Source organism: Sinohyriopsis cumingii, chromosome 2, assembly GCF_028554795.1.
Source record: "Sinohyriopsis cumingii isolate HCF-2022 chromosome 2, ASM2855479v2, whole genome shotgun sequence".
Lineage (NCBI taxonomy): Eukaryota > Metazoa > Mollusca > Bivalvia > Unionida > Unionidae > Sinohyriopsis > Sinohyriopsis cumingii.
The window spans coordinates 46,836,775-47,413,490 of NC_142962.1; the positions used below are offsets into that span (position 1 = coordinate 46,836,775).

The 576,716-nt window shown below is 35.2% G+C and overlaps 6 protein-coding genes, 1 long non-coding RNA gene and 1 other non-coding gene across 20 annotated transcripts; 4 read left to right on the plus strand and 4 right to left on the minus strand.

Moving 5' to 3' along the window:
• The first annotated feature begins 14,136 nt into the window (after positions 1-14,136).
• LOC149804769 (centrosomal protein 128-like) lies at positions 14,137-212,424 on the plus strand. 3 transcript variants are annotated; one of them, XM_089944256.1, is made up of 30 exons: positions 14,137-14,336; positions 19,078-19,168; positions 33,805-33,891; positions 39,771-39,848; positions 42,641-42,822; positions 43,290-43,362; positions 44,082-44,195; positions 46,042-46,161; positions 53,667-53,741; positions 57,414-57,531; positions 62,648-62,796; positions 65,708-65,973; positions 75,303-75,477; positions 77,199-77,318; positions 77,809-77,940; positions 80,410-80,484; positions 85,673-85,759; positions 86,274-86,333; positions 86,922-87,008; positions 174,694-174,791; positions 182,300-182,366; positions 182,837-182,935; positions 184,484-184,561; positions 191,357-191,416; positions 193,279-193,450; positions 201,292-201,341; positions 203,038-203,154; positions 203,485-203,522; positions 204,811-204,874; positions 211,912-212,424. In XM_089944256.1, exons 2-30 carry the CDS (start codon positions 19,130-19,132, stop codon positions 212,164-212,166), a joined length of 3,135 nt encoding a protein of 1,044 aa, XP_089800382.1. In that variant the 5' UTR covers positions 14,137-14,336; positions 19,078-19,129; the 3' UTR covers positions 212,167-212,424. The 3 variants fall into 3 exon arrangements, with proteins under 3 accessions (XP_089800382.1, XP_089800390.1, XP_089800399.1); XM_089944264.1 differs by having other exon boundaries at positions 46,042-46,134; XM_089944273.1 differs by lacking the exon at positions 80,410-80,484.
• Positions 212,425-222,908: 10,484 nt separating this feature from the next.
• LOC149804770 (uncharacterized) lies at positions 222,909-235,679 on the minus strand. Its single transcript, XR_016416617.1, has 3 exons — positions 235,605-235,679; positions 230,732-230,895; positions 222,909-223,192 (listed from the first exon to the last, which is right to left on the minus strand). It is a non-coding gene; the product is annotated as an uncharacterized LOC149804770 (long non-coding RNA).
• Positions 226,965-320,785, plus strand: LOC149804771 (uncharacterized). 8 transcript variants are annotated; one of them, XM_089944301.1, is made up of 14 exons: positions 226,965-227,024; positions 251,631-251,782; positions 258,352-258,446; positions 265,602-265,721; positions 267,273-267,344; positions 276,172-276,339; positions 284,333-284,953; positions 290,253-290,429; positions 295,722-295,909; positions 296,285-296,382; positions 296,945-297,022; positions 305,822-307,168; positions 308,706-308,846; positions 312,623-320,785. In XM_089944301.1, exons 4-13 carry the CDS (start codon positions 265,602-265,604, stop codon positions 308,807-308,809), a joined length of 2,973 nt encoding a protein of 990 aa, XP_089800427.1. In that variant the 5' UTR covers positions 226,965-227,024; positions 251,631-251,782; positions 258,352-258,446; the 3' UTR covers positions 308,810-308,846; positions 312,623-320,785. The 8 variants fall into 8 exon arrangements, with proteins under 8 accessions (XP_089800427.1, XP_089800460.1, XP_089800410.1 ...); XM_089944334.1 differs by lacking the exon at positions 267,273-267,344; XM_089944284.1 differs by lacking the exon at positions 258,352-258,446.
• Positions 239,973-240,053, plus strand: Trnat-cgu (transfer RNA threonine (anticodon CGU)). The gene has a single exon. It is a non-coding gene; the product is annotated as a tRNA-Thr (tRNA).
• Positions 320,786-333,391: 12,606 nt separating the features above from the next.
• LOC149804773 (iron-sulfur cluster assembly 2 homolog, mitochondrial-like) lies at positions 333,392-348,793 on the minus strand. Its single transcript, XM_089944357.1, has 4 exons — positions 348,707-348,793; positions 342,034-342,169; positions 336,868-336,995; positions 333,392-334,815 (listed from the first exon to the last, which is right to left on the minus strand). The coding sequence occupies exons 1-4, from the start codon at positions 348,739-348,741 to the stop codon at positions 334,641-334,643; spliced, it is 474 nt and encodes a 157-aa protein (XP_089800483.1). The 5' UTR covers positions 348,742-348,793; the 3' UTR covers positions 333,392-334,640.
• Positions 348,794-395,884: 47,091 nt separating this feature from the next.
• LOC149804774 (calcium-independent protein kinase C-like) lies at positions 395,885-501,783 on the plus strand. 4 transcript variants are annotated; one of them, XR_016416619.1, is made up of 16 exons: positions 395,885-396,374; positions 396,673-396,736; positions 409,204-409,360; positions 421,805-421,836; positions 436,641-436,720; positions 449,727-449,856; positions 458,144-458,277; positions 461,894-461,966; positions 464,072-464,265; positions 468,117-468,290; positions 471,091-471,245; positions 476,542-476,680; positions 477,399-477,587; positions 479,650-479,799; positions 484,706-498,580; positions 498,786-501,783. XR_016416619.1 is itself a non-coding variant. In XM_089944363.1 (15 exons), the coding sequence occupies exons 1-15, from the start codon at positions 396,042-396,044 to the stop codon at positions 484,892-484,894; spliced, it is 2,193 nt and encodes a 730-aa protein (XP_089800489.1). In that variant the 5' UTR covers positions 395,885-396,041; the 3' UTR covers positions 484,895-501,783. The 4 variants fall into 4 exon arrangements, 1 of the variants encoding a protein (XP_089800489.1); XR_016416618.1 differs by having other exon boundaries at positions 484,706-498,512; positions 498,581-501,783; XR_016416620.1 differs by having other exon boundaries at positions 484,706-498,512.
• A 17,415-nt stretch (positions 501,784-519,198) lies between these two features.
• LOC149804775 (F-box only protein 28-like) lies at positions 519,199-548,062 on the minus strand. Its single transcript, XM_089944381.1, has 4 exons — positions 547,748-548,062; positions 536,660-536,908; positions 527,413-527,626; positions 519,199-519,796 (listed from the first exon to the last, which is right to left on the minus strand). The coding sequence occupies exons 1-4, from the start codon at positions 547,862-547,864 to the stop codon at positions 519,303-519,305; spliced, it is 1,074 nt and encodes a 357-aa protein (XP_089800507.1). The 5' UTR covers positions 547,865-548,062; the 3' UTR covers positions 519,199-519,302.
• A 10,919-nt stretch (positions 548,063-558,981) lies between these two features.
• LOC149804776 (3-oxo-5-alpha-steroid 4-dehydrogenase 1-like) lies at positions 558,982-565,179 on the minus strand. The gene is made up of 5 exons (XM_089944391.1): positions 564,399-565,179; positions 563,147-563,313; positions 561,574-561,678; positions 561,105-561,255; positions 558,982-559,991 (listed from the first exon to the last, which is right to left on the minus strand). The coding sequence occupies exons 1-5, from the start codon at positions 564,731-564,733 to the stop codon at positions 559,925-559,927; spliced, it is 825 nt and encodes a 274-aa protein (XP_089800517.1). The 5' UTR covers positions 564,734-565,179; the 3' UTR covers positions 558,982-559,924.
• Between the last annotated feature and the right edge of the window lie 11,537 nt (positions 565,180-576,716).

A 576,716-nucleotide genomic window follows, 5' to 3' on the forward strand; every position in this document is an offset into this window, starting at 1 on the left:
TCGTGAGAAAACCGTTTTCGAAAATGGAGTTTCACCGTGACTTTTCCTTTGGTGAATGGAATATTTTGTCCCAAATCTCCTTTTATAGCAATGTTGACCGTGTCCAAATACGACTTGCTGACCGGCAAATAGTGAGGATGGACAAATTCGCGGTGGACGTGGTAAGTGTTTCCACCTTCCTCGTCAGCGTTCGTGGCAGAATCTACTTTGAAAGGAATGACACGCAGTAACGGTACGGAGGTGTGTCCCACCACGTTGTACTCCACCACATCGGAATACACAAACATCAAATTCAGTCCTTGGTTCAGTTCTACCGGGGCACGAAATAACTTGCTAAAAGACTCGTTGTCGTAAACGATGGGTAATTCGTTTTTCTTGATCATGGCCTTTCTCATGTCCATGTCTCCGCCCAACATGTCAAACAATTCAGGACAAAATAAAATGGACATGATTTTACTTCGTTCAAATTTCATCAAGAAGCGACGAGCTGCTTTGTGGTACTCCATGGTGACACTTTTGTTGACATGCTCCAAAGCTTTCAGAAACACGACATTAAACCTTGAGGTAATGGTGCTGACCAAATGTTGACCACTAAAATACTAGCCTGGGGGAATGAACAAGTGATAGGTGGTGTACTTTTGATTTTGTGTACGGGTTTTCTTGTCATATTTGACATTGCTATCCATCCACTGTTGCATTTGCTCGTCATGAACTTCCACATCAAAAAAATTTTGATTCGGAAGGACATTGAGGACTTGGGTCGGGTGAATCATTTCTACTAAAGCCACTTCCCAATGGGCTTCGTGATCTAACTGGATGGCTTGAGGTAATTTGGCCGTGTAACAGCACAACGTGTTGTTGGGAAACACTTCCATGGAACTGTCACTGGGTAAAGTTAAGTAAAATTGGTTTTGGTGACTCATAATTCCAGAGTTCTGTGGCTGTCCGAGGGGTTAGTGGACGTCAGAGGCGTGTCTCCGCCCAAAATGGGGTTCTGGTTGTGGTTGGAGTGGTGACTGGCACTGGCACTGGACACAAGGTTCCCGTGGTTCCCGTTCGAGGTGAATTTCAGGGAGGGATTAGGAAGCAGGTAACCGATGCAACTGCTCAATAAAATGGTCCACAATTGTTTGTCTCCTTGTTGCAAACTCAAATTGGCGATGCCTGCCCCGATGACACAATACACCACGAAGATTTGGCAGAAAAAGACGATTTGCGTTTTAGGTACACGTTCTCCACACCACACCCACAAGGGTTGTTTTTGTAAATCTTGCACAGAAGAACTAGGTGAAGGAGGAGTGGTCGACGTAGCTGCGTCTGATGTGTGAAAGGGCATGATGGTCACTTCTTTTTATAGTCGATGACTTGCGAAGCGTCGATCCAAGAATCAAAACTGGGTGGATATCCTTTCCAACGTACTTTGACTTCTTTGACACGTCGTTTGCCCACTTTATGGGTTCTGCGTTCGAGAATGCTTTCGATGTCGTACACGTCTTCTTTTTTTGGTGACACGTTGTAACTCGGGCAAATAAAACGTTCCTTTGAACACTTCTCCGTTCATGTCTTCCAATTTATAGACGGCAGGATGACGGCCATGCACTCGTCCAGTGACACGAAACAATTCGGTCGTCCAGTTAGGTAAGTAACCTTTGTCGAAAGTGCGTTTGGTTTTGCCAATGCGCACCCAATCTCCTACGGCCAACTCTCCACTTTTCATGGGGACAGCCCTCGTCGGGGACGTACCAAACAGACGCTCAAACACCAGCACTTCGTTGTCGGGAGTCACGTCTTGCGGGGCACGTCCGATGCTTCGATGGTAAGATTGGTTGTACGCTTGCACCAGGTGCGGTAAGATGTCGATGTACTTCAGAGTGTGGTGATGCGTAAAATATTTCCACATGCGTTCTTTCAAAGTGCGTTGAAAACGTTCCACGATGCTGGCTTTGGTTTCGGGATTCTCGGTGGTAAAAAAATGAATGTCACGTTTCTTTAATTCTTTTTGGAAAACTTGGTTCAGAAATTCGGTACCTTTGTCCGTTTGCCATCGAAGAGGGTGACGACCGCTTTGTTTCAACACCCGTTGCAGGGCTCGCACTAACTCGCTGCTCGATTTGGAAGTCAAGGGTACGACCCAAGCAAATTTGGAAAAGACGTCGATGACACAAAACAAATATTTGTAGCCACGATTGTAGCTGGCCAAATGAGAGACATCGGCTAAATCGGCTTGCCATTGATGATCGATGCCTTCCACTCGGGTGCGACTTCTGGCAAACTTGCGTCGAATGGGTTTGTGTAAAGTGTAGGTAGCTTGTTCTTGTAACCATCGTTGCACTTGAGGTAAACGGAGACTTTTCAGTCGCGTTTTGGCAGCACGATACAATTTTTGAATTCCTGCGTAACCTGCAGGATGGGAGGGATCGTAGTAAATGCTGGTTAAGACTTTTTCCATTTTTATTTTTTGTGTTAATAAGACACCCACTCTTGGAGGATGCTACTCTTTTTCTCTTGGGGTATTTTCTTGGATTGCAATGCTTTGCGTGTGCGGCCTGCAATAGGTGTCGAAGAGGAGGATGTCTGAGCGGGGGATATCGGTTCTTGTTTCACTTCTGTCTTCACTTCTGTCTTCACTTTCTTTTTCTCTTGTGATGAAGAAAGGGTGGCCATCATCTTTTTAATCCATCCAATTCTGGAGGTAGGTGGTGTTGTTAACTTGCGTACTTTTTCTGGTGGAGTTTGAAACCCTTCCTCTTCTTCTTCTCCTTTTTCTGTCTTGGTCACTGGTACTGGTGGTACTGGTACTGGTACTGGTACTGGTGATGGTGCTGGACTTTCAATCAAGGTCTTAAAATCTTTCAGAGTGGGTAGAGCTGTTTCGTCTAAAGCTTTTTGGTGAAAGAGTTGCAGTCGTTGCAAGAGTTGACCGTACTTTTGCGATTTTTCTGTTTCGGAAAAATCTTGGCGATCCATCAAGGACTGCAATTCGTGTTGTAACTGGGACATCTCGCTCAAATTGGGATTGGGAGGTAAATGCGGGGTGCGTTGTTCTTGCCACCGATGGTATTCCATCCATCGTTTGTAAGGCACTAAAGCTAGTTTTCGTCCTTCCATGGGGTTGTCAGGGGTCGATTCTGAGATCTTGGGACTTCCGAGGGCCTTTTTATCTTGCTCCCACCAGTCCTCCCAACATGGTTCCCAAGACTCCTTTCAGTATGGGACCTAACAAGAGAGGCAAAATGCCTCCACGTTGGACCAACATCTTCTTTTTTTGACGAATGGGAATTTTCTTTCGAACCATTTGGCGAAGAACGTGACGATGCTTGCGTAAGCATTGTTTCTGGTGTTTGGACAAAGGGATCGTGCCTTTCAAAACGTTCAAACAACATTCGCACACGGTATCGATGACCTCTTTGGAGGCTGTTTGAATGAGTTTTTTCCGTAGGGGTGGAGAAGCTTTGGACAGGACAGATAACATGTCCCCATGTTTGGCTAAACGTGGTGGCAGTCCTTTCCTTTTCTTTCCTTGGGGTTTTCTGGAGGGTGACATCTTTGAGTCTTCAGGAGCACCAAAAAAAACACTGATACCCTACTTGGTCACAGGCCTTTTTTTATACTGGAACGCGTCGCCACTGATTGTCTTTACGTCGTATCAGTTTGAGGACAGGCATGACACGTCGTGCAGGGGTACGTAACGGACTAAATCGAGCCAGTTCTTGCTTGGACAAATCCAGTAAACTTTGTAACATGCCCGATCTTTCATGGACTTTGATTTTGGGAGAAGGTACTTTGTGAGCAGCAGCCACTGCCACTAAATTGGAGGGTCCTGCCACTGGGGAAGTTCTTTTGGGGGTCATTAACGGAGAAGTTCTTGGTGTGATCAACGTCTCCAAGTACTCTTCAGTTCCTATTGTCATCAACGGAGAAGTGGATAAACGTGAGGATGCCGCAGACGCAGTCACTGCCGTGGCAGATCGTGGTTTGCGAGTGTAAGGTTGCGTCCTGGCCGAAGTGCCTCTCTTGCGACTAGTTTTCTTCTGTGGACTTTTCTTTTTCTGGGGACTTTTTCTCTGTTTCTTTTTCTGGGGGCTTCTTTACTTTTTCCGGGGTGGTGGTGGTGTCTGGTCAGAGGAGGGTCCTGCCACTGGAGAAGTTCTCCTTGGGGACCTGGTCTTTTTCTTTTTCTTCTTGGGGCTTCGTTGGACTTTTGTCTTGGGGATACCTTTGGGGGCATTAGGATCCCATCTTAAGAGTGAGCGAATGATGACCCCTCCTAGAGTACCGCTCCCTCCAGGTTTCAAAATGATTTGTTTTTTGGTTTGATTGTCGATGCGGGGATCGGCCAGTTGGACCAAAGCGACTTTGTTTCGATCGAAAAAGCGTTTGGTTTGATGAGGAATCTGAATGATTCCTTGGAGTAATTGACGTGCCGTCACCGTGAACCATCGTAAGACTTCTTTGAGACTAGTTTCTAAGACACGAGCTCGTGTTTGTGGATCTTTTTCTCGACTGATGCCATACAAGGCACGAATCAATTTGACGGGAAGATGCGACTGAAGGGACGTCATGTTCACACTGTGTGAGACAGACGAAAAAGGGTCTGAGGTTTTTATAGATTTTTTTTATGGGGAGTGAAATGAAGTCGAGGACGGAGACGTGTACAGGACAGGCCCTCCGTCTTGGCACCAGTGGTGAAACAAGTGGGTACGAAATCGCAAATCCTCGGGAGTCGTAGGTTTCAAATCGACGAGTAAATAGGCGTGTGGCGTTTGAGTGGCATCTTCGTACGCCTGAGTCAGCCAAGGCGTTCCTAACTGTTTGGCTAAGACTTGTACTTGCGATTTATCTCGAGGGCTTTTAAACAAGACCACGTAATGCGCATTGAGACTGATGGTGCGATGGGCTTTACTTTGTTGAAACAAATTTTGGGTGATGTAAACGACACTGGCATTACGGTGATGCCCTTTGCGCGTGAACCACAGTTTAATTTCTTCTTCGTCTTCTCCTATCATGTCGTCAAAAATGACCAAATGGGTTTGACGGGAGTCAGAGACGATGCCGTCGTCTTCTTTAGGAATGCCTTCCACAAACACGATGGAATCGCCTTGACTTTCTCGCAAGAGGTTGTACGCCGATTGCCACTCTTTGTAACACCACACGATCCGTTGAGGTGGCCGATCGATCAAATGATGTTTATGTTCGATCAAACGTTTGACGAATTCGGTTTTGCCTGAACCGCTAGGTCCAGCAATGAGCATGTTAAAGGGATGGCGAAGATACAAAGCCTCCCAACTGGCACGATCTAAGTGTTCGTCGATGACTTTGACAGTGGTTTAAGAGGGAGCAGAGACAGCAGAGGTAGCCATGGTGTGAGAAATGTCACTTGTGACACGAAAAACAAACAAGACAAGAGTTTATATACTTTTTCAGAACACGTTTATTGAATTTTTTTTTTCAAACATGAATACGAAAGACAAAAATACATAAAAGCCAAAGGCTTAAGTACAAGAATAAAAGGCACATGATAACCATGAACGTGGAATAAAAACAAGTGTCTGTACAACAATCACATGTTTTGGGTAAAGTTCTAACCAGTTCTATAGTAGGGGGTAAGGTCACACAAGTGTCCTCCCGAAAGGGTCTTTCAGGCCTGTCCACGACAGTCCTGTCCTGGGTGACGGGTTCTTCTGGCACCGTCACTAACACAGGTTGAAAAGTAACTTTTTTCCTTGAATAACTCTCGTGCATACTGGGCTACCTCTTGTGTCCAAGCCTCAAAACCCTGGTCTCGGTGATGTCCAACATTTGACTCCTAACCAATCTGGTTTCTTCTTCGTCAACGACATGGTAAGTTACTTCAATGAACAATGAACTATCGATCTTGCCTAGGGTTCCTTTGTATATACAGACCAATACCGACGTGACCGTACGGCAACGTAAAGTGATTGGGAAGTCGCACTCGCTTCTGGTATACAATTTGATAGACTTTTTCCAAGGGTCGACTGACGATGTGGTGAGTGGGTAAACGTACAATCTTGTTCGGTTGATAGGTGGTCACTTTAAAGTTTCCATCTTCTCCCGATTGCAAGGCTTCTTTCAATACCCCAAAGTTGACCACTCGACTGGTACGATAATTCAGAGTCAGTCCTTTCACTTTGCACGTCGTGTGCACTTCTCCTTGTTTGTCCCGGTATTCGTAGCCGTCATTTTTGGGACCGCCACTGACGAAACTTAGAATCTTGTCGTCGGGATGCTCGTCTGTCCAGGCTCCTAAACGGTCTCCTTCGATGTCAGGGTGCTGTTGACTCGGGTGATGGATGTAAATGCAACTGTCCGTGTCAAAGTACAGGACGCGTTCTTCTAACAGTTCTAAAGCTTCGTACAATTTTAAGCGAGCATGAGCTGTCACGTAAGCCGCAATGATGACATTTCCAAAAGGGTCGTCTTGTACAAAGTCCAGATCTTCTTCGTAATTGACCAAGATCAAATCCTCTCGAACGACGTCCACGTGTTTCATGTATTTGGTTTTGTCGTGAATCATCTGGAAGTAGTGGGAAGGTTCTGTCAAATATTCCGTCTTGGGTAAACACGGTCGTTGTGCCATTTTACCCCACAAGCAATTTAACATCACTTTGGCAAACGATCGCCTGCCTTCGTTTTTTTCGATGTGGTCTAAAGAGATGCCTTCTTGTTCGTAGTATTTCTCTTTGAATTTTATTTGGTCTTCGGGAGTGTGACACCAGGAAGGATAGCCGCTGGCTTCTTGTTTCAGTTTCAAAAAGGCATCCACGTAGTCGGCGAAAATACCTTTCTGAGTAGGGTCACCCTTGTGGTACTGTTGTGTCTTGGGAAAGTGGCAAATTTCGTACACTTCTAACAGTTGGTATCCCATGTCCAGAGCTTTGAACAATTCTACGCTGACCCAGGTTCACGTCAAGGCCCGTTCGTCCTGGGTGTGATGGCAAGGCTGATCTTGGTTGCACGTTTCGGCACAAGTACGGCAGAAGGGAAACATCAGTTTGCCTTGACAATGGTGAGGTAAGACGGGATGGTATAGGTTCGTGGGAGGCAAAACTTTACGCTTGATCAAGCCTTCGTATTGTCGAATGTTTTTCAGGTCGATGTGTTCCGTTAACAATTGCGGGTGCCCTACAGGAAAGCGACAATATTTGCACACGTAGGGATACAGCGAACACACGTCCCAGTATTTGATTTCTTCTCCTTTCTCTTCGTCGGCTTGGTACAGCAAACAGGTAGCATTGGTCCTTCCTCCGTACAAACTATCCCTCGGGTTAAGCGGGTCCATGAACTGGTAACTTTCCACGAGGCGTTTAAACTCGGGATCGGTTTTCATACGGTGATCGTACTCGTGTTCCCACATTTCCACCACTTGGTATCCTTCCTGTTCTAAGTTTAGGCGCCGCTGACAAGTGTCCTGGTACAAGTCTTCCATGGTTCGTTGCAAAAACTGATTTTTAGTGCCACGGTCAGGGTAACAGACGGGACATCCGTGAAATAAGCATCCGTTAAATTCGTACACGATCTTGGGGTTTTCTAAGTCCCAGCCAATGTCCGAATACGTTCCGATGGTCTTTTCGCCCCCTCCGTTGCGGGCATGCTGAATCCACTTGTCTTCCTTGTCGCACAAGTAATGTAACCAACGTAGGGCTTTGACCGAGTATTGACGTTTGACAAAGTGGGTCGTTTGAGGACTGATGACAGCCACAGTGTTTTCAGGCATGAATCGTTGTCGATACACTAAGGAACACGCTTTGGCAATGGTGCAAGCTTCTTTCAAAGGATCGACCCCTCCGTGTTCCATGAACAGTTCTCGAAATTTTCCACAGCAACGCCGTAAAATGTCCACGTCGGAACGACAATACTTTAGCATTTCTTCCTGAAAGTCGAAAGGGTCCGAGGCGTGAGCTTGGTACCAAGCGTAGAAAGCTTCTCGTTGTTCGGTACGCATGTTGTCGGGTCGTAATAGTGAGCCTCAGGTAAATGGGGTAGAACGGCATGTTGATTGGCTTCCGTATTGAAAAAGTGAGGAAAGTACCCTTTAGCCATTTCTGTCATTCCAAACGTTTTAGGCATTCGACTCAAAGGCATGGCCAAGTAACTCATCGAATCTTTAAACTGCACTTGTCCCACTTGCATGAAAATGATTTTGGCTCCGTTCAAAGTCACTTTAGGACGCTCGGTGCCTTGTTCCGTATAGTATCTGAGAAGAAACTGTCCATTGTATCCGGAGAAATTGTGAGCCATCACCGTGGCATGACGATGACAATCTCCGTAACGTTCGATGTCCTCTTGGCTCCACGTCTTGTCGATGGGGTCTAAGACCCATTTGGCAAAATCGGCTAACGTGTTCGGTCCCCGAAAGATTTTTTCACGCCCTCCAGGAATCTTGCTGCAGTGAGGGCAATGACTGAAGATAGGTTCTTGAATGTACTTCTCGCACGCTCGATGAGCCACGCAGAAATTAGGAATGTGAATGGCAGTCTCTTGCATGCATTCGAAATCGAAAAAGATGAAATTGCCTTTCTTCTTGTGACCGTCCTCTTTCTCTGGTGGGGGTTGGTATTTTTGCACGTAGCATTGGTGTTCCAAGTCCACGATGTGGTGACAAATGTGACATTTTTTCTTTCCTGAACATACGTGTGCCTTAGTACTATTGGTACGTATGCCTTGTCTACACGCAGGGCACAATCTCAGCAGTTGACAAGCGCATTTCTTCTGTGAACCTTGTGTTTTCAAGTGTTGTTGGTAACAGGTAGGGCTGACAAACGTGCGCAGACAAGTTGAACAAGGCACTGGTTCTTCGCTCAGACAGGGTGGAGAGACCAAACATCCTGAGCATTTCCATCCACAATGTTTGTGTTGCTCTCGATTGTTATAACCATAGTCACATTTCTCACAATAATAACCGTATCCCAGGAATCCAGTGATACTGGTAATGGTATCGAAATGTTCATCGTGATAATAGACATGAATGTATTTTCCGTCCTTAAAATCTTGGCCTCGAAACAACAGAGTTCCACGCATTTCTTGAGGGTGCACTTTCAAGGTGTATCGTGGAGCTAGGGCATCTTGCAATTTTTGCATCTCAGGAATGCCACAGGGTGTGTCTTTGGACAGTCCGGCTTGTTGTAACAGGAGTTCTGCTTCATTTCGTTGTTTGGCTCGGTCGGATTGTTGAATAGTTTTCCAGTTTCTTTTCCATTCTACCGTGTCGTTCTTGTTGGCATAGGTTCGTCCCACCACGATGGCACGGGCTAAACACATCTGGTCTTGAGGGTTGTTAATTCGGACGAGACTTGTTTTGGTGTTGCGAAGGTCGTCCACCAATAACATCTTTTTGCGTCCAGTCCCTTGAGGAGGAGAGACGTGGGCCATTTTCAGTGTGGCTTTACCATCGGTGATGTCAAACTGGTCATTAGATTGTTGTACGTGTTGAATCTTGTCCATGAGTTTGGAAGGGGTTAGTTCTGCGGGTCTGCTAAACTCGAACCAAACAGGGGATTTCAAACCGTCGTGATCTATGGATAGTGTCAAGCGATCGTCTTCTTTGGCTTGACCTTGTCGCTTGAGTGCGGTGAGCAAAGAATCCCACATCTCGGTGATAAACCCTTCTGCTTTCTCCAAGGGTACGTCGGACTTGAAATCTTTAAACTTCACCGTGTAGGTGTAAGCCGTGGTTCTAAATTTTCTAGAGGAGCGCTTTTCCGTCTCTCGAATGGAATAGTATTTTTCAGGATTGACTAAGGGTGGTGAACATGGTTTAGAGGTTTCAAATTCTGTTTCACTCATGTCCTCTTCAAAATCACTGGCATGAATTTGTGCCAAGATTTCAGCCCTGGTACGAGGCGATAGATCACGTTTCTGCCTCTTACTTTCTTCTTCTTCTTTCTTCTCAAATGAATAGGATCGTTTCATCTTGAGTGAAAAACGTCAAATGACTCAAGTTCAAACACCATAGACTAATTTATAGTCATGGCAAACCAGCGTATATAAAAAGGGTGTGTGTCTTGTCCTTTCACTATTCATTTCACTCTCAAGCCGAGCACAACGATGGAAGAGACTACCCAGATGGAACGTTTCGTCAGAGCTTTGCGAGGAGTCATTAGAAAATTCTCTTCAGACCAGCCGACGGACTACTCTCCTTCCTTTCGAGATAAAAGTCAAGATACTTGCTATATCTGTCAGAAGAAAGAGCATTGGTCTTCAGAGTGTCCAGACCGTCAAAAAAGAAAGAAAAAACAGGGGCTAAAAAAGGCAAAAGTCAAGATACCTGTTATTATTGTAAAGAGAAAGGACATTGGTCTCCAGATTGCCCAAAAAAGAAACAAGAGGAATCAGAAGAAAAGAAGGATTCTTCAGAAGAAGAGAGGGATTCTTCGGAAGAAGAGACGGATTCTTCGAAAGAAGAGAGGGATTCTTCAGAGGAAGAAGAGGAAGAAAGAAGACAATTCTATTTAAAAGATGCAAAGAAACAGGAGAAGAAAAGAAGAAGGGAAGAAAATGAGGAAAAAACGGTGAAGAAATTCAAAAAACAGAGAGACTAAACAAGGAGAAAGAAGAAGTCAATGAACTTTTAATTAAAGTGTTCTGTTGTGAATTGTGAATTGGATTGTAACTATGGAGAAAAGAATACATTAATGATATAAGGTAAGTGTCTTTGAGTTTTGATGTTAAAATAAGAAGCTACACTCACGCACTCATACACAGACACGTACTATAAGGGTAAAATGGGTGGGGTTTATTTTTTGAGTTATTGGCAAATTGAAATTGTATTTCTTTTGGAGAAATGTGGGTGGCCCTGAAAAGGGCCTTTTTTCTTTATGGTGTAGGAGTGAGTTTAACCAATCAACTTTAACTACCTTAAGCCTTTGCCACGGCCAAGGCCTACTTCTGATGATTGGGTTGAAATCACTAAGGGTGGTACGATAGGCTTAGTCACAGGGTTGGCGTGTTTAGCTCGGGAAGGTCGTATTCTCTTCGGTCGTGATAAAGAAGTCTGATACATTTGTTTCAGACTTCTTAACTCCGCTAAAATGTCCAACAGTACCGTAGCCGTTTGATTTTCACCCTCTTGTTTCTTTGCTGATACTTCTTCTTGCTGTTGTTGCTGTTGTTTTTTTCTTACCTCTTCTTGTTGCTGTTGCTGTTGCTGTAGGAGAAAAGCTTATTCCGCTTTCTTTTGTCGTTGCATAAATTTCTCCAATTCTTCTTTCTGTCTCTGTCTAAAATTCTCCACTTGCGGTAATGAAGAAGGTAACGAAGGTTCCGGAACAAATTCTTGCGAGGTAAGAAAATCCACAAAATCCCAATGTACCTCTTCTGAAAGTAAGTCCGGGTTCCCTTGGGCAGTCTCCCCTGCTGGTGCACCCCAATGGATCGTTTTCTGAGTTTCCGTCATGTTGAGTCACTGTCGCATAGATTGACTGCACACAAGCGCTAACGAATCTATATAGACCACGTGACGTCACAGACTGCTCTCTTCGGATTGGATGCGAGCTGACTGAATTTTGTAACGCGTGTTCGGATTGGTGAATGAATTCAATCCGTTTCAATCCTTCCAGTTCACTGCATTGATTCACCTATTCTCGTCGCTTCAAGATGTGGACCACAGTTGAGTCATCCACCCTTGTGTCTTCCATGATGTTTAGGACGGACATGCTCATGTATGTCAGGTCCAAGTGGACTGTTGTTGATAGGACAGATACTAGTGAATGGATGAGGAGAGTTTACATAGAAAGACAAGGATGTCTCAAGAGGGTACTTGTGTATGGACCGGCAGTTAGAAGGAGTTTAAGAAGAAGAAGAAGAAGATGTGACAGATGCCATCTATGTTAATATTAATAGTAACATAAACCCAAAGGCCCTTTTCAGGGCCAGCCATATTTCTCGAAAAGAGATAGCCTTTCAATTGCCTACCCCTTTTTTAAAAAAATTTTTTAAAAAAATCCCATGTTCAATTTCCCGTGACGCTATAAAGTCCCACCCTGTTTAAATTCCTTTGACGCTAAACCGTCCCACGATTTTTCTCCATGTTAATTTCCCTTGACGCTAATTTGACCCACGATTTTTCTCCATGTTAAATTTCCCTTGACGCTAATCTGTCCCAGGGGTGTTTTTAATGCTAATTCCCATTGACGCTAATCTATCCCCATTCACTACTGCCCTATTTCTCCGAACTTGTAACAAGATCTCCCCTTCGTTCCGTTTTTCCCTGCAGATTTTGCCTTCAAATCCTTGTGTAACATCTTGAGTTACGCAATTTCTCTCTAAAGTTCCTGGATATCACTTAGTCCTGCATCAGGCATTGTCACGTGTCCTGTATATATTCCCAAATCCTTTCGCTGAAATTCGGCTGTATTAAAGGCGTCGAGTTCTACTCCAATCAGAATTGCTTCATCAAGGGTTTTAGGGCATGCCTGTTATATTCTTAACGTAAGTTCGCTGTCACGTAAAGAATCGATAAACTGCTCCTTCGACAGAGTTTCCAGTAATTCTTCTGGTGCCTTGGGATATGCCTGGGAAGCTAGTCGGCTTATCGCCTGTCCCAATTCTGGGAGTGTTTCATGTTCCCTTTTTAAAACAGCTATTTAGTTGTACTTTGTAAATTTCCTTCTTTTTTTGTGTGGCGCGAACTTTCTTTCTAGTGAATCCATGAGCCTGTCATAATCTGGAGTTCAGATACCAGTAGCTGTTGGGCCTGACCCCTGAGACTCACTGCTAGAGAAAGCCTTTTCTCTTCTCGAGTCCATTTGTTTATCCTTGCACAGGTACTAAAATGCGCTAGAAAGTCCATCAGTGGTGTGGTACCGTCGAACGGTTGTGGCGTTACAAGTGGTAGTTTCAGTTTATTTTGTTCCCAAAATTCTAATCTTCTTTGGGGAGCTTGATTTTTTTCCCGGAGTCTGGAAGGTGTCATTCAGTTCCAAGAGTCCTGCGTGTACTTTCTTCTATTTCACGTTCCAGTTGCCGAATTTCATGATTATTTTTTTGTGCATCCATCATTGACGAGACTGTCTGTGATTGCGCGATATTCATTTATACAAAAGATTTTCAAGGGTTTGCAGCTACTTTACGGAAATATAATCCCACCGCTGCCACCAAATTGAGTAGCATGCAACCAGGTCTAGATCCTACCATGGACTTTCTTATACTGACCTAACGTCTAGATTTTCTCAGATTTTTCTATCCTCCCTATAACTTTTCCTGACAGTGGCATGTTACGATGTTTTCCAAGCTCACAAGGTCATTAACCTTATATGCCTATAACAATATCATTCCCTAAAGAACACGCACCAGCCAGCCCCTGTCCATACCAGATCAGTTCTTCATTTCACATTTCACGGCGCCATTAGACAAACACTGACTAATGTGATCTCTTAACAGGCTAGCTTGCAAAGATACCTTGTTACATAAATACTAATTTCGAAATATATATCATTCTAAAAACATTTATTTTCCGTTAGTTTAGAAAACGCAATTTGAAACAACATTACAATAAAACATGAGTTTTTGCAGTGTGACTAATTTATAGAACGGATACGTTTCTGCATGTATAGATTGGGTTAATATAATTCGGGGAGCTTACTCGCTAAGCAGCATCTCAGCAGAAGGATTTGAGTTTTTTCCCTTATGAACAACTATCACCTGGAAGTGTCAACCAATCAATGCAGAGCTAATAAGCAAGTGCGACACTCATAAATGGCGGCATGTTTGATTACGAACATGTCACAACACATTAAATATTAAGTTTAAACTGGTTGCAGAAGGCATAATGCTTTCACAACACCCTCTGATTAAAAACTGACCAGCATAAACTTAAGAAATTAATGGAAACTAATGAAAGAAAATATAATCTAATTTGTAATTTGGCAATAAAGTCGAGTACTTTCTTTTTGCAGATTGTAATGTTCTGTCAGTGACATAAAGGGAATTAGCATAGACAAATATTGAATTGTTAATGACATTTTATTTTGAATACTTTTTGTTAAAAAATGTGTTCTCAGTGTATTTTTATATAAGTTCACTAGTCAACACCGAAAGCAATGTTGGAGATGACTGAAATTGCCTCCAAAATAATTCATGCCTGGACTTGTTTTCCTTAATAGTTGAACTTAACGATTTTCTGCGGACTTGCTTGGAGTCGGCAAAATGTCGTCCATTACAGATATAAGTTTGTGATTTGTTTCTCTGGTCATGCATTCCATCACATGAGGTTTAAAATCGAAGGAATTTCTGAACATGGAGGAGTAGTGCTTCTAAACGCTGAGGGTTGCACGTGCTGCTCAAATAAAGAAAGCGAATTTAGTGTGGTCGTAGTTTTGGTATGTACATGTCATCAACATTTTTGATTGATCCTCAGCTTGTCAAATCTTGACATTTTGTATTGCTGAAGATTATGTAGTGTCTTAACTTTAATCACAAACTTTTATTCATTAGAACACTTAATAGAAAGAAAAAAAAAATTTCCTTTTACAGATTTTAATATTTGTAAAATAGCATTGGTTGAAGACAAGTATGCATATTGGCATTAATATGGAAATGTCACTTTGTGTACGAAATAACCAGAAGCAGGATCTGGCTACCTGAACATTTCTTAAAAAAAATTATCTGAATGTGCAAAAACTGAGGATTATATTTTAATGTACTGCCATTATTTCTTTGTATTCAGAAACTTTCCTCCCTTTTAAAATGTACCCTTAAAATATTAATTTTTACAATAGACCATACACAAAATGCATGCACATATTTGATGCTTTATCCATTTTAATATAAACAAATTTTTGTTTTCATCTTCCTATCAGTCTAAAAAGTATATATATAAACATTCGTGCAGTAATAACAAGAGTTTCTTGTGTGGCAGGGTGTACAAAAATCCATTGCCCAGGAAGATAGGGCAACTTAAATTAAAGCTGGCCATCCAAATGACTCAGCCTTACAACCAGCTTTTGCTAGAAATTGTTTATTCTAAATGTTGCCTATAAATCAAAATTTTAAAATATGGTCCCTTTGCATGAAATGATGGGTGAAAAATATAATCTTTTTTCATACCATGCAAGAATTACAACTGTACTTCATTTTGAATAATTGAGTATTGGAATTAACTTATTTTAAAGAGTTTTAGTCTGACAACCAGATTGGTTTATGCCAGGCAACCAAATTTTTAGTATGGCTTCATGTTGGACCACTATGGTTTTTAAAATTATTCTACCTCTGAAATGAAACTCACAGTAATCGGTTCGGGTCCAAAATGTATTTGGGTTTTGAACCCATTTTGAATTGCTGAGTAAATTTTTAAGGAAATCTTGGATCAGAAAACTGACTTTTAAAAGGGGTTTGGTTTAATGAGTGGTTTCACAGAGTATAGGTCAATGGTTTTTATGGTATATAGTAATGGGCTAATAACAGTTTTCGAACTTAGGCTTGAAGTTCTCTATTATCTGTGAATTGGTGGCCTCCTTGTCAGTGCTAGTATGTTCCATTTCCTGTTGTTTTGGAGGTGAGGCAAGAAGAATGGATGCTTACTTGCTTTTATTTGAACAACAGTTTAGATACATGTTTGGCAGGATCTTGCCAAGAAATGGGAGCTAAGTGCCTTTCCCAATGAAACACTGAAGCAGCTGACCTGGGCCAGTCTTGTTGGGCCAGTCTTGTTGGGTATTGAACCCATGGCCACTGGATTACAAATCTGACTAAGCTACCACGGCTCATGGGGAGAAAGAATATTGGTATACATTGGGGTCTTACTGCATAATTTCTATTTCTAGTCAAGTTGTAGCTTATGAGGCTTCATATAAGAACTGTATTAGTATGTAATATAGATAGTTTAAAGCATTCTTCATAATTTTGAAATAGTATTTTCAGACAAATCCTATGGTGTTTGTGAACAAATGTAAGTGAAATTGATCAGTAACAAGTTGTAATTGATTCATCTTAATTGTTAGGTATAATTTAAAATATTAATACAATATAAATTGGCCATATTTAACCTTTTTTTGAAAACTGTATTTGTGAAAATATTGTCCATATCCCAATAAAGCTGTAATGTTTACACATACAAATGATTCAGTATAGGTTATTGGCTGTAAAGTTTACAAAATGTGTAAAATGCAGGTTGCTGTCATTGATATCAGAATTCCGGTGTGTGTGTGTGTGTGTGTTTGTATATATATATATATATATTTCTCAGTTGTTTTCTGAAGCAATTTATCACATGAAAATGATGGCAAGACATAGCGAATGAACCGGTGATGATTTGTGCAAGGTAAATTATCATGTCCATTGCCAGTTATCTACATTTAGCCGTTATCTGAGAGCCTATATAGGAACAAGAAGGGAATTAGGTTGGCTTTCTATTAAACAGCATCATTTCAGTTATTGTATACCATGTATACATTTAGAGATTTTTGTTGGCATTGCATCTTTAATATAAAATGATAATATGCAACATAGTAGTCATACAGTTGAAGGATCCACGGTAATTCAATGGTTAGGATATCTAACTTGTAACCAAATAGGTCATGTCATCTTACCATTGGGTCAGCCATAGTGTTGTCCCTGGGCATGGCACTTGACTGAAGTTGCCTTAGTACTGAATAGCCTGTTTGTGATGGTGTGCCATAAAATACCAAATCAAGCCAAACCAAACGAAAGAAAAATACATTACTTGACACAGACATGATGAATTTAGTTCAGTGTTACATAAAGCATCTGTTCCCTCATAATAATGCTGTCAATGTGACATGGGAGCGATGGAGTATACACCTTATAGTGAGACCATCTTGTAATGAAGTACATGATACATACATTTTTACTAGAACTTAATAAAATGTGATCCATGACCATACATGCCTTACAACATGAACTGTGTTAATTACAATGAAAGGTCTTATAGTGAGGGTGTTTTTGCCATTGAGTTTTTGACCATTTGGTGATGAAGTACATGATACAGGAATTTGTGATCATAATGCTGTCAATGGGAGTCATAGATTATACTGCCTTACATGAGATTGCCTTATAAAGAAGTACGTGATACAGGACTCAGTGATCATAATGCTGTCAATGGGAGTCATAGATTATACTGCCTTACAGTGAGATTGCCTTATAAAGAAGTGCATGATACAGTACTCCGTGATCATAATGCTGTCAGTGGGAGTCATAGATTATACTGCCTTACATGAGATTGCTTTATAAAGAAATACATGATACAGGACTCTGTGATCATAATGCTGTCAATGGGAGCCAGAGATTATACTGCCTTACATGAGATTGCCTTATAAAGAAGTACATGATACAGGACTCTGTGATCATAATGCTGTCAATGGGAGCCAGATATTATACTGCCTTACATGAGATTGCCTTATAAAGAAGTACATGATACAGGACTCAGTGATCATAGTGCTATCAGTGGGAGTCAGAGATTATACTGCCTCACATGAGATTGCCTTATAAAGAAGTACATGATACAGGACTCTGTGATCATAATGCTGTCAATGGGAGCCAGATATTATACTGCCTTACATGAGATTGCCTTATAAAGAAGTACATGATACAGGACTCAGTGATCATAGTGCTGTCAGTGGGAGTCAGAGATTATACTGCCTCACATGAGATTGCCTTATAAAGAAGTACATGATACAGGACTCTGTGATCATAATGCTGCCAATGGGAGCCAGATATTATACTGCCTTACATGAGATTGCCTTATAAAGAAGTACATGATACAGGACTCAGTGATCATAGTGCTATCAGTGGGAGTCAGAGATTATACTGCCTCACATGAGATTGCCTTATAAAGAAGTACATGATACAGGACTCTGTGATCATAATGCTGTCAATGGGAGCCAGATATTATACTGCCTTACATGAGATTGCCTTATAAAGAAGTACATGATACAGGACTCAGTGATCATAGTGCTATCAGTGGGAGTCAGAGATTATACTGCCTCACATGAGATTGCCTTATAAAGAAGTACATGATACAGGACTCTATGATCATAATGCTGTCAGTGGGAGCCAGATATTATACTGCCTTACATGAGATTGCCTTATAAAGAAGTACATGATACAGGACTCAGTGATCATAGTGCTATCAGTGGGAGTCAGAGATTATACTGCCTCACATGAGATTGCCTTATAAAGAAGTACATGATACAGGACTCTGTGATCATAATGCTGTCAATGGGAGCCAGATATTATACTGCCTTACATGAGATTGCCTTATAAAGAAGTACATGATACAGGACTCAGTGATCATAGTGCTATCAGTGGGAGTCAGAGATTATACTGCCTCACATGAGATTGCCTTATAAAGAAGTACATGATACAGGACTCTGTGATCATAATGCTGTCAATGGGAGCCAGAGATTATACTGCCTTACATGAGATTGCCTTATAAAGAAGTACATGATGCACACAATTTTACTAGTACTTAATGAAATAGAATCCATGACCATACTGACCTTATCACAGAAACCATGGACTGGGATCAGTGACCATTCTGTCCTTACCACAGAAACCATGGACTGGGATCAGTGACCATTCTGTCCTTACCACAGAAACCATGGACTGGGATCAGTGACCATTCTGTCCTTACCACAGAAACCATGGACTGGGATCAGTGACCATTCTGTCCTTACCACAGAAACCATGGACTGGGATCAGTGACCATTCTGTCCTTACCACAGAAACCATGTAATAATAAAGGGTCTTATAATGTGGGGATGCTGTATCTTTGGGTGTAAATATATCTGATTTATTGAAATATCATAGACAATTTTGTCATGGTTAAACATGTATTAATCTGCATTATAATCCCAAGAGAAAACTACTACAGTGGAACCTGTCTTGAAAGACCACCCCTTCTGCCAAAACATAATGGTCTCTCATGACAGGTGGTCTCTCATAACAGGTTATAACACTATATAATCTCTAAATCTGTACATGGAGAACCTGGTCTCTCAAGACAGGTGGTCTCTCATAGCAGTGGTCTCTCAAGACAGGTTTTGCTGTATATTCAATTTTCAGCACTCATCACACAGCAATTTAATCCTGTTTTTTTTGTAGATTGTGTCAGTCCTCCATGTGTGCTCTACTGTGAGACAGAGCTGGAACAAGAATGGATCAAAAGATTCACAGGCTGAATGAAAACCTCCAGGTGAGTAGTGAAGTAGTCAGAAGTGTATTTTATAAGACTGGTACCCTGAACCATCATGTTAATGTTAGTTGTACCAAGATTCATGTGGCTTCTGTTCACGGACATTTAGCCCTGAATTCTGCACCTTATCTTTGCTTACATAAACAAAACCAAAAATAGAAGGTGTTTCTTTGCATCAAGTCAGTGTTTTGATATTATTCTGCTAGGTTATGGATCAGAAAAGCCTCCAGTGGTCTAAGCTGTTTGTGTTATCAGCTGGATCTCCCTGATGATGGTAGTCATGGTACCATATCATGTGTCTTGTCAGCCATATCTCCTTGACAATAATAATCATGGTACCAATATATGTGTTTTATCAGCTATATCTTCCTGAATCTCTTGATCAATGATTCAGTTATTCAGGATACGAAGTGATTTGTCAGCCATATCTTCTTGACACATAGAGTCTTGGTCCCAAGCTATGTGTTTTGTCAGCTATATCTTCTTGAATCTCTACACAGTGATTCAGTTACTCATGGTTTTTGTGTTTTGTGTGCCATAGCTCCCTGATGTCAATAATCATGATCCCAAGCTATGTGTTTTATTAGCTAAATCTACCTGAATCTCTGGTCAGTGATTTAGTTATTCATTGTACCCAGTGTTTTGTCAGCCATTTCTCCCTGATGCAAGTACCAAACTATTGTTTTTACATAAATGTCACCTCGATGCATATAGTCAGGGAACCAAGCAATGTGTTTTATTGTCTGTATCTTCTTGATGCATATAGTCAGGGTACCAAGCTTTGTGTTCTTTCAGCCTTATCTCTCTGATGCATATAGTCAGGTACCAAACTATGTGTTCTGATAGCCTTATCACTCTGATGCAGATAGTCAGGGTACCAAACTATGTCCTGTCAACCTTATCTCTCTGATGCATATAGTCAGGGTACCAAACTATGGCGTTCTGTCAGCCTTATCTCTCTGATGCATACAGTCAGGGTACAAAACTATGTGTTCTGTCAGCCTTATCTCTCTGATGAATATAGTCAGGGTACCAAACTATGTGTTCTGTCAGCCTTATCTCTCTGATGCATATAGTCAGGGTACCAAACTGTGTGTTCTGTCAGCCTTGTCTCTCTGATTGTCTAGAATATGATGCAGATATTCAGGCTACCAAAGTATATTTTTTTCTCAATGCATCTCCCTCAAATATGTAAGGGACACACACATTATAAAATGTATAAGAAAATGTAAATATATACCAGTGTTCCTGCACACTTTTTAAAGCACTTTTTATAACAAAGGGCACTTTTTGCAATGAAAATATGATGTCCCATGAAATTAAGAATTTAATCGTTTTAAAAGCAGAAACAAACAAAGCACACTCATAAGTTTACATATTATTAAGTAAACATAAAAACAAGTGGAATGAATAGAAAACATTGCAGATTTAAGAAGGTGTTATTGTGAATCTGAGAGAGGCAAGGGGGAGGGCTTTTGGAAGATAGAGGGAGGGGATTAGAGGGATGCTGTGGACAGAGATGAGGGAACTGAAGGTAGAAAGAGAGGTGATGCCCTTCTATTTCAGTGTAGCTGAATCACCACCATATACATGTACACAACATACTTAGGTTTTGCAATGAAAACAAATTCTGCCATGTTCTGAGTAGACATTTATTCACCTATATCCAAAATAAATGGAGACACTTTAACCCAAATAATATCTGACGTGTAAAGCTCTTGAGTGATTATGAAGCCATATTACTAGCTAAAAGTGATGAAAGTGTCACCTTGTGTATTGGTACTAAACACATGTACATTCTCTAAATTTGGATTACCAAACAGTCTAGATACACTAAAATCAGCATCAGTATAGTTGATATATGAATGCATAGTTCATACTAAGGGTCACTTCAGGTGAAATAATTGCTCTTGAGTCTGCCAATTTGCCTAACATGCCCCCCCCCCAAATTCCTTGTCTTGACATGACACATCTTCCCCACATTTTTTCATAACATTGCATTTTAACAATCAAAAGTAATTCCAAGAAGACTGCTCTGGTGGCCTAAGTGGTTCTTTGGATGCGGGAGGTTGCGGGTTTAAACACCGGCCAAATCATACCAAAGACTTATAAAAAATTGCACTTACAGCTGCCTTGCTACATGCTCAGCATTAAGGGTTAGTGTTAGGACTGGTTTGCCTTGTGTCAGGATAATGTGACTGGGTGGGACATAATGCTACTATATACACTATAAAAGCTTTCTTAAATCAAATATAGCAAAGATTTAATATTTTTATTAAATTGTATTAGTATTTCATAGTATTTTGATTGTCTGATTAAAATATGCAGTAACAGACATTGAATGTGGCTGTTTTGAACTTTATATATTTTTAACTTTCTACACATGCTTCTCCTGGGTTTTTTGGTGGGGGGTGGTGTTGTTGCCAGTTTTGCTCAGTTTTGGCTGGAGAGAGAGATTCTTTCACCCAAATATTGAAGTCCAGCATGGACCCTTTTGCTTGCTATTTACGATAATGAGCAATGTTGATCCAGTTGGGTTTCTGCCACATGAGAAGGTGTTCAGTCTGTAATTAAAGCACATAAACGTCACTTGGTATTAATGTTTGTGCATTACAATGTTGATTTAATGTGTAGTTATCCATTTAGTTACTTCAATGATTAAATCAGTCCCTAAACAACCTGCATTTTTATGCTATCACTGCTTTGCCGATACTGGTCTAAAAGTAAGCCCATACTTCTATCCTGAATTCGTTGTAGCACAACAACACAAAAACTAAAAACAAAAACTCAGGGCCATGAAATTTACACACTGTATAAGCAGATAATCTGTTTAGATTTTCAAGTCATTACAGCAAATTTTCAGTTTATGTGTTTAATATACATTTTGAACTTTATTCACTTTAATTTTTTGTGACATAAACCTTCTTAGCAAAATTTAGCAAAGACCACATTAAAAATACAAATAAAATACTTGTTATTCATATTGGGATCATATTTCGATAACCTAGTTAGATTTTTATATTACTGCGGCAGTTTATCGATTTTTTTAGATTTTTTTTTACAAATCATCAATTAATTTCATAAATTCATGTAAGATCCTCATTGTACATTTACTGGGTTCATAAGGCAAATTTGTACATGCAACTAATTTTTACCTATGGGGACAGGAACCAGTTTTTATGTACAAATTTAATACCACAATCAGCGACATAGTATAAAAAATCATAAAAAATCAGATACACAAGTGAGGTCAAAAAGGTCCATATTTTTTTATACCTATATTAAAACAAAGCATAAGAATAGCATTCACTTGACCAGAGAAGCCAATGGCAGTTCATAGCAGAAGTTTATGCACCCCAATCCCTATTTTATACATGCATTTTTCACATCCAAAGGCCATTTTTGACAGCATGTGGTGCTCACAGTGCAAACGCAAGTTCTTTCCCTGGATGAAAATTTTGAAAAACATTGTCTACTAAATAGTCTGATGCAATTCAGAATAGTTGTCATCCAAGCCGTTTTTGAGATACTCTACTTGCCTTGAACCCACATGTCTACTGCTATGGGAGGCTAGCTCTTCTTCCTAGCCGACTATTGGTATTTCACTATCAACATACTGCAGAACAACTATGGAAGGTGTACATGCCTGACATCAGTTTCAAGAACAACACAAGCCCAAAACACCTAGTTCACAAATATATCCATATCTATAAATAGTAAACAATAATAGCTGAAAAAGTCACACCATAGCCTTAAGTTAAGAAATTTGCCAGGGGCCATTTTACGAAACTGGACCCTGCCACCTTAAGAATTTGGCTGAAAATGGTTTATATCAAAAGTTGTGTACATATCACATATTTAGACATTATCTAGTACAATGGTATGAAGGAAAACTTTTTGTGCACAAAACTATAAATGGTATTATGGTTTAATAAAAAGTTACTACTTTGTGGCAAAAAGCACTGCATTATTTACATTGTGAATTATGACTGACTGCATTTCTTGAAAAATTTCAAATTGTTTGCAACCTACAATGCTTTTGGTCTTTGTTTACCACCATAGCATCAGTACAAAATCAAAATTCCTTTACAATGTTTCATGAATGTCAAGAAGAGATCTGGAAGTTATACATTTTAGGAGGGAATGACAGAAATGCTATGTTAGTTGCCAATGACAGAAGTGAAAAGTTGCTATAAACTCTTCTAGCAAACTTAAAGAAATCACACATTTAAGTAAATCATGTGCTTTAGAAGTACTTTTAGACTGAGTAAAAGAAGCAGTTCCTAACGTTTCATTATCATGCTGGAGATGCTAATAGCAGCATCAGTGCTGTATCAGTGTGTGTTGTGAGTGGGGGGTAATTGCAACACAAGTCTGGCTAGTCTGGAGAAGTCGAAGTTTAATCAATTAACATTAGACAATGCTGGAATATTGATATACTGATGTGTGGGACCCTAAAACTTACAAAGTGACATATCAAATAAGTTCATAGATACATAGCCAATGAAACTGACCATATATATATACAAATTACTCAATACAATTTAACAGAGAAATTTCTTCTCAGACACCAATTTACTTACAACTGACTTTAATGTTTCTGGAGTTTACAAAATCATAGTAAATAATAAGATAAGGTATAGAACAAATATTTACAGTGGAAAATTCAGTTCAAGGTAAAAAGCATTTCACCAGCTTGGCTTTTGACAAGCACGTACCATAAAACAACTGCAGAAGCTAAATCTGCCTGTCAAAGTCACTCTCTCGTGCACTTAGACCAGAATGAGTATCTGGATGAGATTGAAGCTATTCTTTCTTTCAGCAAAGACTAACCGATTAATCCTAATCTCTTACCATGCAAACTGAGACCTGCAAAAAGAAAAGAAACAAGTGATATTGATATACTTTTAACGTTCAGTGAAAACATAAGACTTTCAGAGGATAAAGTGTATGTGTATTGTCAAATGCATGAAACTGCCATTTAATTTTAAGCTTTTCCCCCTTTGTTAACTGAACCTGAAATTTCAAGATATATGCATAACACTGAAACATTTCCTATTATCACCCATTTGTGAGATATGAATCTCTTAATGTCAACTTCAGAGTGGGGTCATGAAGGTAGAAACTATGTCAGTGTGCTAAAACTTTCATTCTTCTCACCAAAATATAGGAAGCAATATGCCATATACATCATTATTTCTAAGACCGTTCCACTGGTGACACTCAATATTCACAAAAGTATGTTTATGTATGATTTCTCTGAATTCTATCTGCTCCTGTGGAGTAAAACTACTTTTAAGAATACATGTTGACATGCTATGCAATTGTTTATGTGTCTGTATTGAAATGTGAATATTATTAATAAAAAATAGGGGTGCAAACCTTGAAAGCTACATAAAGTGCAAGACAATACATTATAGTTACCATTTTGTTCCCATATTTAGTAAGTTAAGTCCAAAATATGCTACTTTGTCATGATGTAAACAGATCTCACATTGAGGTACAAAACACAGTTACCTCCCTTTCTAAAGAGCATTACATACAACACTAAGCGATATATGGAAAAGGGAAGAAAATATAATGAAGCTAATGCATACAAATTATTTAAATATGCACAAAGAAACAGAAAAGCATAATAGATGTGGCTGACTGCACCATAAAAAATTATCAATTTTCCTTAATTTAAGGGGGCAGGAACCAGTTTTTATGTACAAATTTAATACTGCAATCAGTGACATAGTATAAAAAAAATCATAAAAAATCAAATACACAAGTGAAGTCAAAAAGGTCTATATTTTTTTATACCTATGTTAAAACAAAGCATAAGAATAGTATTCACTTGACCAGAGAAGTCAATGGCAGTTCATAGCAGAAGAAGTTTATGCACCCCAATCCCTATTTTATACATGCATTTTTCACATCCAAAGGCCATTTTTGACAGCATGTGGTACTCACAGTGCAAACGCAAGTTCTTTCCCTGGATGAAAATTTTGAAAAACATTGTCTACTAAATAGTCTGATGCAATTCAGAATAGTTGTCATCCAAGCCGTTTTTGAGATACTCTACTTGTCTTGAACCCACATGTCTACTGCTATGGGAGGCTAGCTCTTCTTCCTAGCCGACTATTGGTATTTCACTATCAACATGCTGCAGAGCAACTATGGAAGGTGTACATGCCTGACATCAATTTCAAGAACAACACGAGCCCGAAACACCTAGTTCACAAATATATCCATATCTATAAATAGTAAACAATAATAGCTGAAAAAGTCACACCATAGCCTTAAGTTAAGAAATTTGCCAGGGGCCAATTTATGAAACTGGATCCTGCCACCTCAGGCCCCATGGACTTCCCAATGAACTAAGCCCTTGGATCATAACTTTGAAAGTACTTATAATAACCATGTGAAGTGAGAAGACATATTGATACATGCATCTATCACTGACCCTGGGGTTCCACCACACACCCTGCCAATAATGCCTCCAGGTCATAACTTGAAAACTTTTGAGACATCCCCAAATATTGTTTTTATTGGGCAGGAAAAGACAAATTTATACAGGCAGTTGACATTAGCCCAGTGATCCATCTTTACCTTCCAAAAGGTCTAAGCTCCAGGAACATAGCTTAGAAACTATTGCAGTCAAATGGGGGACATGGATATATGTTTTCCACACACATAATTCTAGTTTTAAATAAATTTGTTTAAATGAATTACAGCATAATCACTAGCTATTTCCCAGCACCTCCAAATATACAAATCATATGTTTAAAAATTTTCATTTGAAACAAACTCCATGAGATAGCTCATGTTCTATATGTATTCCATACAATACAGTGTAGTAATAAAATGTTCAGTCTAATACAGTGTAGAATTTTATTTGTACAGTGTTCTTTCCATGTTAGTTAAGGGCATTTTTAGTGTGTTTTTATCAGTCCTCACTGTACAGCATGTTTGCAGCAATCCTTTTTTTTTTAATGATGAACTTAAATATGATTCATTAGCCCTGCCTTGTTTGGGTAGATTATTGTTGTTGAAGTATGTTCACAAAATAAGTAAAACATGTCCATTCAGTACATGTCAATATTTTTATAGTGTTTGGGTCTTGAATTCAAGAATCATCACAGTTTTAGTGCAAACAAGTGAAGTTGGTTTTAAATTGTTGTGTTGTACTTAAATCAATAATTTGCTGAGGATTGGATAGCACTCCCTGCTATAATTTATCTGACTTGTGTTTATACTACTCCTGCGTGAATTTAAAGCATCAGACAAATGTATTTTATAATTCATTATTCCAGTCATATTGAGGTAATAGTTTAATGGAAACACTTCAAATCAAATTAACAGAATTAAACTATTGTGTCATTGTGTGCAGAATCCTAAAATAGTCTGTCTGTTTGCATTTCTCTTTAATAACATAGCTTAGCAACCTTTTTGTCAGTCACTACATTTAGTACCATTTGGTAGGTAAGTATACTTATTATTTAAATATGAGCATATGCCTGTTATAAGTTGGGACCAATTATAGTTTATTCTTATAACTAAACATTATATATATATATATATATATATATATATATATATATATATATATATATATATATATATATATATATATATATATATATATGTGTGTGTGTGTGTGTGTGTGTGTGTCCAGTAGAAAGGATTGTTGTTACAGATTTTTACGAACTTTTGACAGTTACTGTAGTTTTTGTTTCTATCAGCATAGTGATTGATTTTCAACACAATTTATTTTAACAGACTTAATGCTAGATATTATTCTGACAGGTTATAATGCATCTGAAAGAGTTAAATGTCAATATCTTGTTTTTTTGCTTGAGAACAAAATATCTTAATTAAGTGGTCTTTTTTGCTTATCTCAAGCTACTGTAAGCCATTCAATCTTCAAGAAGGGAGTGAAGGAAGTTTGGTTTTCTGAATAGACTAAATTAATTTCATTCAGTTTGTTGTTGACAATGTATACTGTATATACTCACTTATAAGTCAAGTCCAACTGCAGCTTCATAGACCCAGATCTGCAGTCACATAATGCAATGCCAAATCAGGTCTATGTTGTTTGCACTTGGTTTTCACTTATAAGCATGTATAACAGTAGATACATAACTATGCATTTGTTTATATTGTTATATGCTTGGTATAATACCATGTAGGTCTCATTTCCACATAATTACAGCCATGATGGTATTCATAAACTTATCAGCAATCATTAATTGACTAGTGTAATTTGAAATGGCATGACTGGTGTTGCTTCATTCAGCTATTAACACCTGTGAAAGAGGAACACATTATCATAATTACTGCTTACAAGATCCCAATTATAGTTTAGTGTCATGCATAGCATCGATTATTTTTTTTAAATTGTGGACTTATCACCATGAATAGAAAAAAAATTAAAACTGATTTGTGTTTTGTACAAATCTGTTTTGGTCATGGAAAGATTATGAATTAATTTTTTGGCCAGATACTTTCTAAATGTTAATTTCCTATTAACATAAGTTCCCACTGATAAGCTGTTGATGTCAAGGACCATGCATTGTGAAATTTTACATTCTGTACCTCTGGTTAATTCTCCTTAGTATGATTTATTTAGCACCTCAAAGAGCTAAATATGAGTTTATTAGAACTTTGTATGCTGATAATGGAAAATAAATAGTTTAATCTTAATGTCAGATTGATTCATTAATTGGTTGGTGTTTAAAGGTAAATCAACACAGTGCCTAATTGTTGAAGAAAATAATGATGTAGTTTCAGACATTTGAAAAAAGAATTTGGATGTCTTCCAAAAGTCAATCTTTTGTAGACAGTGGAGACAAAAATGTGGAATATTGCCATAAATAGTAATTTTTTAGGTTATGAAATTTACAAAAGATGTTTTTAAACCAGATTATTTTTTCATGATTAGTTAAACAGTTGGTCCATATTATAAAAAGTCATATTGTGTTGTGTCAAATAATACAGCTGTAAAGTTGTTTGAAGGCTTTGTTGTCAGTGATGGTTTCTATTGGTATTTCCTCAACAATCAATCAGACTACTTTGGTCTGCATAGAAAGAAAGATTATTACCCAAGATTATGTCAGGTCCTTGGTTACTGGTCCATATAAAGCAAGTCTATTCCCCTTTTAGTGTATCACATATTTATGTTTATATATTCTGTTAGTGGTTCACAAAGAGCATGTGTAGTCCTCTGTTAGTGGTTCACATAGAGCATGTCTAGTCTTCTGTTAGTGGTTCGCATAGTGCATGTCTAGTCCTCTGTTAGTGGTTCACATAGAGCATGTCTAGTCTTCTGTTAGTGGTTCACATAGAGCATGTCTAGTCTTCTATTAGTGGTTCACATATAGAGCATGTCTAGTCTTCTATTAGTGGTTCAGATATAGAGCATGTCTAGTCTTCTATTAGTGGTTCACATAGCATGTCTAGTCTTCTGTTAGTGGTTCACATAGGGCATGTCTAGTCTTCTATTAGTGGTTCACATATAGAGCATGTCTAGTCTTCTGTTAGTGGTTCACATAGAGCATGTCTAGTCCTCTGTTAGTGGTTCACATAGAGCATGTCTAGTCTTCTGTTAGTAGTTCACATAGTGCATGTCTAGTCCTCTGTTAGTGGTTCACATAGAGCATGTCTAGTCTTCTGTTAGTGGTTCACATAGCATGTCTAGTCCTCTGTTAGTGGTTCACATAGAGCATGTCTAGTCCTCTGTTAATGGTTCACATAGAGCATGTCTAGTCTTCTGTTAGTGGTTCACATAGCATGTCTAGTCCTCTGTTAGTGGTTCACATAGAGCTTGTCTAGTCCTCTGTTAGTGGTTCACATAGAGCATGTCTAGTCTTCTGTTAATGGTTCACATAGTGCATGTCTAGTCCTCTGTTAGTGGTTCACATAGTGCATGTCTAGTCTTCTGTTAGTGGTTCACATAGAGCATGTCTAGTCCTCTGTCAGTGGTTCACATAGAGCATGTCTAGTCCTCTGTTAGTGGTTAACATATAGAGCATGTCTAGTCTTCTGTTAGTATTTCACTTAGAGCATGTCTAGTCTTCTGTTAGTGGTTCACATAGCATGTCAAGTCATCTGTTAGTGGTTCACATAGGGCATGTCTAGTCTTCTGTTAGTGGTTCACATTTAGAGCATGTCTAGTCTTCTGTTAGTGGTTCACATAGCATGTCTAGTCCTCTGTTAGTGGTTCACATAGAGCATGCCTAGACCTCTGTTAGTGGTTCACATAGTGCATGTCTAGTCCTCTGTTAGTGGTTCACATAGAGCATGTCTAGTCCTCTGTTAGTGGTTCATATATAATATTTGGGAACACCATTCCTTTTCAACCTGTTGATAAATCGCTGTGTAAATGCAGACATTAAGCCAGAGCTGTTTTCATATCTACATTAATGAATTAGAGTGTTAATGCCAGGTATTGTGTAAATCATTTGCATAGACCTTGATAAGCCAGTATATAATACCACTGCTGATCAATGTTTACAGTACATAGTATTGAATCTGTTCTAATTGGATGAACAAAACACAAGATTTAAGAACTCAGTGGTAGTATTAGTAAGTGTAGATTTATAACACTTCAGACTTGGAAATTGTCCAGGTTTATACAGGGACAGAGATACAGTTTTATAACTGTGTCAAAGTGAGAGATAGTATTGGTATTAAAATCATTAAATTCCAGTTATTGTTTGGTTCTTACAAATAGCTTATTGTCTATTTACAGTATGTGTGATCTGAACCTTTTCACACCATTGGATTATCACTTGTAGCAACCTTAAAACACTAATGGAAAGTCACTTGTCTCAGCCTTTCCACACCAGTGGAAAATCACATGTTTTGACAATACCACATCATTGGATAGTCACATGTCTTAACCTTGCCACACCATTGGATAGTCACCTGTAAACCTTATCAAACCATTGGATAGTTATGTGTCTTAACCTTGCCACACATTGGATAGTAACATCATTCAGCCTTCCCACACCAATGGATAGTCACATGTAAACCTTATCACACCATTGGATAGTTACGTGTCTTAACCTTGCCACACATTGGATAGTAACATGATTCAGCCTTCCCATACCAATGGATAGTCATGTGCAAAACTTATCACACAAATGGATAGTCATATGTTTCTACCTGTTCACATGAAAGTGTGTTTACTTTCCTATTCATTTATTACAAAATCTATTTCTTCACATTTGTTTGAATTATTTCTTATTGTATTGATAAATAAGGGTTACTGTTTATACTAATGAAAATGATGGATAATATAGATCCATATCCGCTATCACATAATGTTACTGCAGATCAGGGTCTGTGTTGTTTATTCTACTGATTACTTCTAACAGATGGCATAGACCTAGATTTGCCAGCACATTATGCAATAGCAGATCTGACAAGTACAAATGGTAATTGTTTCATTAAAATACTCACCTGTTGAAATATCTTTTCAAATTGCTTCATATTTTAGTTTTAAATCTGTATAAGAAATGTGGTACTTATTCATAAAGTTAGCTCATGTTTGCACCATCTTTGTTAAGCCTGCATTTGTGGGAAACAAAATATAATTAACTTTTCCAATGTCAACAGTTTGTGAGGATTTTGGTCAGACTCCTTGATATATCACCTTCATACACAGGTTGAATCATTATAATACAAAGACAATGTATTCTATCACATGAGCTCTTGTCCCTTCGATTTTGGGGTCAAGGTCACATTGAGAAAAAATAGGCATGAAATTTTTGGTTAATTTTGTTACTTTCCTAAATTCCTTGATGTTCATACGTTGGATTAATGATTCTGAAGCTGAGAAAAATTCATTCTGTGAAATGCTTGCTTCAACTTTTGACCTTTGGGGGAAATATTCCAGCAATGACTTTATCACCTGATCATAGGTTTAACATGCAGGCCATGACACTTCTAAGTTGCATGTAATACTTCTGTAAAACAATAGAATGAATTCTTTATTTATGTTATATATATATATATATATATATATATATATATATATATATATATATATATATATATATATATATATCTCGATTGATTGATTGATCAATTGCATGTAATACTTAAGAGGAATAATGGAATTCTCAATTCAGATTACAGTGATGAAAATTTAATGTCAGTGGTCCCCTTAAAAGACCATCATTTATGTCATGAAAATGTGGCCTTGTAGAAGGGTTTGCCTTCTCATGAGAGTGACAATGGTTGAAATATACCATTTTGGTGTTGATCAATATGACCTTATGAAACGAGTGGCTCCTTTTGACATGGCACACTGATAATTAAATAAGGCCAAATGTAAATGTTCAAATTTTTTTACAAATATGTTCAGCAAAATGTACCATCTAAATAATTTCACAGCTACATATGATACATTCAAATAACACAAACACAAAGTCACAGCTACAGCATGATATATTCAAGTAACACAAACAGTGTCACAGCTACAGCATGATACATTCTGATACGTTCAGGTAATGCTGTTGTTGTTGTTGTTGTTGTTGTAGAGTTTAACGCCATTTTTCAGCACACAGTATTAATAGTGGAGGAAGAACCCGGGAAATCCCCGGAAAGAACCACCGACCCTTTAGAAGCTACTGGCAAGCTTTCTCACATACCCACATTGGCCAAATCCGAGACTTGAACCTACGCAGACAGAGGTGAGATGGCAGTGATCCGTAATGGACAGCACTTAGACCACTCGGACACTCGGGGCCCCTCAGGTAATGCAAACAAAGTCACAGCTACAACATGATACATTCAAATAAAACAAACACAGTGTCACAGCTACAGCATGATGCATTCAAGTAATACAGAGTGTTTAGTTTGTTCTTCACTCTTGTTGACAATGTTATTTAAATAATTATTGACAGGAATTATAGTAGTTTTTTAATAGTAATCTTGGCAGACAGAAATACAGACCAACATGTATACAGTAGAGCCTGTCTTGAAAGCCCCCCCCCCCATCATGATCTTTGAAGACAAGTTGTCTCTCATGACAGGAAAATAAACTATATTATCAATAAATCTGTGCAGTGGTCACACAAGGTAGGTAGTCTTTTATTGTAGTGGTCTTTCAAGACATGTTTTACTGTATGTCTTTGCTTGTTACAAATCAGTTGGAGTTGTGGGTGGCTGTTGTATTATAGACTGAAGATAATGTTGCAGTTGTCACTTTTCATTTTTCTGATATGAAAAGCCCCACTCTCAGGACTCTGACTTTCACTTTTCATTTTTCTGATATGTAAAGCCCCACTCTCAGGACTCTCACCTTCACTTTTCATTTTTGTGATATGTAAAGCCCCACTCTTAGGACTCTCACCTTCACTTTTCATTTTTGTGATATGTAAAGCCCCACTCTCAGGACTCTCACCTTCACTTTTCATTTTTCTGATATGTAAAGCCCCAATCTCAGGACTCTCACCTTCTCTTTATGATTATGGACCATCTAGTTTTGTCACACTTTAGATTTTGACTGCTGTATTATTACATACCTAATTAGCATGTTAGATCTAAGAGTTACATTTATACTAAGGCCAAAGAAGGAATTGTTTAAAAGAGCTTTCGCTATACTGGTCCACTGGTATGGAACATCATTGCTAGTGACATAAGGCAAGCTTTTATCATTTCTTCTTTTCATAATCAATGTCTTAAATGGATGAAATCTTTAGAAAATTGAACAGTTCTAGTAATACAAAAATGTTGCCAGCTTTCCTGTATTTTTTCATTATTTTCACAGTTCAGCTTTTCAGTGCAGGGTGATATTTTGTTTTATGATGTTTATGTGTTCACAGATGCCTGTGCATATATGTTTCAGGCTTAATATTTTGATTTAGTGTCAAGCCTGACTTTTCACATCGTGTATGTACTGTATACAGTACAGTACATAACAGCTAGAATGTCTCAAGGTAGATTAGTTCTGTAACTGAGTTAACTTCTCTAAATAAAGTCTTTATTATTATTATTATTATTATTATTATTATTATTATCATTATTATTATTTGGTGTTCCAATGGATATTCAGTATGTATATCTGTATTGCACATCCATACTGGATCTATTTAGGTGTTTTCACTGACACCTGTTTGTCTTATTTTTCAGAGGTACACTGGATTAGCCTTTTTTGTATATCCCAGTTTGTTTTTAAATTTATATATCCCAATTTTGTTTTTACAATTGCATTCACACTGCATGACTAAAATATTTGGAAAGTGTAAAAGATAATGTATGGTGAAAAAAATACAAAACCCACATTCTTCGAAGAATTTGTTTGAAATGGCACATGAATATGTTCTGATTGCTTTAGTGTTTTCTGATGCTATATCAAACTTGTTCTTTCCACTGGCTGCAAATAAAATATGTTTGTGGTTTTATTTATGTGCTGTATAATCAACCTAATAGTCGAAATATGTCCTTTAATTTGAAATTGACAGTTTATATTGATTCATCCAACTTCTTTTATTTTCCAGAGATAACAGCTTCAGGATATCATTAAAAAGTTCATGGAAGTAGTCCATATATTTAAAAGAATATTAACCTTAAGATGTCTTGGGCAATAGTTACGAAAGTTTATGACAAATAAAAAACTATTAACATTGTATATTTCCTTACAGGGAACAACTCGCAACCTCCGCAGCTTGGATCGGATGCTGGATGAATATCGTGATGTGGGACGAGACAGGAGATCAGCTGTTGATCGGGTATGTATGTCATTCCTACAACTCTTGTGTCTTGCTATAGGTTTTCCATATAGTGCAGTACATGGGTTTTGGGACTCAACGTTCATCTGAACATTGGAAGGGGCATTGTAGAGACTAGTTTGTATTTTTTAGATATATTGCCTCTTTAGGAATAAAATATACCCAATATATGGGATTTTCAACTTTGGAGGACATGATTATTCAAGAGATGCTGCCAGGCATGAGAACTCCTTCAAATTAGTTTCAAGTCATACATATAAAAATATACTCAGCACAGTATACAAGTTTTAGTTGGCTGCTAGTTGTTAAGGTGCTTGTCATGACAGAAGCTCCATTACCAGTAAAGGTGGCATAGTGTTTATAGCAACATCTGCCTAATGGTTAACACGTCTGGGTTCTTCAATTTGACCTCATTGGTTGCTAAACTAAATCTGGTTGGCATATGGGACCCTGCAACAAGCATTCTTTTATAGTTTGAACCTTGTATCAAGGAAGTTTTACAAATACTTCTACCTAGAAAACAAAATATTGCTGACATGCAGTATGGTTGATCTTCGGATGATGAGTTCATTTGGCAATTACTGACTGATGATAGCGATGATGACAATGATTACAATTTTGCAGTACATCAATGGAGCTGGGAAAGTTACTGAAAATACCAGTACGTGATTTTGTAAATTTTTAAATGATGACGGTATGAGTACGACTTACATGCTGGATGGACAAAAATACATGGCATGCTGGTCAACCCCCTTGACCCTATCAGCTGTACTTCAAAACTAAATGTGGAAAAGGCAGAAAACAAAGCCTAATTAAAATATAGGTTGCTTAAAAGTAGAGTTTGATTTTCCTTTCTTTTCTCAAACAACTAAGTCATGTGGGGTCTTGTGCTATAAACTGTATAGCCCTCAAAGGGTTAAGATAAATTGAATAGTAATCTAGAAAGAAATTAAAAACTCAGTATATATATTTGATCCAAATACCTCTGTCTGAACAAGCTGACCATGACATTGATGGACTATAAAACCCCATTGTGAACAGATATGAAATATAGTGTTCAGCAAAGCACTGATTCAAGAAAGTCAGTCTTTGGCAGAGCTTATGTCAGTGAAAAAAATTAAAACCTTTTGTTATAAAGCACTGCAACATACATACCTACCTACATACATACATACATGCACACACACACATGCACACACACATACATACATACATACATACATACACCTACACACATACATACATGCATGCATGTATTCACACACATACATACATACACACACACCTACACACATGCATACACACATATAGATACGTACATACATACATACACACACACCTACACACACACCTACACAACTACATAGATACATACATACATACATACATACATACATACATACATACATACATACATACATGTATACATACATACACACACTACTTATGAGCTATGGAAAAGTGTACATAACAACCATAAAGAAGAGTTTCCTTCTAGTTCAGGCTGGATAAGCTAGCCATGTATACGCCTCTTCAGACAGCAGACTGTGAAAGGGGATCTTGGCATAAAACTATTCATATGCAGATAAGGCACAGATTGAGCTCAGAAACAATCAAAAGATTAATGCTTATTCAGATTGATGTGACATTTGTACTTGATTTCGATAGAACTCTGATAGAGTGAAGCAGGAAAAAAGAGAGGTGGTTATTTAAGTATTTGTTAAATATTGAACTGTGATTGTTCATCCCCCCCCCTTATGTTGGTAACAAAGGGGGAGCTCCCCCGTTTAGATAAAAATGATCCTGGCAGCATCTCTGAAGATGTTTGTTTGTCTTAAGTTTGGAATGGGTCTAAATGATAATACTCTTTGACTACCTAATGTTCCAGAATTAAAGCTCTAAGATTAAATTTTTTTGACTGCAGCTGTAATGTGTTACGAAAACCACAGATACTATATTGGAGGAGCTTAAATGTTTAAGAAAGAAATCTCGTTACTGTCGAAAATCATTGTTCTCTTGGTATAGCCACCTACTTAAAATGACTTGTCATGGATATTGATCGACAGCATCGAAATATATACAACTCAAGTCTCTAGTCTTTTTGAAGATCCATCCAGTTTCTAGCTACCAGTTTCATTGTTGGACATGAACAACTGTCTATTCAAAAAACACTAAAACCTCAGAGGTGAAATTTATTATATGATTAATTGATCTATCCATTTTTTTTATTATTTACAATTTTTATAAAAAAATTCTTTCCCCTCCTACCTGTTGATTTTTACTGTTACACTGGACTGAACAAATTAGATCTTCCTTTAAAGGTATGATAATTAACAAAACAACTGTAGTTTTGTTGTTAAAATTTAAAAAATAAATAAATAAAAATAAGATTTTCAACCAGCATAGATATAGTTTCCAAACTTGAGTCTCCCGGCATTAAACATCACTTGTTTCTTGGTTGTGGTCAAGTTTTGTATGGTAGTTTTCGGTGTGGATGGAAAATGATCTTCAGTGGAAGAACTAAGAAGGCCTTACTCTCTTCTCTTGTAATTAAACTCTGTATCAATACGTATTTGATGATAATGATCAGGGGCAGATCCAGAAAGATCATTTAGTAGGGGGTGTAAATAAGTAAGTGAAGAGTCCATGGGACCAAATCCCTTGTGGTAGCTGGGTGGTTGGGTGTGAAGTTGCTGGTAACTTGTGAATTTTAAGAATTTCCAGAATATAATTTAACAATCTGTTGTAAAGAAATTTTGCTCTTGGAAACATTCCAGTTGTTTTGCACATATTTTTAGTGGGGTGCATGCTGACTCCACAAACCAACACCCTCTATCCCCCTGGATCCACCACTGATAATGATGATGGGGATGATGATGAAAGAAGTGTAGACAAGCGATTAGTACATAGTTGATAATGATGATGATGTTCGTGGTGTTGGCAAGCTAGAATTTTAGTAATCAGCACTGTAGGTGCTGTGTTGTCAGTTTAGGTCTCCAGCAAAGCCTAATAAAATCATGCATCATCATAGTGTATGTAATGATCATGCCCTTGCTGAGATATAAAACAGGGTTTATGTGTACTCAGTACTGCAAGCATTATTCAGTAGTGTATGCAGTGATTATTCCCTTGCTGAGATATAAAACAGGGCTTATGTGTACTCAGTACTGTAAGCATTATTCAGTAGTGTATGCAGTGATTATTCCCTTGCTGAGATATAAAATATGGCTTATGTGTACTCAGTACTGTAAGCATTATTCACTAGTGTATGCAATGATTATGCCCTTGCTGAGATATAAAACAGGGTTTATGTATACTCAGTACTGTAAGCATTATTCACTAGTGTATGCAATGATTATGCCCTTGCTGAGATATAAAACAGGGTTTATGTGTACTCAGTACTGCAAGCATTATTCAATAGTGTATGCAATGATTATGCCCTTGCTGAGATATAAAACAGGGCTTATGTGTACTCAGTACTGTAAGCATTATTCAGTAGTGTATGCAATGATCATGCCCTTGCTGAGATATCAAATTGAATATTCAGTAGTGTATATAATGGTTATGCCCATTCTGAGATATCAAAAAGGGCATATTCTGTATATGTAATGGTTATGCCCTCATTAATATATCAAACAGGGCATATTCAATAGTCTGTATAATCATTATGCCCTCACAGAGATATCATATAGGGCATATTGAATGGTGTATATAATGATTATTCCTTGCTGAGATATCATATAGGGCATATTCGATAGTGTAAGTAATATGTAATAGTTATAGCCTCACTAAGATATCAAACAGGACAGTATTCAAAGTTAATCATCTTTGAGTCACAAAATGTTGCACACTTTATATTTGTCCTAAGCAGACGATCTTACTAGATCTTCAGGGCATTACTGTAATATTTCATTTTTTTAAATACATATTTAAACTTTTTGAACTTGAACTCTTTTGGGACAGAACTTCCTATCAGGATTAATAACTACCACCCAAAGTAGACAATATAGGCACTTTATACTGTGTTTGACATAAAACCTGCATTGTTCTCATACAAAAACACAAATTTCTTAACTGAGCAAATTTCATAATGATAAGCTTGCTCTGATGATGTCATGAATTATGTTAGTGTCATCTGTGTGTGTGTGTGTGTTGGCTTGTTCCGTTTGTCTATGTTCAGGGATGCTTAGAAGCTGCATTCTTTCATATGGTCATACCATATAAAACCCATGTCAGATCCATTTTTGAGATTTATTTAGACCATAAAGGTTCATTGTTAATGAGGCACCAAGCATGCATTGTGGTAAGTTCCTATAACAGTAGTGAAATTCTTTAAACAAGTTGTGACTTAAGGGATAGGTATAGGCTGATTAAGACACGTGGGTATTAAGTCCCATAGGGAATACAAATCTGGATGAAGGTTCATGATGACATTTAGACATGTGGGTATTAAGTCCCATAAGGACTGAAAATCCAGATGTAGGCTCATTAAGACATGTGGGTATTAAGTCCCATAAGGAATACAAATCTGGATGAAGGTTCATGATGACATTTAGACATGTGGGTATTAAGTCCCATAAGGACTGAAAATCTAGATGTAGGCTCATTAAGACATGTGGGTATTAAGTCCCATAAGGAATACAAATCTGGATGAAGGTTCATGATGACATTTAGACATGTGGGTATTAAGTCCCATAAGGACTGAAAATCCAGATGTAGGCTCATTAAGACATGTGGGTCTAATGTCCCATAAGGGATAAAACTCTGGATGTAGGCTTATGAAGGCATGTGGGTCTAATGTCCCATAAGGACTAAAAGTCTGGATGTAGGCTTATGAAGGCATGTGGGTCTAATGTCCCATAAGGACTAAAAGTCTGGATGTAGGCTCATGAGGACATGTGGGTATTAAGTCCCATAAGGACTAAAAGTCTGTATGTAGGCTCATTAAGATGTGAGTATGATGTCCCATAAGGACTAAAAATCCGATGTATTCTGATTAAGACAAGGGTATTATGTCCCAAAAGGCAATAAAACTGGATGTAGGCTGCTTAAGACATGTGGGTATGATGTCCCATAAGGACTAAAAATCTGTATGTAGGCTCATTAAGATGTGAGTATGATGTCCAATAAGCACTAAAAATCCGATGTATTCTGATTAAGACAAGGGTATTATGTCCCAAAAGGCAATAAAACTGGATGTAGGCTGCTTAAGACATGTGGGTTTTAAGTCCAGTTATGACTAAAAATCTGGGTGTAGGCTGATTAAGATATGTGGGTATTATGTCCCATAAGGAAAAAAAAATCTGGACATAGACTAATTAAGACATGTGGGTATTATGTCCCACAGGACTAAAAGGCTGGGTGTGGGCATATTAAGACATGGATGTTATGTCCACACAGGACCACAAAGCTCAGTGTAAGCATATTATAGTATATGTGAGTATCATGGTCAATAAGGTTTATCTATTTGTAAATGATTGAACGCTTTTTGGCATTTTTGATAAAACAATTTAGCGTAATTAAGCAAAAACCATTTAAGGTATACAAATGAAATTTGGTATTTGTATTTGTAAATGATCTTATTTTATTTTGAAACAATTACAGGAAATTTTTAAGGTTTATTATACCCGAAAAAACCTAAACATTGACACACTAAATTTAGTAGACATATTTGTATGCATTTGTGTTCCACTTGTTTAGGCTTTCATGTCATTGTTGCAATTTATCAAATTTTTGCCAAAAGCTTTGAATTTTTTTTAATATTTTGTTTGCAGTGGGTGCATGCATTTTTTTACAAACACAAATCTAGTTTTGTTTTGCACCAGACTGGAGTTGCAGTTTATTGTTGCACTGATATTGTTATTTTATGTCCCCTTTAGCTAAGAGAAGAGGTAGGTAGAACCCATGAGAGGTTGAGAGAAGAGAGATTACACAGTCCAGGACAAAGAGACTATGGGGTAAGTGATTGCCAAATGTTGTACAGGAATTCAGTGAACAATTTAAACTGACAGAATGTTAGAGAAAGATGATGCCAATTCAGGCTATTGATAAATATGATGCCATTTCAGGCTTTCGATAAATATGATGCCAGTTCAGGCAGTAGATAGATATGATACTGATTCAGGCTGTAGATAAATATGCTGATTCAGGCTGTAGACATAAATGCTGGAGCAGGCTGTAGAAAATATGGTGCTTGCTCAGGCAGTAAGTAAATATGATGTGGATTCAGGCTGTAGAAAAATCTGATACTGAATCAGGCTGTAGATATTTATGATGCTGATTTTAGGCTAGAGATAAATTTGATGCTGAATCAGGCTGTAGATACGTATTATGCAAATTCTAGGCTTTAGATAAGTAGGGTGTTGGATCAGGCTGTAGATACATATGCCGATTCAATGCTAAAGATAAATTTTATGTTGGATCAGGCTGTAGATAAGTATGGTCTGGATTGGGCTGTAGATACATATGATGCTGATTCTAGGCTTTGGATAAGTAGGGTGTTGGATCAGGCTGTAGATACATATGCTGATTCAATGCTAGAGATAAATTTGATGCTGGATCAGGCTGTAAGTAAAATGTGGTGCTGGATCGAACTGTAGATACACATGATTCTAGGCTTTAGATATGTATGGTGCTGGATCAGGCAGTAGATACACATGATTCTAGGCTTTAGATAAGTATGGTGCTGGATCAGGCAGTAGATAAATATTATGCTGATTCAGGCTCTCTTCTTTGATGGAAAAACATAGACATTAGTTTTAAGAAATATTGAAAGTTTGATTTACAAAACAAAGGATCAAATCTTTCATCAAAAGTTAATGAAAGCCTAGTAAAGTTGAGTCTTTTCCATTTAAACAAGGTTTTGATTCAATATCACAGATTAACTTCAGAAATGTTGAGATAAATAATTGTAAAATTCAGGAAGGAATTGGTTATTAGGCTTTTAACTGAACAATATTAAGAAGCAAAATGACAATCACTGATCATCACCACAGCGAGATAAACTCCAAAATGTTGGTATACAGTATAGGTATAATAAAACAAATGCATGACCCTTGGAGAGTTACTATATGGGAAAGCTGACCACCGCTCAGATGTCATAAACTAAGATCTAGTTTGAGTTCCATTATCAGCCAATCAGAAATGACCTTTAAGATGTAACATTATTTGTGATTGTTAAAAAAGACAACAAATTCTTGGGCTTAAACTCAGTTTAATCAAAATCAGATCTCCACTGTCCTATGTGAACGTCTGACAGTGACTACTTAGGACTCATATTCTGGTTACCTTTGAATTAGCCAATGGAAAATCAGCTTTCAGAAATTTGAAAGTGAATCAAATCGTTCGGCACACATTGACATTCTTCAGCTATACTGTTTAGTCTCCCAAATGCAAGGATATAAGACTTTGTTTGATTGGCTTATAAAATTAGCAGTTATGGTAATAACATGTCACAGAATATGACCTCAAAGCAGTTGCTGTGAGATCTTCATGTAGGACAGTGGAGATCTGATTTTAATCCGATTAGCTTGAACTCAACCTTTGGAATTTTATGATTTTCAGGTCCCCTATTGTAAAAATTTGTTTCTTGAATCAAAGCCTTAACTAATTACCAGTCTCCAGAAATGTTGATATTCATTAATACTTATGATAATTGTGTTAGAATTATAGATCTTTCACAGTGAATCCTTTGCAGACATATTAGGTGTATATCCTAAAGGGCTGTATGTTTGAGTTAGATAAATATGATGCTGATATAGGCTGTAGATAAATATGATGTCAGTTCATGCTGTAGATACATATGATGCTGAATCAGGCTGTAAATAAATATGATGCAGAATCAGTCTATATATAAATATGATGCTGATTCAGACTGTAGATAAATATTATGCTGATTTGGGCTGTAGATAAATATCATACTTAATATAAGGGCTGTATGTTTGAGTTCAGGATTTCTGGGCACACATCACATAGACCTCATCACTGATGAAATGTTTTACCATTCTGAGCAATATATATATATATATATATATATATATATATATATATATATATATATAGGTCACTTGATTGACTTTAAAACAAATAGTGGCATTGTCTCAATAGATACTGATGTGACTTTTATAACATTATGGAGACCTATCTCACATAACATTATGTAGACCCAGCTCATGTAACATTATTTTGATCCATCTTGTATAACTTTTTGTAAACCCATTTCATATGTTAAATACATGTGTAGTATAATAATGGTATCATATTAGGGAAAGGGTTAAATATGAAGGGCATCTAAATGCACTTAAAATAGTATAATGACACTGCTTTTGAATAAAAATAGATTTTTGTCTTGTTATAAAAGATTTTTATATTTGTGCTCACTTCAGATTAAATAGGTTGAGTCCAACAGAAAACTGCACAGACCCAGATCTACCATTGCATAATGTGCCAGTAGGTTTCAGTCTGTACAGTTTAACTGGAGTTATCAGTAGAACAGAAAACACAGACCCTGATCTTCTGGCATATTATGTGATGGGGTCTATGTCATTTGCAGTTGGACTCTACTTACAGGCTAGTATATACAGTAACTTCAGTCATATGCTCTACCAAGATTGGCTGAAATATATAAATTAGCTTGTTTTGTAAATTTTATTTTGAAATAAGCATTCATAGAAGAACCTATATTTTCTGTGAAGTCAAGGGCATTAGTATGTTTATGTATATCTGATTTATGGTCTATTTCTGATGATAGAGTGACAGTGAATATGAAGCCTCACCCACCGTGCATCGACGTAGGCGTAAGCGGTCCATGGTGCGATTTGCAGATGACATGAACCGTGAGCTTCATGACATCCATCACACTGTTCGAGATCTGTCTGCAGACCATCTCCGACTAGAAGACAGTCTGGATCAGGAAGTTGACAGGCGAGAGCGGTAAGAATAACTGTACTCTCAGGACAAAGTGTGCTATTTAGGAGAAGGAATCTTATTTCCATGCTCTTGTAGAATATAAAAATTTATTAAAGGAGAGCCATTAAAAATTTGGTTATCATCATAAAAATATAAGAACTTTCCACTTTAATTAACAAAGTGGATAATCATTCTATTTATTTATTATATAAATTGTGTTGCTTGTATGTCAAATACAAGATAAGCCTTCACATTAGTATTTTTTATTGATGCACTCACTAAGCCGGCCCTTTTCTGGAGATGTTATGATTCTTTATGTGGATCAGACTATATCTGTTCATATTTTGCTAATTATTTCCAGTGCACATGTAAATGTTGCTCAAAAATGAATACTAAAATACTATAAACAATACAGTGATGTTTGGAATGAAAGTTAGATGTCTGTAACTATTACAATGAAACAGTTGTCTAATTTCTCATCTGATTTATAGGAATGATATGGAAACGAAAAGGACAATTAGAGAGATATCTGACACTTTGAAAAGATTTCCTTCTGCTGATCCTGTGAGTAAACACTTCAGTATATGAATGTTTGTCTGTTTGTGTGTTTGTACCTTAGTCTGAAGTATGTTTTTCTACATTTTTGTTGATTTTCTGAATTGGTTCAGTAACAACTTTATGGGCAGATTGAACTTTTATTTAATTTTGCTGAATGAAAATGTGTTTTTTTTAATTTTATATTTAACATTTTGGATTTTCCAAATTCAGAGTAGGTTCTTTAACCATGTGAGGAGCATATAAAATGAAAGAACAAAACCTAAATGCATGAATGACACAGGACAGAGAGGAGGAAGTTAAGTTAAGGAAATAATACTCTCAACTGTAATGAATAATCATTTTCTTAACTTTTCAAGTTTGTTTAATTGGTGTTTATGCAAAAATTTTTTCTGGAAGAGACAGTTATATCAGTTTCTAGTTAGATTAAGTTATTTTTCAGTAACTTGTTTATTTGTTTTTACCCAACAGTATGATTATGTAAGTAAATTTCACATGAAGTGCTTTTCAAACAATGTCTGTGAAGAACTTTAGTTTGGTTTTGGTAAAAGTTGATAAACTTCAGCTGTTGGAGTTTGTGTTAGGTAGCGGTAAAACAAATCACATGTTTCAATAGGATTGTGGTGGCAAAGGTTATTAGGTAGTGGTAAAACACATTACATGTTTCAGTAGGATTTTGATGGTAAAGGTTGCACTTCGTATATGTGTTTTACTTTGTTCACCAACAGGTGGCAGATCGCGTTGAGAAACGTCTTCAGATGATTCAGAGAGAGCTAGAGGCAGACAGGGCATTATCAAGTCGCCATGATGAGCTAATGAACCTTTCAACAGAACTTAGAAATGTATATCAATCACTTTTTCACCATTAAGATACTTTTATTCTAAAATTGGATTTTTTTCTCTAAAAAGTTTTTAAGGTTTCATTATCTGGACATAAACATCTTATTAGTTGACAAATATGCCAGTATAATTCATTTTTTTTCTTCTCATAAGATTTTGGCAGAAGTTAAAATTTTTATTAAATTATGTGTGCATGTGTTAAGAAATAAATTGTGCTAGATGCCATATGTTAAGTGCAGTGATAAAGTAAGTGTTTATGTTAGATGCTATATCTTAAGTGCAGTGATAAAGTCAGTTTATATGTTAAATGCTATGTATTAAGTGCAGTGATAAAGTGTTTCTGTTAGATGCCATATATTAAGTGCAGTGATAAAGTAAGTTTATATGTTAGATGCCATATATTAGGTGCAGTGATAAAGTAATGTTTATGTTAGATGCCATATCCTAAGTGTAGTGATAAAGTAAGTGTATATATGTTAGGTACATTATCTTAAGTGCAGTGATAAAGTAAGTTTATATGTTAGATGCCATATATTAAGTGCAGTGATAAAGTAATGTTTATGTTAGATGCCATATCCTAAGTGTAGTGATAAAGTAAGTGTTTATGTTAGATGCATTATCTTAAGTGCAGTGATAAAGTAAGTGTATATGTTAGATGCCATATCCTAAGTGCAGTGATATAGTAAGTGTATATGTTAGATGCCATATCTTAAGTGCAGTGATAAAGTAATGTTTATGTTAGATGCCATATCTTAAGTGCTGTGATACAGTAAGTGTTTATGTTGATTTTTCCTGTTTGAGTTTAGTTTCATCATTATAATGTTGAACATGCCCAATCAGATGTTCATCATGCCCATGCCCAGTCACTAGTTTGTCATTCCCAGTCAGACATTTGCCATATATTTGTCATATGCATTCAAATGTTTGTCATGTCTAGTCACAGTCAGAGGATTGTCGTGTCCAGTCAGATATTTGCCATTCCCAGTCAGGTGTTTGTCGTGCCCAATCAGATACGTGTCATGCCCAGTCAGAGACTTGTCATATCTGTCAGATATTTGCCATGCCAAATCAGATGCTTGTCATGCCCAGTCAGATATTTGTTATGCCTAGTCAGATATTTGCCATTCCCTGTCAGGTATTTGCCATGCCTAATCAGATGCTTGTCATGCGCAGTCAGATGATCATTATACCTTCCAAGTTTAGTATTATTAGTCAGATACAATTTATTACTACATGAACTGTCCCAGGATTATGATTTTTGTCTCTCCCTCCTTTCTTTTAAGCCATAATAATTTTGATTTTGACAGCAAATCAAAATAAAATTAATGCAGTCTGTTGCTATCCCATTGAGCGAGTGTTGCTTTAGTACATTGCCTCCCATCACTATAGTTTCTTTGACTGGAATATAGCCAGTATCTTTCTCTGTGGCACTAAGAAAAGCTATGAGCTGTTGGAAGCTATTTGTCATGCATAGTCAGACATGTTATGTCTAGTCAGATATTTTCTATTCCCTGTCAGGTGTTTGCTATGCCCAGTCAGATTTTGTCATGCTTAGTCAGATGCTTGTTATGCCCAGTCAAACATCAGCCAACTAAGAAATTCATTATTGCCCTAGAGAGTAGGATGATTTCTGGGGTGTGTTGATATATATATATATATATATATATATATATACATATACAGTATCATACTCTGTCAGTTTTTAACGATGTTCATTCAAATATTTATTGAACCTAGTCTGATATTAATTTGATCTGTATAAAATAATTTGCAGTCTAATATTAATTTGACATGTCTTATATGAATTTTACCAGCCTAATGATTAGGTTCACTGTGTGTGACTTTCAGGCCTTACACCAGCACCAACTTCATTCATCTCAGGCAGCTGTGGAGGAAAGGATGAAATCAACATATCTCCAGAATGAGACACAGCGACACAGGGTGCGGGAACATTTTGCCTCACATTCAGTATGACCACAATACAGCTTGTAGCATCTGGAGATAACACTATCTATTTTTCATTTAAAAATCCACAGCTTAGATATATTTGTGTATGACATTGATTGATAATAATGAAAACATTAAAATCAAAATCTGTGCCCCAAATGGCCAAATGATCTAAAGGTCTCACCATAACGAATCACTGCCATCTTACCTCTGTCTGCATGGGTTCAAGTCTTAGGTTCGGCTAATGTGGATTCATGAGAATGCTTGCCAGTAGTTTTTCATGGGTCAGTGGTTCTTCCTGGGGTTTTCCAGGGTTCTTCCTACTCTGGCCTATCTTGTGCTGAAAAATGGCGTTAAACCCTACAACGACAACAGAATCAAAATCTTTGCTTTGGATGATACAACTGTAAAATATTATGTGGATTACATCTTCAGTACAAGATAATTGTTTTAAAATTTTTTGGTTGAGTCTTCTGTCCATCAGAAGTAAACAGACAACTTATATAAAAACCTTCAATAAGCCAGATTTTAAAAAATGATCTTGGATTTGTATTTTGCTGCTTTGGAAAAAATAATATTACCATGTTTTGTTTTATGGATATGTATGCCAGCTTCTTCAGCCTCTATTTCTTAAGCTAATGTGAACTTGTCAGGTCAGGAGTCTGTGCTCCTCACATAAAATTCTTAGAGAGAAAACCTGCATACACCCTGGTCTACAGGCTCTGTTCTAGAATGCAAAATATATGGGGAAATTCTTACTGTAGGATGGATTTGTTTTTAAAAAAATGAAGGTGGGGCTTAATAATATAATTATTGATTGTGTATTCAGTTGATATTTTGGCAAAACATTTCTTGAAATGAGCATGAATTCAACATTTGCAAGTATTATAATCAAGTTGCTTAAAACAGACAAGGTCTGCATAGTTCACTGTTGGACATACATCATGCATAAGTAGATAATGTACGAATCTAAAGATCAACTTTATAAAGTTTAGTTTTTACATCAGTAATGAGTGAATTTTGATGTCAGAACTGGTCTGAGTTTTTATGCTGCATTTACTTTGGCTAAATCCTTCATCTCCAGGTGTTATGTGTAATATTTCAATAATATTTATACACACTTATAATGAACACTTACAAATATGTTTGCAGTATGTACACTTACACATTGGTATGCAAAATGCACACTTACACATTGGTATGCAAAATGCACACTTACACATTGGTATGCAGAATGCACACTTACACATTGGCATACAGAATGTGCTATTAAAATAGGTATGCAGAATGCACTCTTACAGATTTGTATGAAATGAACTTACAAATAGGTATGCAAAATGCACGCTCACAAATTGGTATGCAAAATGCACACTTACACATTGGTATGCAGAATGCACACTTACAAATAGGTATGCAGAATGCACACTTACACATTGGTATGCAGAATGCACACTTACAAATATGTTTGCAGTATGTACACTTACACATTGGTATGCAAAATGCACACTTACACATTGGTATGCAAAATGCACACATTGGTATGCAAAATGCACACTTACACATTGGTATGCAAAATGCACACTTACAAATATGTTTGCAGTATGCACACGTACACATTGGTATGCAGAATGCACACTTACAGATATGTTTGCAGTATGTACACTTACACATTGGTATGCAAAATGCACACTTATACATTGGTATGCAAAATGCACACTTACAAATAGGTATGCAGAATGCACACTTACAAATATGTTTGCAGTATGTACACTTACACATTGTTATGCAAAATGCACACTTACACATTGATATGCAAAATGCACACTTACACATTGGTATGCAGAATGCACACTTACAAATATGTTTGCAGTACGCACACTTACACATTGGTATGCAAAATGCACACTTACACATTGTTATGCAGAATGCACACTTAGACATTGGTATATAAAATGTGCTCTTAAAATAGGTGTGTAGAATGCACTCTTACAAATAGGTATGCAAATGCATGCTCACAAATTGGTATGCAAAATGCACACTTACAAATAGGTATGCAAAATGCATACTTAAAAATAGCTATGCAACATGCATACTTGCTGATACACTGCTAATCTCAAGCACATGTATAATTTCTGTTTGCCTTTGAAACAGTATTTTATATCTCATTACTCTGAAAGGTCAAAGGTCATTTTGAGGATTCGGTAAAATTATCAGTAACGTTATCATCCCATTGTTCATTTATATCATGCATTGTAACACATGTAATGCTTTATGCCAGACTGTTACTGGCATATCATTAGCTTCTATATGCATTCATATAAATGTACTTATATATTTATGCTGTTTCACTCATGTATTGACATCAGATGTCATTAACCCTTTTCCTTATGCAAGCGCCTTTGGACGCCTCAACTCCATTCACATAAAAGCGCATTTTAATGCCTATACCCGATTCGCATACAAGTGCCTTTTGACTCCTCTTCACCATTGTCATGGAAGAGTCTTTTGACACCTGCTGTAATTATCAGCCATTTTGAGTGGGTTTTCGTAGCGCCACCTTTGGGGAAAACCCCTATTAGATGCAACATTCATTGCTGTGAATGACCATTACATCAGATCACGTGGTTGCTGTTTATGCTCTGGTCGAAATCCGCTATTTAAAGTAACTGGTTCACATTCTCCACTCTCCAAAATGGAGGTCATGGATTTTGTTCAGTACTTACTGAGTTTTCACGATGAGAATCGCAACTATGAAAGCTTCAGTAACTTAAGTAAAGGCTCTGATATTGATGTAGGCAGCAATTAGTTTTTATAAATTATCAGATTCAGATGACTTAGTGATGTAGTCGCAGACAAAGAACATGTAAATTTCGAGTATGAGAAATGGCAGCTACAGTTCACGCGGTTTCACTGACTTGACGGTGAATGAGTTCTCTCAAGATTTTAAAGCACATACAAAATTCTTCCATAAAAAATAATTAAACAGCTATAACGGTCAGACTTTACTCTTAAATTTTTCCATACATAATAGATGTGTACTAAATATGTAAAATGGTTAAAATTGCTGTCAAACGTAACATGCACTACACTGCTTAACAGTTAACAGGCAGGCCCATGTACATAGAGTCAAAAAGGTAACAGGTGTTCTGTTTATAGCGCACTGCACTGGGTAACTTTGCTACATGTATATCGAAGGGCTAAAAAGCCATACACTCCATGAGGTAAAAAGGGTTAATGGAGACTATATTAGAAATCTTTTGAATTGTACAGACACACACACACACAGTCTGTTTACATGACAATTCCTAAAATTGTTTCTCAGCAGTAACTTGTGTACATCTGAATTGACTCTTGTCCAGTAGGTCATTTTCATGAAATTTATCACTAAAAGGAAAGAGAAGGCACTGTGCTCTATTTCAAATGTATATCTTGCAGTTATCACAAGCAGTAGCAAAAAATCGTAAAGTAAGTCATACTCAATTCTGTTAAACAGTAGTATAGATTATTTTTTAATTACCAATCAATCCCATATTTAAATAATGGGTTATTGATGAAGGAGTTCTTTGTTGCATCATCATTCTTTGTGTGATGTTTGACTAACATTAACCAGTTGATTATAACTTGGTCTTGATGCATCATTATATCTGTGATATTTGACTAACCTGTTATTTCTAAACTCAGTCCTTATAAACTGGTTTTAGGAGCATTGTTATAGCCAAATGTTTTAAACAATTGTGAATTTCTCACACTTTGCAAAAATGAAATCATACAAATATTAAAAGTTATATATGGTCCCTATTACAGCCTTGACTAAAATGTATAGTTTTAACACATGTAACATCATGGTTGATTTTTGTGTAACTTTTCCTCCACCTGTGTTGGTGCTGAAATTATTGTTAAGAATTAATGTTACAGCTTGTTCCATGCAGCTTTGCTAATGATATCCATGTCTGTAGCTCAGTGAATTTTGATGTCATTGTCTTTTAATATATGTAAAAGTGTGTGATTTGCTTTGCACATGAACTATTTCAGCACTACATGTAGCGACAAACAGCATAACACTTGCCATTCATTACATGCTGTGACAGGGTGATCTGTTTGCATTAAATTCTTCAGTGGTACTATAACCTGTGGAAGAATTTATCAGTTTATGAAGGACTGATTAGCTTTCCTACACTGCCATAATTCAGCAGTTGCCTTCCTTTGATTTCTTTGCAATATCGAAAATGACTTCCAGAGCTCAGGACAAACATGTAGGATTACATGTACACAGATCAGTATTTTTCAGCATGCATCAAACGAATGGTGTTGCACTGCATATCAGTATGGATTATGAATGGTGTTGCACTGCATGTCAGTATGGATTATGAATGGTGTTGCACTGCATGTCAGTATGGATTATGAATGGTGTTGCACTGCATGTCAGTATGGATTATGTTTAATTCATTTATGTATGAAACAAATTCAGTAATTTTAGCTACATTTCAAAAGGCTGAAATGAAAATTCAATGAGAAACAGATGGAGGATATCATTATCATTTGTGATCTGTGTGGAACAAACTATAAATTTTTGTATCTTAATTTTTTTTAAGAAAAGATAAGAGGTGAGAGGAATACAAAAGGGATGCATATTTAAATAGGTCATAGGTGAGCCCATTTTATGCTAAACCTTTGTTTTTATTTGTATCGGGTTGCACATGAACTATTTCTGTGCCAGTTGTACCAGTTCAGTATACTGAGCTGGTACATAATTTGTAAGTGCTCAGCATCACATGGGTTTTCTCCATTAATAAGATAAATCTTTCAATTATTTTAAATTCAGTTTAAAAACATGATGGACAAAGCAGGTTACAAACACTGATTACTATTAAATTCATGTAAAGTTTATTATTGCAGACAGCAATTTTTTTATCAGGATGTTTCACAAGAAATACTTACTTTTTAGTCATTATAAATTCTGTAAATGCTGGAATTAATAAAACTGTAATTTCATCACCCCACCATTACCACCACTACCACTAGGACTAGTATCACTAAAACCACTAGCACCCCACCATGAAGACCAGTATCAATAACATCACCATGACCCCACCACTAGTACCAGTTTTAATAACATCACCATGTCCCAACCACTAGAACCAGTTTTATTAATGTCACTATGACCCCACCACTAGAACCAGTTTTAATAATGTCACCATGTCCCAACCACTAGTACCAGTTTTAATAATGTCACTATGACCCCACCACTAGACCCAGTTTTAATAATGTCACCATGACCCCACCACTAGTACCAGTTTTAAGTATGTCACCATGACCCCACCACTAGAACCAGTTTTAATAACATCACCATGTCCCAACCACTAGTACCAGTTTTAATAATGTCACCATGACCCCACCACTGGTACCAGTTTTAAGTATGTCACCATGACCCCACCACTAGTACCAGTTTTAAGAATGTCACCATGACCCCACCACTAGTACCAGTTTTAATAACATCACCATGTCCCAACCACTAGTACCAGTTTTAATAACATCACCATGTCCCAACCACTAGTACCAGTTTTAATAATGTCACCATGACCCCACCACTAGTACCAGTTTTAAGTATGTCACCATGACCCAACCACTAGTACCAGTTTTAAGAATGTCACCATGACCCCACCACTAGTACCAGTTTTAATAATATCACCATGACCTCACCACTAGTACCAGTTTTAAGAATGTCACCATGACCCCACCACTAGTACCAATTTTAATAATATCACCATGACCCCACCACTAGTACAAGTTTTAATAACATCACCACAAGGACCAGTGTCAGTAACATCACCACCACCCTACCACTAGACCTATGCCAATAACAACACCACAATCCTATCACCATGATCGATATCAGTAACATCACCATCACCCTACCACTAGACCTATGCCAATGACAACACCAAAGTCCTATCACCATGATCAATATCAGTAACATCACCATCACCCTACCACTAGACCTATGCCAATGACAACACCAAAGTCCTATCACTGTGATTAATATCAGTAACATCACCAGTACCAGAACTAATGTTAATAACAACATCAGGTTTTGCTGTGTTTTATTAAACCTTGAAATCTGCATGTGTAATTTTAGATGCTGATTTTCATGACATAACAGTCACTTTGTTTTTCTGCTCAGACCCATATTTAATGTAATCATGCACTATGCTTATAATATATTATTATTATTTGGGAAAATTTCATGAGGTTAAAACTTCCATATTAAGCACTCAAGATAGATATGATATATTCCCATGATACATCTGTATGTACAAGAAGAGTTAGCTCCCTTTTCTATGTTGAGATTTCTTCACTTTAAAGCTACATTGTTTCTCCCCATTTGATTACTCTCAAGAAAAGCTGTAAGATTCCTTTTTGAGACTGCTTTCACCCATACAGTTATATGGTAATAAGACATCAGACTAGTTTGGAATACATTTTGCAAGGTTTGAGGATGTGTAGTTATTCCAGGATTCGCAGGTATTTGTTGAATATGGTATATCAGAATTAAAATGGTGTTCTGTGTTTAATAAAAAGTTGCTGTGCGAGCTTTTCTAATTTTTATCAGATAAAAGTGATGTAAAGGAATTTCTGAACACAGCTTGGTAGGGGCTCAGTTTTAACAATTTAATGCAAAGCATTCATACTGCTGATTGTTAATATCCTTAAAGTGGCTTTATTTTATGAATAACAGAAATAGTATTCATTCTTTTATATCTACCATTTTAATCAGTTGTATAAATATGTTTGTTGTTAATTTGAAGAGATTGTATATACAGTGGTGTGCTAATTGCACTCTATCACATATCATTTTGTAAAACAGTAACCTGATTTCGTTCACTTGTTACTTTCATAATTATTCTGTTACAGTTTTAATATAGCAGCCAAGTCAAATATGCTTGATTATTTAGTTTCATTCATATATTTAAAGTCACTGATCTACAGAATTAGTTTTCAGTGAAAGGTAAACCATTCCAACCCATTTATAATATTGGTGCATAAACTTTTCTTGTATGATAAATTTAATTCATGAATTAAAATGAACTAATTGTACAAGTTTTTTTTAGAACCATTTGATTAATGTGAAGATTAAGTTCCGCAGCATAAATCACCCATAAATGACGGTTTAGTTTCATAAGTTCCATGTCACAGAAATAATTGGAAGTAGTTAAACACTTATATAACCAAGAAAGGAAGATGGGTTCTGGGTGTAAACCAGTTTTCAAAATTAACTTTACAAACCAGCTGGGTTTAAGTTCAGCAGTTATACCACAGTTAATCCTTTAAAAAGGTCCTGTCTGAGTATTAATGGTTTAATTAGGCTGCCAGGTAGGCAGAAATTTTTTAATGCTAGTAAAATCTGACTAAATAAGGTCAAATTATGGTTATCTGTGAATCTTACTTTAAAACGTTACAGGTAAATATACCTGCACTTAGTTTACGAGTGGAGCTTTATTGAATGTTTTATTATCATCTGCTTACAGCTGGAATCAGATATGGAATCGCTTAGGAGGAAGTTAGACATGACAGAAGGAAGCAGGTCTGCTTTGCAACAGCAGGTTGGTATACCTATCATCATAATTGTTGACCTGCCTTGTCAATGAATATTGTACACCTATCTTCGTAACTGTTGACCTGCCTTGTCAAGGAATATTGTACACCTATCATCATAACTGTTGACATGCCTTGTCCAGGAATATTGTACACCTATCATCATAACTGTTGGCCTGCCTTGTCAAGGAATATTGTACACCTATCATCATAACTGTTGACGTGCCTTGTCCAGGAATATTGTACACCTATCATCATAACTGTTGACCTGCCTTGTCCAGGAATATCCAGGAATATTGTACACCTATCATCATAACTGTTGACCTGCCTTGTCAAGGAATATTGTACACCTATTATCATAATTGTTGACCTGCCTTGTCCAGGAATATTGTACACCTATCATCATAACTGTTGACCTGCCTTGTCCAGGAATATTGTACACCTATCATCATAGCTGTTGACCTGCCTTGTCCAGGAATATTGTACACCTATCACCATAACTGTTGACCTGCCTTGTCCAGGAATATTGTACACCTATCATCATAATTGTTGACCTGCCTTATCCAGGAATATTGTACACCTATCATCATAACTGTTGACCTGCCTTGTCAAGGAATATTGTACACCTATTATCATAATTGTTGACCTGCCTTGTCCAGGAATATTGTACACCTATCATCATAACTGTTGACCTGCCTTGTCAAGGAATATTGTACACCTATCATCATAGCTGTTGACCTGCCTTATCCAGGAATATTGTACACCTATCACCATAACTGTTGACCTGCCTTGTCCAGGAATATTGTACACCTATCATCATAATTGTTGACCTGCCTTATCCAGGAATATTGTACACCTATCATCATAACTGTTGACATGCCTTGTCCAGGAATATTGTACACCTATCATCATAACTGTTGGCCTGCCTTGTCAAGGAATATTGTACACCTATCGTCATAACTGTTGACCTGCCTTGTCAAGGAATATTGTACACCTGTCATCATAATTGTTGACCTGCCTTTTCCAGGAATATTGTACACCTATCATCACAACTGTTGACCTGCCTTATCCAGGAATATTGTACACCTATCATCATAGCTGTTGACCTGCCTTGTCAAGGAATATTGTACACCTATCATCATAACTGTTGACCTGCCTTGTCCAGGAATATTGTACACCTATCATCATAATTGTTGACCTGCCTTGTCCAAGAATATTGTACACCTGTCATCATAACTGTTGACCTGCCTTGTCCAGGAATATTGTACACCTATCACCATAACTGTTGACCTGCCTTATCCAGGAATATTGTACACCTATCATCATACCTGTTGACCTGCCTTATCCAGGAATATTGTACACCTATCATCATAGCTCTTGACCTGCCTTGTCCAGGAATATTGTACACCTGTCTTCATAACTGTTGACCTGCCTTATCCAGGAATATTGTACACCTATCATCATAACTGTTGACCTGCCTTGTCAAGGAATATCCAGGAATATTGTACACCTATCATCATAACTGTTGACATGCCTTGTCGAGGAATATTGTACACCTATCATCATAGCTGTTGACCTGCCTTGTCAAGGAATATTGTACACCTATCATCATAACTGTTGACCTGCCTTGTCCAAGAATATTGTACACCTGTCATCATAACTGTTGACCTGCCTTGTCCAGGAATATTGTACACCTATCACCATAACTGTTGACCTGCCTTATCCAGGAATATTGTACACCTATCATCATACCTGCTGACCTGCCTTATCCAGGAATATTGTACACCTATCATCATAACTGTTGACGTGCCTTGTCCAGGAATATTGTACACCTATCTTCATAACTGTTGACCTGCCTTATCCAGGAATATTGTACACCTATCATCATAACTGTTGACCTGCTTTGAGTTGTAAGGTGATGCAAGAGTACATTGTCAATTGTCGTTGTTTTCTTTAGGAATTGCAAAACTATTTCTTGCAAGCAGTATGATCATGTTTTTCTGTATATACATACATTTTGAAATCACAATAACTTTCTAACACAGTGAAAAATAACTACCCTTTTTATTCCTCCTTATAGCTATACATTATCTCTGAGAATGAATAAGTAATTGTTGTTAGTGAAATATCTTTTTACAGCTGTCAGAATCATTTGTGATGCAATGCTTAAGAGTTAAAATATCTTCTTAATTTTAAATAATGTAGTATCATTTATTTTCGTTGGGCTCAATTTTCATGGTTTTGTTAAAAAGGGCATTTTTGTGGGTAATTAAATTTGTGGTTTTGCCTGTAAAAGTTTGCATATTATTAGGTATTTAAGTTCATGATTTATTTAACCTCTACAAATACCAAAAATAAAGAATACAAAAGAATAAAATTATGCTAATGCAAAAGGGCAGTCACATTAATGTTTAAAGCAGTACTACCACTTTTATGAGTACAAATCAAAGACCTGGCAAGTTCAATACTTACAGTGTTTTTGACCATGTAAATAACATCAGTTGAAGCCGAAGCAGCCAACAACACTAATACTTCCTTCTCTCTGAGCATAAATAAAACACCTGTCAAGATTAATCACTTTCATCATGTTTTTGTTTGAGTGCTCAACATCAAAGGAAGCTGACACAGCCAAAAACACTAGGCCAATCAGTTATTAAAGAAGAATTAAAGTCACTCTTCCACGAGTGGTATGCTGAACAGGTCATGGACACCATTAAGGAAAAAGATGTTACTGGTGACAATCAGTGCACAGTATTAGTAAAACTTGCATCCTCATTAATCAAGCCATTTCACTCTGAATGAATAACTGAAACAGTGAGTTTAACATTTAACCAAATTATCAGGGGTTTTGAGAAAGCTGGACTTGTTTAATTCAGCAATTTGGGAGATTATTTACCTGAGAAGCACTTGTGAGTACCACGAGACTTGATTGACACCATGTTGATACAGTGGCTTTGTCCAAAAACCTGTGAATTGTGAGCTCTCTGCTGTAATTAATGTATATACTGAGTGTTTCATTAAGAATAGTGTTTCAAAAAATAGTATTTTACAGGATTGTTCTTCTTTTGGAGTAAAAATGCATGGATAAAATGAAATGTGCTTTCAGAAGGATTTAAATGTTTCAACAACAGTTGTACTCGAATCGATTTGAATAAGTATTAAATTTAATTTTCGTATACTGTTATTGTGTATTAATTTGTCTTTCATTTTCAGTATTACTGTTGTTTGAATACCCTATGCTTTATCTCTATTTTCTCACTTTCCTTACTTACCTCACATATCGATTTAAGGCAGTGGGTGTAAAATTACAGCTATCGGATATCTTGTTGAACGTGTGCATTGAAACAATATAAAATGATTTATAATTCTTGTTTCAAAGGTTAAACTAAAAAAAAACACATATAAAATCTAATATTTAATTATTTAATTGAAACAGTATAAAATGATTTATAATTCTTGTTTCAAAGATTAAACTAAAAAACACATGTAAAAGCTAATATTTAATTATCAGATTACAGTATTGACCTTCTGTCTGGGCAAAAATGAAAACCGCGAAAATTGGTCCCCCACGGAAATTGATGATACTACAGTATGGTTGGATTACAAGTAATGACATAACTATGGCTTGAAAAGTTTCCAAAACAGTTAGCAATTACTTGCTGTCCATGTGTCCAATTTAGGTTGATGACATGCGTAACCAGATGCACAGGATGGAGTTGGAACGGAACAAGCTTCAGAGTCAGCTGGATGAGAGTCGTTTAGAGGAAGACCATCGTGAGAAGAGGAGACAGCGATCTTGTATGTAATGATTAGCATCTATAGCAGATTGAGATTAAGTACAGTCTTGTATGTAATGATTTGTCTTTAGCATCTGTAGCAGATTGAGATTAAGTACAGTCTTATATGTAATGATTTGTCTTTAGCATCTATAGCAGATTGAGTTTAAGTACAGTCTTGTATGTAATGATTTGTCTTTAGCATCTAAAGCAGATTGAGTTTAAGTACAGTCTTGTAATAATTTGTCTTTAGCATCTATAGCAGATTGAGATTAAGTACAGTCTTGTATGTAATGATTTGTCTTTAGCATCTATAGCAGATTGAGTTTAAGTACAGTCTTGTATGTAATGATTTGTCTTTAGCATCTAAAGCAGATTGAGATTAAGTACAGTCTTGTATGTAATGATTTGTCTTTAGCATCTATAGCAGATTGAGTTTAAGTACAGTCTTGTATGTAATGATTTGACTTTAGCATCTAAAGCAGATTGAGTTTAAGTACAGTCTTGTATGTAATGATTTGTCTTTAGCATCTATAGCAGATTGAGATTAAGTACAGTCTTGTATGTAATGATTTGTCTTTAGCATCTATATCAGATTGAGTTTAAAAGTACAGTCTTGTATGTAATGATTTGTCTTTAGCATCTATAGCAGATTGAGTTTAAGTACAGTCTTGTATGTAATGATTTGTCTTTAGCATCTATAGCAGATTGAGATTAAGTACAGTCTTGTATGTAATGATTTGTCTTTAGCATCTATAGCAGATTGAGATTAAGTACAGTCCTGTTGCATTTTATTGGCTCTGTTTATCCAACTGTTACTATATACCTGCTTTTTTTAAAGAAAAGGGGGAAACTATGTTATCCTGCCTGTCTATACATGCAATGGTGCATGCATGAATTCTGTTATTATGCCTGTGCATTCATACTTATGTGCATGAAAACATGTATGTTATCCCGCCTGTTCATATGTGCATAGATGTATGCATCCATGTGTGAGTTATGTTATCCCACCTGTTCATATGTGCATAGATGTATGCATCCATGTGTGAGTTATGTTATCTTGCATATTTATTCATACATATGTACATGCAAACATGTACGAGTTACGTTATCCTGCCTGTTCATGCATGCATAGGTGTATGAATGTATGAGTAATGTTATCTTGCATGTCCATAAATGCATAGGTGCATGCATGCATATGTAGGTTATCCTTGCCTGTCCCTGCATCCATAGATGACCAAACATGCTTAGGTATATACATGATGTTTTCCTGCTAGTCCAGTCAAGCATGTACATGTGTGCATGTGCATGTGAGTCATCCTGCCAATCTCTACTTGCATCGGTGCATGTGTGAATATGAGATTTATTTTATACTTCCTGACAATACATGCATTGGTACATGTATGCTTGTGCAGAGATTCTGCCAAGATACATGAATTACATAAAATTAGTACGAATTCACACACTTGGAGAGCAATGGTGCATGAGAACTCCTGCAAATTAGTATGAAGTTATGCATATAAATATGTACTCTGTGCAGTATCAATGCACAGTATACAAATATTTATTTAACTGTTAACCCTTAAATTGGTTGTTGCAACATAAGTCACACTGACCACTAAAGGCATCCTAGTACTTGTTGCAATATCTGTCTCTTTTCATGTAGGCAATTGTTTGCATGTCAGGGTTATTTGACTTGACATGAATGGTTGTTAAACTAAATTTGACTGACATATGGGGCCATGTCATAGTTTGAACCCTGCTTCAAGGAAGTTTTACAAAAATTTGTTTCAAACACGGGCTACCTAGAACACCAGAATAGCTGATCCCCAATATGATTCATCCTGAGGTAATGATTTGTTTGGATACCTATGTTGACTACGAGTTTCAAAGTTATGTACTATATCAGATTATTGGAGCTGGGAAAGTGAAGATAACAGTCAGTGATTTTGAATCCAAAAATGATGTTGAATATGAGTATGATGTACGTGCTTGATGGACAAAAACAGATGGCAAGCAAGTTGTATTTGAAAATTAAATGTAGAGAATGCCAACTACACCTCTCCCTTGATAACTTGCACACAATGGGGTCCAAAAACATAGACTGCACTATAAGCGAGGGTGCGAATCATTGAGGGACCCCATAACAACATGAAATGATAACCATCCTTGCTGGACATCGAGAAAGAGGCCCAGAGTGACCAAGTGGTCTAAAGCACTCTCCGTTACAGATCACTGCCACCTCACCTCAATCTGTGTGGGTTCGAGTCTTGGATTCAGCCAATGTGGGTATGTGAGAAAGCTTGCCAGTAATTCTCGTGGGTCAGTGGTTCTTTCTGAGGTTTCCCAGGTTCTTCCTCCACCATTAATACTGGCCGCCATGTATAGCCTATCATGTGCTGAAAAATGGCGTTAAACCCTACAACAACAATAACATCGAGAAAACCTTGAGGGGGGTAGTGAACTGGTCTGTTTAATGGCTGAATACTTGTTTTAAAATTGTGTTTGGAATAATTGTCAATAAAGCACTTTTTCTAACTAAAATAGTCATTTTTATGTAAAAATTACCTTTATTTTCCAAATGCCCAACCACTGAAAGATTGTTAGCATTACTTCTGGTTTCAACAACTGTCACGTGTACATGAAAACATTGTGTATTACATCACTGCTTTATGTTGTTGTTGAGTGGTCTGGTTCCCTGACCCATATGCTCCCTGCTTTGCTCTTTATTATAGTGGAATGCAACACAAGGAGCATACTCACCAGGGAATCAGACTACTTATTGATTCAAATTCACAATCAAACAAGATTCCTTTTATTAAAAAATTACAGAACATTAAGTTTGTGAAACAGCCGTCATCATCGAGAGTCAATCTTTTATTGTTTTATTAGTAAAATATTTATGCCATGATTTCAGTGCTGGTAATAGTGAAACTTCTTTTCATCCTTGAGAAAATCCCCGAGTGCCAATCCAATATTTACAAATTAACTACAAACTCTGACACTAGCTTCTCATTAATAAAGCATGTCTGTGAAACAGAATTTTATGTCATCAAGTATTTATTATGCTTGGTTGTCTTGCTATCTTTGATCACATTTGTGAATGAGTATGCTAATTTAAGGTAGTTTAATTATATTACATAACCCATAAACAAAAAAAATTGTAACAGGGTTCAATTGATCACTTGAAATGAGTTGACCTTACACTTGACCGGGGCTGCTAGCTCTTACGCAGTTATGATTTCCATGCCTTTTAATTTTTCATTTAATCCACTCTGTTTGTTTGTTACAAAAGACTAATTAATGTGGTAATACAAGGAGGTGAGCTTTTAATTGAATGCAACAATACAACAAATACTTATGCAAATTAGGTATCAAAACACCGTTGGCACTTAAATAGGTTCTCACAGAAACACTTGCCGGTTACGGTATATTTAATACAACAGGGCACATTGTATTTATGATCATTGCACTTAAACCAACATAAAAGATAAAACTAAAACATGCATTTCACTTGATAAAAAAAAGTTTTTTAATTGGTATTTATTTATATAGTGCAACCTCATTTGGCCTTAGTGATATTTTCAAGGATGGAAATTTTGTTGCAGTTCTTTACAGTGTACCAAGAATGTTGTTTGGAAAGAAATATTTTAACAAAATACATGACTTCTTATTAGAAGTTGATAATTTCATAATGTTGATTCAAATTTCCAGGTCATATCAACCATTTTTGACGAGAAAATGAGCGATATATTTAAATGTTTCAATTACCAATTTTGATTGTGATTTTTAAAATGTTCAACAAATAGGGGTAAAGTTTTGGGTAATTTCTTGTTTTTAAAATATTGGATCTATGACCGACCCTGTGTTTTAAGCTGATTCATGAGTTATCGAGGGAGTGGTGTACCAAGTCTAATGATAATACAGTTAAAAAGTAGAGTGTAAGTTTCATTTCTTTTTCTCTAACATTCAGCCCTGTGGGATCTTGTGCTACAAAATTACATAACCTATAATATTTTAGATAAATTGAGTAAATAAGAATCTGAAATTAAATTAAAAAAGTAAAAAGATTTATTTGATGAAAATATCTCTGTCTTGAATAGGACACTATGGCATTGATGAACTTAAAACCCTGATACAGCATTAAGAAACATATGAAATCTGGCATTCTATTTAGGAAGTGTTGATTCAAGGAAGTGAAACTTGGGCAGAGCTTATGTGAGTGAACAAATCTTATTTTGGAACAGAAGTATCCAAAAGACAACACCTATGAGCTGTGGACCACTCCAGTGGCCTGGTGGTTAGAGTGTCCACCTCGGATGTGGAAGGTCGTGGGTTTGATCCCTGGCCAAGTCATTCCAAAGACTTATAAAAATGGTACTAACAGCTGCCTTGCTTGGTGCTCAGCATTAAGAGGTTAGTGTTAGGACTTGTTAGCCTGGTGTCAGGATAATGTGACTGGGTGGGACATCATGCTACATGTCTGTGGCATGATGCACCAGTGCTAGACATCACTGCCACACTGCAGACATCGTAGCGATATGACTGAAAAATTGTTAAAGCTATGTTAAAAATCCAAATCACACACACACCTATGAGCTGTGGAAAATTGTACAGAACAATCATAAAGAACAGATTCCCAACTTGTTCCAGCTGACTAAACTAGCTATGTATATGCTCCTTCAGACAGCCGACTGAAAGGGTGTTCCCAGCACAGACCAATATTCATATAGGTACAATTCTGGCAGGATTGTTGCATGTGTGAGTTTTGTTTTCCTGCATTTTAAAGCATGCATTGGTGCATTCTGCATGTCCATACATGCATAAGTGCAGGCTTGCATCAGATTTGTTACACAACTCTTTCTACACCATTGAAGATACTGACTTCAAACTCTGAGATATGATTGGGGGTGGTCCAATGATGTGCATAGAGGTTTTCGAATTTAGATCTAACCCTGGTTGTTTTTTCTTCAACAGTCACTAGCACAACCAATAAAACCCTATTAAATGACCATTTTGGAAACCACATTTTGTTGCATTTTGTCGCAGTTGCCCTTAAAAAGCAGTCTGTTTACATAAAAAATGTTTGATGACATAGCTTATTCAGAGTTAGAATCCATTCTTTGCATCTGTTTCAGTGGAGGACACTCATAAAAAGAGTTTGGAACGTGAAATTCAAGAGCTGCGTGCTCAGTTATCACGGGGTACTATCAGTGAGCTGGATGAGTTACGCCGGGCTTTAGAAAAAAGTGAGAGACAGCGGACACAGTTGTCTGACCATATAGAGGTGAGAATGAGAAGGGAGTAAAATAGGTTCATCTTTTTGTTCAATATTTGTGTATGGATCATCATCACTTAATATTTAAAGTACTTTATTTTATACAGTATGACATGGAAGAGGGAATTTCTATCTTTACTTCTGTCAAGTATTTACCTGTGTAACAGAATGACATTAATTGTCCTGGTCGGGAGGGGGAGAATGCCACACTTGCCTTGTGTCAGGTACCTGTGTAACAGAATGACATTAATTGTCCAGGTCAGGAGGGGGAGAATGCCACACTTGCCTTGTGTCAGGTACCTATGTAACAGAATGACATTAATTGTCCTGGTTGGGAGGGGGAGAATGCCACACTTGCCTTGTATCAGGTACCTGTGTAACAGAATGACATTAATTGTCCTGGTCAGGAGGGGGATAATGCCACACTTGCGTTGTGTCTAGTACCTGTGTAACAGAATGACATTAATTGACCAGATCAGGAGGGGGAGAATGCCACACTTGCCTTGTGTCAGGTACCTGTGTAACAGAATGACATTAATTGTCCTGGTCAGGAGGGGGAGAATGCCACACTTGCCTTGTGTCTAGTACCTTTGTAACAGAATGACTTTAATTGTCCAGGTCGGGATTGGGAGAATGCCATGATTGTCTGATTGGTGTTCTAATTGTATATTTTAATCATTTTTTTATATAAAATAACTTAGTGATGCTTGTTCCCAAAGCATCTGATGTAAAGAATGAAATCAATTGTTTTCCATTTCCATGTAGGGGGAAGTAATTATGTTTATATCCATAGTAACCTCTTCATATATATTAGGCATCAAATGAAAATGACAGAGTTTGGTGGGCATGTTTGACCCCATTTGATGTTTCCTAATAGACTGCTTCAGTGGGCAATAAAACAAAAAGTTTATGTGCATTGGTAAGTGTTCACCAAACTATTACATCTGTCAAAGAAGTATTCTGATGATTTCAGAGTCATTTTCTGGTTCTGAGCATGTCCAGCAAAGTAAAAAGTATAAAGACTGTCAGGCAAACAGATAATGACACAACCCCAGTTTAAATTCCCAAAATATAAACTGATACACATAAAAGGTAAGATAGAGAAATGGTTGAATGCTGCAACTTTAATTTATATTGGAGATCAGGGTGAAAGAGGCAATTGCATGCAATTCTAAATGGTATGAGGCTTGTCAATACTATCAAGATCTTCTGGACAAAACTATATCCAGTTGCTTTTGAAAGAATTTCGTGTCTACATATCTTCAGTCACATATGTAAAAATGTGCCATGTATTTTGAACAACAGTTTTGTTAACATAAAAGTCATCACATTGTTTTTTTCTCATATGGAAATCAAAGTAAATAAAGTGATAATATCCTTCAAGTTTTATTCTATATTTTTTTATATGTCTGCCATTTTTGTGGAGCATATTAACCATGACTGCCTGTCTGTCTGTCCATTAGCCTTCTTGTTCAATGATCATTTCAGTACTACTGCACTTACCTCCACCAAAGTTTGTAGATAATTTGACTTTGGGATAAGAAAGAAACATATAATTTTCATGGTCAAAAGGTATCACTGTGACTGAGAAAGGAAATATTATTTCTGAACAATAATATTATTCCTATATGACAGATCTGGACCAAACAAAGTGGACTGCATGCACATAGGATAAGAAATAAGTGTTAATTTTGGGGTAAAAAAAGTAAAGATCAAGGTCACTGACTAAAGAGACAGAAATTTTGTCCAAATGATAACTGGAGTCCTCCACCATCTAGTTACCAGATTTTATGACTGCTTGTGCTTAGGGTAAGGTAGGACCTTATCATTGTCTGGGTCAAAAGGTCAAAGTTCAAGGTAGTTGGTTTGTGAAATTAAATAATAAAAATGGTTTTCATACAAAAATTTCAGTTACAGATGTATGTTCACCAGAATTTGTGGATGACTTACATGTTGCATAAGAATAAAGTCTATAGAATTTGGGGTCAAAAGGTCAGAGGTCATGATCACTATCTGAAAGAAGACATGGTTTCTGCACAGAAATTTAAGTTATCAACTTTTGTACCTTCAGCAAAATATTTGGATGATATAAACTTGGGTAAGAAAAGGTGGAAAGGTCAAAAAGCAAGGCCACTAACTAAAAGAAGAATAGTGTTTTTCCATAATGAAATTAGTTCTAGACAATCTACCTTTACCAAAGTTGATGAAGTACCTTGCACTTAAGGTATGGAAGTCAAAGGTCAAGATTAGTGTGGTTCAAAGAAAACTTGGATTTTACAGGATAACATTTGGTTTTGAGCAAGTTTCTTGACCAAACTTTGTGGCTGACTTGCACTTTGAGTAACAGAGAAACCTGTTGATTCTTAAGTCTAAATGTCACAGTCATGGTAAGTCTGATAAGAAAATAATGGTTCCTGCACATTAAATTTAGTTCAAGACTGCATGCTTTGATCAAAGGTCAAGGTCATTGAGACCCATTGACCAGTAATCTGCAGAGTCAGTCATACTCCACCAGTGCCTACATAGAGGACTAGGAAAGTGTATAATATACCATTTACAGTATTTTTGTTATCTATTTGTATGGGGGCTGTGAGTGGCCGAGTGGTCTAAAGTGCTCACCATTACGGATCACTGCCATCTCACCTCTGTCTGTGTGGGTTCGAGTTGCAGGTTCGGCCTATGTTGGTATGCAAGAAAGCTTCCAGTAGCTTCTCGTGGGTCGGTGGTTCTTTCGGGGGGTTTTCCGGGTTCTTCCTCCACCATTAATACTGGCCGCCATGTATAGCCTATCTTGTGCTGACAAATGGCGTTAAACCCTACAACAACAACAACAACAACAACAACCATCTATTTGTATGAAACTTCTAAAAGAACATATTTTTCCACATGGTTTTATCCGAATACATTTTGTGTGTTTCAGACCCTGTCAAAGGACATGGACAATCGAGAGAAGCAATCAGCAAAACTGATCACACAGCTCAAGGAGATTTCAGATAAATATGAGGACGCAGAGAGACACAAAAACCATCTTTTGATACAGGTCGAGGACACAATGCAGAAACTGCGGGAAAATGGTCGTGAGCTGGAGAAAACAACTAATGAGTTGCGAAGTGCTCAGTTATCCGTAATTGAGTTAGAGAAAAAGAAAGAAGAATTCAAGAGTCGGGCTCAGGAGACTGTTAGACAGTGAGTGATAAATTATTCTTATTTATTCAATTTGGTTCCAGATGGCTTGAAGTTACATATTCTTAAACTGATATTATATTGTCCACTTCGTAAGTATCGATAGTGACACTTCTGTGCATATACTGTGTCAGCTGCCACATGCACCATTTTACAGGTAAAAATGTTTATATAAGGTATAGTTCTGTACTGCCACTGAGTTCTTAAACAGGACACATCCATGGCTACACTTGTTTATAATTTCTTTGCTCTTTGTCTTGCAGATTAGACAATGGGCAAGACAAAATGCATGCTTTGGAACGTTGGAAAAATGAGACTGACAACCATCCTAGATGTGTAGTTTACTCTTGTTGCTAATCTAATAACACGTGTTAATTCTGCTCAGTATGGATTGAAGGTCAAAAGGCTGCTATTCTTTTTTGTCAACCAGATGAAAGGTGCAGCTCATGCTGATGGGTGAAGATGTCATAAGTATCCATGCAGATGTGGCTTCAGTTCAGAATTTATTTTCTGAAGTATATAATACTACACATGGAGCATCAGCCATTGAAGTGTCACAAACCATGATGCTCAGAAAATGCTCCAGTTCCTCTTTCACCACCACAGCAAGATAAACCTCTTTTAGCATCACAAATATGCCATTCATCCCATGGGTTCAGCATCATGTCACATTCTGAACAGTAAAACAGTCAGTCACAATCTCACACGTCAGATTCATGGACTGGCTATTTGGATCAAACATCCCATACCCTGTCTTGACCTCACAAACTGGACAATGTCATGCCTGCAATGATGGCACTGTTCTGTCATGACCAGCTATTTTTACTGGATCACATTGGGTCTTGTTTGATGAACCGAATTTATACAGGCACTCTCATGAATCAGTCAAAACCGCATAATGCTCAGGTTAGTGCCTCAGTATCACTTCACAATGTTCTCCAGCCTTTGTCATTCAGAGGGAACCTTTACTTAGTGACCGCTTGGTAATCACTGTATTTAACTCGGTAAGTTCTGTGAGTATAGTGAATCATCATCCTCAACACTCTTCTCCAGTGACTTCACAGGTAGCACAAGAGATGTCAGACTCACCCTCTTTATCCAAGGACAGTTAAGCTTGCTTTCGAGTCCCCTCATCATTATTAGATTTTACTTTGATGTACTGAAGACACACCTTACGATTTTCACACCTACTGCCATTCAGAGTTGTCTGCCTTCTCCCTCTTCATTAATGGCCTGGACTCGAGTTATGGCATCAGTTGATGTAAAAAGAAGAAGCTATTTTCAAATTACTTCCTTGTCTGGCATAGTTACTGACATTTTGGACTGCTTACATCATTAATTACAAGACCCAAATGTCAACCAACTCTTTTTTTTCTTCTCACGAAGACACTTTCTATCAAACTTTCATATGTGATTCTACAAGTCTCACACTTCAGTTTTTTATATAGGCACCCCAGCAGTCTCTGAAGATGTCACAGTTTTTCGGGATGACAATGCATACCCCTTATGTATGGATTAGAAGTCATTTAACAACACTTAATACAACGTCATGGCCATGGGCTCTATATTGGTTCTAGTATCTATGGCAATCTTTCACAGGTGAAACAGAGCTTATCTTCTCCCATCACAAATCTGACAAGATATGCATGGGAGTTAGTTTCCAGATGACACGATATGCATGGGAGTTAGTTTCCAGATGACAAGATATGCATGGGAGTTAGTGTCCAGATGACAAGATATGCATGGGAGTTAGGGTCCAGATGACAAGATATGCATGGGAGTTAGTTTCCAGATGACAAGATATGCATTGGAGTTAATTTCCAGATGGTCCATAACTTAAACAGAACTTCCCAACATACCCTGGTCAATGCCATGACAACAGATACAAACATACTACGGGTGGAACAAGATGTAGAGCTTTCTACCTCCACCTTTCTTTTAGGCCATCAAAAGGCCAAGCCCTTGCAACCTTTATCATCTAATCTCCTCTTTAATATCATGTTGACTAAATCTACAAACAAGTCACCAAAGAGACTAATACCTTCCCTCAGTCTCAGCTACATTGGATGGATTCTCAGGGAAAACAACATAAAGATTGCAAGGACACCCCTAGGACACAGGACACTGGGAAGCAGTCCTACCAAAGCTGCAACCATCGAAAACCAGTTTTCCCAAACATAAGTGGACAATAGGCAGAGGAATGGCAATTATTTTCATCAGTGTTTCTATCCACATTGGTCTCCTTTTCTCATTAAATTGTCTTCACACTGCCCTTATTGCATATCCTGGTAGTTGGATTGCTTCAGTTTTTTTGTTTGCCAAATAGGACAAAATTTGCCACCATGATTGATGAACCAGACAAATGTTTTCCGAGGGACTACGTATCACCTTCAGCGCACCTCCTCCATTATTCAGGGTTGCTTCATCCACAAATGTCCCCACTGACCCATTCAAAGATGCTACTTTGCAGTAAAAGGGTAATAGAAAAAGTAAATTCTCGTGGCTTTTATTCTGTTTTGTTTCTGGTTCCAAAGGCAATGGCACCCTCTTTTGGCTCACAATGGAAACACATGATGGGTTATAAATGCTATCCAGTAGAGAGACTTCACAGTCAAGATGCATATCTTCACATCCACATTCATGCTGCTTCCAGGAAGTTCATGCAGTTTGCCTACCAAAACACAGTTTGCCATTTCAGGGCATTTCTATTTGGACTCATTATCATTCCCTGGGTTTTCACTCAGTTGATGGACTTGTAATGGCCTATGTCCAGTCAACATCTATAACAGCAACAGCAAACTTCCTGGACAACATTTTGTGAAAATGTCAGGTGAGTTATATCTTGGAGCCAGACATGATATCCCTTGTTACTGTCCTTAACAACTTTGGCTTCTTTGTCAACAAGGACAAATCCAACCCCATACCATCTCATCAGATTTTCCTTCTAAGTACAGAGTTCAACACTCAAGTAAGCAGAGTTTGTCTCCCTCAGGAACGAGCATTGAAAATCAGTACAGTGTTGGCTACCTTCTCACTAGGATTGTGTACAGGACCAGGTGCAAGCTCTGAAGTGGTATTTAAAAAGGACTGAACCATTGCATCAAGGGAAATCACATCTTCTCTTTCCCCACAAAGAGGGACAGGGAGATATATCAGCACATGCATCCTGGATAAAATCAGTTATTTGTTCTGCATATTAGGAAATAACCCCTGGTTTTTGTAGTGCCACCTTTGTTACACATTTTGGTTTATGAAGTTAGGTCACAGGCATTGTATTTGAGTAGTAGTAATAATATAATAATAATAACAATAACAATAATGCTTTATTTATAGAGGGTGACTCATTAGTCAAGGACTATTCTCCCTTGAGGCCCTCTTAACCCTTTACCTCATGCAAGCGTCTTTGGATGCCTCTACTCCATTCGCATGGAAGCGCCTTTTGATGCTTCTACTCCATTCGCATGGAAGCGCCTTTTGACGCTTCTACTCCATTCGCATGGAAGCGCCTTTTGATGCTTCTAGACGCCCTCTGTAAACATCAGCCATTTTTAGCTGGTTTTTGTAGCGCCACCTTCAGGGAAAACCCATCTATTGGATGCTACATTCATTTCTGTGAATGACAATTACGTCAGATCATGTAGTCACTGTTTATGCACTGGTCGATATCTGCTATTTAAAGTAACTGGGTCATAATCTCCACTCTTCAAAATGGCGGTCGTGGATTTCATTCAGTACTTACGAAGTTTTCATGATTAGAATCACAACTATGAAAGATTCAATAACTTAAGTAAAGGCTCTGATATTGATGTAGGCAGCAATTAATTTTTATAAATTATCAAATTCAGATGACTTAGTGATGTAGACGCAGACGAAAAACATGTAAATTTCGAGTATGGGAAATGGCAGCTACGGTTAATCAGGCGGCCTCACTGACATGATGGTGAACGAGTTCTCTCAAGATTTTTAAGCACATAAAAAAATTCTTCAGTGAAAAATAATTACACAGCTATAAAAATCGGACTTTACTTTTAATTTTTTCCACATATAATAGATGTGTACCAAAAATGTAAAATAGTTAAAATTGCTGTTAAACGTAACATACACTACATTGCTTAACAGTTCACAGGCAGGATTTCATTCAGTACTTACGAAGTTTTCACGATTAGAATCACAACTATGAAAGATTCAATAACGTAGGTGAAGGTTCTGATACTGATGTAGGCAGCAATTAGTTTTTATAAATTATCAAATTCAGATGACTTAGTGATGTAGATGCAGACGAAAAACATGTAAATTTCGAGTATGGGAAATGGCAGCTACGGTTGTTCACGCGGCCTCACTGACATGACGGTGAACGAGTTCTCTCAAGATTTTAAAGCAAATAAAAAATTCTTCCATGAAAAATAATTATACAGATATAAGAATTGGACTTTACTCTTAAATTTTTCCACATATAATAGATGTGTACCAAAAATGTAAAATGGTTAAAATTGCTGTTAAACGTAACATACACTACATTGCTTAACATTTCACAGGCAGGCCTATGCATATGTGGTCGGCTAGGTAACAGGTGTTCTGTTTATAGTGCACTGCACTTTGTCACTATGCTCTATGAGGTAAAGGGTTAAGGAGAGTATAACAAAGCACATTATATGAAGATAGCAATAATTATGGTTTATTTTCACATGTTTAGTATTAAAATACTAAATTCCATTATCTATTAGAAGTACATACATGCTCATGATATCTCTTCTTAAATGCTCTAATATTTTCAGCAGATTTTACATTTAGTGGAAGCTTTTTCCACAGAACTGTACCAGAGTATTGGAAGCTCTTTTTAAATTGCTCTATTCTTGGTTTTGGTGGTAGAAGGTTTCCATGTGATATTGATCTCAACTGGTATTGAGTTGAAAAAGGCCCAAATAAGTCCTGAAGATACTCTGGTCCCGTTCCATGTAGACATTTATATAAAAGAACTGCCTTGTGAAAATGTATCCTGTCATATATTGTGAACCATCTGAGTTCTATAAATAATGCTTTTTAGGATGATCAATAGATGCATCTAAAATTACACGTGCTGCTCTTTTCTGAAGTTTATAAATCCTGTCAAGCTCAGATTTAGCACAGTTTCCTCATACATTTTAACAATAATCCATTGTTGGAAGAATATATGACTTGTAGTATAGATTTCTAGTTTCCATAGGTAAATGTTTCTTGATTCTGCTGAGTACGGCAATTTTGAATGACAGTGTTTTACAAAGCTTATCAATATGGTCATTGAATAATAAATTATTATCTACACCTACAAGCTTTTCTTGTCTGAATGGTTATTTATTGCAAGATATAGTTCTAGGTTCCCTGACTTGTGTAGCTTTTTTCATGTCCCCAAAATCATACATTTTGTTTTACCTTCATTAATTACCATCCTATTTTGTTGTGCCCAGTTTTGGATTCTAATAAGGTCTGAGTTTATTCTCATTTGGATAACTTCAGTATCAGAACTATATCTATACAAAGTTGCATCATCTGCACACAAATCTGTATTTGTGGATTCATTATTTAATGGTAGATCATTGATATAGATAAGGAAGGGCCCAAAACTGAGCCTTAAGGGACCCCTGAATGAATAGTGCTAGTTTGAGAGCTAATATTGCCAATGCTTACTTGTTGAGACCTTTAGTTTTGGTATGATCTAAACCAGTTTCAAGAAGGATTGTTGAACCTGTAACAGTTCAATTTTTGCAGCAGAATTTCATTATCAACAAGATCAAAGGCTTTCATGAAATCAGGGAAAACAATCCCAGTCATATTATCCATTTCCCAGAGCCAAAGATCAATTAATGTGGCAAGTTCTGTTTGGCAAGAGTGGTATTTTCTAAGTCCTGATTGCGCTTTATGAAATTGAGAGTATGTTTCAAAAACTTTATAGACCTGAATGGCTACCTACTTTTAAAATAATTTTGACAATAGAGGTAGAATTGATATTAATCTGTAATTCCCTTGATCCTTCTTTTCTCCTTTCTTAAAGATATTTGTAACCTTTGCACATTTCAGTGTTTCTGGAAAATTACCACCCATTATACTTAAGTTAATGATATGCATTAGTGACTTTGTTATTACTGGTGCATCAATTTTAAAAATTCATGGATCAATCCCTTCCAATTCTGAGGATTGAAACTGTTATCCAAGTCCACTATCTCTAGCTTTTATCTCAGAGATCTTTGATCCCAAAAGGCTCAAGTCAGCCTCTTGGGACCTGTATAGTGCAACAGGTTACCTTCTCAGGTTGTTTGACAGCTTCATAAGGCAACAGATTCACAACTTGCATTGGATTTGTGGGAGAGAAACATTTTCCCTTTCAAAGTTGCACCTCAACATATTAAGTCTATTCTCTAGTCAGGTTACCTAGAAGCTGTCTCTCATATCTTAGGGTACCTGAGATTGCCTTTCCAGGTTAAGGTGGTGTACCTCCCTCCACCTCTTACCTCCTACCTCCTAAGATATTATGATCAGGAAATGTATTTAAAGAAGAAACCAATTTTTTCGAATAAAATAAGTTTCTTCAATAATATTTACCCAGTCATAATACACATACACCTTTCCAGCCTGTCTACAGTTGCATCCAAACTGAGAGCATTCCAGAGTAACTGAAGTATTGATAGTACTTGGCACCAGTTCCAGTATCAATGGGAGATCACTCTAACTGCCACCTGGGTGGGCAGATAAAAATTTCCCAGGTTTTCTTCACTGGTTTTCCTGGTTATTTAAAAAAGACCTTGCATATCTTAGGTATTGTTAAAAGAACTTTTCATTCACTCTTTTGGGATATATAAGTTGCAAGCATCAAAACAATTCTTTTTAAGTAATCCTCATGTCCCACACAAGCCCAGGTCCTCCCCTCCACCTTGATGAAAAGTGAGTTATTTTAAAAATGCACCTCGCATTTACACAAACATTGCATCCAATGTTATTGTGAAAGAAAGGAAAATTAAATTTGCCAAAAATTTTCCTGAGATGTCATTAATACATTTTACGGCTTGAACAGGGATGGAACACATCAGGTTCATGAGGCCAGATGGTAAAATATTTGTTGTTGTGGGGTTTAACGCCATTTTTCAGCACACGATAGGCTATACATGGCGGCCAGTATTAATGGTGGAGGAAGAACCCGGAAAACCCTGGAAAGAACCACCGACCCACGAGAAGCTACTGGCAAGCTTTCTTACATGCCCACATTGGCCGAATCTTAGACTCGAACCGCCGCAGACAGAGGTGAGATGGCAGTGATCCGTAACGAAGAGCGCTTTAGACCACTTGGCCACTCGGGGCCCCTAAAATATTTGCTTACTCTTCAAACAGTAGTACATGAAATAAAGTGAATCTGCTTTCTCATCATTTTTTCTCTGATTTCATTACAAATGATTGAAAAGAAACATGTACACTATATTTTTCTTTCACTTAATGCAACAGTTGTAAATTTAAGCTTACTTCACTCCTGTATTCTAAGACTTCCAATTTCCACCTAATTAAGATCATTCCAAACACAATACTGCCACAAGGCATATTGTGTAAGCAAAATAAGCATAATAATCATATTTAACTTTTTTCATTCATAAATGTTCTGTTGAGAACATCATGCATGATAACATGAAAATAAGGAAAAAAAATTGCACATATTTTCAGATTTGTTTTAAGGTGGCGCTCCGTGGTTTCATAATCTGGATATGGTTAGATTTTTAAAGTAAAAGAATTTCCTGCTTTTCCTCGCTGGTTATACTAGTTATATAAACAAGACCTTGTATATCTTGATTATCTTTAATTTGGTGCATGATTGGTATGTGTAATTTGGGTTATAGAATATACAGGTTGGCCTTACTTCAAATGTGCACCCATCAACAAACTGCTAGCTGTGCTTACCCATTTTCACTTCTTGGACTTAAGAGGTAAATTGTAAGAAAATAAAAATAAGGAACCGATAATTTTTTAAATACTTTTTATATATTTTATTATTCATTCATTGCACTTTCAGAAGCTGGCATTGTAAAGGTGGGTAAAATTTGTTTTCCCCATTTTAATAACATTGAAAGATAAGATACTTCAGACTAATTCATGTTGATTTTTCTAACACATGGGAGCAGCCATTTTGGTAAGCTGTGTGCTTAGATCGTATGATGCCACAGTGCTAAACAGCACAATAAACTGCCACACTGCAGACATCATAGCGATATGAATGAATTTTTTTAAAGCTATGTTAAAAATCCAAATCACATACACACACACACACTGTGCTTAGATCATATACAGTTTCCACAAGTACAGTGTCCAAAGAAATTTCAGCCACAGTGTGTGAAAGTAACATAGGAGTATGCCAACATTCTCTCCACTGTGCATGTTGTAAATGCAGACAACTTCACCTTACACCTTTCACTCTCTGAGAAGTTTCATATCTGCAGAACACTCCCTAAATAAAAATGGTGTCAATATGGCACCCATCTTCAACCATCTGTTATACCAATGCTACTTAAACAGAAAGTCATATGGATGTGGAGTTTTCACCAGAAGACTTCTTATGATGCCTGCTGGGTTTTAAATGAAAATGGTACTGGTCTGAAATCCAGTATTGCCCCCTCTCCCCCCCCCCCATGGCAGCCATCTTGAAAATCTTGTTATAGCTACTCCTTCTAAATGCATGAAAATGAAATGATGTCAGTTGTGTATACAATATGGCTGCCACAATGACTGTCTCTAAATTCTTGTTTTGATTACTCCTCATGAACTTTTGATCATTATGATGGGTTTTTCACCAAGCTCTAAATGAAAATGGTGTTGATCATACATTCAGTATAGCTGCCATGCAGACTGTCTTAAAAATCTTGTTGTCACTACTCCTCCTGAATGGATGATCATTATGACATGGGTTTTTCACCAAAACGTTTCTAATGATGTCTGTCTACTTTGTCATAACAGGAAATGGGGCCAAGATGGAATCCAGTTTGTGTACCAAAGCAGAGTATTTCAAAATCATATTATTACAAAAGAATATCATAGATTGTTTCAGTACTCGACAGTTGAATGGAAGAAATGGTCTTATCTTAAATTCCTGGAACAAAATTTTAATTCCTTATTGTGTTGGTTCCTTTGAGGGACTCTTGATGGAGAATTGTGGTTTCTTGGTACATGCAGGTAAAGTCTGAAAGAGTGATGGGAGGGGTTGTTTGGGAGGACAGGTCTTGTATCCCAGATGCTCCATGTTGTCACATGCACATGAATGCTGAATGTGTGATTATGTTTTTTTTATGTTGTACCCCTCATGCTACCATTGTTACATGCAGGTGGAAACTGAAGGTGAAGCAACTGGAGCGAGAGTTAGATCGGCAGAAACATGGGACACAGCAAATGATGCAGCGAAATGAGCAGCTTATCAAAGAGACAGAGGCTATACGGCAACAGAACCACACCTTTGGCATGCAGCTGGAGAACATGCGGCGTGAGCTAGGGGATGCTTTGGTAGGTAATGGGGCAAAATTAAACGATGTATAGTCAACAAACAGTAGTACAACTGTATTGGTCATTGCAGTAAAGATATTTTAAACCTCATATGAATGGTTGCAGATTTTCAAATTAAATATTACATTTGTACAGAAGAAATTTACAGTGATCTGAATAATGTATTGTGAATTTTTGCTATTTTTGTGTTTTCATGGTTGCAAAAGCCACAAAATTAACGACTAGACATCTTTAAGAATGAATTTAAGTACCCACAAGATATATATTTTTTAAAAAGCAAATAATTTATGCAGAAGTAAATTAATGAATTGAGAGTATTTTATTTGAATATGCATTAGCATGCAACACATGTAAAAAAAATCCCAATGTAAACACAATACATACAAGAAATGCAACATGTCTGTCAAAAAATGAAACATTGTAAACATAATACATAGAATTATGCAGCACATCCATCACAAAAACAATGTATGAAGAATACATAAAAGTATGCAATTCATTTGTAAAAAAATTAAACATTGTAAACAGAACACATAAGTATGCAGCTCATTAGTAAAAACAACCCATCTGTACAACAATGTAAAAAGAAAATAAGTATGTAACCCGTTTGTACAGAACTCATAAATATGCAACACATCTGTACAACAGTGCAAACAGAACACATACGTATGCAACCCATCTGTACAACAATGTAAACAGAACACATAAATATGCAACACATCTATACAATACAAACAGAATACATAAGTTTGCAACCTATCTGTACAATGTTGTAACCAGAACACATAAGTATGCAACACATCTGTACAACAATGTAAATAGAACACATAAATATGCAACACAGCTGTACAATAACACAAATAGAACACATAAGTTTGCAACCTATCTGTACAACAGTGTAACCAAAACACATAAGTATGCAACACATCTGTACAGCAATGCAAACAGAACACATAAGTATGCAACACATCTGTACAACAATGTAAACAGAATACATAAATATGCAACCCATCTGTACAACAATGCAAACAGAGCACATAAGTATGCAACACATCTGTACATACATTGTAAACAGAACACATAAGCATGCAACACATCTGTACAAAACTGTCAACAGAACACATATAAGAATGTAACACATCTGTACAACAATGTAAACATAATACATATAAATAGGCAACACATCTGTCACAAAAACCCTGAATGTAAACAGATGGTTTTTTATATATATTTGAATGCTGTTAATAAGTCATGTGTTTAAAGGTATTACCTTTCTTCAAAAATGTAAATTTCAAATCACATATTCAGAGATAAATAACAAGTTATAGGTAAATAAACAGTTTATAAGTAAAATTGGCAACAATAATAAACTTACTTATATAGATGGGATATAACATGAGATGCTATGTGATCATAATGTGTACAAAATGTGTGCAATATTCCTGTTCACAGACATAATAGACATTGAACTGTCTTAAGTTAATTAACTCACATAACATGACATTGACCTGTCCTAAGGTAAGTAACTCACATACCAAGACATTGACCTGTCCTAGGTTAAGTAACCCACATAACAAGACATTGACCTGTCCTAAGGTAAGTAACTCACATAACAAGACACTGACCTGTCCTAAGGTAACTAACTCATATAACAAGATATTCACCTGTCCTAGGTTAAGTAACTCACACTGTTGATGCAAATGTATATTTTTTTTCTTCAGGCTGTGAGAGCAGCCCAAGATGAGCAGATCCGACTAAAAGATGTGGAGATTAATGAGCTGAAGTCCTATAGGATGGACCTGGATAAGGAACTGAGGGACACACGTACTGTAGCTGACAGGGTTGGTAGACCAGTATTCATGACCTCTGTTTCTCAAAATGACAAAGAAAAGGATTTAAAGATTTTAATCTTTTCCATTTGTCAGGATCAAATTCTTGACTTATGTTTTGCAAGCTGAAATACGATCAGCAAATGTTTAGAATAATAATTTCATAATGTTGAAATTGGTGTCATTTATATTAAAAGATTTATGGATAAATACCATATTGTTCTTGATCTAATTTGACTGCTTTTTATTTTATTACAAACATGTGGCTAAATATCTCAATCATGGTGAGAACAATTACAAAAAAAATGTTCATTTTGAATTGAGGCTACTAGTTAGGCTTCCTCAATATTTTTTTATCTAATTTGGCAGCTTTTTATTCTTAATGCAGTATTCAGTATGTCAACCATAAACAAGTCATATTTCTTTAACAAACATTACAACATTTTGAATTGAGGCTGCTGGTTAGGCTTCTTCACACAGTTTTTTATTTTTCCTCTCTCAGTTGGAGAATGAACTTCACATGGCAGAATCAAAGGCAGCTTCTTTAATGGAGGAAAGGAATCGTATGGAGGACAAATTTTCATCACTGGAGGCAGCTCATCTACTGGCCCAGGACCAGGCTAATCAACTACAGGTAACTCAATACTGATTGCTGTCACACAAGGCTTTGCCTTCCTTACATGGTTGCTTCAGTCATTAGAGGCAGTACATCTACAGGCCCAGGCTAATCAACTACAGGTAACTCAATACTGATTGCTGTCACACAAGGCTTTATCTTCCTTACATGGTTGCTTCAGTCATTAGAGGTAGTACATCTACAGGCCCAGGCTAATCAACTACAGGTAACTCAATACTGATTGCAATCACACTAGACTTTGTCTTCCTTACATGGTTGCTTCAGTCATTAGAGGCAGTCCATCTACTGGCCCAAGACCAGGCCAACCAACTACAGGTAACTCAATACTGATTGCAATCACACAAGGCTTTGTCTTTTTTACATGGTTGCTTCAGTCATTAGAGGCAGTCCATATACAGGCCCAAGACCAGGCCAACCAACTACAGGTAACTCAATACTGATTACAATAACACAAGGCTTTATCTTCCTTACATGGTTGCTTCAGTCATTAGATGCAGTCCATATACTGGCCCAAGACCAGGACAACCAACTACAGGTAACTCAATGTTGATTGCTGTCACGCAAGGCTTTGTCTTCCTTACATGGTTGCTTCAGTCATTAGATGCAGTCCATATACTGGCCCAAGACCAGGCCAACCAACTACAGGTAACTCAATACTGATTGCTGTCACGCAAGGCATTGTCTTCCTTACATGGTTGCTTCAGCCATTAGAGGCAGTCTGTCTACTGGCCTAGGGTCAGACCAACCAGCTACTGTTAATACTATTCTATCACACAAGGTTATCACAATTTTCTATTCCTACATTTCACTGCCACAGTCAATAGCAGGGGCAGTGAGGCCAACCAACTACTTATAACATGCTGCTCCTAAACCAAATTCATTTAGACTTACCTGATTTTGGCCATCCCTAATGAACTAGGTTGCCCGTCTATAGGCCTGGGACCAAGCCAACCAACTACAGGTAACATATTTCTCCTAAACCAGATCCAGTCAGTCTTACCTGTTGGCCATCTCTAAATGTGGTAGGTGACCCATCTATTGGCCATGTAAAATCTGTTGCAGGTAACATACCACAGCTACACCAGGCTCATTCTGTACTCCACTTGGCATTGTTAGTAGCTAGATGAGGTCCATCGACTGGCCCAAAACTGGGTCAAGCAAATTATATGTAAAGCACCACCATCATACCAGGTCCAGTCACTGTGTCACCCCCTCACCCTTGACATCTTTGCAGTGGGTTGGATATCACTGGTTTTTGTTAGTTTAGGGCAACAGGGTTATGGATGTGAATGAAAAATATAATTTTATCCATTCCCCAATTTCTGTTTTGCCCAATAATTTTTTCCATTATGCCTATTTAAATTTTCTTGTTGATGAAAGTTTTTATCTTCCCCACAAGTAAGGGGTGGTAATCAGTAGACCCTTCAGACTACTAGTTGTTATCTTTCCTGCAAGTAAGGGGAGGGGGGTCTTCAGGCCAAGCAGCCTACTAGCAGATAAGGAGAGACATCAATATACCCTCCAGACTACTAGCTGTTATCTTTCCTGCAAGTAAGGGGGCAGGGGCCAGTTTTTTTTTACAAATTTATTGCTGCAATTAGTGACCTAGTGTAACAAATCATAAACAATCAATACACAAGTGAGATCAAAAAGGTCTTTATTTTGGGATACTATATTAAAACAAAGCATAAGAATATTATCCACTTGACCAAAGAAGTCAGTGGCAGTTCATAACATAAGTTTATGCACTCCAGTCTCAAGTTTCTACTTTCAATTTTCGTGTCTGAAGGTCATTTTTGACACCATGTGATACAGTGTAAACACAAACCCTTTTCCTAGATGACATTTCTGCAAAACAGTGTGTACTAAACAGGCTGATGTGATTGAAAATAGTTGTCATCCAATACGTTTTTGAGATATTCTACTTGCCCCAAACCCATGTGTTTACTGCTGTGGGAGGCTAGTTCTTCTAACCAATTATTGGTATTTCACTGTTATCATACTGCAGAGTAACTATGGAAGGTGTACATGCCTGACATCAATTTCAAGAACAACACAAGCCAGAAACACCAAGTTCACAAATATATCCATATGTTTAAACAGTAAACAGTAATAGCTGAAAAAGTCACACCCTAGCCTTAAGTTAAGAAATTTGCCAGGTGCCAATTTACAAAACTGGACCTTGCCACCAAAGCAGCCTAATAGCAAGTAAGGGGAGACAATCTTAGGCCTTCCAGCTAACTACCTGATGTAAGCATCTTGATTTGTAAAGTAAATTTTTGGTCATATTTAACATGTAAAATTAAACAAGGTTAAAATCATTTATTATGAAACTTTTGTTTAGGTTTTGCACATGCACTTGACATTATAGTCATATCAAACAAGGATTGTTTGTTGATGTTTCATTTGTCATTTCTTGCATTATTTTATATATTTCTTGTACGTGTTGCTGGCATTCCATTTCAGCAAGAGTTGAAGGAACTCAGTAACCTCAAGGCTGAGTTAGCCACCTCTTTGTCTGAAGCAGACGGAAAAATCCATGTAACTATGTGTAGCTGTTATTCCAGTAACCCTCCCTATTCTAACAATTCCTAGCATGTTCTGTTTATTGTAACTGCTTGATCCCATGACAATATATATTCAGTACATAACTGCTTTATTGCGTAACCATATTAGTAGATGTATTACTTGGTTGCATCTTACTATCTTGAACAGGATGGCATATAAAACAAGAAATCATTTAACTTTCAGTATAATTCTTTTGTTTCATTTTTAGAGTCTACAATTATCCCACCTCTATAAGCTACATCTTTATTTTGCATTCTACATAGTCTTTGCCTGCTTTTAGCCTCTTAAAAAATATATATATATATATATATATATATATATATATATATATATATATATATATATATATATATATATATATATATATATGTGTGTGTGTGTGTTCGTGTGTTTTACTTGCTGATCTTTTGAATGTGTCTAACTGTGTTGACACATGTATATATCCATATACTCATGGAAACCATGTAGGTGTCATACTCAGTGGACACGTGTATATATCCATGTATACACCTACTCATTGGTACTATATATGTGTCTAATTCTGTGGACATGTATATATCCATATATATATATCTACTAATTGATATTGTGTATGTGCTTAACTCTGTTGACACATGTATGTATTGAAACTATGTAGGTGTCGAACTCTGTGGACACATGTATATATATGTGTGTGTGTGTATATATATATATATATATATATATATATATATATATATATATATATATACACACACACACACACACACACACCTACTCATAATACTATATGTGTCTAACGTTGTGGACATGTATGTGTGTGTGTGTGTGTGTGTGTATATATATATATATATATATATATATATATATATATATATATATATATATATATATATATACTAATTGATACTGTGCATGTGTTTAACTCTGTTGACACATACACACACAAATACACAGACCTAACTCTGTGGACATATATATATATATATATATATATATATATATATATATATATATATATATATATATATCAATGTATATTTACTCATTTATACTATGTTTGTGTCCAGCTTTTCATAACTCTGCTTTCTCATTTTACCCTGTTGGACTTGATACAAAGGTCAGCAAGTTATGTTTAGAACTACCCTTAAATAAGTAAACTAAAACAATATTGTTTAAGAGTTTAAGAGTTCTTTTTTAATTTAAAAGCATGATCTATAAATATAATTACTGTCATCAGTATTGTCCCTAACTTTGTCTGTGCCCTGCCCTCCCTAGGTGGCACCCTACCTTCTCTGGGTATGCATGCTGTCCTTCTTGACAGCTTCCCAGTCTTAAATCTCATGAAGTTTGATACATGACATAAGGTAGTGTTTAATGAGAGTTTTGACTGACTTTCCCACTCCGTGTTATGTTGGTGTGCGATGTCAGAGGACATCCTATACTGAAAACACATTGCCAAAACCATTTGACAGTGGCATAAGGTTCTTGCATTCCTCTGAACCTAGCAAAATTAAGTGACCCTTGTATCAGACCCCACCTGCTTGATGTTACTAAGTAGAATATTTATCTTTTCAGGCAATAATAGAAATAGAAATATAACTTTTATTGTTATGAATTGAGAAGTTAAATTATTCTACCTATCAATTCTAGACAGGTGATATTTGATGCAGGGTTGATTAATTTTGCCAGACAGATTGTAAAGTTACTACCCTATACAACTACTATGAGGTTTCAGCTAATTCCATGTTTTTGATAAGGAATGCTTTCTGATCTCCCCATCATAACTGTCTCAGTTTGGGTTGTAAAGGTCAGAGGCAGGTCAAACTATGAAGTATTCTACATGTGCCTTTCGGATGTAAACTTTATGTAATTAACTCTACATTTCACTTGCACTGCAAATATTTTCTTCCATACACTAATGGAGTATGTAAAACTGCCCCCTCGAATACAATGGGTGCTCTCAAAAAAGGCTTGCCCTGACAGGCATCCAGCATCCTGCCCTAAATAGTGGTTATGGGACAACACTGCAACTTTTCTTTATCAAAGTTAATGTTTCTTGTTTATGTCAAGTGTTTTATTTAAAAAGGACATTTGATGCTACATTATTTTAAAATATATATGTAGTCTACATACAGCTTGAGCGAAAAGAAATTAACTTCCTTTTTATCAAGTTCTTGCAATAGATTGCATGTGGCTACCTTTTTCCTTTTTTCATCATTGCAAAACTGGATGATTGTTTGTTCTTTTTGATCTTCATTTTTAGTATATTGTGACCCTAACATTATAAATAATAACAAGTTTGAGATTGTTGTTTAATCGGTATAATATGCATGGATGGTTGATATTATTAGATACTGTTTAATTGGCGTAATCCTCATGGATGATTGATGTTATTAGATACTGTTTAATTGGCATAATCTCCATGGATGATTGATGTATAAGATACTGTTTAATTGGCATAATCTCCATGGATGATTGATGTTATTAGATACTGTTTAATTGGCATAATCTCCATGGATGATTGATGTATTAGATACTGTTTAATTGGCATAATCTCCATGGATGATTGATGTATTAGAAACTGTTTAATTGGCATAATCTCCATGGATGATTGATGTTATTAGATACTGTTTAATTGGCATAATCCTCAAGAATGGTTGATGTTATTAGATACTGTTTAATTGGCATAATCCCCATGGATGATTGATGTTATTGGATAAATCAGTTAATAATAAAATTTTGCAGAAGATTTATTGCCATGTTTCTAACAATAGTTTCAGTGTAGCCTGATTTAGAAACATGAGAAAAAATTTTTCCAGAAAATATATTAACAGAGTTTATGAATAAAAGTGTGAAAACAAGCATTATAACTTGTTAAGTGCAGATTTAAAGGACTTTAATTTAACATGATAAATGTGCATTGTTTTTACAAACTGTGTCCATTTGTCTGTCCAAGATACTTTTCCCAAGTTTATGTATCCTGAACAAGACCAGCTAGTGTTGTCAAAATTGGTATCCATTTGTATCATGATACAAATTTGTATCTCATGTAAAATTAAGTTTTTTAATTCAGATTAGTACAGTTACCTTCCCTTGTTTGATAAGTGTCTTTACACTTCATATCTCTCTAATCATTTGAGGTATCTCAAAGAAACTTGATTGGCTTATTATCATGACTAGACATGAGTCTTGTAAATGATGAACTTAGTCATGCATGTCTTTATCACACACATGGTTGGCTTAATATCATGACTAGACATGAGTCTTGTAAATAATGGGCTCAGTCATGCATCTCACATCACACACATGATTGGCTTATTATTATGACTAGACATGAGTCTTGTAAATAATGAACTAAGTCATGCATCTCTTCATCACAGACATGATTGACTTATTATCATGACTAGACATGAGTCTTGTAAATAATGAACTGAGTCATGCATCTTTTCATCACACACATGATTGACTTATTATCATGACTAGACATGAGTCTTGTAAATGATGAACTTGGTCATGCATCTCTTCATCACTCACATGATTGATTATTATCATGACTAGACATGAGTCTTGTAAATAATGAACTTAGTCATGCATCTTTTCATCACACACATGATTGACTTATTATCATGACTAGACATGAGTCTTGTAAATAATGAACTTAGTCATGCATCTCTTCATCACATACATGGTTGGCTTATTATCATGACTAGACATGAGTCTTGTAAATAATGGCTCAGTCATGCATCTCACATCACACACATGGCTTAATATCATGACTAGACACGAGTCTTGTAAATAATGGGCTCAGTCATGCATCTCACATCACACACATGATTGGCTTATTATCATGACTAGACATGAGTCTTGTAAATAATGAACTTAGTCATGCATCTCTTCATCACACACATGATTGACTTATTATCATGACTAGGCATGAGTATTGTAAACAATGGACTCAGTCATGCATCTCTTCATCACTCACATGATTGGCTTATTATCATGACTAGACATGAGTCTTGTAAATAATGAACTTAGTCATGCATCTCTTCATCACACACATGGTTGGCTTAATATCATGACTGGACATGAGTCTTATATTTAATGAACTTAGTCGTGCATCTCTTCATCACTAACATGATTGGCTTATTATCATGACTAGACATGAGTCTTGTAAATAATGAACTTAGTCATGCATCTCACATCACACACATGATTGACTTATTATCTTGACTAGACATGAGTCTTGTAAATAAAGAACTTAGTCATGCTTCTCTTCATCACACACATGATTGACTTCTTATCATGACTAGACAAGAGTCTTATATTTAATGAACTTAGTCATGCATCTCTTCATCACACACATGGTTGACTTATTATCATGACTAGACATAAGTCTTATATTTGATGAACTTAGTCATGCATCTCTTCATCACACACATGATTGACTTATTATCATGACTAGACATGGGTCTTGTAAATAATGAACTTAGTCATGCATCTCACATCACACACATGATTGACTTATTATCATGACTAGACATAAGTCTTATATTTAATGAACTTACTCATGCATCTCTTCATCACACACTTGATTGACTTATTATCATGACTAGACATGAGTCTTGTAAATAATGAACTGAGTCATGCATCTCACATCACACACATGATTGACTTATTATCATGACTAGACATAAGTCTTATATTTAATGAACTTACTCATGCATCTCTTCATCACACACTTGATTGACTTATTATCATGACTAGACATGAGTCTTGTAAATAATGAACTGAGTCATGCATCTCACATCACACACATGGCTGTTAACATCTTCCAAATCATATGAGATATCTTAATGGAACTTAGTATGCATTGGCATCATGTTGAGAGTTTAGGTCAGTGATAAGATTGGGTTTTGTCAGCTTGTTACTTTTAGAACAGTGTGTTTTTCAAAAGCTCTTGCTTAATGACAGATCTTGCTGGCTTTATTTAAGTTATACAGTCATTTCAACTCGCGCTTATATATATCAACCTGAGAATGCAAGTTGATCCTATATGCCGTGTAAAGTTTATAATTAAAAATATGTGCCATTATTCTGTATCATGATATTCTACTAAAATATATTCTGATTATTCAGTATTTTGTTGAAAAACATAACGATGTTTGCTATGTGTTCATAGGATATGCGACAGAACTACATTGAACTCCAGCACCGAGAAAAGGCAGCAAGAGAGGAGAACAAACTCTATCAACACCAGCTGAATGAGGTAAGATCTGTCTGCCAAATGGCATGGAATTGTGTTGGTGGTGGTGGTAATCTATGATAGCTTTAGTTATATAATGTGCTAATAGTGATGGTTGAATCAGATAATAGTGATGTGCGTCAGAAGGCAGACATGTTTTCATTGGCCACTAGATCACTCATTCTGTCTTAAAATGTGATAATATTATTATCTAAACTATGATCAGACATTTGTTAAATTTTTATTGTTATTGGTGGTGTGTTGGTGAAGCTGGCCATGGTGAAACAAAATAATGTTTAGAATTTAGCAAAACCAAGGTAACTTAATCATCTGAGTGGTAGTTTAGAGTAAACTCTATTTTAGATCACAAGGGCAAAAAACCACTGGTGTTCGGTGTCAATTATATTCATTGTGGAGGGGTAATTATTGGGACTGAGGACAACCTTACAGTTTGGAATATAACATTAAATGAGTAAGGTATCTTTAATCTAGTTAGTGTTTTGTTTATGTGACTTTAATATTTATTCATTTTTTTCAGGAGCGTGAGAATGGTCGTATCAATATAGAAAATTTGAAGAGGGAACTCAATGAGACCAAGGTCAGTATAGAGAAATAGCATGATGCCCTCATTATCTGTTTTAATTATGCATAGTTAGTCCACCTTATCAGTCTTGGCTTTGTCAGTTGCTATGAGAAATTCATCTAAGCTTTTACTGGCTTGAATAATTATTTCTGACTACACACAGTGGACCAACATAGAAACAAAAAGTTACTACTGTAAATTTTAGAATGAGTTAGATCAGGGTTGACATATTTTCTGCTGTCTGTAAATTCAAGTACTGACAGAAAAACTTCTAGCACAGTGGTTACAAATTTTTAAAAGCATGCACCAAGACCACATGCTAGGGTGGGTATAGATCCTCTTGTCTTTGGCTTTACAGTTAATCCTTGTTCAGTGGTAATTTAATATAATAAACCCAGGTTAGGCAGTTGGCATAATTCCACTTGTCATTTACATGTTGATACAGTTAATCCTTGTTTAGCAGTAATTCATTAAACCCAGATTAGACAGTGGGCATAATTCCACTTATCATTGACCTTTCATATTGATACAGTTAGGCCTAGTGCGATGTCTTAACCCAGTTTACACAAATGTTCCTGATGATAATATGTCATTCTGCTACAGGTCCGAGAGGCACATATAGTCCAGGACCTGCAGCGACGACTCAAGAAGGACAAGGCTGAGTATGAAGCTGCTCTCCAGGCACTGAAGGTAAATAAATTTATTATGGATACATTAGGATACGTGGCAACCGAATGCCAGAATCTGGCCAAAAAATTCTTCTTTATAATGTATTTATTTTATTCTGTGCTGCAAATTCTAGCCACTTCTCAATAAGATCATATTTCACAGATCAAACCTTAACCATACAGTTCTAATGAATGTATCTAATAGTATTTTGTACCCAACCTGTGAATGGCAGGACGAATGTACATGGTTTGTACAACCTTGAAAAGTCCTTGACTTGGAGTGGTTGACTTGGAAACTCCTTGACTTGGAGTGGTTGACTTGAAAACTGCTTGAAATTTTTTTTAAAAAAGTTGGTTTTATTCTTGAAAAGTACTAGAATTTATTTATAACTCCTTAAATTTTAAAAAAAGCTTCATGAATTTATCTGAAGGATTACACAAATGTTTAAATAGGTATAAAAATGAAGAAGTTTATTTATTACAATGAAAACTTGTTTTATTTATGTATTTTCCACAGCCAGTATGTCAAATAGGATAAAATTGGGTAGGTCAAAAGACACTTAACATATCCCCTTGGTATAGTGGCACATTTATGTGTTTTTCTCTTCTACTTTATACCTATTTATGAAGTGAAAAACAAGTTAACGTTTGGAGAAAGCTTCTTGAAGAAATTTGCTAGGGTGGTGTAAAACCATGGCCATAAACTGAGTAATAGCAAGAAGCAAAACCACGAAGGTTTTTTAAAACTTAATAAAGAATTTTCAAAGTTATAAATGAAAATGTGAGAGGAACTTATAGTATTATGAAGCAAATCCAGAATAATCCTGATAAAGTTCTATGAATGTCCTAAATTAATGAAAATTTCTGTATATATGTCAAAACCAGAAATGTACTGTTCCATCAAGAATCATGATGTTATCAAGATGGCGGCATCCAGAATTCCTTCAAATAATTCACATCAGTTCCAGAATAATATTATAGTCCAAAATAATGAGCACTTTATATTTCCACTGAACAGTCCAAACAAATGTTTGTCCTCTCAAACAGTATCTAAGAACAATATAAAAACATTTGCAGACTTACAACAGGAACATACGAAATTTTGATGACTCCAAAATTGAAATGAATTTGATTGCTCAGTTCTTTCCTTACATACACTTTGTATTGTGACCAAATTTCACAATATACCCCATGTTATAATTCTTACTACTCATTTTGCCTTGAATTTGTCTATTCATGTGACCCAGCCCAACCAATGGGAAGTTACTGATTTCTTCTAGAAATGTTGTAACCCCATCAGCCAATGAGAAATTAATCTAAAGGTGCCATTAAGTCCTATTATTAAGATTATTATTGATAATTGTCAGCACATATGTAGATATATATTCATAGATCCTATGTAATGTTTGCTCTTAACAGACTCAGGTCATGTAGATATATAATTTTTGCTCTGATTATTGTGGCAGTGGATCATCAACATTAAGATTCTGTGTCAAAGTTTTTGTATGCCATATTGAAATATTAGCACTTTTTACAATTTTACCGTAATAATAGCCATAATGCATTTGTATACCTTCTACATATTTTGATCTGTTTAACTGAAATTTGTGCATAATAATTAGCTCCTATACATGCTAGGATTTCTTATATAATGGCAGCATAAGCAGAAGGTTACATCATTACAATGCAGTTCACAGATGTGACAGTGATTTTTTTAAGCCTCATTTCTTAACCACCATGTATCATATATAATGCCTTAGTATAAAATACTTTCCAACCTCCATATACACCATATAATGCCTTGGTATAAATGCCTAACAACCACCATGTACACCATATAATGCCTTAGTATAAATACTTAACAACCACCGTATACACCATATAATGCCTTGGTATAAAATACTTAACAACCACCATATACACCATATAATGCCTTGGTATAAAATACTTAACAACCACCATATACACCATATAATGCCTTAGTATAAATACTTAACAACCACCATATACACCATATAATTCCTAGGTATAAAATACTTAACAACCACCATATACACCATATAATGCCTTGGTATAAATACCTAACAACCACCATGTACACCATATAATGCCTTAGTATAAATACTTAACAACCACCATATACACCATATAATTCCTAGGTATAAAATACTTAACAACCACCATATACACCATATAATGCCTTGGTATAAATACTTAACAACCACCATATACACCATATAATTCCTAGGTATAAAATACTTAACAACCACCATATACACCATATAATGCCTTGGTATAAATACCTAACAACCACCATGTACACCATATAATGCCTTAGTATAAATACTTAACAACCACCATATACACCATATAATGTCTTAGTATAAATACTTAACAACCACCATATACACCATATAATTCCTAGGTATAAAATACTTAACAACCTCCATATACACCATATAATGCCTTGGTATAAATACCTAACAACCACCATGTACACCATATAATGCCTTAGTATAAATACTTAACAACAACCATGTACACCATATAATGCCTTAGTATAAATACTTAACAACCACCATATACACCATATAATACCTTGGTATAAATACTTAACAACCACCATACACACCATATAATGTCTTAGTATAAAATACTTTACAAGCACCATATACACGATATAATTCCTTAGTATAAAATACTTTACAAACACCATATAATGCCTTAGTATAAAATACTTAACAACCACCATATACACCATAAAATGCCTTGGTATAAATACTTAACAATCACCATATACACCATATAATGCCTTACTATAAAATACTTTACAACCACCACATACACCATAAAATGCCTTAGTATAAAATACTTTACAACCACCATATACACCATATAATGCCTTAGTATAAAATACTTTACAACCACCATATACACCATATAATGCCTTGGTATAAAATACTTTACAACCACCATATACACCATATAATGCCTTACTATAAAATACTTTACAACCACCATATACACTATATAATGCCTTGGTATAAAATACTTTACAACCACCATGTACACCATAAAATGCCTTAGTATAAAATACTTTACAACCACCATATACACCATATAATGCCTTAGTATAAAATACTTTACAACCACCATATACACCATATAATGCCTTGGTATAAAATACTTTACAACCACCATATACACCATATAATGCCTTGGTATAAAATACTTTACAACCACCATATACACTATATAATGCCTTGGTATAAAATACTTTACAACCACCATATACACCATATAATGCCTTGGTATAAAATACTTTACAACCACCATATACACTATATAATGCCTTGGTATAAAATACTTTACAACCACCATGTACACCATATAATGCCTTGGTATAAAATACTTTACAACCACCATATACACCATATAATGCCTTGGTATAAAATACTTTACAGCCACCACATACACCATATAATGCCTTGGCATAAATACTTAACAATCACCATATACACCATATAATGCCTTACTATAAAATACTTTACAACCACCACATACACCATAAAATGCCTTAGTATAAAATACTTTACAACCGCCATATACACCATATAATGCCTTAGTATAAAATACTTTACAACCACCATATACACCATATAATGCCTTGGTATAAAATACTTCACAACCACCACATACACCATATAATGCCTTGGTATAAAATACTTTACAACCACCATATACACCATATAATGCCTTGGTATAAAATACTTTACAACCACCATATACACCATATAATGCCTTGGTATAAAATACTTTACAACCACCATATACACCATAAAATGCCTTAGTATAAATACTTTACAACCACCATATACACCATATAATGCCTCACTATAAAATACTTTACAACCACCACATACACCATAAAATGCCTTAGTATAAAATACTTTACAACCACCATATACACCATATAATGCCTTGGTATAAAATACTTCACAACCACCATATACACCATATGATGCCTTGGTATACAATACTTCACAACCACCACATACACCATATAATGCCTTGGTATAAAATACTTTACAACCACCATATACACCATATAATGCCTTGGTATAAAATACTTCACAACCACCACATACACCATATAATGCCTTGGTATAAAATACTTTACAACCACCATATACACCATATAATGCCTTGGTATAAAATACTTTACAACCACCATATACACCATATAATGCCTTGATATAAAATACTTTACAACCACCATATACACCATATAATGCCTTAGTATAAAATACTTTACAACCACCATATACACCATATAATGCCTTCGTATAAAATACTTTACAACCACCACATATACCATATAATGCCTTAGTACAAAATACTTAACAACCACCATATACTCCATATAATGCCTTAGTATAAAATACTTTACAACCACCATATACACCATATAATGCCTTGGTATAAAATACTTTACAACCACCACATATACCATATAATGCCTTGGTATAAAATACTTTACAACCACCATATACACCATATAATGCCTTGGTATAAAATACTTTACAACCACCACATATACCATATAATGCCTTGGTATAAAATACTTTACAACCACCATATACACCATATAATGCCTTGGTATAAAATACTTTACAACCACCATATACACCATATAATGCCTTACTATAAAATACTTTACAACCACCACATACACCATATAATGCCTTAGTATAAAATACTTTACAACCACCATATACACCATATAATGCCTTGGTATAAAATACTTTACAACCACCATATACACCATATAATGCCTTACTATAAAATACTTTACAACCACCACATACACCATATAATGCCTTAGTATAAAATACTTAACAACCACCACATATACCATATAATGCCTTGGTATTAAATACTTAACAACCACCATATACTCCATATAATGCCTTACTATAAAATACTTTACAACCACCACATATACCATATAATGCCTTAGTATAAAATACTTAACAACCACCATATACACCATATAATGCCTTGGTATAAAATACTTTACAACCACCACATATGCCATATAATGCCTTGGTATAAAATACTTAACAACCACCATATACTCCATATAATGCCTTAGTATAAAATACTTTACAACCACCATATACACCATATAATGCCTTGGTATAAAATACTTAACAACCACCACATATACCATATAATGCCTTGGTATAAAATACTTAACAACCACCATATACACCATATAATGCCTTACTATAAAATACTTTACAACCACCACATACACCATATAATGCCTTAGTATAAAATACTTTACAACCACCATATACACCATATAATGCCTTGGTATAAAATACTTTACAACCACCATATACACCATATAATGCCTTACTATAAAATACTTTACAACCACCACATACACCATATAATGCCTTAGTATAAAATACTTTACAACCACCATATACACCATATAATGCCTTGGTATAAAATACTTTACAACCACCATATACACCATATAATGCCTTACTATAAAATACTTTACAACCACCACATACACCATATAATGCCTTAGTATAAAATACTTAACAACCACCACATATACCATATAATGCCTTGGTATAAAATACTTAACAACCACCATATACTCCATATAATGCCTTACTATAAAATACTTTACAACCACCACATATACCATATAATGCCTTAGTATAAAATACTTAACAACCACCATATAATGCCTTGGTATAAAATACTTTACAACCACCACATATGCCATATAATGCCTTGGTATAAAATACTTAACAACCACCATATACTCCATATAATGCCTTAGTATAAAATACTTTACAACCACCATATACACCATATAATGCCTTGGTATAAAATACTTAACAACCACCACATATACCATATAATGCCTTGGTATAAAATACTTTACAACCACCATATACACCATATAATGCCTTACTATAAAATACTTTACAACCACCATATACACCATATAATGCCTTGGTATAAAATACTTTACAGCCACCATATACACTATATAATGCCTTGGTATAAAATACTTTACAACCACCATGTACACCATAAAATGCCTTAGTATAAAATACTTTACAACCACCATATACACCATATAATGCCTTAGTATAAAATACTTTACAACCACCATATACACCATATAATGCCTTGGTATAAAATACTTTACAACCACCATATACACCATATAATGCCTTGGTATAAAATACTTTACAACCACCATATACACCATATAATGTCTTACTATAAAATACTTTACAACCACCACATATACCATATAATGCCTTAGTATAAAATACTTACCAACCACCATATACTCCATATAATGCCTTGGTATAAAATACTTTACAACCACCATATACACCATATAATGCCTTGGTATAAAATACTTTACAACCACCATATACACCATATAATGCCTTACTATAAAATACTTTACAACCACCACATACACCATATAATGCCTTAGTATAAAATACTTACCAACCACCATATACTCCATATAATGCCTTGGTATAAAATACTTTACAACCACCATATACACCATATAATGCCTTACTATAAAATACTTTACAACCACCACATACACCATATAATGCCTTAGTATAAAATACTTAACAACCACCACATATACCATATAATGCCTTGGTATAAAATACTTAACAACCACCATATACTCCATATAATGCCTTAGTATAAAATACTTTACAACCACCATATACACCATATAATGCCTTGGTATAAAATACTTTACAACCACCACATATACCATATAATCCCTTGGTATAAAATACTTAACAACCACCATATACTCCATATAATGCCTTAGTATAAAATACTTTACAACCACCACATATACCATATAATGCCTTGGTATAAAATACTTAACAACCACCATATACACCATATAATGCCTTGGTATAAAATACTTAACAACCACCATATACACCATATAATGCCTTGGTATAAAATACTTAACAACCACCATATACACCATATAATGCCTTGGTATAAAATACTTAACAACCACCATATACTCCATATAATGCCTTAGTATAAAATACTTTACAACCACCATATACACCATATAATGCCTTGTTATAAAATACTTAACAACCACCATATACACCATATAATGCCTTGGTATAAAATACTTAACAACCACCACATATACCATATAATGCCTTGGTATAAAATACTTAACAACCACCATATACTCCATATAATGCCTTGGTATAAAATACTTTACAACCACCACATATACCATATAATGCCTTGGTATAAAATACTGAACAACCACCATATACACCATATAATGCCTTGATATAAAATACTTTACAACCACCACATATACCATATAATGCCTTAGTATAAAATACTTAACAACCACCATATACACCATATAATGCCTTGGTATAAAATACTTTACAACCACCACATATGCCATATAATGCCTTGGTATAAAATACTTAACAACCACCATATACTCCATATAATGCCTTAGTATAAAATACTTTACAACCACCATATACACCATATAATGCCTTGGTATAAAATACTTAACAACCACCACATATACCATATAATGCCTTGGTATAAAATACTTAACAACCACCATATACACCATATAATGCCTTACTATAAAATACTTTACAACCACCACATACACCATATAATGCCTTAGTATAAAATACTTAACAACCACCACATATACCATATAATGCCTTAGTATAAAATACTTAACAACCACCATATACTCCATATAATGCCTTAGTATAAAATACTTTACAACCACCACATATACCATATAATGCCTTGGTATAAAATACTTTACAACCACCATATACACCATATAATGCCTTAGTATAAAATACTTACCAACCACCATATACTCCATATAATGCCTTGGTATAAAATACTTTACAACCACCATATACACCATATAATGCCTTGTTATAAAATACTTTACAACCACCACATATACCATATAATGCCTTGGTATAAAATACTTAACAACCACCATATACACCATATAATGCCTTAGTATAAAATACTTACCAACCACCATATACTCCATATAATGCCTTGGTATAAAATACTTTACAACCACCATATACACCATATAATGCCTTGTTATAAAATACTTTACAACCACCATATACACCATATAATGCCTTGTTATAAAATACTTTACAACCACCACATATACCATATAATGCCTTAGTATAAAATACTTAACAACCACCATATACTCCATATAATGCCTTAGTATAAAATACTTTACAACCACCATATACACCATATAATGCCTTGGTATAAAATACTTTACAACCACCACATATACCATATAATGCCTTGGTATAAAATACTTTACAACCACCATATACACCATATAATGCCTTGGTATAAAATACTTTACAACCACCACATATACCATATAATGCCTTGGTATAAAATACTTAACAACCACCATATACTCCATATAATGCCTTAGTATAAAATACTTTACAACCACCATATACACCATATAATGCCTTGTTATAAAATACTTTACAACCACCACATATACCATATAATGCCTTAGTATAAAATACTTAACAACCACCATATACTCCATATAATGCCTTAGTATAAAATACTTTACAACCACCATATACACCATATAATGCCTTGTTATAAAATACTTTACAACCACCACATATACCATATAATGCCTTGGTATAAAATACTTTACAACCACCATATACACCATATGATGCCTTGGTATAAAATACTTTACAACCACCACATATACCATATAATGCCTTGGTATAAAATACTTAACAACCACCATATACTCCATATAATGCCTTAGTATAAAATACTTTACAACCACCATATACACCATATAATGCCTTGTTATAAAATACTTTACAACCACCACATATACCATATAATGCCTTGGTATAAAATACTTAACAACCACCATATACTCCATATAATGCCTTGTTATAAAATACTTTACAACCACCACATATACTATATAATGCCTTAGTATAAAATACTTAACAACCACCATATACTCCATATAATGCCTTAGTATAAAATACTTTACAACCACCATATACACCATATAATGCCTTGGTATAAAATACTTTACAACCACCACATATACCATATAATGCCTTGGTATAAAATACTTTACAACCACCATATACACCATATAATGCCTTAGAATAAAATACTTTACAACCACCATATACACCATATAATGCCTTGGTATAAAATACTTAACAACCACCATATACTCCATATAATGCCTTAGTATAAAATACTTAACAACCACCATATACACCATATAATGCCTTAGTATAAAATACTTTACAACCACCATATACTCCATATAATGCCTTGGTATAAAATACTTTACAACCACCATATACACCATATAATGCCTTGTTATAAAATACTTTACAACCACCACATATACCATATAATGCCTTAGTATAAAATACTTAACAACCACCATATACTCCATATAATGCCTTAGTATAAAATACTTTACAACCACCATATACACCATATAATGCCTTGGTATAAAATACTTTACAACCACCACATATACCATATAATGCCTTGGTATAAAATACTTTACAACCACCATATACACCATATAATGCCTTGGTATAAAATACTTTACAACCACCACATATACCATATAATGCCTTGGTATAAAATACTTAACAACCACCATATACTCCATATAATGCCTTGGTATAAAATACTTTACAACCACCATATACACCATATAATGCCTTGTTATAAAATACTTTACAACCACCATATACACCATATAATGCCTTGGTATAAAATACTTTACAACCGCCACACACACCATATAATGCCTTGGTATAAAATACTTTACAACCACCATATATACCATATAATGCCTTGGTATAAAATACTTACGAACCACCATATGCTCCATATAATGCCTTGGTATAAAATACTTTACAACCACCATATACACCATAGAATGCCTTGTTATAAAATACTTTACAACCACCATATACACCATATAATGCCTTGGTATAAAATACTTTACAACCACCACATATACCATATAATGCCTTGGTATAAAATACTTACCAACCACCATATACCATATAATGCCTTGGTATAAAATACTTTACAACCACCATATACACCATATAATGCCTTGGTATAAAATACTTTACAACCACCACATACACCATATAATGCCTTAGTATAAAATACTTAACAACCACCATATACTCCATATAATGCCTTAGTATAAAATACTTTACAACCACCACATATGCCATATAATGCCTTGGTATAAAATACTTTACAACCACCATATACACCATATAATGCCTTGGTATAAAATACTTTACAACCACCACATATACCATATAATGCCTTGGTATAAAATACTTAACAACCACCATATACTCCATATAATGCCTTAGTATAAAATACTTTACAACCACCATATACACCATATAATGCCTTGGTATAAAATACTTTACAACCACCATATACACCATATAATGCCTTGTTATAAAATACTTTACAACCACCATATACACCATATAATGCCTTGGTATAAAATACTTTACAACCGCCACACACACCATATAATGCCTTGGTATAAAATACTTTACAACCACCATATATACCATATAATACCTTGGTATAAAATACTTACCAACCACCATATACTCCATATAATGCCTTGGTATAAAATACTTTACAACCACCATATACACCATATAATGCCTTGGTATAAAATACTTTACAACCACCACATATACCATATAATGCCTTGGTATAAAATACTTAACAACCACCATATACTCCATATAATGCCTTAGTATAAAATACTTTACAACCACCACATATACCATATAATGCCTTGGTATAAAATACTTAACAACCACCATATACTCCATATAATGCCTTAGTATAAAATACTTTACAACCACCATATACACCATATAATGCCTTGTTATAAAATACTTTACAACCACCATATACACCATATAATGCCTTGGTATAAAATACTTTACAACCACCACATATACCATATAATGCCTTGGTATAAAATACTTAACAACCACCATATACTCCATATAATGCCTTAGTATAAAATACTTTACAACAACCACATATACCATATAATGCCTTGGTATAAAATACTTAACAACCACCATATACTCCATATAATGCCTTAGTATAAAATACTTTACAACCACCACATATACCATATAATGCCTTGGTATAAAATACTTTACAACCACCATATACACCATAAAATGCCTTGGTATAAAATACTTTACAACCACCACATATACCGTATAATGCCTTGGTATAAAATACTTACCAACCACCATATACTCCATATAATGCCTTGGTATAAAATACTTTACAACCACCATATACACGATATAATGCCTTAGTATAAAATACTTAACAACCACCATATACTCCATATAATGCCTTAGTATAAAATACTTTACAACCACCATATACACCATATAATGCCTTGGTATAAAATACTTTACAACCACCACATATACCATATAATGCCTTGGTATAAAATACTTTACAACCACCATATACACCATATAATGCCTTGGTATAAAATACTTTACAACCACCACATATACCATATAATGCCTTGGTATAAAAAACTTAACAACCACCATATACTCCATATAATGCCTTAGTATAAAATACTTTACAACCACCATATACACCATATAATGCCTTACTATAAAATACTTTACAACCACCACATACACCATGTAATGCCTTAGTATAAAATACTTAACAACCACCACATACACCATATAATGCCTTGGTATAAAATACTTAACAACCACCATATACTCCATATAATGCCTTAGTATAAAATACTTTACAACCACCACATATACCATATAATGCCTTGGTATAAAATACTTTACAACCACCATATACACCATATAATGCCTTGGTATAAAATACTTAACAACCACCATATACTCCATAGAATGCCTTAGTATAAAATACTTTGCAAACACCATATACACCATATAATGCCTTACTATAAAATACTTTACAACCACCACATACACCATATAATGCCTTAGTATAAAATACTTAACAACCACCACATATACCATATAATGCCTTGGTATAAAATACTTAACAACCACCATATACTCCATATAATGCCTTAGTATAAAATACTTTACAACCACCATATACACCATATAATGCCTTGGTATAAAATACTTTACAACCACCACATATACCATATAATGCCTTGGTATAAAATACTTAACAACCACCATATACTCCATATAATGCCTTGGTATAAAATACTTTACAACCACCATATACACCATATAATGCCTTGGTATAAAATACTTTACAACCACCATATACACCATATAATGCCTTGTTATAAAATACTTTACAACCACCATATACACCATATAATGCCTTGGTATAAAATACTTTACAACCGCCACACACACCATATAATGCCTTGGTATAAAATACTTTACAACCACCATATATACCATATAATGCCTTGGTATAAAATACTTACCAACCACCATATACTCCATATAATGCCTTGGTATAAAATACTTTACAACCACCATATACACCATATAATGCCTTGGTATAAAATACTTTACAACCACCATATATACCATATAATGCCTTGGTATAAAATACTTTACAACCACCATATACACCATATAATGCCTTGTTATAAAATACTTTACAACCACCATATACACCATATAATGCCTTACTGTAAAATACTTTACAACCACCACATACACCATATAATGCCTTAGTATAAAATACTTTACAACCACCATATACACCATATAATGCCTTGGTATAAAATACTTTACAACCACCATATACACCATATAATGCCTTACTATAAAATACTTTACAACCACCACATACACCATATAATGCCTTAGTATAAAATACTTAACAACCACCACATATACCATATAATGCCTTGGTATAAAATACTTAACAACCACCATATACTCCATATAATGCCTTACTATAAAATACTTTACAACCACCACATATACCATATAATGCCTTAGTATAAAATACTTAACAACCACCATATACACCATATAATGCCTTGGTATAAAATACTTTACAACCACCACATATGCCATATAATGCCTTGGTATAAAATACTTAACAACCACCATATACTCCATATAATGCCTTAGTATAAAATACTTTACAACCACCATATACACCATATAATGCCTTGGTATAAAATACTTAACAACCACCACATATACCATATAATGCCTTGGTATAAAATACTTAACAACCACCATATACACCATATAATGCCTTACTATAAAATACTTTACAACCACCACATACACCATATAATGCCTTAGTATAAAATACTTTACAACCACCATATACACCATATAATGCCTTGGTATAAAATACTTTACAACCACCATATACACCATATAATGCCTTACTATAAAATACTTTACAACCACCACATACACCATATAATGCCTTAGTATAAAATACTTAACAACCACCACATATACCATATAATGCCTTGGTATAAAATACTTAACAACCACCATATACTCCATATAATGCCTTACTATAAAATACTTTACAACCACCACATATACCATATAATGCCTTAGTATAAAATACTTAACAACCACCATATAATGCCTTGGTATAAAATACTTTACAACCACCACATATGCCATATAATGCCTTGGTATAAAATACTTAACAACCACCATATACTCCATATAATGCCTTAGTATAAAATACTTTACAACCACCATATACACCATATAATGCCTTGGTATAAAATACTTAACAACCACCACATATACCATATAATGCCTTGGTATAAAATACTTTACAACCACCATATATACCATATAATGCCTTGGTATAAAATACTTTACAACCACCATATACACCATATAATGCCTTGGTATAAAATACTTTACAGCCACCATATACACTATATAATGCCTTGGTATAAAATACTTTACAACCACCATATACACCATATAATGCCTTGGTATAAAATACTTTACAACCACCATATACACCATATAATGCCTTGGTATAAAATACTTTACAACCACCATATACACCATAAAATGCCTTAGTATAAAATACTTTACAACCACCATATACACCATATAATGCCTTGGTATAAAATACTTTACAACCACCATATACACCATATAATGCCTTGGTATAAAATACTTTACAACCACCATATACACCATATAATGCCTTGGTATAAAATACTTTACAACCACCATATACACCATATAATGCCTTACTATAAAATACTTTACAACCACCACATATACCATATAATGCCTTAGTATAAAATACTTACCAACCACCATATACTCCATATAATGCCTTGGTATAAAATACTTTACAACCACCATATACACCATATAATGCCTTGGTATAAAATACTTTACAACCACCATATACACCATATAATGCCTTACTATAAAATACTTTACAACCACCACATACACCATATAATGCCTTAGTATAAAATACTTACCAACCACCATATACTCCATATAATGCCTTGGTATAAAATACTTTACAACCACCATATACACCATATAATGCCTTACTATAAAATACTTTACAACCACCACATACACCATATAATGCCTTAGTATAAAATACTTAACAACCACCACATATACCATATAATGCCTTGGTATAAAATACTTAACAACCACCATATACTCCATATAATGCCTTAGTATAAAATACTTTACAACCACCATATACACCATATAATGCCTTGGTATAAAATACTTTACAACCACCACATATACCATATAATCCCTTGGTACAAAATACTTAACAACCACCATATACTCCATATAATGCCTTAGTATAAAATACTTTACAACCACCACATATACCATATAATGCCTTGGTATAAAATACTTAACAACCACCATATACACCATTTAATGCCTTGGTATAAAATACTTAACAACCACCATATACACCATATAATGCCTTGGTATAAAATACTTAACAACCACCATATACACCATATAATGCCTTGGTATAAAATACTTAACAACCACCATATACTCCATATAATGCCTTAGTATAAAATACTTTACAACCACCATATACACCATATAATGCCTTGTTATAAAATACTTAACAACCACCATATACACCATATAATGCCTTGGTATAAAATACTTAACAACCACCACATATACCATATAATGCCTTGGTATAAAATACTTAACAACCACCATATACTCCATATAATGCCTTGGTATAAAATACTTTACAACCACCACATATACCATATAATGCCTTGGTATAAAATACTTAACAACCACCATATACACCATATAATGCCTTGGTATAAAATACTTTACAACCACCACATATACCATATAATGCCTTAGTATAAAATACTTAACAACCACCATATACACCATATAATGCCTTGGTATAAAATACTTTACAACCACCACATATGCCATATAATGCCTTGGTATAAAATACTTAACAACCACCATATACTCCATATAATGCCTTAGTATAAAATACTTTACAACCACCATATACACCATATAATGCCTTGGTATAAAATACTTAACAACCACCACATATACCATATAATGCCTTGGTATAAAATACTTAACAACCACCATATACACCATATAATGCCTTACTATAAAATACTTTACAACCACCACATACACCATATAATGCCTTAGTATAAAATACTTAACAACCACCACATATACCATATGATGCCTTGGTATAAAATACTTAACAACCACCATATACTCCATATAATGCCTTAGTATAAAATACTTTACAACCACCACATATACCATATAATGCCTTGGTATAAAATACTTTACAACCACCATATACACCATATAATGCCTTAGTATAAAATACTTACCAACCACCATATACTCCATATAATGCCTTGGTATAAAATACTTTACAACCACCATATACACCATATAATGCCTTGTTATAAAATACTTTACAACCACCACATATACCATATAATGCCTTGGTATAAAATACTTAACAACCACCATATACACCATATAATGCCTTAGTATAAAATACTTACCAACCACCATATACTCCATATAATGCCTTGGTATAAAATACTTTACAACCACCATATACACCATATAATGCCTTGTTATAAAATACTTTACAACCACCATATACACCATATAATGCCTTGTTATAAAATACTTTACAACCACCACATATACCATATAATGCCTTAGTATAAAATACTTAACAACCACCATATACTCCATATAATGCCTTAGTATAAAATACTTTACAACCACCATATACACCATATAATGCCTTGGTATAAAATACTTTACAACCACCACATATACCATATAATGCCTTGGTATAAAATACTTTACAACCACCATATACACCATATAATGCCTTGGTATAAAATACTTTACAACCACCACATATACCATATAATGCCTTGGTATAAAATACTTAACAACCACCATATACTCCATATAATGCCTTAGTATAAAATACTTTACAACCACCATATACACCATATAATGCCTTGTTATAAAATACTTTACAACCACCACATATACCATATAATGCCTTAGTATAAAATACTTAACAACCACCATATACTCCATATAATGCCTTAGTATAAAATACTTTACAACCACCATATACACCATATAATGCCTTGTTATAAAATACTTTACAACCACCACATATACCATATAATGCCTTGGTATAAAATACTTTACAACCACCATATACACCATATAATGCCTTGGTATAAAATACTTTACAACCACCACATATACCATATAATGCCTTGGTATAAAATACTTAACAACCACCATATACTCCATATAATTCCTTAGTATAAAATACTTTACAACCACCATATACACCATATAATGCCTTGTTATAAAATACTTTACAACCACCACATATACCATATAATTCCTTGGTATAAAATACTTAACAACCACCATATACTCCATATAATGCCTTGGTATAAAATACTTTACAACCACCACATGTACCATATAATGCCTTGGTATAAAATACTTAACAACCACCATATACTCCATATAATGCCTTAGTATAAAATACTTTACAACCACCATATATACCATATAATGCCTTAGTATAAAATACTTAACAACCACCATATACTCCATATAATGCCTTGGTATAAAATACTTTACAACCACCATATACTCCATATAATGCCTTAGTATAAAATACTTTACAACCACCATATATACCATATAATGCCTTAGTATAAAATACTTAACAACCACCATATACACCATATAATGCCTTGGTATAAAATACTTTACAACCACCACATATACCATATAATGCCTTAGTATAAAATACTTAACAACCACCATATACTCCATATAATGCCTTGGTATAAAATACTTTACAACCACCACATATACCATATAATGCCTTGGTATAAAATACTTTACAACCACCATATACACCATATAATGCCTTACTATAAAATACTTTACAACCACCACATACACCATATAATGCCTTAGTATAAAATACTTTACAACCACCATATACACCATATAATGCCTTGGTATAAAATACTTTACAACCACCATATACACCATATAATGCCTTACTATAAAATACTTTACAACCACCACATACACCATATAATGCCTTAGTATAAAATACTTAACAACCACCACATATACCATATAATGCCTTGGTATAAAATACTTAACAACCACCATATACTCCATATAATGCCTTACTATAAAATACTTTACAACCACCACATATACCATATAATGCCTTAGTATAAAATACTTAACAAACACCATATAATGCCTTGGTATAAAATACTTTACAACCACCACATATGCCATATAATGCCTTGGTATAAAATACTTAACAACCACCATATACTCCATATAATGCCTTAGTATAAAATACTTTACAACCACCATATACACCATATAATGCCTTGGTATAAAATACTTAACAACCACCACATATACCATATAATGCCTTGGTATAAAATACTTTACAACCACCATATACACCATATAATGCCTTGGTATAAAATACTTTACAACCACCATATACACCATATAATGCCTTGGTATAAAATACTTTACAGCCACCATATACACTATATAATGCCTTGGTATAAAATACTTTACAACCACCATGTACACCATAAAATGCCTTAGTATAAAATACTTTACAACCACCATATACACCATATAATGCCTTAGTATAAAATACTTTACAACCACCATATACACCATATAATGCCTTGGTATAAAATACTTTACAACCACCATATACACCATATAATGCCTTGGTATAAAATACTTTACAACCACCATATACACCATATAATGTCTTACTATAAAATACTTTACAACCACCACATATACCATATAATGCCTTAGTATAAAATACTTACCAACCACCATATACTCCATATAATGCCTTGGTATAAAATACTTTACAACCACCATATACACCATATAATGCCTTGGTATAAAATACTTTACAACCACCATATACACCATATAATGCCTTACTATAAAATACTTTACAACCACCACATACACCATATAATGCCTTAGTATAAAATACTTACCAACCACCATATACTCCATATAATGCCTTGGTATAAAATACTTTACAACCACCATATACACCATATAATGCCTTACTATAAAATACTTTACAACCACCACATACACCATATAATGCCTTAGTATAAAATACTTAACAACCACCACATATACCATATAATGCCTTGGTATAAAATACTTAACAACCACCATATACTCCATATAATGCCTTAGTATAAAATACTTTACAACCACCATATACACCATATAATGCCTTGGTATAAAATACTTTACAACCACCACATATACCATATAATCCCTTGGTATAAAATACTTAACAACCACCATATACTCCATATAATGCCTTAGTATAAAATACTTTACAACCACCACATATACCATATAATGCCTTGGTATAAAATACTTAACAACCACCATATACACCATATAATGCCTTGGTATAAAATACTTAACAACCACCATATACACCATATAATGCCTTGGTATAAAATACTTAACAACCACCATATACACCATATAATGCCTTGGTATAAAATACTTAACAACCACCATATACTCCATATAATGCCTTAGTATAAAATACTTTACAACCACCATATACACCATATAATGCCTTGTTATAAAATACTTAACAACCACCATATACACCATATAATGCCTTGGTATAAAATACTTAACAACCACCACATATACCATATAATGCCTTGGTATAAAATACTTAACAACCACCATATACTCCATATAATGCCTTGGTATAAAATACTTTACAACCACCACATATACCATATAATGCCTTGGTATAAAATACTGAACAACCACCATATACACCATATAATGCCTTGATATAAAATACTTTACAACCACCACATATACCATATAATGCCTTAGTATAAAATACTTAACAACCACCATATACACCATATAATGCCTTGGTATAAAATACTTTACAACCACCACATATGCCATATAATGCCTTGGTATAAAATACTTAACAACCACCATATACTCCATATAATGCCTTAGTATAAAATACTTTACAACCACCATATACACCATATAATGCCTTGGTATAAAATACTTAACAACCACCACATATACCATATAATGCCTTGGTATAAAATACTTAACAACCACCATATACACCATATAATGCCTTACTATAAAATACTTTACAACCACCACATACACCATATAATGCCTTAGTATAAAATACTTAACAACCACCACATATACCATATAATGCCTTAGTATAAAATACTTAACAACCACCATATACTCCATATAATGCCTTAGTATAAAATACTTTACAACCACCATATACACCATATAATGCCTTAGTATAAAATACTTACCAACCACCATATACTCCATATAATGCCTTGGTATAAAATACTTTACAACCACCATATACACCATATAATGCCTTGTTATAAAATACTTTACAACCACCACATATACCATATAATGCCTTGGTATAAAATACTTAACAACCACCATATACACCATATAATGCCTTAGTATAAAATACTTACCAACCACCATATACTCCATATAATGCCTTGGTATAAAATACTTTACAACCACCATATACACCATATAATGCCTTGTTATAAAATACTTTACAACCACCATATACACCATATAATGCCTTGTTATAAAATACTTTACAACCACCACATATACCATATAATGCCTTAGTATAAAATACTTAACAACCACCATATACTCCATATAATGCCTTAGTATAAAATACTTTACAACCACCATATACACCATATAATGCCTTGGTATAAAATACTTTACAACCACCACATATACCATATAATGCCTTGGTATAAAATACTTTACAACCACCATATACACCATATAATGCCTTGGTATAAAATACTTTACAACCACCACATATACCATATAATGCCTTGGTATAAAATACTTAACAACCACCATATACTCCATATAATGCCTTAGTATAAAATACTTTACAACCACCATATACACCATATAATGCCTTGTTATAAAATACTTTACAACCACCACATATACCATATAATGCCTTAGTATAAAATACTTAACAACCACCATATACTCCATATAATGCCTTAGTATAAAATACTTTACAACCACCATATACACCATATAATGCCTTGTTATAAAATACTTTACAACCACCACATATACCATATAATGCCTTGGTATAAAATACTTTACAACCACCATATACACCATATGATGCCTTGGTATAAAATACTTTACAACCACCACATATACCATATAATGCCTTGGTATAAAATACTTAACAACCACCATATACTCCATATAATGCCTTAGTATAAAATACTTTACAACCACCATATACACCATATAATGCCTTGTTATAAAATACTTTACAACCACCACATATACCATATAATGCCTTGGTATAAAATACTTAACAACCACCATATACTCCATATAATGCCTTGGTATAAAATATTTTACAACCACCACATATACCATATAATGCCTTGGTATAAAATACTTAACAACCACCATATACTCCATATAATGCCTTAGTATAAAATACTTTACAACCACCATATATACCATATAATGCCTTAGTATAAAATACTTAACAACCACCATATACTCCACATAATACCTTGGTATAAAATACTTTACAACCACCATATACTCCATATAATGCCTTAGTATAAAATACTTTACAACCACCATATATACCATATAATGCCTTAGTATAAAATACTTAACAACCACCATATACACCATATAATGCCTTGGTATAAAATACTTAACAACCACCATATACTCCATATAATGCCTTAGTATAAAATACTTTACAACCACCATATATACCATATAATGCCTTAGTATAAAATACTTAACAACCACCATATACTCCATATAATGCCTTGGTATAAAATACTTTACAACCACCATATACTCCATATAATGCCTTAGTATAAAATACTTTACAACCACCATATATACCATATAATGCCTTAGTATAAAATACTTAACAACCACCATATACACCATATAATGCCTTGGTATAAAATACTTTACAACCACCACATATACCATATAATGCCTTAGTATAAAATACTTAACAACCACCATATACTCCATATAATGCCTTGGTATAAAATACTTTACAACCACCACATATACCATATAATGCCTTGGTATAAAATACTTTACAACCACCATATACACCATATAATGCCTTGTTATAAAATACTTTACAACCACCACATATACCATATAATGCCTTGGTATAAAATACTTTACAACCACCATATACTCCATATAATGCCTTGGTATAAAATACTTTACAACCACCATATACACCATATAATGCCTTGTTATAAAATACTTTACAACCACCACATATACCATATAATGCCTTAGTATAAAATACTTAACAACCACCATATACTCCATATAATGCCTTAGTATAAAATACTTTACAACCACCATATACACCATATAATGCCTTGGTATAAAATACTTTACAACCACCCCATATACCATATAATGCCTTGGTATAAAATACTTTACAACCACCATATACACCATATAATGCCTTGGTATAAAATACTTTACAACCACCACATATACCATATAATGCCTTGGTATAAAATACTTAACAACCACCATATACTCCATATAATGCCTTGGTATAAAATACTTTACAACCACCATGTGCACCATATAATGCCTTGTTATAAAATACTTTACAACCACCACATATACCATATAATGCCTTAGTATAAAATACTTAACAACCACCATATACTCCATATAATGCCTTAGTATAAAATACTTTACAACCACCATATACACCATATAATGCCTTGTTATAAAATACTTTACAACCACCACATATACCATATAATGCCTTGGTATAAAATACTTTACAACCACCATATACACCATATAATGCCTTGGTATAAAATACTTTACAACCACCACATATACCATATAATGCCTTGGTATAAAATACTTAACAACCACCATATACTCCATATAATGCCTTAGTATAAAATACTTTACAACCACCATATACACCATATAATGCCTTGTTATAAAATACTTTACAACCACCACATATACCATATAATGCCTTGGTATAAAATACTTAACAACCACCATATACTCCATATAATGCCTTGTTATAAAATACTTTACAACCACCACATATACTATATAATGCCTTAGTATAAAATACTTATCAACCACCATATACTCCATATAATGCCTTAGTATAAAATACTTTACAACCACCATATACACCATATAATGCCTTGGTATAAAATACTTTACAACCACCACATATACCATATAATGCCTTGGTATAAAATACTTTACAACCACCATATACACCATATAATGCCTTAGTATAAAATACTTTACAACCACCATATACACCATATAATGCCTTGGTATAAAATACTTAACAACCACCATATACTCCATATAATGCCTTAGTATAAAATACTTAACAACCACCATATACACCATATAATGCCTTAGTATAAAATACTTTACAACCACCATATACTCCATATAATGCCTTGGTATAAAATACTTTACAACCACCATATACACCATATAATGCCTTGTTATAAAATACTTTACAACCACCACATATACCATATAATGCCTTAGTATAAAATACTTAACAACCACCATATACTCCATATAATGCCTTAGTATAAAATACTTTACAACCACCATATACACCATATAATGCCTTGGTATAAAATACTTTACAACCACCACATATACCATATAATGCCTTGGTATAAAATACTTTACAACCACCATATACACCATATAATGCCTTGGTATAAAATACTTTACAACCACCACATATACCATATAATGCCTTGGTATAAAATACTTAACAACCACCATATACTCCATATAATGCCTTGGTATAAAATACTTTACAACCACCATATACACCATATAATGCCTTGTTATAAAATACTTTACAACCACCATATACACCATATAATGCCTTGGTATAAAATACTTTACAACCGCCACACACACCATATAATGCCTTGGTATAAAATACTTTACAACCACCATATATACCATATAATGCCTTGGTATAAAATACTTACCAACCACCATATGCTCCATATAATGCCTTGGTATAAAATACTTTACAACCACCATATACACCATAGAATGCCTTGTTATAAAATACTTTACAACCACCATATACACCATATAATGCCTTGGTATAAAATACTTTACAACCACCACATATACCATATAATGCCTTGGTATAAAATACTTACCAACCACCATATACCATATAATGCCTTGGTATAAAATACTTTACAACCACCATATACACCATATAATGCCTTGGTATAAAATACTTTACAACCACCACATACACCATATAATGCCTTAGTATAAAATACTTAACAACCACCATATACTCCATATAATGCCTTAGTATAAAATACTTTACAACCACCACATATGCCATATAATGCCTTGGTATAAAATACTTTACAACCACCATATACACCATATAATGCCTTGGTATAAAATACTTTACAACCACCACATATACCATATAATGCCTTGGTATAAAATACTTAACAACCACCATATACTCCATATAATGCCTTAGTATAAAATACTTTACAACCACCATATACACCATATAATGCCTTGGTATAAAATACTTTACAACCACCATATACACCATATAATGCCTTGTTATAAAATACTTTACAACCACCATATACACCATATAATGCCTTGGTATAAAATACTTTACAACCGCCACACACACCATATAATGCCTTGGTATAAAATACTTTACAACCACCATATATACCATATAATACCTTGGTATAAAATACTTACCAACCACCATATACTCCATATAATGCCTTGGTATAAAATACTTTACAACCACCATATACACCATATAATGCCTTGGTATAAAATACTTTACAACCACCACATATACCATATAATGCCTTGGTATAAAATACTTAACAACCACCATATACTCCATATAATGCCTTAGTATAAAATACTTTACAACCACCACATATACCATATAATGCCTTGGTATAAAATACTTAACAACCACCATATACTCCATATAATGCCTTAGTATAAAATACTTTACAACCACCATATACACCATATAATGCCTTGTTATAAAATACTTTACAACCACCATATACACCATATAATGCCTTGGTATAAAATACTTTACAACCACCACATATACCATATAATGCCTTGGTATAAAATACTTAACAACCACCATATACTCCATATAATGCCTTAGTATAACATACTTTACAACAACCACATATACCATATAATGCCTTGGTATAAAATACTTAACAACCACCATATACTCCATATAATGCCTTAGTATAAAATACTTTACAACCACCACATATACCATATAATGCCTTGGTATAAAATACTTTACAACCACCATATACACCATAAAATGCCTTGGTATAAAATACTTTACAACCACCACATATACCATATAATGCCTTGGTATAAAATACTTACCAACCACCATATACTCCATATAATGCCTTGGTATAAAATACTTTACAACCACCATATACACGATATAATGCCTTAGTATAAAATACTTAACAACCACCATATACTCCATATAATGCCTTAGTATAAAATACTTTACAACCACCATATACACCATATAATGCCTTGGTATAAAATACTTTACAACCACCACATATACCATATAATGCCTTGGTATAAAATACTTTACAACCACCATATACACCATATAATGCCTTGGTATAAAATACTTTACAACCACCACATATACCATATAATGCCTTGGTATAAAAAACTTAACAACCACCATATACTCCATATAATGCCTTAGTATAAAATACTTTACAACCACCATATACACCATATAATGCCTTACTATAAAATACTTTACAACCACCACATACACCATGTAATGCCTTAGTATAAAATACTTAACAACCACCACATACACCATATAATGCCTTGGTATAAAATACTTAACAACCACCATATACTCCATATAATGCCTTAGTATAAAATACTTTACAACCACCACATATACCATATAATGCCTTGGTATAAAATACTTTACAACCACCATATACACCATATAATGCCTTGGTATAAAATACTTAACAACCACCATATACTCCATAGAATGCCTTAGTATAAAATACTTTGCAAACACCATATACACCATATAATGCCTTACTATAAAATACTTTACAACCACCACATACACCATATAATGCCTTAGTATAAAATCCTTAACAACCACCACATATACCATATAATGCCTTGGTATAAAATACTTAACAACCACCATATACTCCATATAATGCCTTAGTATAAAATACTTTACAACCACCATATACACCATATAATGCCTTGGTATAAAATACTTTACAACCACCACATATACCATATAATGCCTTGGTATAAAATACTTAACAACCACCATATACTCCATATAATGCCTTGGTATAAAATACTTTACAACCACCATATACACCATATAATGCCTTGGTATAAAATACTTTACAACCACCATATACACCATATAATGCCTTGTTATAAAATACTTTACAACCACCATATACACCATATAATGCCTTGGTATAAAATACTTTACAACCGCCACACACACCATATAATGCCTTGGTATAAAATACTTTACAACCACCATATATACCATATAATGCCTTGGTATAAAATACTTACCAACCACCATATACTCCATATAATGCCTTGGTATAAAATACTTTACAACCACCATATACACCATATAATGCCTTGGTATAAAATACTTTACAACCACCATATATACCATATAATGCCTTGGTATAAAATACTTTACAACCACCATATACACCATATAATGCCTTGTTATAAAATACTTTACAACCACCATATACACCATATAATGCCTTACTATAAAATACTTTACAACCACCACATACACCATATAATGCCTTAGTATAAAATACTTTACAACCACCATATACACCATATAATGCCTTGGTATAAAATACTTTACAACCACCATATACACCATATAATGCCTTACTATAAAATACTTTACAACCACCACATACACCATATAATGCCTTAGTATAAAATACTTAACAACCACCACATATACCATATAATGTCTTGGTATAAAATACTTAACAACCACCATATACTCCATATAATGCCTTACTATAAAATACTTTACAACCACCACATATACCATATAATGCCTTAGTATAAAATACTTAACAACCACCATATACACCATATAATGCCTTGGTATAAAATACTTTACAACCACCACATATGCCATATAATGCCTTGGTATAAAATACTTAACAACCACCATATACTCCATATAATGCCTTAGTATAAAATACTTTACAACCACCATATACACCATATAATGCCTTGGTATAAAATACTTAACAACCACCACATATACCATATAATGCCTTGGTATAAAATACTTAACAACCACCATATACACCATATAATGCCTTACTATAAAATACTTTACAACCACCACATACACCATATAATGCCTTAGTATAAAATACTTTACAACCACCATATACACCATATAATGCCTTGGTATAAAATACTTTACAACCACCATATACACCATATAATGCCTTACTATAAAATACTTTACAACCACCACATACACCATATAATGCCTTAGTATAAAATACTTAACAACCACCACATATACCATATAATGCCTTGGTATAAAATACTTAACAACCACCATATACTCCATATAATGCCTTACTATAAAATACTTTACAACCACCACATATACCATATAATGCCTTAGTATAAAATACTTAACAACCACCATATAATGCCTTGGTATAAAATACTTTACAACCACCACATATGCCATATAATGCCTTGGTATAAAATACTTAACAACCACCATATACTCCATATAATGCCTTAGTATAAAATACTTTACAACCACCATATACACCATATAATGCCTTGGTATAAAATACTTAACAACCACCACATATACCATATAATGCCTTGGTATAAAATACTTTACAACCACCATATACACCATATAATGCCTTGGTATAAAATACTTTACAACCACCATATACACCATATAATGCCTTGGTATAAAATACTTTACAGCCACCATATACACTATATAATGCCTTGGTATAAAATACTTTACAACCACCATGTACACCATAAAATGCCTTAGTATAAAATACTTTACAACCACCATATACACCATATAATGCCTTAGTATAAAATACTTTACAACCACCATATACACCATATAATGCCTTGGTATAAAATACTTTACAACCACCATATACACCATATAATGCCTTGGTATAAAATACTTTACAACCACCATATACACCATATAATGCCTTACTATAAAATACTTTACAACCACCACATATACCATATAATGCCTTAGTATAAAATACTTACCAACCACCATATACTCCATATAATGCCTTGGTATAAAATACTTTACAACCACCATATACACCATATAATGCCTTGGTATAAAATACTTTACAACCACCATATACACCATATAATGCCTTACTATAAAATACTTTACAACCACCACATACACCATATAATGCCTTAGTATAAAATACTTACCAACCACCATATACTCCATATAATGCCTTGGTATAAAATACTTTACAACCACCATATACACCATATAATGCCTTACTATAAAATACTTTACAACCACCACATACACCATATAATGCCTTAGTATAAAATACTTAACAACCACCACATATACCATATAATGCCTTGGTATAAAATACTTAACAACCACCATATACTCCATATAATGCCTTAGTATAAAATACTTTACAACCACCATATACACCATATAATGCCTTGGTATAAAATACTTTACAACCACCACATATACCATATAATCCCTTGGTACAAAATACTTAACAACCACCATATACTCCATATAATGCCTTAGTATAAAATACTTTACAACCACCACATATACCATATAATGCCTTGGTATAAAATACTTAACAACCACCATATACACCATTTAATGCCTTGGTATAAAATACTTAACAACCACCATATACACCATATAATGCCTTGGTATAAAATACTTAACAACCACCATATACACCATATAATGCCTTGGTATAAAATACTTAACAACCACCATATACTCCATATAATGCCTTAGTATAAAATACTTTACAACCACCATATACACCATATAATGCCTTGTTATAAAATACTTAACAACCACCATATACACCATATAATGCCTTGGTATAAAATACTTAACAACCACCACATATACCATATAATGCCTTGGTATAAAATACTTAACAACCACCATATACTCCATATAATGCCTTGGTATAAAATACTTTACAACCACCACATATACCATATAATGCCTTGGTATAAAATACTTAACAACCACCATATACACCATATAATGCCTTGGTATAAAATACTTTACAACCACCACATATACCATATAATGCCTTAGTATAAAATACTTAACAACCACCATATACACCATATAATGCCTTGGTATAAAATACTTTACAACCACCACATATGCCATATAATGCCTTGGTATAAAATACTTAACAACCACCATATACTCCATATAATGCCTTAGTATAAAATACTTTACAACCACCATATACACCATATAATGCCTTGGTATAAAATACTTAACAACCACCACATATACCATATAATGCCTTGGTATAAAATACTTAACAACCACCATATACACCATATAATGCCTTACTATAAAATACTTTACAACCACCACATACACCATATAATGCCTTAGTATAAAATACTTAACAACCACCACATATACCATATGATGCCTTGGTATAAAATACTTAACAACCACCATATACTCCATATAATGCCTTAGTATAAAATACTTTACAACCACCACATATACCATATAATGCCTTGGTATAAAATACTTTACAACCACCATATACACCATATAATGCCTTAGTATAAAATACTTACCAACCACCATATACTCCATATAATGCCTTGGTATAAAATACTTTACAACCACCATATACACCATATAATGCCTTGTTATAAAATACTTTACAACCACCACATATACCATATAATGCCTTGGTATAAAATACTTAACAACCACCATATACACCATATAATGCCTTAGTATAAAATACTTACCAACCACCATATACTCCATATAATGCCTTGGTATAAAATACTTTACAACCACCATATACACCATATAATGCCTTGTTATAAAATACTTTACAACCACCATATACACCATATAATGCCTTGTTATAAAATACTTTACAACCACCACATATACCATATAATGCCTTAGTATAAAATACTTAACAACCACCATATACTCCATATAATGCCTTAGTATAAAATACTTTACAACCACCATATACACCATATAATGCCTTGGTATAAAATACTTTACAACCACCACATATACCATATAATGCCTTGGTATAAAATACTTTACAACCACCATATACACCATATAATGCCTTGGTATAAAATACTTTACAACCACCACATATACCATATAATGCCTTGGTATAAAATACTTAACAACCACCATATACTCCATATAATGCCTTAGTATAAAATACTTTACAACCACCATATACACCATATAATGCCTTGTTATAAAATACTTTACAACCACCACATATACCATATAATGCCTTAGTATAAAATACTTAACAACCACCATATACTCCATATAATGCCTTGGTATAAAATACTTTACAACCACCATATACACCATATAATGCCTTGTTATAAAATACTTTACAACCACCACATATACCATATAATGCCTTGGTATAAAATACTTTACAACCACCATATACACCATATAATGCCTTGGTATAAAATACTTTACAACCACCACATATACCATATAATGCCTTGGTATAAAATACTTAACAACCACCATATACTCCATATAATTCCTTAGTATAAAATACTTTACAACCACCATATACACCATATAATGCCTTGTTATAAAATACTTTACAACCACCACATATACCATATAATGCCTTGGTATAAAATACTTAACAACCACCATATACTCCATATAATGCCTTGGTATAAAATACTTTACAACCACCACATGTACCATATAATGCCTTGGTATAAAATACTTAACAACCACCATATACTCCATATAATGCCTTAGTATAAAATACTTTACAACCACCATATATACCATATAATGCCTTAGTATAAAATACTTAACAACCACCATATACTCCATATAATGCCTTGGTATAAAATACTTTACAACCACCATATACTCCATATAATGCCTTAGTATAAAATACTTTACAACCACCATATATACCATATAATGCCTTAGTATAAAATACTTAACAACCACCATATACACCATATAATGCCTTGGTATAAAATACTTTACAACCACCACATATACCATATAATGCCTTAGTATAAAATACTTAACAACCACCATATACTCCATATAATGCCTTGGTATAAAATACTTTACAACCACCACATATACCATATAATGCCTTGGTATAAAATACTTTACAACCACCATATACACCATATAATGCCTTGTTATAAAATACTTTACAACCACCACATATACCATATAATGCCTTGGTATAAAATACTTTACAACCACCATATACTCCATATAATGCCTTGGTATAAAATACTTTACAACCACCATATACACCATCTAATGCCTTGTTATAAAATACTTTACAACCACCACATATACCATATAATGCCTTAGTATAAAATACTTAACAACCACCATATACTCCATATAATGCCTTAGTATAAAATACTTTACAACCACCATATACACCATATAATGCCTTGGTATAAAATACTTTACAACCACCATATACACCATATAATGCCTTGGTATAAAATACTTTACAACCACCACATATACCATATAATGCCTTGGTATAAAATACTTTACAACCACCATATACACCATATAATGCCTTGGTATAAAATACTTTACAACCACCACATATACCATATAATGCCTTGGTATAAAATACTTAACAACCACCATATACTCCATATAATGCCTTGGTATAAAATACTTTACAACCACCATGTACACCATATAATGCCTTGTTATAAAATACTTTACAACCACCACATATTCCATATAATGCCTTAGTATAAAATACTTAACAACCACCATATACTCCATATAATGCCTTAGTATAAAATACTTTACAACCACCATATACACCATATAATGCCTTGTTATAAAATACTTTACAACCACCACATATACCATATAATGCCTTGTATAAAATACTTTACAACCACCATATACACCATATAATGCCTTGGTATAAAATACTTTACAACCACCACATATACCATATAATGCCTTGGTATAAAATACTTAACAGCCACCATATACTCCATATAATGCCTTAGTATAAAATACTTTACAACCACCATATACACCATATAATGCCTTGTTATAAAATACTTTACAACCACCACATATACCATATAATGCCTTGGTATAAAATACTTTACAACCACCATATACACCATATAATGCCTTGGTATAAAATACTTTACAACCACCATATACACCATATAATGCCTTGGTATAAAATAGTTTACAACCACCATATACACCATATAATGCCTTACTATAAAATACTTTACAACCACCACATATACCATATAATGCCTTAGTATAAAATACTTACCAACCACCATATACTCCATATAATGCCTTGGTATAAAATACTTTACAACCACCATATACACCATATAATGCCTTGGTATAAAATACTTTACAACCACCATATACACCATATAATGCCTTACTATAAAATACTTTACAACCACCACATACACCATATAATGCCTTAGTATAAAATACTTACCAACCACCATATACTCCATATAATGCCTTGGTATGAAATACTTTACAACCACCATATACACCATATAATGCCTTACTATAAAATACTTTACAACCACCACATACACCATATAATGCCTTAGTATAAAATACTTAACAACCACCACATATACCATATAATGCCTTGGTATAAAATACTTAACAACCACCATATACTCCATATAATGCCTTAGTATAAAATACTTTACAACCACCATATACACCATATAATGCCTTGGTATAAAATACTTTACAACCACCACATATACCATATAATCCCTTGGTATAAAATACTTAACAACCACCATATACTCCATATAATGCCTTAGTATAAAATACTTTACAACCACCACATATACCATATAATGCCTTGGTATAAAATACTTAACAACCACCATATACACCATATAATGCCTTGGTATAAAATGCTTAACAACCACCATATACACCATATAATGCCTTGGTATAAAATACTTAACAACCACCATATGCACCATATAATGCCTTGGTATAAAATACTTAACAACCACCATATACTCCATATAATGCCTTAGTATAAAATACTTTACAACCACCATATACACCATATAATGCCTTGTTATAAAATACTTAACAACCACCATATACACCATATAATGCCTTGGTATAAAATACTTAACAACCACCACATATACCATATAATGCCTTGGTATAAAATACTTAACAACCACCATATACTCCATATAATGCCTTGGTATAAAATACTTTACAACCACCACATATACCATATAATGCCTTGGTATAAAATACTTAACAACCACCATATACACCATATAATGCCTTGGTATAAAATACTTTACAACCACCACATATACGATATAATGCCTTAGTATAAAATACTTAACAACCACCATATACACCATATAATGCCTTGGTATAAAATACTTTACAACCACCACATATGCCATATAATGCCTTGGTATAAAATACTTAACTACCACCATATACTCCATATAATGCCTTAGTATAAAATACTTTACAACCACCATATACACCATATAATGCCTTGGTATAAAATACTTAACAACCACCACATATACCATATAATGCCTTGGTATAAAATACTTAACAACCACCATATACACCATATAATGCCTTACTATAAAATACTTTACAACCACCACATACACCATATAATGCCTTAGTATAAAATACTTAACAACCACCACATATACCATATAATGCCTTGGTATAAAATACTTTACAACCACCATATACACCATATAATGCCTTAGTATAAAATACTTACCAACCACCATATACTCCATATAATGCCTTGGTATAAAATACTTTACAACCACCATATACACCATATAATGCCTTGTTATAAAATACTTTACAACCACCACATATACCATATAATGCCTTGGTATAAAATACTTAACAACCACCATATACACCATATAATGCCTTAGTATAAAATACTTACCAACCACCATATACTCCATATAATGCCTTGGTATAAAATACTTTACAACCACCATATACACCATATAATGCCTTGTTATAAAATACTTTACAACCACCATATACACCATATAATGCCTTGTTATAAAATACTTTACAACCACCACATATACCATATAATGCCTTAGTATAAAATACTTAACAACCACCATATACTCCATATAATGCCTTAGTATAAAATACTTTACAACCACCATATACACCATATAATGCCTTGGTATAAAATACTTTACAACCACCACATATACCATATAATGCCTTGGTATAAAATACTTTACAACCACCATATACACCATATAATGCCTTGGTATAAAATACTTTACAACCACCACATATACCATATGATGCCTTGGTATAAAATACTTAACAACCACCATATACTCCATATAATGCCTTAGTATAAAATACTTTACAACCACCATATACACCATATAATGCCTTGTTATAAAATACTTTACAACCACCACATATACCATATAATGCCTTAGTATAAAATACTTAACAACCACCATATACTCCATATAATGCCTTAGTATAAAATACTTTACAACCACCATATACACCATATAATGCCTTGTTATAAAATACTTTACAACCACCACATATACCATATAATGCCTTGGTATAAAATACTTTACAACCACCATATACACCATATAATGCCTTGGTATAAAATACTTTACAACCACCACATATACCATATAATGCCTTGGTATAAAATACTTAACAACCACCATATACTCCATATAATTCCTTAGTATAAAATACTTTACAACCACCATATACACCATATAATGCCTTGTTATAAAATACTTTACAACCACCACATATACCATATAATGCCTTGGTATAAAATACTTAACAACCACCATATACTCCATATAATGCCTTGGTATAAAATACTTTACAACCACCACATATACCATATAATGCCTTGGTATAAAATACTTAACAACCACCATATACTCCATATAATGCCTTAGTATAAAATACTTTACAACCACCATATATACCATATAATGCCTTAGTATAAAATACTTAACAACCACCATATACTCCATATAATGCCTTGGTATAAAATACTTTACAACCACCATATACTCCATATAATGCCTTAGTATAAAATACTTTACAACCACCATATATACCATATAATGCCTTAGTATAAAATACTTAACAACCACCATATACACCATATAATGCCTTGGTATAAAATATTTTACAACCACCACATATACCATATAATGCCTTAGTATAAAATACTTAACAACCACCATATACTCCATATAATGCCTTGGTATAAAATACTTTACAACCACCACATATACCATATAATGCCTTGGTATAAAATGCTTTAGAACCACCATATACACCATATAATGCCTTGTTATAAAATACTTTACAACCACCACATATACCATATAATGCCTTGGTATAAAATACTTTACAACCACCATATACTCCATATAATGCCTTGGTATAAAATACTTTACAACCACCATATACACCATATAATGCCTTGTTATAAAATACTTTACAACCACCACATATACCATATAATGCCTTAGTATAAAATACTTAACAACCACCATATACTCCATATAATGCCTTAGTATAAAATACTTTACAACCACCATATACACCATATAATGCCTTGGTATAAAATACTTTACAACCACCACATATACCATATAATGCCTTGGTATAAAATACTTTACAACCACCATATACACCATATAATGCCTTGGTATAAAATACTTTACAACCACCACATATACCATATAATGCCTTGGTATAAAATACTTAACAACCACCATATACTCCATATAATGCCTTGGTATAAAATACTTTACAACCACCATGTACACCATATAATGCCTTGTTATAAAATACTTTACAACCACCACATATACCATATAATGCCTTAGTATAAAATACTTAACAACCACCATATACTCCATATAATGCCTTAGTATAAAATACTTTACAACCACCATATACACCATATAATGCCTTGTTATAAAATACTTTACAACCACCACATATACCATATAATGCCTTGGTATAAAATACTTTACAACCACCATATACACCATATAATGCCTTGGTATAAAATACTTTACAACCACCACATATACCATATAATGCCTTGGTATAAAATACTTAACAACCACCATATACTCCATATAATGCCTTAGTATAAAATACTTTACAACTACCATATACACCATATAATGCCTTGTTATAAAATACTTTACAACCACCACATATACCATATAATGCCTTGGTATAAAATACTTAACAACCACCATATACTCCATATAATGCCTTGTTTTAAAATTCTTTACAACCACCACATATACCATATAATGCCTTAGTATAAAATACTTAACAACCACCATATACTCCATATAATGCCTTAGTATAAAATACTTTACAACCACCATATACACCATATAATGCCTTGGTATAAAATACTTTACAACCACCACATATACCATATAATTCCTTGGTATAAAATACTTTACAACCACCATATACACCATATAATGCCTTAGTATAAAATACTTTACAACCACCATATACACCATATAATGCCTTGGTATAAAATACTTAACAACCACCATATACTCCATATAATGCCTTAGTATAAAATACTTAACAACCACCATATACACCATATAATGCCTTAGTATAAAATACTTTACAACCACCATATACTCCATATAATGCCTTGGTATAAAATACTTTACAACCACCATATACACCATATAATGCCTTGTTATAAAATACTTTACAACCACCACATATACCATATAATGCCTTAGTATAAAATACTTAACAACCACCATATACTCCATATAATGCCTTAGTATAAAATACTTTGCAACCACCATATACACCATATAATGCCTTGGTATAAAATACTTTACAACCACCACATATACCATATAATGCCTTGGTATAAAATACTTTACAACCACCATATACACCATATAATGCCTTGGTATAAAATACTTTACAACCACCACATATACCATATAATGCCTTGGTATAAAATACTTAACAACCACCATATACTCCATATAATGCCTTGGTATAAAATACTTTACAACCACCATATACACCATATAATGCCTTGTTATAAAATACTTTACAACCACCATATACACCATATAATGCCTTGGTATAAAATACTTTACAACCGCCACACACACCATATAATGCCTTGGTATAAAATACTTTACAACCACCATATATACCATATAATGCCTTGGTATAAAATACTTACCAACCACCATATGCTCCATATAATGCCTTGGTATAAAATACTTTACAACCACCATATACACCATAGAATGCCTTGTTATAAAATACTTTACAACCACCATATACACCATATAATGCCTTGGTATAAAATACTTTACAACCACCACATATACCATATAATGCCTTGGTATAAAATACTTACCAACCACCATATACCATATAATGCCTTGGTATAAAATACTTTACAACCACCATATACACCATATAATGCCTTGGTATAAAATACTTTACAACCACCACATACACCATATAATGCCTTAGTATAAAATACTTAACAACCACCATATACTCCATATAATGCCTTAGTATAAAATACTTTACAACCACCACATATGCCATATAATGCCTTGGTATAAAATACTTTACAACCACCATATACACCATATAATGCCTTGGTATAAAATACTTTACAACCACCACATATACCATATAATGCCTTGGTATAAAATACTTAACAACCACCATATACTCCATATAATGCCTTAGTATAAAATACTTTACAACCACCATATACACCATATAATGCCTTGGTATAAAATACTTTACAACCACCATATACACCATATAATGCCTTGTTATAAAATACTTTACAACCACCATATACACCATATAATGCCTTGGTATAAAATACTTTACAACCGCCACACACACCATATAATGCCTTGGTATAAAATACTTTACAACCACCATATATACCATATAATACCTTGGTATAAAATACTTACCAACCACCATATACTCCATATAATGCCTTGGTATAAAATACTTTACAACCACCATATACACCATATAATGCCTTGGTATAAAATACTTTACAACCACCACATATACCATATAATGCCTTGGTATAAAATACTTAACAACCACCATATACTCCATATAATGCCTTAGTATAAAATACTTTACAACCACCACATATACCATATAATGCCTTGGTATAAAATACTTAACAACCACCATATACTCCATATAATGCCTTAGTATAAAATACTTTACAACCACCATATACACCATATAATGCCTTGTTATAAAATACTTTACAACCACCATATACACCATATAATGCCTTGGTATAAAATACTTTACAACCACCACATATACCATATAATGCCTTGGTATAAAATACTTAACAACCACCATATACTCCATATAATGCCTTAGTATAACATACTTTACAACAACCACATATACCATATAATGCCTTGGTATAAAATACTTAACAACCACCATATACTCCATATAATGCCTTAGTATAAAATACTTTACAACCACCACATATACCATATAATGCCTTGGTATAAAATACTTTACAACCACCATATACACCATAAAATGCCTTGGTATAAAATACTTTACAACCACCACATATACCATATAATGCCTTGGTATAAAATACTTACCAACCACCATATACTCCATATAATGCCTTGGTATAAAATACTTTACAACCACCATATACACGATATAATGCCTTAGTATAAAATACTTAACAACCACCATATACTCCATATAATGCCTTAGTATAAAATACTTTACAACCACCATATACACCATATAATGCCTTGGTATAAAATACTTTACAACCACCACATATACCATATAATGCCTTGGTATAAAATACTTTACAACCACCATATACACCATATAATGCCTTGGTATAAAATACTTTACAACCACCACATATACCATATAATGCCTTGGTATAAAAAACTTAACAACCACCATATACTCCATATAATGCCTTAGTATAAAATACTTTACAACCACCATATACACCATATAATGCCTTACTATAAAATACTTTACAACCACCACATACACCATGTAATGCCTTAGTATAAAATACTTAACAACCACCACATACACCATATAATGCCTTGGTATAAAATACTTAACAACCACCATATACTCCATATAATGCCTTAGTATAAAATACTTTACAACCACCACATATACCATATAATGCCTTGGTATAAAATACTTTACAACCACCATATACACCATATAATGCCTTGGTATAAAATACTTAACAACCACCATATACTCCATAGAATGCCTTAGTATAAAATACTTTGCAAACACCATATACACCATATAATGCCTTACTATAAAATACTTTACAACCACCACATACACCATATAATGCCTTAGTATAAAATCCTTAACAACCACCACATATACCATATAATGCCTTGGTATAAAATACTTAACAACCACCATATACTCCATATAATGCCTTAGTATAAAATACTTTACAACCACCATATACACCATATAATGCCTTGGTATAAAATACTTTACAACCACCACATATACCATATAATGCCTTGGTATAAAATACTTAACAACCACCATATACTCCATATAATGCCTTGGTATAAAATACTTTACAACCACCATATACACCATATAATGCCTTGGTATAAAATACTTTACAACCACCATATACACCATATAATGCCTTGTTATAAAATACTTTACAACCACCATATACACCATATAATGCCTTGGTATAAAATACTTTACAACCGCCACACACACCATATAATGCCTTGGTATAAAATACTTTACAACCACCATATATACCATATAATGCCTTGGTATAAAATACTTACCAACCACCATATACTCCATATAATGCCTTGGTATAAAATACTTTACAACCACCATATACACCATATAATGCCTTGGTATAAAATACTTTACAACCACCATATATACCATATAATGCCTTGGTATAAAATACTTTACAACCACCATATACACCATATAATGCCTTGTTATAAAATACTTTACAACCACCATATACACCATATAATGCCTTACTATAAAATACTTTACAACCACCACATACACCATATAATGCCTTAGTATAAAATACTTTACAACCACCATATACACCATATAATGCCTTGGTATAAAATACTTTACAACCACCATATACACCATATAATGCCTTACTATAAAATACTTTACAACCACCACATACACCATATAATGCCTTAGTATAAAATACTTAACAACCACCACATATACCATATAATGCCTTGGTATAAAATACTTAACAACCACCATATACTCCATATAATGCCTTACTATAAAATACTTTACAACCACCACATATACCATATAATGCCTTAGTATAAAATACTTAACAACCACCATATACACCATATAATGCCTTGGTATAAAATACTTTACAACCACCACATATGCCATATAATGCCTTGGTATAAAATACTTAACAACCACCATATACTCCATATAATGCCTTAGTATAAAATACTTTACAACCACCATATACACCATATAATGCCTTGGTATAAAATACTTAACAACCACCACATATACCATATAATGCCTTGGTATAAAATACTTAACAACCACCATATACACCATATAATGCCTTACTATAAAATACTTTACAACCACCACATACACCATATAATGCCTTAGTATAAAATACTTTACAACCACCATATACACCATATAATGCCTTGGTATAAAATACTTTACAACCACCATATACACCATATAATGCCTTACTATAAAATACTTTACAACCACCACATACACCATATAATGCCTTAGTATAAAATACTTAACAACCACCACATATACCATATAATGCCTTGGTATAAAATACTTAACAACCACCATATACTCCATATAATGCCTTACTATAAAATACTTTACAACCACCACATATACCATATAATGCCTTAGTATAAAATACTTAACAACCACCATATAATGCCTTGGTATAAAATACTTTACAACCACCACATATGCCATATAATGCCTTGGTATAAAATACTTAACAACCACCATATACTCCATATAATGCCTTAGTATAAAATACTTTACAACCACCATATACACCATATAATGCCTTGGTATAAAATACTTAACAACCACCACATATACCATATAATGCCTTGGTATAAAATACTTTACAACCACCATATACACCATATAATGCCTTGGTATAAAATACTTTACAACCACCATATACACCATATAATGCCTTGGTATAAAATACTTTACAGCCACCATATACACTATATAATGCCTTGGTATAAAATACTTTACAACCACCATGTACACCATAAAATGCCTTAGTATAAAATACTTTACAACCACCATATACACCATATAATGCCTTAGTATAAAATACTTTACAACCACCATATACACCATATAATGCCTTGGTATAAAATACTTTACAACCACCATATACACCATATAATGCCTTGGTATAAAATACTTTACAACCACCATATACACCATATAATGCCTTACTATAAAATACTTTACAACCACCACATATACCATATAATGCCTTAGTATAAAATACTTACCAACCACCATATACTCCATATAATGCCTTGGTATAAAATACTTTACAACCACCATATACACCATATAATGCCTTGGTATAAAATACTTTACAACCACCATATACACCATATAATGCCTTACTATAAAATACTTTACAACCACCACATACACCATATAATGCCTTAGTATAAAATACTTACCAACCACCATATACTCCATATAATGCCTTGGTATAAAATACTTTACAACCACCATATACACCATATAATGCCTTACTATAAAATACTTTACAACCACCACATACACCATATAATGCCTTAGTATAAAATACTTAACAACCACCACATATACCATATAATGCCTTGGTATAAAATACTTAACAACCACCATATACTCCATATAATGCCTTAGTATAAAATACTTTACAACCACCATATACACCATATAATGCCTTGGTATAAAATACTTTACAACCACCACATATACCATATAATCCCTTGGTACAAAATACTTAACAACCACCATATACTCCATATAATGCCTTAGTATAAAATACTTTACAACCACCACATATACCATATAATGCCTTGGTATAAAATACTTAACAACCACCATATACACCATTTAATGCCTTGGTATAAAATACTTAACAACCACCATATACACCATATAATGCCTTGGTATAAAATACTTAACAACCACCATATACACCATATAATGCCTTGGTATAAAATACTTAACAACCACCATATACTCCATATAATGCCTTAGTATAAAATACTTTACAACCACCATATACACCATATAATGCCTTGTTATAAAATACTTAACAACCACCATATACACCATATAATGCCTTGGTATAAAATACTTAACAACCACCACATATACCATATAATGCCTTGGTATAAAATACTTAACAACCACCATATACTCCATATAATGCCTTGGTATAAAATACTTTACAACCACCACATATACCATATAATGCCTTGGTATAAAATACTTAACAACCACCATATACACCATATAATGCCTTGGTATAAAATACTTTACAACCACCACATATACCATATAATGCCTTAGTATAAAATACTTAACAACCACCATATACACCATATAATGCCTTGGTATAAAATACTTTACAACCACCACATATGCCATATAATGCCTTGGTATAAAATACTTAACAACCACCATATACTCCATATAATGCCTTAGTATAAAATACTTTACAACCACCATATACACCATATAATGCCTTGGTATAAAATACTTAACAACCACCACATATACCATATAATGCCTTGGTATAAAATACTTAACAACCACCATATACACCATATAATGCCTTACTATAAAATACTTTACAACCACCACATACACCATATAATGCCTTAGTATAAAATACTTAACAACCACCACATATACCATATGATGCCTTGGTATAAAATACTTAACAACCACCATATACTCCATATAATGCCTTAGTATAAAATACTTTACAACCACCACATATACCATATAATGCCTTGGTATAAAATACTTTACAACCACCATATACACCATATAATGCCTTAGTATAAAATACTTACCAACCACCATATACTCCATATAATGCCTTGGTATAAAATACTTTACAACCACCATATACACCATATAATGCCTTGTTATAAAATACTTTACAACCACCACATATACCATATAATGCCTTGGTATAAAATACTTAACAACCACCATATACACCATATAATGCCTTAGTATAAAATACTTACCAACCACCATATACTCCATATAATGCCTTGGTATAAAATACTTTACAACCACCATATACACCATATAATGCCTTGTTATAAAATACTTTACAACCACCATATACACCATATAATGCCTTGTTATAAAATACTTTACAACCACCACATATACCATATAATGCCTTAGTATAAAATACTTAACAACCACCATATACTCCATATAATGCCTTAGTATAAAATACTTTACAACCACCATATACACCATATAATGCCTTGGTATAAAATACTTTACAACCACCACATATACCATATAATGCCTTGGTATAAAATACTTTACAACCACCATATACACCATATAATGCCTTGGTATAAAATACTTTACAACCACCACATATACCATATAATGCCTTGGTATAAAATACTTAACAACCACCATATACTCCATATAATGCCTTAGTATAAAATACTTTACAACCACCATATACACCATATAATGCCTTGTTATAAAATACTTTACAACCACCACATATACCATATAATGCCTTAGTATAAAATACTTAACAACCACCATATACTCCATATAATGCCTTGGTATAAAATACTTTACAACCACCATATACACCATATAATGCCTTGTTATAAAATACTTTACAACCACCACATATACCATATAATGCCTTGGTATAAAATACTTTACAACCACCATATACACCATATAATGCCTTGGTATAAAATACTTTACAACCACCACATATACCATATAATGCCTTGGTATAAAATACTTAACAACCACCATATACTCCATATAATTCCTTAGTATAAAATACTTTACAACCACCATATACACCATATAATGCCTTGTTATAAAATACTTTACAACCACCACATATACCATATAATGCCTTGGTATAAAATACTTAACAACCACCATATACTCCATATAATGCCTTGGTATAAAATACTTTACAACCACCACATGTACCATATAATGCCTTGGTATAAAATACTTAACAACCACCATATACTCCATATAATGCCTTAGTATAAAATACTTTACAACCACCATATATACCATATAATGCCTTAGTATAAAATACTTAACAACCACCATATACTCCATATAATGCCTTGGTATAAAATACTTTACAACCACCATATACTCCATATAATGCCTTAGTATAAAATACTTTACAACCACCATATATACCATATAATGCCTTAGTATAAAATACTTAACAACCACCATATACACCATATAATGCCTTGGTATAAAATACTTTACAACCACCACATATACCATATAATGCCTTAGTATAAAATACTTAACAACCACCATATACTCCATATAATGCCTTGGTATAAAATACTTTACAACCACCACATATACCATATAATGCCTTGGTATAAAATACTTTACAACCACCATATACACCATATAATGCCTTGTTATAAAATACTTTACAACCACCACATATACCATATAATGCCTTGGTATAAAATACTTTACAACCACCATATACTCCATATAATGCCTTGGTATAAAATACTTTACAACCACCATATACACCATCTAATGCCTTGTTATAAAATACTTTACAACCACCACATATACCATATAATGCCTTAGTATAAAATACTTAACAACCACCATATACTCCATATAATGCCTTAGTATAAAATACTTTACAACCACCATATACACCATATAATGCCTTGGTATAAAATACTTTACAACCACCATATACACCATATAATGCCTTGGTATAAAATACTTTACAACCACCACATATACCATATAATGCCTTGGTATAAAATACTTTACAACCACCATATACACCATATAATGCCTTGGTATAAAATACTTTACAACCACCACATATACCATATAATGCCTTGGTATAAAATACTTAACAACCACCATATACTCCATATAATGCCTTGGTATAAAATACTTTACAACCACCATGTACACCATATAATGCCTTGTTATAAAATACTTTACAACCACCACATATTCCATATAATGCCTTAGTATAAAATACTTAACAACCACCATATACTCCATATAATGCCTTAGTATAAAATACTTTACAACCACCATATACACCATATAATGCCTTGTTATAAAATACTTTACAACCACCACATATACCATATAATGCCTTGTATAAAATACTTTACAACCACCATATACACCATATAATGCCTTGGTATAAAATACTTTACAACCACCACATATACCATATAATGCCTTGGTATAAAATACTTAACAGCCACCATATACTCCATATAATGCCTTAGTATAAAATACTTTACAACCACCATATACACCATATAATGCCTTGTTATAAAATACTTTACAACCACCACATATACCATATAATGCCTTGGTATAAAATACTTTACAACCACCATATACACCATATAATGCCTTGGTATAAAATACTTTACAACCACCATATACACCATATAATGCCTTGGTATAAAATAGTTTACAACCACCATATACACCATATAATGCCTTACTATAAAATACTTTACAACCACCACATATACCATATAATGCCTTAGTATAAAATACTTACCAACCACCATATACTCCATATAATGCCTTGGTATAAAATACTTTACAACCACCATATACACCATATAATGCCTTGGTATAAAATACTTTACAACCACCATATACACCATATAATGCCTTACTATAAAATACTTTACAACCACCACATACACCATATAATGCCTTAGTATAAAATACTTACCAACCACCATATACTCCATATAATGCCTTGGTATGAAATACTTTACAACCACCATATACACCATATAATGCCTTACTATAAAATACTTTACAACCACCACATACACCATATAATGCCTTAGTATAAAATACTTAACAACCACCACATATACCATATAATGCCTTGGTATAAAATACTTAACAACCACCATATACTCCATATAATGCCTTAGTATAAAATACTTTACAACCACCATATACACCATATAATGCCTTGGTATAAAATACTTTACAACCACCACATATACCATATAATCCCTTGGTATAAAATACTTAACAACCACCATATACTCCATATAATGCCTTAGTATAAAATACTTTACAACCACCACATATACCATATAATGCCTTGGTATAAAATACTTAACAACCACCATATACACCATATAATGCCTTGGTATAAAATGCTTAACAACCACCATATACACCATATAATGCCTTGGTATAAAATACTTAACAACCACCATATACACCATATAATGCCTTGGTATAAAATACTTAACAACCACCATATACTCCATATAATGCCTTAGTATAAAATACTTTACAACCACCATATACACCATATAATGCCTTGTTATAAAATACTTAACAACCACCATATACACCATATAATGCCTTGGTATAAAATACTTAACAACCACCACATATACCATATAATGCCTTGGTATAAAATACTTAACAACCACCATATACTCCATATAATGCCTTGGTATAAAATACTTTACAACCACCACATATACCATATAATGCCTTGGTATAAAATACTTAACAACCACCATATACACCATATAATGCCTTGGTATAAAATACTTTACAACCACCACATATACGATATAATGCCTTAGTATAAAATACTTAACAACCACCATATACACCATATAATGCCTTGGTATAAAATACTTTACAACCACCACATATGCCATATAATGCCTTGGTATAAAATACTTAACTACCACCATATACTCCATATAATGCCTTAGTATAAAATACTTTACAACCACCATATACACCATATAATGCCTTGGTATAAAATACTTAACAACCACCACATATACCATATAATGCCTTGGTATAAAATACTTAACAACCACCATATACACCATATAATGCCTTACTATAAAATACTTTACAACCACCACATACACCATATAATGCCTTAGTATAAAATACTTAACAACCACCACATATACCATATAATGCCTTGGTATAAAATACTTTACAACCACCATATACACCATATAATGCCTTAGTATAAAATACTTACCAACCACCATATACTCCATATAATGCCTTGGTATAAAATACTTTACAACCACCATATACACCATATAATGCCTTGTTATAAAATACTTTACAACCACCACATATACCATATAATGCCTTGGTATAAAATACTTAACAACCACCATATACACCATATAATGCCTTAGTATAAAATACTTACCAACCACCATATACTCCATATAATGCCTTGGTATAAAATACTTTACAACCACCATATACACCATATAATGCCTTGTTATAAAATACTTTACAACCACCATATACACCATATAATGCCTTGTTATAAAATACTTTACAACCACCACATATACCATATAATGCCTTAGTATAAAATACTTAACAACCACCATATACTCCATATAATGCCTTAGTATAAAATACTTTACAACCACCATATACACCATATAATGCCTTGGTATAAAATACTTTACAACCACCACATATACCATATAATGCCTTGGTATAAAATACTTTACAACCACCATATACACCATATAATGCCTTGGTATAAAATACTTTACAACCACCACATATACCATATGATGCCTTGGTATAAAATACTTAACAACCACCATATACTCCATATAATGCCTTAGTATAAAATACTTTACAACCACCATATACACCATATAATGCCTTGTTATAAAATACTTTACAACCACCACATATACCATATAATGCCTTAGTATAAAATACTTAACAACCACCATATACTCCATATAATGCCTTAGTATAAAATACTTTACAACCACCATATACACCATATAATGCCTTGTTATAAAATACTTTACAACCACCACATATACCATATAATGCCTTGGTATAAAATACTTTACAACCACCATATACACCATATAATGCCTTGGTATAAAATACTTTACAACCACCACATATACCATATAATGCCTTGGTATAAAATACTTAACAACCACCATATACTCCATATAATTCCTTAGTATAAAATACTTTACAACCACCATATACACCATATAATGCCTTGTTATAAAATACTTTACAACCACCACATATACCATATAATGCCTTGGTATAAAATACTTAACAACCACCATATACTCCATATAATGCCTTGGTATAAAATACTTTACAACCACCACATATACCATATAATGCCTTGGTATAAAATACTTAACAACCACCATATACTCCATATAATGCCTTAGTATAAAATACTTTACAACCACCATATATACCATATAATGCCTTAGTATAAAATACTTAACAACCACCATATACTCCATATAATGCCTTGGTATAAAATACTTTACAACCACCATATACTCCATATAATGCCTTAGTATAAAATACTTTACAACCACCATATATACCATATAATGCCTTAGTATAAAATACTTAACAACCACCATATACACCATATAATGCCTTGGTATAAAATATTTTACAACCACCACATATACCATATAATGCCTTAGTATAAAATACTTAACAACCACCATATACTCCATATAATGCCTTGGTATAAAATACTTTACAACCACCACATATACCATATAATGCCTTGGTATAAAATGCTTTAGAACCACCATATACACCATATAATGCCTTGTTATAAAATACTTTACAACCACCACATATACCATATAATGCCTTGGTATAAAATACTTTACAACCACCATATACTCCATATAATGCCTTGGTATAAAATACTTTACAACCACCATATACACCATATAATGCCTTGTTATAAAATACTTTACAACCACCACATATACCATATAATGCCTTAGTATAAAATACTTAACAACCACCATATACTCCATATAATGCCTTAGTATAAAATACTTTACAACCACCATATACACCATATAATGCCTTGGTATAAAATACTTTACAACCACCACATATACCATATAATGCCTTGGTATAAAATACTTTACAACCACCATATACACCATATAATGCCTTGGTATAAAATACTTTACAACCACCACATATACCATATAATGCCTTGGTATAAAATACTTAACAACCACCATATACTCCATATAATGCCTTGGTATAAAATACTTTACAACCACCATGTACACCATATAATGCCTTGTTATAAAATACTTTACAACCACCACATATACCATATAATGCCTTAGTATAAAATACTTAACAACCACCATATACTCCATATAATGCCTTAGTATAAAATACTTTACAACCACCATATACACCATATAATGCCTTGTTATAAAATACTTTACAACCACCACATATACCATATAATGCCTTGGTATAAAATACTTTACAACCACCATATACACCATATAATGCCTTGGTATAAAATACTTTACAACCACCACATATACCATATAATGCCTTGGTATAAAATACTTAACAACCACCATATACTCCATATAATGCCTTAGTATAAAATACTTTACAACTACCATATACACCATATAATGCCTTGTTATAAAATACTTTACAACCACCACATATACCATATAATGCCTTGGTATAAAATACTTAACAACCACCATATACTCCATATAATGCCTTGTTTTAAAATTCTTTACAACCACCACATATACCATATAATGCCTTAGTATAAAATACTTAACAACCACCATATACTCCATATAATGCCTTAGTATAAAATACTTTACAACCACCATATACACCATATAATGCCTTGGTATAAAATACTTTACAACCACCACATATACCATATAATTCCTTGGTATAAAATACTTTACAACCACCATATACACCATATAATGCCTTAGTATAAAATACTTTACAACCACCATATACACCATATAATGCCTTGGTATAAAATACTTAACAACCACCATATACTCCATATAATGCCTTAGTATAAAATACTTAACAACCACCATATACACCATATAATGCCTTAGTATAAAATACTTTACAACCACCATATACTCCATATAATGCCTTGGTATAAAATACTTTACAACCACCATATACACCATATAATGCCTTGTTATAAAATACTTTACAACCACCACATATACCATATAATGCCTTAGTATAAAATACTTAACAACCACCATATACTCCATATAATGCCTTAGTATAAAATACTTTGCAACCACCATATACACCATATAATGCCTTGGTATAAAATACTTTACAACCACCACATATACCATATAATGCCTTGGTATAAAATACTTTACAACCACCATATACACCATATAATGCCTTGGTATAAAATACTTTACAACCACCACATATACCATATAATGCCTTGGTATAAAATACTTAACAACCACCATATACTCCATATAATGCCTTGGTATAAAATACTTTACAACCACCATATACACCATATAATGCCTTGTTATAAAATACTTTACAACCACCATATACACCATATAATGCCTTGGTATAAAATACTTTACAACTGCCACACACACCATATAATGCCTTGGTATAAAATACTTTACAACCACCATATATACCATATAATGCCTTGGTATAAAATACTTACCAACCACCATATGCTCCATATAATGCCTTGGTATAAAATACTTTACAACCACCATATACACCATATAATGCCTTGTTATAAAATACTTTACAACCACCATATACACCATATAATGCCTTGGTATAAAATACTTTACAACCACCACATATACCATATAATGCCTTGGTATAAAATACTTACCAACCACCATATACCATATAATGCCTTGGTATAAAATACTTTACAACCACCATATACACCATATAATGCCTTGGTATAAAATACTTTACAACCACCACATACACCATATAATGCCTTAGTATAAAATACTTAACAACCACCATATACTCCATATAATGCCTTAGTATAAAATACTTTACAACCACCACATATACCATATAATGCCTTGGTATAAAATACTTTACAACCACCATATACACCATATAATGCCTTGGTATAAAATACTTTACAACCACCACATATACCATATAATGCCTTGGTATAAAATACTTAACAACCACCATATACTCCATATAATGCCTTAGTATAAAATACTTTACAACCACCATATACACCATATAATGCCTTGGTATAAAATACTTTACAACCACCATATACACCATATAATGCCTTGTTATAAAATACTTTACAACCACCATATACACCATATAATGCCTTGGTATAAAATACTTTACAACCGCCACACACACCATATAATGCCTTGGTATAAAATACTTTACAACCACCATATATACCATATAATACCTTGGTATAAAATACTTACCAACCACCATATACTCCATATAATGCCTTGGTATAAAATACTTTACAACCACCATATACACCATATAATGCCTTGGTATAAAATACTTTACAACCACCACATATACCATATAATGCCTTGGTATAAAATACTTAACAACCACCATATACTCCATATAATGCCTTAGTGTAAAATACTTTACAACCACCACATATACCATATAATGCCTTGGTATAAAATACTTAACAACCACCATATACTCCATATAATGCCTTAGTATAAAATACTTTACAACCACCATATACACCATATAATGCCTTGTTATAAAATACTTTACAACCACCATATACACCATATAATGCCTTGGTATAAAATACTTTACAACCACCACATATACCATATAATGCCTTGGTATAAAATACTTAACAACCACCATATACTCCATATAATGCCTTAGTATAAAATACTTTACAACAACCACATATACCATATAATGCCTTGGTATAAAATACTTAACAACCACCATATACTCCATATAATGCCTTAGTATAAAATACTTTACAACCACCACATATACCATATAATGCCTTGGTATAAAATACTTTACAACCACCATATACACCATAAAATGCCTTGGTATAAAATACTTTCCAACCACCACATATACCATATAATGCCTTGGTATAAAATACTTACCAACCACCATATACTCCATATAATGCCTTGGTATAAAATACTTTACAACCACCATGTACACTATATAATGTCTTAGTATAAAATACTTAACAACCACCATATACTCCATATAATGCCTTAGTATAAAATACTTTACAACCACCATATACACCATATAATGCCTTGGTATAAAATACTTTACAACCACCACATATACCATATAATGCCTTGGTATAAAATACTTTACAACCACCATATACACCATATAATGCCTTGGTATAAAATACTTTACAACCACCACATATACCATATAATGCCTTGGTATAAAATACTTAACAACCACCATATACTCCATATAATGCCTTAGTATAAAATACTTTACAACCACCATATACACCATATAATGCCTTACTATAAAATACTTTACAACCACCACATACACCATATAATGCCTTAGTATAAAATACTTAACAACCACCACATACACCATATAATGCCTTGGTATAAAATACTTAACAACCACCATATACTCCATATAATGCCTTAGTATAAAATACTTTACAACCACCACATATACCATATAATGCCTTGGTATAAAATACTTTCCAACCACCATATACACCATATAATGCCTTGGTATAAAATACTTAACAACCACCATATACTCCATATAATGCCTTAGTATAAAATACTTTGCAAACACCATATACACCATATAATGCCTTACTATAAAATACTTTACAACCACCACATACACCATATAATGCCTTAGTATAAAATACTTAACAACCACCATATACTCCATATAATGCCTTAGTATAAAATACTTTACAACCACCATATACACCATATAATGCCTTGGTATAAAATACTTTACAACCACCACATATACCATATAATGCCTTAGTATAAAATACTTAACAACCACCATATACTCCATATAATGCCTTAGTATAAAATACTTTACAACCACCATATACACCATATAATGCCTTGGTATAAAATACTTTACAACCACCACATATACCATATAATGCCTTGGTATAAAATACTTTACAACCACCATATACACCATATAATGCCTTGGTATAAAATACTTTACAACCACCACATATACCATATAATGCCTTGGTATAAAATACTTAACAACCACCATATACTCCATATAATGCCTTGGTATAAAATACTTTACAACCACCATATACACCATATAATGCCTTGTTATAAAATACTTTACAACCACCATATACACCATATAATGCCTTGGTATAAAATACTTTACAACTGCCACACACACCATATAATGCCTTGGTATAAAATACTTTACAACCACCATATATACCATATAATGCCTTGGTATAAAATACTTACCAACCACCATATGCTCCATATAATGCCTTGGTATAAAATACTTTACAACCACCATATACACCATATAATGCCTTGTTATAAAATACTTTACAACCACCATATACACCATATAATGCCTTGGTATAAAATACTTTACAACCACCACATATACCATATAATGCCTTGGTATAAAATACTTACCAACCACCATATACCATATAATGCCTTGGTATAAAATACTTTACAACCACCATATACACCATATAATGCCTTGGTATAAAATACTTTACAACCACCACATACACCATATAATGCCTTAGTATAAAATACTTAACATCCACCATATACTCCATATAATGCCTTAGTATAAAATACTTTACAACCACCACATATACCATATAATGCCTTGGTATAAAATACTTTACAACCACCATATACACCATATAATGCCTTGGTATAAAATACTTTACAACCACCACATATACCATATAATGCCTTGGTATAAAATACTTAACAACCACCATATACTCCATATAATGCCTTAGTATAAAATACTTTACAACCACCATATACACCATATAATGCCTTGGTATAAAATACTTTACAACCACCATATACACCATATAATGCCTTGTTATAAAATACTTTACAACCACCATATACACCATATAATGCCTTGGTATAAAATACTTTACAACCGCCACACACACCATATAATGCCTTGGTATAAAATACTTTACAACCACCATATATACCATATAATACCTTGGTATAAAATACTTACCAACCACCATATACTCCATATAATGCCTTGGTATAAAATACTTTACAACCACCATATACACCATATAATGCCTTGGTATAAAATACTTTACAACCACCACATATACCATATAATGCCTTGGTATAAAATACTTAACAACCACCATATACTCCATATAATGCCTTAGTGTAAAATACTTTACAACCACCACATATACCATATAATGCCTTGGTATAAAATACTTAACAACCACCATATACTCCATATAATGCCTTAGTATAAAATACTTTACAACCACCATATACACCATATAATGCCTTGTTATAAAATACTTTACAACCACCATATACACCATATAATGCCTTGGTATAAAATACTTTACAACCACCACATATACCATATAATGCCTTGGTATAAAATACTTAACAACCACCATATACTCCATATAATGCCTTAGTATAAAATACTTTACAACAACCACATATACCATATAATGCCTTGGTATAAAATACTTAACAACCACCATATACTCCATATAATGCCTTAGTATAAAATACTTTACAACCACCACATATACCATATAATGCCTTGGTATAAAATACTTTACAACCACCATATACACCATAAAATGCCTTGGTATAAAATACTTTACAACCACCACATATACCATATAATGCCTTGGTATTAAATACTTACCAACCACCATATACTCCATATAATGCCTTGGTATAAAATACTTTACAACCACCATGTACACGATATAATGTCTTAGTATAAAATACTTAACAACCACCATATACTCCATATAATGCCTTAGTATAAAATACTTTACAACCACCATATACACCATATAATGCCTTGGTATAAAATACTTTACAACCACCACATATACCATATAATGCCTTGGTATAAAATACTTTACAACCACCATATACACCATATAATGCCTTGGTATAAAATACTTTACAACCACCACATATACCATATAATGCCTTGGTATAAAATACTTAACAACCACCATATACTCCATATAATGCCTTAGTATAAAATACTTTACAACCACCATATACACCATATAATGCCTTACTATAAAATACTTTACAACCACCACATACACCATATAATGCCTTAGTATAAAATACTTAACAACCACCACATACACCATATAATGCCTTGGTATAAAATACTTAACAACCACCATATACTCCATATAATGCCTTAGTATAAAATACTTTACAACCACCACATATACCATATAATGCCTTGGTATAAAATACTTTCCAACCACCATATACACCATATAATGCCTTGGTATAAAATACTTAACAACCACCATATACTCCATATAATGCCTTAGTATAAAATACTTTGCAAACACCATATACACCATATAATGCCTTACTATAAAATACTTTACAACCACCACATACACCATATAATGCCTTAGTATAAAATACTTAACAACCACCACATATACCATATAATGCCTTGGTATAAAATACTTAACAACCACCATATACTCCATATAATGCCTTAGCATAAAATACTTTACAACCACCATATACACCATATAATGCCTTGGTATAAAATACTTTACAACCACCACATATACCATATAATGCCTTGGTATAAAATACTTTACAACCACCATATACACCATATAATGCCTTGGTATAAAATACTTTACAACCACCACATATACCATATAATGCCTTGGTATAAAATACTTAACAACCACCATATACTCCATGTAATGCCTTAGTATAAAATACTTTACAACCACCATATACACCATATAATGCCTTGGTATAAAATACTTTACAACCACCACATATGCCATATAATGCCTTGGTATAAAATACTTAACAACCACCATATACTCCATATAATGCCTTGGTATAAAATACTTTACAACCACCATATACACCATATAATGCCTTGGTATAAAATACTTTACAACCACCATATACACCATATAATGCCTTGTTATAAAATACTTTACAACCACCATATACACCATATAATGCCTTGGTATAAAATACTTTACAACCGCCACACACACCATATAATGCCTTGGTATAAAATACTTTACAACCACCATATATACCATATAATGCCTTGGTATAAAATACTTACCAACCACCATATACTCCATATAATGCCTTGGTATAAAATACTTTACAACCACCATATACACCATATAATGCCTTGGTATAAAATACTTTACAACCACCATATATACCATATAATGCCTTGGTATAAAATACTTTACAAGCACCATATACACCATATAATGCCTTGTTATAAAATACTTTACAACCACCATATACACCATATAATGCCTTGGTATAAAATACTTTACAACCGCCACACACACCATATAGTGCCTTGGTATAAAATACTTTACAACCACCATATACACCATATAATGCCTTGGTATAAAATACTTACCAACCACCATATACACCATATAATGCCTTGGTATAAAATACTTTACAACCACCACATATACCATATAATGCCTTGGTATAAAATACTTTACAACCACCACATATACCATATAATGCCTTGGTATAAAATACTTAACAACCACCATATACTCCATATAATGCCTTAGTATAAAATACTTTACAACCGCCATATACACCATATAATGCCTTGGTATAAAATACTTTACAACCGCCATATACACCATATAATGCCTTGGTATAAAATACTTTACAACCACCACATATACCATATAATGCCTTGGTATAAAATACTTTACAACCACCATATACACCATATAATGCCTTGTTATAAAATACTTTACAACCACCATATACACCATATAATGCCTTGGTATAAAATACTTTACAACCGCCACACACACCATATAATGCCTTGGTATAAAATACTTTACAACCACCATATATACCATATAATGCCTTGGTATAAAATACTTTACAACCACCATATACACCATATAATGCCTTGTTATAAAATACTTTACAACCACCATATACACCATATAATGCCTTGGTATAAAATACTTTACAACCACCATATACACCATATAATGCCTTGGTATAAAATACTTAACAACCACCACATATACCATATAATGCCTTAGTATAAAATACTTTACAACCACCATATACACCATATAATGCCTTGGCATAAAATACTTTACAACCACCATATACACCATATAATGCCTTGGTATAAAATACTTTACAACCACCATATACACCATATAATGCCTTGGTATAAAATACTTTACAACCACCATATACACCATATAATGCCTTGGTATAAAATACTTTACAACCACCATATACACCATATAATGCCTTGGTATAAAATACTTTACAACCACCATATACACCATATAATGCCTTGGTATAAAATACTTTACAACCACCACATATACCATATAATGCCTTGGTATAAAATACTTTACAACCACCATATACACCATATAATGCCTTAGTATAAAATACTTTACAACCACCATATACACCATATAATGCCTTAGTATAAAATACTTTACAACCACCATATACACCATATAATGCCTTGGTATAAAATACTTTACAACCACCATATACACCATATAATGCCTTGGTATAAAATACTTTACAACCACCATATACACCATATAATGTCTTACTATAAAATACTTTACAACCACCACATATACCATATAATGCCTTAGTATAAAATACTTACCAACCACCATATACTCCATATAATGCCTTGGTATAAAATACTTTACAACCACCATATACACCATATAATGCCTTGGTATAAAATACTTTACAACCACCATATACACCATATAATGCCTTACTATAAAATACTTTACAACCACCACATACACCATATAATGCCTTAGTATAAAATACTTACCAACCACCATATACTCCATATAATGCCTTGGTATAAAATACTTTACAACCACCATATACACCATATAATGCCTTACTATAAAATACTTTACAACCACCACATACACCATATAATGCCTTAGTATAAAATACTTACCAACCACCATATACTCCATATAATGCCTTGGTATGAAATACTTTACAACCACCATATACACCATATAATGCCTTACTATAAAATACTTTACAACCACCACATACACCATATAATGCCTTAGTATAAAATACTTAACAACCACCACATATACCATATAATGCCTTGGTATAAAATACTTAACAACCACCATATACTCCATATAATGCCTTAGTATAAAATACTTTACAACCACCATATACACCATATAATGCCTTGGTATAAAATACTTTACAACCACCACATATACCATATAATCCCTTGGTATAAAATACTTAACAACCACCATATACTCCATATAATGCCTTAGTATAAAATACTTTACAACCACCACATATACCATATAATGCCTTGGTATAAAATACTTAACAACCACCATATACACCATATAATGCCTTGGTATAAAATACTTAACAACCACCATATACACCATATAATGCCTTGGTATAAAATACTTAACAACCACCATATACACCATATAATGCCTTGGTATAAAATACTTAACAACCACCATATACTCCATATAATGCCTTAGTATAAAATACTTTACAACCACCATATACACCATATAATGCCTTGTTATAAAATACTTAACAACCACCATATACACCATATAATGCCTTGGTATAAAATACTTAACAACCACCACATATACCATATAATGCCTTGGTATAAAATACTTAACAACCACCATATACTCCATATAATGCCTTGGTATAAAATACTTTACAACCACCACATATACCATATAATGCCTTGGTATAAAATACTGAACAACCACCATATACACCATATAATGCCTTGATATAAAATACTTTACAACCACCACATATACCATATAATGCCTTAGTATAAAATACTTAACAACCACCATATACACCATATAATGCCTTGGTATAAAATACTTTACAACCACCACATATGCCATATAATGCCTTGGTATAAAATACTTAACAACCACCATATACTCCATATAATGCCTTAGTATAAAATACTTTACAACCACCATATACACCATATAATGCCTTGGTATAAAATACTTAACAACCACCACATATACCATATAATGCCTTGGTATAAAATACTTAACAACCACCATATACACCATATAATGCCTTACTATAAAATACTTTACAACCACCACATACACCATATAATGCCTTAGTATAAAATACTTAACAACCACCACATATACCATATAATGCCTTGGTATAAAATACTTAACAACCACCATATACTCCATATAATGCCTTAGTATAAAATACTTTACAACCACCACATATACCATATAATGCCTTGGTATAAAATACTTTACAACCACCATATACACCATATAATGCCTTAGTATAAAATACTTACCAACCACCATATACTCCATATAATGCCTTGGTATAAAATACTTTACAACCACCATATACACCATATAATGCCTTGTTATAAAATACTTTACAACCACCACATATACCATATAATGCCTTGGTATAAAATACTTAACAACCACCATATACACCATATAATGCCTTAGTATAAAATACTTACCAACCACCATATACTCCATATAATGCCTTGGTATAAAATACTTTACAACCACCATATACACCATATAATGCCTTGTTATAAAATACTTTACAACCACCATATACACCATATAATGCCTTGTTATAAAATACTTTACAACCACCACATATACCATATAATGCCTTAGTATAAAATACTTAACAACCACCATATACTCCATATAATGCCTTAGTATAAAATACTTTACAACCACCATATACACCATATAATGCCTTGGTATAAAATACTTTACAACCACCACATATACCATATAATGCCTTGGTATAAAATACTTTACAACCACCATATACACCATATAATGCCTTGGTATAAAATACTTTACAACCACCACATATACCATATAATGCCTTGGTATAAAATACTTAACAACCACCATATACTCCATATAATGCCTTAGTATAAAATACTTTACAACCACCATATACACCATATAATGCCTTGTTATAAAATACTTTACAACCACCACATATACCATATAATGCCTTAGTATAAAATACTTAACAACCACCATATACTCCATATAATGCCTTAGTATAAAATACTTTACAACCACCATATACACCATATAATGCCTTGTTATAAAATACTTTACAACCACCACATATACCATATAATGCCTTGGTATAAAATACTTTACAACCACCATATACACCATATGATGCCTTGGTATAAAATACTTTACAACCACCACATATACCATATAATGCCTTGGTATAAAATACTTAACAACCACCATATACTCCATATAATGCCTTAGTATAAAATACTTTACAACCACCATATACACCATATAATGCCTTGTTATAAAATACTTTACAACCACCACATATACCATATAATGCCTTGGTATAAAATACTTAACAACCACCATATACTCCATATAATGCCTTGGTATAAAATATTTTACAACCACCACATATACCATATAATGCCTTGGTATAAAATACTTAACAACCACCATATACTCCATATAATGCCTTAGTATAAAATACTTTACAACCACCATATATACCATATAATGCCTTAGTATAAAATACTTAACAACCACCATATACTCCACATAATGCCTTGGTATAAAATACTTTACAACCACCATATACTCCATATAATGCCTTAGTATAAAATACTTTACAACCACCATATATACCATATAATGCCTTAGTATAAAATACTTAACAACCACCATATACACCATATAATGCCTTGGTATAAAATACTTAACAACCACCATATACTCCATATAATGCCTTAGTATAAAATACTTTACAACCACCATATATACCATATAATGCCTTAGTATAAAATACTTAACAACCACCATATACTCCATATAATGCCTTGGTATAAAATACTTTACAACCACCATATACTCCATATAATGCCTTAGTATAAAATACTTTACAACCACCATATATACCATATAATGCCTTAGTATAAAATACTTAACAACCACCATATACACCATATAATGCCTTGGTATAAAATACTTTACAACCACCACATATACCATATAATGCCTTAGTATAAAATACTTAACAACCACCATATACTCCATATAATGCCTTGGTATAAAATACTTTACAACCACCACATATACCATATAATGCCTTGGTATAAAATACTTTACAACCACCATATACACCATATAATGCCTTGTTATAAAATACTTTACAACCACCACATATACCATATAATGCCTTGGTATAAAATACTTTACAACCACCATATACTCCATATAATGCCTTGGTATAAAATACTTTACAACCACCATATACACCATATAATGCCTTGTTATAAAATACTTTACAACCACCACATATACCATATAATGCCTTAGTATAAAATACTTAACAACCACCATATACTCCATATAATGCCTTAGTATAAAATACTTTACAACCACCATATACACCATATAATGCCTTGGTATAAAATACTTTACAACCACCACATATACCATATAATGCCTTGGTATAAAATACTTTACAACCACCATATACACCATATAATGCCTTGGTATAAAATACTTTACAACCACCACATATACCATATAATGCCTTGGTATAAAATACTTAACAACCACCATATACTCCATATAATGCCTTGGTATAAAATACTTTACAACCACCATGTACACCATATAATGCCTTGTTATAAAATACTTTACAACCACCACATATACCATATAATGCCTTAGTATAAAATACTTAACAACCACCATATACTCCATATAATGCCTTAGTATAAAATACTTTACAACCACCATATACACCATATAATGCCTTGTTATAAAATACTTTACAACCACCACATATACCATATAATGCCTTGGTATAAAATACTTTACAACCACCATATACACCATATAATGCCTTGGTATAAAATACTTTACAACCACCACATATACCATATAATGCCTTGGTATAAAATACTTAACAACCACCATATACTCCATATAATGCCTTAGTATAAAATACTTTACAACCACCATATACACCATATAATGCCTTGTTATAAAATACTTTACAACCACCACATATACCATATAATGCCTTGGTATAAAATACTTAACAACCACCATATACTCCATATAATGCCTTGTTATAAAATACTTTACAACCACCACATATACTATATAATGCCTTAGTATAAAATACTTAACAACCACCATATACTCCATATAATGCCTTAGTATAAAATACTTTACAACCACCATATACACCATATAATGCCTTGGTATAAAATACTTTACAACCACCACATATACCATATAATGCCTTGGTATAAAATACTTTACAACCACCATATACACCATATAATGCCTTAGTATAAAATACTTTACAACCACCATATACACCATATAATGCCTTGTTATAAAATACTTAACAACCACCATATACTCCATATAATGCCTTAGTATAAAATACTTAACAACCACCATATACACCATATAATGCCTTAGTATAAAATACTTTACAACCACCATATACTCCATATAATGCCTTGGTATAAAATACTTTACAACCACCATATACACCATATAATGCCTTGTTATAAAATACTTTACAACCACCACATATACCATATAATGCCTTAGTATAAAATACTTAACAACCACCATATACTCCATATAATGCCTTAGTATAAAATACTTTACAACCACCATATACACCATATAATGCCTTGGTATAAAATACTTTACAACCACCACATATACCATATAATGCCTTGGTATAAAATACTTTACAACCACCATATACACCATATAATGCCTTGGTATAAAATACTTTACAACCACCACATATACCATATAATGCCTTGGTATAAAATACTTAACAACCACCATATACTCCATATAATGCCTTGGTATAAAATACTTTACAACCACCATATACACCATATAATGCCTTGTTATAAAATACTTTACAACCACCATATACACCATATAATGCCTTGGTATAAAATACTTTACAACCGCCACACACACCATATAATGCCTTGGTATAAAATACTTTACAACCACCATATATACCATATAATGCCTTGGTATAAAATACTTACCAACCACCATATGCTCCATATAATGCCTTGGTATAAAATACTTTACAACCACCATATACACCATAGAATGCCTTGTTATAAAATACTTTACAACCACCATATACACCATATAATGCCTTGGTATAAAATACTTTACAACCACCACATATACCATATAATGCCTTGGTATAAAATACTTACCAACCACCATATACCATATAATGCCTTGGTATAAAATACTTTACAACCACCATATACACCATATAATGCCTTGGTATAAAATACTTTACAACCACCACATACACCATATAATGCCTTAGTATAAAATACTTAACAACCACCATATACTCCATATAATGCCTTAGTATAAAATACTTTACAACCACCACATATGCCATATAATGCCTTGGTATAAAATACTTTACAACCACCATATACACCATATAATGCCTTGGTATAAAATACTTTACAACCACCACATATACCATATAATGCCTTGGTATAAAATACTTAACAACCACCATATACTCCATATAATGCCTTAGTATAAAATACTTTACAACCACCATATACACCATATAATGCCTTGGTATAAAATACTTTACAACCACCATATACACCATATAATGCCTTGTTATAAAATACTTTACAACCACCATATACACCATATAATGCCTTGGTATAAAATACTTTACAACCGCCACACACACCATATAATGCCTTGGTATAAAATACTTTACAACCACCATATATACCATATAATACCTTGGTATAAAATACTTACCAACCACCATATACTCCATATAATGCCTTGGTATAAAATACTTTACAACCACCATATACACCATATAATGCCTTGGTATAAAATACTTTACAACCACCACATATACCATATAATGCCTTGGTATAAAATACTTTACAACCACCATATACTCCATATAATGCCTTAGTATAAAATACTTTACAACCACCACATATACCATATAATGCCTTGGTATAAAATACTTAACAACCACCATATACTCCATATAATGCCTTAGTATAAAATACTTTACAACCACCATATACACCATATAATGCCTTGTTATAAAATACTTTACAACCACCATATACACCATATAATGCCTTGGTATAAAATACTTTACAACCACCACATATACCATATAATGCCTTGGTATAAAATACTTAACAACCACCATATACTCCATATAATGCCTTAGTATAAAATACTTTACAACAACCACATATACCATATAATGCCTTGGTATAAAATACTTAACAACCACCATATACTCCATATAATGCCTTAGTATAAAATACTTTACAACCACCACATATACCATATAATGCCTTGGTATAAAATACTTTACAACCACCATATACACCATAAAATGCCTTGGTATAAAATACTTTACAACCACCACATATACCATATAATGCCTTGGTATAAAATACTTACCAACCACCATATACTCCATATAATGCCTTGGTATAAAATACTTTACAACCACCATATACACGATATAATGCCTTAGTATAAAATACTTAACAACCACCATATACTCCATATAATGCCTTAGTATAAAATACTTTACAACCACCATATACACCATATAATGCCTTGGTATAAAATACTTTACAACCACCACATATACCATATAATGCCTTGGTATAAAATACTTTACAACCACCATATACACCATATAATGCCTTGGTATAAAATACTTTACAACCACCACATATACCATATAATGCCTTGGTATAAAAAACTTAACAACCACCATATACTCCATATAATGCCTTAGTATAAAATACTTTACAACCACCATATACACCATATAATGCCTTACTATAAAATACTTTACAACCACCACATACACCATGTAATGCCTTAGTATAAAATACTTAACAACCACCACATACACCATATAATGCCTTGGTATAAAATACTTAACAACCACCATATACTCCATATAATGCCTTAGTATAAAATACTTTACAACCACCACATATACCATATAATGCCTTGGTATAAAATACTTTACAACCACCATATACACCATATAATGCCTTGGTATAAAATACTTAACAACCACCATATACTCCATAGAATGCCTTAGTATAAAATACTTTGCAAACACCATATACACCATATAATGCCTTACTATAAAATACTTTACAACCACCACATACACCATATAATGCCTTAGTATAAAATACTTAACAACCACCACATATACCATATAATGCCTTGGTATAAAATACTTAACAACCACCATATACTCCATATAATGCCTTAGTATAAAATACTTTACAACCACCATATACACCATATAATGCCTTGGTATAAAATACTTTACAACCACCACATATACCATATAATGCCTTGGTATAAAATACTTAACAACCACCATATACTCCATATAATGCCTTGGTATAAAATACTTTACAACCACCATATACACCATATAATGCCTTGGTATAAAATACTTTACAACCACCATATACACCATATAATGCCTTGTTATAAAATACTTTACAACCACCATATACACCATATAATGCCTTGGTATAAAATACTTTACAACCGCCACACACACCATATAATGCCTTGGTATAAAATACTTTACAACCACCATATATACCATATAATGCCTTGGTATAAAATACTTACCAACCACCATATACTCCATATAATGCCTTGGTATAAAATACTTTACAACCACCATATACACCATATAATGCCTTGGTATAAAATACTTTACAACCACCATATATACCATATAATGCCTTGGTATAAAATACTTTACAACCACCATATACACCATATAATGCCTTGTTATAAAATACTTTACAACCACCATATACACCATATAATGCCTTACTATAAAATACTTTACAACCACCACATACACCATATAATGCCTTAGTATAAAATACTTTACAACCACCATATACACCATATAATGCCTTGGTATAAAATACTTTACAACCACCATATACACGATATAATGCCTTACTATAAAATACTTTACAACCACCACATACACCATATAATGCCTTAGTATAAAATACTTAACAACCACCACATATACCATATAATGCCTTGGTATAAAATACTTAACAACCACCATATACTCCATATAATGCCTTACTATAAAATACTTTACAACCACCACATATACCATATAATGCCTTAGTATAAAATACTTAACAACCACCATATACACCATATAATGCCTTGGTATAAAATACTTTACAACCACCACATATGCCATATAATGCCTTGGTATAAAATACTTAACAACCACCATATACTCCATATAATGCCTTAGTATAAAATACTTTACAACCACCATATACACCATATAATGCCTTGGTATAAAATACTTAACAACCACCACATATACCATATAATGCCTTGGTATAAAATACTTAACAACCACCATATACACCATATAATGCCTTACTATAAAATACTTTACAACCACCACATACACCATATAATGCCTTAGTATAAAATACTTTACAACCACCATATACACCATATAATGCCTTGGTATAAAATACTTTACAACCACCATATACACCATATAATGCCTTACTATAAAATACTTTACAACCACCACATACACCATATAATGCCTTAGTATAAAATACTTAACAACCACCACATATACCATATAATGCCTTGGTATAAAATACTTAACAACCACCATATACTCCATATAATGCCTTACTATAAAATACTTTACAACCACCACATATACCATATAATGCCTTAGTATAAAATACTTAACAACCACCATATAATGCCTTGGTATAAAATACTTTACAACCACCACATATGCCATATAATGCCTTGGTATAAAATACTTAACAACCACCATATACTCCATATAATGCCTTAGTATAAAATACTTTACAACCACCATATACACCATATAATGCCTTGGTATAAAATACTTAACAACCACCACATATACCATATAATGCCTTGGTATAAAATACTTTACAACCACCATATACACCATATAATGCCTTGGTATAAAATACTTTACAACCACCATATACACCATATAATGCCTTGGTATAAAATACTTTACAGCCACCATATACACTATATAATGCCTTGGTATAAAATACTTTACAACCACCATGTACACCATAAAATGCCTTAGTATAAAATACTTTACAACCACCATATACACCATATAATGCCTTAGTATAAAATACTTTACAACCACCATATACACCATATAATGCCTTGGTATAAAATACTTTACAACCACCATATACACCATATAATGCCTTGGTATAAAATACTTTACAACCACCATATACACCATATAATGCCTTACTATAAAATACTTTACAACCACCACATATACCATATAATGCCTTAGTATAAAATACTTACCAACCACCATATACTCCATATAATGCCTTGGTATAAAATACTTTACAACCACCATATACACCATATAATGCCTTGGTATAAAATACTTTACAACCACCATATACACCATATAATGCCTTACTATAAAATACTTTACAACCACCACATACACCATATAATGCCTTAGTATAAAATACTTACCAACCACCATATACTCCATATAATGCCTTGGTATAAAATACTTTACAACCACCATATACACCATATAATGCCTTACTATAAAATACTTTACAACCACCACATACACCATATAATGCCTTAGTATAAAATACTTAACAACCACCACATATACCATATAATGCCTTGGTATAAAATACTTAACAACCACCATATACTCCATATAATGCCTTAGTATAAAATACTTTACAACCACCATATACACCATATAATGCCTTGGTATAAAATACTTTACAACCACCACATATACCATATAATCCCTTGCTACAAAATACTTAACAACCACCATATACTCCATATAATGCCTTAGTATAAAATACTTTACAACCACCACATATACCATATAATGCCTTGGTATAAAATACTTAACAACCACCATATACACCATATAATGCCTTGGTATAAAATACTTAACAACCACCATATACACCATATAATGCCTTGGTATAAAATACTTAACAACCACCATATACACCATATAATGCCTTGGTATAAAATACTTAACAACCACCATATACTCCATATAATGCCTTAGTATAAAATACTTTACAACCACCATATACACCATATAATGCCTTGTTATAAAATACTTAACAACCACCATATACACCATATAATGCCTTGGTATAAAATACTTAACAACCACCACATATACCATATAATGCCTTGGTATAAAATACTTAACAACCACCATATACTCCATATAATGCCTTGGTATAAAATACTTTACAACCACCACATATACCATATAATGCCTTGGTATAAAATACTTAACAACCACCATATACACCATATAATGCCTTGGTATAAAATACTTTACAACCACCACATATACCATATAATGCCTTAGTATAAAATACTTAACAACCACCATATACACCATATAATGCCTTGGTATAAAATACTTTACAACCACCACATATGCCATATAATGCCTTGGTATAAAATACTTAACAACCACCATATACTCCATATAATGCCTTAGTATAAAATACTTTACAACCACCATATACACCATATAATGCCTTGGTATAAAATACTTAACAACCACCACATATACCATATAATGCCTTGGTATAAAATACTTAACAACCACCATATACACCATATAATGCCTTACTATAAAATACTTTACAACCACCACATACACCATATAATGCCTTAGTATAAAATACTTAACAACCACCACATATACCATATGATGCCTTGGTATAAAATACTTAACAACCACCATATACTCCATATAATGCCTTAGTATAAAATACTTTACAACCACCACATATACCATATAATGCCTTGGTATAAAATACTTTACAACCACCATATACACCATATAATGCCTTAGTATAAAATACTTACCAACCACCATATACTCCATATAATGCCTTGGTATAAAATACTTTACAACCACCATATACACCATATAATGCCTTGTTATAAAATACTTTACAACCACCACATATACCATATAATGCCTTGGTATAAAATACTTAACAACCACCATATACACCATATAATGCCTTAGTATAAAATACTTACCAACCACTATATACTCCATATAATGCCTTGGTATAAAATACTTTACAACCACCATATACACCATATAATGCCTTGTTATAAAATACTTTACAACCACCATATACACCATATAATGCCTTGTTATAAAATACTTTACAACCACCACATATACCATATAATGCCTTAGTATAAAATACTTAACAACCACCATATACTCCATATAATGCCTTAGTATAAAATACTTTACAACCACCATATACACCATATAATGCCTTGGTATAAAATACTTTACAACCACCACATATACCATATAATGCCTTGGTATAAAATACTTTACAACCACCATATACACCATATAATGCCTTGGTATAAAATACTTTACAACCACCACATATACCATATAATGCCTTGGTATAAAATACTTAACAACCACCATATACTCCATATAATGCCTTAGTATAAAATACTTTACAACCACCATATACACCATATAATGCCTTGTTATAAAATACTTTACAACCACCACATATACCATATAATGCCTTAGTATAAAATACTTAACAACCACCATATACTCCATATAATGCCTTAGTATAAAATACTTTACAACCACCATATACACCATATAATGCCTTGTTATAAAATACTTTACAACCACCACATATACCATATAATGCCTTGGTATAAAATACTTTACAACCACCATATACACCATATAATGCCTTGGTATAAAATACTTTACAACCACCACATATACCATATAATGCCTTGGTATAAAATACTTAACAACCACCATATACTCCATATAATTCCTTAGTATAAAATACTTTACAACCACCATATACACCATATAATGCCTTGTTATAAAATACTTTACAACCACCACATATACCATATAATGCCTTGGTATAAAATACTTAACAACCACCATATACTCCATATAATGCCTTGGTATAAAATACTTTACAACCACCACATGTACCATATAATGCCTTGGTATAAAATACTTAACAACCACCATATACTCCATATAATGCCTTAGTATAAAATACTTTACAACCACCATATATACCATATAATGCCTTAGTATAAAATACTTAACAACCACCATATACTCCATATAATGCCTTGGTATAAAATACTTTACAACCACCATATACTCCATATAATGCCTTAGTATAAAATACTTTACAACCACCATATATACCATATAATGCCTTAGTATAAAATACTTAACAACCACCATATACACCATATAATGCCTTGGTATAAAATACTTTACAACCACCACATATACCATATAATGCCTTAGTATAAAATACTTAACAACCACCATATACTCCATATAATGCCTTGGTATAAAATACTTTACAACCACCACATATACCATATAATGCCTTGGTATAAAATACTTTACAACCACCATATACACCATATAATGCCTTGTTATAAAATACTTTACAACCACCACATATACCATATAATGCCTTGGTATAAAATACTTTACAACCACCATATACTCCATATAATGCCTTGGTATAAAATACTTTACAACCACCATATACACCATCTAATGCCTTGTTATAAAATACTTTACAACCACCACATATACCATATAATGCCTTAGTATAAAATACTTAACAACCACCATATACTCCATATAATGCCTTAGTATAAAATACTTTACAACCACCATATACACCATATAATGCCTTGGTATAAAATACTTTACAACCACCATATACACCATATAATGCCTTGGTATAAAATACTTTACAACCACCACATATACCATATAATGCCTTGGTATAAAATACTTTACAACCACCATATACACCATATAATGCCTTGGTATAAAATACTTTACAACCACCACATATACCATATAATGCCTTGGTATAAAATACTTAACAACCACCATATACTCCATATAATGCCTTGGTATAAAATACTTTACAACCACCATGTACACCATATAATGCCTTGTTATAAAATACTTTACAACCACCACATATACCATATAATGCCTTAGTATAAAATACTTAACAACCACCATATACTCCATATAATGCCTTAGTATAAAATACTTTACAACCACCATATACACCATATAATGCCTTGTTATAAAATACTCTACAACCACCACATATACCATATAATGCCTTGTATAAAATACTTTACAACCACCATATACACCATATAATGCCTTGGTATAAAATACTTTACAACCACCACATATACCATATAATGCCTTGGTATAAAATACTTAACAGCCACCATATACTCCATATAATGCCTTAGTATAAAATACTTTACAACCACCATATACACCATATAATGCCTTGTTATAAAATACTTTACAACCACCACATATACCATATAATGCCTTGGTATAAAATACTTTACAACCACCATATACACCATATAATGCCTTGGTATAAAATACTTTACAACCACCATATACACCATATAATGCCTTGGTATAAAATACTTTACAACCACCATATACACCATATAATGCCTTACTATAAAATACTTTACAACCACCACATATACCATATAATGCCTTAGTATAAAATACTTACCAACCACCATATACTCCATATAATGCCTTGGTATAAAATACTTTACAACCACCATATACACCATATAATGCCTTGGTATAAAATACTTTACAACCACCATATACACCATATAATGCCTTACTATAAAATACTTTACAACCACCACATACACCATATAATGCCTTAGTATAAAATACTTACCAACCACCATATACTCCATATAATGCCTTGGTATAAAATACTTTACAACCACCATATACACCATATAATGCCTTACTATAAAATACTTTACAACCACCACATACACCATATAATGCCTTAGTATAAAATACTTAACAACCACCACATATACCATATAATGCCTTGGTATAAAATACTTAACAACCACCATATACTCCATATAATGCCTTAGTATAAAATACTTTACAACCACCATATACACCATATAATGCCTTGGTATAAAATACTTTACAACCACCACATATACCATATAATCCCTTGGTATAAAATACTTAACAACCACCATATACTCCATATAATGCCTTAGTATAAAATACTTTACAACCACCACATATACCATATAATGCCTTGGTATAAAATACTTAACAACCACCATATACACCATATAATGCCTTGGTATAAAATGCTTAACAACCACCATATACACCATATAATGCCTTGGTATAAAATACTTAACAACCACCATATACACCATATAATGCCTTGGTATAAAATACTTAACAACCACCATATACTCCATATAATGCCTTAGTATAAAATACTTTACAACCACCATATACACCATATAATGCCTTGTTATAAAATACTTAACAACCACCATATACACCATATAATGCCTTGGTATAAAATACTTAACAACCACCACATATACCATATAATGCCTTGGTATAAAATACTTAACAACCACCATATACTCCATATAATGCCTTGGTATAAAATACTTTACAACCACCACATATACCATATAATGCCTTGGTATAAAATACTTAACAACCACCATATACACCATATAATGCCTTGGTATAAAATACTTTACAACCACCACATATACGATATAATGCCTTAGTATAAAATACTTAACAACCACCATATACACCATATAATGCCTTGGTATAAAATACTTTACAACCACCACATATGCCATATAATGCCTTGGTATAAAATACTTAACTACCACCATATACTCCATATAATGCCTTAGTATAAAATACTTTACAACCACCATATACACCATATAATGCCTTGGTATAAAATACTTAACAACCACCACATATACCATATAATGCCTTGGTATAAAATACTTAACAACCACCATATACACCATATAATGCCTTACTATAAAATACTTTGCAACCACCACATACACCATATAATGCCTTAGTATAAAATACTTAACAACCACCACATATACCATATAATGCCTTGGTATAAAATACTTAACAACCACCATATACTCCATATAATGCCTTAGTATAAAATACTTTACAACCACCACATATACCATATAATGCCTTGGTATAAAATACTTTACAACCACCATATACACCATATAATGCCTTAGTATAAAATACTTACCAACCACCATATACTCCATATAATGCCTTGGTATAAAATACTTTACAACCACCATATACACCATATAATGCCTTGTTATAAAATACTTTACAACCACCACATATACCATATAATGCCTTGGTATAAAATACTTAACAACCACCATATACACCATATAATGCCTTAGTATAAAATACTTACCAACCACCATATACTCCATATAATGCCTTGGTATAAAATACTTTACAACCACCATATACACCATATAATGCCTTGTTATAAAATACTTTACAACCACCATATACACCATATAATGCCTTGTTATAAAATACTTTACAACCACCACATATACCATATAATGCCTTAGTATAAAATACTTAACAACCACCATATACTCCATATAATGCCTTAGTATAAAATACTTTACAACCACCATATACACCATATAATGCCTTGGTATAAAATACTTTACAACCACCACATATACCATATAATGCCTTGGTATAAAATACTTTACAACCACCATATACACCATATAATGCCTTGGTATAAAATACTTTACAACCACCACATATACCATATGATGCCTTGGTATAAAATACTTAACAACCACCATATACTCCATATAATGCCTTAGTATAAAATACTTTACAACCACCATATACACCATATAATGCCTTGTTATAAAATACTTTACAACCACCACATATACCATATAATGCCTTAGTATAAAATACTTAACAACCACCATATACTCCATATAATGCCTTAGTATAAAATACTTTACAACCACCATATACACCATATAATGCCTTGTTATAAAATACTTTACAACCACCACATATACCATATAATGCCTTGGTATAAAATACTTTACAACCACCATATACACCATATAATGCCTTGGTATAAAATACTTTACAACCACCACATATACCATATAATGCCTTGGTATAAAATACTTAACAACCACCATATACTCCATATAATTCCTTAGTATAAAATACTTTACAACCACCATATACACCATATAATGCCTTGTTATAAAATACTTTACAACCACCACATATACCATATAATGCCTTGGTATAAAATACTTAACAACCACCATATACTCCATATAATGCCTTGGTATAAAATACTTTACAACCACCACATATACCATATAATGCCTTGGTATAAAATACTTAACAACCACCATATACTCCATATAATGCCTTAGTATAAAATACTTTACAACCACCATATATACCATATAATGCCTTAGTATAAAATACTTAACAACCACCATATACTCCATATAATGCCTTGGTATAAAATACTTTACAACCACCATATACTCCATATAATGCCTTAGTATAAAATACTTTACAACCACCATATATACCATATAATGCCTTAGTATAAAATACTTAACAACCACCATATACACCATATAATGCCTTGGTATAAAATATTTTACAACCACCACATATACCATATAATGCCTTAGTATAAAATACTTAACAACCACCATATACTCCATATAATGCCTTGGTATAAAATACTTTACAACCACCACATATACCATATAATGCCTTGGTATAAAATGCTTTAGAACCACCATATACACCATATAATGCCTTGTTATAAAATACTTTACAACCACCACATATACCATATAATGCCTTGGTATAAAATACTTTACAACCACCATATACTCCATATAATGCCTTGGTATAAAATACTTTACAACCACCATATACACCATATAATGCCTTGTTATAAAATACTTTACAACCACCACATATACCATATAATGCCTTAGTATAAAATACTTAACAACCACCATATACTCCATATAATGCCTTAGTATAAAATACTTTACAACCACCATATACACCATATAATGCCTTGGTATAAAATACTTTACAACCACCACATATACCATATAATGCCTTGGTATAAAATACTTTACAACCACCATATACACCATATAATGCCTTGGTATAAAATACTTTACAACCACCACATATACCATATAATGCCTTGGTATAAAATACTTAACAACCACCATATACTCCATATAATGCCTTGGTATAAAATACTTTACAACCACCATGTACACCATATAATGCCTTGTTATAAAATACTTTACAACCACCACATATACCATATAATGCCTTAGTATAAAATACTTAACAACCACCATATACTCCATATAATGCCTTAGTATAAAATACTTTACAACCACCATATACACCATATAATGCCTTGTTATGAAATACTTTACAACCACCACATATACCATATAATGCCTTGGTATAAAATACTTTACAACCACCATATACACCATATAATGCCTTGGTATAAAATACTTTACAACCACCACATATACCATATAATGCCTTGGTATAAAATACTTAACAACCACCATATACTCCATATAATGCCTTAGTATAAAATACTTTACAACTACCATATACACCATATAATGCCTTGTTATAAAATACTTTACAACCACCACATATACCATATAATGCCTTGGTATAAAATACTTAACAACCACCATATACTCCATATAATGCCTTGTTATAAAATACTTTACAACCACCACATATACCATATAATGCCTTAGTATAAAATACTTAACAACCACCATATACTCCATATAATGCCTTAGTATAAAATACTTTACAACCACCATATACACCATATAATGCCTTGGTATAAAATACTTTACAACCACCACATATACCATATAATTCCTTGGTATAAAATACTTTACAACCACCATATACACCATATAATGCCTTAGTATAAAATACTTTACAACCACCATATACACCATATAATGCCTTGGTATAAAATACTTAACAACCACCATATACTCCATATAATGCCTTAGTATAAAATACTTAACAACCACCATATACACCATATAATGCCTTAGTATAAAATACTTTACAACCACCATATACTCCATATAATGCCTTGGTATAAAATACTTTACAACCACCATATACACCATATAATGCCTTGTTATAAAATACTTTACAACCACCACATATACCATATAATGCCTTAGTATAAAATACTTAACAACCACCATATACTCCATATAATGCCTTAGTATAAAATACTTTACAACCACCATATACACCATATAATGCCTTGGTATAAAATACTTTACAACCACCACATATACCATATAATGCCTTGGTATAAAATACTTTACAACCACCATATACACCATATAATGCCTTGGTATAAAATACTTTACAACCACCACATATACCATATAATGCCTTGGTATAAAATACTTAACAACCACCATATACTCCATATAATGCCTTGGTATAAAATACTTTACAACCACCATATACACCATATAATGCCTTGTTATAAAATACTTTACAACCACCATATACACCATATAATGCCTTGGTATAAAATACTTTACAACTGCCACACACACCATATAATGCCTTGGTATAAAATACTTTACAACCACCATATATACCATATAATGCCTTGGTATAAAATACTTACCAACCACCATATGCTCCATATAATGCCTTGGTATAAAATACTTTACAACCACCATATACACCATATAATGCCTTGTTATAAAATACTTTACAACCACCATATACACCATATAATGCCTTGGTATAAAATACTTTACAACCACCACATATACCATATAATGCCTTGGTATAAAATACTTACCAACCACCATATACCATATAATGCCTTGGTATAAAATACTTTACAACCACCATATACACCATATAATGCCTTGGTATAAAATACTTTACAACCACCACATACACCATATAATGCCTTAGTATAAAATACTTAACAACCACCATATACTCCATATAATGCCTTAGTATAAAATACTTTACAACCACCACATATACCATATAATGCCTTGGTATAAAATACTTTACAACCACCATATACACCATATAATGCCTTGGTATAAAATACTTTACAACCACCACATATACCATATAATGCCTTGGTATAAAATACTTAACAACCACCATATACTCCATATAATGCCTTAGTATAAAATACTTTACAACCACCATATACACCATATAATGCCTTGGTATAAAATACTTTACAACCACCATATACACCATATAATGCCTTGTTATAAAATACTTTACAACCACCATATACACCATATAATGCCTTGGTATAAAATACTTTACAACCGCCACACACACCATATAATGCCTTGGTATAAAATACTTTACAACCACCATATATACCATATAATACCTTGGTATAAAATACTTACCAACCACCATATACTCCATATAATGCCTTGGTATAAAATACTTTACAACCACCATATACACCATATAATGCCTTGGTATAAAATACTTTACAACCACCACATATACCATATAATGCCTTGGTATAAAATACTTAACAACCACCATATACTCCATATAATGCCTTAGTGTAAAATACTTTACAACCACCACATATACCATATAATGCCTTGGTATAAAATACTTAACAACCACCATATACTCCATATAATGCCTTAGTATAAAATACTTTACAACCACCATATACACCATATAATGCCTTGTTATAAAATACTTTACAACCACCATATACACCATATAATGCCTTGGTATAAAATACTTTACAACCACCACATATACCATATAATGCCTTGGTATAAAATACTTAACAACCACCATATACTCCATATAATGCCTTAGTATAAAATACTTTACAACAACCACATATACCATATAATGCCTTGGTATAAAATACTTAACAACCACCATATACTCCATATAATGCCTTAGTATAAAATACTTTACAACCACCACATATACCATATAATGCCTTGGTATAAAATACTTTACAACCACCATATACACCATAAAATGCCTTGGTATAAAATACTTTACAACCACCACATATACCATATAATGCCTTGGTATAAAATACTTACCAACCACCATATACTCCATATAATGCCTTGGTATAAAATACTTTACAACCACCATGTACACGATATAATGTCTTAGTATAAAATACTTAACAACCACCATATACTCCATATAATGCCTTAGTATAAAATACTTTACAACCACCATATACACCATATAATGCCTTGGTATAAAATACTTTACAACCACCACATATACCATATAATGCCTTGGTATAAAATACTTTACAACCACCATATACACCATATAATGCCTTGGTATAAAATACTTTACAACCACCACATATACCATATAATGCCTTGGTATAAAATACTTAACAACCACCATATACTCCATATAATGCCTTGGTATAAAATACTTTACAACCACCATATACACCATATAATGCCTTACTATAAAATACTTTACAACCACCACATACACCATATAATGCCTTAGTATAAAATACTTAACAACCACCACATACACCATATAATGCCTTGGTATAAAATACTTAACAACCACCATATACTCCATATAATGCCTTAGTATAAAATACTTTACAACCACCACATATACCATATAATGCCTTGGTATAAAATACTTTCCAACCACCATATACACCATATAATGCCTTGGTATAAAATACTTAACAACCACCATATACTCCATATAATGCCTTAGTATAAAATACTTTGCAAACACCATATACACCATATAATGCCTTACTATAAAATACTTTACAACCACCACATACACCATATAATGCCTTAGTATAAAATACTTAACAACCACCATATACTCCATATAATGCCTTGGTATAAAATACTTAACAACCACCATATACTCCATATAATGCCTTAGTATAAAATACTTAACAACCACCATATACACCATATAATGCCTTAGTATAAAATACTTTACAACCACCATATACTCCATATAATGCCTTGGTATAAAATACTTTACAACCACCATATACACCATATAATGCCTTGTTATAAAATACTTTACAACCACCACATATACCATATAATGCCTTAGTATAAAATACTTAACAACCACCATATACTCCATATAATGCCTTAGTATAAAATACTTTACAACCACCATATACACCATATAATGCCTTGGTATAAAATACTTTACAACCACCACATATACCATATAATGCCTTGGTATAAAATACTTTACAACCACCATATACACCATATAATGCCTTGGTATAAAATACTTTACAACCACCACATATACCATATAATGCCTTGGTATAAAATACTTAACAACCACCATATACTCCATATAATGCCTTGGTATAAAATACTTTACAACCACCATATACACCATATAATGCCTTGTTATAAAATACTTTACAACCACCATATACACCATATAATGCCTTGGTATAAAATACTTTACAACTGCCACACACACCATATAATGCCTTGGTATAAAATACTTTACAACCACCATATATACCATATAATGCCTTGGTATAAAATACTTACCAACCACCATATGCTCCATATAATGCCTTGGTATAAAATACTTTACAACCACCATATACACCATATAATGCCTTGTTATAAAATACTTTACAACCACCATATACACCATATAATGCCTTGGTATAAAATACTTTACAACCACCACATATACCATATAATGCCTTGGTATAAAATACTTACCAACCACCATATACCATATAATGCCTTGGTATAAAATACTTTACAACCACCATATACACCATATAATGCCTTGGTATAAAATACTTTACAACCACCACATACACCATATAATGCCTTAGTATAAAATACTTAACATCCACCATATACTCCATATAATGCCTTAGTATAAAATACTTTACAACCACCACATATACCATATAATGCCTTGGTATAAAATACTTTACAACCACCATATACACCATATAATGCCTTGGTATAAAATACTTTACAACCACCACATATACCATATAATGCCTTGGTATAAAATACTTAACAACCACCATATACTCCATATAATGCCTTAGTATAAAATACTTTACAACCTCCATATACACCATATAATGCCTTGGTATAAAATACTTTACAACCACCATATACACCATATAATGCCTTGTTATAAAATACTTTACAACCACCATATACACCATATAATGCCTTGGTATAAAATACTTTACAACCGCCACACACACCATATAATGCCTTGGTATAAAATACTTTACAACCACCATATATACCATATAATACCTTGGTATAAAATACTTACCAACCACCATATACTCCATATAATGCCTTGGTATAAAATACTTTACAACCACCATATACACCATATAATGCCTTGGTATAAAATACTTTACAACCACCACATATACCATATAATGCCTTGGTATAAAATACTTAACAACCACCATATACTCCATATAATGCCTTAGTGTAAAATACTTTACAACCACCACATATACCATATAATGCCTTGGTATAAAATACTTAACAACCACCATATACTCCATATAATGCCTTAGTATAAAATACTTTACAACCACCATATACACCATATAATGCCTTGTTATAAAATACTTTACAACCACCATATACACCATATAATGCCTTGGTATAAAATACTTTACAACCACCACATATACCATATAATGCCTTGGTATAAAATACTTAACAACCACCATATACTCCATATAATGCCTTAGTATAAAATACTTTACAACAACCACATATACCATATAATGCCTTGGTATAAAATACTTAACAACCACCATATACTCCATATAATGCCTTAGTATAAAATACTTTACAACCACCACATATACCATATAATGCCTTGGTATAAAATACTTTACAACCACCATATACACCATAAAATGCCTTGGTATAAAATACTTTACAACCACCACATATACCATATAATGCCTTGGTATTAAATACTTACCAACCACCATATACTCCATATAATGCCTTGGTATAAAATACTTTACAACCACCATGTACACGATATAATGTCTTAGTATAAAATACTTAACAACCACCATATACTCCATATAATGCCTTAGTATAAAATACTTTACAACCACCATATACACCATATAATGCCTTGGTATAAAATACTTTACAACCACCACATATACCATATAATGCCTTGGTATAAAATACTTTACAACCACCATATACACCATATAATGCCTTGGTATAAAATACTTTACAACCACCACATATACCATATAATGCCTTGGTATAAAATACTTAACAACCACCATATACTCCATATAATGCCTTAGTATAAAATACTTTACAACCACCATATACACCATATAATGCCTTACTATAAAATACTTTACAACCACCACATACACCATATAATGCCTTAGTATAAAATACTTAACAACCACCACATACACCATATAATGCCTTGGTATAAAATACTTAACAACCACCATATACTCCATATAATGCCTTAGTATAAAATACTTTACAACCACCACATATACCATATAATGCCTTGGTATAAAATACTTTCCAACCACCATATACACCATATAATGCCTTGGTATAAAATACTTAACAACCACCATATACTCCATATAATGCCTTAGTATAAAATACTTTGCAAACACCATATACACCATATAATGCCTTACTATAAAATACTTTACAACCACCACATACACCATATAATGCCTTAGTATAAAATACTTAACAACCACCACATATACCATATAATGCCTTGGTATAAAATACTTAACAACCACCATATACTCCATATAATGCCTTAGCATAAAATACTTTACAACCACCATATACACCATATAATGCCTTGGTATAAAATACTTTACAACCACCACATATACCATATAATGCCTTAGTATAAAATACTTTACAACCACCATATACACCATATAATGCCTTGGTATAAAATACTTTACAACCACCACATATACCATATAATGCCTTGGTATAAAATACTTAACAACCACCATATACTCCATGTAATGCCTTAGTATAAAATACTTTACAACCACCATATACACCATATAATGCCTTGGTATAAAATACTTTACAACCACCACATATACCATATAATGCCTTGGTATAAAATACTTAACAACCACCATATACTCCATATAATGCCTTGGTATAAAATACTTTACAACCACCATATACACCATATAATGCCTTGGTATAAAATACTTTACAACCACCATATACACCATATAATGCCTTGTTATAAAATACTTTACAACCACCATATACACCATATAATGCCTTGGTATAAAATACTTTACAACCGCCACACACACCATATAATGCCTTGGTATAAAATACTTTACAACCACCATATATACCATATAATGCCTTGGTATAAAATACTTACCAACCACCATATACTCCATATAATGCCTTGGTATAAAATACTTTACAACCACCATATACACCATATAATGCCTTGGTATAAAATACTTTACAACCACCATATATACCATATAATGCCTTGGTATAAAATACTTTACAACCACCATATACACCATATAATGCCTTGTTATAAAATACTTTACAACCACCATATACACCATATAATGCCTTGGTATAAAATACTTTACAACCGCCACACACACCATATAGTGCCTTGGTATAAAATACTTTACAACCACCATATACACCATATAATGCCTTGGTATAAAATACTTACCAACCACCATATACACCATATAATGCCTTGGTATAAAATACTTTACAACCACCACATATACCATATAATGCCTTGGTATAAAATACTTTACAACCACCACATATACCATATAATGCCTTGGTATAAAATACTTAACAACCACCATATACTCCATATAATGCCTTAGTATAAAATACTTTACAACCGCCATATACACCATATAATGCCTTGGTATAAAATACTTTACAACCGCCATATACACCATATAATGCCTTGGTATAAAATACTTTACAACCACCACATATACCATATAATGCCTTGGTATAAAATACTTTACAACCACCATATACACCATATAATGCCTTGTTATAAAATACTTTACAACCACCATATACACCATATAATGCCTTGGTATAAAATACTTTACAACCGCCACACACACCATATAATGCCTTGGTATAAAATACTTTACAACCACCATATATACCATATAATGCCTTGGTATAAAATACTTTACAACCACCATATACACCATATAATGCCTTGTTATAAAATACTTTACAACCACCATATACACCATATAATGCCTTGGTATAAAATACTTTACAACCACCATATACACCATATAATGCCTTGGTATAAAATACTTAACAACCACCACATATACCATATAATGCCTTAGTATAAAATACTTTACAACCACCATATACACCATATAATGCCTTGGCATAAAATACTTTACAACCACCATATACACCATATAATGCCTTGGTATAAAATACTTTACAACCACCATATACACCATATAATGCCTTGGTATAAAATACTTTACAACCACCATATACACCATATAATGCCTTGGTATAAAATACTTTACAACCACCATATACACCATATAATGCCTTGGTATAAAATACTTTACAACCACCATATACACCATATAATGCCTTGGTATAAAATACTTTACAACCACCATATACACCATATAATGCCTTGGTATAAAATACTTTACAACCACCACATATACCATATAATGCCTTGGTATAAAATACTTTACAACCACCATATACACCATATAATGCCTTGGTATAAAATACTTTACAACCACCACATATACCATATAATGCCTTGGTTTAAAATACTTTACAACCACCATATACACCATATAATGCCTTGGTATAAAATACTTTACAACCGCCACACACACCATATAATGCCTTGGTATAAAATACTTTACAACCACCCTGTACACCATATAATGCCTTGGTATAAAATACTTTACAACCAACATATACACCATATAATGCCTTGGTATAAAATACTTTACAGCCACCACATACACCATATAATGCCTTTATATAAATACTTAACAATCACCATATACACCATATAATGCCTTACTATAAAATACTTTACAACCACCACATACACCATAAAATGCCTTAGTATAAAATACTTTACAACCACCATATACACCATATAATGCCTTAGTATAAAATACTTTACAACCACCATATACACCATATAATGCCTTGGTATAAAATACTTTACAACCACCACATATACCATATAATGCCTTGGTATAAAATACTTTACAACCACCATATACACCATATAATGCCTTGGTATAAAATACTTTACAACCGCCACACACACCATATAATGCCTTGGTATAAAATACTTTACAACCACCATGTACACCATATAATGCCTTGGTATAAAATACTTTACAACCACCATATACACCATATAATGCCTTGGTATAAAATACTTTACAGCCACCACATACACCATATAATGCCTTGGTATAAATACTTAACAATCACCATATACACCATATAATGCCTTACTATAAAATACTTTACAACCACCACATACACCATAAAATGCCTTAGTATAAAATGCTTTACAACCACCATATACACCATATAATGCCTTAGTATAAAATACTTTACAACCACCATATACACCATATAATGCCTTGGTATAAAATACTTTACAGCCACCACATACACCATATAATGCCTTGGTATAAATACTTAACAATCACCATATACACCATATAATGCCTTACTATAAAATACTTTACAACCACCACATACACCATAAAATGCCTTAGTATAAAATACTTTACAACCACCATATACACCATATAATGCCTTAGTATAAAATACTTAACAATCACCATATACACCATATAATGCCTTACTATAAAATACTTTACAACCACCACATACACCATATAATGCCTTGGTATAAAATACTTTACAACCACCATATACACCATATAATGCCTTGGTATAAAATACTTTACAACCACCATGTACACCATATAATGCCTTGGTGTAAAATACTTTACAACCGCCACACACACCATATAATGCCTTTGTATAAAATACTTAACAACCACCACATACACCATATAATGCCTTGGTATAAAATACTTTACAACCACCATATAATGCCTTAGTATAAAATACTTTACAACCACCATATACACCATATAATGCCTTAGTATAAATACTTTACAACCACCACATATACCATATGATGCCTTGGTATAAAATACTTTACAACCACCACATATACCATATAATGCCTTGGTATAAAATACTTTACAACCGCCACATACACCATATAATGCCTTTGTATAAAATACTTAACAACCACCATATATACCATATAATGCCTTAGTATAAATACTTAACTACCTCAGTATACACCATATAATGCCTTGGTATAAAATACTTTACAACCACCACATACACCAAATAATGCCTTAGTATAAAATACTTTACAACCACCATATATACCATATAATGCCTTAGTATAAATACTTAACTACCTCAGTATACACCATATAATGCCTTGGTATAAAATACTTTACAACCTCCATATACACCATATAATGCCTTGGTATAAAATACTTTACAACCACCACATATACCATATAATGCCTTGGTATAAAATACTTTACAACCACCACATATACCATATAATGCCTTAGTATAAATACTTTACAACCTCCATATACACCATATAATGCCTTGGTATAAAATACTTTACAACCACCATATACACCATATAATGCCTTGGTATAAAATACTTTACAGCCACCATATACACCATATAATTCCTTAGTATAAAATACTTACCAACCACCATATAATGCCTTGGTATAAATACTCAACAACCACCATGTAATGTCTTGGTATAAAATACTTAGCAACCACCATGTACACCATACAATCGCTTGGTATAAAATACTTAGATATTTAACAACCTCCATATACACCATACAATGCCTTGGTATTAATATTTAACCACCACAGACACTATATAATGCCTTTGTTTAAAATGCTTAAGCTAGTTCTCTTTAGTTCTGTTGATATTTTTGTCGAGCTTGTCATAGAGGGAGCTCCATCAGGCAATCATTTTGTCATCCATGTGCATGTCTGAATATCTCCATCCATCCACATACAGGATTAAATCTCAGTGTTAAAGTTTTATAGATAAAACTAATGTTAAAGTTTTTATTTCTTCTAGCTGAAACATTTTTGTGTTTGACAAGGCAATCTAATGTATAACCAAATTTTAGAAAAGAGCTGTCAGAATGTTTTAGGTTTTAACCTTTCCTTGGGAAATGTTTCAGTGATAGAATTGTTTTTACAATAAAAGTATGGACAATCTTTTCTTTGCTAGATGGAGCTCTCAGAAGATAAGTCTACCCTTAAAATTTCCAGAAGGAATGAAGAGAAGTATAGAAAGGAGGCAGAAATTCTTCAGAATGGAATGAACAAGTAAGAAGCAATCCAAATGTCATTATATTTACTCTGTAACTTTGGGTGATGCAGTAATTACACCTGTATTACAATATTTGGAATAACTTTGCCTTTGTACAACTAAATAATGTCAAAGAAAATGTAAGATAATAAGTGAACTTTATTAATAACATTTCTTGAAAGAAGGGAAACAAGTTAACAATAAGAATACAGAGTCTAATGAGATTATCAGAATTTATGACCATGTCCTTAATTGACTCCATGGACTTATGTAATATTTAATTGTAATCTTGAAATTTGACTTAGTAATTTATTTATTGATGTATTTATAGTAAGCTGGGTTAGAATTAAACATGGATTAATAGGTACGAAATGTTTGCTACCTACATTTTTGTCAGGTGGCAATGTGGCTTGCCAAGAGGCAACGGTGTCACTGGATGGTGGTGGTGTCTTTCTTTTCAGAATTTTTTGTTAGGAAATACTTTATGCTGGATTTTTCACCAGATAGCAAAACCATGAACAGATTTACTCCATGCTATTGTGTATTTTATAGCTGAGAAAGAAGAATATGTGTTTTTTTACATTTGAAATATAATTGGTTTTCTTAATAGTTATGCATATGGCGAATACATGAATTACCAGAACATTTGATGCCTGCATGGTATTCTAAACCCCAAATCACTGTAATTTAATGAGTATCAGAATTTGTTGATTCAGTTTAAATATTTTCCTTTTCCTGAGTACTTAATTTCGTGGAATTTTCATTTTAAAAGATACGCATAAAATATCGAGCAACAGTGTAATATCTCAATAAACGATTATCCTGACAGTGACTTCCATGCATTTTTTAGCATACAAGATTACTACATAATGCAGAAATGAGGTCTATTGAGTACTTATTCCAACCCTTTGGATAAATGCAGAGATCTGAATTAAAGATGCAGACATCCGTTTACACATACGTACAAGCAAAAAATAAACTTAAGTACTATAATCAGTATTGAAATTAGGTTTTTAACTTTTTTAAAAAATGGTTTTCAGAACATTATGCTATTGAAAACTATTGTTGACATTTTATGTTCTTGAACATTAATCCTCCTATGTTTCTTAAAGCACATCACTCAATCATAATACATTTGGAGTACAACTATTACCCCACAAATCCAGCCCTCACAAGTTTGTTTCTAGCAACAGAAGTTCCAAAGGTGGCACTAGGCAGTTTCATACTTAAGATAGTGTCAGACCTACCAACCCTTACAATTTTGCCGTAAGTCTCATGGAAATTGCCCTTAAAATATGCACTTTTACAGAATAAAAGCACAAAATTACACAAATTATACAATTCTTTGTGGTAAAATCTAGATCTTGACTTATCAGTGTTTGATTCAGATCCAGGTTTCATACTAGATTATGTGGAACTGGTCAGAGAATCAGACTAACTTTGCCAGAGTACCTCAGATGCTTTAAACTGCACATATTTTGCAATGCAAAACGTCTGCATGATCAAGCTATTGTTTTGGTGGGGTGTGTGTGGTCTTAAATGGCATCTAACAAGCACGCTGTCAGGATGAAAGGGACAATAAATATCTTAAAAAGTTTTAATAGTACAGAAGATTAAAATGTAATATTGATATTCTTGGGGAAAATTTGGGAAGGGTAACAGTTACATTTATTGGACATCAAGTGTTGATTTGAGTATGTCACGATCCTGAAAAGATTATTGCCATCACCATTACAGTCTTAGCACTGATTCTAACCTAATCACCAATAACATGAAGTGCTCAGCACTGGAATTCCAGTATACACATTCAAACTTCGGGAGCCCCTAGTGGCTGATTGGTCTAAAGTGCTCTCCGTTACGGATCACTGCCATCTCACTTCTGTCTGCGTGGGTTCGAGTCTCGGTTTCAGCCAATGTGGGTATGTGAGAAAGCTTGCCAGTAGCTTCTCATGGGTCGGTGGTTCTTTCCGGGGTTACCCCGGGTTCTTCCTCCACCATTAATACTGGCTGCCATGTATAGCCTATCATGTGCTGAAAAATGGCGTTAAACCCTACAACAACAACATTCAAACTTCATGACATGGATAGTATCCAACACCCAGATATGACAGTTTCCACACTGCCTCTGCCCTGGATGCCAAGCATATTAAGCATATCTTTTACCAGAATTGGTGAACCATCTCACACTACCATGTATCAGCTCATAAAATTATAGCAGGCTGGTACCGATCCTGACTCTTTCTTGACTTGGTACCAGCTACAGTGACACCACATTCCTAGTACCACCCTTTATCATCAGGGATGCACAGTGAATGCCTGGAGATAACTAGCCTAACATGAACCTAATTCACCATGTGAGTCATTTCATCTCTCACAGAAGGCTGTCCTATAATCACAAACACCGTCTTACTTTACAGATCCAACAGTGTTCAGAAGAGACAGACTTCTGTGCCTTAATTGACAGATTTTCCAGCTTTTTCTAACAGAGCTCTTTCACTTTTGCCTTCTAAATCACCTGAGGCTCTTTGCCAATTCCTGCATCCATCCTCAGTGTTAAAAAAGACCAGTTGTTTCTCAGGCAACTGCCACAGTCTGGTCATGATGTTGACTTATTTTATTGTTCTGAAAGGTCACTTTTAGACCTAAGTGTCAACAGTCCATTTTCTTTTGCACCAGGGGTCAGCAGCCAGCAATTTTAACCTGGCATGAAACGTGGTGGAGCTGCTGACTTTTCTACCTGTAGTCCCAGCTGTAGACGAAGACATTGTGCGCAAGAACTGTCCACATTACAATGTATGTGGACTGGACATCCTTCCTCAGCTTACAACAGCTACTTTTACAGGTCACAATGATAGGACCCATGCTCAAGTTGGTTTCCTTGGTTATATTTTTCACCAACCTGAACATAGCCTAAACCCATGAGTTCTGATGACACTAATGCTTGGGAGTCAGTCTCAACATACACTTATTCAACAGCTGCATCCATTAATCTTTGTCTGGTGGAAAGAGATGCATTTTCCTCCGCATCCACTATCAAGGAAATCATCACATGACCATTTTTAGGTCACTACAGGCCAGCAAGGAGGCAAACTTCATGGACCCAGAAACATCACATGACCATTTCTAGGTCACTACAGGCCAGCAAGGAGGCTAACTTCATGGACCCAGAAACATCACATGACCATTTCTAGATCACTACAGGCCAGCAAGGAGGCAAACTTCATGGGCCCAGAATCACTGAGTCATGTCATTCTTCTTTGCCACCACTACATTCATAAAGTCAGACTGCCTGGTTGACATTTTTCAAATTACGAGGTGAGTCAGTTTTGTACCAGTGCATGTAAATTACCACTGAGTCACAAGAAGCTTCTGGCAAGCTTTCTCACATATTCACATTATACTCAAATTCATTCAGAGTGTAACCACTCCATTTGCCTAGTGGTTAGAGCATCTGCCTTAAATGTGGGAGGTCGTGGGTTCGATCCCCGGTCAAGTCATACCAATGACTTACAAAAATGGTACTAACAGCTGCCTCGCCTGGCACTCAGCATTAAGAGGTTAGTGTTAGGACTGGTCTCCCTGGTGTCAGGAAAATGTGACTGGGTGGGACATCATGCTACATGGCTGTGGCATGATGTCCCAGTGCTAGACATCCCTATAAACTGCCACATTGCAGACATCATAGCAATATGACTGAAAAATTGTTAAAGCTACGTTAAAAATCCGAATCACACACATACACACACACACACATTCAGAGTGTGAGTGATTTGTAAAGGCAAGCAACCTAGACCATTTGGCTGCCTGTGGCTCCCACCTGGAGATGCATACCTTTCAGTTATAACAGGAGATACTGTCTGGTAAGGTCAGTCTTATTCTCATTCTGTCAGACGTATCAACCGTCTTCAGCTACATCAAAAGGCAAGAGGGAAACATGTCCTTAGACCTGTGCATATTCGTTCAGGATATTCTTAATTGGTCTTGTCACAGACAAATTCATATCCATGTCTACCACATCTCAGGCAGGTTTACATGTCTTAGTGGACTTATTTTCCCATCTGATCCTTACTGAACATTTTTTACTCCTTAGTCTTCAGTTGAATCTCTGCCCATTGGGGTGACCTTAAATGAACCTTTTGTGACAAAGTTTAATAAAAATTTTCTGACCTTTATCTCTGCAGTCACAGATCTGAAAGCTTTGTTATTCAAGATCGTTTTGTTTCTCCTGCCTACTCAAACAATCATGAATGCATGTCTTCCATCCATACTCAGAGATGGTGAACCTGCATGCTTGGCTCATATCAAGCAAGCTTTGAGAATAAAACAGATCTCAGAACAAGTGGTGGAGTCAGATTTGCTGCTATTTTCAATAAAAGAAGTGGAGAGCTTCTCTCCCAGTTGTGCAAGTGAAAACACATTCCCATTGAAGCCTCAATACCACAGTTATCTCCTTCGGGTTCTTGAGAAGTTAATTTGCATCTCTTTCAAGGACTACCTTCCATAATCTTAGACTCCCTCTATCATCATGGAAAGGACGAAATAGTTCAGAACAGACATTTCTAACCTTCTTGTCTCAACTGAAGGAATCTTGTCCAAAACAAAGCATTGACCATTTAACCAATTTGTAGAGAACTTCTTTTATTCAGCTAAAGTATAAACCAGCTTCTTAGTCATTCTAGCTACAGTTGGGAGTCTCAGGGAGATGAATGCTTTGTCAGTTGAGCTATGTTTCACCACAACAGTTTAAGTTCACTCATAACAAAACCTGCTTTTACTGCCCGAGAACAGCTTCCATTCAGGAGGAATGAGTCTTTTGTTGTGAAATCAATATCTTTCCTTTGACCCTTTGCCCAAATGACATCTACATGACCACCTGGTTGTTCTGAAGTGAACTGAGCTGATCCGAAGAGTGAGAGCTTACTTGTTCCTACCACTCAAGGGATGATATTTCTATTTGTTATCCTGGATATAACTGGTCTTGCATATATTGCAGACATGATTGTTCTCCATTTTAAAACAGAATTCCATTTTTTTCCTGACTTGAATCAGATTTTTCTTGATAAAGTCCATTTTTTATATCATCTCCAATCCATTTTTTTTAAAAACGGACTGTCTGGTCCTGTTCTGCAACAGCCCTTGTAAAGTATTCATTGCATATATTAGTTAGCACATGACTCTCATAAAGAGTCTTCTGATTGGTCAAAGGTTTAAAAATTCATCCATTGAATCTTTGTGTAATGGAAACGGATGGCAGTGGAAAGAAGACGCATGCTTGCAGAACATGGCGTCCCGAGTTGTTGAGAGAGACCATGACATGAAAAGTTTAGGTAAAGGTTTAAATAACATATGGAAATGGGAATGGTGGTAGTGAAAAGTTGATGGAAATTTAGTTGGTCAGTTTATAAGAAAACTGAATGCTAGGGGGCTGGCATTTTGTGAAACTCGGCAAGAAATATCTGAATTATGGTAATTGCAGTTGGAAGAGTTTGGAACAGCACCTACAAAAGAAATTGCTTATGGAAAAATTGAAGCTCAGAAGGCATCTGGAAAAAGTGCAACTAATTACTATAAGAAGAAAGATTTCTTGCATGAGAGAACAGATGTAGCCCTCTGTCAGAATATGCGCACTGTATGTCACCAATACAAGCACCAGCTTGAAAGGAAAAAGACCTTCATTCAGTCATTGAGAAGGAAAAGAAATGATTGCACATTGAGACAAGAAAAGTCGGTGGTGACAAAAAGGAAGACTAAAGAAATCTTTGCCAAAGCTGCAAAATGAGCTTGACTGGCATATCAACAGGTTGTGTCCATTGGAGAAAAAGACAAGTGAATGTATGGGATTATTTGTATATAGTTGATGTACTTGGGTCATTATTTTACAGATTTGTTATGAAAAGAGAGAAGTATAATATATTTACTGCAAAGACTGACAAATATTGTGACTTAATTATGGTGTGGACACTGACATGCACATGAAATAACTTCAGCATCAACAGTATTGGAGGGCAAATTCATGTGACAATAAATATTGTGAAATTATTGAAGTAAAGTTTAACATTTTTGATAAGTTTTTTAGTTTGTCAGATGATTATTTTGGTTTATTTTATGATCATAAGTTGCACCAGGAGTAGTTTTTTATGGGTGCTTAATGCGCTTTGTGGGCTGGGGGCCTTTGGCCCCCTGGCCCCCCAGATCAGGGGCACTACCCCTTGAAACCCCCTTTGGGGATGACCACCATGCCTCCCCTTAAAAATGTTTCAGCTTTTTTTTTTATGGAAGACCAAAATCATGTCTGATAATGGTGCATGAGGGTTGGGCAGTAGCCAGTAGCACAGTATAACTATTCCCTAATTGACATTATCCAAGCTCTGGGAGGGAGAGCAGAGATGACATTCTCTAGCTTTACCTTAGAGACCTTTCATCACGAAGACATCAGTTTGACCTGGTGGAACATATAGCAGCAGCAGCAGCACAACAGGATCCCAGCAGCTTTTCAGTGATGCGGTCAGCTGATTTCTGCTGGCTTTGCAGAAGGGAACATTTCTACAAGCCACTTGTAGGCATATCTTTATGCTAACACTAACCCATATCTCTCATTAGATTTGAAACTGATTCACATACATTAGGGGACTGGAAGATTGAATCTTCACTGGGGTAGGGGTAATGGAATTTAATTTTCACAAATTCTTACTTATTCTCCTGATGTAATATGATCAGGTTACAAATATGAAGAAGATACCAGTATTTTTGGGGTAAAATGTGTTTCTTCAATAATACTTGTTTGATCATGATATAGGCACACCCTCCCCAAAGTTAAACCCTGATATCTGCTTTAGCAGTAACTGACATGGATTGAAACAATTTTAGGAGGTGTCTGGATTTGCAAGGTAGTTGTATTCCTTACATATTATGATTGGATATGTATTATTGGAGAAATATATTTCGCTTGAAAAATTGGTTTTACAGCTTTTTTCAGATTTCTTTCAATTTGCATAAAATTTGGATAGTATTATTATAAATGGAATATAATACATGCTTTGTGAAGTAAAGAAGAATGCAAACCTAGCACATGAAGCATTCAAATTCATGAAATTAAATCCTTATCTTTCACATATGTGTGTGTGTGTGTATATATATATATATATATATATATATATATATATATATATATATATATAATCAGCACAGTAAATACCATAGGTATTAAAATGTGTTTGTATGTTTTGACAATCAGCATTCATATTTATTTGTGACTTTAAATTTGCATTCTGCTTACACAGAAAAACTACAACAATTAGTATCCTGCAAAAAATAATGAATTTACAGCATTTATTCTTTTGTAATCTCTTTGGATAGGAAGTTCACATGAACTATTTTTTGACAAATGCACATCTGCTTCTTAATTTCTGCACTATATGAATTGTTTCTTTTGTGTTTTTTTTAATACATTTAAGCATATTGAATTATATAACTTATTTCTATTTCTACTCTCAATTAAATCAATGAATATTTGTTGTAATTTCAGACTAGAAGATGAAAATCACAAGTTGATGGCCAGGTTGGAGCAGGCAAAGCATGAGTTTGAGACACAGGTAAAACTAGAACCACTCTGTCAACATTCAGCAGGATGCCTGTTTCATTGTTTTAAATTATTATTGTAGAATTATTATTATAATTAAAATTTTGTATTGGATATAACTGAAAATTCAGATCCAGCAAGCTATTGTTCTATGTAAAATTCTTTCTCACACATAATAGATCTCAGATTTATTTATTATGTGCAACTTTATGTTTTGTATTTTTTTCAAAATTTATTTTATGTTTGAAAATTTGATGTAGAATCTTGACAAGTAATTTTATGAATTGATGCAAAATAAATAAATTACTTCATCGGATCCCACTTTTATCTTAACTCCCTATAACAGTGCTAGCTTTTGTGGTGGATTTAATTTTCTGAATATTTGTTGGCCATGAAAAAGATGAAATTAAATTTGCCACGAATATTTCTGATTTTAGAGTGGATATCCTTGTGGAAGTTTTATGTGCACTGTCTATTTTTCAGACCCAGATGGCTGAAACAGACATGTCCCGAGTTAGAAACTTGGCTGATGAGCTGTACCAGGCTCAGAAGGAAGCAAAGAGGCAGGAGCGACATTTAGAAGTAAGAAACTATTTTCTCAAATTCACTTTGATTTTAAAGGCAAATAACCACACAGATGTTTGGTAATAAAGTCCGACTTCCTTCGTTTGATGGAATATGTTACCATTAAAATTGTTACATTAACCTGTGTTATTTTTTGCATGCCAAATAGAGTATAATTTTTGCCAATAATCTCTGTAGGCATATGTACTTTGTCAGTCTTTATGTGTGTGTTTTATTGATTTATTTCACTCCTAATATCTATGCTGAACATTTCTTGTGAAAAGGCATTTTTAATCCATGTTCATATCTACATTTCTGTTGCTGAATGGTCTCTGCAGTATAACATTCCACCTGCTACAAGGTTCATAAAAGGTGAGACAGTGGTCATTACATCCCAAATCCATCTTGTCTGGTGCATGTGTCTGATTAAAATTATATTGAGTCTTTTCTTTCAGATTATTTGTATTTTATTGGTAGATTGTTTTATCAGTCTTGCATTTATCTGTAAATATACCTATAGATGTGTGTATGTGTCTGTCTAGACATATGCATGGTTTACAGTCTTGAAGGTGCTGTCATTTTGGTGGTTATCATTAAAAGTGCTTGTTTTTGAAACTGCTGGAAACGTGCTTGAAAGTGCTCAGTAGCCTATGAAAGTGTTTGAAATTTAAAACAAATGCATTTAATTTGAAAACATTAGGTTACTGACATAAATCTTGAGAAGGAAAAAATAGAGCACCATAAAATAATCACAGAAACTTTATCTTCCAAGAATTTTTTTTCCTTGTTGGGTTATTTACATATTTAGTAAGACTTCTGATTGGGTACTTATGTGTTCATTAGTATTCAGCCTTATTTGGGACTGTAAACAAGTCGTGATGTTTAAATGAATGTATGCTGTGTTAACTAGATAATTATGGTTGAGAAAAAAAGTTCATAAAGTAATCTGTAATACAAATCTTTTTTTCAAACACAACTGCCATCAGTGCTGTAGTGCTATAGGTAAAGCGTCTAGGTGACAAAGAGCTCTGTATTGTGTTTATCAGAAGGAAATTGATGTTGGATCAATGAGTGAAAGTTGTCTGAAGTCCCATGGCAAGAATGAAAAGTACAAAAAGAATGTCAACAATATCTTTGAATTTAGAATGTTTTGCTTAAAGATAATGAACTCAAGGTGTCAGAAACTCAGTCAAATAAGGTTGCTGATGTAAGTGATATGATAGGAGCTCTATTCCTCATGCTCCCAAGCCCTCTCAGCTAGCATCTTAACCTTGGCCTTGTTCAATAACAAAAATGTCTGCTTTTGTGTAAGAATAAAAATATTTAAATCTGACATTTTTTGTGCTTTTTTGCTCCATAATCAATATTCTTCCTTAGTTTAGACATAGTTAATTATTATGCTTGAAAATTCATTTTTGTCCTTGGATAAAGCTTTAATTTTCTGATAAAACATCTGAATGAGCCATGATGTGTTTATAAGTTTGTTTGTGCAACCAGTTGGCCCAAAGGTCACAGGTTGAACTTTGTTACAGATAAGATTATTATTTATTATTTTCTTCTCTGCAGAATGTGGTCCAGGATTTTCTGTCAGAAGTGGATTCTCTAATGGACCTTGCTGCCACAGGCAGTCTTGAAAAGGTGAAGGTCAGTATCCCAGAACATATTAACCATTTTCTGCTAGAAAATGTCAAGGTCATTGACGACAACCCTGACAGATCAAGGTCAATATATTATAGAGGAACTTAAATAACTTACATCACTTAGTCATGTTTGTTAAACAGTGATCATAAGGCCAACTTACAATAGCATAATCTTGTATTACTATGTTAAATTCTGTTTAATACATTGATTGGGAGTGAATAATGATCACAGTGCTGTCTTACACACACATAATCATGTATTACTACATTAACGTCTGTTTAATACATTGGTAGGGCATTGATAATGATCACAGTGCTGTCTTACACACACATAATCATGTATTACTATATTAGCATCTGTTTAATACATTGATTGGGCATTGATAATGATCACAGTAGTCTTACATAAGCAGAATCCTGTGTAACTGTTTAAGTCTAATGCAGTGATTGGGAGATACAGTGGAGATGCACTTGTCGACTGTCAACAAGTTAAATATTGAAGAAGGCATGCCAGTAGCTGGTAGATGTACATTCCGTCATGATTATTAGTTCAGTTTGTGGTACAGCATGGTCATTCATCCACAATACATGGGTCTCCTTTTGAAACAAAATTCACCACATGTGGAAAGTGTCTGATTTTTTTGTGTATTGTGTATTTGTGAAGTCATTAAGAGCAGTTTCTAGAGTTCCTCATTTCTGATGAGACAGTAAAGATACATTCTGATTGTAATCAGTTTGTTGAGAATTAGTCATTTATTCCTTTTAATTTTCTACTGATATTCCTGTAACTGCTGACTTGTTATTCTAAATGCAAAAAAATAAGTGATCCATCCTTTCGAAGGCAAGCACTGTATGCATTCAAGTTCAGGTAGAAATGAACTGCTCCTATATATCTTAGTATGTTTCCAATTCCTACTTTTTATCTTCATCTTCTTTTCTCAGAACAGAGAGCATTCACCATAGTAATGAGATTTCTTTGGAATTGGTGGTTGAAGTATGGTTACCATATTAATGAGATTTCCTTGGAACTGGTGGTTGAAGTATGGTTACCATATTAATGAGGTTTCCATGGAATTGGTGGTTGAAGTATGGTTACCATATTAATGAGGTTTCTGTGGAATTGGTGGTTGAAGTATGGTTACCATATTAATGAGGTTTCTATGGAATTGGTGGTTGAAGTATGGTTACCATATTAATGAGGTTTCCATGGAATTGGTGGTTGAAGTATCGTTACCATATTAATGAGATTTCTATGGAATTGGTGATTGAAGTATGGTTACCATAATAATGAGATTTCTATGGAATTGGTGGTTGAAGTATGGTTACCATATTAATGAGGTTTCTATGGAAATGGTGGTTGAAGTATGGTTACCATATTAATGAGATTTCTATGGAATTGGTGGTTGAAGTATGGTTAACATTTTAATGAGGTTTCCATGGAATTGGTGGTTGAAGAATGGTTACCATATTAATGAGATTTCCATGGAATTGGTGGTTGAAGTATGGTTACCATATTAATGAGATTTCTGTGGAATTGGTGGTTGGAGTATGGTTACCATATTAATGAGGTTTCCATGGAATTGGTGGTTGAAGTATTGTTACCATATTAATGAGGTTTCCATGGAATTGGTGATTGAAGTATGGTTACCATATTAATAAGATTTCCATGGAATTGGTGGTTGAAGTATTGTTACTATATTAATGAGGTTTCTGTGGAATTGGTAGTTGATGTATTGTTATCATATTAATGAGATTTCCATGGAATTGGTGGTTTGAGTATGGTTACCATGTTAATGAGGTTTCTATGGAATTGGTGGTTGATGTATGGTTACCATATTAATTTAAATTTTCTGTGGAATTGGTGGTTGAAGTATGGTTACCATATTAATGAGATTTCTATGGAATTGGTGGTTGAAGTATGGTTACCATATTAATGAGGTTTCTATGGAATTGTTGGATGAAGTATGGTTACCATATTAATGAGATTTCTGTGGAATTGATGGTTGAAGTATGGTTACCATATTAATGAGATTTCCGTGGAATTGGTGGTTGGAGTATGGTTACCATGTTAATGAAATTTCCATGGAATTGGTGGTTGGAGTATGGTTACCATATTAATGAGATTTCTGTGGAATTGGTGGTTGAAGTATGGTTACCATATTAATGAGATTTCTGTGGAATTGGTGGTTGAAGTATGGTTACCATATTAATGAAATTTCTATGAAATTGGTTTTTTGAGTATTGTTACCATATTAATGAGGTTTCTATGGAATTGGTGGTTGAAGTATGGTTACCATATTAATGAAATTTCTGTGGAATTGGTGGTTGAAGTATGGTTACCATATTAATGAGATTTCTGTGGAATTGGTGGTTTGAGTATGGTTACCATGTTAATGAAATTTCCATGGAATTGGTGGTTGGAGTATGGTTACCATATTAATGAGATTTCTATGGAATTGGTGGTTGGAGTATGGTTAGCATATTAATTAGGTTTCTATGGAATTGGTGGTTGAAGTATGGTTACCATATTAATGAGGTTTCTATGGAATTGGTGGTTGATGTATGGTTACCATATTAATGAGATTTCTATGGAATTGGTGGTTGGAGTATTGTTACCATATTAATGAGATTTCTGTGGAATTGGTGGTTGGAGTATGGTTACCATATTAATGAGATTTCTATGGAATTGGTGGTTGAAGTATGGTTACTATATTAATGAGGTTTCCATGGAATTGGTGGTTGAAGTATGGTTACCATATTAATGAGATTTCTATAGAATTGGTGGTTGAAGTATGGTTACCATATTAATGAGTTTTCTCTGAAATTGGTGGTTTGAGTATGGTTACCATGTTAATGAAATTTCCATGGAATTGGTGGTTGGAGTATTGTTACCATATTAATGAGATTTCTGTGGAATTGGTGGTTGGAGTATGGTTACCATATTAATGAGATTTCTGTGGAATTGGTGATTGAAGTATGGTTACCATATTAATGAGATTTCTGTGGAATTGGTGGTTGAAGTATGGTTACCATATTAATGAAATTTCTATGAAATTGGTTTTTTGAGTATTGTTACCATATTAATGAGGTTTCTATGGAATTGGTGGTTGAAGTATGGTTACCATATTAATGAGATTTCTGTGGAATTGGTGGTTGAAGTATGGTTAACATATTAATGAGATTTCTGTGGAATTGGTGGTTGAAGTATGGTTACTATATTAATGAGGTTTCCATGGAATTGGTGGTTGAAGTATGGTTACCATATTAATGAGATTTCTGTGGAATTGGTGGTTGAAGTATGGTTACCATATTAATGAGATTTCTGTGGAATTGGTGGTTTGAGTATGGTTACCATGTTAATGAAATTTCCATGGAATTGGTGGTTGGAGTATGGTTACCATATTAATGAGATTTCTATGGAATTGGTGGTTGGAGTATGGTTACCATATTAATGAGATTTCTATGGAATTGGTGATTGAAGTATGGTTACCATATTAATGAGGTTTCTATGGAATTGGTGTTTGAAGTATGGTTACCATATTAATGAGATTTCTATGGAATTGGTGGTTGGAGTATGGTTACCATATTGATGAGGTTTCTATGGAATTGGTGGTTGAAGTATGGTTACCATATTAATGAGGTTTCTATGGAATTGGTGGTTGATGTATGGTTACCATATTAATGAGATTTCTATGGAATTGGTGGTTGGAGTATGGTTACCATATTAATGAGATTTCTGTGGAATTGGTGGTTGGAGTATGGTTACCATATTAATGAGATTTATATGGAATTGGTGGTTGAAGTATGGTTACTATATTAATGAGGTTTCCATGGAATTGGTGGTTGAAGTATGGTTACCATATTAATGAGATTTCTATGAAATTGGTGGTTGAAGTATGGTTACCATATTAATGAGTTTTCTCTGAAATTGGTGGTTTGAGTATGGTTACTATGTTAATGAAATTTCCATGGAATTGGTGGTTGGAGTATGGTTACCATATTAATGAGATTTCTGTGGAATTGGTGGTTGAAGTATGGTTACCATATTAATGAGATTTCTGTGGAATTGGTGGTTGAAGTATGGTTACCATATTAATGAGATTTCTGTGGAATTGGTGGTTGAAGTATGGTTACCATATTAATGAAATTTCTATGAAATTGGTTTTTTGAGTATTGTTACCATATTAATGAGGTTGCAACAAAATTGGTGGTTTGAGTATGGTTACCATATTATGATAAAAACATTAGATACATGAGTTACTATATATAGTTCAGTGCCATATTCATACCTTTGTCTAATGTTAATTCAGTTGTAGGCAGCATATCTTCCAGCATATATGTGGGCACTGTTCACATAAATCATTGGAAGGATGAATGGTGCAAAATGTCTTGGCAGATCTGGATATCTGCTGTTTGCATTTGGGTGTATGATATATACACCAGAAGATATGGTGAACCAAATGCTAAACTGGCTCATTATTTGAACTGGCTACTGTGATTGATCCAGTGCCTGACTGGTTCACTGCTTTACATGGCTACTCTGATTGACCCAATGTCTGACTGGTTCACTGCTTTATATGGCTATTTTGGTGGATCTAATGTTAGACTATTTAAGTGTCTTAATTGATTATTCTGGTGGACCCAGTACTAGATGGCAAAGTGTTTTAATTGATTATTCTGGTGGACCCAGTACAAGATGGCAAAGTGTTTTAATTAATTATTCTGGTGGACCCAGTACTAGATGGCAAAGTGTTTTAATTGATTATTCTGGTGGACCCAGTACTAGCTGGCTTAGTGTTTTAATTGGTTGTTCTGGTGAACCCAGTACTAGCTGGCTTAGTGTTTTAATTGGTTGTTCTTGTGGACCCAGTACTAGATGGCAAAGTGTTTTAATGGGTTGTTCTGGTGGACCCAGTACTTGATGGGAAAGTGTTTTAATTGGTTGTTCTGGTGGACCCAATGCTAGCTGGCTTAGTGTTTAATTGGTTGTTCTGGTGGACCCAATGCTAGCTGGCTTAGTGTTTAATTGGTTGTTCTGGTGGACCCAATGCTAGCTGGTTTAGTGTTTTAATTGGTTGATTTGGTGGACCCAGTACTAGATGGCAAAGTGTTTTAATTGATTGTTCTGGTGGACCCAATGCTAGCTGGCTTAGTGTTTAATTGGTTGTTCTGGTGGACCCAATGCTAGCTGGCTTAATGTTTTAATGGGTTATTCTTGTGTTTATGTAATTTCCATTGAACAGTTGTAAGATAATATTGATATTGATTGAATTATTAGTAAAAAAAAGAATTGGAAACGGTAAAAGTTCATTGGAAAAGGCTAAAGTTGAACCACAATTTTAGGGATATTCCTAAATTTTCTCATCTTCAAATAGGGTATCATTCATTTCCACCATAATGCCCACCTGTTCATTAAGAGAACAGCTATTGGCATTCATTTTACTGATACGGCTTTATTATACAAATTTAAAATCATGCAGAAATCCTTGGAATAAAATGATAATAAATTCTCAAATTATTTATCACTATGTTTGGATGCAATGTTTCTGTCATAAGCGTTACATTCCAAATCAGATCAATTTCATGCCAGTCTCCTACATGTTTGACCATGTTTGACCTTGCAAGGAAAGTACACATGTCGAACAAATTCATTCTACAAGTCTTAAAATTAGGGCATCAGTAGAATTTCTGACAGTTTTCCATATTTTTTAAATCGGCTTCATTTATGAATGTTACATCTCAAATTTTTTGTTACAAAATTTAGGAAGCAGTTGGGAAAGAACTGCATTGTTTAATATCAGGCAATTGTTTTTGACATCTATACACTTCTCATTTATGATAGGTTAAAATCATTCAAATCACATTGCTATTTTGTTGATTGGCAGACAAATTAGAAGTGTGTCTACATTCTTGCTACAGTTTCATTTATGTAAACAACCTTTGTAAATGGAAATTTTGTTCTGTAAATATGGGATATAGTAGAAGTAGATATAAATTCGTGAGCAAGTTTGATTTACGTAGTATTATGCTTTAAATTAATGCAGAAACAGTTGGATTGTTTCAGTTGATTTTCAAGAAGTTGATTTTTTCCAGCCCTTCTCCCAGCTGGATAACCAGTTGTATTCATGTCCATTGTTATGTACTCATTATATTTCAAGTTTAAATAACACTTTTTGACACTGGATTGCAGATAAGTTTATAGCGGTAATTTTATAGGAGTAATTCTTTCAGGATAAAAAAGAGTTGTCATACACAATCAGCTTGAGTAAAAACACCCTGCGAAGGGCATATTAGTGTAACTGGGCTTGACATCACATTTCTTATGTGAATGGTTATCACAACATCATGACAAGTTGGATATTTCAGATGAGGTTAAAAAATTATGGGACAAAGATCTCATTAATGTCTGAACTATCTCCATTTACAATAGAAAAAAAATTCAGACGGAAGTGGCATGGGCATCTGAAAATAAGTATGAAATTTTTTATTAAACCTTGTCTGAGATATAACAGGAATTTTATGACATAAGATTCAATGCCATTTTAATAATTTGGTAATTTTACTTTGGGACTTCATGTATAGGTCTGGAATTGGTATGAATGCCTGAATCTGTAGACATGGGGTGGTGCAAATGCTAAAATAGGCATTTAAATCGATTCCTCTTGTATGAAATTTTCATGGTTTGATGTGGTTATTAGTTTAATATTTAGTGTATAATTATTCAAACAAAATTATTTTAACAAATATCATCTACATTTGTTTTTCTTAAAATTTGTTACTGTTGTTTATTACTTTTCAGACTGTTCAGTCAGTGAAAGGAGCTCCCAATGGCCTGGCAACCAGCATAGTAGATATCAAGGTGAGGGGAGGACAGGCTGGCTTTTTTCAAACTATTGTGTTAGACAGAAATATTTATATTAGTTAGTGTAAAATTGCATAGACTGGTCCTAAGATTTTGGCCTTGTACTATACTGCTGTACTCTGCAGTAATAACTAGTGACATAAATGTAAGTCCATCTGGATTTATGAAGGCTTCCTCTGATTTCTCCAACACTTTAAAAATGAACATTTGTGAAATCTTATGAGTATTGCTTTTATAATATGGATATTTTTACACAGCCTATGGTCCAAGCAGTCCAAAGTCAGGTAAAAATGTACAGATTAGTTGAATATCAGTCTTATAGGGTCATTATGTTGATAAATATGGGGCGAAGTACCATGTCGTTATTTACCCATAAAATGATGGTTGAATAGGTATTGTAAAATTCATCAAATTTGTACAAGTTGAACATCATGTACTCTTATCAAAAACATGTACACAAATAAAAGGGTATGTTGGTTTGCAGATTTTTAAAGTATGACAATTATTTAGATCACAGAAGTTTTCCGAACTATAAAGCCTGTGCCACCAATACATGCAGATTGTAAATTGCTTTAGGTTTCAATAGGTTTTCGATTAGACATTACGTGCTCTTTTCTTGACCCATTTTAGTAGATGGCCACCATTGTAAAAGTCCATAGCAATTGATAATTTTCATCTGGAAGTTTCTTGGTGAGGGTTAAGGTACAAACATTCAATAATCAGGATTGAATAGACTTTGGCTAAACAAAGTTAGTATTATATCTTAAGACAACAGTTTATATTTAAGTTATGATGAGTAAATGCACTTTGTTGACCTAATTTACTTTTATTACTTTTACTATATTGTGTATCCAGTTTCTCCCAGAGCACATAGCGTAATGTAATGATGACATTGTATTGATGATATCATAATGTAATGACAATGTCATTTCAAGCTCTACGGTAACCATTTCTTTATAAAAGTGGACATTCCTAATAAAGATTTAGGAACATCACCCACCTGACCCCACTCCATTTAGCAGCATATCAGAGTGGATTAAACTAAATGGGACTTAGGTGAATGTATTTAACATTGAACAACTATCTGTATACTGAACACATATTTTAAGACAGAAATTTATTGACTGTTTAAATGTGTTATATACAGGACAGGAATTTATTGACTACTTAAATGTGTTCTATACAGGGCAGGAATTTATTGACTATTTAAATGTTTTCTATACAGGGTAGTAATTTATTGACTGTTAAAATGTGTTTTATACAGGGCAGGCATTTATTGACTGCTTAAAAATGTGTTCTATACAGGGCAGGAATTTATTGACTACTTAAATGTGTTATATACAGGACAGGAATTTATTGACTACTTAAATGTGTTCTATACAGGGCAGGAATTTATTGACTATTTAAATGTTTTCTATACAGGGTAGTAATTTATTGACTGTTTAAATGTGTTTTATACAGGGCAGGCATTTATTGACTGCTTAAAAATGTGTTCTATACAGGGCAGGAATTTATTGACTACTTAAATGTGTTCTATACAGGGCAGGAATTTATTACCTGCTTAAAAATGTGTTCTATACAGGGCAGGAATTTATTAGCCGCTTAAAGGTGTTCTAAACAGGGCAGGAATTTATTGGCTGCTTAATGGTGTTCTGGCAGGAATTTATTATGTAAATATGGCTGTTGTATACAGGGCAGAATTTATTGACTGTTTTTAAATACGTATGTTCTCTACTATTTTTCTAAACAGGCTTGAGATTAGAAGTAATTTATGTACTCAAAAAAATGCACAAAATAAAAGTAATATTTAATTAATTATGGGTCTTTGTATTAAATTTCCCATCTCCTGTTATCCTCAGACAAAGATGAAGTGGCTGAGAGGTCAGTTGCGTGATAAAATCAAGGCTGAGCAGAAGCTCAGGCGAGACTTGCGGGAGGCCCTGACCTGTACTGAGATTGACAGAAAATATTTACTTCAAGAACTGCAAAAAAGGGAAGAAGTGCTTGATGAACTAGTTACAGTCAAACAAGGTAAACTTAATCTGTGTATGATTTGGATTTTTAACATAGCTTTAACAATTTTTCAGTCATATTGCTACACTGTCTGCAGTGTGACAGTTTATAGTGAGGTCTAGCACTGGGGAATCATGCCACAGACATGTAGCATGATGTCCCACCCAGTCACATTATCCTGACACCAGGCCAACCAATCCTAATACTAACCTCTTAATGCTGAGCACCAAATGAGGCAGCTGTTGGTACCATTTTTTTAATAAGTCTTCGGTATGACTCGGCTAGGGATTGAATCCACAACCTCCCGCATCTGAGGTGGATGCTCAAACCACTAGACCACCAGAGCAGTTGTAAATTGTTAATATAAAAATGATTAAATGTCAGAGAATGATGAAACTTGATTTATTTTTCAAATGCACTACATGATGATAAGATCTTAGAACATCCACTATTTTGCAAATCTACTCCTCCCAAGCTGACAAAGATGTTAATTATGTCTTTTGGCTTGTTTTGGCAATACAAATGCTGAAATGTTGTCTTCCTATTTAGATGACAGTCAGGATTTGTCTCCCCATGGATAGAGTGATTGGCATCAAATCATGTCAGCCATCAGTTACTGCTTCCTCTTGTGTCTGGTCCACATGCTCTTTCAAGAGGCTTCACAAGTACCTTTCATTTTAAGCAAGCCTTCAGAAATTTTTCATCTCAGGGAAGTATTTTCACTTGACCATCACTGTAGATAAATATTTTAAAACTCATTTCTCTCTTTTGTTGTATGGCAAGCAGATTGGTGCCATCTTATTTGCCACTTTCGGTGGTTGATAGCACTTACAGTTCATCCCAGTATTCAACCTTTGGTTATGTCATGTATATGAGTCATAAAAATAAGATAATTTCAGCAATTATTTCTGGCACTTTTGTAAATTCTTAGTGACCACCTCACTATATACCTTTTACAGTAGTTAAATGATTTCCCAATATTTGCCATTACATTTATTTGCTCTAATTACAGATAACATCAAGCAGAATTAAATGTCTTAAAAAGTTGAAGGTGACAAGAAAATCACCCAACCAATATTAGGTGTCTGGAAGTTAATTAGACTGATCATGCCTGTGATATCAGTTTGCAGTATTATGAAGAGATTAGTGGGTTTTAGTACAAACGTTATTTCAGGCTAGAGAATGAGCCAAGAAGTGCTCCCATAATGATGTGGATACCCATCAGCATTACTATGGACACCACAGTTGCCAGCTTCATTATGTTTCAGTCACTCAAGGCAGTTAGATTGCCAGTTCATCAGAAGGTCCAGCCAGCTTTGATCTCTTGGGCTTCTGACTCATTCCTTAGACCTGCCATTATCCCAAGATCAGATTATACATGCACTGAAGATGCTACCAGGCCAGTACCAGCATAGCATAGCATGGTGACCCACAGGGACCAGCCTTGGACAATACATCAATGCATGCTGACCCTGGTACAGGCCACAGAGATCTACCACTTGATAGCCAGTACCTGACCTCATCACTAGATGTCATTTGGTGCCAAACATTGTCCACTCCTGCACCAGCACAGTTCAACCTATGTCTTTTTAACCAAGACTGGTTACAGTGATATGTCTTCTTGGCATACACAGACCTAAGATGAAACCTGTGTTTGGCACTCAGTCATGCCACTTACAGCCACAGCCCTGTTATGGATGCAACTGGCATCAAATTTGGTGAACAGGACTTCTACAATATACACTACCCAGACAATGAAGGCCTGATGGACATGTACCCGCATTTCTTCCATCAGCTAACCACTCCGGTGGCCTAGTGGTTAGAGTGTCCACCTTGAATGCAGGAGATCGTGGGTTCGATCCCCGGCCGAGTCATACCAAAGACTTACAAGAATGGTACTATTAGCTGCCTCACTTGGCGTTCAGCATTAAGAGGTTAGTATTAGGACTGGTCGGCCTGGTGTCAAGATAATGTGACTGGGTGGGACATCATGCGACATGTCTGTGGCATGATGACCCAGTGCTAGACACACTATAAACTGCCACATTGCAGACATCGTAGCGATATGACTGAAAGATTGTTAAAGCTACATTAAAAATTAAAATCACATCACATCACATCACTTTCATCAGCTATGTCATAACCTAGTAGTGGCTGCAGTGATTTCCAGTCCTAAACCCGCAATACCTATCTCTGATGATGCACAAAGTCAACATCTGTAGATCAACATTTCCCTTCATTGACCTACTTCCAGTTTGATTCATTCTTTTCAACTATCAACTTTGCCAGCTCAGTCATAGCTTCCAGTGCAAATGGTTTCTTTGTCACAAAAGATCTGATTTTGGAAAAGCACACTTGCAAGCTCAATTTTCTATACTTAATCTGGCAATGTTCAGTGTGTTACCTTTATCCTCCAGCCTTGTGTTGCATGGCCCCTAAAAAAAAAGGTCAGGAAGAGGCCCAGTAAACTACCATAGCTTTCAACAGATAGGGAAACTCTTTACCCTTCAGCATAAGCTCATTTTGCCAGGGCTAGTGATGCCATCCTCCTTTCTCCAGAAATTGATGCTATGCTCACATCACCCTTTTCCAACATAAAAATTGGGGGATTAGGGGAGGGAGAAAACTTGAACACTGAACCTTGGAATTGGAGAGACTCTGCCCTTATGTGACCCAAGGTTCTTGCAGATTATCTCGTGAGGCCTCCTGAGCACTCTTCTTGATCATGTTATTTAAGGGTGAAAAGACCTATGCAAAAAGGGACATTATGCAGCTGGAAATAATTATTGGAATTCATTTTTTCAGAGTCACTTTACCAGTTGAGGGCACTCATTGGATCTAAATCTCAGTTCCCAGTTCTCCACAAGAATCATGGACAGACTGGTGTCTCATTTCACTTTCATCTCCATGGCATCGATCAAGTTGAATACCATTCTCCAAGCAGCACATGGTTAGCAGTCTTCTTTGCAGAGACATGAAATCTATTATTTCTGTCTTTCTTAACCTTTGAGTCTTTTTCAGCAAGGACAAATCTACTTTCTTTCTGTCAGAGTACTTCATTATGGAGTTGAAAACCACTTTGAATTGAGTTTGTCTCTGTCTCCTACAAGAATTTACTTAAAGATCATCTTGGTGGTGTCTGCTCGAGATCGACCCTTGTGGAACTGACACACCAATCTCCCATCCTTTACACCACTATCAACCTGAAAGTGTCGACAATAGACACCCTTTCACTGAACTGGAATGGTCTTAATGCAGAAACCTTCTCCCAACTGTCTGATTCACAAATTCATTCAGAAAGCAAAGGAATCTGAGTGCAGACTAATCCTGATTGCAAGTGGGAAAAGTCATTTGTCAGTGACCTCCTAAATATAGCAGTGGAGATTCCCAATTAATCTTGCCATCATCTGACATGCTGAAACAGCCACACATGAAGGTGTTCCAGTCCAAGCCAGAAATGTTGAACCTTCATGCCTTGCTCATATCACACAAGTTCTGAGAAAGAAACATTTATAAGGAGAAGTGGTGAAAAGAATTGCCCAAGCAAGATAGTGCATTACATTGAAAGCCTGTATGGGGAAATCAAGAGTTTTCTCCAAGTGCTGCAAGATGGCCCATTACTTTGAAAGCCTGTATGGGAAGATAGAATGTTTTCTCCAAGTGCTGTAGGATGGCCCATTTCTCAGAAAACCTGTATGGGGAAATGGAGAGTTTTCTCCAAGTGCTGTAGGATGGCCCATTTCTCAGAAAACCTGTATAGGGAAATGGAGAGTTTTATCCAAGTGCTGTAGGATGGCCCATTTCTCAGAAAACCTGTATGGGGAAATGGAGAGTTTTCTCCAAGTGCTGTAGGATGGCCCATTTCTCAGAAAACCTGTATGGGGAAATGGAGAGTTTTCTCCAAGTGCTGTAGGATGGCCCATTTCTCAGAAAACCTGTATGGGGAAATGGAGAGTTTTCTCCAAGTGCTGTAGGATGGCCCATTTCTCAGAAAACCTGTATGGGGAAATGGAGAGTTTTCTCTAAGTGCTGTAGGATGGCCCATTTCTCAGAAAACCTTTTTGGGGAAATGGAGAGTTTTCTCCAAGTGCTGTAGGATGGCCCATTTCTCAGAAAACCTGTATGGGGAAATGGAGAGTTTTCTCCAAGTGCTGTAGGATGGCCCATTTCTCAGAAAACCTGTATGGGGAAATGGAGAGTTTTCTCCAAGTGCTGTAGGATGGTCCATTTCTCAGAAAACCTGTATGGGGAAATGGAGAGTTTTATCCAAGTGCTGTAGGATGGCCCATTTCTCAGAAAACCTGTATGGGGAAATGGAGAGTTTTCTCCAAGTGCTGCAAGATAGTCCATTACTTTGAAAGCCTATGTAGAGTTCTCTTCCAGTGGTGCCAGCACAGAACCTATTGTGGGTTTTGACATGATTGAACAAGGCACCCTTTGAACCACCATCTAGAGGATGCAGACTCCTCTTTCATATAAGATCTGTTTCCCAATCACTCTGGTTCCACAAGCCAGAATCACTGAAATTCATAACCTAATGGTTAACCAAAGAAATCTGCAGGTCAGCCACAATGATTCAGTTTCTCGGATAATGGTCCCAGGCTTCATTATAAAGAACAGGCTCCATTCATGCAAAATCAGTCTTTTGCCTTGAAACCTCCGTCTTCTTTTAACCCTTATTCCTGGTGGTATTTTCTGGATCCTATTATGGAATTGATGTAGTACCTGAGGCATACTAAAGAGAAAGGGGGATCTTGCTTCTTCAGATGAAAGAATGAATGGGAAAGTATTTCCACTAAGACCCTGCCATCCTAGATACATTGGGTTACCACTGAGCCTATATCATATTAATCCAAGGCCAGATAAATTTCTTATCATATTGACTTCAAAAGTTGGCATACACCACCAACACATTTAGGCATAACTGCTCCCAGACCAACATCCTTTAAGTCTTATGATGGAAATCTCACATGACAGTTCTCCGGTTTCTGTCTGAAAGACCTTTCATTCAAAAGAGCTCAATTCGACCTATAGCTTCATGAAGATGCTGGTTACTCTACTTTCATTGGGTTTGCAGGAGAAAAATTTGTTCGCAATACTACATTCATTTATTGACCTGTTTTAACCCTACACCATATTTCATACATTGGAAGCCTAAAGCCGTGTGTCTGGGAAAACTCCCTCCACCTCTAACCTATTCAAGGCACATGGGTGTGCAAATCATGCAAGCATTTTATGAAATTGTGCACGTGGAAAGCAATGATACCTGAGAACTTCTGCAAATTAGTTCAAAGTTGCACACATAATGTATTCAGTGCAGCACAGAATATTTATTTAACTGGTAAGATAAACATAGTAAATAAGAATGTAAAGAAGAAATATAAAAACTAAGGACACTTTTTGGATCAAAATACATTATGTCCATTCCAAAGAATTCAGATGTAGGTTGATACAAAAGGATACTTGGAAATCCTGCTGATTATTTATAACACAAAAATGTGTATACTAAAGGGGTTCTGCATTTGATGCCCTTTCATCTCATTTGTGCAAACATGAGTTTTGCTTCATTTCCAGAAAGTTAGATTATAGTAAAGCATGGCTGAGTGGAAAATTACTGATTCTTTTCAACTTCAAGTCGGTGGTGGCATAATTTTGCAAAGTAAATGGCAGAATGAAGAAAGTGAAGAATGAAGTGAAATTTCTTGCCAGATGGTGGACAATAATTCTAGAACAATGAGTGATGTTGGGTTAGATGAACCACCCAAGAGGAAACAAGAGTTTAAAGCAATGTTTCAGAAGCCATGGCTATTATAGTACAAATGGTTACAACAAACACTAAGGCAGGGAGGTATGTGTGTACCATCTGCCAAGTGTTGGGGAAAATAACCTTTTTACATCAGAAGTCTGCTGTTGAAATTATGACATTGACTTGTACATGACACACCAAAATCATCAGGTCACATGCTCTTTTGGAACAGAGATATCCATGAGACAGTACCTGTGAACTGTGGAAAATTCTACAGAACAACCATAAGAAAAGTTTCCAAAGCATATGCCCCTTCAGATGGCAGACTGTTAAAGAACACTACTCATACACATATAAGGAATAGATTAAGCTCAGAAAAAGTAAACAGAATAATGCTTATTCAACCAGAGGGGACATAAATGAAGATTTTGATTTCAGAAGAGCCCTAGTAGAGAGGAGCAGGAAGAAAGAGTCAGATATTTAAGTGTTAGGTAAATAATTATGATGATTAATCCCCTCTCCAAACCCATTTATCTCTACTCCTGCTTCTTTGGCCTACAAGAGGAGATATTCTTACTTTACATAAAATCCTGACACTGTCTTTGCCTAATTTCCAAACCTATTGTGACTGGATAATATATTTGAAAAAGAAACCTTGGAGTAGAGCATGTTTCCGGCACTCTGTCCTAAGCCCTTCCTGCAGTTACATCCCTGGTGTGGAAAACAATGCACTTTGATCCCAGTAGTAAGTGACATTAGAAGGAATAAGGCACCAGTTACTCAATCCAATGGGAGATCACTCTTCCATCTCAGCAAGCAGACGACCGTCACTAAAAAATGACAAAGGACCTGCTTGACATATAGCTTGGATGGCTGCATTTGTTTGCAAGGTAGTGGATGTTAGTGTACTATCATCAGATAAGTATTATCAAAGAAATATAGTTTCACCATATTTGCTCGTAAGAAATCTTTCTCACTAAAAAGTAGGTTTTATTAAGTGGTTGTATGATAATCCTAAAAGTAAATGAGGTCAAAACTGTCTCTGACACATAATTTGCTTGTTATCTGAGATCATCCATTTCTTTTTTTTTTTATACTGACCATGTGACTAGACGTCAAAGGTCAAGGTCACAGAAATGTATGCTCATTTCTAAATCAACAGTAAATATCTGAATTTCCCTACGATTAATTTGTGGGTATGTTGCAAATGACATTGGTTGCTAATACAGATGATAAATCTTTAAAATTACTGAGTGTGACCTAAGATTTCCAAATCAGAGCTACATCTTTCAGATTAATGAGTTGATGAAGCTGTCGTAGTATAATCATAGAACCTAAATATGTGTAAGTTCCCCAGATGATAACTGAAATGCTAATTATCCTTGATCCATATTTTAGCTGCAAGTCATAGTCAGGATGAAGGGAAACTGGTTAATGGAAGTTCTGAATTTTGAAAAGTGGTTCTAAATGCCAACTTTTTCTTAACTTTTTTAACAACATGTTTTGAGGCAGTAGGTTATTCACGCTCAAAACCTCATGCATTAAGGTATCACAGTACCAACTGTTTTTCCATAGACCTCAATGCTAATGTTTTGTGAAATAAATATACTTTCTTTCCTACCTCAGCATGCATGTCACACACTGTCATAGAGAACAATGTTAGATTGTCAATTTGACAAGGACAAAACCAGGTACTCCATTGCATTTAAGAGAGATAACTCTACTGGAACTAGACAGGAGTAAGAGTTATCTAGTCACAACAGACATATTTTCAGCCATGTGTACCACATTTTTAAAAAATCATAAAAATACAAAATATGATCTAGATATGAATTAACATATTCTCACATGTTGCCAAGAGGCTCAGCTTTTTTTTAAAGCCTAACAGAAAGTACATCTCTTACATAATGCACCAATCACAGATAGTGTTGTTGTTTATTTCTGAATACAATATTCTCTACACCTAAGCTCTGCCCACCTGGGCTTGTACAATTGGTGCCGTTATACCTAAAAGGTGATCATAATTGAATTTGCTCACAGTGGAGATAAGGCAATTAACATTATTAATAATAAGAATGTGTTTATTGTATCACTTTGTATTTTTCCATTTTAGAACTTTCCAACAGAGAAATAGAAAACATGAATGCTGTAGAAGTGTTACAGGTAAGAGAATTATGACTCATGTTTCTGTCTGTATATGCTGCTTTTTTCCTTATCTTCTTGCTAATTGTCCTTCATCTCCTGCTAATTGTCCTTCCCCTCCTGCTTACTGACATTCCCCTCCTAATAATTGACTTACCCTCCTGCATATTATCCTACCCTTCTTGCTAAGTGTGATACCCCTCCTGCTTATTGTCCTTCCCTTCTTGCTAATTGCACTTCCTTCCACTTATTGTCCCTCCCCTCTTGCTAATTGGCCTTCCCCTCATGCTAGATGTCCTTCCTTCCTGTTTATTGGGTCTCTTTATGAGCTTTATCCCTATCAAGGTGTGCAGGATTTACTTGTAATGTTGAAATATAATATATTTCAGCAGATGAATACAATAATCAATTTCTCATAATTTAATGGTTTTAAAACTTGTTTAAGATTTATGTGAATGTGTTGTTTTGATGAAGTCACAAGATATTTAGGGTATGAGGGTGGGCAAATTTTTAACATGTTTCTTGCATTGGTGAAAAGAGAGCATAGTATATGCTGAAGTGTGAACTTTTTCAAGACTATTTTATATTAGAAATAACCCAGACATTCCTATGATTTTTTCTATAGTTTTTGGTCAACAAAAAGTAAACGATGGCCATAATATGTAAATTATGATTTTTGGCTTCTTAAAAATCTAATTAATTTCTAAATTCAGAAACTCCAGATAAAAAGTGTTGTCAGGCAGTTGAAATGTAATTAGGTTTTTTTCTTCAAATTTTAGTCAATAGAGTAGAACTCATTATCCAGCAGAATCAGTTTCCATGCTAAACATGTTATTTTTCCATGTTGGGTTGCATCAATTGACATACAGCATGCATATTTTGATTACATTGTGTTAACATACATGCCTGATGTACAATATGCATTATTTAGCTTGGAATTGTGTTAACATACCTGCCTGATGTACAGTATGCATTATTTAGCTTGGATTGTATTAAAATTTCTGCTTGATGTACAGCATGCATTATTTAGCTTGGATTGTGTATAACAAATCTGCTTGATGTACAGTATGCATTATTTAGCTTGGATTATATTAAAATTTCTGCTTGATGTACAGCATGCATTATTTAGCCTTAATTGTGTATAACAAATCTGCTTGATGTACAGTATGCATTATTTAGCTTGAATTGTGTTAACATACCTGCCTGATGTACAATATGCATTATTTAGCTTGGATTGTGTATAACAAATCTGCTTGATGTACAGTATGCATTATTTAGCTTGGATTATATTAAAATTTCTGGGCCCTGAGTGACCGAGTGGTGTAAAGTGCTCTCCGTTACGGATCACTGCCATCTCACCTCTGTCTGTGTGGGTTCGAGTCTCAGATTTGGCTAATGTGGGTATGTGAAAAAGCTTGCCAGTAGCTTCTTGTGGGTCGGTGGTTCTTTCCAGGTTTTTTCTGGGTTCTTCCTCCACCATTAATACTGGCTGCCATGTATAGCCTATCGTGTGCTGAAAAATGGCGTTAAACCCTACAACAACAACATTAAAATTTCTGCTTGATGTTCAGTATGCATTATTTAGCTTGGATTGTATTAAAATTTTTGATGTACAATATGCATTATTTAGCTTGGATTGTTTAAAAGAAATCTGCCTGATGTACAATGTGCATCTTTTAGTTCGGATTATTTTAACATTTATGATATGTTCTTACAGGAACACCTTCTAGATTTGACAGATGAGCTGGAGCTAAGGAAGATAAAGGAGGAGGAGAAAGCCAAACTTCATGAATCTGAAAAGCAGCAAATTATTGATGAAATAGAGGATTTGAGGGTATAAACAAATCAGGCTTATTTTCTGTTAGCCATCCTTCTTACTGTAATCATTGTCATTCCTTAACCTCATTTCAAAGTAACCAATTTAGCTTTTAGAAGTTGCATTATCATTGTTGTACAAAAGTTCCCATATTTAATCAGATGAACCTAGCCAACATTGAAAATGTTTTCTTTAAGAAAGTTAACTTTTGTTTCAGCAGTGCCATGTTTTAATTGTCTCAGGTATTCACATCGTATGTCATTCATCCCAAGAACTTGCAATGCATGACGTTAAATCCATTATTTGTCTTCTACTGCTTATGTATATCATTTTCCAAAACTTTTGCAGGATAAAGAAAAATTGAGAATAGAAGAAAGATATCACAAGTAAGTTTGTGTGCTTCCTGGCATCTATATTGCTTAAGAAAATGTATACTGATGTTTAAATCCCAATTCCAAGAGCAATCATGACCAATATTTGTTTGTTCACAACAATATGGTATCAGTGTGCAATACATTTTTTTGAATGTCTCTTTTTGAGAATTTGACATAAAAAGCAAGCTATTATTTCTTCACAGGCAAAATGAAAAATTAGAATTCAAGTAAATATATTATTCTTTATTAACAAACCTTTAATGATCATTGTACACAGTGAATTTATTTTGACATTAGCGAGCAGTAGATTTTGTCAGAGAATATAGATACTATTAGTGCATATTTTGTACCTTATGATTTTTGGGTTTAGAGGAATTTCATCCCTTAAAACCCATGGAATAGTGTCTACTGTCTGCTACCAAGAATTGTTTGTGTTTATAATAGTGTAGCACTTATTTTAGCTCTTCTGTCCATTTGACCAAAAAAAAGAAATATAAAGGGACATAACTCCAATTATAACCCAGAGAGGAAATTGTTAGTGTTAACCTCCCTTGATATAGTTTGACAGTTTATGTGCAGCACTAATAGCAATACAGAATCATTTCAGTAAAAAATGGACATTAAAGGTTGTTGCTTAAATTTTTGTAAAGATGTTATATGAAAATCAATGTCCTGGTAAGTGATAGAGAGAAGAAAGGACTAGAAATGTTTATAGCTAAGATGATTGTATTTAGAGTGATATTTGTATTTTTTTTACGATCATAATAAAGCAACATAGTCATCAATAGCTTGCAAGTTATGTTCTGATCACTTTGATCTTGTTTAAAGTAGTATTACCTAAGCCCTCCAAGCAATCTGTATTCTGAATACATTTAGTCTGACTTTTGTTTTGGGGGCCCCGAGTGGCCGAGTGGTCTAAAGCGCTCTCCATTATGGATCACTGCCATCTCACCTCTATCTGTGTGGGTTCGAGTCTAGGATTTGGCCAATGTGGGTATGTGAGAAAGCTTGCCAGTAGCTTCTCGTGTGTCAGTGGTTCTTCTCAGGGTTTTCATGGGTTCTTCCTCCACCATTAATACTGGCCGCCATACATAGCCTATTGTGTACTGAAAAATGGCGTTAAACCCCACAACAACAACAACTTCTGTTTTGCAGTGACCAATTATTAATTTACATTTAAGAACATTTTTAAGAATATGGTTAGTATACTTGTAAACATGTAAATGAAAACCTAATGAGAACTTGTTTAAGTGCTGGTATAGTTGTGATACTGTGACATTTTTTCTTCTTCTGTTTTCAGACTTCAGAAAACAATGAAAGCTTTACAGGATGAGATCAGGATGGCCAGTGTCAATAATCATAAGGTAGGTATTAATATATACTCTGATATACATATGTTTAGCATTTCTTAAGTACCATATGCAATAAAGAAAACCTCTCTTTTTTGATACATTGTAGCATGCACTACTTGCTGTGATATTTAGTTGAACATTGTAGCATGCACTACCAAGTCGTTGTATTGATTTTTGTTGATACATTGTAGCATGCACTACCAAGTTGTTGTATTGATTTTTGTTGATACATTGTAGCATGCACTACCAAGTTGTTGTATTGATTTTTGTTGATAAATTGTAGCATGCACTACCAAGTTGTTTTATTGAGTTTTGTTGATAAATTGTAGCATGCACTACCAAGTCGTTGTATTGATTTTTGTTGATACATTGTAGCATGCACTACAGAGTTGCTATTTTGGTTTTGTTAATATGTTATAGCAGGCACTACTAAATTGTTTTTTTTTCTCTCGTTGGAATGTCATTATGCATGCTGTACGAATGAAGAGATATGCACTGCAGGAAGGTAGCTCATTCCTAGGGCTTTCCACTCTTGTCCTAAGTAAATGGGGAAGGACCTGCTGTTATTTATATCAATATTGTATGCTTAATTTTTGTCCATGACTGTGGGTAGCACCTTCCTGATTTTGTCATGAACTAAACAAGATGTTCACTTGAATTTAAATTCATGATTTGGGTGTTTCACTAGGATATTCTGTGTGTCTTAGGTCATGTGAAAATAGTATATATATGACTTTTTAAATAATGAGCCATTTTTTGTCCATGACTGTGGGTAGCACCTTCCTGATTTTGTCATGAACTAAACAAGATGTTCACTTGAATTTTAATTCATGATTTGTGTGTTTCCCTAAGATATTCTATGTGTCTTAGGTCATGTGAAGAAAGTATATTTAGAACTTTTTAAATAATGAGTCGTTTCTGTTTCATCTCAGTCTTTGGTAATCTATGATAAGAGTTTGTAGTTGTGTTCAAATTTAATTCTAGAGGAATTATTTAAATCATTCATTGGAATTACTAAAGAGCATGTTGACTGGATTAACATTATTTTGGGATTTTTGTGAATTCCTTCAAAGACAATTTGGAATACATCATTGTGGTACATAAGCAAATTCAAGACTATTTGAATTTATTTGAAATATTTTTTACTTTGGACATGTGATCAGACATTTAGAATTATTTTGGATTTAATTCACAATACTGTAGGTGTGTTTTGAATTTTCATTTTGTGTGTGATGAGGAAGTAACTATTTTGTTGAATTCTACTCTGACTTGTTGGGTGAAATTACAAGGTGCAGTATTGGATGAACTAGCAAAAAGATAATTTATATGTGGGATTGAAAAGATGGCCACTATACAAAACATACATAGATTTTAGGCAAGATCAATCAAATGTTGGACTATTAATTATCTTTCCTAATTTTCACATAAATGCAGCTCAACAATATCCATATTTTAAAAACAAATACTGCTGAGAACATGGAGTATAAGACAAGACTGTAACTGTAACAAATTCAGTAATGTTGTATGTGAAATATTTTCTTTCAATCAGCTTTTTATGTAGGTCTCATTCTGGTTTTTTTTAAAAGGCAATCAAGCAACTTCCCCCACACAATCTGGAAATAAGGGCAATCAAGTAGCTTCCCTCATACTATCTGGAAAAAGGCAATCAAGAAACTTTCCCCACACATCTGGAAATAAGGGCAATCATGCATATTTTCCCATATCATCTGGAAAAAGGCAATCAAGCAACTTCCCCCACATTATCTGAAAATAAGGGCAGTCAAGCAACATCCCCCATACCATCTGAAAGAAAAGGCAATCGAGAAGCTTCCCTCATACTATCTGGAAAAGACAATCAAGCAACTTTCCCCAAACATCTGGAAATAAGGACAATTAAGCATTTTCCCCCATATCATCCAGAAAAAAATGCAAGCAAGAAACTTTCCCCATATCATTGTTTTTACTGCTGTAAGTGCATGTAATGATGTAATTCTTGGTTGTCAGTAGCAAACAGTGATCAAATAATGTCTTTGTGCATAAACAGAATTTCACAAGTTCTTTTTTTTCTTCTGCAAATGAATGATATTGAAATAAAAAAAATTACTATTCAAAATATCCACCTCACATGTTGACAATACCTGTTGCACATCAGCTGCCCATGACCCAAAAGCAGCATGTTCGTACATCCATATTTTGTTCATTATGTTGAATAACTAATGCATCATACAATAAATTCAGCTGTATTGCAGCAGAATAGCTAAATATATCAAACTGATCTTTTTGATCCATGTCAAATTGCCATCACGTCGATAAAGCTCTGAGTGTTTTGTTGGTCCAGTTGGTGTGATTTAGTCAAGGGTATCTCACTGCAATCCAATCAAATTGCTTCTTTTATTTCATGCATGAGCTGCAGCAACTGTTGGGAATTTCCCATTTCAGGTAATTAAGTTCGGAAATGTAATTGGCAAGTAAGAGCATTTGTACTGACCTCTTTTCAGTAGTAAGACCATGTTTAGAGGGTCCCCTGGGTGGTCTTTATATACAGATTTCACTGTATAATAAACATGTGGCATTACAGGATATATATAAAACAAGTTTTTTTCACTTATGTGAGTGTGCATGTGTGTGTGCACATGTGTGTGTGTATTTTCTGTAACTCCTGGTACATGATTTTTATTTCATTTTCGTAATTTTTATTCATGGGTGTAAACTGTATAGAATATCTTTTGTTGTAAATTGTATGTGACCTGGCTCTGTTAAGAAAGCAAATTGTGTAGGATTTATAAAAAGATATTTATGTATGTGTTGAGGGGCCCTGATTGGCCGAGTGGTCTAAAGTGCTCTCTGTTATAGATCACTGCCATTTCACCTCTGTCTGCGTGGGTTCAAGTCTCGGATTCAGCCTATGTGGGTATGTGAGAAAGCTTGCCAGTAGTTTCTCGTGGGTTGGTGGTTCTTTCTGGGGTTTTCCTGAGTTCTTCCTCCACCATTAATACTTTGCCTCCATGTATATCTTATCGTGTGCTAAAAAATGGCATTAAACCCCCCCAACAATAACAATAACGTGTTGGCAGATAGTAATAATTATCTTAATAATAAGATTTAAAATAGCGCCTATGGCATAGTTTTTTGAGTGAGAGATGGGATATGAACAATTTTAGAACAATTCTGTGGTTTTCCATTGGTTGCACGAGGTCACATGAATATGCTTAGTTCATAAAAATCAATAGTGTATGCTGTCACAGGGGGTCTATTGCAAAGTACAGTCGCAATATTCACTGTATATAAGGAGAAGATTAAGAATTCAATTTCATTCCAATTTCCTGGAGTCATTTACACTTTTTATGTTCCTGATATAAGTTTGCAGACATTTTATGTTGTACTTAGATAATTTTTGATAGGAAAAACATTTATTTGGACTGTTCGATGATGATAGACAGTGCTCATTATTTGGACTCTAATATTATTCCAGAACTGTTTTAAAATATTCGAAAGAATTCTGGACAACACCATCTTGATGACATCACGATTCTTGGAAATTGAAAATTATAAGGGACTTTTTTTATTCATTTAAGACTTTAATATACCTTTATAAGGACTAATTTGGATTCACTACATTATACTGTAAGTTCCTTTCACATTTTTCACTTATCACTTTAATAATTGAATTGTTTGGAAAGTTTTACAAAACTTGTTGGTTTTGGTTCTTTTCTGTTACTTAAGTTTATGACCATAGAACTATAACAATATATATATATATATATATATATATATATATATATATATATATATATATATATATATATATATATATATATATACAGTGCATAATCGCAATCTATGCAGTATGGTATTTAACCAACTCTTCTCTACATGTACGGCTGTTTGGAAAACCTCAGTTGTGATTGTCGATAGAACTTGTCATATCAGGTAGGCTGGGAGATTGTTCTTCAAGTTTTAATACACTGAATGCTGTTGTTTTCTTCCTGTCAATGCAGACTGATTTTACAAAACAAGAATATCTCGAATTTATATATTCCTCGTGAAATTTTTAACACAGTACATCATATATGTTAGAATATTGTGACGTTGTGTTATGTTGTGCTTGTTATTTAGGTCTCTAATATCAAAGCTGCATTCGCAGTGCAGGTTTTAAGCTTCATTTATTTGAAAATTCATGACTTTTTCCTCCAATACTGTTGTGTTCATCAATTATCAGAATCAGATCTTAGTGATACAAGGTCTCAGCATATAATAGGACAGAATATACAGAGTTTATTATTTTAGGCTTCTAGCCCATGATACATTGTTTACATTCACTGAGAATGAAATAATTATTTGTATTACAAGTACCTTAAGGTATCTTTTGCAAAATCTTTACTGAAGTGCTGCTATTTCTGGTGAATATTATACCTCCATATTTCATCATAATGTCAACCATTTTAAATATATCCTTTATATCTAATCTTACAAATATATATTAAAACACCAAAATTCTAGATATTGATTTCAAAGCTTAAGATGTCAACATATATTTAGCTTTAATGCTGATCAACATTACAATGAAAAGCAGCACCATACATATTTTAAATTAAACCATGTCAGTAGCTTAGCTGATAAAACACAAGGCTCATAATTTCTCAGAAAGTCATAATTTCAAAATGGACAATTATTTTTGTTTTTGCTACATTCACTTCCATTCCAGTTTCATACAAAATCCATCTAGAGCATTAACTTGTTGTTGTAGTAACCGTACATTTTCATCCCAATTAGCCACATTATCTGCATACAATAAAACAATGATCTTGGATATTCTCTATGATGAAAATACCCCAGTTACACTTAATTCATAACCTTAGAACTAAGTCATCAATAAAAAAGAAAGAGAATTGTGCTTACAACACATCCTTGTTTTGTTCCCACATTGTAATTAAAATATCTGGTTTTTCCATTTGGTGTTAATACACAGCTTTGCACATTGTAATTAAAATATCTGTTTATTCCATTTGGTGCTAATGCACAGCTTTGTAAACATTAATACATATTATTTTCAACTTTTGAAATATTTCCATCAGTAATTTTATGTACAGGAGAAGACCATTGCTCATAATACTGTACACAATTGAAAGCTTTAGAATAATCAATGAGGAAACAATAAAACCTACAATCAGATTTAAATATTTACTTCTAAACCATTTCATGCAAACTGAATATGTTATCACAAGTACAGTGTTATCTGACATTACTACTTTAAGTTTCTCTTCCCCACAAGTCTCCCTGAACCAGAGAGACATTGGGGTACATAGTCTTGTCTCCTAGGAGAAAGTGCAGGTGGAAGATGTCATTTCTATCCTTATTGAAGCTAACAAGTTTGGCCCAGAGCAGGCTGTTGTGGTACCCCCTTCCTTCACATCCTCTGCCCCTTGTCACCCTTCTGTTTAAGAGGCATTCTGTAAAATGGTAAGTGAGGTTTACTGTTTCTTGCCCAGCAATCTGTGTCCCAAACCTTCAGCTTCTGGTGATTCTAAAATTATTTCAAGTTTGGAGAAACTTGCTTGGGCAGTCTCTCTTGTTCCTTCCTGACTTGGTTATGATAAAGCTCTCTTGCAAAGGTTTCGCAAGGTGCAAGCCTTTGCTAGACAACGTAGAGAATGGTCTGTCTCCCCTCTAAGTTGCTACCTTTTAGCTCATCCTGGCTATAAGGTTTATACCCCTTCCTGGCCTACAAAATTTCCCCATTGGTGCCAGACTAAAACTCTTTCCCAGGCTTGGTCCAGCATAACAGTCAATGATCCTTTCTATCATAAGAGATAGCTTAGGTTCCAATATGACTCTCATCTTGAAAGGTCACCCATTTGCTTCTACCATTTAAATCTGGTGCACTTAAACAAAGAGTTTCATTCCCTTTTTTGGAAGGGTACAGAAGAGAAAGCGTTAAAAGACCAAGTTCCAGCTTTCTACTCAGTGTTGTGTCTAAATGTGTCTTGACAAATACATCAAAAAATGGTGTTCAGGTAGCCACATTTCTATTAAAATTATATGTATCTGTATGATCAAATCCATTGTAGAATTTGTCTTCTGCAGAAAGCCCTGAAGTGTTCCAAATGCATATACAACCTGCTTTATTAGCTGATCTGGTATTTGATAGGCTGGGGTTTTCTTTGTATTTTAGGTATTTTAGGATTTGTCTACTGCAGAAAGCCCTGAAGTGTTCCAAATGCATATACAACCTGCTTTATGAGCTGATCTGGTATTTGATAGGCTGGGGTTTTCTTTGTATTTTAGGTATTTTAGGATTTGTCTACTGCAGAAAGCCCTGAAGTGTTCAAATGCATATACAACCTGCTTTATGAGCAGATCTGGTATTTGATAGGCTGAGGTTTTCTTTGTATTCTAGGTATTTTAGGATTTGTCTACTGCAGAAGGCCCTGAAGTGTTCCAAATGCATATACAACCTGCTTTATGAGCAGATCTGGTATTTGATAGGCTGAGGTTTTCTTTGTATTCTAGGTATTTTAGGATTTGTCTACTGCAGAAAGCCCTGAAGTGTTCCAAATGCATATACAACCTCCTTTATGAGTAGATCTGGTATTTGATAGGCTGTTTTCTTTGTATTCTAGGTATTTTAGGATTTGATGAAAAGCACATCAGTGACCTTTTTAGCAATCACTGACACGTGATGATTTAGCACATATATTAACTAAGCTTGGAATAATGATAATAATATTTTTTTAAATTAATTTTAATTTATAATTAACTATGCTTTCTATCAAGTTTTCTGCTTGAAATTCCACCTTGCTATTGTGGGGAAACTTTAGATACCATTGGTTACGAGTTTTACACCTTGTACTGTACTGTGTTTATCCATGGTCAAAATGGAGGATGTTCTTGCTGTTTCTAAAGGATCTACCAGTAGTCATTATTTGTCATTTTGCCAGTTTTTGAAAAATATTTACACTTTGTCAGTGATTAATTATAAAAGATAATTTTCTGTTTGCCTAATTTTGTCTCAGCTTGGTTTATAATAATTTATCTGAATTATCTTACAGGTACATGAACTTGAGAAAAACTTACACAATATGAAAGTATCAACTCCAAAAAAGAAAAAAGTGCGTATTGTAGAAAGACCTACTTCAAGAAGTTCTGAGAGGTCCCGGAGCCAAAGTCGCAGTCGAAGTGCTAGTCCAAGAAGGCGACCTGTAACCCCACCCACCAGACTTCCCTGTGGTCATGATGATACACTGCCTATGGCCATGACAGATGAAGATTTTGAGCGACGGTTTGTGAAAGTTAATGGACATTAACCTTGCATCAGGGTTTAGGTTTTTTTTCTCTCCTTATAAAGACAGGGTTAGACAAGTTCGCAGTGACGATCTTCAGAACATGTAACTCTAGCTTCCAGAATTCTGTTGTGAAAATGGACTGATAGGAAAGGTAATTAATTCTTATCAGGATAGTCTGTGTTACTTTTCAATTAATATGCTAATTGTTCTGGTTCTCCTGGCCATTAGCATGTAGATAGTGCTGACATGTATACAAAGTATTAAGTGACTGCATGATGCCAGGAACAATCCACACAAGGTACACTTCTGTAACCTCAACAAAAGGATAGAGGAAATTTTTTTGTGCTGTAAACATTCCTTCAGGTTTATTTGATCAAAATAAATATCTACCTTGCCATTAGATAGTGTAATGTAGTGCATACATCTTTAATAAAAGGCATTTAGAGTTGTATGAAATTTTTCGTCATTATTGTTATTTCCTGTAGATTTTTCAGCTGTATGTTCATACTTCAAAGTAGAGGTTTTTTAGAAGTTTTCTTCTGTCTCTGCTTATTTAAAGTATATCCATATATACCATATATACTTGCTTATAAGTTGAGTGAAACTGCAAAGAACAAAGATCCTAATTTGCAATTGCATAATGTGATTGCATATCAGGGTCAGTGTTGTTTGTTCTACTGATTACTTCTAACAAATTGCATAGAAATAAATCTGCTGGTTCATTATGTGATGGCAGATCTGGGTCTTTGCGGTTTGCAGTTGAGCTTGACTTATAAGTGATTAAATATGGAATTTGTTTGTGTACAATAGAGAATTGTATGAAAATCAATCTTTTTAAAAGAGTTCTTTGTTATTCAGGGTTAAATCTTTAAGAAAGTGACTTGGAAACAAGTGAACTTTCAAAGTTTCATTTACAAGTGAAAGATTTTAAGATTGTATACTATTTTAAAAAACAAAATTGACTGTTGTTAAATATTGTCATTTTACCCATTTTTAAAGTCAGTTTCCAAAAGTGAAGAAATGAGAATGCATGGATAAGTAAGTCCTGATTGTTTCAAAGCCTATAAGTGGATGGCAAAAATAGTATATACATTTATTTTGTTTATCCAAAGTGGGTGTCAGATGAAATTTATAAACAGATTTAAACATCAGTTTATGTTTCTTTTGGTACATAATGCTTTGCACGTCTATAAGTACAAAAGTGGGGGAAAAATAACAGGAATTCCTTGAATTTTATTGACAATTATGTAAAACTATTTTCTTTACCATTATATACCATATTTTCAAAACTATGAAATCTGAAAACAAACAAATTGTTTTAGTCTGCTGACCATTAAACTTGGTTATGTTATCCATCTATCTGTTTGTTACCAATTTCATATTTGCAATGATAATTTGAGTTTCCACCATCTACAATAACTAAACTTTGTGGATGGTTTGAACTTGGGCTGAGGAAGAAATCTATTTATTTTGGGATCAGAAGGTTAAATGTCAAGGTCACTGTGAATGAAGGAAGTAAAATGGTGTCCACACATTAACTCTCTACATTGTGCAGTTACCAAACTATGTAGATATGTTGCACTTGAGGTAAGGAAGAACTCAGTTTTGGGTCCAAAGACAGATCCTTTCCACAAAGTAACTCGATTTCACCACCATTTACAGTTGTGGATGGCTTGCACTTGGGGTAAGTACCCGTTTAGGGATCAAGAAGTGTTACTAAGAAAAGAAAAATCACTTGTTTAGACATAGTTAAATTATTCAAACCTTCTCCAAGTTTGTGGATGACTTCATGTTGAGTAAAAAAAGGGGTTTATTGATTTTTGGTTCAAAAGGTCAAAGATCAAGGTCACTGACAGAATGAGCAAAATTAGTTTTTTGCATAATAACTTTTGTTTGCAGACTGCATACCTTGATCAAAGATCAAGGTCATTTAGACCCATCAGTCAGTAATCTCGAAAATGAAGCATATCCTTATAGTGACTACAAGGAGGACTATTAAGAATGGGGCAGATGTATAATGTGCCATTCACTGTACTCTTATTTATAATATTTTATCAAAATACAAACTAATCACAATCAAAAACATGTTTCCAAGAATTGGCAGCAGCTCAAAAATGTGTCAACATATTGTTTTTCTTATTTGACTTTATATTGACTTTAAGTGAAGAAACAAAATGATGATATAAATTAAGTGTAGGCAGCAGTGTAAAGATGAGGCATAAACGTTTAGTACCTGTCATTGCCTATTGTAATATTTCATTCACATTTGTATTCATAAATTGTATGTACTTTTTGTCTTGAAAAAACTGTGATAATAGTGAATCCAATATTTTACAGTATTATTTATTATCTGCTTGTGTACATTTATTTTAAATACTTGATAACAGTATATTTGTATTTGTGTGTGTTGTATGTATATATATATATATATATATTCTATCGACATATCATAAATCAAGAAAAGAAATTTCTATTTATATCTGTGTGTTTCATAAATTTGTAGATATTGCTTCTTTTACAAGGTAAATAGTATGCATATTTATTTATTGATAAGAGTATTACATTCCTGTTTTTGTAACACTGTATACTCCTTTATAGATATTGTATCATGTACAAATTACATTGTTGCTGTTTACAAGTATGCACCATGTAATCCACCACCAACCCTCTAAGAAATGACAAACAAATATTGGATGTTTTCCTCTTTAAGGTTTTAAAAATCATTTATGGCCATTAGGAGGTGGTAATGACAGCTGAATCTGTTGCAGTCCTGGTCTTAAATTAATTTTCATCTTTCAGTGAGTGGAATGGGCTGTCTTAAATCCTTTTAATTATGGTCTAAAGATGGCTTTTTCCAAAGGTTGCATTTCACAATCTTACATTATCAACTGAGAAAATTCTACTTAAAGACTTATTTAAGAGAGTTTTATTGAACTTTGCTAAGGTTTCCTTTGTCTTTAAGTTTTCTAGTTGTAGTGAAACCACTTTTCTACTTATTTTGAGTGATGTTAGGTCCAACAGGGCCAGAAAGGTTTCAGTAATCTGTACACATAGTAGACTGTCACTTGCACTTATATCCATTAGAGCTGTACAGAAATTACTATGAACACATATATAATGCTACATGAGATCAGTATATCCAATAGAGCTCTACAGAAATTACAGCATGATATCAGACTATGAACACATATAATGCTACATGAGATCAGTATATCCAATAGAGCTCTACAGAAATTACTATGAACACATATATAATGCTACATGAGATAAGTATATCCAATAGAGCTCTACAGAAATTACAGCATGATATCAGACTATGAACACATATAATGCTACATGAGATCAGTATATCCAATAGAGCTCTACAGAAATTACAGCATGATATCAGACTATGAACACATATAATGCTACATGAGATCAGTATATCCAATAGAGCTCTATAGAAATTATATCATGATATCAGACTATGAACATGTAATGCTACATGAGATCAGTATATCCAGTAGAGCTCTACAGAAACTACAGCATGATATCAGACTATGAACACATATATAATGCTACATGAGATCAGTATATCCAATAGAGCTCTACAGAAATTACAGCATGATATCAGCATTACTGCATATCAGACTGTGAACACATATAATGCTACATGAGATCAGTATATCCAATAGAGCTCTACAGAAATTACAGCATGATATCAGACTATGAACACATATATAATGCTACATGAGATCAGTATATCCAATAGAGCTCTACAGAAATTACAGCATGATATCAGACTATGAACACATATATATAATGCTACATGAGATCAGGGGGCCCCGAGTGGCCGAGTGGTCTAAAGCGCTCACCGTTACGGATCACTGCCATCTCACCTCTGTCTGCGTGAGTTCGAGTCTCAGGCTCGGCTAACGTGGGTACGTGAGAAAGCCTGCCAGTAGCTTCTCGTGGGTCGGTGGTTCTTCCCGTGGTTTTCCAGGGTTCTTCCTCCACCAATTATACTGGCCGCCATGTATGGCCTATCTTGTGCTGAAAAATGGCGTTAAACCCTACAACAACAACAACAACAACAACAACATGAGATCAGTATATCCAATAGAACTCTACAGAAATTACAGCATGATATCAGACTATGAACACATGTAATGCTAGATGAGATCAGTATATCCAGTGGAGCTCCACAGAAATTACAGCAAAGAATACATCAACGAACACTTGAGAATACATCAGCACATCATTGCAGGTGAGACCCTGAGTTCCTTGGAACACTTGATTCCTTTCCACATCATAAAGGGTTTGTTCATTAACAGTACTTTGTATATTCTTCAGGCATTGTGAAGATGGACTGGATTGCATCTTTTACTTATGGTAGTTATTACAAATATAAAAGTCTGTAGAATAAAATGTCTTTCACTGGAACTTAATACCACAGTAATGTTCATGACTATCATTTAATGTAGCCCAACAACATCAAGTCACAATTTTCATTTGCAGTCAGCTAAGTGTCAGAGTTTGTGATATTAAAAGTAGGTTACTGCACTCTGATTGTCTTGTCAGGTGAAGTAGGTCACAAGCCAGTAATGTCAGAAACCTGATGAAACATGTATGAATACAAGAAATCTCAACTCACTCAATTATCATGTACCTCATCCTAACACTATTGTTAACAAGAATATATACCTTTTATTGACACTATTATTAACAGGAGTATCTACCTCTTACCGACACTAATGGCAACATATGTGCCTGTTCCTGACACTATTATTAATATTAATGTTTACCTCTTACTGAGATTCTACAGGAATATGTACCTCTTACTGACACTAATGGCAACATATGTACCTGTTCCTGACACTATTGTTAATAGGAATGTTTACATCTTTACTGAGTTTCAACATTATTGTTAACAGGAATGTATACCTCTTACTGACACTATTGTCAATAGGAGTATGTACCTCATACTGACACTAATGTCAACAGGAATATGTACCTCTTACTGACACTATTGTCAACAGGAGATATGTACCTCTTCCTGATGCTGTTGTCCATTGGATGGGATGATATGAACTTAGATGTAGGAATCTTGCTAGAAAGATAAGATGGGCTGAAGAGATGGTGTCTGATAACACCTGGAATGATTTGACTATCAGCACATACAGCCCCAGTTACCATTTGAATAACGATCATTATGGACAATAGTGTTAAAACTTTCTAAATAGTGTTCTACAACTTTTATTCAAAATGACAACACACTAGTGTTATCAATGACTCTATTCACCTTTACATATAACAGTTCAATAGACTGGATGGTACAGAGTCCCAGGACCCATTTACCACGTTTGTATTATGTCAATTCTGAGTGCTGTTTCAACCATTTAAAGACTAATGGATTTATTTAATTGTTTAAGCCAATTTACAAGCTTATGTGAATGGGTAGTAAGTAAATGTATTGGTAGAAAAAATTACACAATATTCTAACATGTATTATACATTCCATAAGAAAAGTTATATTATGAGAACAGTGGGTTTTTTTTATATTCCTTTCATGGCATCTGACCATTAATGTTTAGGCAGTATGTATCTGCATCCATTGTGTACCAGTATAATAGAAATGCCTTGTACAGCTGGTTTCAGGCTGTCTTTTGACAGTTACCTGATATAACAATGTATATAATTATCAACACTGTACCTTTAGTGAACACAATGTATCTTACTATCAACACTGTACATTTAGTGAGTACACTGTTGCTCTGGAATCTGAGCAATAAAAATGTTCAAAATAAATGTCTTGTCTTGCTTTAGTCCAATGTTTTATGCATTATACCTACCTTATACCCCATTAAATAAAACAGAAGGAAGATAACATTTTTGTATTAATCTTTCCACTTTACCATGGCTCTTCCAAAGGTTTGTGAACCTTTGGCCAAATTCATGAGTAATTTAAATCTCATATACAGCAAAGTTGCTGTAGCTATGGTGGCCATATTAGACTGTTCATTTTTATATGACCTTTCTCTTTCTCTCTCATGTTTCATACTGAACCATAAATGGGAGGAGGATGTCCTGCAATCAAAATCACAAATTTTATTAGTGAGTGTATTTGTTTTTGCAAGGTTACTTTTGTAGGGTCTGTAAATTATATCAAACTTGGATTAAATATATTTTTTGTAAATATGTAATACAGTGTGCTATTTACTACAGGGTCACAATGACAAAGGTTGCGGTCATTCTGACATTCTATATATCTGTAAACAAAATGTGTAATATATACAGATGTCAAATTTGAAATGAAGACATGATGGATTTTTCCTCTTTGATAGAGTAGTTTATTTCTTTGCTTCCCAACTGGGCATTCAATGCAATCTAATTGGCACCATCATTGTATACCATAGCAGATGTGTTTGTTTCTTTTTGCATATTACAGGATAGCTTTTCACTGCAAATGCTATTGAATCTTCACTCTCCTCTCCATTTGATGCCCATCAACAGCCTCCGAAAAGTATTCACTTTTGCCAGTTTCACTATCACTGACTGTATTAATGCCATTTGAATGTTCTGCATTTCACAGCAAACATTCTAAGATTTTCTATACCTTCATTTTGAGGGTGTATGACTGAGGGTTCTGAATGACTAACATTACCCTAGTTTATCACAGCAGATGCCTACATTTGTAGGTGTATGACTTTGCAAGGATTGTGAATGAGCACATACAGAACTCAGTGTCCATATCTTATAAGAAAACATGAAGACTTACTGATTTTGAGTGACAAAGTCAAAGGTCAAGGTCAGTGTCACATAAGTACTAATTATATCTAGGTTTTTACTGTACGTCTGTTACATGTAATGTGCATCAAGAAAGATTGCTTTGTTCTGAAGCTGTAATATTCACAGGTCCAAGTTTTTGGAACTGCAGTATTTGTTTGAACTGACACCAAATATGTATACATGCCCTTTATTTTTAGGTAGAGTTGATTGTAAACTAGTGATAAGAAGGTCAGATGATGAGGTGATTAATTAATCTCATGTTTTATACATGCTACACACTTCTATATACCTAAAATGTTAAGCTTGCTATAATCTTAAAAGTCGAAAGATGAACGCTGACCACTGTTGCCACCACTGTTAGTAGAACCATAAAGAATAAATGTTGTTATTTAGTTCACAGGCCTCACAAGTATGAACATTGCAACCTTTAACAAACAAACCAAAAACCATGAAGTGCTGATGATTGGCACAAAGTTTGTTTGAAACCTGTACATATTTGTTCCTTAAAACATGTTCACTAGCTGATATTATTTATTTATTTATTTATTTATTTTTGAAACATGTGACACATGACACTGAACTCAACTTAGTTGTTCTTTAAATGAAATAGAATATTACACAAAATCCATGACTTCTTAAAGGACATTGTAGTTCAAAAGCTTGTGACATTTAGTCATGAATCATGAAGACATAAAATTAAACTTGATTTTTGTTAATGTGCACCCATATTTTAAATTCAGTTATAATAGTAGTACTACATATCCCATCACTATTGCATAGCTTACTCTTTATTGGGGGCCCTGAGTGGCCGAGTGGTCCAAAGCGCTTTCCGTTACGGATCACTGCCATCTCACTTCTGTCTGCATAGGTTCAAGTCTTGGATTCAGCCAATGTGGGTATGTGAGAAAGCTTGCCAGTAGCTTCTCGAGGGTTGGTGGTTCTTTCTGGGGATTTCCCCGGTTCTTCCTCCACCATTAATACTGGCCACCATGTATAGCCTATCGTGTGCTGAAAAATGGTGTTAAACCCTACAACAACAACAACTCTTTATTGCAATGAAAACTTCATCTATTTGATGTGAATACATCCTCCAATAGAATGGATAATTGTCAATGGACACAGTCCACTAATGCACCTTGCATGCCATGTACAGAACAATCCTTTCTTTGTAAGTATGCCATGTTAATGTATGTGTATCAAAGATGTGAACAGAGAAAAATTACTAGTTGCTAGCTTTTTGCCACATTGCAGTCTTTCCTCCAGCTTATTCATATATCTCGGTATTGCATTTATTCTTCTTAATTTGACAAGCTGGTAATCCCGCCTTTTCAGAATATTGTTCTTTAAGGGGCACCACATTATCCCACCCCCAATGGGTTAGTGTACAGTCATAATCAATTTCGTATGTACAGCTGGATATGGGTAAGTGTTTTCTGTCAAGTGAACACCCCACCATAGCATAGTAGTAATTACATGTTCGTTCCTTTCAATAATTATCTGCATACTAAATTCAGTGTTTTCATTGTTGTATATTTTTTTAATTGTTTCTGTGACTCATGTTGCCTGTTGTGTGTGTGTGTTTGTGTTTTTTTTAATAAAGTTTAACAACTAAACATCTTACTTTACTACAAAGGAAGATGGGATTTTTACCTTGTTTACATTATTTACCTGTGCATCCACTGAAGTGTATATAGTATATACTGTGTGACATCAGGTGAGTTCATGTGTGATATAATGCATTATTCATCGTTTTCATGCAAGAAATAGTATTTCACAGAACAAAATTGGGACAATCTGTGGAACAGTGTGACCACAAGAAGGGCCTATGCGACACTCACCCAGACTGCCTCACTTGCTTTGAATGCACACAAAAATAACTCTATGCATTTTGTAAATTATACTTAACTGAAATCTGGAATCTTGCTGATTCCAGATGCACATATAAAGGGAGGAGGAAACACCAACACCTCTATTCTATAGAATTCTCAGGTTTCTCTCTTGCTGAGTCCCTAGGGCCTCACTACAAGATGGTTTATCTCATTAGGTTGGAAAAGTGCTCCTCTGTCCAACTAAACCTCCCCAATTTTGTCTCAAATGAGTATTTGTACTGGAGTCTGGTCCCTCTTTCCAGTCAATACAATCAAAGATTATAAGCAACAGGTCCAGTTGGACTCTTCAGCCATAGTAAAGATCTTCTCAGGGCTGCTGCTTTTGAATCCAAGACCATCTTCAGAGAACTCATTCCTACCATAGCTTCGCAAGATCTAAGGAATAATAAAGGCAGATCCTTTACAATGTTGGCCAGGAATGTGATAATGCAAATTACCCTCAGAGGCCATCAACAAAGTTGACAGGTGCAAGGCATGGTCGCCAAAGTCCCCCAAGAGGAAGGAGCAGGTACAGACCTAAGAACTCAACTGCTCTCTTGCTATGCATTCCTCTTCCAGATCACATCCCCACTGGTACTCATCTAGACCTCTTTGCAGAGGTTTGGCCAACATCACAGATGACGTCTGGGTTTTTTCCATTGGAAACAAGGGTTAATGAGTAGAGTTTCTGGAACAATCCCTGTCAAGGACCCCATGTTTTCTTAACCAATCAAATCAGGTGAATTTAAAGGAAGAAAGTGCACACACTTTTACAGAAATTGGCAGTCAAGAGGGTTCTGAACAATCAGTCAACTGCATTCTAATCTCCAATATTCCTGGTCACCAAAATGAGTGGGAAATTTTGTCAAGTGATCAATTTTTCCCCTTTAAACTGGTTTCTTCATATTTAAAGATGGAGACCACATCCTCAGTCTAGAATGATCTGTGTCCATCAGATTGGGCAGTCTCCGTTGATCTTCATGATGCTTACTTGCATGACCCAATATTTCCTTATTGCAAATACCTCAGGTTTTACTTGGACCAAGAAGTTTGTCAATTCCAGTTTCTGCCATTCAGAACTGTTTTTGCCCCAACTTAGTTGGGTCTTTTACCTAACCTTGAGAAGTTGGAGCTCATTCCATCTCAGGGCTTCATCTATATTGGGATGAATTTCCTTATGAATCAAGACATAGTCCCAGTCCTACAGGACTGGATAAAATAAAGCATGCTGCATTTAGAGGTTCTATGATCCCAGGCATTATTATCTACTTTCATTTCCTATCCTTGTGAGGATCTTGAACACTGTTTCAGATTTGTTTTCTTTTAGGACATCAATATTTGTACCATCAACAGTTTCTCCTTGTCCATCCAATTCAACAATCTTGAAACAAAGTAATAATTCAGTGTGTCATGGTCTTCTCTGACAACAGATCCATTGTAACATTCGCCAGCATCAAGGAGGCACACATGCACCTTCTCTTTGTATGGAAGTCTGTAACCTCCTCCTCTGGACAACCTCAGAGAACATCACTCTGAGTTTGCTATTCCAGGCAAGAAGACTGTACTAGCAGACACTCTCTCCAGGACATGAAAGAAACAGTACTCACTGAAGGGACCAGACATTATGAATACCTTGCAGTCAGGATATGGAAGAAGTCTACTGGTTGTGGGATCAAAATATCAATGGTCAAGGTCACTGTGCAAGAAGAAAAATAATCTCCACAAAATAACATCAGCTCTACATTATATATATCAGGAAAAAAAATTGTGGATAGCTTGCACTTGGGGCAAGAAAGAATCCTATTGATTTTTATGTCAACAGGTGAAAGGTCAATGCCAGTGTTAGAAAGAAGAAAAATGGCTTCTGCACAAAATGTTCAGTTATCAACCACATATCTTCAAATGTCAAGAGCACTGTGACTGAAAGAAACAAAAATTTTTATAAGAACTTTAGTTATGGACCATTATTTTGGACCAAGGTTTATGCAGTGATTGCACTTAAGGTATGGAAGAAGTCTATTAATTTTTAAATCCAAATGTCAAAAGTCAAGGTCATTGTAATGTGGCAAAGTTAATCTATCATTTTTCCATTCAGGTTGAGGGATTTGGGATGACAAAAGTCACCTCTAATTTCTACATATTTTTAATTCTAAGATATAATTTTATCTTTGAAATACATTTGACTTTCAGTTTAAACAAACATTGACCCTGGGTCATGCTATGTCTCTGTCCTTACTCCCTGAGGCACATTCTTTAATAAAAATCATTGAGATGCCCACACTGTCACCTTATGTATACTTACGTTACAGAAAGGCCAAGTCTTTTATATAACCTGTGTTTTCACCTTGGTCTCTCCTTGCCCCTGGTGACTTATTCCTGGGTCATAATTTGAAAACTGTTCAGGCCCCCATCTGAAATGCAAAAAAGAACTTTATAAAAACTAAAAGAAAAAGGTGAACTATAGCGTTATGTGGAATCTGTTTTAAATATAAATTGGTTGCTATGGCACAGTAGGGCACACTACCAGTACACCACATATGACATGAATTGGCTACTATGCCACATTAATGATAATAATAATAATAATAATAACTATTTAAAATGGGTAACATAATTAGCTGAAGAGCTAATCTACCTTGAGATGGTCATACAAAGGAACATATTTATATATAAATATGCAAACACACACACATGTACATTCATATACAGTACATAGCAGCATTCCTTTCTCTCCCCAACATGGATGCTCATTCATATATATAAAGGACTCATGGTACTAATTCAGTTCACAAGGTAAACCTATGCAAACACCATGATATTAAAAATTTCAAATTTTTGAGTGCTCATGATCAAACCTATATTTATCAGTATAGATGAAACCTGGATGTCATCTTCTGTGAAGAGGAAAGGGTATGAGCTGCGGCATTTTCTGGACCTGCATGTGTTTGAAACGTGCTTTGAATTCTGCACCAGAGAGGCAGGTGCTAACTTTAGTAATGAGTGCTCCCAACTCAAGACTGTAAAAGGACTAAAATCCTATCAGCAAAACAATATCTCCATTTTTTTCCACTTACCACTAGGATAAGCTCTCAAAGGATTCTTTTCCCTAAAACATAACTTGCATTATTAACCAATCCTGTCCAGCCCCTGTATATACTCTATTACTCTATTTTATGTTCACCCATTTCCAGGCTGGTTCCCATTTTTCCATACCCTTAGTACCATGAGTCCTAAAACCACATGGTCTCTATACATGCAATATATAATTAGTGTAAAAGGGATGGGTATATATAATGATGACCAGAGCATTAATAAATACAAATACAGTTATCATTCTCACTGAAATTTATGTGCTTCATTACCAAATTATACCCATGTTATCTCTGTCTGTCTGTCTGTCTCTCTGTCTGTCTGTCTGTCTCTCTCTCTCTCTCATATTAGTGATAGGATTAGTCATGGTTGGCCTGGCATTAGAATAATGTGACTTGGACATTATGCCACATGTCTGGGGCATCATGCCCCAGTGCTAGTCATCAAAATAAACTGCCACCTTGCAGACATCAGAGCAGTATGACTCACAGTAGGGCACAGTACGTTATGCATATGAAGGCATTATGAAGTTATGGCATATATAAAACATGGCAATAAGTAAAAATTGGAATGGTAACCAGTACCATAGTCATACACATCTAGTCATTCAGTGAAACTTGGCGAAGTTGATGTGGGAAGTTAATCAACCAACACATAAGTGTGCACCAGCAAAGGCTATTGATATATCATTATTTTTATGTAAATCATTTATGTTGTATTAAATGTAAGCATATTTTCAAGGTTATCCCTGTAATTTTCTGAAGCTGATGAAGCATGTATTAAGTGATGTTTCAAGCTTTTAAACATTCCTGTTAGTATATAGATACACATGTATGTATGTAGGTAGGTAGGTAGGTTTCAGTTGGGAGATGAGTAATTTACCAAGCTACTTTTAGCTTACACCCAGCTAATTTAAATATAATTAATTATCTCATATGAGGGAGGTCCCCCTAACCACCTGCCCATTTTGGTGACTTTCCTGTCAATGATAAATCTGATGGAAGGTCCTGTGTGTGTGTGTGTGTGTGTTTATGTGTGTGTGTGTGTGTGTGTGTGTGTGTGTGTGTGTGTGTAACTCAAACATAAAGTGAAAATTTCAGTTTTATCACAAGTTCAAATATATGAAATTCCAAGTGAATTCCAGTAGCACTCCAAATAAGTTCCAATGTTGAATGTGTTGATGTGCCTTTAGTCTAAAATATACTAATGTGCCAGTATCACTTTAATCCATAAATGTTCTTGTCTAATATCACTGTAATTCCATACTAATATTCCAGTAAAAGAATATTTTAGATGAGTACTTTGTATTTCCAATGGATAATAATCTCAATAAATAATTCCATCCAAACAAAATACTAAACACAACAATAAGACTGATTCTGCCTCAGATGTTAAATGCAAGAAGTAGTAATTTCTCAAGTAAGCAACATTATATAAAAAGATGAGACAAAATGTAGAACCAGGCCATTGATAATGATCCTAATGTTTAACCCACACTAACAGATAAATATTAACTACTATGTATTATTTGTTTTCAATATAAAATTTACTGATCATGTACGCAATGAACTTGATTTTGGACAAGTTCAAGTCCAAAATACAATTATACTTAGAAATTAATCATGAAGAAAAAATAACAATTTATATATATATATATATATATATATATATATATATATATATATATATATATATATATATATATATATATACACACACACACACACACACACATACATACATACATACATATGTGTGTGTGTTAAATGATACATGTTTGTGAAAAGATAATTATCACTCATAGTAAAGTATTGGTGTGTATCAATGATGCACAGGAATATTTATGTTTTGGTTTGGCTGAGTCCACAAATCTTGAGGCTTTGATTCATTTTGTGTCTTGTCTAAGGCTGCATCATGATATTTGACCTAACCTGTCCTAGGAAATGAACTTCATATTCCTTTTAGAAGTCTATCATGATTTTACTAAGCAATAAGAGGAAAGTATCATCCTCCGTAACAAAATACCTCAAAGTGCATCTTTGATGTAAGCAATAATTTCGTTTATTTGACATTTTGATTATCTTTTATTAATGTGTATCAGAGATCCCCCAAACACTGCTGATTTGGTAGCGCTAAACCCGCTTTAAGGTATTTTATCTTGTGTCTTTTGTACATTTTGGTTAGGCAACTAGAACAAAATGTCATGCCTAGGAACACATCATGGCAGCCAAACAATCTGTCTATAGTCTGGGAGCCAAACTTGATAATTTTGTATGGCACATTAACCACTAAAATAAAATTAATGGTGTGCATCAAGATTTCTGGTTGCATTGGGTTGATCCTATTTTGATTAGATGTTCTTGAGTAATGAGAGTAAAGTGTCTTGCCTGAGGTTACAATGTGACAGCTGACCTGGGAATTTAACTTTTTTCTTCAGTGTAGGAGTCCAGAATGTTGACAACTGAGCTAATATCACTCCGTATTCATTCATAAGATTGTGTTCTTACAAAACAATAAATAAGATTAGTGTCAGGTTAATTTATATTTCAAAACAATGATCTTGTATTTAAACATGTCAATTTTGAAGAAAAAAATAATATCATCTCTTATAATAAATGTAGCAATTAAAAATGATTGTAAAATAAGCCTTGATAATGTTTCCTACCTTAAATATGCTCAGCATTTTTTTTTCTATGTTTTCTAATTTAATGGTGTTTGTGTTTGTAATCATATGATTATATGTTTTTAATCTTATATGTGTTGTCTAATGTTGTAAAGTGCTTAGAGCTTCTAAAGATTAGGCACTATACAAAGTCCTCATTATTATTATTATTATTATTATTAAATTGTCTTTTTTATTCTTATTATGTCTTTTTTCTTTGATTTATTTCAAATTGCATGTTTTCAATATACAAATGCAAACTAAATATTAAATTATTATGTAATGTTTTCTGTAGTAATATATCTAGAAAACCCCTCTTATTATCTTTTTTATTTTAATTACTTTTCTTGTGCTTGTTTATCTTTTTATTTGTTCTTATTACGCGTATTCCGAGAGATTGCTTTTGATACGACCCCCAAAAGAAAGTTTGCTCTTCCTGCCAAAAGACCACAAACAGTCTGTGCTGTCGAACATGGCGAGCTGAACTTTTCGTAAGTATTGGAATGCTTGGAATTTTATATTTTTCTAAATTGTAACGATGAATATTTTCTTTATTATCAGTGTTAGGCATGGTTAAGTTGTGTTGTTTAGCGATCTGTGTTTAAATATTTCGTCTAGGCGATTGCAAAACTTTGTGATCGTAGGAGATTAGTTGGGACCTACATGTATACTGGTCTCTGGGCCAAGAGTACAGATTGCTTCAAGGCGAGCCGTATATGTTTGTGCACTAAGTCAGAAAACATAGAACAGGCATGAAACTATTTGTGAAATAATAATAATAATATGACCCAAAAATGGTTACACAGTTGCATGGAACACTATAATCATCATGAGCCATCTATCATTTACGGCGCGCGCTATTCGCACGGCCGCTGTGTACATCATCTGGAAAGACTATTCGCACGGCCGCCACGTACATAATTTACATAAAGCCATTCGTACGGCAACCGTTTACCTGATCTGCGAAATATACTCATTTTTGCAACTCATTGCCGTTATATTTGCATGTCATCATTGTTCAAGCTTATATACAATTTCCTCTGTATAAATAAAAACTCCAGTAGAGGGCAGGCTACAAATTTGACTTGTTGCTACAAATAGAATTCACTAACATGACCAGGTGTGCACTGCCGTATTGCTTATGGACAAACAGAACAAAACTGGACTGTTCACATTTTTACGCTTATGCTCAACTATACCATATACCGTGTGAGCTGTTTTGTACTGCTCTTATCAATGTGTACAAAAAACTCCAAGGTATTTTCACCCTGAAAGCATCGTCTTCATTTTGCTGTACCTATTGAAACTTGGCAACCATGATACAATGTTTGTCCCATGTTATAGGGTTGTATAAATCTTTCTTTTAATTATAAATATGTCTGACACAGCAAAAATCATGCATACTCCATTTAATCCAAATTATCGTTGCCATTTGGACATTTACTTTGTTAATTATATAAGAGCATCAGGCGTTTAGGTGATTGACATCTTGTTATGTGGTTTTGTGTTTTTGAAAAAATGTGGAAATTTCTTGATAATGTCTCTGCAACTTCCCCCCACTAAAAAAAAAAGACAAGAAACTTGAAAAACATATGTATGAAACATGGACACCCATATGCAGTGTGTAATTATGTGAGTTGGACAATGTTTGGAAACAGGCAGTACCTACCTGGTGGACAAATATAGTCAGAAGTTTATCAGGGCTATTGTTGATACTTGTAGGGTCAGAACAGGATCATATCAATAATCATTTCCCCCAGTCAGTTTTTGTCAGTTATTAGTGATGGCTCCACTGATGCATCTAACAAAGAGGCAGAAAATGTATGTGTTCTTTTGAGTGCAAGGTAAATGTTATTAACTTTCATTTTATACTATTGAATTTAAACTATTGAACCAGAAATTGAAACTTTTAAGCCAAAAATCTAAAGTTAGTTCCATTCCATTTATAACATTGTAAATTTGTAAACCACCAATTTAATTGTAGATCCGTTCTAGTTTATTTTATATTGTTAATTCAGTAATTTAATATTTCTTCTTAGGTTTAAACTCACTTTATTGGTATAGAAAATGTACCCAAGTTAGACAGTGAAACCATCAGTTGTGCTATAGTGAGCCTTATGGCAGAGAATTTTCTGGGAATGAATGGATGAAAAAGTTTGTCGTAATGGGAACGGATGGTACATCAGTGATGTTGATGCTGCTGATGATAATAAATACCACACACAAGATTTGTCAGCATTAAAAAACAAAGTATATAAACTGTTGATGAATTTAATGTAAACTGTAATAAAATAACAACCTTGTATGCTTGTATTGATTATACATTTATTCTGTAAGTATAACTGTAAAAAAGAAGGACCTTCTATCAGTCAGGAGGACCACCAGTTTTCAAAAACAGGAAGTTCCATGGACTTCCTATTTAAAAAAGTTGGTGTCGATCCCTGATCTAGGTTATATAGTGAAAAAATAGTGGATCAGCAAATTGAATTAATTGCAGATATCCACACCAATTATTACTAATTAAATGTAAAATTGACTTCAGCCCCATCACTCCCCTGTGATACGTCCAAGATCTGATACCTTTTTTATTTTCATGTACATGTCTTTGTAAAACAAAAAGTATTATGCCAGATATGATTAGCAGTATTTGATTAATAGAGTTAAGGATGAGGCAAATAAAAAATATGTGTGTTCCTGGTCGGCTGACTGTCCTTAGCACTTTTTTTCCCCGAGTGTAAATTTAAAAAAAATCCCACCAATTGATTTCTGCATCTAATTGAGCTGAATTAGTACATTATATATACTAATCATTATAGTATACTCAATGTTTTTTATTTAAAAAAACTACCTACCTACCGCAATTTTAAAAACAGTGCAATAGGAAACATGGGGGGGGGTGCATTATAAGGAAAGCAAACTGATTAATGGATGGATAGACATGCCAACAGATTTAAGTGCTGTTGAAAGGTCTATTTTGTGCAAAACTGCCAAAATTGATACCCACATAGAAAAAAATAAATCTAACAGAGTTAACCTTGGTCGGCAGGTATTGCTACAGTTGTTGTACAACAGTCCCATTAGAAAATATTACCCAAGAATACATGCATTAAGTTGGTCATAAATGATGCAGTTTTTTAAAGTATTTGTCAAATTACATTATAAAATGTGAAGGACTTTGTTGTATAGACCCTGATGAATTTGAAAGTGTCCAAGGCAGTTATGCGGTCCCTGATGAATTTGATCGTCTTCATTCCTTTATTTTTATGTACCTGAAGGGTCATTGAAGGTTACTATTGATGTTATCATGAGCCTAAAGTTATGTGATATTGCCACTTTTTGTGGTATTTGTAAAATAATATCCAAGTGTTAATATAATTAGGCCAAGGCCAAGGTTACAGCTCAAAGAATATTCCAGCTGTTCTTTTTTCTTCAACTGACCGTAGCATGTTCAGTGTGCTACTGTATCTTGCAGACATGTATTGAATGCTGTAAACATGGTCAGTTAGGGTAAAATTATTCCTCTGTATTGATATTTTGAGCATCAATGAATTGGGCCAGGAGATGTTAAATTGATACAATATCACAACTGGGCCAGGAGAGCTTAAAATGATGCAATATCACAATTGGGCCAGGAGATCTTAAGTTGATACAATATCACAACTGGTCCAGGAGATCTTCTTAAATTGATAAATATCACAACTGGGCCAGGAGAGCTTAAATTTATAAATATCACAGTTGGGCCAGGAGATGTTAAATTGATAAATATGACAACTGGGCCAGGAGAGCTTAAAATGATAAATATCACAACTGGGCCAGGAGATCTTAAATTGATACAATATCACAACTGGGCCAGGAGATCTTAAATTGATAAATATCACAACTGGGCCAGGAGATCTTGAAATGATAAATATCACAACTGGGACAGGAGATCTTAAATTGATAAATATCACAACTGGGACAGGGTATCTTAAACTGATACAATATAACAATTGGACCAGGAGATCTTAAACTGATACAACATCACAACTGGGCCAGGAGGTATTACATTGATACAATATTGCTAATTTATGATTTAAGTCAATATCTTAGCATATTTTGAAGGCAGTGTAAGATAACATTACAGATAACACAATGTATATCACCAGACCAAGGTATAACATGTAATTGTTAGACATGATCAAGATATTACTGTACTTACATTCAGTGTTAAGGAATGATGTTCAAAAAGATCACAGGACTACTTGATACTGCAAGATAGAGGACATATATGTAGACCTGACTTGCCTTAGGCTTTTCTGCTACTGTATGGACAGACAGAATCAGTGAATAGACATGTCATTTATAATGGAGCATGCTTGTCACCTGTAATGAAATCAACATTGTCACCTGTAATAAAATCAACAGTTCAGAAGCATCTCAGTTTTGTGTATTCTTAAAATGGTAACATCATGTTTGACAACAGCATATAGTCTAGTTTCATTATCACATTTCAAACTATTGAATAATTAGTATGCTATGCATGTAGCAAATCTTTCTTATGTGGTGGGGTGGGGATCAAAAGACTACACTTTCAGTATTTTACACCTATATACAGTATAGCTTGACAATTCGACCTTTCATTAAACTAGATAGTTGGGCCTAAACCATTTGAGAAATGGGTGCATTGATTTACATGCATTGTGCATGTTGGACATGCATATGATGTCTTCTTGACCACGAAAGCAAGATGCATGCACACATTCGGTCCACTGGCCTGTAGTTGGAGCACTCTGATATAGCTGTTTCACAGGTGGACTAAGCCCTCATGAATATTCCACAAATGGACAGATCATTCTTATCTTATTTCTTATATTACAGTGTACAGACTTGTGGTCATTTACTGTTGAATGTAATCAGTTAAAATATGAGAGCTTTTCAAATTTAGATAATACCAGTTACTTACTTTTTAGTGGAATTATTACAGTAACAGTTTTTCTCAATCAAGTAACTACAGTTACAATTGCACACTTTTGAGTGGAATTATTTCAGTAACAGTATTATTCACTGGACAGTAATTACAAACATTTACCAACATTTGAGCAGAGTGAGTACAGTTACAGTTATGCACTTTTTGAGAGTAATCACAAATATAATTACCCACTTTTGGACAATAATCACACTTACCCATGTTTGGGCAGAATAGTAACAGTTATAATTAGCCACTTTTGGATAGTAATTATAATTACAGTTACTCAGTTTTGAACAGTAATTACAAATATATTTACCTATGTTTGGGCAGAGTAATTACATTTACCACTTCTCACTTTTGACTAGAGCAATGATAATTATCCATTTTTGAAGAGTAATTAAAACTACAATTGCCCACTTCTGAATAGTAATTATAAATATATTTACCTAAATCTGGGCTGAGTAATTACTGTTAACAACTTTGAATAGAACAAAAACAGTTGCCCACTTTTGAACATAAATTACAATTATTAACTTTTGAACATTAATTAAAGTTGCAATTATCCACTTTTGGTCAGTAATTAATAAATTTTGGGGCAGAGAAATTACAGCTGCAGTTACAGGTAAAACCCATTTTAACTCGATGCTCAGGTCCAAAGAATAACATCGAGAGAGACCTCATGCTTGCCAAGTGCACTTTCTCTTTCTGAGATGCATGTTTATTGGGGGGGGGGGGGGAATTTGGCATTGCAACAGCTATCTGAATCCTTTCAACACCTGTCTAGTGGAAATAGACATGAATATCAGTGAGTTCATGTACATTCTAGATGTTGGCCTTCAATTCATGTTGTCAGCCAGAAGTGTGTACATACTCGGAAATGAAAACTGCAAAATATCATCCCCAAGAATTCCATTATCATAAGTCAGCATAACACAGCTTTGTGCATTTTTGTGTGTTGATAATTCACTTCTGCTTATTAGGAGATGGTTTTAGGTATAATATAGTTAGCAAAAATTAATTAAACAGACCCTGTTTGATTGACATATCATAGTTGCATGTGTACAGTTAGTGTTTTTGAACAGCATCGGGCATTTTAGATGGAATCAGCAGTAGTAGTACATTGGCTGACTTCCAGTGTACTGTGAAATCCACCGAGGAAGTTTCCTAAGACATGCTGTATGTAGAGTCAGATAAATTATATCCTACATTCAGGCAAACTTGTCAGGTGATGTTTGTTGGTATTGGATCTCAGCTATATCTAGTATGAAGAAATTGCTGAATAGCCCCTATTTTATTGCTGAATAGCCTCAGTAGTGTTGCTAAATAACCCCAGTAGTGTTGCTGAATAGCCCCCGTTTCGTTGCTGAATAGCCCCAGTTTTATTGCTGAATAACCCCAGTAGTGTTGCTGAATAGCCCCAGTTTTATTGCTGAATAGCCCCAGTAGCATTGCTTTGATGGGCAGGAGTAATGGTTAGATTATTGACTTGTATATCCAGGTGAATTACTTGATTTATTCAGGCATGTGGAGTATTAGGAAAATACAGATCAGTATATCAACAATGTTGACCAGATTTGCTATTATGAAAATACAGAATCATTATCTACATTGTGGACTAGACCTAGTAGTATGAAAATACAGTATTTACATCACTCATTATCAGTACTAAGAAAAAAACAGTATTAGTGTCTGCATTGTAGACCACTCTCAGTATTATGAAAAATACAATATTAATATCTGAAATGTGGACCAGTTTTAGTATTACAAAAATACATTATTAATATTTATGTTGTAAACCGGTCTTGGTAATATAAATATACAGTATGGTGCCAATCTGACATCCAGGATGACAACTGCAGCAGCAGATTTGAAAATTTTGTTATGACTGTGAAGATCGAAAATGGTTTTAGCAGTCAGAAGTTAAAGGAAGAAATGGTCTTATTGTGAAATTTTGGGGGAGGGGGTGGAATTGATTCAGTAGAGTATGTTTTTTCTAAATATAGTTTCTAAAACTTCACTTTAATTTGACAAGCCCAAAACATTAAAAGTAATTGGAAACATCTGCTATAAATGTGCAGGAGAGCACATGATGTCTTTACCCAATAGTGGTCATCGATTCAAACTGTAGTGGTCACTGATGTTATGGGTGACTAACCTCAACTTTACAGCTAAATACTACTAGCAGTTAGAATTTCTTCAAATGTGTTTTTTTTTCTTTTGTTATTTTTAAGTCCTATGGCTAAATAACACAGTATCTCATGACCACAGTGTGGAATTAAACCTTAAAATCATTTATTGATTGATTTAATAGTCACTTTTCTGATAGCATAAGCAGTGTCAAAACTTGCAGTAAGATTTCATCTGAGTATGGGCTGGACATGCAGGTCATTACCCTATTGTTGTACTCTTGTGAGTATGGGCATGCATGAAGGCTATTACTATTGTACTCATGTGAGTAATGCCATTACTTTATTGTTATATTCATGTGGGTATGGACTTGACATGCAGGTCATTACCTTATTGTTGTACTCAATAGAGTGTGGACCTGACATGCAGGCTATTACATGTACCTTACTACTGTTGGACTCCTGTGAGTTTGGACTTGATATGCAGCCCTTTACCTGATTGTTCCACTCATGTGAGTATGGACATGACATGCCAGTCATTACCTTGTTGTATTCATGCGAGTATTGACTTGACATACAGTTACCTTACTACCGTTGTACTCATGCAAGTATGGATTTGACATGCAGGCCATAATCTTTTTTTGTACTCATGAGAGTATGGAGTTGACATGAATGCAATAACTTTATTGTTGAATTAAAATGAGTATCAACTTGACATGCATGCCATAACCTCCTTGTTGTACTCATATGAGTATGGACTTGACATGCATGCCATAACCTTATTGTTGTACTGATGTGAATATGGATTTGATAGGCAGAATTATTATTCTCATGTGAATATGAATTTTAAATGCAGACAATTACCTTATTGTTGCATTCATGAGTATGGACATTTCTTGCAGACCTTTACCTTTTTGTTGTACATGTACTCTTGTGGGTATAGGCTAGACATGCATGCCATTTCCTTCTTGTTGTATCCAAGTGAATATGGACTTAATATTTGGGCCAGTTCCTTCTTGTTGTATCCAAGTGAATATGGACTTAATATTTGGGCCAGTTCCTTCTTGTTGTATCCAAGTGAATATGGACTTAATATTTGGGCCAGTTCCTTCTTGTTGTATCCAAGTGAGTATGGACTTGATATATGGGCCATTTCCTTGTTGTATCCAAGTGAGTATGGACTTGATATATGGGCCATTACCTTCTTGTTGTATCGATGTGAGTATGGACTTGGTATGCAGGCAATTACTTCATTGTTATACCCATGTGACTATGGACTTGATATGCAGGCAGTTAACTTCATTGTTACTAGCATGTGACTATGGACAAGATATGCAGGCAGTTGCTTCATTGTTATACCCATGTGACTGGGGACTTGATATGCAGGCAGTTAACTTCAAGAAAAACCCTCTACAGATAAACATGTGCTTTGTACATGTATGCAAAACTGTTAAGTACACACATCTCTAATAGATTGGTATTCTTTATCACATGCAACACTAAATTGTAGTATTTTACAAATGGGAGTTCATTATGTCCTGTCATATACAGATCTTGCTCCTTTCATTTGATCTTGGTTGCTTCATCTGTCCATATCTATTATTTTAGCTAGACAAGTTTCTTCGCAGACTTTTGATGCCATGTGGTTGGTGTATTGTTTGAGAATACATGTACAATAATATGATTTCTGATTGTAACCTTTTTATGGCCAGTGTTTTTTCCCCCCTACAGAATTGTAATAATTATACTCAAATTCAGTGCAAGGTATATTGCATGACTGTAAATGAGATTGTATACTGTGACTATTTAGAGACATCTCTTTGCCTACTTGTTTGTGTGGGTGATAATAATGAATCACATGATGCTTTAGGCCTTGGATTTCCACTTGGTAGACCCAAGGAATGTGAACTATATTAATGATGAACACTACAGTCAGTGAGGGATGTGTGTGATGAACAGATTAAACTATGTAATGGTCAATGCCAATTATCTCTTACCTGCTCCATGGAGTAGGATAGACTGGTATATCATTTAAAACTAATGTCACACCTTTTGACAGGAGGACACAAATGGACTACAGTGAGAAGGGACAGTCTCAAAAATTATTTTGTAAAGGAGGAGAAAAACAAAATGTGATTGTACAGCAATTTGGACAAAGGTCTATTCTTCATAATAAAGTTTGTTTAATTCATCAGGACTTTTTATGCTGTTGGAATGGATCCATTGCATGCAGGTTGAATCAATACACCTTAAGCCTAGTTTACACATAGTCTGGTTACACTGAAGTGTTAATTTGCCATTCCCTAAATTGTCGTTTTTCATCATCAGTTTGGCAGAACAGATTCCTGCTTCGTTAATTTACATTTTAGATAGAGACCTTTGCTTGCCAGTCAGACAACCTTTTTTTAAAACAAAAGTATAGTATTATTATTACATTCTAACCCTTTTTATCCTCAAAAATAGACCCCGTATACTAATAGAAAAAAGAAAATTTTGCATATTTTTATTGGCTACATTATGTCAAGAAAATGGGACCATCATGCACTTAACATACGTATTTGCCCTCATTTAAATCTTAAAACTTTGTTAAACTTATAATTTACATGTAATCAGGTTGCAAATTTAAAAAAAAAATGTGAGGTTGGATCTTGACATCATAATGAGATTAGAATGTTGAAAAATGTAACTTTTAATTTACCTCAATAAAACATCTTTATAAAATCTCTGATAACCAAATATATAAATGTCCATTCTAGTCAGTGCATGATTGATTTCAACTCCTATTATGACCTGGAGACCAAACCCATGACTTAAACTACGATATTTTTTTTTGCTAGCTGGGACCTGATAAATATATTGAAATACCATGTGCATTCATTTGGGTACAAATTATCTTTGAGATACAATGTGTTAGATACATAGCCAAATATGAAACTTCATGGCATAAAATAAAACAGTGAAAAAGAACTCGAACTTTGTGGATCCTAAACATACCTACATCTCCAATATCAGTCTTTATAGATCATAATGATGTGACCTTTGGCATTTTTTAAATGTCATATAGCAGTATAACTGTTGACTTTGAATAATCAGTCCTAGAGTAAATAGTATATGTGCCAGTATGTTAATAATAGAATTTGTTTTTACTTTATTGATGTAATTAATTATATAGGTATAGGTGTAGCATCGTTCTTGTAGACTGGTTTGTCAAGGTCTGTATTCTTTTAGACTGGCTTGTCAAGGCCTGTGTTCTTATAGACTGGTTTGTCAAGGTCTGCGTTCTTTTAGACTGGCTTATCAAGGACTGTGTTCTTGTTGACTGGCTTGTCAAGGCATGTGTTCTTGTAGACTGGCTTGTCAATGTGTGTTCTTGTAGACTGGCTTGTCAAGGTCTGTTATAGACTGGCTTGTCAAGGTCTGTGTTCTCCTTTGGTACATACTTGATGCCTCACTAAATTCGATCATGTAGAATGACATGTACCATGTTTGCTCACTTATAAGTCAAGTCAAACTGCAAACATCAAAGATCCTGATCTGCTATAGCATAATGTGAATGCAGATCGGGGTCTTTATTGCATCTTATACTGATTACTTGAATCAAAACTGAACAGACCTTGATCTGCCAGCACATTATGCAACAGAAGGTCTGGGTCTGTGCATTTTGCAGTTGGACTCAACTTATAAGTGACTATATAAGGTGCTGTGCCATTTATATATTTAACAAAAGCTTGGTCTAAAGTATTCATAGTTGAACAGTGAAACCATATCTAAGTGGTTATCATAACAGATTTGTGACCAGAAGAGTTTCTGTTTGAATCCTGTCCAGGCCAGGCTCCAGTAATGTAGCCTGGGCAAGGCACTAAGCCTTCTAATTGCCTTGGCATGATATAATTTTTAATGTGCTGTTAAGCATAATATCAACCAAATGAAATTAAAGATCATACATTTTAAGGGGCAAATATGAATAGTGTAGGAGCTGACAATCTTTCTTACATGTTTTATAAGGAACACTGTACGGTAGTCAGGAAACTTTCATTATAGATATGATGGTTGTGGGGTCAGGTTCTCCATAATTTCCAGGTTAGGATCCAAGAACTCAGTCCCTGGAAGCAAAAGTTGACCCAGGGGCCAATGTTGGTTGTATATATCTGAAAGTGTCTTTAATTTAATTATATTGCCAATGTTAGGCAGTAATCATCATCACTTGCTAACATTGTTGATCAGTATCATTGAAGTATTTGAAGTTGAGATGAGTAAAATACGGTCAGTTTGAAGACTTGCGGCATGTGTACAACATGTGGCTTGCTGTTTACTACAAGGTAAATGAAGTGTGAGTAGTAGAGATGGTTATTCCTACTGTTTGGTGAGGTATGGGAGTCTGCAAGCATGTTTTATTGCTGCTGGCTGCTGCTGCTGTTATTGATGATGATGAGGCTGTATAATATAGTGTAAGGATAGGCAAGGTGAGGACAACAGATGTGGTTGCATGTTGTATGTGAAGTTAGCACATTGTACTCACTGCTACAGCATTTTGCCTTGTGAATAAAGTGAACATCTCAAAACTTATACTGGTCTCATTTAAAGCTTTTACCTATCCTGTTTAAAATAATAATAGCATTTATGAAGATTTTGCGCTATTTATTTTACATGTACTGACAGATCAGGGTCTTATTTAGGTACTGAATACAGTACACATAATAGAACATGACCTGACCAGGCTACTGTTTAATATACTGAAGCATGAATACAAGTATTTGCATTAAGTACAAATATTTCTCGTTTTCCTAACTGGAAGTTCAAGTTCTTTTAATAGTACTTCTCAAAAAATAATTATAGGTACAAAATAGAATAGTTTTGACCTGACATCTGCATATTATTCAGAAGCATGATACTGTTTTGATTAAAAACAAGAAAATACAATTTGCATCAAGTTGCACACAAGATACCTTTATTCTAAGCACAAGTTAGTTTTAAAAAAAAGATATATCAATTACTGACTGAAATGAGGCAAACAATCATTAAAATATGGTTCTAAGGCACTAAGGATAATGTTAAATACACTAAGGATAATATTAAATGCAGTAAGGTTAATATTAAATGCCATAAGGTTAATGTTAAATGCACTAAGTTTATTTAATTCTATTTGTACTATCTTAATTTTAGACTGAAACTACTAATGTTATCATTTTATATCTTTGATTTTACTTGATGAAAAGACTTTGAGATGCAGAAACAGTGAATGATTGATTATTCATGGCATCAGCAGCCATTTATAGTTTACAGGTATATAAGTATTTAGTTACATAAACACGCATGTATTCCGAATTGGAATAAAGTAAAACAGAAATAAAACTTTTGACTTAACGCTGAACTCAATTTGTTTTACATTGATCACACATGCTACAGTCAGGTCAAATGATACTAGTGGATTGAACAAAGGTGGAATTACTAGTCTTGATCCAAAAAAGGCATCCTTCCCTTTAAACTTGTTAAAGTTTTCTTTAATATGAACATTTTCTAGCTAAATTGAAACAAAGTGTAAAAATAAATGTAAAGCAATTTATCTGTTTCCAAATCTAAGCTTGCAAGGAGCATATACGATTTTCTCCTGTCGGTTCTTTTATCAGTGTGTGGATAATTTTCATGTTAAAATGTGGTATTGCCAAAGCTTAAGAGAATTGAGTGCACCCCATTTTATACAGCACATCAGGTTGATTTATCAGAAAGTCATACAAAACAAAACACTTCTTGGAACTGTTGTATGTACTGTAAATATTGGAAAAGGATGATCAGCTTCAGAACATTCATTTAGTAATTTGACATCATGTCAAGTTTAAACCATCTGTTGTAGCACCTATTCAGATGTCAGTGCACTCCACGTGGGGAATTAGACAAGCAAGAGTTTTTTTTCTTTCCATTTTCACTTTTAATTCAGTTTGACGCCTTCAGTAGGTGTTCAACATGCTGCCTGCCTGCTTGACTCTCTCTGCACTATGGTTGACCCTAGCTTATCAATGATGGAGAAAGCATTCCATGAAGACATTCCTAGACTAATGCTGATCTAACTTATACACAATACTTAGGCGTATTACCAAATTATAGCCATATATATAATCACCACTCACGCTTTTAAGTAAGATTTCATGTGCATTAGAATTTCCAAAAATATTGTATTCAGTGGGAAAATGCTTGTAAAATATTTCCTTATGAACAGCTTAATTCCAAATTACGCTGTAACTACTTGCCAGTAATTCTATTTTAAGCATTGTACACTAAAATCAAATTTGTTAAAATCTGATTGTTTGGCTATAAATAGAAACTTGCTGTCATGGATTTGTTTTATGTCCACATTCACACCTTCCTAAGACTGCTCCAGTGGCCTAGTGGTTGGTTAGAGCATCTGCCTCGTAAGCAGGAGGTCGTGGGTTCAAACCCCAGCTGAGTCATACCAAAGACTTACAAAAATGGCACTAACAGCTGCCTTGCTTGGCGCTCAGCATTAAGAGGCTAGTGGACAGCCTGGTGTCAGGATAATGTGACTGGGTGGCTACAGTTAAGACCCAATTTCTAAATTTAAAAGTAAATACAGATATACTCCTATACCATAACCAAACGATAATTACATTTATCAAGAGAATTTTGAGATTTATATTAAGCATATATTCTCATCTATGACGTACATAACTACAGTACCACCTGAAATAATTGAATCATCTGGCATTTTAATATAATAAACTTATCAGTGTATTCGACTGCTCCAGTGGCTAGTGGTTAGAGCATCCACCTCGGATACGGGAGGTCACAGGTTCAAACCCCAGCTGAGTCATACCAAAGACATAAAAATGGTACTAACAGCAGCCACACATGGTGCTCAGCATTATGAGGTTAGTATTAGGACTGATCGGCATGGTGTCAGGATAATGTGACTGGGTGGGACATCATGCATTGCTGCCAACCCTCACAATTTCGGCATGAATTTCAAGGCTTTTTCAGTGATTCACAAATTCACGCCACATGCACACAAAAAATTCAAAAATTCAAAAATTCTCAATATGTTCAGTCTTTAATAAAATAACCGATTTCCCGTTAAGTGCTAGTCAACAGTTGCTGATATCAGCAGTTGCCGAAACGGTTCAGTACTGATAGTCGCGATATTAGTGGCGCTATAGCTGATTGGTACAGTTGGCCCAGTAGCAAGTATTTTAACATATTTGAATTACCACTATGATTCAGCACTGGCTCTTGAAAATGTCTTCATCAAATTGGGAAAAAAAATGTATTGCATAAAAAGTGAAGTTTAGTTTGTAATATTCCAATAATTGGCCTTGCATTCAGCCATCAAACACTGAGATAAATCATGCTTTTTGCACACAGTGTACCACAAATTTTAGCCGTGGGCATGGTGGTAGAGGAAGTGAGGAAGCACATTGGTAGCAAAAAGCACATAGAGGTTGGGAAAATTAAGAACTCGCAGCAGATTTCATCTCTCGACGGAAGACCTACAAACTACCAGTGCTGAAGCATAGTTTTTGAGTTTTCTTGTTGAACACAGTCCACCTTTATCAGCTGGAGATCATGCTAAACATTTGTTCTGACAAATATTCCCGGATTCGAAGATCGCTTCATGAATTCATGTCAAAATTCACTAATTTTTTCACTATTTTCACTAATTGCGAGCCTGGAGGGTTGGCAGCTATGCATCATGCTACATGTCTGTGGCATGATGCCCCAGTGCTAGACATCACTATAAACTGCCACACTGCAGACATCATAGTGATATGACTGAAAAATTGTTAAAGCTACATTACAAATCATACACACATGCAGTGTATTCTGTTCACTAATAGACAGATTGTTTGTAGTGTAATCTCTTTTCTAATAGACAGACTTCAGTATATTCTCTTTATACTAATAGACAGAATGTTTGTGGGGAATTCTCGTTTCTAATAGACTAGTATATTCTCTTTATACTAATACATAGACAGGATGTTTGTGGTGCATTCTCACTTTTCTAATAGACAGACTGTAGTATATTCTCTTTATACTTATACATAGACAGGATGTTTGTAGTGCATTCTCACTTTTCTAATAGACAGACTGTAGTATATTCTCTTTATACTAATACATAGACAGGATGTTTGTAGTGCATTCTCACTTTTCTAATAGACAGACTGTAGTATATTCTCTTTATACTAATACATAGACAGGATGCTTGTAGTGCATTCTCACTTTTCTAATAGACAGACTGTAGTATATTCTCTTTATACTTATACATAGGATGTTTGTAGTGCATTCTCACTTTTCTAATAGACAGACTGTAGTATATTCTCTTTATACTAATATATAGGATGTTTGTAGTGCATTCTCACTTTTCTAATAGACTGTAGTATATTCTCTTTATACTAATACATAGACAGGATGCTTGTAGTGCATTCTCACTTTTCTAATAGACAGACTGTACTATATTCTCTTTATACTTATACATAGACAGGATGTTTGTAGTGCATTCTCACTTTTCTAATAGACAGACTGTAGTATATTCTCTTTATACTTATACATAGACAGGATGTTTGTAGTGCATTCTCACTTTTCTAATAGACAGACTGTAGTATATTCTCTTTATACTAATACATAGACAGGATGCTTGTAGTGCATTCTCACTTTTCTAATAGACAGACTGTAGTATATTCTCTTTATACTAATACATAGACAGGATGTTTGTAGTGCATTCTCACTTTTCTAATAGACAGACTGTAGTATATTCTCTTTATACTAATACATAGGATGTTTGTAGTGCATTCTCACTTTTCTAATAGACTGTAGTATATTCTCTTTATACTAATACATAGACAGGATGCTTGTAGTGCATTCTCACTTTTCTAATAGACAGACTGTACTATATTCTCTTTATACTAATACATAGGATGTTTGTAGTGCATTCTCACTTTTCTAATAGACAGACTGTAGTATATTCTCTTTATACTAATACATAGACAGGATGTTTGTAGTGCATTCTCACTTTTCTAATAAACAGACTTTAGTATATTCTCTTTAAACTAATAGAATGTTTGTGGGGAATTCTCATTTCTAATAGACTAGTATCTTCTCTTTATACTAATACATAGAATGTTTGTAGTGTATTTTCGTTTCTAATAGACAAACTAGTATATTCTCTTTATACTAATAGATAGACAGAATGTTTGTGGTGAATTCTCGTTTCTAATAGACAGACTGTAGTATATTCTCTTTATACTAAAACATAGACAGAATGTTTGTAATGTATTTTCATTTTCTGATAGACTATTTGTAGTGTATTCTTTGTTTGCTAACAGACAAACTGTTTAAAATTATTCTCTCTTTATTAATTGACCGATTGGAGTGTGTTCTCATTATTGATAGAGGGGGCCCCGAGTGGCCTAGTGGTCTAAAGCGCTCTCCATTATGGATCACTGCCATCTCACCTCTGCATGGGTTCAAGTCTCGGATTCGGCCAGTGTGGGTATGTGAGAAAGCTTGCCAGTAGCTTCTCATGGGTCGGTGGTTCTTTCCGGGGTTTTTCCGGGTTCTTCCTCCACCATTAATACTGGCCGCCATGTATATCCTATCGTGTGCTGAAAAATGGTGCTAAACCCTACAACAACAACAACATTATTGATAGACATTAGTGTATTCTGTTTACTGTTTGAAGTGTATTCTGGCTATACTAATAGACAGGTTTGAGTCTTGGACAATTTAGTATGTGAGAATGCTTGCCATCCCATGGATTGGTGGTTCTTCCAGGATTTTTCCTCTACCCGATATACTGGCCACCAGGTATATCCTGTCTTTTGCTAGAATGTCATATTAAACCAGCAACAACAACAGCAACTAAGAGATAGACTGTAGTGTATTTTGGCTATTCTAATAGACAAATGGATCACTGTGTATTCCCCCTTTGCTGATGGACAAACTGTTTGCATTGTTTTCCTCATTGTCAGCCATTGGATGTTCTGCTAGCCCACACTCCTGATACACACCAGGTACACAAATAGAAGGTGGGTAAGTTTCTGTCAGATGTTTTGCCTTCACTTTTCACACACACATGCTGCACACACCAGGTACAGTTCATTAACCATGAAGCTCAAGGAGGTGAGCAAATCCTGACCTATAATCTCACTGGCAACTCTCCCCCTAGTTGAAGACATGTGAAGGTTAAGTGCTATTTGATTCATGCTTCTAAATCACTTTTCAGTGTTTCACATATGATAGAGATTTAAGGGTTGCTACCTCAGCCAAGGTACTGGGATGGACTATTTTGCAATCTATAATATTTTACTGTATTTGACATAATAGACCCTCTTGCTTTAATATACTAGCATGTGCATTTTGAAGGCCCTCCTCTTGCCTTATTAAGCTAGAATGAACATTTTAAAAGACTTCTTGACTTAATAAGCTAGAACGAACATTTTGAAGGCTCTCCTGCCTTAAGCTTGAATGCGCATTTTAAAAGATTTCTAGCCTTAATAAGCTAGAATGAACATTCTAAAAGCCCTCTTGCCTTAATATGCTAGAATGAACATTCTAAAAGTCCTCTTGCCTTATAAGCTAGAATCAGCATTTTAAAAGTCCTCTTGCCTTATTAAGCTAGAATAAACATTTTAAAAGACTTCTTGACTTAATAAACTAGAACGAACATTTTAAAAGACTTCTTGACTTAATAAGCTGGAACGAACATTTTGAAGGCTCTCCTGCCTTAAGCTTGAATGCCCATTTTAAAAGATTTCTAGCCTTAACACATTAACCCCTGGAGGTTTTTGCCATTTTTGCCTGAAAATCGAGTAGGAAACACATTTTGAAATCTGTTTCTGAATAGAATTGAAAACACCAAATCCCTGGTCATCTTTCAATAACATACTGCCTAGTTGTGTTAGAAACATCATTTTTCATTGGCTATTTGACTCGTGCATGAGCAGAAGGGTAAAAGTTGGACTTCTTTTTTGTTTTTTAATTTTATTTTTTGCTAAACAGAGCCATTATTTTTGTACGGAGACCACTCTTTATTCCAAATGCCCATCTTATCCTACTTTTTGCAAGGCTCATCTGTCTGTTTGCAGTTCATACCGGTTTGCCTTAGATCTGAGACCAAAAAGTCTAAAATCCGGACACAAAATGGGATATCGACCACGGGCAAATTTTGCTTAAAAAAAAGATAATTAACACATGAACCCCTGGAGGTTCTTGTTGTTTTCACCTGAAATTTGAGTAGGAAACACATTTTGAAAGCTATTTCTGAATACGTCCGAATACATCAACTTCCAGGTGATTTTCCAGTAACCTAATGCCTAGTTGTGTTAGAAACATCGTTTTTTATTGGCTGTTTGGCTCACGCATACGCAGAAGAGTCAGAGTTGGAGTTCTTTTTTTCTTTTTCTTATTTTTGCTTAACGAACTCATAATTTTCGTATCGAGACCACTCTTTATTCCAAATGCTCATCTTATGCTACATTTTGCAAAGATTCATCTGTCTGTTTGCAGTTCATACTGGTCTGCCTTAGATCTGAGACCAAAAAGTCTAAAATCCGGACACAAAATCGGATTCCGACCACAGGCAAATTTTGGGTGGAAAAAAATTTGGTCCAAAAATGAGGTTTTTCCCTCTGTATTTTGTAGTGCAACACAAACTTCCAGATTATTTGGTATCATTGTAGAACTACATCTGTCTACCTTTCTATAATACCACCCACTTTAGTGTATCATGCATGACCTTGACACTACAGAGCTCATCAGTAGGCTACTACCTCCTGCCATGTTAACTTGTCACCAGGGGTTAATGTGTTAAAAGCCCTCTGCCTTAATAAACTAGAATGAATATTTTAAAAGCCTCTTGCCTTAGTAAGATAGAATGAGCATTTTAAAAGCCCTCTTGCCTTAGTAAGATAGAATGAGCATTTTAAAAGCCCTCTTGCCTTAGTAAGATAGATTGATTGAGCATTTAAAAGTCCTCTGCCTTAATAAGCTAGAATGAATATTTTAAAACCCTCTTGCCTTACTAAGATAGAATGAGCATTTTAAAAGCCTTCTGCTTTAATAAAATAAAATGAGCATTTAAAAGCCCTCATGCCTTAATAAGATAGAACGAGTGTTTTAAAAGCCCTATGCCTTAATAAACTAGAATGAGCATTTTAAAAGCAGAAAGTGATTTAAAATAGAATGAAAATTTTCATCATTTAGTTGACTTTAGTCGAATGATCAGATTACTACTACTACTATTACTACTACTACTACTACTACTACTAATAATAATAATAATAATATTAATAATAATTAATAAAATTCTTGATTTAATGAAGGTAGTTCGGTTAGAACACAAATGTATCTAGTCTCACTTATGAACCCAATACTACTTTCTAAAGAATGCAAATAGTGTGCACAAAGGCAACTCAGTTGGAAAGAAACAGGAATTTTAAAAGAATATAAATACAGTTAGTTAACAAATGAAATCAAGCTGTAAATGTTTTAGATGTTTTTCTTTTATAGAGTAATAGTAATTTGTTGAATTTCATGGAAGCCTTTCTTTGGGGGTGGACCGACCAAATTAATGACCCAAGCACAAGAAATTGACCACTGAAAAAAAGTCATAAATCTAATCAATATAAACCAGTAAGATGTGACAAAAGATAAGTCCTCACTTCCCATTACTCCTGACCAGTAAGATGTGACAAAAGATAGGTCCTGGCAATCATTTCCATTACTCCTAACCAGTAAGATGTGACAAAAGATAGGTCCTGGCAATCACTTCCCATTACTCCTAACCAGTAAGATGTGACAAAAGATAGGTCCTCACTTCCCGTTTACTCCTAACCAGTAAGATGTGACAAAAGATAGGTCCTGGCAATCATTTCCATTACTCCTAACCAGTAAGATGTGATAAAAGATAGGTCCTGGCAATCACTTCCCATTACTCCTAACCAAAAAATATTGTACAAATTTTTTAATGAACATTGTTACTTGCTACAGCCTTAAATGTACAGAAGGGTTTTATCACATGGTCAACATTTAATTGATCATGTGTCTCCAGTTCAGAAGTCATTCCTCTGATGGAGGTTTTGTGAGAAGGTAGAAAGCTAAGGAGTGATAACCTATTATGCTACAGTAAGGGATCTGTTCTTAGTTTCATTGATTTTGCAAAAGCATAGGTAAAATGTAACACACATAAAACTACAACATGTCGAATATGTTAAGAATTATGATTAGACCAAAGTCCAGGAAGATTTCCATAATGTTCTGTGGAATAAATTCCTTATATTTAATGTTCTGTGTAATATAGTACTTATATTTAATGTTCTTTGTAATATAGTACTTAAATTTAATGTTCTATGGAATATAGTACATTTACTTATATTTAATGTTCTGTGGAATATAGTACATACATTTAATGTTCTGTGGAATATAGTACATTTACTTATATTTAATGTTCTGTGGAATATAGTACTTACATTTAATGTTCTGTGGAATATAGCACTTATATTTAATGTTCTGTGGAACAAAGTACTTACATTTAATGTTCTGTGGAATAAAGTACTTATATTTAATGATGTGGATGATGGTCTTGATATTTAGACACAACCTTTTATGCCAGTGCTAGACAGATAGACATGTAAATTACCCCAAAAAATACAGTGTTAAAGATTTTGAACTTAATTGGTTAGCTACTGACATTGTGGACAGTATGAAATTCATTATTATTTAAAATCTGTAGGTCAGCAAAATGAACAAGCACATTACAAAACATGGAAAATTACTATCAATCACTTCTAGAAGAAAATAAAACAGAATTGTGCAGAGTTAACTACCAGTAGATACAGGTCAGTCAAATCCAGTGTCTTCATTAAGAAAGTCAGATTTTTTATGAGAATAATGAAGTAGAAAACACATTTAATGAATTTTTGTCAGTGTAAATTTAGAAGTTGTTGTTGTTGTTGTTCTAGGGTTTAACGCCATTTTTCAGCACAAGATAGGCTATACATGGCGGCCAGTATAACTGGTGGAGGAAGAACCCTGGAAAACCCAGGGAAGACCCACCGACCCATGAGAAGCTACCGGCAGGCTTTCCCATGTACCAATGTTAGCCGAGCCTTGGACTGGAACCCACGCAGACAGAGGTGAGATGGCAGTGATCCGTAACGAATTTAGAAGTTAAGGAGCCCATCATAAACTACATTCTTGACAAAAAGTTCATGCTGACACAAAATTTGCAATTTCTGCAGTATCAACAAAGTTTTAATATTCTTGGAATATGTTTTCCATTGAAAAAAACTTCTTAAAAAAAATAAACAGGCCTAGCTGTTAAACTATGTCTCAAGAGGGCTACAGCAGTCATACTATCTGAAGGCATAGCTTACATATGTAATCTAAAAATGTCAATTTCAATGCATGGAAATTGACTAAAGTCACCTCATTTAGAAGTCAGGAAGCAAAGAATATGGCAGTATACCAGATCAATATCCATCTTACCCACTCTGTCCTAAAGAATGTCAGTGTACCAGACCAATATCCATCTTACCCACTCTATCCCAAAGAATATGTCAGTGTACCAGACCAATATCCATCTTACCCACTCTATCCCAAAGAATATGTTAGTGTACCAGACCAATATCCATCTTGCTGCTCCATCCAAACTTCTTAAAAATATGTTCATGACAGTTTAGGATGTACATGTACTTATAAATACAATTTAATTCAACAAAACCAATCAGGGTTCAGAGAAAAGAACTTGCTGTAAGACATTTTTGTTCTCCTTGAGAGAAGATTAGTTGGATTACTTCTAGTTGATCATATAAAAGCTTTCAGTCTTTTTCATCATGATATAATAAAAAATAACTTGTATCAGGGTGATGATTCTACAGTCAAATGGTTTACAATTTGTCCAACAAAGACAATGGCACAATGTGTCAGAATTGGTCTCAGTTTTATTTTTCTAAAGAACCAATTACATTTGGACTACCACAGGGTTCTGCCTTTGAAAATAATCAGCCATATTTCATCATCTGACCTCTATGCTGATATGATCACTTTATCAGACACTTAAAATCAGACCTAGAGGGGTCACTTCTGAAAGTTAGATTCATGGTTCAAGGAAAATGGCATGAAATTAAACACAGACAAGACTGAAGTATTAATGATTACAACCCAACAGAAGAGAGATAAATTGGAAGCTATATACAACCAGGATTGTTGTAATGCTGTTTGGGGATATTGAAAATTATTTTGCTTTCCAAAATCAAGACTGCAAAACAAGTTTGCTAGATAATGTTAACAACATCCTGAATGCAAGTTAATAATATAAGAATTTTAACAGTAGGTGAACAAGTGCTTTTGAAAAAGGTCCAGTTTCCTTTATGTAGGAAGCTTAAAACAGTAGGGCTCCATTATATCTCAAGGAACATTTGTTATGTATATTTAATTTATAATGTTTGTGTTTTTCTATTTGTTTATTATATGTTATGTATATCTATATTTTGTAATTGACCTTAGTCCAGAATCAAGTTAATAGTCTACTTGACCAGTGACATTTATTTTGTAAATAGCACATTATTTCTCTATGATTATCCATTAAATATTCAGATTATTATTAATTGTAAACATGTTTTCTGAAGTCCAGTTAAAGGTTTGATTTTGACCTTAGAAAGTTCCAGAAAAGAAATTTACCATTAAGTTGGCAGAGTATTTCCAGAAAATGGTAATTACGGCCTGGATCAAGTGGAGGGGTTTATAAACTTGTTTACTTAAGAATTATTCATTCTTGCCCTCATATCCAAAGTGGAATCAGTCATATTAGTGTGCTCAGTTTTTAATTTAGGTATATAAATAATTCAATGGAATTTCAAAGTGCTCACTAATATTTTTGGACTAAAACATTAATTTGGAATGATAGTATATTCAGTCAAGGACATTTTGGATTATATTATTGTGATACATTGAAAGACTGTCAACACAAGACCAAATTCCAGGCCATTGGCACATTTGCATGTTTGAGTCTACAGGCACATCAACACATTCAGTATTTGATCTTGTTTGGAACACCACTGGAATTCAATTGGAACTTATTTCATTTCGACTTGTGATAGATTGTTAAGACTTTTTGGATTTAATTCAGAATACCGTAAGTTCTCATAAAATTTTCACTTTGTATTCTAGGCAGAATAAATTAATTGTTGAATGTTTTTTAAAAACTTGTTGAATTTTGCATTTTTTGTTACTTAGTTTAAGACCATAGTCTCATGCATAATATCATGCAAAAAAAGCCAGGCAACACTTCCAATTTAAGATAAATTTGATTAATCCTGTTTCCATTACAAAACCAAATAAGAACTCAATAAGAATATTTTTCAGTGTTCAGAACCACCAAGTCGGAACTGAATCCCAAAGGAATTTAGAGAAAATTAAAACATAAATACATTTCATTTTATTCCATTTCACATGATAAAAGTTGAACCATTTTGATTTGACAAATTCAATAAAACCTAAAAAGGATACATTTTCAAACCTTCCACTTCTCTGCCCCACAATTTTCATATTGTATGTACCCAGATTTAGTATGTTCTTATAATAATTTCTGTTTATTACGTTCAAACCTAAATTTAGGTTATTATTATTTACTTCAGTATACATTTTTTGTTCAGTATAAGCTGGTTTGTTCTATTCCCATTAGAAAGAATTAAGAATTGCATGTACTTTTCTTTGTTTAGTGTGTGTGCTTCTATAATGTATTATATCTGTACGCATGTAAAAATAGAGGGATACATGGAGGATCAATTCTCTGCAACCATTTGTGTAACCATTTTTAAATAAAATCATTATTATTATTAGTATGGTAAATATTATTATTATTATTATTATTATTATTAAGGACATACACATGCTTTTGTTAATAAAAAAACATCCATTATGAGCATGCGTGTCTTAATTCTACCATGCCACATCAGATTGTTGTTGTTGCAAGTTTAAAACCATTTTTCAGCAAATGATAGACTTGTATGTGGCAGCCAGATTATCTCGGGAAGAACCTGGGAACCACTGACCCGCAGGAAGCTACTACAAGCTTTCTCACATAAGTACATTGGCTGAGCCCGAGACTCAAACCCACATGGAAAGAGGTGAGATGGCATTCTCTTTTGAGGGATTTGCTGTCTCTATCCCTGACGAGGAATGAATGTCATTTGACACTTACGGTGAAGTTTTCAGTTAAAGTATGTCTGTATGGTCATAATTCCCAAATGCTGCTTGAGATAGCTGTCATACCTGGAATGTAGAACCTGGAAGCCCAGCATTTTTCATAATGCCCCTCGTCTCTTTGTGACCTTCATGCAAGGTCAAGCTCATGAAAAACTTTAAAGTGTTTATTTAAGAGTTTATCTGTATGGTTGTTAAGTCCCAAACCCTGAAAAGCATAACTCTTATGCTTGGACTTGGGGAGCTCAGCACTGTTATATCCATGTGTGCAAATACCACTCAGGCAAGGTCAGGATCATTTTAAATTGCATGTTAAGTGCTTGGTCAAAGTTTTTTGCATGGCAGAATGTTTTGAACCTATACTGCCCTTTCATATTCATGCCCTCCTGCAATCTCTTCTACTCTCAGGTAATGTTATGGTCAAGGTCATTTGAAAGTGAAAACTTAACCTATATCAGATAGGGTAATTGGCAAGACACGCAGTTCCTTGGCATTTTCTCCTGTTTAAAGCAAAACTAAAGAACAATTTTTGCAAATCATTGAATTTCCTTATGGTGGTGCAATTTCAATTCGTTTGGAAATTTCTACATTGTTGAATTCTAGCTCTATTCCACATGTTCAAATTTTGCTGTTTTGTAATTTTGGTGGCATGATTTGTTTAACTCCATATATTTTATTGTGAGGTTAAATTTGTGTGATTATTTACTTTAATACAACAGTCAAAGAATAAAACCATGAAAAGAAAACCATACAGCATTTTCCCCATGTAATAGAAAACATTATGCTTCATATTAAATTCAAATTTTCTTCAGGTTAATGGGGCATCCTCTTCACCAAGAGAAAGACATTTTTGTGGCTGCGGCAGCAACATAAGGCCATCTGCTTAACGCAAACTGCAGACTATGTATTATTGGAACTGAGCTTCTTTGATACAAGAGTACTAGCACACATGGCTATGGCACAGGTAAACCTATTGTTACCCTTACCCACCTAAATGTTATTTCGTCGACCACCTATTGTAGGGGATATCGCTGTCAATTTCTGCCTTGCATTGTATCTAGTTAAATTGTAATACTACATCCATCTCTTTAGGAATTTTACAGTGAGATTCCATGGCCACATTTCTTTATGAAAAAAATGCGAGAAGTTCAGTGACCACCGTCATAAGACTTGACTAGATCCAGATCTTTCTAAAAAAATATCAAAAGGTATGGTTTGTTAGTTTGATATAGAGGTGGTTTCATCTCCCAGATACATTGATGAATCACACTGTTTAATCTGGTGTATTATGATACTGACAAACTCTTGATACTAGATGAAACATACACTAAATTACACAAACAATCTAGAAGTATATATTTACTTGTTGTCTTTCTATCCCTTTCAATGAAGTCAACAACCTGCTGTGTTTAGTTCCCAGAACCTGGGTGATGTTTCTGTTTTTGTCTTGAGTGGACTAAATCAACAACATAGAAATACATGTATAAAGTACATGTACCAAAATGTGAACTCATAGATACAATAGCTGTCAGGATGTTCAGTAGATACACCCTTCTCAATTATTGCTGTTAAATTATTTTTATCAGATTAGTGTTGTATGATGATTTAAAAGACAGAATAAAAAGGAAAATACTTAATTTAATTTATTCTGAGAATTTAGCATATCAAACAGTGGATTTATGTAAACTGTACTTGTTTTTAACTGTGGACAGGGGTGTCAGTTTATGTATTTGTGTGACGCTAATCGTAATTCATACAGTAATGAACAAATTAATGTGAGCATCATGATACAAGATGGCTCCAGTTGGAGCAAGATTTCCATTTTGGAGTAAATTTATTACTCAGAATGTTGAGTAAGTGCAGGAGGTCCTAGTACTCAAGTCTTAAGTAAAGCTTTTATGATGGAGAGGCCAGGTCTAGATATTGGAGGTCCCAGTGCTCAAACATTGAGTAAAGTTTACGAGGGAGAGACCATTACTAAATGCTGGGGGTCCTAATTCTCAAATTTAAGCAAACTTTTATGATGGAGAGGCCAGGACAACATGCTGGGGGTCCTAGTACGCAAATCTTGAGTAAATGTTTATGAGGGAGAGACCTGGTCTAAATGCTGTAGGTCCTACATGCAGGAACCCTTAACTATTAGGAGTTCTGATAAGTTGTATATCCCCATTGAGAGAGGAATAAGTATAATAAAATTAAATGAAAGCAATAACATGGGTTTCAAATGGATTTGCTATACATTTTTTTAATGTTATCCATCAATAGGGCAGAGACGTATCTTGTAAAGCTTTTATCAGTCCATCTTGTACATGTCCCTGACTTACGTGTACAACTGTACATGTCCCTGACGTACGTGTACAACTGTTCCTGCAATATTCCATAGGTTGTGCCAAATCATAGCAGACATTATTGATGTCATGAATTCATTTTTCTAGACCTACACCCTGTTTTAGTTTATGGATGTGTATGTATGCATGTATGTATATGTGTATATGGTAACTCTTGCATATGTAGGTAATTAGTCCTTCAGCTTTTGCTGAATTTTCCTGAAATTTACACTACATTTTTGTAATTTTCCAGAGTTGTGCCTTACTTTGAAGTTAGATATATATAATTCTTGTGTGTACAAGTAATCGCACAGTTTTGAATTATTGACCTGAACCTTAGCAAGCATTAGTGACATCTGTTGAATATGTGCATATCTTTCTATCCTGATGCTTTGGTAAGTTTTTCCTGAGCTTTGCCTCTTATTGAGTGTGTGTGTGTGTGTGTGTGTGTGTGTGTGTGTGTGTGTGTGTGTGTGTTTGATTTGGATTTTTAATGCAGCTTTAAGATTTTTTTGGTCAATTTGCTACAATGTCTCCAGTGTGGCAGTTTTAGAGTGATGCTTAGCACTAAGGCATCATGCCGCAGACATAGCGTCATATCCCAACCAGTCACATTATCATGATACCAGGTGGACCAGTCCTAACACTAACATCTTAATGCTGAGCACCAAGTGAGGCAGCTGCTTGTACCATTTTTATAAGTCTTTGGTATGACTCAGCTGGAGTTGGAAACTGTGACCTCCCGCATCTGAGGCGGATACTCCAACCACTAAAGCCATTGGATTTTTAATGCATACATGTATGAAAGTTGTGTACAGAACTGGTCCAACAGCTTTGGATGAATTGCCCTGAACCAGACCCATTGACTCTGGATGAATAGTCCTGATATTAGTCCAGCAGTTTTTGATGAATTGCCCAGAACATCTTTGGATGAACTGCCTTGAAACTAGTCCAACAGCATTGGATCAATTGTGTTGAAATGGGTTTGACAGCTGTCGATGAATTTTCCAGAAACTAGTCCAACAGCACTCGATCAGTTGTGTTGAAATGGGTTTGACAGCTGTCGATGAATTTTCCAGAAACTAGTCCAGCAGCTTTTGGTGAATTGCCCAGAAACTTCAAGGTCATAATAATATTGATAATAATGATAACAATATCTCCTTTTTCAGTGGCTGGTAATTCCAATTATGATCTTACACATACACACTGACACACACACACACAACAACAACAACAACTTACACAAATGCTAGATGTCTATTTTGGCATCAGTGAAAAAATAGAAGGTGTGGTGTATATCTTGCACTTTAATAAACATTCCATATATTATTATAGCTTTCATCCATCTAATACACCTTAATAAGTATCCCATGTTATTAACACTGTCATCAATCTAACACACCTTAATACATATCCGATGTTATTATGGCTTTCATCCAGCTATACACCTTAATATGTATCCCATGTTATTAAGGCTTTCATCCAGCTATACACGTTAATAAGTATCCCATGTTATTAAGGCTTTCATCCAGCAAATACACAATCATCAGTATTCCATGTTATTAAGACCATCATCCATGTAATGCAACTTAGTAAATACCCCATATTATTAAGGCAGTCATCAATCTAATACTCCTTAAAAAGAAATTGCATGTTATTAAGGCTTTCATCCAGCTAAATACACCATAATCAGTATTCCATGTTATTAAATCTGTCATCCATGTAATACACCTTAATAAATACCACATATTATTAAGGCTGTCATCCATCAAATGCACCTTGATTTTTGTCATTTTGCCTGAAATGGGAGTAGGAAACACATTTTGGGGGTTACTTCTGAATACATCCAAATACATCTGCTTCCTATAGTTTTTTGTTTAGCCTGATGCCTAGTTCTTTTAGAAGCATCGTTTTTCATTGGCTATTTCACTCATGCATGTGAAGGATGGTACAAGTTGGATTCTTTGTCTTTTTTACGCTTATTGGACCCATCATTTTCATGTCTTGGCCATTGTTTTACTTCAAAAAACCAACTTATCCTACTTTCTGCAAAGGTTCACATGTCTGTGTACAATTCAGACCAGTCTGCCTTAGATCTCAGGCCTAAAATCCAGAAACAAAATCTGAATCCAACAGTGTGCGAAATTTTGGTTTTAAAAATTGGGTCTAAAAAGATAGTTTTTCCCACTATATTTTGTAATGTGAGCTGAAAGTTCAGATTATTTGGTATCATTGTAGAGCTACATCTGTCTGCTTTTCTGTAACACCATCCACTTTGGTGTATCTTAAATGACCTTGATGCTACAGAGCTCAGAAGTAGCATACTACCTCCTAACACGTCAGCATGGTGCCAGCGGATGAGTTAATAAGTATCCCATGTTTAGGCTGTCATCCATCTAATATACCTTAATAAGAAACTCCATGTTTTCAGGGCTGTCATCCATCTACCATATTTACTGTATATGTTGGGACACCATTCATTAATTTTGAAAGTAAATTTAATTTTGAGCACTGTTTGTTCTGGGACACATTATTTTTTTTGAGCTGTAAGTTGTGGGACACATTTTAAATCATTTAAAAATTTCTTGTCAAAAAATGCACTCCAACTGAAATTTTATTTAAAAAAATATAAAACTGCACTTGTGATAAAACTCTTAATCCACTGCAGCAGCATCTCATCAACGCAACCCTTCTCCTGCACATGTACGATCCATTCTTTCAGTGCATAGTTATTTTTAGCTTTCTTATTCCATGAAAAATTGTAAGTGGAAACTACAAGGACTTAAGTCAGATATTTTCAGATATGCACCAGCTTGCTAAATCTCACACTTTTGACCCCCATCTTTTCGTCAGATCATCCAGGAATGCAATCAAAGTACACTAGAATTTCATCCATGTTAATGATCTTCTTGTCTACGAAATCATCTGCTTCTCTTCTGGCTTCACGAATTCATCACATGATTGTATTTTCTCAAGATATTCTGGGCAACGCTGGGTCATCAACATCTGTGCACAAAGCCACTATATTGTGTCACTTAACTAATTGTTCCATTGTTTCAATTTATTTTCAAAATTTCCATGAATACTGGTGAAAAGGAACCAAAGTTAGTTTCTATATCTTGGCCATCTTTGTTAATCCATAGTCGGCTTTCGATGTCAGCTTGCTTTGCAATAAAATAACCTTTTTATTGATATCCTTTATAAAAAAAAGGCTTTAGAGTATCCAAAGTCAGCAGCCAAGGTCAGCTTGCTTTATAATAAAAATAACCTTTGTCTTTGATGTTCTGATGGTAAGTTACTGCTCGCTGCCAGTTGTGTTTATTCACCACTTGGGCTTCTATATGCTTGGCATATGTAGTAATAATTAATACAAAGGAGCATTGATGTCTGCGGGTAAATAGTAATGATACTTTTGTAACCCGTGCTGGCGAAAAGATTGTCACTTACACTCAAGTGAATTTGTTTTCAAATAATGATTTTTATTTGCGAGATACTATCATACAGAAGACCTGGATATAATTCAGTCTTGATTCTTTTGCACCTAACACCGTGTCATGCCTGAATGACAGTTGTCTTCAAGATATAGTTGATTATTTCTCTCTCGTTTGTGATTTTGTTAGATCCAGTTTTCAGTCAGATAACATATTCAAACATTTGAGCACAACCAAACAAAACTTGTTTCTCAGTGCTCATGTCAATGATCAACGTGGCGTGTGTTATTGGACATAAGCGATACACGCTACAGTATGAAAGCATACGCTACATATACGGATTTTGTGAATATATTTTATTCTTTAAAGCTTATGTTGATAAGAAAGGCATAAATGATAACAATACAAGATTAGTTTCTTTCTTTTTATTATCAAATGAGTTTTGTTTATTTTATTGCAATGTGCGGGGGGGGGGGCACATATCCAATACAAATTTATTTTGTTTCTTAAGTCTTGGGACATATGACCTAGGTGAAAAAAAGTTTCACCATTAATTATCTGACAGGAAAGAAAATGATTATTTTATTGTGTCCCAATATATATGGTAAATACAGTAATACACCTTAATAGGTATTCCATGTTTTTAAGGCTTCCATCCTTCTAATGACCTTATTAAGTACCCCATATTATTAAGGCTGTCAAACATCTAAATCACCTTAATCCCTTGTTTTTAAGGCTTTCATCCATCTAATACACCTTAATAAGAATCCCATGTTTTTAAGGCTGTCATCCAGTTAACACACCTTAATAAATACCAAATCTTATTAAGGCTGTCATCCATCTAATACACTGAGGAAGGGAGAGATACTTGGAGCTGATTTAGTTATTGATCAAGAAGAAATGCAAACTGTTTAAATGGCTGTTTGTTTGGATTGGGTACATTGAGATTTTGACAGTTAATAATCTTAATTTTAAAATACCATTTGACTGTCTTTGCTGGAAAATGTTCAGGTAAATAGTGGTTTATTAGTAGAGAATCTATAAATCAATTTGGCTTTTCATAAAAATATTATTTCATGTGTATGTAATATATTGATTGTAAGCATTTTATCTTGAACATTGTGTCTGTTTGCTGATTAAAAATTATTCATATAAATTAATCCCTTGCATGTTTTAGACATTTTTTCTTATATTTATAGCCGATGTATGTCTCCAGATTTAATTACTTGTAGTCAAACTGGGGTTGACAAAATACCTCATTGCTGTTATCTGTGTTGAATAAATAATGTAAATAGCCCAGTTTTAGCATGGTCATGTACAATATATACATATTGTGGTCACTTACAAATGTAATTAGTATGATTTTGTTTTGCTTATTACCATGTAAAACAATAAATGACAATAAATTGTATTTTACCTAGAAATTTGCTTTCACTTCAGTAAGAGAAAATGTACAAGATAGATGAAGAGAGAGATGAGATAGGTGAAGAGAGAGAGAGAGATATTTAATGAGGGTGTTTATGTAAAATTGTACATTTTGTAATAAGTAACTGGACCAAAATAAATAAAGGTCTTGATTTTCTTTGAGAACCTGAGATATGAGTAGAAATGGAATTGATGTGAAGAAATCATTGCATGCTAATTTCTACAAATATATCAAGGATTGTATCACAGCAAGCTATTTGTCACAGAGTACATGCAGTATGTCATTTTTAAGTCTTGCTTTTTTTTGTCATGGAAATATCAGTAGGACCTATGTTTTATCTCTATTGAAGATCAGACCATTTTCTGTACACCATATTTGGAGTCTGTTGAGAGCAGTTTGAAGTTTTTCTCGAGTTCCGCTTGATTGCTTTGAGCATCAGATAAGGTAGTGTTATCAGCATACATGTTAATTGATGAGTTACATCTCATAATTCTATGTGTCGGTCATTTGTAAATAAAACAAATAACAAAGGCCCTAACATAGAACCTTGTGGTAATCCACAATTCATGGTTTTATAGTTTGTCAGTAATGAGGTTCTTCAGACTTATGGTATGACTGTCCATTCATCATCTGTTATGTGTCCATCCGTAAACAATTGCTTGCAAACCACTCTGGAGACTATATTTCTAATCTGTCTTTTTAACAGACTTTTCAGGTAATGAGCAAGACGCAAACATACTATTTAGGTCATCTTACATCTGGGAGGCATATTTCTGATTTGATTTCTATCAAACTTGAAGGCTTATGTCATCAAGATTTTGGATGGGTTTGATAGTGAGCAAGATCCATGCATATTAATTTGGTAACCTTGCATCTGATTGGTTAACCTTGCTTCCACTGTGGAGTTCAAAATAGCAGTTTGCATATTAAAGCAAGGTAAGTGGCCGATGATAGATTTGATTGAGAATCACCAGTTTTGTGTTGTGAAGAGAGGTCTTCTCATGGAATCAAAACTTTATACAAATTATTGTGTAATACAGGCTACATGAATTTAATATGGCAAGTTGTAGTAATTAGAAAAATAATGCACTTTGGGGATTCAGTTTAATAATTTGTAATTTGAAGCTGAAGAAAATACATTTTAGAAAAATATAACATTCAAAATCAATTTATTTTCTGTGTTATACTAACTAGGTATGTATTAATGGTGGGTTTCAGATGTTGCTTGTGTGTTTGAAAAATTAATGCTAATAACCTCTGATGCATACCAGTAACCTCATTACTCCACACAACTTAAGACACCAGACACCTTAAATTGGTATTGTGGTATTAAAATGCCAGATATTTTTCTTGTTTGTATTTTTATCACATATATATTCATTATTTGGATGCCATTTTATATATAAAGTGTTATTAGTCAGACATTATTTTAATTTTATATTTGATATTTTAGCCTTTAATCATGTTGTTAATACTGGTGAGGTCTTTTCTCAAATGAATAAATTTGGTCCTTCAGCAGGTGTTCCATTTTGGTAAATGGAATGGGAAAATTTAAAAAAAAACTTCTTGTGACTTGCCAATCCAGTTTTTTTAATATGAAACCAGAAAGGTGTATATTTTGTAAACCAAATAGATAATGTGGCAACAAAGTCAAAGTGCTCCAAACTTTTATTTCCAATTAATAGTTTCACTACATGTATGAATTTGCTTTCACAAGCTTACATTTGTCAGTTACCAGGTGAATGATATCAGGTCCATGTGGGCCTCTCGTTCTCCAAAAGGTGTTCATATATTTTTTCCTGTTGAGACCTATTACATAAGTAGGATTAAAAAAAAACACTTAAGGGTATCTTCACTACCTTGATAGACTTTTAACTTTTCAAGAAGAATTGCATGATCTGCTTGGTCAAAACCTTTTTTTAAAAAAATCATTATGGCATCTATTAGCTTTTCTTAATCTAAAGCATATTTTATTTGTAACTTTATATATTCGAAATTCAGAATGGTTTTTTTCAGTTAACATTTGAAGGTAGATGCCAATACATGAATCCCAATAAACAGAGCTTGGCTTTGACATCAGGTTGACATATTCTTGTTGGTCTGTAATCACACACAGATGTGGGGTATTTTTCCAGAGTTGTGTCTCTTCTTGGTCTTCATGGATACACAACTAGTCCCACAGCATGGCAGACTTTATTGATATCAAGTGAACATGTGCATATCATTTTGCCATTTTTTTGTATCCTTTAAGCATGTTATTTCACATCTTTCTATATGTATGCATACGTTGTCCTACATGCATGCATATGTTGTCCTACATGCATGTATACATTGCCCTAGATGCATGTATTCGTTGTCCTATAAAAATCCATACCTTGGCCATACCTTGTCCTACATGTATGCATACATTGCCCTACATAAAACCATACATTCTCCTACATGCGTGTATTCATTGTCATACAAAAATCCATACAATGTCCTACAAGCATGCATACATTGTCCTACAGAAATATATACAGTGTCCTACAGAAATCTATACATTGTCCTACATGCATGTATACATTGTCTTACAGAAATCTGTATATTGTCCAACATCCATGTATACATTTTCCTGCAGAAATCCATTACCTTGTCATACAGAAATCCATATATTGTCCTACATGCATGCATACATTGTCCCACATAAATCCATACATTTCTCTACATGCATGCATACATTATCCTACATAAATCCATACATTTTTTCTTAATAAATGCATACTTTGTGCTACAGAAATATATACATCTTTCTAAAAATATGCATACATAGTCCTACATAAATGCATATATGTACATACATGCATACATTGTCCTTTATGTATGCATACATTTTTCTCTTCTAACGTTCATTAAAATTTAGCTATTGCTGTTTATTGCTTGCACCACTCATTCAAAATTGGGAGGGGGGGTCTGGGATCTATGTCCTTTGAGCACATTTCTAATTTTAAGAATGTATCATATAGAAAAGCCTTTATAATGGCAGTAATACAATACCTGTCACTATTGGTTTCCTACCTCTTCTGGGATGAGAGTCCTATTGTCTGAGCTCATAATTCCAGGTGTTCTTGTTTAAAATAACTCGAACTCCCATTAGATGATATGTTCTAGAAATCTAGAACAGAGAGAACCCAGAACCAGTTCGACTTTTGTGTCATTGGCTCAGTTAGAATACTCTTTTCTTTAGACACTTGTAACATTAAGATGTGTCAGTTCTCTCATGGAAAATTGCCTTTATCTTGTACCCAGTGCATATGTAAAGATGTTTGTTCACTTTATTCTCTTTTGCCTGATAATGTTTTGGACCTGGCTGAGATTCATTGTACCTGTAAAAGGAGGAAGAAATGCCCATTCCCCAATATTCCTCAGTCCCAGGAGAGTACAAGATCTTTATCTCCCTTGTCCCTTTCTCTGAGAGTCTGTGTATATGCATCAGATTAGGTAAGGAAATCACATCAGAATACCCTGCTCCTTTCCTATGTCCCTTTTAATTCCTTGAAGATGTAGGTACATTCATTCCAGGGAAGCAAATTGTCATTCTCTTTCATGGCAACTTGGATGCCCATGCCTTGGCTTCAAAACAGATCAGATGTGTTAAGTTGCAGACCAACATCTTATGCTCATGTGGAGCCAAGCAAAATGGAGGAGGGCTAGTCATTCCATCCCAGATGTTCATGGAGGGTCAAGGAGCATTCCTGTTTCCAAAAAGTCTTCAATGCCCATTAGCAGTTGATGGACAAGGATACCCATATAAGATGGATGAGAAGCATTTCCTGTCTTGTCTCAATGGACACTCCCTTCACTCACCACAAAAAGTAGAAGGAAGAAGGACACAGGATCAGGAAGTCCTGCCCCCCACCCCCACCCCGATTGACAGCAAGATGATGACATTCTTTTGATTTTGGTAGATTTGAGTGAGATCATCAAGGATCAGGCAGAGATGGTTCCTCCTCCTCCCTTTTGGTCCCATTCCTCCTCTTGTCTTTTGCTCAGACAGTAAATAAAGTTTACCACCTTTTTCCCCCTGGATATGTGTCTCAAGACTTTTGGATGTGGAGGACAAGAAAATTCACTCCATTTTTGGAGAAACTCTTGGGGGCTGAATCAGATCCATATCTCCATTTAGTTCCTGATCTATCTGATTATAGTAAAGGAACTCCCAAAGATCACGAATTCACCAGGCAACACAATGAGTGGTCTGTCCTCCCTCTGTATTGTGACAGCTGGTTTCAGCATTCAGCTACAGGGTTCAGTCTCCCGTTTGATCTCTCAAGGCCCCCCCCCCCAATCCCCCCATTGGATGCTGGGGTGTGACAAATGGGATTTTGTTGGGGATCATGGCTTGCCTTCCAGTCAAGATGTTTTTTGTTTTTTAGGCAGCCTCTTTTAGTCTTATGAAGGAGGAATATTTATCTCTAGCATTTGCTGGAGGCAGTTGCCACAAGATTAAGGCATGCCTTGTCCATGTCCATAGCACAATTGGTACAGCTGCTTCTTCACTGCCAAATGGACCAGCAACACCAGTCCCTTGCAGCCACTCCTGATTTGTTGAAACTGGCCAGGAAGCATGCTTATCATGATCACCACTTGGGACCTTCCTCAAAATTCTTTAAAGGGATGCAGCCTCAACAGTCCTTGAAGCAGTGCCAACTGAAGCCTTCTTTTCACCTGTCATGAGTTAGATAAGGAATCGTAAAGGGTCCAGAGAGGAGGTTGGTCAGCTTAGAAGTAGGGGGACCTTAGGGACTGAACCCTTTCCTGCCATGTATCCTTCTTTCAGCGATCCATGTAGATGCTCATTTAGCTGTCTTTTCATTGGTTTGTTTGGGCATAAAAAAAAGATACATGCTTCCTTTCTATACTAAACAAAGGATACTGGCTTTGTTTCTGAAAACACCCTCCTCTTTCTTTGACCCCCATTCTTTTTCAATAGTCAAAACTGGCTTAATTTGGGGAAGAGATGCACTCCTTTCCTTTCTACAAAAGGGCAAAGTAGAGAGCTTTTAAAACAACTATTCTCCAGCTTCCTACTCCCAAATATCCTGGTCTCCAAAAAGGTGGAAAATTTTGGCTTATTGTCAATCTTTCTGCCTTAAACATGTTTCTTTAGGGGAAACCATTTAACTACTGCCTCAGTCAGGAATGCCATAAGCCCTGGTGACTACACAGTCTCAATTGACCTTGAGGATGCATAGCTTCAGATCCCAGTTTTTCTCTGGGAATCCACATCCTCACATATTTTGATGACTGCTGATGCACAGTGACCTCAATAATCCCTCCTGCAAGCTTTGTTATAGTACTGGTCCACAGTGACTCGGGTATTACTCATTCCTAACCAAGAGAAATAAAAGCTAATCCTTTTTGGGATTACATGGAGATGAATTTCCTCACCAATCTTGGTTGACTACAACTTCTGGCTATAGTCCCAATGCACATTTCTGAACCCCTCACCAATCTGTACAGATTTAGGTTCGGGTGCTCACTCTGAGCCGAAGAGATAGTTCTGAGGGTTCATGGCCTGAGGATGGAGCTACTCTTTACACAAACAATTTATAAATGAGAGAGGCATTTTGTTGCCCAAAAGTAACGTCAACCATATAAGAAGTCATTGTGTGATGGTCTACTTAAAAATTCATCTTTGGAAGATGTTTTTAGAAATTCAGTTTAGTGGGTGCACCTTACCTTCAGTCTTTGGCATAATCAGGGCATTATTTTTGGCACAAAAAGAATCCAGATCTGCTCAAAGTAGTAGACACCCATACCGTGTTTGTGAGTATGTTACTTTTATATACCAGGTTTTTTGCCTTCAGCCTCCCTCTGAACTGGCAAATTCAGCAAGGCAATAGTGACAGATAATATATTGCTGCTATTAAAATGTGTTTGGGGGCTAATTTTATTGATGTAATAATTACTAGCACTATTGCAAGATTCTCGCCTCCCACTCCCCTTTGATGGCCCAAGTATTATCTGGGTCTGAGTCAAAGATGATGAGTATCCCAAATGAGCCAGTGATATGGTAGTCAGACTGATTCTGGGGTCTTTGTATTCGAAGATTTCTACAATGTTCCATCTAATGGGAGTTTGGAATGTTCCATCTAATTGGAGGTTTTAATTATAAGCTTGGATGATGGGATTCTCAGAAGAGGTATTCAGGCAATAGTAACAGGTAAGTATTCCATCATTAAAATTAATGTTAATCCCAACCAAAACTTCATTTTTGACTGTGGCCTTCGTATTGGAGCAATGGCCTACTACTTGACAGCATGAAGTGATATGAAAGTAGCATATAAAAATGTAAGAGGTCATGTCAGAAATTTGATCGGCCAGGAACTCAAAATTTTGTCCACTGAGCAAAACAGTTGCTGTATTTAAATTGGCTCTAAAGGGGGGTCATTCAAACGTGAAATCAGCTTCAGTGTATTGTACCATATTTAGCACAATGTCTACACTATAATTTAAAAATTACTAATTGGGATGTCATTGATCACCATAATAAATGTACGTTATTAAACAATATAATAAACAATGTTCCCATAATGTGCATAAACATACTAGTAGAGATCTCTTTTGCCTTGTAGGGAACTCTATCTTTGAGGTGCATTTTTTTTTGCTGAATAAGTCGGGCTAGATTAGTTCTTGAATTATGCTTAGTAAGTTCAAAGTCAGGTGGTATTGTGAGATGATAAAATGCATAGTAAGTTTAATTAAAATAGGGAGTATAGGGAGTTATGCATAGTAAATTCAAAGTTAGGAGGTATTGCGACATGAAACATGCATAGTAAGTTTAAATAAAATGGGACATTCTATGTTGTTTTTAGTTCTACTAGTCACAGGGATGGGTCTATCATCCATCATTTGTCATCTGTCTGTTGTCTGTCATCCAGCTGTATGTTAGTACAAGTTTGTTATCACTACTCTTCTTAAACTGCTTGAAGAATTGCAGTGAAACCTTTCACACACGTTCATTCCATGGTCTGCTTGGGCCTAAATGAGAAGTGGCCATCTTGAAAATCTTCTTTTCGCTTCACTTCCTAAATGGATGGTCATGCCAACATTTTACTGAAAAAAACAAGGGTTTTACTGAAAGACTTCATGTCCTGTCTAGTTGGTCCTAATTGAAAATCATGCTAATCTGACATCCAAAATAGTTACCATGGTTGTTCTTAATGGATGAACATATTGACATGGTTCTTTGACTAAAATGTTGTTCCTGAATAAAAATGGTGCTGATATGATATCCAGTATGGCCACCATGGTGATCAGCTTTAAAATCTTGTTATTGTTGCTGTGCATGAATGAATAAACATAATGACATGTTGTTTTTTTTACCAAAAAACTTCTTATTATGTCCTCAGCGAAAATGTTGCTGAATTGGTATCCATTATAGCCACCATGGTACCCCATTTTGAAAATATTGCTATGGTCACTTCTTCTGAGAAGATGGACATTTTAACTCCGACATGTAAGAAAATGATTTTTTTTTTCAAGATTTGGTATGTTTTAGTTTCACAAGAGAGTAGTAGAGCATGGGTCCAATTAAAGGAACTATTATTTCTATTTTAGATGGATGGTGGCAAGGAATTGTTCCTTGACATACTGACCAAGGAGGAGAGAGAAGCACTCCTCACAAAAAAGATGGAGGCAATTCGCAAAAAGAACCAGGTGCTCCAGCAGAGGCATGAGGTATTATATTTAATTATGCATATTGCATGCCCAGTTGCAAGTAGCATAGACTCACACCTGCTGTCAGATGATCACCAACAAATCTGAGTCCTATTTCTTTGTTATGTCATCTAACATTTTCACCTAAACAACATAGACCCAGGCTTGCTGTCAAATAAGCCACCAAAAACTCTGAGTCTTCGGCACAAATTTCAAACAAACAGCATTGACCCAGATCTGATTGAGTCTTGTAATTTAAGGAAAGCAGTATAGCTCAAAAACTGCCATCAAATTATGCTATGTCACATCTGGATCCATGTTGTTTGTTGTGGGGTCTAATGCTGCAATGTTTACCAAAATGCCTTAACATGTACATGGTATACAGTGACAGAAACAATGCTGTTTAATTGGACTAATTCAAAACTGAACCTTTCCCTGATCTGTATGTTTGTTTTCAGCTGACATCTATTTATACAGAAGCCATTTACAACATGCATGCTGTACCTCACTCGACTTGTTTCATTTGCTGTATGTCAGTTACATTTTATAACATTTTGTTTGTAAGATATGTCTTGTTGGATATATCTGAAAATTCAGGACTGTTATATTGTTTTCATACTGTTGCATATTTGTACATGCTGAAAATTTTTGTATATAGTGCAGTTGTAGGTTCTACAGTGACTAAGAAACAAGTGGATTACAAACTTGAAATGGTGTTTCTTTAAAAAGAATGGGTTTTTTAATCAAAGATGAACATATTTTTCACAGGTAGATAATGTAATTTAAAGAGGTAGATAATGTAATTTAAAGAGGTTGATAATGTAATTTAAAGAGATAGATAATGTAATTTAAAGAGGTAGATAATGTACTTTAAAGAGGTAGATAATGTAATTTAAAGAGGTAAATAATGTACTTTAAAGAGGTAGATAATGTAATTTAAAGAGGTTGATAATGTAATTTAAGAATTTTTTCATTGCATTATCAGTATTGAATCTGATTTATTATGTTGTTCTCTTCTACTTCTGCTTTTTCCAAGTAATGGTAAACTGGATCTGAAAATTATTTATACTTTAAGAAAAAGATTACTACTGAACAGTCCTATTAAGGGCCATAAAAAAAATTCCTAATGGCGGATAAAAGTGTTTCTTCATGGCAGTATTAAAGTGTTTCCTAATGGCAAATAAAAGTGTTTCCTAATGGCATATAAAAGTGTTTCCTGATGGTAGTATAAAAATATTTCCTGATGTTAATATAACATAAAACTGTAAAATACCTATAATTTTTAATTCCTGATCTCTTTGGTACTAATACCGTATTGACAATTAGAGGTTTTGCAATTTTCTCTAATTGAACAGTTTTACTCAGTTTTAATATCAGTATCACCAAATATGAAAGATTGTTGTAAAGATTTCTTTTTCTTCAAATCAGTTTCATTATCTCATTGTTTCACGGTTGCAAAATTATTTGTAATCATGGTTTTAAGGGTGTTTTCATGGTAACCTTATTATTTTTGTGTTTGTTTCATATTTGACCACACTGGACACTCTGGTAAAGTGTTATCATCTCTTTTAGGAGATTCAAGCTGACAAAAGGAAAGCTGAGAAACCGAATAAATCTGTAGCTTCCCCACAAAAAGAAGTGAAGGTAAAGGGAACAAATGAACACAGATATTTCTGTCATTAGTTATCTTGCTAGAAACACAATGAATAGCACATTCGGCAATTTCATCATTAAAGATGTGAATTAAGAGTGAAGGAACAAAACTGCTTGAAAAAGAGAATGAAACTGCTTATATAGCTATATCATTGATATCTCAGTATGAGAAAAAAATCTCACGTAAGTTTAGAATATCTCATTCTTATTCCTTGATGTTATTTCACCCAGAATAAAAATTTCGTGTGGTTAGGTTTTTCCTGGTGATATTTTGAAGCTAAATACCATGCAAGGGTTTTTGTAATGATCAAAAGACAATACCATGGAAGGGTTTTCATAACAATCAAAAGACCATACCATGCAAGGGTTTTCATAACAATCAAAAAACCATACCATGCAAGGGTTTTCATAACAATCAAAAGACCATACCATGCAAGGGTTTTCATAACAATCAAAAGACCATACCATGCAAGGGTTTTCACAACAATCAAAAGACCATACCATGCAAGGGTTTTCATAACAATCAAAAGACCATACCATGCAAGGGTTTTCATAACAATCAAAAGACCATACCATGCAAGGGTTTTCATAATGATCAAAAGACCATACCATGCAAGGGTTTTCATAACAATCACAAGACCATACCATGCAAGGGTTTTCATAATGATCAAAAGACTATACCATGCAAGGGTTTTCATAATGATCAAAAGACCATATCATGCAAGGGTTTTCATAATGATCAAAAGACTATAGCATGCAAGGGTTTTCATAAGAATCAAAAGACCATACCATGCAAGGGTTTTCATAATGATCAAAAGACCATACCATGCAAGGGTTTTCATAATGATCAAAAGACTATACCATGCAAGGGTTTTCTTATCAATTAAAAGACCAAACCATGCAAGGGTTTTCACAGCAATCAAAAGACCATACCATTCAAGGGTTTTCATAACGATCACAAGACCATACCATGCAAGGGTTTTCATAACAATTAAAAGACCATACCATGCAAGGGTTTTCATAACAATCAAAAGACCATACCATGCAAGGGTTTTCATAACAATCAAAAGACCATACCATACAAAGGTTTTCATAACATTCAAAAGACCATACCATGCAAGGGTTTTCATAACAATCAAAAGACCATACCATGCAAGGGTTTTCATAACAATCAAAAGACCATACCATGCAAAGGTTTTCATAACAATCAAAAGACCATACCATGCAAAGGTTTTCATAACATTCAAAAGACCATACCATTCAAGGGTTTTCATAACAATGAAAAGACCATACCATGCAAGGGTTTTCATAACAATCAGAAGACCATACCATGCAAGGGTTTTCATAACAATCAAAAGACCATACCATGCAAGGGTTTTCATAACATTCAAAAGACCATACCATTCAAGGGTTTTCATAACATTCAAAAGACCATACCATGCAAGGGTTTTCATAACATTCAAAAGACCATACCATGCAAGGGTTTTCATAACAATCAAAAGAGCATACCATGCAAGGGTTTTCACAACAATCAAAAGACCATACCATGCAAGGGTTTTCACAACAATCAAAAGACCATACCATGCAAGGGTTTTCATAACAATCAAAAGACCATACCATTCAAGGGTTTTCATAACATTCAAAAGACCATACCATGCAAGGTTTTTTATAACAATCAAAAGACCATACCATGCAAGGGTTTTCATAACATTCAAAAGACCATACCATGCAAGGGTTTTCATAACAATCAAAAGAACATACCATGCAAGGGTTTTCATAACAATCAAAAGACTATACCATGCAAGGGTTTTCACAACAATCAAAAGACCATACCATTCAAGGGTTTTCACAACATTCAAAAGACCATACCATGCAAGGGTTTTCGTAACAATCAAAAGACCATACCATTCAAGGGTTTTCATAACATTCAAAAGACCATACCATGTAAGGTTTTTTATAACAATCAAAAGACCATAACATGCAAGGGTTTTCATAATGATCAAAAGACCATACCATGCAAGGGTTTTCATAACGATCAAAAGACCATACCATTCAAGGGTTTTCATAACATTCAAAAGACCATACCATGCAAGGGTTTTCATAACAATCAAAAGACCATACCATGCAAGGGTTTTCATAACATTCAAAAGACCATACCATGCAAGGGTTTTCATAACGATCAAAAGACCATACCATGCAAGGGTTTTCATAACAATCAAAAGACCATACCATGCAAGGGTTTTCATAACGATCACAAGACCGTACCATGCAAGGGTTTTCATAACAATCAAAAGACCATACCATTCAAGGTTTTCATAACATTCAAAAGACCATACCATGCAAGGTTTTTTATAACAATCAAAAGACCATACCATGCAAGGGTTTTCATAACAATCAAAAGACCATACCATGCAAGGGTTTTCATAACATTCAAAAGACCATACCATGCAAGGGTTTTCATAACAATCAAAAGACCATACCATGCAAGGGTTTTCACAACAATCAAAAGACCATACCATTCAAGGGTTTTCACAACAATCAAAAGACCATACCATGCAAGGGTTTTCATAACATTCAAAAGACCATACCATGCAAGGGTTTTCATAATGATCAAAAGACCATACCATTCAAGGGTTTTCATAACAATCAAAAGACCATACCATGCAAGGGTTTTCATAATGATCAAAAGACCATACCATTCAAGGGTTTTCATAACAATCAAAAGACCATACCATGCAAGGGTTTTCATAACAATCAAAAGACCATACCATGCAAGGGTTTTCATAATGATCAAAAGACCATACCATTCAAGGGTTTTCATAACAATCAAAAGACCATACCATGCAAGGGTTTTCATAACAATCAAAAGACCATACCATTCAAGGGTTTTCATAATGATGTACATGTTTAAGTAAATCTGTTGATGGAATAAGACAAAGATTATTTCTGTCCTGATTATGTGTGTATTATTCCATATGATTTGCAACATGTGATAAGTTTTTTCTTGAGAATGCATATATGTGCATGTCCCGACTAGATTGAATAAATTCCCATTTAAAATCGATGAATGCATGCATATTGTGCACAATTGGTTTGCAGTAATCAAAATAAAACCTGTAACATTTATTAACAGTAGTAACATTTACTAATAATATTAACATTCATTTTTACTAATGTCATTCTGATTGTGTTTATCCTTGATTTTTTTAAAAACTGCCATAGTCCAATGCTTAATAAGTGAATTATAGATAACTGCCCAAGTTCCATGCTTACCAGGTGAGTTGTTGATAACTGCCATAGTTTAAATCAAATAGTTTATTTTGATTGGCTCTGCACATACCAAAAAGCTTATTTGAAATCCAATAGTTGATTTTGTTTGACTCTGTAAATGCCAAAAAAACCTGTTTGAAACCAAATAGTTGATTTTGATTGATTCATTGTTGTTTTGCTGTTCTCTTAAACTGTAAGCATTTCAGTGACACAGAAGATGCTTATGATAACCGAAAACAGTGCAGTATCGATGAATTTGGCATTCATCAGCCTGTGAATTTTGTGTTATGTAATTGATCTAGGTCTGCAACAATATTTAATTGAGACTAAACTATTACTGTTGAAGATTAAAACTGCTCCCATAAATACAGATCTGTACCTGTGATGTGGATATTCATATAAATACAGATCTGTACCTGTGCTGCAGACTTTCCCATAAATATAGATCTGTACCTGTGATGCAGACATTCCCGTAAATACACATCTGTACCTGTGATGTGGATATTCCCACAATAATACAGATCTGTACCTGTGATGTGAATATTCCCACGACAATACAGATCTATACCTGTGATGTGGATATTCCCACGATAATACAGATCTGTACCGGGGCCCCGAGTGGTCTAAGGCGCTCTCCGTTACGGATCACTGCCATCTCACCTCTGTCTGTGTGGGTTCGAGTCTCAGATTCAGCCAATGTGGGTATGTGAGAAAGCTTGCCAGTAGCTTCACATGGGTCGGTGGTTCTTTCTGGGGTTTTCCTAGGTTCTTCCTCCACCATTAATACTGGCTGCCATATATAGCCTATCGTGTGCTGAAAAATGGCGTTAAACCCTACAACAACAACAACAGATCTGTACCTGTGATGTGGATATTCCCATGATAATACAGATCTGTACCTGTGATGTGGATATTCCCACAATAACACAGATCTGTACCTGTGATGTGGATATTCCCACAATAATACAGATCTGTACTTGTGATGTGGATATTCCCACGATAATACAGATCTGTACCTGTGATGCAGACATTCCCATAGACACAGATCTGTACCTGTGATGTGAATATTCCCACAATAATACAGATCTATACCTGTGATGTGGATATTCCCACAATAATACAGATCTGTACCTGTGATGCAGACATTCCCATATATACAGATCTGTACCTGTGATGTGGATATTCCCACAATAATACAGATCTGTACCTGTGATGTGGATATTCCCATGATAATACAGATCTGTACCTGTGATGCAGACATTCCCATATATACAGATCTGTACCTGTGATGTGGATATGCAAGTATTTGTGTTTGTGCTTGAAAAGTACTGTTGATCCAAACATCCAAATTTGCTTCAAAGTTTGTTTTCTTTATTTCAAAATTTTAAGACAGTTTACAGATTAATGCAGTTAAGTTGATCTTATAAGTATGATGTAAACTAAAGTTACATTAAGGCTTTGAGTTGCTGTTCATTAACAATGAGATTCTATTCTATAACATTAAGACCATGAGTTATTATGAATTGACATTAAGACATTGAGTTGTTTTTTCGTAAACATTAACGCTTTGAGTTACTTTTCATAAACATTAAGGCTTTCAGTTGCTGTTCATTAACATTGAGGCTGTGAGTTTCTATTCATTAACATTAAGATCTTGAGTTGCAATATATTAACATTAAGATATTGAGCTCCTGTTCATTAACATTAAAGCTATGAGTTGCTGTTCTTTAACATTAAGGCTATGAGCAGCTGTTCTTTAACATTAAGGCTGTGATTTGCTGTTCTTTAACATTGAGGCTATGATTTGCTGTTCTTTAACGTTAAGGCTATGGGTTGCTGTTCTTTAACATTAAGGCTATGATTTGCTGTTCTTTAACATTAAGACTATGAGTTGCTGTTCTTTAAAATTAAAGCTATGATTTGCTGTTCTTTAACATTAAGGCTATGAGTAACTGTTCTTTAACATTAAGGCTGTGATTTGCTGTTCTTTAACATTAAAGCTATGAGTTGCTGTTCTTTAACATTAAAGCTATGAGTTGCTGTTCTTTAACATTAAGGCTATGAGTAGCTGTTCTTTAACATTAAAACTATGATTTGCTGTTCTTTAACATTAAAGCTATGAGTTGCTGTTTTTAACATTAAGACTATGAGTTGCTCAAATTACTTAATTTGCTGACTGTATTTAGTGTGACGCTGTGTCAGGAATCTATATTCACTGCTGTGGAAGAGCCCATTAGGTTGATTTGCATAGGTAATATATACAGAGTGGAGCAACCCAATTCATCTGAAGTTAGGTAAATAGGAGATAACACATGTTGAAGAACCAAAAGTTATTACTCATGTTGCCCTGAATGATAAAGTTTAAGCCATCTTTATTATGCATTATTAGCAAATTTGTGGTCAGCATCAGTGTTCATTTGAAGTCAGATTTTACTCCATATATGATGTGCAAAACATGATTGTATTGGTACTTAGAATTAGTGTTGAAGTGTGATTCAGGGAAGGCTGAGCAAAGCCCAGTAGAACTAAATTTTAGAATTCCTGGTTGACAGGGTTTGATTTTTAGCTCAACTGGCAATAGACCAGAAACGTTTATGGGATGATCATCATCATTCATCTGTTAGCACAAGTTTGTTATCACTGCTTCTCCAAAATACTTGGAGAATAGCCTTTAATCTTCAACATTTATCCAATGGTCTAGTTGGTGATAAATAAAAATGGTGCCTCTTGGACATCAAGTATGTCTGCTAAGTGGCCATCTTGGAAACCATGTTGTTACTACTACTCCTGAATCGATGGTTATATCAGAATTGGATTTTCACTCACAGATTTATAATGATTTCTGGCTGGTCCTAAATGAAATAGTGCCAATCTGATGTCTAATATGGCCATGGCAGTGGCAGTCTTGAATATTTTACAGCTACTCTTCAATGGGTGGTCAAATTAAATTGCGGTTTTTGCTAAAAGGCTTATTATGATGTCTTGTTGGACCTAAATCATGAAAAGTGATGCTCTATTAGGGCCACCATATCACCCACCTTGAAAATCTTGTTATGGATGGTCATAGCATGGGAGTTTCACTAAATGACTCCTTATGATGTCTGGTTGTCCTGAATGAAAATGGTACTGAAGTGATTTATTGTTATTGCTTCTTCTCCTGAATGGGAAGTACTGATCTTGTTAACATTGTCATGGGATTTTCACCAGAAGACTTTTCAAGTTTATAATTGGCCCTGGCTATCTGGAATAAATTTTTATGAGTTTTCCTCCTGAATGTATTGTTTTATCAGAATGGAGGGTTTACTAAGCTGCTTCTTATAATGTCTAGTTTGTCCTGTATGAAAATGGTGCCATTCAGACATTCAGTATGCCTGCCCCAGTGGCCATCTTGAAAATCTTATCACTCTTTCACCTGAATGGTCATCTCACCATGGGGTTTTCATGGAAAGACTTGTTATGATGTCTTGTTGATCATAAATAAAAATGGTGCCTATTTGACTTCTAACATGACTCACACAATGGCCATCTTGAAAATCTTGTTATCAGTGCTTCTAGATGGCTGGTTATATTGACACAGAATACTTCTTCTGAAGTCAGGTTGGTACTAAATAGAAATGGTGCCAATTTGATATTGAATATGGCCACCATGATACCCATCTTGAAAATCGTTTTATCAGTGTTTCTCCAAAAACAGAAAGATATGTCAGCATAGGTTTCCACTAGAAGACTTCTTAAGATGTCTTATTAGTCCTATATGAAAATGGTGACTAGCTGACATCCAGTGTTTCTACAAGCTAATTTGACAATCTGTTTATAGTTAAATCATATCAGAGATGGTTGCAACACTCAACAGTGTAAATAAAGAAATGGTCTTAATTTGAATTCCTAAAATTGTTTTTAGTCAGTAGAGCATCATTTCCTGCTAGGGACTCTTGTTTATGAAGTGCATTGATAAGTTAGGGCCTTTTTAACTTTTGTTTGTGAAGTGCATTGATAAATCAAGGCCTTTTAACTTTTGTTTGTGAAGTGCATTGATATGTCAGGGCCATTTAACTTTTGTTTGTAAAGTGCATTGATAAATCAAGGCCTTTTAACTTTTGTTTGTGAAGTGCATTGATAAGTCAGGGTCTTTTAACTTTTGTTTGTAAAGTGCATTGATAAATCAAGGCCTTTTAACTTTTGTTTGTGAAGTGCATTGATAAATCAAGGCTTTTTAACTTTTGTTTGTGAAGTGCATTGATAAATCAAGGCTTTTTAACTTTTGTTTGTGAAGTGCATTGATAAGTCAGGGTCTTTTAACTTTTGTTTGTGAAGTGCATTGATAAATCAAGGCCTTTTAACTTTTCTGTGAAGTGCATTGATAAGTCAGGGTCATTTAACTTTTGTTTGTGAAGTGCATTAATAAATCAAGGCCTTTTAACTTTTGTTTGTGAAGTGCATTGATAAATCAAGGCCTTTTAATTTTTATTTGTGAAGTGCATTGATAAGTCAGGGTCTTTTAACTTTTGTTGTGAAGTGCATTGATAAATCAAGGCCTTTTAACTTTTGTTTGTGAAGTGCATTGATAAATCAAGGCTTTTTAACTTTTGTTTGTGAAGTGCATTGATAAGTCAGGGTGTTTTAACTTTTGTTTGTGAAGTGCATTGATAAATCAAGGCTTTTTAACTTTTGTTTGTGAAGTGCATTGATTAAGTCAGGGCCTTTTAACTTTTGCACATACTGCACATATATTAGTTATTCAGGGGTGTACTAACAGTAACGCCACCCAGCTTTGAGACAAGGGACAAAGTCAGAGCTCAATCATATAAGTAACTAATATGCTTAAATGTTCTCATTACCATAGTGTGATCATTTCATGTTTGACAGTCACTCTCAGCAATGCTGATGCAGAAAGAATCATTGTCTATGCTGAAAAAAATTCAAAAGATCTTTGGAGAGTTTGGTCAGTGGTACTGTTAGTCTCTGATTAGTGCAAAGATTAACTCTAATGACACTTGCATCACCTTCAAACCTTGAATAGAACTATTGACACCTGCAAAGATTGCAGTAAGTTAAGACTATATTCCACTATCCAGTGGATTTTAAGGACAGAAACTTGGTGCATTTGTTTTTAACATTTTATGTGGGCATGGGAATGATTGTGTGAGTGTGTGCATAAATGCATGTTGTTTGAAAGTGTATTAAATGTTTGAAAGAAAACATTTATTTTCTATTATTCAGATTTGAAATTTAGATAACTTATTTTCAGTTGTATGATATCTGTTGTTTGGGGTTGCACTCAATACCGTGTCCTCACCCCCCCCCCCCTTGAAATCTCAAAAGACACAATTCTGAGTCTCAAACACCGTATAACATGGCCTGGGAGATTGGGAGGTCCCCACAGTACTGCTTGTGAGGTTGCAAGTTATACCATTGTCAGTATCCAAATCAGCTACCTAGCAGAGTCAGTGACAGTTTTCAAATGAGCACTGATGTTATGGGAACGTCTGACTTAAGGTCAGCTTTCCCTGTATACTGTGCATGTGAACATTTCCTAATTTTTTTCCAGCCTCTGCCAGGAGAAGAAAAATTTGGAGGTAATATGAAGAGGGAGTCGACTCACCAAGAGGTGATAATCACGACAGCCCCTTCTTCCCCAGAGAAGAAAAAGCCCAAGTCTGCCGCAGGTAGAGGCAAACAGCTCGCCAACATGAGCAAAGAAAACCTGAAAACACAGGTAATATAGTGTGTGTCAAAGTGGGCATGCAGTTTTGAGTGAGCATGTATTAAATAAATTTTGATGATTTCAGTAGCTGTGAAGAGAAATATGCTTCATGCATGGGGGCATGTTGCCATGGTAGCTGAATGGTGGTGGTGCATATGATTCGTTAGCATGGCTACAGCTGTGTGTATATCTACATTGATTAGGTGGTATTTCCATCTGGAAGTAGTGGAAATTGAATATCATAGTTATGACGAAAGTATGATTTTTAGTATATTAAATGTTGTAAAATGTTAGGTTTGGTTCAAAAGTCCTAGGATAATATGGAAACATTGACCAGAAGATAGCGAACCATCAATTTTTCCAAACCAATTTTCTGAACAACTTTAATTGACATTAGATTTTTCACATTATTAACCTGTGTCTGTACTGAAGCCACACACACATTTATGAAACAAGCATGACTAAACGTTTTGAAGGCCATGCTTCTTTGAGATCAGTACATATTTAAAACCTAGTTTTCTTGGCAGGTAGACTGTTTGATTTATTGAATGGAAGTTTTGTTTGGTACTGACACTGAAATATCTTGCACATATTGGTAATTAAGCTGAAAAAGCAGGCATGGTCAGGAAATAAGTGAGGGACATTATATATACATAAGTTAAAAAGTTGTATTCAGTGATGTCTTTGACCTTGAATCTGTTCATTCATGTTTTTATTATAGTTTTGGTTGATTCTGTGTATTCTTTAGCTCACTGTCCAAACATAATTAATGTTAGTAAATATATCTGTAGTAAATAGGATAAATACATCTGATCATGGTAAATAGTGTGTGTGTGATTTGGATTTTTAACGTGACTTTAAAAAAATCCAGTCATATCACTATGATGTCTGCTGTGTGGCAGTTTATAGTGATGTCTAGCACTGGGGCATCATGTTACAGACATGTAGCATGATGTCCCACTCAGTCACATTATCCTGACACCAGGCTGACCAGTCCTAACACTAACCTCTTAATGTTGAGTGCCAAGCAAGGCAGCTGTTAGTACCATTTTTGTAAGTCTTTGATTTGACTGCTGGGGATTGAACTCATGACCTCCTTTATCCAAGGCTTACGCTCTAACCACTAGGCCATCAGAGCGGTCCATAGTAAATAGAATTAATACATCTGATCATATAAAATAGAATAAATCCATCTGATCATATTAAGTAGAATAAATACATCTGATCATAGTAAATAGAATAAATACATCTGATCATAGTAAATAGAATAAATACATCTGATCATAGTAAACAGAATAAATACGTCTGATCATAGTAAATAAAATGAATTTGTCTGATCATAGTAAATAGAATAAATACATCTGATCATAGTAATTATGATCAATACATCTGATCATAGTAAAAAGAATGAATATGTCTGATCATAGTAAATAGAATAAATATATATGATCAAAGTAAATAGAATGAATATGTCTGATCATAGCACTTATGTTGAATAATGAATACATCCAATCATAGCAATTATGTGAAATAATTTACTTGCATCCAAAACCACATAAGTTGCTCATTCATTGTGTTCACTTTTAAGTCCCATGATCGTAGACATTAATGAATTATTCAACATAATCACTATGTAATTATGTATTATCCTCTATATATAATGTAGTGATTGGTCATCGTTCTTTATTAGTCATAATGATTGGTCATTTTTATTTATCAGATTCATAATGATTGCACATGTTTATTTATCAGATTCAAAATGATTGGTCATGCTTATTTGTTATATTCATAATGATTGGTAATACTTGTTTATCAGATTCATCATGACAGGCCATACTTACTTGTTATATTCATAATGATTGGTCATGCTTATTTGTTATATTCATAATGATTGGTCATGCTTATTTATCAGATTCATAATGATTGGTAATACTTGTTTATCAGATTCATCATGACAGACCATACTTATTTGTTATATTCATAATGATTGGTTATGCTTATTTGTTATATTCATAATGATTGGTCATACTTATTTATCAGATTCATAGTGACAGGTCATTCTTTATCAGATTTATTGTGTTTGGTTTTGCTTGTTATCAGATTTATACTGACTGAGTTGTACTTGTGTATCAAATTCATAATTATTAGGTTGTGTTAGTTTATCAGATTTATAGTGATTGAGTTGTACTTGTTCAGTAGATTCATTGTCACTGATCATGCTTGTTTAGCAGATTCCTTGTGATTGGTCATGTTTTCAAATTCATATTGATTGGGTCATGTTTCAGATTCATTGTGATTGGGTCAAGTTAGTTCATCAGATACATTGTTATTGGGTCATGTTTGTTCTGATTTATGATTGATGATGCTTTGTAAATCAGATTGCTTCATGCTATCTTGAAAATCTTTTCATCACTGCACCTCTTGCATGAATGATGGCATTGGCATAGGGTTTTCACCAAATCACTTCTTGCATTATTTAGTTGGTTCAAAATGAATGAGGTGCAGATTTGACAACCAACATATCAGCACTTTTGTAAAGGGTTTTGAAAGCCAGACCTAATTGACCTTAAAGTAAGTCAAAGATCATTGCTTGCATTTTTGTTCATCACTGAGCTTATGAACAAAGAAACCTGTGCATATGGAAGTGAATTTTGACCATTTTGATTTTTAATTGCATTCCAAATAATGAGTTGATATTCTGCACTGTGATATTGCTTTTAAGGTCAGAGAATGTAACTAAGGTTTTTGACTATACTGGCTTGTGAGCATAAACAAGTATGAATGTATTTTTATCCAATCCAGTTTAAATATCTTGTACCTTCAATCATGCCACTTAACAGATTTTTCTCCTATTCCAAACTATACTAATTCCAAATATACTGGCCACCATGTATCATGAGCTGACAAATGTTGTTAAACCCATAACAATTATGGACTGAACTAGACTTGGCACATGGGCATATTTTGACATTGTCTGAGATGAATGATTTTCTTTTCATGATATCAGGTTTAAGGTCACTGGCCATGACACAGATTTTTGTCCAGAAATTTAAATGTAACATGTTAACTCGGACATGGAAGAATTCTTACAGATTTGATATATTGGAATTTCTCCTTTGAATACATTACCCAATCACATTAATTTAAGGAAAGTAAACTCTGCTACTTCCAGAATAAAGTCGTTCTGAACAGGTGAAAAGAAATTTTTTCTCCATCCATTTAGGGCCATGGGCAGCCAAGTGGTCTAAGGCAGTCCCCTTTGCAAATCACTCACACATCTCCCCTCCCTCAAGTTTGATCCTCGACCAACATGGATATGTCAGAAAGCATGCAAATAGCTTCCTGTGAATTGGTGCTTCTTCCCAGGGTCTTCCTGTGCCAAATATACTGGACACCATGTACAACCTACTATATTTAGAAAAACAGTGTTAAACCACACCAAAACAAACCAAAATTCTTCTTACCATGTAGACCAAGGGAAGAAATTCTTATCCATTACCTCCCCTTACCACTGCTTGGTGGCTGTCCATTAACCTAATGTTTACTAGTTTTAAGCTTAACATCCATTCAAAAAGTCAGTATTGTGTTATGAATTAAATTTATTTTCTATTCATTTTTGATAGATGATTTATATAATTTTTTTCCTCCTTTTGTGGTCTTCGTTTTTTTAATGACCATGCATTTTAAGTCTTTATTGTTGATGCCTGCTATTAATTGTTTATTCATGCACAGTGAATGTATTTTCAGTTATTCAAGGAACAGTTGTGGCTGTTATTTTATCTGAACACATTCCATCTTTTATTTTCTGATACTTTCATAGTTCTTGTAGTTTCAGTTTAACAGTGATGACTTGTATAAGATTTCAAGGCAACAAGGACATGTGTCACAACGTGTTCCAATGTTGTTGTTATATGTGAATACTTTCAGCTTATTATTTAAGATATTTTGTTGCTCATGTCAATTGAGATTGAAAAAAATGATGTTATATTTCCAAATCAATGAGGATGCTGAACTGTAGTGTATGTGCAGAGTGGTCCATAGTGTTGGGAATAAGCCTGAAGAAACTGGTGTACACCCTGGTCGACTTAAAATGTGATGTAACTTCATATAGTGGCTTGGAGTTAAAGGGAGAGTGTGGCCTCTCTTATTTCTGTAGGCCATTGGGTCTAAGTCACCCTGCAAGTCCGAGCATGACCATCAGACCTGTATGTCTGGACACGTAGGGTATTTGCCACATTTTGGTTATCCATGTTTCCATTCTACCATGCTGTACACCACTGATCCAGCTGCCAACAAGCCAGTTCAGCTATTAAGATGAATATTCCATGTTGACAGCTTAACAAGATCTGTCAGACTGGCAAGCCATTCCACATACTGGCTGGTCAATGCATGGTATGTGGAATTATATGGGGATCCATGGAGTTGTCCTGTCCATTTTGCTGCACATTCTGTTGTTGCATGTTTCAAGTGGATTGACCAGCGGCTCATAGAGCCAGCTATCTAGTCATGTGAAGCCATGTCATTTGCCCAGCTGCCAATTTGATGAGCGGATCAGTTATTCATGGCTTCTGATCTGTTGGCTATATATAGTGCCATACATCTAAATGGTGCCTAATGAGGACATCTCCCCACCCCCTTTCAGTTATGTAGCATTCTTCCACCAAGGAGATAACAGAATTTCTGTTTTAGATTGGCTGTGGAAGAAATTTACCAAGTTTGGCCAACCTCAGAGTGCTCAGATATACCTCTGTGAACTAAGACTATTTGATTATGGTAGACTTGGAAGATAAGGATCAAAATGTCCTGTCCACCATGGCACTTGGCAGACATCAGAGATTTATCCAATCATCTCTCTGACAAAATCTGGGATAATGGAACTTAAAGGTTGTCTTTTCTGAAAGCTAACATTGTTTTTGTCATACCATATGCACTTGGACACATGTAGTGCTCATTAGTGTGGAATACCATGGCAACTTCATCGATGCTCAATCTGGCATTGCTAGCAATTTTTAACTGTGCTGAAAATATGGAAAGCAAACATGGGAGTTTAAAACCAGTATTGCCAGGGTAATTAACAGGGCTACACGACATGCAATGGCTAATATCCTTACAGCTTGAGCAGATGTTAAACTGGTATTCACTGAAGCTGCGTCATTATTTTACCCTTCATTCTACACCCTTTGGTAGGGTAAGATTTGATATGTATGAAAACATGTAGCACAAAAACTGGCTCTGCAGCTTGTACATGTATTGCTGCTTTCGCAGGCATTCAGGTTGAAGCAGTCTCAGCAGCAGTGTAGATACATTCATTGGCAAAATAGGAGGAGACCAAATACTGTTCAATTGCAGGCAGCAACAGGTCCCTCAATTCCAATAGCAGCTCAGTAAATGGGATAGGAAACAAGGTTTCTTAATTGCAAAGCCTCCCAATAAATCATTAATGATTTGCCATTATGGCAGCCTGCTGACAACCTGCCTGTTGTTGCCAACTCCTTCATTTTCAGCTTCCTTGTAAAGACTTCTTGCCACAAAATGAATAGACCATTCAGGTTATTTTGGAGATGTTTTTGGTTTTGCTCATCTTCCCATTTGATAACAGACATGGTTCTGATCTAGAAAAGGTAGAATTTTTGTAGAATTAGATTTGTGAATTACTCAGTTACTGGGTGGTGGAGTGTGTTTGGAACCTGAACCATTTCATTGTTTTATTTAGGGATGAATTTGCTTTCAGTTTAGATCTATATATATATTTTCTTATCCCTATCCACTCAGCTTCACTTAAGTTCCTTTGGTTTGGCTACAAGGAACACTGTACCAATTGTATACACCCCCATTCAGTCACATCATCAGTCCATGGATATTCATGAAGACCTTCAGTGGAGTTTATGAGCAATTTTAACCTCATTTGCCTCTCACATACACATGGCATGAATTATTAAATTCCACACAGTGCTCTATTTATTAATTTGTGCATCCCAAGGGGTGTACAGTGATAGACCTTGCCTTCACTGTGCAATCCAAGAGTAGTCATATTATCCTTCTCTGATCAATATGTCAAGAGAGGTAGCTATGCAAGACCCAGTCTTTGGTCTCAAGCATTACTTGAAGCGCATGAAGAAAAGTCATGGGGCCTCAACAATGTTTCTTTCTTCCACTGAAGGCCAGGAAGGAGGAGCTAATCCCTCACCACAGCTGAAAGGGCAATGTGCTCAGTCTACTCTGAAGAGATGCAGCATGCCTCATAAAGATTTCACCTTTGAGATTACAGCTATAGCTGCAAGTCTCACATTCAGACATAACAGTTTGATCCATATAGCTTACAACCTGATGGTTGGAATGCATGATCAACATTCTAAGGTTTTTTTTATCTCCATGATCTAGCTTTGTAGAGGCAAGAATTAAATATGATGGGTTCAGTGGCTGCAGCCCACATGACCACCAGGCACAGTTGGTGTCAAGATGGACTTCTTACAGGCATGCAGCCCAGATGATCACCAAGCCCAGTTGGTGTCAAAATGGACTACTTACAGGCATGCAGCCCAGATGACCATCAGGTCCAGTTGATGCCTCCTTACACACATGTAGTTAGTGCTTTTGCTTGATTTGCCTATAATTTTTGTCAGTATGAAGAATTTATATTTTCATCTTCTATGGCATCCTGGGTTATGTGATGCTTGTACAGCAATCATGTGAAGAGAATGGGTTATTCTTCATATAGGGAATTTAGCTATTCTTCCCTCAAATGATACCCATGGTAGAGATGTTACTCAGCGTTTCCTCCTCCTATTACCTTTTCCCCATCATGTATGTGTGTGTGATTTGGATTTTTAACATAGCGTTAACAATTTTTTAGTTGTATCACTACGATGTCTGCAGTGTGGCAGTTTATAGTGAGGTCTAGCACTGGGGCATCCTGCCGCAGCCATGTAGCATGATGTCCCACCCAGTCACATTATCCTGACACCAGGCTGACCAGTCCTAACAATAACCTCTTAATTCTGAGCGCCTAGCAAGGCAGTTGATGGTACCATTTTTTATAAGTCTTTGGTACGAGTTGATTGGACCTCACCCATCCGAGGTGGACACTAACTGCTAGGCCACCGGAGCAGTCCTGACATTAATGTGATTGGGGAATGTATTCAACAGAGGGAGCAAATTTTTTGGTTAGTAATTTTTTTTCTGACAATACTTACCTGCTCACATGGCTGTTAACCATTCCAGACCTCCACACTGTTGTAAGCACCTTAGTTGAGGTAAACTTGAAACTTGTAAACATCTAATTGGTGGGTATCCACCTAGTAGTGGTAAGGGGAGGTAACATGTATGAGACTCTTCTCTTTGACTATATGGTATATAGATGGGAAAAGATAAATTTGCTTGTCTATTCAGTAGGACTGGATTCAGAGGATGGAGAGTTTATATTACTTACATTAATGTGATCGGGTAAGTATTCTCAGAAGGACATAATTTACTAAAAGATTTGCATCACAAGAATATGGTTTTATTACTTTGCAGTTAAAAAGAAGAAAAGATCTTATCTTGAATTCCTGGAAATATTTGGGCCATTAATGCATCAGTCCCTTTAAGGGATTCTTGTTTAAATGTTGCTTCTATGCTAATCACTGTCTATGTATAATAAAAAGTAATCAAAGATAAACACCCTTCTTTACTGTTCATAAAATGCAACCAGTTGTAGTCAGTGCAGACCCTAATTTGTTAATGCATTAAGTGGCAGAATATTTAAATCAGCACAAAAAAGCAATTACAGTAGGTCATATGACTTGTTTTTGTGTTTAGAAGTCAGCATTTCATTGCAGGGTAGTATCACTGAGTTGTTTTACTTCAAATCCTAAGAACTGAATAAGTGTTACAGTTCCAAGTTTAGTCAGTGAAGTGAATGGATAAGTACAGTGTCATTATACTAATATATTTTCTGTTTTCCTTCCATTCATTTCTGCCTACTAACTCGACACCCCTGCGTTCTGCATGTTCCCTCAAATACCAGGATATTCGCCTCACATGTCCAGCAATGGATGATGAACAGCTCAGAGGGCGTAATACCTCCATGGTGATGGATACAACAGGGAACCAGTCATACTCTCGACAGAATTCAAGGGACAGCAGTGGGTCTGAGAGCAGGCAAGTTAGGGACAAACCACAGGAATACGAGACCAGAATATTTCGAAGGAATTCTAAAAGACAGTCTCCAGCAAGGAATGAAGGAATGAGCAAATCCGATTATGGAAACCAGAGACAGTTCAGTGATGCTCAGGCGATTCCTTCACGCAGAGAGCAAAACAGATATGAAGAACAAGGTCAGAGAAGCTCAGTTTCACCATCAAAAGGTCGTATGAGACAAAATAAAAACACCCTCGATTTGGAACACAGATACATTGATGATCCTTCAGGTGAACTGGAAGCTGACAGTTACAGAAGTGGAAGTCATGTACAATCCAGAAGTTTTGCCTCTCGATCAAAGGGATATGTGGGGAAGAACCAAATCTCTACAGAGAGAGAGAAGGAAAATAATGGGGATCCCACAAATGTGTGGGACCAAAGTCAGGGGCAGCTATTGACAGGTCGCAGTAGACAGAGTTACAGGGATGAAAACCAAGATACCCTGGATGTAAGTTTTTTGTGGAGCTGCATGCATCTAGCAGTCAAATGTTCACCTTCTGTGCATGAGTTTTCATGCATTTGTTACACAGTTTTTAGCATGGTAACATCTCTGTGTGAGTTTTCATGCATTTGTTACAGTTTTTAGCATGGTAACATCTCTGTGTGTGAGTTTTCATGCATTTGTTACAGTTTTGAGCATGTTAACATCTCTGTCTGTTCAAGTTTGCACGCATTTGGCATGGTGACATTTATTAACAGTTGTATACTTATTTTATTCAGGTGGATGAAGTTGGGTAAAAAACAGTGCTGTAAGAATTAATATACTTAAAAATGATTCAAATGCAATTTGTCTTTTTCATTGTTACGGTCAGACTGCATTAATAATAAAAAAGAAAAATTTGTTTTGGTGCATATTATATTGTAAAATATAGACTGTCCTTTCTCAAACTTTTCTTTTGATTTTCTACTAATGTTTCTCAAATTCAGCCACTGCCAAATATGTGTGCTGCTTAGATATGCACAGTTTTTCCCTATTTTTGGCATCTTTCTTCATTTAAGAACTTTGAAAAAGGAAAACAAGAGGTTTTTTTTTAATTAATCACTTTACTTTTTGGAGGTTTTTTTTCCATAGTTGACCTTTAATCTCAAACAGCTCAAATGTTGTAGAGCAGAATAGAAAGTGTGATGGAAAATTTCAAATATTGAGCCATGCCCATAATTTTGGAAACCAGACCCACCTGAGTGGTTTGGCACGCTTTTATCCATTCTTTCAAAAAGATCTATAGTGAAATCCAAAGTGTGAGAGAAAAAATAAAATATTTAACTGTAATGTGACCTTGAAGATAATACTCTCAGTGTGTAATAAAGTTAATGAGGTACATGATGTACACTCCTAATGATGCTAGGATCCACATTGAGGTACATAACACTCCTAATGAACCTAGGATCCACATTGAGGTACATAACACTCCTGATGAACCTAGGATCCACATTGAGGTACATAACACACCTAATGAACCTAGGATCCACATTGAGGTACATAACACTCCTAATGAACCTAGGATCCACATTGAGGTACATAACACTCCTAATGAACCTAGGATCCATAATTGAGGTACATGACACTCCTAATAAAGTTTGAGTATGCCGAGTTTCATCCCATAATCTCGTATGATTTTAAAGTTATAGTATGGAAACGAAAGTGTGCTGTATGGATGGAAACATGGATACTATGGTGTATGTATCCTGTATCATTTAAAAACAGAGGCCCTCGTCAGTGATAGTATATGGGATACAAAACATGACGCCCATCTGGGCCTTATATTGCTAATGAGGTGTACATAACAGTTGACTTTTCACTAAGCAGTCTTATGTATTATTGTAAGAAGACAAGTTATGCATATTATCTTCCAAACTTAATATCATGTCAGTTTGGCCTAATTTTCTATAGTGTGATACAAATAGTTCTTATCAATAAATGCATAATCAATATACACAACCTCCTCTCCATACATGGTTTGTTCAACCCTGGATTATTTTTTAAAATTTTTTTGAAGGATTTGCAGAAGTTTTCAAGGTGTCATTTATTTTGTGGAAAACAAATCTCCATTTACTATTCCTGAACCTTCAGATCTTATCCCATTTTATTTATATATTCATTATTTTGGACAATACATATATAACAAAATGTATAAATGTTTAAAGTTCTATATTTTATTCAGTTTCATGATAAAATTCACTCAGATAAATTCAAAGAGTTGTGGCCAAATTAAAGTGTTTTTTTAAAAGCAAAGTCAAGGAGTTTTCAAGGCTGTTTAAAACAAATGGCTGTAACTTGGTATATTTATATATTGTCAGTAGAAGATATGTTGCATTGCACATTTCAGGTCTCATCATCATCAGAGTGTTATGTATATGTAATTTGTGTTGTGTATTGCATTTTGTTCATGATTATATATTATGTATATTTAAGTTATATTATGTGATTGACCTTTATCCATAATTGAGGGTAGGAGTAGGGCCTACCTGACAGTTTTTTTTTTATATTAACAATATATTACATAGCTAATTATTGACTATGATTTTGATTGTATGTAAAGATGATTATTATTTAGAGGTAAACATGTTTTCTTGAATTCAGGACATTCCTATTTCCCTAGGAAAACATGGTCCGCCTGACCTTGTTTATGAATTCGACGGAAAATTCCATTATGATGAACAAGTATTTTCAGAAAATGATTATTGTGACATAGGTCAGGTTTAGAGGTATACAAAGTTGTTTACATTACTCATTCCATATCTTAACATCAATCTTAGTGGAATCAATTTTAGTTGTGTTCATTTGAGAAGTTTTAATTTATTTCAATTTTACATTTGAATTTGAAAGTTCTCATTGATAAAGAACTGAATCACTTTTTTGAAATTATTGTGAATTTGTTCAAGGACATTTTGGATTATATCATTAGAAACATCAAGACATAAGTACATCAGCACTATTCTAGGCTATTGGCACATCAGCACATTAAAAATTGGAATTCATTTGGAACAGAACTTTTCGAACTATTTTGTAAGCTTTTTTAATGTTCAGTTTATATTAATGTGAAAATTATTTGTTGAAGTTTACAAAACTTGTTGGTTTTCGTTTTTTCTGTTACTTAGTTTAAGACCATAGAATCTTAACAAAGGTCATAGCTCACTATTTTGTTTTTTTTCTGCTTTATTTCGTAAAAGCTGTTTGCTTCACAGAGATCAACTGTGATACACTTATGCTTTTCAGTTTTATGGCATGTTATGTATTACAGTTTATCTCCAAGGTTAAGGTCTTTTTTTATATAGATATCCCCCTTATGTATTTTTCCTCTAGTGATTTTTAAGATAGGGCAGTGAAACTTTGTTATTTTCTATGTATGCCCTGTAAATTTACAGCTCTATGTCATAGTTCATTGTTTAAAATATATTTAGAAAAACAAAAAAATGAATTCATTTGGCCCTGCCCAATGATACTATTTTTGGGTCCATTCAAAGAGTTTAAAGAATTGAGCTATAGATGAAATCATGCTTTTTTTTTTACATCAATGACATAGGTGATGTATCAGAAATTGCAGCTTCTGGATACTTAAGAAATACATGTACAGTGTGCAATAAGCAATGATGCAAATGACAAAATTTTGAGCGATCAAAGATTAAATAATCAACAGAGAGCAGAGAGTGGGAGCCCTTTCATTCACCATTATTCTCCTCCAAGTTAATTTTAACATGTAGATACTCGTGTTCATTAAGACATCAAGCAGTGTTGGGATTAGTCAGTTATTCAAGTGGAACGGTACAGGTTGACTTTGCCTACATTTATAAAATTTCATTTTCATATTTTATAGTGTGAAAATCAAGTAATCTTTTCAGCTGCATTTTAAGTAAAGAATTTCAAAGACAAATTTAGATACACAGTCAATTGGCCCCATGGGCTGTCTTATCTCCATCCCTCTTATGGGATGCACTTCGTGGAAACTGTCAAAATGCCCATGTTAAAATGAGATACAGCTTTCTACTTTATAACTATCAAGGTCCCCATGTTATAATGAAATACATCTTTCTACTTTATAACTATCAAGGTCCCCATGTTATAATGAAATACATCTTTATTCTTTATAACTATCAAGGACCCCCCCCATGTTATAATGATATACATCTTTATTCTTTATATCTATCAAGGCCCCTCCATGTTATAATGGCATACATCTTTATAACTATAAACTCCCCCCCCCCATGTTATAATGACATACATCTTTATGCTTTGTAACTATCAAGGCCCCCTCCCCCATGTTATAATGACATACATCTTTATACTTTATAACTATCAAGGCCCCCCCCCATGTTATAATGACATATATCTTTATGGTTTTATACATACTTAATGGATCTGAAAAGCAAAATATACATAGGGAACTTACATTAGTCCCTGGGTCCATCCATTCCCACAGGGACTAAGCAAGAAATCTCCAGTTGGGATTGTGAAAATGAGGTTTGCATTGTAGATTACTTCACAAGGTTTTATGCCATTATTGTGAATTATATCCTACATAATCCTAAATGTCCCATCAAGTCCGAATGTTCCGATTGAATGCCAATAGTCTTGAATGTCCTGATGTACCATTATGATGCAATCCAGAATATCTATGAATGAATTCACAATCATCCCAAAGTAGTATATTATTACAAAAAGTCAATGAGCACTTTGTAATTCAAATGAATAATTTATAAAAATAATTCCACTTGCATTATATCTGAACACAACTGCAAAATCTTATCATAGATTCCAAAAGACTGATATGAAACAGTCATTAATAACTGTTACTAAATCCTAATTATAAACAAAATATCACTTGACGTTCAATGCAATAGATTAACTTTGGAAACAAGGGCAGGTTTTGAACTCAAATTCAAGTAAATATCCTGCTTACTTCTTAGAATCATGACAAAAGTCAGATAGGCAAAACTCCACTACCCTCAATCATAAATATGACAAAAGTTGGGTGCACAATATAAATTAAATATACATAACAGTCTTTGCACTTGTATCTTTTAATGCAAACCTTGTTGAAATATTTACTCAGCAACTGCCTGACCTATTCATTTTAGATCTGAAATGTCTGTATTTATGTATATGATTTGATATGTCTGTATTTATGTGTATGATTGGTAGGCCTGTATTTATGTATATAATTTGATAGGCCTGTATTTATATACATGTATATGATTTGAATGGCATATATTTATGTATATGATTTGGTAGGCCTTTATTATGCATATAATCTGGTAGGCCTGTTTTATGCACATAATTTAGTAGGTGGTTTTTGTTATTTTCTATTTTTTAATTTTTTTTAACGCAAGACCTAACTAGATTTTGTACCATTTTAATGAACTTTGCTGAGATTTACATGGTTTTCTTTAGGTTTTCTTTTTACTCTTTGGGACTTCAACATTTTTGGGTGCTGTGAGGCATATTTGTATTAAAAGTAGAAATCTGGGTTGCATCTTCAATTTTTTGGGGGGGACTATACTTTAACCTGAATTTTTCCTATTAGGACTATATAGTATCATTTATTTCTATTAGGACTCTATTGTATCCTGTTTATTCCTATTAGGACTATAATTATATCCTATAGTGATTTTTGCATGATCATGGCATTTGTAAGTCAGTGTTAAAAACAAATGTTAGAAGCTCTTTCAATGAAAACCAAAATAGGTGTCAATGTTAGCTGCAAGGAAGTAGAAGACAAAATTTAAACTTAATGTGACTTCTGTTTTAGGGTCCACCCCCAGACCCTTCATATAACTTTTTAGCAGACAGGAGTCGTGACCAACCACAGCAGAGGACCCCAAAGGAGGAATGGAAGAAAGACAAAAGTAGACGTCACCCCAAAAATTTTGGGGGCGAAGACTTCAGCAATGTCAAGGCAAAGATGAAGTCAGTGAAGGAAAAACAGGTATGTTATTGACAGTTTTATTTATGTTGGTATTGTCACTTGACAGTAGTTTTATTTATGTTGGTATTGTCACTTGACAGTAGCTTTATTTATATTGTTATTGTCACTTGACATTAGTTTTATTTATGTTGGTATTGTTACTTGACAGTAGTTTTATTTATGTTGGTATTGTCACTTGACAGTAGTTTTATTTATGTTGGTATTGTCACTTGACAGTAGCTTTATTTATGTTGGTATTGTCACTTGACAGTAGCTTTATTTATATTGGTATTGTCACTTGACAGTAGCTTTATTTATATTGGTATTGTCACTTGACAGTAGTTTTATTTATGTTGGTATTGTCACATGACTAGTTTTATTTATGTTGGTATTGTCACTTGACAGTAGTTTTATTTATGTTGGTATTGTCACTTGACAGTAGCTTTATTTATATTGTTATTGTCACTTGACAGTAGCTTTATATATGTTGGTATTGTCACTTGACATTAGTTTTATTTATGTTGGTATTGTTAATTGACAGCAGTTTTATTTATATTGGTATTGTCACTTGACATTAGCTTTATTTATGTTGGTATTGTAACTTGACAGTAGCTTTATTTATGTTGGTATTGTCACATGACTAGTTTTATTTTTGTTGGTATTGTCACATGACAGTAGTTTTATTTATGTTGGTATTGTCACATGACTAGTTTTATTTATGTTGGTATTGTCACTTGACAGTAGTTTTATTTGTGTTGGTATTGTCACTTGACATTAGTTTTATTTATGTTGGTATTGTTACTTGACATTAGTTTTATTTATGTTGGTATTGTCACTTGACAGTAGCTTTATTTATGTTGGTATTGTCACTTGACAGTAGCTTTATTTATGCTGGTATTATCACATGACAGTAGTTTTATTTATGTTGGTATTGTCACTTGACAGTAGTTTTATTTATGTTGGTATTGTCACTTGACAGTAGCTTTTTTTATATTGGTATTGTCACTTGACATTAGTTTTATTTATGTTGGTATTGTTACTTGACAGTAGTTTTATTTATGTTGGTATTGTCACTTGACAGTAGTTTTATTTATGCTGGTATTGTCACTTGACTGTAGCTTTATTTATATTGGTATTGTCACTTAACAGTAGTGTTATTTATTTTGGTATTGTCACTTGACAGTAGCTTTATTTATGTTGGTATTGTCACATGACTAGTTTTATTTATGTTGGTATTGTCACTTGACAGTAGATTTCTTTATATTGGTATTGTCACTTGACAGAAGCTTTATTTATCTTGGTATTGTCACTTGACAGTAGCTTTATTTATGTTGGTATTGTCACTTGACAGCAGTTTTATTTATGTTGGTATTGTCACTTGACAGTAGTTTTATTTATGTTGGTATTGTCACTTGACAGTAGCTTTATTTATGTTCGTATTGTCACTTAACAGTAGCTTTATCTATATTGGTATTGTCACTTGACAGTAGCTTTATTTATGTTGGTATTGTCACATGACTAGTTTTATTTATGTTGGTATTGTCACTTGACAGTAGTTTTATTTATGTTGGTATTGTCACTTGACAGTAGCTTTATTTATATTGTTATTGTCACTTGACAGTAGCTTTATTTATATTGGTATTGTCACATGACTAGTCTTATTTATGTTGGTATGGAACCTTGACAGTAGTTTTATTTATGTTGGTATTGTCACTTGACATTAGTTTTATTTATGTTGGCATTGTTACTTGACAGTAGTTTTATTTATGTTGGTATTCTCACTTGACAGTAGTTTTATTTATGTTGGTATTGTCACTTGACCGTAGCTTTATTTATATTGGTATTGTCACTTGACAGTAGTGTTATTTATTTTGGTATTGTCACTTGACAGTAGCTTTATTTATGTTGGTATTGTCACATGACTAGTTTTATTTATGTTGGTATTTTACCTTGACAGTAGTTTTATTTATGTTGGTATTGTCAGTTGACATTAGTTTTATTTATGTTGGTATTGTTACTTGACAGTAGTTTTATTTCTGTTGGTATTGTCACTTGACAGTAGCTTTATTTATGTTGGTATTGTCACTTGACGGTAGCTTTATTTATGTTGGTATTGTCACTTGACAATAGTTTTATTTATGTTGTTATTGTCACTTGACAGTAGCTTTATTTATGTTGGTATTGTACTTGACAGTAGCTTTGGTTATATTGTTATTGTCACTTGACAGTAGCTTTATTTATATTGGTATTGTCACTTGACAGTAGTTTTATTTATGTTGGTATTGTCACTTGACAGTAGCTTTATTGATGTTGGTATTGTCACATGACTAGTCTTATTTATGTTGGTATTGTCACTTGACAGTAGTTTTATTTATGTTAGTATTGTCACTTGACATTAGTTTTATTTATGTTGGTATTGTTACTTGACAGTAGTTTTATTTATGTTGGTATTGTCACTTGACAGTAGCTTTATTTATGTTGGTATTATGACATGACAGTAGTTTTATTTATGTTGGTATTGTCACTTGACAGTAGTTTTATTTATGTTGGTACTGTAACTTGACATTAGCTTTATTTATGTTGGCATTGTCACTTGACGGTAGTTTTATTTATGCTGGTATTGTAACTTGACAGTAGCTTTATTTATGTTGGCATTGTCACTTGACGGTAGTTTTATTTATGTTGGTATTGTCACTTGATATTAGTTTTATTTATGTTGGTATTGTCACTTGACCGTAGCTTTATTTATATTGGTATTGTCACTTGACAGTAGCTTTATTTATATTGGTATTGTCACTTGAAAGTAGTTTCTTTCATGTTGATATTGTCACTTGTTTTAATTTCTGGTTTTAAAGTAAAATATGTTGTATTGATTATAGATTTGTATGTTAAAAATGTAAGCTTGTAATGTCACAGTTTGTTGTTTTCTTTCATACTCAGTGGCTATGTTAAAGTGGTGAGCAGTTTTACTTCCTGCTCTGTATCTGTCTTAAAGAAGAGAGTAATTTCATTTTCTTCTCAGTAAATACGTTAAAGGTGAGCATAGTTTTGTTCCTTCCTCAATGTATATGTTAGAGTGGGGAGCAGTTTTTTTTTTTTGCTCACCGGATATGTTATAGTTGAGAGCAGTTTTATTTCCTGTTAAATGTAACAGAAAACTTTATAATTAACACACACACACACACACACAAACACTTCCTTAGTAGGCATCTGTTCATCCTTTAAGTATCCTATATACAACAGATCTAACTTGAACAGTGGATGGTGTTTATTTTGGTAATGTATAATGGACATTGTGTAGGATTGCCTCCATAGCAGCTCATCACAGGCACTATATAATGTATACAGATTTGTAAATGCTGGCTTGTTTTTGTGGTAACTTTCTGCATACAATGACCATTTTCCATTAGGTTTTATCACATCACAAGTTTACTTAGCATTGATTTAATATGTTATATGTCGTTCTTCAGTCAGATAAAAAATAGTAGCAATGGTGATGGGCATGATACAAATAAACAAGATGATGATATTAATATCTTGTAAACAAACATGTCACAAGTGAGAATTGGTGACTAAATCTAGCTCCAAATTAGTATCTTAATAATGGTCTCCCATAAAATCTTTACATACCAGTATACGATCTATAATGCAGACTCAAGTGACATAATTTGGATTGACCATGCATGGACATATTTGTGACACGGTGGAACACAAAGCTACCCAGATTTGCATCTCAATGACAAGTCCTAAATAGAAAATCAATGCTCTTTGTGTGAACTGGAATGGTTTGGGTGCATAAGCATTCAAGTGGGCATAATTATGGATGAATGATGAAGCAAACTAAACAGCAGATAATCCCAGGAAAGTCTTTTGATATTCCTGACCTACTTGAAAAATTAATGCCAATGTTTCATCTGAACCTGGAATTATTTAAACTACATGCCTGATTCACATTGTGAAAGATCTAATAGGGAAACAATTCTTAGAACAAGTTAGGAATAGAATCACTCAGGCAAGAAGGCCACTAACTGGAAAGCATATGAAGGGAAGTAGTTTTCTTAAGGTGGTTAGAGCAGAAACACATAAAAGAACATTTGTAGCATAATAACTAACTTTATCATTGTACACATTCAAGAGAAGCTGCCCCTATCACTATAAAAGGCTCCTGTTCGATTATCTCAAATGTTTCATCATCACGGAAGGTATGATATCGGCCAAAAAAGCCCTCTTTGACCTCATAGTGAACTTTGATGTGTCTTGACTAAAGGCTTTGGCCCAACATCAGGAATGGAATTTACCATTGGTTCTGATATGGCTGTAAATAAAGTACCTTTTGAAAACTTGTCTATAACCTCCTTGACTCACCTCATACAAAACCTGCTTCCTAGTTGTTCTAGCTAAAGCAGGCAGAAGCATTGAGGTAAATGCCTTGTCAGTCGATCTGAACTAATTTTGTCAAAGTAGTTCTCTTGCTTAGTCGAGGTTCCCACACACGGGGAATCAGACCCTTGCTATGAAACCTCCTTCCTCACTGTATCATTCACTGCATGGTCATCTACAGGACCTTGTAAAGGCTGTGAAGTGGTACCAGAGGGAGATCTTAAACATTTTTGCCATTTAAAGAAGGAAATGATGCTCATGTTCTTTTATCCTGGGTTTTCACACTGTATATTAAGAAATAACCCAAGACCAAATGAGTTGCCATAGTTATGACATTTCAATGATAGTGGGAGATGCAGAGCATGTTGAGAATATGCATTCCCTGAAATGACTTTATCCATGCTGTGGGGTATAAGACAGAGATGACTTTCTCATCTTTTCTTAGCTCAGAGACCTTTCATTCACAATGACAGGAATAGTAGTAACTGAATTGTGAATTGGATTTGGTACTATGCTCTGTATCCAAGGGGAGATCAATCCTGTATGACTTCTACCCAGATGGACACATGACAACACTTTTGCTGCTAAAAGCCACTTCATAAGGCTGGATTTGCAAGATAGTGGATATATTCCTAATGTATTATGATCAGGTAAGTATTATTGAAGATATTTGCATAAAATAAACTGCATTATATTCAGATGAAAATGCTCTTTTCAAAATATATTAGGAATCTGTCAAATATGTAAAATCAAATCTCAAAATGTTGGCTACTCCTGGTAGAATGGACATCTTTCATGGTGTAGCTCATAAACAAAAGCTTCAGAGGTCCAGCACATGTGTTTAATGCATGAAATCCTGTTCAGCACTTAAAGTATAATTAGTCTTGTCCTTTAATGATAATATGCAATTTTATGTTAATACTTTTCTTTCAGGATCGGGAATGGGGAGGGCCACCCAGGTCCAACATGGAGATGTCAATGGTTATGACTGGCCGAGAGCGGCACCAGTACATGGAGTGGAAGAATGAGCGTGAGAAGGTTGACCAAGAGAGGATAGAGCGACACAAAACAGCATCTGGAGAGTGGAGAAGGGCCTGGGATGCTGAGAAAAAAGAAGAGGAGTAAGAAAACTGCTGCTTGTCAATTTTATATTGAAGTAGGGGAAATAAAATCTCATCACTTGTGAATGGTTGTTAAAATGGTCTTTGTAAATACGGGTAGAAATTTAATTATGTAAACAGTTGTCCTCTTAGGACATGTTGAAAATCTAACAACTATTCCAAGCACTTTTCTGATACATGTGTTATCAAGGTCTGTCGAAACTGTTAGCATTGTAGACATAAAGAAGAAAATCTTCATATCCTTGCAATAGCTGCAGTAAAATAAAGCCAAATGCTATCAAGAACTTTACATAAAATATCTTTCAGTTTGCCGATTTCTTTGGGATCATTTTGGTTATAAATTCTGAGATCTTAAGGTTTGTAATTTTATTTCAGTTTCCAAAACCAAAGTCCCCCACGCATGGAACCAGCCCGCCGACCAGGTAACCAGTCAGACTCCTGTCAGGAAGTACAGTTGATAAAATTTCCTTTTGGTAATGATAGGCACAGTCTGCATCGGACTGTGCTGTGAAAAAATTCTTTATCTGTTTTTATAGATCTTAATTACTTATGCACATTCTCTCTCAGTCACTGTGTTGTTTATTAACAAGTTGCAGATTCATTATGTATCTTTTTGAAGAGTGTTATATATTGATTCTAAGATTATCAGAAGAAATTAATTTATAATGAATAATAGAACCCCTTGCATATTTGTGTAAAAGTAGTAGGGAACATGTATGTAGTTTGCGAATGTTTAGATGTTTCAGAAACAGAGAAGATAAGTTATGACATCAAATCCTGTTTCATTTTTTTCCCATTCTTTCTTAAAAAATTTTGTTTGAAAAATCAGATGACATCCAAGCCTGTATGTGTCATCAATATAAATATTGCCTTTTGTTTTTACTGTTAGTAGCCTGCAATACATCTCCTGTTCCATGTCTTGAGGATTGTTATTTTTGTAAAATGGCAATATGAATATAGCATGGGTTTTTGGGATAAGAATGAAAAGACCACACTAATAGAAGAATTTGAGGAACCCTGTTTTTTCTCTTAAAGCTGGTCGTATTGGGAGTGGTCGTTTCGATCGTGGTGAGCGAGATGAGCGACAGAGGGGTGATGGCCCTCGTATGAAAGGTACATGGTGATACTTGCATGGGTTTGCTGTACCAATGTACCAATATAACTGGAGCATGCACATATATCCTTGTATCCTATTTATCTGCCTGTATTTGGTAGGGCTTTCTTTTAATTTTAATCTGCATTTTTTTCCATGGGGAAAATTTGACAATCTGTGATTTTTGTTCCGATTTATGCTTTGTATGGGTTGCAGTTTTCTGGACAAAAGCAAAACATGATGAAGTATTGAAACGAGCTTGTTAAAATTTTGGTTGCAGCCTAAAATTATAGATACCATGTTCACTAAAGCGTCATTTCAGTGTAGGGCCACTTTGAAGGAAAAAAAAGAGTTGTGATCCTTTGTAAGATCAGACAGGATGTCATATATTTATATCCAGGGAATCACAGGCCTATTCATTTGGTGAAGAGAAAACTACCAGAGAATATCTGTATACCCAGGGAATTAAAATCTGGTTATAAATCTACCTGAGATTATCCCTTTATCACAATAATAATCAGTCTAGTTACCTGGTAAAGGAAAAATCTACCCAAGATTATCCTAATATTATCTGGTAAAGTGGAATCAACCTGAGATTGTCCTTATATCCAAGGATTCATAAGTCTGGTTATCTGATGAAGGGAAATCTACTTGATATTGTCCATATATCCAGGGAATCATAAGTCTGGTTATTTGGTGAAGGGAAATCTACTTGATATTGTCCATATGTCCAAAGAATCATAACTCTGGTTATCAGGTGAAGGGAAATCTACTTGATATTGTCCATATGTCCAAAGAATCAACTCTGGTTATCAGGTGAAGGGAAATCTACTTGATATTGTCCATATATCCAGGGAATCATAAGTCTGTTTATTTGGTGAAGGGAAATCTACTTGATATTGTCCATATGTCCAAAGAATCATAACTCTGGTTATCAGGTGAAGGGAAATCTACTTGATATTGTCCATATATCCAAGGAATCATAAGTCTGGTTATCTGGTGAAGGGAAATTTACCCAAGATTATCCTTGTGTCCAGGTAATTATAGCCTGGTAATCTGCTAAAGTTGAATCTACTTGAGATTATCCTTATCCAGGGAATCTAAACCTCGTTATAAATTTTATCTGAGATTAATCCTTTTATCCAAGTAATCATAGGCCTGGTTATCCGGTTAAAGGATATCTAATCAAGGCTATCTATATATACATAGAATCTTTTGGCCTGAGTATCTCTTTAAGGGTAATCTAGCAGAGATTATCCTAATCTTGGGACTTGTTACTGGATGACATACATGAACAAGGTTGAATTTATATATGTACCAGAATGTTCTTTCAACAAAGGCTGGGTTGATGACCAGATTTTTTAACATAAACCTTAGATATTCATGTTATAAAAAGCAAGCAATCTGACTAGTCCTAGATGAATGGTTGTGATTTGAATGGCTGCATCTTTTAGTCCCATTAACAGGTTTGTTGTTTTATTTTGCCAGATTTAAATCAATTAATTGCCCACATTTGTACAGTGTGACCCCGTTGTAACACAGTAGTTGGGAGCCATAGAACCCAACCGTGTTATAGACCGAACTATGTTATAAACAACCAGGTCAGACAGCTGAGAAAAATAATGCATGTACAGACCTGCCAACACTTAAGATTAAGTCTTACGAAAATTACCCTTAAAATACTGACTTATGACATACAAGCAAAAACTACGGAAAAATGATTGTTGCCAAAAAATCCGGATAATTGATTCATCTGTGTTTTATTTGTATCCGGGTTTCATATTAGAATAGTGAAATTAGTTAGGGAAGCTGGCTAACTTTACAGCAGTACCCCAGATACTTTGAACTGCACCTGTTTGTTCATGCAAAGTGTCTGCATGATCAAACTGTTGATTATAGAATTATTTTTAAATGGTGTCCCGAAAGTGTTGCATTTTAAGATGAAATGGAAAGTAAGCCTCTAGAAAGTTTTAATAATCAACACAAAAGAATAAAAAGGAATATTCAGATTCTTGTGAATAAAAGATGGAAAGGACACAATCATGTTTATTGGACATCACATGCCAATTTGAATATGTCTCATGGCGGGAGATATGATTGCCGTCATCATATCAAATGGAAAAAGAATTTCCATGAATTACGTCAAGTTGTGGGATAGCAACAAGTTATTGAGTTAAATAAGGTTTGTAACTAAAGTTTGAGCAACTGTACTTGTGGTAAATAAGGTCTACGCATACTTTACAAACTTTTCAGTTGAACATAATGTTATTGTCACTGCGTCAAACTTTAATTATGTTTTCCAGCTTTAAAATAGCAGTTATTGATATTTTTACACCTTACTGAAAACTGGTCAATCTTACAGAAAAAAATCGCAGCTGCCTTACTGAGACAGACTCGTTGGGGTTGGCAGGTCTGCATGTACCCCCCCCCCCCCAAACAATTGGGGGGGTTTAATAAATCCAGGCGGTAAAATATGTGCTTCATTGGCACAGTTACCATGTTAAATCGATGCATATTAAATGAGAAATACACCTGTAGTGAAACAGAAAGGCATATATAATATTTTACTTTATTTATAGAACCACGGATTGGTACATATACGTGTATACAGTTTATATATACATGCCATATGTATAGCATGAATAGAGTATCAACACTGTGTACTCAACCGCGAATTACATCACATGCATTGAATCCACAATACAAGTAATTCCATCAAAAAAATGCACACACAGATTTTAAAGTATTTATCTAATTGTCCATAGCAGTCCATATATCAGTATTTATCTAATTGTCCATAGTAGTCCATATATCAGTATTTATCTAATTGTCCATAGGGGTCCAAAATTGGTATTTATCTAATTGTCCATAGTAGTCTATATATCAGTATTTATCTAACTGTCCATAGTAGTCCATAAATCAGTATTTATCTAATTGCCCATTGTAGTCCATATATCAGTATTTATCTAATTGCCCATAGTAGTCCATAAATCAGTATTTATCTAGTTGTCCATAGAACTCCATATATCAGTATTTATCTAATTGTCGATAGCGGTCCAAAATTGGTATTTATCTAATTGTCCATAGTAGTCCATAAATCAGTATTTATCTAATTGCCCATAGCAGTCCATTTATCAGTATTTATCTAATTGTCCATAGCAGTCCATATATCAGTATTTATGTAATTGTCCATAGTAGTCCAGATATCAGTATTTATCTAATTGTCCATAGCAGTCCATATATCAGTATTTATATCATTACCCATAGTGGTCCATATATCAGTATTTATCTAATTGTCCATAGTAGTCCAGATATCAGTATTTATCTAATTGTCCATAGTACATATATCAGTATTTATCTAACTGTCCATAGTGGTCCAAAATTGGTATTTATCTAATTGTCCATAGTAGTCCATAAATCAGTATTTATCTAATTGCCCATAGTAGTCCATAAATCAGTATTTATCTAATTGCTCATTGTAGTCCATATATCAGTATTTATCTAATTGCCCATAGTAGTCCATAAATCAGTATTTATCTGATTGCTCATTGTAGTCCATATATCAGTATTTATCTAATTGCCCATAGTAGTCCATAAATCAGTATTTATCTAATTGTCCATAGCAGTCCATATATCAGTATTTATCTAATTGTCCATAGAACTCCATATATCAGTATTTATCTAATTGTCCATAGCAGTCAATATATCAGTATTTATATCATTACCCATAGTGGTCCATATATCAGTCTTTATCTAATTGTCCATAGTAGTCCAGATATCAGTATTTATCTAATTGTCCATAGTAGTCCATATATCAGTATTTATCTAATTGTCCATAGTGGTCCAAAATTGGTATTTATCTAATTGTCCATAGTAGTCCATAAATCAGTATTTATCTAACTGCCCATAGTAGCCCATAAATCAGTATTTATCTAATTGCTCATTGTAGTCCATATATCAGTATTTATCTAATTGCCCATAGTAGTCCATATATCAGTATTTATCTAATTGTCCATAGTAGTCCATATATCAGTATTTATCTAATTGTCCATAGTAGTCCATATATCAATATTTATCTAATTACCCATAGCAGTCCATATATCAGTATTTATCTAATTGTCCATAGCAGTCCATATATCGATATTTATCTAATTGTCCATAGCAGTCCATATATCAGTATTTATCTAATTGTCCATAGTAGTCCAGATATCAGTATTTATCTAATTGTCCATAGTACATATATCAGTATTTATCTAACTGTCCATAGTGGTCCAAAATTGGTATTTATCTAATTGTCCATAGTAGTCCATAAATCAGTATTTATCTAATTGCCCATAGTAGTCCATAAATCAGTATTTATCTAATTGCTCATTGTAGTCCATATATCAGTATTTATCTAATTGCCCATAGTAGTCCATAAATCAGTATTTATCTGATTGCTCATTGTAGTCCATATATCAGTATTTATCTAATTGCCCATAGTAGTCCATAAATCAGTATTTATCTAATTGTCCATAGCAGTCCATATATCAGTATTTATCTAATTGTCCATAGCGGTCCATATATCAGTATTTATCTAATTGTCCATAGCGGTCCATATAGCAGTATTTATCTAATTGTCCATAGCAGTCCATATATCAGTATTTATCTAATTGTCCATAGCGGTCCAAAATCAGTATTTATCTAATTGTCCATTGTGGTCCAAAATCAGTATTCAGAGCTTGTAGAAGCAGCTGCTAGTTGTCTATTTTTTGCCAGTTTCAGCTTGTAGAAAACATTTACATTTTTGTCAGATTCTTACCTGGGACCAATGTTTTTGTTTGGACAGTGAGAACCCAACAAGAATAATAAACAAATATTTGCAGAGGTATTTTTTAAACCATTCAGATTATTGCATTTTAAATAACATTTCTCATTTTTTCCTACTCGTCTTAGTTTTGCATGATTGCTTGGTTGTCATGCCCTTTATTTTGTTTACATCCCTATTTTTAGCATATGGAGCAAAACATTGAATTAGTACATGATAATAAGTATAATTTGCATATGTGTTAATGAGTGTAAGAAGATAACCAGGTTGGATTTTGGATTTATAAAAACACTGTTGATGGTGATATAAATACAATGTTTAATAATGAATGACTTGAATAAGAAAAGAATTATGATTATTACATGCATGCACGAACCTAATAATGCAACAAATGAAAATACAAATAAATGACCTTAGTACAAAGAAAAAGGTGAATGATTCACAGTAATTTCACACAACGAAAAGAATGATGTGTTTTACTCAAATAGTAAAAATGAATTCACTTGTATAATGAAAAATGAGGTATTTTACTCAAATAGTAAAATGATGAAAACAAAGGGACAGATCTCGTACAAAATATCTTTACAATCCCAAAACACTGGGTATTACAAACCCAAAAATTAGCCTTGGCTAAGAGATTACAGGTATTGAGTTACACACTCCATCACCAGCACACTTGAGTACGTCACACTGCTCAATCAAGCTGTCAGTATTCCAGGTAGTCACCAACCACCATTCAATTCATTGGTCAATCAAGTAATCAGCACCCACCAATCAGTCGGCAATGCCCAATCACCTGCTACTCAACCAGCAACACTGTTCACTCGGCTCTATGGCTGTTATGATTCAGCTTTACAGCTGCTATGGTCAACTTCTTTGGTTATCTCTCCAGCTGGTACCACATCGACTCTGCTCAGGTGAAATTAAATCTTAACACTGTGTACTAAGAATGACACGGACATATACAATAACACTTAATGACATTATATATGGTAAGCTATACAAATTACATTATCAGTATGACATTACGAAGCAATAAATGGGTTCAGAAGTGAACCTACCTCTTTCCGATAAGAATCCTATGGTACTAAACGTTTCTTAATAAAAATGCTATTTTATATTTCTAATATAAATCTCTTGCTACGTCACAAACAAGAATAAAAAATATTTGTATTATCCTATGTGCAAGTCCTTATGTAGACTGCTCACTGACAAGATGTTTCCGTAGTGTGAAGATTTAGTGTTACAGTGAGGCGTTTATACACAGCTGATGCAGCCATACATCGTCTGTGCACAGGAAGTATTCGGGTTTTCCCACTGAAAGCACTTCGCACATGTGGCATACGATGAACCGAACTCACTGTTTCTAAATATTGTATAATATACATAAATCACCCTCAGGTATCGTTGTACACAAAAAAAAAACTAAACCCGAGTACATGTATTTAATTAGTAAAGGGATTTATACAATTCCGAGAGAATTAGTATAATTAATGCATGTTAATAATTATTATTAGCACATTAATAAGTATCATTAGTATTTGTTAATGAGTATCATAGTTCATGTTACTAAATATAATTAATGCATGTCTAATGTGGGTATTAGAGAAAGCTTGCCAGTAGCTTCTCGTGGGTAGGTGGTTCTTTCCAGGGTTTTCCCCAAGTTCTTCCTCAGTCATTAATGCTGGTCACCATTTATAGCCTATCGTGTGCTGAAAAATGGCATTAAACCATACAACAACAACAATAATCAATGCATTAATGAGTACAATTAGTACATGTGAATAAGTATAATTAGCACATTGAGTACAATAAGTACATGTGAATAAGATAATTAGCACATTGAGCACAGTAAGTACATGTGAATAAGATAATTAGCACATTGAGCACAGTAAGTACATGTGAATAAGTATAATTAGCACATTAATGAGTACACAAAGTACATGTTAATAAATATAATTAGCACATTAATGAGTACAAAAAGTGCATGTGAATAAATATAATTAGCACATTAATGAGTACAAAAAGTATATGTTAATAAGTATAATTGGCACACTAATGAGTACAAAAAGTATATGTTAATTAGTATAATTAGTACATTAATGAGTACCAAAAGTACATGTTAAGAAATATAATTAGCACATTAATGAGTACAAAAAGTATGTTAATTAGTATAATTGGCATATTAATGAGTACAAAAAGTACATGTTAAGAAATATAATTAGCACGTTACTGAGTACAAAAAGTACATGTTAATAAGTATAATTGGCACATTAATGAGTACAAAAAGTACATGTTAAGAAATATAATTAGCACATTAATGAGTACAAAAAGTACATGTTAAGAAATATAATTAGCACATTAATGAGTACAAAAAGTACATGTTAAGAAATATTATTAGCACATTAATGAGTACAAAAAGTACATGTTAAGAATATAATTAGCACATTAATGAGTACAAAAAAGTGCATGTTAAGAAATATAATTAGCACATTAATGAGTACAAAAAGTACATGTTAATAAGTATAATTGACACATTAATGAGTAAAAAAGTACATGTTAATAAATATAATTAGCACATTAATTAGTACAAAAAGTATATGTTAATAAGTATAATTAGCACATTCAGTACATTTGGTATGTGTCAGTAAGTAAAATTAGTACATGTTAATAAGTATACTGTGTATTTTTTTAGGTGGTGTTTATTATAAAGGTTTAACAAAATGTGACTTCATTGATGAAATATGGGGTTTTCAGAAGACGGTGGCCTATTGTGCTTATTGTTCATTAATAGATTTTACCTGCTGTAAAATCCACAAAAACTGGATATTGCTGATGGAATTAAATTGATAGTATTTTGAAATCATGAACTTTGTTAAGAACAATTGTTATAGTGTCATTACAACAATTAAAAAACATTATGATATAATGCTAGTAGAGCTGTAGCAAATAATATTTAAACAATAATAATTCATTTTTTTAATATTCTAATAGAAAATTAGTTTTCAAACATTTGTTTATGTTCCTAGTAACTTTGGAATTATTTTGTATAAGAAACTTACAAGGTAAAATGTAAACTATGCAGTAATGAATTAGTTTCCTTTTGAACAACTTGAAAGTTGCTGAATCACCTGAAATTCAAACTTTATTTCAAAAGGTATTCATAAAGTCAAAATTCTGTTAAATCACATTGCTCACCATTTCACCATTACTATCCATTGTCATTGAGGCACACTTGAAAAGATAACATAAAAGACAGCCGTCTTAATTCATGCCCTCATAAGATAACATGTAAGTTGGCCATCATCATTATGCCCTCTTGAAATAACATGTAAGACAACCAGCATCATTCATGCCATCTTGAAATAACATGTAAGACAGCCAGCATCATTCATGCCTTCTTGAAATAACATGTAAGACAGCCAGCCTCATTAGGCAAAAGATAACATGTTGACATAACTTTGGAACAGAACTATATCAGTTGTAGGGGTCCAGGTTTAAAAGATGGATTTGATTGTTTTATTACCATCAGCAAATATTTAGATTCTGTCTGAATACTTTCAACAGATATTCAAAATAACAGACTGTGATTTTGTCACCTACTCAAGCCACACATAAAAGAATAAGTAAATAGTCATATAATCATTATCTGGGTTTTTTTCCTTCATGTTATCTAGTATATTAGTAAAATTAACTGAACAAAAATTTGCAAATTTTGGTTGGAATCTTAAAATCCTATAGAACTGCATGCTGTTTCTTGTAAAGCACAATTTAGGAGTACACAAAACCAGTTAGACTGGACAATATAGCATCTTTCTTATTTGATAAGTAATCATCATATCAACTTACATAACTGTTATAAATAGAAGAAACAAAGTCCTTATTCTCCAATGTACCGTGAAGTCAGCACTTTAAATTACATAATAGGTTGTACACTGTTGTAGAAATTAATAATGCAAAGAATCTTTAATAAAATGGAGAGTCTTAACTGTTTTTTATTTTGCATAAACAGGTGTTGAAAAAGAAAGTGAGGCGAAACTACCTGGAGCTGGGCGTGGCAGGGGTCGTGGTAGGGGACGAGGCAGAGGAAGAGGGCAACCAAGGGTTAGAACAACTTCTGGAGAGGAAGGAAGAAAAGTGGAGCGACAGAAAGATTTATTGGTGGTTAAAATTGATAATTCCCCAGGAAAGAGAGATGATAGCGTAGAGGTGGAGTACTCCGACTCAGAAATACCTCCAGACCCAAGGGCTAAGGTGCCCTCATCAGCACCCTCTAGGAGTGTGGCCCAGACATCAACAGATGAGCTGTGGTGGGATGAGGACCTGGATGACATTCCTCTCACAAGTACAGAGCCTGATTCTGCAGATGGTGTTATTGGGGAGATCATGAGTGGAGAGGGCCATGAGGAGGAGGAGGAGGAAGAGGAGGAGGAGGAATATATTGAGGAAGACCAGTTTGAAGATGTGGCACCATCTGGTGGCCAGCACAAACACAGCCAGGGTGATACAGATGAGTGGGAAGATTGTGAGGAGGAGGAGTTCATTGGGACACAAGGTTCTAGTGACAGTGTTCATACAGATGACAAGAGTCCTCAATCCATGGACAAATACTCCACATCAGTCAGTGATAATGAAAAACTTCAGTTAAATTGCAAACTGAACCCAGAAGCCCCTGTGTTTACTCCATCTTCTCCCCTATCTCCTCTCTCTCCAGAAATAATGAAGACGCCAGAGGGTCATGTGAAGGTTCCAGACTGGGCAGATGCCATGAAATCTCCCACATCCAGCCTTCAAAGTCTGTCCCTTAGTCCACAAAGCTCCCAAAGTGGTGAATCAGATGCCAGTCCAAAGGATCAAAGGGCTGCTCGCAAAAAAAGAGGAGTTGAACTGAAATCAAAAGAACAGAGCTCAGAGGAAACAAAGCCTGCCAAGAAACAGAGCTCATCAAACAGCGAAGAAAAAAAGAAAGATAAGTTTTCCTCAAAACAGGTCAAGGATTCCAAGGTTGTGAGCCCTGCTATAATTTCTGAGAAGAATTCAAAACTGTCTGCTGCAAAGGAGGCTGACACAGAAGAAGAGGAAGAAGAGACATTTGAAACCCCAGGTGAGGACCCCTCACAGTTAAAAAAAGCGGGGGATATAACTTCAAATGACTCAAACACAGAGAAGCAGATGGCCCCAGGAAAATATTTTGAATATCAAGAGGGAGAGAAGGGTCAAGGAACCCAAGACTTCCAAAAGGGACAAGAATCCCAAGAAGCTAAGATGAGTGAAGCAGGCAAAGAAATGCTTGCAGATGAACAAGGCAGCACAGAGGCACATTCCCAGGATGCAACGAATTCTAAAAAGGAAACAATAGGTATTATATCACGAGGCCTTTTCCTTTCGGGAGGATAGATGTGTGATCATTTGTGTAAGGGATCACTAGAATGAGTTCCCTGATGATGTCTATGGAGTTTTATAGATACTGGCATCTCAGAAAGGGAATATGAGTGATCATTTGTGTAAGGGATCACTAGAATGAGTTTCTTGATGAAGTCTATGGAGTTGTATAGATACTGGCAACTCAGAAAGGGAAGTTTACAGCTTACAGTTTTTTGGCAGATTGGTTGCAATTGCAAATTTCTTTTATATGGGATACTTGAGTGCTCTGAAAATCTTGGATGTTTTTGGTGCAGATCTGCCTTATAGAATATTTAGAGCAAAACATTAAAAAAAATTTGCAACTGCTTTATTTTATAATTCAGAGAACTGGTTGACTAATGTTATTATTACCAGTATAATCAAGGTGACTTCTTAATTATTAAAAACTTCATTCAAGAAAATTTCAGACCACTACAGTTACACAGTAGGTACATGACAGGACTTTAGTAGTTCATGTTTGAATCCATAGATACCAGTACCAGTCACTGCTAAATCAAAAGGTTTCCATTGACATGAGTGGTACAAAGAATTTCCTCACGATAAACGATACTTAAAACATTTCCATGGATATTTTTAAATAGGTTGTATTATAATTAGTGTGACAAATGACTGATAATATGCATTGTGACAGATGACTGATAATATACAGTTTTTATGGGATGAAAAGTATTTTGGTTTATCTTCATGAAACCTGAGTTTTGTTTCAGGCAGTCTGGTTGATGTGTTGTCTCAGCTTGGAACATGTTCTTATATAGTTAGTGATGACAGTCATCCGTGTAGATAATGCATTCCACACATGTATATTGACAGGCATAAATGTAGATGTTACATTCCACACATACATATTGACAGTCATCAGCATAGGTGTAGCATTCTACACATACATATTGACACCCATAAATTTACATGTTGCATTCCACACATGTATATTGACAGTCATCAGTAGCATTTCACACAAGTATATTGACAGTGATCAGTGTACATGTAGCATTTGACATATATTGAGTCTAGGTGACATTTTTTACACATACATAATGACAGTCATCAGTGTACATGTAGCATTCCATGCATATTTACATTTGAATGTGTAGATGTAGCATTCCACATATGTATATTGACAGTCATCAGTGTACATGTAGCATTCCACACATGCGTATTGACGGTCATCAGTGTAGATTTAGCATTCCACACATGTATATTGACAGTCATCAGTGTACATGTAGCATTCCACACATGCATATTGAGTCATCAGTGTATATGTAGCATTCCGCACATGTATATTGACAGTCATCAGTGTACATGTAGCACTCCACACATGCATATTGACAGTCATCGATGTACATGTAGCATTCCCTGTCGTGCATATTGACAGTCATCACTATACATGTAGTATTCCACACATGCATATTGACAATCATCAGTGTACATGTAGCATTCCACACATGCATATTGAGTCAGTATATGTAATTTAGTCATTTCAGGTTCATCTGCATCAAATGGATGTGTCATTGATGCAGCCAGCAAATACAGTGGGGTTATGGAGAGGGCAGCCACTGGCACTGAACCCTCAGACTGAAAAGAAACTTAATAAAGAATTGGCTGACAGTCTATTTGTAAGTATACAGGATGATTTGATATATAACCATATAATTAATCAGTTCAGAATTAAGAATTTCACAAGTAAATTTTGTTTCTGCAGAAGGAAAGAAAAATAAGGTTTTGAAAATTGCCTTGTCTGTTAAAACTCCCAAAACCATTTTAAACTTTATGATGAGTGTATTATTTGTAGTTCACAGATATTGAAAGTTATTATCTTACACCAAAATCCACCTGGATTGATTGTCTTATCACCCAAAAAAAACCACCCAGATTGCCCAAGGGAAATATTTAAAATTTGTGACAAATACTATTATTTCTTTTAAAAATATAATAATTTTTTTAAATATTTTGTCAGGTAAAATGAAAACATGCTGTTAATAGCATTAAATTCCTAATGAGATTACTTGGGAATTTCCATACATTTCTTGCTGATGGAAAGTACCAAAGTATTGATACATTGAAATGTACTGTGGTACTTACCACCAGAAAAACATAACAGTGGTGAACCAGTATATTGATAATACCATGCACCTCTGCCATCCATATTGTCGAACTAACAAAACTCACAGATTATCCAGTTCGGCTTTACCACCAAAATTGTTCTCCAGTGCTACTTTCAAGAGATACACTCAGTGACATTGAGATGTCAAAAACAAGTCTCAGTTTATCCAGATTGTTCACTTGCGCTGTATGAGTGTTTTGGCCTTTGATTTTATCTATTATGAATATTCATTTTTTTAAGCTGAAGACAACCTTGGTTTTATCTGTTATGAACATTCATTTTTTAAGTTGAAGCAACCTTGGTTTTATCTATTATGAATATTCATTTTTTAAGTTGAAGACAACCTTGGTTATATCTATTATGGACATTCATTTTTTAAGTTGAAGACATCCTTGGTTTTATCTATTATGAAAATTCATTTTTGAAGTGAAGGACACAAGCCATCTAATTGTGACATGGAAACAATAAGATCATATGTACTATGCCTACCTTCACTTAATTCATTTGCTTGTGCCAAGTTGACATTTTCACTGGTTTGTTTAAATATATGTACATGATGAACAATATGCTGGAAATCCTTTACATATTTACATGTTAACTTGTGTGCCTGACAGTGCAGGTGCCCCTTTCGTTTTTTGTACACTTGCCATTAGGGAGAGCACATTTTGTTATATTGTCTGTCCTTTATTTAATTTTCTCACAATAATTCAAGCTGTCCACCATGTTACTGTTACTTATTTTAAGACCATAGAGTCATAATAATATTTCAAGAATATTTATTTGTTGTCAACATATATGATAATATTTGTACCTCTTCTTTTATTCCCATTTGATTTGTGTCTCTGGATTAAAATCATTTTAATTCATTGAAATGATAGCCAGAAATAAGGATGCTTGGAAATTTATATAACGACACCCATAGTGAGGATTTGGTTTGGTTTGGTTTGGTGTTCTAAGGCGCAGGAACACCTTGGTTATTTAGTGCTAAGACAGTTTAAGCAAAGTGCTTTGCCCAAGGACACACCACAAAAGATGACCCAGGCTGGACCAAAGGAAGGATAGGAACCTGCAACCTTTCAGTCACGAGTCCAGCATACTAACCATCATTGAGAGTGATGGTAATTGATTCAGTGATAGTCATCAATATGGGTGCTTGGTAATTGAAACAATGACAGCCAACAACAAGGATGCTTGGTAATAGATACAATGACAGCCAGCAATAAGGGTACTTGGTAATAGATACAGTGATAGTCAACAATAAGGGTACTTGGTAATTGATACAGTCACAGCCAGCAATAAGGGTACTTGGTAAATTATATAGTGCCAGCCAGCAATAAGGGTGATTGGTAACCAATGCAGTGTCAGCCAGCAATAAGGGTGTTTGGTAACTGATATAGTGACAGCCATAAATAAGGGTGCTTTGTAACTAATACAGTGACAACTAGAAATAAGGGTTCTTGGTAATTGATACAGTGACAGCTAGCAATAAGGCTGCTTGGTACTTGATACAATGACAGCAAGCAATAAGGGTACTTTGTAATTGATACAATAACAGCCAGCAATAAGGGTGCTTGGTAATTGATACAATGACAGCAAGCAATAAGGGTACTTGGTAATTGATACAATGACAGCCAGCAATAAGGGTGCTTGGTAATTGATACAGTTACAGCAAGCAGTAAGGGTGCTTGGTAACTAATAAAATGACAGCAAGCAATAAGGGTACTTGGTAATTGATACAATGACAGCCAGCAATAAGGGTACTTGGTAATTGATACAATGACAGCAAGCAATAAGGGTACTTGGTAATTGATACAATGACAGCCAGCAATAAGGGTGCTTGGTAATTGATACAGTGACAGCCAGCAATAATGGTACTTGGTAATTGATACAATGATGGCAAGCAATAAGGGTACTTGGTAATTGATACAATGACAGCCAGCAAAAAGGGTATTTGGTAATTGATACAATGACAGCCAGCAATAAGGGTGCTTGATAATTGATACAATGACAGCCAGCAATAAGTGTGCTTGGTAATTGATACAGTGACAGACAACAATATAGGTTGTTTGGTAATGATAGCCAACAGTAATGTGCTTGATAATTGATATAGTGATAGCCAACAGTAAGGATGCTTATTAATTGATACAATATCTTAACTGTAACTTTATGGGCAAGAACACTACTTTTGTATGAACACTTGGAGATTATTTCATGTTATTTTTGCAAGCAAGTACATAAAACGTTTTTCTGTTTAACAAAAATTAATATGTTGATTTACTATTAAGTTGATATGGTACATGAAATTTGGGTAACATATTCCAAAAATATTTTATCTTGCTTTTTTTGTAGTAGTTGCTACGAAAAATATAATTTTGCAAAATTCTGTGTCGTTAATGATGATATATGCCCATTACATTTTGTAATTAAAATTATATCAGAGATTGATTCTAACATGTTCTGTTGATAGACACAGCAAGACAGAGTATACAAGACAAATGATTCATTATTATAACATATTAAGAGTTCTTGCTGATGAAATTTTGGAATTTTGAAATTGTTAACAAGTTATGTTTTTGTAGCCTATGGTCACTTAAAAATTTATAGGCTGGTGTTTATTTACTTGTGCTTCAATAAGTTGAAAAACTATCACCAAGTAAGGATCATTACATAGAATGTGTAAAATTACCCTTTCACCAGTTTTCCATAAACCAATAGTTTAATGACGATTTAAAATTGACCAAATGTGCACATATAGAACAGCATAGACTTTTCTTATTGAATAAACAAAGAAATTTAGATCCTGATGAGTGAACTCTTTTTCCTATGATGCACTTCATCTTTTCCCACAACAAAAAACAATGGATACATCTTAGTAAAAAGTGACATATCGATAAAATGAAAATGTAATAATTGTTCTGTTTCGAGCTGCACAGTAAGGGTTGATTGTACAAGAAGACTACCTTAAAATAAACATGCTGTTAATATTAAATCTTATGGTTAATAAATTATTAATTAATACATGAAACAGTAGAGTGATATCAGTACTTGTGGATTTATATTAATTAATACATGAAACAGTAGAGCGATATCAGTACTTGTGGATTTATATTAATACATGCAACAGTAGAGCGATATCAGTACATGTGGATTTATATTAATTAATACATGAAAACAGTAGAGCGATATCAGTACTTGTGGATTTATATTAATTAATACATGAAACAGAAAATGGAGATATCAGGTCTACTCAATGTCGATGTATAATTTTTCTTCATCTTCCTCTTGCAGACAGATGAATCTGTTAAAATGGGTGGCAGCAAGAAACTCAACTTTCGATGACCAGTCTTTGCCAGATTTGGTCAAGACCTATTTCTACAACAACTTCACGAAGAATGACCACTGAAATAGGAACAGTTTTTTTAATTGTGATCTTTTAATAAGTGAATGTCTCGGTAGAGATATTAAGTTTTGCAAGTGATGTACAGACATATTTCCAGCCCATTTTTTTCAGTAACAGGTTGCTTATATTATTGCAATTTAAAACCCTACATGGGTCCCATGGTATCTTGGGTAATCCTTGATACGTAGTCTTTGGCAGGGACTACTTATGTTTAACTGGGTGGAAAGATACTTATTGTAGTAAATTTGAACAAAAGAGTTTTATTACGTTGTAAGGCATGTGTTATGCAATTATTGCTTTGTCTTATTGCTGACATTTAAATACACCATAACAAAAGAATCAACACAAAATGTCTGAATTTTACATTGTTGGGAAAACAAGAAATATTTGTATGTCACTTGTAACCTTCAGTTAGCTATGGTACATATCAACTGTGCCACATAATAATGTATATAATTATATACCTAGATATGTTAAGATTATCTTTCTTGAATCAAGTAATTACATCACTAATAACTAAGACAGTATTTGAAATTTCTAGATGATACACCTCTCCCTCGATTTCTCGTACACAGCGGGGTCCACAAACATAGACCGCACTATAAGCGAGGGTGCGACTTACTTCCAAACATTGAAAAAATTTGCTTTGACATCAAGAAAACCTATTTTTAAATTCAGTATTTCATAGTGTTGATTAAAATTTCCAGGTCCTATCTACCATTTTCAGCAATAAAATGAGCGATATATCAAATTTTCCATTACCAATTTTGATTGCATTGTAAGTGGGTTCACAAGTTATCAGGGTGCGAGTTATTGAGGGAGTGGTGTATATATTTGCTTTACCATTGGTTTTTTTCGAATGAAAGTATTTGGAATTATCTTACAAAAGTGAAGGGAGCTTTTTGTATGGTGCAATGTACCATGATGATCTGTTAACATTTTTGAACAGTCCACATACTTCATTTCTGATGAGATTTTTATTACAACTGGTATATAGGCTCATGACATCAAGACCTCATGCATGTTAATGAGGTGATCTTGCCTCTGAATGGTTGATCTTTTACCAAATGCAGGCTTCATTTCTGATAAGATTTTATTACAAATGACAATCATTCATATTAATGAGGTGATCTTGCATCGGATTGGTTGAAATTTTTACCACAATGTAGGCCTCATTTCTGACATGATTTTGATCCAACGTGGTTTGTAAGCTTACATCATTATGATCATGGATAACTTTGATCATTAATGACAGCAACACAAATTAAAGAGCTTTCTACCGCTCATGATGCCATATTTGTGACTAGATTTGGAATTAACTTGGTATATATAAGCTTATTTCATACAGGTCCACCTAAAATTCAATTATGAGTAGAATACATGTATTGATGCATGAATCTTGACTGTCTGAGCATGCTGTCACTCTAGGGGCTTCATTTCTGAACAGATTGTACTCACATTTGGCATGAAATCTTGTGTTACCAAAATCTTGTAGTTCAGCTATGTGCAACATCCACACTTTAAGTAGGTGATATTGCATGGGATTAGATTAGCTTGCTACTCACACTAAAAGTCATATTTATCATGTTTTGATTAAACTTGATATGTAGGTTTGTATTGTCAAGATGTTGGACAAGTTTGATCCTGAGCATGCTCTATGCGTAATAATGAGGTATGTTTGCATGCGATTGGCTGAACTTGTTAACACTCAGGAGGGTTCATTTCTGAACACATTTTGATCCCACTTGGTTTATAAAGGCTTACATTATCAAGATATCTTCAAGTTTGAAGATGGGGCCCCGAGTTCCCGAGTGGTCTTAACAACAACAACATCAAATTTGAAGATGAATGACATTATCACGTAATAAGGGTGACCTTGCATCAGTTTAGCTGATTTTGTTATCACTGTTGGTGCCATTATTGTAGATCAGAGTTTGATCATACTTGGTATGTAAACGAATCACATTCAGGTCTTGGACAGATTTGATACTGAGCAAGATTTGTGCATATTGATCTGATTTAGGTGCTTTTTTTAAAATAGAATTAGACCAAGAGTGGTATACCAGCCAATATAATTAAGGTCTTTGATAATGAGCATCATCTGTGCATATTAATGAGGTGTTCTTGCATCTGATTGGGTGACTGTAGATGCAACATATTTTTAATGGATATTTTATAATCCTGGTATATGTACTTTTATTATTATTAGGATTTCAGACATGTTTGATAACAAGCATATTATTAGGATCATGCATCTGATTGGGTTGACTTGTTTCCACTTTAGCTTCCATGTTTCTGATTAGATACAAATTTAAATCCTCAGTATCTCTTGTGATTTCAGTGATGAGCATCCATGCATATTGATCAAGACTTCTTGCATATTTGATTATTCTGGCATCTAATTGCCTTATTTTTGTTGCCATTTTGAGGTTGTACTTACTGATCCCATTTTGATCAGACATGGAGATGAATATCATGAGTGACATCTGCCCATATTAATGAAGTGTTTTTTCGTCTGATTATTGGAGCTTGTTACTACTCAGAAATTACTACCTACCCCTCCCATCTTCTAGCAGCTGTACCCCTCTACCTATTTTAAAACCATAACACATCAACAATATAAAGAATGCACAAAACTTACTCATTTCTTTCATTGATTTTTAATCTTTAACTCTATTGCCACTGAGTGGTCCATTACATTGTGACCTTCACATTTCATACCAAACAGAACCTAAACACAGATCCATATTTGCAAGGGTAAGTCTTGTCAGGAATGATGTAATTCATAATGTTCTCTAAGCTTTGGATACTTCATTAAAGTTCCATAAAATTGAAATGTAAGGGCATATTTTCCTCCTTTTTTAATTTCTTTGATATATTAGAATAAAGCCTTCATTGGATGCAGACGACATTGTTTACCTTCTATATATGTTTAGGCCTTGCATCCACCCCTTCACTAAAAAACAGACTTTTCCAGCAAATGGATAATGACAGTGAGCACTTCTGTTTGGTTTGAAATGCGTAAAAGACAATGTTAGGAACCGCTGGTTACATTTGAGTTTGAAATTATAAATAACTGATTGAAATGACTACGTTTGGTGCACATGTTCACATCCTTGATAAAAAAAATTGTTTTTAAAATCAGTAGGGAGGTACAGGCTGCTGGGTGGGACCAGGGGGAAACTGTAGTGGTTATTTTTCTGATCATATTTTTATAAGACTAGGTAGATAAGCTATATCATCAAAATTTTGTTAAGTCTGATTATGAATGCATTTACACATTATTAATTATTATATGTGACAGGTGAGTGATATTAGGCCCATTTGGATTTCTTGTTTTCAACAAACTGGATATGCATCGATAGATAAGTTTTGCTTGCATGCTAGTTGATTTCATGAATGCGAAAACATTTAATTGTCCATGCCTTAAATTGGTGGCACAAGATCTTTATTTGTTTTTAGTCAGTATAAGTACTTAAAACTGATTATCTTTGTAATTGACATGAAAATATGTACATAAGAGATAAGGACAAAGGGAAGTAATTTTAGTGTGTATTTTATATTTTTCATACAAACTGGTGCTTATTGACTTCAAATTTTGTATGACATATCCATTTGAGTAACCTTTAAAGCTTAATGAGCTGTTGTTTTGATGTTTAAGGTATATTTTATTTGAACAAAGAATAGAATTTTGAATCATTAATACTCTACTTAAACACAGCATTTTTCAGTTTATATTATGATTTGGTTTAACCTAACACTTGAATGTAATTTAAAAATTAAAAAAAAAACAATTATACATTGGGATAAGGGGTATGTTACTCATGATTTTTTGTGTAAACTGTGTAATGGACCCATCAGTCATCATTTTTCATTTCATCATATCTTTGGTGTGTACCAGTGTCTATGCTGTGGATCCCTTCCCCATTTTTTTTTTTTATTTTTATATTTCCTTCCATTTTATATGGTGATAAATAATATGTGACAATTAGAAAAGCATTGCATTTACAGTGTACCTTTTTTCAAGTTCCTGTTAAAAATTTCAATACTGCGTAAAAATCCTTCCAAAATTGTCAGTATATGGCACATTTTATCTTGCATATTAAGCTGCATTGCTACTGTATATTACAAAGGATTTTAGTCCAATTAGATTTTTATATGTCCACCATAATGCAGAACATATGGTGTTAGGATGTCAGTCTGTCTGTTCCCTATTTAGTCTGCACAATCACTCAAGTTCTCCACCCTCAACAGTTACCAGACATTCTAAATAGGTTGGGGTAAAGAGTAAGTCAATCAGTTTCAGAGTGAAAAGGTCAGAGCTGAAGGTCATTGATAGAAGGGGAAAAATGGTTTCTGCAAACTAACATTAATCTACATCACAGACCTGGATCAAACTTCATGAATGGATTGCACTTGGCATAAGGAAAAAGACCACTAGTTTGAGGTCAAATGTCAAGGTCACAGAGGCAAAAAAATATTTGAAAAATTGTTTCTGGACAAACCATCAGTTTCCTATAGTGTGTCTTAACATTTGTTAACAACTTGCACTTTGAGTAAGAAATAAGTCCATTGATTTTGGGGCAAATAAATTCAAAGGTTGGAGTCAGCCTGGCTGAAAAAGAATAAAATGGATTTGCATAAAAGCTTTAGTTCTAGACCATATACATTAACCAATATATGCAGAGGGCCAGTCTGATTTAAATTAGGTCTCCTTTGTCTATGTGAAGATCCGATAGCAACTGCTGTAAAGTCATGTTCTGGTGACCCATGTTATTACCATAATTGCTATTCTTATCAGCTAATCAGATGAAGTCTTATATCTTTGTGTTTGGGAGACTGAGCACTATGACTAAAGAGCATCAGTGTGTGCTGAAAGATTTCTGAAAACTGCATTTCCACTGGCTAATTCAAAGGTCACCATAACATGACCTTTAAGTGGTTGCTGTCGGATCTTCATGTAGGACAATGGAGATCTGATTTTAATCAGATTAGGGGCCTGTATAAGTAAAGTGGGTTTGCTGAGTTACTTGACCAATCTTTGTTCATGGCATGACTTAAAGCTTATTTAAAAAAAAGCATCAAGATTTTGGGTACAAAGGTCATGATCAGTCAGTTGAAAATAATGTTTTTTGCACAGTAAGTTTAGCTCAAGACAACATATCTTGAATGGTCAAGGTCTTTAAAAGCCATTTCTCAGTAATCTCCAAGATCAATCATGCTATACTAGTGCTTCAGCATTGGGCTATTAATGTTTGTCACAGTAATTTTTCTTAATTATTTACTCTGCTTAGCAAATCTTGTTTTATTTATGAAGCAGTTGGTTTATTATGTCCAAGTTTTACTTTCCTGGTTTTCTTGCTATTGCACATGCAAGATGAGGATGGGCTCTAAACATTGGATCCAGTGTACCGCATGCTGGTGCATTATGTTTATTATATGGAAGCAAATTTGGTTAAAAGGAAATTAATAAAGATGAAGTAGTCATTCTTGGCATAGTGCAGTGTTTGAAATGTCATATTAGCAAAGTAGCCTCCAGTCAGTCCTATTACAATTTATTTTACAAAACTGTTTGCGTAGTATTTACATTTGACAGGGTACATTATTCTGAGGATCTATTCTTAATGTAGTTTACACATGATTGGGTACATTATTTTGAGGATCCATTCATAATGCAGTTTACACATTATTGGGTACATTATTTTGAGAATCCATTCTTAATGTAGTTTACACATGATTGGGTACATTATTCTGAGAATCCATTCTTAATGTAGTTTACACATGATTGGGTACATTATTCTGAGGATCCATTCTTAATGTAGTTTACACATGATTGGGTACATTATTCTGAGGATCTATTGTTAATGTGGTTGATACATAATTGGGTACATTATTCTGAGGATCAATTGGCAATGTAGCTTACATATGATTGTATGTATTATTCTGAGGACCCCTTGTTCTTCTAGTTTTATGGACTGAATGAATATTGAGGTATTCTTTTCAACAATCAGACTTGATTGGTATTTTACTACTTATTTGCTTGTAAATTGTGTTTCATGCAAATACCAAAGCAGGTGCATTTTGTTTGACAGGGAGTCAGCGACTCTCTCTGTACCTTCAGATGCAATTTGCTTAATTTCATGCAAGACCTGACCTTCAAACACTACAACTCGAAGCATATTAATACAAATTAAGATTTTTTAAGGGAAAGATTACAGTACATTTTTCTGTAGAAAGCATGATTGGATGGTTTACATTTACCTTGTTCAAAAGGTACCTGTATATGTACTATAGATTTCTTATGTCACAGATGACTTGATTGTAATGTTTATTGAAAAAAATGATAATAGCGAACTGTAAAAGCAGAGACTCTTGGTCCAGGCTTCTTAAGATTATATGCATTTTAATATTACATAATATTGCTTTTATAATGGTATGAATGAAGCTACTCCAAGGATTAAATAAGTCAGCAATTAAGCCTACATCAATTAATAACACATGATTGGAAGTCTTTTAGCTGCATCATTGTCAAAGCTAGGGCCAATAAAAATTGTCACAAATAAACACAGAATGCAAGTCAAGCATGCTTAATATATGTTTTAGTATATGAATTTCTTAAAAAATTTAATTATCACTTTATTTAAGTATATGAATTTTTACACAGTAAATAATTATAATTAATTTGTGATTTTTTTGTATATTGCTATGAAATGTTGAAGATGTTTACATTTTGTATCTGAGATACATAAATGCAATTTGAAAATTAGACGAGATAACATTATGATTGACATTAATATATTATGGTATGAAAATGTGATTTATTACAGAACTAATACTGTTTTTGTGAGCATTATATAGGACATTGTTACTTTTTGTGTTAATAGGCCCAGAATAATTCTCTTCTATGCCAAAGATGCTTGTTGGTGGTAGCATTCATAGATACAAAACTAGAGAATACCTCCTTTTTTTTTACTGCACCATTCTGTATATACGTGTTTCTGGGCTTTAGCAGCAAGTCAGCATGATTCTGATTATATAATGGAGATTTAAATTTACAAAAATGTAAAGGTTAATGTTACAGCAACAATAAAATGTATTTTGGGTAAAACCAGATGGAAGATCCTAAATTGTAAGTCCATGCCGTATTTTTGAGGGATCGTTAAAGACAAGATTGCTGTACAGAACTTTCTACTTGTAACTTCTGAAATCAGAATCAGCTTTTCTTCTTAGATTGCTCTTTATCCTGGACCGCTATGTTAATAATGTGGCACACTATTAGGGATGTTTATTTCTTAACTTGGATTTCTGGAAGTGTAACATTCATATATTTGGCTTTTGTTTACATTTGTCCCTTAGCAGTACATTTTCTCTGCATAAAATATAAATTTACTGATTTCATGTAAAGTATGGGAATATAATTGAAAGCTTTTATGGAAGCCTGCAGTTTGATTGTGTTGAAAAACTTGTTCAGCAGTCATACTTTGTGGAAAATGTTTCTTTTTTTAATCTAAATTTGTCAACACATTATTTTTATATCCTAAAATAATTTTTAGCAGTTTATAATTGGCATCCAGCAGTAAAAAGCATAGTGACAAATCTGACATTGCATTATACAAACAGATCTGCCATTGTATAAAACAACCAGATTTGCCATAGTAGTTCAGATTCATACTGCATCATTTGCAATTGGGTATGTGGCATTATAGGAGATATCTATATATTGTACACCTTATTTAGCATTACACAGTGCAACTTATTCCAGTGGAATTAGTAACATTGTTGTAACTGTTGTTGCATTTGAGCTGCAAGTTACCTCCCTTGAAGCAGGTCTGTTTACTGTGTTGTGTTATCACCAAGCATCATATTCATCAGGAACATTCCTGACATTCAGTAAAGGACAAATTTATTGTATATGCGTCGTCATTTTCATCTCCTTTTTATCCACCTCTTAGTGTAGAAGCAATCTCATCAAGGTGTAAGGTTCAGTGAACTTCATATCGAAGTACTGTATGGCAGTGAAGATGGGTCAATAAATTTTATATGAAACCATAGCTTATTGTGATATCATTTTCCCTTCCTGGCAGTATGTTATTTTAGTTTCTAAAATGACACAAGTTACTGTCATTTCTTTTCAACTTTGTGTTAGAAGATATTGATTTATACTAATGACTTGAGTCTTCAAAACATCCCTTATACAATTTTATTTATTTCAAACTGTTATGATATTACAGGTCACAACTACCTTGACAGATCCTATGCCAAACCACAAGATTCTGCCACCAGCATGTATTAATTCACAGATGACCCCAAAAAATGCCAATTTTACATGCAACACTATTATGTGACCAAAAAAAAAGGCCAATTTTACATGCATCACCATTATGTGACCAAAGAAAAGGCCAGTTATACATGCAACACCATTGTGACCAAAAAAATGGCCAATTTTACTTGCAACACCATTATGTGACCAAAAAAATGTCAATTTTACATGCAACACCATTGTGACCCAAAAAAAATGCCAATTATACATGCAACACCATTATGTGACCAAAACAATTCCAATTTTACATGCAACACCAGTATGTGACCCCAAAAAAGGCCAATTAAACATGCAACACCAGCTGAGCAAAGAAAAGGCCAATTATACATGCAACACCATTATGTGACCAAAGGCCATTTATACATGCAACACCATTATGTGACCAAAAAAATGCCAATTTTACATGCAACACCATTATATGACCAAAAAAAATGCCAATTTTACATGCAGCACCATTATGTGACCAAAAGATGCCAATTTTACATGCAACACCAGTATGTGACCCAAAGAAAAGGGCAATTATACATGTAACACCATTATGTGACCAAAAAAATGACAAATATACATGCAACACCATTGTGACCCAAAAAATGCCAATTTTACATGCAACACCATTATGTGACCCCAAAAAATGCCAATTATACATGCAACACCATTATGTGACCAAGAAAATGCAAATTTTACATGCAACACCATCTGACCAAAGAAAAGGCCAATTATACATGCAACACCATTATGTGACCCAAAAAATGCAAATTTTACTTGCAACACCATTATGTGACCAAAGAAATGCAAATTTTACTTGCAACACCATTATGAGACCCCAAAAAATGCCAATTATACATGCAACACCATTGTGACCCCAAAAATGACAATTTTACATGAAACACCATTATGTGACCCAAACAAATGCCAGTTAAACATGCAACACCAAAAGTGACCACACCTTTGCAATCCTGCTCTCTAGAGTAAGTGTAGGTGGGTGATATTCAGTATCAATTGTAATTTCATTCAGCCAGACTCGCGTGTGTAATTTTATTCAACCAGATTGACGTGTGTAATCTTATTCAACCACTCATGTATGACCACTCCGGAGGCCTAGTGGTTAGAGCATCCACCTCAGATGTGGGAGGTCATAGGTTCGATCCCTGGGTAAGTCATATCAAATACTTACAAAAATGGTACTAACAGCTGCCTCGCTCGACGCTCAGTATTAAGAGGTTAGTGTTAGGACTGGATGGCCTGGTTTCAGGATAATGTGACTGGGTGGGACATCATACGTGTCTGCAGCATGATGCCCCAGTGCTAGACATCACTATAAACTGCCACACTGCAGACATCATAGTAATATGACTGAAAAACTTAAAAGTTTACATTAAAAATCCAAATCACACACACACATCACACACACTCAACCACTCATGTAATTTCATTCAACCAGACTCGCATGTGTGTAATAATATTCAACCAGACCCATGTGTAATCTCATTCAGCAGTCTCACAAGTGTGTAATCTCATCCAAACACTCATGTAATTTCATTCAACCAGACTCGTGCAGTCTGATTCAACCATGCATGTAATTTCATTCAACCAGACTCACATGTGTGTAATAATATTCAACCAGACTCACATGTGTAATCTCATTCAGCAGTCTCACAAGTGTGTAATCTCATCCAAACACTCGTGTAATTTCATTCAACCAGACTCACGTGTAATTTCATTCAACAGATTTGTATATGTGTAGTTTCATTCAACCAGACTCGTGTGTGTAATTTCATTCAACCAGATGCACAGGTGTGTGATCTTATTCAACCACTCACGTGTGTAATTTCATTCAACCAGACTCACAGATGTGTAGTCTTATTCAACCAGACTCACATGTAATTTCATTCAAAAGACTTGAATATGTGTAATTTCATTCAACAGACTTGCATTTGTGTAATTTCATTCAACCAGACTTGTATGTGGCATCTTAGACAAAGGCCTTCTAAAAGCCTTCACTGATAGTTGTTTCCATAAGAAAGTACTTTAGTTGAACTTCATACAAGCAAAACTACAATTCCATTTCTCACTGTCTAAAAAAATTTCTACTCTTTCTGTAATGATTCAAGCTTAAATTCTGTTACAATCTTAAAAGATCATTCAACAGATGTTTAAATCAGCCATTTAAACTGTCCATGTTTACACAAAACATGATATGAAATCATGATGACGTATCATGTCACCTCATCTCATCAATCTGATCACCTTTTCATCTCTTCAATCAAATCACCTTTACATCTCATCAGTCACTCAAATCACCTTTCCATCTCATCAGTCATTCAAATCACCTTCCATCTGAGTCAATCAAATTACTTTTCCATCTCATCAATTAAATCACCTTTCCATCTCATCAGTCTATCAAATCACCTTTCCATCTCATCAGTCATTCAAATCACCTTTCCATCTCATCAGTCTATCAAATCACCTTTCCATCTCATCAATCAAATCACCTTTCCATGTCACAAGTCAAAGTAATCACCTTTCCATCTCATCAGTCAATCAAATCACCTATCCATCTCATCAATCTATCAAATCACCTTTCCATTTTGTCAATCAAATCACATTTCCATCTCATCAGTCAATCAAATCAGCTCATCAATCAAATCACCTGTCCATCTCACAAGTCAAAATAATCACCTTTCCATCTCATCAATCAAATCACCTTACCATCTCACCAGTCAATCAAAGCACCTTTCTATCTCACTAGACATAATAATCTTTCCATCTCATCAATCAAATCACCTTTCCATTGCATCAATCAATCAAACCACATTTCCATGTAACAAGGCAAAATAATCACCCTTCCATCTCATCCTTTAGTCAAATCACCTTTCAATCTCACAAGTCAAAATAATCGCCCTTCCATCTCATCATTCAGTCAAATCACCTTTCCATCTCACAAGTCAAAATAATCACCCATCCATCTCATCATTCAGTCATATCACCTTTCCATCTCATCAGTCATTCAAATCACCTTTCCATCTCACAAGTCAAAATAATCACTGTTCCATCTCATCATTCAGTCAAATCACCTTTCCATCTCATCAGTCAATCAAATCACCTTTCCATCTCACAAGTCAAAATAATCACCCATCCATCTCATCATTCAGTCAAATCACCTTTCCATCTCATCAGTAATTCAAACCACCTTTCCATCTCACAAGTCAAAATAATCACTGTTCCATCTCATCATTCAGTCAAATCACCTTTCCATCTCATCAGTCAATCAAATCACCTTTCCATCTCACAAGTCAAAATAATCACCCTTCCATCTCATCATTCAGTCAAACCACCTTTCCATCTCGCAAGTCAAAATAATCACCCTTCCATCTCGTCATTCAGTCAAATCACCTTTCCATCTCTCGAGTAAAAAAAATCACTGTTCCGTCTCATCATTCAGTCAAATCACTTTTCCATCTCTCAAGTAAAAAAAATCACTGTTCCGTCTCGTCAGTCTGGTACTACAAGGAAAAATTACTTTTTTTTTCTCCACACACAACTTCATTTATACGTCTAAGCTACACGATAGGTCCTGTCAAATAAGACTTCATCAGCTGCTTTATCCTCATAATATTATTTCCTCCATCTCAAAAAAGAAAATATAATTTGTCAAGATAACAGTATTTCTTCAGAGTAACCCTGAAGGGTCTACCCTGAATAATATTTGAAAAGTTGGTGGTGGGTGCATCATTGTTACCAACTTTATTTTTATATAAAACTTTACCATCTGTTACTAAGATTATACACCAGAGTATGATGAGCTTTAACACTCCATTTACATAAGCATAACAAGTGGTAATTTCCAGATGTTGTGCAATGGTGAAGCCTATATTTAACAAGAGGTCAAAATGAGCCTGAGACAGGTCACATGGCAAGCATCTGCCTAACATCCAAATGCAAAAGTAGTTAGTTAAGAAATCTGGGTCTGTAGAGTCTTTTAGTAGAAATATCTTCCAGTGCTATTGATTACATATGTTATAAAAACAAATATTTCAAGGTTTCTGTCAAATAAGGTAAAATTCTACTGTGATTGTTTAAAAGAAATCATTTTAAGGTTTTTCTAATTTTATCAATAGCATCCATATTTTATGCAGATTTTCATCATTTGAACAAATCTGAGAGAACACTGTGCTCGGGTGTGTTCTAAAGAATTTGGTCAGATTCAGCTGAGTGATTTTTGAGAATGAATTGTTTAAAGATTTTCCTATTGCTGGAAATGTGGGCCGTATTGAATAATGGATTGGCAACCTGTGGACAAATTAAAAAGACCCTGATGCCAGAATGCCCCCTGTAAATCAGAAGTTATAAATAACAAATGTGAATAGATGATTAATGAAGGACCATACCATAAGCTCACTTGGCCTTACAGTTAGGCATCTGGTTTGGTTTTATTTTTTGGTGTTTTATGGCACAGCAACACATTAAAGTTTTCTAGTGTGGAGGCAATTTATGTAAACTGCCTTGCCCTGACAGACACTACAGTAGCTAACCAGGACTAATCTGATGTAAATTGCCTTGCCGTGACAGACACCACAGCAGCTAACCAGGACTAATCTGGCAGTATGCTTTGAATTTGCACCCTTTTCATCTTCATCACATTACCAAATAACTCACCACAGCTCCTGAGCTAAAAATGGCTGTAAAGAAATTTCAGGGAAATATATATCAAAATCTATACTCCCAACTCAATTAAGAGCTGTTGAAAAAGCAACTATTTAAGTATATGATTTCTTCAACAAACTTTGTTCTACATGGGTCAATCAGGTTTGAGGCAATATCACAAGCTGTACTGCATTATCCAAGAAACTGATCTATCCCTTAAGGAAATAGATTATATTTATTGATTTTAAAAAAGTATGCAAACATGAATTCTTCTGAACAAGTTGGAATGCTGTAAGTTCATCCACCTATCATTGCAGTGGTTCCACTCATACTGTACCATACAATCTCAACAGGTTTTATGCACTCAAAGCCACATATTTATCAATCAGGAGTCCCACCAAGCTTCATATAGGACCCCTTCTCTTTCTAATCTTCATAAATGACCTTTCTTTGAACACTGATTTTATACTCGTGTAAAAGTTGTATCAACTGCAACAGACCAGTTTTGCTACTGTATAATGGTGTGGCAGATTAGGATCTATGTTGTTTGTTCCACTGATAAACTGCACAGACCAACAGACCAAGGTCTGCCTGCACATTATGAGATGGCAAATCTGGGTCTATGCAGTTCACAATGGATCTGACTTACAGGCATATATACATATGGTACCGATTTGTTTCCAAATAATGCACCTATTTGTTCATCCAGTCCTGATAATAATGTTAAATGGGAGAAAATAAAAACTGATGATCATAAAGTTCAAAGATTGTCAGAGCAAAACAAAATGATAATAGTGACTGGATCATGACAAAGACTTAAGAAATTTCTTATTCCTGAAGGTTCTCTTGCAGTTATTGGGCAAAATATTAAAAATGTTAAATGTGAGAAATGTTTAGGTCGAAGTACTGGCAGCAACTTATGTTGGAATCATAATGTGAACTACATGTACAAATATTTTGTAAAAACAATATATCTGCCAGAACAAACCCATCATTTATCTGACAATACTTACATACTCCCAATCATGGATCATTGTTCTACAGCAGATTGTGGAGGCACCATAGCCTTCTTATTTGAATGCAAACAAGCAGATTGTGGTGGCACCACAGCCTTCTTATCTGAATGCAAATAAGCAGATTGTGGTGGCACCATAGCCTTCTTGAGTGCAAATAAGCAGATTGTGGTGGCACCAAAGCCTCCTTACTTGAGTGCAAATAAGCAGATTGTGGTGGCACCATAGCCTTCTTCAGTGCAAATAAGCAGACTGTGGTGGCACCATAGCCTTCTTACTTGAGTGCAAATAAGCAGACTGTGGTGGCACCAAAGTCTCCTTACTTGAGTGCAAATAAGCAGATTGTGGTGGCACCATAGCCTTCTTCAGTGCAAATAAGCAGACTGTGGTGGCACCATAGCCTTCTTACTTGAGTGCAAATAAGCAGACTGTGGTGGCACCAAAGCCTCCTTACTTGAGTGCAAATAAGCAGATTGTGGTGGCATCATAGCCTTCTTACTTGAGTGCAAATAAGCAGACTGGTGGCACCAAAGCCTCCTTACTTGAGTGCAAATAAGCAGATTGTGGTGGCACCATAGCCTTCTTGAGTGCAAATAAGCAGATTGTGGTGGCACCAAAGCCTCCTTACTTGAGTGCAAATAAGCAGATCATGGTGGCACCATAGCCTTCTTACTTGAGTGCAAATAAGCAGATTGTGGTGGCACCATAGCCTTCTTCAGTGCAAATAAGCAGATTGTGGTGAATAATAACCATATCTGAATGCAGATAAGCAGACTGTGGTGGCACCATAGCCTTCTTACTTGAGTGCAAATAAGCAGACTGTGGTGGCACCAAAGCCTCCTTACTTGAGTGCAAATAAGCAGATTGTGGTGGCACCAAAGCCTCCTTACTTGAGTGCAAATAAGCAGATTGTGGTGGCATAATAGCCATATTTGAATGCAGATAAGCAGATTGTGGTGGCACCATAGCCTTCTTACTTGAGTGCAAATAAGCAGATTGTGGTGGCACCAAAGCCTCCTTACTTGAGTGCAGATAAGTAGATTATGGTGACACCAAAGCCTCCTTACTTGAGTGCAAATAAGCAGATTGTGGTGACATAATAATAACCTTATTTGAATGCAAATAAGCAGATTGTGGTGGCACCAAAGCCTCCTTACTTGAGTGAAAATAAGCAGATTGTGGTGGCACCAAAGCCTCCTTACTTGAATGCAAATAAGCAGATTGTGGTGGCACCAAAGCCTCCTTACTTGAGTGATACACAAACCAGAAGTTTATGTACTCTTTTAAATAAACATCAAACCTATGTTTCAAAGACAAGAATTCTTAAAGTAAAACTACCAAAGACAAGAATTCTTAAAGTAAAACTACCAAAGACAAGAATTCTTAAAGTAAAACTACCAAAGCCAAGAACTATTACACTAAAACTACCAAAGCCAAGAACTATTACATTAAATCTACTCAAACCAAGAACTATTACATTAAATCTACTAAAGCCATGAACAATTACATTAAAACTACCAAAGCCATGAACTATTACATTAAATCTACCAAAGCCATGAACAATTACATTAAAACTACCAAAGCCATGAACTATTACATTAAATCTACCAAAGCTATGAACAATTACATTAAAACTACCAAAGCCATGAACTATTACACTAAATCTACCAAAGCCATGAACAATTACATTAAAACTACCAAAGCCATGAACTATTACATTAAATCTACCAAAGCCATGAACAATTACATTAAAACTACCAAAGCCATGAACTATTACATTAAATCTACCAAAGCTATGAACAATTACATTAAAACTACCAAAGCCATGAACTATTACACTAAATCTACCAAAGCCATGAACAATTACATTAAAACTACCAAAGCCATGAACTTTTACATTAAATCTACCAAAGCCATGAACAATTACATTAAAACTACCAAAGCCATGAACTATTACATTAAATCTACCAAAGCTATGAACAATTACATTAAAACTACCAAAGCCATGAACTATTACACTAAATCTACCAAAGCCATGAACAATTACATTAAAACTACCAAAGCCATGAACTATTACATTAAATCTACCAAAGCTATGAACAATTACATTAAAACTACCAAAGCCATGAACTATTACACTAAATCTACCAAAGCCATGAACAATTACATTAAAACTACCAAAGCCATGAACTATTACATTAAATCTACCAAAGCCATGAACTATTACATTAAAACTACCAAAACCAAGAAATATTACACTAAATCTACCAAAACAAAGAACTATTACACTACATCTACTAAAACCAAGCAATTACACTAAATCTACCAAAGCCAAAAACTATTACATTAAATCTACTAAAACCAAGAACTATTACATTAAATCTACCAAAGCCAAAAACTATTACATTAAATCTACTAAAACCAAGAACTATTACACTACATCTACTAAAACCAAGCAATTACACTAAATCTACCAAAACAAAGAACTATTACATTAAATCTACTAAAACCAAGCAATTACACTAAATCTACTAAAACCAAGAACTATTACATTAAATCTACTAAAACCAAGCAATTACACTAAATCTACTAAAACCAAGAACTATTACACTACATCTACTAAAACCAAGCAATTACACTAAATCTACCAAAACAAAGAACTATTACATTAAATCTACTAAAACCAAGCAATTACACTAAATCTACCAAAACAAAGAACTATTACATTAAATCTACTAAAACCAAGCAATTACACTAAATCTACCAAAACAAAGAACTATTACATTAAATCTACTAAAACCAAGCAATTACACTAAATCTACTAAAACCAAGAACTATTACATTAAATCTACTAAAACCAAGCAATTACACTAAATCTACCAAAGCCAAAAACTATTACATTAAATCTACCAAAAGCAAGAACTACTACACTAACAAGTCACTGGATCAGTGACTTAAATCAGTATTCAAAGCAGGATGTTTAAACTACCTGAGACTAAAATATACCTCTAATTACCATCAGCGTATTTTCTTGTTATGTGTATGCATGAATCAGTTGCAAACATAACACAATGATATATATGTATGTACATTATGCAAATTTTATGTGAAATATTCAAGTGGCACCAGCTTACAAATTAATAAGTTATTTCATTTCTTTTTATAATTATTAATTATTTGTATACCCTGAGGGGCTTATGAAAGATTAGTTAATATTAAGCAAATTGGTTATGCCCTCTGAACAATAATAATAATAATAATAATAATAATATTATTATTATTATGATTATTACTAGAATATATTATATGAGTTCATGTAAAACACACATCATTACAATTTTAGTTTATGAAGAAGAAGTCAAAGCAACAACAACAAAAAACTATTTATAGAGGGTGATTCATTTTGTATTCTCACTTGAGGCCCCCTTCTACAAAAATATGACCAACTGAATTAAACACAGGAGTGTAACAGAAATTAAACTGGCTTCAAGTACCATTATCTCTGTCTATTAGATCTATAGTTTAACATAAATATTCCAATTATTATACAGACTTCATTATTATGTACCCAATATGTCACAAAGTAAACTCTTACGCCACTAATATGCAGCTTCACAACAAGGACCACTGCTTATAATGGGTCATTTTAAAGTGCAGCTCTTTTTCAATGTATCTGATAAATAAACATCACGTAGTGTTGGAAATGTACAGGCCTAAACATGTATACATCCTTTTACCCTCAAATAATAAAGGTATATATCATTTGCGTAAAACATTTCACATTAATTTATTCAAAATATCACAAGTCTTTACAGTATATATATGTTATACAAAACAAAACAAAGTTCAGCATTACTGCTGATATCACTGACTTATCGCTGCTGATGTCACTAAGTGCTATTACTACTGGTATCAATTAGTGTTATCAGTGCTGGTATCACTGACTTATCACTGCTGAAGTCACTAAGTATTTATTACTACTGGTATCGATGAGTGTTATCACTGCTGGTATCACTGAATGTTATCACTAACTTATCACTGCTGATATCAGTGAATATTATCACTGCTGGTATCACTGAATGTTATCACTGACTTATCATTGATGATGTCACTAAGTGTTATTACTACTGGTATCAATGAGTGTTATCACTGGTGGTATTACTGAATGTTATCACTGCTGGTATCACTGAATGTTATCGCTGACTTATCAGTGCTGATGTCACTGAGTGTTATTACAAATGGTATCAATGAGTTATCACTAATGATATCACTGAATATTATCACTGCTAATATCACTTACTTACATGGTTCCCATGCTTTTCTAAATATAAATTTCCAGGTCTTTTCCAGGATGAAATTAATTTTTTCAAGGTTAACATATGACCACTACTGAATGGAATTAAAGAACATTTTGGATTATAAAACATGCATTTTCCAAATCTGAAGATGTTTCTCTTTCAAAACTCTCAAAAACATATATGTCCGAAAAGACGATCATGTACAAAACCACAAAATAAGTCACACAAAACAAATCTGACTATATTCCTATAAATTGGCATTTAAAGCCATTTCAATGTACAGAATACAAATCCTAATTTTACTTTGCTGACCTGCATTATGTTGCTATGTGGAAACAACATAATAAACATAAATAATTTTGTTTCCTTTCAAACCTTTAATTCTAAAGAATTCTAGAGCAATATATGTGCATGTTATACAAAGTAAACATTTCCTGTCACAGTATGAAAAAAAAAACCAATATAAGCAAAGTATTTGAATCTTATCTTGCAAAGAAAAAAGTTTAACCCTGAATTTATGTGTTCCAATAAAATCTCAAACAAGCTTTTTCAACCTACCTAAACACCTTAAGATGATTTGATTAAAAATTCCATCATTTAAAGACATTTACAAAAGGTTTGATTTAAATTTTGACAAAGACCTTCAAAATTATATATTGTTGTATAAACAAGGACTGAATTTCCTGTAAAATCAACTTGTCTTCATGTGGTTCAATAAACCCGTCCCAAACCTGTCTTGATACATGGGCTCTTATTGTTTCTTAATATATAATAAAGGGACAACAATTTCCCATTTCTCCTGCATTCTATTTAAGATCTGAAACCAATGCTTCCAGTCAAGCTACATGTCACTGTGTAATAGTTAACACCAAAGTTCAGCTCAGAGATTCAACATTTTTTTTCTCATCTGGGTTTCCTCCAAATATTCCAACCTCATTTTTTCACATTTGGACATTTAGGATGGAGTGTGGGTTCAGAGCAATTACATATAAAAAATTTGGAATTTGCCGCCACTGTAAGACAGCTTACCAGTGGGCCTATCAAATTTAAACTATGTTATGTCGACTTACACCTGCATGAAATCAATAAGAAAATTATTTTCTCAAAAATGGCAAGCATTATATTTGTTATGTCTTTAATCCACTGACAGACTAGATGAAACTCGGCACTGATGAAACCTGACCCGGTACTCACCATTTGCATTAATAGTCACACGACTATACAACTCTCAAACAACAACATCGTAAGTCCAATAGTCTTGTGATATCAACAACAAACTCCTTTTTAATGTCGTTGTACAAAATTTCAATTTTATTAAATGAATGTCTGATACCTTTTGTAAAAACCAGAAAGAACATATAATTCTCAACATATTTATTTTGAGAACAACTACAAGAAACTTGGCCAGTCTGAGTCATCAAGCAGTGTAGTCTGGTTCTCTGCTTTGTATGCTCTCTGCATGAGAGAGCACATGTCAACGTGGTAATCACGTGATATGACAAAACTCCGGAAGTAGGTCTTGGAATAGATACAGAGAATTTTGTGCTCTTTCATTTTTGTATATTTATTACAACTGATATACGACTTTCATTTAATGATTTTTTCTACAATATATGAAAATGAAGGTTGTGAGATTCTGTGTGCTTGTGCGACAAGCAACCAAAATTGCTAGTACCAGCTAAAATTTCATCAATGCATTAGTTTTATTGTCTTTCAGCAGATTAAAGACATAACGATTTTAATACTTGCAATTTCTGAGAAAATAATTTTCATATCTATTTTATGCAGGTATAACTCGATTTAACGTTTAAGTTTGCTAGCCATCCGCTAAGCGGCTATGCTTTAACGCCACCATGTTCTCCTCTTATGATGCTAGACTGGTTTTCATACCTTCCGTATTAAAAAAAGATACAGATATCAAACTGTCTGTGAAACAAATTGCCTAATAGACGAATCTAATCCACTGAGTGTTTGGATTGTCTCAGCAAATATATTTATGGCAAGCACCCAAATGATCCATACTGCAACCTCCTAATATTCTGGTTAGAACTCAATAAATTCAACTCACGATCAGTTCAGTTATGACTCAATTACGTAATTGTTTCTAGTGCCAAGTTGTGAGGAAAATTCCTGGGTTTTTTCCGACTTTCGTCAATATTTCCAAACTTCAAGGACTTTTCATGGTCGAGAAAAAAATATCATTTCTCCCAACTTTTTCCCAATTTCCCGTTAGCATGGGAACCCTGTACTTATCACTGCTGGTATCACTGAATGTTAACACTGCTGATGTCATTGAGCATTTTCACTTCTGATATTAAGAAATATATAAAATTTATTCTGGTTGCTGATTGTAATAACTAAAAACAAAACATAAAAAGTACATATTTGTATGAGACTGTGTCTCTAGTTTTATTCTTCTGCATACTGTTATAACAGGTTTGGCAATTGACATGTTAATTTTTACATTACATTTGCATCTGATGTTAAGAGTTTTTCACCACATTTAAAAAAATGCATGAGCTGCAGTAAATAAAAGTGATGCAAACTTCTTTAGAGACATGATGGGTATCTAAACAACAAGCATCTACATCGATAGTCTGGCCATAGTAGTACTGGATATTTAAACAAGGGTCCACATTTATGGTCTGATCAGAGCAATGCCAGAAAGATAAATAATAAGGATCCATATTTATGGTCTGACCAGAGAAGTATTGGATAGAAAAATTAACAAAAATCCGCATTTATGATCTGATCAGAGTAGTGATGGATAGATAAAGAAAAATGTCCATATTTATGGTCTGACCAGAGCAGTGCTGAATAGGTTAAAAAAAACAAGGGTCCACATTTATTGTCTGACCGGAGCAGTGCTGGATAGATAAAAAACAAGGGCCCACATTTATGGTCTGATCTGAGCAGTGCTAAATAGATAAAGAACAAGAATCTATATTTATGGTCTCACCAGAGCAGTGCTGGATAGACAAAGAGCAAGGATCCACATTTATGGTCTCACCAGAGCAGTGCTGGATATACAAAGAACAAGGATCCACATTTATGGTCTCACCAGAGCAGTGCTGGATATACAAAGAACAAGGATCCACATTTATGGTCTCACCAGAGCAGTGCTGGATAGACAAAGAACAAGGATCCACATTTATGGTCTCACCAGAGCAGTGCTGGATAGATAAAGAAAAAGAGTCCACATTTATGCTCTCACCTGAGCAGTGCTGGTAGATAAAGAACAAGGGTCCATATTTATTGTCTGACCTAACCGGAGGATTATATTTGTGATTAAGCAAGTCTCAGAATGAGATCACAAAACTAAACTCAACTAAAGTTTACTATCATGTATAATATAGCTTTTCTAAATTATAACATATAGCTGTCCAAAATTAAAATCTTGCTTTTAAACAAAACCAATCAAAGAATACCTGGCAAACCTTAAGTACTTCCAAGAAAATTAAAATGGAAATAAGGAAAAGTGGGGGGAAAAAACACTACAAGAGTGCCATTTCCTCAGCATTTCAGATCTATCATATAGTGTAAAACTTACAAGCTAACAATAATGAGGCACAGAGTTGCAATCTTCTCTCATAACACAAAATTTCACTGTACAATAGATTTATTAGAATAATTATAATTTGACAGAAAATGAGGACCCACAGGAGCAGCCCTGTTCTGCCTTGGGATTGCCAATGATGCGGAAGGTAGACCGGATCAACTCCTCATGATAATCTAAAGTGGCTCCTTTAATAAACTCCATGGAGTCCTGGTCCACCACTACTTTCACGCCGCCCTTTTCAAACACCCTGAAAAAAAAGGGTACTGTCAATTGGTGGATGGGTATAGCTTAAATATATTATTTAAAACTCTGAATTGCTATGAAGATTTACCGTTAAGACTGTCCTTATTTGATGATGTTTTAACTGTGCAATCACATACACAAACAATATAGAGAAAGCTATCCTGAAGCTTTGGTCCTCACACCATGGACTTCATCAGCAGCCTGATTTAATCTCTACTGACTGTTAACATCATTTGATGGAATGGTGAGTGATGTTAACAGATTGTCCCAGTTATGCTGCAGCTGTAACATTGATGTCCCTGCTCATCACTGGTTTATGCGCATGGATGTAGATTGATTCTTTAACACCACCCCTACCCCCCACTCAAACCAGGCTTGATCCTGATGTAAGATTTTTACTGAGTTCCGATTTACGGTATGGCCAGGGCAACATTGTAGATGTGCCATGATACTTAAGACGAACTTGAACTTGGTCTTCTATGTCCATCAAATCTCGATGTCTCCAATATAGTCATGATGGCACTGACTTTCACCCTGTCCATCACACTTAATGTGATAGATAGGTCCATAAATATCTTCCTTATCAGACTTTTGCTTTGGGTAAATTAACATCTGTCTTAGGGTCCTGCATGGTTTAAAACACACAATAATTTTGTGTCATTGAAAAACGCACTTCATGCATTTTAAGTCCATTTTGCATACGATAGGATCTTGTTACTTTTTTAATCTATTCTCTCTTGGTCTACTCTTCCCAGTATTGTCATTAGGACTAGCATTCAGCCTGTTGGAAACCTTCTTAGTGGCCCATTCTGGATAATGGCACCTCTTGAAGGCAGCATCGACATGTTCTAGTTCTTGTTTTAAAACTTCTGGGTCAGAAGTACACTGGTTCTATGATGTCATGTTCTGAAGAAGTAGTGATAACAATATTTCCAAGATAACCATTGTGCCAGTCATATTAGAAACTGGATCAGCATCATTTTTATTTGCAACGTTATAGACATCATAGAGGGTCTTTCAGTGACAACAAAATTTTGAAGATGGCCACAGTGGTAGGAATACTGAATGTCTGAATGGCACCATTAAGACTAACTAAACATCATAAGTTATTTAGTAAAATCCAAGCCACATGTTCATATGAACATCCAATGAGGAAGAGCAGTGAATATAATATGTTCAAGCTAGCCACTGTTCTGACCATACTGGACATTAGATCAACACCATTTCCATTTTGGATCAATACCATGTAAACTCTTCTAGTGAAAACCCCATTGCAATATTACTTTTCAATCAACAATAACAGGATTTTCAAGATGGTTGTTGTTGTTGTTGTGGGGTTTAACGCCATTTTTCAGCACGATAGGCTATACATGGCGGCCAGTATTAATGGTGGAGGAAGAACCCGGAAAACCCCGGAAAGAACCACCGACCCACGAGAAGCTACTGGCAAGCTTTCTCACATGCCCACATTGGCTGAATCTTAGACTCGAACCGCCGCAGACAGAGGTGAGATGGCAGTGATCCGTAACGAAGAGCGCTTTAGACCACTCGGCCACTCGGATGGACATTGTGGTACCATACATGACATCAGATCGCACCATTATCATTTTGGACAATTTTTTTTGTTGTTCTAGGGTTTAATGCCATTTTTCAGCACAAGATAGGCTATAAATGGCAGCCAGTATAACTGGTGGAGGAAGAACCCTGGAAAACCCAGGGAAGAACCACCAACCCACAAGAAGCTACTGGCAGGCTTTCCCACGTACCCATGCCAGCCAAGCCTTGGACTCAAACTCACGCAGACAGAGATGAGATGGCAGTGATCCGGAATGGTGAGCGCTTTAGACCACTCGGCCACTCGGGGCCCCCATTTTGGACAAACTAAATAAGAAAGTCTTTCAGTGAAAACCCAAAGTCAATATCTTGAAACCCAATGAAGAAAATATTAGTCTTATTAAAAAGTAAAATGTTTGTAAAGTCATAAAAGTATGTTACTTTGACTTTCAAACATTTGAATGATATCAGATGAAACCACCCAAGACCAACACAAATTTACCTGTCATCATCTTTCATACAGTTTTCCAGCTCAAACTTGTACTGAAAGCCAGAGCATCCCCCTCCCTCCACCAAAACCCGTAGGTATGTGGGCTTTCCCTCCTGATCTGTGCTGATCTTTTGCAGCCTCTGTAACAGTAACAATAACAATATCACATGTAAATTAATCACACAATGCAATCAGCTTCCAATGGAAGATGGAAAACCATTCCCTCCACCAAAACATGCAAGCACCTGTATCTGCTTCCTTCCTTTACCCATTCTGGTCACTGCTAATTCCATTTTTTTCATAATGAGACTTGAAGCAACGTACAATATCTTCACAACAAAAAATAACTGTAGTAATGGTAACCAAATTTGCTCACATAAAACATGACCCCCACCAAAAATCAATGATTCAGATTAGGTAGAAATGAACTTAATTTCCACCTAACTTGAATCAAGGTCATGTCCAAAATCCATAGCATATAATGAATAAAAAAATATTTTTTAAAAAAATTAACAAATAAACAATGCAAATTAAATATAGATAACAATATTATTAAGCTATAAATATTTTTTTTAAAGGGAAGACCAGTTTAAACAAGAACCCCTCAAAGGGACTGACACTCTACATTCTGAAAAGAATTTCCAAAAATTCAAGACAATTTCTTCTTTTTAAATGCTAAGTGTTGAAGCCATCTCTAATATTCTAGAGTGATATGATTTTCAAATTGGTTGCTGTGGCAGCCATATTAGATGTACGATCAACACAATTGTCATTTACGCAAACAAACACAATCAGAAGACTTTTGGTGAATACCCCAAGCCAATATGAACTTTCAATCAGGAGAACTAAAGACCAAATTTTTAATACGGTAATTGTGGTAGCCATATTTGATGTCTGCAGGGCATCATTTCATTTAGGACAAAACTAGATATCATTAGAAGTCTTTTGCTGAAAATCCAATATGACCATCAACTATGGAGTAACATAACATAATTTTCATCTTGGCTGCCATGGTAGTCATGTTGTATATTATATCAGTATCATTTTCATTCAGGCTCAACTAGACACCATAAAAGGTCTTCTGGTGAAATCGCCTTGAAGATACACTTGCAATTTAAAAGTAGTGACAAGGCAATTTTCAAGATGGCTGCCACAGAGTCCATTTTTTAGGTCATAATACAGATGTAACATTTTCATTCAGGACCAACTAGATATTATAATTCATCTCCTGGTGAAAAACATGTCGCTATGCCTTTTCATTCAGGAGGTGTAGCAATAATCTGATTTTCAAGATGGCTGTCAAGGTGTCCATGCTGGATATCACAAGATTTTCTTTTAGTACCATGCAGACATCATAAGAAGTCCTTTGGTTCTTGTTGTTGTTGTTGTTGGGTTTAACGCCATTTTTCAGCACACGATAGGCTATATATGGTGGCCAGTATTAATGGTGGAGGAAGAACCCCAGGAAATCCCCGGAAAGAACCACCAACCCTTGAGAAGCTACTGGCAAGCTTTCTCACATACCCACATTGGCCGAATCTGAGACTCATTCCTACACAGAGGTGAGATGGCAGTGAACTGTAACGGAGAGCACTTTAGACCACTCAGGGCCCCCAAATCCTCTGGTAAAAACGCCTTGTAAGTATGACCTTCCATCAAGATGTTGTGAAAAGCTTTTTAATTGCAGTGGCCATACCTGATACTAGATCAGCACAATTTTTGCTTAAGACAAGCAAACACCGTAAGAGATCTTCTGGTGAAAAACCCATCCCATGCTAATTTGACTTTGCATTCAGAATTATCAAAAACAAGATTTTTAAGATGGCTGATGTGGTGGCATTTGGATGTCAGATCAGCATCATTATCTGACCAACTAGTCATCATAAAAAGAGGTCCAGATGAGCATTGACAAGAACATTTGGGAGAGAAAAGCAGGAGAGGATGCAAGTCCATAGGGCTGCCCTCGTCCTGCCTTAGGAAACAAAAGAGGGTTTGAGAACTTCCTCCTTGGGGGTCTTCAGCAAATGTACCTTAGACCCAATGGCCAGGGAGGAGGTTTAAATTCTGTATCTGTTTAAACAAATTTGCAGAGGGTGATTTGCATTATCACATAGATGGTTTGCAATGGGCCAGAAGTGGATGTAAAGAATTTCTGTTGATGATCTCATGATAGGAAAGAGTCCTAAAGAGTAAGAAAAGTCTAAGGCAAAATTGCAGTGGATGTGCAGACATTCCACTAATACAGAAATTGAAACAGAAAGCACATGTCTGGAGGTTTTGGCCACAGCTTCCAGTACACACTGCAATGCAGATGAATTTAATGAGACCTCATTCAGCATACTGAAAGAAGTAAGAAGTCAGCACAAGAAACTAGGGTAACTAAAGACTGGGCTTTCTTTTCAATAGCTTCAACTGTTTTTATTTGAAAGCATGCCCAGGCTTCGGCAGGCCCACTTCATACAATCTGGCAGCTAAATGGGAAGGTTTAATAGGTCATACTGGGGAATTTAAACAGTAGCTCCAGGCAGAGACCACCTGTCCAAACGTAGAAGGAGAAATGGATGACCCTCCACATTGCTAAGTAATGTCTTAGCCTTTGTTTACCACCTTATCAAAGGACCAGATCTTCAGATCATCCAACTGAGAGGTGTGTGTGATTTGCATGATTTGGATTTTTTAACGTAGCTTTAACAATTTTTCAGTCACATTGCTACGATGTCTGCAATGTGACAGTTTATAGTGATGTCTAGCACTGGGGCATCATGCCGCAGACATGTAGCTTCATGTCCTACCCAGTCACATTATCCTGACACCAGGCTGACCAGCGAGGCAGCTGTTAGTACAATTTTGGTATGACTCGGCAGGGGATCAAACCCACGACCTTCTGCATCCAAGGTGGATGCTCTAACCACTAGGCCACCAGAGCGGTCCAACTTAGAGGAAGTAGTGAGCCTGATAAGAGGCATCAAGTGGGTTTCTTTCACAAAAGATTTGTTGGAGTCAATGTGGATAGATGGAGCATCATTATCATCTAGTAAACTCAGCACAGGGGAATGAATGGGCATTACTATGTTCCTCGAGGGTGGAGGTGACACAGGATCACTCTGAACTACTGCCCTTAACTCCTCATGATGAGTAGGGGTCTGTGTACTAAAAGCTCTTGTGAGAATAGCGAAAAGACAAGACAACTTGTCTTTCCTGGATGGCTCAGATGGTATACCTCCAGCATTCCTAGCTGATGCCAGATGATTAGGATCTGATCTGAGGAACAAGCTGCAGTAATAGCTCTGCTCTGGGTCCATGCAGGCACAAAGGACATACTCCCTTAAGGCCTCAACTTTCTGTAAGGATTCATGGGAATAATAGGAAGGTGAAAATACCAATCCAATAACTTTTCCCTAGTCTGAACCCCCATGGGCAGACTCACATTTCTGCATAGGATGTGATGGTAAAGTAGGGAGTGGGTGGAACCTGACCCAATCCGTACCCCCCAAACCATAAGGCCTCTGAATGATGACCACTAAATAGTAATCAGCAATTTGTACAAGATGACCAATGACCAGACATTGAACTGTGATGACACTAGTCAGGAGACTATGTTGGAACCTTGTTCATCCAATTCATCACTAAAATGGGTGCAGTACTGTTACTCCCACTTTGGAAGATGTGACATGCTACCCTAGAAGAAATGAGTTAATTAGTTTTGCCCGTCACCCCTACCGGGGTATAGGCCGCCCACAAAAGATCGCCAGAGGCTTCTGTCCTGTGCCATCCCTTCAAGCTGACTCCAGGTGTGACCCATCTTAGTGATGTCTGCCTCAAGGTCACGTCGCCAGGTGTTTCTTGGTCATCCTCTTCTACGCTTGCCTTGAGGGTTCCATTTCAATGCCTGTCGTGTAATGTTGGTTGGTGGCTTACGTATGGTGTGTCCTATCCAACCCAACCTTCTCTTCTTGATCTCATCCTCTACTGGAAGCTGGGAGGTTCTCTGCCACAGGTTGGTGTTGCTGATGGTGTCTGACCAGCAAATCTGAAGAATTCTTCTTAGGCAGCTGTTGATGAAGGTCTGAACTCTCTTTACAGTCAACCTGGTGGTTCTCCAGGTCTCTGCTCCATACAGTACGACTGACAGAAGAAATGAGTGCAGTGTAGTTAATCCTTCATTTGAGGGTGTGATATATACTACACATGACATGAGTTGTGTGGTGCATCATGCTACTCTTAATGTGAGATGTGCTCCTCCCACATATTGGGAGGTAATGAATTCCTTGAACATTCAGTCACTCCTTCTGGACAGGCCTTGAATTTCTGAAGAGAACAGTCCCATAATCTCCTGGGACCTGGAAGTGCCATAGATATGTAGCATGACGTCCCACCCAGTCACATTATCCTGAAACCAGGCCAACTAGTTCTAAAACTAAACTCTTAATGCTGAGTGCCTAGCGAGACAGCTATTAGTACCACTTTTTATAAGTCTTTGGTATGACTCAGTCAGGGTTCGACCCCACAGCCTCCTGCATCTGAGACAGATCTCTTAACCACTAGACCACCAGAGCAGTCATACCTGTTTTTTATATGGTGTATGATGTATACACTACAGTGGATGCACAAGGTAAAAAAAATGAAAACTTACCTGTGTTCAATTGTTGAACCTTTATTAAGAAGCAATTACATATTAACAATGTGATGTAAGTCATGACAATAAAAATCAGCATAGAAAGATGAAAAACACTGAATTTAGTGTTTAGACAACTGATTAAAAAGGGAATGTTTAATTCCTGCTATGTTAAAGCTGAGTCAGCTGCATTCTTTCCTTAATATGAAAAACTTAAGTCCTGTCTAGATCTCTTGATTTCAATTATGTCTTTTTTATTTCAATGACAATGGCAATAATCTTTCCTAATAAATACTACTGTTGCTTTCATGCATTTTTTTCAGGAATCTGAATAACTCTTATTTATACTTTTGTGCTGATTCATGGACATTCTAAGAGCTGATATCTTATATGAACCTGGATACAGACCAAGCCGTTACCAGTCAATATCTGGATTTTACTGCAATAATCATATTTTGTACTATTATTCCAATAAGCTTTTAATTTAATGATTATTTCAGAAAAACTCAGTCAAATCACAAGGGCTGGCAGGTCTGCATTCCAAAAGTTCTGCAATCACTGACCTTGACACAGCTGTCACTCAGGTGCAGAGTCCCAGTCTCACTTTGTATGTCCTCCTTAACGTTTGGTTGGCCTTTCTCTGCAGGGAGCCATGACGACAGTCGGTGGAAATATCTCCTGGCAGACCAGGTGGCTGCACTACAAAACAAACAGTAAGGGTAAATATATTTTAATAAATGATGGCACATGTATATGTACAATTATTTACTCTTCCAAGGGAAATCTAATCTACTAGACAAGATTACAATTTGGACACTTTTTATGCCAACAGAAGTATTTACTGCATGCTTAACTCAAATAGTCATTAACTACAATAATTACAGTCCTACCCATTTATCTCATCATTCTTAGACCTGAGGTAATATTGCTGACAGAATGGGGCTGAAAAAATCCTAATTTTTCATTGGCCTATATATTGTAGTTCATTTATTATGGGTGACCTGTCATCAGTGAGTAGGATTTACACCTTGAGAAAATAAATAATTGAAATATTGATCAAAAATGAACACAAATACAATTGTGAAATTGACAAATTACATTTTTGTTACTAATGTGTAATAAACTCCATCATGCATTAAGTTCATACATCTGAAAAATTCATAAATCTGAATATAGGTCACATGTTAGAAAATTCATGTATCAGTCCTGTCATATTAGAAAATGTGTATTTAAAAAAATGGTAGTTCTTGTTTGATCTGTATCACACTGTCAAGCAACATGTGTGACTAAACAAATCACTATTATACTCATTGTTGCCACTGTCAAGCAACATGTGTGACTAAACAAATCACTATTATATTCATTGTTGCCACTCATCTGTATAATTCTTATTTACACACTAATTTAATTAGCCTAGCTTTTGGTCCAACTGAGGCAACAGAAGTAATCCTATAACTGGCTACTAAAGGATGAAGATATTCATAGGGAAATGAAAACCTGTCAACAACGTATGTAAATGTTAATGACAAATGATTGCCAAACATTTCATTACCATTTTTTAAAAGTCCTAAATAAGAACAAATAGAACTTTAAAAATACTGAAAAAATTATAGAATACACATACCAAGTAATACATAAAATTAGGATTATTACCTATATCATAATCCATTGCTTTTATTCATGCCTGGTGGCAACATCAATTAACTGTAGAACAATGTATGGGTTGGAACTTGCAGCTTGTCGATATAAATGATTAGAAAACAAAAGATTTGTTCAAGTTGGGACCTAGGGCTTCTGTCAACATATACATGTATTATTTACCTCAATATCAGCATAACCATGGCAAATATCGTAGCAACAAAAAACTATGGACCAGGGAATTCACTTTTTTGCTGATACAAGTGGGTGGGACTGTATTAGAAAAGAAGAGATGAAAAGACTTAACCGTCCTTAACATTTACTAAAAGAAAAGGAAAAAAACTAAACATTAACAAATTAAACATAGTACCCTTTCTGAAAATCCTTTCATTTTCAGCATTTTTAAAAAGAAAAGTAACTGAAGGTAATACAGAAATACAAATCAAACACCAATACACAATTATTGGCTTTTTTCCATAACAAGCTATCTGTACAGTGCTTTGGTAGCATTAATGTCCATGATCAACTTAGCATTATGCTTGTCCAATTCCGTTTCATTCTAAATCTTGATTATGACCTGAAAAGAGGTAACACAAATATGAAAAATGTTCTTTTTTCTGAATGAAAACCACAGGTAGTCATCAATGTGAAACAAGAACAAAGTTAGTTCCATTAGGCCCCAATTCAAACTGATTAATCTTAAGTGACCTATTTAAGCCTGGTTAACCCCTAATTACATGTGGGGGCCCATGGTGACCAAGTGGTCTAAGGCACTCAACTTTACAGATCACTGTTATCTCACCTCTGCCTGCAGAGATTCAAGTCTACAGCTCAGCCAGTGTGGATATGTAAGAAAGCTTGCCAGTAGCTTCCCAAGGGTCGATGGTTCTTCCAGATGTTTTCCGGGAGTCTTCCTCCATCAGATATATTGGCTGCCATGTATAGTCTATCATGTGCTAAAAATGGTGTAAAGCCACACCACCACCTAACTAAATGTAGTCTGGTTAATTCCATATACCTCTTTCAACCTGGTTAATTCCATATACCTCTCTGTTCAGCCTGGTTAATGCCATATACCTCTGTTCAGCCTGGTTAATTCCACATACCTCTGTTTAGAATGATTAATTCCATATACCTCTTTTCAGCCTGGTTAATTCCATATACAGTACCTCTGTTCAGCATGGTTAATTCCATATACCTGTTCTGCCTGGTTAATTCCATATACCTGTTCTGCCTGGTTAGTTCCATATACCTCTGTTCAGCCTTGTTAATTCCATATACCTCTGTTCAGCCTTGTTAATTCCATATACCTCTGTTCAGCCTGGTTAATTCCATATACTTCTGTTCAGCCTGGTTAATTCCATAAACAGCACCTCTGTTCAGCATGGTTAATTCCATATACCTCTGTTCAGCCTGGTTAATTCCCTATACAGTACCTCTGTTCAGCATGGTTAATTCCATATACCTCTGTTCAGCATGGTTAATTCCATATGCCCCATTTCAGAACAAAAATGTCTTTGTCAAAAAAAAACATGATAACTGATATGCTTGAAACTAAACTGACAATACTGGTAATTCTGTCATATTTTTTTAATCCAATACAGGGTTTCATGACCGTGTTACATAGATGTAACCCATGAATACTGTTCAAACCTTAAAGGGTAGGACCGTCTTGAGCTTGTGATGGACCAAACAGGGCCCAAGATGAGCATTGCCTTGGTCTTCCCCACAGTAAAACAACATACTCTCTCCACAAAATGACACCCTCCAAGGCTTGACACCTGGGCAATTGCCCATATTGTATGCCCCTTACATCAGCCCCATTTATAGGTACAGGCTGATTCAAGGCAGGTTTATTCAAACCAAATTATGAACTGATTTTGACCAAAAGTCTGGCTGATTAAGACCATATTATGTGTAATTGGATGAAACTAGGTTCAGATTCGATTTTAGCAAAGAACTGAAAGCAACTTCATGAATGAGATGAGTTGTTTTTATTAAACTGACACCAAACTTGTATGCATAAACCCAGACAATTGATTTAACAGAAGATGCACACAGATTTAAACAAGTCATATAAGGAAATTATATCATTCCTAACTGGAACTAATCTGAACATGTAATTTAAACGAGTAATCAAACAAGAATCAACATATGGAACTTAAAAAACAAATATGATTGATATATACAGCTATCACTTTTAAAAAACAAATATGATTGATATATGGAGCTATCACCCTGGATGATCCATGTTTAGTATCTAAACAAAAATTAACAACGTTTCACATATCAGCAATGGTATCAAAGTATAGAAGTTAAAACGATGAATAAGGTATGATCAAAGTATAGAATTTGTATAAAAAAATTAATGTCTATCCACAAGTAGGATATATATATATATATTTTCTCACTCGTAGTGATACTGAATATATTGATTTCAGTCATACAGTGATACTGTATTGATTTCACTCGCACAGTGATACTAAAATATATTGATTTCACTCATATAGTGATAATGAATATATTGATTTTACTCTTACAGTGATACTAAATATAAGATTTCACTCCAACAATGATACTGAATATATTGATTTCACTCGTATAGTGATATTGAATATATGATTTCACTCATACAGTGATACTGAATATATTGATTTCACTTGCACAGTGATACTGAATATATTGATTTCACTTGTACAATGATACTGAATATACTGATTTCACTCGTACAGTGATACTGAATATATGATTTCATTCATACAGTGATACTGAACATATTGATTTCACTCGTATAGTGATACTGAATATGATTTCACTCCTAGTGATACTGAATATATTGATTTCACTTGTACAGTGATATTGAATATATTGATTTCACTCATATAGTGATATTGAATATATTGATTTCACTTGTACAGTGATATTGAATATATTGATTTCACTTGTACAGTGATATTGAATATATTGATTTTAATCATAGTGATACTGAATATAATGATTTCAATCATACAGTGATATTGAATATATTGATTTCACTTGTATAATGATACTGAATATATGGATTTCACTCGTACAGTGATACTGAATATTTATTTAACCATGGAACATATGCAACTCATTGCATCCAGTAGTCAAAGTATTTCTTGTTTCACATTTCTCACAGAATGGTCAAGGAGCCACCACCCATGGTCACCCCTCTCAGTCTGCCAAAGGATCACTGAAAAACCCCTGATTCGCTGCAGACCCACTGGTCCCAACGTTTTGATCCCTCACTGTGAGAAAGCCATTGCTGTCCTCCAAACCAGTGTCACCATCAACAGCAGTATACGAGTTATATGAAACCCCAATGAGTTTTAATACACCCCATCTAAAATCAGCTACAAATATCCGACTATAACTGTGTAGTACTCAAGGCATGGTCATGTACGAATGTCATGATAGAAGTTATGGATGTGAGCATATGAATTTGCTTCGTTATATGTTAAATCATTTCATCAGAACTACTAAGTTTAAATATTGTGCTATTCATCAATAACTCTTTATAAAATATTTATTTGGCAAATATAATGTAAAAAACATGATCTGAATCAGAAATCAATAAAAGCCATGGGTCTTTATATATGTGATCTGTAGTTGTGATTTGGATTTTTAATGTAGCTTTAACAATGTTTGAGTCATATCGCTATGACGTCTGCAATGTGGCAGTTTATAGTGATGTCTAGCACTGGGGCATCATGCCGCAGACATGTAGTATCATGTCACACCCCGTCACATTATCCTGACACAAGGCCAACCAGTCCTAACACTAACTTCTTAATGCTGAACACCAAGCAAGGCAGCTGTTAGTACCATTTTTATAAGTCTTTGGTATGACTTGGCCAGGGATTAAACCCATGCCCTCCCGCATCCGAGGCTGACGCTCTAATCTCTAGGCCACTGGAGTGGTGGGTCTTTATATATATATATACATATTACTGTTTGACAGCGTTAAAAGGTGACCATTCTGGGCTGATTTATAAAAATTTCAAACTGTTTTTCAAACATATTAATCTGGTTTCTTTTTTGAAAGCGCTGTAAAGTTAATTTGGTTAAAAAGTGTAAATGCAACAGTTCAAATCTACTATGTTCCAATTTTGGCTAGAAATTCATGAAGAACTAACTGATGTAAATTTAAAAGCCAAAATCAACCTCTAACATTCCCTTACTATGTTTGTAAAAACAATAATAGCTACTAAAATAAATTAGGCATGTGTTACCCATTGTTTTTCTTATATTTCAATGGTCCAAACCACCTGGCATTTGATCCAAATCAGCCTCTACTTTGGTCCAAATTAGCTATGGTCGGAAACAGCAAGCATTCACCTTTATAATAAGCTTATCAGAGGATCTCAAAAAAAAATAGTTACTAGCTTATTGTCTTGCCCTCAAATCAAAAAACAATGATGATTATGATAATCAACACCATTTTGTTGTTGTTGTTGTTGTTGTTGTTGTAGGGTTTAACGCCATTTTTCAGCACACAATAGGCTATGCATGGTGGCCAGTACTAATGGTGGAGGTAGAACCTGGGAAAACCCTGGGAAGAACAACCGACCCATGAGAAGATACTTGCAAGCTTTCTTACATACCCACATTGGCCGAATCCTAGACTCGAACCCACGCAGACAGAGGTGAGATGGTTTAACGCCATTTTTCAGCACACGATAGGCTATGCATGGCGGCCAGTACTAATGGTGGAGGAAGAACCTGGGAAAACCATGGGAAGAACAATCGACCCACAAGAAGATACTTGCAAGCTTTCTCACATACCCACATTGGCTGAATCCTAGACTCAAACCCACGCAGACAGAGGTGAGATGGCAGTGATCCATAACGGAGAGCGCTTTAGACCACTCCGGACTCCATCACCATTTTGATACAAATATTGCCCCATCTCAATGAACTCAACATTTGGATAGTTAAATAAGTATGCTTAGTTTGTATGTTATATATTTGAAAAGAAAAAGATTTGGAAAAAAGAAACAGATGATGACGGACTAAAACAAGAGACTTGTCCCACATTTATACCATTTTATACTACATCTATATTTGGTATTGCATCTTTATGAACAACAGATACATACAACAATGTTCAATATATATTCTCCAGTGGACAAGGCTGTATTTACAACAGTCGTTATTAATTCAGATTTGGTTTGTATCGTCATCAGACATGCGTCTGATTGTGATACATCAAGAGCGAAAAATACTGCTTTTGAGTAACTCGAAAACAGATGAGGGAGATCGAAAACAGACATAACTACGCACTAATGTAACTCTGCAGCTTAACAAATGTGATACAATATAGAATATGGAGAATATTGTATGGTCCATCAATCATACAAGAGATGGGTATCAAACTACCAAATGAATTGTCCAGGATTCACCTCCCAACTTATGCCCACCCCCACCTGACCGACATTGCGTAATTCACTTCACATACGACTTCCACACTTATTTTTTTAAGGATTTTAAAGGATACAAGGAATATCGAATGCTGCAAAGTAAGTTTTCCCCAGATAAAATGAATGAATCGTATTAGTCAAGGTATCACTATACCGATATGCAGACTCCACAACTGACGTTCTGATCATCCTTGACCGTCAGGGAAACGTTCAACAACTCCTGTAATTAAACCGATTGTACATATTGAAGTATGCTCCCCTTGGTTGCAACATAATTTATGCTTTCGCTTTAACAAACTAATATGTTGATATGATCTAAGAAAGACAACTGTTACTCTCTATTCTGTAGTGGTCTTGAAGGAGTTACCTTCGTGTGTGTTGATTAAACACGTGACTTGTGTTTTCGTCTACGAGCTATTCTTTTGAAGATATCACCACTTATGATGATGCAAGCATGCTATCAACATAATAGAAATCTAAGCATCAGCAATAGCTGTTGTTTCACAAGTCATTACTATTATCACCCTTCCAAAGTTTGGGCATTGTAGATTTCTAAATAGATATACGTCATTAATATTTAAGGGTAGCAAATCATAATCAAACATGCCTAATAAATGGTAAAATCAGGTATCCATGGCATTATGGATGTCATATCCAACTTGCTTAACATTATAAACTTTTTCTCCTGTTTACGTACTTTGAACAATGTCAGAAAATGTGTTCCATCATTGCTTTGTTTTTACAAGCGGGCCACTATCAAGTATTCCTTGGGATAACAGGTTTTATGTCATGTCCAGTTTCAATTTGTATAGAATTAGCACTGATCCTAAACTGGACACAAGGTCTAAGTATGGGTATCTATGATATTGAAAACTGGTCTCGATTTTGCTATAGACGGATAATTTAGGACTTGATTTATACTGTTTTCCACAATACATTGTATCTTTATAAAAGTATTTGCCTTAAGGCATGCACCTTTTGGTAATGTACTACAGCTTTCCAAAACATGCCCAAATCCTAAATATGGAATATGTCTTTGAGAGTCTTGAACCATAAAAATGTGTCAATATTTGTGATTTTCTTGGAAATACTTGTATGCAAGGGAGTCGAGGGATGGTTCTAAAAGATGTAACCAGTATTTAATCATTTGAACATTGACGTCTATGTCATGGGGATATTCCCCCAACACACATTGCCAAGTTCCTGCCAAATTTATTAATGCCTAATATTTGAAACTTCTGATTAATACTTTGTCATAAACATTTCTATAAAATAAAACCTTGGGACAGTTTTCCAAGTCTTGTGCAATTTACACGTTACAAGAAACCCAAGTTTCAGACCCATACGTTGTAATAGGTGGAATAATACAGTTCATAAGTTTAACCATTACCTTAGCATTTATGTCTATGGTGGATAGTTTCAGTTTCTGCTTCATCATACAATTTGTTTTCATGTCTGTATCTGATAGTGAAACATGACCAAGTTTACCAGAGTGTTAATGATTGCAATAAACAAAGTGAAACATGGTCAAGTTTACCAGAGTATATGATTACAGTATACCAAAATCAAACAAATTTACCATAGCTTTTAATGAATTACCAAGATACTTATATTTTCTACTAACCTCAGTAAAATTATTTTAATTTTGAAATGCCATTTACTGAGAAGTTTGCCTCATTTTTTAGTGTTATCAGTATTAAGAATCAAACCCCATGAATCTAGATTTGAATAACGTTTATGCTGGGTAATTTGCAAGCTAATAATACACTGTCATCTGCATACATGAAACAATGTAAATTAATATCATGGATTATCACGTAGTAGGTACACTTTGCCTACAGTATGTGCAGTTTCCTATTGTTTATATTATACATGTAAACATATCACTTTATGTGATTCTGATTGGTCCAAATAAGCCCATGAAATTATTGTGCAGTATTCTTTTTACTGATTGGCTGTGATCGTAGGAAAACGTTTTTAACCCCGCCTTCTGGAATAGTTTGTTTTCATTAAACATTTTCGGCCGCCATCTTTTTTATTCTACTTTGGGAAAGAAAATTGGGGGAAAATGGGCTCGTCTGTTTCATTACTGCCAATTTACCCTCACAGGGGTTTGTTATTTCGTGTAATAACATATCATAACATGAAAAATGACAAAAACCCAAAGCAAGGACAATAAACAACGTGATAAAACTACCGGTTTATCTAAGATGATAACGAGGTTGGGGATGGGGATTGATGGGCGGTATATCCGTAGCATGGAATCCACCCTGTATACAAGTTTGGCTTAAATGTGAACTTACAGAAGTAAATAAACTCACATTTGTTCACAGAGGAATTTAGACATAAACCGGTCTCCCCAACTGACAGATCTATATCTAACCACAGCATATTTACGTGGTAAATATGTGATGCAAGTCCGACTCCAAAAGATATTTGTTTACATCTTCTGTACGATTTAATTTCCAAATCAAATACTGCAAATATCCGGTCACAAATACGTTACAGTAAATTTGTGTATTTCTGCATCCAGTAATCTTCTTTTCACAAAAATATCGCAACAATGTCATGTTTAGTAGTGATGTAGAATTTCAACGTAAACACTTTGTTGTATAGGCCAAATCAAACCGGTACTGTGCACCGTATCAAACAAAGTGACATCACACGCATTGGACAGTTTGTGTTGACAACTATATTGTCTTTTGTAAAATGTTCTGTTTATTTGGATGGACGCGTATTCTCTGATTTATAGTTAGCAAAATGTATAATATACTTTTACTATTTCAACTTTGTTTAGGACAATTTTTTTTTGCACAACAAATGATACAGCGTCTGTCGGAATGAACGAAATTATTCGTTCTTCCTTCTATCTAAATAATTTCTACTGAAAGAAAACTGTGATAAAAAGAATCTCAAATGGATAATTATTTAATATTAAATTTATGAAACTCGTTAAATAATGTCCAACTTTTGCGAGCCAAGGCTCGCAAAAACTGGACATTATTCAACTCGTTTCATAAATTCAATATTAAGTCGTTACCCATTTGAGACCCTCTATGTACAACATGATTATATGAAGAATCGAAAATGTCAGGGAGATCATTTATATACAAAGATTAAAACTGTTTTGCACTGAGATTGCATACCTGTTTCACTCCAAAGTTACGCGAAATGGGATCAGTCAATCCATAAGTAGTTTTACGCAATTTTTTTTTACCTCCTTGTACATGTGATTGATAATTTGAAGGAAGTTTCCCTATAATTCATGATCACTTGTGCTGTATCCATCTCTGAAGCCAGTTTGATAACAATTAATATGTAATTTATCAACATATTCTTGTAGTCTTTCATCTAAAGTCACAGTTAACAGTGTGTTAAGGCAGCTAAAAGCCAACAAAGCCTCTATAATGCAAGAAATCATCGTCAGCGCCACTCTTTATGATACGTTTTATCGCATTGTTTTTCCACCGTTTGAAAAAATCTCTCTTAGAAAGAATAATGTTGTATTCACCTAGCTAAGAAGCACATAAAGGGCTGATACTTAGAAATAATAATGTTGAATAAACCTAGCTAAGAAGCACATAAAGGGCTGATACTTAGAAATAATAATGTTGAATTCACCTAGCTAAGAAGCACATAAAGGGCTGATACTTAGAAATAATAATGTTGAATTCACCTAGCTAAGAGGCACAAAAAGGGGCTGATACTTAGAAATAATAATGTTGTATTCACCTAGCTAAGAAGCACATAAAGGGCTGATACTTAGAAATAATAATGTTGAATTCACCTAGCTAAGAAGCACATAAAGGGCTGATACTTAGAAAAAATAATGTTGAATTCACCTAGCTAAGAAGCACAAAAAGGGCTGATACTTAGAAATAATAATGTTGAATTCACCTAGCTAAGAAGCACATAAAGGGCTGATACTTAGAAATAATAATGTTGAATTCACCTAGCTAAGAAGCACAAAAAGGGGCTGATACTTAGAAATAATAATGTTGTATTCACCTAGCTAAGAAGCACAAAAAGGGGCTGATACTTAGAAATAATAATGTTGAATTCACCTAGCTAAGAAGCACAAAAAGGGGCTGATACTTTGAAATAATAATGTTGAATTCACCTAGCTAAGAAGCACATAAAGGGCTGATACTTAGAAATAATAATGTTGAATTCACCTAGCTAAGAAGCACATAAAGGGCTGATACTTAGAAATAATAATGTTGAATTCACCTAGCTAAGAAGCACATAAAGGGCTGATACTTAGAAATAATAATGTTGAATTCACCTAGCTAAGAAGCACAAAAAGGGGCTGATACTTAGAAATAATAATGTTGAATTCACCTAGCTAAGAAGCACAAAAAGGGGATGATACTTAGAAATAATGTTGTATTCACCTAGCTAAGAAGCACATAAAGGGCTGATACTTAGAAATAATAATGTTGAATTCACCTAGCTAAGAAGCACATAAAGGGCTGATACTTAGAAATAATAATGTTGAATTCACCTAGCTAAGAAGCACAAAAAGGGCTGATCATTTCATTATTAATTGAATCAAACACAGAGATTCGGTCCGTCGAAAGACCCCAAGACTACCCCCAAAACACCGCAAGACTGTCCCAGAACTCCAGAATACATGCATACTATTATTTTAATTTTAAAAATCACACAAAAAAGCAGTGATCAGTATTAGTTTTTGTTGAATTTTTGTTAGTAAAATTCTGTGTTGTACAATAATCGAATAGAATCGGTATAGTTGCGTCTCTAGACAGTAATCGCCAATGGAAAGAAATTTTGCAAGCATCCTAGAAAAATGAAACTGAACAATTCTAAGTAAATAACTTATATATGACGAATAGTAAGTAGTACGCTTAAGTCAGAATCACGGGTCTCTGCATTAATATTTCTGAAATTTATTAAAAGCAAATTAAATTAATCAGCATAAAAAGTGTTTGTTTTGTTTGCTTTGCTTGCGTGGTAAAATTCATAATTATCACGGTGTCACTGATATACCCCAAATTAATTTTAAAAAAGTATTAAAATATTTTGCAGTGCATTTGGTAGCCATTTATCCACGTGTAACAGAACGCTCTTATTCAGGCGGGCACGAACGATACTCTTCGTCGTTGTGCAGGACTAAGTAATCATCTTAAAAACATTTCTTGGATTATCAACTTTCGGGTATTTAACATTAAATTAAATGAATTATGTTCATTTGAAAAAATATCTTCATCTGTAAACATTTTAGGTGTCTTGTGGCATTTTCAAGAGTCTTGGGGTGATTAGTCACTTCCATGGACATTTGCTGGATTTCAGCAAGGCAGTTAGACCGACAAGCTGATCGCCGTTTGTTGTTTTGTTTTTTTTTATTGGTGTTTTTTTTTCTTCCTGACATTACTGGTAGAGGAAACCAACAGGGCGAGGAAGCATTTTATAAAGGATCTTTCCTAGGAAATACTTTTGGACTAAATACCGCTCTCTAGTAATTAATAAATTGATTTCGGCTGACTTCTGTATGCTGATAGTATGTAAAATCACTCTACTTTTGACCCAGAACATTAAATCCTTCACAACACTCACTTTTTAGTAGTAATTTCTGTCAGAACAGGACATCTGTTTATCCATCATCTCTGGACCTTTTTATGAATTGCTGACGCATGCGTAGAAGGCAGCATCACCCAAAGGTAAGAGTGATGTCCGACAAGCTGTCGGTACACGTTTGAATCATATGATGCGTGTATCCCAGCTGCACTACCTGTCTTGCAGCAGAGAAGGTGGCCAGACCTTTTGCTTGAACGTCATTTTTGAAAAATTTAAGTTTCCTACGAAAAGGAAAAATATAAGCCTAATAACACCAAATCGAAGCCTCTAACTGGCCCAGAGTTTCTCTAATTGGGTTAGTTAGTTTTTTTTTTTTGTTACTTTGTCTTTTTGTCGTTAGTGTGTTTTTTTTTTTTTTTAAAGTATGCGCGTTTTGTTTACCCACCGGACGTTTTACTGAGGTCTCACCTTCTCTGCTGCTATAATTAAGTCATTATTATATCAATAATGGCACCAGCTATGGAGTCTTATATTGCTAGATTAGCTCGAGAAAGATTAGAAGCGATACGGAAATTGCTTCCTGTTCGTGATTCTGTTAGACGATAACTACAAGAGCTTCAAGAACCTCAAGCTGAATTTGCAGAAGATACAGAAAAATTATTTAAACCAATTGTCGAACCAACCAGGAAAATTGTTACAGCAACTGAGGCAACACAAAATGCTCTTGAAACATTCCCTGTTGATATTGCTGGCCGTCTTCAAGCAGCTCAACCACAGACTTGATCAATAAAGATTGCTATGGATGTCAAAACGATCATCCCAGTCAAATTCAACACGATAAATGTCTGATTCTGAGTCAAGAAGAAAAATTAGACGAGTATCTGGAGGAAGCTTGGAGTCTCATCTCGGAAAAAGCCGTGTTGCATCAGTTGTATAAAAACTTGCGTGACCATTCCTCTCCTCCATTGATGACTCTAGAGATCCATCATATCGAAGCTTTCTTGGCTCAGAGTGCAGAGACGAAGCAAAAAAAAAAAAAACGGATACTTGTCAGACATTTTCAAATAAAAAGTCAGGATTGAATTGATAACTTATCGGTACCAGTGAAGAAAAACAACAAGAAAAAAAAAACACCACAAAAAGTGGATACCTGGGAACTTTATTACATTCTGAACAACTGTTCGTACACTGCTTCTTGGAATCCTGTCGCAACCCTCAAGACCATCAAGCTTAATGTCATCAACACGGACGACAGTCATCTCCCATGAACCCACTGGGTAGCCGTCTACTTTCCTAAAGACGGTTGCGTGGAGTATTTTGATTCGTATGGATTGCCACCTTCGGAATACATCATCGACTTTATGAGACGAAATGCCCAGACAACACGATTCAATAATGTGAAATTACAAGGCACAGATTCCATGGTGTGTGGACAATATTGCGTGTATTTTCTTCATCAACGCAGTCTTGGATATTCTTTAGAACATTTACTGACTTATTTGGATCGTCACTAATCTAGAAAACGATGACGAAGTAGATCGATGGTTTCGTGAACATTATGGTTGTCTTTTTTCCCTAGCTAGGAAACGTAATGTACATCAATGGCCCGATGAATTCCATTCCTGGAAGTCTAGCTTCACTTCACAACGTCTTCAACCTTGACGAAAATAGTTTGTTTTTGAAACAAAAAATGTTTGTTTGTTTTATTGTTAATTGTTCATCGTTGGTTGTAAGTTATTTGAATAAAAATGTTGTGTTTTGAAGAAATAAAATGCGTCTATCACTTGTTTTCCATTTTTATCATGAACTTTCCTCTTTGACTTCTTTCTATCCCTCACTCCCAAATCAAATTATCCTAGCATTCCGAGTCTAAACAGTGTAGGGATGTTTTCTAACGCGCCCGTGCTTGAACAATATAAAGCGGGGTTGTCTGCTGTCTAGGGCGATAACATAAGTAATATTGTTAAAACAACATTTTTAGAAATAGGAAAAATCAATAAACATTCATACAACATTAGACTGTGCGTTATCAGACATCCCTCTTAGTGCGGCTGGGTGAGAAATTGGGGGCGGGAGTAGCATACGGTTTACAGTCCGAGTAGGGGCGAGTACCGCCAGTGCGCGGGATGATGCGACACCTGCATCTCTCACCCACTTTGGCTCCTTGAGCTGTCCAAATGTATAATCAGTTAAGTAATGCAATAGGTGATCGGTAATTAAGTAACCATCACTCATATTAACAGCTATCTACTCTGTCATTACTTAAGGCATAATGAATTGTCTTAAAATATACTAGTTATGACTGGCCAACAAAAATAAACATTATAAGGTGGCTTAAATCCCAGCCATCAGGACCCGCTGCACAATGCAGCAACAAATTGACTCATAAACTAACTATATATTAGAGTAGCAACCCAAAATTAGACCTGTAAGGTGTCTAAAAACCCTATGGCCATCAATACCAGCTACACAATGTGGCACCAAATTACATAATTAGGAAACATGTCCCCAAAACATTAGAACTATAAGGTGGCCAAATCCCAGTCATCAGTCACCCCGTAAAAGGCGGAAATATTTATTTTTAGAATAGAAACACCAAATGTTACTCGATTAAATAACTTTCCTTAAAATAGACCAGGAGATTCATCTCGCCATCTATATCTATATCTTCTTCTACAAACAGCACAAATGATTTTCCAAACTATAAATACGGCAAACGACGCCATTTACTATTCGGAAATTGGGGCACAAAAATCGATGCCGGATATAGGGCATCCCTTCCACCTAGTCCGACCCTCCTTTGCCACCTCCAGACATGTACCATCTAGGTGAGTGGGTGTGGATCATTCCCACTCACCACCAGTCCCGTGATACATTCATGTCTCGAAATCGGACTAATCAAATTGCACTTCCTAAGTGCATTTATACGCTGGGGGAAGTGGCACCTTTCCTTCCCCCTCGAAAAAACCATTCATTCCCAAATGGGAAATTAAACAGTCGTACATGCCCGCAAGGGCGAACACCACTATAATCAAAACAACCGACCGACCGACCAGTCAGGCTACCACACCAGTTAATATAACTCACACCCCAGGTAGTAATGAAAATTTGAAATACAATCCCTAATAATCCATACAAGGAGCGGAAGCCTTCAAATTCTTAACATATACGACCCGGGCGAAAACACCAACACCTCTAATTGGCAACCCTTTGGCAAATAACGAACAATAAAGTAGAAAATAACATCGTCATCTGCAGAGATTTCAATACACAACAACAACCTGGGGGTGGGGGGAACGATAGAACGGATAAGAGAGGCAGGTTGGTTGAGGCATGGGCTGCCGAATCCGAGGAAGTGACCACTTTCCAATCATCATCACTCTGCAGATGGCGGTTCAAAATAACCCCACCAACAAACACCCTAGATGGAGATATGACCAAGCTGACTGGGAATCCTTTAGAATACAATTAACCAAAATTAACACGAAAAACGTAGAAAATGAGGACGTAAATATATCTTATGAAAATTTAATTTATACAATCCAAGCAGCTGCCACCTCCAACTTCCCAAAAACCATTGATACTCAAACCAAACAAACTGTACCATGGTAGAATCACTTATGTAAGCAGGCGCATAAGGAAAAACGAAAGGTCCTAAAACATTCAAACGATCAGGAAACTCTTTAGATTTCTGAACATATAAAGATAGTGAAAAACCTAAAACAAATAATCAAGCAGGAAAAGGAAGGACATTGGCAAAATTTCTGCTCTAAAATGAATATCAAAACTAGCTCCAAGCAAGTATGGGACAAAATAAAATCGATTAAAGGAAAAACAGTAAACACCTCCCCCAAAATACCAGGTACCACCATAAACAAGGAAAAGGCAGACAAACTCGCCAACCACTTTACTACAATGAGAAATAACCTTAACCACACCCCAGCTTTTCAACAACAAAGGGATAAAGTATATAAAAAAACCACTCACACCTCTTTAAAGACCTAGGGACAAAGGAATCCAACCTAAACTGTGAAATATCATTATATGGATGGGAAATAACCTTAGGATCTAAAAAGGAAACATTGCCAGGGGAAGATCAAATAGGTTATATTACATGCGAACACCTACCTGAAAATATTACCAACTCTATACTAAAGCTATTTAACAAAATCTGGGATGTAGGTAAACTACCTTATAAATGGAAACACGCCATTGTAATTCCAGTCCCTAAACAAGGAAAAGACCCAAACGATATTAATTCTTATAGACACATTTCCCTAACTAACAACATCCGTAAAATTACGAAGACAATTATAGCAAATCGCCTTAAATACCATTTGGAAAAAAAAAATCTACTCTCTGGAAATCAATGTGGATTCATAAATAGAAGGTCCACTATGGATCAACTCATAAGATTAGAAGCGGCAATCAAAGTAGCACTAACCACCCACCGCAAAGCAGACACAAATTTAATAGCAGTAGTAGTGAATGGGGACGATTCAGGGACTAGGGCAAGTACTATGGAAAAAGTGAATATTGAATATAAGGACTATGTAAATTAACATTAGGCAAATAACATTAGTTTTCCATAGTCCCTGAGAATTTTTTCTATAAGGCATAGGCATTATAGGGACAAGGGGAATTTAACATGGGAAAAGAACATTAGTTTTTCCATTGTCCCTATGACTGGACAAACATGACAAACATCATAGGCATTATAGGGACAAGGGGGAATGGAACAGGGTCGGGACCCTATTTTAATATGGGTCTATGGAAATTGAACATGGGAAATTTAAACAGGGAGGGGTCTCTATTTTAAAAAAGGGGTAGGCATGAAAGTCAAGGTCTTTTCGAGGCATATGAAGGGGCCATGAAAAGGGCGTTTGGGTTTCTTCTTCTTCTGCTTCTATTTCCTCCATTTTTTCCACCATCCTATTATCTTTCCCAAAATTCCTTTCTTCTTCCTCTTTTCAGTCTCTGTCATCCAGTCAGGATGACCCATCTCTCTGAATTTCTGTTGGATCTTCATCCAGTTGTTATTCAATCTTTCAAAGTCTAATTTCTTCTTCTTATTCTCTTCTTCCTTTCTCTCTTTACTCCATTTTTCTTTTATCTTCATCACGTCTACTTTCATGACCTCTCTAATTAGTTCTTCTGCTTTTATCAACTGGTTAAAACCCCACTTTACATACCACCAGTTAGTCCAATAAAAGCTATTTTCTAGGAAGCTCCTGACTTCTATGACATGATCCAGGGCTTCCTTTAAACTACCTACTCTCACGTAAGGTGGGTCAACGAATCCTCTGATTCTTTCTACTACTTCCTCAATCATTCCCCCTATTAGGTCTTTTGCTACTCCAAGACTCTTCACATTGTTCAGGCTACCTTCAAATCTTCCTTCCTTATTCAATCTTTCTACTACATAGGTCCCATCCATGATCCAAAAATAGCTATGTCTCAAATCGTTAAATAAACTTGTCACTGTTGCCATGTTCTTCTTTCCGTTATTCCGTGGAATGGTGCGAACGACGAACGCTATGAGTTCTTATAGGAAAAGCGCGGACGTGAAGGAAAACATCCCCTACTTTTCTCATCTCATATTATCTACTATCCACACATGATAAGCAGCATAATCAAACCCAAATATACTATCCACACATACACACCCTAAGCATAAAAAAACGAATCAAAATTTACTATCCACACACGTTAAGCAGCAAAATCAAACCCTAATATACTATTCACACAAACTTACGTCAGCCATTACAAAACCCAATAATCTACAATCCACACAAACGTACGTGAGCGCTTACAAACACAAACACATACACTCACACTAGGAAAAAAGAGTCAGTGTTTATATTCACACTACTCCACATACACACATTGGCAAATCGATTACTATTTCTTTTCTCGAGTATGGGTAGCCCTGAAAAGGGCTGTATTTTTAAACTCCAGGGTACCTGGTTAATGGTTACACCTCCCCAGTCTGACACCGCAGACACATCTAAACCTCCAATCTTTCTCCCAGTTTACTCTTTTGACTGGGAGCCCAGAGGGAGGATGATTGGCTTCAGCACCCCAATCCTCTGTCTCTGGAATATTGTACGACATCCTCTCTCCTATTTTCTTTTCCTCCTCTTCTTTTATCCTTTTATGCTCCTCTTCCTCTTCTATTCTCCCTTCTTCAACAATGGCCTCCGCAGCCAGCTCATTCACTATACGCCTGGCATATTCCAGGTGCATCTGGAGTTCTAGAAGTTTTACAATCCTTGTATTCATTGTCTTGTTGTTAACGAGTCAACGATGGGTAGCCCGAATGACGACTAGTTTCTTATTTATAGGAAAAGCGCGGACGTGAAGGAAAACATCCCCTAAAACCCAAAACTTATATTACCTACATTATGGTCTAAAACGCGCGGACCTAAAAGAAACACTCACTCACTTTTATACTTCCATTACTAATTTAAAAATTTTCATTAATGACTTAAAGAAATAATATACTATTCACATACATAAATCAGTCAAATCAAACCCAAATCTACTATCCCCACACTTCAAACAACAACAAAAAACATTATCATAATCTACTATCCACAAAAACGTACGTGAGCTCTTACAATCACACACACACACACACACACACTTATACAAACACACCAGAAAAGAGTGATTTTTTTATATTTACACTACTCTACATTTACACATTGGCAAATTCATGATTATTTCTTTTCTAGAGGTTGGGATAGCCCTGAAAAGGGCTGTTTTTTATGTGTGAGAACTTGAAGCTATGGCAATTTTTTAGGTTCTAAGATGGCGGCCTCCTCTGACGATAGGCTTTCTCCCAGGATAAGGTCTGCTTCTTCAAAAAGAGAAGAACTCTTTGGTATCGATATGACAGTCGACAAAGCCTCTGTCAGGTTCAGGTTGCTGCTGTTGTTGTTGCTGTTGCTGCTCTCTCTGCTGTTTCTGAAGTCTGTACTTCTCTGTCCATTCTTCTTTCTCCCTGTTAATTTCTTCTCTGAAGAGCTCTTCTATCAGGTCTTCAGTGACTTTTAACATTCTCACATTCTCTATCTCTTCAGGCTTCGGTATGAGACTGTGTCTGATCCTATGCAAATTCACGTAGGCTTCGTTTAGCTTAACTAGTCTGGAGCACATCTTCGTAGGAGGATGAGTTGATAATGGATGGTTAGACGGGAGACTAACCCGGTTTTATGGTCAAAGCGCGGACGTGAAGGAAAACATCCCTACACGGTTTTCGAGTCGGAACGTTCAATGAGTGTCATGGGAGGGATAGAGAGAAGTCAAAGAGCATGAATCAGGATACCTATAGCAAAATAAACCACAAAGACATTTTTTTCAAAACACAACATTTTTTTATTCAAAATCACTTAACACTAACAAGTAACCTTAACATTTTAACATCAAACATTTTTTTCAATAACAAACATTTTTTCTCCAATAACACTCTATTTTGGACAGGGTTGACAACGTTGTGAATGAAACTGTGATTTCCACTGTTGGAAGTCATTAGGCCATTGATGGACACTACGTTTCTTAGCTTGAGACAAAATATAAGTATAATGGTCACAAAACCATCGATCTACTTTCACATCGTTTCTAGAAGAAGAACTAGGATCAAAATGAGTCACTAAATGTTATAAGGAATATCCCAGGCTGCGATGATGCAGAAAATACACACAATATTGTCCACACACAAAGGAATCTGTACCTTGTAATTTCACATTGTTGAATCGGGTGGTCTGAGTATTTCTTCTCATAAAGTCAATGATATCGTCTTCCAAAGGAGGCAATCCATACGAATCGAAATATTCCACACATCCTTCTTGAGGAAAGTAGACAGCTACCCAGTGGGTTCCTGGGAGATGACTGTCGTCCGTGTTGATCACATAAGCTTGATGGTCTTGAGGTTTGCGATGAGGGAGTTCATCTTTAGCACATACGACAGGATTCCAAGAAGCAGTATACGAACTGTGGTTCAAAAGATCATAAAGTTCCCAGGTATCCATTTATTTTTGTGGTTTTTTTTCTTCTTCTTCACAGGTAATGATAAGTGATCAATTCGATCCTGACTTTTTGCTTAAAAATGTCTGAGAAGTAAAAGGCGTTTAGCTCCGACTTCTTACTCTGGTCAAAGAGAGATTCGATGCGACGGCACTCCAGAGACGTTAATGGAGGAGAAGAATGTTTATCCAAGCCTTTATACCACTCATTCAACACGAATTCTATCTCGATGAGACCCCAAGCTTTGTTCAGATATTCGTCCAATTTTTCTTCTTGAATTAACATCAGACATTTGTCGTGTTGAATTTGACTGGGATGATCGTTGTGACATCCATAGCACTCTTCCTTGATCAATTCTTTCATTTTATCTGCCAGGACTGTAGCAAAACAGGAGACTAAATGGGCTTCTTGTTCTGGCCATCTTGACTTCATCATGATGACTTCTTCGTCTTTGTCTTGGGATTCTTCTTCTTCCACAGTCTCCTCACATTCCATGTCTAAAGTTTCTCCACTAGGTAAAGAGGGATAACAGTCATCCATAGCTTCTAATAATCTAGAATGACTTCTCTCAAACTGTTGATTTCTATCCTATTGTCAAATTCAACATACAGGATGACGTTCACCGTGTGAGCTAGAGAACCTGCAAACTGAAGTTCCACTTGAATCTGGCTGGATTTTATAGGTTGGAAATGTCCCTCGTCGCTGCCTTGGTCTGGAGTGAAATCAAAAGCCCACAAAGCGTAGCCTCCTGCATAATCGTCATACGTAATGCCATGACTGGTGTTGGTTCCTAACTGTCCGGTAGCTTCGTACAGGGACAAGTACGATCTCAAATAATTCTTCGCGGCACCAAAGTTAGGCTGAAAGCGTCGGGTACACAAGGTCTTACCGTCGCGACTGACTTAGATCTTGGACACGCCAAAGTGTTGAAACTGGAACGGATTTTCATTGTAGGCTCCGTTGAAAGCTGCATTGCTTACGATACCAATGATCAAACGCTTGGGTAACTGTCCTTGGAACAGATGATCTTCGATCATAGATCGCTGTCCAGTAGGAATGGTGAACGTTTTCACTTCTACGCGTCGTATCGGATACTTGGCGGTCGTTCTGCTCAACGTGTGACTGACGTCGTTTCCCACTTTGGGTAACACTTCCACACGACGCACGTAGAGTCTGGCTTCTTGGATGATAGTTCTGTATTCGTTGGCATGGGCCATCAAATGTAAAGCGGCACTGCTACGATTCAGTCTCAGGCGGACATCCACTCCGTTTAGCAAATAATTGTCTTGTAACCACATGTCCAAATGCAAACGATCCATCAGTTCTAAACTTCGTCCTTGCAGAATTTTATTTCTACGTGTGTTAAACCCCACATTGTGAGGATCGTCATCTGCTGTCAGGGCTGTGTCGTTAAACGTGTTCTCACCCGCTGTGTCAGGTTTCCATACCACGCAAGCATCCAGATGAGTATTCTTGGCTTCTTTTCCGTACGTCAAGAAATTTTCCAGGTAGGCACGATAAGGGTAAGTATTCATGCTGCTGCTGACCAGTTTGTTGTTATCCATGCTGCTGCTGACCAGTTTGTTATTCAAGTACAAGTCCACTTCGCTGAACAATGAATGCATGAAATTGTTGACAGGAGCTACTCTAGCATCGCCTCCTGGATTGGTGTTGTCCGTTTTGATCACTTTGACTTTCAAATAAAGGTAACTGCTATTCAGATCGACGTAATCTTCGGACTGACCTTTGATATCAAACTGGATGGGAGCTGAATCTGTCAAACAGGAGACGGGATGAAATTCCACCCATTGGGATTCTTGCAACATCATCATGGTGGGGGGGGGCATGGCAAACAGATCCAGTTCCGACTTGGGACAGGCGCAAGACTCTCGGTGCATCATTTTTTCTGTTTCTCAATAATTCAATAATCGAAAACGTATAACTCTCGAACGGTTCTTCTTTTCTTTGTCTTTCTAGCTTTAGACGTGTGAAGTCTGGTGAAAGGGTGTTTTCTTCTTCGTCTCTTTCTGCCTTGTCCTTGCTGTCTCGTCAGGGAAGTTGGAATGCCAGACTCAGTAGGGTTCAGGGCATTTATAGGAGTTTCTCGTCGACCCAAGAGGTCTTTGCCCGTTTGCAACAAGATATTTTTGCCTGCTCTCAAGAAAGCTTCTTTGGGGTTTTGTTTGTCGATGATGACATTTTGGAGAAATTCTTTGCCGTGTGTCAATGCGGCATCTTTCAAGGCGTGCAATCCGCGTGTCACTATCGGTTTCAACACCGGAGCCACCGAACGAAAAGCCGATTTTAACATATCTCCTAAACCATGTCCTCGCTGTCGAGCAACCCCTCGGTACACTGGATACATGACTTACAACTCGTTAGAGAACCGTTTTCGAAAATGGAGTTTCACCGTGACTTTTCCTTTGGTAAATGGAATATTTTGTCCCAGATCTCCTTTTATAGCAATGTTCACCGTGTCCAAATACGACTTGCTGACAAGCAAATAGTGAGGATGTACAAATTCGTGGTGTACGTGATAAGTGTTTCCACCTTCCTCTTCAGTGACCGTGGCAGAATCCACTTTGAAAGGAATGACACGCAGCAACGGTACGGAGGTGTGTCCCACTACGTTATACTCCACCACATCGGAGTACACAAAGATCAAATTCAGTCCTTGGTTCAGTTCTACCGGGGAACGAAATAACTTGGTAAAAGAATCGTTGTCGGAAATGACTGGTAATTCGTTTTTCTTCATCATGGTCATCCTCATGTCCATGTCCCCGCCCAACATGTCAAACAATTCAGGACAAAATAAAATAGACATGATTTTTCCCCCGTCAAATTTTATCAGGAAACGACGAGCTGCTTTGTGGTACTCCATGGTGACACTTTGTTTTGACACTTTCCAAAGCTTTAAGAAACACGACATTAAATCTGGAGATAATGGTACTGACCAAATGTTGACCACTAAAATAATAGCCTGGGGGAACGAACAAGTGGTAGGTCCACTTTTGAGTTTTGTCATCATAGGTTTTATTGTCATATTTTAAACTATTCAAGTACTTTTGCATTTGCTCGTCATAAACTTCCACTGAAAAATGATTTTGATTGGGAAGGACATTGAGGACTTGGGTCGGGTGAATGATTTCCACTAAAGCCACTTCCCAATGGCCTTCGTGATCTAATGGGATGGCCTGAGGTAATTTGGCCGTGTAACAGCACAACGTGTTCTTGGGAAACACCTCCATGGAACTGTCACTGGGTAAGGTTAAATAAAATTGGTTGTTATTGCTCATAATTCCAGAGTTCTGTGGCTGTCCTAGGGGTTACTGGACGTCAGAGGTGTGTCTCCGCCCAAAATGGGGTTATTGTTGTTATTGGAGTGGTGACTGACACTGGACACAAGGTTCCCGTTGTTCCCGTTCGAGGTGAATTTCAGGGAGGGATTAGGAAGCAGGTAACCGATGCAACTGCTCAATAATATGGTCCACAATTGTTTGTCTCCTTGTTGCAAACTCAAATTGGCGATGCCTGCCCCGATGACACAATACACCACGAAGATTTGGCAGAAAAAGACGATTTGCGTTTTAGGTACACGTTCTCCACACCACACCCACAAGGGTTGTTTTTGTAAATCTTGCACAGAAGAACTGGGTGAAGGAGTGTTTGACGTAGTTGCGTCTGTGTGAAAGGGCATGATGGTCACTTCTTTTTATAGTCGATGACTTGCGAAGCGTCGATCCAAGAATCGAAACTGGGTGGATATCCTTTCCAACGTACTTTGACTTCTTTGACACGTCGTTTGCCCACTTTACGGGTTCTGCGTTCGAGAATGCTTTCGATGTCGTACACGTCGTCTTCTTTTTTGGTGACACGTTGGAGCTCGGGCAAATAAAACGTTCCTTTGAGCACTTCTCCGCTCATGTCTTCCAATTTATAGACGGCAGGATGACGGCCATGCACTCGTCCAGTGACACGAAACAATTCGGTGGTCCAGTTAGGTAAGTATCCTTTGTCGAAAGTGCGTTTGGTTTTGCCAATGCGCACCGAATCTCCAATGGCCAACACTCCACTTTTCTTGGGGACAGCCCTCGTCGGGGACGTACCAAACAGGCGCTCAAACACCAGCACTTCGGGAGTCACTTCTTGCGGGGCACGTCCAATGCTTCGATGGTAAGATTGGTTGTACGCTTGCACCAGGTGCGGTAAGATGTCGATGTACTTCAGAGTGTGGTGATGCGTAAAATATTTCCACATGCGTTCTTTCAAAGTGCGTTGAAAACGTTCCACGATCCTGGCTTTGGTTTCAGGATTCTCGGTGGTAAAAAAATGAATGTCACGTTTCTTTAATTCTTTTTGGAAAGCTTGGTTCAGAAATTCGGTACCTTTGTCCGTTTGCCATCGAAGAGGGTGACGACCGCTTTGTTTCAACACCCGTTGCAAGGCTCGCATTAACTCGCTGCTCGATTTGGAAGTCAAGGGCACGACCCAGGCAAATTTGGAAAAGACGTCGATGACACAAAACAAATATTTGTAGCCGCGATTGTAGCTGGCCAAATGAGAGACATCGGCTAAATCGGCTTGCCATTGATGATCGATGCCTTCCACTCGGGTGCGACTTCTGGAAAACTTGCGTCGAATGGGCTTGTGTAAAGTGTAAGTAGCTTGTTCTTGTAACCATCATTGCACTTGAGGTAAACGGAGACTTTTCAGTCGAGTTTTGGCAGCACGATACAATTTTTGAACTCCTGCGTAACCTGCAGGATGGGGGGGATCGTAGTAAATGCTGCCTAACACCTTCTCCATTTTGTTGGTTTGTTAATAAGGCACCCACTCTTCGAGGATGCTACTTTGGGTGGGACGAAAGGGTGGTTTGGAAACGAATTTACGTGTCCGATGGGCTACGGGAGTAGAAGTCGAAGGTAGTGGTGGTGGAGGTGGCAATGGAATGGCTTTGGTCTTCTTTTCTTTTTTCAGTTCTGGTTTCCCTTCTTTCTTTTTCACTTCTGTCGAAGGAGGAGTGGACATCATCTTTTTAACCCAAGCTTTCATTTCTTCTCGTTGGGGTGTGGGGGACGGGGTCAACAAGGATGCTGAAATCTTAGTAGACATGGGAGCTGCTGACGGTGTTTGAAACACTTCTCGTATCTCTTCTTCCTCAGGTCTTCGTGGGATAGCGTCTCTGGTGACCCCTGGGGATGGTGGTGGTGGTGGTGGTGGTGATGGTGCTGGACTTTTCATCAAGGTCTTAAAATCTTTCAGAGTGGGAAGAGCTGTTTCGTCTAAAGCTTTCTGGTGAAAGAGTTGCAGTCGTTGCAAGAGTTGACCGTACCTTTGCGATTTTTCTGTTTCCGACAAATCTTGGCGATCCATCAAGGACTGCAATTCGTGTTGTAACTGGGACATCTCAGTCAAATTGGGATTGGGAGGTAAATGCGGGGTGCGTTGTTCTTGCCAACGATGGTATTCCATCCATCGTTTGTAAGGCACTAAAGCTAGTTTTCGTCCTTCCATAGGATGTCAGGGGTCGATTCTGAGATCTTGGGACTTCAGAGGTCCTTTTTATCTTGCTCCCATCAGTGCTCCCAACACGGTCCCAAGACTCCTTTCAGTAAGGGACCTAACAAGAGGGGTAAAATTCCTCCACGTTGGACCAACATCTTCTTCTTTTCACGAATGGGGATTTTCTTTTGAACCATTTGGCGAAGAACGTGACGATGTTTGCCTAAGCATTGTTTTTGGTGTTTGGACAAAGGGATCGTGCCTTTCAAGACGTTCAAACAACATTCGCACACGGTATCGATAACCTCTCTGGAGGCCGTTTGAATGAGTTTTTTTCGCAGGGGTGGAGAAGCTTTGGACAGGACAGATAACATGTCCCGATGTTTGACTAAACGGGGAGGCAGTCCTTTCCTTTTCTTTCCTTGGGGTTTAGAAGAGGAATGTTTTCTGGAGGGTGACATCTTTGCTTGTGGGTTCCGGGACATTCACCAAAAATACACTAACGTCGATGACTTAACACACGCCCTTTTATCATAAAGATGACAATGTTTTTTCCAAAATCGCCAAGGAATCCTCCCCTTTGTTGACGCCCCTTTTTCTTGGAACGACTGTATCTTTTCTTAGGGTAACGTCGATGCTTGGCTAAGCGCTTTGTCGGATGACGAGTCTGCCTTTGTCTCTTTCTTTTTTGGCTTCTTGAAGGTGACATCTTTTGGACGTTCACTGATACCCCTACTTGGTCGCAGGCCTTTTTTATACTGGAACGCGTCGCCACTGATTGTATTTACGTCGTATCAACTTCAGGACAGGCATGACACGTCGTGCAGGGGTACGTAACAGACTAAATCGAGCCAGTTCTTGCTTCGACAAATCTAGTAAACTCTGTAACATGCCCGATCTTTCTTGGACTTTGATTTTGGGAGAAGGTACTTTGTGAGCAGCGGCCACTGCCACTAAATTGGAGTGTCCTGCCACTGGGGAAGTTCTTGGGGTCATCAACGGAGAAGTTCTTGGTGTGATCAACGTCTCCAAGTACTCTTCAGTTCTTGGTGTCATCAACGGGGAAGTGGATGAACCTGAGGCTGCCGGAGACGCGGTCACCGCCGTTGCAGGTAGTGGTTTGCGAGTGTAAGGTTGTGTCCTGGCCGAAGTGCCTCTCTTGCGACTAGTTTTCTGTGGGCTTTTCTTTTTCTGGGGACTTTTTCTCTGCTTCTTTTTCTGGGGACTTTTCTTTTTCCGGGGTGGTGACTGGTAAGAGGAGGGTCCCGCCACTGGGGAAGTTCTTGGAGATACGGGTCTCCTTGGGGACCTGGTCTTGACACCGTGGCTCTCTTTCTTCTTCTTCTTGGAGCTTCGTTTGACTTTTTTCTTGGGGAGAACTTTGGGAGCATTAGGATCCCATCTTAAGAGACAGCGAATGATGACCGCTCCTAGAGTACCGCTCCCTCCAAGTTTCAAAATGATTTGATTTTTGGTTTGAGTGTCGATGCGGGGATCGGCCAGTTGGGTCAAAGCGACTTTGTTTCGATCAAAAAAGCGTTTGGTTTGATGAGGAATCTGAATGATCCCTTGTAGTAATTGACGTGCTGTCACCGTGAACCATCGTAAGACTTCTTTGAGACTAGCTTCTAAGACACGTACTCGTATTTGTGGATTTTTTTCTCGACTGATACCATACAAGGCACGAATCAATTTGACGGGAAGATGCGACAGAAGGGACGTCATGTTCAAACTGTGTGAGTCAGACGAAAAGGGTCTGAGGTTTTTATAGATTTTTTTGTTGAGTGAAATTAAGTCGAGGACGGAGACGTGTACAGGACAGGCCCTCCGTCTTGGCACCAGTGGTGAAACAATTGGGTACGAAATCGCAAATCATCGGGGGTCGTAGGTTTCAAATCGACGAGTAAATAGGCGTGTGGAGTTTGAGTGACATCGTCGTATGCATGAGTCAGCCAAGGCGTTCCTAATTGTTTAGCTAAGACTTGCACTTGCGATTTATCTCGAGGGCTTTTAAACAAGACCACGTAATGCGCATTGAGACAGATGGTGCGATGGCCTTTACTTTGTTGAAACAAATTTTGGGTGATGTAAATGACACTGGCATTACGATGATGCCCTTTGCGCGTGAATCACAGTTTAATTTCTTCTTCGTCTTCTCCTAACATGTCGTCGAAAATGACCAAATGGGTTTGACGGGAGTCAGAGACGATTGCGTCGTCTTCTTTAGGAATGCCTTCCACAAACACGATGGAATCGCCTTGGCTTTCTCGTAAGAGGCTGTACGCCGATTGCCACTCTTTGTAACACCACACGATGCGTTGAGGTGGTCGATCGATCAAATGATGTTTATGTTCGATCAAACGTTTGACGAATTCGGTTTTACCTGAACCGCTAGGTCCAGCAATGAGCATGTTAAAGGGATGGCGAAGATACAAAGCCTCCCAGCTGACACGATCTAAGTGTTCGTCGATGACTTTGACAGTGGAGGAAGAGGGAGCAGAGACAGCAGAGGTAGCCATAGTGTCAGCAATGTCACTTGTGACACGAAAACAAACAAGACAAGAGTTTATATACTTTTTTCAGAACACGTTTATTGAATGTTTTAAACATGAATACGAAAGACAAAAATACATAACAGCCAAAGGCTTAAGTACAACGATAAAAGGCACATGAAAACCATCAACGTGGAATAAAAGCAAGTGTCTGTACAACATGTTTTGGGTAATGTTCTGACCAGTTCTATAGGGGGTAAGGTCACACAAGTGTCCTCCCGAAAGGGTCTTTCAGGCATGTCCACGACAGTCCTGTCCTGGGTGACGGGTTCTTCTTCTTCTTCTGGCACTGTCACTAACACTGTTTGAAAAGTGACTTTTTCCCTTGAACAACTCTCGTGCATACTGGGCCACTTCTTGGGTCCAAGCCTCAAAACCCCCTTTTTTCCAGGCACGGACATCTGTCCAGTGGGGGTGTAAGTCACAAGCTACACACACATCGTCATACACGTCTTCGGTAGCTAAAAGTTGACGAATCTTTTTTTCCCGTAGAGGTCGAGAAGTATCCAGATGAAAACGCAAGGTTTTGAGCAAAAAGGAGTCTTTCGTGACCATTTAAGGACATTTGGGCGGTAAGTACTGTTCGTAAAGAATCCACAAGGAATCGGCTGGTAAACGAAATCCCAGAAAACAAGTCACTAAGACACACACTATGCGTCGTCCCAAATTGATTGGATACAGTTCTTGTAATAATTGATGGTAATGATCCACGGTTGGAATATGGTCATTGAGTTCCTTCCATGGAATCTGTTCAATCACATGTGATAAAAGTCGTGGCATGGATTCCTGTTTTTATAGTCTCAATACACGTACTTTCTGGCCAGAGATCTTCGTTCTCCAGTGGGAAATTTAAATGCTCCAAACTGTAACCTACAGTTCAAACTTCGTTTAGAAGTTTCCTCTTCCGCTAAGCAGATTCCACGTAATAGACCTTTGTAATCCTTGAACTCGTCTTCCTCAATGCGTTGCACTAGGTGAATCTCGAAGTAACCAAAATGATGAACATTTCGATCATTCACTAACTCAAAGTGTTGAACAAGATCTGACCACTGAAACAATTTCTGACGAATCAGTTCTCTTATACCATTCAGGTACCAGTGGTTCAAACACCGGTGACGTAACGGATGCAATTGTTCTTTACGTTTGACTTGTATTTTGACCAGCTCTCGGTAAATGCGTTCTCTCAACTCCACAGGCAAAGCACGAATGTTCTCTTGTAAAGTATCCATGAATAGGTCATACTAAATCCTCTTTCTGACACAAGAAATGTACCGTTTGCACAGACATGGTTTTACTTCAGTGTCGAATCTAAATCGTTTAATCACTAATTTACACATTACAATTCGTTCAGGAGTTTCCTCTTTCACTAAGTTGACATTGTGTAAAAGATGTTGGTAATTCGTTAACTCTTCCTCTGGAATTCGATGCAGTAAGTTTACAATGTATTAGACAGAATCACCAATAGCAAACCAATCCTTTTTAAAACTAGGGGGTCGTTGATCAATGTCTGTCCAATGGAACACTTTCAACTGAATCAGTCCTTGTATAGCATTCAAGTACCATTGGTTCAAACACCGGTGACGTAACGGATGCAATTGTTCTTTACGTTTGACTTGTATTTTGACCAGCTCTCGGTAAATGCGTTCTCTCAGCTCCACAGGTAAAGCACGAATGTTCTCTTGTAAAGTATCCATTTAAATATATTGTCCTACTACGGGTAAGTAATGACAACTGGGAGACCATCGAGCATGTTCCAGGTAGGCTGAATCTTGCGGTTCCCAGTGGTGAAGTGACACACCGCAACTGAAGCACCTGACTTTATCCCCTTCGCCCAAGTAGTAAAATCCGGCTCTGGCTAATTCTTCGGGGGTCGGTCCTCCCAGATACTTAGGCCATTTTCCTTTGAACGATTGAAAACGATTTTCAAAGTTGCAGTATTCCGACAAACGCACAGGGAACGAATATTCGTCTTTCACAGGTTCGTTTCGATGAGGGTTGGGTGACATGGACAGGAGTTTGCTCAGGAGTTTCCATTCGTAGGGAGGTAGACGTGAAGGTGGACATCCACCTTTAAAACGAAACCCAGTAAAGTGTCCAAGAGGACGAGCGGCATCGCTTTCGCATCCCTCAGGTTTGACATGCACATCATCACTTTCCATGATAGGGGCAGTGACACTAAAGTTCCCATGATGCTTTACGGCATCGCCAAGGTCACAACGTACAGCATCGCTCCCATCGCAAGGCTCACAATCGCATTCTACTTCAGAGGCCCCAAACTTGAATTGTGCCTGTCTGAACTTGTTTTGTGTTTCTCTGAAAGTATTCATCTTGTTCGCTTGTCTTGGTAGTCACAAGGAACTATCGATCTTGACCATAGCCCCTTTTTATACTAGTCGCAATGAAGTCTCAAGCTTGTACATCGTTCCTTTTATTATGTCTTGTTTTGGAAAGTACCGTCTCTAAGGTGCCGTCATAATTGTACCGTAGTGTAATGGGTGGAAAGGCCATAGAAAGGTAAGGGCAGTGCGGAGACCATCGAGCATGTTCCAGAATATCTGAATCTTTATAGATACATAGATCCATTCGTAATTTCAGGCCACAACTGAAACACTGTACTTCGTATCCCAATCCAGTCTCAGGTCCCAAGTAGACAAATCCTGTTCTAGCTAAAACATGCGAAGTAGGTAATCCTTCCCTATCCGTAGGCCATGCTTGAAACGTGTCCAATCGACGGGCACAATCACAATAGTCAGGCAAGAAAACCGGAAAATGGTAGGGTTTGAACTTGGAATTCTCACTGGATTTCTCACTCGAATCTTGCTGTGGCGAAGTCATCCTTCTGGTAGGTGGCTTTCCTCTTACAACCAATGTTTTATACCGACATGTCCATACGGCAATGTAAAGTGATTGGTAAGCTGCACTCGCTTCTGGTACACGATTTGATAGACTTTCTCCAAGGGTCGACTGACGATGTGGTGGGTGGGTAAACGTACAATTTTGTTGGGCTGATAGGTGGTCACTTTAAAGTGTTCATCTTCTCTAGACTGCAAGGCTTCTTTCAATACGTCAAAGTTCAACACTCGACTGGTACGATAATTCAGAGTCAATCCTTTCACTTTACACTTCGTGTGCACTTCTCCTTGTTTGTCCCGGTATTCGTAGCCGTAATTTTTTGGACCGCCACTGACGAAACTTAGAATCTTGTCGTCGGGGTGCTTATCTGTCCAGGCTCCTAAACGGTCTCCTTCGATGTCAGGGTGCTGTTGACTCGGGTGATCGATGTAAATGCAACTGTCCGTGTCAAAGTACAGGACACGTTCTCCTAACAGTTCTAAAGCTTCGTACAATTTTAAGCGAGCATGAGCTGCCACGTAAGCCGCAATGATGACATTTCCAAAGGGGTCGTCTTGTACAAAGTCCAGATCTTCTTCGTAATTGACCAAGATCAAATCCTCGCGAACGACGTCCACGTGTTTCATGAATTTGGTTCTGTCGTGAATCATCTGGAAATAGCGGGAAGGTTCGGTCAAATATTCCGTCTTGGGTAAACACGGTCGTTGTGCCATTTTACCCCACAAGCAATTTAACATTACTTTAGCAAACGATCGCCTGCCTTCGTTTTTCTCGATGTAATCTAAAGTAATGCCTTCTTGTGCCCAGTATTTCTCTTTGAATGTCTTTTGGTCTTCGGGAGTGTGACACCAGGACGGATAGCCGCTGGCTTCTTGCTTCAGTTTCAAAAAGGCATCCACGTAGTCTGCGAAAATGCCTTTCTGCGTGGGGTCACCCTTGTGGTATTGTTGTGTCTTGGGAAAGTGGCAAATTTCGTACACTTCTAACAGTTGGTATCCCATGTCCAGAGCTTTGAACAATTCTACGCTGACCCACGTCCCCGTCAAGGCCCGTTCTTCCTGGGTGTGATGACAAGGTTGATCTTGGTTGCACGTTTCAGCACAAGTACGGCACAAAGGAAACATCAGTTTGCCTTGGCAATGGTGAGGTAAGACGGGATAGTATAGGTTCGTGGGAGGCAAAACTTTGCACTTGATCAAGCCTTCGTATTGTCGAATGTTTTTCAGGTCGATGTGTTCGGTGAACAATTGTGGGTGCCCTGCAGGAAAGCGACAATATTTGCACACGTAGGGATACAGCGAACACACGTCCAAGTATTTGATTTCTTCTCCTTTCTCTTCGTCGGCTTGTTACAGCAAACAGGTGGCATTGGACCTTCCTCCGTACAAACTATCCCTCGGGTTCAGGGGGTCCATGAACTGGTAACTTTCCACGAGGCGTTTAAACTCGGGATCGGTTTTCAAACGGTGATCGTATTCGTGTTCCCACATTTCCACCACTTGGTATCCTTCCTGTTCTAACTTTAGGCGTCGCTGACAAGTGGCCTGGTACAAGTCTTCCATGGTTCGTTGTAAAAACTGATTTTTAGTGCCACGGTCAGGGTACCAGACGGGACATCCGTGAAATAAGCAACCGTTAAACTCGTACACGATCTTGGGGTTTTCTAAGTCTCAGCCATCGACCGAATGCGTTCCGATCGTCTTTTCACTCCCTCCGTTGCGGGCATGCTGAATCTATTTGTCTTCCTTGTCGCACAAGTAATGTAACCAACGTAGGGCTTTGACCGAGTATTGACGTTTGACATAGTTGGTCGTTTGAGGACTGATGACAGCAACGGTGTTTTCAGGCACGAATCGTTGTCGGTAGACTAAGGAACACGCTTTGGCAATGGTGTAAGCTTCTTTCAAAGGATCGACCCCTCCGTGTTCCATGAACAGTTCTCGAAATTTTCCACAGCAACGCCGTAAAATGTCCACGTTGGAACGACAATACTTGAACATTTCTTCCTGAAAGTCGAAAGGGTCGGAGGCATGGACCTGGTACCAAGCGTAGAAAGCTTCTCGTTGTTCGGTACGCATGTTGTCGGGGTCGCAATAGTGAGCCTCAGGCAAATGGGGTAGAACGGCATGTTGATTGGCTTCAGCAATGAAAAAGTGTGGAAAATACCCTTTAGCTATTTCTGTCATTCCAAACGTTTTAGGCATTCGACTCAAAGGCATGGCCATGTAACTCATCGAATCTTTAAACTGCACTTGTCCCACTTGCATGAAAATGATTTTGGCTCCGTTCAAAGTCACTTTAGGACGATCGGTGCCTTGTTCCGTATAGTATGTGAGAAGAAACTGTCCATCGTATCCGGAGAAATTGTGAGCCATCACCGTGGCATGACGATGACAATCTCCGTAACGCTCGATGTCCTCTAGGCTCCACGTCTCGTCAATGGGGTCTAAGACCCATCGGGCGAAATCGGCTAGCGTGTTCGGTCCCCGAAAGATTTTTTCCCGTCCTCCAGGAATCTTACTGCAGTGACGGCAATAACTGAAGATAGGTTCTTGAATGCACTTTTCACACGCTCGATGAGCCACGCAGAAATTAGGAATGTGAGTGCCAGTCTCTTGCATGCATTCGAAATCGAAAAAGATGAAATTGCCTTTCTTCTTATGACTGTCATCTTTCTCTGGTTGGAGGTGGTATTTTTGCATGTAGCATTGATGTTCCAAGTCCACGATTTGGTGACAAATGTGACAATTTTTCTTTCCTGAACATACGTGTGCCTTGGTACTATTGGTACGTATGCCTTGTGCACACGTAGGGTCCAATCTCAGGAGTTGACAAGCACATTTCTGCTGTGAACCTTGTGTCTTCAGATGTTGTTGGTAACAGGTAGGGCTGACAAACGTACGCAGACAAGCTGGACAATGCACTCGTTCTTGCCCTTCGTTCAGACAGGGTTGAGAGGCCAAACATCCTGAGCATTTCGATCCACAATGTTTGTGTTGTTCGCGATTGTTATAGCCATAGTCACATTTCTCACAGTAATAACCGTATCCCAGGAATGCGGTGATACTGGTAATGGTATCGAAATGGTCGTCGTGATGATAGTAGTGAATGTACTTTCCATCTTTAAGGTCTTGGCCTCGAAACAACAGAGGCCCACGCACTTCTTGAGGGTGCACTTTCAAGGTGTAGCGTGGAGCTAGGATATCTTGCAATGTTTGCATCTCAGGAATGCCACAGGGTGTGTCTGTGGACAGGTCGGCTTGTTGTAACAGGAGTTCTGCTTCACTTCGTTGTTTGGCTTGGTCCGATTGTCGAATGTTCTCCCAGTCTCTTTTCCATTCTGCCGTGTCGTTCTTGTTGTCACAGGTTCGTCCCACCACAATAGCCCTGGCTAAACACATCTGGTCTTGAGAATTGTGAATTTGAACGAGGCTACGCTTAATGCTGCGAAGGTCGTTAGCCAATAACATCTTTTTGCGTTGTCCGGTCCCTTGAGGAGGAGAGACGTGGGTCATAAACATTGTGGCTTTTCCGTCGGTGATGTCAAACTGGTCATTGGATTGTTGTACGTGTTGAATTTTGCCCATAACGTTGGAAGGGGTCAATTCTGCAGGGCTACTAAACTCGATCCAAACAGGGGATTTCATGCCGTCCTGTTGTATGGAAAGTCTCAAGCGATCGTCTTCTTTGGCTTGACATTGTCGCTTGAGTGTGGTGAGCAAAGAATCCCACATCTCGGTGATGAACCCTTCTGCTTTCTCTAACGGTACGTCGGACTTGAAATTTTTAAACTTCACCCTTTACGTGTAAGCCGTGGTTATAAATTTTCTAGAGGAGCACTTTTCTGTCTCTCGAATGGAATGGCACTTTTCAGGGTTGACTAAGGGTGGTGAACTTTGTTTAGAGGAAGACTCTCTGGGCTTGAATTCTGGTTCACTCATGTCCTCTTCAAAATCACTGGCATGAATTTGTGCCAAGACTTCAGCTATGGTACGAGGCGATAGATCACGTTTCTGCCTCTTGCTTTCTTCTTCTTTCTTCTCAGATGAATTGGATCGTTTCATCTTGTAGCAAAAAAGTCAAATGACTAAAGTTTAAACACCACGGACTAATTTATAGTCATAGCAGACCAGCGTATATAAAGGGTATGTGTCTTGTCCTTTCACTATTCATTTCCCTCTCAAACCGAGCACAACGATGGAAGAGACTACACAAATCGAACATTTCATCAGAGCGTTGCGAGGGGTCATTAGAAAATTTTCTTAAGACCAGTCGTCGGACTACTCACCTTCCTTTCGAGATAAAAGTGAAGATACTTGCTATATCTGTCAGAAGAAAGAGCATTGGTCTTCAGAGTGTCCAGACCGTCAAAAAAGAAAAAAAGGGGTTAGAAGAGACAAAAGTCAAAATACCTGTTATCATTGTCAAGAAAAAGGACATTGGTCTCCAGATTGCCCAAAAAAGAAACAAGAGGAGTCAGAAGAAGAGAGGGATTCTTCAGAGGAAGAAGAAGAAGAGGAAGAAGAGGAGGAAGAAAGCAGCCAGGTAAAGAAAAAGAAACAGGAGAAGAAAAGAAGAAGGGAAGAAAGTGAGGAGGAAGAGGAGGAAAAGACTGTGACGGTGAAGAAATTAAAAAACCAGAGAGACTAAACAATGAGACAGAAGAAGTGTATGAACTTTTTAAAGTGTTATGTTGTGAATTGTGAATTGAATTGTAAAACTTGTATCAGAATAGAAAGTCTATAAAACGTAAGTGTCTTTGGGTTTTGATTTTAAAATAAGAACCTACACTCACGCACACTGATACACAGACACGTACTATAGGGGTAAAATGTTGGGGTTTTTTTGAGTTATTGGCAATTGAAAGTCTATCTCTTTTCGAGATATAGGAGTGGCCCTGAAAAGGGCCTTTTTTGGTGTAGAGGTGAGTTTAAGCAATCAACTTTAACTGTCTTAAGCCTTTGCCACGGCCAAGGCCTACTTCTGGACTGCGTACTGTTGTTGATGATGATGATTATTTGGTTGAAATCACTAAGGGTGGCACGGTAGGCTTAGTCACAGGGTTAGAGTGTTTAGCTCGGGAAGGTCGTATTCTCTTCGGTCGTAATAAAGAAGTCTGATACATTTGTTTCAGACTTCTTAACTCCGCTAAAATGTCTAACAGTACCGTGACCGTTTGATTTTCACACCCTTGTTTCTTTGCTACTGCTACTTCTTCTTCTTGTTGTTTTTTTCTTACCTCTTCTTCTTGCTGCTGTTGCTGTAGGAGAAAAGCTTGTTCCACTTCCTTTTGTCGTTGTATAAATTTCTCCAATTCTTCTTTCTGTCTCTGTCTAAAATTCTCCACTTGCGGTAATGAAGGAGAAGGTGGCGAAAGTTCCGGAACAAATTCTTGCGAGGTAAGAAAATCCACAAAATCCCAATTCACCTCTTCTGAAAGTAAGTCCGGGTTCCCTTGGGTAGTCTCCACGGTTGGTGCACCCCAATTTATCGTTTTCTGAGTTTCCGTCATGTTGAAAAACTGTCGCATGAATTGACTGCGCACAGGCGCTAGCGAATCTATATAGACCACGTGACGTCACAGACTGCTCTCTTCGGATTGGATGTTGGCTGACTGAATTTTGTAACGCGTGTTTGGATTGGCCAATGAACTCAATCCGTTTCAATCCTTCCTCTCCCTATAAATAAGTGCAGTTCACTGCATTCCTTCACCTGTTCTCGGCGCCTCAACATGTGGACCGACGTGCAATCTTCCACGCTTGTATCATCCATGATGTTCCGGACGGACATACCAATGTATGTCCGATCCAAGTGGACAGTTGTCCATAGGACAGACACCAGTCTATGGATATGTAGGATCTATGTGGAGAGGCAAGGATGCCTCAAAAGAGTGTTAATCTATGGTCCTACAGTTAGGCGAAGCCTAAGGACAAGAAGAAGTCACAGATGCCCTTTATGTTAATATACCTTAATATTAACATAAAACCAAAGGCCCTTTTCAGGGCCACTCCAATATCTCGAAAAGACCTTGACTTTCATTGCCTACCCCCTTTTTTATTATTTTTTTTATATAAAAAAAATAGAGACCCCTCCCTGTTTCAATTTTCGCCTGTCCCATTTCCATAGACCCATCAGGTCGGGACCGTATTAAAATAGGGCCCCGACCCTGTTCCATTTGATGCTCAACAGTCCCAAATTCCCATGTTAAACTTACATTGACCCTATACAGTCCCAGGGTGGTTAATGTTAAATTTACATAGACCCTATACAGTCCCAAGGTTTTTGTTCATGTTAATTCACATAGACCCTATATCGTCCCAGGTGTTTTGTCCATGTTAAATTTACATAGACCCTATATCGTCCCAGGGGTGTTTTTAATGCTAATTCCCATAGGCCCTATATCGTCCCACTTTGCTACTTCCCTAGGGTGCCCCCGATTACTACTCGATTTAGATCGAAAATATATTTTAAAAAAACAATTAAAAAAACCCACACCAGTGTGCAAAGTGGACACTGACAATATTCCGCCATTCGAAATATTCCAATTGCTGCCTGGTTTTCTGCAATCTCTACACGCAGACGGTAATGGTTTCTATGCAATAGATGCTTCTAAAAACTACTATGTTTGCCAAGATCGACCCGCAATAGTACAAGATCTACAAAATAAACACGGATTCATACTAAAAGGAACACAGATGGAATGCTCACTTTCCGGATTCTCTACCAATCGTATTCTGGACAATCAAAACAGTGTCGACTCCTGTAAGACGTTCCTGTTGGATCCAACAATCGATTGGAAACAACATTCGAAGAAAAACAAATACAACAACGAGGGATTTGTCGTATTGAGGAGGTATATGTATGGTCTATTGCCAGACTATGCACTCATGGAAACTACCACAAACGTTGTAGAATAGATGTACGAAGTATGCAAAAACACCCATCGTCTACTATTTTGGATACAGCCGATACAAAACCAATGGCATGTTCTAGCATCGGCTATACATTGCAACCTGGTACTGCTGTAGAAGGCAACCAATATACTGTATGCAACATACTGGTGAAGTTTAAAATATCAAAAAACTTTGTGCAGTTTCGAAACAATATACAAGACCTTTCAACGCTAGAGCAGAAAACACTCCCACTGTAGATATCCTCGTTTTGATTTTTTAAGTTTGCCAATGCACGCTGTGTACTCGACCAAACCACGGTGTACATGCGAATCTGCAGCCATTTCTAAAAACCAGCGAGTTCGCCGGAACGTATGTAGCCCAAAGTAAAGGACCACTCGCTAGAAATCCCGACACCGATTTCGAACCCAACGATTTATCGGCACCAATATATCTATCCGATACAACCTTTGTTCGATGGCGTTAGAAGCGGAAAGTATGGAATGCAAACCGATTTCTTCTACCACTTCAAACATAAATGATGACAACCACTCGAGGTCGCCAAATAATGCTGGACAAATACATTTTGCTACGAGAAAACAATTGGCGGGACGAAGTAGCCCAACAACGAAATAAAGCCGATCGAAAGAGAACCGAGTATATACACCGAATGGCACAACAATGAGCAGAAGCGGAATTTATTCTTGTACGGTTATAAAAGAAACAAGCTACGTTGCGAGAACGTCTGGAACATATGCGAAAATCACTAGAACAAGCCCGTAGCGAATTTCAGGCAATCAAACAGACATGAAAAGTTCTATCATTGTGGCCAGGCATCCAAACATGCTGTACCTGCATGAATAAAGGTAACATATTCCAAAATCTGGCATCGACAGCGATGCGAGTGCACGATGTAACAATACTAGTTGTGTTTGTTTCTACTCGAACACCCGGCGTGGCTATTACGAAAACCAGTGGTATGTTGATCACCAACGGCTTTGTGTTTGTATTTGCGAAGTCTTAAGACCACCAATTGCTACACATCCTAAACTGGGATGCGAACATCCAGGAATCCCATATTTCAACCCAGTTGATCTATGTTTTGGTGTTCCATGTGGCTTTGTTCTCTTCATTATATACAGTCAGCCACACTCAGTTGTCATCTATCCACATCCGGCGTCTCGCCAAATGTACGCTGGCGGCACCCAAATATGCAAATATAAATGCCCCATTGAAGTTAAGTCTACCTTCCAAGGTGCAGAAAGGTAAATTTTCCTATGTGAAGTCAAGGGTGATATGTGAGAAAATACAGGTGAATTATTATAAAACTAAAGATATTCTGATCAACACGCAAAGACTTTCTCATTCACATCCTTTACCTCAGACAGTAAGTATCAGTAATACCAACATTAAATTCAAAGAGTTAGATGAATTCTAGGTGTCACTCTTAACTCTCACTACGTCAACATGTCATGAAGGCTGCATATGTGGAACTCAGACGCTTCAGGTCCATTCGCAATTTTCTTTCGGTTGATGCTTGTATTACTAAGTCCTTTCAAGATTGAACTTTTATAATTCAGTTATAGCTGATTCGTCTTAGTATCTACAACAAAAAACTTCCAAAAGTTCAAAACAGCTCCTCGGACTATCCTTATAGCACGTAAAACTTAGCACACCTTCACCTGTTCTGAAACCTTCACTGGCTACAAGTTCGATCCGGAATCAAGCACAAAATCGGTGTACTATGCTACAATTCCTTGACAAGCTCCATCCCAATATACCTCTCTACCCCCCCCCCCCATGTGTTGATGTCTAGAAACTTTCGCTCCTTTTCCGACACTCGTACTCTCGATGTTCCCACCGTTAAAACGAAGTGATCTCATTCGAGAGTGATCTTAAAACTCGCCTATTTCGACTTAAAGCCTTCTTAATGTTTACTTACTTAATTATTGCCAGCGTGTTTTTGTTTTGTAATTTCGTGATGCTTGTTTCTGTAATCATGTTGTATATTTTTATGTATTATCTAATATTCTAAAGCGCTTAGAACTTCTAAAGATTATGCACTGTACTAAGTCCACGCTATTATTATTATTATTAGTAGTAGTAGTAGTAGTATAGCCAGTAAACACAACGTCACTAAAAGTATAACGGTACAAATTGTACAAACCTGGTAGAGGAGCATAATGTATAAGGAACACTGTATTCAGAATTTAACAATAAAACTAGCTGTGATTGGTGCATTATGACAGTTGTAGATTGTTTCAAACGCTTCAGAAAAGAGTTGAGTCTCTTGGCAACACGTGAGATTACGATCACATCTGGATCATATTTTTTGACATTTTATGATTATTATTTTTAAATGTGATACATATCACTGAAAATATATTTGTTGTGACTGGATAACTCTTACCCCATCTAGTTCCAGCTGAGTTATCTCTTAAATGCAACACAGAGTACCTGGTTTTGTCAATTAAATCGACACTCTAACACTGCTCTCTATGATGACACGCATGTCTCAGAAGGATAGAAAGTATATTTATTTCACCAAAACTAGCATTACGGTCTTTAGAAAACAATTGGTACCGTGATACCTACACACGGCGTGTTAGATAGAATGTGTGTCATTTGAGGTCAAACTCGAACAATGTCGCAATGTAACTTCATTTGAGGTCAACAAGTTCTAACAACATTACAATGCACCAATGAACAATGTTACTATAGGATTTCCTGTGGAGGGCTATAATCAATAAATAAATGTAGGTCAGTCACATCTAACAATGGTATCATCACACTTAGTGAATATTACCATTTACCACTTACCCTCAACACAAAACTTACAACTTTAACACATGATTTACCGTTTGACCCCCAGGTGGCCATTCCTTGTAAACCTAGGGGCAAATGTTTATTCCCGTTTCGTCCCAGAGAGGCTCGTGTGTCTACTTATGCACTTCGCACAGTAGCAAACTTTTTCTCATCTTCTGACATAATTTTTTTTATTTATTTTTTTTTATACTTCAGAATTACTCTTTCCGTATTTTAATACCAGTTTTAGTAGAATCAATTTTAGTTATATTTCAGTTAATATTTGAAAGGATTTATTTATTGAAATTATTCACTGGAATTACCAAGTGCTCATTAATACTTTTCTGACGAAATCATAGTTTTGGGATTATTGTGAATTCATTCAAGCACGTTTTGGATTACATCATTGTGATATATTAAGACTGTTGGCTTATTAGTGTTTTCGAGAATACCGGTACATCGGCACATCAGTATTGGAATTCATGAGGAACACGATTAGAATTCATTCAAAATACTCAATACTTTCGACTATTGATATAACTTTTAGGACTATTTGAGATTTAATTCATGATAATGTAAGTTCTTTTTAAATTTTGACTTTGTATTCAGTGGAAATAAATTGTTTTTTGAATTTAACAAAGTTGTTGATTTTCGCTCTTTTCTTTTACTTAGTTCAAGAAGAGATTCGTAACAACATACATACATACATACATACATACATACATACATACGCACGTACGCACGCACACACACACACATTCATACATACATACATACATACATACATACATACATACACGTTGAAATTCCAGAGAATGATTCAGACAGTACTCCATCAACGCGCAATTTGTATTCCTTTCCACTCCGTCTAAAACTTCCGGGATGTAGATATGAAAGTAACTCTCGAGGATATGAAGTGACACAATGAAATCGAATCCGCCCAATGAAGTTTACGCCATATAATTTTCATACTTACGTATGTATAATCCGATTACAATTGCCATTACTGTATAAAGAACAATTATTCAGAATGGTTTGTCTTGCCTGCTCCGCCGACACATATTCCAAATATACAGCTAAGACATGAAAGTAGGTCACTGTGAATTATGTTTGCCCATGATGCTCTCCACAGTGAATATGAACACACCAACCATAATTCATGGATATGCAGCAGTGTCAGCTAAAGTGAACAAAGTGCAAAAGCGTAACGTTGACATCTGTGATAACAACAACAATCACGACATAGGAAAAATAAGACCTATGTTCGAGGGCGAGACCAAAAAATCAGGAATGCACAATCAAAATCTAAACGGCTGAAAAGCCAACAATCCGCTGATTGTCTGTAAGATTCATTATAAATTATAGCCATGCGATAGCGATTTTGGCGTAATGAATGTGATGAAATGGAAATTGTTGGAGCTTTATCATCGAGCCATGGATATACCTAGCTGCGTCATTTGCAGGTAAACTGTGCCCTCAATTTTACATCAGTATCGGTTCTCTGTAAATTTTCACCGTATTAGTCTTTACCCACCCCCCCTCCGGGCATTCGTGTTTTCCTGGTGAATATACACGTAAATAGTGCTATCTATGCGAACGATAACTTATAAACGACATCATAAGCTGACCCAATAAACCTATGCGCGAAACTTTTATATTGACGTATCTGTACGTGTTCACTCCAAACTGGCCTCAAAATGGCCAATGTAATCTTTATGAACAGTAAAATGGGGGAGGTACATGATTTATACTTTTGGAAGGGACCACACACACACACACACACACGTGTGATTTGGATATTTAACGTAACTTTAACAATTGTTCAGCCATATCGCTACGATGTCTGCAGTACGATCATTTCTGTGCAGAAGGTACACTTATTGCCTCCGACAAAAGAAAAAGAGGTATAAAATCGGCTTTATCAGTGGTGATACAATAGATTCCGTGGAAGGAAATCAATGAGAGTATTCAAACTGTGGAGGATTACCAACACTTATTACGAGAACTGTGTCCCATGAATTGTGGTTGATTTGTGTTGTGTGTCTTAGTGACTTACTTTCTAGGATTTCGTTTACCAGCCGATTCCTTGTGGACTTTTTACGAACACTACCTACCATCAAATAAAACATGAAAGTGGTCCCTTTAAATGAGCACGAGAGACTCATTCTGTTAAAGGCCTTGCGTTTTCATCTCGATACTTGTCGACATCTATGGGAAAAAAAGATTCGTTAACTTCTAGGCACTGAGGATGTGTACGACGATGTGTGTGTAGCTTGTGATTTACACCCTCACTGGACAGATGTACGTGGCTGGAAAAGTTGGGGTTTTGAGGGTTGGATCCAAGAAGTGGTTAATTATGCCCATGAGATGTGATCCTAAATTCAAACGTCCAGTGAAAAAGGTAACTTTTAAACCTGTGTTAGTGACAGTGCCAGAAGAAGAACCCGTCACGGAGGACAGCCACTCCCTTCAGGACAGGACTGTTATGGACATTGCCGAAAGGCCATTCCATGAGGCCACATGTGTGACTCTACCTAATGTAGAGACTTTAAGAACATTACACACTGTCCCTAGGACACCTTTGTTACCAAAAACATGTTGTACAGTGACTTGTTTTTATTCCACCTTGATCGTTTTGATGTATATTTTATCGCTGTACTTTACCATTTGGCTTTTATGTATCTTTGTCTTTCGTGTTGTTCCATTTTAACTTGCAATAAATATGTTCTGAAAAAAGTATAAAAACTCTTGTCTTATCTGTTTTCGTGTCAAAAGTGACATTTCCAACGCTACTATGGCTACCTCTGCTGTCTCTGCCCCCTCTCTCTCCCCTTTCAAAGTCATCGACGAACACTTAGATCGTGTTCGTTGGGAGGCCTTGTATCTTCGCTTCCCTTTAACGTGTTAATTACCGGACCCAGCGGTTCAGGCAAAACCGAATTTGGCAAACGTTTCCTCGAACATAAACATCATTTGATCGATCGTCCACCTCAACGAATCGTAAGGTGTTACAAAGAGTGGTAACTGGCGTACAGTCTCTGGCGAGAAAGTCAAGGCAGCATCGTGTTTGTGGAAAGCATTCCTGGCGAAGACGACGGAATCGTGTCTGACCCCAGCAAACCCATGTGGTCATCTTCGACGACATGTTAGGAGAAGACGAAGAAGAAATTAAACTGGTTTACGTGCAAAGGTCATCATCGTAATGCCAGTGCCATTTGCATCACTCAAAATTTGTTTCAACAAAGTAAAGCCCATCGCACCATCATTCTCAATGCTCATTACGTGGTCTTGTTTAAAAGCCCTAGAGATAAATCGCAAGTGCAAGTGTTAGCCAAACATTTAGGAACGCCTTGGCTGACTCATGCATACGACGATGCCACTCAAACCCTCACGCCTATTTACTCGTGGATTTAAAACCCACCATCCCAGATTATTTGCGATTTCGTACGCATCTGTTTACCACTGGTACCAAGACGGTGAGCCTACCGTGTACGGGTCAGCGTCGTCGATTTAACAACAACAACAAAAAACTTATAAAAACCTCGGACATTTTGGGACTTTCTCACACCTCGTCAACATAACGTGTCTTCAGTCTCATCTTCTCGTCAAATCGATTCGTGCCTTGTACGGCATCAGTCGCGAAAAACAATCCACAAAAACGTGCTCGTGTCTTAGAAGCCAATCCCAAAGAAGTCTTACGATGGTTTACGGTGACAGCACGTCAGTTATTGCAAGGCATCATTCACATTCCACATCAGACCAAATGCTCTTTTGAGAGAAACAAAGTGGCCGATCTTCGCATCGACACTTAAACCAGAAAGCAAATCATTTTTGAAGCGTTTTGGTATCAAGGAATGTTTTCCATTACGTCCGTGCTTGACATTATAATGGGGAGCTCTTGTCAGTCTGGCTACCCATCTTTCATTAATCAACTGTGAAAATGACAAAATCACAAAACTCTTGGAACTACAAATGCACCTGGACTATGCCAGGCACCTCCTGGACGAGCTGGCTATGGAGGAAGTTGCAGAAAGTGCGAGACTAGAAGAGGAGGAGAGGAAAAAGAAAAAAGAGAGGGAAGAAAGGATCCTGCCTCACCTCATGCCTAGACCTCTGTGTGATGTCAAGCCTGAGGTGAGGACGCCTCCACCACTACAACCAGCACGACAATCAGCACCACAACCACAACTAAGTCAGCTATACCCACCAATAACAGTGCCAGAGATAAGGATACCTCGTCATCCCCCACTGCAAAATAGAAAAGAAAGGGAAGTCTTCACTATCCCACAAAATGAAGACTGGAATGATGAGGCCACTCAACCCGCTTTTACGCTCCCAAGAACAAGTGTAAATTGGGAGCAGGACTGTATTAGACGTTGCATGTGTGGGTTAGGCCTGAGAAATATCAGCATTAGCCATGTGCATTTAAAGTTTTAAAAAATAGCCCTTCTCAGGGCAAACAAAATCTTTAGAAAAGAGAATATTCAAATTGCCAATTTGAGTGAGTATGGAGTAGTGTGACTATAAACACTCACTCCTTTACTAATGCGATTGCGTGTGTGTGTGTGTGTGTGTGTGTGTGTGTTTCTATGTGCTCGCGTATGTTTGTGTGGATAGTAGAGTGTGCGTTTGTATGAGTGCGCGTACGTTGTGTGGATAGTAGATTTCGGTGTTTGTATGCGTTCGAGTACGTTTGTGTGGATAGTAGATATTGTGGTTTATTTTCCTCCTCTTCTCGTGTGAAGATAGTATATTTGGTGTTGTTTTTTGTGTGCTACTTCCCGTGTGTGGATAGTATTGGGGGGGGGGGGTTTGCTCCTTCCCGTGTGTGGATAGTATATTTGTAATGTGTGTGTGTGGGGGGGTCTCCTCTTGCCGTGTATGGATAGTATATTTGGTTTTGTTTTTCTCGTCTTCCCGTGTGTGGATTGAAGATTTTTTCTACATATCTTGTGTGTAGAGTATATTTGTGGGGTTGTGTGTGTGTGTGTGGGGGGGGTCTCCTTCCCGTGCGTGGATAGTATATCTGTGTTTTTTGTTGTTTTTTTTTTTCTCCTCGTCCCGTGTGTGGATAGTATATTTAGGGTTCGTTAAGGAAGTAGGAGAAAGAATAAGAAGTTGGTGGAGAAAAAGAAGAAAATAAAAGAACAAGAAGAAGAAAACCAAAAGGCCCTTTTCAGGGCCACTCATATGCCTCGAAAAAATGTTTATTCTCTTTACCTAAAAAAATTCCGGGTCCCGTAGGGACTTTCATTTCTAGACAATGCGATTGGCGGGTAAGTTTATAGTGACACGGGAATCTTCTGGGTCCCGTAAGGACTTTCATCGGTGGACAGGGCGGTTGGCGGGTGGCGGGCAAAATTTATAGTGACAAGGGAATCTTCCGGGTCCCGTGGAGACTTTCATTGCTGGACAGTTCAGCCTTCCTGTTTGAGTTACAATGGGTTTGAATGTGATTTTCCGTCCTTGGGATTTTCTTCTCCTGAATATGAGTCAAGGCATAGGGGACGTACATTAATTATGTCAACAATTTGCAGGCAATTTTTTACCCCCTCCCCCTTGGCAACAACTGTCAAACTTTCAGTGACCCCCCTAATAAAATTTTACCCCCCTCCCTACACACTAACAATATTTTATACGGCTGGCTTTTACGCTAAAAATAGAATTATGGAAATTAAAAGGTCTACAAATAAATTTTAATGCATTTTGTTTTACTTGTTTAACAGATTTCAAATTGACTATAACACTTTGAATTGATGAAAAAATCGAGAGTTTAAATTCTAGCTTCTATCATCTTCCCATGGGGAAGCCAAATGTTCCTCAATTGTTATAATGGGCATAGTGGCTGATTCATTAATTTTCGTATATAGGCTACAGCAATTTTACAGCACATGCAAATGGGGGGGGGGGGGGCATTTGCCTGAAATGAACAAGAATATGTTATCAAAGTGTACAATATTTGTAAGGCATTAAGGTTACTGCATCTGGCTGAAGATGTTGTGTGCTTGTTAGTCAAGCTCTCAAGTTTCCTAGGCTCAGTTATCCATCCTTGGAGGGATAGCTCATGGACTTCAATACATACATATATATATATATATATATATATATATATATATATATATATATATATATATATATATATATATATATATATATATATATATATATATAATCTATACATATAACATAGATGCTATTTAATAGAAGTACATGGATAGCTATACTATTTAGATGTCTATGACTCAGTGCAATCTTTGAATTTAGTAACAGCTTCCTTTAAAAATCTGTCTACAGTCTACTATCTACATTAAATAAAAACAAAATATGATGATGCAAGACTATGACTTCCTTGGCAAGAGTTCAACCGGTTTAGGCTGTTGACGGGCGAGCGAGTGTGTGCCATACCGACGCACCGACTAATTTCCTATTTTTTGATTTATTAAATTTATTGTAAAAAATAACATTGTTGAGGTCAATTTATCTTGAACTCCCACCTCCCCCATGTCAACAATTGTCAAACTTCTTCGAAAATCCTCTCCCCCCTCCCCATTTTGTTGACATAATTAATGGACGACCCCATATGGTTTATTTATTCAGTCAGTATGGGCAAGCAGAGATAGAAGATACTCGTCAGGTTTGGTCAAGAATATTCAAAATTGGTATAGTTTATGAACTTGCTGAACTTACCCGCTAACCGTTACAACAACCCAACTTTCCCTTGTCGCTATACAGCCCCAATATTCCCCATGTTCAATTCCCCTTGTCGCTAAACAGCCCCAAGGTGTGCTGAAAAGTGTTGTCACTAAACAGACCCTGGGGATCTGTAATGTATTTTTTGCCATTGTCGCTAAACAGACCCACTATACTACTGATCTGTCCAGTGGGAAAAGGACCGAATCTCGTAAACATATATACTACTAATAATATTATTAGTAACTGTCAACACGTACGTAAGCATATATTTATAGATCTTATGCAGTTTATGTTCTTTAATTTCTTATAATAGATCTTATACACGAAAGAAATCCAGCAATAGATAATTACTATAATTTACAGCAGTGGTTCCCAAAGTGGGTGGTACCGCCCCCTGGGGGCGATGAAATTACCGAGGGGGTGCTAATGCTGAATAATAGTGTTTAGGGGCTAAGGTAGGGACGCTGAGGATAAGCTAGGGAGTGGTGGCCCGAAAACGTTTGGAAACCACTGATTTACAGCAATTCACAAAAATTATAAATTAGACAAAATCATATACTAGGAGTTTTAAAAAAAATACAGATATACGTAACAATAAAGAACAATAGGTTAAAGAGATACCGAAGGTTTATGACACAGCAACGGCGAAATAAATCAGAACATACATTTCGTTCATTCGGTCTTGGGGCGAGATAGGAGGAGGATGGGACTTGGTATGGACAAATAATTTCCTCTTCATAATCTCAGTGGTGAATTTCTGCCAATACTTCTTTGAGGGTATGAGGACAAGAACGTTCCCATCACTTTGATCTTGGCTTCTCGTCGGAATGTGATCGTTTCAGTACGGTGAATGATTCAGTTTTTGATTGAAAAGCAACCCAACATCACACTTATGATCAGAGAAGAGATTCACAGAGAGTGGTTCGGAAATACATATAAAACAATACCTATGCAGGCTACTCATCTCGAGATCAAAGTGAAGATATGCCTTTCAAGATAAAGTACGTACGGCTCCAGAATGTACAGAGCGTCAAAGAAAGAAAGCACTAAGAAAGGAGAGATCAAATTTGGAGACAGAAGTCAATATATGGTATGTTTGTTAAGAAAAAGGACACTAGTCTTCACAGCGTCCAGAATGTCCAACGAAAGTAACAGACGAGATATATGGTGAGCTTTCAGAGGCGGAAGAACCCACTCGCTCTAAGACACTGAAAAAGAAAGTAAAACATAAAATTGACATTCCAGAAGAAGAAGACGCAGCATAAGAACCATTCAACCGAAGAAATTCAAAGCAAGATAGTCCCAAGAAGAACAAATGGACTTTTGCGTTTTGAGTGAAATTTCAGCGTGACTCTCATTCAACAGAAAATACCAAATCGTATGTGTTTGTTTTTTGTTTTTGTAAATTTCTTTATATGTTGCTTTTTATTTACTGGGGGTTTGGGAAATTATATACACATGCAAACACGTATTTTGTGGAGTGATTTGTTCCTTTTTTATTGATTTTTTTTTTTTTGGGGGGGGCAATAATGAATAGCATATCTTTTCTGAGAGATATGGGTGTCCATGTAAAGGTATTTTGGGTTAAAACAAAGATATATTTCAACTATCTTGCACCTTTTTCACATCCTATTCCCACTGCTGCTGTGATGGTTGGTGCCGCTGTTGGTGTCTCGGTCGTATTTTCTGTAGTGGAAGGCATCGATCATTTATAATGTAGTTTTTTTTTTTTTATATATTGTTACGGTCTCTTTCTCTTGGGTTTCGCAAAAGAGGCATCATACATTCCTCTCGGATGTTTTCGCATCACCAGAATACCCTTCAACAGACTGACAGTTTTGTTTTTACTCCATCTATTCTGTTCAGTCTTCTTTGTTTTTATCGCTTGTTGCGTTCTTGTCCTCTTCTTGTTTTTATGAAAAATCTGTTGTTCTACTATTTTTTTTTTTTAATTTTTTTTTTGGGGGTGTGTGTGCTATAAAGTGGTAATCAGCTCTTTCCTGTTTCTTTTTTAAGTCGTCATATTTCTGGCGGTGATGGTAGTAAGGCAGGAGAAGACGGGTAATGAGATGTCGGCAAAAAAGAACACGCCAATGACCAAATACAAATCCAAGTCATTCTCTTGAACAGAGTGTTTTATCGGCGGAATAATAGCATCCATGTCAGGCGCACGCAAGCACAAAGTCTTCGTCTTCGTTTCCCCATAGTGCACCGCCGATGTGGCGCTGCCTATTAATCATTGCAATCAAGGGAAAGTTATCAATCGAGATGTTACAAGAATGACCGGCTAAGTGGATTAAGATGGTGTGTCGGGGCACTTCGACACTAAAGAACCTTCACAGGTCGTAGTACCGGAAAAAAAAAAGAAAAAAGAAAAAAAAAACAAAAAAAACAACAACAACAACAACAACAAAGCAAACCACAGAGATTATCGTTTTGAAGCAGTTGTACATTGCAAATTACTTGCCATTTTCATTCTTAAGACCTTAAATTCAATCGGTAAAAAGTACGAACCCAGAGTCAACATGTACGCAGAGAATTTCAAAGATTAGTCTTTTAATTAAAATCTTGGAAATACAAAGACACCTTTCATTAAAGAGATCAAAAACGCACAACAAAGAATGAGAGCTAAAAAGAACATGAAAACACTGCCAAAAAAACCCAACAAAAAACAAAAAACAACAACAAAAAAATGGGGGGGAGGGGGTCATACACCAAAAATTTGATACTACAGTGGATTTCTGATAACCAGTCATGACCAAAACAGAACATTTTCTGATGGGGTTAAATATTAAGGATGCCTAACATATTACATGATTATTCATAATAACTCTTGAGTTATTACGTGCTGCTCTAAATAATATATATATGTGTGTGTGTGTGTGTGTGTGTGTGTGTTCGTTTATGTTTACAATGTTTTAACTTTATAATTATATTTTAATTTAGAGGTATGGACTTTGTAGTCTGGAATAAAGAATTCTTATCTTCTTATCTTATCTTACCTTATAAAACAATAACAAACAATCCAAATATAAATGGTATAAATATAAACAACTCTGAATATTTAATAAGTCAACATGCTGATGATTATTAGCTGACTATGACACTGCGCTCAGCACTGTTTTAAACATTCTAGATCGCTTCTCCTGACTTGGGAGTGAACTTTGACAAGGCCCGGTACATATGGCTTGGTGCCAAAAAGTGGTTTTGCTGAAGAATTAAGAACAACAAAATATATTACATGGAATCACTCTGTTCATTTTACACATCTTGGAATTAAATTTTACTTTGCGCTAAAGTAATACTACTGTAGTAAATTATAGAGAGAAATTAGAATCAACTAAAAAAAATTGCTTGATCACTGTTATTATTTTTATTTTTATAGAAATCTGTCCATAGTGGACAAATCGCAGAAATTAAATCTTTATCTTTGACTATGCTTGTTCACTGTTTTTTTTTTATAGTACTTCCTGCCCTTCCAAAGGAAATTCAAAACAGTCTTCTATAACTTCTTTTGGAGTCGAAAAGGCAACAAAATTAAAAGTAACATTTTATAGTCAATGCCTATCAGAACTGTGGGCAAACGATGCCACATATTCAATCTTTTTGTCATGCACTTAAGATCACGTGGACAATGAAAATTAAAGTAAACTTCATATACGCACACTTGGAGAATTTGGAGGGAACAATCTTTAAGTTTTTAAAAGAAGGAATCCTCATAATTTTGCAAAAGTTTAACAGTTTTTGGAAAGATGTGTTTTTTTGGGGCGTGATTGGAATTAGTATACCATCTCACCCCACCCCCACCCCGAATAAATGTTATCAATGCCAATTTTGTGCAATAAACATATAATGATACACGATAATACATTCTTTCTGAAGAAATGGTGTGAAAAGTCTATATTATTTATGAGTGACATAATAAAAAAAGATGCACGTTCTATGCATACAACGAATTCACACCGATATTTAATATCAATACTACCTACGTAGAACTGCGTGTAGTTTTTTGACACAGTACTAAGAAGTTGGAAAAATGCTAATAGAAATACTAAGAAATTAGAATTACAGATACACGAACATGCAACTCATCGTAAAAGCAGGACAAAATTGCAAACTCAATTGATGTTTAAATATGATGAAAAACAAAAGACGTCCACTTCAAATGGAAACTAAATGGAACTCCTGTTTTAATTCAGAATTACTCGCACGAAAATTGGGAATTAATATTTTTCCTTCCCGACTTTTGAGGATACAGGACTTAAGACGTTTCAATACAATGTTCTCCACAGAATTCTCTATAGTAAATTGTTTACAATGAAAATCTATGAATCACTATTATTTAATGAAGTACAAGAGATTCTGCTTCATTTATTTTTGGATGAAATTTTGTGAAAAGAGTATCGTTCAATTTTAGGTCAATTGTTATAGACAAATGTCATATTTAATTAGATTCTACAGAAAATACCATATTGTCTGGAATTAGATATGCACCAGAACTGGATATCATTAATGGGTGCTTAATTTTGATATATATATATATATATATATATATATATATATATATATATATATATATATATATATATATATATATATATATATATAAAGAAAAGAACATATTACGTGCTTAATATGATTCAGAACTAATCAGAATGACATTTTATTAAGAGTTTGTTAATGCGTATATCAATTTACGAAACTGGTACGAGTGAAAACGATTTACCTCAGTATGTACGTATGTATGTATGTATCTGAGAGAGAGAGAGAAAGAGAGAGAGAGAGAGATTGCTAATATGCCATTATAAGGATGTACATCAGTGACTAAATAATCATAGCTTACGCGCTTAAAGTGGTAGAAAATCAAATACAAAATATATTACTCGTCTGTTTGATTTGTTATGTTGTGCAGTCAGAACTAAATGTTTCCACCGTAAACTCTACATCTTTCTTATCTTTTCTTTATTTATAAATGTATATCGTTTTCAAACCAGACGAGTTTTACCAATAAGGAAGTTGAGTAATTGTTACTGCATACAGTAAAGTTGTCCGTGTCCCTTCTCATCCTCTTTCCACGTGGAGTCTACTGGGTTAGTGAAAAATCGGAAAAAGTGTACTTGCTAACCTCGAATAATGCTGTGATGATGCATATTCTGTATAGTCTTGATAAACTAGCTTAAAAAATAAACAAACAAAAATTAATAAACACGTACTTCTAAAAGTCATACGTGTCAAGGACTGAAGACATTAATGTTCTATCGTCTGCACTTTTTGGCCGAGTGGTCTAAGGCGCTCTCCTTTCTACGGATTCACTGACATGTCACCTCTGTCTTGGACAGTTCGAGTGTTGGTTCGGCCAGCGTGGATATGCGAGAAAGTATGTCAGTAGCTTCCCGCGGGTCGGTGATTCTTCCCGGGTTCTTTATATTTATATTGAAGAACATAGTTTTTAATTGGCACCATTAATCGGTATTGTGCTGACATGCCGTTAAACCCCATACACACACATACATATTTTTAATTGTTTCCGCATAGCTTAAAGGCGATACCCAGCACATTAAATGCCGATTAGTATAGCTACGAAGCGAAAATTCACCTACATCCTACATGCAAACAATTTTATACATCGATATAAAACGGTATTAAAATATGCTTTTGCAGATAAGGTGCAACCAAACCGGGAAATAGTGGCGACGAACGAAGCCACTGATTTTATTTTACTGCGACAAAAGTTAAATAAATAAATAAATAAATAAATAAATAACGGTTATTTTTTAAATTTCATGCCAGTTGAACTCATCATTATCATCAACAACAATATGTCTATCGTCAATGGTTACCATACCTCTTTGGATCACCGTATAGCCAAAATATAGTGACATTTTGTTTGCATAGACTGGCGAACTGAATAAGTAGTGGGGAACCGAGCATTGATATTTATAATTTCTTTGAAAAAGGTTAAATAAATAAATATATTGACAAAAATGAAAACGAATATACACTGGCTTACTCAGTTAAAGTTATAATCATCATCATCATCGTTCTATTCGCCATCATCATGATAAAAACCACCAACAACAAAAGCAACACCGCAACCACCACTGCTACCATACGGTCACTGTAAGGTCGCGTTCGTTGTTGTTGCTGTGATCTTTGTTGTTGTTTTTGTTGTTGTTGTTGTTATTATTATAATTATTATTATTATTATATTCGTTTCCCTACATTTCACAAACTTACATTAATCCCTACGAGATAAATTACTGTATGCTGGAAAAGCGCAATCAAAACATTAAATTTTCTAAAGTCGATTTTTCTAATGCTTATAAATTAGCGAACTTGTGTTGTAGTGCAGTGAAACACTACTACATACATAAATTTTGAACATTGGTGTCGTTTTTCTTTGATCGGCAAGTTGAAGGTCGAGCTAACTATGGGATTCTTTTTAGCGCATGCGCATTTGCCAGCCATTACTGACATGATTCTGACTTCCGTGATCAGCAGAGAGCGAATGTACACCAGTGTCTTTCAATGGATCTTTACCGTGTGTCTGTGCTTTTCTTTTGGATATTACCCACCAAGATGTGAATGTAAGGGTCTGGTCTTAACAAATGACTCATAAAATACTAACATGGTGTATTTTAACGGCACCATAAAACTTAAAATCTGTGAAGCGGTGGATCTACGTCCGACCGACTTCTCGGCCCGTTTTCAAATGGTGAAGGGGGTTCAGAATATCCTAGACCCTTACATCGCATTTGATATTGATGATATTCACGTTGCAAGGACAACCACGAAGCCTAAAACATCGAAACCCGTGTGGAATGAGGACTTTCAGACCGAAATTCATAACGGTCAAACCATCGGCCTGACAGTGTTTCATGATGCAGCTATTCCACCGGATGAATTTGTTGCAAATTGTTCCATATCATTCGAAGATTTAAAACAACAAGCTGATATATGGGTAAGTGTGCCATAACTTGTAAGTCAAATGTCCCAAAAGTTGCCCAACTTAGGTCTGAAAGCGCCCTTTTTGACTATAACCCCCACCCCCATCAGCAGTAACAGCATCAGCTCTCGGCGGCCGCCATGTCGCGTTATACGGGGCCTGCGACTGGCATTGAGAACGCTTGATACATTAACATTTTATTTTCTCGTTCGCTCTGTGGATATGAATAATCAGGAATTTCTACTTATGGTTTGGGTTGGGATTCAATTGCATTTTCTAACCAGAATGATTATTTCTTTTTTTATCATTTTAGATTGACCTAGAGCCAAACGGCAAAGTTCACGTTATACTGGAGCTGAATGGATCCACATCCGACGGTATGTTAGAGAGTAGTCAGTGTGGTGATTAGCATATTCTGCTAATAGTGATAGCGTTGTGTCTCCTCCCCCTCTACATTATAACTTCACTTTCACCCAGCACTTACCATATACATATGGTCACAGCTTACTCAGCCGTATCTAATTAGGGAAACTAGTGCAAATTTGGGATAAGGGTACTTGGGCTGGTGTTTATTTACACTGGTAACTGGTGTGTGAGCAGTATGCTTATGTGACCTCAGCCTCCACTGTAGGGCTAGCTAGTAATAACATATTTATGCTAATGAGATCATAGTAGAGTATAGGAATATTCTGGACACCAGTGTATATCTTTCCCAAAAATAAATGTTGGAATTGATATGTTAATTAATCAGGGAAATAAAAAAAGATGCTTGGGGACAGAGCTTACCACTGTTTATTTTTTATTTTGATTGTTTTTAAAAATTAATGACTATGTATTTATTAATATGATAAACAGTTGTGAATTAGTTTATTAAGTATATATTTAAAATATATAAGCATTGGTTAAAGAACCAAATATTTTGGTGTCAGAAGTGGGAAAAGTGCATCAATAATTTGACTAATAATGTTTATACTTATTTCAGATAATAATATTAACCATAAATACATGTAGATAAAAAAATGTTTTTATATTGTTAATTTTTTATGATTGTGATTGTAGAAAAGTGAATATATAATTTGTATTAAAACATTTACAGGTATGTATTATAAATTAATATTCAGATTTTGTTGAGTAGAACTCAGTTTTAAATCTTCATCATAAACTATAATTGATGTTGTAAATCAAGTAAGAATTGGTGCAATCAATTTAAATATGTATTTATTAAAACAACCACTTATTGATATCAAATCATTCATTATATTGTAATATTTTTGCCATAATTTTTTTAATCCAAATAAAATAATATATATTTTGTTGTATTTACAGTATATTTTGACAACATATTAAATATATATGGATTTACAGAGATAGTGACCAGTTAAATAACAAAAAACAATTAAACAAAAACGTACATCACAAAATATATTTTTTTTAATCATCAGTATCTAATTGGGTAGTTCCTATATATCTGAATATCCCACTCCCCCAAAATTGTCTGCTGATAATAGAGGTGATAGGTAAAACCAACATGATACTGCTGTGAAATAAAGTAAATGGATGAACCTTCCAACATATGTACAAGGTTCATGTATGATCTTGACATTCTACCCCCATCTCCAAATTATGATATCATACAGGATTTGGTGTCATCGTAAGATAAGTGTTATGTCTGTGAAAAGTGTCAATACAGTATTTCCTAAATTAGTCAACAAGTCTTAAAAACTGGTGCTTATGTCATTTGTAATCAGCTTTAGAGGGATCTCATTAATATACATTTAATTTAAATTTAACAATGTAAATTTTGAAGCAAAATTTAAAGGATATCTTAAAGATTTTTAATGTCCGCATTGAGAGTGTACTAATTAAATGTTGCATTAATGCTGAATTGTTCATTAAGAGAACAGTCATTGCTGTTCATTGTATTGAGAATGCATAATTATACACATTTAAAATCATGCAGAAATGATGTTTTTTTTTTTGTTCGTATGGACACGACATTTATGTCATTAGTGAGGAGTTCCAAATTTGGATAAATTTGAAGTTTCTGACCAGGTACGACTACACAAGGAAAGTTTGGCACTGATTCATGATACAGTTGATAAAAGCAATACAAATAGCATTTCAGATAGTTTTCTGAATTTTGTAAATGAGAGTTGAGTTTGCTGTCAGAATGTTACATTTTGCATTTTTATGAAATATTGCAACAAGAGTTTGATTATTCCAATGCCATATAGCATATGCTCTTGAGAGAGTAGCCAATCAATCAGGAAGAAAATGTAATAAATTTACATGATCATAGGTATTCATTGTTTCAAGACCAAGATGAATTAAGTCATATGATCATAGGTATTCATTGTTTCAAGACCAAGATGAATTAAGTCATATGATCATAGGTATTCATTGTTTCAAGACAAAGATGAATTAAGTCGTATGATCATAGGTATTCATTGTTTCAAGACAAAGATGAATTAAGTCATATGATCATAGGTATTCATTGTTTCAAGACAAAGATGAATTAAGTCATATGATCATAGGTATTCATTGTTTCAAGACAAAGATGAATTAAGTGGTACCAAATGTTGAGGTGTTGACAAAATACAAACATTTGCAAGTCTTGTTTCACCAAGGGTTCATCACCTGGGGTTGGTAGTATGGATGTCATTATCAGATAAGTGAGTATAGTAGAGACCTGTGGATTAGTGGCCTTTCACTAATAGCAATTACCTAACACATACTCAACTATGGAATTATAAGGACATTATCAGCTGTAGGTAGCCAGAGGGATAATAAAAATAAAATGTTTCTTGCTGGCAGATATACAAAATTCCTTTATAATTTTGAACATGCTGATTAATGGATAATGTTTTTTTGGTAGCCTGGCAAGGCTTTCACATTGAAATAGTTGTTGCCCAATATTAGTTTTCTGTTGTCCTGGTCTCCCAAGCAGTTGGCTTTTCTGTCTTTGTATGTCATTCTGAACAGCTATTTGTGTATGGTATTTTAGCTTCTTTAAGCTGGAAAATAGAATCAATAGTAATTGGTAAATGAGTTTATTTTCCATGACAATTTGGCTCACAATTAATCTGGAAATAGTTGAGCATGACATCTAATTTCCATGATCTTCAATCTTTACTTTTACCGCTCCAGTGGCCTAGTGGTTAGAGCGTCCGCCTCGGATGCGGGAGGTCGTGGGTTCGATCCCCGGCCGAGTCATACCAGAGACTTAAAAAATGGTACTAACAGCTGCCTCGCTTGGCGTTCAGCATTAAGAGGTTAGTGTTAGGACTGATCGGCCTGGTGTCAGGATAATGTGACTGGGTGGGACATCATGCTACATGTCTGCGGCATGATGCCCCAGTGCTAGACATCACTATAAACTGCCACATTGCAGACATCGTAGCGATATGACTGAAAAATTGTTAAAGCTACGTTAAAAATCAAAATCACAAATCACAATCTTTACTTTTGCCAACCCACCTCCTGCTTGAAGACCAGTTTTGAGCTTATATAACACTGATATCAGCTCAAGGAGGATTTCATAACAATTAAATTCTTCTAGGCAAAAATAAGAGGGTTGTCATGCACAATTGGTACAATTAAAACAGTCTGATAACAGCATATCAGATAGCAGCGATGTATGCCACTGTCCTCGGTTCATGGAATGATAGTGTAAGTGGATTTAACATCATATTTATTTTGTAAAAGAAACATGGGAATGGTTTACAGGCCGAGAATGTAACATACATTTCTTTGTTGGCGAAGGACTAGTACACTGGGAAATTTATTTACTAGTCCTTCCTATAGAGCAATATCCGACACATCAAGATGAACTAGCCTTGTGCTGGTGGACATCCACTAACTGCAGGTGGAGACTCATCAGTAAGAAGAACAGAAAATAGGGAACAAATTCACCCATCATACATTTATTTTATTGAAGTAATGAGTTGTTCCAAAGATGTCAAATAGAATGGAGTAGTCCTTTCATGGATGTCACAAAGGCACACAAATTTAAATGACCTAAATTAAAAAATATTTACCTAAAGAAAAACAAAAATGCTAGAAAATTATGTAAACTAAATCTTTCTATGTGCCGATTATTCATTTGGAGAGACATCTAGGTGTTTTATAATCTTTTGTAAAAGAAAAAGAAGAAAAACGAAGCAGTTAACGATTGCCATTTTCAGATACTGACCTTTCTCTTCTGTATACTAAGATGGGTTCTTGGGTGACTCCTTATAATACCATGCAATCATATGTTGAGATAATTTTATGACAGGAGTCCCATTGGTGTTTTACTGCCTTATATAATGTCTTTTTATGAAGAATAAAAATTTAAATTGTTCCCAGTCTGTTGTTTTAGGCAAAATATTCAAAGTGCACTAAACAGCCCAAACCAGTGCTGATAATTAAGTCATCAGCACTTGAATATTATTAAAAATCTATTCAAGAGAAACTTTTAATTATAATGAAACATTTAACATTTGAAGAAAATGTAGGTTTTCAAAACAAACGTAGTTCTTAGTAGATGAAAAAAATGATGGAGGAAGGTGCAGATAGAGAGATGGACAAAAATATTGATGTGTTCACTGCTCAAGCTATGATATGGGAAGAAGGGATGCCGTTGTTGAAAGAAGAGATATAACTTTTTTTACCAGTCAACATTTGCAACAAAATGATTTTCTTCCAATAATGACATTTAGAATTTCATCTTTTTGGAAACAGAAACAGACAAAAGAACATGCATGTTAATCTTGCATTAATTAAATAGAGAATCAAGTGGAATTAATAGAAAACATCATTATTAAGATCTTTTAAATATCTGGTGAGAGGCAGAGGGGAGGGACACTGGTGGTGGGTGGGATGCTGTCCTTTATTTCATTGTAGATGGAGCTTTGATCAGGAACTGCTGTAGGACTTTTTCATACAGAGGGGAAATCCTCTTTGGCATTCAAATTCTCGGGGTGGTGGTGACAATTTATAAGGGGGACATTTTGTATGAGAACAGTATTTATGAATAAACTGCTTATAGTATATTCAGAGTTCTCAGTAGATTTCAGAACTGAAAAGTCATTTGACCCCTTGACAATAAAAACTGAAATTTCAAGAGTCAGTTGTTTTTTAAGTCATGAGCTGGGACTGCTCCTTATTCATGGAGCAAACTGATGCTATGAATTTGTTTACAAATTTAGAAAATTTATTCTCTTCCTCAGAATTGTTACTAACATTGTTTCTTTGGAACCTGAGGGTATGATCACCACTGGTACGCCATATCTGAGACTGAGATGAACAAGAAAATGTACTTCTTTGAGCCATTTTGATTAATATGAGCCAGTGTATTCAGTGAAAAGGGAAGAGGTGTATATCTTGTGGTTCACAGCATAAATGTTTTATTTATAGAAAATCCAAAAACGTTTAGAGTTTCCTTTACAGTACATGTATCATGTACTGACTGGTGACCGATAAGGACATTATTTGTCATTATTAAGTTTCACACTTAACAGGCAGTCAGTAGTTTTCTGGTCCAGGTTACCTATTGAATCACTTAATTTTTCAACAAATGGAGAATGTCTTCTTTGTATCATTACAATATGGCAGTGACAAAACAAGCATTCTCAGCCTGTAAGGAAGCTCACTTTTTGGTTTTGCAATAGCCAGATTTGAAGGATGCTGACTGCTCTCCACTACCCCTCCACTCTAAGTTTATCATGAGGAGAAAGTTTACATGTTCAACATGTAACCCTGAATTTCATATTAATTAACTAGTGTTTTATTTTAGCATGCCACTGCATTGGAAGAAATACTATGTTGAACTATAACATATATCAACTGCCCGTAAATATTCTTGAACAACGAAATGATAATTAAATGATGCAACATATTAAAATTACCCACACAAGTATTTCTGCTGAATTCATATTTTTTTCTGTCTTTTTTTTAATTCAACTCCACCAAAGGTCAGCTGATTGTGATTAGAAGACTTGAAAGTCATGACCACACTGTATTACATATAACACCCTCATAAAACATCCCCCCCCCCATTGGTCTTTAAATTGTCCAGATTACAACAGTCAGTTAATCAGTCAACAGCTTGTTGATGTTTCTTAGAGTACCAGGCCAAAATATCATGGCACCAGTACAATGTTTCTTAGAGTACCAGGCCAAAATATCATGGCACCAGTACAATGTTTCTTAGAGTACCAGGCCAAAATATCATTGCACCAGTACAATGTTTCTTAGAGTACCAGGCCAAAATATCATTGCACCAGTACAATGTTTCATAGAGTACCAGGCCAAAATATCATTGCACCAGTACAATGTTTCATAGAGTACCAGGCCAAAATATCATTGCACCAGTACAATGTTTCAGGTCCCCACTAGACTATTTCTCACTGGTGTCTGTAATGTGGGGATAGAGTGCACATATATGCATAATTTTGGGTCAGAAGAGAAAAATAATCTTTGATTTTTTTTTCAAAAGCATTAGGGTAGATATCAAATATTCATTGGTATCAAGGTTTGTCCTTTGTTAAAATGAACTGTAAATTTAAATTTTTCATGATTGAGTCACCCACTACTTTGCAATTTGCTTTTCCTACCATCTGCTTTGGACTTCATAACACATTTTTATTATCAGAAAACTTCCTAACCTTAAATATCACTTTTTTTATTCCAGTTTCAATAAATAAAGTAATTTTTTATCTGCAAGTGTTTCTTGTCATCAGTTTTTTTTAAAAGTCATCGGTACTTGTATTTAGTTTGCCATCTTTAAACATACCAAAAGTTGAATCAAGAATGTGCACTGCGAGTAACACATTATTTTGCTATCTGGAAGGGGCACAACATACCAAATAAAAGTCAGAGATTAAGTGCCAGAGGTCCCACTTGCATTTCGTATATCAACAGTTAATTTACCCATGATTTTCAAATCCAGGAGTAACTTCCAGATGTGCTGATGGTTGATAGTAATTGTGTCCGAGTACAACATGTAATTTTTCCAGAGGAAAAAAAGAGAATATTTTTATTGCCACTCTAATGATTTTGTTTTTTTTTTGCTATAAGTGTTACCATGTACTTTGTAATAGGTAATAGTGTTGTGTATTGTGTTTAAAGATATAAATAAAAGAGCAGAAGTTTTACTTAATTTCACTCAACCAATAATTAAACAGTTTGCTTTCCTCTGGCTGCATTGTGTTTAAAATGCCACTGCACGTGTTCCTATCATCACTTAACACCATACATTTATCCACTATATGACTTCCATTCTTAATAATACAAAAAGGGACCAGAATATGTATATATTATGTTCAGAGTGTGAATTTTAATCCTAATGAAAACATGATTCTTTAAGTGACTGACAATTTAATGGAGGGGGTGGCTTTTGAATTTTCATTCAAACCATGATGGCCATCCGATATCCCTATCAGGTTGCAATTACTTTTCAGATAAAAAAAATGATGTAAACTTTTTCAAAGAAGAATTTGAAGTATATCCACAATTTTCAACAAGCTTTTGGACAGAGTAATCTATTTCTTTGAAACCTTCATTTCTAGAGAACTACACAAGGGTATATATGAAAGGAAAGATTGCTAAAAGAATTGGGAAGTTATAACAAAATAACCAGGGGTCTCAAGTGGCTGAGTGGTCTGAAGAGCTCACTGTTATGGATCACTGCCATCTCACCTTTGTCTGCGTGGATTCAAGTCTCAGGTTTGGCCAATGTGGATATGTGAGAAAGCTTGCCAGTAGCTTCTTGTAGGCCGGTGGTTCTTTCCGGGGTTTTACGGGGTTCTTCCTGCACCATTGAAACTGGCCGCCATGTATAGCCTATCTTATGCTGAAAAATGGTATTAAAACCCAACAACAACAACATGACCTCAATTAAATTACTACTATTCAGCTGTTTTATTGACATGTGCTATCTAAATATAGTGCAGTGGCATGCATTATGTGAAAGATGGTGGGAATTGGCATAGACACTTAAAATACATTGTTGATTTGTAAGTTAGAGACATTCTTGTAAAAAGTAATCATATACTTGTAGAAATATTTTCTGACGTCTTCGGTTTAGCAGGGCTCCAAATAGGTATAATGTATTCGTCGCAGAATTGTTACTAACTTAAAAATAAAGTTGCCATTTGCAAACATTTGGTTGCGAATTATGGATAAAGCTGGTTGGCAAGAACAAAATATGAAACTTTATAAGCATTTGAATGATTATCTTCACAACTACCTTCACCACTGCAAACTTATTCAATATATTTAAGTGTCAGCTGAGTTTATATCACTTCTTATGGCATCTCAAGTTGATTTGGTTGAGAAGACCATCTCTCTATGTAAGGTTCAGCTTTAAATTTTTTGGTATCTTCAGTTGGTAAGATTTTTAACTTTGGTGGGATTAAGACAGTTTCTGACATCTGACTTAACCTGTGACTGCTGAAATTATTCTTTCACTCTGTGCAATGGATACTGGTATGACAGGAGGAATTCTGACCAACTGTGGAATGTTGTTGAAATCATATCTGTAACGTTCCTTTGTCAGCATGATTGACCATAAGGCACTGAAGGACTTGTCAGCATGATTGACCATAAAGCACTGAAGGACTTGTCAGCATGATTGACCATAAGGCACTGAAGGACTTGTCAGCATGATTGACCATAAGGCACTGAAGGACTTGTCAGCATGATTGACCATAAGGCACTGAAGGACTTGTCAGCATGATTGACCATAAGGCACTGAAGGACTTGTCAGCATGATTGACCATAAGGCACTGAAGGACTTGTCAGCATGATTGACCATAAAGCACTGAAGGACTTGTCAGCATGATTGACCATAAGGCACTGAAGGACTTGTCAGCATGATTGACCATAAAGCACTGAAGGACTTGTCAGCATGATTGACCATAAGGCACTGAAGGACTTGTCAGCATGATTGACCATAAAGCACTGAAGGACTTGTCAGCATGATTGACCATAAGGCACTGAAGGACTTGTCAGCATGATTGACCATAAAGCACTGAAGGACTTGTCAGCATGATTGACCATAAGGCACTGAAGGACTTGTCAGCATGATTGACCATAAGGCACTGAAGGACTTGTCAGCATGATTGACCATAAGGCACTGAAGGACTTGTCAGCATGATTGACCATAAAGCACTGAAGGACTTGTCAGCATGATTGACCATAAGGCACTGAAGGACTTGTCAGCATGATCGACCATATGGCACTGAAGGACTTGCCAGCAAGTTCATTTTTGACTAATGTCTTTAGTAGTCCCCACTGTTGTAGTATGTTGTCAGCATTGCAACCATATCTCTCCAAAACTTGTATAAACTATTCAGCTAGGTATTATAATTCGTCATTCTCAGTCTACAAGATCAACATGGTTTTCAAGACATTTATCTAGATTAGAGATCTGCAAAGTCGCAACAGCCTTGCTTGTACCATAATCTATATATTCATCAAAGATTAAAGCATGATACCTCTCATACATTCCGTGCACAACACTTTTCACAGGTTTCCTCATAGATGATCTAAGGGTGAGAGGCACACTCTCCATGTCAAGTCCACTCAGCACAAGGTCATCTTGTCTCTTCAAATGTACCCATTGAAATCTTATTTCTTGTTCATCTCTCTGGGTTGCCATCTTGTGAAGAAACTTCATTAGGTGTCCTTCAACCTTTTCTCTATCAGAAAGTGCTTGAATTTCACTTAAACTTAATTTAATATCATTGACTGCTGTTGGTAAGATTGTTTTTTTACTTTGGCAAGTAAGGCTTAGACTTGTAACAATTCTCAGCAAGTCCAGAAGAAAATGAAAAAGTGCCAGACATTCAAACTGCTTCATTTGTTATACTGAATTTTTTGTTCTGTCACTAATGTCACTGTTATCTGATGTTCTAACCAAATGCTTCCTATTCTGCATGACAACTGCATACTGACCTGAATCTGTAATCTTATTTTGAGATGATTATTTGAATGATTGCTAACGCTCTTCAAAATGCAGGAACTGTTTTGCATCCTTTAGTGGGATTCCTTACAGAAATCTGCAACCCTCTCAAAATGCCTTCAACTCTTGCCTTCTTTTAGGACTAAAGTGACAAGTCTTATATATCAGGTGCAGCTGAGCTTCTTTTCCACAACTAAACATCCTTGCTGACACTTTTTCAGCATGTCCATGACAGTAAATTGCGAACTTTGGGTCAGGCACCATATTGAAATCAACCGTGGAATGTTTTTGCTCAACATCTTTTGCACTGCACCTGTTGCCAAAATTTCCTGATGCCCCATCTGCACATAAAAGAGTAAGATGGTCTTGTATGGTAGGAGGTCCGATAAGGCTTGGGCTTTATTTATTACCTTAATAAGACCTTCAGCATGGGCATGCTCAGATTCAACAAGTACCAATAGTTCTTCATTTTTGTGATATATGAACCTGACATTCATGGCTTCATTGTCTTTTACTTCTGAATCTGTCCCTGAATCTATTATTAGACTCTAATACAGGCTTTCTCTCAGATAAGTTGCTAATATCTCTCTGATGCGGTCATTGATGCGCTCTATCATTCCTGCACATGTGATTACAATAATTGCTGCGTATCTACAGCCTATTTTGCCTTTGCAATTCCAACAGAGGCTTAAACTCTGTAAAGACTAGTTCCCCTTTTGCAATCATAAAAGCCATGACAGATTTAATTTCCATGGCCTTCATCGTCTGTTCACATTGTTTACTTCGTTGGTGGATACAATTTTACTCCACCATACTGCCATATGATTTGCTTTGTACAACTCAAATGTGAAAGGATTGTCATTTACTTGCTTCTCCACTGCTCCAAAACTGCTTTTGTTCAAGGAGAATACATTACTATGTTTTTAAACTCATCCCATAGTTGACAGCAGTCGAAAGTCTTTTATTATCACATAAGTTAATGTGAAAGCATACCGGTAAACATCCACTAGCACTGTTTGTACCTTGGATTATCAGTTTGATTTTTCATGTGATATTATGTGTTGATAAGGTCAATTTTTAGACAAAGAAAGCACTAACTACAAAGTTTGACTGTCTTTAAACGTGATTTTTAAGCCTTTTTTGATCAAACATAGGGCTCATTTCATCATTTTTTGATATTTTGAAACTAACAGAAATTCACTCACAAAGGCAAAATGTTGAAAATTTATGCAGTAGTGCTCCTTGAAAAGAATTTTAAAAAGTAAATAGACCTAATGTGTAATGTTGTGTCATGCACACTTCACCAGTTTTGACCAACTTCTGATTTTTCTGAGTGATCTTACTGTCAAAAGAAAAGAATTAATAGAAAATTCCTGCTTAACAATAACTATATTGGCACAGATAGTTCCTGCATCACTGACATTTGTATTTGAACTTTACCACTTCTATAATGATTGCTCTGGTGGCCTTGTGGTTAGAGCATCCACTTCGGTTGGGGGAAATCACGGGTTTGAACCCCCGACCAAGTCATATCAAAGACTTATAAAAATGTTATTAGGAGCTGCCTCACTTTGTACTTAGCGTTAAGAGATTGTTTGGACTGGTCGATCTGGTGTGAGGATAATGTGACTGGGTGGGACATGGTGCTACATGTCTGTGGCATGATTCCCCAGTGATAGATATCACTATAAAAACTCACACTGCAGACACCATAGAGATGTGACTGAAAAATTGTTAAAGCTACATTAAATATCCAACAGACACACACACACCAATTCTGTAAATGTTTACATACAGTAGAGTAAACTAAGCTGTTGACAGGTCTAAATGTTACAGCCTTAGCAGGATAATTAATCCTTACATACTTTACCTTGCCCACCTGTCAGTCAAAGGTACCAGTTTAAATTAAAAATTGCCTGCTGATGAAAGCCTTACATATGACAGCCATGTTGAAAACTGTTCAAAATGGCTCTGACACTTTATAAGGTGTACAAATTCAGATAGTAATTGCTTCAATTTTCTGCTGGGAATTAATTTTATTTTGGAATTGTTTTGAATCAGAAAAACTTTAAATTTAAAAAGAAAACCCACAAGAAATGTGATGCGAATAAGAATGTTAGGCTGTATTGCAAAACGTGTTATACTTGACTGTAGTGTATCATGGTTGATCAGTTAATCAGCCACCAAAAAAGGACCAGTCATAAACCAGACTGTTAAATCTTCCACCTAACATTTCCAAATTGATCAGTTTGTGCACCACTGCACAATAATGATCATGTTAATTATAATCTGACACATCATTACAAGTATAGGAATAATTTAATGTATAATTATGACAATTATCTTAAAGTTAATTTTTGTTTTATTGTAGGAAGGTCATTTTAACCAAAAACTGATGTACATTATTATGACAGTTAAAGTTTTCACTTTACTGTCTTTAAAATTTGTCAAATTGTTGCAAAATTATTTTTTTGCCAGAAAATTTTTTAACATACCTAGTTGTTCCTAAATGAAAATGCACCACTCATGCACCCAGTATGACTGACATGACAGCTGTCATAAAACGGTTGTTGTCATTACACCACCTAATGAATGATCATTTTGACATAGGTTTTAAACAAAAGACTTCTGAAGATGTCTACTTTTTCCTGAATGAAAATGGTGCCAATCGGACACCCAGTATGTCTGCCACACAGGTAATTTGAATGTCCTGTTGTCACTGAAGAATATCTGAGGTGGTTTCAATCTCAGAAGTTGAAAGGAAGAAATGTCTTGTATCTTGTATTCCAGGAAATTCATTTCACCCAGTAGAACATCAGTTCCTCCAGGAGATGCTTGTTATTATTATTGTTGTTGTTATTATTATTATTATAATTATTATTATTATTATTATTACAGAACCTCCAAAAGAGAGGGTGTTCCGGGAGAAGGAGGGACTCCTCAACCGGCGGCGAGGTGCTATGCGCCGTCGGATCCACCAAGTTAATGGACACAAATTTATGGCAACGATGTTACGTCAGCCAACATTTTGCTCATTATGTAGGGATTTTATATGGTAAGTTGAAGATTGATGTTAGAAGCAATGCTTCATTTCTTCCCTTAAGCATTTATCTTTGCATCTCTGGCTTTATGTAAATCATTTTTCTTTTTGTAATCCAACAGTGTAATGCACATATTTTACACATGAGTTGAGTTTGAATTGTATATAAAATACGTATCTGTATTCTCTAATACACACATTCACAATTTAAGCTAGACCATGTTCAGATACTTCAAAATGCTGTGTCATCAAGTTCAACATTAAAATGAACATGCAGGAATTTGTTACCACTGAAATCGGAAAGTGAATTGTACAGTTAGTTCCACTTTTCTGTTGAGGGCTATTCTTTTTCCAGTATTTTAAATTTGGCATTCATTTTATAATAAATAGTTCTACCATGAGTCATCTTTGCTTAGAACCTGTGTCTCTCTTCACCTATGACAATTAGATCTGGGTCTGTGCTATTACATTATACAAAGACAGCTCAGTCTTTGTTGTTGTATTATACAAAGACATCTCGGTCTGTGTTGATGCATTATACAAAGACATCTCGGTCTTTGTTGTTGCATAATACAAGGTATCTCAGTCTTTGTTATTGCATACTACAAAGACATCTCGTTCTTTGCTGTTGCATTACACAAAGACATCTCGGTCTGTGTTGTTACATTATGCAAAGACATCATGTTCCCTGTTGTTGCATTATACATTGACATCTCGGTCTATGTTGATGCATTATGCAAAGACGTTTCGGTCTTTGTTGTTGCATACTACAAAGACATCTCGTTCTTTGCTGTTGCATTACACAAAGACATCTCGGTCTGTGTTGTTACATTAGGCAAAGACATCTGTGTCTGTGTTGTTGCATAATACAAAGACATCTCAGTATTTTGTTGTTACATTAAACAAAGACATCTCTGTTTGTTGCATTATACAAAGATATTGTGGTCTGGTTGTTACTTTATACAAAGACATCTCCGTCTTTGTTGTTACATTATGCAAAGACATCTCAGTCTGTGTTTATACTTTATACAAAGACATCTCGGTCTTTGTTGTTAGATTATACAAAGACATCTCAGTCTTTGAAGTTGCATAATACACAGACATCTCAGTCTGTGTTGTTGCATAATACAAAGACATCTCAGTCTTTGAAGTTGCATTATATAAAGACATCTCAGTCTGTGTTGTTACATTATACAAAGACATCTCAGTCTGTGTTGTTACATTATACAAAGACATCTCAGTCTGTGTTGTTAATTATACAAAGACATCTCAGTCTTTGTTGTTGTATTATACAAAGACATCTCAGTCTGTGTTGTTGCATTATACAAAGACATCTCAGTCTGTGTTGTTACATTATACAAAGACATCTCAGTCTTCTGTTGTATTATATAAAGACATCTCAGTCTATGTTGTTGTATTATATAAAGACTTCTCAGTCTTTGTTGTTGCATTATGCAAAGACATCTCAGTCTGTGTTGTTACATTATACAAAGACATCTCAGTCTGTTGTTGTATTATATAAAGATATCTCAGTCTTTGAAGGTGCATAATACACAGACATCTCGGTCAGTGTTGTTGCATAATACAAAGACATCTCAGTCTTTGAAGTTGCATTATATAAAGACATCTCAGTCTGTGTTGTTACATTATACAAAGACATCTCAGTCTGTGTTGTTAATTATACAAAGACATCTCAGTCTTTGTTGTTGTATTATACAAAGACATCTCAGTCTGTGTTGTTGCATTATACAAAGATATCTCAGTCAGTGTTGTTACATTATACAAAGACATCTCAGTCTTCTGTTGTATTATATAAAGACACCTCAGTCTATGTTGTTGCATTATATAAAGACATCTCAGTCTTTGTTGTTGCATTATGCAAAGACATCACAGTCTTTGTTGTTACATTATACAAAGACATCTCAGTCTGTTGTTGTATTATATAAAGACATCTCAGTCTTTGTTGTTGTATTATATAAAGACATCTCAGTCTGTGTTGTTACATTATACAAAGACATCTCGGTCTTTGTTGTTACATTATACAAAGATATCTCAGTCTTTGTTGTTACATTATACAAAGACATCTCGGTCTTTGTTGTTACATTATACAAAGATATCTCAGTCTTTGTTGTTGCATTATACAATGTCAGATCCCCATCTATGTTGTTGGCGTATGCAATGACAAATTGAGCTCTGTGCAGTCAAGTTGTGCAGTGACAGATCTGTTTTTCGAAATATTATTTGGGCAACCAAAAACATTATTAAAAGATGGTTATGCTAAAAATTGTAATTTTATATTTTTTCAGCAACAAACATTTGATTGTTTAATTGTCCTTATACATTGTTTTTGCTAGGGGTGCAAGATACATGGCTCTCAGTGTTTTATATACAAATGGTTTCATGTAAGTCATTTGACTCATCAAGGCAAAAAACAATGAGTCTAAAGTCAAACCTACGAGTCCTATTTAAGCCGATGATCAGTTTTCAGTAGTTTAAAAAAAAAATTATTGTTTAAATACACAACAAAAATATTATATAATGTGACTAAAACCAATGAGACAATTCCCTTGCCAGAAGCATGTGAACATTTTGTATTTGTTAATGCTTTCATCTGTCATTGCTGTCACAAATTATGAATTTTGCTGGTTACGTATAAGACTGTCGTTACGTTTGATTGGCTTTCCAGTAGCTCTGAACAGGTAGTAGCAGAGTCATACTGATTGGCAGAATTCTTCAAAATGCCAATGGCATCACTTTCTTTAGCCATTAGGTCGTGTATTAAATTAAGAAGAGATTTGTATTTTAAAAAGGGATGTCTTCTACATTCAGCCAATGTACACACTTTAGTAGCACTTTCACTGCTATGTCTTGTTTGGAAGAATGTTTTTGTAAACCTGCATTCAAATCTGCCTGGTGTTGTGGACCTTCATTCAGCAGTTTGCATTCTGGCAACCCAACATGCCTTGCCAGTGTACTGTTCTGAAAGTTATTGTTTTTTGCACATTTATCAGTTTTTTTTTTATAGCCTCTGTACATATATGGCAAAACATAAAGGCGTCTTCACTGTCACATTCTTCACTCGAATTAATTTTTTTTTTAAAACGTAGCCACTGTGTTTTCAACCATTGCTGCACAAATTAAGTTTTATCTTAAAAGTAACTGTTACCTCATCTTTGGATATGAAGACTTCACTGGTTCAATAACAATACTATGATCATCGTAGGTAATAAATGTGGTCCAAAAGATAATTTCGTTTGTTTCGGATCTATTTGAATATTTTTGCCTTGGACGTCATTTTCAGTCAAATGCTGACAGATCTTGGAACAACACAAAGCTTACAACTGAGTGGATGAAAATTGTTGCTTCATTGTGTGACAAAGACGCGCATGAAATAATAGTTTCTCGTGAGAATCACTTTAAAATCACGCATTTATTTTCTGCCTCTTTCTTGGGTGGGGCGATTATACAGTTTTAACATCCTGTTGCTACAAGTAATGTGACAGTTACTTAAGGTCAGCTCCAAGCTCCACACTCAGTTGTAACCCTATGTATTATGATAGCATTAGCGAAAGAAACTGATGTGTGGACATTTTCCCTGTTTGGGAGAATTGTAATCTGGCCATTAAAGTAGTTAAACCAAACCTTAATTTTGTGTTAATGAGCATAACGTAATATTGGGGTGCATCAGTTTACATACTGGTGATGATTTTTAGAACGAACCTTTGGTTTTTGTTAATAGGCAAAACATAACATTGTGGTGCGTCAGTTTACGTACCGGCGATGATTTTAGTGCGTCAGATTGTAAAAGTCTGCATATTTGATGCATGATGCATGGGTAGATAAAACACTGATCTCTGACAGACATTGTTGAATAATTTTATTGACAGCAATTTTTGGGCAGTTGCAGTGATTTATTGGGTAAGCAGTGACAAATATGTGTGATTGCTGTTGCATTAAGCAGTGTCAGATCGGTGTCATTAAGCAGTGACAGATATATGTTATTTTGTTTGCATTTAGCAGTGACAGATAGGTGTCATTAAGCAGTGACAGATATATGTTGTTTGCATTAAGCAGTGACAGAGCGGTGTCATTAAACTGTGACAGATCGGTTTCTGTGCTATGTATTATGCAGTGAAAGATTTGGGTCTGTGCTGTTCACAGCTGAGTGCACATTATAGTAAGCCTGGGGAGACCGTTTCCTATAACTGATCATCGTCTGTATAATAGACCAACTACATACTTACATCACCTATCTGATGAACAGTTTAGCCAACATATATGGTTGTTCACAACTGTTACTTTACTATATCACTGATGTCAACCCCTTGGGTTTAGCCATCTTTTGTTTTGCTCGTTGAATTCTGTTATTTTTGGGGACTACTCCAAAAGTAGTGATGTGATACATTCAGCAAATTCCATTAGTGACTAATTTAATATCAACATTTACACATGGCAGACAGATTAATTTGAGAGGGAGTGAAGAGCGTTTGGCTTATTAAAGTGGATCTGAGAAGAAAAGCATGCATCAGATAAAGATAAAGACTCGGGTGATGATCTTCTGGAGTACTGGAATACTTTGAACAACAAACTTATGCTGAAGACAAACTCAGCTGTTGTGTATTTCCTTATATGATATGGACTTCTAAAAGATAATGCGCATGAATTATGCTTTTAAAGAAATAAACTTGTAAAATGCTAGGCAGAGTTCTGTACCATATCAAATGCAAAATGAGAATATTGTAACACAGAAGGATACCTAATGTATCCAACAAGGCATAGTGTTGGGTTCTTCTGTTTGCAGTGATGATGTCATCAGATCTTGTGGTCCATATCAGATTAATTAATATGAATGTGAAAAATAGCCAGGGATTCTCACTTCAGGGGAAAAATTACATAGCTCATATGACATCAATATTATCTAGTTTTAATGGCACCCAATGATGTTGAAGACCACCCAACCATGTTTACGATCGATATCTTTCAAGATCCTGTATTATTCAGATGATTTGGTATTTACAACTTTTTGCAGCATTGCCTTTTACATAATGTGGTACATTAGACACACCACATTTTGAAATTAAAATTCAAGTCACTGTACTTACATAATCTACATTATAGCATTAAAAATTTTAAAGATAGGTTTTTTACACATCAATTAATATCATTAGCAATATCATAAGAAAATCACTAGAACACATTGCCAGTCAGTAATTCCAACTAAGGTGCTGAACTTGAGGTTTTCATGATGGATGTAGACCACATTTTCACCATAACTGGTTGAGGGATCACCTCACAACAATGTCCATATGTTGTTGTTGTTGTTGTAGGGTTTAACGCCATTTTTCAGCACACGATAAGCTATACATGGCGGCCAGTATTGTTGTTGGAGAAAGAACCTGGGAAAACCCCAGAAAGAACCACCGACCCATGAGAAGCTACTGGCAGTGTCCACGTGTAAAAACTGCGTTATATGTTTACGAAATGTAAAAGCAGGCTCAGTGGTTAGCATGCTGGACTTGCAAGCAAATAGGTGCAGGTTCAAAACCTACTAACCACTCCGGTGGCCTAGTGGTTAGAGTGTTTGCCTCGGATGCAGGAGGTCGTTGGTTTGATTCCCGGCCGAGTCATACCAAAGACTTACGTTAGCATTAAGAGGTTAGTGTTAGGACTGGTCGGCCTGGTGTCAGGATAATGTGACTGGTGGGACATCATGCTACATGTCTGCGGCATAATGCTCCAGTGCTAGACATCACTATAAACTGTCACACTGCAGACATCGTAGTGATATGACTGAATTTTTTCAAAAGCTGCGTTAAAAATCCAAATCACACACACACACACACAAAACCTACTAATGGATCAATCCTTTTTGTGGAGTGACCTTAGGCAAGGCAATTTACTCCATCAGTCTTGGAACTAAATGCTCTATACTGTATGCACTTGCTTATAAGTTGAGCCAAACTGATATATAGATATATACATATTTGTCCCAAGATACCTTGGCACTGGCAAGGTTAGGTTTTATTTATATAAGGGAGTAATGTAGCATTACTCCAAGCACTGGCCTAAGGAGAAAAGACTCTTAACACATTAACCCCTAGCAAGGACTTAACAGGGCAGGAGGTAGTAGCCTACTACCGAGCTCTGTAGCGTCATGATCATGCATGATACACTAAAGTGGATGGTATTATAGAAAGGAAGGTAGACAGATGTAGCTCTACAATGATACCAAATAATCTGGAATATCTAGTTGCACTGCAAAATACAGATTTTAAAAAACTCAATTTTTGGACCCGACTTTTTTTTACCCAAAATTCACCTGTGGTCGGAATCCCATTTTGTGTCTGGATTTTAGACTTTTTGGTCTCAGATCTAAAGCAAACTGGTATGAACTGCAAACAGACAGATGAGCCTTTGCAAAAAGTAGGATAAGATGGGCATTTGGAATAAAGAGTGGTCTCCATACAAAAATAATGGTTCCGTGTAGCAAACTAACCCAAAAAAACTCCAACTTTTACCCTTCTGCTTATGCGTGAGTCAAATAACCAATGAAAAATGATGTTTCTAACACAAGTAGGCAGTATGTTATTGAAAGATGACCGGGGATTTGGTGTTTTCGAGTCTATTCAGAAATAGCTTTCAAAATGTGTTTCCTACTCGATTTTCAGGCAAAAATGACGAAAAGCTCCAGGGGTTAATGTGTTAAGACTATATACTTATATATATATTATAATGAGGATGTACATTAAAATCCCTATGGTTGACGAATCTAGGAACTGTATAAATCTGCTAGTGCATTATGTGATGGCAGATCTGGGTCTGTGCAGTTTGCAGTTGGACTCATAAGTGGGTACATACAGAATGTGCTGTTATACTGTAAAACACCAAAAACAAAACACAAGGAAAAAAAACCCAGTAAAATAATTCAATAATGCATAAGTACAAATTATGTACTATCAGGTAATTAAAGGAAATAAGGAATTGGTTTTAAAATCCACATAGAAGAAATTTTCTTCAACATTTATACAATTGCTGCAAAAAGAAAAACAGTGCTTACTGTTGATAGGCAGATTTATGCCAATTAAACTTTCTTCCTAATTGTATATTGGTGGGTATTTAGATTTAACTCTGATAGTTCCAGCGAGTGTTAGTGATATATTTATAGCTGATGCATTTGGAGTCAGGACCTCTTCCAATGAGATATCCTAAATATTAAAGTTTGATTTTCCAAAATACATCTAGTATGGTATTTGATGACAGTGTGTCATTCTCCTTCTTGCTCTCCTCGTCATTGTCGGATTGAAATATAGCATCATCCTCTGTTCCATCCATGGCATTGCTGATACAGCACTTCCTGAATGATTTTGCAATCATTTCTGATGGAATTGAGTCCCACACTTCTTTTACCCACTTGGCGACCAAATCGATGTCCGGCCTCATTAAATTCCCGCCTTTTGTCATTTTCACAGCCCCTGAACAAACCCATTCTGCCCACATCTTTAGTAACTTGTCCTTAAAAGGTTTGTTAAGGCAGACATCAAGAAATTGTAACACTGACGTTAAACCTCCTGGTATCACAGCCAGTGTTGTTTTCATTTTCTTTGCGGCCTTTTTTACTTCATCGGTCTTACTTCAGTTGATCAAAATATGATTGGTTTCAGAATGGACATTATTCAAGTATTGTGACAGTTTATAACTTTGAGCAGAAACCATGTCCACTACCATGTCTCATTAAGCAATACATCTGAGAGTCGGCATGTATTAGTAAAGTCATTGGCATTGTGCAACAAAACAAACCTATTATCCCCGAGGCATTTACCACAGATTAAGCATATGGTAGCTATTGTACAACACTCTACCGCTAACAGACCACTTTGCTTTACAAACAACTGAACAACAGTAGTATATAAACTGTGGCTGCCGATTACTTCTAAAACACCTGTCAAAGAAATCCCACAAATTATATTGTTTTACAGTTATTCACGCTGACTCATATATTGCCCTGTTATTTACCCTTCCTAAGCGTGCGCGCAACAAACCCCCATGGAGCCTCTCGCTATTGTTCCTTTAAGACTATCGTACATGTATTTCTACTCTCGATCAAAATGTTTGTGGTATAATGCTTTTATTTTTTTACGTAGATTCTTTTCATATTTACACTGAAATAAGCTAGCGTGCATTTGTACGATACAGTAGAGTTTAATGATTACTGATTAGCTGAGGGTTAAATACTTGACTGGAGATTACTAATATGGCTCAAATAACACTTATGGCTGCATTTTCTGGTGGATGGACATCTGTCAAATAGATGTCAGGTACATTAAAACATGTTTTTCATTCATTATCCTACCACTTAAGTTAGAAAAAAAATATTTGTTTCACTTCACGACAGCACAGATCTTATGAGCCATGTGGCATCATTAGGCATGTGATCTCATCTTCAGCGATGGACAGAAACAATAAATACTGGAAATCGAGGGGAACAAGTGTTAAAAATTTCAGACTTGGACCTTGGCCTGCAGATTAGCCAACCCCACTTCTTCCAGGCCTTATTTTTGTCCTAAATTTTTCGGCTTATACGCGAGTATATACGGTAAATATGACCTTATGACTTTTTCTATAGGGTTTTCGTTAAAAACTTGTAGTGGGCAAGTTTATTAAATGCTCATCAAATGCTTCAACAGAAGCTGGTAGTGAGATATACATCTACCATGTATTTAAAAAAATCACGTTTTATAATGTAATACTTCTACATGTACTAGTGACAGGTGTGACAAATTTACATGTTACTTGTTGCTGTATTATATTATATGAAACCTTTAAGTAATAAAGGATTTATCAGCATAAATCATAGACCATTTCTCTATCATAATAAATGTTCTTCATATTGGATTATAACAAAATTTTGATTTATTTGTGTAAAAAATATAGGGGATATTTTGTTTTCCTACATTAATACTGTATTTGTTTCCTTGTGTGGCACCAAAAACATGATATTGTGATGAGTGGCAAAGCCACGAGTTAAAATATATAGTTTTTGGTACCAAAAGATGAAATATATCCAGTATTAATGTAGGAAAAGAAAATGTTCTTTTTATTATATACATGTATCAAACTTGTTCCAGAATAAAAGTATAGAAGATTAAACTCACTCTTTAGCACAACACACACCTCACCCCCCTTTTCGTAAATTCGTCTCACTTTCATAGCCTGATTGTATAAATATACATGACTTACGAAAGTGGTAGGATTGAAATGACATAATCTGTGTAACAAGACAACCAGGTTGGATTTTGGATTTGCAACCAAACACTTTTGATGCTGATGCAAATACAATGTTTATTGATGAATGACTTGAATGAGAAAAGAATTACGATTAATACGTGTATGTATAAGATCCAAATATTGTACAAATTAACACAATCTGCACGAATGTAATAATGCAGCAAATGAAAATACAAATAAACAACCTTACACAGTACAAGGACAAAGGTGAATGATTTACGGTAATTTCACACGATGAAAAGAATGATGTGTTTTACTCAAATAGTAAAAGTGAATTCACTCAGATAGTGATAAATTAGGTATTTTACTCAAATAGTACAATGATGAAAACAAAGGGACAGATATTATACAAAATATCTTTACAATCCCCAAACACTGGGTATTACAGACCCCAAAATTAGCCCATGGAGTTACACACTTGTCACCAGCACACTTGGCTACCAGTCACACTGGTCAGTCAAGCAGTCAGTATTCCAGGTAGTCACTGACCACCACTCAGACCGCTCTGGTGGCCTAGTGGTTAGAGTGTCCACCTCGGATGCTGGAGGTTGTGGGTTCGATCCTCGGTTGAGTCATGCCAAAAACTTACAAAAATGGTACTAACAGCTGCCTCTCTTGACGCTCAGCATTAAGAGGTTAGTGTTAGGACTGGTCGGCCTGGTGTCAGAATAATGTGACTGGGTGGGACATCATGCTACATGTCTGCGGCATGATGCTTCACTGCTAGACATCACTATATACTGCCATGCTGCAGACATCGTAGTAATATGACTGAAAAATTGTTAAAGCTATGTTAAAAAATCCAAATCACAGACCACCATTCAGTTCTTTGGTCAGTGAAGCAATCAGCATCCAGCAATTGGTCAGCAATGGGGGCCCTGAGTGGCCGAGTGGTTTAAAGCGCTCTCCGTTACGGATCACTGCCATCTCACCTCTGTCTGCATAGGTTCGAGTCTCAGATTCGGCCAATGTGGGTATGTGAGAAAGCTTGCCAGTAGCTTCTCGAGGGTCGGTGGTTCTTTCTGGGGATTTCCCGGGTTCTTCCTCCACCATTAATACTGGCCGCCATGTATAGCCTATCGTGTGCTGAAAAATGGCATTAAACCCTACAACAACAACAACAACAACAACAAGTCAGCAATGCCCAATCACCTGCTACTTGACCAGCAACACTATTCACTCAGCTCTGCAGCTGCTATGGTTCAGCTTTACAGCTGCTTTGGTCAGCTTCTGTGGTTAGCTCTACAGCTGGTACCACATCGACTCCGATCAGCTGAAAATACATCTAACACCATGCATGACACGTGCATATACGATAAAACGTAATGATGTTTGTTGCGTGTTTAGGCTCTAATAAATGTAACAAAAGAAAGAGTGAAAACAACAAGCTTTGAAAAATTTAACAATTAATTTATTTCCCTGGAAAAACACTGTAAAATGAAAAAATAAGAACTTAATGGTTTTTTAGAATCAAATCCAAAAATAATCCAAGAATAATCCACAAATTAAATTTTAGAAGTTCTAATAATGAAAAGTTCTAATGAATTCAAGTCTGAGTCCCAATGAAAAATCCAAAATGGAAGGCGATGACTTATACTGTAGCTATTATTTTGCTGTTGTGTCTACATTTCTTTGCTGATTCACAAACGTTATTTTGGTGATTGAATTTCTGAAATAAAATTTAAGAAAAATGTCTTTGTCCAAGAATTCTGTATGAGCACTCAAATATTTCCAGGAAAAAGAATTAATCTTATAGAATTCAAATAATCTGAATAAAAATTAAAATATAACTCCAAACTGGTCACAAACAATCACTTTTCCAGTGTCCAAGGCAAAAGCCCAAACTGAGAAATATGTTTCTAAACATCACTATTAAATCTAAATACTGCGCAATTTTGGAATACCCAGAATTGTGAAATAGAGGCTGTTTAAATCTAACATCACATACTTCCAGTATGACCTTGATAAAAACCAGTCATTTTACTCAGAGAATAAAATAAAAATAAAAAGTTGTTTACTTGTCTCAGTGATTTCTGAATTAAGGTCGGAAACTAAGCCAAAGATAGAAACAGTGTTTCTACTATTATGTGTTCATGAAAAGAGTCAAACTGAATTTTCTGGAAAATATATTCCTAGTAAACAAATTACACTACTTTGATATGTAATAAAATTAAAATAAAAAGATTTTAAAACTTACGAACAATTAAATTAAATCAAATTTAAATTAAATCAAATATACGTAACATGTTATATACTGTAAGCTAAACAGATTACATTATTGGCACAATAATTACAAAGCAAGAAACAGGTTCAGAAATGAACCTACATGTGTCCGATAAAAATCTTACGGTACTAAATGTTTCTTAATACAACTTTACATTGCTAATATAAATCTCTTGCTACATCACAAACAAGAATAGAAAATATTTGCCACAGTTAATTCCATTTTTGCCATTTTGTAAACCTTTGACCCTATTTGAAAACAATGCAAGTTCGATTCAGCAATACATCACAATACTTTTTTTTGTTGTTGTCAAGGAAGGAAGGAAAATAACTTCACCAAGACACAGATTCCCTAGGCACACACAATCAAGCATTGCGTGCCATGATGGGAAATCTTACATTTTCAAATGTGAAAATATATGTTTATATTTTCATGTGTAAAAATATATGAATGATATGTATAGGAATGAAACAAAATTTGAAAAATATTTTGCCAGTAAGTCTATATTTGACGCTTAAGTATATAATGAAATACTGTATTCTGCTAATAGAGGAATAATTACTATTTGAAGTAAAGATACAATTATTATCTTATCTTCAGGTAACCATTCTTTGAGTAGTGAGAAAAAGTAGCGGCCCATGTCAAATTCTTAGTGGACCCTTTTGAAAATCTTAATGGGTTATTGGCCCCATTAGGCAAAATCCTAGATTTAAACATGGTGGGGATATTGGCTTCCATGTTGACCCTATCAGATTTAACCCAGGTGAGAACAGCCATGCTATATTGGCCCTATAAGGCTGAATCCTAGATGGGCTTTGGACTTCCATGTTATGTTGCAACCAAGTTAATTTCTTTATAGTGAGGTTGAGAGCTCAGAGGATTATTTTTTAAATTATTTTTCAGTTCTGTTGATCGTGTCTTAATGAATGTATAAATGTTTGTTTTTGCAGGGGACTGTGGAAACAAGGTTACCAATGTCAAGGTAGGTCTCTTACCAAATTTACCATGTACATGTATATTTGTATATAAGTCATGTCCGACTGCATACATAGACCTTGATCAACGAATGCGTTATTCAGTGGTCGATCAGGGTCAGTGTTTGTTTTAATTATACATCTTAACAAACTGCTTTGATCAAAATTTGCTGGTACATTATGCAATGATACATCTGTAGCTTTACTGTTGGATCTATGTATAAGCAAGTACTTATAGTACAGATATTGATTTTACCAGATTGACCCATGTATGTGTACCACTATAGTTAGGCATGCATTTTACAAGAGAGTTGTTGTAAAATTCAGAGATGATATTAGGATGTAATGTTAAATCCTGGCCATAAAACCAGACCTGTAGATAAACAGCTTCTTTGTATATTTTACTTAGACAATTTAACTCAAATGCATGCAATTTAAAAAAACATAGGTTTCAAATTTGCCAAACAATTTTAATTTTAGGCATTTTGTCCAAATTTGGTTACATATTGCTCCTATCCTCAGTCTGTGTTGTTTATGAATATGATGGTATGTTTGATCAATGTAAACTTTGCTAGTTGTTCAAGGTCCATGTATTCTGTGCATGTTTGAAATGATAGAACTTGATCACTGTGAGAACACTTATTCAAACAGAGCCATATAATCAAACACACTGTGAACTATTCTTGGTCTTGCTGCATTCAAACAAAGCTTGATAAACATTTCAATGATTAAGATTTAGTCATGCAATGAAAGAGTTTTGTTTTGTAGCTTTTCAAAATGTCCTATCGAAAGTTAACAGGACAGTACCAATCCAGTGAGGGAAACAACACAATTTATTAAATTCTTATCTTGAGCTCCTATAAAATAATCAGTTGAGATGGATGAAATAAAACATAGTGTTTCCATGCCCTTCTGATTTTTTAAGGAGGTCTGGGAATTCAACCAGAATTTGAATTCCATTAAAATGTCATTTAAGCCAGCTTGAAAATTACTTTTTGTCATAAAATGCCCTGGAATTTGATAATTTGATATTAAAAAGCTAAAATGAAGATTTTGTTAGAGAAAATAGGTTATGTTTCCACTGCATCTTTGCAGTGAATGATTTTGCAACGATTGTCATATTATGTTGATAGCCTTGGTTGAGTCTGATAACTAAGAGATTTTTTGCACATGTGGCTTCAACTGCAGTATTGGCATCTTAAATTGAAGTATCAGACTTTAACAAATGTTTCCTGAAATTTTTCTTCTTAAAAAATGACTAATTAAATAGTACAACAGTGTGTCGAATTCAATTTGTCATTTTATCCTTAAAATCTCCTGAAAAATAAAAAACATTTGGGTGCAGAAACCTTTTACATACCTTCATGTGTCTGTGACACAACAAATTGGGAGCAATAGTCTTTCAGCAGTACATCTGTGTACGTGATAGCCTATTGTGTGTTGATTTGAGGAGATTGATCTGTTGACAATTAACTATATATTAGATCTGTAGAAAATTTCATAATTTATGGTGAAAGATACCAAACTTGTTAAATATATTATTGTGTGTCAGGGGCTGATGGTTATGCTAACTCTGGGATATGGATGCAGAATTGCTCGTGTTTGCCTTCTAGGATGTATGCATAAGAAAGCATGCATTATATCAGTAAGTTTCTCATTAACCCGATGCCTTACATGTTGGCGTGTTGGCCATCAAGAAGTGTGCAGCTATATGTTGTTGATATAAAAGATAAAGTGATAATTTGAAATTTAGATTTTATATTGTGATTTTCATCAGGTGGGGTTGTGGTTTGGGAAAATGCAAAACTTAATTCCGAATACATTGGAATGCAATAGCTCTTTTCTTGGTGGAATCTGTGCATGCTAAATTGATACAACAGTTGATCATTTACATAAACTGTGCAAGTAGGGAGAATAGAGGTTATATTGCACTTTGATGGGATTTACGACTTCCAGGTCTTCAGCTGTGGCTTCGGATCCTGCCATCCTGGGGCAGCAACCATGGTGTGTCCTTGGGCATGGCACTTTGCTGCAGTTGCCTTGGCACTAAATAACCAGCCTGTGTTGCTGTGCCATAAAGCACCAAACCAAACAACATGTCATAGGTAAAGCTGTTAATCAACACATCAAAGATTGTATAATCAAGGCTGGAAGACACTTGTGAAGTAAAACACTAGATCTTCTAGTACCCACAAATTCTCATTCCAGATAATTTTCTGTTCAAATGTAGCTTAACAACCATAAATTGTAGTATCAGTGTTTTTTTTATCTGATTAAAACAGGTTTTATTTTTCAGTAGGGTAATCTGTCAATTCAAAATTAGCTTGTGTTTGACAGTACTAAGGAAGTAAAAATACAGTTAAACATAACTAAGATTGAAGTACATGATTTGTTTACCAAGCTCTGTTGTAGTTACAGCCTTTTTCATGTCCTGTTCCATTGTATTGTCCAATTAATTTTTGCATTATACAGTTTTGGAGACATTAAAGTAGTTAAACCTTGAGCACCTTTCTCCAAGTGTTTATTATGATTTGTTTTGTATTTTTGTGTTTATTATGGTTTGATTTATATTTTTGTGTTTATTATGGTTTGATTTGTATTTTTGTGTTTATTGTGGTTTGATTTGTATTTTTGTGTTTACTATGGTTTGATTTATATTTTTGTATTTATTATGGTTTGATCGATATTTCTTTGTTTTTTATGGTTTGATTTGTACTTTTGTACCAAACAAATTTGATCTAGGTGACAAAAAGACTTGCTGTTGCTCGACTTTCAGAAAAAGAATCTTTCATTAAATGCAAACTAGGGCACAAATTAATAAAAAAGGGCAGACATTGCAAAATAAATGTTAAATAGAACAAAATTGTTTTTTTTATATTTTACCATACCATTTACATTTATATGTTGTAAGAGAATACATTTTTATAGGATGCCAGGGCCTTCAAAAGTGGTTTGTTTTTAAATAAATGAGGTTGAAACTGCATTATATGAATTGAATTCCTTAAATGATATTGTTACAATATTTATTACAGTATATACACAGTAATGTGCATTTCTTACTATCTGATGTGCATGTTTTTTTATGTGATGAGCAATTTTAAAATCAGGATATTACTGTATGTTGCATATTTCTTATTATATCATGTGCTGTTATTATATGCTGTACATCATTTCTATGGTGATGTGCATTTCTAATGATATGCCTTTTATTTTTAAATATGTGCTGTATGTTCGTTATTATTTATTGTGTGTTTGCTAATATATAATGTGGTAAAATACAAACTTTAAATGCAGTATAAACTTCTGAGGCAGACTCTAGGGTATTTCTGCACTTATGTTAATAAAATAAAAATTGCTTATACATTTCAAAAAAATTATACTATTTCCTTGCACCTTTAGAAACCTACTGTTTTCAGCAATTTTTATTTCCATCTGTTTGCTAAAAATTCTGTCAGTGAAGCATTTTTAAATCTTGTACTGGAAATAGCAGGTTTCTGGACAATTTTCATGATAAGGCACTTGGAGCCAGTATTTAAAAAATGGTTGTTAAATATCTGAGTAATTGTTTGGGGGTGTTAAATTTGATGCAAAAATACTTTACAACCTGCCTCAGGTTCCTTATGTACATGTACCTGCATTGGGGGCAAGATGGTAAAAGTTCCTTTACAAGTCAACAAAATTTCACTTCTTGATGTGACAATGAGACCAAATCAGTACATACATTACTTAGATGCCAACAGAATGCCCATTTGTTTTGGTTGTGTTTTATAATGTTGAAAAATCGAATTGGCATACTCTCACCCATACTAAAATCTGTTGTTGTTGTTGTTTTTGTGAGCTTGATTCCATTTTAGCACATAATAACCTATACATGACATCCAGTATAACTGATGGGGGAGGAACCCATAAAAACCCAGGGAAAAACCACCAACCCACAGGAAACTACTAGCAAGCTTTCTCACATAAGCAGATAGGCTGAGCCCTGGCTCGAACCCTCACAAACAGGTGAGATGGCAGTAATCGTTTGGCCACCTGGGGCCTGTCATAGCATAAATAATAATAATAATAATAATAATAAAGACTTTATTTTTGGTGGGTGACTATTAGTTACAAATGAGAAACTAATCTACTTTGAGGCCTTCAATTATGAACTTATAAGGTCCAGGCTAATAATAATATGTTCACAGACACAGACACACACACACATAAGCAAATATACAGTATATAAACAACCATAAGGACATCACATAATAAAGTTTGCACACAGCATATAATTGTATTTTACTACATCATATTATGACAAATGCAAATCAGATAATAATAAATGTACAGTATATAACTAATGATGATGATGATGATGATGACAATGATGATGATAATAGTGCTTTATGTATGCCAAGAATTTCATCATGGCAAGTCATCTTAAAGTTTGAGCTTTGTAGACAGCATATTATTGGAGATGTACAGCATAAAAGAGTAACATTAAAAGTGCACAACACAATAAAATACACAGATCATGTAACAAGACCTTCACATTTTATGGTGAAACACATGCAGCTGTTACAACTCTATGGTCTTAAAATAAGTAACAAGCAAGAACAAAACCAAAAATTTTTTTATAATTAAAAACATAATTTATTTCCCTAGAATGCAAAGTAAAATAATTAAATATAACAGACAGAATTGAAAGTGAAATCCAAAAGTCTTAAATGTTCTATCAATTCCAAAAGCATTGAGCATTCCAAATGAGTTCTACAAGAAGTCTGAATGCTGGTCAGTAATGTAGTAATATATCAAGTGTACAGAAGAATTACTTTGATTCAATTGCTTATACTGTACTTTATAAATTCATCAAAAAACAATATTAAAGTTGCCTAAGCATGTGAGCTCCATTGGTAATTTATCCTTAAAAATTCAGAATTTTGAATTCAGTTCTTGATTATTAAAATGTGACGTACATTGTATTTAGAAAGAAAAAAAAATTTGGGTGTAAAAGCTGATAAAACACAGTAGTGATAAGGAAAAAATTGAATGCAGAATGAAAAAAGTCAAATGAAAGTATTTTTTCCATTATATCAAAAATGGATCACTTGCATTATTAAAACAAACACCATTATATCAAAAATGGATCATTCAAGTTATTGGAACAATCACAATTACATCTAAAATGGATCAGTTGGTTTATGAAACGAACAGTGTTACATCTAAAATGGATCAGTTGGTTTATGAAATGAACAGCGTTACATCTAAAATGGATCAGTTGGTTTATGAAACGAACAGCGTTACATCTAAAATGGATCAGTTGGTTTATGAAACAAACAGCGTTACATCTAAAATGGATCAGTTGGTTTATGAAACGAACAGCGTTACATCTAAAATGGATCAGTTGGTTTATGAAATGAACAGCGTTACATCTAAAATGGATCAGTTGGGTTATGAAACAAACACCATTACATCTAATATTGATCGATGAGTTCTTAAAACAAACACCATTGTAATGAAAATTTAATCAGTTCAGTTATTAAAACAATCACCAATAAATCACAGCCGGATCAGTTCACTGTTTAACACCATTACATCTAAAATGGATCCATTGGTTCAAGAGCAGCTACTGCTTGTGTGTGTTACACAACTTCCTTGTGAATATATGTGCATGTTCTGTCATTCTTTTAACTTATATATATGTTTCCAGTTAGCCCACCAACCTGTTTCTAATTGCTGAACCTATTTCTTTTTTACCCCCATGGTTATCCCCCCACCCCCAAAAAACCAACACAACAAAAATAACTTCAGATATTGTTTACACAAAACAATTCTGACCTGAAATGATTTTTGGCTAATTTGGCCTTAAATCCAATGATATTTATGGTATGGCCCTGCATCAATTGTGCAGCTTGTATTGTGTGTCAGTGCATTGTCAGTCAGCTTTTTTTAAACTTCTGATAATACCACTGGATCAATTTTGACCAAAGTTGGCACAGAACATCCTACCAAGAAGCACTGTTTAATTTATACAAACTATGCCAATCAAAATATAGCTACCATTGTTAAAAGTACTAAAAACTTTTAAACCACTTCTCAAAAACAGCTAGCTGAACAGAATTTGATGGATCATGGCTGGAAGACAAAAAGATACCAATGCACATTCAAATATAGCCACTGTTAGTAAAAAGAAATATCGCTGTGACTAAATATACACAAACCTTTTAATGACTTCTTCAAAACTGCTATTATATTTTGATCCCAGTCTTGACAGGAAGCATCATGGCATGGAAGCCTTTCAAGTTTTTGGAATGGCACCAATCCACTCCTGAGTATGACTAACATTACTAAAAGTGGAGAATTCTTCATTGACTTCTATTCCAGAAGAGTTAAATAGAATTTTACAAATCTTGATAGAAAGCATCCTGGCCTGAAGACCTGTCAGATTAATACAGATGTTGCTGGTTCAGGATCGAATATGACAACTGTTTATATAGAAAGAGAAACATTAAGATGAATTATTGTCAAAAACTGCTACCAGGGATATTGAATTTGACCAAATCTGATAGAAAACATCATGGGGGCTATAAAATTCAAACAAATGATGCCAGTCTACCACTAACAGGATACAAAATATTTGCACATATTACATGTACCTCAAATAACTGCTGAACAGATTTTAACCAGCTTTTTTTGTCACAAACCATCCTGGTATACTGGCTTTTCAGAAATGGACAAATGATGCTGATTTACTATAAAATGTAAATGAAGATAGAATATGTAGAAAAATGAAGAAACTATGTTTTCATAACATGCAGTTAACAGCATTTGAAGAAATTTCAACAGAAAGCATACTACTGACCTAGATTTCTTGGCAAACTGCTGTTGCATTTTTGGCTGTTGGGAAGATGTCATCCAGGTGAGAGTCCTTAGGCACATTTTGACTCATTTTATTTTGTAAGCATTAACTTGAAATAAAGAAAATTCTTCATTTGGCATCAGACTCAATCACTGACGTCTTCCTATGGGTGGTATTGATATATTGGCTGTTCAATTGTCAATCATTCAGATGTATACCTATGTGTGGTCTTCATGTATTGTCTGTTCAACTGTAAGTCATTATGGTGTCTTCCAATGGGTGGTCTTCAGACGCTGACTGCTGAGATGTCATTCTTTTCCAACATCTTTTTGGTGTTCTTCATGCATTGGTTGTTTGTCTGTCCATCATTTCAGTGTGTTCCTATGTGTGTTGTTACCGCTCCGGTGGCCTAGTAGTTAGAGCGTCCGCCTCTGAAACGGGAGGTTGTGGGTTCGATCCCCAGCTGAGTCATACCAAAGACTTACAAGCATGATACTAGCAGCTGCCTTGCTAGGTGCTCAGCATTAAGAGGTTAGTGTTAGGACTGGTGGGCCTGTTGTCCAGATAATGTGACTGGGTGGGACATCATGCTACATGTCTGTGGCATGATTCCCCAGTGCTAGACATCATTATAAACTGCCACACTGCAGACATCGAAGCAATATGACTGAAACTTTTTTAAAGCTACGTTAAAAAATCCTAATCACACACACCTATGTGTGTTCTTTATATATTGGTTGTTCAACTGTCCATCATTTTGATGTGTTCCTATGGGTGTTCTTTATGCACTGGCTGTTCAACTGTCAATTATTCCGATGTCTTTGAACCCCTCTATAGCGGAATTGTTGCAAATACTGAGTGATCTGTACTGTATCTTTTGATACTTTATCAATGTACAACACCTTCAGTTAAAAGAGACGTGTTTTAAAAGCTTAAGCAGTAGATAGAATGAAAAGGAATGGTAAGTTCAACACTGTGATTTTGCTGAAGGGAAACAAATGGACACTTGGATTATCTGTCCATATATCCATAATCAGACAGACAAGTCTTTTTATTACTCCTGACAAACTGCATGGTTCCAGCATGCTATGTGTGATGGCAGGTCTTGGTCTGTGGGGTTTAGAGTTGGACTCAAATTATAAGCGAGTATATACAGTGATTTTACTTAACATTGTTAGTATGTATAATTTTTAAAAAAAATGTTTACTACATATTGTTAGCATGGTTAGGTTCATTGTACTGCATGTTGTTGGCATAGTTTGGTATCTTTTACTAGATGTTGGTGGGCCCCGAGTGGCCGAGTGGTCTAAAGCGCTGTCCGTTACAGATCACTGCCATCTCACCTCTGTCTGCGTGGGTTCAATTCTTGGATTAGGCCAATGTGGGTATGTGAGAAAGCTTGCCAGTAGCTTCTCGTGGGTTGGTGGTTCTTTCAGGGGTTTTACCAGGTTCTTCCTCCACCATTAATACTGGCCGCCATGTATAGCCTATCGTGTGCTGAAAAATAGCGTTAAACCCTACAACAACAGCTAGATGTTGTTTGCTTGGTTAGGCTCTTTGTACTACAAGTTGTTAGCTTGGTTAGGTTCCTTTTACTACATGTGGTTGGCTTGGCTTGGTTAGGGTCTTCTGTTGTTGAATGTTTTAAACTCATAAATATGCAAATTTTGATAGTATTAAACAAATACCTTTTTTTGATATGCTATTTCAGTCTATCTAACAGGATATATTAACTATTTTTGTAGAATTGTATTTAAAATTTGTAAAGGAGATTAAACTGTCATACAGAAATAAGAGAGCAGACTTTGATATGTAGTCCATAAAATCTGAATGATTTTAGTGTCAAATTGTGTTGGGTAGCTGTCAGTGCCTGCATAACAAGTTAAAACTATACACCTGCACACCAAGTTTAATTGATTGACATGTATGTTATTGATCGGCTTGAAATATTAGACAGATATTGAGGAAAAGGTCAGTGTTACTCACCAGTGACAGACGTTATTCCGGGGAATAATAATAATACTAAGTGAGTACTAAAACATGCCGTAGTATTGGCCTCTCATTTACACATCTCTGCAGAAAGGATATTACAAATAAAAACAATACTAGTAATTGTCATTGTCAGTGTCATCATTGTTTGGAAAACTTTGTATACTGTAATCGGGAATTGTCCCCACCATGAGTGTACAAAGATAATTCAAATGCATATTAAACTTAAATTTTAGCAGTATATAGCAGTTCAGTTTTTTTTAAACGGGACTGACACTGCTGAAAATATAAAAGTCCCATCCAGGTGGATGTAAAATAATTTAACAGAATGCAAGTAGGTAAATAATTTAAGGTTTTGATAGATATGCAGGAAAACGAAGTAAATAAATCACATCTCATGATTTTATATACTTGTTTTATAACCAAATCAATAACCAGTTCTCAAATTAATAATTTAGCATATTCTAGGACAATCTTATCCAAATTTGATATTGTTGTTGTTGTTGTGGGGTTTAATGCCATTTTTCAGCACACGATAGGCTATACATGGCGGCCAGTATTAATGGTGGAGGAAGAACCCGGGAAAACCCCGGAAAGAACCACCGACCCACGAGAAGCTACTGGTAAGCTTTCTCACATACCCACATTGGCCGATTCTGAGGCTCGAACCCATGCAGACAGAGGTGAGATGGCAGTGATCCGTAATGGAGAGCGATTTAGACCACTCGGACACGCGAGGCCCCAAATTTAATATAGTTATGTCCATGAATATGATGAGTTTGTGATTTGCGTGTTCCATTTTTTGATGTACACTTAAAACCAGCCAATGAATATTTCAGACTGTATTCAAACTTTTCTGTTATAATCTTAGATTTCAGGCAGATGGTTTGCTTTTTGTTTTATAAAGTAGTGAGACATTTACTTACAGCAACTAATGATGAAATTTCTCTCTTTAAAGCACAGCATGTTAACATGATCATAAATCTTTCCTTTGCACTTTTCACAGCTTCCTCTTTTCATTTCAGGATTTATCAGGCAGTGCCTGATAGAATACTGCACTCATGTCCGCACTAGGAATTGCTAAACACCCTGTTATGCTTTTTTGAAATAATGAGCCCTGAAATTAGTAGTCATACAATGTAAGATGATCACATGATATTTTTGTTTTAATGCTACATCTTAGTACCTAAATAACGGCCTTGTGTTGTTTGTTCCCAAGTCAACAGACAGGAGAACGAGAGGCAATCTTATCAGGAATATCTCACACACTTGGCAGCCCATATTGACACTGTTTCACAAATTCAGATCTAATTGATTATATTTACTTTGCAGTCTTTATCATGATGGAATCAAAATCTGACAGTAGCAAATGGACACATTTTCTTGTTCTGTTCAGCTTGTTGGAATGCAGTGGAATCCAGGAATGCTGTTTGGTTAGCTTGAAGAATGTTTCTTTAATGAAAAGAATAAAAATGTGCCATTTAATATTCAAGAAAGTGTTTTGATAGCTTCATTTCGTTCAAGATATATATCATCCTTTTAACCAATTTCAGCTCCATCGCAATTTAACCAACTGAAATATAGGTCAACAGAACCTGAAAACATGTCCATTTGCTTATGTGAGAATTTGAATTTTTTTGAAAAATGACATAGTAAGTAGAGTAAGTAGAGTGTGTTTAAATCAGCATGACTTTGTGGACAAGCTTTAGTATGTGCTGTCAGATGTGTGAGGTATTATTGAAAATTTGGTCCCGTTCCAATGTCAACATCAGAACACACTACATAATGCCATTATTTAGGCATTAAGAAGTAACACCAAAACAAAATGTCATGTGATATGTCTTATATTGTAGGACTATGCAATTAGGTGCTTTCTGATGAATGATTGGCCTTGAAATAAGAGTTGTATTGGTTCATGCTTGCTGAAAACCAGTCATAAACAAATTCATTTAGTTTTTCTTACTGTGCTGACCTTAAATTTGGTACCACATTCATTGTTCTTACATTCAGTGATGTGTTCAGGTTTTCATTTTAGAGTGCACAAATACAGTATGAGAAATGAACTTATTAATTGAACTGATTGCAGCTTTCTTTTCTTTTATACAATAATAATTTATGCAGGAGTTCTTTGCCAAAGCCATGGAATTTTCAAATAATTTTGAGTAATCATGGTTGTCTTATAAACAACTCTTATTTATTTCCATAACATGAAAGGAATTGCATTTAGTGGTACTGTACCTGCTTGTTTAGTGTAAAAGTTTTAGTTCATAAACAGTCAGCTTTGACATCATTTATTTCACACCTGTATTAAATGGCTTCATTTGATGGATCATTCATGTGCAAATATTTTACTACTATCTTCAAAAATTAGGCTACAGAAACATGTTTCCTATTGCACTGGTTTTAAAAATAGGGTAGGTAGGTATGTATTTTAAAAAATATTGTTTATATTATAATGATTAGTGTACATGTAATATACTAATTGCTTCAAATTACTGGGAAAAACTGGCTCAGTTAGTTGCACAAACCAATTTTGGGAATATTTTTTTAATAAAATTGTTTAAATGGGGGGTGGGGTGCTACATTGTGCAGTGAGAAACAGGGATGGTTGGTCCACCGGAAACATATTTTTTGCCTTAACAAGACACACTTTACATCACTTAACAGGTTGACAACACAGCTCATGGAATGTCATTTGTATAGGTAGCAAGGTAAACACAGCCAAGTTTTGAAGGCAGGTTTACAATAAATTTGAAAGAATGGTTCAGAGAATGCCTCCAGGATCAGGAATTTAGATGTTTCAGTTTGTAGAGATTCTGTGACAAAGAATATATTTGAAAAAACTGTTCCAATCCAAATTGTTTGGTTTATAGAGAAGTCTAAATTAGTCAAGGTCTGGTTTTCAGAAGTTTCACTGGATATATTCCACTCATGCAGGAAAACAGTTTTGAGAATATCCTTTATATAGTACCCCCACCCCCGCATTCTCTGCTTTCATTGCTAATTATGCAGATAAAACAAGAAATGCTCTCATGGGAATGAATTGATCTTTTTTTCGTGAAAAGTAATCTCTTCCAAGTGTTTTTTGCTCTAATGGTCATGACTAGAAAAGCTTATGTGATGGCCTTTTGTCTATGATCCATTTACCTATATCCATCCATTAGCACAAGTTGTTACCACTACTTCATGACCCTAAGTGAAAATGTTGCTGCTGAGACATCCAGTATGGCCAAAATGGTAGCCATATTGAAAATTTTGTTATTACTACTTCTCATGAATTTATGGTCATATCAGCATGGGGTTTTCACTAAAAGATTCTTATGATGTCTAGTTGGTCCTAAAATAAAATGGTGTTAATCTAATGTCCAATATGGCCACCATGGCAGTCATCTAAAAAATTTAATTGTTACTTTTCCTGTCAGAAAGTCGTATCAGCATGGGATTTTCACCATAATGTCTAGTTGGTCTGAAATAGCAATGGTGTCAGTCTAATCTCAAATATGGCCACCAAAATAGCCATCTTGAAACCCTTGGTTTTGCCACCCCTTCTGAACAGAAGGTCATATTGACATAAAGACTACATGTGATGTTATTGTTGCCATAGATGGATGGTTGTTGTTGTGGGGTTTAATGCCATTTTTCAGCACACGATAGGCTATGCATGGCAGCCAATATTAATGTTGGATGAAGAACCCGGGAAAACCCTGGGAAGAACCACTGACCCACGAGAAGCTACTGGCAAGCTTTCTCACATACCCACATTGGCTGAATCCTAGACTCGAACCCACACAGACAGAGGTGAGATGGCTGTGATCCATAATGGAGAGCGCTTTAGACCACTAGGTGCCCCATTGGATGGTTGTATCAGCATGAGATTTTTTCCTGAATACTTCTTGGAATATCTAGTTGGACCTAAATGAAAATGGTGCTGATCTGACATCCAATATGGCTGCTGTGTTGAATACTTTTTTGCTGCTCATCTTCAATAGAAAGTCATATTGACATGGAGCTTTTCACCAGAATTATTCTTATAATATATGGTTGGTTGTGAATGCAAATGGTGCAGATCTGACCACTGAAAAGCTGTTTGTTATCACTCCATCCAGATGGGTGATCATATTCATTTTGGTTTCTGCCAAAAGACTTCTTTTGATGGTCCTAAATGAAAAATGGTGCTCATCTGACCTCCAGTATGGCCATTATTGCAGCCATCTTGAAAATCTCATTGCTATTCTTCCTGAATAGATGGTAATATTCACATGAGGTTTCACCAGAAGACTTCTAATGATATCTAGTCAGTTCAGAATGGTAATTGTGCCAATCTTAAATAATTTTGTCACAGGTCATTTAGGTCTGAATTCAGTGCGGAAAAAATAGCACAATCACATAACGATTGATGAAGCACATTTACTTTTTTGTACGTTGCAAGTTGGTAAAAGATAGTTTGCATTTGAAGCCGCCATTGGTAGTGTTTGTAAGCATGACATTTTTCCTGCTAAAAGGAAACTTTCAGGGCACAGTAAACATGTTCCAGTCACATTGGAAAATGAAACAATCCATCAGATTCCATTGCTTTTATTTAAGTTTGTACTGACTTCCTTTGAAGAAAGGTTCTTTGTTTTTATTGAAGATTGTAGTCGCCTTTCTTTGATGAAGGGTGCATGTGTTATTGAAGTCACCACTAATGGACAGCTTTGGAAAACCAAACAAATGCCCATTTCTTATTGTGGTGTTGACATCAAATAATTGTTTTGCATGACAGACACTGATTTTTTTCCATTTGCTTTGTATCTTTTCATAACAATCGATGCTTCAAAGGTAATCTGTTTTCTTTGAAATTTCAGCATACTTTTTTTATCTGGGTACATTATTAAAAAAGGAATTGGCCGTCATTTGGTTGATTGTAGTGACTGTTCCTTCCTGGCTATTGAATATACCAACAAGTAAGATCTTGTTGGGTTTTTTTAGGATGGGGTTTGCTGGTTTTTTTTCTCACATTTGTGGTAGCAGAGTGATGCTGCCTTCCATGCATGCGTCAGAAATTTAAAAAAGGGTCAACGGACAATAGAGATGCAAGTGCTTTGGTTTGATGACAGGGATTATTGCAGAAAATATGAGTGCTCTGAAGGATTTAATTCAGATTGAAGAGAAGAGGAATTTTACTTACTATCCACATACAAATCTCAGTCTATGTAAATATTTTAATTACTAGTGAGTGGCCAAAAATTCAACAAAAGATAGATTATGAGATAATGCCTCATCTGGTTGATCTCTGCTTCCAGAAGTGTCAACAACACAAAAAGTGGATATCTCACAACATACAGTACTCCTGCTAGATGTCAATATAAGTGGATTATGATTGTTTTGTCAGTATGGACAAAGAATTGATATATGTAACAATAGATAAATTTCAGTGCATTTTATATCTAGTTTCTGTTTTCTTTCATGGGGCCTCTGAATTTCTCTGCTCCTAACCAATGATTGTATACATAAGTTTAAACATCCATATGATATATTTTGCCACGAATTAAAAAAATCACAATTTGTGACAACAGCAAAGCCCTGCACAAATCTTTGAATAAACTTTTTACACATTATTTTTCGTACTTTTAAGAGAAAAAACTATTTTCTCATGTATGAGAAAAATGCATATAAAATTTCAGGAGCCATGCCACGATCATCTTGTATTATTCATATGTGATCTCTTTCCCAAAATAATAATTAACTTTTAAAGTTTTTTTAGTACTTTTAAGTAAGGATTTTTTGGGTGTACGAAAAAATTACATGTATATGAATTTTTGGGAGCCACACAACGACCATGTTATATCCGAATTCATGTTATAACAGAGCATGCTATAGCGGGATCACACTGCACTATATACAAATACAAAGATTTTTGTATCAAGAAGTTGATGGATGTAAGAAAAATCGTTAGTCATTCATAATACCTCTACTGATCAAAATGTACATTGTCTCTTTCAGTCTGCACATGTGTAGTACATAAACGGTGTCACCAGCATGTTGTTACGAAGTGTCCAGGATCCAAACATGTAGATGATGAGGTAAGATATATGTGGTGAAATTTTGTATATAGATTTGTATTTAGAGAGCTTTAGTGTATGCTTATGTATGCAGATATTGATAGCAACCAGGTTTATATGCCACTGTAGGGAGATATTGATAGCAACCAGGTTTATATGCCATTGTATGCAGATATTGATAGCAACCTGGTTTATATGCCACTGTAGGCAGATATTGATAGCAACCAGGTTTATATGCCATTGTAGGCAGATATTGATAGCAACCAGGTTTATATGCCATTGTATGCAGATATTGATAGCAACCAGGTTATATGCCACTGTAGGCAGATATTGATAGCAACCTGGTTTATATGCCATTGTATGCAGATATTGATAGCAACCAAGTTTATATGCCCATGTAGGGAGATATTGATAGCAACCAGGTTATATGCCATTGTGTTCAGATATTGATAGCAACCAGGTTATATGCCACTCTATTCAGATATTAATAGCAACCAGGTATTTATGCCACTGTAGGCAGATATTGATAGCAACCATATTTATATGCCACTGTAGGGAGATATTGATAGCAACCAGGTTTATATGCCACTGTAGGCAGATATTGATAGCAACCTGGTTTATATGCCTATGTAGGGAGATATTGATTGCAACCAAGTTTATATGCCATTGTATGCAGATATTGATAGCAACCAGGTTTATATGCCACTGTAGGCAGATATTGATAGCAACCTGGTTTATATGCCCACATATGCAGATTTTGATAGCAACCAGGTTATATGCCATTGTGTGCAGATATTGATCGCAAACATGTTATATGCCATTGTATTCAGATATTGATAGCAATCAGGTTTATATGCCCATGTAGGGAGATATTGATAGCAACCAGGTTTATATGCCATTGTATGCAGGTATTGATAGTAGCCTGGTTTATATGCCCATGTATGCAGGTATTGATTGCAACCAGGTTATATGTCTTATGTTACATGCTTAGGCTCTAATAAACAGAAACAAAAGAAAGAGTGAAAACAAAAAGCTTTGAAAAATTTCACAGATAATTTATTTCCCTGGAAAAACAATGTAAATAATCCAAGAATAATCCATGAATTAAATTTTAGGACTCCTAGTAATGAAATGTTCTAATGAATTAAAGTTTTAGTCACGACAAATATTCCAAAATGGAATGCGATGATGTATACTGTAGCTAGTATTGTGCTGTTGTGTCTACAGTTCTTTGTTGAATCATAAACAGTATTTCTTTGTTTGAATTTCTGAATAAAATTTCAAGAAATGTCTTTGTCCAAGGATTCTGTATGAGCACTCAGATATTTCCAGGAAAAAGAATTAATCTTTTAGAATCCAAATAATTTGAGGACAAATTAAAATATAACTCCAAACTGGTCACAAACAAACACCTTCCAGTCTAAAATCCAAACAGATTCCCGGATGAGGGTCAACCCTCCAGAATTTCGAGAACAGTGTAGCAATATTTACTTCTAAAAGTCACATAGTCCCAGTCAGCCTCGATTTCACTATTATCATTTACACATTAAGAATGAATTTAAAAAAGTTTACTTGATTCTCAATCAAGGCCAGGAACTAGGTCAGCATGAGGATACAGGTTTATATGCCACTGGAGGTAGATATTGATAGTAACCTGGTTTATATGCCATTGTATGCAGATATTGATAGCAACCAGGTTATATGTCATCATATACAGGTATTGATAGCAACCAGGTTTGTATGCCACTGTAGGCAGATATTGATAGCAACCAGGTTTATTTATTTTCTTTTGGTCACTAAAGGATTAGCTAAAAAGAGCTGTTATTCTATCCTTCTCTTTTTCTACAATCATCAGTATTACTGAACAGTATCAATGCAGTACTCACAAATGAAATTTTGAACATTTTATTTATATGAGCATTTGGATAGTCTGGTTAGATTTTCACATTTTAAAGGGAATGTAGTTGTTCTTTTTTTCCTTCCCATTCTGATTAAAAGGTTATGTTCAGTTGACCATTTGGTTCATCAGTCAAATTTTAGCTTTCATACTTATGAAAGTGAACAACTTCATTCCAGAAATATTTCGTTTTGTATGATAACTCTTTCTAACATGAACTTCAGAACTTTATTATATTGGTTACCAAAAGATAGATGAACTGGAATTCAAAAGGTTGTCAGAACATGAATCTTTATCTTTGACTGTCAGGTCACCTGATTATGAGTAGATATCAATTTTAATGCATAGATTTTATGCAGAAATTCTATCTTGACCCTGCCTTTGGTATCACTTAACGTACATGTAAGTACAAAACCCAACCATCCATCAGCACATATTTGTTAATGCTAATACTTCTAGGCACCTGGAGGGTTGGCATGAAACTACACATATATTCATCCCTTGGTGTATTGAAAATAGTGGTGCCTGGACATCCAATCTTGAAAATCTTGGTATTGCTAATCCTCCTGAATTGATATTCATATCAATATAGGGTTTTCACTGAAAGATTTCTTATAATGTCTGGTTAGTTCTAAATGAAAACTGGTGCCAATCTGATGTCCACTATGACCACAAAAGCAACCATCTTGAATATCTTGTTATTGCTGTTCCTTCTACACGGGGGGCCCAGAGTAGCTGAGTGGTCTAATATAGCAACCTGGTTTATATGCCAACCGTTCCAGATCATTGCCATCTCACCTCTGTCTGTGTGGGATGGAGTCTAGGGCTCAACTAATGTGGGTATGTGAGAAAGCTTGCCAGTAGCTTCTTGTGGGTCAGTGGTTCTTCCTGGGGTTTTCCAGGTTTCTTCCTCCACCAGTTATACTGGGGGTCATGTATAGCCTATCTTGTGCTATAACATGGTGTTAAACCCTACAACAACAACAACCTTCAAAATGGAAAGCAATGTAGACTTGGGGTTTTCACCAGAAGACTTCTGTTGATGTCTAGTTGGTACACAAATGTATTGCGAATCCAGTATGGCCACCACAATGGCCATCTATACAAACTTGTTAGAACTGCATCTCCAGAATGAATGGTCTTATCAATATGATGTATTCACTAAAACACTTCTTATGATGTCTAGTTGGTTGTAAATGACAGTGGTGCTAATCTAACCTCCAGAATGGTCACCACATCAGCCATCTTGAAAATCTTGTCAAAATCCAGCACTACAGTGACTGGCTCACTGGTGATGAACAAGAACATGCTCAGAAAATGTCAACCATTAGGATGCTGCTTTAGACTGGGTGTTTGAATGACAATGATTCATTCTATGGTCATCATAGATTTATATACTGATGTATGGTAGCAGTTAAATCTACAATATAAAAACAAACATTCAAGTACAAATACAAACAAGAACTACTATAGAAACAAAACAATACAAACTTTACACAATTAATACAAATATCATCCATAATTATAAATTATTTACAATCCTTACAATCTTTACCAGAGCTAAGACTTCTTTGTAGAATGAAAGAAATAACAGAAGTAGATGTATATATTTTACAAGTGCTACATACTGGAAAGAGTTTTATAACTGCTCCTCATGAAGACTTCTGATAGACTGCATTGAGGGATAGACTGCAGTGAGTGAAAGGAGGATAGACTGCAGTGAGGGAACAGAGGATAGACTGCAGTGAGGGAAAGGAGGATAGACTGCATTGAGGGATAGACTGCAGTGAGTGAAAGGAGGATAGACTGCGGTGAGGTAACGGAGGATAGACTACAGTGAAGGAATGGAGGATAGACTGCAGTGAGGGAAAGCAGGATAGACTGCATTGAGGGAAAGGAGGATAGACTACAGTGAGGGATAGACTGCAGTGAGCGAAAGGAGGATAGACTGCAGTGAGTGAAAGGATGATAGACTGCAGTGAGGGAACGGAGGATAGACTGCATTGAGGGAAAGGAGGATAGACTGCAGTGAGGGAAAGGAGGATAGACTGCATTGAGGGAAAGCAGGATAGACTGCAATAAACTGCAGTGAGCGAAAGGAGGATAGACTGCAGTGAGCAAAAGGAGGATAGACTGCATTGTTAGAAAGGAGGACAGACTGCATTGAGGGAAAGGAGGATAGACTGCAGTGAGCAAAAGGAGGATAGACTGCAGTGAGCGAAAGGAGGATAGACTGCAGTGAGCAAAAGGAGGATAGACTGCAGTGAGGGAAGGGAGGTAAGACTGCAGTGAGGGAAAGGAGGATAGACTGCATTGAGGGAAAGCAGGATAGACTGCAATGAAGGAAACGGTAAACTGCAGTGAGTGAAAGGAGGATAGACTGCAGTGAGCGAAAGGAGATTAGACTGCATTGAGAGAAAGGAGGATAGACTGCATTGAGGGAAAGCAGGATAGACTGCATTGAGGGAAAAGAGGATAGACTGCATTGAGGGAAAGGAGGATAGACTGCAGTGAGGAAAAGGAGGATAGACTGCAGTGAGGGAAAGGAGGTAAGACTGCAGTGAGCGAAAGGAGGATAGACTGCAGTGAGGGAAAGGAGGATAGACTGCATTGAGGGAAAGAAGGATAGGGTGGGGTTAGTAATATACACCAACATGCAATGCACATTCTATCATGATGAACACTTTTATCTTTCACTCACTCTATAGACACAAGTTACATGAGATGATCTCCACAAATGTATTGTACTACATAAAGCAATGCACAGTCCAGCAGGCTGTACACTGTAAACACATAATGGCAAGACAACACATACAAGGGATATAACATTTATGCTCAGTGTAACACTGACTACACATCCATGCTAAAGTTTGTTACTAACTGAGTACCAGACATGTGAGCTGATGTGTACTATCATCCTCTTTTTCTCCTTTGGTTTGGCACCTCCACTTTTGACTTAAAAATGTGGGTTTCCCATAGCCAACACCTTTTGGTTTAGTTGGTAACCACTTTTATATCAACCAGTACAACATTATGACTGGGCATCAGACATTATGGTTGTGTACTTAATGACCTGTGGTGCCACAATAGTTTGATTCTCAGCCACTCGGGTCATATTTGGCTTCCAAGATTAGAACATGCTTTATACTTAGCTTAAAGCAGCAGCCAGATATAAATAAGGAACACAAATCATTGTTGCTGTCTGTCAGTCCAGAGATCAGTGATGGAGTACTGATGCAGCTTTCAAACCAGTCCATGACATTGACAAGGAATATAAACCACTGGTGCATGAGTATCTGCTCCAAATTGCAGTTGGCACATATCAGTTCACTTGAGGGTGTAATGAGTATGTGGTTGCTATATACTGCTTTAGATGAGGGTGGAGTGAGGATGTGGTTGGCACATACTGGTTCAGATGAGGGTGTAATGAGTATGTGGTTGCTATATACTGCTTTAGATGAGGGTGGAGTGAGGATGTGGTTGGCACATACTGGTTCAGATGAGGGTGTAATGAGTATGTGGTTGCTATATACTGCTTTAGATGAGGGTGGAGTGAGGATGTGGTTGGCACATACTGGTTCAGATGAGGGTGGAATGAGGATGTGGTTGGTGCATACTGGTTAGATGAGGGTGGAATGAGGATGTGGTTGGCACATACTGGCTTAGATGAGGATGGAATGAGGATGTGGTTGATGCATACTGGTTAGATGAGGGTGGAATGAGGATGCAAGACAGATAGACATTGAGTGCTGGGACCACCCAGATCATCCTGTCAACCTTTATAGCTAGGCATAATGCAATTTTGCTGTCAGATCAACAGCCCAAAGTACTACTACCAGGCACAACTTTTACTACAATGACAATGTAATACTTAGCAATACAGTCTTGGTGATAACATTTCCATCATGTTATGTAGGGCACACAATCACTGACAGAAGCACATTTATACTTGAAAAGAAAGACATACTCTTCTGCATCACAGTAATTGGCCAGAAATCAAATATTCAACATTTGGTGCATCTGCAAATAAAGGGCATGGTATGGGCAGCAGTAGCTGAAGATGTGTGTCTGCAGGTAAGCTAACCTTCCACCTGTGTTGATCACTTAAACTTTGATATCAAACTGCTTAATGTTGCTATACCAAAACTTTCAAGACCCGAGAGATTTTCACCTTTGAAAAACCTGTAGAATTTAAACCTCCTTATGGTCAGAGGCACCTGGCATTCAGTTGGTGAATAGATAATTGCAATGAGTATGATACTTTGCATGGGTTTGCAGTTGAACCAAGAACAAACAAAAGTCTATTCATTTATAGAAATTAAATTGCATGTAATCAAGGCCATAAAGTATTAAGACTGAAACATAAGTTGAAGCCTGCAAACAGATGTCTGCTAACAGATGCCATGCAGACAGATGCCTGCTAACAGATCCCATTCAGACAGATTTCATGTAAACAGATACCATGCAGACATAGTGCACTACATTTCATTTTTTAAAAACATGGCCTTCCCTCTGATCCTTGTTACTCTTTATTATGGAAAAGCACCATCTGATGTAAATTAAATAAAAAATGATTGTCAAATGGCTGAATGAACAAAACGTTAATGATGGTATTGGTAAATATACATCCAACTTGAGCTGACATCATGGGATGAGGAGTTTCACTGTAGCCTGGACAACCAGATGTTTTCAGATTACTGTCATTCCAATGGTACCCTCCAACTTCCTGACAGGAATTCCAGTGGGACTCTCCAACTGACTAGCGGACATTCCAGTAGGATCCTCTAATAGACTGACATTTCAATAGTAGCCCCAGTGCCTCTTCACCAAGTCTAACCAGAGTTGGGTCAGAATGCCCTTTTATGATAGCTGCTTTGATTCTGACACAGTAGAGCAGGCACGGGCAACTTCCTCCAGGGTGTGGGTTGGATAAGTGATTTTTAAAGCCACACTGTATGATGTAAATTAGCAGATAAAACCAGGTCACAGGCTGGATCTGCTGGCTGTATTTTACCCACCCATGCTTTAGAGCATATTGTGTTGTGTAACATGGCCGTGGTTTCAGTGGATATTTACAGAAATCAGGACATGGGTAGCCATCATCAGCATTGACGTAATTACCTTCCAGAGATTATGTTCATCCTGGCATGGATAGGTGTGATTATATTGCACCAAGTTGTACGAGATATGTCTGCTTCCACCATCTAATGACTTGTTCTCCACTAATGGTAATTTGAAAAAATGAAAGGTATCCTGGCACCCTTTTTTACCCATTATAGAATGACCTACATGTACATTTAAATAACATTAATCTGTTGTTGTTGTTGTTGTAGGGTTTAACGCCATTTTTCAGCACATGATAGGCTATACATGGTAGCCAGTATTAATGGTGGAGGAAGAACCCGGGAAATCCCCGGAAAGAACCACCGACCCTCAAGAAGCTACTGGCAAGCTTTCTCACATATCCACATTGGCCGAATCCGAGACTCGAACCCATGCAGACAGAGGTGAGATGGCAGTGATCTGTAATGGAGAGCGCTTTAGACCACTCGGCCACTCGGGGCCCCACACATTATTAATCTGTAATGGCTTTCCTCTAGTTTTGGTCTTTGATGAATGCAAGTTAACGAACTTTATGACTATTTCTATGAACAACAGATATATTAAACTTACTCAATGAGGAATATTATTTTCTTTAGAAATGCTTATACATGTAACACCAGAAGTGTGAGTTCTCATGTTGTTATTGAGTATTTTCCATTTCTGAAACCCAAAATATGTTTGGTAACTATGAGGAAAATGTTGTCATTTTTGTAAAACTTAAATCTCTAGTCTCTTGCTTTTAAAGAAAAATAGAAGTTTTTTGTATCTGTAGTATTTATTTTGTAATAAAACTGCAGATGCCATTGTGCTTGTCTCTTAATGTTCATGCACATGTGTGTGTTTGGTATTAATCATGATGCAATTTGGTCAGCTTACCAGGCAGAAAATACAAAACATCTCTACCACCATGGTAACATATGTTTTTCTTTCAAATTCCAAACCAGAAGAAATTGATTCCATTAATTCAGGGAAATATTTTAAATGTCATACAGCTAACAAAAGAATATAAACAAATCCAGTGCTGACATGTGACATTGGTAATGAAGTCATATCCATGGGAAAAAAATACTCCCAGTTGAAAGACAGAACTTGAGATATATATTATAACATTAAAATAAACGAACCTTGTGAAATTACTGTTTAAACTCTTCCCCACAGCACTTTTGTAGATATTTTGTGGTATGTCCTTTTGTCCCTTGTAACATGAACTCATTCTGTATGGACTGAGGAAGAATGATCGCATTGTGTATGATACTTTAGGAGAGTAAGGCCATTATGTATCCTTCACGTATCAACATATGCTATTTTCATCTTCTTGGCAGGGAGCATGAAAGGCTTTCAGATTTATACAAATGATACTAACTCATCACCAGATATGTCTTCCATTACAAACAACAGAAATGACCTTTAAATGACCTTCTCATAAGCCACTTTTAAAAAATTGATAAAATTTTAGCATAAGCATCCTTACATATGTTGTTGTGGGGTTTAACGCCATTTTTCAGCACACGATAGGCTATACATGGCGGCCAGTATTAATGGTGGAGGAAGAACCCGGGAAAATCCCGGAAAGAACCACCGACCCTCGAGAAGCTACTGGCAAGCTTTCTCACATACCCACATTGGCTGAATCTTAGACTCGAACTGCCGCAGACAGAGGTGAGATGGCAGTGATCCGTAACGAAGAGCGCTTTAGACCACTCGGCCACTCGGGGCCCCCATCCTTACATAAAGGTCATTATGTTTTTTATTTACAGTTCTTTATTTTCAAGATTTTTAACATGTCATTAAATGAAGTAAATGAGCAGTGACAATACATCATGCATTAGGGACAGACCATTTAATTTTTGTGGGGTGGGGGGCCTGGAAGTTTGTTGACAACAAATTTCTGGACATCTGATATCTTGAAAAAATGTTCCTGCTCAGATTAATAAAAAAAAGAAGAACCTGAAAAGATTATCTTCAGAATTAAAAAAAAAAAAAAATATATATCCTGGTTTGAGAAAAGATCCGAACTTGCCACCCATTTAAATGGTCAATCTCTTATGAAGAGATTAAGAGACACACAAGATTTATAATAGCAGACCACTTGCCCAATGAACTAGTCTAATTTTTATTTGAAGTAGCCATATCTTTTGATATTTGAAGCAGCTGATTAACTGACATAAAGTAGGATTGTATTCCAAAATCTGGATCTGTAAGCAATACTTAGTGATTGATATCTCCATCATTAAAATAATGTTTTAATAGCAGTTATACCTTTGCTGTAGCTTGCCTTTTTCGTGTCCATATGGTGCCTTGTTAATGGATATGTGTCATCTTTGTGACCAGAGAGAAATTGCTTCACTGGATTGCAGTTTTTCTTCAGTAAATATATTGTGGGGGTATGATATGGTGCTTTGGTTGTTGTTATCTAGGAAATGATTGACCACATTGTTATTGCCTGGATCAAGCAAAGAATAAAATATGGAATCAATGGATGAAATAACAGAGATCTGATCATAGATATAGAATAGAACAACATGAGCCCCAGTATGTAAAATACAGCAGTTTAGTCAGTTACAAAATGAAATTGAACATGACATTTAACTCATTCAGCCCCAGACCCGTTATCACTGCTGCTATGCCCCAGCAGCGCTAAGCTGTGTCTAGCTGCGTGTATCCCAGAGTTTTTACCTGTTTGAAAATTTTGTAAACATCGTGCACATGCATTCACTCTTACCTTAATTTCTCTGCTTATATCCAATTAAAATCCAAGAAAGTTTCACCATTTATTGCAAATGAATTTGTCTACACAGTGATGTATTTTTTTTCCCTATTTGTCCAAGTCTTTCACGACTTATTTATACAGAATTTACAAAATTATGTGCAACGTTTATCCGCAAGAACTCGATCATCAGCGCTGTCAGCATCCACATCTTCGGACGATTCAATCTCAGAAACTTCTATGTCCGAATCGAAATCTCACAAAATATCCAACTAATGAACATATCTTTCCTCAGCTTGCTCAGTATTTTCAAGATCAAACCCGAGAAACTCCTCATTTTTGCTCTCATCAAAAATCACTCTTACGTCGGCCATCATTTACGATTTTTCATGACCAGAACACGTGTAGTTAAACCGTTTTCAAAACAGGAGCCCTTAGCTTCTGAACAATTCAAATTTCCGCAAATGAAAGTAAAATCATTTCTGATTGGTTTAATAGTTGTTAGTTCTTGGAATAAACCCATTTCTAACCAATCAGAGACGTTGAATCTAACACACATTCATCACGCTTGGAGACGGGATCGGCCATTGAATGCAGAAACCGGATCACGCCTACAGACGGGATCGGAGCTTAAAGGGTTAAATGATAACACTTTCTCTTAGAAATAGAATTACAAAATTTATGCAAAACGCAATTAGCTGTTCTGTTAAACCAGTAAAATATTGACTCGAGTGAATGATCAAACTCAAATTGCCAGAATGTTAGCATAACTTGGTTGCTTCTGGTCCTTTCCAAATCACTGTTGGAATGTTAGCATAACTTGGTTGCTTCTGGTCCTTTCCAAATTACTGTTGGAATGTTAGCACGACATGGTTGCTTCTGGTCCTTTCCAAATCACTATTGGAATGTTAGCATAACATGGTTGCTTCTGGTCCTTTCCAAATCACTGTTGGTGACTGACAGGTCAGCATTGCCTTATTTCTCTCACTCTCTCTCTATCTCTGGTGGCCTAGTTAATCATTTGAGTGTCTGCCTTGGATGCGGTTGGTCACGGGTTCAAACACCAGCCAAGTCATACCAAAGACTTTTAAAAGAAATGGTACTAACAGCTGCCTTGCTAGGCAATCAGCATTAAGATGTTAATATTAGGGCTGGTTGGCCGGTGTCAGGATAATGGGACTGAGTGGGACATCATGTTACATGTCTGCAACATGATATCCTAGTGCTAGACATAATTATAAACTGCCACACTGCAGACATCATTGTGCTAAGACTGAAAAATTGTTAAAGCTATGTTAAAAATCCAAATCACACACACACACACACACACACACACACACACACACACTCACACTCTCTCTCTCTCTGTAGCACAGGTATGGGGCTATTCTCTCTCCTTCAAATAAATATAAAACACAACCTAAATATTTCTCAGGTTTTCTTCTCCTGGGATCAAACAGTATCCCACTCTTTATACATCAGATATTATTTTTTTGTAATTCAACAGAACTAAACTATTGTAGTCATTTTGCAACCTGAAAATGATACATGGTCCTGTTAACATAAAATTAATGTTTCTCTAGCAGCTACTCACATTCCTAACTGGAATCATGACATAACTGGACCACTTAGATGAACAGTTACATCCCATTGTTGACTGTAAATTACTGCTGAATGATGTCAGTTGACACATGCAGATTATTTTGGTTAAGAGAATGCACAACTTAATTGTAACTTTACCTTTGTGCCCTTTTGAGACTCGCTCTTTCTATGCAGCCAACTCAATGACTGGTTCCAAGGCCTCTCAAATTCTTCATGACCCCCACCCCCATCCCTTGGACAATTTATTTAATGAGAAAACTTACTTGTTAATTTTCTTGGAGCCCCTCAGACATTCCCTTTTTGCAGAAAATCTTGAACTGATGAATTTTGCAAGTGAAATTACTTAAAACATTGAATTTCATCAGGGAAACACCCCCACCATGCCATTTAGCTTAGCAAATCTAGAATAACTTTCTCGAACTGCCAAAAACTTTACCATCTCTGTTGGACCATTATCCTAGCAGGGTCTAATTAAAATTCAATCATACCCTCAAACAGAGCATATTTCATTATTCGCAGGCAGCAGTAGCCTATATCTTAAATGGTTACATGTCATGCTGACAACTACAGTATGTGCTGTGACAAAACAATTTTTAAAAATTGGCACCATTACATATATTTTGATGTTAAATTTTCCTCTCTTTCAGAAAATTGTTCTTAGTGTGACCTCTTAGGTTACTATGCTGTATTAAACTGCTTAGGGATTAGGGTAAACTCATATTCATTATCAGTTACAACTTGCAATGGGTAAGTCTTCTGTGTTAAGGAAATTATGCATGCCTTACCCTAATATAGCAGGAATTATGTATTCTGTTTTCTTATATAATTGTCTAAACACCAAATTTGGCTTTTTTTCATCTTTATATGTTGATAATTGATATTGTGTGTGTGTTTGCTTTTGTTTTTTAATTAATGTTTAACAGCTGATCATCTTTCTTTACAATATAGAAAATACAGGTAAGTTTCCATGGTTTACCTTGTGTATGCAACATTGTATATATATGTATCACACACCATATGTATCACACACCATATAAACAACAGATGAGTTCATGTGTGACATTTTATAACATGTCATTTTAGTCATTGTTTTCTTCTTGGCTTGTTCAGAATGCACATGGATAAATCATTTTGCATTATGTTCCACTAAAATTTGGAATCAAGCTGATTCTAAACATAGATATAGAATATTCATTTTTTCTCTTGCAAACCCCCAAAGGGTCTCACTATAAGATGATTAGCTTTTAAGGTTAGAAAGCACTCCATGTTGCAGAAAATTATGGGACCAGTTCTTTTGGAGGCAGGTGAGGCCCCCCAGGAGGGACTGAATGTTTGAGGAGAGCATTGAACAGATTACTTTCAGAGTAGCTTGTTGCTTCCTCCAGCAGTGGAAGAGAAGCATTATACTCGTCACATCCTGGATAGTGTGTCACACCCTTCAACTTTGGGGTAGCATATTGTGCCATTCTGAGTAGGAGCAACAGCATCATACCCTGTTCCCTCTACTCTAATTGCACCTAAAACAGTACTTGTGGGAAAGCTTATGTTGTTTACAAAAATTCCTGGTGAAGTCATTTTACAAACCAGACCTTTTGTAGCAAGTGTATCACCACCCATTTTTCATGTGCTTTGTGCGTAATGCACATGCAGATTGCTGGTGCATTTATTATTAAGATGAATAGGAATTTTTATGTTTCTTGTGCATTCTTCATTTTCAGGTGACAGGCCCTAGGTTTAACATCAATGTACCACATCGATTCCAAGTACACAGCTACAAGAGGCCCACATTCTGTGACCACTGTGGTTCACTGCTCTATGGGCTCATTCGACAAGGTATTCAGTGTGAAGGTGAGTTATATACAAGTCCTGATGCGTAGAAAACAAATGTCGTATTGATGAAAGTACAGTTAAGTTTATGGTTTTAAAGTGTACAATTATTTGACAAAAGTAGATCCGAGTACAAGTTTATGTAGAACTTCTGATTGAGCTTGAAGTTTCAAATTGACTGCTTGTGTACAAATATTTTGTGTCCTATTGTATTACATTTTTTCAAGATTTCGTTTACAAAATTGCAATTTGGGGAGGGATTTGTGCTGCAACCCATTTAACACTTGTAGCGATTTATTGGCTTGCCAGTATGAAGTATTGGAACGCTTGTGCTATGACCCCAGCACCATTAATGTTGGCATTAGCAGGTCTAGAAGGGAGGTTTAAGTTTTATGTTCACGGTTTTGATTATGACTCTTAAGAAAGAACTTTGCATTTTCATTGTTTTGTGTTTGGCCTGGCTTTGAATACCTATTTACCCAGTTTTATTGGGTTTTTTTGTGTGCAATTTTGAGGAAATGTTTTTTAGGTTAAAAGTTTGCATTTGAGGTTTGTATTTAAAGTTTTGTTTATTGCCCATAGGAACGTCAGTGTATCTAAAATCACGTGCCAGGCCTAATTCAAAACTTTGGTGCTGCTTGGACTTCCAGTATGGCCACTATCGCTACTACTTCTGGGTTGATGGTCAGATTGATGTGGTGTTTATGTCAGAATACTTCTAATGATGTCTAGTTGGTCCTAGATGAAATTTGTGCTGTATGGCCTCTATGGCAGTGATCTTGTAATTCTTGCTGTCACCACATCTCCTCAACAAAAAGTCATATTGACATGGGGTTTTCACCTGAAGTCTTCTTACAGTGTCTAGTTGGTCCTAAATGAAAATGATGCTTGTCTGACATCATGAAAAGTTTGTATCTCTATTGAACTTAACAGATGACCATTTACATTGTGTTTTTACCAAAAGACTTCTTATGATGTTTGTTGTTCGTAATTAAATTGGTACTGATATTGCAGCAGATATACATTTGGAAAGCTTGTTATCAATTAAGAATATCAGTTCCAACACATGGCAGTTTTGAATTGAAGAAACAATCATATAATGGATTCCTGGAAATTTATTACATCGTGTAGATTTTTTGAAGGACTCATCTTTTGCAATCATGGAAAATTTCTTGTGATTTAAGTTTTGCATTTAAGATTGCAAGCTAAAGTTTGTGTTTAAAGTTTTGGTTATATATCTGTCCAAGAACTTGCATTTCATTTTCACTTCTTTGTGTTTATAAGCATTTTCACTTTTGTGTGTTTATAAGTATTCTCCAGCCAGTTTTAGTACCTCTTGTCATGGACCAGAAGGACTATTATGATTACCTTTTTTCTACTGTGGCCTTTATTTTTCTGTCCATTAGCACAAATGTGTTATTACTTTTCCTGCCACTTGGAGGATTGCTCTTAAACTTTACATATACATTAATTCCTGGTACAGTTGGTCATAAATGAACATGATGTTGCTCAGACATTCAACATAGTCATCATAGGAGCCATCTTGGAAATCTTATCACCGCTCCTCATGATTTGATAGTCATATCATCATGCAGTATACTCACATCATCATGGGGTATAGTCATATCATTATGGGATATAGTCATAACATCATGGGGTATAGTCATATCATTATGGGATATAGTCATAACATCATGGGGTATAGTCATATCATCCTGGAGTATAGTCATAACATTATGGGGTATAGTCATATCATTATGGGATATAGTAATATTATGGGGCATAGTCATATCATCATGGGGTATAGTCATAACATTATGGGATATAGTCATATTATGGGGCATAGTCATATCATCATGGGGTATAGTCATAACATCATGGGGTATAGTCATATCATTATGGGATATAGTCATATCATGGGGCATAGTCATATCATCCTGGAGTATAGTCATAACATCATGGGTATAGTCATATCATTATGGGATATAGTCATATCATGGGGCATAGTCATATCATCATGGGGTATAGTCATAACATCATGGGGTATAGTCATATCATTATGGGGTATAGTCATATTATGGGGCATAGTCATATCATCATGGGGTATAGTCATAACATCATGGGGTATAGTCATATCATTATGGGATATAGTCATATCATGGGGCATAGTCATATCATCATATGGTATAGTCATAACATCATGGGGTATAGTCATATCATGGGGCATAGTCATATCATCATGGGGTATAGTCATATCATCCTGGGGTATAGTCATATCATCCTGGGGTATAGTCACATCATCCTGGGGTATAGTCACATCATGGGGTATAGTCATAACATCATGGGGTATAGTCATATCATTATGGGATATAGTCATATCATGGGGCATAGTCATATCATCCTGGAGTATAGTCATAACATCATGGGGTATAGTCATATCATTATGGGATATAGTCATATCATGGGGCATAGTCATATCATCATGGGGTATAGTCATAACATCATGGGGTATAGTCATATCATTATGGGGTATAGTCATATTATGGGGCATAGTCATATCATCATGGGGTATAGTCATAACATCATGGGGTATAGTCATATCATTATTCGGTATAGTCATATCATGGGGTATAGTCATATCATCATGGGGTATAGTCATATCATCCTGGAGTATAGTCATATCATCATGGGGTATAGTCATATCTTCCTGGGGTATAGTCATATCATCCCGGGGTATAGTCATATCATGGGGTATAGTCATGTCATGGGGTATAGTCACATCATGGGGTATAGTCATATCATGGGGTATAGTCATTCATCATGGAGTATAGTCACATCATCATGGGGTATAGTCATATCATCCTGGGGTATAGTCACATCATCATGGGGTATAGTCATATCATCCTGGGGTATAGTTATATCATCATGGGGTATAGTCATATCATCATGGGGTATAGTCACATCATCATGGGGTATAGTCATATCATCCTGGGGTATAGTCACATCATCATGGGGTATAGTCATATCATCCTGGGGTATAGTTATATCATCATGGGGTATAGTCTTATCATCATGGAGTATAGTCACATCATCATGGGGTATAGTCATATCATCCTGGGGTATAGTTATATCATCATGGGGTATAGTCATATCATCCTGGGGTATAGTTATATCATCATGGGGTATAGTCATATCATCCTGGGGTATAGTTATATCATCCTGGGATATAGTCATATCATCATGGAGTATAGTCACATCATCATGGGGTATAGTCATATCATCCTGGGGTATAGTTATATCATCATGGGGTATAGTCATATCATCATGGAGTATAGTCACATCATCATGGGGTATAGTCATATCATCCTGGGGTATAGTCACATCATCATGGGGTATAGTCATATCATCCTGGGGTATAGTTATATCATCATGGGGTATAGTCATATCATCCTGGGGTATAGTTATATCATCATGGGGTATAGTCATATCATCCTGGGGTATAGTCACATCATCATGGGGTATAGTCATATCATCCTGGGGTATAGTTATATCATCATGGGGTATAGTCATATCATCATGGAGTATAGTCACATCATCATGGGGTATAGTCATATCATCCTGGGGTATAGTCACATCATCATGGGGTATAGTCATATCATCCTGGGGTATAGTTATATCATCATGGGGTATAGTCATATCATCCTGGGGTATAGTTATATCATCATGGGGTATAGTCATATCATCATGGGGTATAGTCATATCATGGGGTATAGTCATTCATCATGGAGTATAGTCACATCATCATGGGGTATAGTCATATCATCCTGGGTATAGTCATATCATCATGGGGTATAGTCATAGTCCTAAATGGATGATCATCATGACATGGGGCTTTACTAAAAGACTTCAAATTATGTCTTTGTTCTGAATGTAAGTGGTACCAATCTGATATCCAATATGCCTACCACATCAGCTGATTCAAAAATAATGTCATTGCTGTAGAATATCAGAGATGGTTTCAACATTCAACATTAAAATCGAAGAAATGGTCTTGTCTTGAGTTCAAGAAAATTCTTTTTGCCCATCAGAGCACTAGTCCCTTCAAAGGACAATTATTTGCTGAAGTTTTTACTTGTTTTTATTACCATTTTATTATGAATATTATGAAACTAAAATTGTACTCTTCTTTTGCTGTCCAGATCATAGGTTTAAACCCTGTTATCTTGTTACCTTAAGGCCAGTTTTTATTTTCTTTCAGAGACCACCAACAATTTTTACATTGCCCATAATAAATGTTATCAAGTGGACATATGTGTCTCGGTCCCTCAATAATAATGGAATTGGTTAAATTTTGGAGGACACTGCTTAGCCCCCCACTTCGCCTGGTAGCGTGACCCCTGTCTCACTGACAGACTCTTGTAGTTTATTTCATGGGTCCAAACTGTACAACACTAAGATGTGATGCCAAAAGTATGTCACCATGCTACATTTTATGCTTCAGTGACTTCTTTTACCATAGGCATGTGATCATTGTTTCATACAATCCTACCAACGTTTCAAACAACTCTGATTATATAACCATGTGCTTTTGTCTATGAATATATTATACTGAGCACTTCATCATCACATCAAAAGTATGTCACTGTGGTCAACATTTCATGCATCCACAGCCTTGAGGTATGCCTTTAGGATGATTTCTAAAGAAATCTTAATGGCAAAGTTGTGTACCTTAATGTTGATAGTCTGTGATATGTGTGACACCATGAATCCAAAAGTAGGTCACTATGAAGTATATTGCATGCTTTCTTGGCTTTTCTCAAAATTTTATAATTGATACTTTTGCTGCCTCAGAAACCTCAATTAAATGACCACCTATATTCAGACCACACTTTTTGTTTAGCTTTCCATAGGAATTCTAAAGAAACAGCTTCCATTGTATTAGGTGCTGAGAACCAGACATTAATTTTGCCTCATTTTAGTTTGTAGAAATTATGGTTTGTTTAGTTTGTTTCATTTTTTTTAAATTCAGGAATTGTTACCTTTGATAAACCAGTAATCCAATCAGATTTGTTAGAATTTGTAAGGTAAGCATGCTACAGTAGGTGCAACCTACTTATTTGGTGGTTTTCAAAACTGTATTGTTGTTGTTGTTGTTGTTATGGGGTTTAACGCCATCTTTCAGCACAAGATAGGCTGTACATGGCAACCAGTTTTAATGGTGGAGGAAGAACCCGGGAAAACCCTGGAAAGAACCACCGACCCACGAGAAGCTAACCAGCAAGCTTTCTCACATATCCACATTGGCCGAGCCCAAGACTCGAACCCACGCAGACAGAAGTGAGATGGCAGTGATCCGTGACAGAGAGCGCTTTAGACCACTCGGGCACTAGGGGACCCAAACTGTATTGTAGTATAACATTAAACAATAAATAAAATGTTGTTAATTCGTTTATTTTGTGGGTGTCAGTTTTCTTGGTGTTGCAAAGAATGGTCACTTGTTCTCACTTCAGCTTATAGTCGTACCACTGATTGAGAAGTCTTCGTAGATCATTGATCATATTTTGTTTATAAATTGTGAACACTACAAATGACTAATGATGGTTGTCATTTTAGAATGTGAATTAAGACATACAGGGAAGTAAATCCATATGTACTGTTAACCAACTTCTTGTAATGTTTACTCTCAAAATTTAATTTGTTGTCAGAATTTTTCAATTTGGTAACCTATGAATTAATATGAACTCATGGTAGTTAGGTAACACTAGAGTAGATTTATTTTGTTTTATACAGGGTTTTTTTAAGGACTTCTTATATTTTGAAATTTAAGAATACTTCCTTGTTGGACTGTCTTTCTTAACTTAGTACATGTACAAGAAAGTTTGACTCTAATAGAAAAATGGTGTACCATGAATAAATGATGTAAGTAGATCAACAATATTGGACAATCATTCATACTCTCAGAGAAGAGAGATTAGCTATGACAAAAAGATGTTTCCAGCAAACAAAACCGCATCCACAAAATGATGATTGTTGTTATTGATGATATCATTTCCTCTACCACTGCCTGTGCATTTATTTGGAGGTTAATCGGTGATATATCCTCATTCAGCTTTTAGTGCAGGCATGGTGGCGGGGGTGGGGTCATTGAATTGTGCAAACTAGCAGGTTTGAAGGAAAATGAGGGATTGAAAAAGAAAATCATTTGCTTCCATTATGTTGATCCTATCTGCCTCTTGAGCATCCTTCTTATGTCAGACATGGATTTGATAGTATCAGCAGATATTGTTGTTGGCAGGCAGGTTATGTTAAGGGTTACATGCAAGCAAAAATAGTTTTCAAACATTGTTGTTAGATGTATCCAGTAATGATAATTGCACGGCAAAGTATACCAGACACACTCTTGGGTATATAGATAATTACATCAGACAATTCCAAGTATACCAGACACACTCTTGGGTATATAATTGATTACATCAGATAATTCCAAGTATACCATACACACTATTGGGTATATAATTAATTACATCAGACAATTCCAAGTATACCATATACACTTTTGTGTATATAATTGATTACATCAGATAATTCCAAGTATACCAGACACACTCTTGGGTATGTAGATAATTACATCAGACAATTCCAAGTATACCATACACACTATTGGGTATATAATTGATTACATCAGACAATTCCAAGTATACCGTACACACTATTGGGTATATAATTGATTACATCAGATAATTCCAAGTATACCAGACACACTCTTGGGTATGTAGATAATTACATCAGACAATTCCAAGTATACCATACTCACTTTTGTGTATATAATTGATTACATCAGATAATTCCAAGTGTACCATACACACTTTTGTGTATATAATTGATTACATCAGACAATTCCAAGTATAACAGACACACTCTTGGGTATGTAGATAATTACATCAGACAATTCCAAGTATACCATACACACTATTGGGTATATAATTGATTACATCAGACAATTCCAAGTATACCATACACACTTTTGTGTATATAATTGATTACATCAGACAATTCCAAGTATACCAGACACTCTTGGGTATGTAGATAATTACATCAGACAATTCCAAGTATACCATACACACTTTTGTGTATATAATTGATTACATCAGATAATTCCAAGTATACCATATACACTTTTGTGTATATAATTGATTACATCAGATAATTCCAAGTATACCATACACACTTTTGTGTATATAATTGATTACATCAGATAATTCCAAGTATAACAGACACACTCTTGGGTGTGTAGATAATTACATCAGATAATTCCAAGTATACCATACACACTATTGGGTATATAATTGATTACATCAGACAATTCCAAGTATACCAGACACACTCTTGGGTATGTATATAATTACATCAGACAATTCCAAGTATACCATACACACTCTTGGTATATACTTGATTACATCAGACAATTCCAAGTATACCAGACACACTCTTGGGTAAATACTTGATTACATCAGACTATTCCAAGTATATATTCCAAGTATATTAGACACACTCTTGTGTATGTAGATGGTTACATCAGAACATTCCGGTTGATCACTGGCCTGTTTTAACACATTATCACAAAATAGTGCATTCTTTTTTAAGGGTACTACTGTTGGCTAAAGTAGGTCACATTGGCATGCTTTTCAAGGTCAGGTGAGCACAGGTACTGTTGTATATAGTCATTAAATTTGTTATACATGTTCATTTACAAAATCACCATGATCAGTAGTATCTTCTGTAGCCAAGGACCACTTCATTCCACATCAGCATTGGTAACAACGTGGATCAATGAAAGTTGGCTAACAAAGATGTGGCAAAAGGTACATGTAGGTATAAATGATCATCCTCCATTGAGCATAATTATTCTTGCATTTTATGTGGCTTAGTTTCTCGAGTCCCAGACTTAGGTTGTACATATGGTCATGAAATCTCTACATTCACCTTTATGTAGCACCCACAGAAAGTAAACTCTGGTTGCAATAGCCTAGGTGTGAGACATTTTTAGATTGTTTACTGTATCAGTGAAGCAGATGAGACATTGCATTTCTCAGAATTTCCTGTTGGGTCAGATTTGTATCAAGTCATAAATGTGAAAGAAAAGAAAGAAAAAATCTTTAATTTGGATTGATTTCATAATGCAGTAAAACCCGTTTCATGCAATATTTCCCTTGCATTCATTTTTTATTCTTCTCTAAAGTACCAGTTTTGTTCTTGTATTCTTCACTGATAATGTCACAGGATTAACGTTTGTATAATTTTATTGCAGCTTGCAAGATGAATGTTCACAAGCGTTGCCAAAAGAATGTAGCAAACAACTGTGGTATAAATACGCGAGACATGGCACAGGTACTTCAGGAGATGGGAATCACTGGGGACAAGCTCTCACAGAGGAAGAAAAAGGTAATGGAAGGGTTTGTTGCAATGCATACTTTTCCACATGACTTGTTACAATCTGATCATTTGGCTGATGTTACTTATTTCAGTAATTCAAGTTATGAAATAATATAATTGAGTAGGTATATTTCTTATGGAGATTTGTTATTTCAAGTGGATAAATCCACTGATGATATCCCCAATTAAAGTTAATCAAACTAGTTTTCATCCACATGTCTAAAACAAAGTAGTTTCAGAAAATTTACTTGTCTGACGTACCTATACGTTTGTCCAAAACTTAAATCGCTGGGCAAGATTTTGTAAGATGTATGCACTTTAATCAATAGAAAGAACAAAAGAAATACATATACAAAAATGTTTAAGAATTTAAGTAGTAGGGCTTGTGTATTTTTCTGGTCTGACATTTGATAGGGTTAATTTTTGATACTTTTTAAAAAGTTCCTGAAAAATACCCATCTGTATAATCAATACACTAGCTAACTGTTATGACAAACAATTGTACTATATGTTTAGGTAACTGTTATGACAAACAATTATACTATATGTGTAGGTAACTGCTATGACAAACAATTGTACTATATGCGTAGGTAACTGCTATGACAAACAATTATACTATATGCGTAGGTAACTGTTATGACAAACAATTATACTATATGCGTAGGTAACTGCTGTGACAAACAATTGTACTATATGCATAGGTAACTGTTATGATAAACAGTTGTACTATATGCATAGGTAACTGTTATGATAAACAGTTGTACTATATACATAGGTAACTGTTATGATAAACAATTGTACTATATGCTTAGGGGACATGCAGTATTCAGTTTCTTCCATGTGACCAATGAAATGAGGCAGCAAGGTGTTCTTTTTTAACTTTTTATTTAATTTAATATATACATAGATTTAAATCACAAGTTGGGTCGTTGTCACTTGGGAATACATTTGCAACCAAAATGGTTTATTTCTTGACGATTTAGTTTTGTGGATATGTCATTGATAACTCCTTTTGTTGCAGGTTTAAAGAAACTAGCAAAGACGTTTGAAAGTTATACATTTGAGAACAGTTTCATATATAATACACCAGTATGCCAGATATTTGGTCCATACCATTTAAATTATCACCAAATCCTTCTCTTTTTCTTAATGGTCTTGCTCTTGCATATGACAATATTTATACTTATTTGGGTCATAGTGTAAAAACCAATCTGTTGGATGATGCAGATACAGTGAGATGTTAAAGATTTTTGTGTACTAGAACAAACATGCTTTTTTTAAAATTTATAAATTATTCTTGGAGTGTCAAAATTAGTTTATTCAGATCTTGTTGTTGCACATTGTATTGCACACCACTATGGACAAAATCTAGTTATTGTATCAAATTAGTTTCTTCTTTTAACAATATTTTTTGTTTACTGTTAAGCATTCAAAGAAGAAACGGTGCCACTACTGTGTTTGTAAATTCTAATGTATTTGGTTTTGAAGAACTAATGAGAAAGTATATGTTCTCAGTGATGACAAAAATATGTATACTAAGAATTATATCTTGAAATCTTTGTGATCTATGATATTAATTTAAATTAATTGATTCCAGACAGATGGTGTGTGATGTGATTTTGGATTTTTAATGTAGCATTAATTTTTTTTCACTCATATCACTATGATGTTTGCAATCCAGACAGATGGAATAAATTACTTTTTAAATGTTATTGACAGTTATATTCTGTATTTTTCTGTGTCTCCCAATTTAGATAGCACCCGCTCTAAGGTGACCATATATGTACAGGCCCATTTCAGAAAGCCCTTAGGGTGACCATTACCTGTATATCAAGGTCTATTTAGACCTTCTATAGGGTGTCCATTACCTGTGTATAGTGGGGCCTCAAGTGGCCGAGTGGTCTAAAGCGCACTCTGTTACAGATCACTGCCATCTCACCTCTGTCTGCATAGGTTTGAGTCTCAGATTCGGCCAATGTGGGTATGTGAAAAAGCTTGCCAGTAGCTTCTCGAAGGTCGGTGGTTCTTTCCGGGGTTTTCCGGGTTCTTCCTACACCATTAATACTGGCCGCCATGTATAGCCTATTGAGTGCTGAAAAATGGTGTTAAACCCTACAATAACATCAACAACAACTATAACCTGTGTATAAAGGTTTAATTTTAGACAGCCCCTAGAATGACCACTGCATGTATATAAAGGCTTATTTTGAACTTTCCCCTTTGATGACCATATATGTCAAGCCCATTTTGGATTGCCCTTAGGGTTACCACTATCTATAAAGGCCCATTTTGGACAGCCCCTTAAAGTGACCACTACCTGTCTGTAAAGACCCAATTGAACAGCCACTTTAGGTGACCACTGCATGTATATAAAGACCATTTTGGACAGCCATTTACCGTGACCACTACCTGTGTGTAAAGACCTATTTTTGACAGTCCCTAGAGTGAACACTGCCTGTATATAAACACCCATTTTTCACAGTCCTCCCTGGAGTGAACACTACCTGTATATAAACACCCATTTTTTACTGTCCCTAGAGTGAACACTACCTGTATATAAACACCCATTTTTGACTTTCCCTAGCATGACCACTACCTGTACATAAAGGCCCATTATTGTGACTACTGCCTGTATATATAAGCTCATTTTGGACAGAGCTAAGGGTGACCACCACCTTTATATACAGGCCGATTTGGGACAGCCTCTCAAGTGACAACCATACTTAGGATTGTCTCAGTTAGTAAAGAACAGTGCATAAATCTTTTTAGCTTGGCATAGAGGTTCTTTTGTCACATGTGAAACATAGAGTAGCCATAGGTATAACTTTTCCAGTGGCATTGTTATTGGTATAGGTGTCAATGTTTTGCACCAAGTCCAGCTTCTCTGACACTTGTACATACAGTCATGATAAACATTTAATGATTATATGCAGCATGGAGGGTACTTAACATCTAATGGAAAAGGAGGTCACAGTGAACTATCTTACAGTGATAACATTCAGTTTGTATTTAGCTCATTTTCTGACACTCTTACATATACATTTATGATACTTAATGGGTGTATGTATCCTAATGGGTGCTCAGTGATTATCATTTCTTGCTTGTCTGACTTTGTAATGGATGCTTCTCACCTCAGGTGCAAGTAGATTTCAGTGATCATCATTTCTTGCTTGACTGACTTTGTTTTGCAGATTATGTCATGATGGAGTGGCAGTCAAGACATATCATTCTGCTGCAGTCTTGATTTTAATATAAGTACCGTTTATACTTGCTCATAAGTGGAGTAAAACTGCAAACATCAATGCTGCTGACCTGCTGTAGCATAATGCATCTGCAGATCAGGTTCAGTGTTGTTTATGCGACTGATTACTCCTAACAAGTTTGACAGACCCAGATCTGCCTGTGATTAATGATGGCAGATCTGGGTCTGAGCAGTTTGCAGTTGGACTTGTCTTATAAGCGAGTATATGCATTAGTTCCAGTTTGTATGGTATACATACATGATATAATCTATTTTCATTGTACCCTTCCTTTCAGATGTAAAAAACTTGCATTTTTGTGAAAGTAAAAATGTAGTCTTTTAGTCATCATTATTATCAATAATTCTGTTCCTTTTCCTTTATAGCCATCAATTAGTGAGCATGAACAAGTGAATAAACCTACGCATGATGTATCATCTCCAATTTCTATGATACCAGGTGAGTTATTTATGATATTTATGCTTTCAGTATCAAACTCGCGTCATTAACAACACAACTCTTAAGTATCAGATAGACTCATGTCATTAACAACACAACTCTTCAGTATCAGATAAACTCATGTCATTAACAACACAACTCTTTGGTACCTTTGAGTTGTTCAAATTTGTACACGTTCTATAAGCTGTGTTGATTCAGGAACCAAAATCTGTGATGCATTTTTTATATAGCTCTAATGGTCATAGACGAGATGAGTTTATGGGATTGTCTGTTATTTGTCATCTGTCCTTCCATTAGCACAAGTTTGTTATTGCTACTGGTCATAAACAACTTGGAAGATTCCCATAAAACTTTACACACACATTCTGTTTGTTTGTAAATGATGATGGTGCCACCTGGACATCCATTATGTGTGCAGTAGCCATCTTGATATTCTCGTCATATCAACATGAGTCTGTTTTCACAATTTCTTATGATGTCTTTTTGGTCCTAAATGATACTGGTGCTGATCTGACATTCAGTATAGCCACTATGACATTCACCCTGAAAGCACTGTTACCACTAATCCTCCTGAACAAAAAGTCATGTGGTTTTCGTTAGAAGTCCCTTTATATTGTCTAGTGGCCCTAAATGAAATTGCCAATCTGACATCCAGTATGTCCACCACAGCAGCCATCTTGAAAATTGTGTTATTGCTACTATTCCTAAATGGATAGTCAAAGCAGCCATAATTGAAATCTTGTTTCGGCAACTCATCCTGAATGGATTGTAATATCAGCATGGGGTTATAACTGAATGAACTGAGTGCCACTTTCATATCCAATATCACTGCCACAATGGCCATATTGAAAATCTTGTTATTGCTACCCCTACTGAATAGATGATTGTATTAACATGAAATATTTAGTAAATGTCCTTTTTATGATGTCCAGTTTGTCCTAAATGAAAATGGTCCTGCTCAGATGTCCAACATGGCCACCTCAGTGGCAATCTTGAAAATCTTGTTAATGCTACAGAATGAATGGTCATATCAGCATGTAGTTTTCACTGTGAAATGCTCGTAATATCTAGTTGGTCATAAATACAAATAATGCTAATCAGATGGCTGGTCATATCAATATTGTACCTTCACCAAACAACTTCATATGATATCTAGTCTAGGTGTTCCTAAAATGTAGGTCATTCCAATCTGATACCCAATATGGCAACCACAGTTGCCATCTCAAAATTCTTGTTATTGGTACCTCTCCTAAACAGAAAGTCACATGAACATGGGCTTTTAAGTGGAAGACTTTAGTTTTGAATAAAATTTGCACTGAACTGATATCCAATGTGGGTGCCACTGTGGGGATCATAGATGGCAAGCCATATTAACATTGGGTTGTGACCAGTAGATATTTTTGTCTGGTTGATCCTGTTTGAAAAAGTGCCCATCTGATGTCCAGTATGGCCACCATGGCATGATCTTGAAAATTTTGTTATTGTTATTCCTCTTAATGGAATGTCAGATTTGACCAGGGTTTTTTTTACCAGTAGACTAATTATAATATGTAGTAGGTCCTGAATGAAAACTGTGCCAGTCTGACCTCAGGTCCTGAATGAAAACTGTGCCAGTCTGACCTCAGATATGGCTGCTGCAAAGAACACATTGAAAATTTTGTCACTAATTCTCCAGAATGGATGGTCATCAACCAGGGGGTTTTCATCAAAAGTCTTCTAATGGTGTCCAGTTTGCCCTAAACAGAAATGGTGCCTATAATACATCCAATATGGCTGCCACAGAGGCTGATTTGAAAATCATACTGCACAAGATTATCAGAGTTGGTTTTAACACTGAGTAATTAAAGGGAAGAAATGGTCTTGAATTTCTGGAAATTCTTTTTTGGACAGTAGAACATCATTTCCATTCTTCTGCCAAGTATTGAAATTGAGCTAATTAGAGTTACATCCACTCTGAATCGTCTCAGAGACTGAAAAAGATGACTGACTGGTCAAAACATTTAAGTGAACTTTTAAATTAAATGATAATTTTCATTGGAGACAAATTATGTTGATTTTGGTAAACAATCCTTTATTTTCTTTGGTACCTTCATCACTGATTACAGATTCTGATGCTGATGAGAATTCAGAACTGAAAGGGTTGGGTTACCACCACAGTTTGATGGTGGACACAAAAGATGACAGAGAAACCTCGCGTGCACGCAGCCCCTCTCAGGATAGGACAGGGAAAAGAAGGGAAAGATATTCTCTTTGCGATTTCAATTTCATCAAGGTTCTAGGAAAAGGCAGTTTTGGAAAAGTAAGTATGACTGAGGAAATGACTCAGGGAGTCACAGTAGCTCAGTGGTTACTACACTGAAATTGTCATCAAAATGGTGCAGGTTCAGTTACCTCCAGTGGATCAGCTGTCATGGTTTGTTTCCTGGGCAAACACTCTGCTCACTTTAGTACAATATAAATTTGATAGTAAATGCCAAGAAAACAAACCATGTATAACTTAGTGAAGCAATGTATTTCTTCACAAAACCAAACTTGGTTGGACTTCATAATTATAGGTTACTGTATTAGTATGGGAAAATATGAATGAGTTTTTTTGAGTACTACTGCATGACCTTGGGAGTTTAATGTTAGTCCCCTAAAAATGAGTTCATTTTTTCTCATACAAATGCAATTACTTTTTTTTATTATATACTCCTTTTATTTTCCTACTTAAGGCTTCATAATAAAAGAATACACTGCAGGAAACAAAGTAATTGAATTTACACTGTATTCCAGGATAAATGCACAACCTAGATTAATTGATGTACTGTAACAGTATTAATGCACACATAGCACCACCCAGCGATCTTGGAACTTGGTCGCATTCTGAACATAAAATTGAAATTTAGAGTCATATTGTGAATGAATGTGCATTGAAACAACTTTCCCAATTGGTCTGGATGGATGGATTTTGTTTTTCTGCTTGTGATGGACTTGATTTTTTGGACAAGTCAATTCTGTATGATGTACACATGATTTGAACATTGGACAGCCCCACCTTGAAACAGCTGCACCTCTCTTTTGTTCTGTCATTGATTGTTTGGAACCATAATGTGGGAAAATATTAATTCTCTAATTGAAATTATCAACAAGACTATGGAATATCACATTCATTTCGTTTTGAGTACAGTAAGGAGAATGTGATTTCTGTTGGAAATGTAATCAAAATTACAGTACAATTTTGTGGCGCAAGTCTTGGAACCCTGACTTTGGGTCATGTCATTCGGATCTGCAGAAAAAAGTACATTTTGAGGAAATTCAGGTTGCAAAAAATGTTAGTATATTTATTCCCATTCTGATTACCAGCTAAGGAAAATGTGTTTATGCCATCACTTGCATGCTCTTTGTTGAAGGAACCCCATCACGTGTAGTTTCTATCATTAGCCTACTATAGGTTTAAGTCCAAATCATTGTATCAAAAAAATTAAATGGAGAAAATTGCAAAGTAGCTGTTGTGTGACGACATCCAATTTAGCCAGCAGAAATACAACTTCATCATCTTGGCTTGTTGACTCAGAGGCTCTTAGTTTTCTACCAAAACCTTCATTTTTTTCCTACAATTTTGTGTTTTGACTGACTTGTAAAATCATATGCCCCTGATTCCTATGTGATAGCTCATGGTCTCAGTAGGCTTTTCTGTGCTATTTTGTATAGACCCTAGAGAGCACTTGTCATAGCATGTATCATTCTGTTTGTGAAAAGTTGGGAACATTTCTCCAAAATAACTGTCTAAATGTTCAGAATGGTATTTTCAATACTGTGTGTTTCACGTTTGTTGTGGACATTGTGAATACCACATTCATTTCTTTGCTTGGTTGAAAGTTTCTTTTGTGACTCGATAAACTCATCCACATCATTAGCTTTATCACCTATTCTTTCAAATGGATAAAACAGCTTATTAAGTTCATCTACAAACAAATCTTTTAAATCAAAAGCTAAAGCATCTGCTACATTGTTTATTAATATCAGATTAGTTCCTAATGCACAGTACTACTTTGTCATGCAGTATGAAGCTATGCATTATGGACAAATACTGTATGATTCGCACACTGTAAAATTAACTGAGAAATAATTTAGCATATAATAAATGTAATTTTTGGCAAGGAAGATCCACCTGTTGCAAGAAAAGCATGTTAAGATTTATATGTGCTGCCCTGATGTACATGTTTGATACCTTTTACATTCTGCCAGATAGTTTGACTCATCTGTGTCCTAGTCTTTAAATGAGTGGAGGCAACAAGAATTAAATAGGGTAAGGTGATAACGAGTCCTTAAGATTCCGGAACCCACAAATTTGTTGCTTTGATTTTAAATTTGAATGACTTGAAAATAAAGACCCTGTACAAATGTATCTATTTCTTTAGTGCAGTAGATTTAAGTATCCTACATAGAGACACAAGACAGCATCCAACTGGTCTGGTTTGGGCAGGGTTTGAACTTGCACCTTTCAGGTTGCAAGTCCTCACACTAATCATGCGATATCTACTATTTACATATTGGTATCGGGTTTATATGGATGAATGTTACATTCAATCATTTCAACTATATCCTTATCTGAGGGGTCTTGATGAGCAGCTTGTGTCTGTTTATGCTTCATGAAGAGTATCATATCCCACTGTATGCATGGAGTCATCTTAATTTTTTTTACCTTTATCTTTTTTATTTTATATTCATTTTGCTGAGTTTTAGCATTAGTTCAAACATGTACATCTTAAATTAGTCGTGTCTGTCAATTTTTCTTGGAAAGCATGTTAACAAAATTGCACAAAAATTGCTCAGCATAGATAAATAAAATTTTGCCCCCATATTCATATCAGTATATACATGACCTGATTAAATTTTCAGACCATTGCAGCAAATTTGATACAGCTGAGCCTATTACATTTGATGTTATTCATGTGTCCTTATGTCTGTCTGCCCATCTGTTATCAATTTAGCATCTGCATGATACCATGAATCTTCCACTATCTACAGTTACAAAATATTGTGGCTTGCTTGCATTTGTGGTAAGGAAATCCCTATTAATTTTGATGTAAAAATAAAAAATCTGAGGTCAAGGTGACTGAAGGAAGAAAGCTGGTTTCTACAAAATACTGGAGTTATCCACCATGTATAGTTACCAAACTTTGTGGATGGCTTGCCCCTTGGGTAAGAAAGAACCCACATGATTTTGATGTCAAAGGTCAATGTCACTGTAACTGAAAAAAAGGTTTCTGTACAATAACTTGAATTCTTCAAAATATAAATATAAACTTAACAAACTTTGCAGATGGCTTGCACTTGGGGTAAAGCAGAATGCTATTGATTTTGGGGTCAAAAGGCCAAATGTCAAGGTCACTGTGACTGCTAGAAAATGGTTTTTGTACATTATCTTGAGTCCTCCACCATCTACAGTTACCATACTTTTGGATGGCATGCACATGGGGTAAGGAAGAACCCTCTTTTGGCGGGGGGGGGGGGAATCAATGTGACTGTGACTGAAAGAAGAAAAATGGTTTCTGCATTTAACACGAGTTCTACATCATATACCTGGACCATACTTTCTGGACTGCTTGCACTTGGGGTAAGGAAGAGGCTTTGTCCTCTGGACACCTAGTCCCCTACCCCTACCCCACCCATGCACCTCCCAAACACCAATTATTTCTTTAAAAATTTTAATATCACCACACCATGATTGAATATTGCAATTTCAAACATGCATGGAATATCTGGAATTTGTCCCAGTAGCTGAATTTTTTTAAATCAGATTTTCCATAATTAAACATTGGATGTGATTGCAGCAAGGGAGTTAAACCAACTTGTTTTGACTACATGCTTAAAATAAAACTTTTTGGAATACTTTGAATGTATTTTTAAAATTAAGCTTTGCATTTTGGTCAGTTAGTTTGCATACAGTATGCAGTATGCTACTTTTCTAATTGTTTGAACATACGTTAACTAATCCTTGCAGCTTTATAAATAGTTTCTGAAGCATCTTTAACAAATCTCATTCAATTTTTGATTCATAAATAAATTGTATTTCATGATTTTCTAAGGGAATCTGTTACATATTTTACAGTATCATCATTATCTTTGAAACTGTTAAATACATCACGGTTTTTATCTGTAAAGGTAATGCTTGCGGAGAAGAAAGGAACAGATGAAGTTTATGCCGTCAAAGTACTAAAGAAGGATGTAATTATCCAGGATGATGATGTTGATTGTACCATGACAGAAAAACGAATTCTGGCATTATCAGCCAAGCATCCATTTTTAACAGCACTTCACTCCTGTTTCCAGACAAAGGTAATTTGTTTACTTCCCTCTTGATCCAGTTCTCTTTTGCTATCACATTATGTACTATTTTACATTCATCATTTCTATTCTATACAATATCAGATCAAAATGCTCCTTGCTGTGCTTTTGTTTTTAAATTTAAATTCGCTTGTGAATAGTTTGTTAAGCTTTATATAATACCTGCAGTTTGAGGAAAAATTTGTTCTTTTTCTTTAAAGCACCTTAGTATATCAATTTGTAAACATGGGTATGGTGATAGAACTCATTTCATTTTTCAAGTTGATAATTCATTTATTTAATTTTAGTTCTTAGTTTATAATGATATTTTAAATTGTTTTCAAAAGAAAATTTTACATCTCAGCGGGTCATAGACCAGAAGAGCTGATGGGATGGCCTTTTGACCATTGTCCTTGCATCTGTCCATTAGCACAAATTTGTTATTGTCACTCCTCCTAAACTACTTGGAGGATTGACATGAACCTTTTATACACATGGTCATCTCATGCTCTAGTTGGTTATAAATGAAAATGGTGTCACTGAGACATCCAATCTTGAAAATGTTGATATCACTATTCAATTGAAAATGTTATCACTATTATAAAATGTTGATATCACTATTCACTTGAAAATGTTATGACTATTATAAAATGTTGATACCACTATTCACTTGAAAATGTTATCACTATTATAAAATGTTGATATCACTATTCACTTGAAAATGTTATCACTATTATAAAATGTTGATATCACTGTTCACTTGAAATGTTATCACTATTATAAAATGTTGATATCACTATTCACTTGAAAATGTTATCACTATTATAAAATGTTGATATCACACTATTCACTTGAAAATGTTATCACTATTATAAAATGTTGATATCACACTATTCACTTGAAAATGTTATCACTATTATAAAATGTTGATATCACACTATTCACTTGAAAATGTTATCACTATTATAAAGTGTTGATATCACTATTCACTTGAAAATGTTATCACTATTATAAAGTGTTGATATCACTATTCCATGGTCATATCAGTGTGGGGTTTTCACTAAAAGACTTCATGTTTTTTTGCTTGCCCCAGATCACCAATGTTTTCCAAACTGTGCAACTTTATTGATACACTGAGATGCCAAAGTAAAAATGCCAGCATATATTATATAAGCATCTAACTACTTTTCATTTTTCTTGAAAAGTTAATATATGTGAATAGGAATATCTGCTGGCCTATTCTTTTTGGCATGGCAGTGTATCAATATAATGTTCAGCCTTGAATATACTGGTCACCTGCTGCAACTGAAACATTGCTAGTACAGATGAATAATCAAACAAAAATTCTCTGTCTCAAAACAGGTGTGACTCATAAAGATCTGTTTTGGCTAATTGAAAGGGAAACTGTACTAGTGGTAAATAAAGTCTACGCGTACTTTACAAACTTTTCAGTTGAACATGATATTTATCATCGATGTGTCGAACTTTTAATTAAGTTTTCCAGCTTTACAATAGCAGTTATTGATATTTTGTTACACCTTACTGAAAACTGGTCAATCTTATGGAAAAAAATCAACTGCCCTACTGAGATGGACTTGTCAGGGTTGGCAGGTCTGGAAATGGTTTTGCCTTGAATTCCTGGTAATTCTTTTCCAACATTTGATCACAAAATACCCTTTATAACAATCAGTGAAGGCAATAAAATATTATCATGTCAAGAATCTATATTGTCTGAATGTATTATTTATTTTCTATTGAATCAGTTAGTATTCCTTATTTGTCATTGATACAGTTAGTATGTATTTTTTGTCATCGATAAAGTTAGTATGCCTCATTTGTCATTGATACAGTAAGTATGCCTTATTTGTCATCGATACAGTTAGTATGCCTTATTTGTCATCGATACAGTTAGTATACCTTATATGTCATTGATACAGTTAGTATGCCTTATTTGTCATCGATACAGTTAGTATGCCTTATTTGTCATCAATACAGTTAGTATGCCTTATTTGTCATCGATACAGTAAGTATGCCTTATTTGTCATTGATACAGTTAGTATTTTTTGTCATCAATAATGTTAGTATGCCTCATTTGTCATGGATACAGTTAGTATGCCTCATTTGTCATGGATACAGTTAGTATGCCTCATTTGTCATCGATACAGTTAGTACGGTATGTCTTTTTTGTCATTGATAAAGTTAGTATGCCTCATTTGTTATCGATACAGTTAGTATGCCTTATTTGTCATTGATACAGTTAGTATGCCTTATTTGTCATCGATACAGTTAGCATGCCTTATTTGTCATCGATACAGTTAGTATGCCTTATTTGTCATCAATACAGTTAGTATGCCTTATTTGTCATTGATACAGTTAGTATGTCTTATTTGTCATCGATACAGTTAGTATGCCTCATTTGCCATCGATACAGTTAGTATGCCTTATTTGTCATTGATAAGTTAGTATGCCTTATTTGTCATCGATACAGTTAGTATGCATTATTTGTCATCAATAAAGTTAGTATGCCTCATTTGTCATCGATACAGTTAGTATGCATTATTTGTCATCGATACAGTTAGTATGCCTATTTGTCATTGATACAGTTAGTATGCCTTATTTGTCATTGATACATTTAGTATGCCTTAATTTTCATCGATACAGTTAGTACGGTATGTCTTTTTTGTTATTGATACAGTTAGTATGCCTTATTTGTCATCAATACAGTTAGCATGCCATATTTTCAATAGATACAAATTACATGAGGTTAGTAGCTCATCCATAAGATGCACAAATATGTTAATGTATTTTGCAGGACCGTCTGTTTTTTGTGATGGAGTATGTGACTGGTGGAGACTTGATGTTCCAAATCCAGCGAGCGCGGAAGTTTGATGAACCCAGAGCCAGGTTTTATGCTGCTGAAGTAACTCTAGCATTAATGTTTCTACATAGACATGGTATTATATACAGGTCAGTACCAACCACAGAGATGTCAATACATAGACATTTTATATATAGGTCACTACCAGTCACAGGCATGTCTATACATAGACATAGTATTGTAAACAGTCACTGACATGTCTATGCAAAGACATATATGCAGGTTAGTACCAATTACAGGCATATCTATATAGACATGGTAATATATACAGGTCAGTGTCAACAGCAGACATGTCATAGACATGTTATATACAGGTCAATACCAATCATAGATGTGTCCATACTTAGATATTTTATTGTATACAGGTCAGTACCTATAGCAGATATGACCATACATAGGTTATTATATACAGGTAAATGCCCATCACAGACATGTCAATACAGTGACATGCTAATATATACTGGTCAGTACCAATCAGGGACATGTCTTTAAATAGACATATACATGTCAGTACCAGTCACAGACATGTCGAGATATTCAGGTTAGGTGAAGTCATACACATTATATTGTGACATTGATTTTCTTGAAGTGGAAATCACATGCTTTTCAGGAGCTATTAATCACAAGTTGTCAAAATGAAACTTTTATACATGTTGTTAAACAGCTTTTAGTGGAAATACTGAATTTGAATTCTGGTGATTGGAAATCATAGATCTGTTGCTGTATTGATATTAGTCGGTGTGTTCTGTACAAGTCTGAGACCCAGGGTTGTTGAGTGGTTTAAAGTGCAAGCTTGTACCAATCACTGCCATTTCACCTATGTCTGTGTGGGTTCGAGTCTTGGGCATGGCACTATGAGTATGTGAGAATGTTGCCATTAGCTTCCTGTCAGTCAGTGGTCCTTACCAGACTTTTCCTGGGTTCTTCTTCCAGCAAGTATACTGGCTAGCATGTATGGCCTTTCTTGTACCAAGAAATGGCATTAATCCTAAACCAACAACTATATAAGTGGTTTAGTATAATACATTTGTGGTACATTATAATATCTTTTGATTGTTCATTGTAGGGTCTTGTAAAACCACCATTGTAGTATAATGGCATAAATATAGTTCTTCACCTTTAGTCAGATTTTTTGTTTGTTGAGTTACATTAACCATCAATTGAAAACTAGAGTTTCTTTTGCCTGTTTGATAGAATGTTAATATATATGGTCAGCAACTGTGTTACATGAAAGAAAGAAAAAAACAGAACTGTCAGATGCTAATGAATGATAAGACGATCACTTATATGCGTACACTAGTTAGAATTACTATCAGTATGGTTCTTCTTTAATCATGGATTGTTGTGCTGAAAACAATCTACAAAAACATTCTTGAATGATTTATCTTGGTATGCTGTTTAAGACTGTAATTGCTTGCTTTGAAAATCATTGTAAATTCATACACGTTTTGTAAGCCATGAGCAAAGCTCAGCTTTTAAAAAAATGCTTTTCATTGCATGAATCTAGATTAACCTGCCTGTTGTGATATCAGACCTGCCAACTCTTATGATTTTGCCGTAAGTCTTAAGAAAATTACCCTTAAAATACAGACTTACGGCATACTGGCAAAAACTACAGAAAAATGATCTTTGCAAGAAAATCTGGATACTTGGTGCATCCTAGTTTTATTTGGATCTGGGTTTCATTTTAGTTTTAGTGAAAATAGTCAGGGAACCAGACAAACTTTACACCAGTACCCCAAGCACTTTAAACTGCACCTGTTTGTTCATGCGAAGCATCTGCATGATCAAACTGTTGATTATAGCCAATTTGGGTATGTCTCGTGGCGGGAGATATAATTGCCATTGTCATGTGAAATGGAAAATAATTTCCAAGAATTATGTCGAGTCAAGAGATAGCAACAGTCCTTTGAACTACATAGGGTTTGGAACTAGAGTTTGTGCAACTGTACTAGTGGTAAATAAAGTCTGTGCGTACTTTACAAACTTTTGAGTTGAACATATTGTTTATCGTCGATGCATCAAACTTTTAATTGCGTTTTCCAGCTTTACAAAAGCAGTTTTTGATATTTTGTTACACTTGACTGAAAACTGATCAATCTTACAGAAAGAAATCAACTGCCTTACTGAGACTGACTCGTCGGGGTTGGCAGGTCTGTGATATATTGAATTTATTCTTCCATATTTTCTAAGTAAGTTGGGTATATTAATTTGGACTGGTCTATCCATTCATTCCACTTTCATTTCCCTCCACATTAACTCCCTTAATTATTTCGGACCTTAAGTACAAGTCTTATGAAAACTAGTTTAATTGTCTGTCCTAAGATGGGAATTAAAAAAAGATTCTTAAGAAATAGTTGGGATGAGCGAGTTTAAAATAAAGTTTGAACTTAAAAAAAAAACTAAAAAATATTTGTAAAAACTTCGGGATGCCACCACAAGTTTTGAACTTGCAACGCCATGTTTTTTCAGCAGGGATACCAGAAAGACAAATAATTGCCTGTCCTAGGATGGGAGTGATAAAAGAAAATTTCAACATAACAATACAAAGAAAATAAAAAATATAGTAAATTGGGATGAGCAATTTTAAAAGAAAGTTTGAATATAATTTTTTTTTTAAAGTGGAAAAAATAAGGGAAGGTGCCATGAGTTTTGAACTCACAACCTCATGTTTGACAGTTGGATTGCTGACCCAAGAACGGGAGTTCGAACATAAAATAACAAAAATTTGTTTTAAAAAGTTGGGATGAGTGAGCTTAAAAGAAAGTTTGAACCTGAAAATACCCCAAAAAGGGGGGGGAATGGGATACTTAGATGAGTTTCGAACTTGCAGCCTCTTGTTTAGCAAGCAGGATACAGAGAAAGACTGAAGACAAATCTAAGTGTTTATATATATGATGACTCTTAAAATATGGACTAAAAGCAAAAATCACGGAATTATGATTGTTGTAGTGAAATGTGGATAATTGCTTCTCCATGTTGATTTGGATCCAGGTTTCATATTAGATGTAGTAGACTTGGTTAGGGTACCAGACTGCCCTTACGATAGTACCTCTGAGGCTTTAAACTGCACACAATGTTTTCGTGCAAGATGTTCACATTATCAAGCTATTGCTTATAGAATTTTCAAAAAGTGGCATCCAACAAGTGATACATGTTCAAAACAAAAGAGAAAGCCTTTTGAAAAGTGTTTATAGTTAATAAAGAAGAATATAAAGGAATATTCAGATTCTTGGCAGAGAAGCAGAAAGGACAACAAGTACGTCTGTCGGGAGACCTGCTAACTCTTACGATTTTGCTGTAAGTCTTACAAAAATTACCCTTAAAATACGGACTTGCATACTAGCAAAAACTATGGAAAAATTATATCATTGCCAAAAAATCGGGATAATTGGTTCATCCGTGTTTTATTTGGATCTGGGTTTCATCTTAGAATTAGTAAAATAGTCAGGGAACCAGACTAGCTTTACAAAAGTACCCCAGATGCTTTAAACTGCACCTATTTGTTCATTTGAAGCATCTGCATGATCAAACTGTTGATTATAGAATTTTTCAAAATGGCATCCAGAAAGCGATGCATGTTTATGGGGAAAATAAGCTTCTAGAAAAGTGATACTAGATAACACAGAAGAATAAAAAGGATTACTCAGATTTTTGTGAATAAAAGCTGGAAATAAAACTGGTAAGAAAATTGGACATCACGTGTCAATTTGAGTATGTCTCGTGGCGGGAGATCTGATTGCCATCGTCTTGTGAAATGGAAAAGAATTTCTAAGAATTATATCGAGTTGAGAGATAGTAACAAGCCGTTGAGCTGCATAGGGTTTGGAACTAGAGTTTGTGCAACTGTACTAGTGGTAAATTAAGTCCACACGTACTTTACAAACTTTTCAGTTGAACATAATGTTAATCATCGATGCGTCAAACTTTTAATTACGTTTTCCAGCTTTACAATAGCAGTTATTGATATTTTGTTTCACCTTACTGAAAACTGGTCAATCTTATGGGAAAAAATCAACTGCCTTACTGTGACGGACTCATCAGGGTTGGCAGGTCTGTACAGTATTGGACACATGTTGATTAGAACAGTTTTCAATAAGATGTAACAAACTATCATGTACTGCTAATGTATTGTTGGAAAACATGCATTACAAAATTCAGAAATTATATTTTAGACTGGTACAGTGACAGTAAACAAAATGTTCAACTAAAAGTTTGTAAAGTACATTTAAACTGTAATTGCCTCCAGTGCAGTTGTATAAAATGTAGTTCCAAATCCTATGGAATTCAATGGGTTCTGTTCCTCTCTCATTGAGATCAAATTCTTGGATTTTCTTCTTTCAATTTCACATGACAATGGCAGTTATACCTCCTACCATGAAACATACCTGCTAAATTTTAAAGGAGTACCTCTGATGCTTCAGTCTGCCCATGGTTTTCATGCAAAATGCCTGCTGTTGCTTATAGCGTTTTCTCTGAATGTTGTCCAAAAATCAGAACAAATTGAAAACAAAAGGAAGAATAACCTCATAACAGGTTCAAGCAGTAAATAAAAAAATAAGGTAAATTTCAGTTATTGAAAAATGCAGGAAAAATCAACAGGTATGTTTATTGGACATCATGTTGTGTTGATTTGAGTACATCTTGTGGCAGAAGAGATGATTGCCTTTGGCATGTGAAATTTAACAAAAAGCTATATAAAAAAATCTTGGGGTTGGCAGGTCAGGATTTGTGGACAAAAGATTTTGTGTTTCTCTAAATTGTATCCATTTATCAGCCACGTGCTGTCCCTAGACCAGATCTCACACGAGACTTGAAGCTGCCACATGTTAGGAGACAGCCAAGGCCATTGCTGGGGAAAGGGGACATAACTCCCTCAGCCTCTACCTATTTGCATAACGTATTTTGACTGTATTGCAAATACAGCAAAAAAAACCTAAGTTTTGGAATAAATACATTTCTTCAATAATACTTATAGTATCATAATCAAGGTTCACCTATGCAAGCTCTTCTTGCTGTTGCATTTCTGGAAGAGTATGCACATCCACTCCAGTAGCAACTAATGATTGATGGAATTTGATGCCAGCCCCTCTTTCCATTGGTAGACCACACTTGTCTGACTTACGTCTCAGCATACAGGAGACAATGTTATACATCAGCTGCTAATACAAACCAAAATGATGCTGTAAACGTATTCTTTATTTTGTGAGGTCTGGGTATGTGGGGATGTATATGTGTTTTAATTCGGTCAAAGAAACACAGCTTACTCAACAATTTTTTTTCCTGAACCTACTTTACACCATTTATATTGAAATAATTATTGCTTTCTGACTAATATGCCATACTTTTTTCCAAGTGCATTTTATTTTGTCATTTTCTTTTCAGAGATCTGAAATTAGATAATATATTGTTGGATTCCGAAGGTCATTGTAAGATAGCAGATTTTGGTATGTGTAAAGAAGGGATGTTGGAAGGCAGGCTAACCCAAACATTTTGTGGTACACCAGATTATATTGCTCCAGAGGTAGGTGTCATTGACTTTTAGATTCTCAAAGTCAGGAATGAAATAATTAAAAAAAATGCTTGTTAAATGTTAAAGTGTGAGAATGAAATTTTTATGTTTTGTTTGACGGTCAAAAATCACAACTGTTATAGAAGTTTCAAAAGATAAGTTGTACAAGTCATAGTATCAATCTGTTTTCTGTCAAAAACTGACGACTTAAAAAGCTTGGGAGGTTTAAGATTTTGTTGTTTTTATTTCTTGCCTTCCTTTCATTGTTTTGAAATCAATCTGTTTTCAGCAGATTTGACACATTTACACAAGGAATTGTGTAAGAGACTGGATGGTAAGATGGGTTAGTAATCAGGGTCATAAAAGACAGCATTTAATATGGACAATGCTGTTAAGTGGGAAAGATGAAATATTTGTCTTTTCAGGAAGACTGAATTTGGGAGGTAGTGAAGTTTATTTTGCTGAATTTAACTTGATTGTGAAAGTGTTCTCGGAGAAATGCAGTTTACTGATTTCCTATCACATGTAATAACTAGGTAGATGTTACCTAATTTCTCAGGTTAATTGAATACTCATTTAGATATTACCTTGTACACAGAATGGGAGATCTTGTGAGCACCTGTCTCCCAACAACTCAACATATTATTACCCATCTCTTTCACACAGCTAGCATAAGAGTTACACTGTTGTAGAAATGCTTCTGTATCATGGTATGTAATCTTTCTTACAGATCTTGCAAGAGTTAGAATATGATGCCTCGGTTGACTGGTGGGCATTGGGAGTTCTCATGTATGAGATGATGGCAGGACAGCCCCCTTTTGAGGCCGACAATGAAGATGATTTGTTTGAATCTATACTTCATGATGATGTTTTATATCCGGTGTGGTTAAGCAAAGAAGCAGTATCGATTCTCAAAGGGGTACAATGAAGACTTGTATTAATCATTTTATTTTTACATCTTTATGAACCTTGCCCGACGGTCATAAATGTGTGAGTTTTTAATCTCAGATAATAAACTTGAGACTGTGTAAGAAGAATTTCTTTTCGAAATATGTGAAAATAACTTCCTTGTAATCTCTTTGTTGTGGTGGTGGGTTGGGTTATGTTGAGGTTAGTCATGTACACACAAACGCATGCATACACACGTGAAAAACAAAGCACAGACACGCACAAAATCAACAAAGTTTACTATTTTAAGGAAACTGAACCACTGGATAAAAGAATTCTGTCTGTTCAAGTACTAAAGCTTAAGATTTGTATGATCTCCATGGCATGGCTTTTCTAGTTAATACATGTAGTTGCTACCTGTCATTGGCAATCGATTTTGGAAGTTGAACCTAAGTGATGGTATGTGCTTACATCATTTTTATTAATGTTGTAGGTAAGAGTATTTTGAGATATATAAGACACTGTAGGTAAAGAATAAAGTTTGAAAAATATTTTTTAAACACTCATGAAATATTTTATAAGCAGCAAAATAATTTCCTTCATATAGAGGTTTAATTCCGAAAATGTTTTCATTAGAAAAGTACCACCAGGTGTCGGAGCATGTGGTTTTCATTAGAAAAGTACCACCAGGTGTCAGAGCATGTGGTTTTCATTAGAAAAGTACCACCAGGTGTCAAAGCATATGGTTAGAAAAGTACCACCAGGCATCAAAGCATATGGTTAGAAAACTACCACCAAGTGCCAAAGGATATGGTTAGAAAAGTACCACCAGGTGTCAAAGCATATAGTTAGAAAAGTACCACCAGGTGTCAAAGCATATGGTTAGAAAAGTACCTCTAGGTGCCAAAGCATATGGTTAGAAAAGTACCTCCAAGTGTTAACACATTAACACCTGGAGGATTTTGTCGTTTTCGCCTGAAATTCGAGTTGGAAACACGTTTTGAAAGCTATTTCTGAATAGATTTGAAAACACCAAAATCCCAGGTGATCTTTCAATAACATACTGTCTAGTTGTGTTAGAAACATCGTTTTTCATGGGCTATTTGGCTCGTGTTTGAGCAGAAGGGTAAAAGTTGGAGTTCTTTTTTTTTCTTTTCTTTTTTTTGGGTGCTAAACAGAGCCATTAATTTTGTATCGTGACCACTCTTTATTCCAAATGCCCATCTTATCCTACATTTTGCAAAGATTCATCTGTCTGTTTGCAGTTCATACTGGTTTGCCTTAGATCTGAGACCAAAAAGTCTAAAATCCAGACACAAATTCGGATTCTGACCACAGTTGAATTTTGGGTAGAAAAAAATTGGGGTCCAAAAAATGAGGTCATTCCCTCTGTATTTTGTAGTGCAACTAGATATTCCAGATTATCGGGTATCATTGTAGAGCTACATCTGTCTACCTTTCTATAATACCACCCACTTTAGTGTATCATGCATGACCATGACTCTACAGAGCTTGGCAGTAGGCTACTACCTCCTGCCACATTAACTTGTTGCTTGGGGTTAATGTGTTAAAGCATATGGTTAGAAAATTACCACAAGTGTCAAAGCATATGGTTCGAAAATTACCACCAAGTGTCAAAGCATATGGTTAGAAAATTACCACCATGTGTCAAAGCATATGGTTAGAAAATTACCACCATGTGTCAAAGCATATGGTTAGAAAAGTACCACCAAGTGTCAAAGCATATGATTAGAAAAGTACCACCAAGTGTCAAAGCATATGGTTAGAAAATTACCACCATGTGTCAAAGCATATGGTTAGAAAAGTACCACCAAGTGTCAAAGCATATGGTTAGAAAATTACCACTGAGTGACTAAGCATATGGTTAGAAAAAGATCTCAGACAAACAAGAGGGAGGAAACTCAGGATAGGACTTGGTTGATTTAAGGCAAATGATCAGATTTACACTATGGTTACTGTGATCAAGGCCAGGTATCAAGGAATGACCTTGTCACCATTTTGGATCACTTTACTCTATTTGATTTTATGTGATGATGTAAATTTGACCATTGGTACTTCATTATACATTTTAGTTCATGACAAAGAACCCAGCCAAGAGACTGGGCTGTGTGAAGGCTCACGGTGCGGAGAAGGCAATTCTCAACCATCCATTCTTCCATGAGAAAATTGACTGGGAGGCATTGGAGCAGAAACGAGTCAAACCCTCATTCAAACCTAAAATTGTAAGTATGGCATTTTGTATATTGTCCATTGTAATTTAATTACTTGGTCTAGGGTAACAGATGGCATAAGGTTAGCTATCCAGTTGCTAGCAATCTGATTATGAGTATGGCAGATTCATCCTTCAACTTATCTCATAATTTGTTAGTTGCTGCATCTCATACACAGCTGTATTAATGGAATAGTTTGCATTTCAGTTATACACAACTTTGTCTTAATGGAATAGTTTGCATCTCTATTGTACACAGCTTTATTGTAATGAAATTGTTTGCATCTCAATCACACACAGCCATGTCTTATTGGAATAGTTTGTATTTCAGTCACACACAGTTTTGTCTTATTGGAATAGTTGGCATCTCAGTCACACACAGTTTTGTCTTATTGGAATAATTTATATTTCGATCACAGTTTTGTCTCATTGGAATAATTTGTATTTCAGTCACACTCAGTTTTGTCTTATTGGAATAAATTGTATTTCAATCATACTCATGTCTTATTGGAATAGTCTGTTGTTGTTGTTGTTGTTATGGGATTTAACGCCATTTTTCAGCACATGATAGGCTATGCATGGTGGCCAGTATTAATGGTGGAGGAATATCCTGGGAAAACCCCAGGAAGAACCACCGACCCACGAGAAGCTACTGGCAAGCTTTCTCACATACCCACATTGGCCGAATCCTAGACTTGAACCCACACAGACAGAGGTGAGATGGCAGTGATCTCTAACGGAGAGTGCTTAAGACCACTCGGGGCCCCGGAATAGTTTGTATTTCAATCACACACAGTTTAATCTTATTGGAATAGTTTGTATTTCAATCACACACAGTTTTGTCTTATTAACAGTGGCATTGACAATGGATTTTCTTTTAAATGTTTATTGCAGTATTTAGGTTAATGAAAATATCACACTATCCACACTTTCTGAAGAAGCTGAAAACCAACCTAACTGACCTTGTGGTTACTGCATGCCATCTTGTATTTTATTGAGCTTATGAATGCAGAGACATGTACAAAAGCAAGTGAATTTTGACCAGACTTTGTATTTAGCTGCATTCTATTAAACAAGTTGTTAGTCAGTACTTGGACATTGATTTTAAGGTCAATAGTTCTTGTTTTGGATTTCAGCCATACTTGTAAACAGCAGTATGAAATGTATGAATGGATTTTAACATATAACCCAATTTGTGGATATTTACCTTGAATGATACAACTAAGATATCTTTGTTTCTATTTGCCTGCCATAAGGTTCAGCCTCTTTTGTTATCTTGTCCATTCATCTGTTAATTATTTCATTTCTGCACAATGACTCAAGTTACCTACCATTTGCCATTACCAAACTTTGTGGATGGCTTGTGTTGGGTAAGAAAGAACATCTACAGATTTCAGGATCATAAGGTCTGAGGTCAAGGTCATTGACTGAAAGAAGAAAATAGTGTCCAGACCATAACTAGAGTTCTCAGACTTTGTGGATGGCTTGAATGAAGCCAACCCATTTCAGGTTCAGGAGATCAAAGGTCAAGGCTACTGTGACAGAAGGAATACACATAGTTTCTGCACAACAACATTATATCTATATCACATACTGGAGCCAAGCATTGTTAATGGTTTGCTACTGGTTTGCCCATGGGGTAAGGAAGATGCCTATAAATACTGGGGTTAAAAGATCTACAGCCAAGGTCACTTTGACTGGAAGAAGAAAAATGGATTATGCAAAATAACATTAATCCTGTATCACATATCTGGACCAAACATTGTGGGTGGCTTACACTTACATAAGCAAACCTAGAATGTGGTTAAATCTTTACATTTCTGGGAACATTTCAGTGGTTTTCTATCCATAATACAAGTTCAAGGTCAAATCCATGATAAAGAATGTTGTACAGCTCTTACAGGTATGGGGTGAACATGTTAACTAAAACATAATTTGTTACCAGATTTGGTGTGTTGGAGTTTCTCAAGAATATGAGAGATAGTTTCAATATTCAACATTTAAACAGCAGAAACTGTCTTCTTTTGGATTCCTGGAAATTCTTTTTGGCCAGCAGAGCATTGGCCTCTTCAGGGGACTATTGTTGCATTTAGTTCGTGACCAAATATTTTCACCTCCTGTATACATACTGTTACACCTATAATCATTAAACTGTATAGGTATTTATCTTGATAAATTGTATACATTCATCACAAAAGTGACCATCTTGGATGCACTTTGACCCTTTTTTTGCATTCCACTGACTTGGGTTCAGTTTCAAACACTGTTTATACTAGTATCAACATACTTCATTATTGTATGCACGACTCTGTTAGTACCATACCTTTACAGCCATGATCATGTCTTTTACTTCTGAAGCATGATGAGGATATGCATGTCTGAGTACTATGCCTTCATCTCAAATAAAGTCACTATGACCCATATTTCTTGCATCATTGACTTTAGATTAAAGAAAATTGTTTTAACATTTAATGCTTGAATCATTAAAGTAGCTGAATGTATAAATTTTTAATAATACTACACCCATATGAATAAAGGTCACCATGACCAACATTTTACTTTTTACTGGTTTAGGTTAAGTTTTTGCATTTAGCTCATGACCTTGTACCTTTTTGAACATATATACATACCTACCTACATACCTACCTACATACCTACCTACATACATACATACATACACACACACACACACACAAACACACATACATATACATGCACACAAACACACATACATACACATGCACACATACACACACATACATACATGCATACACACACATACATACATACATACATACACGCACATACATACACACACAGACATGCATACATGTATACATGCATACATACCTATGTACGTACCGTATATACATACAAACACACACACACACATACCTACCTACCTATGTATGTACCGTACATACATACATACATACATATGCATACATACACACACACACACATAGAGTGTATCCCCTAGGGGTGCAAGACTGAGAGTCAAAAATCACATTGGTGTCAAAACTGGGGGTCAGACTGAGTTAAAAACAAACTTTGGTATCAAAACTGGGGTCAAATTAAAAATTTGGGGGTCTCTGAAGTGCAAATGAGGGTAAAGGGAAACACTGCATACATGCATGCATACATACATACATGCATACATACATACATACATACATGTGATTTAGTAACATGGGTTAAGTATTTGTGTTTAGTTAATGAATATGTAGATTCTTATAGGTTTTATACATTTTTGTCATTGTGTTAGGTTACCCATGATTATATATTCTACATGTGAAGGAGTATTGGATTTATATGAATGTAGTGCATACTTTCATTTGTCATGGCCAAATAGGTACCTAGGTCCGAAGGGTTGATGATGATAACAGCTTCAATCTGAAGCTTATCTTAGGAACAGTAATTTTGTAATCAAGTGGTCACATGCCAGAAAAGCTTATGGTATGTTCTGCTGTCTGTCTGTTACCTCTACTCCTCCTAAACTGCTTGGAGAATTGCTATGAATCTTTACATCTCATGCTCTAGTTGGTCCTAGATGAATATAGTGCTACTTCCACATCCAATATGGCTCCTCATCAGTGAATGGTCATATCAAATGATGGGGTTTTCACTGAGATTTCTTATATCTAGTTAGTCCTAAATTAAATTGGTGCCAATCTGACATCCAATATGGCCACCTTGGCAGCCATTTTGAAAATATTTTTGCTACTCCTCCTGAAGGGATAGTTATATCAACATGGGGTTTTCACTTAAGGACTTCTTACAATGTCTAGTTGGCACTGAATGAAAATGGTGTTGATCTAATGTGTAATATGGCCACCATTGCAGCTAATTTGAAATTTTATCATTACTGGTTTTGAATGGCTGTTCATATCAACATATGGTTTTACTAAAAGACTTCTTGTGATATCTGGTTAGTCCTAAATGAAAATGGTGCTGATCTGGTATCATGGTAGCAGTGTTGAAAGTCTTGCTACTTCTCGTGAACAGAAAGTCAAATCTGCATGGGGTTTTTACCAGAAGACTCATTGTGATGCCTTAGCTGGTCCTAAAATAAAATGGTGCTTATATGATCTTCAATATGGTTTTACCACAGTGGCCAACATGAAAATCTTCATATTGCTACTCCACCTGCATGGATGGCCATGTCAGCATGGGGTTTCCATTCAAAGATTTCTTATGATATTGGTTCACACAATTAAATTTCTCTGTGTATAAAATTGAATACGTATACATAATATAGATACATAGAGAAAACTATAAGCACAGAATATACAGTCAAAACTTTACTGACTTGAAGTGTTCAATCTTCACACATCACTGAAAGCAAAACACTTGTTGTGCCTATATTTGATGGAATTTAGACAATCCAAGCCAAATTATTTGAAAAACTTTTTATCAATAATAAATTGAAAAAATTCAAAGTTTGAGTGATTTGGCAAGATAATTATAATCTTAATATAATACTAAAAATATGTCATTTTGTCATGATTTTTACACATTCTAAGCTCAATTTGGTTGCCATGGCAATCAACAATTTCATCACCAGCATGCTGAAATAAAGTATACCCAGTACCCATCGTTTTTCCAAAAAAGAATTCCCGCTTTAAAAAATATTGTTGCACAAAAAATAAACTCAAAAGGGATGTCAAATTGTTGATTTAATGGATAAATCCTGTGCAAAACTATAAGTTAAACCTCCATACTGATGAGCAGTAAAGGGTTATGTTATGACTGACAGGAAGGTATTTAGGTCCAGTGAGTTAAAAAGTTTAATTATTATCTGACAGATTTATCTTTATCAAGTTCATGACCATATCTATGTTAATCTTCTTGCCTAAGTAATGACACTCATTGGAATGTCTTTAGAGTTTGTCAGCATTATCCTATTTTTTCCCATACAGAAATCAAAGACAGACACCAGCAACTTTGATAAAGATTTCACGGCAGAGGAACCATCGCTTACACCAATAGATCCCACAGTCATTAAAGCCATAAATCAGGAAGAATTCCGAGGGTTCTCCTTCACAAACCCAGATTATGGAAAGTTGGAGCCAAACCCCAACCTTCTAGCCCTTCCTTCACACCAATGATGATGGCTCTCCACCTTTAGCAGAGGACAGTTTGAGCAACACTGGTAGAAGAATGCAGAGAGGAAAAATATGAAACAGTTGATTAACATCACCAGCTGGTGATATTCAAACTTCCAACACTACATGAGTAGTCATGGGTCTTGATCACAAAAATTCCAATATAATATGTTTGGATTTATAAACAGTTAAACAATGCAATGCTGGATTTTAAAATTGTATAACTTTTTCTGTGTATGTTCATGTGTGTGCAGGAAAAGAAATTGTAGCCAGGCAGTATGTGGCAGCCATGGTTACTGTTACCAAGCATTAATAAATGGAGTATAGCACACTGATGGATGTTTGGTGTTCGGTCACTTACCTTACTGTCTCATGTACAACATGTACACAACTTTTAGCAGTATAGACCCAGATCTATCATTACATGATATGCCAGCAGGTCAGAGTATGTATTACAGATCTCTCATTACTACATAATACACCAGCAAGTTATAGTCTATGACCCGAATATGTCATCACATAATATGCCAACTTACCAAAGTCTGTGATCTGTCATTACATGATATGCCAGCAGGTCAGAGTCTGTGACCCAGATGTGTAATTACATAATATGCCAGCAAGTCAGAGTCTGTGACCCAGATATGTAATTACATAATATGCCAGCAAGTCAGTCTGTGACCCAGATGTGTATTTACATACTATGCCAGCAAGTCAGAGTCTGTGACCCAGATGTGTAATTACATAATATGCCAGCAAATCTGAATATGTGACCCAGCTGTGTAATTACATAATATGCCAGCAGGTCAGAGTCTGTGACCCATATGCATAATTGCATAATATGCCAGCAGGTCAGAGTCTATGCAGTTTGATTGAAATGATAAAGTAGAAAGAACGATATAGACCCTAATCTTGTAGTGCATTAAAAGAGAAAAGATCTGTGTCTATGCTATTCGCAGCTTGGTACCCATTATACATGTGTTAGTAAGGTACATTTCCTTCAGAAGAATTCAGTCAGATAATTGTGCAATTTCTATATTTGCTGTTTTATCATCTGATGTGTGAGTTGTGAAAGGATGAGAGAAGAATATGATGGAGTGAGAGAGATCAGTTTGTTTTGAATGCATCATAGATTTAAAGAAGCAACAAAAACAACCTAGTACATAAGAAAAGTAGAAAGGTGGAGGCATGTACCATCTGAAGTCTTGAGTATTTTGAAGGTAGAACTACAAAATTAAAGATGGAGGATTTCTTTAGCTAATGTGTACTCGATGCTGTAAATGTTTACATGGATTCTATCATTGTTTGTTACAGTTTATTTTCTTTTATAAACTGTACAGGCTTTGTTTGGGTACAACAGATTGGCCATGGTGTCATTGTTTAGGTCATTGCAAGATCAGATTTAGACACGACCTATATGAAGTAGCAAAATTTCAAACAAATTGTACAAGGTGGTCTTAGAGTCCGTGAATCAAAGCTCTATTGGATATACTGGCTAACTATATTCAGTTGTAATATTAGCTGTCTTGTTATTGAAACATGTAAGAAGGATTCATAGAAAACTTAGAGCATGTTCTACACAAGGAAGGAAGTTTTCTGGAGAAAGTTGTAAAGTTGTGGTGGAAGTTAATGAGTATGATATCTAGAAAATAGGAATTTTTAGAGAGGACAGGAAGAGATCATGTTGGTGCACAAATCTTCAAAGAAAATAGAACTATCTAGAACAACTGTAGCAAGAAAATGCCAGCATAGTGTTGTCAAGGCAACAAAGATATGAAATTATATATTCCACATGTGACTGTACCAAGTTTTTCTCTAACAAGGGTTGTATGTGCAAAAAAGATTATGCAGTGAGTGAAGGAGTGAATCAATTTTTGTGTATCATGATAAAGTAGAACATGAGGTTTTATTTTATGGAATTAGTCTTTATATAGGTGTATGTATAGTTGATTTTTGTGAACAGGTGCAATCTCTGTGTATGTATGAATGTTCTAGAAAGTGGAGACTTTAGGTTGAAATGGAGATCTGTCTAATAATGTGAGCCAAACTGGACGGTGCTTAGCATATGATTTTATTAGAAAAAAATATTTCATAAGAGGAGTTATTAAAAAGAAAAAGGCCATTTTTGCATAGTATCACATTTTATCTATTGTCATGCAATATCGCAGTGATTTGTTGAATCCTGGTATTCAAAGTTTTGGTTGAGTGATACACACTTATCTCCCCATTGTTAGAAACTCTTGCAGTAGCAGCATCAACACAAGATGTTATGTTGCTGTTTGTAACATAATATAAATGCATATGGGATGGTGTGTATTATAAATGGAACTTGAGCATCATTAGGACAAATTCCAATATAATAAGAATAATAAGAGGCATATAAAGGGAGGGAGATATCTGTCACCATCAACTTGCAAATTCTACCTTACAATTTAAATATTGTGCTTTTTTCTATGTTTAACTTTACCAGTCTTTCATTGTACTCTGATTAATGAATAGGACTTTATTAATGGCTCTTGATCCACAGCAAATTTTTTGCAAAGAATTAGAAATTGTACTTGTACCATACTGTAATCTATATGTGTGACAATATGACCAGCAATGTCATCAAAACTATTGGTCTCCATGCTCAGCAGTAATGTTTTATAGAAGTTTTCAAATGAAATTTTGTTCCCAGCCTAATAACCTAAAATCAAATTGTAAATCTGTAGGACTTTGGGAATGAATGTTACAGTGTAATAACAATATCTCTCTTATAAAAAAAATTCTCCTGTTAAAAAATGTCTCAGTGAACTTGATACCAAGAAAGCTACAGGACTTAATCAGATTGGTCCACGACTCCTTAAATCTTCTGATTCTGCTATTTTTAGATAGCATAACATTCATAATCAATTTAAGTATTGCAACCTCATCTGTCCCTAAAATATGGAAAACTGCAAAAGTAACTCCTATTCACAAATCTGGTTCTAAGGATGACACTGATAACTACCAACCAATCTCAGTACTACCAGACTTGTCAAAATTGATTGAAAAACATGTACATGATTCATTCATGTCATATTTAACAAAACACTTGCTCTTACACCCTAATCAATCAGGCTATAGACAGAACATTCCTGTGAGCCTGCCTTAATCTCCCTAACTGATAAATGGCTTCAAGCATTTGACCAGGGTAGAATAATAGGATCTGTATTTGTAGATTTCAAGAACACTTTTGACATGGTGGATCATGAAATCCTTTTGAAGAAACTGAAATTTACCAATGTGATGAAAGAACAATTATATGGTTTACTTCATACTTAAGTGAGAGAACACAGCATGTTTACATAAATAATGTTCTGTCTGAACCTGGCACAATTAGATATGGAGTACCACATGGCTCAATTCTAGGTCCATTACTGTTTATTTTATTTATTAATGACCTACCACTTTTACTAAGAGACTCAATATCATCTGCAGCAGATGACACAGTGTTGTCAGACATCCAAAACACAAAGCATGAACTCAAAATTTCTTTACAGAATGCCCTAAACAAACTGGAAAACTGGTGCACATGCATTGGCTTGGTGGTAAATACTGGTAAAACTAAAATATTATCTCAACATGGCAAAAAAGAACAAATCTTGATAGTGATGAACTATGTCTGACATGGAAGGATAAAAATTTGCAAATACTCTGTCATGATAGACTACTTGGTGTTCTGGTAGATAATAACCTATCATGGACTGAAAATATCAAACATATCAGTAAAAAAGTCAATTCAAGTTTATGGCTTCTCAGTAGGATAAGACATTTTCTCAGAAAGGCATAGAAAACTATTTTATAACAGTTACATACAACCCTATTTAGACTACTGTAATACAGTATGGGGTAATTCAAATGATAAAAACATAGCAAAGCTGGCACATCTTCAAAAAAGAGGATTAGGGCTAATACCAATCCAGAAAGAAAGCAAGGAAAATTTAGCTGGTAAATTAAAAATATTACATATTAAAAACCAAATCTGTTTGAGAAAAGTCAAATTAATGTACAGGATATCTCATAATAGTGCTCCTGAATATTTACAATCACTGTTCCAGTATAGACTACCTAGTAATACTCCCCACCTGCGATCCATGTCTACCAAACAGTATAAAATTCCCAAACCAAATAAGGAGTTATTTAAAAAAAAGTTTCCAATACTCTGGAACTCTGCTCTGGAATAGTATTCCAGTTGAGGTTTGAAATGCCGACTCTATTTCCTTCTTCCAAACCCAGTATATCCAGTGGCTTCAGAGATGCAGCTAAAATAAATAAATTCCTTTGTATGAGGGCCTCAAGGTAGATTAGTTCTTAGCTAATTGTGTTACCCTCTTTAAATAAGGTCATTATTATTATTATTTTTATTATTATTTTTATTATTATTATTTTTATTATTATTTTTATTATTATTATTATTATTATTATTATAACAAGTTCAGGGATCAGCCTTGTAACATCATTTGATAAGCCGAGATTGGCACTGCCTTATAACAACATAAGATAATCCCAGTGAGCTGTCCATGTAGTATCCTATGATAATCTCACAAGGGCTGGCCTTGTAACATCATATGTTTTGCCCAGGGAGTCATCCTTATAACGTCCTATGATAATCCCAGGGGGCTGGACTTGTAACATTCTTTTATAATCCCATTCTGCCAGCCTTGTAACGTCTTATTACAAGTCAAGGAAGTTGTCCATATAACATCTTATGATAATCCTGGAGGGCCAGTCTTGTAATATTCTAAGCTAAGCCTGGGGAGCAAGCCTTGTAATATCCTATGATAATTGGGGGGGGGGGAGGGAGCAGCCTTCTAATCTTCTTATATCTTATGAAAATCCCAGGGAGGTGGCCTTGTAACAGCATATGCTAAGCCCGGGAAGCTAGTATAACATTTTTTAAAAGTGTTCATTTGGCTTATCATATGACGGAATCTTATAATTGAAACATTTCCCCCAAAATATTAACAGATGCTTTTGTACATATCATTGAGAATTTCAGTATGAAAATATATAGTGTGCACAATTGTAGACATCAGTCTGCCAGTGCCTAATGCACCAGCAGATCTAGGCACTGTTAGTCACAATTGGGTATGCTTTGTGTTTGAATAAATACAGCAAATTAAATTATGTTGCCCATAAAATTTGATTTCATTTATTCAGATGCAAGATGACTTTAATTTTCATTTCTTCATTATTGCAGTGAAGAAAAAAAAAGAAGCTGCTGCCCAGATATTGTGCTTGATCTTTTCATTCAGACACTCACAAGCAACCAAAAATAGATAATATGATGATAGACATTCTTCATGTAGTTAGTTCCCTTGCTTTGCTGTAACAAATGGTACATTTGATTCCGTTAGTACTTTATAATGCATACTAACTCACCTTTAAACTATATCACCACAATATTATAGTTCTGTTTTTCACTTGGTGATATTTACATTATGTTGTGATATTTTTACAAATGTATCAATTTAATTTTGATCTGTTGTTAGACATATCTTTGATTTTATCACTGTTTTCTTTTAAAAAATGGCTGCTTGGCAGCATTGTCATTTATCGAAAATTCAAAGGTTTTCGTATGGTTTTCAGGTCAACCAGTCCATTGCTTTAGATTTTTATCATGTTTTGTTTCTTTCATATCAGTTTTGCTGCATTTAGTGCCAAAATGAAGCTAATAAAAAGAGCTACAGCCTAGATAAAATGTAGATTTAAAAAAATTGCTATAACATCAAATGCCTTTAAAGTTTGTACAATGATATCTACTGCAAGTCAAAGTAATGAAGAATATTTTTCTTGCAATTTTTTACCAAGCCATTGCCATCTGTGTAGTTCATAGGGAAAGGAGAATGCATTTTACAGAGTTAGGTTTGCACATATTGCTGTTAGGTTATTGGACAATAGTTTGCCGCATTTGGACCTGATGAGTGAGTTAAAAGGATTGAATTTGGCTCATCCTTCCAAAATCATTGCTTAGGATCCTGAGCTTTATAGCCTGAATGGTCAAAGAATTAACCAAAGTCACAACTACATACCAACTAATTAACTGATGGAGAATTTTATGTGCCTCGTTGCAGGTGGAGTTTTAGGATTCCCAAAATGGCCAGAGACTTAATGGTTGACAGCCTCTTAACCCTTTTCATTATTAGCAGGGTTTGGTTCAGAGCTAGTAAACCAAAGCTCAACTGTGACAGGTTTATTTTGGTCATTTTTCACCACTGCAGTTTACAAAAATGTATTGTCCAGACAGCGGAGGAAAATTTGTTATATGCACTCCTCTCCAGGACAAGTGACTTGCAATAGTTATTTACCCTGTCATTACTTGATCAGTAAAATTAGTAACACACAGGACATGCTATCACAGCATCAGGTGGCAGCTGAAAAGGCACATCATTAGATGATGATTACCAGCAGTTGATGATTACCAGCAGTTGCAGAGACTTCAGCAGATTACTTTATGGGTTCCTTTCTCATCTTGTACATCTCGCTGTTTTAGCTGAAGATAACCACAGGGTTGTGAGGGGATCAAAGTTCTTCAGTGATGTTTCCATGTTTATGATTCTTATTTGGTCAATTAGTGAGTTTTGATTTATAGAGCTTCTTCGCACTGTCTTGATCCATTTCATACTTGAATACTTAGCTTTGCTTGTAAACAAGGCTTACATATTATTCACCAAAGATATAAATAGAGCTTAAATTTTCTGGTTTAGCTTCAAGCTATGATGATTAGACATTGTTTAAGACCTCTCTATATGTAGCAGTGATGAGACCTCTATGTCTGTTAGCAGTGATGAATAAACATGTGCTTTGGGACCTCTCTATCTGTTAGCAGTGCTTAATAAACATGTGCTTTGGGACCTCTCTGTCTGTTAGCAGTGATGAATAAACATGATTTGGGACCTTTCTGTCTGTTAGCAGTGATGAATAAACATATGCTTTGGGACCTGTCTATCTGTTAGCAGTGATGAGACCTCTCTGTCTGTTATCAGTGATGACTAAACGTGCTTTGGGACCTCTCTATCTGTTAGCAGTGCTGAATAAACATGTGCTTTGGGACCTCTCTGTCTGTTAGCAGTGATGAATAAACATGATTTGGGACCTCTCTGTCTGTTAGCAGTGATGAATAAACATATGCTTTGGGACCTCTCGATCTGTTAGCAGTGATGAATAAACATGTGCTTTGGGACCTCTCTGTTAGCAGTGACAAGTAAACATGTGAAACCTTTCTGTGATGAGTAAACATGTGAAACCTTTCTTTGATGAGTAGACATATGGTTTGAGACCTCTCTTAGACTTACTTCATACCAAATCCAGCCCTCCCATAAAGATGAAAATCATCAATCATACAGATGAAGGGCAATAACTCCAGCACATTACCTCCCCATGCCACTGCCAAGTGTCACAAATTTAAAGATTTTGTTACAGTACTGTAATGTCAACCCTTCTAAAATCCTTTGCTTTCCATTTCTTTAAACTGTCCATTCCAAAATTGGAGTTTCTATTGTGTTTGTAAGGATCCTGTTACAGATGGTATCATGATTCTTTAATTTTTAATTTTTTAAATGTGAATTTGTCACATTCATATACAGTGTGGATGCATGATGATGTTCATGTTTTCACACTCACTGTATGTTTTTCTTCACTCCATTATTAATGGTACTGGTGTTGTGAATAATAATCATCTTGAAGTTATTCCTTTATTAATGTTTTGTTGTTCTTGTCATTTCCGTTAAACAATGAGAATGAAACGTCCCAGATGTAAAAGATATAAGGCCGTTGTGGCCTCACCTGCACAAAATGCACATCATCCGTGACCTGTTGTATATGCACAACTAGGTCAAAGGTTATTGGTCAACTGTTCTGCAGAAATGCAATGAAAAATGGAGGATATGGGCATATCTCTTGCATAGAGCAGTTGGATGATTTGAATATAAACTGCAAGATGGAATATGTTGCAGGTTTAATGGTGGACATTGTTGTTGTTGAGCCTTCCACCAAAAGAATATGTATGACAACATCAGCCACCATTACAACATAAATTAGAGGAGTAAATTAGTTTTGCTCTCCTCAGCATCTTCTACACAGTTGTTGGAACTGCAGATGTGTCACCTAGTGCAGAAAGTAACAACAGAGTTATTTGGGGCAGTTTTTGTCTTTGCACTCATCTCAGGCCTCATTAGATAACTTTTGAACTTGTGTGGGAGGGTTGGTCCCCGATATGTCCAAGCATGACCTTCTGGCTTGTACGTCAGAGCGCATTGAGGTTTACTGGATCTTAATGACCCAATAAGTCATACTGATATACACTATTAAGCCATCATGGCTGCTATCCATTTGGTCATCCATACTTCATGCCCAGCTTCTGTCAGTTGGTCACAGTGGCAGCCTGTACTGCATACCAGTTTATGAGACCATTGAATGCAGACCCATATGGGGGTCTTATTGATAGATCTGTTGTTTTTGTCACACCTGTGGCACAGCCAGTACTGGAGCCATCTGTACCACCATCTGCATGGTTGATGCATGTAACAACCATTAGACTGATGAGCCAGCAGTCTATACTGGTTCAGCTAATTAATCCTGTTGATCTTGCCAGTCAGATGTTTATGGTATACTCATTAGGGGTGGTAATGTGATGCTTCTGCAAACTTGCCTCTGCTAACTTGGACTTTGTGTAACAAGACATATGTCTACATTAAACGTCGCCAAAGCCACATCATGCTCAGACATTGCAGATGACGCCTGTTGATTTGCTATTACGGTTTGGAGTCAGAAGTGAGGAAGTCAGGCAGCTCATGGAGTGTCCCTCCATCTTGTAACCCACTCAAGTTAGGAGGAAGATTTATAGAGGGGCAAGACCCAGACTTCTTCTGCATTTCAAGTGGGTGATCCAAGTTGTTTCAGTGTGGTTTTGAATTTCATTTATCCAACACCTTCCCCCCACCTTTTTGTCCTCCCCACTAATGATGGATGTACCATCCAACTTGGAGAAGGATGCAGTTATGCATCAGGATATCTGGTTGTTAATTGATATGCAGGCACTGGAGTGTGTTTGGAAACCACAGTATCCAAGGTTCTCTTTCAGACTTGTGCAAAAGCCTAACATCTATTGGTGCTACTTCAATCAGTTAGGAGGGTTGTGGCCCTTTGAAAATCCACCCATGGTCTTAGTACCAAAAGTAATACTGAAGCTGAGGGGTCAGAACTGTAAAATGATTCTGCTAGCCCCTCTCAGATGGGAGAGTATCTGGACCAAAAATCTGCTGTTTAGCAACTGATTTGCCCAGGAAGATTCCAGTCAAATTTTCTCAAATAATTGCAGTCGCAGGTATTCATTCCCAGTTTAGACCGACTTATCCCTCAAATCTGGCTTGTGTCAGGTGAGCTTTGAGAACTAAACAATTTAAACTTTTAATTGTGGAGAGAATCTGGTGTGCAAGAAGGCCATCCATTTTGAAGGTTCACAATGGCAAGAAATGCATATTCAGGGACTGGTGCACAGTGAACATCATCATCTCTTTTAAGTTCCTTAATTCCTCAACTGGCTGGCTTTTATCTCTGATTGCATCAGAGGATACTGCTCTGTGATATCTAATACTTCCAGGCATCATGGTATTCAATAGACCTATTTGACAGTTTGGACTTGAATAGATCAAAATATCTGACCTTGTTTCTAAAACAGAATCTATCATGGGTTTTGACATGGCTGAACTCAGATCAATTCAAGCCTTTAACCAGAACCTCACTGCAGCTACTGTCATAAAAAACAGGTTTCCTGATAGCTTTGCCATGCAGGGTAAACAAGTTACATGTCCTTTCCATGTACTTGATTTTTCTTTTTTTCAGAACATATGGTTATGTGATCCTAATGATGCAACCAGGCTTCATAGAAAGAATAGGCTACCATCAAGATCCTGTCTGCACCCTGAATCATTCATGAAGCACACAGAGAAAAGTCATGGAACAAGAAAGCAACTCTTTCTTCCAAATAATATCAGGAAAAAGGATGAAGTAGGTTGTACCCTCGACATACTAGGAAGTCTGAATAGATCTAAAGTCACCTCATGAACATTTCAGCTGATGAAATTAGAGTGTGCTATATTAGCCTGGCTTTTGGATGTAATGTTTTGATCCCGGACATAAAAAAAAGCTGTTGGCTGGCATGCAGTCAACCTTCTCCAGTTTTTTTGTCAGCAATTATTTTCACAAATACAAGATCTGAATCTGGTGGGCCCAGATGACCACTAGACCCAGTTCACATCACTGGCATGTTTAGCACTTTCAGTGTGGATTTGCCCATTAAAAGTTTGCCATTAGAAGAGTTCAGTAATCTTAGATGGGTATAATTGTCATGGATAATGTGACAGTCAGCTGTGCTGCTTTCAAATTAGGAGAGCAGATTGTCTTTTATCTTTCTTGTAGGATGAATAGATTGGATGATCAACATTCCCACCACCTATTACCATGTCTCCTGCCATTTATCTGATGAGGAACATGTTTAAAGGAGAAGGAAAATTTGTCAGTAATTTGTTTTGTCGAGAAACTCTGAATAATCACACTACCTTATTCCACCCACCCACATCGCTTAGCTTAAAACTAGCAAGTTGGCGGTGGCAAGGGGAGGTAATGGGCAGGAGTTAGTGCCCTTTATCTGTTTTGTAGATGGTAAACATGATTTTCATATTTTTTAGTCAACTGAATTCAGGAGGTAGCATGCTTTTTATTTTCCTAACATGAATGTGATTGGGTACGTATTCTTGGAAAAACATAATTTACTATAAAAAAGTGATTTCAGAGTTATGACAGACTTTGTCTCTCACACCTTTAAAAAAAAAAATTCCCTACACAACAACACATTTTCCTGATTTACTTGAGTTTTGTGACAGAAGAAAATTAACCTTCATATTTACTTGCACATCATTTATTGTTTCTGTTTGAAAAGTTTTGATTAGGACAGGGAAAACCTGGGTTGCATATATCGTGAAGTAAAGAAACCTTGTAACTTTTCAGAGTATAGTTCCTTTTGAGCTCTATCTTCATCAAGTCAACATTGGTATTGTGATTTAAATTATACACAAAGGTTAGGTAAGATTTCTTTTAGCTATCAATCTGGCCTTCTGCAGTCTAGTTTGAGGTCATCCATTTCTCTTGACAACTTAGGGGAGTAATGATACAAATTGTAAACATGTACTGTTTCTTGAGATTTTGAAGATAATGAGCCTTTTTTACCTGTATCTATAATTCCCATTTGGAAATTTTATATAGTAACTACCATTCGTGCAGTTCTTGCCCCCTCATTTTGCAACTCCTCATTTCCCAAGCACAAGAGCCATCTGATTCTATTTTCCTCCAGTACTGCAGTTGATACATCAACATATTCAAGACTAATCTCTAAAGTCTCAAGACACCATTGGCATCTCTGAGTGTAACATCAGCAAGTTGTGTAATAGACTGGCCATCAGCAAGGCATAATATAGACTGGCCATCAGCTTAATACCTTGTGTAACATCAGCAAGTTGTGTAATAGACTGGCCATCAGCTAGATGTTTCCTGTAATGTCAGCAAGGCGTAATATAGACTGGCCATCAGCTTAATACCTTGTTTAACATCAGCAAGTTGTGTAATAGACTGGCCATCAGCTAAATGTCTCCTGTAACATCAGCAATGCATAATATAGACTGGCCATCAGCTTAATACCTTATATAACATCAGCAAGTTGTGTAATAGACTGGCCATCAGCTTAATACCTTGTGTAACATCAGCAAGTTGTGTAATAGACTGGCCATCAGCTAAATATCCTGTAATGTCAGCAAGGCGTAATATAGACAGGCCATGAGCTTAATACCTTATGTAACATAGCAAGTTGTGTAATAGACTGGCCATCAGCTAATATTTGGCATGTTTTACTTGTTCGTTTATTTGATAAATTCACTTAATGTAATGTGTGACAAAAACAAATATCCAGGTTTATATGCATGGCACTAAAACAGAAATCTTTTTAATTGATTACAAAGGTTCTGGGAACTTGGCAGGCTACATTGCAGCATTATTCTTGGTAAGATAGTTTGCTGTATTGAAAGAGCAAACATTCAAGATCTTGACTTTTCCTCCAATATTGTTTTGATCTTGGAGAAAGCTGTCATGCTACTGTTAAAGTGTTTCCATCAGTCTTAACATACTTGGTGTTTTTTATTTATTGTGCCAATGTGGACTATTGCTTTTTTCATTTATTGTGCCAGTGTGGACTATTGCTTTGTTCATTTATTGTGCCAGTGTACACTGTCTTCACAATATGTACCTCCTGTACACAACAAAGGGTGGATATTTTATCCACAGGGTTTTGGTATCCTTGATATTATTGGCAAAATATGATGCTATTGACAAAGTCTTTTCAGTCCAATGGTTACTGCTTTTTCCAGTGGGTTAAACTTGCCTACCTTCTTCCTCTTCTTCATTGCTTTAGATAATTTGGACTGACAGTATCTAAGTTTATCTGTTTTCTTTTACTTTTATTTTCTTCCTTTGATTTCTTATTTTTCTCTGCTGCTGCTACAGTACTGAGCTCTTACTAAAAACAACGTTCCTTTGTACCATGTTTAAGACTCCCAACAGGTAGGCAAAAGTAATAGGTGATTGATGTAGCAGGTAATTGATGTTAAGCAAAGATGAAAATTGGTCCTTGTTTGAGGTGGAAAGGACACATTTATTCTCAAGTTTAACCAGTACTTGAAGACTCGGACTGTGTAAAAAAAAAAATTGTCACTAGTATAAATATTTAGCAAATTGTAAAAAAAAATTACACTAAGTCACAACCCAATTAATTATTTTATACTCACTGTCTCAAGTTTAATTACATTATGGATATTATTTCCATTTCATTGAAGAGGAATGAAGAGTATGTATGGTGTTTTTTTGTGAGTAGGAACTGTAAGATAAGCCTATTTATATTTTTACTAATTAAACAAGATTCAGGGCTCAAAATTAACACCGACCCACTAATTCGTGATAAGCGATTTCTGCCAGAGGCGCACAGCTGGTATAGTCACTCATCGGTTCAATAACATTTTCCATTTTAGAAATGTTTTCAAATTAACAATTTTTAAATGTCTTGACATGCCTAATATGGGTTTATAGTGGTATACTTTGTAACCACCATATGGAGTAGTAAACCTCATGTAGTTAAAATAGTTATGGTAGTGCTTCATGAGCACTAAAGATTACTTATACCTTTGTTTGCTTGGTCACAAGAAAGTTAGTACATGTTTTTGTCACCCCCACTACTCTGGACTAATTTTTAAATATCTGACACAGGCATGTGCTACATCTGACCTGCATCTTGGTTTTATTCAGTTACATAATGTGGTGTGGCTTTAAAATCATGATCTGGCCCATGCTTTTGAAGTACCATACCTGATATAATAACAATTAAATTAAAAGGGTTTATAAAACTGTTCCGTGCCCTAGAGGTAGGTACACATACCTGATATAATAACAATTAAATTCAAAGGGTTTAGAAAAATGTCCCGTGCCCAAGAGGTAGGTACACGTACCTGATATAATAACAATTAAATTAAAAGGGTTTAGAAAAATGTCCCGTGCCCTAGAGGTACACGTACCTGATATAAAATAACAATTAAATTAAAAGGGTTTAGAAAAATGTCCTGTGCCCTAGAGGTACACATGCCTGATATAATAACAATTAAATTAAAAGGGTTTAGAAAAATGTCCCATGCCCTAGAGGTAGGTACACATACCTGATATAATAACAATTAAATTCAAAGGGTTTTAAAAAATGTCCCATGCCCTAGAGGTAGGTACACATACCTGATATAATAACAATTAAATTCAAAGGGTTTAGAAAAATGTCCCGTGCCTTGAGGTACACATGCCAGATATAACAAACATTTGCAATAAAAGTGTTGAGAAAAAGAAGTCAGAACAATACGAAAAGAATCTAGCCTATCAGTCTGTGATTGAAGACACTCAGCTGCAAAGAAAGTGTATGAAGCCAGATTCAGTCTAATTTTATTAGAATTGGTTTGATAAATATGTGCCATTTACTGATACCAGTTCTTTTCATTTATTTTTCAAATTTTGAGCCTTGATACCTGTTTTGGAAGAATTGTATGAGAGACATTGCATAAGTGTCATTTATGAAGATTTTAAGTTTTCAGAATTTAGCAAGTTTATTTGTATTTAACATATATCAAACTGATAAACCGTTTAAGCCCAGAGGAAGTGTTATTCTAGCTTTTCTCAATTCTTTAAAGATGCAGCTATGAAAGTCAATTATTATTATTAGTGTATGTTAGGATTAACTCAAATTAGGGTTTTCACAATATCATTTGTGTGAGTGTAGGAGTGACCTATTTCTAATTTAAATAACAAATCTTGGGTGTCTTGTGTGCGTGACAAGAGATCACATGTTTATAATGCAGTACATTAGCTGACTTTAAGTAGATGATGTACAGAAACAATGCTGGTAGAATTGTATTAAAAAAACTAGAGAATATTTCTTAGAATTTACTCTTGGGGTTTTTCAAATCTATTATGGCAAATCTTTAGTGAAATCTTCTAAGGTCTAATATAATTCAAGAGAAGTAGTTACTGGAACATTAAGCATTGAGTAAAGGAAACCTGAATGGTAGAGAGGGTGTATATTGCAAAAAATCATTCAGGAATTTTAGGTTGACCCTAGGCTTTCTTTAAAAACTGAATTTACATCCATGACTCAGACAAATTACCATATGTTTTTGCTTATAAGTTTAGTCAAACTGTAAGCTGTAAAGTTCCTGATCTGTCACAGCATAATTTGCCAGCAGATCAGGATCTATGCTGTTTGTTCTTCTGATTAAATCTAACAAACTGCACAGACCCAGATCTGCAATCGCATTATGCGACAGATCTAGGTCTGTGCAGCTTGCAGTTGGACATGTCTTAAAAATGAATATATATGGTACATTCAAATACATGCTGTTCTTGCAGTGACCAATGATGTATTGGTAAAAGTGCCATAAAATAAGCTTCACACAACACTTTGTATAGTTAGATGGTGTTAATAGCATATCCAAGTGAACATTAATTGTAGTTCTAATTGGGTGCATGAAGGATCAGGACATAAGAAGGATAATGTAAAATCATGACATGTTAGCAACCAAAATATTTTGCAAAAAACAGTTGAGTCAGTTTTAGCCACATAAAATGTTGTAACCGATGCATAATACTTAATTGTAAGTTTTGCATCGTATATCTCACCCTTTTCTGTCCATTACATATTGGTTAAGTTTTACATTTAGATCACTTAATCACTTTGGTGGGACACCCATTTTCATAAGTGCATTTCTAATTTTAAAAAGAATAATTTAACTCCCAAATTCCTAAAAACATTATGGTGATAACACTATGAAAAGTTAGTATTTAGGGAGAAAAAAAAGGGGGGGGGGGGGCAGGGGACAAGAATTTCCAGCTGTTATAGATGCAAGTTTCAATCCTCAGTGCCATGCAAGAACATCATATCTAGTCATTTATAAACAGGCCAAACTTCATGCTTTATTACCTCATGCTTTATTATCTATGTGACAGAGGTATCAACTATCATTCATATATATATATATATATATATATATATATATATATATATATATATATACACATACATGTACATGCTTGTAAGTCAAGTAAAACTACAAGCAACAAAGAACCTGAAATGACATAGCATATTATATGTACAGATCAGGGTTTATGTTGTTTGTTCTACTAATTACTCCAAATTGCACAGATCCAGATCTGCCAGCGCATTAATATGCTACCAGCAGATCTGGGTCTTTGTAATTAGTAATTAGACTCGTCTTATAAGTGAGTATACAAGATATATACAAATGTTAATACAAAAAAAAGAGATAACAGCATTGGTACTACTTACATACAGCTGCAATAATCACTATATCCAGGCATTATTAGTATCTTTATTAAATATATTTTAAAAAGGTATCAATTAAAACAATTGAAATTTCATTGTAATGTGTTTGTCAATAGTATTTTTATTTTGTGTTAGCTTTGTCACTGGTCAAGATTTTTTGAAACTAGTTAAGTTTTTTGAGCATAAATGATAGTTATGCAATATAAGTGAAATTCCATGCTGGGTGCTCTTAATAATTAGACAAGGACTTAAAACATGCAGACCTCGACAAGATTTTCAGGGGAAAAATGAAACAATGTTGGAATTCAGATCTGGTTTGGCTGTAATAAAGATTGTGGAAGTGGAATCACACACAGTCTCAGGCATTGTTTAGTCACGTGCTGTTCCTGATGATGTTCATTTTGGTCAGAAATAATTTGCGTCTGCTGAAACGTCTACCAACATTGAAAGGGAAAATGTAATAATTTAAATAAGCTGATGTAATGCATGAAATTCTGAATGTTGTTAACTGATACCTTTTGTTTTGGTCGAGTATGTTTCCACTTTGTGACTTGCACTTTTTGACTAGTCACAACAGATCACAATGCATATGTTTTAAAAAAGTAACTTTTTATAGTTTTAATTAATAAATATGATAGATTAGTAACAAAATTATAAATAGTTTACTAGTCATTAGGTCTTTATATTGCAAGCTGTAATTTACAGGAGAAAATAAAACTAGCTTATTGCTTTATTGTTAAGTCTAACTATGGGGATACAGAGCATTTAAACAGAATTTTCTCTAGATGCGATTGAAATTAGTCATGTATACTACTGTTATCACATCAGTTATCTCCCCTGTTCTATCTGTCAGCTGAATTGTTTATTTATTCCATGTCTTCATTTTATCTGAATGACACAAATTTCAGATAATTTGTAATATTGTTCATTTTGAAGGTAAAGATATGCTTCTCTTGAATTGTTTGATATTGTCTTTTCTATTCCCTTCATCCAAACTACATTCCAGAAATATGGCAGAAATTTTGATATTGTCCTTTTTATTCCCTTCATCCAAACTACACTCCAGAAAAATGGCAGAAATGTAACATTTCTCTTAAGTGTGGAGTAAAAATTTTACATTAGGACTAAATAGATAACAATTTCCTCCAAACACACCAAAACACTAGGTACTAACTAATTTGTTTATGGGCAGGCATTCATAAGATCATTCTGTTTCTCCTATATAAAACCTTAACATGTAAAAGGTTAACCAATAAGTGGATTGATGACAAGCCTTCAGTAAAAGTAAGCTGTAGTAACCACATTTAGATATATTAAAGTGAGAGTTGCTGCCAGAGAGGTCAAAGAAATATACCCATCAACACAAATGGGAATGAAAATATGCTATACATTTGTTTTAAAATCAGGGTTATGGGCATGTGTAAGAAATGTAATAAACTTGTTGAATGTTTGCCCCTCACCATGTATTTTCAAAATGCAAGTGTAAACATTATTGGCATCAAGATGAATGGTAATCTGCATAACATGTCTTATTTGATACAAAGTGAAATGAGAAGAACAAAACCTCAGAATTTAATATTTCACATTTACTTCAAACAACAAATAATATTACAATTCTGTCCCAAATTTAATACTGTACTAAATACTTTTTACAGACATCATTCCTAAAAGTGTTTTTAGTCGCACAAATCCTGAAAACATAAATATGTTTTGTCATAGAATGAGTTTGAAAATGTGGCATAATTAAAAACGGGGAAACAAATGTTGCTCATTGTTATAAATGGATCTAAAAACAATTTTTAAAATACATTGATTTCAAACAACAATAAATATGCTAGCTGATTCTGAGCAAAATTAAGAAGCAGATTAACACTTTGGGTGATGATAAGCTGACAAGTTACGTCTCTCCCTTTCTGATGTAGGATGCCAGTCTTGCATCTGATGATTAACTAACTTTAACTTTTGGGCAACCAAGCGTCTACATGTCACAGTCGGGTTTGGCAACTTGATTTTTATGGCTATGGTTTATAATAAACTTGATTAGTATGATGCAAAATCAATTATATGAGCTGCCTGCAGATCTGTTTTCTGTTATTTATAATGTGTTAATGTTTACTACACATCAGTCTGCCGACCTGCCAACTTTCAACGCGGTTTATTAATTAACAATTTATTGTGAATCAGTCTGTATGCCGACCTGCCAACTTTCAACACGGTTTATTAACAATTTATTGTGAATCAGTCTGTATGCCAACCTGCTATAATAAAGATGTATTTTTAAAAAATATCTTAGCAAACCATTAATGAATGCTTAATGGGAATCAATAAATATTTTATAAGAGAATCAAAATAAACATGGAAAAAGTAGAATAGCTTCCTTGTTGATAATCAATAATAAAGGGACTCTATATATCTGAAGTGATGTCATCCAACCCTGACTTTCTAACATAACTGATTCATAAAATGGTTGTAAGAAATGCATTTAATGTGTAAATGGATCATTGTCCCATTAATGAAAGGAAGGAAAAACAGTACATAATGGTTATGCCTGAAGAAAAGCATTTAATGTAATAAAAAGTAATATTTTTAAAGGTTATATTCAAGACAGATATTAAAATATCTTGAAATAATTCACAAGATAATTAGTGGCTAACTTGTCTTACTCATCTTATACTAAATGATTTTTTTTCCCCCTTCCTCCACAATGATTCACTGACTAAATATGTTTGAGGCCTGCTATAGAAATTGTATCTCTTTCTTGCCTAGATAAGACTAATATTTTGTAAATGTAAAAAAAACTAAATTTTCTATTAAGCAAAATCATGAAAATGAAACTTGAATGACAAGTATCATACACCATGTTGCTTTATTAACAAGTTATTTAAAGGCTAATATCGAATTAATTTGAAACCTTGAGCTTAGATTTATCCTTTTCAGAATTTTCTATACAAAACAAGGTTATCATATTTTATATATCTGATAATCTGCCTACTTTCCCAACCCTCAAGATCAAAGTAGAAGCCAACTTGATGTTTTGGCAGCAGTAATTTAAAATGCAACTATCAAAAAATACGGTTTAGCACGTATCTGAAAAGCTGGGATAAAAGAAAATCCATTCGAACATGAAACCAGTATTGATTTGTAATCCATGAGTAATGATTTTAATGGTTTTTTTAAAAAATGTGCAGTGGTTGATTCAATGAATGAAAGATTCTTGACTATCAACTTCTTGTAAAATACAATAAATTGTACATTAAAATGATTTAAAGAAATGTGATATTAAATAAAGAATAAAAAAAATGGAACATGTTTCTCGATAGACATCCTCTTTTCTGACAAAAACATTGCACTACCAATTAGTGGAAGTTAACCAGAAAAGTGCTGTACATTGTGACTGATGTTTTTACCTTTTTTCTAAAATCATAAATATTGAAAGAATTTGTGTTTAAAACTTAATGTTGTACAAGCTGCTAGGCATTAAAATCTTGCAATGGTAATAATATCATTTTCAAATGACTACACATATCAATGGTAAAAGCATCATTTTCAAATGACTTCACATATCAATGGTAACAGAATCATTTTCAAATGACTTTACATATCAATGGTAATAACATCATTTTCAAATGACTTCACATATCAATGGTAATATTATCATTTTCAATGGTAAAAGTATCATTTTCAAATGACTTCACATATCAATGGTAATAGTATAATTTTCAATGGTAAAAGTATCATTTTCAAATGACTTCACATATCAATGGTAAAAGTATCATTTTCAAATGACTTCACATATCAATGCTAATAGTATCATTTTCAAATGACTTCACATTTCAACCATACTGTTACAGCATCAATTTCAAATGACTTCACATTGCAACTATAATAGGTACATTATTAAGTTGTGTACATACTGCTGCATGAAAACAATAAGTCTAGATTGAATTATGGAGTTGCTTTATTCTGTGATTAAACATTAGATATATTTCATACTTGTTGAAATAACTATTATCAGCTGTATAAGTGATAGCTATAGAAATGGACATATCAGTGAGGTATTTTTAGCACATGACCTCATTGCAAACTTCAGTTTACTGCATTCCACCTCTATTTTGCTGAAACTTCATAACAACTGAACTGGTTCCAAGACTGGCATATTTTCATCTATTCTAAAAAAAAAGTCTTTCAGTTGTCATAGTAACATTTTGAAACAAATTCACATCATATTGAAAGATACTGAGTACATGTTTAGAAATGGCAGATATGCTGCTTCATCAAATGAATATGTCTAGTGAACTATACGCTTGCTTTACTCCAGTTATTAAACGTATGATTTACTACATATTTATTTTCCAGTTTAGTTTTATCAGCTGTTCAAGTGATAGCTATGGGTGCAAAGACTTGATTTTGGTAGTTCAGGATATGTCGACTGGTTTCTCACAAAAGGTATAGAAAGATTGCGCAGTGATAGTCCTAATATCAAAAAGTGTCACTGCACAGTGAAGGGTTAATAAATGATAATATTATTTTAAGACTAATGACTCGCTGGCACAAAGAAATTCCAGTCCAACTGTGGAAGTAAATCATTCAGGCTCTACTAATACTTTATATCAATTGTAAACCATCCTATGAGCCACATCAAGGCATTTTCGATGGCCCAAGGGCTGCACAACCTTTGTTATCTCTCAGGACACCTTGTGACGCCAATCATTCTGTGGGCAGTGTGTTTGAGACCCCTGCTTTATGCAGTCATCATTTTTCTTCAATTGTTTCCTTCACTAGAAACATTAATTTTACCAGCTTTAAATTTAATGATAATAAACTGAAATTATTTTCCAAACAGTTGCCGTTAGCTTGTACAAGTAAGTGGTACTAGATGAGAAGTGTTGGATGTCGTGCAATCTTTTATGATAATGGCAATTCTATACAAGTAAATTATGGTGAAAAATACATATTGTGTGCTACTGTGGCAAAAGAAATTATTAATACACGGAGAGATAAAATGGATCTGGGACCCGTTTCACGAAGCAATGTTTGCAAACACAATTTTCACAAGATTTAAGCATATAAAAAAAAGAAGCTATTTTGTAAATATTTCACAAAGATATCCATAGGTACATTTTGTATGCTTGAGTAATACTTTTATGTCAGCTACTCTTTTGTATGGGAGGTAGGTAATTACTCCATAAAATATAATAGGACACCAGCAAGCTACTTGCAAAGAATGGTAACGAAGATGACAATGACAAGAACACAAGAAAATGATCAAAAAAATATTGGGGAAAAAAAAGCATCAAACTATGAGCCATATTGAATGAAATATAGGCATTATCGCTTCTTAAAGTGTGTGTGTGTGTGTGTGTACATAACGATGGATTTATGATTATGCCACTTCTAGGTACTGTCAAAGAGTTCTTGCATTTTCTCCCCACAATGCAAAACAATGCATTCAAAGCAGAGCCTTCAAAGATCTTTATGCCTTTAAATAATGGCGAGATTTAAACAAGCGCTGTTTTAAAAAACAAAATACATTTTTTTAAACAAAGCCAGATTCCCATACTTCAAAATCTGCTGCCTCTGAATTATGCTACCTATAGTATCTGCCTTGTATGCCTAATGGGAAAACCGTCACTGTGTACGTATTTGAAAGAGACTGTCAAGCTTACCCATTCAAGGAAACGGCTCTTTTGAGCTGTCTGAATGTTTGTTCATGACATTATTTGTAGCTTTGAGTTATTACTGTATAAAATAAGTGATTTCAATGGAAATTGGTTGTTGTTGTTGTAGGGTTTAACGCCATTTTTCAGCACACGATAGGCTATACATGGCGGCCAGTATTAATGGTGGAGGAAGAACCCGGGAAAACCCTGGAAAGAACCACCGACCCTCGAGAAGCTACTGACAAGCTTTCTCACATACCCACATTGGCTGAATCAGAGATTCGAACCTACGCAGACAGAGGTGAGATGGCAGTGATCCGCAACGGAGGGCGCTTTAGACCACTCGGCCACCCCAATGGAAATTGGAACATAAACAAGTGGAAATTGTTTATAAATCTCAATATTGAATATTAACAGACCAGTAAGAATAGTATATTAGTCACTCTATCAAATTACTGTATCCAAATGAAATTGTGTGCAATATCCAATTTGAACTAAATACTATACATATAATGTGGATAATACAAACCATGAATTTTTTTAAAACTTTCCATTTTACATATTCTTTAATAACACAGCTGATCCTTATACATTTCATTTCTTTAATGGATACATATTTCTTTCCCTAATGATCATAGAGTCTGCGTTAAAGAATTATTATAATTAGCCATTATGAAAACACTAATACCAGTTTTTTGAGGATAAGACTATCTGATGGTGGTGATAATGATTATGACAATGATGATAATCATTTACAGTAAGAACCATTTTGATTTGGGGGGGGGGTTGATTTGTTAACAACAGCTGCTATTACTGTCAGTGGAAATAGTGACAACATCACATGTAAACATGCAGAAAAAATGTTTCTGTAATGAATACTAGCAATAGAAAAATAATTTATTCGACTGGTTTAGATTTTTACGCATCTTAACCAATCTCTTTACTAATATCAACACTGCATGGAATGCATCTCTGAATATGCACTTTCTAACTCAGATGTACCGTATACAGAGAGACAATTTTTGTGACATGACTTCTGACAAAAATTTCATTAAAAATGGAGGTTTAATGTCTCACTTGTATTTTTCAGGCTAATCAACTGCATCATGTGCATATTAATGTTTACATATTATTTTCTTTACAGAGATCATTTTTCTATATGTTTTATAAAAGCTTTGTTAGAGGAGGACCAACCATATGGTACATACTAGTCAGACAGCATCTCTCCCTTTCCACAAACACACTTATGCATTTATGCCTTGTTGGAACTTGCCATCAAGTTACATAAATAAGTAAAGCAAACTTATAAAAAAAAACATGTAATACTTGTTAATGAAACACCTGTAATCACCTACAAAAATTGTATGTAAAATCTTCAGAAAATCTTAGGCATTCATTGTTTAGTGAAATGGTGCCCTGGTCACAAGTATGATATATTCAAATACAGTAGGAGAAGAAAAAAAAACATTGTAAAATTAAATCAAATGATGTACACAAATAAAAGAACATGAAAATTTGATTAAACTTTACAAATTAACATTTTAGCGTCAAGTACAAAGAAATTAATTTTAGCAAATGCAGTGCTCCAAGTACCTATCAAACACTCAGTCGAAACTAGGAAACCTACTTGAAAATGTTAGTTTCAGTTGCCTGGCTTGCCATAATAATTCAGTCACGTTAGACACTGAAAACAGAAATACATTGAGTGGGGAATTAATGGCAGAAGATGATATTTTATACTGATAAAAGGCCTGGACCTTTACTTCTGATATTTTATACTGATGAAAGGCCTGGACCTTTACTTCTGATTATAGGTTATACTGATAAAAGGCCTGGACTTTTACTTCTGATTATAGTTTAAACTGATAAAAGACCTGGACCATTACTTCTAATTATAGTTTAAACTGATAAAAGGCCTGGAACTTAACTTCTGATGATAGCTTATATCGATAAAAGGCTGGACTTTTACTTCTGATTATAGGTTATACTGATGAAGCTTTAGCAATATTTGGATTTGTGGAGGTTGTACTAAGAGTGATGACTACATGTGCGTCTTTTTCTGGATGCATACCATTAACTGAGGTTAATTCCACAGGTCTTTAATTAGACTGGTCACTTGAAAGAGACTGTGTGCCATAATAGGCACATGTGAAGACTGTGCTTCAATGTAACAGTTATTGGATCATAAACCACAGTCTAGACATGCAAGTTAAATTGCACATCTGATTAACCGATGTGAATGAACTGGTTTTAATCACTGTAAGACAGCAAAGTTGATTTCTATTTTAACAACTCTCTATTTCAAGAGAAATAGCAACAAAATATTTGGAAATAATTTTGAATTCATAAAGCATTTGGTTTCTCTCAACACTTAAGATTTACACAATCACATATAGGTGATCTCTACAAAACATGTTACTGTGTAATTTGCTGGTTCAGTATAAGCCAGAAGAATTGGAATATACTTCGAGTTGAATATATTTTCATATCATCCTACGAAATTCATTACATAAAAACTTTTACTTAAGAATTTCTTCTTTGTGTTATAATATCTGCTTTCAGTCTTAGTATTTGAGAGTTGTACACCTGATGACGTCACTCAAGCTTATTTAGAGTTTAGATGACATCACTCCAGCTTATTTTGAGTGAGTTTACATGAGACATCACTCTAGTTTATTTAGAGTGAGTTTAGATGACATCACTCCAGCTTATTTAGAGTGAGTTTAGATGACATCACTCTAGCTTAGAGTGAGTTTAGATGACATCACTCCAGCTTATTTAGAGTAAGTTTAGATGGCATCACTCCAGCTTATTTAGAGTTTAGATGACATCACTCTAGCTTATTTAGAGTGAGTTTAGATGACATCACTCCAGCTTATTTAGAGTGAGTTTAGATGGCATCATTCTAGCTTATTTAGAGTTAGATGACATCACTCCAGCTTATTTAGAGTGAGTTTAGTTGATATCACTCTAGCTTATTTAGAGTGAGTTAGATGATACCACTTCAGCTTATTTAGAGTGAGTTCAGATGACATCACTCCAGCTTATTTAGAGGTTAGATGACATCACTCCAGCTTATTTAGAGTGAGTTTAGTTGATATCACTCTAGTTTATTTAGAGTGAGTTTAGATGACATCACTCCAGCTTATTTAGAGTGAGTTTATTTGATATCACTCTAGCTTATTTAGAGTGAGTTTAGATGACATCACTCCAGCTTATTTAGAGTTTACATGACATCACTCTAGCTTACTTAGAGTGAGTTTAGATGACATCACTCTAGCTTATTTAGCGTTTACATGACATCACTCTAGCTTATTTAGAGTGAGTTCAGATGACATCACTAGCTTATTTAGAGTGTGTTTCGATGACATCACTCCAGCTTATTTAGAGTGAGTTTAGATGACATCACTCCAGCTTATTTAGAGTGTGTTTCGATGACATCACTCCAGCTTATTTAGAGTGAGTTTAGATGACATCACTCCAGCTTATTTAGAGTTTAGATGACATCATTCCAACTTATTTAGAGTAAGCTTAGATGACACCACTCCAGCTTATTTAGAGTGAGTTCAGATGACATCACTCCAGCTTATTTAGAGTTTAGATGACATCACTAGCTTATTTAGAGTGAGTTTAGATGACATCACTCCAGCTTATTTAGATTGAGTTTAGATGGCATCATTCTAGCTTATTTAGAGTTAGATGACATCACTCCAGCTTATTTAGAGTGAGTTTAGTTGATATCACTCTAGCTTATTTAGAGTGAGTTAGATGATACCACTTCAGCTTATTTAGAGTGAGTTCAGATGACATCACTCCAGCTTATTTAGAGTTTAGATGACATCACTCCAACTTATTTAGAGTTAGATGACATCACTCCAGCTTATTTAGAGTGAGTTTAGTTGATATCACTCTAGCTTATTTAGAGTGAGTTTAGATGACATCACTCCAGCTTATTTAGAGTGAGTTTAGATGACGTCACTCCAGCTTATTTAGAGTGAGTTTAGATGATGTCACTCTAGCTTATTTAGAGTGAGTTTAGATGACATCACTCTAGCTTATTTAGAGTTTACATGACATCACTCTAGCTTATTTAGAGTGAGTTCAGATGACATCACTCTAGCTTATTTAGAGTGCGTTTCGATGACATCACTCCAGCTTATTTAGAGTGAGTTTAGATGGCATCACTCCAGCTTATTTAGAGTAAGCTTAGATGACACCACTCCAGCTTATTTAGAGTGAGTTCAGATGACATCACTCCAGCTTATTTAGAGTGAGTTTAGATGATGTCACTCTAGCTTATTTAGAGTTTAGATGATGTCACTCTAGCTTATTAAAAAGTTGAATCACTCTCAAGTCAGAATAAAGACTCTGTGGTTATACATCACAACTTACTGGCAGAAACCAAGAGTCTCACAATATAAATGGGATTATGCTGTGAATCAAATTACATATGCCATTTAAAACTACCAGCAATCATATCTCTTGACTTACAAATAATATTAAATATATACAATATAAGAATATTTGACTATAGTACTTAAGAAATGTTACATATATACACAGTAAATTATAACTAACAGACATCCAGAATGATGTCTAGAACCTTGAAATTGGTTCCTTGCTATCAATGTTATTTTTGTTTTTGTACACAAAGACTGTATATATCATATAAATAAACTGATCAATCACTAAATTTAAAATTCTGGAGTTGAAGAAATCAGATTTTTTTAATATAATGTATTGGCAGAAGAAACGTCAAATTAGATTAGACAGTTGGCAAAAAAACTGATTTACTGTTGAATAATCAGTTTCACCCGAATTGTGTGAAGCTATTTATTTTCCCTGAAAAACCTGCAAACTTTTCCACCCATGGAATATTAATGGCAGTTTTACTGCTGCAAAATACATTTTATAATGTAGTGAATCAGTGGATCCTGTAAGACAGATATTTGCACAACTAAAACTCTCATTAAATGTTTTCACAAACTCAAACAAAATTTATTTACCCCAACTCTAACACCTTTTGAAATTTTGTGCAAAACTTTAACACCTGTCAGTCTTTGTAGCTTTACATTATTAGAGTCATCTTGATGCACAAGTATGATCAAAAGTATATCCTAGAGTTCATGATAATGAATTTTCTGTATGTTTCATTCTGATGTATGACCAACCAATCAGTATGTTTCATTCTGATGTATGACCAACCAATCAGTATAGTTCATTTTGATGTGTGACTAATCAGTATATTTAATTTTGATGTGTGACCAATCAGTATATTTCATTTTGATGAATGGACTAATCAGTATGTCTCATTCTGATGTATGACCAACCAATCAGTATAGTTCATTTTGATGAATGACCAACTAGAATGTTTAATTTTAATGTATGACCAGTCAGTATATTTAATGTTGCTGTCAATCCCCAAGTAGCAGAGTGGTCCAAGGTGTATGTCTTCACAGATCACTGACATCTCACCTGTCTGTGGGGGTATTGCCCAACATAGGTCATAGGTACGTGAGAAAACTTGCCAGTAGCTTCCCATGGCATGCGTTTGTGGTTCTTCCTGTGGTTTTTCTCTGGTTCTTCCTCCACCAACTATACTGGATGCCACCTATTATGGCATCAAACCAATAACAACAAACCAATCAATTTTATGTAAAACCAATCAGTATGTTTCATTTTGATGAATGACCAACCAGAATGTTGCAATTTGATGTATGATCATCAGGATGTTTCATTTTCAAGTATGACCAATCAGTACAATTCATTTTGATGCATAACCAATCAGGATATTTCTTTTTTGTATGACCAATCAATATGTTCCATTTACATACATGTTAGAATCTGAATTTAATTTGCAGTATATTTATCTCACTAGTATAAATTTAAAATGACTGCCTGGATATAGTTAGTCTGAAATAAATATTGTGCCGTTCTGGACAAAATTTAAAATTGACCAGATAAATCCTGTAGATCACTCAAAAAACAAAGTAACTACAATAGGAAGTTCATTATCTAGATGCTGATCAACAGTATTGTTCCCTCAAGAATTCCATGTACACCCTCCCCCAATTAAATCCTGAATTTAGAAAAAAAAATATTATACTGACAACAATGAAGGGACCAAATAATTGGTGTTGTAATGAAGAGCCATGGCCTGCAATTAGAAAACTAAAAATGAAAAACTTGAACCACAACCCTAACAAAGCATCTTGTGACCAGTGTGCTGGAGAAGTGATTGTTATATTTCATTTTGTCACTAACAATAGCTACACAAAAAAAAAACAATCTGCCACAGGGTCAATACCACCCACTACTGGTGACCTTACAATAACCAACATGACATATCAGCTTGTTGACATTATTCCTACAACAAATACAACAACACCACCACACAGGTAAAATTATGACCTTTTTGTGATGACAGAATAATCATTTTATATGTCAAATACAAGGATTTAAGGCAACAATAAATTAATGTCACTACTTTCCATGGTATGGATATTGATCATCTTAAATAATAACCAGTAAAACCTGTTATAATGTGATTTGCTGTAATGTAATTCTGCTTATAATGCGACGGCAACATGGTTCCCATTTTTTAATTTAAGGTGACCTCTCTTTTTATTATCTCAAATACATGCTCTTGAGAAAGCCATTTATGTGTATCCCTAGCAGATTTTTAATCTCAGCCATGTGTTTAATGTTGCCTTAACTTCACAGTACACCGTTTCCGCCTTATTAGCAAGTATACAATTAAAAACTGAAGTATATTTGATGTCTGATGAAACACGGCAAACAAAACAAACAGTATATGATCAAGAGGTTAGTTAAAACTGATGACATTGAAATTTCAATGCACATTTTCTATGAGAAAGTTTTTCAAAAACTTTGTTAACCCAATCCCACTTATTTCGTGATGTTATTCTTTGGACTTCGAGCATCACATTATAACAGGTTTTACCTGTATTAAATATTTCATATTTTCTACTCCATATTTAAGACTTTACTATGTGCACTAGATTGATAATAGCTTCCCATATGACAAAATTGATAAAATGCAGGACAATTAGATTATATTCTGTCAAATGTAGGACATAAATATAGCAATTATATTCAGTCAAATGTAGGACATAAATATAGCAATTATATTCAGTCAAATGTAGGACATAAATATAGAGATAATATTCAGTCAAATGTAGGACATAAATATAGCAGTTATATTCAGTCAAATGTAGGAAATAATACAGAGATAATATTCAGTCAAATGTAGGACATAAATACAGAAATTATATTCAGTCAAATGAAGGACACAGTCAAATATAGGACATAAATATGGAGCATTAGATTCAGTTTAATACAGAATACAAATATAGAAATTAAATTCAGTCAAATGTAGGACACAAATATAGAGATTATATTCAGCTTACTGTATGTAAATGTTTGCCAAAGCAGGGAGAAAGGTTTGAGCACACAAGTTTTTTCTTTCAAAAGTTAATGTCCTATATTCAGTCAAATGCAGGACAAATAGATTATATTCTGTCAAATGTAGGACAGAAATATAGCAATTATATTCAGTCAAATGTAGGACATAAATATAGAGATTACATTCAGCTTGCTGTATGTAAATGTTTGCCAAAGCAAGAAAAAAGGTTTGAGCACACAAGTTCAGATTGTTCTTTCAAAAATTTTAGCAACAAGTGCAATATAGTAAGGATGATGTCATAAAATCATGTATCAACCAGCTAAAATTGGCATGTCATAAAATCATGTATCACCAGCTAAAATCAGTACAATGTCACAAATCATGTATCAACCAGCTAAAATTGGCATGTCACAACATCATGTATCAACCAGCTAAAATTGGCATGATGTCACAAAATCATGTATCAACCAGCTAAAATCAGTACAATGTCACAAATCATGTATCAACCAGCTAAAATTGGCATGATGTCACAAAATCATGTATCAACCAGCTAAAATTGGCATGATGTCACAAAATCATGTCTCAACCAGCTAAAATTGGCATGATCATGTGAAAATAAACAATCATATTTTAACTCATCATTGACACCTTATAGCATAACCAAAGATCACAAGAAAAACTACAATAACCAAAAACAACATTTATTCCATTAGCAGTGGCAGCAGACAGATACTTATTCTGCAAGGAAAACCTCTTTTCATAGGTCATGAAAATGAGAGGAACTGTCAACATAATACATGTCAATCTCTGACTTGTTGGCAGTATCATGGTCCTACAAAATAAGACATCCACTTTGACAATGATCATGTTGCATCCCACATGTCATTCATAAATATCAGGGTGGATGTCTTACACTGTAGGTATAGCAATGTATGGCTTCTGTGACATATTTTATGTGGCAACAAGGTGATATCTGAATTTTGGTTTCTTAGCAGGGCAAAATCAGTAGTACTCCAAATTAAAGCTGACTGCTAAGCATGTGCTGCTCACACACAAGACAGCGTATTCCTGCAACATCAACATATAAACCATTTAAATCGTTTAACCATTTTTCCTGGAAATTTTGTAATTTTGGCAGTATGGATTTAGACTTATAGATTTATGGATTTATATTTTGTTCTGCATCTACCAATTTCCCCTCTTGAAAAGCAAATGAACTCTGCATAACAAACCTTTAAAACCCTAACTCATACAAGGTGATATGCTGTATTTTGTATTCAAGTATGTTGCAATTTAAAGTTCAAGACATGTGATCCTGGCAAAGTGCAATGGTGGAAACTAGTCAAGATTACAATCTTGCAGCATGGGATTTCCCCATCATATTATAAACTCAAGGAATTTGGGATTACCAATTGTATAAATAATCTCATGGAATTTGGGATTACCAATTATATAAATAAACTCATGGAATTTAGGATTACAAATTATATAAATAAACTCATGGAATTTAAGATTACCAATTATATAAATAAAATCATGGAATTTGGGATAAAATTTTAGCATGAAATACAAAACTTTTGTGTATTCAACGTACTTAAAGTAACAAAGGCAAATATTATGTTCAACTAAAAATTTGCAAAGAAAACTTAAAACTTTAATTACAACAGCCATGATCTCTCCTGCCATAAGATATATTCAAATCAACACGTGTCCAATAAAACACAGTTATTGTCTTTCCTGCTTTTTCCCCCAAAGAATCTGAAAATTTCTCATTAGTTATGTGCAAATCACATACCGCTTTAAGAGGCTTATTACCTTTTTCATCTGTGTTTTCATTCGCGGGATGCCATTTTACAAAATGCTCCATAACAGCTTGATAATGCAGGCATTCTGCATGAAAAATGTGGACAATTTAAAGCATATCAGGTACTCTTGTAAAATTAGACTCGTTCATTTATGAAACCCACTGAATTTAATATGAAACCCAGATCCAATCAAAGACAAGCCAGAATGTGGATTTGATTGCACATTGATCATATTTTTGTAATTTTTGCTATTATTTTGTAAGTACATAAATTAAGGGTCATATCAGTCAAATCATAATGGTTGACAGGTCTGTAGATGCCATTACTCAATTTATTTTGATTAGCTAAAGATGTCTTAGCACCAAATATCATCCTTGGACTCTTTCCTTTGGACACTCAACATTAAGGAGAAGGTCCAAGATGTTACAAATATTTATACTATTCTGTTTCCAGTAAAATGGAACTGACCATATCAGACCCCCTATTTTGTGTTCTCCAAACATTTCTCGGCACATCTGTTGTATGAAGTGCAGGTTGAGGTGAGGTTACAAACCATGCTAAAGTATCAAAACTGCAAAATTCAGCAAGTTGCTAATACAGCCTGACCCATTGGTTGATTTTGTGTCAAAAAGACAAATAACTACAGAATCATAATATCCACATCTGTTGTGAAATTTCTTGACAGTCTTTTATTAAAAATTTCATGGTGTCAGATGTAAATAATCTGGATGCTGGTACTTTTGTTATAAACCTTAGCGGTAAAAAAAAAAAAAACATCCAAAAAAGGCAGTCATGTCAACATTTCCTGCTAAGACATCCTCACTATAATGTGGCAATTCTACTGATGATCTTATGCAAATAGTACAAACCCTGATCAGGTGACACTCTACAGCACTTTATACAACGTAGATCTGATTATTGGCTGCCTGTATTTGGTTGTTTTATACACAGTAAATATAGTATCCAAAGCCACAGCATACCTGCATCATTAATTTAGATAAACCAGGCCTATGCATCCCATCAATACTTGAGGATTATGAAGGATAATTGTAATAAACTATGCCACTGTATCCCATATGTTTCTGTGCATTTTAGTGACACATTTGAGCTCCTACATATCAAGCATGCCCAAATGCAAACTGCATATATCTGGTCTACCACAACATTATGGGTGTCTGGATCTAAACTGTAAACTAACCTATATGTGCACACAGTGTTATGGGTATCTGGATTTACACTGGAAACTTCAACCTGTATGTACACATAGAGTGTTTGCATAAAAATGCCACCACATAACACACAACCATTATTTATTCTTCATTCTTGCAATATTTTTTGTTAGTTGCTGTGACAATCTTTACCTTATAATGCACTTTGATTTTTGCCAATAGTTTACAATGTACTGCATTGAGTCACGAATAAGTAATGATCATGCAGTTAACTGCAATCTGATTAAAATCAGGTTGCCACTTTCTGTGTGAAGCTCTGACAGCAGCTGCTTAGGGGTCTTGTTCTGGTGACCTAAGAATTAGCCCATGGAAAAGCAGTTTCTAGAAATCTGAAAGTGAAAATCGTTCAGCACATAAAGATGGTCTTCAGTCATACTGCTCAGTATCCCAAACACGATGTAAGTCTTCATCTGACTGACTGATAAAATTAACAATTTTGTTAATGACAAGTCACCAGAAAATAGCCTTTAAATTATTACAGTCAGATTTTCAGGTTGGACAGTGGAGAAAAAATTCTAATCAGACTGGCAGTAACTGATTCAGTGAAGCAAACTTGTACATACCCTCTGAGTAAATCGTTAATTCCCAGCGTATTCTGAGGTGGGTCAGCCATCTTCACATTCTGTGACAGAAGACCTGGCTCTAGCTTGTTTACATTCTGTGACCAGAGATCCGAGTCACCCTGTTCGCACTTTGTGACAAGAGACCTGGGTATAGCCTGTTTACAGACTGTGACAAGAGACCTGGGTATAGCCTGTTTACAGACTGTGACAAGAGACCTGGGTATAGCCTGTTTACAGACTGTGACAAGAGACCTGGGTATAGCCTGTTTACAGACTGTGACAAGAGACCTGGGTATAGCCTGTTTACAGACTGTGACAAGAGACCTGGGTATAGCCTGTTTACTGACTGTGACAAGAGACCTGGGTATAGCCTGTTTACAGACTGTGACAAGAGACCTGGGTATAGCCTGTTTACAGACTGTGACAGGAGACCTGGGTATAGCCTGTTTACAGACTGTGACAAGAGACCTGGGTATAGCCTGTTTACAGACTGTGACAGGAGACCTGGGTATAGCCTGTTTACAGACTGTGACAGGAGACCTGGGTATAGCCTGTTTACAGACTGTGACAAGAGACCTGGGTATAGCCTGTTTACAGACTGTGACAGGAGACCTGGGTATAGCCTGTTTACAGACTGTGACAAGAGACCTGGGTATAGCCTGTTTACAGACTGTGACAGGAGACCTGGGTATAGCCTGTTTACAGACTGTGACAAGAGACCTGGGTATAGCCTGTTTACAGACTGTGACAGGAGACCTGGGTATAGCCTGTTTACAGACTGTGACAGGAGACCTGGGTCTACTCTGTTCACATTGTTACAGGAGACCTGGATCTATCCTGCTTACATTCTGTGATGAGAGACCTGAACCTGCCTTGTTCACATTCTATGATAGGAGACCCAAGTCTATCTTGTGCATAGTCGGTGACCTATGATCTATATCTATCCTTGGTCCACCCTGTTCAAATGCTGTGGCAAGACACTTGGGTCTACTCTGTTAACATTCTATGAGAAGAGACATGGATCCACCCTGTTCACATTCTGTGAAGTGAGATCTGAATCTGCCATGTCTCATTCTTTGACATAAGATCTCAATCTACAATGACTCATTCTGTAACACGAGATCTGAATCTCCCATGTTTCATTCTGTGACAAGAGATCTGACTCTCCCATTTCTCATTGTATGACATGAGATCTGAATCTAACATGTTTCATTCTGTGACATGAGATTCTGGAACTACCCTGTTCACATTTTGTGACCTAACATCACAATCTACCCTGTTCACATTCTATGACAAAAGACCGGATCTACCCTTTTCACATTTGGGCATATTATACAAAAGCACGTATCTTAGTGTTACAAATTTAAAATAAAAAGATGACAAGCTGTCCAAGCAAAACAATATCTGAGTGTCACCAATGCAGTGAAATAGGACTGTTCCTATTGCCTCATTCTTCACCAATAAGTTGTATCATTCTGCCAAAGTTCAACAGAATGCAAAGGTCTGTGTGAACAACCTACCAATGACCCTGAGACTCAGATAAAATCTAAGACAATCTCCACCATGACAGACATAAAAGTTCTCATGTTACATATAATGAGTTACCACATGCTGTAATTTATTTAATTCCATTACAATATATAGGAGCTGTAGAGCATATCTCCATATGTATAAGTTGCAAATGCATATGTTTGTTCCCAAACTTTTATTCAACAAACATCAATACATAAATTCTTCACTATAGTCCAGTATATTCGTATAAAAGTTATAAACCAAAAGTCACAAGGTATTACTCTATGAAGCCTTTCTCCTTTTACTCTTTCCTGAGGAGGAAGAGTTACTGAGGTACTTCCTCTTCCTTGTTTGTCTCTTACCCTTACTTGCACTGGCAGAGTTATCTTCCCTCTGATGTTCTATCTCCACTGGGGGATCAATGGATTTTTCTCCCTCATCTTTTATCTTTGCCATTTCAGAAATTACATATGCAAATTTCTGATCATACTCCAAAATTTTCTTACTGAGGTCATTGATTTTCCTCTCCAGTTCAGAGATAACTTCATTTTGCTCAGATATAAGTTTTCCCTGGGCTGACAATTTCTTGTCCTGTTCTACCATTTTCTTTCTCACTTCAATGAATCTGTTCTTTAATTCCGAGTTTTCCTTACGACACTGCTGAATGTTTGAGCTCTGTGTACGCAGCTGTGTTTGGATTCGTGTCACTTCCTGTCGAATGGATGGCCCTCGTATCATTGGTGAGGAAGACAGCGGCAATACTGAGTTGGATGGACCTAAAGAAAAGGCAAGCAAAATAAATCAAAACCAAAAGCATGCTACTGAATAATGACCAACTAGAAAATGCAATGTTGAGCACTATCTACCATGTTTTAATATCAGTATTAAGGCTGTTCATGACAAAGTTCATGTTAGTTCAACTATCCCTAGGAAATCATTACTGTCAGTCCCACTGTAGATGGGGAATATTCACTGTCACCATAATGGTACTTGAGTTAAGTAAAATCTGAGTTATTTTCATTCTATTATCATGCAGTTTCATGTTATTAATTTAAGCCAGGAAAACAACCTAATACAGATATAACCTATTTGAATATGTTACCGTATTTTCCGGCGTATAAGTCGATACTTTTTGACTTGAAAGTTCAGTCTTCGTCTTATACTCCGAATCGACTTATATATGGATTGTGTCATTGAAACTGCATCGACTTGTATATGGATTACAGTATCCGGTATGCTACTGACATTGCTCTATAATCGGCATAATCAAAAACAGGTCACATAGAAGTACAAATTCATGTTAAATTACTATGTCAATAAATTGTCATGAACTAATATGACTGCGTTTATATTTGTAAGTTCTGTCATTATTTATTTTGTATTCTGCGTGTTTTTTTCTTATTTCTCAAACATAAAATAAAAGAAAACAATTTACCGTACCGGTAAAAACTTCACCGGGCTGCATAGCACACTTACGGTCTATACTCTATAGTGTACTGTACTACTTTAAAGCATATTGTTTGTTCCTAAAAAAAAAGATATGATATAACTGGTCCATTAATATTTGATTTTCCAGTATAATGTTGGACACACGTGAGCAATTACCGGCATAGCTTTTTAATTGATCCAATTGATCCTACAAAGGGATGTAATCCATATTAACTCGAGCGTTCTATGATTATTTATAAAATAATGTAGATCATGCATTCTACTGAATCCCCCAAATCAGATGTTTCTAATTGTATTTGACAAAGTTTCTCAAAAAAATTAGGTTTAAACTACACTAAAATCAGATATACAGATGGACTACCAGTACTCATAGATCATCAGTGATCCATGATTTTTAGTTTTGCAATTCAGTTTAAAGCAAATTGTAATGTCAACACTTCACTTACATTCTTTCTTAACCAGCTGACGATTCGGTGTCTCTCTTTGATTATACCAGTTGTTGATAAATTGGTCTTTGGTTTCCAACAACAATCAAAGCCAGTTGCTGCAATTGTTTAGACCTTGATATTGGCTTTAGCTACCGATACTAGTTACCATATTGCCGGTATCCCATTGTTCTTTATCATTAATCCGCATCAATTACACTACCCGTTTTTAATATCAATGGGATTAAGTACAACAGGAAATGATGCCCACTCCCTTCTCTAGATGTAAATAATGAATTTAGCCATGGGCATTGTTTTCATTGCTATAGTACGGGCACATTTTAATGAGTTCGGTATATTTTGATCAATCTTTTCATAGCATGCACAGCCACGTGGCTCTTGTTGCAATGGATATCATAATTAAAACAAATATGGTTTAAACTAAACTAAAATCAGATATATTGTGAGCGCGCGCGTACTTGTGTGTGTGCGCATGAGAGAAAGAGAGTGAGAGATGAAAAAAATTGTCCGTGTACAAGATCGTTCTTTTATTCAGGGCGGTTTTTATTTGTAGCTTTTGCAAAGAGAAAAAAGACGGTATTTTGAGTTACCTGACGATTGTGATAATCCTCATGTATTACGAGCCTACTATATTCCATTATCAATAAACACCTCTAAATCAACAATTCATTCTTGTTTTAATTACGATGTACATTGTCACAACAACCACATGGCTATGCAGTGTTATTTACACGGTAATTAAACATGCTTAGCGCTTTGGCTATAATTGAAACCAGATTGAGGGCAAGAATCGTCAAATCAGCGAGGCTGCCAGTAGGGAAATGAGGCTTATTTTAGGGAAATGAAAATCTGTCAACATTTTATTGAAGTCATTGTCCATACAAAATTTGTTATAAGGACAAGAGATCATACCCATTACTTTGTATTCGAACTCGCCGATAAAGATAATAGTGGGGTATAGCATTGAATAGATAAGTAATAAAATGTTAATTATATCCAAGTCCAAACAGAACAAACACTTAAAAAATAGTATATGTATATATATATATACCAATCGATTTAACGGAGTCTGTGACTTTCAAACTTACGATAGAAAATGACAAGTTTGTATAAGTTACATTCATAACTACAGGTAATAAAATGAACTACAACATGGATGTGCTTTCAATTATAATAAGACAAGCATGGACTGTTTATTCAGCTGTGTCAATTGATAACAAAATATAGCAGTTCAGAAGTAAAATCACAAGCATGTTAGCATCGGTAATGCAATTTCACGATTGCCGGTAATATGGAATATCATACAACAATACCATCAATATTCATGCAACCGGAAGTTACTACCGGTAGTATAAAATACAAAGCCAAGTTATTGACCTGGTCTCGTCTTATACTCCGAATCGACTTATATATGGATGAAGGATGGAAAATTTACAAAATTGGTCAATTCGACTTATACTCCGCATCGACTTATACGCCGGAAAATACAGTACATGGCTGATCAAATTTTTCATCCACTTGTCCAGGACAAATAGTTTCAGAATATCCACTTGTTCAACATACCTTTAGCCTTATCCCTTAGTGAAATCACTTGCCTAGATCTGATGAGATTTTGTGTCTGGATTTTAGACTATTTTGGCCTCAGCTCTAAGGCAGACCAGTCTGAACTGCACACAGACAGATGAACCTTGGCAAGAAAGTAGGATAAGATGGGCATTTGGAATAAAGAGTGGTCTTCATACAAAAATGAGGGGTCCGTTAAGCAAAAAAAAAAAAATCCCACCTTTTACCCTTCTGCTCATGTGCAAGCGAAATAGCCAATAAAAAACAATGTCTCAAACACAACTAGGCATTAGGTTAATGGGAAATCACTTGGAAGTCGATGTGTTAGGATGTATTCAGAAATAGCCCACAAAATGTGTTTCCTACTCACATTTCAGGCAAAAACGATAAAAACCTCCAGGGGAGTTAAAGGAATTGAATCAATCACATATGGTAATGATGCAGATAAGTTCTTCATATATCACACATTTGATCCTAATTAAAAGTTGGCCCTTCGGATTTTGTTCTGTGTCATGCCTTTATTGTAATGGCAAGAATTTATACTGTTAACAAACCATGACTTTATCTCCAGTCTGAAGGTTTCCAAATGAAATAAGACTTTGATAATCTACCACCCTGGTGTAAAAAAGACCATTATTTTTTGTGTAAGGGACAGTCATCTTAAGCCATTGCTTTTGTGAAGATTAAAATTATTTGGGAATCTAAGTTTATACGGGATCCTACTGTTTGCAACTTTTGTATCACACACCATAAGGCTTCTTAAAACAAAGATAATTATCATATCAGTTTTAAGTGTTCTGATTTGCCAATCATTCAGTTGCTAAACTAAATATATGCAATTAAGCAGCAATAGTGCATGTGCACATGATATACCACAGGATTTTATGAATAAATGCAGGGAGATAGATTCAGCATTCAGTATGCCTGGATGGCATGAATGGCCAGATAAAGGGAAATGAAGCATTCAAATTAGTGCTTCTCCAACTTGTCCTGGACGGGAGGCTTGCAAAATTGCACTTGGCCAACTTTTAAAAAAATGAATAATCGGGGACACTGATCTATGGGACTGAATAGACCTGATGTCATAAAAGATATTTATTTTTTAAAAACGTTCAAATATGGAAAACCAACTGCACATAATTAACTGATAAGAAATTGTAAAGTTTCTATCTACATGGTCAGTAGTTATATCCTTCCAGTTTTCTGAAAATCTATTCCACCAAATTAAACCTGTACAAACCTTTACAACATGAGAGTTAAGGTATTTCACACAGGTAAATTAATTTCAGTTAGAAGTAAGGCTCTTAGAAGAAGAGAGATTACTCAATGCAAATTCCTGCATAAATCTGCACCATATTTACTAGTCATCGTGTAGTGCTGAAACTTGGTTGAGCTCTCAAATGGGCATTTCATGTACCTCTGTCCCCTAAAATATGGGGATCTGTTAAATACAAGCAGGATGCCATCAGTTTGGGATGAGAAAATGTCCCATGGGCTTGCTCAAGATGCAACACTGATTGTGGATATGACTTGTATTAGGTTGCCATTTACAACAATTTTCATCAATAAAAGGGACAAGCTAGTGAAAATTTAACACATGCCAACTTTATGCACAATGCCTTGCAATTACCCACAGTGCCTTGCAACACAAGTCCCTTGAAGAGGCTGACACTTTACTGGGTGAAAAGAATTTCCAGGAATTAAGACCATTTCTTCCTTTTGACTGTCAAGTGCTGAATCTATCTCTATGTTTTTCAGAGATAACAAGATTTTCAAAGTAGCCGCTGTGGTTTTCCTTTATGACAAAGTAGACATCATCTGAAGTATTTTTATGAAAACCCCATATCAAAATGACCATCCATTCAGGAATGTAGTGACAACAAGATTTTTTAAGAAGTAATCATGGTAGCCATATTGGATGTACAACTGGTACCATTTTCATGCAGAACTTGGTGAAAAACCCGTCACAATGATCATCTTGAGGGGACTAGTGACTGGAAGATTTTTAAGATTGCCATGATAGCAGCAATATTGGATGCAATTACTAACACTATAGTGATTTGGGCGGTTGGGTTTAATCATGTATACAGTATGCAATTACAGTGCCAAAGAAGGATGATTACAATTACGATTATAGAGCTTATAAAATCAATAATTACAATTAAGATTACAGCTCGCACTCTAACTGATTACTGTATTTCATGTAATTTTTGTACTCTACAAACAATTATTAACTTCAGAGTACAAAAAATTATAAGTAAAATAAATAAATATCATTTTGTGGTACTGACCATGTACGAAAAATAAAGGGATTGTAACTGAACAAGGTCTACAGAACAAACGATACTCAACAACCTAATGGTAGTAACATACAAAATGAACACAATATTTCTTGTCTCATTCATTTCTCAACTTAAAAATCTAATTAAAATAAAAACAAAAGTACCAAGATAAATTTTGTTCTTATGAGTGAAAGAGAGAGAGATGACTGAAATGATAATGTATTAAGGTGCAAGCTCAACTGTGTTTAAGGTATACTTTGTGGCTGTTACATTGGGCTCTATTAGTTACGTGTATTAGTTATTGGTAATTGTATGCAATAACATTAGCCCTTTTTGTCAAAAGTGGAACTTGTATTTTACAGCAATAGTAAATCATCAAATTGCAATAACATATTTAAAAAAAGAACTCCAAAAAAACTTATTTTTAGTTGATGCATTTGTGTGCTTGTGTGTGTGTGAGAGAGAGAGAGAGAGACAGGATAGATGAAACAACATTGTGTCAGTGTGCACGACCGTATTTATTCAGGGAGGTGGTTAATGAGAGAAAAAAAATAGATGTTACAAGTTGATTGTAATCTTATTTTCAATTATCTGATGATTGTGATCTTCCTCATGTACAGGGGGCCTTCTATATTCCATTATCAATTAACACCTCTAAATCAAAGATTCCTTCTTGTTTTAATTGTCAAAACAACAACATGGCTAAGCAGTGTTATTTAACGCTAGTAAAACATGCTTAGACCATGGCCAGGTTATTCCAGGTGAAACCAGATAGTGGGCCAGATTAAACAGAAGAGGTCAAATCAGTGAGGCTACCAATAGGGAAATGAAAATCTGTCAGTGCTATCAAGGCCATTGTCCATACAGATGTTGTAAGAACAAGTGATCACATGCACCACTTGTTATTCATACTTGCCAATAAAGATAACAATGGGGGGGTGTATAGTAAAATAGATTTGAAATAAAATGTTAATTATATTTAATTCAAAACAGTACAAGCACTTAAAAGATAGTATATATACAAATCAATTTAATCAAGTCAGTGGCTTTTAAATTACTACAGCAAATGATTTTTTTTTCTCATTTCATGTTTGTATGGCTCTAATGAAACAATAAGACTAATTGAACAAAGGTCTATGGTTCTTACTTTAAAATGTACTGAGATATAAATTTTGTTGGACAAGGAAACATTAAAGGGCTTCTTTTTAAAATGCACATGGTGCTTTGTTACGGTGACTTACTTAAATAAAGAGCCCTAATTAAATGATAATATTTAATGATATTTAGTGTAAAGTCTTTAGTCCATTTGTTAATAAACATGCAACAGTAGATACCGGAATGACGATGAGAGTTTATGCATCAATCATTGTATTTTCTCACCAATAAAGAAGACAAAAAAGGACGAATCGATGAATGAGAGTAGATTCTTAATTAAGAGAAGATTTGCTATTTAAACCAGAGACTAATAAAAGCCTTACTGCATGAACATAAATATTGATTATTTCTTTATTTCTTGATCTCCTTTTTCAATATTTGATATGATACATGAAGTTAACAAATAGGTCGGGTCAGTTTTAATTGAGGCAACAAATGGTTATGTTTTTCATTTGGAATTATACGAGACATATTTTCAACAAACAATGTACTTGCAGTTTGATGTATCTATATCGTACATCTGTAGTTTTTCAAAGCTGTTTGAAATGTGATTTTCTTTGAGTCAAATCAGAATAAATCAAAACATGTGGTTTGAAAAGTAATAAAAGAAGGATATCATCAGTGATCTGTCTGCATGTTGTAATTTGACGTATCAATATCTCACATTGGTATTTATTTCAGGCCATTAGAAACGTGAACTTCTCTTCTAGATTCAATAAAGAAAACCTCAAAATATGTTGTTAAAAAGTAATAAAAGAATGAAATAAATTAAAAATGGTGATTCTTTCATTTATCAATCTTCTGTTTCATTATCTGATGACTCAAATTTACAGGAAGTTAACAAACAGTCCAATAAGTTTTAATTGAGGCAACAAATACTTGCTTTTCATTTGGGATTATATCAAACATATGCTCAGAAAAAATATATTTGTAGTTTGATGTATCTAAATCGTACATTGGTATTTTTCAAAGCCATTTGAAACATATAAATAAATATTAATAATTTACTTGTCTTTCAGTATCTTGAAAATAAATTCCACATTTCATCAGCATGATCAAACCTTTCTCAGGGAAATTACATTTTTGACAAGCTCATTGGGCATCTCAGTTGGAATATAGGAGGGGGCCTGGTTTGAAATTAGAAGGTCCAAGGTACTGGGCGATTTGGATTTTTTGAGCACTGTACTTTTGAGCAAGTACTGATTTTCTGTTAGAGTATTCACAAAGAAAGAATTCTGATTCTTATGTTCAATTACTTATTTCAACTCAATATTACTCACTATGCTCATGCAAGCGAGAATTCTTTTTTGGTCAAATCATGTATTCACTGATATTTCAACTTTTTACTCATTACTGGATAATGTAGAAAAAAACATTCCTTCAAATGAGACAATTACTTAAGGTAATGAATGCTGCAAATTCTACACATTAGTTGAAGCATACTGTAAAGAGTCAAGGACAGTCTTCATGCAGTACAGTGAAAACTGTCATCCTTACCAGGCTGTGGCTCAGGACTGGTTGTTGGGTCTGAGAATGGAAAGGGTAGTGTCACTGCTGGCATCTTGGCTTTAAGTCCTGGGGCAATTTTCTCTTCAAAATGCTCCATGGCCATTGAGGAAATGTCCCGCAACTCCTGCAGAAATTCATGGGACCGTGGTGGCTGTTCCATCACCTTCAATGCCCCAAGTATGGAAAACAGCTCATCTAGTACCTAACAAAGGGTGTAAGAATGACATTATAGCAATTTTGCACATAAAAGCTCATACGCAGTTAATCTGCAAGTCAGAAATGTAAACCAAAAGATATCATCTATCATTCTGTTTGCTGTATCATAAACTATACAGCATACGAATTATCTGTAATGGTTTCAACTGTTGAAAACTTGACATTATATGTTGAATTAAAATGGTGCCTATGGCGTAATTTAACAGTGACTAAATGGATTTCAATGTTTCGAGAATAAGTGAATAATTCTATAGCTTCCCATTGGTTGTGCTAGGTCACATACGCTCAATTTGATGCAAAATGACTAGTGTATGCTGTCATGTGGGGTCTATTGCAACATATAGTATATAAGGAGAAAATGAAGCATTCAGATTCATTGCGATTTTTGAAGTGATTAAACCTTATTGTACTCCTGTTGTAAGTCTGCAGACGTGTTTTATGTTGTATTTAGATACTATTCAAGAGGAAAAACATTTGTGCTCATTATTTGGACAATAATATTATTCTGGAACTGTTATAAATTTTCAAAGGCATTCTGAACATCACCATCTTAACATCATGGTTCTTGGAAGACCAGTACATTTCCGGAACTGAAATTTATAAGGAACTTTTCATTCAGTTAGGACTTTCATATACCTTTATAAGGACTAGTCCAGATTCATTTCATAATACTGTAAAGTTCCTCTTGCATTATTAATTTATACGGTAACTTTGATAATTACACTGTTTGCTAAGTTTTATAAAACTTGCTGGTTTTGCTTTGTTTCTGTTACAGTAAAACCTGTTATGAGAGACCGCCCCTTCTGCCAACCAAAAGCGGTCTCTCAAGAGAGGTGTTCTCCTGTAAGAGGTGTGTGAAAATGGACTGGTTTTCAGGGTCAGTAGTTAGCATTGTTGAAAAATAAATACATGTAATACGCATACTCACTGTACATGTATCATATCCTTTATTCATAAATCTTGTTAAATATTGCATGCATTCTTCTCAAAATAACTTTATATAATAAAGATATACATCTATCAAACAACATGAATCAAATTTATATTTGAACATCACATGAATGTGTAAATATATTAGTACATGTACATGTATATGATTTATGAAATGAATAATAATAATAATAATAATAATAATGAGGACTTTGTATAGCGCCTAAGCACTTTACAACATTAGACAACACCTATAAGATAAGAAACATAATAATATTATTACAAAAACAAACAACATGAAATTAGAAAAACATTAAAAAAAAATTAAAAAAACATGCTGAGAATATTTCAGGTAGGAAACATTATTAGGTCTTTAAGTTTTTTCTTGCAGTCAAAATAAGTGAGTTTACCTGGGTGCAGATGAACAAAGGTAATATTTATCATATCCATAAGGTAACTTCACATGGCCATACATTTTTGAGTTGTTTCAAATGTAACAAAAACTGCAGTTAGCTATGACATATGTATTTTTATCTATGCATTTAATCGCTTTTCTTTAAAAATTCCATTATACTTCTTTCTTGACATTAATTCTTTCTTCCAGGGTTAGAAGTTTTCTCTTTTTCACTGGAGGATCTGCCATTGTTATTAGTGTTGATGTAGTAACGACTATAAGTATTTTGGTTTTGATCATATATATCATACCAATGAATGAAACCAAAAGACATAATTAACTCATAAAGAAACAAAATATTTGTTTTGAGATGAAGTTTAAATCACTTGGCATTATAGCTCAATAAATAAAGGTTGCAACCATCTGCACCCAGGTAAACAGATGGTGGCTTGGGGAAACACTTTAACGAAAGAAAGAAATAAAACAAAAAGAAATGATTCTCACTTATTAGTTATTAAAGACAAAGAGCTCATTCACCCACCCCCAGGCATTACGGATTAACTGGAAAGACAAAAAATGTACTCAATCCTACACTGAAGCCCTTTCAAAAGATTTCTCACTTGGACATTAGGACTACTGGCGCTGTGTGGGTTTTCACAAAGATAAACTACAAACCTCTAAATTGACTGCGTATGTCCATCATAATTCCCTTTGATGAAAAAATGGTTAATCTTACATGACTTCGGCACTACAGTGATGGTTAGTGACATGTACTTTAGTCTGGTTTACTACAGTTTACAAATAACACCATACGCTGGACTTGTAAATTTCACAAAACTGGTAGCTAGCCAATTTAGTTTTGTAAATACCTTCTTAGAACAATTTTTACTAGTATTTATGTGGTCTTTGTTACAAAGGATGGTTAGTGGTGTTTATCTCACTATAAGGTTGTTCAACTGTAGTTATTTAATGTGCACTTTGTTTGCATACTACATGTATCTTGAGCTCTTGTGTTTACAAAGGATTAAATCAAGGTCATTGGTGTTGATCAGTTTTTGTGTGCAATGTAGTCATTCATAGTAGTGTTGAAATGCATATTTTGCCAAGACATCATGGTTGCTTTTCCCATTCAGCAGGAGGTCGCTCATAACAGAGCATTTATACAATAAAATCGATCCGTGCATTACCATTGTGGTCAGAAATGACAAGTGGTCACTAATAGCACAGGTTGCTCATAACAGTTTTTACTGTACTTAAATTTGTGACCATAGCATCATAATATTATATGCTTGTGTGATGTGATGGGTTTTTATGCCACCAATGTGGTAGGTGTGTGTGGTTGAGGTGGGATGCTCACAATATTCTATTTAAATTATTATAGAAGTACCACCCAGGCTCGATTTTGGTTGGAAGTTAAACTAGTGAAAGATAGATGCAAAGCTCAGAGCGCCCAATCAGCAATGCTGACGGTTAAATGATTGAATATACAAAAATTTAAATTCAACGAATAACAATTTAATAATAATTCATAAAGTGCTTCAAAATTCTCAAGTCCTCTCCTTCCGCTCGACCCTGTGATAGCCTATTGCATCACTTGATTAGTAGTGTGAGATAGCTTTCCATCTGTCCTTGTATTCTACTCATCCGTGTATTCTTCTCTCCTATTACTCCAATTCCTTCTCTTCTTCCTCCCAACTTTCTCCAAATTCCTTCTCCTCCTCAACTCCTTCTCCTCCTCCTCCACCTTCTATCCACCGACTAGACTTTATCGACTATGACTGCTCTGCTAGTCTTACTTCTGTCTCCCCTCTTAGAGACTTGGGACTCAACTGAACCATAAGTTCTGTACCCCAAAAAGCTTCCTGTAAAAACCACAAGGACAGTACAATATTTTCCTTAGCCCTCTCATCTCACACTACAGCCAGCCTATCATCAGATAATGGCTACTATATTTCTTCGGTCACATATTCATTCACATCGAAATACTCATACATTCTTGTATGGTAAAACAACATCATAATAAAAGCACAGTATCAATTACTTCTCATACATACATCAATACTATGTGTCACATCAGTACATATTTCTAATCCCATTATACTAAACAATATCTCAGCAATCACACACATTTCTTTACATTAAAACAAGTACACAAATATTCAAATATCCATGTTCTGATATATCCATACAGGGTTGCATCTAGGATTTGATAAATGTGGGTACTTGCCCCCAAAGAATCTGAGAAGAAAAAAAAGGAGGGGAGGGCCTTCCAGTATGGTGTAATAAAAAGCTCAATGTATTCAAAAAGAGCAAAGGCAAGTATAATAAGTGCCTTAAATGCATCTCATGTCTTCTGTATTATATAGTATGTATATTATAGGATAACACTTAAAACTGAAATCAAAGTCTTATATATCTAATAACATTCTATCTACACACTAACCATTAAAGAATCAAACCATAGACTGCAAATAGTGTCACTCCTCTGGCCAATCTAAAGAAAGTATGTACTTCCTGTGTGTCACATGCTCAATTCTGATTGGCTACAAATCCATACTAAGAAAGATCCTAAGAGAACATATTTTCCTTTTATGGATGACAAAAAATAATTTTTAAGGAAAAGTCCAAAGCTCAAAATGAATCTGGGAAAGTATATATAGTTTCTATAAGTTAATTCTTTACTGGAACATATATACATCTGCATCCAGACAGACTGTAACTGTGACTGCATTATTCTGCAAATATGATCACTATTTCCTAAATAGCCTCCTGTCCTTCCTCATCCTCCACTCAACCAATGCCTTGTTAAAGTTGAAGTCTCTCAGATGAGGTCCTTCAATTGATATCGTCATGAGTTTGTTGAGAACCCTTTCTTCCAGACAGCTTCTTCCTGCAGTTTTGGTTCGATTTTGATTGCTGAACCCTCTCTCACAGTCATCAGTTTGGTATGGCATAACCAAGGCCACTGATGCTAACTGAAGAAGATTTGGAAATGTGTTTGCATAATGTTGATGTACAATCTGCCCAAGTCCACACATTTTGTCTCTAGGGTACATTTCTTTATTAATGACAATCTTAGCAAGAGACCACTCCGTCAAAACATGTTTTGGGTCACACAAAGGGGGACTGATAGCTTCTTTTGATTTCTTCTCCTGACACATTACCAAGAAAATGAGGTGTAGAAACAAACATGGTTGGTATTTGAAATGTGTAATGAATGGACTACATCGTACTTTCTGCATTAACTCTGATTCTATCACTGTTGCTATGCAATCCTGGAAAGAAATAAAGCTCGATGATAAATCAAAGTATAAAAGTATTTTATTATCATTATTACTATTCTATTATTATTATTAAAGTATTTGAGAAACATAAAACAAATATATTATTTTTTTTAAATCCAAAGTAAAATGACCAAAATCAGATGCAAACTGTGCAAGAACCTTAACGTAAGACCATGGAGTGTCTAAGGATGTTGCCTTGTGATAATTTGGTTGTTTTAAGAAATCCCATCCAGGTGTGTAAATGCTAAACTAATATGGCACTACAGTCTCTCTCTGAGTTAAAGTATTTCAATTATAGCAATGAAGTGATTATGCCCATCTGTATACGATGATTTTAAAAAAAAAAAAACATTAGTATTATATACATCTTTGATGGGTCCCTACATATGCACAGTTGTGATACAAGCAGATCAGGGTCAATGTCATTTGCTGCAATGATCATCAGAGCAAATAATAATGATAACTTATTTACTAAAGCATTATATAAGTTTCAAGCAGTGGGATTTGTCTGACTACTGTACTGTATCACGATGTTGACAGCAACTCCTTACATGCTCAGGAAATTATTCAAACAACAGCGACTGTTTCATCATTTCAAACACATGAAAACTCATTACAGTGATACTGAAATGTGACCTGTCTAGACAGGAAAGAATTTCACAACAAAAGAAACAGATACTAATAATCCAGATTGATTAAAAAAGAAAAAAAAACATCCAGCATTAAACATTGACAGGAAGTTATGATGACTAGCTACTGAATGCAATTTTATTGGCCAATCACGATGCTAAGTGCTATTTTTATTAACAAAGGGATTACTCAAGATATGCATTGATTGGAACCTAACTAATCATGTTTTGGTTACTTGTTTGTATACGCCATTTTTCCATCTAAATTTCAAAAAAAAAAATGTAAATAAAATAAAAGAGCTTACCTGAAATTCCTCTACAGATGCCCTTGACAAAATTTTTTATGGCAAAATAACACATTCTTAACAAAAAATGTGCACACATTCTTACTTTTTGCATGATTTTGCCCACATAGGATTAAAAATCATGTGGGAAATCTAAAATTTGGGGGAATTTGCACGACCGAGTGTCCTAGATGCAACCCCGTCCATACATCCATATTAACTAATCTTACACACTTCAACCATTTTCTAAATTCACTATTCAAGCATGTGTAAATTCTAACATATCACATGAATAAATGCACTAGTTTACTACAAAGCAACCAATTAGCAAATAACAAAATTAATTCTGACCACAAGCTAACAATCTACATAACTCTATATAATACTCAAATATGCCTGTAAATGAACACTACAAAGGTAATTTTACATACTAAATTATCCTAGTAATTAATTATACATACTACACATAATTACAATTATGAGGGTGTAATATTCTGCAAAACTCGAGCAAAAATTTACTGACCTTTATGAAGCTTTCTTTCCTTAGAATCTCCTCTCTAAGTTTTACCGCCAAATTATGAGTGGCTTCCTTGGAGTAACCCTATACTGCTCAGCAATCTTCCTAGGCAAGACTAAATTTCGCCTGCTAGTTAGAAGTTGATTCGGATCGAAATTGTTATCACACCCTCTATCTCTGTTCCGACCTGGTGTTGCTGTGACCCAATACAATCAAGCTTAGTGGACAATGTCGTTCTCGCTGTCTGTCCACGGGGACAGATTTAGAACACGCCCTGGTCCCCCCCTCACAGGTTCCTCTGATCTTATGACTAAGATGTAACACATAGGTGGGAAGTCGCGCGATCTAACACCTGTGCCGATTCAAGATGCCGGGTCTTCTCTCTGCTCATGGTTACCTTGCATAAGAGATTAACTCTAGCCTGCAGCAATGTTTAGACATCAAACCATGGCTTGTAAATATTACCTTTCTTTATACACGACTGACTAACTGGGGCTGAGCAAACGTGACACCTTGGAAAGTTTTTCCACCATAACTTTGTGGTATGCACTGCACTATAGTATCTTACCTGAATGCTTACATTACTGCAATAAATGTTTTATAAGTGGCTCATGAAAATATTAACATGCTGAACACCTGGAAAACCTGGTGCACCATATTAATTTTCCATTCCAGATCTTGCTCTCATTTAACATCTGTGTACACTGCATACAATGCTTATCTATCAGCATATAAAATAATAAATAACCATTTTCCAAATTACTTTACACTAATAATTTCTTAAGTTAATGATAAATTGTATAAATACTAAATTTAGTCTCTTTTGTCATTATTTCAACCTAAAAACAGATTAAACCTTCCCCACCAGTCATGACAAATGTGTTATACTAACAGACATTAAACACTATACGTTGCAACTCAGTCGACTACCACAAGCCTTGAATGTTTACATTGCTAGTTACTGTACATTATTTTAAAACAGATAGTCATTGCTGTCTTAGTTTCATCACATTCTGCAACTTAAGCCTCTACTAGTGCAAATAGAGACACAGATCCATTAATGTAAAGTCAGAGGCATAGATTTCCATTTTTTCTGATGAAAAAGCATGGCTGAGGGGGGAGGGGCAAAGGGTCAAGATTTGGGTGACATAGGACAAAAAACTGTTTCCTGCACTTAAAGCACAACACTGTGATGTGAAACTTAAGTTATTGTGCAAAACAATATCTTTTCTATAAGTTATAGTGACCTTGGTCTTTGGCCTATTGTATGTTCCTTAACCCATGAGCAAACCATCAATACACTTTGGTTCAGATTATGTATTGTAGAACTAATGTTCTAGCCCAGAAGCCATTTTTATTCTCAGAGTCAAACAGACCTTTAACTTTTACCACTTCACCCTGAAATTGACATAGTTTATAATTTATATGTACCCCAACTGCAAGTCACACACAAAATTGATTAACCATAACTAAAGGAGAATTCATGGAAAACTATTTTTCTCCTATCAGTTCTCTTGACCTTTTCAACCCTACAAATCAACAGGGTTCTTCCTTACCAAAAGTGCAAGCCATTCAGAAAGATTAGAGAACTTAAGTTACTATTAATAAGTTTTCTTATTCAGGCAAAGCAGTCTTTACCATTGACCCTGAAACCAATGTGAGTCTGTCTTACCCAAGTACAAGTCATTGGTAAAGTTTGGTAAATGAAGATGGTGAAGAATTCAGATTGTGAGCAAACCAAATTGGTATTAGTCAGACAGATGGATGATCTGACAGGTATATAAAATACTCTAAAATTAGATACTGTAGGATCATCAATTTTCATGGGGGACCAATTTTCGTGGCTTTTGTTGTTGCGCCGAACCACGAATTTAAATCCCCAATGAAAAATGAGCCACATAGGATGATGCGCCTCCTTTTCTTACAGTGTTTCATTCCCAGAGATTAACACAGCTACTAGTATTTGATAAATCAAGGTCAATACTGTAATCTGGTAATTAAATATTAGCTTTTACATGTGTTTGTTTTATTTTTTATTTTAACCTTTTGAAAAAGAATTATAAATCATTTTATGTTGTTTCAATGTACACATTCGATAAGGTATCCAATAGCCATAATTTTACACTCACTGGCTTAAATACTTCTCTGGTAAATAATCCCCAAATTGTTGAATTAAACAAGTCCAGATTCTTAAAACCACTGATAATTAAGTCCAATCTTTCACTCATTGTTGTGTGAACTGCAATCATCCATTCAGCGGGGGGGTTGGGGGTTGTTGCGTTGAATTTTACCACTTTTAAGCCACTGTGTTAATGCCATGATCATCAAAAAGTACTGCTGGTGCAACTTGAATGACAGTGGTTTAAGTAAGAGATCATTCATATGTAAATTAATAACCGATTGGCATAGTGTTGTCGGCTGCGTTCGCTTCTTTTGATGTTAAACATTAAAGTGACCGCCGTTTGTGTACACATAGTTTTATTCTTTTGTATTCTTTATTTTATGTATTTGTAGAAGTTAAACCATGAAATTAAATACCTACTACATGTAATATGCAAATTTTGACAGGCAAAACCACAAATTTAAGTACCCATGCAAATGCATTTTTTTAATAACAAAACCACGAAAATTGAGCCAAACGATTTTTCAAAATAAATGATACTACAATATACGTGTACTCATGGAGAATTTAATTCATTTTTACATGGGTACCAAAGACCCATGAAATCAAATCTACCAAGAACAACGAGGTCAGGTGCTAATGCAAATATTGTGTCCCAATACAATTTTTACGCCCTGAAATTGTTGTTCACCCATAAACCAAACATCCAAAATCCCATCAATATTTCTAATTTTACAATAGTTTAAATCTATTAAGTGAAATATTCTATCATTAAATTTGGATATTTATGTGGCCATGGATAAATGGGGCTGTGTAGCAGTTTAACTTTAAGTAAAGCAGCACACATCACAGATCTCACCTTGCCAGGAATGAAGCAACAGAGATCCATGTCGATGTATCTCATGTAGGTCATGCTCAGTAGAGACAGTCTGGTCTCAATAGCAGACAGGATGTCAACATGACGGGCTAGAGAGTGGTTCCGGCGTTCTGACTCCCGCCTTGGCAGCTGACTCTTCACATGCTTCTGGATCTGGGCATGGAATTTATCCACTTTACTGAAGCCCAGGCAGAGACAGTGTTTACATATCTTGTCAAAAGTGTGGCACACCTGCATATAGAAAACAGTACCATTACTAGACAAACCTGCATACTGAACACAGCATAATTACTATTTTTGTTTTATAACATGCATATAATTGAGAGGCTGGCACAATATCAGAGCTAACACATATAGTCTCCTTCTTTAAATCCAACCTCTATTCATCTGAATACTGCTTTAAGGAGAAGATGATGTGTGGGAAAAATTAGTCCTATTCGTATAGGAATTATAATGACAGATATTTGAATACTTATGGCATGCTAGAGTGAAAGGTACAAGCAATTTCTCGCCTGACTATATGGAATTTAATCTGGGGGTGAATGAAGATGAAGCACTTCTGAATGAATGCAAAACAACTGGAGCATTTCATACAGTAAGTTTTCGTAACAAATGCCCCCTGGGCCCCCAGTAGTGGGTTTATCCCAAGCACATATTGCCTAATTGTTTCATCTCTGCACTAAATGACATTCCAGATTTGCACCTGTTATAAAAACTAATTTTTTTTATCATGGGTACTACACAGTCACTGATTACAGTGGTTAATAAACTTAAGCGATTGTGTGTCAAGATTTACCTTCTTAAAATCAATCAATACTGCTTATCTAGCAGTATGGAAATGGGGCTTTGAGCTCATTTACCACCCAATGGGCCCTGGCCCCCTGTTCTCACCTCTAATCCCCATGATAAGCTATCCCCCTACCCACAGCCCAAGAAGTTTTGGTTACTGTTTTGCCAAGGTGTTGGTAGTGGTGTAAACACCCACGTGACAAAAGTGTGTCAGTACATGTGTACTGAATAAGGTCAAACAGCCCATTTCCATACAACTCAATGTACTAGTCTGCAAAAATTGTGGAAAGGAAAAATCTCTGCAGAGAGAGAGAGAGACAGAAAGATGATACTGCTGCTAACAGACAGGCAGACAACATTAATTTATGGTTGCCATCAATATGTGTGAAGAGATTGCATATTTTTACTTTAATTTTGCTGTTGTAAATCTGCAACTGCAGTTTCTTATTTGTGCTTGTAGTTGATTTTCCATTTCGGACAGCACAGTCTCAAACTCTCCTGCACTGATTATTTTATCCTTGATTGTTACCAAGTACAAATAAATGATCATACTGAGATTGCTCCGTGTGACCACAAGCAATTCAGAACAGATGCTTACTCAGGAGTGCAGCTGCATTGAGATTAACTTGCTTGCATCACCAGAGACTCCAGTTACTATTGATATTGCTCCAACAACAATACTGATTGGTGCATCTACAATGGTAGATGTATGTTGTCATGATTTCAGTCATACCAAGACCAACACTTGCTGCAGCAGTGAGCCCACAAATAATATCTGCAACCAGAAAAGCTCATTTGTATTTCACAATGATTGCAGTTCTACTGGTAATTTCATCTCAAAGCTGTTATTCTGCTTCGTTTATCTTTTAATGACAGTAAGAATGAGGGTCTATCATAGTTCTTCTATCAATAATACAATCATGTATTTCAAATGCATAACAGGCAGACCTTGTCCAGATGCATCGTCACATGCATGCACAATACACCTTTGCACTTCTAGCCAGTTACTCTTTTTACTGGCACAATGGTCATGCAGTGACAAAAAAACCTCTGCCTCAAGAACTCTTAAATCTCCAGCAATGGCGCGTTATTTGCTTTGGTACCCCTGTCATACAAAAACACACTGCCAGCACATCTGATGATTGTCTTTGCCCAATAACTATTAGCCTAACAAATGCACCCTTGTTGAATAACAGTCGAGACCTTTCCTTTAAAAGTGGAGTCATAGCTTAAAATACTGATGGTGAATGTAACTGGGGTGGATGGGGTCAATGCCACTTTGCCATTGTAGAAACAATCCTGGAGTGTTTCTGCATATGTTGCAGTCAACAATGCAGCATTTTCACATGCATGTATGATGATTCTAAGTTGGCCTCGAGCTGGTTGTAGAGCATCAGGGTGATTCCAACAAGCAATTTATATTTGACCCTTAAAAAAATTATATGACAGTTGAAAAGAGGGTTTGGTTATACCACTCTGATGCAAAAATTCCTCAAGAAGTGGAACTAAATTGTTATCAATGTTAACATCTGTTGCCAGTTGGTCCAACACCCCATCAGTAAATTCTGCAATCACATCGCCTCAGTCTGATTCCATTACATATATAACAATGATAAAATCTAATCTTAAACACAAACAACAAAGATGGTTCTGTACCCATCAGAATAAATGTTGAGTGCTTCGAACTGAATTTCATCTCTTGTGACTAAGGATGATGATAATGCAACTGTGAAAGAACTCATAAGAAATCTGTCCAGCATACTGATACATGATATTAGTGACACATGATCAAAACCAAGTTGTCCCTTATCATTTATCAGCATTCCCATTCAACCCCATGTACCTTTACTTCCAGTTATGCAAACAAGTATGTTCCAGACTCGTGTACTGTAAAGCTGTGATGTTCATGTAAATCAAAACCATTTCCATAAAAAGAAATAAAATAAAATCTACTATTTGCTAAAGTTGAGGGGTCAGTGTTTTACTCTCCTTCTTTGATTAATATTCCTGTAATTTTGCTTTGTGAGAGTTACTATGCATGGTGGTGCCAGGCACCTTAATATCAACATAGTCTTTGACAATGCAACTGACACACTGCTGTCTCTGATTCTGCCATTGTCAGTGAACTCAACCAGATTTTTTACCATAAAATTGCCTTTCAACTTGACAATGATATCATGAATGTCCACACTGGACATTTAAAGTTTGCCAGATTGATCTTAAAAATTCACAAGCTCACCTGGATCAATGCCAACAACAACACGACTAGTAAACTCGGTCAAATCCACTTTAGTGGCTAATCAACTCAGATCCATATCAGTAACGACCATAAACGTTGATAGACATGATTGTAAATGATTACATGTACTTTAATGTGAAATCAATAAGTGTCTGTGGGGCTGGTGAGCGCTGCAATGCACACAATGCTTCAGTGGCAAGATGATCACATATGGGGCCATCCAACCGTGTTTGTACTGGCATAGTTAAAAGAAACAACAGTTGTTTACCATACTTGGATAAGGAATTAACGTTAACAGCTGGCGCAAGTCCATACAAGTCAATATACAACCTTTGTTGAGGTGTCACCACATATGCAACCTGGTGAGTGCCAGGGCCTGTGGATGAATTCAGACTGACAATGCCCATTTTGCATTTGTGTGGCATCATCACTGAAAATTCATCTAGCATAAAAGTACCACAAAAATGTTTGATCAATTGTGCTATCACAAGTAACTGATGAGTCATGCCTGGCAAATGAAGCCCTCTTCCTTTTTTTTATGTGACCCCTCAGCCACCTTTTTTAAAGACATTCCTGATGCTTTCAGACAACCCCTAATACCACAGCTTTTGCAACCACTGGAGCTACTTCTGCCAACAATGCTGGAATGGCTGCAAGAAATGGAAACATTCCACTAGTATTTTCCATTTATGCAACCAATGACGTGGCTAATTTTAATGTTAATGACGAATTTTTGTGTTTTGCTGCATTAAGCTGCATTTGCGTCAACTACCCATTTCCATTTAACTTTGCTGTCGACAGTTTCAGTGTGCCCCCACAATTGTTTTTGACTGCATGTTTGATTTTTCCCAGGTGACTTTGAGTAAGGCCAACCATCACTTCACTGTAGAACATTATTATTCAAATATGACATGCATTCAATTATGAATTTTCCACAGATGCATCAATCACTCTTATTTGGCCACCAGCACCCTCCAGCATCAGCATCTTGTCAAAAATTATTACAGCATAGCATTTGTGATTAGCACCACGGCATTACTGACATGTGCATGAAAATATGTGTCAACAACAGACTCCCACATCAAGTCCAGATGCTCCATTGAAAAGTAATAAATTGGATATGAAAGCCTTCCTGAGAAATTTGCAGGACCATGTCGACATTTTGATGCAGGTCCATGTACAACCACAGAATGTGATATGCCCAAGCAGTATGATCAGCTTCTCTGTATTCATTCCAAATTTTTTCTGAAGGTTCCTGATGACCTTTGAACTGCAATGAGAGCTCAGTCACTTCTAACATGTCAAATACCATTTTATTTTGTGCCTGGTTATTATCTTGTGCGGCAAGCTGAAATGCCAGGAATGCATTTTTTGGTTCAGTAAGACTGTGCTGGGTACTTATTTGCCAGGTAAACTGCCCCCACAATACCAGTGGGCAGGTGTGCATCTGTGGTATGTGTGAGAAACGAGGGCAATGATGTGTTTCCCGACTCCATAAACAATAACAAGTGTGACTCTGTGCTCAAAATTCTTCATGCTGATCACCAATCCGGTGTTGCCATGTAGCTGGCTCCATGAAATGGATGGTATGACGAGAGGTGAACCTCAACCTGGTCACATCGTTCAAGTGTCCATGCTGACCATGCATTGGTGTATTCCTCCAGCATTTCGAGAATCTTGCTGATGCCTCTGCCAATTTCATCGCTGATGGTGCAGCTGTCTTTGCAGTTCAGAACCATGCAGGCACCAATGTGAATCCACAGAGCAGTAGTTTTGAATCTGTCCTTGTCATGCGTCAAGACCTAGCGACAGAGATGAATGCTGAGGACAATGTCTGCTTTGATCTCAGAATGACCAAAGTTTTGTAACACCACTAAGATTCCTGGAATAAGACTAATCAGCAGTTGTCAAGCTTATTAGCCTGGGGTCTAGGTGGGAGCAGTAATGGCCCTGTGATTTTCAAACTCACCATAACATTTCTGAAATTTTACTTCGCGCACTTGTGATTGTTGTGTTTTTGCACGAATGTACTTGGCTGCTTCAGTAGCAGTAGCAGAGGCAAGAAGACATTTTTGTTCTTCCTCAGCATGAAGACTGTTTCCATTCATACGAGTCTATTATCACAAGGATGTCAGCTTTTCTTCCACCACTGTAAATTCAGATATGGTCCTCACACACAAACTGTCTTAGTTGTTTTACCAGCTTTTGCTGTTGCTGGTGCTGGCAGTTGTGGACACAGGGCAAAGATGGGTCTCAGTAATTCAAGTATGTCTGCTTTTCTGATATAACTTGATATGAATATGCCATGCTGTCATGCAAGCTGTAGGCATGTCTGTACTAAAGGGAGGCTAAAGCATCCCACTAACTATAAAATTTTGTCAAGGATTTGTTTTATTTTGCTAGTATCAGAAATTGTGATCACTTCAACCTGGTAAATATTTCATCTATTTCTTTTTTATGTTGTTGCTGTAGTATCTATTGCTGTAGTATCTATTTGTGTTTGAGCTTGGGCAGGCACAGACGTTTGTGGTTTTGATTTCTGTCTGCGAATCTATAGTACTTCCAAACAGATTCACAAGGCTGCCAAAGTTGGTTGTGTGATTTGACTTCGATGCCACATTTCAGGCAAGGTCATGCCCCTATTCCCTCACGTAATATTTGTGTTCTGCATTACTCATAATGGCATGGTCTACCACAGGGTTTGTATTTTTCAAAGCAGGCTGATGTGTATTTGTTACATCCCACGGCTGCTGCATTCCAAAGCCATGGAGATTCCTATTTACACAAGTGTAGGCATTTATCTAATTGACAAAAACATGGCCACATTTTTCTTTTGGTAGCATTCCCACTCGTACTCTCCATGGCTAACATGAAGCTGTAAATCAATCCTTGCCAAATAACTGACCAAGCCTATATCAGAGTAACGACAGCAAAAACTTTCTGTGTTAAGTAAAACAATTTTCAGAAATAGGTCCACCTCAACAAGCATGAATAGTCATCACTGAATACAGCAGCAACATAAATTGTGTTGGCTGATCATCACAAGTTCCCAATAATGTTGAACCTTGCACTGTGAATTTCATCTACTTTCTCCCTAAAGAAACCTTTTATAAAATTAATTCGATACTGAGCTGCCTCTTCTCTGTGGCACAGTAATGTGCTCTGTAAAATAAATTGAGTTGGGATGGTATTTGTACACTTAAGGCCCCAGAGCATATGACTAATTAGCCTGCTCTGAAACATATTCATCACTGATCTCATCAAAAATATCACTCTCTTCAAAGTGGGCAAGTTATCCTGTTTCTTTAGAAGATATCTCTTCCAAGCACAATAGTAAGTAGTTTCCTTTTTGTTTTATTTTCTTCATAAATCTGCCCAAGTTTATTTCGTTCAAATTCTAGAATCACTGCCCAATTTGCCAGGGTTTCAGTGAATTCTGGCTTTGTTTCGAATAATTTGTACAACATTGTTTGGACCTCTTTTATGAATCTGTATGATGCATTCAAACAATAGAACGATTTCAGTTGATGCTATATCTCTGATTTTCCAATCTTTTGGCAGGATTACATTATTACTAGTGACTCATAAACTCATTTGTAATGCTTTGGCAATAATTCTCTGTCACTCAACATTTTCTATATCAAGCCACTCCAAGCATTTAATATAAACTATATTCACAACTCAGCTATAGTTTTCCTTTTCCATCAACATAAAATGTACAACATACATACAACGCACTGTAGGAAAAAAAAGCAATACAATGCAAGCTAATATGGTAGACTTAGCAGCCTGTGTATATCGATTGTTACCATAAATTTTGTCTGCCTGTCTGTGTAGCAGCAATATTATCAATCACCCTCTATCTCTCTCTGCAGAGATATTTCCTTTCCACAATCGTTGCAGACCAGCAGAGTGAGTAGTATGGAAATAAGCTGTTTGACTTATTCGATACCGTATGAGGACATGGACACCCGCACAAGACTCTAACCCCTATGACTGCCACACTTGCATCATGTGGATGTTTACACCACTGCCAACACCTCTGCATAATAACTGTAACCAAAACATCATGGGCTGTGTTTGGGGATAGCTTATCATGGGGGCTAGAGGCAAGAACAGGTGGCAAAGAACCCACAGGGTAGCAAAAGAGGCAAATGCCATTTCCATGCTACGTATCATTATATCACCCTGTCACAATTCAAAATACTAGAAACCATTATGTACCTCTGTAAAAAGGCAAAATACTAAACATTAAATGCTTCTGTAACAAGCCAAACTACAGGACATCAATAAATGCTTTTTTAACAAGGCAAAATACTAGACACCATTATGCCTCTGTAACAAGCCAAAATACCTGGGGTGAAATGATACACCTGTGCTGCATATTGATATGATTCACGATACGCAGCCTGTAATACGATGCATATCAATACAAATATGAACTTGATGGTCTTTCCATCTTTGGAAGGTAGGTGGTGCCTTTCGTGTAGACAATTTGGTCATATTTCCAGTATGCAGATGACAAATAGACATATGTTATCATATATTTATATGCAATTCTCACTGATGAGAAAATAACAACAATACTTTCAAACAGACTTAGTCTACCTGTTGGTTTAAGGAGAGATGATGACAGGATTTTATCTTAAGGGAGTCACCCCCTATCCTTTATCAAAGAAAAAAGAAAGAGTAAGAAGAAACGGTCATAGGTCAATATTTATCTAAACTTCAGTATCTCTCTTTCTTCGGGCTCCACTTTCTAAGAGCTCAACTGAAATCAACATCTATGACAGATGTCACCTCAAGTTGTATAAGCATTAATCTGTTAATTATTTCTGATTATACTCTGCTCCTTTTCTTTGTATCAATATTGTTCTTTGCTTCTTTCTGAAGGGGCATATACAGCTTGAATATGTTGGGAAACTGATCTTTGTGACCGTTGTGTACAATTTTCCAGAGCTCACAGATATTATCTTTTGAATACATCTGGTCCAAAATAGGATTTTTCACTAACATAAACCTCCTTTGTTAAATCATTAGTACACCGACTACAACGCCAAATTTCTTATTTGTTCCATATTTAGTCCATCAATGCTTGTGCAGACAGAGGCATTAAAATAAATATCATTACATATTAATTTTATTTTTTACCCTTATTTTATTCAATTTATCTTAACCCTGGTATGGATACATGTATATGGATTTGTAGCATATGATTCGCAAGGCGATATTGATTAAATAAAAAAATGAAAATTGCATTATACTTTTAAATTGTCTGTATTTTAATTTGGCACAGCATTCTGCCCTTTGTACATTTAATTTCGAAATACTGCTGAAAGGGTCATGCCATCTATTTCGGGCTCAAAATCACTCACTGGTATCTCCATTAATGCTTTCCCAGCTCAAATAAATCAATTTATGTCATAACTTTAAAAATTATTGTCCTCATCACTTTCATCAGCAAGTATTTGCTGAATCAAATCGTAATGAACCACGCCTGGAATCAGACATTTTGAGTTTTCTAGGTAGTTCGTATTTTAAACAAGCATTTGTAAAACTTTCTTCATGAATGGTTCAAACTATGCAATAATGCTTATTTCGGGACAAGGCTAATCAATTTAGTTTCACAACCATTGATGACTTTCTTGAAGAATCCAGTTGTGGAACAGCTGCTATCCAAAAAACATGTTGTGACAAGAACAGTTAAATAAAAATGTATACTTCACCGAGCATTTTTAAATATGGGACTTTCAATGAATTTGCAAGACTTCTCGCATTTCACTGTTCTCCAAGCATGCAAATTCATACAAATTTTGCACTATTCGTGCAATGGCATGGCCAGACAGCATCTCCACTTAAGTACTTGATATATCTAATGACTTTTCCGCTAAGTCTCTCTCTTGCTATGTGAATACTTCCTGTTTGTCAAGCAGAGAATAAGCTATATTGATTTCTGACTGGTGGTTATTGTTTAACCTGGACTGGAAAAGCAATAACCACAAATGAGAATTCAATGTAACATATTTCACCATGCAAGACACCAGTAGCGTAACTTTCAAATTGACCAGAGTCACGGTACAATTCAAAGTAGAAACTTTGTGTGAAAGTGATTATTAAATGATGAGTAAAGAACTTCACTATACATGTGGAACACATTTGGAATGTATAGTATATGCTGAATATACTTCTGGCTTAAGAAAATTAGCAACGAATTGGTGGGGGCCAGATTACAAACCATGTCATCGTTGTTAACTTGTAGATGGGCGAGTGGGCATTCTCAAATAGTCTTTATCATCTTTTCTAATAAACATGAGTGACTGTGACTGCAAATGCTGTTTCTACTGAATAACAAGATAATTAATAATAATTATTCATGACTGCTATAGACAAAACATGCATAGGGTAAGTATCGTTTTGCATTGATTCTCCGTCTCTTGTATCAATATGTGTATCGTTTTAGCAAAAGTATCAATGCATCAATATATCAATGAATTGTTTCACCCCTACAAAATACCAAATACCATTATATGCCTCTGTAACAAGCCATAATACTAGACACCACTGTATGCCTCTGTAACAAGCCAAAATAACTGCCAGAAGTATATGCCTCTGTAACAGTCAATATACTAGACACCATTATATGCTTCTCCACCAATCCAAGAGGCAAAACTGCTAAATTATTTCTCCACACATCTAGAAATATATGGTGGACATTTGATTTAATCAACAGCATGCTAACTTAAAAAATTTGAAAAAGTGAATTTTTAGCAATGCTTCAGGAACATTAACATTTTGACTATTGTAGGATTCTTTACTAAAATACATTACATATTCCAATTTAGTTACTCAGTATCATACACATTATTGTTTAGCATGTGTGTGTGTGATTTGGATTTTTAACGTAGCTTTTAACTATTTTTCAGTCATCTCGCTACGATGTCTGCAGTGTGCCATTTTATAGTTATGTCTAGCACTGGGGCATCATGTCCCACACAGTCACATTATCCTGACAAAAGACTCACCAGTCCTAACACTAACTTCTTAATGCTGAGTGCTAAGCGAGGCAGCTGCAAGTACCACTTTTGTAAGTCTTTGGTATGACTTGGCCAGGGATCAAACCCATGACCTTCCACATCCGTGCTTAGCATGTATTTGTCGATGAATAGTCTCATGTAGATGCTAAAGGGATCTACAGTTCAAGTAAAGCTTTCTTCCAATATCCCTTGCTAGTTGGATGCAGCTTGATTTCCTCAACTCCAACATGTAAACATATACAGTTATGTTCACTGTTAAGGAACATATGGAAAACCACTTATAGGACACTGGTAAATCTACACTGGATGGAAAAAAAGTGAACAAATAGTTCCTCAAGAGATTTCATAAAAGTACAAGTGACTTTAGAATATATAAACTGCTCTTTGCAATATAAACTTTATTTCCATAAAATCACCAGCAGTAATGAAATTAACAAGTACAATTACCTAAACAATATATAGAAATGGTTTCTTGCAATTTGTACAATTATCAATAAATACAAGAAATGAAACCTGAAAAGGAAAGCTAAGCAGCTGTAAAGCTGTGGAAACTTATGCTCAGTAAAAAGTAAACCAAACTCACCACCAACATGTGGAATCGAGTTTTAACAGATATACCTGAACCATTATATGTAACATTTTACATATTTTGCTTTCTGTTAGGCTTCCAAAGATGACAGACTGCTTTGTCTAAACTTCTGTACAACTGGTTACCAATACGCCATGACTTGCCAACCTCAGATAACATCTTACAGATGTCTCTCGAGTCCAAATCAACCAGTATCTCACAACTAATTAGCCAAACCATCAGAATAAAGTAGTAGATTAATCCTCGACGAGGTAAATTAATACAACATATACAATTAAAATGAAAACAGACGGGTATGCTAAATACCTGCAACTGTCTATAAATATTATTACAATATAAACTGAAGTTAAATATTTTGCAATGCATTGAAGGCAGTCTGTTACTGTACACAACATGCAACCCAGCCTTATTTTCCTTACTCGTCTAATCTCGCAAATTTCGTGATAAGTTAGGTACGAAATTATCTTCTCTATTATTTCCTCTGGTATCTGAAGGATGTTGATTGTTGACTGCGGCGTATTAGGGTCGACTTTCATTGTAAAATATAAATTCCTATCTCGCTTTACAAAACGAAAATTGATGACGAAGACGGCAAACACTCAACAAGCCTAGTATCGACTAGTCTGGTTCCCCCACACAATTTCAAAGCCAATATTTTCCGTTACAAAAGAAATAAATTCTCTAACGGAGATAAACGATCGGACCATCGCTCGGCCATTTCCGTCAGATAAGCGATTTAACCTCAGGAGTCGTTGTAGGCATACACATCAAGTTGACGGATTGCACCACATTATGTTACCACAGCAAAAGCCGAGGTGAATCTCAATGTAGCTTTGTCTCCTTCCGCCGCAGTGTGTTCATTGTGAACGCAAATAGTTCAGATTATTGTTCTCAATGGCAACCAACCACATCCGTAGTGTCTTAAAATATGTAGTACGACACCATATGGCTTCACACTGAGGTATCGTATTTTGCATCGTTAGCGTTAGACTTTGAAAGAAAAATAATTTCCCTGGGTTTCCTCATTGGTAATAATGGCTATTTAAAAAGACCTTGCTTATTTGAGGTGTTGTTTAAAGAAGATTCAGTTCCCTTTATTTTCGTGTATGATTGATGGGTGTAAGCAGCAAGGAGAGTGAACCCTATAATTTTGTTAGGAGGGTCCGTTCGCAAAAATAAAGCTTCTTTACGAAAAATGAAAATGCAAGGTCAATAACGCCAAACCGAAGCCTCTAACCAACAGAAATTTCTCTAACTGGGTTAATTCATTTTGTTACTTTATTTTTGACGCTTGTGTTTTCAAATTTTTATGCGTGTTTGTTTACCTACCCTCCTAGTCCGATAAATCAACCACACAAATATGTGTTGATATTGATAGACGATGTTGTGGGTGTGATGTCACCTGTTCATTAAAATATAAAATTTTGCTGCATGCAAGTCATTCTGGAACTAGCCCGCGTACACTTTAGACACATACCTGTAATTGGTAACAGCCATATCAAACGCGAAATTCAAAATGGCCACAGGACAGATTGTGCTATTCCAGATGGATTTACAAGTCACCAAACATATGATTTGCTCAGGAAATATAATCTACATGTCACCAAAAGAACCCTTCAGCCGACCGTAGCTGCACAGCCACGAGAAATACCGGTAAAGTTATAAAATATACATCGATGTGTGCATCCAAATTTGTATGCAGATAAATGCAGCTTTTAATGAATAGGTGATATCAGCCCATCACCCAAAAAACAATATCATCACGGGTGAAGGGCTGATTTATCGGCCTACTACGGATGGTACCACTAAATAAATTTATCCGACTTGAGCCATCTCATTATCATAACAAGTAATAATTGCGTCTTACCAGATCCAAATGGGCCTATGATAATTGCTCTAATAGAATTTGGTAGCGCTAAATGATGCTTGACTGGCTCTTGATTTCGTGTCGCTGAAAAATCAGTGCAATCCATGTTGTACAAATATAATACATAACATGAATTTATATTGTGTTCGATGCAGAGTAAGTGTATATTGCAGATGTGAAGTTGATTCACTCGTTCAATTCCATAAAAAATAAATCTCTCAGAGAAAAACTTGCTAGCTTCCTAGTAAAATCCACGATGAAAGGTAAACTAATATTAGGGGCCAGTAATTAATAAACCGATTATTATCATACGATGGAATTGATTTATTATAGCCCAAGGGGATATTGGAGGGGTAGAGCAGCGATACGTAAAGTTGCTGATGCAGCAACTGTCACACGTTCTGTTGCTGAAAATTGGTTAGCACGACGGGCAATATGGCAAATTTACCTACCACCACCTAAACAAATTCAGTATGCACATTTTGATGTAAGCACTCCCAAAGCAGTTCATAAGGCAGGTATTTTTTTCCACACGATACCATTAAAACACGTAGACGTCAATCACGCACAGACAAATACGCGTTGACTGTGACTGTCGTTCACGTTGCAAATAGATATAAAGAAGCAGAACAACTATCAACTAAAACAGCAACTGAAGTTGCATCTGCGTTTGAACGAATTTATCAACGTGGTGGTCTACGATGGCCACGATTGCTACAGGTTATCCTGGCAAGTAATTTCTTGGTGCATTATCATCTCTGATGTTAATATATAACGTCAAAATCAGAGAGGGCTCACCGCAATTCATAGCGATCAAGCAATTGTTGTACGATTTCATCGAACACTTGCTGAGCGGTTATTTGGATATCAGTATGCGCAGGAAATATCCCTGAACAAAGTTCAAAAAGACATGAGATCTCGTTAAAGGGTTGCAAGACTTCCAAGTGCAATAGCTGCATTAAATAATGAAATTTCTCGTGCAATTTCTATGAAACCCATTAATGCGATCAGAACAAATCATATATCACCACAACGACAAGACTCCTTTTCAAAACAACCAATACTAGGTAATATGACTGTAAGACATTTATATGAACCTGGTGAACTTGAAGGTGGTAAAGAAAGAGCAACTCATCCAGTCTGGAGTGTGACGACACATACAATTTTCAGCATGGTAAGAGGCGCGGGTAGACCTGCAATCTACAGATTAGATTCAACTGTTCATCAACGTGGATTTGTACGCGAACAATTACAAGTAATTTCTGAAGACACACAATTACCACCGCATTTACTTTTGTGAACTGGTGACTCGACGTCGATTACATTCAAGACAGGTCAGGATAATACTTTCGAGTGTGTGACGAAGACTACTATTAATACTATCAACAGTAAACTGTCTTGGATTATTATTTGAATATTGCCTCAACATTAATGTGTGACAGCTCGCACAATGATTATTCTGTTGTTGTTTCAATGTCACGATAAATTCAGTATCGAGATCAAAGTCGCGCTTATTTTTTTTTTTTTTTTTTTTGTCACACTGTTTGTAACTAGTTAATTCCATCATCGCGATTGCTAGCGATGTACGTGAAGTGATGTTTACGATAACCCTCTGCAGCTGAGATATTATTCTGACTCGAGACACTGCCAGATAAATTAAGCGGGACCATTCGATGCGATCATCAATAATCCAAATATTAGTATCCGAAATAGGTAATCCTGGTGACGAAAGAATCGTTATATCATATCCTAGCGTCCATGGAGTTGTATCCATCGTTAACGCGCTCTTAACAACAGTGACAGGAAGTAAAACAATATAAATTAATACAATATTTTGTTTACTACCGCAACCTGGAATTTCAACATCGATATTTTGCTGTCGAGTATCTGATGACCGAGAACACGATGGCACAGGTAGATTTGAAAACTATACTTTATGTAAGAGAAATAATTGTTGTTGAAGTGTATCACGAACTATCTTTCTACTTGCAACTATCAAATCATCTGGTCTCCACAGATTCCTAAAATCATTTATATGTGTTTCTGAAATTACCTCACGTATTATGGCACACTGAACTTTATCTGGTTTTATTCTGATTAATTTCAATAACTGTTCAGCATCGTCAGGGGTATATTTCGACGCAAGATTGTTCATTTCTTCGTGGAGAGATTCTGTACGATATATGTCTCGATTAGGTCGTACAAATTGATCATATTTTCCATCATCGTAACTTTGAAGCAACCACAAGGATACGGGATCGCTTTTACTGATATTTGATAAAATCTGATTGTTTGATTTCGTGGAAATGTTGTTATATCCGATGTTCACACGTATGCGTTGTGATCAATACTCTCTATCGAAGCACCATTTTTTATATTACGATTCGTACAAAATCTCTTCGGTTAATGTTTTCACTCTTATTGGAAATCGCAATACTTTTTCTAGTTCAGCGACGTCTTTGAAAGACGCTCCAGTATCTTTAATTGTTCCTGCCCACTCATTTATTTTTTTACGTCTTAGATCCGTTAAACCGTTTCCACGTATTGCGTTTGTGAAATGTTCTCTAACTCGCTCGGCTCACACTTTAGCCTTGACAGTATCATCGGTTTGAGATTATCGACGCTAGGTTTATCATTCAGCGGATATATTGCATAAATAACTGCAGTCACAGGGTACGCTCGTTCATAATACGTTTTGTCAATACCAGTCAACATTCATGATTTGGAATTTTTACACAACTTTACAATATTTCCAATGTGATGTAATCGAACAGGGTCACGTTTGTCATGGATAATCCAAGTATCGTTTACTTCCGCACTAAGCTTTACTGTAAAACAATATCTTTGATTGTTGAGATAATTAATAATTGTCGCCGCTTGTTGGTCATTCATTGTAGCATCGATGACTTTGTCATTGCGCATGAGTCTGAATGTTGACCACACATGAGCATATATATATATATATATATATATATATATATATATATATATATATATATATATATATATATATATATATAATTTTAGAGTTATGTATACATTAACAGAAAAAGATTGCTTGCGTAAATCGTCCTATAAGGGTTCTCCATCAGGGATGGGAAAGCATATCACCCTGTCGTCTATGTCTTCGGAGTTTTTTATTGGTATGTGCGGTCTCAAATATAATAATAATAATAACAATATGAAGCTATCAACAGTGCATGACTTAAAAGACAAAGAGGTATTTAATGATAAGCCAAGAAGTCTCCATATAGATAAAAACGTTTGGCATGTGGTCCAGTTCAAGATGATAAACATTTTATTTTATTTTAATTTATTTTATGCAAGAAGAATAATAACTTATGATTAAACATTTTCATAACACTTAAGTTTTTTTTTTTTTTTTTGATCTTAAAGCTGACACTGTAAATACATAAGTCATTGCTGCAAAGGTATTCATTTTATCACAACTGTAAGTACAAAAGCTGTATCCAAGTTCCAAAAAATACAAGCATTGTTGAAAAGATACCGGTAGTTTTCCATGGCTCATGGTAATGATAATTATTGTATTATATGATACACGCAGATCCAAAATTTTGTCAGTTATTACGAAGATCCAGTAAATATTTCCGAGTCTTCAAAAAATAAAACTATTCTATTTTAATCCATTCAGAATAAAATTTTCTTGAATCGAGTACAAGTATGTCACATACTGTGTTTGGTCACGACTAATAACAATACAATGAGGTTACCACGGTCATGACGTCATTCTGCAGCAACACAAGGGATCACATCGGATGGAGTAACAAAAACAAACAAGCTAAAAAACACATCATAAAATTATAGTAAAATAAAATGAAATAATACAAGTCTATGCTTTCATAATAAGTAACAAAAAAGAGCGAAAAGGAGCAAGCTTTGTAAAATTCAATAAATGATTTATTTCCCTTAAATACATAGTGAAAGAAAAAGAACGTGTGCTATTGCGAAAGAAATCCCAAAATAATCATATAATTGCAGACACAAATCCTAATAATTCCAAGTTCTGAATAAACTTTGGTAGAAATCCAAATCAAGTCCAGCGTTGAAGTGTTGATGTGTCTGTGATGACCTGTATCATGTTGATGTGTCAGCAGTCTTTTGTAGAAACACAGTAATATAATTGCAGGTTCGAATTCACTATAAATCCAAGAGTCTATTTTATTTTATCAGAGCACTTTTGTATTTCCAGAGAAAATTCATTTGAATTGAACGATTTGAAGAAATAAATTCCAGCCTAGATGAATACTGAACACAAATTGATTCTGCTAGATGTTAAGCATAAATGAATATAGAGTGGCCCGGGGGGGGGGGGGGGTCTGTAATGCTAATTCCCATTGTCCCCAGGGTGGCCCCTTTCACTACTGTGATTACATAGTCTTCCACTTGACCGCGGGTTACAATTTTGGAGTAATTCTTATTTCTTGTGTACAGGTTGTAATATCAAGTCTGCAGACATGTTTTATGTTGTACTTATACATTTTCTGAGAGGAAAGACATTTGTTTGGACTGTTCAGTGGAAATAGAAAATGCTCATTGTTTTGGATTATAATATTGTCTTTGAACTATTGTGAATTATCCAAAGTAATTCTGGACAACTCCATTTTGACAACTTCACGAGTCCTTGTTAACCCGTACATTTCCGGTTCTGAAATTTATATGGAACTTTTCATTCGTTTTGGACTTTAATATAACTCTTTCATGACTATTTTGGATTCACTTCATAATACTGTAAGTTCCTGTCATATTTTCATGTATAATTTTGATAATTAAATTATTTGTGAAGTTGAATCAAATGTATTGGTTTTGCTTCTTTCTGTTGCTTAGTTTATGACCATATAGTTGTAAAGAATTGGGGGCTCGTCTCAGACGTATTGCAGAGAAATTGAAATTGTGTTGAAATTTAAATTTATTTTAGTTTGGACATTTCTTTATCCATGTTCTTTTGATTTGACATAGGGAAACCAACAAGCTTTCACAATGTCGTCTAGGGTAAAGAGTTTTGTTTCCAATCCGACACAGGAAGTATTTGAGACTTTAAGAAAAGATTACTTGTTCTAGCTTGACAACCTCAGTTCTCTTTCTGATATAAAATCGTTTATGCTCAAACAGGAAGTTAAATATATTTTGGTCAAGAATTTGGTTGAAAAGGAAATTTTTGATGCAAATGATTTAGGATGAACTAGTAACTCTATCTAACTCTGAAATGAAATTAAAAGAATTAAAATCAAAGCACTAGACGGAAAACGAGCAAAGAAAACTCGAGCTTCAAAAAGAGAAAAAAGAAAGAGAGAGAGATGAAAATGCAGAAAGGAAAAAGAGAGATGCAACTGAAATTGCAAATAAAAAAGGAAGAAAGAGAAAGGCAAAAGCGGCAAATGTAGATGCAGACACAAAACGAACAATGAGATCGAAATGCAATCAAAATTAAAAGAATTAGAACTGGCAAGCATAAATCACCCGACTCACGAAAGTTTGGTTTTTGACGATACATAAAATATAAGATTAGTACCACCTTTTAAAGAAAAAGGTGTAGATTAACATTGTTCACATTTTGAAGAAAAAAATTGCTGAGAATTTAAATTGGCCAAAAAGAGCAAAGGGCTATGCTATTATGTGTACTTATTGCAAAAACTCGTGAAGTTTAGACGTCACTGCCAGTAGAAATTATTGCTAATTATCAATTGGTCAAGGAATGTATCTTGAATGGTTATGAAATGGTACATGACGCATATCGGAAAAGGTTTATGAATTGCAAAAACGAAAATTGCCAAACCCATGTCGAATTTGCTGGGGAAAAAGAAAAATTATTGGACAGGCGGTGTAAATCTAAAAAGATTGATAAAGAGTATAACAAACTTAGACAACTCACTCGTATTAGCTTAAGAGTTCAAGAACTGCGTCCATAGTGACGTCAAGACTTACATTGATGAACATCAAGTAGATACTTTGGGAAACGTTGCTCGTACAGATGACAATTATCCCTTAATTCACAAAGTTTCATTTGTCAATAAATTTTCTTTTCAGCATATTGTTAGCAAGAACTACCTCAGTCTCAAGCGAATACTTAAATTTTTTAAATCTGGCACAACTAATAAAAATCAAACGTCTTATAACACTGATCAGAAATCCTTATCTTTTCCTACGTGCATTTATTGCAAGAAAATGGGGCACGTTATTTCGTAATGGTTTAAGTTAACAAAACTAAGCAACATAATAAAGACAGCTGTTTCAAATGCTCGTTTCTCATTGGTCAAGGTTATTGTCATGCATTTAAAACAATACATTTGTAGAGTCAAACAAACCCCAGCCTGTTTTTATTATTGAGAAATATGAACCATAAATGTCAGAAGGTTTTCTATCACTTATTGCTGAATCGGACTGTCCAATCCCCATTAAAATATTAAGGGACAATGGAGTTGTTTTATTGACAGGCACTTTGCCTTTTGTTTGAGAAGTCTTCTTCTTCTGAAAGTGTTTTTGTTCAGGGAGTAGAGAGCGATTTTATTCAAATTCCTCTTCATACTAATTTAACATCAGACTTTGTTTTCGCCCATTGAGGGTGTTTGTTTATTGCTAGGCAATGACTTGCTGGAGATAATGTGTTTTGAACTATAATATTATTCTGGAGCTTTTGTGAATTATTCAAAGGAATTCTGGACAACACCATTTTACGCCCAATCGTAGGCAGCAGTCCCTAATTTTTCCCAAAGAAATACTTCCTTTCATCAGGTTTAGACAGCTCGGAATCTGTGAATGATAGTGCATGACAATATCCCTTTGAAAAGAATGATAAGTGGACATAGGTTCCTACCAAGCAGTTAGGGTTGGTAGTTCAAATGTTTACTTTCTAAGGATCGTGTCAAGATACCACAGTCAATTTCACTGAGCTGGAATTCTGTCCCTTTTTAAGTTTACACTGGCATGGGGGGGGGGGGAGATGAACAAAGAAAGATCGAAGTAACCCTGCACAAAGACTTTTCTTGCTTAAATGTGATAAAATTTTAATGCTCAATGCATCCAACTTTAAAGTTTGCAGCAATTCAAAATTCGAAACTTCACACATGCTACTAAATTAAACTCTTATTAGCAACTTGTAACAATTAAAAAGTTCACGTTTCAAATCCGCATAGTGGTAAAGACAACATTTCACGCTACAACATTGAAAACTGAACATGCTTCACATAACAAATAAATAAAAATGTAACACTTATCCCCATGGCTGTAGAACAAAACTGGAGAATGTACACTCAATGACAAGATCCAAAAGACCAATCTGTTAATTAGAGAAGAAACTTGCCTTAAATCTACAGGAGAATGAGTATTAGTAAGGGTAAAATACCAGTGCATACAGTGCTTTTTGTGTCTCTCGCCGCAAGCGATTGACAAGATACATGCTAGTTCATTTGCATAACTAGAAAAACAAGGCCCAGAGTGGTCTAAAGCGCCCTCCATCAAGGATCACTGCCATCTCACCTCTGTCTGCGTGGGTTCGAGTCTTGGGCTCAGCCAATGTTGATATGTGAGAAAGCTTGCCGGTAGCTTCTCGTGGGTCGGTGGTTCTTTCCGGGGTTTTTCCATGTTCTTCCTCCACCATTAATACTGGCCGCCATGTATAGCTTATCTTGTGCAGAAAAAATGGCATTAAACCCTATAACAATAATAAGAAGAACAATTATTAACCCTAGGTAACGTTATACGCATGTGCAATGAAAATGATCAAATCGTTCTAAGGCAAAACAAAGTTATTTCTTGCCTTATTCTGTGACAATATGACACATTTGCTCTATGGAGCTAGTTGACTGACTACAGACAACAAAATAGCACTTATCTTTAACTGTCCAACAGACATACAAATTTAATTAGGTAACTAGTTATTTTTAAAAAAAATACTGTGTGTATGCTAATAAATACTCTCACCCACACCCACCCCACACATATAATTTCTTTTTACTAAGTAAAACAAGTGATAGTATTAAAGAGATGCCATTCATCCCGACTTTACTTTTAATTGGCACCACACAGCCATTATTGTGTTTAGGTGCCAGCAAAGACATACATACATACATATATACATCATTTTTTATTTTGGAAGCACTTTAGAAGTCGATTATCTTCTTCATGTTTACATGGTAGAAAATGCAATCTTTGTCAACCATTTTCACGAGCTGTTAACTATCTTTATTCATACCATAAAGAACGTATTCAACATAATCAAATTTCTAATTGATTTCTCAGTTGGAGCAGCTTCAAATATTCAAATCTGACAATACAAAATAATTTTGTCATATATACTGTGTGCATGTGTATATCAAATTACTACCAAGTATTAAATCAGTCTAGAATGCTGATCTACTACATTCTTTGATGTACCTTTCAGACACCTTCTTCCCAAGTATTTTTATTTCATAATTCTTTTATTGGGGTGCTTTATTGCTGGTCATAATGCTTCAATTATTTTTTCAACATTTTTTTGATGGGGTTTTAATATCACCAGTTATTTATTCAAATTTGTTTGTCTCTGCTTGGCTTTTTACACCATTTAATACCATTTGCTTGCTAAAATCTTTGTTACATTTGAATAAACATTTTTAACGAGCCAAACACTAACATTGTTTCATTATTTGATAATGTGTATTTCTCTCACACACACACAGACACACACACACACAGACAGACAGACACATTACTGATAAGTAATATGTTACCCTTTCATTATTTTACCGTACCCTATCACTTTGTGCTGTTACAGGCATTGTTACCTCCTACATACCAGTACATAACTAATTTGGTTCTACCAGTATATTTAACAGAGTACCTGGGAAGCTATATGATGTAAATGAAAATAATGCATCTGAATTATGGTGCATCCATTAATATAGCTTCCTGTAACTAAATTAGAGTTTATTAATAGGGAACTAATACGTTATATTTACCATTTTTTCACCAGCATTGATTTTTTTCATCTAATATCTCCATCACAAGCACACAATTTCAAAGTACCCAAGCCAAAAAAGGAACTATTTAAAAAAATAGTTTTCAATTTTCAGGTGTGCTTACTTAGAATAGCATTCCATGTGATATTAAATCAACTCTAGGCATATCTTCCTTCCATAATAGGTGTATTAGATGGATGAAATCATAAAAAATGGTGTACTTATTAAAATAACTGTTACAGCACCCACCTCATGTACTTCATTTTCATTCTGCAGCAATGTAGAATTGGTATGAATAGTTGTTTATATACTGTCTATTTGTGTGTGTGTGTGTGTGTGTGAACATATTATACATATTATTAGATTGTACATTATATGTTCATAATTGAGGGCCTCAAGGTAGATTAGTTTCTCATTTGTAAATAATTGATTCACCCTCTGAAAATAACATCAGTATTATTATTATTATTGTGTTCACTGTAAAAATTAAACAAAACAAGTTTGATTTCGTATTAAAAAGAATTTTTTTGATAGTTTCAAGTTGTATCCACTACATGTTTTAATTAGTTATTGCAATATAAAATTTGCATGTAAAATGAACCAAAAATAACTCTTTCCCTTTATCTCTCTAAATACCAGTTAAGCAGCCAATAATATATTTTATCAATGCATTGCTACAAATATTAATTTTAGAGTGTGTTCATGGAACCATCAGTTTTCTTTTCTCCAAATCATAAATTCTCTAATCTTCATCTTACATGAGAACTATCTATTTTCTATGTATTGAACAGACAGTATACAAACTGAAGATAAAATGAAAGCCAAAATAATGTTTCATGATTAAAATTTTCTAATTTTATTTTCAAAACTATTATTCTGTATACCTTGGACTAGCTGGCACAATCAGTCCCATGCCACCTGACATTTTGTCAGTGGCACAAAGCACGGATACAATTCCGGAAATAAGCAAATGTACACACACTTGGAAAACAGTAATTCTCAATGTACAGAATGCAAAACATTTTTCAAGAATAAATAAATTTATAAAAAGGTAGTGAAACAAATTTAACAGGTACAAAAGTTTTAAAAAACAGCAAATAATTTTATTAACAATACATATATAAGCAATATACATTATCTAAGAAAAACTGAGTACAAATTGTGAAAAATGAAATGAATTTTATTTTTTTTAAACTACAGTAGTGCAAAAACCACCAGATTCTAGCACAGATTAAGTTTTACCTCAGAACCAGTATATCAACTAACATCAAATATTTACAAATGTTGACCAAATCTGAAAATAAACTGTCACAAAATATAAAAAGATACTTTACTGGTTAATCTGAATATTCAAACAATTTCACACATTTCCAAAGAACCATCAGCTCTACCGCAGTAATAAAAATTTCATATAGATGAAGGAAAAAGGAGCAAATACTGAAAATATCTCTTTTGTCTGAAAAAGATAACTGGGGGCATGAGTTCAAGTCTCAACTCGACCAACACATGATAAAGCCTGTGGATTGTTAGATCACCTTGTGTTCTTCAAACTTGTATAGACATCACTTATGAGTAGCTACCATTTAGAGAACATCTTAACATATATAATACTTTATTCAATTAATTACTTCAAACCATGTGTCGTTTACTTATCTAATTTTGTTGCTATTGTCTTGGCATGTCTACTAAACAAAACAATCAGAAGAAGCAGAAACCATAAGTCGGATGACAACAGATCATTCCAGACTTGACGACAAAAATGTTCTCTACAAATTCTAGATGATTAACGGTATGAGAGCTTTCCTCTTCGCTGGATAATCTTCAAATTTCTCCTTATAGTACCTGAAAGGAAATTAGAGCATTGTCAGGAATATCACATGCAGGGTTCTACTCTATGCCCACAGGTACTTGAACGGTTACATCAGGATCGGGAACGCGCACATGTGTGTATTCATATTCTATGGATAGCATGATAATATATCCCATGTGACAAAAAATCTGAACTTTAAACACTTTTCTCAAGTCCTTCCATGATACAACTACTGCATCTCAAACCTATAACAACTTCTTATCTCAGACATGTAACAACTACTGTATCTGAAACAAGTAACAACAACTGTACCTCCAACATGTAACAACCAGGGTGAGACAGTGGTTTTTGGCACCCAAGGCAAACTATAAATTTGGAGCCCTACACCACACCCCAGAAAAATTCACTTTTATCTAAATCTCGTACCCTTTAAAGCCTAGCACCCTAGGCAACTACATGTACGTAGTTTGTCTACATGGCTGGGCCCATGCTGGTAACAACTACTGTATCTCAAACATGTTACAATTATCATATGTCAAAAAGGTACAATGGCCGAGTGGTCTAAAGCACACACCGTTACAGATCACTGCCATCTCACCTCTGTCTGTGTGGGTTCCAGTCTCAAGCTCGGCTAACGTGGGTATGAGAGAAAGCCTGCCAGTAGTTTCTTGTGGGTTGGTGGTTCTTCCCAGGGTTTTCCAGGGTTCTTCCTCCACCAGTTATACTGGCCGCCATGTATAACCTATCTTGTGCCAAAAACATGGCATTAAACCATACAACAAAAAGGTACAACTACTGTATTTTCAAACATGTTATAACTACTGTATCTCAAACATGTAGCATTAACCCCCATGAAGCTTGCCATCTTCTTCATTCAAATCTTCATTCTGAGCCAAATGACTTCAGAGATCTCTGAAGTACTTAGAAATTGCATATCATTTACTAGTGTTCATTTCTCTGGAAGGAAAATAATCATGGAAAACTGTACAGACAAAAGCATGTGCTCCCTATATATTACTGACAACTTTGGCTGTACAATAACTTATACAAAAACTTTTAAGCATTATAATAAAGGTACAAAGGAAATAATAGTGTGTGGAAAAATATCATGTAAAACCGACCAAGGATGTTCTGATGTAAGTTACCTGTGATGCTGGAAGGCCCTTGGTCCAATATTACAAGCTGTGGAAACAAACATGGCAACCCCTTGGAATGACCATGTGGCTACTGCATAGCCAAACCATTCCAATATCTCTCCGAAAAAGTTTGCCCCTGACACGTACTCAAAAAGTCCACCTGATGGAAAAATAGAAGTCTGTATTCTGTATCTTTAAAAGTGTCCTCAATCTTTCAAATGAAACAGCAACCCAACCCCCACTCTTTCACAAAGGTGATTCCAATATAAATGTAGTTCTTAGGGTACAGATACTTTCAGTAAGTAACATTTTCAAAGTATCAAATTGGTCACATTTCTTGCCTATTGAAATAAGAATTATCACCAAAATGATATAAAAATATTGGGGGGAAAATACATTTTATTTATTTATTTTTATGAAAAGCAATGGGCATGTAGTCTCAAGAAAATCTGAAAATCTGTGAAGCAAATCAACAAACCTCTAGGAATTTTGTACACGGATGTCTCCCCTGTTTTTCTTTGTGACCTGAGTATGTGATCTGAATAAATGTTGATTGCCATTCCTGTCAGCTGAAGCATGATACCTGATGAATAAAGAGAAATAAAGATTTTAAATCCTGGCACTTTGTATATTCTTTAACACCACATGATCCATATATGTTTTCAAAAGAGAGGAGAATAATTAGTACTTTAACATGTAATTAAGGGAATTTTACATTTACACCATTCTATTGATTAAAAACCAAATAAACTCTCAAGAAACTAATAAAAATAGAGTTAAGTCCTTTAACATATATTTCATTATACTTTACCAAGTATTATATTCACATTTGTGTATGCAAGTCAAAAATAGAAGAGAAAGGATAAGTTCTAATTATGGATGTGTGCTACCAGTCTGCAGGAAGTGGCATAACAAGAAATTCTGCCCCCTCCAACACAAAACTTAATTCTGGAGTCCCCTCTGAAAAAATAAAATAGTTGTTTGATGGGAATTTTTGGCCCCCAATGGGTGGTTGCTATGCCACTGCATCCCCCATAAAATGGTGAAAAAATGTACCCTGAATGGCACCTTATATGTCCACCCTATTGTTTAACAATCTTGTGTACAAACACTTAACTCATTAAACTTAATGTACATAAACCATTATTTTCATACAAGACTGTAGACATACCTAGTCATCCACAAAGATTGGTTCAAGAACTTACTCTAAAACAGATGTTATTGAGCAAAATCAATTCTTCACCGAGCCACAATTATTTTAACCTCTCACCATTTGACCCTTGTCATTAGGCCTCTTTTATATCTTAAGTGCAAGCCATTTACAAACTCTGGTCCAGAGGTTAAGGTATGTGGTTTACATGTAAAGTTATTATCCAAAACATTTTCTTCCTTTCAATAGAGTATTATATTCACATTTGTGTATGCAAGTCAAAAATAGAAGAGGAAGGATAAGTTCTAATTATGGATGTGTGCTTTTCTTCTTTTCAGCCATGATTTCTTTCCTCCAAAATATATAAGTCTTCTCAGTTACCCTATGTGCAAATCTCCCACTACCTTTGGTGAGTGTATCTGTTAGAGACCTTGGCCTTCAACCTGAATAACCCCAAAGACTGGTAGATTTATGTGGTGGAGAGATATTGTGCCCAAGCCATTTCTCTTCTTTCTGTCAGAATGACCTTTACAATTTGCTTTGAAACTGATTCACTTCTTCATACCCCAAGTGCAAGCCACCCACAAAATGACAAAATTTGGAAACCATGGAACTCCAGTTACTGTATAGAAACAATTTTCTTCTTTCCGCCACAGTGACCCTGACCTTGAACGTTTTCATTCTGAATGTTTTTTTTCCTTACACCAAGTGCATGCCATCTGCAAAGTTTGGTTAATTGTAGATGGCAGAGAATTTGAGCTATTGTACTGGGGAAAAAATGGTAATAAGCAGCTGGATGAAGATTATCATGACAAAATATGATCAACTTTATAGTGGGCATAAAGCAAACTTGTCAGCGCTTAGCACAGAATATCATACAGCATAAATGTCACTTACTGACCTACATAAAATGTTGGAGTCTGGTACCAGTCAGGAGCAAAGTTTGCGTGGCAAAGCAGGAAGCCACCCTGGATGTAGCCAACAAGAATGCAGAAGAAAATGGCACACAGGAACACCATCAAAGCAGAAACCCGCCCAGATTTCATCAGTGCTGGATAAATGAAAACTCTGAAGAGTTTGTGAATGAAATTACAGTATAATCACATCACTAAAATTTGTAGTAGTGAAACAAACAAACTGATAGGTATTCATTTTTTAAGAAGATTACAGCACTAAAATTTGTAGTAGTGAAACAAACAACCTGATATGCATTTATTTTTTAAGAAGTTTACAGCACTGGCCTTAGCAAACGCGGGGCCCAACTTTGATCATTATGGCAAGGCCCCCACCTGAATTTATGGGGGGGGGGGGGGCATGTGAGCACAGCATTTGGAAATAAACTTCTAATTTTAAACAAGTTTTATATGATAATGAGCAAAATATTTTCTTCCATTGCTTTAAAATTACTTTATATATATATATATTTTTTTTTAAACATTACTAATGCACTGGGCCCCAGTGAGCGAGGGGCCGGATTGGACCAAATCTGTCCAATTGGCCTAAGGCCAGCCATGAGAGAATCAAAGGAAATGGGTATAATTTTTTGTTATATGTGTGCACTTTCTTGCCGAGCGAACAAAGGTTTTTTACTGCACAAATTTTCTAATATTTTTCAAAAATATTGTTTTCTTATTAGCAACAAAACTACAAGAAGCTCAGATTTCTTTTTCACATCCAGTACTGCCAGGAACATTTTGCTTGTGTCTCTCCGTGTACATTTGTCCACAGTGGCTCATTACAAAGAAAATCAGAAGTTTCTGTCAATGAATCGAGGGCTGGGGGTCTAACCTGTAACAATGTAGGAGTTTCAGTCATTGAATCGAGGGCTGTGGGTTTAACCACAGGAGGCTGGTTTAACCTGTAACAATGTCATATTGTTACAGGTTAGACTCCCAGTTCTCAATTCATTGACGGAAACTCCTAATTTTCTTTGTAACAAGCCCGTGTTGGCAATAGGATATTAAATAAGTTCATATGAACCAACAAGCTCCTCTTCATTATATATAATAAAATCGCATGGTGAGTAGAAAATAATGAATAACATAAACGGAAGATTAGATATTCAATATATAAGAAGTGGGAAAAAATAGTAACAAAATCACGTATACATGTAGCACTGTGGAGAGAGAGAGAGAGAGAGAGAGAGAAATTACCTGTGTACATAATGTACTAGATAAATTCCCAGTACTATCTTGTTGGGTAAGTACTTAAGCTTGGAACAATCCGTGAATATCAACAGTATCACAGGTATAGCTAAGGCCGGCAATTCTTGAATGAACCATGCTGTTCGCGAGTCGAGGAAAGGGCCCCAACCTTGCCGGATATAGCGCCCATAAGGGGCCCTTAATCCCGAAGCTAGGGGCACGAGGGCTGAGAGACCCATCAATAAGTAGACCAACGCTAGGAATTCATTCAGGTCGTAACTGACGTTGATTACGCTTGAAGAAAAATTGTTCCAAGTAGAAAATAAAATCTTATATTTCTCCATAGTGAATATCGCTGGTATACCATCGACCAAAACACCATTATTAGTATTACACAGTACAAAAACAAATGTTCCTTGAATTCAGCTCGTCAGGAAAGTGAGGTCAACTTCCAGAACCAATATTACCTTTCTACACGATACATTAGAACTCGGCACGATATGGCAAATCTCAGAGGACCTACTTTTCTTCTTCAACAAGGGATAGTTCCTTGCCCGGAGTACACTGCCTATTGAACTCTATTTGATTGTGTACGCGTTAGGTTAGGTTTACCCACACACACAAAAGGTGGTGGTGGTTGGGGTTATATAGTCAGAGTTTCCTCTGATTCTTGCCACCCCATTTTTGATATTTGGACATTAATGTTAGGGTGAAACAACCCAACTTAATTGTCCAAATAAAAATGGGGTACCAATGGTCAGAGTGAAACGCACCAACATAAATGTCCAAATATCAAAAATGGGGTGGCAAGGGTCAGAGGAAACTCGGACTAGGGGTCATAGTACATGTATGAGTGAATAGGTAAAGTGTAAGCAACCATACCATGTTAAGTTAGGAAATACTAGTACTATATAAAAGGGTCGAATGAAGATTTAACATTCCATGCCACATGGAGGCATGGGCGCCCGCACAGTGGGGAGGGGGAGGATTTCGCCTTTAAACATCTTTTGGCCTACATCTGTGAAACTTAATAGATGAAAACAACATTGTTTGCCCCCTCCCCAAAATAAAATAATCTGCGGGGGCTCCTATTAGAAGGTCCTATGGGAATTTAACATTGACGGATTTTCGGTGGATTTAGATTATATGGTAAAAATAAATTTTGAAAATAAAACAAATGATTAAAACTTGTTTAAAACAGTGGGGAAGGCGATCCTTAATTCCAGCTGGTAAAACAGCAGTTTTAAAAACTTTAAGTATTCCAAATCTGAGTTATTTATTCGTCAAATTACCAAAACATACACAAAATTTTGCTAGGGAATTAAATGAATTATATTTCACCTTTATATGGAAATAAAAAGTGGATAAAGTAAAAAAAAAACAGGTTATGATTCAGACTTTTTGTAAAGGTGGTTTGGCGGTGATATTTATTGATAAATTTACAGTAGCTTTCAAAATAACATAGGTTCGCAGAAGAGGTCTTCTACCTCAAATTTCAATATGAAATATGCGAGATTAAGTTCCTATGTTTATTAGCAGATGAAAATGAGATGACCTTATCCAAAATGACCACACAATTTTTTTAAAATATACCCTTAAAAAACAATCGCTTTTTGGCGTAATGTTTCACTGGCTTGGAAACTGTAATAGAGAAAACATACACCGGACAGGAGAACATGGGTAGTGAATGGGGGCTGTTTAGCATCAGTGGAAATCTAAGTCAAAAAGGTCGTGGGCACGTTTAGTGTCAAGACTTTTAATGACCGTTTGCACGTTTAGCGTCAAGGGAAATTTAACATGGGGAATATTGGGGCTGTATAGCGACAAGGAAATGATGAGTTGTTGTATAGGGATATGAGGAATGGAACAGGTGGGGTGACGTCACGGTACTGGACATTGGTAACAATGTTGCAAGGGGCTAACATCAATCGGACCAAACTGCGGGGGGCGGGACATAGAACGCTTGGCGGAGCGGGATTAGCGGGACGTATGCATATATGACGCATACAACATACAGACATAGATTGATGAACATCAAACACATTTCGGGCAAACAGAATAAATATCTTTACGAGGCATATGAGTGGACCTGAAAAGAGCCTTTGGGTTTCTTCTTCTCGTTCTTCAAGTTTCTTCTTTTCCTCCACTTTCCTCTTAGTTTTGTTATTGCTGTTATCTTCTTTATGTCTTTTATTTTCTCCTCCTGTTTTCCTTCTCCTCTTCCTTTTTTATCTTTTCATTCCATTCCATCATTCTTCTTCCATCCTCTTCATCCTCCTTCTCATCTTTTTCTTCTTTAATCATTTTCTTTAACATGTCCTTTGATTATCTTAGATTATTGATTTCCATCTTGACTCTATGGGGGCTGTAAGAATAAAAATCGTCATCCAGTTTGACTAGCATTTCTTCGATCATTCCCAAATTATCCAAAACGTATTGCAACTTCTTCATTTTATCAAGGTGGCTGCTTGCCATCTTGGTTTATTCAATGCTGAATGGCGCGAATGACAAACGCTCGACTTTATTTGTCAAGCACAGACGTGAAGGGGAATATTCCTTAAACTAGCTTTACATATTATCTACTATCCACACAAACGTACACTAACACATACAAACCCCAAATATACTATCCACACAAACGTATGTGAACGCATAAAAACCCGAAATATACTATCCATACAAAAGTACGCGAACGCATACAATCACAATATCTTCTATCCAGACAGGGGAGGAGAAAAAAAAAACTCCAAATATACTATCCACACAAACGTACGCGCACGTATACAAACACAATATCTACTATCCACACACTGGAAGAAGAAAAGAAAAAACCTAAATATAATATCCACACAATGTACGCGCACGTATACAAACACATACAGACACAGACACACACACACACATAGTCAAATCAGCAAAGGAGTGAGTATTTATAGTCATACTACTCAACATTTACACCAATTGGCAACTTGAATAGTCTCTTTTCTAGAGATTTGGTTAGCCCTGAGAAGGGCAGTTTTTGAGTTTCAGATACACCTGCTTAATTCTGGCATCTCCCAGGCTTGGCCCCCCCCCCACACACACACAACGTCTACTCCAGTCCTGCTCCCAATTTACATTTGTTCTTTGGAGCGCAAAGGACGGTTGAGTGGCCTCATTATCCAAGTCTTAACTTTGTAGAATAGTGAAGACTTCCCTCTGTTTTCTATTTTGCATACTGCTCCGGTGGCCTAGTGGTTAGAGCGTCCGCCTCAGATGCAGAAGGTCGTGGGTTCGATCCCGGCCGAGTCATATCAATGACTTACAAAAATGGTACTAACAGCTGCCTCGCATGGCGCTCAGCATTAAGAGGTTAGTGTTAGGACTGGTCGGCCTGGTGTCAGGATAATGTGACTGGGTGGGACATCATGCTACATATTTGCGGCATGATGCCCCAGTGCTAGACATCACTTTAAACTGCCACATTGCAGACATCGTAGCGATATGACTGAAAAATTGTTAAAGCTACGTTAAAATTCCAAATCACATCACATCACATCTATTTTGAAGTTGGTGACTGCCTCGCTTTATATGGTTCAAGCGCAGACGCGATACAAAACATCCCTACTATTTTTTGGTTGTGTCGGAATACTATAGAGTTGGTTTTAGGGAGAGGGATAGAGAAAAATCAAAGAGTTTTTATTTGTAAAGCACGGACGTGATGGAAAACATCCCCTACTTCTCTTTTAACATATTTTCTACTATCCACACAAAGGTGAGGAGCCAAAAAACAAAAACTAACCACAAATATACGATCCATACACAAGAAGAAGCAAATATCAAACATAATATACTATTCACACAAGCGAAGAAGCAAAAACAAAACCAAATTATACTATCCACACACGGGAAGGAGAAAAACAAACCCAAATTATACTATCCACAAGCTCCAATATCTACTATCCACACACGCGAAGAAGCAAAAAGTAACCACATTATATACTATCCACACACGGGAAGGAGCAAAACAAAACACAAATATACTGTCCACACACGCGAAGAAGCAAACACTAACCCCTAATATACTATCCACACGGGAAGGAGAAAAACAAAACCAAATATACTATCTACACACACGGGAAGGAGTGTAAACAAACTCAGATCTACTATCCACATACGAGAATAAGAAAAAACAAACCCAAAATTACTATCCACACACGAGATGGAGAAAAAACAAACCCAAAATATACTATAAAAAGCCCTAATATCTACTATCCACACAGAAGGGAAGCGTAAAAGAACACAATATCTACTATCCACACCCTGGAAGAAGAAGAAAAAGTATTAGATACTATCCACAAACCCAAAATCTATTATCCACACACGGGAAGAAGAAAAACACCAAAATATCTACTATCCACACAAACGTAAGTGAATTCATACAAACCAAAAATATACTATCAAATACCCCAATATCTACTATCCACACACGGGAAGAAGAAAAAACTATTATATACTATCCACAAACTCAAACAATACTATCCACACACGGGAAGGAGCAAAAAAAATAACTCCAAATTTACTATCCACACACGGGAAGGAGAAAAAGAAACACCAAATATACTATCAACACAGAAGGGAGGGAAAACAAAACCCAGATATACTATCTACACAGAGAACGGGGGGGGGGGAACTAAATTACGTATCTACTATCCACACAGACAAAATAGCACAATATACACATTCCTCACAGAAGGAAGAAGAAGAAAAAAAACATAATATCATAACAACACAGAGGGAAGAAAAAACTAGTATATACTATCAACACGGAGTGAAGAAATAACCCATTATATACTATCAACAGAGTGAAGAAGAATTAATTTGTTTGAAAGCACATAAGCCCTCACATACAATGACCAACTCTACCAAACACCCCCCCACACACACACACACATACACTCCAAAATCCATTTAACCCATTATTCTATGGCGTCAGTGTGTGGTTTTAGGAAGAATCGAGGCACAAAATGATGGATGAACAGACTGACTACATTTTACCCACCTGCATGCCTAAAGTGAGTGCGTGAATGAAAACACCCATTCCATTTCATTTCTAACTAAATTATGACTCAGAGGGATGGAGAGAGGTGAAAAAAACATATATTCATGCAGTGTCAATAAAAGCAAAACATACTATCTTTATTATAAAAGCTCAAGACCAAGAGACACTTAGGGTTTCTTTCTGGCCCTTTCTCTTTTAGACGTAAGTATGAAATTTCACATCATGGCCAAGGCATCGGCTCAAATTGTCAATTTTTCCATTTCCATCTTTTCACTGGCACAAGTTCTTTCTCATCTTCAATTTCTTCTTCTTCTGAACCCCTCTCCTCGTTCTCCTATTGTTTCTGTTTATTCTCTTTTCTCTTAGGGCACTTTGAAGCCCATTGTCCTTTCTACTGACAATGATAACAGGTATCTTGACTTTTGTCTCTCTTTCTTGGACGAAGCAAGTATTCTGGAGACAAATCCCTAATTACCTTGCAGATATAGCAAACTTCATCAGCACTTATACACTTTCGTATGACTGTCATCAGATCAACGACCAGAAGGGCAAGATTTATTGTCACTTTCGCCTGTTAATTATGCTTTCTTATGACTCTTAGCAAATCTTTGACCATCAGGTCGATCTGTGCTGACTCTGCCATCTTTTTGATCGTTTGAGAGTGGAATGAATACTCTTCTGACTCTAAGACACTTTCCCCATATACAGGGACTTGCTGCGTGTGAAACCGAGTCAGATGAAATTTTGCAATAAGATGAAACGATTTCATTGAGAAAGTAAGAGGCAACTACGTTCAGTGTCACCTTACACACATGCTGAAGTGTTAGCTCAGATCCGTGCCAGCAATCTCGAAGACGACATAAGTGAGCTTGAATCAACGCTCTCCACTTAAGCCACAAAACCAAGAGTCTTGATTCACGCTAAAAGAAATTCGTTCCGTCCATAAAAAACATTGCCACATTTGAGAAACGCAAAAACGAACTTCCTCAAAATTGAGAACGACGGCTTACACCAACAACATGAAATATTAAGTGTTCAAGTAGAGTGTAAAACTTAAGTCAAATTAAATTTTTATAATCAAGACAAAACGATATATTTTCCAAGAAGAAAGCAGACACCAAGCGACAATGGCGATCTGTGTCACACACCACTTTTCAGAATGTGTTGGTAGAGGCTTGTGCTAGCGATCTTGAAGATGGTATAATTATTTCATATTCAAAACCATTTTCATCCACTACAGAATGAGATTGAGAGGTTGAGAGAACAACGGTGGTAAATCCAGTAGGATGACAGAACCAACAAGACTAGTGAAGAAATAAAGTTGTTTGGTACCTCATGAAGATTACTTTGTACTTTCTAGTAGCCCCAAAAGTGACTTGTAGAAAAATTTTAGAACGATGACATACACCCACACGGTTAAATTAAATGGTTTACGTCAATGGATGCTATTTCTTTGTTATTAAATGTTCGTACAAACGATATGTGTGTAAGCAAAAGCTAACATACATATGCACGCAAGTAGTAAATGGGGGCACCCTAGCGTCAAGGGGAATTAGCATTACAAGACCCCTTGGGCAACTCTAGCGTCAAGGGAAAATTAACATGGAGAAAAATCGTGGGTCAGATTAGCGTCAAGGGAAATTAACATGGAGAAAAATCGTGGGTCACTCTAGCGACAAGGGGAATTTAACATGGAACTATAGTGTGGGTCTGTCTAGCGACAAGGGGAAATTAACATGGGAATAGAGTTTGGGTTTGTCTAGGGACAAGGAGAATTGAATATGGGATTTTTTTTTTAAATTTTAAATTTAAATTTAAATTTAAAAAAGGGGTAGGCAATGGAAAGGCTATCTCTTTTCGAGAAATATGGCTGGCCCTGAAAAGGGCCTTTGGGTTTTCTTCTTCTTCTGCTTCTAATTTCTTCTTTTTCTCCACCAAGTTCTTATTTTATCTCCAACACTCTTTCTCTTCTTCTCTTTCTTTTTCTCCTGCTCTTCTTTCTTCTTCTCTTCCTCCTCTTATTTCTTCCTCTTCTCATTTTCGTCTTCTTTTTCAATCTTTTCGTTCCATTTGCTTATTCTTATTCTTTCCTCTTCATCCTCCTTCTCCTCCTTTATCTCTTTCATGACACCACTAATCTTGTCCTTTACCTTTTTTAAGTTATTAATTTCCATCTTTACACGATGGGGACTATAGGAATAATGGTCTTCAACCAGTCTTATTAACATCTGCTCCATCATTCCTAAGTTGTCTAAAACGTCTTGTAATGTTTGTATTTTGTCCATTTGGTTAGAAGCCATCTTCTTTTTTTATTCTTTGCAGAATGGTTTGAACGATGAATACTATGGGTTCTTATACTTAAAGCGCGTACGTGAAGGAAAACATCCCCCTAAAGCGTAAAATTGATCTTACCTAGATCATGACCAAACAACGCGCGAACGTGAAGGAAAACATCCCCCTACTTTTTCATTTCATATAATAAAACCCAAACTATACTTTCTCATTTCATATAATAAAAACCCAAACTATACTCTCCACATACGCTAAGAAACAATAAACAAAATCCATAATCTACTATCCACACAATCTTACGTGAGCGCTTACAAAACCCAAACTATGCTCTTCACATACGCTAAGAACAATAAACAAATCCATAATCTACTATTCACACAATCGTACGTGAGCGGGTACAAACACAAACACAAACACACAAACACAAACACACAAACACAAACACATACGCTAAGAACAATAAACAAATCCATAATCTACTATTCACACAATCGTACGTGAGCGGGTACAAACACAAACACAAACACAAACACACAAACACAAACACACAAACACATACGCTAAGAACAATAAACTAATCCATAATCTACTATCCACACAATCGTACGTGAGCGCTTACAGAACCCTAACTATACTCTTCACCTACGCTAAGAAACAATAAAGAAACCCATAATCTACTATTCCCACAAACATACCTGAGCTCTTACAAGCACCAACACACAAACACATACCCTCACACTATCTTAAAAAAGAGTTAGTGTTTATAATCACACTACTCTACCTATGCACATTGGCAAATCGATCGTTATCTCTTTTCTAGAGTATTGGGTAGCCCTGAAAAGGGCTGTTTTTTTTTATTGGAACTTCATGGACACCTGGTTAATGGTGGCACCTTCCAGGCCTGGCGCCGCATACACATCTTGTCCCCCAGTTACTTTTTACCTTTTTGGGGGACAGAGCAGAGGCAGGATATGTCGCTTCAGAATCCCAATTTTCGCTCTCTGGTATTCTGAAATTTCTTCTTCTTCTCTCCTTTTCCTCCTCCTCCTCTTCTTTGTATCTTCTCTCCTCCTCTTTGTATCTTCTTTCCTCTTCTTCTTTATATCTTCTCTCCTCCTCTTCTTTGTTTCTTCTTTCCTCCTCCTCTCTTATCCTTCCCTCCTCCACAATGGCTTCCGCGGCCAGTTCATTTAATATGCGCCTGGCATATTCCAGATGCACATGAAGTTCCAACAGTTTCTCCAGTCTCGTGTTCATTTTTGGTGTTGATCAATCAACAAGGGTAGCTAGACTGCCCAGCGAGTTTCAATTTATAGTGAAAGCGCGGACGTGATGGAAAACATCCCCTAATAACATAAAATTGATCTTACCTAGATCGTGACCAAAAAACAACGCGCGGACCTAAAAGAAACACTCACTCACTTTTTTATGCTACCCATCACTATTGTAAAATTTTTTTATAAATCACTTCAATAGACTATCCACATACGCAAAGCAATCCAATCTAACCCCAAATATACACCTCAAACAGCCCAAAAAAACAAACATCATTTTAATCTACTATCCACACCAACCTACTTTATCACTTACAAACACAAACACACAAACACATACCCTCACATTTTTTAATAATGAGTTTGTGTTTATTTTCTCACTACTCTACCTTCACACATTGGCAAATCGATCGTTATTTCTTTTCTAGAGTATTGTGTAGCCCTGAAAAGGGCTGGTTTTTTTTGTTTTGCTATGGCATTCTTTTTTAGTTTCTAAGAATGCGATGTCCTCTGAGGATAGACTTTCTGGCGATAGGTCTGCTTCTTCGGAAAGAGAAGAAGAACTCTTTGGTGTCGATACGACAATCGACAAAGCCTCTGTCAGCTTCAGGTTGTTGCTGCTGCTGTTGCTGTTGTTGCTGCTGTTGCTGCTGTCCCTGAAGTCTGTACTTCTCTGTCCATTCTTCTTTTTCCCGGTTCATTTTTTCTCTGAAGAGCTCTTCTATCAGGTCTTCAGTGATTTTTAACATTCTCACATTCTCTATTTCTTCTGGCTTCGGTATCAGGCTGTGTCTGACCCTATGCAAATTCACGTAGGCTTCGTTGAGTTTAGCTAGTTTGGAGCACATCTTCTTAGGAGGATGAGTCGACAATGGATGGTTAGACTTGAAACAACCCGGTTCTTAAAGTCAAAGCGCGGAAGGAAAACATCCCCCACACGGTTTTTGAGTCGCAACGTTTAGTGAGTGTCATGAGAGGGATAGTAAGAAATGAAAGAGCATCAATCCAACATTCTTATAGCTAAACAAAAGACAAAGGCATTTTTTTCAAAACACAACATTTTTTATTCAAAAATCACTTAACACTAAACAACAACTCTAACATTTTTAACAATAATCCAACAATATAACATCAAACAATTTTTTCAAAACACAACATTTTTTATTCAAAAATCACTTAACACTAAACAACAACTCTAACATTTTTTAACAACAATGCAACACTAAAAGTTTCTCCACTAGGTAAAGAGGGATAACAGTCTTCCATGGTTTCTAGTAATCTAGGATGACTTCTCTCAAACTGTTGATTTCTATGGTATTATCGAATTCTGCATACAGGATGACGTTCACCGTTTCATCAGGGTCTCGGTCTTTAAACTGAATTTCCACACGAATCTGGCCGGATTTTATAGGGTGGAAATGTCCCTCGTCGCTGCATTGGTCTGGAGTGAAATCGAAAGCCCACAAAGCGTAGCCTCCTGCATAATCCTCGTACGTAATACCGTGACTGGTATTGGTTCCTAACTGTCCGGTGGCTTCGTACAGGGACAAGTACGATCTCAAGTAATTCTTCTTGGTAAAGTCAGGTTCGAAAGGTCGGGTACACAAGGTCTTGCCATCGCGACTGACTTCGATTTTGGACACGCCAAAGTGTTGAAAGTAGAAAGGATTTTTTTCGGCAGCTCCGTTGAAGGCTGTATTCTCGACGATACCAACGATCAAACGTTTGGGTAACTGTCCTTGGAACAGATGATCTTCGATCATGGATCGCTGTCCCTTGGGAATGGTGAAGGTTTTCACTTCCACGCGTCGTATGGGATACTTGGCGGTCGTTCTGCTCAACGTCTGACTGATGTCGTTTCCCACTTTAGGTAACACTTCCACACGGCGTACGTAGAGTCTGGCTTCTAGGATTTTGGTTTTGTAACCGTCACTATCAGCCATCAAATGGAAAGCGGCACTGCTACGATTCAGTCTCAGGCGGACATCCACCCCGTTCAGCAAATACTTTTCTTGCAACCACATGTCCAAATGCAAACGATCCATCAGTTCTAAACTTGTGTCGGCTCCCGTGATTCTGTTTCTTCGTTCTACAAATCCATCATTGTTGTCTTTCTTTTCATCAGTTTCCAATATTTCAAACTTGGTAGGTTCGTCAGCTTCCCATACCACACAGGCATTGAGATGAGTGTCCTTGGCATCTATTCCGTACGTCAAGAGATTTTCCAGGTAGGCACGATAAGGGTAAGTATCCATGCTGCTACTGACCAGTTTGTTATTCAAATACAAGTCCACTCCACTGAACAAGGAATGCATGAAATTGTTGACGGGAGCTACTGCTTCATCGTCTATAGCACCTCCAGTCTTATCTAGAATTTTGACTTTCAGGTACAAGTAACTGCTATTCAGATCGATGTAATCTTCGGGCTGTCCTTTGATTTCAAACTCGATGGGAGCGGAATCGGTCAGTGAGGAGACGGGGTGAAATTCCACCCACTGGGATTCTTGCATCGTCATCATCGTGGGGGGCATGGCAAACAGATCCAGTTCCGTCTTGGAACAAGCGCAAGACTCTCGGTGAATCATTTTTTGTTCTGTTCTTTCTCAATAATCGAAAACGTGTAAGTCTCGAACGGTTCTTCTTTTCTTGGCCTTTCTCGCTTGAAGTCTGGTGAAAGGGTGTTTTCTTCGTCGTCTCTTTCTGCCTTGTCCTTGCCGAATGCCTGATTCGGTAGCGTGCAGGGCATTTATAGGTGTGTATCGTCGGCCCAAAATGTCTTTGCCCGTTTGCAGCAAGACATTTTTGCCTGCCCTCATGAAGGCTTCTTTAGGATTTTGTTTGTCGATGATGACATTTTGGAGAAATTCTTTGCCTTGCGTCAGTGCCGCATCTTTCAAGGCGTGCAATCCGCGTGTCACCATCGGTTTCAAGACTGGGGCCACCGAACGAAAGGCCGATTTTAACATGTCTCCTAAACCGTGTCCTCGCTGTCGTGCAACCCCTCGGTACACTGGATACATGACTTACTTACGAGTCGTGAGAAAACCGTTTTCGAAAATGGAGTTTCACCGTGACTTTTCCTTTGGTGAATGGAATATTTTGTCCTAAATCTCCTTTTATAGTAATGTTGACCGTGTCCAAATACGACTTGCTGACAGGTAAATAGTGAGGATGGACAAATTCGCGGTGGACGTGGTAAGTGTTTCCACCTTCCTCGTCAGCGTTTGCAGCAGAATCCACTTTGAAAGGAATGACACGCAGTAACGGTACGGAGGTCTGTCCCACCACGTTGTACTCCACCACATCGGAGTACACAAGCATCAAATTCAGTCCTTGGTTCAGTTCTACCGGGGCACGAAATAACTTGCTAAAAGACTCGTTGTCGTAAACGATGGGTAATTCGTTTTTCTTCATCATGGCCATTCTCATGTCCATGTCTCCGCCCAACATGTCAAACAATTCAGGACAAAATAAAATGGACAGGATTTTACTCCCGTCAAATTTCATCAAGAAGCGACGAGCTGTTTTGTGGTATTCCATGGTGACACTTTTTTTGGCACTTTCCAAAGCTTTCAGAAACACGACATTAAACCTGGAGGTAATGGTACTGACCAAATGTTGACCACTAAAATAATAGCCTGGGGGAATGAACAAGTGATAGGTGGTGTACTTTTGATTTTGTGTACGGGTTTTCTGGTCATATTTGCCATGGGTATCCAA

Excerpts from the sequence above, each read along its gene's own strand:
- LOC149804769 (XM_089944256.1), top strand. The coding sequence starts at position 19,130 with ATGGATCAAAAGATTCACAGGCTGAATGAAAACCTCCAG. Across the intron at positions 182,367-182,836 it reads AGCATGAGTTTGAGACACAG|ACCCAGATGGCTGAAACAGA; the intron begins GTAAAACTAGAA and ends TCTATTTTTCAG. Across the intron at positions 201,342-203,037 it reads ATGCTGTAGAAGTGTTACAG|GAACACCTTCTAGATTTGAC; the intron begins GTAAGAGAATTA and ends ATGTTCTTACAG.
- LOC149804771 (XM_089944284.1), top strand. Across the intron at positions 295,910-296,284 it reads GCTGAGAAAAAAGAAGAGGA|TTTCCAAAACCAAAGTCCCC; the intron begins GTAAGAAAACTG and ends ATTTTATTTCAG. Across the intron at positions 307,169-308,705 it reads TTCTAAAAAGGAAACAATAG|TCATTTCAGGTTCATCTGCA; the intron begins GTATTATATCAC and ends TATGTAATTTAG.
- LOC149804773 (XM_089944357.1), bottom strand. The coding sequence starts at position 348,741 with ATGATCAGAACGTCAGTTGTGGAGTCTGCATATCG. Across the intron at positions 342,170-348,706 it reads GTTGTGGAGTCTGCATATCG|TGCAGCCACCTGGTCTGCCA; the intron begins GTATAGTGATAC and ends TTTGTTTTGTAG. Across the intron at positions 336,996-342,033 it reads TGAGTGACAGCTGTGTCAAG|AGGCTGCAAAAGATCAGCAC; the intron begins GTCAGTGATTGC and ends TTACTGTTACAG.
- LOC149804774 (XM_089944363.1), top strand. The coding sequence starts at position 396,042 with ATGGTGTATTTTAACGGCACCATAAAACTTAAAATCTGTGAAGCGGTG. Across the intron at positions 396,375-396,672 it reads AACAACAAGCTGATATATGG|ATTGACCTAGAGCCAAACGG; the intron begins GTAAGTGTGCCA and ends TTATCATTTTAG. Across the intron at positions 468,291-471,090 it reads ACTCCTGTTTCCAGACAAAG|GACCGTCTGTTTTTTGTGAT; the intron begins GTAATTTGTTTA and ends TGTATTTTGCAG.
- LOC149804775 (XM_089944381.1), bottom strand. The coding sequence starts at position 547,864 with ATGAAAGTCGACCCTAATACGCCGCAGTCAACAATCAACATCCTTCAG. Across the intron at positions 536,909-547,747 it reads AAATTTGCGAGATTAGACGA|GTGTGCCACACTTTTGACAA; the intron begins GTAAGGAAAATA and ends TTCTATATGCAG. Across the intron at positions 527,627-536,659 it reads GTTGCTTCATTCCTGGCAAG|GTACTAGATGAGCTGTTTTC; the intron begins GTGAGATCTGTG and ends ACCCTTTGTTAG.
- LOC149804776 (XM_089944391.1), bottom strand. The coding sequence starts at position 564,733 with ATGGAGAAATATAAGATTTTATTTTCTACTTGGAACAATTTTTCTTCA. Across the intron at positions 563,314-564,398 it reads CTAGTACATTATGTACACAG|AGTTTTCATTTATCCAGCAC; the intron begins GTAATTTCTCTC and ends CAAACTCTTCAG. Across the intron at positions 561,256-561,573 it reads CGTGTACAAAATTCCTAGAG|GTGGACTTTTTGAGTACGTG; the intron begins GTTTGTTGATTT and ends TTTTTCCATCAG.